The sequence below is a fragment of the Aedes aegypti genome, chromosome 2 (assembly GCF_002204515.2).
Source record: "Aedes aegypti strain LVP_AGWG chromosome 2, AaegL5.0 Primary Assembly, whole genome shotgun sequence".
Classification (NCBI taxonomy): domain Eukaryota; kingdom Metazoa; phylum Arthropoda; class Insecta; order Diptera; family Culicidae; genus Aedes; species Aedes aegypti.
Window position 1 is genome coordinate 296,966,482 of NC_035108.1, and position 576,716 is coordinate 297,543,197.

Below are 576,716 nucleotides of genomic sequence, written 5' to 3' on the forward strand. Positions count from 1 at the left end.
GTTTAAACAGTTCGTTTTTTTACAATTCCTAATTCTAATTCAAACTTCTTACGGGCAGAGCCTCTTTTCTCAGCATGGCATCGTGAGTGTTATCGGCTGCTGGTGATAAAATCTTCCACACGTTTCGTGAGTCCTGCTCGGGACGAACACCCAACACCGACGAAGATGCAAGCTCGGCTCCGGCACAGAATGCCGACCGACAGGATAAAACCACCGAGCGCCCCGTCGTGAGCAACCAGACCGATTTGGTACGCGCTGCCGAACGGAAAACCCTCCCCAAACAGAGGAACGCTTTTTTCGAAAGCCTCTGCGGTCTTCGCTTAGTTGTGTGTGTGTTGCGTGTGGTATCGCGATACGGTCCTTCGGAGTGGTGTCCACGCGGATTTCGTGCGTTTGTATTTGTCGAGTGTAAGTGTGCATCATCATCTAGCTTGCAGTTCTCGTGTCCTATCTATAGTAGTGCTATTTGCGCCTTTTTGACATCGTTTCCAATTTTTGCAATTCTGTGTCGTGGCGCGCGCTGTTTACGAATGCCAGGGAAAACGTGCTGTTTTTCGCAAATGGAAAAGCGGCGGGGTGGAAGTGGAAGGATTTTGGGGACAGACTGGGTGGTGCTGCTGGTCCTAGACCAATGTGTTTGTGAGTGAGTGAGGTTGGTGCGCGTATATTTTCGTCGTGTCAACTCTAACTCCAAGTGCCATTGCTGGCTGACTGACTGACTGACTGACGACGGTAGTTTCGTATTTGCAATAAAATGCTAAAAGCTATTTCGTTCCATGCACGATTTGGAGGTGAAGCTTTCTCACTCACTTTGTCGTTACACCGCACCTTCCGCTATTGCTATTGATGGCGATATATAGCTTCGACTTGAGGCTGACGATGGACACCGTACGTGAAAAGTTTTACTACCTTGCAGCTTGGTGTATTTTCCACGTTATTTTTTTTTACAAGAAAAACGCGGAACACATACAAGTGAAACCTTCTGAGAAACCGCTTTTTTTCTTTCTCAGCCCTCAAGGCTTTTGCACAGATTGTATACCGTGAGATGTCGAAGTGTAAACGTAGGATTTTTTGCAAGTCCCCAGCATATGAATATTATTTTGCAACCAACATTTGACCCCCCACCGGAGAGTCAATGGCAATGGGAGGTGAAACGTCCTACATTTATCAGAATTAATTAAACTCTCGTTTGTAAGTTGGTTCTTGGTACAAGTCGTTGCTGGTTGGTGATTGCGTTTTATTCCTCTCGTTGCCGTAGAAGTGATGTGTTTTTTGTCCATACGTATTTTTTTAGTTTTGTTGCCATTTAGATGTTAGCAAACATACTCAGCTCAGTGGCGCAACCAAGGGGGGGTTTTGGGGGTCAAAACCCCCCCCAGAGCCGAAAAATTATAAGGTTTCCAAGTATATTTTTGAAATTCAACACTACACATCATACAACTACAGAGCAGTAACTTAGTTTGGTTCGTATGAACACTGTTAATGTCAGTAGTTTTTACAGAATTATTCTTCAAAGTTGTTGTTTTTTTCTTAAACTCTTCATGGAGTTTGATAAAAATAAAATTATCTGGTAATTACTGCTATAAAAAGCTAATGAATAACAAAAAATTCAGGCCTTTTTTCATCAAACTGAAAGCGTTGAGTCAGCAGTTTGAACAACCTTCAGATATATTGGAATCTTTTCATTGATACAGTATCTTAAACATCAAAATTCTTACAGTTGCCTCAGCATTTTGCCAAAGTTTGCGATCTCCAGAGCATATGAATTCCTTGATTTTTAAAGATTAGAGAGAAAAACAATTCTGCGAATGCTATTGAACTTAGCTCCCGGTTGAAGCATTCGCCACCAATAGGAATTTCAACAATGTTGTGATTTTGTAGGTATGAATCAATAATTACATTCTATTTTTTAAGTAAATCGTAAAAAATACATAGGGTGTTAATTTGAAATTTTTGGATTTGTCCATTAAAAATATGAATGCATTGGCGTCCCACTAAACTAGTAAAACAATCGTATTATGTACTAAGTCTTTCAAAAACAAAATTTAATTGTAGCATTGAAAATTTTAGGGTGTTATCACACATTTGCAAATAAAATATTCACAATGAAAGCAGAACTCATTTTTGACTTTTTTTACTCGATTTTCTAGATGTGACAATTCGTCTTCTTCTGGCAGTTTAGTTTTGCAATCTTGATTAACTTTTCACCTTCTACAACAATAGGGGCAATGATTTGTATTGCAAATTGCTGCACTTAATAATCAAAGTCATTTATATTGTTGAAAAATTTCAAAATATAGCGGTTGAATAGCATCACGTGCATGTATTGCAATTGCCTAATTTATTTTACTATGCAAAAAAAACTTACTTAAATTCATCTATTCGATTTTTTGTCAGAAAATATCTTCTCAAAGAGTATTTTGAAATTCACAAAACCCCCCCTAGAGCCAAATCCTGGTTGCGCTACTGGCTCAGCTGTTAGATTCTTGTCATTATTTTTAAAATATAAAATAAATTTAGTGTGTAAAGATCTTGAGTATTGTGCACCCTAAATTTTAAAGTATAGAAAGATGTTACAGACATCCCGATTGAAATCAGATCTCGATACTTTTCCTGGTTTTTTTTTTTTCAAAAAATGTTAGCAACTTTGGAATTCTTCTTTAGCTTTGTGGTAACGGCCGCAATTGTAAAACAAAGCTTTTCCGAAGGTTTCTGGGTTCAATGCCAGGATCTTTTAGAATCTTTTTCCTGGACATAAATTATCATCATACACACCTGTCATACGATGAATGAATGCTAAAATGGCAACTTTGGTAATGAAAGCTAATAACTGTGGGAGTACTTATAGAACGCCAAGATGAGAAGCAGGTTCTGTCCCAGTAGCGATGTAAAGTAAGGTGGGGCTAATGTTACCTTTTAAGATGCCTTGCTCAATCTATTGCCACGATTAATGAGTTATATATTTAGGTTAAGTAATTGAAAACGTGTTTTTTTTTTCTCTTATAAGCAGGTGAAACCAACTCACTACGGAAAATGAAAAAATCTAATATGTTGTAACAAAATGTTAATAAAATCTTAAATTTGTTTTACCAAATTAGGATGATAGTGTTGTCTAATAACACAGAACACTTAGATAAGAAATGCATGTGATATTTGGAATGATACTAGTAATAATAAAAAAAAATCTTGCTCAAATCAAAACATATGTTAAACATTTTATGATGGTTGAATACTATTTAAGTAAAAAACTTTCAATCCAAATATCATGAATATCGATAAAAATTTGGAAAAGTTATAACTATTTGTTGTTTTCAGACGTGAAAATTGTAATTTTCAATCGAACTTTCTTTGCTTGAAACAAAGCACACCATAGCGTTCAACATTCACGTTTTTTTGTACCCACAGAATTAATTTTAGCGACGTGATTGGCGTGAATTGGCGTGGCCAAATTTAACTCTTTTTTCCCTCCGAAATATGATATGCGTCGACAAATTATATTACAGTTTCTCAAACAATCTCATGAAGAGTAACTAAAGCTCAAACATTTTTCCCATGCAAAAAGTGAAGCAATGTGGGATGTTTATCATCAAATCAAATAAGGAATTACAATCAAAATGGAGACTTCGTTATTCTCTGAGAATATCCAGTAAAGTACCGTAAAATGGGGTAAGTAGATCACTTTTGAGCGATTATGTTATATATTTCCTCGCAGAAAGCTTGTAATATCGTCCAAATGTATTTAAAACCTGTACTGGTTAGTTTTTGATTCCGAGATGAAGTTGATCAATTACTGCGATAGGTTTCTTAAAATAAATAGATATGCTATTTTTCGAATTTGGAGTCACTGAATCTGAATCAAGTCTCAAAAATCTTAAAACTTGTTGATAAGTCGGTCAATTTTAGAACTGAATGTTGTGAATTACAGAATACACCACATTAAACGTCTAAAGATATGCACTTTTCTTTGAAATTGCAAAAGGGTCTTTTTTTTCTGAAAATGAATTTTTATCCTCATTGCAAATTCAAAACTGGATTCACAGAACATATCTGGAATGTATAAAACAGTTTATGTAAATGGTGCATTTATATAGCCTTGGCCATAGTCGATTGTTTGGAGAAGATCCCTCCAACGGTTCATCAAACATTTTCAAAAAAATATGTTTTCCATGATATAATTATAGTATCGAATGTCAAACCGAGCTTAGTAACATCAAGAGCAATTATCAGTTAATGCGACATCACAGAAATTGTGATAGTGGAAGTCGTATCGTAGCTCTCTTGACAGTTTATACACGTGGGTATGGAAATTATCAATTCCTCCCCACTGATCAACTGCACCCCGAATTACGGTACTTTCTCTCTAGTATGGTTTTTGAGAACATTTTTGTTGTTGTCTTTTTAAGAAATGCTGGTAGAATCTTCATAACATGTATGGAGGAATACACCGTGTTTCAAGGTAAAATCAATATGTCTATATAAATGGAATGGTTTTTGTAGGCAAAATGATTGAGATAGGCAAAATTTTGCTCAAAATCAAACGCTTATAACTTTTTGGAAACTGGTTGAAATTGAATGCATCTGGAAGCATTCGATGGCAAATGTGGTCTAGTTTCAGGAATTCACTTGGCCATGCATATTGGCCACCGGACACCGGCGATGTTCCGGATTTTCCGAGGTCATGTCAAAATCACTTTTTTTCTGTCGCTTGTTATTTTGTGCGGTGTGACGTTCTACAGATGTTAAGATTTTCACAAGAAACTAGATCCAATTGATGATTGAATGCAGGTAAAAGCATTAAGATTCGTTGAAAATCTTCCAAGATATGGCCATTTCCGTAAAACTTGTCCCGGAAAATACTATCAGTCACGTTTGTATTTCCAATCATGCATATATCAACCGAAACTATATCCAAGTGGGCATCAAACTCGAAGATGATGATCCAGGAAAATATTCAAAACCATTCGATGATCGGACCAATCTATAGTAGGTTCCAAGTGCCCTGGGGGATGCGACCAATTAGGAACATATGCAGTACCACATCAATATGGGTATCCAATTTTGAAATTTTTGAAGGTGATGCTTTCCAAAGCATCTCCAGAATCACTGGCTGTCATGACCACTCTATATTAGGTCCCATGTACCCCGGAGGATATGGAAAATTCAATACATGTCCAGAACCATATCAATAAGGGTAACAAAACTCAAGATTTTTGAAGCTGAGGCTTCCGGAAGCATTTTCAGAACCGCCGGCTGCATACTCTATAGTAGGTTCGTAGAGCCCGTTCATGTCCGGTATCACATCAATATGGTCATCAGGCTTCAAGATTTTTGAAGATGGTGCTTCTTTACCATTCAAACCTACAAGATAGTGGCCATATCAGCCGGTGGTTCCGAAAAGACTTCCGGAAACCTCAGCTTTAAAAATCTTGAAGTTTGTTACCCATATTGATATTGTTCTGGACATGTTTTGAATTGGCCACATCCCCCGAGGTACTTGGTATTGATATTGTTCTGGACATGTTTTGAATTGGCCACATCCCCCGAGGTACTTGGTATTAGAATGTTGATTCAATGAGTGGAATGCCGCAAGTATGCTTGAGGAAAAACTTCCTCCACAGCATACGTCAGCCAACCAAAGTGGACGAGGAAAGAGTCAGACTGTGCCTGACTTCCTCCAACCAAGCTAGAAACACAAAAGACTTTTCTCATAAAGTTCGATGGTAATCCTACCACTCGAACATCCATAAATAGTACTCAGAAATTCTTAGAAAAAGTATAAAACTATGTATTCACAAGAATTCTGTACATATACAAAGGATACATTGATTAGTCATGAGGTCCCTACTACCTATTGGACTACAAGGTACATTAGTGATTGGTATCGTTATTTTACTTGTGTACACTACAGACGGGAGAGAGCAAAAACTAAATGAGAGAGATATTGCTCCGCCTTTGGCGGTTAGAGAAAATCTGATTGGAAATGATCCCTACTAAATCTAAATGATAAATTGAAATTTAACACTTCCCCTCAATTTTCATATTCAATTCTTTTGTAAATTTGTCAAACTTTGCTCTAGCTAGGGGTTTAGTAAAATAATCAGCAATTTGGTCAACGGTCGGCACATATTTCACAATAAGCTTCTTCTCCTTTATCTGTTCCCTAACGTACATGAATTTTACGTCCACGTGCTTCGTCCTCTGATGTTCTCGTGGTTCCTCTGCAATTCTAATACAGGGTATATTGTCTTCAAATATAGTGAATGGAATTGAATGAATTCCAATCTCACTCAATAATTTGGACAACCATACACCTTCTTTAGACGCATTGCAAAGAGAAACGAGTTCGGCTTCAGTTGATGAAAGAGTCACAACTTGTTGACGCTTGCTGCTCCAAGATACGACGTTTCCATACACCATAAATAGGCATCCCGAATTCGATTTTCGTCCTTCTTCGTCGTTTGCAAAATCGGCGTCTGCAAAACCGGTCAAGGGGGCCGATTCGTTCGACCTTTCGTATATCATCCGTAGCTGCTTCGTTCCTTTGAGGTAACGGAGAATACGCTTGAGTCCTGTCCAATGTTCTTCTCCCGGTTCACTCTGAAATTGACTAAGAATACTGACTGAAACGGTTATGTCCGGCCTTGAGATGAGGGCCAAATATTGCAGACATCCAAGCAATTCTTTAAACGATTCTTTGGTTCGATTACCTGATTTCTTCCATTTAATATTCGGATCCATAGGAATAGAAACCGGGTTGCAATCAGACATACTAAATCTTCGCAAAACCTTATCGATGTATGATTCTTGGGATAATGTCATTCTTCCAACAGCTGCATCAAAATGAATATCCAAACCAAGGAAATTACTCACCTCATTCAGATCCTTCATTTTGAAATGCTTGGAAAGTTCATTTTTGACCCAACGAACCTCTTCCAACTCTTCCCCAAAAATCAAAATATCATCAACATATAAAACGATAATGATTTTTCCGTTTTTACTTATATAAACGCAAGAATCACTATTTAGTCTCCGAAAATTCATTTCTTTCATTGTTTCGTCGAATCTAATATTCCAACTCCTGCCAGCTTGCTTCAAACCGTAAATACTTCTGTTTAATTTGCAAATTTTACTGCCTTCATCATCCAAGTTAGGCAGTCTCATATAAATTGTTTCATCAAGAAACCCGTTCAAAAAAGCGGTTTTCAAATCCATCTGATGGATGATCCACTTCTTTTGAACAGCGATTGCCAAAAGTGTACGCACACTGGTCATTTTGGCAACAGGCGAAAAGGTTTCACAAAAATCCATACCAGGACGCTGCGAACAACCTTTTGCCACTAGCCGTGCTTTGTACCGGTAGGAGTTATCATTCATTTTTATCATGAACACCCACATCGAATTAATGGCTTTTCTCCCTTCCGGAACACTGCCAACTAATGTCCATGTGTTGTTCTCAGATAAAGATTGCAACTCCTCCATTTTGGCCAATCATCACGTTTCTTGAGCTCCTTGATGTCCTGCGGAACGTTATTGATAGAATCAATTGCCGTAAAAGAAGTTTCGTATTCATCAAGCCAACGGGGCGCTCTTGTATTTCTTTGGCTTCGACGCAACACATTTTCATCTCTATCGTTCTCAGAATCAATATCAGATGTAGCTTGTTCGAAATTTTCCGATGATATTACACTAGCTTCGTTATTATCTTCATTCAAATTGACTTCAGTTTGGTCACGTGTTTCGATGATTTCTACAATCGGCAAATCTGCCACATTGTCTTCGCAATGCTTACCTCGTCGCAGTCCCACCATTCGTTAAAGGCGCGCATTTCTCGGAGCATGTGCTCCGAGGCACCACTGTCCAGGAAGCAGGGGAAACTCGTTGGTACCTTCACTGGCATCTCGTGCATCGCCATATTCCGGACTCGCTGATCTTGCTTGATGTCTTCTTTCGTCTTCCATTCCAAGCGTGTCTCGGATCTCTTTTTGCCTTCAGTGGCCACAGAGTAGGTCACCGGTACACGTACCATGAACGACCCCCCTCCGCGAGCTACTAAAGCCACACGCTGGGCCGAAATGTCCCGCGTCCTTGCTGATTGGTTTGGGTCTGGTCGTTGCTCCCGTGCCTTCTTCCGCCGCAAGACGAAGCATGACTTCTTCTTATGGCCAACTTTTCCGCATTCGAAGCAAGTTACTTGTCTTTTCGGCTTCTCTCGGGGATCCATTCGCTGACGGTTACCTACCAGTGCAACAGGCACTCTTCCGTGGTTCGGGCCAGCTGCATTGTCGCGCTCCACTTCCGCATCCAGGAACATTCTCTTCACTGCCTCCAAAGCCATCGCGTTCAAGTCGTCCTTCCGTAAAACCGAGAGTGCTGTCACTACGTGCCGATATCCACTGGGGATGGCCACCAATAGCGTATTAAGCTTATCCGTATCCGAAACTATTTCACCCATACCCTCGAGCTGCCGGATCAATTCATCATGTGCCTGGAATAGTTCCATTAGTGATGCATATGAACCATCTTTCAAAGTATACAACCGGGAACGAAGCCCGAGCATGGCTACAGTTCCTTTCGGTTGGTAGATGCATTTTAGCCGATCAATTATTTCTTTGGCAAATTTGCATTCAAATACATGGGCCATGGCTTCATCACCAATAGCCATAAAAAGTTCATTAATGGCGGCACCATCATCTTTTAATCGCTTTTGCATTTTTATTTTCCTTTGAGCCTCAGCCGCAGCATCCGCTTCCGGCGTGGCATAGACTTCGTCGCTAGGAAGTTTTTCGAGAGTGTAAAACAATTCCTCTTGTAAAAGGTGGTGTTCCATTCGTTTGAGCCAGAACGGAAATGATTTCTCATCTCCTCTGAATACCGGAACCATCACACGCCTTACTTTGTCCATCTTTATCAGAAGCTCGAATCCAATAGATCACAAGTAATAATCTTATTAGATTTAACTTCGTAGAAATCTTATTGGATTCTTATTCTGGGCCCATAACCTATTAGAATGTTGATTCAATGAGTGGAATGCCGCAAGTATGCTTGAGGAAAAACTTCCTCCACAGCATACGTCAGCCAACCAAAGTGGACGAGGAAAGAGTCAGACTGTGCCTGACTTCCTCCAACCAAGCTAGAAACACAAAAGACTTTTCTCATAAAGTTCGATGGTAATCCTACCACTCGAACATCCATAAATAGTACTCAGAAATTCTTAGAAAAAGTATAAAACTATGTATTCACAAGAATTCTGTACATATACAAAGGATACATTGATTAGTCATGAGGTCCCTACTACCTATTGGACTACAAGGTACATTAGTGATTGGTATCGTTATTTTACTTGTGTACACTACAGACGGGAGAGAGCAAAAACTAAATGAGAGAGATATTGCTCCGCCTTTGGCGGTTAGAGAAAATCTGATTGGAAATGATCCCTACTAAATCTAAATGATAAATTGAAATTTAACACTTGGAACCTAATATAGAGTGGTCATGACAGCCAGTGATTCTAGAGATGCTTTGGAAACCATCACCTTCAAAAATTTTAGAATTTGATACCCATATTGATGTGGTCCGCATATGTTCCTAATTGGCCGCTTCCCCCAGGGCACTTGGAACCTACTATAGATTGGTCAGAGCATCAAATGGTTCTGAGTATTTTCCCGGAACATCATCTTGAAGTTTGATGCTCACTTGGATAGAGTTCCGGTTGATATACACATGATTGGAAATACAAAGGTGACTGATAGTATTTTCCGGGACAAGTTTTACGGAAATGGCCACATCTTGGAAGATTTTCAACGAATCTATCCGCAACATCTCCGGTGTTCGGTGGCCAATATGCATGGCCAAGCGAATTCCTGAAACTAGACCAAATTTGCCATCGAATGCTTCCAGATGCATTCAATTTCAATCAGTATCCAAAAAGTTATAAGCATTTGAATTTGAGCAAAATTTTGCCTATCTCAATCATTTTGCCTATCCTCTGTATGTTAGGAGTTGGTTTGAAAACGGGTTTACGGATTTACATAATTCGTTCACTGCTGTATTCGCCCAGGACTCTGACGTGTTTGCAAAGAAAAATATTTGTGGAAATTTGTTGAGGACGTTAAAATAAACGGGAAATACGAATTTGACCTTTTTTGTATATTTTATAGTTCAACAGATTTAAAGAATTAAAAAAAAATCATAAAGCGGCCAAAATAACGTCGATTTTACGCAAAAATATACTATTAATTGATAAACACGGCAACACGTCAATGAACTACAAAGGATAAAAGGGATTAAATGTAAAGAAATACATTAATAGGAATAGCTACTGTAGAACACAATAAAGGGTGAATACTGATTAAACAACGGGGTAACTTTGATAATGCGGGTAACTTTGATAGTGCGAGACCCACAAAATATATAACGAAATAACGAAGTTTCTGTCAATCAGTTAAGAAAAACGAATGCAAAAGTAATGAGTATTAGTATGACGCTCAGACTGACCATAAGCCAACCAAATAAAAACGGGACAAATAAAAAACAAAAACGGGACAATTTTAAAAAACATAGATTATGCGATTGTGCTACTTTTCCCCGAATTCCAGTTCCCCGAATGGCCCGTTTCTCCTAAGCCATTTCCCCGAATTACCCGTTCCCTTGTAAAGCGATGCAGCTCAACAAAGTGCAATAATAGTCTTTACCCGAGCAGGCGAAAAAAGCTAAGTAATAGTAAATTTACTCCTGGAATACTATAAGCATATAATATTTAGCTATTACAAAATCTCACCAATATCAGCAAGCTATTCCAACATCAAATTTAGCTATGGCTCAGAAGTTCCAGGAATAAAATTTTGATATTATCTTCACATCTTTTATCTCTTATGTCAATCAAATCAATATCTCGATTTAATGGTCAGAACTTTGCTTCTGCTCGGTAGTGAGATAGTGTTGAAATAGAAAGATTGATAGGAAGGAGATATTTGATCATTCTCGACTAAATACATATTGCCAAAAATGCATATTGTTCACCGCCTTGAAATGCAAAAGGTTATGACAATTATGAGTGTTAACTGAGAACTGAGCTATTCGGGGAAACGGGGTTTTCGGGGAACTAGCATTCTGAGAACAGGCGTTGGGAGAACGACATTCGGGAAACCGCCATTCGAGGGTAGCCGAACCAGATTATGCAATCTCAAGCTACATGTCTGTATAGTTCAATATAAATCACTTAAGAACCTTGAAGCTCATTCTTTGATTTCCAAAAAGCAGCGTTTTTTAAAGAATTTCCTAAAAAAATCATAACAATTTTCAATTTTTCAAATTCAAACGTTAAATTTGTCTAACATTTCATTACTTTATTGAAATATCCACTTTTTAAACAGTTAATCCAATCAATTGCGTATCAGAAGTGAACACATAGCTGTTCTTTTTCATTTTAGGTATTATATGAATAATTATCTTATGAAGATCCGTATTTTGGAAATCTACACAAATTTGGCATAAATAAGAAGCAGAAGCATGTACGGATCAAGTTTAACTCTGTTTGAGAAACTAAAAAATGGAAAATAAATGAGTAAGACAATAAACTCTGAAATATTTCTAAAAACTGTTTGTTATGTTGTTATTTTTATTTTCTTACTGGTGTTGAAAATTATGTGCCAATTCTCCATTTCCTAAAATACGGGACAGTTCCAGAATTTTCCATAAAACGACGGGACAGTCCGTCGAGGGGATGAAAACGATACTGTCACGTTAAATACGGTACGTATGGTCAGCCTAATGACGCTTCATGTCAAAGCTATTTTCGTTGGAATACAGTGCATTTGAAGATTTATATGCATATGTTAAAAAATCACAAGATTTTAGCATTTTTGCAGCGCTTACAAACAATCTGTTCTACGATCACTATTTGCTAAAGTCATAATGAATTCGTCACTTATCTATGACAGTCTAGTTATAGTAGAACATGAATTCGATCTCAAATCTCTTAGCGGAAACCATTCTTATAAACTGGGACCATTTTTGTAATCTAAGTCAGAAATTTCCATATAGCGTTAAACGCCTAGAGGTATGCAACGCCCTATAAATGTTCCGTAATTCATTCAATTTTGTTCGATTTATACTCCATTATCAAAGTTACCTCAAAACAGAAAACCGACTTTCGATAATGTGGAAAATAATATATCCATTCAAAATGAATCTTTTGACAATCTATCAAGTGCAATCGATAGCTAGGATGCCAGTACTTGTTTTAAAAATATAAATTGTAATTATTTGAAACAGCATGCATAAAAATTCAAGTTCTCTTCGAAATAACTATCAAAGTTACCCCGTTTTACGGTATATTCTTTTGAATGAGACCGGTTAAGAAAGATTTGGTCGTGATTTAGTACAGAAATTGCCATTTCAATAGAACAACCTGCACGAAATTTAAAGAATTTAGAAGAGCCAATTTCAGCTGACATCTCTATAGATCACATGGTGTGAAAAATCGAAATACACACCGATCGATCTGAAACTTTGACGAATAGTTATTTACTACTGAAGAAATCAAGAAAAAATGTTCGAGAAGGAATTTGCAAACTTCATTTTTTGAGTTTTGGCCAGCCTTGGGCCACTGTGCAGCGTTCGCTAAGCAGTGCCGGAATTGAGCTTCGGGGGGCCCGGGTCAGATCTCATAAAGAGGGGTCCCTAGTGTAAAATTAATCGTGATTTGGGATTCCATAAACAAACGTATTGAATTTGAGTTTTGAAAGAGATGTTCGGTCCAAAGATATGAGGGGCCCAAATACAAATAGGTGTAAAAAAGACAAATATAAATTGAGATTCAATTGATTCGCAAGTCCCGGGAGGGGAGGCAAGAAGCAAAGGGCTGCGGATAAGTAGAGTCCGGAGCGTATTCTCATTACGGATCAACTGGAGAGCTTGATATCTGGGGCTCGGCAGGTCACTGGTGAGTTCCATAAATATGTGCTGGCCGTGGTCCGAGCTGGCACTAACATTGGGGGAATTGAGGGAAAAGTGTGGACGCAGGCTGAGCCTATCACCGCTCAAATACTCTCTCGGTTCTCATTTAATGCCGGAAAGCATTTACTATCCATGTTCCATTGCTCAGTCTTTAAATTCTTTATTCGAGTTCAAGGGATGAGTGAGAGAATGCAATATAGGGCCTCAGAGAGATTAGCAGAATTGGAGCAAAGCATGGGTTTCCTATGCGACCAACTGAACATGCACGTGACTAATACCCATGCGCAAATGGAGGCTCATCATCAACAGGTACAAAAATTCGCTACCCAAGTGAATGTTGCTTCAGCCGCCTTATCCTCAGCGGTAAAGCAGATCGAAACCTTAGCGGTAAGATTGGGAGACTTAGCCCTTCAAACTCCATTAGAAAGAGGCCCAGTCTTCTCTCAAGGATCTGTTGGCTCCTCAGTCTTCAAATCCGCACGTCAGGATCGTCAGGCTCCTCTTCCTGTGGTATCCAAGGCTGCCTCTATTCTCTCTGGATCGAAGTTCTCAAAGGCTCCAGGTGTGTCTCTCCCTAAGGCACCGGATGCCGCTATCGAACTGAAGGAAATTGATCCCCCCAGTTCATACTACTCAGACAATGTGTACCTTGAAGTGGGAGACTCCACCGTCTTGCTAGTTCATGCAGCCTCTCCTCGTCTAGAGAGCCTCTCTACATTGGTGGGGCAAAAGAAGGCTCTCGCCCGTCTCATTTTACAGCGTCCAAGCTCCGAGCTTCTTCAGATACTGGATAAATACCCGGGATGGACTGATGTGGTCCGTCTCGAAGATTTAAAAAAGAAGACCAAGAAGCTATGCTCAATGTTTCCTCCATCCTCTGACCCACTGATCTGGGAATTCTTCCAGAAACTGACTCATGATTACTCATAGTTCAGTAAGACCCACAACACTGACCCTCTTGAAATTCTGGTGTTTTTTATTCTCTTCGCTTAACGATTTAGAAATGACATTTTGGTCCCTTTTTATAGCTACCGCAAAGGGCCCTACAAAAATTTACGAATTTTAAGAAAGTATTGTAACGTTTGCACGTACCGTAAAACGGGGTAACTTTGATAATGCGGGTAACTTTGATAGTGCAAGACCCACAACATATTAAACGAAATAACGAAGTTTCCGTTAATTAGTTAAGAAAAATGAATGCAAAACTAAAGAGTATTCGTATGACACTTCATGTCAAAGCTATATTCGTTGGAATCAAGTGCATTTGAGGATTTATATGCAAATATTAGAAATTTACGAGATTTTAGCATTTTTTGCAACGCTTACAAACAATCTGTTCTACGATCACTATTTGATCAAGTTACAATGTGTTCGTCAGTTATCCATGACAGCCTAGTTATAGTTATAGTACACGAATTTGGTGTCAAATCACTTAGCGAAAACCATTTTTACAAACTGGGACCATTTTTGTAATCTAAGTCAGAAATTTCCATACAGCGTTAATCGCCTAGAGGTATGCAACGCCCTATAAATGTTCCGTAATTCATTCAATTTTGTTCGATTTATACACCATTATCAAAGTTACCCCAAAACAGAAAACCGACTTTCGATTATATGAATAATAATATATCCGTTCAGAATAAATCTTTTGACAATCTATCAAGTGCAATCGATAGCTAGGATGTCAGTACAGTAATCCGGGGGCAAATTGATCACTTTTTCACAACTTTTTGTTGTGTTATCCTTCGGAATTCAAATATTGTTAAATAAATTTCGACAAAACCAGTACCGTAAAACGGGGTAACTTTGATAATGCGGGTAACATTGATAGTGCGGGACCCCCAACAAATTAAATGAAATAACGAAGTTTCTGTCAATCAGTTAAGAAAAACGAATGCAAAACTAAAGAATATTAGTATGACACTTCATGTTAAAGCTATTTTCATTGGAATCAAGTGCATTTGACGATTTTTATGCAAATATTAAAAATTTACAAGATTTTAGCATCTTTGCAACGCTTACAAACAATCTGTTCTACAACCACTATTTGATAAAGTCATAATGAGTTCGTCACTTACCCATGACAGCCTAGTTATAGTAGAACATGAATTCGGTCTCAAATCTCTTAGCGAAAACCATTTTTACAAACTGGGACCGACTTACGATTATATGAAAAATTATAAATCCATTCAGAATAAATATTTTGGCAATCTATCAAGTGCAATCAATAGCTAGGATGTCAGTACTTGTTTTAAAAATATAAATTGTAATTCTTTGAAACAGCATGTAGAAATATTCAAGTTTTCTTCGAAAAAACTATCAAAGTTACCCCGTTTTACGGTACTCCCATTGATCTTTATCGGTTTATGGAATCGCTTTTCATTGGAATAATATTTAACATATCATAAAAATAGTCGAAATACCAATAAATTAAAATGACACATTGGGGCGAAATTGATCACCATATCACAAAGCAGATTTTAGAATTAAAAATTTCCTCTTCTACTAAATTTGGGTCTCCTGAATCTGAAAATGATGTCAAAATTTTTATTACTCGAGTATTTGATCAGTTTATTGCAAAATTGAACTTTGAAAATCTGCCTAATACGCCTAAATGTAGGCAATTTCCCTTTGAAATAAGCACATTATTCGAGATTAAACGGTTTTATGAGCAAAAAACTATATTTGCTATGCTGTATGGTATCAAAAATAAGTTCAGTAGTTCATACTTAAGCGTACACAACATTTTTAACACTCAAAACTAATGTGTAGGCATAGCACCACTGGATTGTTTAGCACAGACATTTCCAACTGTATTGCTTACACCTTCAAAAACTGTGAATTTTTCTATGCAAAACTGACCCTAATAAAAATGAAATAGTTCAAAATCATCATTAGACATCTATAAACTAGAAAACATGGAATGTCTGTGGTGCCAATGAAACCTTCAGCATCCTTGGAAGGAAATGTTTTTTGATACCGACCTGATCAAATTAGCCCCTGTGATCAATTTGCCCCCGGATTACGGTACTTGTTTTAATAATATAAATTGTAATTCTTTGACAGCATGCATTAATATTGAAGTTTTCTTCGAAAAAACTATCAATGTTACACCGTTTTACGGTACTTCAGCCTGTATATGGTAGAAAAACATCACAATTCCACAATAAATTATCAACATAACAATCAATGGCGGTTAATCAAGCCAGAGCTGATAATACGAACCCGACTCGCCGCGGCCGCGAAGACGGCTTTAGGGTGGAGAACTATAACCTCGAAGATGGACAAGAAGTAACATACGCCAGCGCATATTTTGCGCGCAACCCCGGAGTTGGACCAGCTGTTCGCATTCCGCGCAGTGGACCCGGGGAAACGTTAGAAACCCTCATAGGGGCTATCCTTGGAGCGGGACAAAACGTAATCGACATCGGCGTAGCCCTCCGATACATATGGTTATGTTTCGGGAAAATCACGTCCCGTTTGGATGAACGCTGGGAGTCACACGGAGTGGTAATCGGACCGGCCGGGACGGACATCACCCCCAGTAATCTGCTAAGCCTCGTGGAAGAAGGAGAAGGGGAACAATACGCGGGCGGCAACCCGGGCAATGCCAATCAATGGCTGCGGGCGCTGGCTCTCGTTCTCAGTCCGATCCGCCTGAACACGCAGCTGAGACGAGAGTATCTGGATGCATTAACGTTGAAGTACAAGGCCACGTTAGAGGAATTCGCGGGGGTCCGCGTAAATGACTCTCCGGGGACATTCGCGCTCCAGCACTCAGGCTGGAATCAAAATATCAATAACCTGAGGCTGGCAGCGGCGTTGGATATGTTCCTCTTCCGATTTAAGGAACATGAAGTGTCCAAGATGCGGTTTTGTACCGTAACGTGCAGGTTTCGGGATTGTGCTGGAGTGAGCGACCTACGTTTTATACTAAAAATCTGGGGACTGAGCATGGTGGAGTTCGCGCAGTGGGTGTGGACTGCGTCTATAGTAGACGATTTAGAACGTATCCTGCACCCACTCGTCCTATACGCCATACATCGACAGTATGAGGCTCTGCTCCAAAAGCCCATACTCGGCCTCCGCCAACCCGAACCCGCACGTCTTTGTGCACTCCATTGGGTGTGCGAATCTCCGGGTCTGCTCAATTAATTCGAGGATGGTAGGAGATGTTAATTTAGCGGACACGGTCGCAAACGCCGCTATCCTAAATTACGTGCGCGGTTCGCGATACAATCTACAGCCGGAGTTCTACGCTTCTAATTACTATTATCAACATTTTTCAATTTCTTTTCTTAGATATTTACAAAAATACGTGGAATTAGGGTCCCAACTGCGCTGAATAACGACACTTTACGGTATATTCATTGACAAATTCGACCGTTTTCAAGTTTTGATATAATAATATTAGTTGATATTTTAAGCCCAATAGGAAAAATATAATAATTCATGGAGACGAACCAGTCACAGGCTGAAAGTCTCGATAATAGAGATAATAATAATAATAATAATATTCGTAGCAGATAGGCTCGTGTTTTGGCATCTTAGGGCCGATTTCTTCACCTTCGCTTAAGCCGTAAACCACGTTTACCCATACGATTAAACCAGGTTTAAGGCCTAAGCGGTGGTGAAGAAACCGCTTGTTAATCATTTGAATAGAGCCGTTTTTCTTCAAAGCTTTCAACCCCCTCATATTGAAAATTACATCTTTTGACTCCTCTATTAGCCAAATTAAGCCAAAAAAAAAAAAAAAAAGAAAAACGCAGATTGATATAATGACAAACACATTCTCTTCAATTGTACAGTCACCCCACAGTGCTATCCACACAGATATGGATCAGAGTTGATTTAAAACGGGAATAGGGGAACTGGGTGTAAAATGCGCCGTTGGGGTAAAACGCGCCACCCTTGTTTTGAACAAACGACATGCTTTGGGACGCTGTTTTTCACCCGAGATAATAGAAAATTTATTAAAATGCTTCTCTATACCGTTTTGTCTCAAATTCCGAACAGACTCATATTCCGAACACTCGGTTTTTGTATGGCGACTTGGTTGAAATGTTTCGCTGAAATATGTCACCAAATAACAAGGAAATGGCAGTCAATTGCAATTCAATTTGAACGTCTCCAATATAATTTATACCGCAGGAGTAGTGATGATTCTCTAGTTTGAGACCAATAGAACAAGCTCAGATTAATTTATTTGTCAAATTATTAATTTGAATACGATTTATTTGTGCTGTTCGGAATTTGAATCAGGGTGTTCGGAATATGAGACAGAACGAACACAGTGTTCGGCATTTGAGTCAAAATGTTGATCCATACTTTATTATTGGTATTATTGGTACACCCAACAGCTAACAGGTAGACTTTGCGATGAAATTAAAATTTACACAAATATCAGTTAATTTATGCCAATCAGATGCATTTAAAGTCCCTGTTGGCCTTAAGTGTTCGGAATATGAGTCAAAACGGTATATATTTTTAAGTGTTTTCCTGGCAAAAATCGTGAAAAACTCGAAAAAACGTTTTTCGCTGTTTTCGTTGTAATTTTGTGTTATTTTCTAGGTCATTTTCCAGGTCGATAAACAACAAAACTTTAGAAACTATCATCGAGAATCGACTTGTGCACTCCCACAGTTTGTATTCCATGCGAAAAAAGTGTTGAATTTATCCTTAAAAAGCGTATTGAAGGACTCAAACTTTAATCAACTCGTGGGGCAAAACGGCCACACCTAATTCATAACACCAAAACAGCCGTTTGAATTCAAATTCCAGCAAACGTAATGCCAAGCTGTAGTTACGGGCCAATTTGAACCTTACAAATGCACATTTTTCGAATCAGCATGTATACTATAATCGAACAATAACATGTGATCAAACGCCCTTATGTATGCAACCTATTTGCAAGCATGATTGCGCATGCATGCGCGCGAACGACTAACGCCGAGATCGGGTGGCGCGTTTTACCCCGCAAAAAATAAAAATACAGATAAGCAAGCATTTTAGAAAAATTGATTTATTAACTCCAGTAAAAAGAAAATGGATCGCTGTTTCTACTTTTTGATAGAAAACATGTTTGTCTATGAGATAAAAAATAAAAAAAGGCTAATAATAATGTTCTGCATAGCTAAAAACGCTTCCTTCCTTAGAGGGCGCGTTTTACCCCCAGTTACCCTATCTCATCAAATAGAGTCGCAATTACGCAGAACAAATTTTTGTATATTTGAATCATAAATCTGTACAGCATCACAATCAATTATAATATGCTTAAGCATATTTTTGTCGTTCGTAGGAAATAAAATGTCAACCGTAATCCCAGAGGTGTTGATTCATTAATGTGGGGCATTGAAAACCATATTCTTCTCCTTTCTGGCGTTACGTGTTCTTATGAGCACTTCCACCGTTATTAACTGAGAGCTTTCTTTGCCGATTGACCATTATTGCATGTGTATATCGTGTGGCTGGTACGAAGATACTCTATGCCCTGGGCATCGAGAAAATTTCCTTTACGAAAAGATCCTCGACCAGTGGGATTCGAACCCACGACCCTCAGCATGGTCATGCTGAATAGCTGCGCGTTTACCGCTACGGATATCTGGGCTCCTAATCATATCACAGTTATGAATCAGAGATAAGACGATTCTGAAACAAACGCCAACACCATTCGTTTACCTCGCAGATAAATTGCTGTTATAGTGTTTTGATCCATAATATGAGTCGATTTGATCCATAATGGGGATCCTTCTCTCCCACTGATCCCCATCTGTCGGGTGGACATCGTTTGGAATTTCTATCGAAATCGACACTTTTTCATAGTTAATCGGGTATTTAGAGGTGCATTCTCAAAAAGACCTATATTCTGCAGTGCCAGGGATGTAATTTTGTTTTGAGCAGCCTCAACATGATTTTTTTTATCATATTTTGTTATTGTTCGCGCACATAAGAGCGTCTGTGTGGTAGTCGGAATCTTGTCGGACACCTTTCATTCATGGTCGCGGTGATAATGGAAACTGTGGCAATATTGACTACACGAAATTACAGAACTACAACATAACGTTTATTTGACCGAGAACTGGTACACAATGTCTTCTGTATTAATACGGATGTTAATGGAAACTTAGCTTCAACTACTATTCTGACTGTATTTCGAATCGATCGCTGTATTTTACTGTATACTGTTCACATAAACCTTGAACATTCACTGTATTTCTGGACGATTACGAACTGGACGCATACGGACTAACTACAGTGACTCAATCTCATTTTCGTACGGGGCACTGTTTCTACATCAAGTAGGCTTAAAACTATTAAATGATTTACGGACTTCGATATACTTTATCAATTACGAAGGTCGTAGGTGTCATCTACTGCTCGGCAATAACAAACTCTATTCATTCGCTAAAATCTTTGGAATAATTGAAAAGTAATTAATTTGTGTCTAAAATTGAGCCAATCTTATATTCGTACACCTAACAAAAATCAAACAAACACCATTCAAAACTATTTTTTATGTGCAAAATGATTGCTCAATATCTTCATAACGTTGTTCAGATGTAGTAGAGTATATTTGGGAAAATATAAGCGGATATATTTGAAATTTAAGTAAATTTAAGAAAAATATTACTTTTTCAATGTGTTTTGCTAAAAGCAATCTAATAAATCGAACAATAACGTAATTTTTATCAAGTTCACTTCCTTAAAAATGATTAATGCAAATACTGAACGAGTTTCAAAAACGTTTAATCAATTGCAGTTACGAGTGAATATCGGTATCTCATTTTTCACAATCTTGGTTAATATAACATTTATAAAAAATCTAAAATTAAAAATTTTAGTCAATTTCTTTCAGTTCGGCTCTTAAATGGGTGTACATAATTCAAAGTTAATGTTCTTATCCAAAAGTTGCGCAATTATTATTTTCATTTCATATTTAATCACCAAACATTATCATAGAGATTAATAGAATAAATATAATTACCATAACCGCAACACATGCGTTGTTTGAAATGATGAAAACAACAGGTTAAATTCTAGTTAAAATTATATTAATGCTCTCCGCTCACTAGGAATATTTTGTATTTTTATTATAAAATAAATAAACCGCAGAATAGGGTCCTATTTTGAGCATAATTTGAATATGAATTCGAAAACAATTGAATATTGAGATAACATCAATTATGTGAAGGTATGTACAGCATAGTATAGGGTACTTTGTTGTAAAACTAAGTACCGTAAAACGGGGTAACTTTGATAATGCGGGTAACTTTGATAGTGCGAGACACACAACATATTAAACGAAATAACGAAGTTTCTGTTCATCAGTTAAGCAAAACAAATGCAAAAGTAAAGAGTATTAGTATGACACTTCATGTCAAAGCTATTTTCATTGGAATCAAGTGCATTTGAGGCTTTTTATACGAATATTGAAAATTGACACAATTTTAGAATTTTCGAAACGCTTACAAACAAACTGTTCTACGATCACTATTTGATGTAGTTTTGAATAGTTGGCCACTTATCTTTGACACCCTAGTTATCATAGAACTTGAATACGGTCTCAAATCTCTTAGCGAATAGCATTTTCACAAACTGGGATGATTTTTGTAATCTAAGTCAGAAATTTCCATATAACGTTAAACGCCTAGAGGTATGCAATACCCTACAAATGTTCGTTATTCATTAAATTTTGTTCGATTTATACTCCATTATCAAAGTTACCCCAAAACAGAAAACCAACTTTCGATGATATGAAAAATTATATATCCATTCATAATAAATCTTTTGGAAATCTATCGACTGCAATCGATAGCTAGGATGCCAGTACTTGTTTTAAAAATATAAATTATTATTCTTTGAAACAGCATGCATAAATATTCAAGTTTTCTTCGAAAAAACTATCAAAGTTACCCCGTTTTACGGTACTTATTTAAGATTATTTCTACAGTCAAGTTTGAAATTAACCTTTTACTGTTGTTTAGAACGAAAATTTGGTTTACATTGTTTGAAAATAAAATTTCAGAAGAGTTTTGAAGTTATGACATAACAATTTTCTAAACTCAAGTGGGATATAAACTTTTTATGTTTTCTGTAATCTGAATATATTTTAACCAAAACTCTTTCAGTGCTCACGAATATATATTTTAGATTGAATCCTACAACAAAAATGAACGCTATTGCAAGAACTATTGAATTTTATAACAAAATTTTTTGAAAAACTGGCATTTCCAATAATTTTACCTAAGTTCCATATACGTCCGCTTATAAATTGTCCAAATGTACTCTACAACGTCTGAACAACGTAATATAGCACTTGAGCAATTAACTAGAGCATTAAAATTCAGTTTTGAATGTTGTATGTTTAAATTTTGATAAGTGTACGAATACGGGATTGGGTAAATTTTAGACATAAAATCAATACTTTACCATTAATCCAAAGATCAATGTAAATGGAAACATTTTATGACTGTTAAATAATAGATGGAAACTTTGGCCATCAATATAGATCAAGCATTTCAAACTCAATATATCATTTAATAGTTTTTTACTTACTTGATGTGACGCCAGAGTCCTGTACGAATATGAAATTGGACCACTGTACATTAACTGTTGATCGGTTATTGACTGTAATGTTCTCAGACTTGACCTTTTATATGATCTGGATGTATAGACTTATTGTTCTGAAGTATTCTAAAGGCAATTATAGAGCGGTCAATCACTTTCTACTGGAAGTTTGATGCACATAATGCTAAGTTTTGGCGGTAACAGTAATGAGTGACTGAGTGCATAACAATTGCATGAGATTTAGTTACGGTTACACTACAGTCTGACTATTCTAATCTGAATTCCTTGTTTATAACTGAGCTTGCGTAAACAGTTATGAAAAATGACTCTTAGTTGATTCATAACTGTGGGGTGACTGTATAGGGAATAATCCTATTTTCATTGAAATTTTGAATTTCTAGATCAAGAATTCAGCAATTTTACCTCAGACAGGGTAATGCTGCTTTTCCCTGAGTACCAATTAAAAATGCTCTTTTCTTCTTGGAAACCCCATAAAGGAAAGTTCCTGGCATTCATCATTGTTGCAACATCAAACGTTTCAAGATGCTAAACGAACCGATCTGTTATGAATACGTTTGATTCCGATAGAGAGTTCTTTCAAGTTATTCTGTCCTCGAAATTTTTCGTATCATTTTTTAGTTACAATAAGGATACGTTGAGGACTGCATCGATTATGATTTTTTCGATGTTATTTTGATACAGATGTATCATGAAATAGATAAGTTCTTAAGAATACATCAAATAATGAAAATATTTTGATATTTCGAATCGTGGGGTACATTTTCCGGAAATCATCAAAAACACTTGGTCCAGTCTGTCTGAACACCAACCAATTGATAAAATTTTTATCTTCTTCCTTTTTTTTCCTTTAATTGGAACGGTTTCGACTAGTGACACTTTATATGAATGAATAAAAAGTAAATTAAATTTTCATCCATAATCAATTGGTTCTATTAAGCACAAGTTATATTATATGGAGTATGTTTAAAGTTAATTCTTAGTCTTCATTTAATTTTGAAGGAAACTTCATCAACTACGGTATACAAAATAGAAAAGTTCTTACAAATACTAACTACCGCATCACAAATGAATTTGATAGGAAACCGTATTACTCAAGGATTTTAAGACCAACTAATCGCATTTACTATAAAATTTATTTCAATATTAGGATAAGATGAGAATCTGGGAATCACTTTTAGTTGACAATTCATGTTATAGATAGGTATTCTCGCCTAACAGAGCACTCTGAGAAAAATATGATCAACCATGCGTCTCCATGGATTTTAATAACTGTAATAACTGTGTCACTTTAGGCATAATCATTTTGCTTAAACCTGCTACTTATATTAGGTCAAGACAGTACTGAACAGAATAAAGAAGGCATTGGCCGTGTTTCCTACAAGATATATATTTTTTTATAATAAATCTTCGAGCTGTTTTGTGAATTTTGTACGAATTATGTACGGAGATAAGCCAAGGCGAAAAAGCCCTACAGTAAATTACTGTGAATATGCTCATAACAACATTTAATTAAAAAACGACAGACCAAGTTCCAGAAGTAACGTAAAACCACTAAACAAAGAACTAGTATCGTGGAAATTGAATTTTTCCCACATTGCCATGTCGACGCATGGTTCACAGTTCTTTATGGTGAATAAAATTTCGTTTCGCCACGTACATCCAGCGCCGCCAGCGACTTTTTTTCGACTCATTTCCCTAAAGTGTCGCATAAAGGAGTGCTGGTCTGCTGGGAAACGCCAAGCAGTAGTGCGAAAACCATCGTCAAGCTTCCGACACCACCCCCTGCATCATTCCAGTTTTGGCCTGTTCATGAATCACGTGGTCATTTTTTAACTTTTAAATCCTCCCTCATGGTCTTTTGTCTAGGAAACATTTCAAAATTTGTATGCTGTTTGAACAGACCTCCCCACCCCGTTCTCCCCAAACGACCACGTGGTTTATGGACGACCCCCTTACGACGTTGAACCAGAGCATTCGTAGACGGTGTCACCTCCTCGGTCAAACTGGATGAAAATTTAATCACCCTCCACATATATTTTTGTTTTCGTTTGTCGACCACCGTACAGAGCGAAAAGGCTATAAGTGAGCCACCTAGTTACCGAGCTCAGTGCCAGAGTTTGGCCATTATTGTTACGTCCTTCATGCAGTGATTTTTGTCCCACTTTACACCTTACACATATAGGAGGTCGTCGATTTTGTCATTCGCACCATACCCATCATAAAAAGCAGTGCACAAAAAAGCCAGTGAAAAAAAGTGAGCAAGGGAAGAAAATTTCCACCGGTGAAAAGTGTCGTGAGAAAAAAGCTTGCACAAAAGCTAATAAATATTCAGTGAGATAAAGCGTAACAAAGGCGAACGACAAAAGCAGACGAGCGAAAGGAAGCAAAAAGGAGTGAATTAACTTTGTACAGAAGCGCACCCGGGCGGATATTGGTTTGTCCAAGTTGGGGCAGAAGAAAAAAACGTCACACCACGACGACAAGACAGCCGACGACGACCACTTCAGCTAAAGCTTTTTTAGAGGATCATAGACGTGGGGAAGCCTGCAAGAGTGCAGATAGAACAGGTGGGTACGCAAATTGTTTTTCACTGAGATTCTTTAAAGCGTTTACATGCTGTCAACTGATGGCGATGACACTCTGGCAGAGATGAGGTTAAGCTAGGGCCGGATTTTATGGGGGATGTATTTATTTTTGAATAATTAATGTTGTATTCACTTGACTTGTGGATGTGTTGCACGATGATTCAGCGAGCTATAATTAGGTTATTTAATGATGAAAAAGTTTAGCTTTATATAGAAAGCTTATTATTCTAAACTTAGTATGACACAATTATAAATAAACGCTTCTATGCTGCAATTTTCATATCAGAAAAAATCAGTTCGTATCTTACCTTGCCTATACAAATTCTTTCCGCTTTCGAAAATTTTTGAAACTAGGGAGTCGATGCCGGTTATGGACCCATTGCGTATTATGGACTCCCTCCAGAAAAACATGAATGAACACTCAAAGCAACCTTATTCCTATGAAAATCCTCCAGGGGAACTTCAATTGAAATGTTCGTCAGCAGTTGCAGGCAAAATATTTGGTCTGAGGTACCTAAAAACAGATATTTGAACAATTTTGTAAATGAAACAACACAAGAGTATTCATTTCCAGGTGGGGCCATAATAGGCACGTCGGCAGCGAGACGGATTACATGGGAATCAAATGGAGGGCCTATAATAGGATTTGACGTTCCAGACAACAGCTTTCCAAATCAGTATTTCACCGGAAAAATTTAATGGTTTTGTGTGTGTTTAAAGGCGCACTATGATGTAACAGTATTCCAATTCGCTGAGCACATTTAGCGGTCTTGATAAATTTCACAACGTTACTTTTTAATTAGTTTAATGTTCTTGGTTTCTTCAAATAACTTTCTTCGGAGAATTCTTCCAACAGTTCCTTTATCTCTGATTATCTGTCTTTTTAAAATTCCGCTAGGTACTCCTTCAATGTATCTTTCCCATTTTTTTTGTTTGATCCATAACGTCTTCCAAGATATTCTTTAGGGATTCTCTCATGTATTTCTGGGATACCGATAAGCATTTAGCAAACTAGAAATGTTCAGAAATTTAATCAGTAGTTCTTCAAAAATTATCTTCTGGAAAACCTCTTTAGGTCTGATGTAAGTTTTTCTTTAAAGTTTACGAGTTGCACGGTTTTCCAGAACCAGCTCGTAGAAATTTTTCCTAGAGTTCATGCAGGAATACTCCAATAATTGTTGCTGATATTTATTAAGAAATTTATATAGGGAATCTTGCAGAATTTTTTTCCAAGAATCCTCCAAGAGAATTCATTTATTATGTTTCTACAGATTCTCTTGAAAATTTTGTCATATATTACTCCATTATTTCCTTAAGTTAATTAGGAAATTTGCACAAATGGATCATTAGATTCCAAGAAAGTAACAATTTATTCTTGAGATCCTCCTCAATCTCTTCTGGGAATTCATCAGGAATACTACCCTTTTCAAATTCATAAATTAATTCGGCTGTTCCTTCAATTACTACTCTAGTACTACAGAAATTCTATGATTTTTTTTCTGGAATTTATCTAGGAGTCATTCTATAAATATTCCCCGATATTTTTACAGAGCTCTTTTCTGGATTTTTTATGGGTTGATTTCAGGTATTATAATCAGAAATAATACAAGATTGTTGTGATTTCTACATGAATTATGATTAAAAGTGATGCCAGATGTGAAAACATGTTGTGAAAAGATTAGTAATTTGCCATAATGTCTGAAGAAATGTTTTACATGATTCCCAGATTATTATCAATGTAAGTTTTACATAAAACTCATAAAAAAAATGCTTGGATTAATATTATTTTCATCTTTGAGCAATAGCTGGTGGATTAATAATTTAGAGATTTTTTTTCACATTTTAGCGATACATCTGGGAGAATTTTCGATGAAAGGCCAGCTGATATGTCTTGCTGACATTATGGCATAATAACTGGCGGTATGCTGGAAGGCATTGAAATGGGAATTTAAGAAGTTTGTTATAGTCAAAACTTGTTTTTTTTATCATAACTGTATTTTGATTCTTATTACATTTTTTTTTGTTTAGAGAGACTTTACCCAGAAGGGGCATACGTCTTATACTTATTATATTTGTATTCTGAATCTTGGAAGAATTTGTAATTAAGCCTAAGGGAAAAAATCACGATTTTTTGAGAAGTCATTTCAAATATTTTGATATTATATAGGTATTTTTTGGCAAGAGCATATAAATAAATCTAGTGAAATTGAACAAATTTATTGGGGAAAGGTCTCAGAAGCTTCTCAATTATTTATCAGGCGATCTTTTTTTGAGTAATTTGACGGAATTTCCAAAGGATATTTGTATTTATTTATTGTGGGAAAATCTATAGAAGAACATTTTACAAAATTCTGCTAATTTTTATACCGAGATCTTGTAAAAATTTCTTGTTGAAATTTTTATAAGCAAGACTCATTTTTCAAAATTATAGATGGAATAACTTAATAGTAATTCTTAAAAGTCTCATATGAAATGAAATTATATGAGCAATCTAATTAATTTTTCTTGTTTTGGCTTAAAGCATTTCATTATGGATTATTCTAGAGTTTTCATTTTCTTTAATTCTTTTGCCAAACGTTCCTATAAGAAAATTATATTATCATTTTCGTAATTAAAGATAATTAAAAGCTACAAGGACTTTCAGGTAATTTTTATCAAGCTTTCAATAAGGTTTCTTAGATACATTGTTTTTTAAATGTTACCTCTAGATAAATTCTTTCGATATAAAAGAAAATATTGTTTTAGAGCAATTTTAACATATTTGATAAATTTTGTTTTTCATGAACATATTATAAATTGTTTTTCATGATTTTTGTCATAATTCATTAAGAAATTTTTCACAGTCCGGCAAAAGAACCTGGAATAATAATGTTTCGATTAAAAATTTTAACTTCTAGCATGTATTATTCTTACTCGGAAGAAGTTATATATAGTTTTTTAGATTTTTAGCAAATAGATTTGAGATAAAAAGTGAAAAAAAACTCTTGAGTTTAATCTTTAGAGCTTTTGATGAAAATCTTCAAAAACAAATATTGGTGGGATTTAGGAACTTCCAGTGGATTTCCTTGAATCAAATAGTAGAAACTTAGGAATACACTACACTGGTACCATAATTTCGGGTAAAATTGATCATTTTTCCCAGTTTTCCATGTCTGTCTTCCAAAATGTTGATAATGCCATACTTACTTACTTGATACTTGATGGGCTACAATTCGCTAAGATGAATCTGCGCCGAATGGATGAGTCTTCTCCACTGGGCTCGGTCCTGGGCCAATCGCTTCCAGTCGCCCTGAACGTTAAGTGCCCTTAAGTTCTCCTCAACCGCAAAAAGCCATCGTGTGCGCGGCCTGCCACGAAGTCGGCGGCCTCGTCCGGGTTCTCTGTTGAATATTATCTTTGCTTGTCGTTCTTCCGGCATACGGGCAACGTGACCAGCCCAACGCAGCCTGCCGTGTTTTATGCGCTTGACAATATCCACCTCTTTATACACTTGGTACAACTCGTGATTCATGCGACGCCGCCAGATGCCGTTTTCTAGTTTACCGCCGAGTATTGTTCGCAGCACTTTACGTTCAAACACCCCGAAAGCTCTCCGGTCGACTTCCTTCAATGTCCATGATTCATGGCCATATAGGACAACCGGAAGGATCAGTGTCTTGTATAACGCGAGTTTTGTTTTCGTTTGCAGGCTACGGGACTTCAGCTGGTTACGGAGCCCGTAGAAAGCCCGACTCGCAGCTGCAATACGTCTTTTCACCTCGCGGGTAACATCATTATTGCATGTCACTAGTGTTCCAAGATACACAAATTCTTCCACCACTTCAAACTTTTCACCACCTAGCACCATTTCGTTACCACTAACACGTCCGGACCCACGTTGACCACCAGCTATCATGTACTTCGTTTTTCGCTAATCCGCTCGTCGAGCTTTTGATGGTAGTCCGCTGCTACGCCATCTGCTGACAGGCGTTGGATATTGAAACGCAACGATTGTCGATTTCTAGAACTCGAAACTGTTGATAATCGCGCTCGAATTTTGCTTACAACGAGATAGTGGTCTGAGTCGATATTAGGACCCCTGAAAGTTCTAACATCGATGACATCGGAAAAATGTCGGCCGTCTACCAGAACATGGTCGATTTGGTTGCAAAGTTCGCCATTTGGGTGTTGCCAGGTGTGCTTGCGGATATCCTTGCGTGCAAAGTAAGTGCTACTGATGGCCATCCCCCTGGTGGCAGCAAAGTTCACTAAACGTAGGCCGTTGTCGTTGGTAACAGAGTGAAGGCTCTCTTTACCAATGATAGGGCGGAAGAAGTCCTCTTTTCCGACCTGCGCATTAGCGTCGCCGATGACAATTTTCACGTCGTGTTTTGGGCATTCTCCATAGGTCTTGTCGAGACATTCGTAAAACGCGTCCTTCACGTCATCGGGTTTGTCGTTAGTCGGTGCATATACGTTGATCAAGCTGTAGTTGAAGAACTTGCCCCGAATCCACAATACGCAGATCCGCTCGTTGATCGGCTTCCACCTAATAACGCGCTTCATCTGCTTCCCGATCACTATGAAACCGACTCCGTGTTCAGCTTTATCGCCACCGCTGTGGTAGATGTTGTATTTGAAAGCGGTGTTAGCGATGGGGTCTACCGCTCTGAATTCACGTTCTCCAGATCTTAGCCAACGCACTTCCTGAATTGCAGCCACGCACACGCTAACTTTTCGCAATTCACGAGCCAAAAGGCTCACTCGTCCAGGTTCATATAAGGTCCTGACGTTCCAGGTACCGAGTTTCCAATCATAGTCCTTATTTCGTTGCCAGGTCGGTTGCCGAAAATAACGTTCGTTTCTTCTTCTTTCTCCATTTTTCGTGTTAGATAATGAATTCGGTATGCTACCTTACCGGGGTCGCGCTACCTACATCACGTTGATGGGACTGCCATCTTAGGTGTAGCTGACGTGATACAGCGTTTCATACTCAGCCCCTGGATGCCAGAACAGACGCTGTTTGAGCCGCACCTCCTGGTGTACAGACGCTCAAAACGCACCTCCTTACTCTAGCTGATGTCAGAAGGACAACAGTGCCCAGGCTGCACTACCAGCTAAGTACGCAACCCTTAGCTGGTGGTCTTTGTCATCATTTGACCCGTGGAAGCGCGAGGTAGGAACTTGTGAGGACCAGAGCTGTGTTGGTCGCTCCTTCCTGATTGTCGACTCACCATTTTGCAGCCCGAAATGCAATGATAATGCCATACAACTAAGTATATAGAAACAAGTACGACGGTGCGGTTCATTAGCTCGTGTTCCAAAATTTTCTAACAAATGTGATTTTAGTGCTAAAGAACATCTCCACAATAAAAAATCGGCAGATTCCGTTACAGGGTGAAATTGATCACTTGTTAATAGGATTATTGTTAGTTTTTAAAACAACTCTACATGCTGAACTTGAGTTCTCTGAATCCGAATATGCTTGCCAAATTCTAAACAAAACAATATTCATAGAAATAATGAATGATTAAATTTGAAGAATTACGCGGAAAACGCCTAAATGTCGGCAATTTCCTATTTTAAGCATCCTTACAAACTTTCAGGTTTATACCATGTTCATAACCTTGTTTAGAACAAGACGTTTATGGATGTTTGTCAATACTGCACCGTACATGATTTTGAAATTTTACAGTATTTGTCAGTCTGAACTCCTCCTCCTGGCCAACCTGCGCGTTCAAATCTCCTATGATGATCTTGACGTCGTGGCTTGGGCAGCGGTCGTACTCGAGTTCGAGCTGCGCGTAAAATGCATCCTAGTCATCATCAGTGCTTCCGGAGTGAGAGCTATGCACGTTGATTATACTGAAGTTAAAGAATCGGCCTTTTATTCTTAACTTTTACATTCGTTCATTGATCGGCCACCACCCGATCACGCGCCTTTGCATATCACTTATCACTATGAAAGCTGTTCTCAGCTCACGTGTGTTGCCGCAGCTCTGATAGATGGTATGATTACCTCTAAACGTTCACACCATTGCTCCTGTCCAGCACACCTCCTGCAGTGCTACGATACCGAAACCGCGGGTCTTCAGTACATCGAAGAGTATGCGAATACTTCTGATGAAGTTGAGAGATTTGCAGTTCCGCGTACCGTTTCCAATCGCTAGTCCATTTCCGTCGCTGTGGTCTTTGCCGATTGTTTCGGTCCGTATTCTCTCGTTGACGTTCATGTGCTGATGTGTTTTTACGGTTGACTTGCAGGGCCTGACACCAACTCCATAAATTTCCCCCTAAATTCCCCCTAAATGTTCGGAGGACCATAGTGCGCAGTTTAGCTTAGTGTCCTTCTCTGGCACTCGGACGACGATCAGCCGCCCCTGACATGGGAAACAGATGCTGTTGTGAGCCGCTCCTAACATGGAGTACAAACGCTCCAGGTTTGTAGAAGCAAAAGCAAAAGCAAACCCCCTCTTCCCTGTCAGCATACGACCAAAGCTCCCACCGGGCTTGGTTATCTGATCTTTCCCAAGGTTCCTCGTACCCCGGCCAGTACCACGAGGAGGTAGGAATAGGTGTTACTGGCAAGAGGCTAAGGACCGCACAAAGGGGTCTATTTTGTTCCTGCAGGTAGGCGAGGTACCAATGGTACGCCATGCCCAGCCATTTACCGTGCCATAAGATCGTAGAATAATTGAATTGTGTACAGAAACCCGTTTACGATTTCATTAATAAAATAAACAGTCCTTTAACTGAAATCCAAATTCTAGTTAAATCGTGTGAGTCACTGGATGAACTCCAGGATTTTCTTGATTTGTGGAAGAAGCTTTGGGTTAATTCCTGAGGAAATTTATGGTGAAGTCTTTAGAGTAATTTTTTAAGTTATTTAAAAAAATCCTAGGTGAACTCTTGAAGGTATCCTGAACTAAATTCATGAAGGAATTTCTTAAGGAGGCCGGTAACGAATCAATGATAACCTGAATTAGTTTATGATGAAATTCCTGGAAAACCTCTTGTCAAAATGCATACAGTAATACGAGCAGTAATGCTCATTTAAAAAAATATATACCGTACACCCCCGCTAAATTGAACGGTACCTCATGCAAACCATCGGGGTTCATTTTTAATTTCAACTTCTACTCACTCTACGATCAACAGAAAATTGTAGTTCTGGTTACCCTTTTGACTGTTTTGTTGGAGCTAAATGACGTTTGAACCATTTTTAATCTGAACGATGTGAAAAATAGCGGGGTACAAATTAAAAAGTGTTCAGATTAAATGTGGCCAAACCAACGGGGGTACCCGGTATAAAAACATACGTTAAAAATGTCTGGCTGAACGAACTATTTTTTTTTATAAAAACTTTAATCTTCTGATTATTGTTTCTTGGTTCCTATAGTTGCTACTAAGCCTGCATTTTACGTTACATACGAAAATAAGGATCATCATACAAGAAAGTGTGTAAAAAGTAAACGTTTGTGTGTAAAATTTGTGAAAAAAAGCTACATGCACCCTTTATACAGCATTTGACACTCAGTTGCTGGTTGACAGTATAAATACTATTTGAGTTATAATTCCCCGTCCAAATTCAAAAATTGAAGTTATATCGACTGCCTGGATACCTACATATTTTTTGAAGATTTTGCGTTAGCTAAAATACGCGCATTGCTTAAATTCATACTCGTTGTTAGCTACGTTTCATTGTAAATACGGCCACCATCCATAGCGTTGTGATAAATTCACCTACTTTAAATTGTTTCTCCATTCTCGTGATAATGGTGCCACAGGTTTGGGATTAGCAAAAAAGCGTGTTTGCAGCAAGTGCTGAAAACTTGTCAGTTCAGTTTTCCACAAGCACCACAAGCCCTCTGGAGACCGGAGCGTAAATGAGTCGGAAAATGACGCTTTTCAACGGGGACGACAACAACGCAGAACACCGACTCTACCAGATTGGCTAAATGGTTCAACGGGGTGAGGTAAATACGTACAAAGGATGAGCAAAATAACAGACACTGTTGCCGAGCTGTAGGTATCCTTTTTTCTCTATTTAGGTTTTCAAATCCTTAGATCCGAAAAGCGTTTGGAGTAGAATGGCGCAACGGGAGGTTGAGTTCTTCCAAGAACGGTATGCGGAGATAGCGTTTGCTCTTAGTGCACCGTAAAGTAAACAGAGCTTTTGTGAATAACGCTGAGTCAGCTGAATGCTTTGCCATTCGGTGAGGTTCACATTGCTTGGGGGATATTTGCTTGTGTCGAAGTGTAGAGTTGTTCAAGATTCCTATACCAGTAATTGTGTATGTATGTATCTGATGTGTACTACTGTACTGGTAGCTGAGACTGTGGATAAAAACTTAAGCACTACTCGCACATAGTATAAAACCGTTGCAACACTCAATATTGCATCGCCTCGAAAATTTAGAATCATTTTAGAAAAAGCAATTTTAAAATATTTTGTGCACATCAAATCGTTTTATAGAGTCTAGAAATTGAAAACAACCTCGGTAGAGCTAATGCATATGACCATGTTTGGTTTCCACTTCATAATACTAAGATTAATCGTTTTTAGGCGATTTCATCTTCTTTCTGGCACTTCGTCTTCGCTAGGACAGAGCCTGCTTCTCAGCTTAGAGTTCTTATGAGAACTTCTACACACGGAGAGAAAAAAAAAATAGTAATTCCAACCAATTTTCGGTTGATTGCAAACTAAATTTTAGGTTGAATTTCGCCCAAACAAATTATTAGTTTGAATTTACCACTTCGGTTATTTGAAACAAACTAAGGTTCAATGTTGTTCTCAAAATAACAAGAAAGTAGAAACCACAAAAAAAAGTTAGTTTCAAACAACCATACTATTGGTTGTTTCATTTGACAGCTGCAAAATCAACCAATTATCTAGGTTGTTTCAAACCAGATGGTCTGGTTTGAAATAAACAAAATACATTTTGAAATAAACCGATGCGTTGTTTGAAACAAACGAATAATTGGTAGTTTGCCTATATTTTCTTATTTTTTTCTTATTTTTATTTGAAAATCTATATGATGTGTTCATACGTACTTTATTATTGAAAGATTAACTTACAAATAACAACACGAATGACAAAAATATAAATAAATGCTTAGGTTTGGTGATGAAAATTCCGATTGCGATTGTTTATCTTCCATTGCAGCCATTTGCGGTAAAACAATCCTGTTGCATCGATGAAAAAGCATGTTGAAAGTTGTTCGATTGTTCAAACTTTATCTGCAACAAGTTCAACAGAAATTAGCAAACATAACGTATATTATTACCGCTATAAATACCTCTAAATTTGACTCTTATGGAGGGAATCCAGTCATGCCGATATCCACGGTAGCACTGTAATGGAATCCTCCAGAACTATAAAGAATCTTCAAAAACACCGTACGGCTAGCTAGTTGGAAGAAAGGGGAAAATATTTATCAAATTTCTCACTGATTACCTGTAAAAAATAGTTTTACCTGATTAAAATTTACTGTCGAATTTCAACCAAAATTTTGATTATTTCAAACTACATGGATTCTTCTCCGTGCAGTTATTAACTGAGAGCTTTCTTTGCCAAAGTTTCCATTTTCGCATTTGTATATCGTGTGGCAGGTACGATGATACTTCATGCCCAGCGAAGTCAAGGAAATTTTCATTACAAAAAGATCCTGGACCGACCGGGAATCGAACTCAGACACCTTCAGCATGGCTTTAATTTGTAGCCGCGGGCTCTAACCACTCAGCTAAGAAAGGCCCCTTAGAACTAGAACTTGAAGCTAGTTGATAAGTCATTGAGTAATCCAAAGCAACTCGATATTGATTTGCTAATAAATTCCAAAATAGAATTGAAACGTACCGTGATGCATCAATACCCGGACGCTTAAGGTGCCACAAATGTTCTTACTTCACTATGAGCGTGTTGTTTTAGAAAATCTTCGATGTAATATTGCTTGATAGATTGTTTCAAGCCAGATCTTCATGAAAGTGATGAAATTTTTGATAAAACATCATGATTTTAACACAAAAATCAATCAAATATTGGAGCATGTCTTGTCTTTAAATCCGGACAGCTTAGACAAATGATGTCTTTAATTCCGGACACTTTTGGATCGAAATCCGGACAAAGGTGTTATAGCATGCAATATTCGTTAAATTTCAATGAAAATAATATTAACACGAAATTAAATAACAATCTTTAATAAACTTGATGTCTACGATTGCCCCACAATGGCAAATCAAATAACACGTTTGTAAAAAAAAAACTGGCTTGATTACCTGAGGTGAAGCACACGTAGCTTGAACTGCATTCGATGCGGCTCGAACAGCTATTATTGAAAATAAATACAATTTATCCAATAATCAATTGCATTCTGAATACTCATTACACTATCCACAGTTGTTTTTCAAATTGTCACTTATTTTTTCTTTCGGGAATCTCACTTATACTAGTAAAACGGGGGTCTATTACGCGATGTCCGGATCTGAAAACACTGGCTCATAATCCCGATAAATGTATATTTCAAATTTATTTAATGATAGTGGAGTCACCGAACTTCCAAAATATCTTCTTTTGGACAGTTTTGGATAAAAATTCTATAAAGATATATTTTACTAACTTTTACTTCAAACAAACGTTGTTCGCGCGTTCATCGATCGTTCAACTCGAGTTGAAGTTAAATCGCGACGAAATGACGTCCAACATGAACCAATAATTTGTTTTCATTTTTATTAACTATTTAGCAGTGGTTACTAGATTAGAAATAAATGTAAACTGATCGGCATTGTTCATTTAAAGGGGGTGAATAAAAACCAGACATATAATCACTTAATTTTAACTGTAATTAATTAATGTAATTAATGTGTCCGGATATTGGTACCATCCGGATTTTGATTCACCACGGTACTTCTTTTCAGCGCAGTTGTGAAACAGTGCTGAAAAGTGGCACTTTTCAGTACTGTTGCTATTGGTATGAAAAGTAGGACATCGAAATATAAACGACGAATGACATAAGCCAGAATTCCATTTACCCTATGTTGATTCTATGTTAAGTGGAAAACCCATTTACCACCACTGAATAACGGAAACAATCGTATGGTGCCGACAGAAGTAAAAATATCACAATTATCACCTTTTCGCCGAGTTCCTAAAGGATTAATCATACCGTACTGTGAAAGCTACGGCGACATCGTACTCGTTTTCAATTCCCGGCATGCATCGATGGCAATAGTTTTAGCGCCAGCAAGCTTTCACGTTCGTTCCGTTTTCAACCCCTTTCGTTCATCTCTAATCTATCCAGATTCCAGGCGGCAGATACCTAAGTCTCAAGTAAGGTATATTTGCACTACGACGACGTATACTGGAGAAGTGTGGGAATAGGCATCACCATCGTCATTCCACGTCTTGCATCGGCGGAGCCAGGGTTTCCGAAAGTAGATGAAGGTGAAGATGAATCGAAGCCAAAGTTCAAATTTTCAAGAGCACGGATCTGGAGAACCAAACATCCGTTTGAGCTGAAAACTCAATAGATTGGTCACTAGCTGGTTGTGACCTGGGAGGGAGAAACCAATACAAAATTTCTGTACGTCATAGTGAGCCGGGATTCCGCTGTCACGAGCTGTCACTGTGAGCCCAGATCTCAAACATTGGACTTGTTGGAACGTTTTCGGATGTATTTTCGGAGTTCTATGAAGCACGCTGTCTTTGGGGTTAGGCGAGCTCAAAGCTATTTATTAAGGGATAATTATAAGTTTTAGGCGAAAGTATTCAATAAAGTAAGTAGACTTACATTTGGTCTCCTTGTCTTAATCTCGGTGTTAATAAACAGGATGACGGTCTTTAATAATTCTAATATTTAGCTTTAATTACTTTTAATTCACTGGTAATTCTGACTCTGCCTTTTTTATACTGAATAAAGAATGGTTTGAGGATAGATAAACGGACATTACGTCAACACTTCAGGGATTGACAGCTGTCTTAATGAAAGGTGTTCGTTTCGATATTTAGGCTAGTGTCAGTGTCGCTATAAAGTCAGTGGCGTAGGGTCGACCCCAACATCCCCCGACCCGTAATGCACGTCCAGCGCTTCCGATGGTACTGCGTTACCCTGACCTTCATCGTTGTTTGCTGCCTTGATATCCAGGATGGCAACCTTCGTCACCGGACGCCGCAGTACTCCTCCTGATGTCTTCACTAGGACTTGCCTGCATCGCCCGTCTCGTCCTTTTACAACTGAGAGAATACGCCCACGCAGCCATCCGTTTCGGACCGACGGGTCCACGATGACCGCCAAGTCTCCAACATTCGGCTCCTTCGCATCTTCATGCCACTTCGTACGTCCAGCAATAGTTGGCAGATATTCCCGCACCCATCGATTCCAAAATTGATTTACCAGGTTTGTCGTCAGCCGCCAGTTAGTCCTGAGGGACTCTGGGCGTTCTGGGATGGTCATTGGAGGTTGTGTGACTCCCTGCGAGCTCAGGAGTAAAAAATGATTTGGAGTCAAGGCTGCCTGGGTATCTGTCTCCAGTGGTACATTCGTTAGTGGTCTAGAGTTCACTATCCCTTCCGCCTCAATCATCAGCGTAAGCAGTGTCTCGTCGTCCGGATTTCTGCTAGTCGTCAGAGAACGCGACCTTTATAGACCTGACTAGTCGCTCCCATGAGCCACCCATGTGAGGGGCTGACGGTGGGTTAAAAACCCACTTTGTGGCTGCGTTGGTGAAGACGGCGGAAAGTTGTTGATTCATGTCTCTAATCTGCTGCTGTAACTCGTGACTGGCTCCTTAGAAATTGGTTCCATTGTCGCTCCTGACCTCCAATGGTGATCCTCGACGTACGATGAATCGCCGTATGGCCATTTTACACGCCTCAGTGGATAGGGAATGCACTACCTCGAGGTGAACGGCCCGAATGGTGAGGCATGTAAATAGTGCGACCCAACGTTTCACCAGCGAACGTCCGACCTTGACCTGAATAGGACCGAAGTAGTCCAGCCCGACAAAGCTGAAAGGTCGAATATACGGGCTCAAGCGCGCCTCAGGTAGAGGTGCTTCGCGAGGACACAATGGTTTAGCCTTGGAAATCCTACATTGAACGCAGGAGGCAGGGAACGTGGAACCGCTGACGAACCTCGTTGATAACGGTTTCGTTATTAGCGTGTAGGTAGTATCAATGATACCACTCGACAACCATCCTAGTCAGACGATGTCCTTTAGGGAGGATTATAGGAAACTTCGTGTCGAACGGCAGGAAGATTGCTCCGGAAATTCTTGTGTCCATCCGCACCACGCCGCACTCGTCAATGAACGGCGACAACTTGTAGATTGGGCTAGCTCGATTAACTTTTAACTTCAGCCCTTTCTTCGCCTTCTGGAGTTGAGACACCTCTTCCGGAAACGTATCTGCTTGTACCAGCCGCCAGAGCGCATTCTCGGCTTTGGTTAGCTCTTCGTGGGTGACATGCGAATTCTGTAGCGGTTGTTTCATCACTTTTCGTCTACAGTTATCTACGAACCGGTAGATGTAGGCGACGGTACTTCCAAGCCTTTCAAACTTCGAGAAACGATTCCATTCGAGAAACAGTTCCCTGTTCTCTGTCGTAAGGTGAACATGGCAGGGCCTAGCCTCGACGTTTGTGGCTTCTGGTTGAGCCTGAAGTGGCCAGGATTCTTCATGCTTCCATAGGAACTCCGGCCCTTTGAACCAACGGCTGTCGGCTTTCAGGTTCGGGCCACTAGCCCCTTGGCTAGTCCACTTTGTTCCATCATCGGCCACATTAACTTTCGACGGAACATAGCGCCATTCTATTGAATCGGATTTAGAGAGAATTTCGCCTATCCTACAGGCAACGAATTGCCGATAGCGCCGATGATCGGAGTGAATCCAAGAGAGGACTGTTTTCGAATCGGTCCAAAATACTCGTTTCGATATCGGTAGACTGTGGCTATGGCAGAGTGTTTTCATTAGCCTACAGCCTATTAACGCCGCCTGAAGCTCCAACCGTGGAATGGAGAGCGTTTTCAGCGGTGCTACTTTTGCTTTCCCTCCGACGAGTGCGCAGCGAAACTCTGGAACATGGAAAAAGCGCGTAACTGATTGAAACACAATTTCGCATTTCATCAAAAGTGACAAAAATTTAATGAAAATCAATTCATGCACTTATTGCAAGTAATGTCACGTGAGCACCTTTCAACTGATTGAATATGAAGCATTGAAAAACGCATCGTTTTACTTTTTCCAATGAAAATTAATATTTAGTGCATAGAAAACTGTGGCCCTTTTTCCATGTTTGTCAGGAAAGATCGAAAGTACACAACAAAAGAAAACTAGCAGTTTTCTCCAAGCCTGCCTTGATTGTTGTTGGCAAGCTGGAGTTATCTTGCAGTTCAAACAAACGTTGTTCTATATTTTGTGTGTAGTATCGGTGCCTCCCTCCCAGGTTGTGACCAATCGATTAGGTTTTCAGCTCAAACGGGTGTTTGGTTCTCCAGATCCATGCTCTTGAAAATTTGAATTTTCCTTAAGGATATTTCACATAAAAATGGGGAATAACTCCAATGATTACTTTACACATTCCTCTTGAAGATTTTCAGAGGAGTTTCGAAAAAAACTTATGTAAATTTCACCATGATTCTACTATGGACACTAGACTGATGCAAATTTTGAAGTTTTTGGTCCCCTTTGCTCAAACGGTATCAATTATGATGAAAATTATTCTCCCGAAATTTGAAGTGATTTGGAAGAAACTTGGTTGTGCACACGTCAGTTTTTGAAGTTTATGTGGAAATTACTATGGAAAAGTCAAACCTTTTGTGTTTAGTCCTCTAACTGCTCGTCACAATAATCTATGGAAAAGTGAACACACTCTTCTGATGGGAAATCACCCCAGTTACAACTTTGTAACTGTAAAACCACATTTTGATGGGACGTAAGGATAATTTGTTATTATTGAGCATGAGCATGAACATAGATGACCGTACAATTCGTAGTTGCTACTCCGTGATTGATCAGAACAATCGATGTTGCACAGAGTTTCAATGAATGGGGCTTGGGATTAGCCTTCCATTCAACAATGTGCACAAATCGAGAGCTAAGAATTTAAAAGTCACTAACGGCGCTGAACACGTCCTTAGGGTCATCGGAGAAGGGAAGGAATGTTAGTTAGACAACCGTTGTTACTAGAGTATACCTCTGCATCTCCACAGTTGTCATGGAAAGGATGTTGGGTTAAGGTAAAGATCTGGGAGTCACCAATGGTTGATGATGCGATCCATGATATAATCACACCTAATCGGATACGCGATATTATTCTATAATCGCATTGTACGTCGAACAAGTGTTCATAATTCACCCATGAAAGAGCAAGCGACGCGATCAATAGATCAAACACTACTAACGATCCGCGGTCCTTTTTTATTTCGCGACATGTTTAATCCTGCCCTCATCGCCCGTCCCCGCAGGAGCAAGCGTCAAGATAGAAGGATCAAACACAACTAACGGATCGCGGCACTTTTACTCGACCGACGCGTGACATGTTTTATCCTGCCCTCATTGTTATAAGATTGTGTAACTGGCAACACTGTAGTATTCGGTATGAACTCGCTTCTAGAGCATTAGTTAGTAGTCATTGAGCAGTGGACGGGTCCGTGTTTTATTCTTGTTGAAGTCACTTCTTACACTTATCACCCGCCCCCCAGGAGCAAGCATCAAGATCGAAGGATCAAACACTACTAACTCAATAAGTATAATTTGTTATTATTGATAACAAAGTCTAAATCAGACTTGCCCAACCTTTTTGCAACACGGGTCAAATCGCAAAAACAATTTTGTGTGGCGGGCCTTTTTTCCAGTACACAAATATTTGCAATCACAAACTTCGAAATCATGCAGTCCTGTTTGGATCTACCTAAGAAATTGTGGATCCTATGTAAATAATGTGTATGATTTTATAGGAATCATTTTGTCAGCATCTGACTTAGAGCAATCCTCGCTGAGACCGGCCCACTATTTACACTTCGTCTTTTAACAAGTTTTAAATGATGCTTATTCGAATGCTCTTGTCGAGTAACTAAAGGTTCGGTTCGGTTGTTCAAATTGATGGACCCCTCGGTAGTTATAATCAAAACAGTTATTGAGGACCCCTCGATTTTTGACAATACTTGCCTCACTCAAACAGCCATAACTCGAAAATTTCTTCCACAACCCCTCCACAATACTCCACTGCACTGTGACGTCACGCATCAATTTTGACAGGTACTGGTCCTGTTTTTTACAGTTTGGACTTAGTACTTTTTTCGAATCATTCTTAATTTCGTGAAAGTTTGCTGCGAGGAGAGGTCAAATCCACTGCAGATACCCACGGATCGTATTATTCTGTCTTCCTACCGTGGAAAATCGTCACCATCAGCATGCTGGTGATAGAAATGCGAAGATGAAAAGATGATGGAAAAAACGACTAAGTCCGAAACGTAAACAACAGGACCAGTAGCTGTCAAATAAGTGAGGTTAGGCTCGTCATATGCAGCGCTCTATAACATAGTTTTAGAAAGAAAAGACATAGAAGCTTCCTTTGCAAAAATAAAAATAGTTGGCGGCCATATTGAATTTGGTCGCCATTTGGGATTTTATCGGAAAAACTGAATTTTATGGTATTCGCATCCATCGATTTTAAAAGTGCGACTTTGCAGACCATTTCTTATCGCGTGTATTTAATTTGCGATCGACAAGGATGGAAATCTAGTGATCATGACAAAATAAATGATGCATCGCGGTTGTTCTTTATCATGCAAGCATAGCAACAACGATAAACCATTAGTCGTCAAGTCAAACAACAAACTCCCCTCCGCGAAAAATGAATCGCTCGGCATGTTTGCTAACAATCAATTGTTCGCAAACCAAAGTTATAACTTTTGCGCTTTTATTCCGCTATCTGTCTTCTGGTGTGCCATTTATGATCCGAAAGTTAGTCGGGCATGGTTTGGGCGAAAAATTATGCCGTGTACACGTTTCGATTCATGTTAATCGCAACTTGTTACAACATCCGACAAACGGTTTGTCTCGCGACAAACAGTGCATCGGATGCACCATATATCCTTACTATGCGCGTATAGTGAGGTGTTCAAATCATGCTTCTTCAAGAGCGACGGCCCTTTTAGACCATTCAAATACTATGTTGTTAGTCGCTATAGGCGATTTTTTTCCATCCTTAGCGATCGTATAACGGTGCGGTAGCGGTTTACGCTTGCTGTGATGTACCTATTTGAAATGTGAAAAATTAACTCTTAACATGTGATATTATATGCATTGGTGCTAGATACGAGAGGTATAAAGAAAGGGAGAGTGTCAATATATGCCCCCCCTGTTATGGAAAAATAGTTTTCTCTTGTAATGATCATTCAATTCGGTATCAGGCACACATATATTGTAGTTCTCAGTCTAGATACTTCATAGGGGTCACACGCAAATTATGCCAAAGAATGGTGAAGGTCAGACAAAGTGTAACAAGCACAGCAAAAAACAAAAAAAAAATGATGAAAATTTAAATTTATTTTCATGCACATATTTGGAGTATCAAAATAAACCTAAATTTCAACGACCAATCGTTTATTTTTCAATGGAATTCGCTTTAAATTTACACGATCATGTAATGTTCAACAATTTTTAGTTTGATATTCATTTAAGTTTACATTGTTTTTACAGTAGACTTCAGTTTACACCACATTTAAAATTGATTTTTTTTTCTATGAGCGTTAAAAATCTTCAAAAATTAAAAGTGGTAAAAAAACAGAATGGCCGCCAAATATTTTCATTTTTGAAAATGAAGCTCCTATGTCTTCTCTTTCTAAAACCATGTTATTCTGGAGAGGTGGTGGAAGAAATTTACGAGTTATGGAAGTTTGAGTGAGGCAAGAATTGTCAAAAAATCGAGGGGTCCTCAACTAGGGGTGGGACAGCTATGCTCAGAGTAACTCTTCGAACACAGAGCAAGCTTGAGTTACTCATATTTTGCTCAAAACTGTTTTCGGTTGCTTGGATCTTTATAGCTAGCTTGGATCGGAAATCAATTGTACGCAGTATGCAATATGTTAGATCGATTTTTTGGCACAATTTGAATTGAACAAGTTGAAAATTTTGCTACCACAAGATTAAAGTTCCGTGATGGTTTGAATTTGGATGTGTTAGTGGCCAAGGCAAAAAATACAACACATCAATTACATCTCCCGTGGGAAACTGTTTTCATTACAATCATCATGAGTAGTGTCGGACAACAATATCCGATGCCTCATGAACTCTAGAGGAAATACCCTACAGAATCATCAATGTTCAAACTGAACGAAGTTATTTCATGTCCGAAGTTGTAGTAATTAAGTTTGGGAAATGGAATTAATATTTGTTAACAATTTTTCATGTGAACTCGAACCAACTAGTTCTATGATCTATGAGTGTTTTCATTTTTACTAAGCTTAGAAAAACGTTAATGCTTTTAATGGAGTTTGGTCTTCTGAAGAACTAGCTTGCCCTCCTAGCAATGCCTGTACAGTTTGATTGAGTTGAGAAATTTTTATCAAGAGATATTCTGTGTCTTGCTGTGATATTTTAATTCACTTTCCTAGATATGTTCAATAGAGTCAGTAATCACACGTCAAGCCCACAAATTTATTGTTTAATTTTAATGTTATCTTCTGAACACACGTTTTTTTTCGAATTGAATAACGATTGCAGCACTTTTTCACAGAACTTCAGGCTTTGATAGTGCTTGTTACCGAAAAATAGAACACTTTCAGAACAACTGTTTTTCAATTATTTCTGCTTTTCCAATAGAATTATTAGTAGTAGAACGCTAATGGCGTAGTGGTCACAAAACTGATTTCAATTTTTATTAACTTAAATTATGGTTTTTCATTGTTTATTCTATACCATGATGTTGTTTTGGTTCTTAAAATTAATCTGACACTTTGAGGCCCGGTACTCACGGTGTCAGTGCGTGACAAACTAGATGTTGGTAACACGAACAGCAGCGACATTAGCATTCTTAGGTTAATGCTTCTACTGTTTTTCCTGAAGACCTAGAGCTCAAAAACACACAGACCCATCGTCTAAGTATCAATGAAATGCAAAAATAAAACAGCACGAGGATTTTGCAGACCACAAAATTCTGATCGTATCGAGAAACTATCAGACGAAATTTCTTATCTACGTAAACGCACGTCATTGATACCACATATTTCAACATAATAATAGGTTGCTACATGGGTTGCTATGTGCATTTGAAATCAAGCAACGAGAGTTACTCAGAGTTGCTCGCTATCTAACTCGAGAGCTAGCTCAAAAGCAAAAGCTGTCCAGCCCCTTGGTCCTCAATAACTGTTTTGATTATAACTACCGAGGGGTCCATCAATTTGACCAACTGGATGCGGTTTCTTTAGTTACTCGACAGGAGCTTTCAATTGAGCATAATTTCCCGACCAGAACCACATAACAAGATTATAACAAATTCCTATCAACAGCAGCTAAAAATAACAGAAGTTGATAACATTTTGCTATCAAGATGGCTTTGTCCTCAACTTGTTATAACAACATTTGTTATATTTTTGAAATCGCATTTATAAGTTTGTTGCAAATAACATCCGATGTCATAAACAGTAACATAGTTTGCAATAATTTTGTTATTTTGTAACATCTTTGCAACACATTCTGTAATAATTTTGATATAATTGTAACAGGATTTGTTATATTTTAGTTTAATTTGGTGGAAATTTTGTTAGAATTTTTGTTATTTTAACTATTAACGGTACATGTTTGTAATAATTGGTGATATTAAAAAAATCATATCAGGGGAACAAATTCTGTTACAATCTTGTTTCTTTCGTCTGGTCGGGTTGAAACATTTTGAAAGACCATGTGTAAATAATGGGCCGGTCTCAGTGAAAATTACTAGGATTATTTTAAATTTAAAATTCGATGAAAATCCTATAGAATACTGTTGAAGATTCTGTGAGGACCCTGTCCATGTTATCTGCGAGTCCATGATTTATAGCAAATCTGGTCGTACGTTGGGCAGACCTGGTCTAAATCATGCTGAGAACTAGGGGGTGCGAACTGGATATCAACAAGCAGCCAGTCTGCTGTCAAGCAAATTTTTTCATCAAAATGTTCCGAGTACCGTAATCCGGGGTAACATTGATCAGTTTTTTAGGATTTTTCTTAAATATTTCATCCAAAACTGTAAATGTTGTGAGTTTTAAATTTTTTAAACAAGTGCTGCCACCCATAGCTCGTGACTATATACTGTATTTTGTTTTTTGAAAGATTTAAGCATGTTTACAAAAATGTTTTATGTGATTTTTTCATTTAGTTGATATGGGGTAACATTGATCATCCATGTAAACAACGTTCGGTAATATTGAAAATGTCGTTACTTACATAAATCATGGCCCCTGAAGCCGAATATGATGTCCAAATGCTTACATCTCATTTACTTTTTGAGTTATTTTAAAATTAAAAGCACCTCGAACAGCGGAATACGCCTAAAGGTAGGCAATTTCCCAAGGGAATTCTACATTCTTAACAGTAATTTGTTAATGTTGCCTAATTGAACATACTTATAAAAGTTTTGACAGCGGAATCGTTTTTGGCGATGCCATTTTTAGCGAGAATCGCATTTTCGTTGCTCATATCGCTTGCAGAACTTATGTGAGACATGAATCTTCGGTAGTGCCATCCTTAACCATTGAAATCATTGTTTCACAAACTTGACAATTTTACGCATAAAGTTAACACAATTTTTGCAAAAATCTTAATTTTTAGTAGCTCATAAATATATGAAACAGAAGCAACATTCATGCTTAGGAAATATTTCATCAATAAATGATGATACCAACTTATTACGAGATGGGTTATTCCGATCAATGTTACCCCGCTGATCAATGATACCCCGGATTACGGTACCGTAATTTTGGGTGAAATTGATCGTTTTTCACGTTTTTTCTAGTCTGTTTTCTATAATGTTAACAAAGCAAAACAACTAAATGCAGGAAAACAAGTACGAAGGTGAGCCTCAGCGACTCATGTACCGAAATTTTCTAACAAATGTTATTTTAGTGTTAACAAATATAACTAAAATAAAAAATCAGCGGATCTCATTTCGGGGTGAAATTGATCACTTGTCAATGCAATTATTGTTAGTTTTCAAAACAACTCTACATGATAAATTTGCGCTCCCTGAATCCGAATATGCTTGTCAAATTCTTAACAATGCAATATTTATATAAATAACGAATAATTAAATTTCAAGAATTACGCGGAACACGCTTAAATGTATGCAATTTCCTAAGGAATTCAATGATATCTAACAAAAATTCAATTATTTCAACCATATGAGCTAATTGGTACGAGTTTTGGTGATGAAATCTGGTTTGGGGATATATCTCAAGCATCCTCACAAACCTTCAGGTTTATACCATGTTCAAATCCTTGCGTAGAAATAGAAGTTCATAGGTGTTTGTCAATACTTCACCGTGCATGATTTTGAAATTTTACATTATTTCCATAGTAATAAACATTTTTAACGCAAACAAACTTTACAGCACACAAATCGACAAAAGTTACGACAAACAACGTTCACTTACTGCAGCTTACATTGATATATGTGCTCCATTACGAATAAATAAAATCGTGTGCTAAGATTTTTCACCCTTCTGATCAATTACACCCGATTTTAAGGTACCGTAATCCGGGGTAACATTGATCATTTTTTTGAATATTTCTTAAATATTTCGTTTGAAAATGCAAATGTTACAAATTTCATATTTTTAAAACAAGTACTGCCACCCATAGCTGGTGACTATATACTGCATTTTGTTTTTTGAAAGATTTAAGCATGTTTAAAAAATGTTTTAAGTGATTTTTTGATATTGTTGATATGGGGTAACATTGATCACCTTTATAAACAACGTTCGGTAATATTGAAAATATCGTTACTTACTTAAATCGTGGCCCCCGAAGCCGAATATGAAGGCCAAACTCTTACAAGTCATTTACTTTTTGAGTTATTTTAAAATTAAAAACATTTCGAACCACAGAATACGCCTAAAGGTAGGCAATTTCCTAAAGGAATTCTATATTCTTTACAGTAATTCGTTAATGTTGCCTAATTGAGCATACTTATGAAAGTTTTGACAACGGAATCGTTTTTGGCGATGCCATTTTTAGTAACTTACATTAGCTTATGAATATAAGAAAGAGAAGCACCATTCGTGATTTGGAAATATTCCATCAATATTTGATGATACGAACTTTTTACGACATGAGTCATTCCTATCAATTTTACCCCGCTGATCAATGATACCCCGGATTACGGTATGCCTAGGAGTGTGCGGTCATATACATTGCTGCATGAAAACCCACTTTGTGATGATGAATAACAATTTATCTTGAGGTCCAATCGAAATGTGATCTCCGGCAAAGTTGTAGCTGAAAGGATTTCACATGAAAATTATAAACTTTTTCATAAAATATTATAACGAAGAGATAATGGACTGAATACAAAAGATTGGCGTTTTCCATAGTAATCTCCATATAAACTTCAAATGGCGTGTGCACAGTCAAATTTCTTTCGAATTATTTGAAACTTTGGAAGCATGCTATTTACCATATTATAAATTGTTTAAGCATATGGAAGCCAAAATTTTAATATTTGCGTCACTCTAGTGGAGACTCGTTCATATTTTTTTTCAGGTATTTTCAGTTACTAATCCACTGGATCCAAATATATCGTCTGGAAAATCTTATACAATGTTCTTAAAATTATTTTGCTGCAGTGAGTTCACGAGTAATTACAGCATTTTTCAGAGATTATTATTTATACTTTCATGATTTTTCATAGATATTCTTATTGAAATTTCACCAAATATTCCGAATACCATCCACGAATATTTTTGAGGTCCTTGTATAACATTTCTTTGTATTTCGATAGGGAGACCAATTGAGAGTTGGAGTATTCTTGCAACTTGAGCAAACTTGTTTCAATTTCATTTATTTACAACTTTCTCCAAGACACCATATTTGAAAATCGTCAAATAAGAAAGTTAAATTTTACACAATATGGCGGGATTCCGAACTAAATGTTATGATCACTCGATGCGCTATATTATTAGAAAAATATCATCAGAAGACACTACACCGATAGAAGCACGTTTCAATACGTTGCAGAAAAAAGTTCACGATTGTGGGCATTCGTGTCACTATGCAACGGTAGGGTAAAATTTCATTTGAGACAATCATTTTTTAGACTGTTTCAACTAAAAATGGGTAAATATTTTGACACAAGGAAAATGCTTAAAATAACAAAAAAAAAATCCTAAACAGATTTCTCAGTGTACCACTGAGAATTCCATAAAAATCCTCCAGGAATTACTTGGGGTATATTGCCCAGGTAATTCTGTAGAGATTCTTTATGAAAATGCTGAAAAAAAATACCTGGAGTAGTTAAAGTAAAGGTTTTGAAAGAATGCATATAAGAATATCTGGAACAATCCCTGAAAAAAAAAATGCATGAGGGTGTTTTCTCAAATAAACTAAATAATAATCTGTTATAACTTGATGAGTTCACCCGATAATTAATTTGGATAAATTTTGGTAGGCATTTTTGGTGAAAGTTATCGCTGAACAATTTATTCCGGAAGCATTCCGAGTGTAATTATTGATGGAATTGAAATAAATTCATGAAAGAACTTAAAGATTATTCTCTGGGGTAATTTTTGTAAAAAATTTTAAAAAAATTCTTGGACGAATCGGAGAAACCATTGAAAAATCATCCGAACACTTAAATAAGAAAAATTAACTGAAATTTCGGGTAAAATTATTATTTTTTCACGGTTTTCTAGGTTTGTTTTCGATGATATTGTCAATGCCCAACAACTGAAAGCATGAGAACAAGTACGACGGTGAATCCGTTGTCTAGTGTGGTGCTTCTCTCAAAGGGAACGTCAACTGGGAGCATTAACGTTTTGGTGGCTTTTATTTACCTCAATTTTGTAACATATGTGATGTTAGTGCTACAAATCGTGCTAAAAAAACGAGTGATCTTATTTCGGGGTGAAAATTATCAGTTAATAATGCGATTATTGTTGGTTTGAAACACACATTTTCATATAAATGGTTAAACAAACTTTCTTATTTGTAGAAACTTTAATATACATGCTTCAGCATTGTCGATCATTCAATTTTAAGCAACTTTGGGGTCGTCCATTAATTACGAAAGGGGCCGTCCATAAATGACGTAGTATTTTTCACTGATTTTTTTTTACACCCCCCTCCCCCCTCGTAGCATTTAGTCACAAATTCTGACATCCCCCCTTGGAAAATACGTAGCATGTCAAGCACCCCCCCCCCCCCTATTTTTTATTGGTTTTCCTCAGTGATTGAGCTAAAACGAAACATTAAAATCTAGAAATTCAAAACAAACTTTGATATTATTTGATATTAATTACTGATTGAAACGTCAGTCTAACGAATCTAACGAATGATAATTATATGTAGCGTAGCGCTCAATAATAATTTGGAAAACAGTTTTATTAATATTTTTTTCTGTTTGAGTTACATAATTTTGGGATCCAGTTTATACAGGTTCAATTTAATTTGTTATTAAAACCTAAAACAAGTTTACAGCTGAAAATGGTGAACAAATCTTGTTCGGAATGATGAAGCTAACAGCAATGAGTAAGGGTTCAAAAAGAATTAATAATGTTAAACAGAAATTTTGTCATATTGAAGGATTTTTTTCAATTATTAGTGGTTAACCCGTATAGGCCTGAGTGAAAGCAAAAATTCCGAAACCCTCACCGCTCAGCGAATTCTTAATGGATTCAAATGATTTTTTGTCAGTATACTGGCACACATATCTAGTATCTAGAAGTGGACAGAGGAACTCGGAAATATTCTTGTGGCCGGAGTTATTCCGGTGGATCACTGGGTCAGGTCGGGTAAGAAGGATACTGTGCGTTTGTGCCCCTGAAGGTAGGCAAATTTCAAGTCACAGTTAATTTCCGGAATCGGCTATAATGTGGCCACTACATGACGGAATTTTAAGAAAATTGCATCAGTGTAAACTTTTTGAGAAACGATTGAATTGGAAAACTATGAGTTTTACATTAGATTAGTCATACAAATGACCATTTTCGGGTCCCGGGACGCCTCAAACTTATGATAAAATGGTCAAATTGTATCTGAACATTTGTGCCAAGCTTATGGGAACGCATTTCAGTGCACAGTTATGTTTGATTTCTACTTTTCGAGAGTTGAAACGGTTTAGTATCCAATGAATCTACAGCTGGTTCTTCCGGGCATTACGTCCGAATGGCCACATCAGGTATATTTTAAATTGCACTCTTAATTTATAATGTTGAATATCAGATCTTAACGATTTATGCAAATTAAAATGATTGTCATTGCAAATAAATGAAGGTTATTTGGCATGTCCCAAAAAATAGCCCTTTTTTACCCGACTTGATCCAGTGACCCACCGGAATAACTCCGGCCACAGGAATATTTCTGAGCTCCTCTGGCCACTTCCAGAAACTAGATATGTGGGCCAGTGAACTGACAAAAAATCATTTGAATCCGTTAAGAATTCGCTGAGCGGTGAGGTTTTCAGTATTTTTGCTTTCACTCAGGCCTATACGGGTTAAAAAAACAGGTTTCAGTGACTATGATCAACGAAATACCATACACCCCCGTTAATTTGAACGGCATCTCATGCAAACCATCGGGGTTCATTTTTAATTTGAACATCTTGTCACCCAAGAAACGTGTTTCTGGTTACCTCTTTCATTGTTTTGTTTTGATTCTACGTTCCGTTCCACAGCGTTCTATTTCACTTCACTTAGTTTCATGAGATAAATGACATTTAAACTATTTTTAATCTGAACGATATGCAAATTAGCAGGGTACAAAATAAAAAGTGTTTAAATGTGGTCAAACCAACGGAGGTACCCGGTACCTTAATTTCGAATAGATCTTCGTCATTAATCTCTAAATACAAATCTAATTAGCAAACATTGGCCAGATAGTTGGTAAATGGCTGGGCATGGCGTAACATTGGTACATCGCGTATCTGAAGGAATAAAATAGACCCCTCTGTGCGGTCCTTAGCCTCTTGCCCAGCAACTCCTATCCCTACCTCCTCGCGGTACTGACCGGGGTACGAGTAACCTTAGCGAAGATCGGGTAGCCTCGGTGGGAACTCTGGTCGTATGCTGACAGGGAAGGGAGGGTTTGCTTTTGCTTTTGTTTCTGCAAACCTTGAGCGTCTGTATTCCATGTTAGGAGCGGCTAACAACAGCGTCTGTTTCCCATGTCAGGGGCGGCTGATGATCATCCGAGTGCCAGAGAAGGACTCTAAGCTAAACTGTGCACTATGGTCCTCCGAACATTTAGGGGGAATGGTCCTCCGGAAATCTAGGGGGTTGGTGTCAGGCCCTGCAAGCCAGCCGTCAAACAACGAATAATCAACGAGAGAATACGAACCGGGACAATTGGCGAAGACCATAGCGATGAAAAGGGACTAGCGAGTGGAAGCTCGGTACGTGGAACTGTAAATCTCTCAACTTCATCGGAAGCACACGCACACTCGCTGACGTCACCCATCTCTATAAAAGCTGTTCCCAGCTTGTGTATGTTGCCGCAGCTCTGGTAGAGGCGCGTGATTGGGTGGTGGCCGATCAATGAGAGAATGTGCAAGCTGAGGCTCAAAGGCCGGTTCTTCAACTTCAGCATAATAAACGTGCACAGCCCTCACTCCGGTAGCACTGTGACGATAAAGACGCTTTCTACGCGCAGCTCGAACGCGACTACGACAGTTGCCCAAGCAACGACGTCAAAATCATCTTAGGAGATCTAAACTCAGGTTGGTCAGGTGCAGGAGTTCAAACCTACTATTGGAAAGTCCAGCGCCCACCGGCTGACGAACGAAAACGGCTTACGACTAATTGATTTCGCCGCCTCCAAGAATATGGCTATTCGTAGCACCTACTTCCAGCACAGTCTTCCATACCGATCTGGAGATCACTACAGCAGATAGAATCACAAATAGACCACGTTCTGATTGATGGACGGCATTACTTCAACATAATCGACGTCAGGACCTATCGTGGCGGTAAAATCGAATCTGACCAGTATCTGGTGCTGGTTAAACTGCGCCCAAAACTCTTCATCGTTAACAACGTATGGCACTGACGGCCGCCCCGGTATGACATAGAGCGGCTAAAGCAACCGGATGTCGCAACTGCGTATGCGCTGCACCCCGAAGCTGCATTACCAGAAGAGGGTGAGCTAAGAAAATAATTCTGACAGAAATTTCATTGCTACTACATTACGACATTTATGTTTATTCTCAATGTGACTGTTATGCGGTTACAATTACCAATGTGACAAAACGGCTTGATATTTTTTTTCGATTTTTTAAGAACAAACTCATACATTTCGGTAAGTTGATCGAAAGTATTTATCATTTAATGACTCTCCACGGTATTAACTTGAAATCGGTAAAAATGTCGAATGTGACAAATATGCAGTTATGGGAAGTGCTGGTAATGATGGTGTCGGAGCTGAACTCATTAAGATGGGTCCGGAGAGGCTGGCCATTTGTCTGCACCGGCTAATAGGAAAAATCTAGGAAACAGAACAGCTACCGGAGGAGTGGAAGGAAGGGGTAATATGCCCCATTAGAGTGATGCAAATTTTGAAATGATTGCTCCCCTATGCTTAAACGATTTTAATTGTGGTAAATAGCATTCTCCCAAAGTTTGAAGTGATTCGGATGAAATTTGACTGTGCACACGCCATTTGAAGTTTATATGGGGTTTACTATGGAAAACGCCAATCTTTTGTATTCAGCTCTCTATCTCTTCGTCATCATATTTTATGGAAAAGTGAACAAATTCTTCTAATGTGAAATCCTCCCAGCTACAACTTTGCCGAAGACCACTTTTTGATTGGACGTCAGGATAAATTGTTATTCATCATCATAAAGTTGGTTTGCATGTACATTGCTTCACAAACTGTTCGGCAGGCAACAGTGGTGCTCCTGGCGGGAAGAATAGATCAAAGTAATCCAGGCTACTTTGTTCTACAGCAAAAAAGCAGCGTTGCTCTGAAAGTAATTGAATGATCATCTCAGCATGATTTAGACTTTGTTATCAATAATAACAAATTATCCTTACGCCCCACCGAAATGTGGTCTTCGGCAAAGCTGTAGCTGGGAAGTTTTCACATGAGATGAGTGTGTTCACTGTTCCATAGATTATTATGACAAGCAGTTAGAGGACTGAACACAAAAGGTTTGCCTTTCCCATTGTAATTTCCATTTAAACTTTAAGTAGCGTGTGCACAACCAAATTTTTTCCGAATCTCTTCAAATTTTGGGAGGATCATTTTCATCGTAATTGGCACCGATTAAGCATAGGGGAGCAAAAATTTTAAAATTTGCATCAGTCTAATGCCCCATCTACAAGGAGGACGACATGTTAGATTGTGAGAGCTTTCGAGCGATCACCATTCTAAATGCGTCGTCTGGCACCTTTAGTAGACGAGTTCGTGGCAAGTTATCAAGCCGGCTTCGTGGCAAGTTATCAAGCCGGCTTCGTTGATGGCCGATCGACAACGAACCAGATCTTTACTGTACGCCAAATACTCCAAAAATCTCGTGAATACCAGGTCCCAAAGCTTCACCTTTTCATCGATTTCAAGGCGGTATACGATAGTATCCACCGTGTTAAGCTATGAATAATCAAGAACGAGAACAGCCTTCCCGGAAAGTTCACAAGACTGATAAGACCAACGATGGGCGTAGGTGCGTAAAATTGTGTGTAGGTTTCTGGCAAACATTCCAGTTCATTTTAATCCCACCGGGAATTACAGTCACCCCACAGTTATGGATCAACTAAGGGTCATTTTTAGAATAAATTATGATTTAAAATTATGGTGATGTTGTACAAAACAAAATAACCTTCCTGGCAATGCAAAATATAGTTGTTTTCGAGAATACACATCAAAATTTGCGGTTATTTACGAAAAAGTGTCGATTTCGATAGATATTTCAAACGTTCTCCTTCCCACAGATGTGGATCAGTCGAAGAGGCGGGTCCTTATTATGGATCAAATCGACTCATATTATGGATCAGAACACTATAAAAGCAATTTATCTGTGAGTTAAACGAATGGTGTGTTAAAGAAAGCATACGTTTTGGCGTTTCTTTCGGAATCGTCTTATCGTTGATTCATAACTGTGGTATGGCTTTCAATACCCCACAGTTATGAATCGACGCTTCTGGGAATACGGATGACATTTTATTTCATACGGATGGAAAAAATATGCTAGGGCATGTTATGATTGATTGCGATGCTGTACAGATTTATGGTTCACGTAGGTAAAATGTGTTCTGCGTAATTGCAACTCTATTTGATGAGATATTCTCCGTTTAAGCCAACTCTGATCCATATCTGTGTGCTATCCATAACTGTGGGGTAACTGTACGACAAGATGATTGACTTTCGTGCCTGTTGTTCCATATTGCGGTAGAAGACGCGCGAGCCGAGGTACGATTTTCACGAAATCCAGTCAATGTATTTGCTTCGTTGATGATATGGACATTGTCCGCCGAACATTTGAAAAGGTGACAGACCTGTACACCCGTCTGAACGGGAGGCAGCAAAAGTTGGACTGTTGGTGAATGCGTCCAAGACAAAGTACATGTTAGTAGGTGGAGCCGAGCGCGACAGGGCTCACCTAGGTTGCAGTGTTACGATAGATGGGGATACGTTTGAGGTGGTCGACGAGTTCGTCCACCTTGGATCCTTGCAGGCGGCTGATAATAACGTTAGCCGTGAAATACGAAGGCGCATCATCAGTGGAAGTCGGGGCTACTATGGCCTCCACAAGAAGCTGTGGTCAAAAAAGGTTTACAGCCGCACCAAATGTACCATGTTCGAAAAGCTCATATGACCGGTAATCCTCTAGAATTTCGAACGCCGGGTGCTTTTTTGTGGTGTGCAGGAAACGATATGTGGCGGCGAAGGATGAACCACGAGCTCTCACAACTCTACAGCGAACCCTGTATTCAGAAGGTGGCCAAAGTTGGAAAGATACGATTGACAGGACATGTTGCAAGAATGCCGGACATCAACTTTGCAAAGATGGTGTTCGCTTCGGATCCAGTTGGTGTAAGAAATTGATTTACAATGCAATCTAGGAAGACTTTGGGCTATAGACACCAAGAATTATCGAAAAACTGCTCGCTCCCCTGCCGCTTTCTGACTACTTCCATGACGGCTTACCTTACTCTACATGCCTGAAGCCGTACGCTACGGTCGTCGGAATGATTTACTATGTTTCTATTCAACGTTGCACGGTTGCCCGAGAGCTGTGCGGCAGCTTCCTTCCGGTTCGTTTCCCGCTGGGGGTGGTCCGTAATTGCGTTTAATGTACCGGCCTGGCGTCTACTACTAGGTAACCTACAATACGGTTACTAGACATCCTCATCTGTATGACGACCAGTCCACTGTAGGGGAGGAAAGGCTGCGGGTGATTGTGTTCTCTCTGTGTGATAGCCACTGTGTTCCTTTCGTAACGCAAAATTACCCCGGGTAGCAGTTGGGTCCATTGGCCCTGTTCGGACATTTAAATGGAACTTTTGTTCCGTTGTTGGTGAACTTTTTATTTTTTTTATGGAACGACTGTGGAACTTCGTAGAAAATGAAGAAGTGGACAAAAGGGGAACGCTTAATCAGATTGAAATTGCTTCAGTGGACAAACACTGAAAATGCAAATTGACTATTACTTGAGCTTGATGGCACAGTTAGGACGACGTAGAGTGGAAAGGGAATCAGCTGATAAATTCCAAACACCTTCTGATCTAATCCAATTGTTCTCCTAAGTGGGGACCGATATCTATTCTATGCAGTTCAATAGCTTCAAAAGCTTATGCGAATCGTTCTACAGTTTTTTTTAAATATAAATATTTATAAGCAGTGGCCTTCTTTAGCCAAGTGGTTAGAGCCCGCGGCTAAAAAGCAAAGTAATGCTGAAGGGGTCTGGAGTCGAATCCTGGTTGGTCGAGGGTCTTTTCGTTATAGAAATTTCCTTGACTTCCCTGGGCATAGAGCATCATTGTCCCAGCCACACGAAATATGAATGCAAAAACGGCAATTTAAGCAAAGAAATCTCACAGTTAATAACTGTAGAAGTGCTCATTTGAAAACTTCATACTAGTAGGAAAGTAATACCAAGGAGAAGAAGAAAGTATAAAAGATTCAAATGTATGTACGCAATATTTAGGTTCCACAGGGACTGAATGAAAAGGTTCGGGGACGTGTTTTCAAATACAGATATATACTTCCCATTACCCAACATAATGTATCGTTCACTTGATGGTGCTACATTTCACGATTAAAGACATTAAATTTAATGTGAATTTATATGATTCGCAGGTATCACAACCCAAAATGATAAAAAAAAATAACTCGTCGAATTAAACACATTTTGAAGCGGTACAGGGTCGTCAACGGAGCGGGAAGCTCGTCCGAGCCGTCGGCACGTTATGTAAGTCACCTTCCTTGGAGGTCGAACCGTCGTCGTCGTTGCCAGCAACCAACCAAAGCCCTCCCAAGTGTGAGACGGCACAAACGACCGAACCAGGCGGCGTTCTTGATTTCTATCTCGCACGGCAGGGAGGAGAAGCTTTTGAACTTTATCAATCATTATTGAGTCTACGTGATTTTCGTTTTCGTTTATTTATTTTGCTTACCTCGATGCACGCTGGAGCGACTCGAATCCAATTTCAAGTGGTCTTTTTCGTTACAAAGGAACATTTCAATTATCATAAAAGGAATATTCAGACGGAAAATGAGAATAAATTAGTTTCAATTTAGCTTTCGAGAGTTAGGGCAAAAATTTTCATTTATAATTGAAATAAAATAATCGGATTTTTTTCAACTCTCTCTCTTTCTTCTCGTACCTTCGATATATTCATTCTCATTTATTTTGTTAACATCGAAACATAGTAACAATCAACTATTAATTTCACTTAAAATGCTCGGTTCGTGGCCGCATCTCTCGACACTGTCCATATCATCAGCAAAGCAAACAAATTGTTTGTATCTGTTGAAAATCGTACCCCGGTCCTTGACACAAGCACAGATTTATTTTTAAAGACACGGACAACGTATTCAGCCATTTAGCTGCACAGACTCTAACTTAACACTTGACCACAGCCAAGAAACATTCCTAACGAAAAGTTTCAATGGCTGAAGCGAGAATCGAACCCACACCCCATGACACGATGCGCTTAAAATGTCTAACGACACTAAACGCACGGCCACGAGACCCACAATTTATCTGGAAAGGTACAGATTGTTTGATAGTTTTTGGTACAGATTCTATACGGTACAGATTACAGATTTTTCACGAAAAAGTACAGATTTTTGGGTTTGGCAATTTTGTGACACAAAATCCAAAAGATTCATGAAATTTGGAAATCATTTTCACAAAACTATGATTGAAAGATACATTCTCCATAGAATTGAGTAATAATTATATTATACAAGTAAAATTATTTCAATAAAAACTATGTTAAATTTTCAAGTTTATTAGGATTTTAAGAGTTTTTTCGACAATTTACGTTGGATGTGGTACAGGCTTTGGGTACAGGTTTTTAGAATCTCTGATAAAGATAAAAACGATTTTTGAGCCTTCGGTACAGATAGAAATGTGGCAACACTGCCTACCGGTTTCGTTCTCGGTGGTTTCACACCGGACGATTTTTTCGGTGGCTGATGGTTGCCACTGTGCTTGGCTACGTTGGCGTAGCTCTTCTGCACCAGCAGTTTTTTTTTATTCTGAACACATGATATGCCAGAGTGTGCCTGCTCTTTGCATGAGAGCACCTGCCCCTTGTACACCACGAACGCCTGTTGCCCATCGATAATGACCTAGGAGCCGATGTTTCGGTTTTGTAGCATACGAGCCAAGCGGTACGCCGCACAGTGGGACGGAATCAAAAAAAGTGGGACATGTGGGTTTGCGCCAAAACTATCGGTTTTAGCGTTTTGGTGTCTTCTGCAATATTTCTTCTTTTTAAAAGTACTTTATTATAGAAATAAAAAAAAATCGTTTTCAATTGTATACACTGAGAAAAAAAAATTAACTTTTTTATTTTTTCTCAAAATTGAAAACTACCTAAGGAAGTATTGTAGGTAACATCATTTGAAGAAACTTTGTCGAAGACGAAAAAATTCTAGCTCTCATACTTACTAAGTTATATGGTAAAAATGATGTTAACCCCCTTAAAAATGATTTTTTTACAATATCTTTTTTATATGATTTTTTTAATTTTTACAATGTTCTACAATGTTGTAGAAACTTCAAAAATACACATTTTTGCTGAAGAGACTAAAGCGCTATCTCTTATTTTGAAAGAGCTATGAACTATTTCTTCTTTTTTGTACGTCACCTTTAAGGGTTAACAGCTTGCAAAGTTGCAGGTAGTAGCAGTTAATTTTGACGTTATACTGTTCAGTAACTTACACACTTTCAAAACATATATGAACCAGAGCGGGATCCAATGGGATCAATAATGTTTTTTAAGTTTAACGATCTTGATGTTATAACATAATATTGCAGTTTTAAACAATTATGATGGACATATTATGCTTCTGAATAATTTTATATTGCTTTTGAGGTTCATATGTATTGCAAAACAATAGTAAGCAATTGGTTTCAATATTGGAGTACCTTTTTTAACTCATGTTAGAATATTGATTTATTTTCGGAGATGTTTCCCTCATCCAAATTTAGTTCATATTTGTTCAACAAATTCATCGAATTCTAATATTTTCTTCTGCTGGAGTTATAATTGAGCTCATTTAAATCATTTTCTTCCCAATCTTCATCGTCGGAGGTATTTGACCAATCGTTGTGAGAAACATCTGCTCAGCTATATGTAAAGCATTACGACTGGTACAAAATGCCATCCAGTGTTCACCGTGTTCTGATTCATGGCGCTGAAATAGTCAGACATTGCATCGTTCCAGTCGGAACTTTATCTGAAGAACCTCAAGAATGTCGAAATAAAGACATCAAAAGTTTTCGCGAAAATCGATCAAGGAAATGCTCACGGTAAACTTTTCAAATATTTATGTCTTCTCAAATAATAAAGCATACTTTTCTTTTTAACAGTGTAGCAACCAATCAGGACATTTTCAACCGCCTCATGGTATCTTCGGATCCGCTGATTTCATCCATGCGAAAAATTCCAAAGAGGAAAAGTATTCCGTTTCGAAAAGAAGTATTGGAATGTTTGAAAGAACCAGATGTTTCTCACAACGATTGGTCAAATTCCTCCGACGATGAAGATTAGGAAGAAAATGATTTAAATGAGCTTTAATTATAACTCCATCAGAAGAAAATATTAGAATTCGATGAATTTGTTGAACAAATATGAACTAAATTTGGATGAAGGAAACATCTCCGAAAATAAATTAATATTCTAACATGAGTTAAAAAAGGTACTCCAATATTGAACCAATTGCTTACTATTGTTTTGCAATACATATGAACCTCAAAAGCAATATAAAATTATTCAGAAGCATAATATGTCCATCATAATTGTTGAAAACTGCAATATTATGTTATAACATCAAGATCGTTAAACTTAAAAAACATTATTGATCCCATTGGATCCCGCTCTGGTTCATATATGTTTTGAAAGTGTGTAAGTTACTGAACAGTATAACGTCAAAATTAACTGCTACTACCTGCAACTTTGCAAGCTGTTAACCCTTAAAGGTGACGTATAAAAAAGAAGAAATAGTTCATAGCTCTTTCAAAATAAGAGATAGCGCTTTAGTCTCTTCAGCAAAAATGTGTATTTTTGAAGTTTCTACAACATTGTAGAACATTGTAAAAATTAAGAAAATCATATAAAAAAGATATTGTAAAAAAATAATTTTTAAGGGGGTTAACATCATTTTTACCATATAACTTAGTAAGTATGAGAGCTAGAATTTTTTCGTCTTCGACAAAGTTTCTTCAAATGACGTTACCTACAATACTTCCTTAGGTAGTTTTCAATTTTGAGAAAAAATAAAAAAGTTAATTTATTTTTCTCAGTGTATACAATTGAAAACGATTTTTTTTTATTTCTATAATAAAGTACTCTTAAAAAGAAGAAACATTGCAGAATACACCAAAACGCTAAAACCGATAGTTTTGGCGCAAACCCACATGTCCCACTTTTTTTGATTCCGTCCCACTGTGCGCCGGCGAACTCGTAGTTCTCTCCCCACGTTAGCTCGTGAATCGAGATCACTTCACCGAACGCACGCAAAAACTCCACGATCTTCTCCTTCATCACGTTTTCGGGGAGGTCGTGGACCTTCACTTCGACACTTCCAACCTCGATGGTTATTCGAAGCTTGGCACAACGGAATATCGATAAACGATCCGAAAAATTTCCGACTAATGAGGAGCGCAATCGTAAAACCGTCTGTGCGTCTCAGAAGCTGAGCGATTTTTTTTATAATTTAAACCCAAATATAACTCAGTATGTTTCAAATCAAACGCAAATGTATATCATTTTGTTCCAACAACATTTGCGACGCTCTGTTACACTTTATTTTTTGCTGTGTATAGTATAATTACTGTACCATTATTATTTTTGTAAGTTAACCCTTTGGGGCCTGATTTTTTCCAAGAACTATTATACAGTTTTTTGAACGCCTTTCAATAGTTTTGGTGCTCAAAATGCTAAACATAACAAGAAATGATGACAAATATTTTTTTGGGAGGTGCTAGGTCTTCCAAACTGCTCTTGAGTTCATAACTTGAAGTCTATGCTTGTAATAACAACCTTGTTCATCACACAAGGTGATGAACTGTAATCTACCGTATATTTTGAACCTTCCGAGTGTTCAGCAAATATTATCAGATCATTTCGAATGTTCTAGATTATCTTTCTTGTCGGGATGTTCAGTACATAAGATCTACAACGCGATGAGAGTCAGGATTTAGTGGTAATAAATTAATAACCACGAAACGAAGCCTTTCCGAAACATGGTGTATTCGACAAAGTTTCCAGTCATAATTAGCGACATCTATTGGGAAGCATCCATAAATTATGTCACGTAAAAATATACTATTTTCAACCCCCCTGCTTTTCACCTGTTGTTTGAGAACAATTTGTGAAAACGTTAGTAGAGTCTAAATGCGTAAACGAGTAGAAACACGTTTTGAAAATATGTGTTTGTCGACGAATCTTCTTCTTTTTTCTTGGCATATCGTTCCCACTGGGAGGAAGCTGGCTTCTCAGCTTAGTGTTAGTTTAGCACTTCCACATTTATTACCTGAGATCTTTCTCAGCTAATGTCCTTTTTGCATGGATATATCGTGTGGCAGGCATGCGCCCATACTCTGTGCCCAAGGAAGTCAAGACTCTTTCCTTTACGAAAAGATCCGGTAATCGTCATACAAATCTCGAGCTCTACTTCTTTTTTGCAATCGTGCAACACAACTATCCGTGTAGAGGCGTCACTACTGTACTGTCACAGACAAACAGGCGTAACACTCTTGAGAAGCTCATGGTACATGCGTTTAACGATGAATTTGAATCCTTATAAACGAATCATTCTATTGATATTTACTCCTCTTTATTGATGTTAATCAAACCCTAGCAGCAAACCATGCGACCAGAGCCGACCCCCAGGTTCACAGATTTCGATTGGTTATGTAAGCGAAAACAACTGCTGTTACGGACTAGGCTACGACTGTAGATTTCAGGGGCTGCTGCAGGGCATTGCGGATGACCCTGAGTACCGTTTTGTCTCAAATTCCGAACAGACTCATATTCCGAACACCCGCTTTTTGTATGGCGATTTGGTTGAAATGTTTCACTGAAATATGTCATCAAATTACTAGGAAATGGCAGTCAATTGAAATTCAATTTAAACATATTCCAATATATTTTAGACCTCGGGAGTAGTGATGATTCTCTAGTTCGAGGCTAGTAAAATCAGCTCAGATAAATTTATTTGCGAAATTATTGATTTGAATACGTTTTATTCGTGCTGTTCGGAATTTGAATCAAGGTGTTCGGAATATGAGACAGAAAGAACACAGTGTTCGGCATTTGAATCAAAATGTTGTTCCATACTTTTGCACAAAAACAATACTAAACTCGTTAAAATAAACATTTTTACCAACACACCATACAGCTAACAGTCAGACTTGACGAATGACTTGAAATTTTTACAGATATCATGTAATTTATGTCCATGAGATGCATTTGAAGACACGCTTGGCCTTAAGTGTTCGGAATATGAGTCAAAACGGTATCTCAAAAGTACTTAGCAATACCATTTGATCACACGGAAAGTTCAGTGAACCTGGTAGATTCTTCTTCTTCTTCTTCTTCTTCTTCTTGGCGTAACGTCCCCACTGGGACAAAGCCTGCTCCTTAGCTTAGTGTTCTTTGAGTACTTCCACAGTGTGGCATGCACGAAAATAAAGGGTGTCCACGATGAAATTGCCACACACAAAATTGATTCGCAAAATTCGAGTTTTCATCCGATTGCCATCAACTGAAAATTGAGGAATTGAGGAAGGATTGAGAAATAACTATTAAATTTCTTTTTACCATTTTACTCGTATTTTATTACCAGTCCATACGGAAATGCCCGCACCTTGGCCTTAACCCCGGCCATGAATTTCTGTACAACCTGTGAACCAACCGTTTTTTGCATGTGAACCCATACTTTCTTCAGTTCCTCGACTGTCTTCACTACCTTAGGTCGGGATGAGTGACTAGTACGTATTTTCTGTAAGTATGACCTGAGAGTTTCTACCGTGAAGCTTATTTTTAAGATGGTATAAAATGTTTTCTTTGTAGTATACAACTGAAAATGTACGTTCCGGATTGCAGCATCGCATTAACGAGCATGACCACCCATGACGGAAACGGTGGCGGTTTTCTTCATAAGGGGTGAACAGCCAGGATTGGCGTTCAATGTCCCACCTGAGCCTGCTGATGATGTTTAATTTCCTGCCTCCATTTACACAAATCAGCAGAATTAATAAAATAAATCGATTTTTTGCATTTGATTTCAATATGGACTTCATTGTTTTTATTTTTTCGGTGATCCGATTCTGCCTGCTGTTACGAACATTGCGTTCGGTAATTTATTTAACATTTTGTTCGGTAGTAGTTAACGAACATATTGTAATTTTTTGACAGCTGTGTGTCGATTGAAATTACAGATTGTTCAGTAATTCTTAACTTTACCGAAAGCATTACCGAGTGCTCAGCGGTTTATATTTCGGTAAAAAAAATACCGGAGTCGATGATATTTTCTAAGTGTGTACATGCAAAAAACGGTTGATTCACAGGTTGTGCAGAATCTCATGGCCGGGGTTGAGGCCAAGGTGCGGGCATTTACGTATGGACTGTTAATAAAATACGAGAAAAATGGTAAAATGAAGTTTAATAGTTATTTCTCAATCCCTGAAGTTTTGATGGCAATCGGATGAAAACTCGAATTTTGCGAATCAATTTTGTGTGTGGCAATTTCATCGTGGACACCCTTTACTCTATGCCCAAGGCAGTCAAGAATATTTTCATTACGAAAAGATCCTGGACTGACCGGGAATCGAACCCGGAACCCTCAGCATGGTCATGATGAATACCCGCGTCTTTACAGCTTCGGCTATGGGGGCCCTATATAACCTGGTAGATTATATAACTGAATTCTATTTAGCGAAAAAAACACTGCCACAAAGGCAGATTTGAAGTTCTGAGCTCCAGGATAGTTTGGAAAAGCTTTTGAGATTCTCAGAGGTCAATAGATTCCGTTTGAGTTGAAAATATTATTATTTGCAGCGTTGCCAGATCTACGGAAATTTCCGTAGATCTACGGAATTGAGCACTTTCTACGGATCCGTAAGATAATTCTACGGAAAATGTATATTTTCTACAGAAAGCTACGGAAATTCTCATTATTCTACGGTAATTTACGGATTTTTCCAACGGAATTGCAATGCCGGGGATCTCTCCCCCCGCTTATCACTTTTCGTCTACGGAATGATTTCCAAAGAAATCTGGCATCGCTGATTATTTCTAGCGCAAGCAACTACTGCTGTAAATTTCGAGAATTGAGCTTCGGGATAGTATGAACGTCGTAGAATATCCCAGGACATGAAAAGGCATGTGAAGCAGCGTTTTTCGTGACATAATAGGTATGTATTAGCAAGTACGAACATCAATTGTATTTACAAAAGGCATTTTAAGCTACTTTTATACTTATTATTCTATTTGTCAGACTTCTAAAATTTTTCCCTGACAGGGAAGTATATTTGCAAGGACTTTTCCGAAGACAGTAAATTTTATTCATTGGTTCTTTTTATACAGCCATTTTCCGACTGCGAAATGACCGGGCCGGCCCCAAAGGGAAAACTTTGATCATATTAGCGAGAGAAGTTACTGGAACAAGGGTAGACCTGAAGTTCTGAACTCCAGGGTAAATTGGAGGGCCTGGAATATTACCAACGTTCCTTGAAATAGCCAATTGGTCTGTGAGAAGGTTCAGTGAACATGGTAGATTATATAACTTCACTCAGTTTAGAAAGAAAAATTACTGGAACAAGGGAAGACCTGTAGTTCTGAACTCCAGGGTAATTTGGAGGGCCTGGAATACTCCAAACGTTCCTTGAAATATCTTTTTGATTCGTGAGAAAGCTCAGTGAACATTAAATAACTTCATCGTTTAGTAAGAAAAATTACTAGAACAATTGTAGATCTGAATTTCTGAACTCCGGGGTAATCTGGGTGGCTCGGAATACTCCAAACGTTCCTTGAAACAGCTTCACTCAGTTTAGCGAGATAAATTACTTGAACAAGTGCAGACCTGAAGTTCTGAACTCCAGGGTAGTTTGGAGGGCCTGGAATATCCCAAAAGTTCCTTGAAAGAGCTTATTGATCCATGAGATGGTTTAGTGAGCATGTTAGATTATATAACTTCACTCAGTTTAGTGAGATAAATTACTGAAACAAATGTAAACCTGAAGTTACGAACACTAGGGTAATTTGGAGGGCCTAGAATACCCCAAACGTTCCTTGAATTAGCCTATTGATCCGTGACAAGGTTCAGTAAACTTGGTAAGTTATATATCTTTACTCAGTTTAGCAAGAAAAAATACTGGAGTAAGTGTAGACCTGAAGTTCTGAACTCCAGGGTAATTTGGAGGGCCCGGAATACTCCAAACGTTCTTTAAAACATCCTATTGATACGTGCGAAAGTTCAGTGAACATGGTAGATTATATAACTTCACCCAGTTTAGCAAGAAATACTACTGGAATAAATGTAGACATGAAATTCAGATTTCCAGGGTAATTTGGAGGGCCTGGAATACCTCAAACGTTTCTTGAAGTAGCCTTTTGATCCGTGACAAGGTTCAGTAAACATTGTAGATTATATAACTTCACTCAGTTTAGCGAGAATAACTACTGTAACAAGTGTAGACCTGAAGTTCTGAACTCCAGGGTAATTTGGAGGGCCTGGTATATCCCAAACGTTCCTTGAAATAGCTCTTGAGATTCTCAGAGGTTGGTAGATTTTATTTGAGTTTGTAATGTTATTGTTTTTAACCCAAACAATTACTGTTACGGTTGTAGATTTCAAAGAGTGTGCTTCAGGACAGTTTGGACGTCCTAGAACATCCCAGGACATAGAAAAGCAAGTGAAATAGTGTTTTTGTTAAAAGAGTAATTCTGTATTATCTAGCCTGAACATCATGTATGTTCACAAACAGCATTTCACGCTTCGTATGTACTTATAGTTCATTTTTCCAAACTTCAGGATGTTCAGGATGTTCTAGGTTGTCAATTAGGTCATAAAGGCATATACTTCATATTTTTCTCTGATAAAAGAGTATATTTGGGACAACTTTGTCGAAGACAGTATATACATTTGTTCATTGGTTCTTTTCTTACAGCCTTTTTTGTACTGCGGTCATATATGACCGCGCCGGCCCCAAAGGGTTAAGCCATACTGCATCCTACATAAAAGTTTAATTCAAATTTCGCATGCTTGGTCGATTAGATCACTGAAAGGGTTGATAAATCATAGTTTTAATTTCATGTAGTCATTGATAAAAAACAGTGTTTTATACAAGTTTAGCGATCAGTAGCATAAAATTGTGACGTTCTGAAACAATTTACATTTACTAGAAAAATCCCACATTTACTAGAGACACATAATTGGATCCTTGAGACACGTTAATGTTAATTTTTGTTACACTGTGTTATTTTAGAAGCTTTGAATTTGAAACAGTTTACTCGAACAACAAACTGAAGAAAAGAAAAATAAATTCAACAGCAAAGGAAATAGTTATCGGAACAGAACACTTCTGCCGAAACAACACAATGATACAGCAAAACTTTTGAAAGCAGTAACATTTCGCCATGGCATACCTACACAATGATCAGGAACTCCGAAAGCGAAGGAAAACAGAGCAGGGAAAATAAAAGTCAGCCGGAATCGAATTTCCACAACCGACTAAGCGATAGGAGGCGTCCGGAAGAACATCAGTCGTTGGAAGGGCGAAATCGAGTGAGTTGAAATTATCATAACAATGGACGTGCACTCGCTCGCCAGAAGTCGACGGAAGTCTGTTCTGGTGGGGTTCGATCTCTGCAAAATGAATTGTGACGTTCGAAAAGCAAAGTATACGTGTACGCAAACGAGGTAAAGCTTTTGCGGGCTGTCACCGTTGGAATTTGTTTTTTCCCTGTCGTCTTTCAGAGGACTGACGAAAACGAACAATGTAAATAGGTATGATGCAGGGATTGATTTATTCAAGCCTCAGGAATGTCTTTTCAGACATTTTTATCATCAATGTCATTGAGATAATATAATCGACATAAATGAGAATGATTGTTTTTTTTTTGGTTGGAATGTTGCTTGATTTCCCTGAGCGATTGATACCTTACATATTAAAAAACCGCTTAGCACTTGACACTATATTGTTTGAAAGTAGAAATATTGAACCAGAACAATCACGAGTTAAATAATGGCAAATAATAATGCTAGACTTTAAGCCTATTTTTCTCTAAATATGAGAAATGTCTTGGACTACTATCAGGAACTTCGACCATGTAAATGAGATGAAACTCATCCTTTGAAACTAATAAAGGCTTAAAAAAATGTTGTTGATATACTGAATTCATTAGTTTGGATAAAGCTTATCAGAATTAAAGTAATGTGCTAATTTAAAAATCATTCAATTTTAAAAACCATCATCAAAACTTTGAATTTGCTAAACGATAAACAATGATTGTCTTTTGAAAAGTTCACCTCATCCCACCGAATACAAACCTCATTCGAAGAAAGTTAGTCCATTGCGTTCATGATGAAAAGCTTTTCATTTCCAACGAAGCTGATTTGACGAGTCGAACTCACTCCATCTCTGAAGTATATCGAAAGAAAATAAATAAACCACCCTCCAATGGCAGGAGAGGAAAGCCACTTGAAACGTAAAGGTGGCAATCCATCGAACCGAAAGGAAATCTTTTTTCAAATAATAAAGTGCACGTAAAACGACCTCGAGAACGCTTCGGGAAGAAAAATGGACGGTAAAACGCGATAAAAAAGCTTCTCAAAAGAAAAAGTAACGAAACGGCCATTCCCTCAGCATCGGGTGTCGGTGATAATTTGATTCATTTCGGTAAACGAAGATGGATCCTCAATAGGGACGAACTCCGCATTAAAATCGTCGAGTGGAACAAGCTTAACCGCAAAACGACGACAGTAAACTTATGCACGCGGCAAAAACACGTCAGCAGCAAAACAGAAACTCTTCGAATGAAGTGCCGAGGGATGAACAGCCTGGGCCGGAAGTGGAAGATACTGCAAATTTAAAAGTCATTAGGAGTGACTGCTCGGCATGATCATAAAATTGCACAGCTTATGGGAAAACCGTATAGCTGGCAAATGGAAGAATATGGGTGGGTTCGTTTCCACCCACCGCAATGTGGTAATCTTGTTGAGAGCACTATGGCTTGGGGCTTGGGCAAGATGCTGGAAAACGCACATCACCATCAGTGCAGGGCAAGGTTCGAGGGTGAAGGATCATTCGTATTCATTTTCTCGTCTTATGTGTGGAAAGAGTGAAGAGACTCAAGATTATCCTGGGAAGCGTTAATTGCGTTCAACAGTTTGCAGGAACAGGTACGGAGCTTTTGGAGCGAAACTTTCGGAGGTGGCAGTGTCATTCTGGAACGAAAAGACTGTCTGAAGTTGTCAAAGGATAATAGAAAAAGTTTTTGTTCTTCTTTCTTTGTTCTGCAGCTGCAGGATTGTTTCCAGGGATGGATAGGATGAATAATGTGGGAAACTTATAACTTTGCGCTGCTGCCATGAATGCATTTGTCATTGTTGACCGATAATACTGTGTTACAGAGAAGACAAAAACTTTCGAATTGACCTACCACAGCTTGAGGATCTAGTCGAGTACCATTTGAAACACAACTGAAAATTTATGCATGTTACGCTACCATAATTACCATCCAAACACCACATTACAAACGCAACATCTTTTTTCGAAGGATTTTCTTAGAGTTTCCTTTAGAAATTACTATCTTTTACATAAATTCCTTGGTCAATTTTTGATGCATTCACTGGAGGATTTTTCAATAAGACTGATACAAATAATATTTTTTTATGTTCTAAACTTCTTGGTAGAGGAGCAGGACAATACAGTGCCATTTTCAACTTGCATGATAAATTGTGACACGTTTCACGTCTTGCACTGGCTCGAAAAAAATAATTGTGTTATACAGTCAGTGACATAAGTTAGTAATCAAATGTTGTTTTTCCATACAAAATGTCCATGTTTGGGGTGCTGTATCTCAGCTTCTGGTAGACCGAATTGGCTAAAATTGGATGACGAACTACAAATAACTTGAAATTTTGCCTGTAAGGGAATCATTACATTGCAGTCATTTTACATAGAGTTTCAGAGGGTTGTTCATAGACAAAAGTAAGTAACCGAGGGACTTTTTAATTTGATTTGAAAACGGTAAGTCTTGGAAAGTTGATGTGTTCTGCTAATTTGTGTGACTTCTGAAATTGAACCACTTTGCAGAACAGGTCAACAACCCACAACTTACCATTTTAGAATCAAATTACAAAGTCTCTCGGTTACTTACTTTTGTCTTTGAACAACCCTTTGAAACTCTATGTAAAATGACTGCAATGCAATAATTCTCTTACAGGCAAAACTGCAAGTTATTTGTAGTTTTTCAGCCAAGTCGGACTACCAGAAGCTGGAGTACAGCACCCCAAACTTGGGAATTTTGTATGGAAAAACAGCATTTGGTTACTAACTTATGTCACTGACTGTAAATCTGTAAGCTACAATTGTAAGTATTATTACAAATTGCTTAAGATAAACAGGTATTATATTTTAATTTCATTTGAAAAGTGCTATGGTCTAACTTACCCCAAAATATATTTATTCGCGGGATAAATGGGACCTTTCAACATGTTAGGACATCAAAACATGTCCTACACGTGTCAAACATTTTCCTTGAGAGTAGCACTAAAACATTCAAACAAATGATTTTTATAAAAAAAGACCAATTACAAATTAGGTAATTAATTAGGAGGCAGAAAAAATGTCTTATTTTTCAACATATTTATTTTGTTTTTTATTTTTGGAATACGAATTAAAATTTGAACAAAGATAAAGCCGAAATTTCTAATGCATAATGAGAACGATTACTTTTCTATTTTTATTGAACTTTATTTGGTAATAAATCTTCGAGCTGTTTAGTAGAATACCTATAAGTAGATGAAAAAAATCGGTTTTTTCATCTACTTTATTTGGTATTGTTGCCAAATTTAGTACTTGCGAAAAATAATTTCATTCCAAGAATTAGTTTTCTGCCATGCGTAAAAAATATAACAGTACCTATTTACAATTTCGTTGATCATTGAAAGTTTACGTGCTTCTTTAATTAATAACTTAAAAACGATATATTTCAAACATATTTTATTCTTCATTACGCTTTTAGTGAGGATTTATCAATTAATATTTAGTGCTATGTGACATACTTTAATTCAATTTGAAATACTTCAATAAAATGTACGTTTTTTTTTTCTAAAGTGTTACTTATTATTTGGATAATCTCTTATTAACATCAAATATGTACTCAAAATTAAAATTTATAATTTAAAAAAAATATTATTTTTTTTCTTTTGTTTTGTTTGTACTGCATTATTGCAGAGCCAGAAATTATTTCTAGGAACATTAGGGGAACAAACATTTTTTTTGACCAGCATACACAAAAAAACCTTTTTTCAAACCCCCTCATTTCCTACCTACATCCAATCCAATCCACTTGTATCGTTGGTAGTTCGACTGTAGTTCCTTGTTGATGATAGATTGGCTTTTCAAACCGACCGAAACGTTGGACAAAATAAAATACCGTAAAACGGGGTAACTTTGATAGTTTTTTCGAAGAAGACTTCAATATTTATGCATGCTGTTTCGAAGAATTACAAATTATTTTTTTTAAAACAAGTACTGACATCCTAGCTATCGATTGCACTTGATAGATTGCCAAAAGATTCATTCTGAATGGATATATTATTTTTCATATAATCGAAAGTCGGTTTTCTGTTTTGGGGTAACTTTGATAATGGAGTATACAGTACTGGGCAGAATAAAGTACGCATTGGCCGTTTTTCCATACAAAATGGTTAAGTTCGGAGATCTGAATCTCAGCTTCTAGTGGTCCGATTGATCTGAAATTTTTACCCTAGATATAACATAGATTTTACTCAATTGGAATATCACTGTATTTGGAACACAATCTTTTGAATTATTAAGAATCTCTCAATTTGTGAAAAATTGCATAATTTTATTTTGAAAATATTTTTATAAACAATCAGTTTTATCGAAAAATGATGTTCTGCAAACTTGTGTGTCTCATCAAATTGCATTTTTTTTGCAGAAGGACATATTGCTCTAAATATTTCCATTTAAAAATTATTTCTATTTAAAAATTTTGTCATTTTTATAAAAAATTTAGATTCGCGATAACATTAAAGTTTGTTAACGAAAATCTATTTTTGGCCTAGCAAATTTGAGGTTACTTTCAAGCTGCGGTGAAAATTTCAGGTCAATCGGACATCTACAAACCGAGATATAAGCCTCCAAACTTGACTATTTAGTATTGAAAAACGGCCAATGCGTATTTTATTCTGTCCAGTACTGTAAATCGAACAAAATCGAATGAATTACGGAACATTTATAAGGCGTTGCATACCTCTAGGCGTTTAACGCTATATGGAAATTTCTGACTTAGATTACAAAAATGGTTTGTAAGCGTTTCAAAAACGCTTAAATTTCATAATTTTTTAATAGTTACATATAAATCCTCAATTATACTTGATTCCAACGAAAATAGCTTTGACATGAAGTGTCATACTAATACTCTTTACTTTTGCATTCGTTTTGCTTAACTGATTAACAGAAACTTTGTTATTTCGTTTAGTATGTTGTGGGTATCGCACTATCAAAGTTACCCGCATTATCAAAGCTACCCCGTTTTACGGTAACAGTTTTTAATTTTGTCAAGACTGAATAGCCAATCTATCATCTACATCCAAAACTGCTAAAACATTCATTTTGCATAGTGCAATACTAAACTATCTCAAATTTATGCATAAAAACCGAAAAACAAGAATGTCAAAAAACATACCGTGATTTCGGGTGAAATTGATCATTTTACGCGGTTTTTCTTGTCTGTCTTCTATAATGTTGACAATGCCAATCAACTGAATGCAGGAAAAAACATAACATAACATAAAAAATCGGGGAATTTCATTTCGGGGTGAAATTGATCACTTGTCAATGCGATTATTGTTAGTTTTCATAACAACTCTACATAATTAACTTGAGCTCACTGAATCCGAATATGCTTGCTATATTCTTTACAATACTATATTTATAGAAATAATGAATAGTTAAACTTCAAGAATTGCGCGGAAAACGCCTAAATTTATGCAATTTCCTGAGGAATTTCTTGATATCTATCAAAAAATCAATTATTTCAACTAAATGAGGAAATTGGTAGGAGTTTTGGTAATGAAATCTGGTTTGGGAATGTATATTGAGCAACCTCATAACATTTCAGGTTTATATCATGTTCAAATCCTTGTTTGGAACAAGAAGTTTATGGAGGTTTGTCAATTCTGCACGGTACGTGATTTTAAAATTTTACGTTATTTCCATAAAAAACATTCTTTAACGCAAAAAACTTCACAGTACACAATTCGACAATAGTTACGACAAACATCGTTCATTCACATCTTTGCACCGTTCCCTAGTTTGATTTAGAATAGGGTAGGTGTACCAGTTATGGACATAATAGTTGCCTATTTTGCCATTCGTGGTAATTGGATTATTTTCAAATTTTTAATTATTATGTGTGTTTTAGTAGTTTGATATCAAATGAATCCTGATGTTAAAACATTCAAAAATATTCAAAATGTGAAAATTTTCGGAAAAATACATTTGGCCAAATAGGGAACCACTATAGCCATAACTAGAACACTTTCCCTACATCATAGTTGTCATCGTTCCCTAATTTGATTTAGAGTACATCATAGTTGTCAGTTTCATGACCACATTTCAGGAAAATCCACGTCGTCCGTTCTCCAAAGAAGTTTGTTTTCAAATCCAGAAGACGTTCTGCGCGTCGTTTCTTCCATAATTGTTTGCGATTTTTTGTTTTCTTATGATTCTAACGCATCACGTTCTTCAAGGTGACGTAGCATTTCGTCTATTTCGCGCTGTTGAATTTCAGCTCGCTCTTTCTACTTCTGCACCTCGAGTTGTTGTTTTTCCTCGACCACTTTCAAATGGGCTTCGAGGACAGATATATCACTCGAAACATGACTTGATACGTTCATACCTTTCCTAACAGAGGAGCGTGTGGATCTGTCTGTAGGCGAAATATTTCGAAGGGATCCGCCTTTTGCTGATGAAATCTTTAGCTTGCATCGATTGCAAGTGAATTTTAGATTTCTATAGTCCTCGACCGTAGGATCAACCCGGCGCAGCATAGATGCTGCCATTTGCTGGAGTTGTCGCAGGCGATCATGCGAGGTTCTGCCTGATCAGGCTGACCACATGATTGGCAGGCGTAGGTGAGCCTATCGTTGGTCTGAGATCTTTCCATTTTGCTTCCCACAAACAAAATTTCTTGAAGAAATGTGGGGTAGACTGGCCCACCTTAGTATGGAAGAAAAATAAAGTTGTATAATTCCACGGGGCACCCGCCAGGATTATTCTTTAGGGCTAGAGGAAGACTTCCTGAAAATTTCAGCTCATTTGGTCGTTCTATGAGCTGGTGCAATTGAATTGAACTTAATATGGGATTTTCAGCTCCAACATATAGGAAACAGCACATCATCTCCTGTTTGAGTCAGGAAAATTGTTGATCGCGTTCAATTGAACCCAGAATGTCAAAAACACTACTTGATACTATAGCAAACAATATTGTAGAAGGTTGTATGATGATTTAAATTGATAAAGTTGGTGATTTAACTATCTGAAGTAGATTTGCAATATTACTTAGTATTCCTTCAACTTAGCTGGGTGATAGCCACTAAGCGCATCATAGCCACCTATGACGCTGGGCGAGCTGCGGCACAAGGTGCATGCACATGTGTGATTGTACAGGAGTGCTGATCTAAGCCCAACTTTCAACAACTGAAAGCTTAATGAAAATGAGCTTAAATCCAGATACAACCTTCGGCAACTATGTTCATTAGCGTATCAACTAGTGAATTTGTCATTCTGGGCTCAATTGAACGCGATTAACTAGTGTACGAGACGAAACAGTGACATAGCGTCAATTTTCAATATATTTGAAACGAATATTCCATACAAACTTTGAATTGAATGCGCCAGCTGGGGGAGCAACCAAATGAGTTGAAATTTTTAGAGAGCTTTTTTCCTACCCTAAGGCACATATCTAGGGGGTGCCCCGTTGAATTTTACAACTTTTTTGTTTAAGGGCCAGTCTAATGTGGGGGATATTCGACCAAGTTCTGAGAGCAAAATCCGTATTGCAGTAGATAGTAAACATCAAGCTGAAATTTTATTGTGTCATTAGTAAGAGATAGTATAATACTACCCATGAGGGGTTACTTTCAAATTTTGGGGAACCAATTCGCGGTTTACAGAAAGTCTCGTGATCGTGATAGGTCTATTTTTTGGTGATGCTACATATATCTATAACAGGTTGGAGCTTAGTTTGGATTTTTTGAATCTTAAGACAAATACCTACTCTCAAGGCTAGCCTCAATTTTTACTAGAGTTGAGCTATTCACTTTAAGGTTACCACAATTCAAACTATATAATTATTAGGGATTATTGGGGCCTTTTTTAGCCGAGTGGTTAGAGTTCGCGGCTACAAAGCAAAGCCATGCTGAAGGTGTCTGGGTTCGAATCCCGGTCGGTCCAGGATCTTTTCGTAATGGAAATTTCCTTGACTTCCCTGGGCATAGAGTATAATCGTACCTGCTTTTTTTTCTTTATCGTACCTGCCACACGATATACGAATGCAAAATGGCAACTTTAGCAAAGAAAGCTCTCAGTTAATAACTGTGGAAGTGCTCATAAGAACACTAAGTAGAGAAGCAGGCTCTGTCCCAGTGAGGAAATTAATGCCAAGAAGAGGAAGAAGAATTATTAGGGAATGATTAACGAAAAATTCATGAGATAATAGAAACTATACCTACAATCTATTTTGCTAAATTCAAGGCGAACTAAATCAGAAATGTTTAGATTATTTATGGGAGATAATTGATAAATTCAACGTTACATGTGCAGAGCGATAGTACTTTATGAGCAAAGCAACTGTTTATATCAAAATTTGTCATTGTTCATCCATCTCTCCGGCTGTCGTGGGATTTTCTAATGTCTAAAAAAATCAAATTTAACATTTTATATACTATTTAAAATGACTTTATTAGCATCATTTTAATTATAGCATACATTTCTTATAATATGTTATCTAAGTATTAGGCATCAATATCATTCTTATTTTTTTTCAAACTAAATATGGCGATTACCGTTTTTCTCAAATTCCGAACATAACTCATATTCCAAAGAGTGGTGGTTTCAAAGGAAATAAATTAATATTTTATAATTTGAATGAAAGAAGAATTGATCATTACACAAAAAAATTGAATGGATATCTTGAAAGATCGCTAGAAAAAGTCGAATGTTCGGAAAATGAGTTATGCTTGGAATTTGAGACAAAACGGTATTAATTTCTGCAATTTGTTTGCCGAAGCAGTTCAGATTTTTTTTTGCAGAAAAAAAAACATTCGTTTGTAAGACACTAATCTTTATCAGAACAATGTATTGAACCTACTTTCAAAGTGGATAAATGCTTACTGGAAGGCTTCAAATGAAAAGCGTTGGGTGTTTGTAGGAATAATATATATTGAATTTTGAAAGCAAACACTCCATTGTCGTAATGATCTCTGGTAAAGTTTAATTGAATTGAAAATTTAATTGAACAATAGTGGCTTTTTAAATAAAAAAATAAAATCACGTTACTCAGGATTTTGAAAGCCTTCTCAATCAAGAGCATGTTTGGAAGAACTAGGAACTATTATTGCAAAATGGTGAGTCGACAACCAGGAAGAAGCGTTCAACATAGCTCTGGTCCTCACAAGCCCCCACCCAAACTTCCACGGGCCAAACGATGATAAAGATCGATAGCTAAGGGTTGCGTACTTAGCCGGTAGTGACACCTGGGTACTGTTATCTTTCTTACATCAGCTAGAGTGACAGGATACGTCCCGAGCGTCTGTTCACCAGAAAGTGCGGCTCAAACAACGTCTGTTCTGGTATCCAGCGGCTGAATATAAAATGTTGTATCACGTCAACTAAACCTATCCAATCAACGTGTTGTAGGTAGCGCAACCCCGGTAGGGTAGCATACCGAATTTCTCACCTACCACGAAAAATGGAGAAAGAAGAAATAGAGAACGATTTTTTCGGCAACCGTCCTGGCAACGAAATAAGGAATATGAATGAAAACTTGGTACCAATGCCAGAAAGTCAAATGAACCCGGACGAGCGAGCCTTTTGGCTCGTGAACTGCAGAAGGTTGGAGTGGGCGTGGCCGCCATTCAAGAAGTGCGGTGGCCTAGATCTGGAGAACGTGAATTCCGGGCGGTTGATCCCATCGTCAAAATTACATACAAATATAACATCTACCACAGCGGCGGCGATAAGGTAGAACATGGAGTCGGTTTCATAGTGATCAGGAAGCAGATGAAACGCCTTATGTAGTGGAGTGCACCAACGAACGACGCGTTCTATGAAGAGCTTGATAAGGTCTATCGAGAGTGCCCAAAATGCTACGTGAAAATCGTCATCGGAAATGCAAACGCGCAGGTCGGAAGAGAGGACTTTTTCCGTCCAATCACTCCGTTACCAATGACAACGAGATACGAGTTAAACCTTATAACATCCTTTTATCATCCGAAACCTTAAAATTTTAATCAAAATACGTTAAAATAAAAATAATAACTCATAAAAGACATAGAGGTGTTAAATTAAAAAAAAAAACAATAAATTTCCAACATACATTGTTAGAATATTCCAAAGTTATCTGTGAAATAGTACTTTTCAGGTTAATTATCAGAACTCCAAGTCTGAAAGTCTTTCTGTAAGAGCTGATGTTCTTCAAGACAGCATTTTGGGACCAATATTTTACAATATTTTCACAACTGACTTACTTGAGTTACCTTAAGGATGTCTGATTTAGATAGAGATGTTAAGATGCAAATAATACCAGGACATTTATCAAAATTTTCAAGCGATCCGTGACTTCCTACATATTCAGTTTATGAAAAAAAAAACATAAATTCAAATCCTTATGGAAACCGAAATAACTGACAAACCGAAACCCACTTGTTGTTCTGTGAATCAATCCCCTAGAGAGTGGATCTGCATGCATGACCGACCGTGGCAGCAAGCTCTGTGAGTAACGGCACGATGGCATGAATTTAATAAATGTGGCTTTTTGCGCAACCGACACGGCACCACCGATATGAATGCCTTTCCCCATTTATTATAGACTAGGCAGATACTTACACGATCGTGCAAAAGTTTAAAGTCGCCCTCTAAAACATATAAAAGTGTTTTGTCTATACATCTTTGAGGTGAAAACTCTCTATGGCTCATGTATAGTGAGTTAATCTTACATTGTAGCTTTTTGACAAAAAACAAGAATTTTTATAATAAATCTTCGAGATGTTTAGTAGAATACCTATAAGTAGATGAAAAACCCGAATTTAGTACTATACCATTTAATTCCACTAGAGTTTGTATCCTTTGACAGATACGCGTATTTCGACCTCAACTGTAAGGCCGTCTTCAGTGTCGTGTACTAGAAGCTGTCTAGAATTCGAATCAGAACGGTACCAACAAAGTAAGATTGACAGTGCGCTTGGTAAGCCCAAGCAAGCAGGTTTGCTGTACATTTTTAATAATTCCGGTCTATCACGAAGTAGCAACTACAAATTGCATGGTCATCAATGTTTATGCTTATGCTTAAAATACCTACCGAATAATCTTAACTCACTGTCTTTCGAATGAACTATAGAGTGTTTGAATTAGATGTGTTATCACAAAGATTTTGAAAAAAAAAACGCTAGCATTTTTCGAGAGGGGGACCCCAAACTTTCGCACGGGAGTGTATGAGCGATAGGAACGTGCTAGCCGCCGGACAGAATGCAATCTGCTTTAATATAGTCACATAATGGTTGGTAAACCGCATCAACCGACAGACAATCCAGCCGTATGTAGGTATGCAGCAAGTGGCCACACGAAACATCATGTGTTTCCTTTCATGTCATGACTTATGACAAGGATTGCACAATAGTTTTAAAGATTTAATCTCATAATTACAAACCTGATTATGGCTCGTTCGCAAGTCCACAGGTACCCACTGAAGTCAATTGAGATAGCGTGCTGCACGATTTCGGTGCCGGTCGATTCCTGAGTTTCGCAAAGCTACAGGGAAGCTTTCAATCTTGTGAGATGCGTCGTTCCGGAGGATTATGTACGGAAAGTATTATCGAGAACACGATGGTACAATAAATGGATGTCCTTTAGACGAGTGATAAAGTGGTACTTTATAAGGCAAAACCGGAATAATTTGCTATCGAGAATTGCTGTCATTTGTTGAAGTTCTTGGGAGACACTCTTGGCAATCGGCCAATTGGCTGGGGTGGGTTGGATGTATATAGGAATAGCGATTGGGATGATGATGCGACATGGCTGCAGTATTTCATATTTGCGATTTAGATATGTTCGAGTGCACTGTAGAGCAATTGAAGCTCAAGTGGTTTGACTTGTGCATGGGTAGGGGAAATCAGGGTAAAACCGACACTGTGGGTAAGATCGACACCCTTTGCTTTTTCATGTTTTGAGCAGATTTTCATGCAGTTTCCACCACGCTCTATCTAAACTTGTGAAATGTTGTGTTTCGAATGACAATTCAACTGACGCTACCAATAAACTGCCAAAATAAACAACAAAATCATATTGGATAACAAAGAAGCATTAGCCGTTGCAATATTTCGCTGTTATTCTTTAACTATTTGGCATGTGAAAATTTTAAAATTTCATTATTTGTTCTGCGTCTCCATCATCATTTACTATTATTCCGTGGATACAACATGAAGGAGAAACTATTTTTCGGTTTTTTGACAGCTGAAAACGCTATTGAAAAATAAATGTCCACTCGGGGTAAGATCGACACTTTTATTTGGGGTAAAATCGACACCTTTCTTTGCTTCATAATCTAACTTCAGGGAATCTTCCCAATCGGAAGACTATCTCTGTAGTTCATGTGGGTCTTTATTTTCGAATTCCAGTGAAGCTCACGGATGGCAAACTTGTTAACATTTAAAATATGACACTATATGACTTGCCACAAGCTATCATTAAGTATTAAAAAAATATTTCTATGCTATTACGTTTCAACTTATTTGATGAAGTTTGAAGGATTTTTTTTTTCATTTAAAATTGAAGATAATGGAATTTGAAATATTTTAACATAAATTAATCTTATTGTTTATTTACAAACCATATGGTTCGACAGTTTTTATTATCTAAAAATAGTTACACTTTTCTGTTTTGTCAAAATAAAACAATATTGATTTTCACAACCTATCATTCGCTACAACTTTATCTTCGTAAGTATTCCATGAATAAATAATGAATAACAAATAATATCCATGTGTATTCACCCCAACTTTATAATCTTAGCATGGCACATTTGATATTTTCACATATATTTAGTGGATCTTTGGCCTCTCCTCAATAAGTTACGTAATATGTGAATAATCCTTTAGAGGAAGGGGTCATAAATGTCGAAAGTCATGTTTAAGGCATTTTTTGAAATATGCAATGTGATGGTGATGATGACAATGTATAAATTCTACTCAAAGTGGTTTTACCCCAACAGGGTGTCGATCTTACCCGCACTTTCAATTGTCTCACCTAAAAATGATGAAATATCAATTTGATTTAAATCACTATATAACCTTAATATATCATCCAGCGATCGCACGGATTGATAGATTTATAACCAAAATGTGATTCTACAACAATTTTAGGTTCGTTTAACAAGCGAAAGTACACACAATTTATCAATAAGCTTAGGGTGTCGGTTTTACCCCGAATTCCCCTATGTGGCTGAATGGGGAGGATATTCTATCGAATGCATTTTCCAATGGTATGACAAAACATTCATGGTGCATTTACAGTTGATCATTCTGGAGCTGTATGGGTGTTTGTGTTTAAAATGTTATGGATTTTATATGGTTGAAGAAATTACCATGAATAGATCAATATCTGGTGTAACCACCATTGTAGGTAAACATCCTCAAAAGTTCACATATTGGATAGAATGTGATTACGTAGTCTATGGTCAAGACGATTGTTACTAATGAACGGTGTCTAAACTTTAGACGGAATGATTGTTATGCCGGATGGTCACAGGTTTGAATGATCACTAGGCCGAATAAATATTTTATTGAGGTTACTTACAGTTTTGCTCATTGATGACGAAATATTTTTTATAAAAGACAGCTTTAACTAATAAAATTTTCTGACTATAATAACTATCCAAAAACATTATTTTTAAATGAAATTTTTTTTTTTACTATTAGTGTCGATGTACCAATAGCCGCATAGCTAAGAACAAATATTCGTATAAAATCGAAAAATAACGTCATTATTTTTACACCATCTGAAAGCTTTTTATCTTGGTTTTGTGTAAAAAATATGAAAACTACGAAAACTCATTTGTTTGTATTTATTATCGCTTGTGCCACTATAGGAATACATGTTCCTATAATAGCACTATTTCTAATTTCTGTTCCTATAGTAGCACTAGCATCACGGCATTGGCAAAATACTAATCAAAACCCTATTTTTACAAAGCTTTTATATTTTTCCTTCGAAGTGTGGATCAAAAGCTTTCGTTCGATGTAAAAAAAGTTCTTAATTCATTATTTATTTCGTATAATAAAACATAGTTTCTCTCAGTAGTGCTACTATAGAAACAATAGGTTTACTATAGGCGCAAGGGAGCTCAAATTTTAAGCAAAACTAATTATTTCGATCATTTTTTGAACAAAATCAAGCTGTGTATCAATGGTACTTGGATAAATAGCTCCTGATCTTCATGTCAAAAAATATTTTGAAAAGATTTATAGCCAAACGGCCGTAAAAAGCCACTAGTGCGACTATAGGGGACTGTCCACTAAGGGAACACTGACCCTATTTAAGTTTTTCGCCGGAAATCACATTTTCATTATTTACTTCAGTAGCGCGGGAAATGGGTAGGACATACACAACAAAAAAAACGTGGGTAGGACAGTCAAAGGTTTGTGCTACCCACGATTCAGCAAAACCAATATCAAAACGAGATCAGCAGAAATCTTGAAAATGAATTAAACTGTTTATCAATCTACATCCAAACTCGATCAACGTCGTACTTATTCTTAAGGAGAATGAACGATACTATAAGGTTTATCAAGGTTTCTCATTTCTAGTGAAGCGTAACATGGTTTGTGCATGACCCCCAAAAAAATCTGGCTTGGAAACTTCTTTAATCGTTAAAAAAACTAATGGAGCAGGTCATGGCATTTCTCAATGAATCAATGTATGGTTTCTTACAAATATCGATGATCAACCCTGTTCTGGGACAAATTTCCGTGAGCATTCATGAAAAGTTTTTCCAGCATCCATAGAGAATTATCAGAAGATTCTTGAAGAATATTTGCAAGAAGCTATGGATTAATCTAAGACCAGTCGCATCGTGTTATACAAAGCACGAGTGTGTTGTGGTGCTTGCGATGTATGAATGTTCGATCACTCTTGATATAACCTATCAATGCACTGCTGATGCTGAGAAGTTTGGTTGGGATTGGCCATAATCTTCTTCAGTGTACATAATTCAGTGCCTCCATTTATACAGTGTCAATAGCGGCGCCGGCCACGTCCTTGCAGTCAGGTGAGAATAGGGGAAAGAATGTTAGTGTGTAACCTTTGCTATTTGGAGACCGTGTTTGCCTCTGCATCTCCACAAAGATTACTGGGAGGAATGTTTGTTAATGGGGAGAACGTTGGGTCACAGGATTCACTTTGATAAGTGATTAGACCATGATGAACAATTATTAGTGAAATATAAACATGCTTGTAAATATAATGTTTTCAATTTATATGAAAAACTTCCAAGTAGAAAAAAATAATGTCGACACTAGTTCTGGAAGTAGTTCTTAGTTAATTCTTGAAAAATGATGTCATCAAATCCCCACTGATATTTTCTGGTCTCTATTAATGGAAGGTCACTAAAGTTTCTGTTTTAACCAAAATGTTCTCTAGTTTCCTTATTCTGCTTGCATTGAATCTTGAGGCAAAATTGAACAGGCTCTAGAGACTATATCGGTTTCAACAGGCTCTTCAAGAATTTCATCTCAGATTCCCCGAAAAAAAATCAGATGTTATCATAGTGATTTTATTTAGAATACTTACAGAGTCTCCTAGAGGAATCTCTTCTGAAATTCTTCTAGAGATTCTTCTGCTAATTATCACTGAAATTCATCTAGCGATTTTCAAAGCATGCAATTTCTCCAGAGTTTGCTCCAGAAAATCCATGAGAAATCCAAAGCTACTATCTTCAGTAATTTCCTCAAGTGAAAATAATGATGATTTGCAAAACTATCCTAGAATTACCTCTCTAACCCTTTAAACAAATTCTTCCGCTGTTAGGGGGGTTTTTCAAGAAATCTTTTTTCTTCTAGGATTCCTTCAGCATTTCAACCAAATATTCTACAGCATTCAATTCACATATTATCCCTGCAGTTTTTCCAGGTTTCTCTTAAAATGTTTCTCAAAACATTCCCATGCAATCTTCAAAGGTCTATTTAAGTTTTTACACCAGTTAATACTACAGCAATTTTTCCAATAATTCATTACTGCTCAATTCATCCGAGATTCTGTCCAATGTTTTTCGAGAAATTTCTTTAGAAATTTTTGCGAAATACTATCCCAAGATCCGATTGATTTTTTTTGTCGAGATAATCTGTAAAATTCTTAAACTTCCTCGAAAGTCCAGGAGTTCTTTCAGTGGTCTTTGTTCATTAAGATGACTTTGAAACATACACAGCTTTTATCAGAGGTTACTTAAGGATTTTCTTTAGAAGTACCTCACGGATTTATTTTTTAGAAAAAATATCCTGGCATTTCCCTGGAGACATTCCTAGAAGAATTCATGGAAAAAGAAATTTCTGTAGAAAACTTTGAATAAATCTCAGAAGCAATTTATGAAGGTATCTTCAGGGTAATTTCTAGTTTCTTATATAAATCCTGACAGACAATTTCAGTTATTGAATTTTAGAACATGTTCTGGAGGATGTCCGAGAGAAATCTATGGATGAATCACGGGATAAAAGCTTAGAGAATTTGGGAGTTTCTTGAAAAATTTCTCAAAACCTTTTTGGAAGAATATTTATGGTTTCCGAAATAATCTGTGGAAAAATTCCATTTCTGTGGTACTCCTTGAAAAAATTCAGGCTGAATTCTTGAGATATCGTAGGCAAAACTCTTGGAGAAATACCCTAGGAATATTCGTGGAGAAATTTCTTTGGAAATAAAAGCTAAATGTAACCTTTAGAACTTTCCGAATCAATATCTGAACATACCTGAAATAATTTCTGATGAAATTCCTACACAAGATCATAGGGCCTTCCTTAGCTGAGTGGTTAGAGTCCGCGGCTACAAAGCAAAGCCATGCTGAAGGTGTCTGGGTTCGATTCCCGGTCGGTCCAGGATCTTTTCGTAATGGAAATTTCCTTGACTTCCCTGGGCATACAGTATCATCGTACCTGCCACACGATATACGAATGCGAAAATGGCAACTTTGGCAAAGAAAGCTCTCAGTTAATAACTTTGGAAGTGCTCTTAGAACACTACGCTGAGTAGCCGGCTCTGTCCCAGTGGGGACGTCAATGCCAAGAAGAAGAATTATCTGATCTGGTGGTATGAAGTATAAAACTCTTATTTCTTGACTCTTATTTGGTTTTGTTTTCTTGCTTCCTGTTTGGTCTCTTTTCTGTCTCTTTTTGAAGCCTTTTAGGTCTATAATATCCTATTTTTAAAGTACTCAGTCACTACCAGCCCTGTAAAGACGGAATGCTTTCTTAGTCTTATGGTAACGACTAGCACCCTGTGCATTTGAGCCTCTTTAGTATAGTAACTTTGAATTTCAAGTTTAATAATCCACAGTGTTAATTTTTTTCTTAGCTTGACTGTGCACAAAATATTTGCCATCGTTTGTCCTACCCATGGTTTCGAACATGAACGCACCTAGACTGTTTGCTAATCGTACTGCTATCATGTATAAGGCTATCCATGAGGACTTTCTGCGATAGGACTGACAGCTAAAAGTGTGCATGCAACCGAAGCGAAGGGGTAATTTAACCTGCGAGTGTTATCAGAGCTTTACTTTTTTTTTGTAATTTGTTGCCTACACCTAATTTTCAATGTTGGATTCAAGTAAGCATTGTAATTAAGCAAAATATATGTTGGCATGGAAAGTCAAAACTTTTCATTATTTATCTGAGGAAATAAATATTTAAACTGCTTCTTATTTCCGCATCTGTGTGTGTGTTTTATTTTTATTTACGACCGATGAAAATGGACAACTTCAGCAATCTAGTTAAACTTAAATCATTTTAGAGCAGTTTTTAGTGACTACTTTTGCTTTAACGTTGTTCTTACAAAGCCGTGCCTTTGAGGGGGAGATTTATGTACTTCTTCCTTTTGCAAAGCATTCGGATGTTAAGCAACGTATTTAATAAAACATACAAATTCTCTTTGGTTTCAAAGTTCCGAATATTTATGACAAACATAACAAGCCCTTGCTCGAAATAAGCCCCAATCAGATCCAAACATTTAAAAAATAATGGTTGACGTTTTACATAAAAATAGTCGAAACCTTATTTTAAACCTTTTAGGTCATCCTTTTTTACAGTTTTTGTTTAACAAAATTCTTGTCAACTTGTGTAAAATAAGACATATTTTGCAACTCTTGATTCCCTTAAAGTTTACGCGATTTTAACTATCTTCATATATGATTTGGTCAGAACGCGTATGAGTGGGAATAGTCAAGCCGATTTTATAATTATTGAAGGTCGTCTCAATTAATTTGACGATTTAAATCTTTCTATTAGCGCCAGATATTTCCGTGAGTCTTGAGTTTATAAAATAATGTTAAGCAATTAGATTATTCAGACATGAAAATGGTCGCTCTATAACAAATAAAGTGAAAACTGTTGACAGTTAAATAAACAATCCTAAGTAACAGCCTACTAAGAACAAACCATAAAATCTGTAAACAAGAAACGTCGAAATCGAATCAGCGCTCTAAGTTTTATGCCAAGCGAAAAAAGCTGGATAAGGCTAATTCCACAACAAAACTGTTTACAGACATGACTAATGAATTGCGTCTGATAACGGCATATTTGGAGAAAAATCTAATATCATCAAACCTGCATAACACAAAATTAATGGTGTTTGGTGATAGAGAGAATCATGCTGCACCCCCTCCAACATTGACAGTAAATGGCGTAACGATTGAAAAGTTTCACATTACAAATACTTGAGCATTCACATGGGCGTAGTCAAAGACAGGCAGGGGAGTGCCATTGCCGCTCCCTCTCTGAACGAAGAAAAACAAATTTGAATAAGCTAGTTTGCTACGAAAGTTATTATACTGTGTGAATTTTGAATAGTTTTCAGTATTCATATAAAAAAAAATTGCGTCACTTTTTAGATAATTACCAGAGTCCTACTTGGAAACAGACTTCTTTCAAAGATCTTTCCACAAATCATTTAATAAAGTTGGCATTGTCTCGCTCCTTCTTAGCCAGTGGAAAAATGTTTACGTCTCAAAACGAACTCATAAAATAAGTGCGTTCTGATTTATCTTTTCATGAATTTTTGGTGCAAACAAATGGACGGTCCGTATATCTTTAGAGTAATCCGTCAAAAAATGTATTATGAAAATAAACAAGCATCTGCCAACTTATTTTTAAATGAATACAGGAATTCTTCGAAGAATACGTCAAAGAATTTGTCGAGAGACTGTTCCACATATTCCACAAAAATTTTGCTTTCGATTATTCTAGGATTCCATTGATAGTTTTTTTTTTTTACATGACAGGATGCACGCCAATACCACAGCTATTGGCGTGCAACCCAATCAGGTACAACATTTCGGATAAAATTAAGTACCTTTTATTGATGATACATCGATAGCTACTCCGGGGTTGATTCCAGAAATCGATCTTAGTAGAATCTTAAGTTTCTCCAATAAGTCGTCAGCAATACCTCGATTCGTTCAATTATTCGTTTAAGAAGGCAGGTTTTTTATTATTTCTTTGCTGAATGACGTCAGGATCTTTTTTTGCAAATTTTCGAGATGTCCCTCACAGATTATTCTAGGAATAACTCTAAACATTACATAAGAAGATATTATAACGATTCCTGCAGAAATTTCTTTAGGAAATCCTTTGATACACAATGAAAATTATTGTAGGTTTTTTTTTCAGAATGCTCCGTTCAGGTTTCACTATCATTTACTTATGAATATTTCTTAGAACACCAAACATTTTTTTTATTAGAATATTGCTTTTTGTATCCCATTAGAAACTCCTGCGTTTATTTCCGAAGCATTCTTGGGAAAATCTATGTAGAGATCACTGGATGAAAAGCTGGAGGATTTGTCAAATTATACTTAAAGAAGTTGTTAAAATATTTTCTGAGATGGAAGTATTCTTGATGGAATTCATGGAAATTTTATGACAGAGCCCAAGAAAAATTACCAGGAGTAATGTCCAAAGAAATATTTCGAGGATGTTTACGGAGAAATCTCTGCAATAAATGTTTGTATAAGGCTCATAAAGTCATGACTTGTGTCTTAAAGTTATCAATTCAATAGAATATCCTGAGAAATTTGTGGGAGAATTTCATGAAGAATAAAAATTCCCCCCCCGAATCCTCATATTCCTTTAAAATAACTAGCTAGGCTGCCTGTCAAGGGGACTTTACAAATCGAATCTTCAGACCTTTTCCAATCCGGAGTTTTATAAGGCATTAATGGACACGTTCGTTACTCAGTCAACATATTTAACAAAAATACGTTTCAGACTCCACTTGTGAAAGAAAGATGATGAGCACGAGCGTCATAGTTAAACGTTCCATGTAGAAAGGGCGCAGAGGCTGTGTATAATGAATATTTTGTGTGAAATTGGTAAACTAAACTTTGAGGTCGCTTGCCCCTCCCTAATGAAAATCCTGTCTACACCCATGGGCATTTGGGCGGTTCAAAATAAAAAAATAAATAAAATCCAATCTCCCATATCTTCCTTACCATCCTTACCATAAAAATAGAGTTCTATGAAATTTTCAGCTTTATCGGTGGAGATTTAAAGGGGTCACCACACGAAGTAGGTTTATATGGGAATTACTATGAAGAAATGTTAAAAAGGTTCCAAACACGTTTGTACTGTAATATAAGTACAAACTTATTATTCCATAGTGAAAACTCATTCTTCAAATTATATTAAAGGAAGTTGCTGAAGAGAGCAAATCAATTCGACCGATGGGAGAAGAGATATTCATGCCTTTTTTTTTTATCTATTTCGTTTATTTGAGGCTCAAATGCGTTTAACGCTTTACGGAGCCGAAATTCATTTTTTGTATTTTTATTACATACAATTAATTGGCTTTTTCAGTTCAACATTAATATGGGATGGGGCCAGGGTACTCGTGGCAGCTCGAGGTTAGTGGTCACATTTTTTTTTAAGGAAGGACATGGTAGGGAATATTCATGCCTTTGTGTGCCATTATTTAGCTATAAGTGTGATTATAAACCGTCTTAAGCGTCTACAAAAATCTCATTCAAATCTAACTAAAATAAAGCTTGTTTCTTCAACAACTTTCTTAATTGTGATTTGTAGAATGAGCTTTCATTAAGAATTGAAAAGTCTGTACTTACATAATAAAACTAATGTGTTTAGAACATATTTCAAAATTTCTCCATAGTAATTTTCATATAAACCAACATTGTCTTTGAGCCTCCTTTAAATCTAGATAAGGATAGTATAGAAGATATGGGAGATTGGATTTTCAAACATTTTTGAATTTTGAAGAACCCTTATGGGCATTCACGTTGACAAAAAGCTACATTGCGATAACCATATACGAAAGATTGTTGGTAACTGCGCATCGTTCTGCGGAATTCTACGAAAACTGTCAAAATATTTTCCGTAACATGTGCTATTAAAAATATATTTCGATTTTATCCATAGTCAGTATCAATATGGTATAACGACTTGGGGTGCAACCGTCAAGACATACTTTAAGAGCCAGTTCGCGAGAGCCGCAACCCCTTCTTGTATTGATGTTCTTCGATCAGGCTGAAATTTTCAGGGATTGTTCTTCTATATAAAACATGATGTTTTGCAAAATATTAGATTTTTATATTGGGGGGAAGTGGGACAAAATGACCCCCAATGATTTCATGTCACTAAACATGCAAAATCACAAAAACTGATATAACTATAGTAAAACTGCACGGATTACGTTGAAACTTGGCTTGATTACTCTACGTTATATAAACTTTGAGATTGGCATGGTATATGAATTTTAAAAGTACTTCAAATCGATAAAAATGAGTTTTTCATAAAAAATTTAGTGATTTTCAAATCGATTTTTTTCTTACCAACCGAACTAGGTCAAAAAACTAAATATGACGTTTTGTAGGGTAACTCATGGGCTTTCATTTGAGGTGTAATCCAGATATGCCGTTCCAAAAATTTTCGAAAAAAATTTTTTTCGGGGTAGTGTTTGAACTTGAGCCATTTTGCGAGTACCGCAACTGCCTTGTCTAGAGAGGTTGTATTGATGTTCTCCGATCGAGCTAAAATTTACAGGAGTTGTTTTCCTATATAAAAGAATATATTCCGCAAAATTTCAGATTTTTATATTAGGGAGAAGTGGTACAAAATAACCACTAATGATTCAATATATAAAAACATACAAAATCAATGAAAGTGATATATTAGCGATAGTAAAAATGCACAAATTTGCATGAAATTTGGTATGTTTAATTAACGTTTTATGAACTTCGAAATGAACATGGTATTTGGATTAGAAAAAAATTTCAAATTGATAAAAAAATCTGTTATATTTTTTTTAAAATAAAATTAGTTTTTTTTTTCAAATCGACTTATATTTTTGTCAACCGAACTAGGTCAAACAACTATATATGAAGTTTTGTAGGGAAACTCAGGAGCTTTCATTCGCGGTGTACCGTAGTGAATCAAAATTCGGACGGTACCAATATCCGGACACTCTGATAATATCTGTATAAATAAAAATGGAGTGGTGTTTGTATGTCACGAAATAACTTGAGAACGGATCAACCGATTGAGGTAAGTTTTTCACTGTTGCACTCGACAAGGGATGCGACGTGTTCGTGCAAGGAAAAAGTTTGGGAAAGTCTCCGGAATAATCTGGAAAACGGGAGAAGACTCAGGTGTCATTTTGTATGGGGGATTACATGACATTTTGCAACAGCCTACTTGATGGCAAGACGAAGTTTGCTGAAACCACTAGTTTACCAATAAAATGCTAAATTGATGCATTTATACAACTATATTGAATGAAAAAATAGCTGTTTTTGTAGTTATTACGACGTATTGGCCTTTCAGAGCTCTGTTCAACAAACTCATCAATGTCCCCGATGAGATCAGCTCAAAGGTATAAATTTATTGGTTAGAGATAATCGTATAGTATTTTATTACTTACATTTGGTCTCGTACTAGGCAAACAAATTCAAATTTTTAAATTTAATATAGGGTAATTCAGGTCGCTATCTGTAATTATTCTGTTTCAATAAGCATATAGTAATAATATATAAATTATAAGTCACTTAATAAACGATTTTGCATTCACATCGATCAATCAACAATGAGAAGGTATTTTTTTCAATTCTCATTCCCCCACTTGACATTTCCCCCACTCATTTGCATGGATGGTATACAGGCATTGCAGAGTTCGCTCTCATTCGAGTATGAAGCACGATCAAAGCAAGCGAAGAAAAACATCCCATATGTTGCGGTCCACGATCGTCATTGTATCGCAAGGTGTAACGAGTCTGATAAATGGGAGCAGCGAGCGAGAGCCCCAAAGAGAGAGCGATGATAAAATCCATTTTTCACGCTTGTTTACCGTTGGGGATAGGTGTTTTTCTTTTCTGGCACGATAAACAATCCACGAACTTCCAATAGCAATAGTGTCCCCCAGGCTTGGAGCATGTTTAGAGGGGTTTTATCATGCACTACTATCCCCCAATCTGATCAAAGTTGTAGCAGTATACGATAAACAGTCTCTCATAATGTGCAGCATGTTATGATAGTTACAGAGAGCGATACGCGAGAGATTCTCTCAATTCTCTCAGGATTCAATCCCTGATGGTATATATGCGTTCGAGGGGCGCTTACAGTGTTGATAGACTCACACTCAAAATCTCAATCAATACGCTCTCCCGTGAGAGCAATCTCATTAGAGATCTGTTTCGCAAATCTCACGCTTGAGATTTTGACGCAAAATCAACTCAAACAACTCAAACCGTAAAAAATGATTCAGTCGCAAAACCCGGCAAAAACTCGTGAAACCCGAATGTTGTTGTTAACGTTAGAAAGGATTAACATAATTTTACCAGACTAACAAGAAATTATTGCCGTGTGTGTGTAAACTGTGGAAATACGAGACAATGAATTAAAAAGGTGAGCCAACTCATCCATGATTTTTTGACTGCTGAGATGCATGATTGACAACTCACGCATGAAAAATATCAAGCGTGAGTTGTGAGAAATTGAGTTTTTCACAACACTGGGCGCTTAGATGGAGGCAATCGTCGCAGCAGTAGTGATTGTAGCATAATAATACACAAAGTTATAGTTTAAAAGTTTAGTGACACCACATTGAAAAAATATGCTGAAAATATAGTTTAAAATAGTAAAAAAGACTGTCCGGAATTGGAGCCCAATGTTTTTGAATCCAGACATTGTATTGGAATTGTATGTTTCGATGCCGTAAGTACACAAGTTTCAAATAAAACTGGAATAATAATTTGAACATCATCAGTTAGAGCTCAACTTCCGAGCCGATCAGTCGATTGTATAGAGAGCGATCATCGGAAGTCGATCACAGACTATTACGTACGTTTTTGTCAGTTATTGACACCGTTGCTATTAGTGCCGTGTTTCGCAGTAACCGCGTCGTCGTTTTTCGCGATGCCGCGCCGCGAAAACACATTCCGTGTTGACTACTCGCAGTTTCCGAAGCAGCTTTCCCACGATGAAATACATAAATTCGTTGGGAAAGAACTCGGCCTCACGCGAGAAAATGTGCTTCTTCTCCAGCCGAGTAAGCGACTCGGGTGCACCTTCGAGGAGGTCAACAGCCTAGAGCTTGCTGAGACGATCGTCCAACAGCACGACAACAAGCACGATTTCGTGTTTGACGGAAAGAGTTACAAACTGCGGATCATGATGGAGGACGGGGCAGTGGAAGTGCGTCTGTTCGACCTCTCCAACGACATATCCAACGACCAAATCGCCGAGTTTCTCGCCGAATACGGCGATGTGCTTAACGTCCGCGATCTCCTGTGGGATGAACGCTCCGTTTTCGGTGGCGTTAAAACTGGTGTGCGTATCGCTCGAATGGTGGTGAAGAGAAACATTCCCTCCCTCGTGACAATTCGTGGAGAAGACACGGCGGTAGGTTACAGGGGGCAGCGGCAGACATGCTTGCACTGCCTAGAGTTTGTACATGTCGGTATTCCGTGTGTACAAAACAAAAAACTGTTGGTACAAAAGCTATCAGCAGACCAGTCGTATGCCAACGTTGCGAAGCAGCAAGTGCTCAGAAAACCGGCAAAGCCGAACAACCTCCAACCAAAACCACAACCGAACAATCCAATTCAACCAACACCTATGAACAAGACCCGATCTCCATCAAACATACAGCAAACGTATGACATGGCTCCTCCCGCAGCCAAACCTGCCGGAGTACATCCCGTTATCCAAATCCCACCGACACCAACCCCGATTGGCAGCTTCACTACATTGCGAAGAGCTGATGGCAACGAAACGGATAGCTCGCAAGCATCGTATCAATCCAGCAGCAACCGACGACTACGAACGAGACGATCATCACCACCAGGAAAGAAGCTGCGATCCAACAACGAAAGCACCAACGAACATGACCGAGCCTCCGGGGATGATATCCGTCAATAATGGAGTACACTAGTGTGAATATCGGTACAATTAATATAAACACGATCACCAATCCAACAAAAATAAACGCACTCCGCACGTTCATCCGCTCTGTCGAACTCGATATTGTTTTCCTGCAAGAAGTGGAGAACGAACAACTCAACCTGCCTGGGTACAATGTAGTTTGTAACGTGGATCAAGCAAGGAGAGGAACAGCAATCGCTCTAAAAGAGCACATTAAATTCTCGCACATCGAGAAGAGCCTGGATGGACGTCTGCTTGCTCTACGTGTCCATAACACTACTTTCTGTAACGTGTATGCTCCGTCAGGCTCGGCTCTTCGTGCCGAACGCGAACGTTTTTTTACCAACACTGTCGCATACTATCTCCGCCACCGCACCGATCATGTCGTATTCGGTGGAGATTTTAACTGCGTGATTCGGCAATCCGACGCGACAGGGCCAAACTCAAGCCCCGCACTTCAAAATACCATACAGCAACTTCGGCTGCATGACGTCTGGCAACGGCTTCGATCACGCGAGCCGGGCCACACATACATTTCATACAATTCGTCGTCCAGGCTCGACCGAATCTATGTCAGCGACAGCTTGCGAGAACATCTGAGAACAACATGTGTACATGTATGTTGCTTCTCGGATCACAAAGCAGTTACAGTGAGAATGCTGCTTCCTCTTCCTGACAGAATACCTGGCAGAGGTTACTGGTCCCTCCGCCCACATGTCCTCACAACAGAAAACATTAACGAGCTGCAAACACGATGGCAGTATTGGACTCGCCAGCGTCGTAATTACGCATCGTGGATGGAATGGTGGCTGTCATGTGCTAAACCCAAAATCCAATCCTTTTTTCGATGGAAATCGAAACTTGCTTTCGATGACTTTCATCGTGAACAGCAGCGGCTATATGAGCGACTACGGCAAGCATATGATAGCTACCACAACAACCGCGCAATGCTCACCACGATCAACCAAGTGAAAGCCGAAATGCTTTCGCATCAGCGACGGTTTTCGGAAATGTTCTTCCGAATAAATGAAACTTTTGTCGCCGGAGAACCAATATCCACTTTCCAACTCGGAGAAAGAGCGAGGCGCAAAACAACTATCGAACAGCTGCGCAACGAAAGAGACGAAGTGATCGACGATCCCGATGAGATTCGGGACCAAATGGTACGATATTTCACCAATTTGTATGCACGCGAACCGGTGGAAGAGGAGCAAGCAGGAGGTACGTTTGACTGCGAGCGAATCATCCCTGAGCAAGACAACACAAACACAGCCTGCATGGATGACATCACAACATGCGATATTCTAACAGCAATCCGAACAAGCGCATCTAGAAAATCTCCTGGCCCCGACGGCCTACCCAAAGAGTTCTACCTGCGGGCGTTTGATGTGATTCATCGTGAGCTGAATCTAATCATGAACGAAGCCCTTAGATCAAACTTCCCCGCTCAGTTTATGGATGGGGTGATTGTGTTGGTAAAGAAACGAAGGGCGGGAGACACCGCTCGTTCTTACCGACCAATCAGTTTAATCAATTTTGATTATAAAATCCTGTCACGTATCCTGAAACATCGGCTCGGCTTTAAGAGCCAGTTCGCGAGAGCCGCAACCCCTTCTTGTATTGATGTTCTTCGATCAGGCTGAAATTTTCAGGGATTGTTCTTCTATATAAAACATGATGTTTTGCAAAATATTAGATTTTTATATTGGGGGGAAGTGGGACAAAATGACCCCCAATGATTTCATGTCACTAAACATGCAAAATCACAAAAACTGATATAACTATAGTAAAACTGCACGGATTACGTTGAAACTTGGCTTGATTACTCTACGTTATATAAACTTTGAGATTGGCATGGTATATGAATTTTAAAAGTACTTCAAATCGATAAAAATGAGTTTTTCATAAAAAATTTAGTGATTTTCAAATCGATTTTTTTCTTACCAACCGAACTAGGTCAAAAAACTAAATATGACGTTTTGTAGGGTAACTCATGGGCTTTCATTTGAGGTGTAATCCAGATATGCCGTTCCAAAAATTTTCGAAAAAATTTTTTTCGGGGTAGTGTTTGAACTTGAGCCATTTTGCGAGTACCGCAACTGCCTTGTCTAGAGAGGTTGTATTGATGTTCTCCGATCGAGCTAAAATTTACAGGAGTTGTTTTCCTATATAAAAGAATATATTCCGCAAAATTTCAGATTTTTATATTAGGGAGAAGTGGTACAAAATAACCACTAATGATTCAATATATAAAAACATACAAAATCAATGAAAGTGATATATTAGCGATAGTAAAAATGCACAAATTTGCATGAAATTTGGTATGTTTAATTAACGTTTTATGAACTTCGAAATGAACATGGTATTTGGATTAGAAAAAAAATTTCAAATTGATAAAAAAATCTGTTATATTTTTTTTAAAATAAAATTAGTTTTTTTTTTCAAATCGACTTATATTTTTGTCAACCGAACTAGGTCAAACAACTATATATGAAGTTTTGTAGGGAAACTCAGGAGCTTTCATTCGCGGTGTACCGTAGTGAATCAAAATTCGGACGGTACCAATATCCGGACACTCTGATAATATCTGTATAAATAAAAATGGAGTGGTGTTTGTATGTCACGAAATAACTTGAGAACGGATCAACCGATTGAGGTAAGTTTTTCACTGTTGCACTCGACAAGGGATGCGACGTGTTCGTGCAAGGAAAAAGTTTGGGAAAGTCTCCGGAATAATCTGGAAAACGGGAGAAGACTCAGGTGTCATTTTGTATGGGGGATTACATGACATTTTGCAACAGCCTACTTGATGGCAAGACGAAGTTTGCTGAAACCACTAGTTTACCAATAAAATGCTAAATTGATGCATTTATACAACTATATTGAATGAAAAAATAGCTGTTTTTGTAGTTATTACGACGTATTGGCCTTTCAGAGCTCTGTTCAACAAACTCATCAATGTCCCCGATGAGATCAGCTCAAAGGTATAAATTTATTGGTTAGAGATAATCGTATAGTATTTTATTACTTACATTTGGTCTCGTACTAGGCAAACAAATTCAAATTTTTAAATTTAATATAGGGTAATTCAGGTCGCTATCTGTAATTATTCAGTTTCAATAAGCATATAGTAATAATATATAAATTATAAGTCACTTAATAAACGATTTTGCATTCACATCGATCAATCAACAATGAGAAGGTATTTTTTTCAATTCTCATTCCCCCACTTGACATTTCCCCCACTCATTTGCATGGATGGTATACAGGCATTGCAGAGTTCGCTCTCATTCGAGTATGAAGCACGATCAAAGCAAGCGAAGAAAAACATCCCATATGTTGCGGTCCACGATCGTCATTGTATCGCAAGGTGTAACGAGTCTGATAAATGGGAGCAGCGAGCGAGAGCCCCAAAGAGAGAGCGATGATAAAATCCATTTTTCACGCTTGTTTACCGTTGGGGATAGGTGTTTTTCTTTTCTGGCACGATAAACAATCCACGAACTTCCAATAGCAATAGTGTCCCCCAGGCTTGGAGCATGTTTAGAGGGGTTTTATCATGCACTACTATCCCCCCAATCTGATCAAAGTTGTAGCAGTATACGATAAACAGTCTCTCATAATGTGCAGCATGTTATGATAGTTACAGAGAGCGATACGCGAGAGATTCTCTCAATTCTCTCAGGATTCAATCCCTGATGGTATATATGCGTTCGAGGGGCGCTTACAGTGTTGATAGACTCACACTCAAAATCTCAATCAATACGCTCTCCCGTGAGAGCAATCTCATTAGAGATCTGTTTCGCAAATCTCACGCTTGAGATTTTGACGCAAAATCAACTCAAACAACTCAAACCGTAAAAAATGATTCAGTCGCAAAACCCGGCAAAAACTCGTGAAACCCGAATGTTGTTGTTAACGTTAGAAAGGATTAACATAATTTTACCAGACTAACAAGAAATTATTGCCGTGTGTGTGTAAACTGTGGAAATACGAGACAATGAATTAAAAAGGTGAGCCAACTCATCCATGATTTTTTGACTGCTGAGATGCATGATTGACAACTCACGCATGAAAAATATCAAGCGTGAGTTGTGAGAAATTGAGTTTTTCACAACACTGGGCGCTTAGATGGAGGCAATCGTCGCAGCAGTAGTGATTGTAGCATAATAATACACAAAGTTATAGTTTAAAAGTTTAGTGACACCACATTGAAAAAATATGCTGAAAATATAGTTTAAAATAGTAAAAAAGACTGTCCGGAATTGGAGCCCAATGTTTTTGAATCCAGACATTGTATTGGAATTGTATGTTTCGATGCCGTAAGTACACAAGTTTCAAATAAAACTGGAATAATAATTTGAACATCATCAGTTAGAGCTCAACTTCCGAGCCGATCAGTCGATTGTATAGAGAGCGATCATCGGAAGTCGATCACAGACTATTACGTACGTTTTTGTCAGTTATTGACACCGTTGCTATTAGTGCCGTGTTTCGCAGTAACCGCGTCGTCGTTTTTCGCGATGCCGCGCCGCGAAAACACATTCCGTGTTGACTACTCGCAGTTTCCGAAGCAGCTTTCCCACGATGAAATACATAAATTCGTTGGGAAAGAACTCGGCCTCACGCGAGAAAATGTGCTTCTTCTCCAGCCGAGTAAGCGACTCGGGTGCACCTTCGAGGAGGTCAACAGCCTAGAGCTTGCTGAGACGATCGTCCAACAGCACGACAACAAGCACGATTTCGTGTTTGACGGAAAGAGTTACAAACTGCGGATCATGATGGAGGACGGGGCAGTGGAAGTGCGTCTGTTCGACCTCTCCAACGACATATCCAACGACCAAATCGCCGAGTTTCTCGCCGAATACGGCGATGTGCTTAACGTCCGCGATCTCCTGTGGGATGAACGCTCCGTTTTCGGTGGCGTTAAAACTGGTGTGCGTATCGCTCGAATGGTGGTGAAGAGAAACATTCCCTCCCTCGTGACAATTCGTGGAGAAGACACGGCGGTAGGTTACAGGGGGCAGCGGCAGACATGCTTGCACTGCCTAGAGTTTGTACATGTCGGTATTCCGTGTGTACAAAACAAAAAACTGTTGGTACAAAAGCTATCAGCAGACCAGTCGTATGCCAACGTTGCGAAGCAGCAAGTGCTCAGAAAACCGGCAAAGCCGAACAACCTCCAACCAAAACCACAACCGAACAATCCAATTCAACCAACACCTATGAACAAGACCCGATCTCCATCAAACATACAGCAAACGTATGACATGGCTCCTCCCGCAGCCAAACCTGCCGGAGTACATCCCGTTATCCAAATCCCACCGACACCAACCCCGATTGGCAGCTTCACTACATTGCGAAGAGCTGATGGCAACGAAACGGATAGCTCGCAAGCATCGTATCAATCCAGCAGCAACCGACGACTACGAACGAGACGATCATCACCACCAGGAAAGAAGCTGCGATCCAACAACGAAAGCACCAACGAACATGACCGAGCCTCCGGGGATGATATCCGTCAATAATGGAGTACACTAGTGTGAATATCGGTACAATTAATATAAACACGATCACCAATCCAACAAAAATAAACGCACTCCGCACGTTCATCCGCTCTGTCGAACTCGATATTGTTTTCCTGCAAGAAGTGGAGAACGAACAACTCAACCTGCCTGGGTACAATGTAGTTTGTAACGTGGATCAAGCAAGGAGAGGAACAGCAATCGCTCTAAAAGAGCACATTAAATTCTCGCACATCGAGAAGAGCCTGGATGGACGTCTGCTTGCTCTACGTGTCCATAACACTACTTTCTGTAACGTGTATGCTCCGTCAGGCTCGGCTCTTCGTGCCGAACGCGAACGTTTTTTTACCAACACTGTCGCATACTATCTCCGCCACCGCACCGATCATGTCATATTCGGTGGAGATTTTAACTGCGTGATTCGGCAATCCGACGCGACAGGGCCAAACTCAAGCCCCGCACTTCAAAATACCATACAGCAACTTCGGCTGCATGACGTCTGGCAACGGCTTCGATCACGCGAGCCGGGCCACACATACATTTCATACAATTCGTCGTCCAGGCTCGACCGAATCTATGTCAGCGACAGCTTGCGAGAACATCTGAGAACAACATGTGTACATGTATGTTGCTTCTCGGATCACAAAGCAGTTACAGTGAGAATGCTGCTTCCTCTTCCTGACAGAATACCTGGCAGAGGTTACTGGTCCCTCCGCCCACATGTCCTCACAACAGAAAACATTAACGAGCTGCAAACACGATGGCAGTATTGGACTCGCCAGCGTCGTAATTACGCATCGTGGATGGAATGGTGGCTGTCATGTGCTAAACCCAAAATCCAATCCTTTTTTCGATGGAAATCGAAACTTGCTTTCGATGACTTTCATCGTGAACAGCAGCGGCTATATGAGCGACTACGGCAAGCATATGATAGCTACCACAACAACCGCGCAATGCTCACCACGATCAACCAAGTGAAAGCCGAAATGCTTTCGCATCAGCGACGGTTTTCGGAAATGTTCTTCCGAATAAATGAAACTTTTGTCGCCGGAGAACCAATATCCACTTTCCAACTCGGAGAAAGAGCGAGGCGCAAAACAACTATCGAACAGCTGCGCAACGAAAGAGACGAAGTGATCGACGATCCCGATGAGATTCGGGACCAAATGGTACGATATTTCACCAATTTGTATGCACGCGAACCGGTGGAAGAGGAGCAAGCAGGAGGTACGTTTGACTGCGAGCGAATCATCCCTGAGCAAGACAACACAAACACAGCCTGCATGGATGACATCACAACATGCGATATTCTAAGGGCGATGACATATTGCAGGAGTAGAGAAGGGATAAAAGGAGAGAAGAGAAGAGAGTCAAAGCTCTCTCAGTGCAAACTATATGGAAAACGCGCTTACCTGGTATACTGAAGGCGAAGTGAAGAGGTTCAAAGAGATCTGTGGAAATCATTTGCTGCTTCGACGCGCAAGAACGCTAGTGAACGCTAGAGGAATATGATATGACTGCGCTCGTGTTTGGCGTAAATGGAGCACGGATCAGAACGTTTGCTAGTAAATTAAATCCACAAATAAGGAATTTTATAATTAAATGAATTAACTTTTGTAACTTATCATAATTACAACTGATTTATTGATAAACTGTTACCGTGATGAATCAAAATCCGGACAGGACCAATATCCGGACACTCTAGTGAAATTCAATCATTTCAATGTTAAATATCCTTCCTAGTGTGATAATATTTTTCCTACAATTAATGTTAACTATTGTTGACCATTGTAACATGAATCGACAACAAGTTAGCCTTGTAAAACATTAATAAAGACAAAAACAAAAGTCGGTTCCGCTAGGACGCGTTTGTTTTCAAAATTAACGATAACCAAAAAAAATCTACTCAATACGCCATCGCGTTTCGGCGATTCATCACGCGTTTGTTACGTGCTTATCATATGTGATTCATGTTCTGTAGTGATTTGTTTGTATTTTGTTCTCGGTAAAGTCAATAGTTTCGAAGAAATTAATGAAATGCATGAAATTCTGTGCTAGAAGAAGACTGTCAGGATACTTATATGTGTGGTTTCGAATCCTGACACAGTGTGTTAGCATACAAAAGTTCAAAAAGAAATACAACATCATAATTGTTCGAAAACCTGGAAAACTCGTTGAATGTTGTACCGTTGTGATTTTAAATAATATTAACCGAAAATGTTTGTAAATTATGTGTAATTATTGGGGGAACGATGCACATATAACAAGTATCTTTTGTAGACTTCAAAACCTACGTTTTATGATGTTTCTGTATAATCCAACAGAGGAACAACATTATTTTTACAAATCCATGAATCTTTGTATCGTGATATCAAGGTATGTTTAATGGTTTTTATTTTTTTTTAAGAACAACTGCGATTTTTTAATGTTCGGAATTTGATGCACCGATGTCCGGATTTTGATTCATGTGTCTGGATTTATGGACACGACATGATGCAGAATTAACTCAATTTTCATTAATTTCATTGTAAATTTGGTGAAAATTATCAAGTTCTAACCAAAAACTATCATCTCAAAGTAATACATAATAAAATAACGATTAACCAATCCTATGCAAGCATTTGAATATGTGTATCATCTTAGGTGTCCGGGTTTTAATGCATCACAGTAATCAGTGTTTGTGTTGTCTATATTATTTTATTGCTTTCTCCAGTTGATAACTACTTCTAAACATCTTTTATCATTAAATGTGGTGGAAGAATCCCTAACAATACCAAGTGTTGGCGAAAATGAAAAACTGTGTTCGATCGAAATGGCATTTGAATATAAACAAGAACAGGGGTGAATAATATTTTGCTTGTTCAGCACTAGTCTCTCTTTTAAATATCTAGATTTTTCAACAATTTTATTACAATCATGAATAATTATAATTCGTCAATCATATATTCCTTATTTCTATTTGTCTTGTTTCCTGTATACATTTTCCTCATAAATCGAGATAAAAAAATGTCGAAGAATATGATCAGTTGATCATGTAAGCTCAGGCTTTGATTTAAACTTTCATCAGTTTGATCATTCACTCTTGTATAATTTTCAGAGTACTCTTGGCTTTATGTGACTCCATTTTGCTGATTTGAAGAGCAGATTGTTCACTGTTAGATGATTTGACAGCAAATAAACAGAAATACAGAATGATAATACTGACATCTAAATTCTAAAAAAAATTCAAGGTAAAAGCAATATTCTCCGTCCCAACCTCACCTATCTAAAATAATCTATCCAGCCCAATGTGAAACAAAACCAAAACAACGCCATTATGGGTTCCGGGCAATTCGATCGGATAAACCTTAAGAAACTGTTTGTAAAACGCCTCTAAAAACAGGAAATCTTCCTAGAGTTCTTGATTACAATTCAATATCAAGGACCAGTTCAATAAAATTTTGTGAAATACAGTGATACCTCCATGAGTTGATGTTCCATGACTCGATATCGACTCATGGAACCATACTAAAAACATAATTTCATGGTTACTATGATGGTCCCTAGAAGCAGCTTTCCAAAGAATTGCTGTTCCATGACTCGATATTTCCATGAGTCGATAGTCCCTTCAATATCGACTCATGGAGGTTTCACTGTATCTAGATATTTTGTGCAACACTATGGCTTACGTAAAACAAACTTGCTCCTTGTGGATCACTTGTCAATGCGGTATATAAAAAACCGACAAGGCATGTTTGATAAAATCTCAAACTCTATTACTTAGTACAGACAGAAAGCGAGGATGTGAAAGAGGAGCGTACGCGTTGAAGGTCTCTCCATGCATGTTGTATGAAAATCGCGCTTACCTGGCATACTGAAGCGATGCGAAGAGGGATGGAAAGTGTGGTCAAGCGTGAAAGCAGTTCGTGTGGTGCTTCGACGCGCGAAAACGCTTGAAGATAATTTGAACTATTATTGGCAGCTCTAATATTGCGCGTGAATTTCGAACTGATGAAAACAGTTGGGAGTAAACTTAATTAACTAACACAAAAGAAAAGTTCTTTTTTATATTTGAAAAAAAAAATGTGTGCTTTGTACCAATGAACTGATCTTATACAATAAAATTCCCCAACTCAAAACTATCCTTCGGCCATTCCGTAGAAAAAAAAGAAAACCACAATGTTCCATGACTTATAAATAAGAGAGTCGATTTGTTATCAATCATTAAAACCATAGCTTTTACTTTAATAAAGCGGGAAATCAAATATGATCGATTATTGCCCGTTCGAAAAATCAATATTTACTTGAAAATTAACTGCAATTGGAACCATTCGTGATCTTGTTTATAATATCGATGATTCAAGTTTAGAAAAGATTCCCATAAAACATTTACAGTACTCGTAGAAAAGGTATGCAATTAACATACTATTTCATTCCATAGATACAAACATGATATTATATCTATAACTAGTGTCGTCGCGCGGTTCACCACCGTCAAAACCACCACACTGCTGTTGAGGACGAAAAGCAAGTTTTTTCAAAAGTGTTGTACAAAATACAACAGCGTGACGACTGAAGTGTTAAGTGAATTTAAAGAAATTTTTCGTTCATAACAGCAGAAGTTTAATAATTTAATTTTATGTAGAAAAAGGCATTCAATTTCAAAATTCTCGAAAATTATAACTTTTTTTGAAAAAAAAAATTCGGTAGGCTTGATAGATATCATTTTTTTAATTTCTTTATAAGTATCATTTCAAACATTACATTCATTCTTTATATCTAGATGTTCTGTATTATTAGACAACACTATCATCCTAATTTGGTAAAACAAATTTAAGATTTTAATAACATTTTATTAACAACAACTTATTACATTTCATTTGCCGTAGCAGTTCAGATTTTTTACAGGTGAGTTGATTTCACCTGCTTATAGAAGAAAAAAAAACACGTTTTCAATTTACTGAACTTAACTTAACCTAAATATATAACGCATTAATCGTGGCAATAGAAGAATGTAACGTTTTTGCCTGAAATTATTGACTATTTTATTTGACATTTGTTTCAATATTTCAACATTGGATATTTTATGTAACTCATTACTACTATATGTACAAGGGAGGAAGCTTCAGAATCATTTTCAAAATTTCATTCATTCATTCTCTGAAGAGCTTTTTTCCTGGTTACAATTACAACAGCTAGTCCATATTGGTACAGCATACAACATGGTTGGCCTGAAAATTTGTTTGCATATCAAAAGCTTGTTCTTAAGACAAAGTTTTGATTTTCTATTAATAATGGGATAGAGACATTTACATATTTGTTACATTTGACTTGAATGACCTCAATGTGATTTTTGAAAGTTAAATTCTTATCTAGCATGAGCCCTAGGTACTTACCTTCATCTGATCAATTTATTGGAACCCCTCTCATCGTGACAACATGTCTACTTGAAGGTTTCAAATAAAGAGCTTTTGGCTTATCTGGGAATATTATTAGTTGAGTTTTGGAAGCATTAGGAGAAATCTTCCATCTTTGCAAGTATGAAGAAAAAATATCCAAACTTTTTTGCAATCAACTACAGATGACACGCAGGCTTCGTCTTTTGGCGGAGAGGCCTGTTACATCCGCAAACAAAGATTTTTGACATCCCTGAGTTAACTCAGGTAAGTCAGATGTGAAAATTTTGTATAATATTGGTCCCAAAATGCTGCCTTGGGGAACACCAGCTCTTACAGGAAGTCTTTCAGACCTGGAGTTCTGATAATTAACTTAAAGTGTACGGTTTGACAGATAACTTTGAATTATTCTAACAATGTATGTTGAAAAATTAAAGTTTTTTAATTTTACGATCAAGCCTTCAGTGCCAAACACTGTCGAATGCTTTTTCTAAATCTAGATAAGCAAGACCAGTAGAATAGCCATCAGATTTGTTGGAACGAATCAAATTTGTTACACGTAAAAGTTGATGAGTGGTCGAATGTCCATGGCGGAATCCGAACTGTTCATTGGCAAAAATTGAATTTTCGTTGATGTGGGCCATCATTTTGTTCAAAATGATTTTTTTCAAAATGTTTACTGATGGAGGAAAGCGAACTGATTGGACGATAGCTAGAAGCTTCTGCAGGATTTGTGTCTGGTTTTAAAATTGGTACAACCCTAGCATTTTTTCATTTGTCAGGAAAATATGCTAATTGAAAACATTTGTTAAAAATATCAACTAAGAATGATAAGCTACTTCCGGGAATTTTCTTGATGAGGATGTAAAAAATTCCATCATCGCCAGGAGCTTTCATATTTTTGAATTTTTAAATAATAGTTCTCATTTCTTCCAAATCAGTATCCCAGGAATTTTCGAAAACGTTCTCTTGATTAAGAATATTTTCGAAGTCAATTTTGAAGAACTTGATTTTCTATTGGACTAATAAGTCCTTAATTAAAATTGTGCGCGCTTTCAAACTGCATAGCAAGTTTTTGAGCTTTTTCGCAATTAGTTAGTAGTAATTTGTTTTCTTCTTCCAATGCCGGTATTGGCTTCTGAGGTTTTTTTTTCAAAATTTTAGATAATTTCCAAAAGGGCTTAGAGACAAGGTACAATTGAGAAATCCTATTTTCAAAATTTTTGTTTGAGGTTTGGTATTGAGAAAAACGTTTCTTTATTTCTTCCTGCAAATCCGGCCATATAATTTTCATAGCAGTATCGCGAGTGCGTTGAAATTGCCTTCTCCTCATGATTTTTAAGACGGTTTATCATCATAGTCTATAATCACGTAAGGTACCGCGGGGCAAGTGGGAACGAAAAAAATGATAGTTCAAACAAATTGTTCAATAAAATTTTCAAATGTCAATATTTTTCAAATCCAACAACACAATCACGTTTTGGCAACATATTTGCTGGTGCGTGTATGGAACTAATCGAATAATTTCAAAATTGTGAAAACCTTGGAAGAAAGTTTTAGAATGAGCCATTGGACGCAGTTACCTCGCTAAACGGGGCAAGTGGGACACATCCAGTTTCATGCGTCAATCCACATCAGTAAGTCAACCATTACAATAATAGGATTGATAAATCATAGATTTTTAATTTTAAGTACATATTTGATGTACATAAGGGATCAACCATAAAATACGTTACGTTTTAGGAAGAAACCCTTTATTTAATAGTATGTCACCTCACATTTAATATTAACTGAAAATTCCTCAATAAAAGCGTAAAGAGGAATTAAACATGTTCAAAATATATCATTTATAAGTTGTTAATTAAAATGTAGAACATAAACAATCTATAATTGACGAAATTATAAAGATGTTTTGTTATTATTGGTATGCATGGCAGAAAACCACATAGGGTGGAATTGTTTTCCATCTCCACTTAATTTGGTAGAAATAACAAATAAAGTTCAAATAAAATAGAAAAGTAATCGTTCTCATGATGCATTTCAAATTTCAGCTGTGTGTTTGTTCAATTTTGAAGTCGTATTTCAAAAATAAAAAAATAAATTTAAAAATAAAGTATAATAACACTTTTCTTCTCCCTTTTATGCAATTACGTAATTTGAGGTTGATCTTTTTTGATAAAAATCATTTATTTGAATGTTTTAGTGCTACTCTCTAGGAGAATGTATGAAACGTGTACGAAAAGTTTGTTTTTGTTTTGATAGGTCCCACTTACCCCAGGTACAAATATATTTTGGGGTAAGATAGACCATCGAAAATTTCATATGAAATGAAAACAAAATACTGGTTTATCGTTAGCAGCTTGTAATAATACTTAAAATTTAAACACATTTTAAAACACATTTATTTTTTGCGAGTCAATGCAAGACGTGAAACGTGTCACAATTTATCATGCAAGTTGAAAATGGCACTGAACTGACAACTGTTACATGAACCACATGGTAATAAAAATAACAATATGTTTAGTACTAAATACATTCCTTGTCATTTTATCTTTAACTTTCTAGAAGAATACCCCCATGAAAAACTTTTCCTAGTTGAGCTATGACGAAACGCCCCACTTACCCCGGATTCTCACTTGCCCCGGGGTACCTTATTCAAATTTTACTTCACATTTTGGAACTGCAACGCTCCTGGCTTCAACAATGGAATTCGTTAAAGTTTCAAGAACATTGTTAATATCAAGTTTTGTTCGAAAGAAATGTTAACATCAAGATTAGAGTCAATTTATGTTCCATATATATACCAGTCAGCTTGATAGCTATCATCATTATGCACAACCAGTACCATATATGTTTTGATATATTTTTGTTCTCTTGAATTAATTAATTTAACTTTTTAGTAGTTGTTTTGATTATATGTGATAGTGATTCATATTTAAAAACTATGTCACGAAAATCTATTCATTGGTTATTTAATTAATGTAGTCAATCGTGTATTCAATCAGATTAAAAACAACTTATTTATTCTGTTATATTTTTTCCAATTTTTATGTTGTACCATGCCCAGGCCCACACAGTTACGGATCACTTTGGCGTTCATCATCGAATAACTTGCCCAAAACATAAACGTTTACGTAAAACATATTTTTCCCATGTTATACTATTTGTCTTCTACCATTTTTAATGTTAAGCACAACATTCAACCGCTAAATAACGGTGTATTTGACAAAAGTTTAGTTGGTACCACACAGCTATCATTATATGGTCGTTTTCTGTAAGAAGTGCCGTCAGCATTCATAAGCTCCCACAGGTAGTAAAATTCAAATGTTATAGCATAAAACATGCTTGTTCGCTTCGATTCAGTATGAATTCATCATTGGAAAACATTTTTCTTGATTGTTGATTCTAAATACCAAATATTAGCACTTCTAACTAGTGATCCATAATATGGACCAGGAAATGATTGTTTACCACGATTATGGATCACATCCAAAGAATGTAGATTTCTGCCATTTTAAGCATTGGATTCGACATTTTTAGACAAAATCACTAAGGATAAAACTAATAAAACATCAAGGTTTGTCAATTTCGTTTTTGACGTAGGACTACGTCTTTGTTTTCTATATTGGGGTGCACTTTAAAAGTACGGAAAATGAGACATGTAACGAAATTAGGGGAGATTTTTAACGTTAATAACTCAGTTGTTTATGAACCAATTATTACGATTTTAGTATCATTCGATCAGAAATGTATCTACGCATCGTTAGTAATATATCCGATAAGTGAATTTTGTTGTTAAACTATTGAAAATTTGATAAATGTTGACCCCTTTCTTATCCAACCAATCACGTTCGAGCACTTTTCGACGGTGTCGCTTCCCACTATAAAAGCAAACGGGTCCCTGCTTCTTCCCTCAGTCTTCTTTTTGCGGTCGGACTGTGAACACGGTCGGGCGAGTCATTCTCGCTTTGCTTTTGCACCCGCGTCACAGTTCAATTTGTGTCGTCGGAAGAGGAAGACGCAAGATTGATTTGCGGCGGCGATGACGATGGCATGGGCAGTAGTTTGCCGCTCGGAGAAGCGTCCAAGCCATCGTCATCGCCGCCGCAAATTTATCCGCGCTCCCAGATTTCGACCCGTGATAAATTCAGCATTGGCGATCAAGAAGCAAGCCCGTTAGGAGCCAATTACCAGAAGCCCCCAGAATTGCTGATCCGAGGAGTTGCTGCTAATCGAGCGTCGGAAACGCTCGAGATTCCAAGAGTGAGCATCGTTTCCAGATTTCGACTTGTGCCCGGGGATCCACTACCCGTTGCTGTTTGCGTTGAGGATTTCCCGTTTGATCATGGCAATCAAGTGATAACTTCCCGCAGTGCTATTTATCTGCCATCGGACCTTGTCAGGACCATCAAATTTGTGGTAAAGAGTTGAAGGAATAATATTTCCGAGCTTATTAGATCTTAATCTCAATCAATCTCGCAGCTTCATACAAAATTTAATTTGTTATGAATAATTGACTATTCGTGGACGCTGCTGCTGTGCCGTCGGGGTGAGTGTTTAACATTTCACAACGAATGTAAACTAGAGTGGAATTTTCGACAGTGTCTTTGATTTGCCATATTTTATGGGAACACTTCGATTACGAAAATGATCACATGTAACAAAATTGCGACATGTTTAGAATGCTTTTGAAAAGAAATTCCCATTGAACAATTTTCATCATTTTGGCACCATGGATCAGAAATTTACCTTCATATTAAAGAAAACTATTGATTATCAATAGCGAACTATTGAATATTTAGTAATTGTCAACCCTTTCATTCATGTTCGACCAATTTCTCACGCATTATCATTTTTCGCAATTATCAAGTAATTCTAAGTCCAACTCATTATTGGCACATATGCATTTCCCAGATTGGTCGATTAGAAAGAGAAGAGCACGAATGGGAGGAGCATAATCTGCTAATCTAAGGGTATATAGCATGCTTCCTTCTTTGGATTCGGTTTCATTCCGTTTCGACTTCCGAGCTGGCAAGAGCTCCTCCGATCCTGTGCAGCGTCGTCCTTCAAGCTAGCGATCCAGCGTCTGGTGATCGGTGGTCAAGAAGCAAGCCCGTGAAGAGCTAAATTCCAGAAGCTGATCCGAAGAGAAAAGAGCAGCGAATCAAGCGTCGGACTTATGAAATCGCTCAAGATTTCAAGAATTAGAATCGTTTTCAGATTTCACCTTGTGCCCGGTGATCCACTACCCGTTGCTGTTGTGCGCCATCCACGGACCATGGCAATCAACTGATCAATCCCGCAGTGCTATTTATCTGTGACTGCATCGAGGCCAAGAAAGCCATCGGCCCTTGTCAGGGCCATCAAATTTGTGGAAAAGAGTTGAAAGAATAATATTTCCGACCTTATTACATCTTATATTCCTCAATCAATCTCACAGTTTCGTACAAAATTTAATATGTCATGAATAATTGATGGCACGACAATTTGAGACTCTTCTTGGACGCCTTGCTGTGCCGTCGAGGTGAGTGCTCAACATTTCACAACGAATGTAAACTAGAGTGGCATTTCCAACAGTGTCTTTGATTTGCCATATTTTATGGGAGCATTTCGATTATGAAAATTATCACATGTAACAAAATTGCGTCATATTTAGAATGGTTTTGAAGAGAAATTCTGATAGTAAAATTTTCATCATTTTGGCACGCATTAATCAAAAATTCACTTTCATACTAAGGAAACTGATTATTGATTATCAATAGCTATCTATAGAATATTTAGTAAATGTCAACCATTCCAACTATTCATGTTTGATCAATTTCTCACGCATTATCATTTTTCGCAATTTTCAAGTAATTCTAAGCCCAACACATTATTGGCACATACCCATTTTCCAGATTGGTTGACAAGAAGAGAAGAGCATGAATGGGAGGAGCATAATCTGCTAATCTAAGGGTTTAAAGCATGCCTCCTTCTTTGGATTCGGATTCATTCCATTTTCGCTTTCGAGCTGGTAAGAGCTCCTCCGAACATGCTTAGCGAGGAGCACCTCGTTGCCAGAAGCCTGCTGAGCTGTTGATCAGCATCTGGTTTATGAGATTTCGGCTCGTGATAAACTCATCTGTGCTGCAGTCAAGAATCAAGCCCGTTAGGCATCATTACTACTATTATTAGACAAATCGAGCGTCCGGCTTGTGGTATCGCTCAAGATTTCAAACTTAAGCTACGTTTTCAGATTTCGACTTCAGCCGTGTGATCTAATACCTGTTGCTGATGTGTGCCATCCACACCACGAAGCATTCAACTGGTTCGTCTTATAAGCAGAGAACTTATACAAATTTCTACACTTGCGTTGGGGATTCTTCGTTTAACCATGACAATAAACTGATAACATACTGTAGTGCGATTCATCTATGACAGCATCCGAGCTAACAAAGCCTTTGGCTTTTTTAAGTGCCACCAAATGTGTGTAAGAGAGTTAACAGAGTAATATTTCCGACTTTATTTATCACATTGCCAAGCAATGAATAATATTTCTCTCAAACCATAAGATCAACAAACCGATGACTGAAGCTTTCATTATAATCCTCGAATAACTTCCTATAGACACATTGCTGTTAAATATTCTTTAATTAGAATTATTTAGAATTTGCTTCAGCATACTGAACAAGCCTCAATCAATACTGTTCTTTCCAATGCTACCATATATTTCATAGGAGGTTACTAATCTAATTTCAAAATGATCATACAACCTGAAGTGAAATTTCACATTTTCATAGATAAATATGACGAATTCATCGGATAAAGATAATGTATATTTGGGACATGATTAAACGTACACTTGACTGCAAATCGTTATATGCATAAATATTCACGAAAGTTTCGAGCACTGAAAACAGTATGAAGTCAAATCGAGCAACAAGAACGACATCAAATTCAGTTAAATTAACAATCGTGGTCCTACGTCACCAGTTCGTACAACCCCATAGGGATGTACCCTCATAGTTTTTAGCAGACAAAAATGGGTGGAAAACTTGGTATGGAGCGAAAACAGTTCATGTCTCAGTTACTACAATGCAGTATCACAAAAAAAGGCATTTTACCCTTGTTTCCAGCTTTAATACTGCTATTTTTTGCAGTAATATGTTACACATTGTTAACTTTCGCCAAATCAAGTAATACAGATGCATTGAGTTGAAAATCTCTTGATTTTGTGCACTGATCCGTAATATGTCACAATTTGATCCATAATATGGTTTTCAGAAACCGATACAATTTTTAATTTTTATGCAATCCCATGTAAATATTACACTCAAAACAGTTTACTATACGAAGATCCAATTTGAAACGATTCAATTCGTGCTTTTAAATTACGTTTACCATGTAGTTTTATTGAATTTTATAGGTTGGATTCCACACTATTTGATCCATAACTGTGGGGTCATGGTATATACTCTGAATGATAGCCTATGATTGCTATTTCTGCTTGTTTCATCCAGGTTGTAACGGCCCTACATTGTAATTTCTAGCGGACTGGAGTGCGGATGGTGACGAAAAATAAACATACTTAGTGATTTAAATGGTTTTCTTCGCACGCCATCGAGAAGCAGTCTTCCTGCTTGATGAGAAATGATTTTAACAAACTTGCTACATTCTACAGAGTCGCCTTTACAGGCCTCTGTTGATACGAATGGGACATGGGAAAGGAGAAGAAACCGAATAAAGCAGCCGTGCGCGCTCTCTCTATGGTCGCAGGCAGCATGCTGTTGCCGAAGCACAAAATCAATGAAAACACGGAGCGCATTGAAACTCTTTCGAAACCTCTCCCAATATGCCATACCATTTTCACCTCTTCTCTTCTCTTTTCGCCAACACTTCACTTCACTTCTCTTCTCTTTCGGTATGCCATCAGCCTAACAGCAATCCGAACAAGCGCATCTAGAAAATCTCCTGGCCCCGACGGCCTACCCAAAGAGTTCTACCTGCGGGCGTTTGATGTGATTCATCGTGAGCTGAATCTAATCATGAACGAAGCCCTTAGATCAAACTTCCCCGCTCAGTTTATGGATGGGGTGATTGTGTTGGTAAAGAAACGAAGGGCGGGAGACACCGCTCGTTCTTACCGACCAATCAGTTTAATCAATTTTGATTATAAAATCCTGTCACGTATCCTGAAACATCGGCTCGAAAATGTGCTTCGGACACACAACGTGTTAACCGATTCGCAAAAATGCTCAAACGATGGGAAAAATATCATTCAAGCTACACTCGCCATAAAGGATAAAATAGCGCAGCTGAAGGCAAACCGACGTACTGCTAAACTGATCGGCTTCGATTTAGATCATGCGTTTGATCGGGTGGACCACACGTTTCTGTTCAGAACGATGCGTAATATGGGCATCAACACAGCATTGGTTGATCTCCTATCTAACATTGCAGCAGCATCCTCCTCTCGAATGTTAATCAACGGGCATCTTTCGGCATCATTTCCGATACAACGATCGGTTCGGCAAGGGGATCCTCTATCCATGCACTTATTCGTTCTCTACCTTCACCCTCTTCTACGAAGATTGGAACAAGTGTGTGGAGGAGATCTAGTTGTTGCATACGCTGATGATATCAGTGCCATTGTCACCAGTATAGACCAGATCAATGAAATGAGGAATCTATTCAGGAGATTTGGTCGAGTATCTGGAGCACGAATGAATGAAGCCAAAACCATCGCGATTGACGTTGGTGTACTAAACAACCTGCTGATTGTACCATGGCTTCGCACTGATAATACTATGAAAATACTCGGTGTAGTTTTTTCCAACTCAGTGCGGGAAATGGTTTCGCTGAACTGGGACACTCTGGTAGCTAACTTTACCCGACAAATATGGCTTCACTCAATGCGAGGCTTAACACTGCAACAGAAAGTGACATTGCTGAACACCTTCCTGTCGTCGAAGATGTGGTATATTGGCGCCCAGTTGGCGCCAACGGCGGCACATCTTGCTAAACTTACTGCAACTATGCGGAGATATCTTTTTCGAGGAATGACAGCAAACGTCCCCATGCAACAGTTGGCACGAAAAAAAGAGGATGGAGGATTGAAATTACACTTACCAACATTCAAATGTAAGTCATTATTAATCAACCGTCACTTACATGAGATCGAATCCCTTCCCTACTTTTCTTCCCTCCTTCACCAAGTAAATCCCCCCCAAGCAAATATCATTTCTGATCTTCCTTGCATTAAGCTTATCCTGAACAGTTATCCCACTCTCCCCTTCCAAATCCGCCAACACCCCTCCGCCGATCTAATCAACCAATTCCTCATCGAGAGAACGGATAGGCCGAAAGTGGAATTGGAGAATGCGAACAGCAACTGGACTCGAGTTTGGAAAAACATTTCGATGCGTGGCCTTTCATCTGTTGAAAAGAGCAATCTTTACTTGTGAGTAAACCAGAAGGTAACACACCGGCGACTTCTGTATAGAATGCGACGATCGGACGGGGATCAGTGTCTGCACTGTGGTACGGCAGTTGAAACTTTACAGCACAAATTTTTTGATTGTGCTAGAGTGCATGAAGCAAGCAGACTGTTGCGGCAAAAACTGATGGCAGTAACAACAGGAGATCGACGTTTTTTTGACTGCGGTGAACTAATACGACCATCATTGGAGCGGTTATCGACGAGAAATAGAATTTTAATTTTGAAGCACTTAGTCGTTTACGTCACCTTCATTGATAATAGCAATGGTCAGGTAGATTCTGATGAACTAAATTTTGCTTTTCAAGTCGGAGTTTAATAAATTATTATCTGTATAATTTTTATCTAAACAAAATCGACAATAAACGTACTTTTATAAAAAAAAATAAAAAAAATCAAAACATGAGTAATATGTAATAAGAACAATACTATGCGTCGTTCATTGAACCAATCAGTTATGATTGCAGTTTAAACCACGAACATGTCTGTCCAAACAACTAAATCACACAAATGTACTAAAAAATATGTTTTTTTTTGTAAAAAACACACAATTTTCCTTGGAAATATGCAATTTTTAACAATCTTCGTCTCTCTTTTACTCTTTCGAGAAATTTGCAAACATCAAGGCTAATAAAAGTCAAAATTCCATTCAAGATATAAACAGTACAATGTCTCATAGCAGCCATATATGCAGTCAGTCTGAACTAAGCTAAACTCAATTATTTACAAATTGATCTCAAGCAAACATACCATCATACACACATACATGTGACCCCCCTAATCAAACCCATCAAACATTATCCTAATTAAAAAAAAATCGGTAGTTGATTCCCATCCAAACAGCGTGAGAAGAAACAACGCTTACTACTGAACCGCCGAAAACATTGGTGCAATGACTTATTGTTATCCACATCATCACTTTTGCAAGAAAGTGACATTTCTTTCAGATATGGCAGCGGCAACACGGTATGATATAATCGGTATTACAACTACCGACAAGAGGCCTCCATACGCTGCTCATACCGCCCGGATATTGATTTACTACGGTACACCACGAATGAAAGCCCTTGAGTTGTCCTACAAAACTTCAACCTAGTTCGGTTGACCAAAAATAAGTCGATTTGAAAAAAAAACTAATTTTACAAAATAACAGGTTTTTCTCGATTTGAAACATTTTTTTATCCAAAATGATCATTCATATAACGTAAAGTAAACATGCCAAATTTCATACAAATTCGTGCATTTTTACTATCGCTATTCTTCTTCTTCTTTCTGGCGTTACGTCCCAACTGGGACAAAACCTGCTTCTCAGCTCAGTGTTCTTATGAGCACTTCCACAGCTATTAACTGAGAGCTTTCTATGCCGATTGATTATTTATGCATATGTATATCGTGTTGCAAGTACGAAGATACTCTATGCCCTGGGATGTCGAGAGAAATTCCAACCCGAAAAGATCCTCGGCCGGTGGGATTCGAAGCCACGGCCCTCAGCTTGGTCTTGCTGAATAGCTGCGCGTTTACCGCTACGGCTATCTGGGCCCCTACTATCGCTATTATAGCAGTTTTATTAATTTTGTATTTTTTAATATATTAAATCATTAGTGGTTATTTTGTACCACTTCTCCCTAATATAAAAATCTGAAATTTTGCGAAATATCTTCTTTTATATAGGAAAACAACTCCTGTAAATTTCAGCTCGATCGGAGAACATCAATACAACCTCTCTAGACAAGGCAGTTGCGGTACTCGCAAGATGGCTCAAGTTCAAACACTACCCCGAAAAAAAAAAATTTTTTCGAAAATTTTTGGAACGGCATATCTGGATTACACCTCAAATGAAAGCCCATGAGTTACCCTACAAAACGTCATATTTAGTTTTTTGACCTAGTTCGGTTGGTAAGAAAAAAATCGATTTGAAAATCACTAAATTTTTTATGAAAAACTCATTTTTATCGATTTGAAGTACTTTTAAAATTCATATACCATGCCAATCTCAAAGTTTATATAACGTAGAGTAATCATGCCAAATTTCAACATAATCCGTGCACTTTTACTATAGTTATATCAGTTTTTGTGATTTTGCATGTTTAGTGACATGAAATCATTGGGGGTCATTTTGTCCCACTTCCCCCCAATATAAAAATCTAATATTTTGCAAAACATCATGTTTTATATAGAAGAACAATCCCTGAAAATTTCAGCCTGATCGGAGAACATCAATACAACTTCCCTTGGAAAGGGGGTTGCGGTTCTCGCGAACTGGCTCTTAAAGACATTCAAGGTCAGCAAACAGATGTGTGAAAGCAATGCAGAAGCAGGAGCAGCACTGAGCATAATATTGTGCCAATACAAGGACTGTACAGCTACGAACAGCTACGATAATATTTATTATTATACCATCTTCGACCTATTGGGCCGCACAGACTACTGACTATACTATTACAAAAATTACAATTGAACATATTCATAAAACCAAATTATTTGTAAATCAGAATAAAGAGTGCTGAACATAAAAACATCAAAGTGATGGCTGACTTGTACTTGTTGAAGGTCGCCACACCGAATCAAAGAAATCCTTGAACATACGGCATCGTACTTCACTGGGCCAATTTGAGGATCTTAATGCAGCATCTCGGAAATGGGCATGGACGGTCACTTTGAACAATACAAAGTTGAGCGTGTGGACGTTTTTCCACGAGGGCACCAAGCATTTGACATTTATCAAATCATTAGCTCCTATGGAATCACAAACCATTCGCTTCACGTCCGTTTCTTTCACATCTGGTGCAATGTTCGATACATATAATTGCAGATTTGTGTCATCAGGATTTACCGCTGGATCACTTGCGTTGAGTTTCGTAGAAGATAACGGAGAACATTTCTGATCGGCAAAACGGTCAAGTTGCTGATTAACAGATGACGTAGGTTGATTTTTTACTGCTGCGGGGTCAGGTACTGTCCTAGAGATTATTTCGCTTATCCGGTTTATCTCTGACTTCAAGCAATCCAATTCACTTCTCGTAGCATATGCGTTCTCTTGTTTTTCGTAAAAAACTTTTCGGAAACGTGCGTGCTCAATAGAATCTCTACACGAGTCGCACATCCAAAATACGTTTCGGTGCAAACACGCGCATCCCTCGTCGTACGACAAACCAACGCACCTCGCATGGAAAATACGCTGATCTTCGCAGAGTCCGTCGCAGGAAACAAAAATATCTTCGGCAACAATTTCAAGCTTGCAAGTATCGCAATAATGGATCATTTTCTTTTTGGAGTACCCTAACGGAACGTTGAACTACTTTAATCCAGATGGCGGGGCGATACTACGAAACAGTAGATACGTCTCGATGTCGAACAATGGATGACGACGGCGTTGCTTGTTGATCGATGATAGTTGAATGTTTTGCGCAACGGAGAAATAATGCACGACTTCTGCTGGAACATTCGCTTCGTTGAAGTTATGTGATAGTTCGTGTGATAGAGAAACACTCAACACAATCAATTACACAATCGAATCGGAAATAAAAACAACGTATTTTCACGAAAAAAATGCGACAAAATGAGACGATGCACTACAAGCGACACAAGCGAGAGATCTCTAATGATAATGTATAAAATGCTAAACAATCATAGTCTGCATCATAACTGGAACTTCAATGCTGCTGTACGTCACCATCAGACACGATACGCTCATATGCTGTAGCAAACTGGCTTCAAAGTCTGTTCCACTTAGAGAGAAATATTTATTCCTTTATTTTTCCCTTGATGCTCAATAAAAGTGCTACAAATTAATGTGTCAAGATTTTGTGTGTGTTTTTTTCCACTTGGATATACAGCCATCTCTCCCTTACTCGATATTCTGTATCTCAATATTTCCCCTAACCCTAACTCGATGGAATGCGCGCTCCCTTCAATCTAGCATGCTTTGATACCTTTGTAAGTCTATACCTCTCTAACTCGATGTTCCCTAACTCAATTCTTTCTGTTTCAGTTTCCCAAGTAAGTTTACCTATCTAACTCGATATTTTCATGAAAAGTTCCAAATGTCCTCCAAACGTTAATTTAATTTAATTTAATTTAATTAATTTCATGAATTTGATTATTATGATTAAATTGATAGTAAAATTAAAGTTTACTGCCAATTTCTGGGCGCTAAAATTTTTAATTTTTGCTGATCGGTAAAATAGTGTCACAAAGGTAAATGTGGTAAAATTGTATTGTTTTTTACGTGACAATAACTATTCTGAATGTATTTTGACAAAATAATAAAAAGTTTAAAATTTGAAAAATATGTGTTTTGTATCTCGATACCTCCCTAAATCGATGGTCCCTTCAATATCGAGTAAGAGAGAGTTAACTGTATCATTCATTTTGTGCGGCCAATTTCAAAGTGGAACAGGCTAATATTGATCATTTCGTTGTTCGATAGTATCTATGTAAAATTTTCTCTTAACTGAATTCAAAAAAGTAACTTAATTTAACTAGCTATTTAAATAAGCTCAAACGTCCCTCTAAAAGAACACTAGTTCAATAGGGATTGAAAGTATTATTCCTATTGCTTTGGAACAGGAATGAATGAAAAAATAATCATCATAAAAAATCAGATAAAAATGTTTTACTATTTAAGAGATAAATCAATGACAGATAATTTTGTATCAAAATTCCGGGAAGTTTTGATTTATCGTTCACAGTTAGCTTAGGGGACAAAGAAACAGCATGCCAAGTCTCTTGCGATATTCATTGATTGCTTACCTACCATTGCATTGGAGTGGATTGATGGTATTTCATTAACATACTTCGATATCTACTTGAATCGAGATGATGATTGACTGCTATCACTTTCAAACACCATTTTTATTTTCTCCGTGGTGGATCAGAATCGAATGAAAAACAGTACCCTAAACAAACTCATCCCCTAGAGGATTTTATCCTACGCCGGAGAAGTTATTTCGTCAAACAAAAACAAATGCGTGAAATGCGATGCCTATGTTTTCTGTTTTATATGGTGGGATAAGAAATTCCTATTGGGGCGCGAGACAATCAAACATAAATGTAATCAAAATATAAATTTAATTTATATCACATTCCCAAAATAAATTATTGTTTCGGAAATAGGCGGGTAGCGTATACTTCTAATTCCATAGGCAGTCATTTGACTATCTATTCTAATGCATCAACAACTGAATTATGCCTTATATTTTTTAAATAGCTCTATTTTGCATACACAACTAAGAACATGTTCTACAATTTTCACATCTTAGAATGACCGGATATCCTCATATTCTCGGCAGAGCAAATAAAACCAAAAGTTTCACTGCTGTTCCGATGGGCAATAGGGCAATATTGAATCGATTTTCTCGTATTTATTCTACCCCTTTGATTCCCAATGCTATGTGCATGTCTGGGAAACATTGAACTGTACATTCCAATGTTAGTCTGGGTGTTGGCATCCAAACAACCAGCCAAACAACCTTTTTCTCATCTCCCTAAAGATTTCCTCTCGTCCAAGAACAGGATACAAATGTGAATAATTCAACCAACATTTTCCCTCCTCATTAGCCATTCAAATCAAGGCAATAAAATACTCTGGCATTTGTGCCCTAATGTATTCGATCCAGATCGGTGGCAATCATTCTTGTTCTCAATGTCCGACCCAATGGAAGGGGCACTTCAGAAGGGGTCACATGGACAGGATATCATCACATATTACTGCCCATGCCAAAAACAAGATTAATGAACCGAGAGGAATCCCACGCAACGCAGTCAACGATTGCTTCAGACGTTCAAATTCCCACACAACCCCAACCCGAAACCCATGTTGGCAAATAGCGTAGCAATTTGCTCTACTTTAAATATCTCTGGGGCAGAATCGGGTGCGAGCATCCATAACGGAATTGGTTTGCCAAGGATTGAGATTATATGGATAATGTGACTGGGTCCTTTGATTGGGAATGAGGGAACTTCTTAGTCTTTTGTCAAGAACGATTATTTATCTTCCCAAATTTGCAGATATTTCATTCGACGGGTTGGAGTTCAAAACTATTAACACTCCAAATATCGTGTTAAAATAAACTTTACGTGGATTACCGTGATAGGATAGAACGGGAACTAAATGTTCAAGCAGCAGGCTCTGAACGACCTATGTAATGACATTTGATTTTCTTTGAACGCTTCAGTCGTCGCGCTGTTGTATTTTGTAAAACAGTGGTGAAAAAACCACGCTTATCGTACACAGCATCAGCGTGGTGGTTCTCTCGGTGGCAAACCGCGCGACGACTGAAGGGTTAATGATCTTTAACTCATCATGTTTACATGATTCTGTGTGAATTTTATGTTTCTTGTGGTGTTCAGTTTTCCTTTAGAGTAGTGTCACACTACTAGTGTGAGTCAGGAACGTTTTTATAGTATGGACGACAAAATCTCATAGCCAAACCTTAACTTTAAACTTCTGTATCTCGGTCCAAAAAAGCACGAATGACGAAATTTTTGAACCCACGGATTTCATAAGTTTCAGTAAAGAATGTTCCTAGACTAGTTGAAATCTTTGATCGACATAAAATCATATTTCAATACTAAAATGCCGGGAAAAGTCCTTGTTCTAGTGTTAAAGCATTTGAAATTTTCAAAAATTAGGTTTCGTTGGTTCAAAAATTTTGTCGATCTGGACCGAGACAGCATGGTAAATTTGGTTGGGAGATTGTCGACTCAAGGCTGACATGTAGTTTCTTCAGTGTGAATTTACTTGCAGATGTCAAATTATCATGTTTGAGTAGAAATTGAAACACTCAAAACTACTCTTACTTCAATATACTACGAAAAGCTTGTACTTTGAAATAGTTTGCCTGTAACTCAAAATTAAATGGGTTGACATATAGTTTTTGCGACGTAAAATTGATAGTAGAAGTAAAATGAACATGGTTGAGTAAAAAAAATAAATTTCTAGTTACACACAAAATTTATTTTATCCAGAAAACACATGGAAAACGTAATATTTCCTGAATTTTCTGTCTGTTAATCAAATTGAAGGCTATGACATGTAGTTATTTTTCGGCATGAATTTGCTTGTTGAAGTGAAATGAATATGTTTGAGCAAAAATAGATTTTTTGAATTTTATTCAAAATTTATCGTACTTAAAATACTACGAAAAACCCTATTTTTTCGGATCCGTTGGATGGATTCTAGGACATGTAGTTTTTATATTGATTTACTTGTAGAAGTGAAGTGAGCATGCTTGAGAATGAAAGTAAATTTTTGACAACACTAATATTTATTTTGAGTGAAAACTACAAAAACGTGTTTCCTAAACTTGTCTGTCTGTGAATAAAAATCGTAGGTTCTTAATGGCTGGTACTGAATGAACATTGTCATCAATCTTGTCTTCCAACCCTGTTATGATGGCTGACAATGAAAAGTCTGTTGAAAGAACTTCGAGAATGTACCATCGGATCGGACATCAAACGATTTAGTATGCATGGCACAACTTCGACGCCTCACTCAATTACCAAAACAAGTGACCAAACAGTGACTTTAAAGTGACTTCATAACAACAATCATTAATCCAAAATAAAAGTTCAGAAATAAGAGCATGGGCTTTATAATCAGGAATTTAACAAGCCATTAAATGAAATTACAGAACTAGGTTTATGCACCCACTTTAAATCTCGAATTCGAGTTAGTAAAGGAAATCTCCTGGAAATTCAAAATCCCACATGAAGAAAGAAATTATGGCAAAATTTTTTAACATTAATGACGAACTTTTTTCAATTTTAGAAATGACTATTTCTTTTAACTTAGCGTATATTTGGAGCCGTTCGAGTCCGCGAGAGATGTCTGGCCGATTTGTTAAAATTTAGTGATTTATTACTGATTATTTTTCTGAAAAAAGTGAACAAAAAAAAAAGGCATTTCCGCGAGACCTACGAAACATTAAGATTGAACAGTTTGCAGTATCTACTTATTCTTATAGCGTGCTAGTCGCACCCAAGAAACAGTAAAGAACAGTACTTTTTCTTTATCACTTTGAATTTTAAATGATAGCTTATGCTTTCTTGCCGATTTGTACGTTTCATTATTTTAATAGAAATCAAATCTGTGCCTTCTACACCAACTTCCCGTCATGCACCCACCTTCTATTTAACTTTTCCACCCACAACATATATACACTTTAACATTCCGACAGTTGGAAGATGTGTCGAACATCCTACCCGGGAGAAGTTCAAATAGAATGTGCCAAGCACACAGCTTTTCAAAAATCTAACAGACTAACTATCGCTCTTTTGAATATACAGTTTTTCCACTTTATTTCACGATTTTGATGTGATTTTGAAATGCTGTCCTAACATTAACTTAATCAGCCTTGTCATAGTTTTGCTCCGTATGTTGTGCTTATTGTTGAATATGTTAGCTGACATAAGCAGTAAGTCAATGACATCGAACAAAATGGATGACTAATTAGCTTCTTAGCTTGAATATTGTATTGTAAATGGTTCTACAATCGCCAATAGTTCCATGTTTAGTGTATAGTATACACTAGTGTAGTGTAAAAGAAATGGGATTACTGCGAAAAAGCGATAAATATTAAAGAATATATTTTCTAATTCATCGATGCCTAACTGAAAAACAAGTAATGAAAAAATCTGACAGTTCAATTAACAATTTCAAATTACAGTTGACTTGGATCTTACTATAAAATCTGTTGGCATGGAACTGTTGGCGAATCACCCCCGTCGGTTTTATAGCTAGCGTAAAAAGCTGGATATTTTTTAGTCCCGTTTGCCTGGAAATCAAAATTCAAAGCGTAAAATGCTTGCAACTCAAAAATTATTCACCTAAAATAAATTTAGAACAATTTTTTTTCTCTAACTGTGTCTGTGACATGAATTTGCTAGGTGAAGTCAAGTGAGCATGTTCAGGCAGAAATATGTGTATAATTTCTTTTACTAAAAATCTAAGAACAAACCCTCTTTTTCATAAAAATAAAAACTCAAAGCGATGTATATATTAAAAAAAGTTTGAATAACCGTTGGTTCTCGCATATTTACATTTCTCCTGAATGTTCATGGCAGTATATTCCACAAACTTTATCTTGAGCTTGAGCTTGAGCTTGATTGGCCGCCCGTGGATGCACTCCAGTATCGCCAGATCAGCTGCACTTACACAAGGAACCAACCGACAGCTGACCAACTGACAGCTTGGGACTAACAGGCATCCTCAGTGTATAAGTGCTGGTGATCTTCTATTTTTAGGCAACAATGGCACCTGTCACGTCAGAATGCAGACCAATGAGGGAAGGGGGAGGAATTGATGATGCATTGAACTGGCTCCCACTTAGACCGTATATTCCACTGCATCCACGCCAGTTCATGTGGGAGTGTATGGATTGGGGGAAGGCATGGCAGAGAGGTTTGCTTTTGTGGTTAGCAGACTGCCTATGTATCAGGCGTAAGAAAGGCGTGCGCGTGGAAGTAGGAAGCGTTAGGGAAACGATTTCTTGTCCGTCTCTGGTTCTAGCGTTTGCTATGAACGAATAGTTTGAGTGCGATATATTTAGAATGGAAGATAGAAGCAAGTGAGAGATATACAACTACAAAGTACGAGGAAAGGGACGGGCCTGGGATTGAACCCATGACCTTCTGCATATGAAGCAGAAGCGGTAGCCATCAGACCACCTACCCTGTCTCCAGTATATTCCACAAACTTTATCTCGTAAAAAATAGAGAACATTATTAGGTTTATTTTTTTCTATTGCCTCGAGAGTACAAAATTAATACAAGAAGTTCCGAAAACCGGAAACAGACCATGCGTATGAAATGAAATGAAAACCGGAATTGTGAGCAGTTTGACATAGTGTTTTTTGAATTCAGTGATTCCCAACAAGATGGTCACGGCCCAAATTTCATGAATTAGTAAAAACCAACGAGAAAAGTAAGACAATGACAAATTATACGACCCACGTTGCACCCTGCCCAGTTAGCCTAATTTAAATAAAAAAAAACTTGCATGTCTAAAACCACTTTTATTAAGATGAATAAGGAACAAAAGAGTTAAATTAAAAATAACGTTTTTTATTTTCAATGATGAAGAAGTACAGGGTGGGCGCACCAGTTATGGCCATAGTGGTTCCCTATTTCGCCAAACGTGATAACTTGAGTCCATTCATATTTTGAAAAGTTTTGTGTGGTTTAGGAGTAAGATAAAGCATGTATCTTCATGTTAAAACATTCAAAAATATAATAAATGTGAAACTTATCGAAAGTTAACATATGGCCATAACTGGTACACTTTCTCTAGTTATTTTCTACAAGTCTGCACCATTTTCAATCGTCTTCTGGATTGTCGTTCTACTGGATTTTTTGAAGTTTAAATTTCAAATACCTAATAAAGCCTAAACAATAATAGATCTTTGCTGTCCCCCTCTACATTTTCGATTTTTTGAAGGGGGTAAATATATAATTATTTGTAACAGCCTTACAGGAATAGAGTATAGATTCCCTTAGTACAGACAGTCCCTTATAGTCGCACTAGTGGCTTTTTACGGCCGTTTTGCTTTAAATTGTTCCAAAATATTTTTTGACATGAAGGTCAGGAGCTATTTATCTGAGTAACATTGATACACAGCTTGGTTTCGTTTAAAAAAATATCGAAATAATTAATTTTGCTTAAAATTTGAGCTGCTTTGCGCCTATAGTAAACCTATTGTTTCTATAGTAACACTACTATTTTTTATTATACGAAATAATTGATGAATTTAGTATTTTTTTTACATCAAACGAAAGATTTTAATCCAAACTTTGTTGAAAAAATATAAAAGTTTTGTTAAAATAAGGTTTTGGTTTTTATTTAGCCAACACCGTGATGCTAGAGCTACTATAGGAACAGAAATTAGAAATAGTGCTACTATAGTGGCACAAGCGATAATTGATGAAAATATATGAGTTTTCATAGTTTTCATATTTTTTCCACAAAACCAAGATAAAAAGTTTTCAGATGATGTAATAATAATGACACTAGTGTCATTTTTCGATTTTTTACGAATAAGGACTGTTCATTTTTTAGGGGCCCAGATAGCCGTAGCGGTAAACGCGCAGCTATTGAGCAAGACCAAGCTGAGGGTCGTGGGTTCGAATCCCACCGGTCGAGGATCTTTTCGAGTTGTAAATTTTCTCGACTTCCCAGGGCATAGAGTATCTTCGTACCTGCCACACGATATACGCACGCAAAAATTGGCATAGTAAGCTCTCAGTTAATAACTGTGGAAGTGCTCATAAGAACACTAAGCTGAGAAGCAGGCTCTGTCCCAATAGGGACGTAACGCCAGAAAGAAGAAGAAGAAGACTGTTCATTTTATAAAGGGGACACTTTGTTTATGCTATCATTTTTTTATTTATTTATAAAATCGTAATCGATTTTCTGTGCATCGTTCAACTAATATTCTACAATGCCTTTAAAATATAAGATCTTAGAAAATGCTTTTGGTTGAAGAGCTATATAGTTTTTTCAAAAACTCCTAAGATGAGCTATTCGTCAAAGTTTAACATTATTATTCGCAAAAGAAAAATCTTAATTTTTTTGAACAAATTGTATGTTTGTATCATTTACTATGCTACTAAAGGTATAGTTTTAAAAAAATCAATTATATTTCACAATTATCTGATATTAGGTAACTTTAGTGATTTACCCATTTATGGCCAAACTTGCTGATACACCATCCTTTCACTCCCAGCAAAAGAGAAAAGTAAAAAGCGTGTTCAAAACTAGTTTGGATTACTAAATAAACTATATTTGTATAAACGAGAGCTAAATCGTGAGTTTAAACCACAGTCTTAAGTATAAATTTTACTGTTTATGGTAAGTGTACTAAAATGTTTCATACTTTTAAAATCATGTACGCATATTTATCGATCTACAGTTAATTGTAAACGGTTTTCTCTGAATATTTCAATTGGTAATCTCAGAATTACATATTATGAAAATAATATGTGGAACATAAAATCGATTTTATTACAACAGTGTTGCCAATATTGATGGTCTTCCTAAATAAAGCAATTGTGTTTTTATTGTGCTTTAAATGTGACGAGGGGACTAAATTAGAAACTCTATGAAGGCGTAAGTTATTTTTCATATTAATACTATATTAGCACTTCCCCCAGGACTTACTTTTAACCAAAAAAATCTACTCATATCAATTCCCTTAAAATTTAAAATATTTTTCTCTAAAAAATATAGGGGAATTATTATATCTGTAAAATTTTTGCTCCAAAAATAACTTGATTTTTTCCATCAGCCTTCTGCTTGATGGTGCTTTTTTAAGAACAAGCCTTTTTTGAAAATAAAAAATATAAATTGTCGAATTTTCCAGCTAATTTCTAACAATAATTGATTTTGATGACCTTCAAAAATCGACCGTTTCAATCGATGTTCCATATTCGTGTGAAATTTAATTATTTTAGAGAATTTTTATTATCACAACATTGTACAATACTAGTCGAACGATGTGCAGAAAACCGATTGGAATTTCATTGATAAATTAAAAAGATACAGCATGCACAAGGTGTCCACTTTATAAAATGAACAGTCCTTATTTGTTCTTACCTACATCGACCTGTACATCGACCCTATTATAATTATTATTCACTTAATTTTTACTATCAATTCCACGTCGAAAAAGCTATATGACTTAGCATCTAAATTTGATTTACTTTACAGGCAAACGGGCCCAGTAGTTTTTTTTTGAAGTTATTTGTTTTAAATAAATGTTGAGTGTTCCTGTTTCTTCGCAAACAAGTTGACATACCTGTTACAAAAAAAAAAAAATATTGTCGTAAAAAACTGCATGTCCTAGTTAACAGAGAAATGGATTCAAAATAGGTTTTTCTCGGGTATGCGAATTGAACATCAGCAAGCAGCCAGACTGCTGTCAAACAAAGTTTTTCATGAGAATGGTCCGAGTATGCCTAGGTCATGATTTCGTCACGCTAAAAAATGTTGTTCAATTCATTTAACATAGAGGCTGCTAACTATTAAAAAGTTGTGCTGGATCCAAACTATGCAGAAATCTTTTACAACTCTCCTCAAAAATGTTTTTAATTAACATACGACAAGTAACTTTGTTTAAGTCTGTTTATTGGGTTTATCGCTTGCATTGACTTAATTTTGCTTTGTGTGAAGCATTTTAAGAGTATACTTCGAATATGGTTTCCTGCGAGACAAGTAAACAAACAACTGTTGGCACGCGTGGAAAAGTTTGTTCAATTTGAACGACCTAAATATTTGAGTCCACACCCCCCAGGTTATTTTGAAATATTAATTAATATAATGAATTGGATGATGTTAACTGAATGATGGATTTTACGGGGGCATCCGACATCAATTTGAGAATTTTCAAAAGCAGCTTTTCATTCAAAATCATGAAAATTTTCATGCAAATGTGTTCACTGCAATACCGAAACACAGTGAACAAATTTTCGTCGAAGAAATTTCAGTTTTGAATAGAAAAACTGCATTGGAATTTTCGATGATAACGATGACGGATCACTGAACGTTAAATAAATTTGTTCCAAATATTAAGTCTGTTTGTCTGTGGCTTTTGGTTAAAAAAAATATTTCAGATTAAATAATTGAAAAAGTGAATATGGTGTTTCAATAGTGTAGGTACTACTCACGATTCAACTTTATTTAACCGCTCAATACACAATACACCTCGAAATTCGCTTTTATTTACCAAGGGGCGGTCCATTAATTACGTAAGACAATTTTGGCGGTTAATATTGATTGCGATGCTGTATAGTAGTCCACGTAGATAAAATAGGTTCTGCGTAATTGCAACTCCATTTGATGAGATATTCTCCGTTTAATCCAACTTTGTTCTATACCTGTGTGCTATCCATAACTGTGGAGTAGAGTAAGGTGGGGCAAAAGTTCGACCTTAGTGGTATAATCAAAGTTTCCAGGAAAATATTAGCAGATGAAACAAAACAAATACCATACAGCGAACCTTCAACATATTGGCTGTAACTTTGCTGAACAAACTTGTGTCAAAATATTTACCCATTTTTAGTTATAACAGTTTCAAATTTGATTGTCTTAAACGAACTTTTGCCCCACCGGTGGGGCAAAAGTTCGAATCTAGTGTGAGGCAAAAGTTCGTTGGCTAAAACACAAAATATCAATACTTTTATGCCAGGTATACTTTATACCAGCCGTAAACTTATGTTTGCCGAAAAATACACGCTAAATTTTCATCAAAAAATGCCCAAAACAGGGTTAATTGTAATACACCCAAAAAATAGCAGTTTTTCGCAAAACTAAGTGAAAATGTAAAAATTTTGTGACATTTTTCGCACGATCAGGCAAATTTCGCTAAATTTGAAGATAATATGTAGATTTCAGGAAATTTGAAAAATTTTCCGTGGGTTTATACATGGGTCGAACTTTTGCCCCGCAGATTCGAACTTTTGCCCCGCTATGGGCCAAAAATTGATTCCAACTATTTATGGAAAAACTAATACACGTCCAGGCATCTTAATGATAGGCCTAGAAACGCCCTTACATAAAATATTGAAAAATATTTTATCTTCATTTGGTTCCATGCATCGAAAGTTTGACCAAATATTACAATATTTAAAACGTAAAACAACAAATAGCCATAACTTTTCCAAATCTCAATCGATTTTTATGATATTTAAAGTGAAAGTCTCTTACCTAAATAGCATTCGAACCACCATGACATTTATAAGTTTTGATTTTATTTGAGCTAGAAATCTTAAAAAGAAACTCTTGCCCCACTCGAACTTTTGCCCCACTTTACTCTAACTGTAAATAAATTTCGTTTGAGCTTAAGTTGGCATTTTTGACTATCTTCCCATCTCGCAACATAATATAACTGATAAAGATTGAGAAATTATATAAACTCTTTTGAGAGTTCAATTTCAATGAGAAGATAAGCTTAAAATGATATAATTGGGTTGAATTGAAATGCTATTGTGTGTCACTTTTCTAATTCTCACTGAGGTGCAGTCTCGCCAAACGCAAGCTTGACGCTTTGCTGTGACTGAAAATAATCGCATAATGATATATTTCCTCGGCAAGTTATTGCTTTCAAAGATTATAATTTATGTGCACTGTGTGGTGACACTATACGTGGTAGAGGCCACCAGAAGCAGTTTGTTGAAATGCCTCTGTACGTATACATATAACTTTTTATTGCACTAGCATTAGTTGGATGAATGGGATTCCACTTTACGCTCGTGAAACGGAGTATTCAGTAAATTTAAATGTATGTTTCCTATATCGTCTGATAATCTTATGCACTTTTTATGGTTTATGATCCTGTCCGCATGCTTGTCGTAAAGTACCGTAAAACGGGGTAACTTTGATAATGCGGGTAACTTTGATAGTGCGAGACCCCCAACATACTAAACGAAATATCGAAGTTTCTGTCAATCAGTTAAGTAAAATGAATGCAAAAGTAAAAAGTATTAGTATGACACTTCATTTCAAAGCTATTTTCGTTGAAATCAAGTGCATTTGAGGATTTTTATGCAAATATTAAAAATTTACAAGATTTTAGCATTTTTGAAACGCTTACAAACAATCTGTTTTACGACCACTATTTGATAAAGTCATAATGAGTTCGTCACTTACCCATGACAGCCTAGTTATAGTAGAACATTAATTCAGTCTCAAATCTCTTAGCGAAAACCATTTTTACAAACTGGGACCATTTTTGTAATCTAAATCAGAAATTTCCATATAGCGTTAAACGCCTAGAGGTATGCAACGCCCTATATATGTTCCGTGATTCATTCAATCTTGTTCGATTTATACTCTATTATCAAAGTTACCCCAAAACAGAAAACCGACTTTCGATTATATGAAAAATTATCTATCCATTCAGAATAAAGCTTTTGGCAATCTATCAAGTACAATCGATAGCTAGGATGTCAGTATTTGTTTTAAAAATATAAATTGTAAATGTTTGAAACAGCATGCAAAAATATTGAAGTTTTCTTAGAAAAAACTATCAAAGTTACCCCGTTTTACGGTATCATAACGGTATGGAGGCGATTCGTTTCAAAGTCACATTCAGATATGCACTGCACTGTGTTTTCTTTACTGTTATCGGTTCTGAAAAAATCCCCCAAGGATTATACATTCTTCATTCTTGTTACATCACAAAATTTGCATATATGAAAAAGAAGTAAATTGATTTGGAAATTTTTTTGCCTCGCCGTAATCCAACTTTAGCATGGGATCGTGCGATACATCTCAACTATGTCTTGCCTTGTAGTAGTGCACCAGATGTAAAACGGCATCACGTCCCACCTATGTCATTCCGGCTTGCGGTAGGGCGATTGTGCTCAGATGACTCGAGAATGAAAAACTTCCTTGAAATTTTCATTCGCAAAGAATTGTTGATAGAACGTGATAAAAATAGTACATAGGTACTGTTAGTTTTCTGGCAGCGGTTTTTCTCCGTTGACATATCTCGAAATATCTAAGAGAGGAATGTACATTGTGTAACAATTGTAGCCAAATACACAAAGTTCAGCTGAAGTAATGAATGTTTCCGTTCATTTTCTATATCCACAGGTAAATACTACGGAGTTGCAGAGCGCAGTGCCTCGCCGAAATCAATCTCCGCTTCGTACGAGCACCCATTCATTATTCGCAGGACTTCACCCGGAAAAAGCTCCCTTGAATAATGGATATAGGCTGCTGGTAAGTTCCCGGTTCTGAATCAAAACTGACACCAGAGCAGAAATAGTATGCCACCTTCAGTGACAGTACGGGCGTAGCCAGAGCTGGGGGCGTACCTCCCCTGGCTGACCAACTTACAAAAAATAAATCACTTTTAGAGCTATACTACTTAAGCCAAAGTTGTATAAAACACTCGTTTAATTGATGTTTACAAAATATTTAGAGTATGATTGATAAAAATTTTTGGTGATCTAATCCACCAAGCATGCAAAACAGGACTTTAATTTTTTTTTCCAGATATTATGTTTGCACAAAATTCACGAAAATTATATTGAATTCATCATTCCACATCATATATCATACAATATAACGCATTTTTCCGGCCCACAGTGCTTCAAATAGACGACAAATGAGTATTGTTGGTATTTGAATTACCTGCGATGCACTTCCTTTTGGATCCATGGTAATAATGATAGATTCACACAGGTTTTCCGTATAAATCACTTTGTTTTCACTCATAATGCCTTCTGTAGCTGTTTAACAAATTATCCGTTATTACCACTAATTTTACATCCATTTATTAAGATTCAACTAGAATTTCTAATGCAATGTCCGGATTCAAAACCTTTGGCCATAATTCCGGACACCCTCTTATCACACCTCTTAGTACACATTATCACCATATTTCACAACTTTTAAGTCCCCGAATCGTAAAACCATCTTTTTGAGTCTATTTCTGTTTAAATCACTTTACTAACAATACGAATGGAACACATTATCACAAGAAAATCATTCCACCTGCGTTTGTCAACACTTCTACCGAATAAACTATCGATGCGAAAAAATGACGTCCGGACGGAGCGGCATATTTGTTTTGCATTTTTATTAATTATTTGGCAATGATAACTAGATTACAACTATCAGTAAAATGATCAGAAGTATCATTAATAGTTAATATGGCTAAGAACTGGCAGAATTAAATTTAATTTTTCGTTTAATTATTGAATATTATCAGAGTGTCTGGATATTGGTACCGTCCGGATTTTGATTCATCACGGTATAATCTGCTGCGATGCTGCTCTATCTTACTGCGCCTTGCAGTGAATGGGAGAGTCGTTACGGTGAGATCGAACAGTATGCTATGAAAAACTATTGAGAAAATAACTGTTAGGAATTTCTAAACAAATCCAACGAGAAGGCCTTATATAAATCTCTGTTGGAGTTTTGGTTAGCTAAGATTGATTCTTGATTCTAGGAATAGTGGTTGGTGTTTCCGAGATACAACCGCCAAGTTGACGTTGGATAACGTAAGCTTCTTCTTTTTTCTGGCTTGAGACCGTCACGAACTTATGAAAGATTTCTACTGATAAAATCCAATCAATTTTAATACTATTTGTTGCAAGTCAATTCTGACCTATTATGGACATTGTGTGTTATTATTTGATTGGTTCGGTTAACACTTCAACACCGATAGAATCGGTCGATGGAAGAAGAAGCATGAGCGGTAACTCTTGCTTCCCAAACAAATATTCCGGTCGAACGTTAGGTCCGCGCATGATCCACAAAGATTGGTTGCTTTAGTGGGTTCCGAAGCCAGTTTGAGGTTGAGGTACTTCTCCATGAAGTCCGCGAGCTCCATTTTCTCCTCGTTGCTCAAATCAATGTTAAAGTTGCCAGTCACGATGATTGGCATGATCTCCTTTTGATACTCGAAAAACTTCCGCACCATGAAGAACTTCTTCTGCTTCGTCGTAGTATCCGGGAAAATGTAGAGGCAAATCTGCGATTCCAGAGCTCGGAAGCGAGTGACCTAACTGATCGGTTTGTTTGGGGATACCAACCAGTGCGCGATCCACGCCAAGAGTGTCAGCATCATGCCGAAGGACATCCTGCTGACTCGTCGTATCCGTGGAGAACGCGCTTAAATTGAATTGCAGCACAATTTCAAACATAGCTTTCAAGAATCTTGAAAATCTATGCGGGCGTTAGTAAGTTATTAACAGTCAAAATCTAACCACTTTTCGTGACGCGAGTGATTTTTCGTTTTACGAAATTGTACCCCAGTATGTTGCCGTAAGACGTTATCCAACGTCAAAACCATGAAAAAATGATCAATTTCACCCGAAATTTCGGTACATCTTCTTCTTATTTCTGGCATTACGTCCCAACTGGAACAAAGCCTGCTTCCCAGCTTAGTGTTCTTATGAGCACTTCAACAGTTATTAACTGAGAGCTTTCTCTGCCAATTGATCATTTTTGCATGTGTATATCGTGTGGCAGATACGAAGATACTCTATGCCCTGGGATGTCGAGAAAATTTCCAACCTGAAAAGATCCTCGACCGGTGGGATTCGAACCCACGACCCTCAGCTTGGTCTTGCTGAATAGCTGCGCGTTTACCGCTACGGCTATCTGGGCCCCTACCAGGCGTTGCAGAATTCGCTCTCATTTGAGAATGAAGCACGATCAAAGCAAGCAAAGAAAAACATCCCATCTGTTGCGGTCCACGATCGTCATTGTATCGCAAGGTGTAACAAGTCTGATAAATGGAAGCAGCGAGCGAGAGCCCCAACGAGAGAGCGATGATAAAATCCATTTTTCTCGCTTGTTTACCGTTGGGGATAGGTGTTTTTCTTTACTGGCACGATAAACAATCCACGAACTTCCAATAACAACAGTGTCCCCCAGGCTTGGAGCATGTTTAGAGGGGTTTTATCATGCACTACTATCCCCCCAATCTGATCAAACTTGTAGCAGTTTACGATAAACAGTCTCTCATAATGTGCAGCATGTTATGATAGTTACAGAGAGCGATACGTGAGAGATTCTCTCAATTTTCTCAGGATTCAATCCCTGGCCCCTACATGTAAACTTCAAAACGTCAAAACCTTATAACAGCAATAAAAATGTGCTGTTCTATACCTAGACATGCCTCGATATTTACCCATTTATCAATAGATTAGTCATGAAAATCAATAGCTTTTATCATTGGAGTCGTTTCGTAGAAAGATTTCCAATCAATTGGTGCAAGAATCTCAAAAATATATCCAGGCGTTCGTATGTTATTAACAGTCAAAATCTAACCACTTTTCGTGACACGAGCAATTTTCCGTTTTTCCAAATTGTACCCCAGAATGTTGCCGTAAGACGTTATCCAACGTCAAAATGAAATTTAGAAGAAACTATTGTAATAATATTTATTTATTATTTACTCTTGACTGCTAAATGGACGGGTTTGGTGGTCTAATGGCTATCGCTTCTGCTTCATAAGCAGAAGGTCATAGGTTCAATCCCAGGCCCGTCCCTTTCCTCGAACTTTGTAGTTGCATCTTTCACTTGCTTCTATCTACCATTCTTAATATAGCACAGTTGATGTTATATCTAGCACAGTTCATAGCATTTGCTAGAACCCGAGACGGACAGAAATAAACCGTTTCCCTACGCTTCCATTCGTTCATCGTAATAGGCCTTCCTTTACGCCTGATACTTAGGCAGTCTACTAACCAAACCAGCAAGCCTCTCTGCCATAAAAATTACCCCACCCTTTCACCCTTCCCGCATGAACTGGCGTTGACGCAGTGGTATATACGGTCAACCGTGGGAGCCAGTTGAATGCATTATCAATTCCTTCCCCTTCCACTCATTGGTCTGCATTCTGACGTGGCAGGCACCATTGTTGCCTAAAAATAGAAGATCACCAGCACTCATACACTGAGGGTGACTGTTAATCCCAAGCAGTCATCTGGTTGGTTCCTTGTATAAGTGCAGCTGATCTGGCGATACTGGAGTAGCAACCACGGGCGGCCAAATAAAAAAATATATTTACACTTGACTACTAAAAGAGTAAGAGGTTGTTTCCGTGATACAACCGCCAAGTTGACGGTGGATAACGTTAGCTTCTTTTAGTTCCTGGCTTGAGACCGTCACGAACTTATGAAAGATTTCTACTGATAAAAATCCAATCAATTTTCATACTATTTGTTGCATGTCAATTCTGACCTATTATAGACATTGTTTGTTATTGTTTGGTTGGTTCGGTCAACACTTCAACACCGTTAGAATCGGTCGATGGAAGAAGAAACATGAGCGGTAACTCTTGCTCCCCAAACAAATATTTTGGTTGAACGTTAGGTCCACGCATGACCCACTAAGATTGGTTGCTTTAGTGGGTTCTGAAACCAGTTTGAGGTTGAGGTACTTCTCCGTGAAGTCCACAAGCTCTATGTTCTCCTCTTTGCTCAAATCGATGTTAAATTTGCCAGGTACGATGATTGAACTGTAGAGGCAAATCTGCGATTCCAAAGCTCATCCGTCATGGTCCTGCAGGACGCGAATGGCCTAACTGATCGGTTTGTTTGAGGATACCAGCTCAATTCCAAACAAAACGGCCCTTTTCTGGGTCACAACAATGCATTCGACGTAAATGAGTTAAAACCAGAGACATTTCATCTATTACTATTAATTGATTAATTAATTTATTTATTTATCATTTATAATTTTGGTAGATTAGTTTTCAACGAAGATAAATGGCAAACAAAGTTTTACCTAGGTTCCCGTCGCTCGGGTTGGGCGGCGGTAGCGTTTTTGCAGACTTCTCTGTGTGCGTATTTCGATTCGATCGACAATTTCTTAACAAATCAAAACATCAACAAAGCTGTTGCTGATTAGTTTTAGCTTTTTGTTTGACAAGTTTATACAACCGATTCTGTTTTTGCACGGGGGATGCGTACCGTGCAAAAAAAGTTTTCAGTTCAAAATTTCAAAAACCGTGCAAAATAGGTAACACCATATCTCGACGTTACATGCAAAAATAAGGTTTTGGCAAAAAAAAAAATTATGGAAATTTTTTTTTGCACGGCCATGTAAAAAATCCGTGCAAAAACAGAATCGGGTGTACTCTGATCGCTCTAGCATGCATTTACATGTAGGTAGCGACAACGACAACGGTATTATTCAAAGTAAGTAAAGTTTGTAAGGATGCTTAAAATATATCCCCGAGCCCGATCTCATCTTCTAAACTCGTACCAATTAGCTCATACGGTTCAAATAATTAAATTTCTGTTTGATATCAGGGATTTCCTTAGGAAATTTGCCTATATTTAGGCTTTTTCATCGCAATTCTTGAAATTAACTATTCATTATTTCTTTAAATATTGCATTATTAAGAATTTAGCAAGCATATTCGGATTCAGGAAGCTCATATGCATTATGTGAAGTCGTTTCAAAAAATAACAATAATCGCATAATCGCATTGCCAAGTGATCAATTTCACCTCGAAATAGGATTCCCCGATTTTTTATTTAAGGGATGATTTTTAGCACTAAAAACACGTTTGTTAGAAAATTTTGGCACATGAGCCAAAGAGGCTGACCGTCGTACTTGTTTTCCTGCATTCAGTTGTTTGGCATTTTCAACATTATTGAAAACAGACAAAAAAACCATGAAAGGATCATTTTCACCCGAAATTACGGTACCGTAAAACGGGGTACCGTAATCCGGGGTAACATTGATCATTTTTTTGAATATTTCTCAAATATTTCGTTTGAAAATGCAAATGTTGCAAATTTTATATTTTTAAAACAAGTACTGTCACCCATAGCTCGAGACTACATACTGTATTTTGTTTTTTGAAAGATTTAAGCATGTTTAAAAAAATGTTTTAAGCGTTTTTTTATTTAGCTCATATGGGGTAACATTGATCAACTATGTAAACAATGTTCGGTAATATTGAAAATGTCGTTACTTACTTACATCATGGCTTCTGAAACCGAATATGAAGGCCAATCGCCTACAAGTCATTTACTTTTTGAGTTATTTTAAAATTAAAAACACCTCGAACCACGGAATACGCCTAAAGGTATGCAATTTCCTAAGGAAATTCTATATTCTTAATAGTAATTCGTTAATGTTGCCTAATTGAGTATAGTTATGAAAATTTTGACAACGGAATCGTCCTCGGCGATGCCATTTTTAGTAAGAATCGCATTTTCCTTGCTCATATCGTTTGCAGAACTTATGTGAGACATGAATGTTCGGTAGTGTCATGCTTACCCATTGAAATAATTGTTTCGAAAAATTGACAAATGTTCGCATAAGGTAAAAGCAATTTACGCAAAAATCTTCACTTTGATTAGCTTATGAATATAAGAAAGAGAAGCACCATTCATGATTTGGAAATGTTCCATCAATAAATGGCGATACGAACTTTTTATGAGATGGGTCATTCCGATCAATGTTACCCCGCTGATCAATGATACCCCGGATTACGGTAACTTTGATAGTTTTTTCGAAGAAAACTTGAACATCTAGGCATGCTTTTTTAAAGAATTATTATTTATATTTTTAAAACAAGTACTGGTATCCTAGCTATTGATTGCAGTTGATAGATTTCTAAAAGATTTATTCTGAATGGATATATAATGTTTCATATAATCGAAAGTCGGTTTTCTGTGTTGGGGTAACTTTGATAATAGAGTATAAATCGAACAAAATTGAATCAATTACGGAACGGCATACCTCTAGGCGTTTAACTCTATATGGAAATTTCTGACTTAGATTACAAAAATGGTCCCAGTTTGTAAACATGGTTTTCGCTAAGAAATTTGACACCGAATCCATGTTCGACTACAACTAGGATGTCAAGGATAAGCGACGAACTCATTATAACTCCATCAATTGGTCGGCGTTAAGTCAGAGGGGACCAAGTACAAAACATGGGAAAAGTAGATTTTTCTTTCATTAGATGCGAAATTACCTTACCTCCATTTCACTTTGATCAGATATGATAAATCTCGTAAACTGCGAGTGATATGTAATAAATTTACTTTGGATGATCAATAAAAATCAATAAAAGTATGCAGTCAGAGTGGACCAAGTTCTTATTACCATAATAGCGAAAATGAGCAGCGCGCTGAGAAATGCGAGGAAATTAAAAATATATCTTGAGATTTGTCAGATTATTCGACATCGAATGATTCTTCTACTCATACATCAATAGAAATTCATAAATTTTACTTGATTCAATGCATTTGATTTTGGTTTTTGGCCATTTATCATATTTTGATGGGTGGTCAGAAATTGCAACAATTTCTGTGCAGACAAATTTCAGAGTCCGATAGAAGTTTATGGTAGTTCTATGGTGTATGTATGGAATGTCCTAGAACCCGCTGATTGGACCAGCATATTTTGGCCGGTACTCAAGATTTTCACTTGGTCTTCTCTGACTGAATGCATATTTGAATATTTCTGGTCTTCAATGCCCTGACCCTGCAAAATCAAGCTATCGTAATGTCATTGATTTTTGGATTGACGATATGGATTAACTAAGAACTTACAATACTGGGGTCGATGGGTCTTGATAATCTGTTTATCTTAGAGGTATGCACCCAGTTTGATCATGGAAGTATTACATGATTGTTATTTTCCAAGAAATTGTTCAGTCAGAGTGAACCAACTCACCGAACGGTGTTCTTTAGTTCAATCAGAGTGGACCAAGTACACAAAGTCCATCAAAAAATCGTTACCGTAAAACGGGGTAACTTTGATAGTTTTTTTCGAAGAAAACTTGAATATTTATGCATGCTGTTTCAAAGAACTGTAATTTATATTTTTAAAACAAGTACTGATATCCTAACTATCGACTGCAGTTGATAGATTGCCAAAAGATTTATTCTTAATGGATATATAATTTTTCAAATAATCGAAAGTCGGTTTTCTGTTTTGGGGTAACTTTGATAATAGAGTATAAATCTAGCAAAATTGAATGCATTACGGAACATTTATAGGGCGTTACATACCTCTAGGCGTTTAACGCTATATGGAAATTTCTGACTTAGATTACAAAAATGGTCCCAGTTTGTGAAAATGCTTTTCGCTAAGAGATTTGAGACCATATTCAAGTTCTATGATAACTAGGTTGTCAAAGATAAGTGACCAACTATTCAAAACTACATCAATAGTGCTTGTAGAACAGATTGTTTGTAAGCGTTTCAAAAATGCTTAAATCTAATAAATTTTTAATATTTGCCTATAAATCCTCAAATGTACTTGATTACAACGAAAATAGCTTTGACACGAAGTGTCATACTAATACTCTTTACTTTTGCATTCGTTTTGCTTAACTGATTAACAGAAACTTTGTTATTTCGTTTAGTGTGTTGTGGGTCTCGCACTATCAAAGTTACCCGCACAGCAGCACAAAGAGGTGTATGAATATTCAACCAAAATTTTAACGAGTTTAAAAAATTACAAAGCTTTAGACTTTAAGCCCATTTTTTTCCAAACATGAAAAATATCACTTGGTCCACTCTGACTTAACGCCGACCAATTAGTGATCGTAGAACAGATTGTTTGTAAGCGTTTCAAAAACGCTAAAATCCTATAAATTTTTAATATTTGCATATAAATCCTCAAATGTACTTAATTCCAACGAAAATAGCTTTGACATGAGGTGTCATACTAATACTTTTTACTTTTGCATTCGTTTTGCTTAACTGATTAACAGAAACTTTGTTATTTCGTTAAGTATGTCGTGGGTCTCGCACTATCAAAGTTACCCGCATTATCAAAGTTACGGTACATGTAAACTTCAAAACCTTATGACAGCAAGAAAAATGTGCTTTTCTATGGAATATAATTTTTCAATAGTTTATTCATGAAAATCAATAGTTTCCATTATTGGAGTAGATTCGTAGAAAGATTCCCAATCGATTGGTGCAAGAATCTTGAAAATCTATGCGGGCGTTAGTAATTTATTAACAGTTAAAATCTAACCACTTTTCGTGACGCGAGCGAATTTTCTTTTTTCGATATTGTACCCCAGTAATACTGGGCCAGTATGTTGCCGTAAGACGTTATCCAACGTCAAAACATAGAGTAATTCCGAGTGTTACGCTACTCGGGATCAGTAGCATCTTCAATGTCTAAGTACTGATGCTTTCATTATTATAAACAACAATCAGCGTTCCCAACCTTCCATATTTGTCTGGAATATTTCAGATTTTCTAGGTTCCATTTTCTAAAATCTGGAGGATCAATATAAAATTTTGTAATTAATTTGTTAAGTTTGATGATAAATTTGCTTGGAATCCCTGCCAAAAAAAAAAACGGCGCCGGCTACGTCCGAATGCAGGTCAATTTGAGGTGGTGGAGGAATATTGAAGTGTTGCTTGCTGATTTCGTACAGGAGTGCTGTATGGAATGATTACGTGAGCATATACACGGATGACCGATACCGATAGTGCGATTACTGCGCGAACCGGACATGATAATTGCTCTCCTTCGTAAGAGCAAGCGAAATAATTGACGGACCAAACACTACTATTTTTAAGCTGAAATACATAAAGGGGCGAAGTACCATTTTTACAAACATCAATATTACCATAGATCTCCTCAAGACATTCTTTTTATTGGAAGAATTCTCGCTGCATGTTAATTTTTTTGAATTCCAGAGCAGGGGGTGTGATGATCATTTGTTCATACAAAATTTTCAAAATTTGTATGGCTCGTGACCAATGCCAGAACTTACAGCTCCCCGAATGACCACATGATTTATAGACGACCCCTATGTATGAATCGGATTTGGATTTTTTTTTCTCTTTTATTAATCCGATCCACGTCATACAAAAGGACTTGAAGCCAAAGTAATGACTGACTATTATGTCTTTTGTAACGTCAAAATGCTTAGTTTTTGTTAAGAAATTTATTAAAATATTAAGGTAAAACTTGCGGCTGCGAGAATCAAGCTTTTTGCGATGTTATATTTTGGACGCTATTTACACTGCTTGGGCAAATAATTGAAACTAGTTTGAATGTACTCAAATCTTAATTTATGACGGGTGAATCTGTCAACCGAGGCTGCTAGAAGCGCTGAAGAAAAATCAATAATAATTGTTTCTGCAGAAGTGTGAAAAACTTAAAACCAAATTCCAAGACTGTAAGAAATCTGAAAAATATTGTGTTATATTATAAATGTAGGAAAAATGAAGCCCTCCAACGAAAGGCAGCTGAAGTTTGTTGAATCTTTTCTTTTCCTTTACTTTACCAACGCTCCGCAAACGTCGTATTTAGCCATCGTGGAAAGCTCACCGTCAACAAAGCCTTGGTTTTTAAATGTGGATACACATTCCGTAGCACTCGCGACTTTGATGATAATTCTTTTCTAAATTTTGGCGCTCCATCCAGGTGTCAAATTTTGCTTAACCTTTGCCTACGACATCACCTGATATGGCTCTAGCAGATCACTTTCAACATCAAGCATGAACATGACTCATCAGAATCAGCACTGAAGTCAGGGTCATCCAAGGAGTGGTTATCGTCTTCAACTAAAACGGTTCCATGAAAAAAAAAAAATGGGAAATTTTAGGTGCATGCCGTTAGAATACCAAGTACACTGCTTAACGATTATCATCTTCAAGCAAGTAAATAAACTGATTGACTCAACCAGAAGTAGATACGTTTCAACACTATTATCGCTGGACAGTCCCGAAATTGTGCCATTTTTAGAAAGCCGCGCAAATCAATTATAAATAAGGAAACCAAAATAATTTCACAATATAACCGTTTGTATGATGTATCTTCAAGCACGCATTCTCAAAATTACGACCAACAATTTTAACAAAGTGGAACAATAGTAAAGTTGAAGCAACAGCAACTTGGAAACGAGATTTTCATTTGCTTTAAGGGGGTAATTGATTTCGGAATTTTCAATAGAAGTTTTTTCGTTTAAAATGAAGAACGTTTTCAGGAAAATGTGTTCACTGTATTCTATTCTCCAATCGCAACACAGTGAACAAATTTTCATGGAATAATTTTCAGTTTCGAGCAGAAAAAGTGTTTTTGAAGTTTGATGATGGATGACGATGACGGAGCGTTGAATATTAAGCAAATAATTCGGAGCACCGAATTTTCGTACATCTTGGAGGGTCGGATTTTTTCGGTATCCTAAAAACTGTTTAAGGAATGCTTGCAGAAACTCTGGAGTTTCTTTAGGAAGACTTGTTGGTAAAGTCTGGATGAACTTGCCAATAGGATCTCTGGACACTCTTTTCCAATCTGGAATTTTCCTAACAGTTAATACAATAAATAAATTAATATACTAAAGAAAATCACATGAATTCACAATAAACTGAACATAAAACTACATTTGTAGCATTCCCATGCTGTCTTGTGTAAAGAACATCACACTTTGAGCCATACGGGGATGACGAGGTTTCATATTAAATGTTTGGGCCAAGAGTCAATCCCGGAAATACAGTCACCCCACAGTTATGGATCAAAGTTGCATTAAAACTGGAATATCTTCTCAAATATAGTTGGAATTACCCAAAACACATTTTACCTACGTGAACCATAAATCTATAAAGCATCGCAATCAATTATAATATGCTTAAGCATATTTTTTTCCGTCCGTAGGAAATAAAATGTTAACCGTATTCCCAAAAGCATCATATATATAAAATCCCAGAGTTGTCTGTCTGTCAGTAACGCTTCGAAATATTTCACCGAAAAGTTTCACTGAGCGCTACAACAGCAATTTTAGAGCACTACAACAGTAAATTTGATAATTAAAATATTACAATTTCAAATTGTAGAGCACTACAAAAAGTTATTTGACAGAATATTCTAGAGTTTTATGGAACACATGTCTTCCTCATTCGTAGAATGTTCTAGAATATTTCATCGTTGTTATTTTCATATTTGGGAGTTTCTCTTTAAAAAAAAGTTAAACAAAACCAAATTTTGGCTTTAAATATCTGTGTAATTTTCACTGATGCTGCAAAATCAATTTTGTGCAGATATATGAGTATTTTTCAAAAAAATCATGTTGCATTGAAAGCTTCATATTGCAAAGCGAAATATATCAACAAAAGAGCAGTTTTTCAGAATGCGTTGATTACACACATAACGTGTTAGTTGAAACGCTCGATTTTGCTTGAATCGTTCTCAATTTTGTGTGACTTCGATTAAACGTGTTGTTCGGTGATCAAATCGTAATAAACCAACTTAAATCAAATTGTAGTTCGGTCGAACTTGGATTGGGTTGGGGTTAAGTATGTGATTCAGAAAGGGTTTCAACAGTTCCAACCTATACACACAAGTTTGACACGTGGAAAAGCAATATACACATGAATCAGATTATTGTTCACCAAATCGAGTTTTTACAGTGAAACTAATATCCAAATCGAGTTTTTATTTTATTTATAGTGAAACTAGAAACAGACTAGAAACAAAATTTCATTATTGGATGGATGGTCATGGATGGTCCTCCATAACAGCTTTCCAAAGCATTCCTGTTGTCGATATTTTCATGCGTCATTACAATTGTGATTTTGAAAGACAATAATAAATTATGGACCACTGCAACAGCTATTCAGTAGAATATTCGAAAATGTTATTCTCTCTAATTCATAGAATGTTCTGGAATTTTCGAAATGGTTCACAGCTGACGAAAAACTACAACAGCATAAGAGCTGTTATTATTCCACAGTAGAACATTACAACAGCATTAAGCCCACGTGCTCAATAGAGTATGGTCAGAGCATAAATTTAGGCGATTTGGCGGTTATTAGTATCATGCGTGTTAATGTCGGGTCATGTTAATAAAATTATAACCATTATCCTCTACTTCTACTAACGTTACAGCTCCACTGGAACTGGTAGTGTGTTTCTCAGCTTATTATTTATAGAGCACTTTCACAGTTAAACATAAACATTATCAATCTTTGAAAGATTTTGCACAGCTTTTCGCTTTCAAATTTTGATAGAGCGTGGCTAGCCACGCTGGGTAAGCTAGTTGATTCATAACTGTGGGGCAATAAAAACCATACCACAATTATGAATCAACGATAAGACGATTCCGAAACAAACGCCAAAACGTATGGTTTCACTAACACATCATTCGGTTTCCTCGCAGATAAATTGCTGTTATAGTGTTTTGATCCATAATATGAGTCGATTTGATCCATAATAAGGATCTTCCTCTACCACTGATCCACATCTGTGGGGTGGACATCGTTTGAAGCAAAATTGATACTTTTTCGTAAATAATCGGGAATTTCAAGGTGTATTCCCAAAAACATATATATTCTGCAGTGCCAGGAAGGTAATTTTGTTTTGTACAGCGTCACCATGATTATTAATCACATATTGTTCTGAAAAATGACCCTTAGTTGATCCATAAATGTGGGGTGACTGTAGCGTTAATCGCCTAGAGGTATGCAACGTCAGTACTTGTTTTAAAAATATAAATTGTAATTCTTTGACAGCATGCATTAATAATCATGTTTTCTTCGAAAAAACTATCAAAGTTACCCCGTTTTACGGTACTTCAGCCTGTATATGGTAGAAAAACATCACAATTCCACAATAAATTATCAACATAACAAACAAGTGCGAAATGGCGGTTAATAAAGCCAGAGCTGATAATACGAACCCGACTCGCCGCGGCCGCGAAGACGGCTTTAGGGTGGAGAACTATAACCTCGAAGATGGACAAGAAGTAACATACGCCAGCGCATATTTTGCGCGCAACCCCGGAGGTGGACCAGCTGTTCGCATTCCGCGCAGTGGACCCGGGGAAACGTTAGAAACCCTCATAGGGGCTATCCTTGGAGCGGGACAAAACGTAATCGACATCGGCGTAGCCCTCCGATACATACGGTTATGTTTCGGGAAAATCACGGCCCGTTTGGATGAACGCTGGGAGTCACACGGAGTGGTAATCGGAGCGGCCGGGACGGACATCACCCCCCGTAATCTGCTAAGCCTCGTGGAAGAAGGAGAAGGGGAACAATACGCGGGCGGCAACTCGGGCAATGCCAATCAATGGCTGCGGGCGCTGGCTCTCGTTCTCAGTCCGATCCGCCTGAACACGCAGCTGAGACGAGAGTATCTGGATGCATTAACGTTGAAGTACAAGGCCACGTTAGAGGAATTCGCGGGGGTCCGCGTAAATGACTCTCCGGGGACATTCGCGCTCCAGCACTCAGCCTGAAATCAAACTATCAATTACCTGAAGCTGGCAGCGGCGTTGGATATGTTCCTCTTCCGATATAAGGAACATGAAGTGTTCAAGTTGCGGTTTTGTACCGTAACGTGCAGGTTTCGGGATTGTGCTGGAGTGAGCGACCTACATGTGTTTAATTAGAATGGATGGCTTTAAGTCGACAACTTATTCGTTTCTGTCTTAATAGCTAAGATTCGTTCCAAGATTCTGGTTCTTAAAGGGCACTTTATACTGAATCGACCGTTTTGTATTCAACAATTTGATGTCTGGGATCGAAAAGCATTGAAATGTACAATAATACTAAGTACCGTCGATGGGGGTGACAATGGGTCTAGGGGGTGAGATTGGGTCAAAACGGAAAAAATATGTTTTGTGAAATATTTCAGCTAATAACGCTGATATTACTAAAATTTATAATTCATATGTTGGGGAACATATTATTACACATCATTCATAACAATATACATTTTTAGAAATAGTAGTTTTTGTTTACTACATCAATAAACTTGCGTGTGAAACTAGATAAAATTTACAACATAAAATTTCTCCTGTACAAAGTATCACGCATGTACTCTAGCCTCTATCGTTGTATTAGTAGAATGTTGAAAGTCTTCTCATTACACATCACAGGTATTTTCCGGAATCTGTTTGATTTTCCCACAAAAAAAAATCATTTTTTTTTTCGGTACGATGTCTAAAACATTGAAAATGGGGGTGAGATTGGGTCAAGCAAGAACGATAGTAAATGAAATTCCAAGTCCACTGTTTTACATTTTACGGTGCCGGGTGTTCTCTGTTTTCATTAAGATGTGTTTATTCTTTCTAAATACAGCATCTTTGAAACATCAAACAAGTCTACTTGAGTATTCCGTGCATTGAATAACAATACAACGCATTTTGACAACTTCTCAAACCAGCAACTGTGTTTCGTGCGCAGCAACATCGTAAATTTTTATCAAAAGGGTGTTTTTTTTCTAAATTTGATTATTTATCAGTGTTTTCATATTATAGAAACATCTCACGGAAGTACAAATGAGTTGGATCGCTGAAATACTGGGATTATGACGTCAACTTCTGCCTGAAATTTATAAATCGTGGAATGTCGCACCGAAATTTAACTATTTGCGAAGGTTTAAAATAATTACTGTTTCAGTACACCTTTGGGGAAACTGAATGGGCTTTATAGCAATGGGGATGAGACTTTGAAGACAATTTGAGGGAAACACCAAGAAAATTTATGTAAACTTGACGATAAATGTTGGGTTTACATATTTTTTCTCATAGCTCTTCATTTTTCAGTATAATCTTTCTTTTAAGTGGGTTTATCATACTTGTGGAACATCTTAGATATCTTTTTGTCTTGTTTGCATCGTTTTTTATCAATATTTTTCAGTTGTGAATGGTTTTGAAATCATATTCTCAAAAACAAGTTATTTCACTTACAGTGACCCAATGTCACCCCCTCTATGGGGTGAGATTGGGTCATTTTTCATTCACTTGTAGTGCCGGTGTGAATAAATATTTGTCTTTAATTTTTTGAACAGTTGTTAATGTACCATCAAAGTACATACACACCAAATTTGAAGTTTATTGGAGTTAAATTGCGATAGTTATTCAAAACATAAATCGCACATATCCCCTTTTGACCCATTGTCACCCCCAACGACGGTATTACTTTGATTGCCTAATTTCAGGTAATTAGGTCGCTCAACTTTTTGACTTTCAGTGCATTTGTAAGGTTTTATGTGATTACCTTAGAGCATAGGTTCCCAAACTTTTCGAGTGCGCGACCCACTTAGCAGTCCGGAATATTCCTTGCGATCCACCAGGTGAAAATTATAAGAAATTAGTTTTCTATTAGTAAAAATGTTAAGCTAATAGTTTAACCAAGAGAAAAAGTTTTATGATTTTTCAACAGAAAGTTAGCAATTTTGTAATATTTTCGGTAGTTCACAGGAATATTCAGCAAGTTTTAGCATTGAGAGTGCTGTTCAACACTGCACTTCATGTGTTTGTGATAATATTTTTGAACAAATATTTCACATTCCATTTTTGCCCAAATTTAGTGTATGTTTCATAAGTTTGACACAGTAATGTTTTGACATCTATCAAAACTTCTTGTACAGTAGCGTTGATGTGAAATAGTTCACCGTATTAACGCAAACTTTTCCTTTATGAGAAAAAAGGATTGTTTTTAACAAAATATGTTGACAATTGTGTGTTCTATCGTTGACAGTTTCAACTTTCTTACATCTTTCAAAAAAAGTGGCTCCAATACCTAATGATTGTCAGGCACTCGAAAATAAATGCTAAAAGCTGGCATAACTCATAATCTCGCCTTAACAATCATTGGTAAACGAGTGTATAACTCGTTACTTCTAAGAAAATAAAATGACCAATATAAAACTATCACTACTGCAATATAGAGAATGATCTTAGCTCAATTATAACATTGTTAAATAACGTGTTGAACCATTCGTTTGCTCAGTAACTACAAGCAACACACTTGGAAGTGACTTGGTTACCAAAGGCTTATAAGGCGAGATTATAAATTAAGCGAGAAATTAATAAAGCCTGTCCACGATAAATTTCGGACACGGATGGCGGGTGTACCACAGAAAGTTCGAGAATTTTACAGAAAGAAGGATTTACATCCTTGTCAACTGTTTATTTTGTAGATATAACTCTTTTATTCTGAAATAAACAATTGTTTTTGTTGAATTATGAGTAACTTTTTTTTGCTGCCATTATTTGGGTGTCCGAAATTTAACGTGGACAGGCTTTAAAAGGCAATTTCAAACCATTTGCTTCAAATCGAGGAGACATTTGAAAAAAAAAATCTAAAAAAATAATACACATTGAGATTTTTTTCGCGACCCACCAGAGAGCAGCTCACAACCCCCCTGGGGGTCGCGACCCACAGTTTCGGAAACTATGCCTTAGAGGACTTTCATAGATTACCTGTTTGTTTCACATGCAGTAACGGGCTCCATTTTGCTCACTGTGAATTAACAACGAGTACGGATATCCTTCATAGCTCAACGTTTCATGCAAAAAAAAAATGTTCAGAGGCTGTGTGCAAAGATCGTTTTCAATGAACTTTTGAGGTCACTCGCCTCCCTTAGCAGAAATCCTGGCTACGTCCATGACATCAGTACATTTTCATACAGTAAGGTGGGTGTACCTACGGATTTTCCATTTTCCCTCGAAACGTTACTTGTTCACCCCTTGCTACCCGTGGAAATAAATGGGTTTTGGCTTTTGAAGTTCTTACTCGCAAATTTCATGGTCTCAAATACGTACCTACCGTCCGTTACAATGCAATTTAATGTGTTGGTAGGTGCGACGTCCAAGTGGAACCGGATGCCACCGATGGTGGTGGTTTGATTTTCTGAACTCACCGAACTGTCACAAAAAGCAGGAGGTAGTTTAGTGGCACAACCTCACTGGAAATGCAGTTTATAGTGTCAGTTGGATTTTCCACTCGGAGAAGAAGTTGCGCGGAAGGTCTGGCACAGACATGTACTTGGAAAATTGTGGCGCTATGCAATCCTTTATCTATTTTTCTACAACAAGAATTTGTGAAATTACTGGCAGTATCCGATTGAGAAGTGCCTGAAAGTACTTACTTGAAGTTAGGGTGTTCGATAGCTCAATATACGCCAAAAAAAAAAAATGAAGTTTGGCAGAAATTCTGAGAAATTATGTTTAGAAGTTTACCAGATGCAATTTTGGCAAAAAAGTTTGAAAGTCCGAAAGAAAGGATTCACCAGAACTGAAACAAGGTAGCTTGTTGTATTATCAGCAGCTTTCGTCTTTTCATCAAGAGGGTTTTCAGAAACATGTTGACTTTAACATAATATCACGCAATTTTCGGGCGTATTATTCAGATCCATTTTCGTGTATTTTGAGGAATACTTTTCTAGGTGATTCGAGGCATTTGAAATAATAGGCTCACGTTTTCTTCACAAGCCGATAGATGAATTTAAATTTAGGTTACATGAATCGCATCACTTGTTAAGGTCAATCCAGATTTTGTAGCTTCTTAATATATTCTTTTGATTTATTTCACCAAAATAGATTTAACGCTTGATGTAATGGTTTTCATGAGCATTCTAAATAAAAATGTTTAATCATGTTTGTTGAAAGTTATTATCTAAAGAGCAAAACACTCCTGCTTTAGCTTGCACACGGTCCATAGTCGCTTTGGGGTTTCTCTCTATTACATAATATTTCGTTCTCAGAACACAGTACGACCTCTCTTGGGATAATTCAATATTTCATTCGTTCATGAATCGTGTCAATTATCGGTGTCCTATGTTCTACAACTAGACAATCGAGTACAAAAGTCACGACATAAAATTGTCAGGATTACGTTCTACAGCTGCACACCAAACCATTCTATTGCCTCCCCTCAACCACAAGTCAAACGTTTCAAAAGAATTGCAAACAGAAAAATTTCACTGCACCTGCAGGCCAATCAGAGCAGTGGTCACTTTTGTTCTCACGAAGTTCTTTTTTTTGTCAGATAAAAAGTTATGACACTTGGCAAAGAACGGTACCTACCATCATTTCATGTTTTCTGCAGTTTCTACGTTTAGTCGTGGGAATTGTTGCGTCCTAGCTTCCAGCTGAAAAAAATCTTTGCGTTGCTATGATAACGTGTCATGTGGATGCCATTTCTCTTATACAGCGAAATGTGTCATATTGTCTTGTGTTCGAGACAAATACCTAGCTTCCCACTTTTTATTATTGAAGGTACGACCGGTGGTTGAGTTTAGAGAAATTTCCTCCGTTTATCTTCATTTTATTGATTATGCTCCAATATACACAATCAAGCACAAACACATAGTTTGCGTCCTCCATCAGTAAACTTTTTGGAAAAGTCATGTTGATGGTCCACATCAACGACCATTCGACTACTCATCAAATTTTACGTGTAATTAATTTGGTTCGTTCCAACAAATCTGATGGCTATTTAACTGGTCATACTTTTCTAGACATAAGAAAAGCATTTGATAGCACTGCGGAACACGATTTTATCTCAAGCATCAAAATGCCGCTATTAACTTAACTAAGGATTGCTGAGTCCATTGCCGGTTTCTAAAATATCATGGCACGTCTAGTTTTTTAGATATTGGCTGTTGAAATAGCAAAATTTGCCTATATCAGCCAACTTGCATGCAAGTTTGACACCTTGTATGGCAATTTATTTGCTTAATTTGTCACAGAATTCAAACTTTATATGTTAAACAACACTTATCATAAGAGATCATAATTTTGTCGGTGCTCAAAAGTTATTTTTTGATGGTTTAGAAAAGTATTGTATTGTGCCATATAAGAGAAACGAAGAATTTTGTATGGAGACTGCAAGCATGTTGAAAAAATCGATTTAATCTAAAATTAACCGTGCAATTTGAACCAAATTATATCTAAAATGAAAGTTTAAGTCCTATTTTGTATATTTGGTGGATAAGATCACAATCATTTTTGATAAATCATACCGTAATCCGGGGTAACATTGATCATTTTTTCGAATATTTCTTAAACATTTCGTTTGAAAATGCAAATGTTGCAAATTTTATATTTTTAAAACAAGTACTGCCAGCCATAGCTCGTGACTACATACTGCATTTTGTTTTTTGGAAGATTTAAGCATGTTTTAAAAAATGTTTTAAGTGTTTTTTTGATTATGCTGATATGGGGTAACATTGATCACCTATGTAAACAACATTCGGTAATATTGAAAATGTCGTTACTTACTTAAATCATGGCGTCTGAAGCCGAATATGAAGACCAAACGCTTACAAGTCATTTACTTTTTGGGTTATTTTAAAAATAAAAACAATCCGAACCACGGAATACGCCTAAAGGTAGGCAATTTCCTAAGGGAATTCTATATTCTTTACAGTAATTTGTAATGTTGCCTAATTGAGCATACTTATAAAAGTTTTGACAACGGAATCGTTTTCGACGATGCCATTTTTAGTAAGAACCGCATTTTCCTTGCTCATATCGTTTGCAGAACTTATGTCAGACATTAATCTTCGGTAGTGTCATCCTTACCCATTGGAATCATTGTTTCAAAAAGTTGACAAATTTACGCATAAAGTAAACGCAATTTTCGCAAAAATCTTCACATTCGATAGCTTATGAATATAAGAAAGAGAAGCACCATTCATGGTTTAGAAATGTTCCATCAATAAATGATGATACGAACTTTTTACGAGATGAGTCATTCCGATCAATGTTACCCCGCTGATCAATGATACCCCGGATTACGGTACTTTAAATTTTATGTAAACATCAATAAAACCAGTGTTTTATTCAACTTTGGCGACCTGTAGCTAAAAATTGTGACGTGCTGGAATATTTCTCAGAACGGCATTAGATTCACCAACCCCAAATCTACTAGAGACACATAATTTGGTTCTTGAGACAAGCAAAAATGTCATTTTTGTTACGCTGTGTAGTGTTTGGCATGAAGGTTTGATTATAAAATGAAAAACTTCATTTTTACCGACATACATTGTTAGAATAATTCAAAGTTATCTGTCAAATCGTACACTTCAGGTTTATTATCATAACTCCAGATCTGATAGGCTTCTTGTAAGAGCTAGTTTTCCTCAAGGTAGCATGATTACCTGAGTTACCTTATGGACAAATGGACTTACCTGAGTTACCTTATGGTAAAGACTAATTTGTCTAAAGATATCATTGAAAAGATTCAATTACCATTAGAAATATATTGCTGTGTGCGTTTGAAATGCAAATATAAAATGCAGGAACACCAAACGCGGTAAGATTTTCCACAAGAAATGCTATGTCAAGGATACATTTTTCTTGCTAGGTCGGCGGTGATTTAGAATATCGTTGCTAGGTGTCCATTGATTGTTTTGTGTTACCGCATTTGGAGGACGTTTAGTCAAGTTTTGCAGCTCAAATGCAAACAGCAATAGGTGTACCCAGAGCCGTAGCGTGGCCTCACGGCGCCCTTGGCAAACCTTCCTTTGGGCGCCCCTTAGTTAGTTCTGTTTTCATGATGCAAATTTGTATGCGATTAAAGTTTTCGTAAAACATCATAAGTAACCATGCTGCTCAAGCTGTAAAGCATAACTGAATAACTACAGTTAGAGTGGATTTACAATGGGAAAAGGGCCCACTATTGTAATCTTTTGTAACGATTTTGCAGAACAACAAAAAAACTTTACAGTCCTCATCAAGCTTATTTGAATATTTCTAGTATATTAAACTTGATAGCCATAAAAACTGGTTTGAGCACAACCAGTTTTAAGGACTATAAAATACAAGGAATATCACTTAGAGATTTATCTAGTAACTATACACACTGAAATGTTAAATTCTTGAAATTAATGGGATCATCTAAAACATCAAATAAGTGATTGAAGAAATGTTTAAATTTTCCATTGTTACGATTCGAAATTTCTTTTGAAATTGTGACTTAAGAGGCGCTTCTTCCTAAATTTACCAAATGCCTGGCCAACCGCACGCTACGGCACTGGGTGTACCAAGTCATAATTCAACCTAAAATGAAAGACCTTACTTGAAAATTCTTCAAGTTTTATATAGATAACTTGAGTAACAGTCTTTTTTTACGCGTTGCACTTTGCCACGCAAAGCTCAATGCGGGAAACGACGAAAAATTAATGAAATTACACATATTTTTATCATTTCGATAGTATCATCTCAATGGGTGCTTGTTTTTTAAAGCTGTTTAACAGCTCATCCAAAAGCATCCATTGTAGCTGAAGCTAACATTCGGTATCAATCACCAGGGAGTTTCGCTCGAGCAAACAATTGTCTGGATGAAACCTTACCACGCAATTCAACTTCTAGTCGTCTGGCAATGACGATAAAGCACCAGCAACTTTGGCAAACAAAAAGCGTCATGTATAGCTCTTGGGGGGCTGACCGGCAGCTACCGTTGCCATCCATCGTCCGAGAGAAATGATCTCATCATCATGTCCGCACGAGACATATAACAGTAACGTGATACCAAATAGCCAGACGTGCCCAAAAGCAAGCTTCTCTATATCTCTCTTCAAAGGAAATGGCTATAACCTATACCTAATGTCAATTCGTCACCGTGTCGAGTACGGAATGCATCTTCGTAAATCTCCCATCCCTCCCATGACTTGAGTTCTATTCTGGGTGTGACCATTGGCCTGATAGATCCGTTCCATTTTGTATGTGCATGAGTGGCTCACACAGCATGAAATTGTGCTCGATGCTGATACGAACTACGGAAAAAAATCATATTCTGGACACTTGTCTGTTTGCAACTATTCTTGTCCTAAAAATATATGTTATTTCTGCAGCATTGTGGGTCAAACTGTAAATCAGGTGTTCTGTCTAATAAACACTCATTTTTACTTGAACATGTTTCAGATTCAAATAGGTTCAAAATTTTAACTTATACGGTTGATAGGGAGTCTGATCATATTTTTGGCACTTTAGATTCCCTTGTGCAAGTAGATTTTTCAAAAGCAGTGGCCACATTATACGTCGTATTGAAGTGCTTCTTATTGCTAAGTTTAAGACAATTCACCCAAGAAAAGCCCTCATGCCAAAGCAAATCGCGGAAGGGTCCATTCACAAATTTCATAACGCTGAAGGGGGTGGGTGGATGTTCTTAAGTTGTTACAGTTCATACAAAATTTGAAAAATATCCATACAAAATGCGTTACGAGGGGGTGGGTGGGTATCAAAAATGATCAATTTTAGCGTTATGAAATTTGTGAATGAACCCGAAGTGCCCATCTTGTTCATTATCCTAGCACTCCAAACGATGGATTCTCTCACACCGAAAACGATGATAGACCCAATCCTGGAACCGATCCATCATTCATCGGTACCCAACCTACCACCTCGAAGAGTCTGTATCGCACATATCTGTAGCTATGTTGGTATTTGCATACGAAAGATATTGCGTCAAATTTTTCATATCGATGCGTTTGTTTGACCTGAGAAGGGTAACATTATCTGTTCGATTGCTTAATACTTTCATGCTCACATGGTACGGATAGACTCATAGTACCGTAAAACGGGGTAACGTTGATAATGATTTGGAAGTATAACTGATTAATTCTGCATTATTTCTTAAAAACAAAAAACAATTTACACCGTCTTCTTCTTGCACAGACTGGACATAACTTACATTAGACAAACGATACATGGAACAACCAGTGGACCAGTGAAGAGTTTTCCGTTTGACGAAAAGTTTCCTCCGACTGATGAGGGAATCGAACCCACACTCCGTAGCTCAACACGCCTGAACGACTGACGTCACTAGCCGTGCGATACGTAGCCCACAGATTTCCTTTTGTATTCTTTTTAACAAATATGCAACACCAATTGATCGTCGTTTCTCCAAACAACCGAATCCAATAGTGAAGTTTTCGACAAGAACGTCAGCCACTCTCGTCTTACGATGAAGCTACTGAAGTATACTATTTTGTTTTGTACATCTCTGAGTGTGTATAGAACAATAGTTATCAAATGTAGTGCACGAAACCTTGTGCAAATAATCATTTGTGGTGTGAAGAAATGCTGCCTTGCACGCTGTCCGGATTTATAGCCAGTGATCATTAACCCGGACATACCGTGAAAACCTAGTATTTATTAAGTGCTTAGAAAACATTTTAAAGTGAATTGATGCAAAACTGTATGACTACATAACAAAAAGTGTAAGTAGTTACCAGACAATGGATTTACGCAAGAAAAGTGTTGACATTGAGGATCATTCCAGTAAACCTAAAATGCAGGCTGTTGGCATGGGGTGCATGTAAAACAATTGTAATTTTACTCAAAATTTTTGCCTTTCATATAGTTTCAAACACACGCATGTAACTAATTCTTTTATATTGGAAGATTTGGGTTCGAGTGAAGTGAATTTAATTCGTTTTTCATGTGTATTTCCAACCCAAACGCTGCTGTCTGGATTTCAATTCAAAGCCGTCCGGCTTTTTGGTGCATGTGTCCGAATTTAAGAACACGACATGCTTCATTAATTTAACGTTTTACATGTTATACTTGTATTTTTAACTATATTTTTTGTCCCTAACTCAATGTTTTGACGTGTAACTATGTGAATAAAAATAAAAATATTAAAAAAATATTAATACAGCGTTTTCAATTTCGGCATTGCTTAAGTGTCCGGGTAATGATGCATCACGGTATCTAATGCTCATAGGTGGCCAAGAAAATTCAAAACGGTAAAAGTTCTTTATCTGAACCAAAAAAAAAACCTGTCGCCTACTATATAGTTTTGATCTTTTTTGATGTACCTTCACGTTTGCTAAGTTAACCAAAGAAGATTCAAGTTTGAGCTAGGGGTGTTTTTAAAAGAAATCGGAGATATGTGTAGTTTACCACTTTTTTCATCCAGTCACTTCATTTTTCAACAATAGGATTTATCGAAAATTCGTTTAATATACTGAGGTGACCTGTTAAGTCCCCTGACAGTAAGACTGTTGATCGTTTTAGCCTAAGAGCACTTTTCTCAGCATCCAGCTTTATGAATTGATCCAGCCGGGGCAGATTGAGCATAGCATCTAGGGCAAACGAGGGGGTACTACGAACTGCACCGGTTATGGCAATACCGTTTTGATTCATATTACGGACAGCTTCATATTCCGGACACTCTCGTTTGCATGGGAAACATTTCACACGAAATGTTTCAATTTTCGCCGTCCAAAAGTTCTCATTTTCGAGGCTCGTTTAATTAGGTTTTTTCCATGAATATCATTGCAAATTTATAATGCCCAACTACCTTAGACGTCTCTTAAGTAGTTGAACGATTTCAATTGATGATTTGACTGTTCCATTAATGATTATCATGAGCTGTCCGTAATTCGAATCAAAGCGTCCGGAATATGAGGCAAAAGTGAGGGAGCGTCCGGAATAAGAATCATGAAACGGCCACACGTTTCGATTTATTTAAAATTATTCAAGTTGCGGACGCGTATTCTTTACCCACCATCCGAAAGTTAAGGGCTTCCGACGCTCGATAACGCTAAAAAATCATAAAAATCATTTATTTTGTATGGTCCAAGCTGGGTTATACTTCACTGAGGCCTTAAGTGTCCGTAATATGAATCAAAACGGTACAGGCAGTACGTTGAATTTTGTTCAGCTTAGCTCTAGTCGTAGCTTCCTTTGTTTTAGGCCACCAAACAAGGGAAGCATAGGTTATTCTAGGCCGAACGATTGTTTTATAGATCCACATGATCATACTGGGTTTTAGACCCCATGTTTTACCACAGGTCTTTGAGCAAACCCAGAGTGAATTGAGACCTTTATTTATGATTGTTTGAAGATGGGTGTTCCAATTCAGTTTTGCGTCAAGTTTGATGCCAAGATACTTGACCTCATTTGAGTAAACTAATTGTATTTGGTTCAAGAAAAGAGGGTGGAGTTGTACCTTTCGTCTTTTTGTGAACGGTACAATTGTTGTTTTTGAAGGGTTTATTCCTAGTTTCTCTTTTTGACACCAGGAGAGTGTGTGATTGAGAGCAATTTGCATCCTTGATGAAATAACGCTGTCAAATTTGCCTCGTACAATAATGACTACGTCATCTGCGTATCCAACAACTTCAAAACCCCTTCTTTCTAAGCTATCTAGCAGTTCGTCCACCACTAATGACCACAATAAGGGAGATAGTACTCCCCCTTGAGGGCATCCCCTTGTAGCCATTACAGTAATGCGCGAATCACTCAGCTCAGATGAGATCTGTCGATTTGCTAGCATAGCATGTACCCAGGTTGCAATGCATGGGTCGAAGTTTCTCCTCAACATTGCCGAACCTATAGACGAATAAGAAGCGTTATCGAACGCGCCCTCAATATCAAGAAATGCTATAAAAGCGATTTCTTTTGCATTAAAGGTTTTCTCGATCTTGTTCACTAGCGTGTGCAGTGCTGAGACCGTTGATTTTCCGCTTTGATAAGCAAATTGGGATTAAGAAAGAGGCATAGTTTTCATAAATTTAGAATCTATATACTCGCATAATACCTTCTCCATTATTTTAAGCATTACCGAGGATAGGCTTATCGGTCGGAATGCTTTAGGGTTGGTTTTGTCCTTTTTTCCTGCTTTTGGAATAAAGACAACTCGAACTTGACGCCAATCATTTGGAATGAGTCCCAGAACTAAACTTGCCTTAAAAATCTCTACCATGTGTGGAATCAGTGTCTCTTCCTCTTTTTGGATAAGCGCTGGGAAGGTTCCATCCATGCCAGCAGATTTGAATGGCTCGAAAGATCTCACTGCCCTAACAACCCTATCGCGAGTAAAAGCTTCTTTGGCAACCTTTATTGCGTCCCTTTTTGCTCCTGAGTCCCCTGATAGGAACCCGTGTGGAACTGAGACGTCAAGTCTGGCACCTTCAGCATTTAGACTCGATTGTGGGATTGAATCAGGAAAGTGAACTCTTAGCATTTCACTCAGTGTTTCACGAGGTTCCACAGTGAGTGAACCGTCAGTCCTTTGAAGACTTCCCAAACCATTGGAGTGATCCTTCGAAAGAGTTTTATGAAGTCGAGCAGCTACGGGAGTTTTCTCAATGCTTTCACACATGAGAACCCATGATTTCCGTTTTGCTCGTCTCATTTCTTTGTTATACTCTGTCAGAGCCTTTCGGTATAGACTCCAATCAGAAGTGCGTTTGACTCGGTTGAATTCCTTCCGAGCAGTTTTTTCTGAGTTTATCAAGGTTGAAGTTCCACCATGGAACATCTCTGTTCGAACTAACTGTTTTGATCGGACAGTTCTCTTGATAAGCATTTAGAATTTTGTTTTTAATAGAATCCGAAGCTGCTTCTAACTGTATAATAGTCTGAATATTCGGCTCTATTATATAGTCTTCAGAACGGAGAATAGCTGAGTAGGTTTCCCAATCAGTTTTCTTGGGATCCTTAAACGACTTTTGAATCATTAGACCCCCTTCCCACTCGAAGACTATTTGTTTATGGTCTGACATAGATATTTCATTAGAAACATGCCAGTTTCTTATTTTATCCGAGATGGATTGACTGTATAAAGTCAGATCAAGGAGTTCTTGTCGTAAGATGTTTTCAAATGTAGGCTTGTCACCGACATTGCATATGTCAATATTTTTGGAGGAAAGAAACTGCAAAAGATGCTCACCTCTGATATTTGTGTTTGTACTTCCCCATACAAGGTGATGAGCATTGGCGTCACAACCGATGACGAAGGGGATGTTATGTTTTTGACTGTAAGAGACAAGAGCAGCCATCTCTGAAGGAGGAATGTCTTCTGCGTCGCCAGGGAAATACGCCGAAGCCATAATGATCTCAGTACTGCCCCTAGCAGTAAAAACCTCCATCCTGACCGCCACAATGTCCCTTTTGATGAATTCTGCAATTGGAAAACATTTAGTATCATTGCGTATTAGAATAGCTGCTCTGGGAGAGAGCTGGCTGTCATCATATACCAACCTACACGAGTTTAGTTGAATACCTTGTATTCGAGTTTTGTTGACCCATGGCTCTTGAATCAGTGCCACGGAAAGGTGTTCTTTTGAGAACCTCCTGCAAAGCACATCTGTTGTGCACTGAGCATGATGGAGATTCACTCGGAGGATTTTAATCATTGCTGAGGCGTTCCGCATTTTCCGGACGTTTGCCGTCTTTCTTTGAATGTTACGGATCATCAACTTCGCAATATGATAGTCTTTACGGTTTGGGTTTATAAGGGAATATTTCACTTAATAATTACCTGCTTAGTTCTCCATAAAATTCTGTAAGATTGGATGGTTAAAATAACTTTGCTTTGTCAAAAATATAAAAAAGATCGCATTTTTATTTACGTTTGTTTCACGTGCTTCCAATCGATAACAACTTTTCAGAAGGGTGTAGCTGCTATGGAAACAACACCTTTTATCAAAACTAGCGATCGCATTTGATGGGAGCAGTCGAGTATTGTATCACTGCGGAACACGTTTTTGTCTCAAGCACGAATATAGCGCTATCTACTTAATTAAGGGTTGCTAAATCAATCGCTGTTTTCAAAAATATCACAGCACGTCTAGTTTTTGAGATATTGACTGTTGAAAATGCAAAATTTGATTATATCAACCAACTTGCGTGCAAGTTTGACACCTTGTATGGCAATTTATTTGCTTAATTTGTCATAGAAATCAAACCTCATGTGTATAACAATAATTATCATAACAGTTCATAATATTGTCGGTGCCTAAAAGTTGTTTTTTGATGGTTTAGAAAAGTATAGTATTTTGCCATATAAGAGAAACGAATCATTTTGTATGGAGACTGGAAGCACGTTGAAAAAATCGATAAAGGGAAAGTGTACCAGTTATGGCTATAGAGGTTCCCTATTTGGTCATAGATGTTTTCTCGAAAACTTTCACATATTGAATATTTTTGAATGTATTAACATTAAGATTCATTGGAGATCTAACGACTAAAACACACAGAATATTTAAAAATTTGAAAATAATCAAATTATCACGTATGGTGAAATAGGGAACCATTTCAATCTAAATTCAATCGTTCAATTTCAACCAAATTGTATCAAAAATGAAAGTTATTTTGATTACTCCACACTGCTCAGTTCTATGAAATGTTTGGTTTGATCACTTTTTCGGGATTCCCGGAACCTGTTACGGAACCACCACCACGGACCAATGTGACTTAAGACAACTTAAAATATGCCTGATGACTTCTCTATGGAACTCAGCAAATTTCTACAGTTCTATCAAATTAATGAATTGGCCACTTATTCGGAAATCATGGAACCTATTCAAGAACCGAAAGGTGGCCAATGTTACTTTAGATTCTGATATGCCACGTGGCTTGGTTCTATCATATGCTTAATTTTTGGTACTTATACGAGAATCCTGTGGCCTGTTACGAAACCACTATGTCAATGTTTCTTCAGATAAATGATGAATTGAATTCTGTATAGAATCCTGAAAAATTGGATGTATCGCATGATATGATTCCTTCAATCGTTTGAATCGGCCACTTATTCGGGAATTCCGGAATATGATCAATGATGAATCTATGATCTGAATGATATGGTTGCATCAAATAAATGAATTGACCGCTTCTCCGGGAATCTCGGAACCTGTTACGGAACCAATAGGTGACCAACGTTGCCTTAGATAACTGCAGGCATCTCTAATGATTTTTGTATGAAATCTTGAAAATTTTGATGGGTCGCATGATATGGTTCTATCAAATGAATGAATTGGCCACTTCCCCAGGACACCCTGGGAACCCAAGAATCTGCCATGGGAACCCATATGGGCAATGTTGCTATACTCAGATAGCAATGTCTTGAATAAATTTGTTATAAAATTCTGAAAATTTGGCTTGGTTCCACCGAAAACATAAATTGGCCACTACTCCGGATGCCCTGGGAACCGTTCAATGACCTCCGGAATTGGCTCCTTGCCCTGAATAACTAACCAGTTGATTAGATACCATTTTCAATGCATTTTAGACCAAATACCATATTCCACAATTCACAACAAATGCATTTTGCTCTTACAAATGCTCTTGCAAAAATGGCCAAACCTTGGTCTCTTTGGCACCGGTTCTGAGCGGCCAATTCCAACTAAACCTAGATTTTAAGCTAGATTCACAAAATATAAGCCTTTACGATAATTTTGAGTACACAAAAATTAATATTCGGTTGCGAAATTCGTATGTCAAATCCGGCCCAATATGACCCAAACACCTTAAACGTAACTTTTGAAGAACCTCTTAGGAATGAATACAGTTTTTATAGACATGACCATACGAGAAATGCGTTGTTAAGAATGTTTACCGTTTCAAATTCACCGTTCTCCCATAGTTATTTTGTTCACTTACTGTATTGAGAACAAAAGTTTTATGGTTGACATGCTGGCTAATGAAATGTTTGAAATATGCTTACCTAATATTTTAATCGTAACGAGTTCAAATAGCGTCCGGGGTATTTGATCAATTTTAATCAATTTTGATGAAACCACAATGACAACATAATTGATTAAAATAATAAAACACTTACCCTGATGATTATTACATGTTTAGCAAACACTCTGAATATAAATCTCCCATTTTATGCCTAGCTTCAAACTACAAAAAGATAAAAATCGGTATTTGGAAAAGAAATTTGGTAAACAAAAATGACTGAGTTCCTAAATTTGATTCCTTATTGAAGCCTGGAAAGAACATCAATGGCTATGGTTCTGATGAAGTTAGTAATGTTCAGATCATAGTTGGATAATTTCAAATTATAAATGGACATTTTTTTTTATATGTGGCAACAATTTTAACTACTTGTTTTATTATTCTACCTACACCATCAAATGAGTAATACATAAAATGTATGATGAACAGGTAACAGAAAAAGCATTGGTTGCAATAAGGGTTTGAATCGTTTCAATAAGTTCGAATACAACTTTTCAGCGGCCGCGTCCAGCAAGGACGCCAGCAGTCATTAGGGTGGTGAGTTCAGAGTATGCCAAGAGATCCTAAAGTCAGTCAAAGAAAACAATAGTGGTGTGTCGAGAATGAGTCATAAAGAGATAAATTGAAAAGTAAATCCAAAATAAATCGAGAATAGATCAAGAGGCAGTTGAGAGTATGTTATGCAATAAAAAGAGAATACGTTTATGGTACATAAAAAGTTAGTCAAATTGGCATCAAGTGTAATTAGAGAGTTACTTATAAAGAAAATAAATCAAGAATTAGTAAAGAGTACGCCGATAGTAATATGCAAGATAGATATTTATAAAATCTTATTGATTGATAAAATACTATTTCGTAAGTTACCAACAAATCCCCTCTCCACGAATTTATCAAATGGCTGTGTTATTGTGAATACATAGATCATTCATACATAAATTTCTCTCTGCAATTCTCTTTTAAGCTAAGTATGCTGTTTCGCCCAAGAAAAGTAAAGAAATTCCTTGACTGAATGGGTCAAGAAATTTTCTACAGAGAGCCCCCTTTGAAGTGACATTTCTTCTCAACTGCGTACTGCGATCCGAAAAATGAGATTTTATTGAGCATTTCTTGGAAGAAATTTTCCACGCATCGAGATAGGCGATTCCTTTTCTTGTCAGTAGCAAACCAGCCTTTAGACGTAAAGCACACACTAAATATCAAATACCCAAAACAATGGACACTTAGGCACACTTGAGTTTCCTGTCACCGGAAAAGTGGCTTCCTATCATAAGTGGTGTTTGATATTGATTATTATTCGTTTAGCAATAGCGGTTAAAATATTGAAGAGAAAATCAAATCCACATAGGGGCCATTCACAAATTTCATAATGCTAGAGGTTTTTATTAATGCGGGTCCAAGCATTATCAAAGCTGCCCCGTTTCACGGTACCAATGTTTACCCTTGCGACTAGCTGTATTCCGTTGGCTGAGCTAACATCGTCTTCATCGAATGTGTCATCACACATTTCGATGCAATGGATGCTGTGAAGTTGAATTTCTCTTTTTTCCACTTCACCAAGTACAGAAGGCATGGAATATGGTGTCGTCGCCTATTGTCTATCGAAAAGCACCGAACCACCATTATAGTATCGCAAACGAGCAGCTCCAGTATCGGAACGATATCAGACATCGACTGACGCCGGTTAGACGGATCCTCGGGTGTGTATTCTCAAACACAAATGCCGGCAGACGAGGATGAATAAGGATTGGATTTGTGCGGGAGGTGATTGAAATGGGTGGATGATTTAACAAACAGTAAAAGCAATATTTTTTTCTAGTTTGATATCATCATTGACGCGTATGCTGTTTGAAAAATAACCATACAAAACATGTAGGAAAGATGATGCCTAAAGTATCGAACTGATTGCTTATTTCCATGCAATTTTCACCATTATCTATTTCAACCTTTGAAGAAAGCGTATACTCGGTGAAATGCCATATTTTCATTTTTAAACGTTTAGTGACAATTTTAAATCTGATTTCTTTAGAAGGAAGCTGTGCTCAGAGATTCACCCATTTGTTTGTGACAGTAATCATAATCAGTAAACATTCGAAATTGAGCTTTTTTCCAAAGAGCGGTGTCTAAAGCTATCAGCACCTACACGCTTTGACGAATGTGCAAATATTTGGCTAGGAATAGATCATCAGACAAACATAGGTTTCAATACTGACCAAATTATTGCAATGGCATTAATTTGTATGGCTCTGTACCAATCCAAGCCAAATATTTGCCATAGTGTACTGATAGCTCAATAGACGGATTTCACGCCAACTCGACACGCGATTGGCAGCACCCCTTCAGAATTCAATGAAACTTTCTGGATGTCAAAAGTATGTGAAACTAAGATACTTTGCATATTTTGTTTTTTCAAAATCAATCTAGACTAACATTTGGAAAGGGTCAAAGTTTTTTTTTTACTTATTTTTATAAACCCGTATAACTCAAAAACGGTAAGACCTACAAAAAAGTTTTGTATGGGGAAGTGTCGTGAAATTTCCTGAAGTATTAAAAAAAAAAATTAAAAAATAAAAAACTTTTTCTACACTGAAAAAAATAAGAATCAAAACTTTAGAGTCGATTTGAAAAAAAAAACGGCCACTATAGATTTTGATCATCCTTGAGCAGAAAGTTTCGTAATTAAACTTACTAAAAGTCGTCCATACATTGCAAATTGGGCATATTTTAGAGAAAAAAGTTTTTCTAACATCGAATTTTTAAGGTCCAAAATTATTTTTTTATTTTATTTTTATTTCGCTTTTAACAGTCTAGTATGATCATATTTTCAATTGATAAATGAGTTTTAATCTCAAAATAGATTATATTTGTTTTATTGGGAGCAGTTAAAAGAAATAAAACTGAATTACAGAGTTTTTTTTTTAATTAAATTCAATTGATCTCGCACCATACCGCTTATGAGAAAATCAACTCCGTCTATCAATCTGATGGGTTTTTTAATGGTTGGAAAGATATCACAATAATATTTTATTTCTTTTTTGGTCAAAGCCAATCTTAACAGGTGTCTGGAAAAGGTCAATATTATGCTTATGAAAAGAAGTCGTGGTTTGTTTTTATTTTTATTATTGCTATATATCCTAAAACGTAGTATCTGCACATGAATATTTACATTATTTTTGGGCTTTACTGAACAAATTGAATATTTTTGGTTCATCCTCTGAATTGGTATATCGTTTGGCTGCAATTTGTGTATCACTAATAGGCATAAAACAATTATATATTTGGGTACCAGGGACAGTTTTAACCTTATCAAACAATTCCACTAATTCCTCTGAAATTTTAACATATTGTTCATTAGATATATAACAGAAATTTAATTTGGTGATACATGTATCAGTTTGTTTCACTGCCCAGTCGAATAGTTCTCGCGTAGTTGCGATTGTGTTTCCATAGTCTTTTGCAAGACTTGCTCTTTTTGCCATTCGCTTGAGAGTGCCACCAATAACGTCACAGGGGCCTTTGCTGTGGGATGTGGCAAACAAGTGCCACTCTGCTTCCAATCCATGTATTTTCTTGAAATTACATTAGCTGGCAAAACTTTTTTATTTTTATAATGATTTGCAGCTCCATCTGACATAAAATAACTTTTGAGAAATTTATTTTTTGTTTAACAAAATTCATCAATTTTGAAATAGCTAGCTGAAGTGCTACTGTGTCATGGGTCAACACTTCGGATATTATAATAAAACTAAAGTTTTCCAATTTATTTTCTTTTTTTGTAATTGTCGAATGAGTGTATCGTTGCTTGGGAATTATTCCAGTGATATCCTTGAGCAGCGTTTTGTATGATACAACTATAATTTTCAGAAAAATCGCTAATTACCAGTATTTCATCTTGTTTTAAGGAGTCTGTTTTGTTTCGTAGAAAAGAAGACTATTCTTTGCAAATAAAATCATGAGTTATGAGCTTATCAACTTTCTCCACGAAATACGTAACAAATTTTTCAACAGGCTTTATTATCGTTTCTAAATTAATCTATTGATTAATCTTGTTGATCCATCTTCAACTTCTTTTCACAAATGACTTAGATAAAATGAAATAGTATTAACATCAAGCTTAAATAGTTATCTGCATAGGTAGAACGACAATTGTAAGCAAAATGTCTATCTTTCTATACTCACGCGGTGGTTGTTGAGTAACTCAGGTCGTTAACGGATATTTTAGGTAGATAACAATACAAACATATTCATTATTTCTTATTCATCTGGCGTGTAAGGAGTTTATCGAAAAATAGTCGCAAACATTCAGAACGGTTTATCTCAGAGCATAGTTCATCTTTTTAAAAACTTTTTTCACGCAAATCTTCATCATGTCATCAAATTTTGAAGCAATTAAAAAATTATTGAATAATATGCAGTCTTAATATAAATACAACAAGATTTAAAAAGCATAGGAAATAAAATCTTGGACAAAATTACATTTTTGAAGTGTTTTCTGGAGATTTGATGATTTGTATTGAATGAAATGTAGATCAAACAAAATAGGATGAAAAGCTTATTCTATCGGAAATTATGTATACTTCACACAGCACGTAAAACGGATTTCAAAAAAATAAGTTATTGCTCTAAAAATGCTCAATTTTTGCAATAAGGTCGGTTTTTGAAAGTCACTTTTGAATAATCAACTTTTGAAGCTCTGTCATATACAGCGGTAATTATATAGAGTACAATGTATGATGTAAGCAAAACATAAATATATAAAGAAACTTTTCCAATCAAAAAACAATTTTTTATTCGTTACAATCGTTCGATATTACTATAAACGTGAATAAAGAAAAAATAAAAAAACGAGGTCCTTAAAAATCGACTTTTTTCATTTTTTGTATTTGCTCTCAAATGCTTGTTAAAGTATTTTTCAAAATATTTTTTACACTATGTCATGAGAATTGTAGCACAGAAAATATTAGCATAAACAAAAACCATTTTTTCTTAAAATTTGACACATTTATTAACATATGATTTTTTTCAGAGGTGTGCAAGATTTTCATCGACATCTGTTAGTAATTTGCAAAATTATCGTACAATATGCCACTTTATTGAAACAATATCACTGCATCATTAAATTTTTAATACATTGTAAAGCATTTCTGATCAAAAAGTTGTTTGTAGGTTCTACCCAATATTTTTGAGACTGTTTTGAATGTTTGCGACTACTTTTCGATACACTCCTTAACGCAGGTACGTTTAGTAAGTTTTTTTCACAAAACTTTTTCTAGAAGAGAATTTAATGGGTGATGGATAAGGTTGTTACTTTTCAATGTTTGCAATATTGTTGTGATATCATTCAAACCATACAATTCTGTCGGATTGTTAGACGGAGTTGATTTGCTCATAAGCGGTATGGTGCGAGATCAATTGAATTTAATTAAAAAAAACTCAGTATAATTCCGTTTTATTTCTTTTGACTACTCCCAATAAAACAAATCTAATCTATTTTGTAATTAAAACTCAAATATAATCTATTTTGTGATTAAAACTCAAAAATATTCCCAATTTGCAATGTATGGACGACTTTTAGTAAATTTAATCACGAAACTTTTTGCTTAAGGATGATCAAAATTTGAAGTAACCGTTTTTTTAAATCGACTTTGAAGTTTTAAATCATTTTTTTTCAGTGTAGAAAATGTTTTTTTATTTTTCAAATATTTTTTTTTCCAAAACTTCAGGAAATTTTCAAGACAGTCCTCCATACAACACTTTTTTGTAGGTCTTACCGTTTTTGAGTTATACGGGTTTATAAAAAAAAAAAGTATAAAAAACTTTGACCCTTTCCAAATGTTAGTCTAGATCGATTCTGAAAAAATAAAGTATGTAAAGTATCTTATTTTCACATAGTCTTCACACCCAGAAAGTTTAATTGAATTCTGAAGGGGTGCTGCCAATCGCGTGTCGAGTTGGCGTGAAATCCGTCAATAAAAGGTTATCTCTATTAAGGAAAATTTACTTCCGCCAACGGGTCTAGCGAAAAATCACGGAACCTAACATGGTTCAGAAAGGTTTCAACATGTATAATATGTAGTACATGAAAGTACTGTTGTATTGCTTAAACTTCCATCAGCAGCCGAAAAAAAAAATATATATATCTATATATATATATATAGATATATATATATATATATATATATATATATATATATATATATATATATATATATATATATATATATATATATATATATATATATATATATATATATATATATATATATATATATATACATATATATATATATATATATATATATATATATATATATATATATATATATATATATATATATATATATATATATATATATATATATATATATATATATATATATATATTACTCGATATTGACTCATGAACCGTTTTAAACACACGAAATCATGCTTACTACGATGGTCCCTTGAAATAGCTTTCCGAAGAATATCTGTTCTATGACTCGACCTTCAATATCGACATAAGGAGGTTTGACTATGTTAAACTCCATTTCTCTTGCATAAAGGAATGTTTAGCAGTTCTCAGTCTATTGACACGCTACCATCTCTCAAAAAAGCCTTCAAGGATGACCTTGATACTTGTGTTGTGAAAACAATAGACTTTGCATTGTAAATGTATTGTCCTTTTTGAAACATGCAGGGTCAGACTTCTATCATTGCCCTTCATACCACTAGTACAGTTCGCTGTGATCGTTTGTCTTTGAGTGCGTGTTGTGCATATTGCTGTTCATTTATCGTGAAAAGCTCTTAGAACTATCCTGTAATTCGTCTGAAATTGTGCACAGTTGTAAAAGATTTTGAGCTGCACCTCTAGATACCAAATTCGAGTGTTTTACATGATTGCACGGCTTTAAAAAACAGAAAACAGTGTTGAGTTTTTGATAACTTACTGATCGACCATTGTCGTGTTCTTCGCCGATCTGCGTTCATCACTCCATCGGCCCTACTGTACAATGGCATACCGACAAGCTTGTGGTAAATGCGCTTTACCAGTAAGTGGAATGGATGAGCACATCGTGTGTGATGGATGTAGCAAGCAATACCATTTGATTTGTATGAACATGAACCCATATCAGCTGCGAGTATGCGTCGAATTCAACAATGTACTATGGTTGTGCGACAATTGTCTTGCTTCTTTTCGTAAACAGCGCTCAATGTCGAAAAACGATGTAACAGTACGAGATCATGATCAAAACGCAAGCAATATTGAACGCACCGTGAGCCAGCTACAGTCTGAATTTGCTACAATGAAACAGTGCTTCGCCGAATTGAAGCAATCGTTCAACGGTGGCCAGAATACAAATGATAACACCGTTGATGTCCCTTCTACATCTACACCGCAAGGAAACTCGTGTCGTGGAAGAAGTTTTTCGCTGCATTCGAACGATACTGCTCACTTGCAAAGGGGTTCAAATGCCGAGATTTCAACTGGGTCCCGAAAATTTTGGCTATTCTTCACGAAAGTTGCGAAACATGTTTCTACAGATGCCATAGGCGAAATGGTAAAGCATTCATTAGAAACTAACGATAAACCCGAAGTAATGCGATTGGTACCACGTTGGAGCAACCTCGAAAATCTACGTTACGTTTCTTTCAAAGTTGGAATTGATTGGAAGCATAGAGGGAAAGCCATTATGGAATCGACGTGGCCGACTGGATTGCTGTTCAGGGAATTCGAACACCGTGAATCTTGCTGGGAACCGTGAATTATTTGCAATTGTGCATTGAAATGTGTTGTTTCACTATGTTGAAGTTCATTTGTTGTGTAGCTCTTGTTTAAATGTTTAGGATTATGCTTGATGTTTACACGATTATGTTGTTATATAGTAATAAGTTACTAGGGTCATTGGGGCTAAATCAGCCTGTTGATCAGTACCAAATAAATAAATAAATAAATAAATAAACAGTGCGAGCGAACCGGGCGTTTCTGTTGCGTTGAAACGGAACCAAATTGTGTAAACTGTAGTTCATCAAAAATGGAATCCATCGACAAAGAATTTACAGCATTCGTACTCGGTCGCTGTATGTTGAACATCGAATGCTGTGCCTGGACTGAATTTCATGAGATTTTGCGTTTAAAGGTGGATCCGAATAGATCATATTCCGAACAGTTCGAGTGCTATTTGGAGAAAATTACAACACTGAGGCGAAAGTACTTGAAGTATCTGACGGAAATTTATAAGTTAGTTGATGTGTACATGGCCGAAGAGTATTACAACTGTGCAAAGCGTATTGAGCACATTTTAAGTGATTGTAAAGCGATTCTGCTGAATCTAGTGACAAAGAATGTCGAAATGCAGAAGAAAATCGAAGAAAGTGAGCCCTTAAAGGTAAATGTAAAATTTGACGGCAAAGTACAAAATTGGGTAGAGTTTCGAGCGTATATTGAAGACAACCTAGTGAACAATTCAAGCTTGGACAACTCACAAAAGTTGACATCATTCAATGCTAGCATTCCGGAACACGTGCAACCCCTACAACGTGGCGCATCATTCGATTCTCTGTGGTGTAAATTCCGCACCGAGTTCGATCGTTTGGCGATCGTCTACCACGTTGATGCTTTGTTTCATCTGAGAAATCTATCGCCTTATCTGAATCCCGGAGATGTGAACAGAATGTTGGAAGATTGTGATCAACACGTGAGATCATTAACAAAACTTGGTTATCGTCTAGATTACCTAGTTGATGTTATTGTCGGTCGCATCGTGAAAACTCGAATCCCTCACTGCATTCGTCGATCACTCGATTCAGCAGACAATCCCGAAACGTGGTCCGGAATCAAGGCGGCGCTACCAGATCTGGTGCGTTCGAAATCTGCATCGGAAGCGCCATCCAAGAATTTGAAGTGTTTTTACTGTGGAGGGAAACACTATCTGCGAACTTGCTACGACTTTCGCCGGTTGCCATTTTCGGATCGGTTTGAAATGACTGCTGTGAGGAGGAAGATTTGCACCATCTGCTTCAGTGTGTATCATCTGGCACAGAGGTGTCCCACGATGGTCGTGTGTAAGATATGCGGGCACAAACACAGCACTGCGCTACATCCTGAGGACAACGATAAGGGCAAACTGAAGCTTCTGGATGAATTGGCGGAATGAGACAAGATTATTATAGATATATGTAGTTTATAATTTGGTTATTTTGTTACAATAAATCTGACGAATACTTGAAACAGCGAATCCCCCCTTGATCTATTTTCTATGAAAATCAAAAAATAATTGTATGATGCGTCAGAAATCTCAGTCTCCCTCAAAACTGTGCGAAATTAATAGACGGTCCCTTGTATGAGCCTACATGAGATAATCCAATTTCCTGTACTCAACGGAGTTTTTTTTTATTAACCTTCAAAAGCCTTTAGACTCTAAACTTGATAGAATTTTTTGTTTAACCTTTCTTGTGCATTGGAGTCATTTTTGGCCAATCGGCACGGTAAATGAGCTGTAACTTTGTTGATAAAAGAGATAGAAAAATTAAGTTTTCTTTCTTTTCCTTCTGAAAACGAAAATTTTCGTGCTAAACAACCTCTAGGGGTGCCCGGCCATTTGGCCGAATGCAGTTTGGCCGAACGCCGTTTGGCCGGATGCCATTGGGCCGAATGGATCGTTTGGCCGAATTACGAACCAAAAAAAATCATTTTTTTTCAACGCTGATGTGTAGGATTCATAAGTGTGGCTCAATAACTGAGCTACTAATTAATTTATTGATCTTAATGATATAGCAGGACGTCATGTTTGTGGTCGCTATATAAATAAGTGCTCTATGAGAATAATTAAAACTATCCGTTTATTCAGGACGAAGTCAGACACGTGTCAAGACTCTGAGCTCATGATTGGTTCCTCTCTGGGATACCAACGGTGTGCTAGGGTTTGAATTGCTTTTGTTAATTTCATAAGAAATCTTTCCTTCTTTGAAACATAGGCTATTCTTTCAACATGTACTGGTTTCATTACTACAGACAATAGTTTAGCTTATATTTCAATTGGAAATTGTACCTTCTTTAAATCATCGGCAGTTCTTAGTGATACCTATAACAATTATTTGCGTTACACTAGCTTAATTTTTTGTAAGAGGTTTTTCCTTCTTATGATCTTGGGCTGTTCTTTCATATTTGAATACATCTCATAGTAATTGGAATTAAGGCTTATAATACGTTCATATGGGGGCTTCCTTAGCCGAGTGGTTAGAGTCCGCGGCTACAAAGTAAAGCCATGCTGAAGGTGTCTGGATTCGATTCCCGGTCGATCCAGGATCTTTTCGTAATGGAAATTTGCTTGACTTCCCTGGGCATACAGTACCGTCGTACCTGCCACACGATATATGAATGCAAAAATGGTAACTTTGGCAAAGAAAGCTCTCAGTTAATATCTGTGGAAGTGCTCATAAGAACACTAAGCTAAGAAGCAGGCTCTGTCCCAGTGAGGACGTAATGCCATGAAGAAGAATGATTCCTCCAAGATTTTTTTCAGGGTTCCTCCAGGATTTCCTTTGGAAATTCCTTCGGGGTTTTCCCAGGACTATTTTAGGTGTTTCTTCAGAAACTCCTCAAGCAATTTTTTCAAAAAAATTTCCAGGCGTTACTTCAAAGCTCCACCGGAACTTTCTTCACACTTCCACCATGAATCTTCCAAAAATGCTTTCGGAGTTCCTCCAGAAGTTTCTCCAAAAATTTCTCGAAGCTCCTCCAGAAATTCTTTTGGATATCCTCCAAAAATTTCTAGAGAGTTCATTTGGGGTTTCCTCCATAGTTACTTCAGTAATTTCTCCGGAGTTTCTCATAAAAATCTTTCGCAGTTCCACCAGCAAATCCTTCTGAGTTCTTCCAGGAATTATTTTAGATTTCCTCCAAGAATTTCTTCAGAGTTTCTCATGGAATTTCAACGGAGTTCCTCCTGTAATTTCATTAGAGCTCCTTCGGAAATTCTTCTGGAGTTCCTCCAGCAATTTTTTGGTAGTTCCATTGGAACTCCACTGGGAATTCCTTCCGATTTTCTCCATAACTTCTCCAGTAATTTCTCCGGAGTTCTTCAAAAAATTACCTTACAGTTCCTATAAAAACGCCTCTGGATTTCTGGGAATTGTTCGGAGTTTCCCCTAGCGAATTCTCCTGAGTTCATCATATTCTCCCGTATTTTTTTCAGAGCTCTTCCGGAAAGTCCTTCGGGGCTCCACCGGTAATTCCTTCATATTTCCTTCATGGATATCTCACTTTTTTTTCTTGAAGATACAAGAGAAAATTACAGTTGAAATCTCTCACTGAAACTTTAACAGAAATTCCAAGATAAAATTCCGGAAGAATTTCCCAAACAATCAAAGGAATACAAAGAAGTTGTTGAGGAAATTTCTGTACAAATTCTTGTTGAAATACCAGTACGAATTATCGGAGGAATTAAAAAAAAAACAATCCTTGTAGAAGTCATTAGATCAATCTAATCTAGAATAAATGAAGGAATTTCTGACTGATACTCTGGAGTAATTCCTGCAAGATTTCTAAAGGAATCATGGGAAGCAACAACCAGAACAAACTCTTGAGGCATTTCTGGCATTCTGCAGTACTTTAAAGGCATTTTTTGAAGACACTCTGGAAGTATTGCTGGAAACATTTCTGAGAGACTCTGGAATAATGCCTGGATGAATGTTTTGAAGAAATTTTATAGTTATTCACGGAAGAATTTATGGTTTACATCAACATCATCTGGAGAATCATAGGAAGAATGAATGTAAATATCCCTTTTAAAATACACGAGATTTTGTCCAGGAATTTCTCTGACTTCCACCAGGAATTCCTCAGGGGATTTCCAAGAATTCATCCGGAGATTTTGTTCAGGATTTCCTCTGAGGACATCGTCTGGAAATCCATTAAGAAATTCTTCCGCAGATTTTCTCCAGAAATTTCTTTGAGAATTTGTTTTGGAGAATTTCTTTGGGGATTTTCTTCTGGAATTTCTCTGGGGTTTTGCCCCAGGAATTTTTTTCTTTAGGAATTACTCTTAAGATTTTCTCCAGGAATCCCACATGGTATTCTTAATTGCTATTCCTGTGAGGATTTCGTCCAGAAATTAATCCGGGCTTTCCTCCAGGAATTACTCCGGGGACTTCCTCTAGAAGCGCCTGCTTTGAGGATTTCGTCTAAGCATTCCTCAAGAAATTGGTCCGGAAATTTCCTCCAGGAATTCCTCTGGGGATTTCTCCCAGAAACTTCGCTAGTCCTCTTAATTTATCCAGGGATTTCCTTCAAAAATTCCTACGGGATTTTTTTACAAGAATTGCTCCGGGGATTTCATCCATAGTTCCTCCGAAAAATCCTTCAGATTTGCTCCAGGCATTCCTCCATGAATTTCTCCAGAGCTTCTGAGTTTCTCCAGGAATTCCTTCAGAGTTTCTGTATAAATTCCTCCGTAGTTCCTTCAGGAACTCTTTCCGAATTTTTGCATAGAATTCCTACTGAGCACCACTGAGATTTCCTTCGGATTTCCTCCATGGATTTTCTAGGAGTTCTTTCCCGTTCTCTTGGTAAAGGAAAAAGCGTGGACAGGAGTTAAAAATTGCTTTTAAACAAATAGCTCAACATTCAAATGAGCTTGAAGGTTGGTGTCTTCAGAAAGTGATTCAGCAGATCAACAGAACATTGAGAATTCATCCACTAGGTGGCACTAGTGACATGTTTTATTCGATCATCTGTATCTTAATATCCTTATTAGATAGAAGGTTGGTGTCTTCGGCAGAGTTATTCAGGGCTATCTGGCGTTGAAGAGTCTGATTGAGGATTTTACCGCTAGGTTGCGCTAGTGATAAATTTTCTTCAATTGTATGTATCTCAAGATTCTTGACAGCTAGAAGGTTGGTGTCTTCGGCAAAACTATTCAGCAGCTCAAGGGCTATCTGGCAGTGAAGAGTCTGATTGGAAATTAATCGCCTTGGTTGCGCTAGATAAAATATATCTTCAATCTTCTTTACCACAAGAGCCTTATCAGCTAGAAGGTTGGTGCCTTCGGCAATGTTATTCAACAGATTGAAGCCTCTGGTGGTGGTAGAGGGCCTGAATGAGAATTTATCCACTAGGTCTGTACCTTAACATGCTTATCAGCTATGTGGATTTAATATGTGGAGAATCAATTTCAGTAATATTTAAGTTCTTTCATCGCAGATTTTAATTTTTCTTTTAGTGATTCGATTATGCGAAGTATTTGATTATCCAGAGTGATGAAAAACGATACTCCGGATAATCGAGTCCGACCTGTACTATGGAAACTTATAAAGCTCTTTATATCTGTAAATATAATCAGACCGTTTATTATTTTCAAATCTGGTTAAAATTATCAGAACGAATTATCTTATAGATATCGTCTTGTTCAAACCATTGTAGGGGCATGTGACGGGAACATTATCATCATCATCATCATCACCTAGCGAATAAATTCTCAATGAGATTTTTCACCTCCACAAACCATTTTTTCCCTGAATTCAGCAAAATATCATTAAAAATTTCAGCAAGGCAAAATTGTACTTCAACTATCTACTTGTAATTGAGCTAGCAACACATTTTATTCAATTGCCTGTACCTCAAGAATTTCTGATCACTGCCAGATAGCTCTTCATATACTGAACAGCCTTGCCGAAGACTCAAACCTTTTAGCTGATAAAGATGTTCAGATTGGTGGGCTTCATAGCCGTGCGGTATTGTGCTACGGAGTGTAGGTTCGATTCCCGCCCCAGTCGGAGAAAACTTTTCGTCAAACGAAAAATTCTTTACTGGTCCACTGGTCGTTCCATGTGTCCGTTGTCTAATGTTAGTTATGTTTAGTCTGTGCAGCCCATGTGAAGACGGTGTAAATTGTTTTTTAATTAAATTAAAAACGAAGAAATTTTTGGTAGCAACTATAATGTATTTAGGAATGATCGGGATTTAGTTTTAACCCAAAGGAAGTCAGGTGGTGGTGTTCTAGTTGCAATTTCTTCAAAATTCAATTCTGAGCTTATTGCTTCACCAAAATTTAAGGATTTTGAGCACGTTTGGGTAAAAACAGAGATTATTGGAGAGACTCATATATTCGCGTCAGTTTACTTTCCTCCTGATCGTGCTACTAAGTCGACGTATGAAGTGTTCTTTAAAGCAGCCGAAGAAATCGTTTCATACTTTCCTCCTGAATATAAAATTTATATTTATGGTGACTTAAATCAAAGAAATGTAGATTTTATTCCAGATTATGATAATGAGAGCATTCTTCTTCCAGTTGTTGGTGAAAATGAAACATTACAATTTATATTTGAGAAAATTGCATTCCTAGGACTCAACCAAATTAACCATGTCAAAAACCAACAGAATTGTTTCTTAGATTTACTTCTAACGAATATATGTGAGGATTTTTGTGTTGTGGAATCTGTTTCTCCGTTATGGAAAAATGAAGCGTTCCACACAGCGATTGAATATTCCATATTTGTACACAGTTACCTTAATCCCAACGACTGTAGTTATGAGTATGTTTTTGATTACAATATGGCTAATTATGACAATATCAGTAAGTTGATCGAAAGTATTTATCATTTGATGACTCTCCACGGTATGAATCCAAAATTGTCAAAAATTTTGAATGTGACAACTATGCAGTTATGGGCAGCATAAGAATCTTATAAAATCATATAAGGCCAAGTTCTCAACTTAAAGGATGATTTTCACTCTTAAAATTAAAACGTACTGATTATTGAAACTTCTCAGAGATAGTACTGTGCTATCTTTTATCACATACGAGTTATTCGATAATCAAACCTCTGAAAACCTCCGAAACGATGAAATCCCAAATTCACTGGTTTTAAAGTTCGCGTTGTGAGAATGCGTTCAATGCGCACGACTGATTTGAAAAGCGGAGCGGAGTTATTTTTAGATATGGATTCGTGTGTTCCACGCTGTAAGGGAATGTTTGCATGTTAGCGATGGACGATTTTGAATCGATGTTCCGAACATCGATTTTCTCGTTTCAATTAATCGATTTTTTGAAACTACAAATTGAACTTTAACACTTCACTTTTGTAAATTTTTAATCGAAGTAAGGATCACTCAAAATCGAATGAATCGATTTTCTTCATACGATTTTTTGTTTCGGTTCAACAAATATGAAATTGATTAGAATTTTACAATGAGTTGATAAATCTTAAACCTAGTTTTGAAGCATTGAATGTATAATCTTTAAATTCAAACGTTATTTAATTGTAGGAATTAGATACTCAAACACGATAGCATTTGGTCTTATTTTCGGAGCTTTTTTGTAGATTTTCATACGAGCTTTAAAATCGAATCAATTTGAAAACATCGATTAAAATGATTCGATTAAATAGGAGAATCGATTCGTCATATCGAATTTGAAACGATTCAGTAACATCGATGTTCTGGTTAAATTTGCTCAACGCTATTGCATGTATTGGATAAAATAGAATAAAACTTCAAATATGAAGAGCTACCGGAGGACACAATACAATTCTTGTATAATTCTAGACCTTTGACACCATTTATATAATTACGATAGGTAAGTGATTCTTGAGATTTTTCAACCATTATTGCATAATAAGAAAGAATTGTCTACCGGTCAACTATTACTCCGTAACAAGTTGGCATCGTGCAATCTTATTTTAATATTTTCAGTGGAAAAAAGATGCGGAAAATAATTCTCTGTACCATTTTTAAGTTGCCTCTCTGACAGTTTTAAACAGAAATAAAAAAGTTTTAGAATTAATTTGACGTTGAACTAAACAAATTGACGTTGAACTAAAGCTTTTAGAAATCATAGAACTTCTCTAAAAGAGGTTGCCAAACATTACGATATTAATGTGTCTACTTCGGACAGCCAATTGAAAAGAAGACGTTGATTGAAAAAATCCAATATAAGAGAACACATGGAAATAACGTAAAGCTATTTCAAAACATTAAAATGGAGTATAGATCTATCATCATAAGAAATGTTCTAAGTACTTTATTTAATGATTCCGTTCCAAGAAACGGAGAAACGATTTCTTTCAAAGAGTTATCCGACGTCAAATCCAACTTTCGTAAAAACAATTAACAGATATATAAAAATCTACAGAAGAAAACTTAACTGACAAGAATAACAATACATAACATCTTGGTTACAAGTTATTAATGTGATTGTTCATTTGGGATTCCTTAACAAATGTTGAAATTGATGGAAATCGTAAATATAACTGTTAGTATTTAAATTTATTGTTCAAAATGATAAACTTTTGAATTGCTCCATTAATGAGGCAAATGAAAAGAAGGGATACATTTTTTAATAGCTTTGTATGTATTTTTTTTTTCAATTTTACATAAAAATCAATTTCAGCATACCGCTTATTGGTGGTAGTCAAGTTAAAAAATAAACACGACCTTATTTATTTGAACTTAAAGTCTTTAGAATTGGAAGAATCTCAACTATACACTTTCCATTACACCACTTGCCCCATGGTATTGCTGTGTGCATTTGAAATGCAAATATCAAATGCGGGAACACCAAATGCGGTAAGATTTTCAACAAGGAAGGCGAAGTCAAAATTTGATTTTCTTTGCTAGGTTGGCGGTGATATGCATCATGGTTGCTAAGTATCCTTTGATTACTTGGTGTTACCGCATTTGAAGTTCAGTTAGACTGGATTTGCACGTCAAACGCAAACAGAAATACCTTATAAGATTTTTATTTTGCGTCTACATGTTCTTTCATTATTTCCTTGCTGACATTACGTCACTGCTGGGACAAAGCCGGCTTCTCAGCTTAGCGTTCATATGAGCCTTTTCACTGTTATTAACTGTGGGGGCCCCATACATATATATTATAGTTATATAAATTATGTTGGAAACAGTACCCCTACAGGCCAAGTTCTCAACTAAAAGGATGATCATTAGCTCTGTAAGGTAGATCTAAAGAGTACTGAAACTCCATCGAAAACAGCATTGAGCTATCTCTTAGCACATACGAGATATTCAATAATATCTCAAAAAATGAATTTTCACAAAGTTATAATGTTCGCGTAGTAGTCGTGCGCCTAATTGGAGACCCGACTGTATTCGAATGTCAACTAGACTCGAAAGAAGGAAAGCAAACTGTGGAGCTGATGTATCACGTAATGCTATCCCACTTCGTCTTAAAGAGAATCGAAGTTATTTTTAGACATGGCTGTGTGCTTTTAAATTTCAAGGGGGATGTTTGCATGTGTTGGATAAAATGAAGTAAAACATTTTAATACAATGAGCTGCCGGTAGGCTCATTACAATTATTGTATTGTTCTTATGCAGAGATTGTATTAGGGGGGACCTTGCAATTTTTGTAAGAGATTTTTATTTTGCGTGTACATTTCTTTTTACTGGCACCTCTTAGCGGGTGTATTCTCATTTAGACTATTCTACGTCAGATAGTCCTCCATAGGCTGAACATCTATTTCGAAGACACCAACCTTCTTGTTTCAAGGTTCTTAAGATACAGACAATTTAAGAAAATTTTCTGCTAACGCCATCTAGTGGATAAATTCTCATTCAGGCCCTCTACCACCAGATATCCTTCAATAGATGATGAATAACTTTGCCGAAGACACCAACCTTCTAGCTGATAAGGATTTTGAGGTAGAGAAGATTTGTTTTTACTAGCACTACCATGCGGATGAATTTCCAATCAGACTCTTCACTGCCAGATAGCCCTTGAACTGCTGTATAGCTTTGCAGAAGACACCAACCTTCTAGCTGTTAAGGATCTTGAGATAGAAAATTTGTCACTAGCGGTACCTAGCCGAAAAATTCTCAATCAGACTTTTCACCGCCAGATTGCCCTTGATCTGCTGAACAGCTTTGCCGAAGACACCAACCTTCTAGGCATTTCGATGTTGAGATATTCGTTTGAAACCAATTTTCCACCCCTCCTGTCCACGCTTTTTCCGTTACCAAGAGAAGGGGGAGGGGTCAGGGGGGATGTCTCGCCCAAGAATTGTAAGACCAACTAATCGCATTTACCTCAAAATTTATTTAAAATTATTTGATCTACTAGTCTCCGAATTGTGGTCATTAAAAAATTCAAGGTCCGTCTCGGGATTTTAAGAGTTAATAAGAGTTCACACAACTAAATTCGGAAGGAAATCAACACACATCAGATGCGTCAGCTTTGGCTATGTTCAAAGTTTAGAACAGCGTAAGCGTTTTTAGTACATGCGTGCATTTGACGCAACGCTCCATTGTGAGTTGCTTGATTGAAAATTATTACCGTCAAACGGGGCTTCTTTTGACATTATTTCCACATTCTTCAACTTTGAGGATTTGTAACTCTTAGAATTATGGATAGATATTGATAATTTTTGCCTATATTTAAGTTGTATATGTACGTACCAAATGTGCAAAATATGAGGCAAATCCATCAAAAAATAACAAAAATACTTGAATAGCGAAAAAAGTGTGTCCTTCAAGATAAAAAGGGGCTACTTTGGACATTTTCACAATTTACTAATGAAATGATTTTCCTTATAACTTTCAAACTGATTCAAAAGATTGTCGTCCGCTGTGATGTTATTGAACGTTTTTCATTGATAAACTTAATGTAGAAAATCGCAAAGCTAGAATCAATTACACATATATAACAAATTTCAACGAAACATGCAATTCACTATTCTTAGTTTGAAGTATGAAACTTAAATTTTCAACTTCCTCTTAAATGGAACTATCAAATACGAATGCTCGATTTTCAAATTGACATAAACGAACGACGTAACTACTAGGTACTACGATGATAAATGAGTTATGTACAAAAACTCTTTTTTTCTATTCTTACTGTTATATGAACGATATGTAGAAGGATCACATTAATACCGGTAACTAATTTACTATCAGTATGTAATTTTCATTAAAAACGCAATCTATGAAGTAAATTTTTGCAAGATCGTAAAGAAGTAAGTTTGCTTTTTTAGTATGCTTTTAGCTTCTTAGCAGTTTAGAGCTGGCTTAAGAATAGTTTAATTTAAGCATTTGAAGGATGCAACTGTTCTGTACTACAAATTCATGTAAAATATGACGAAAAATAGTTTTTTAGAGATTATATTGTGAATTTGGCATTGGTACGTATTGAAATATCTGTGTTTTATGTCTATTCACTTTAACAAACATTTATTTTATTTTTTTTTCATGTTGTAAAATACACAAACCAAAACACTATAATAAAATAAAAGTCGCAAATATAAGACCTTTGATCAATTATTTTAATAAAACAACAATTTTAAGCAAAATAAATCACAAGATTTTCATGAATCATGACGATTCGATAGTTTTGTGATGCTCAAAATAAGTTTCCACGACATGGGTAAAATTCAAACAATGTTTGTATAGCCAATGTTTTATACCTTGTGAATATTTATTCGAGCTTTTTTGAAATGTTTTCTTGTTTATCCTGTTATTGTTGATGTTGTTCCAAGAAAAAATCATGCCTAGTGGTAGAGCATATATTGGTTAATAAAAGTGCTGAAGACACAAAATTGTTCAGATTAATATATCGCTGCTAATAACTACAATAACTACATTTTATAAATATTGAGCAATTCTCGCTGAGACCGGCCCACTATTTACACTTGGTCTTTCGAAATGTTTAAATTTAAGCTCATTCGAAAGCTCTTGTCGAGTAACTAAGGGAACTGCATTCGGTTGGTCAAATTGATGGACCCCTGGATAGTTGTAATCAAAACAGTTATTGAGGACCCCTAGATTTTTGCCAATTCTTGCCTCACTCAAACTGCCATAACTCGAAAATTTCTACAACAACCCCTTCACTAAACATGGGAGAAAACATTGGAGCTTCATTTGCAAAAATAAAAAAAAATGTCGGCCATATTGAATGTGGCCGCCATATTGGATTTTATCAGAAATATTGAATTTTCATGGTGTTCGCAATTACCGATTCTAAAAGTTTTTGCATCAATGGAAAGCTGAGCTAGTTTTACACCAAATATGCAAAAATCAGAGGTGTATGTTTTTTTTGATCAAAAGTTATGTGCGATTTTGTAGACCATTTCTTATCGCGCTGGTGTAATTTTCATGCATATAACAGAGCGGAAGCGATTTACGCTTGCTGTGATGTATTTAAAATATGAAAAATTATCTCTTATCTGCTTAACATAAGATAGGGAAAGTGTACCAGTTATGGCCATAGTGGTTCCCTATTTGGCCATATGCAAAATTTGGAAAACTTTTACATTTTTAATCTTTTTGAATGCTTCAACATCAAGATTTATCCTTCATTTTACTGCTAAAACACAAAAGATTTTTCAAAATGTGAAGGCATTCAAGATATCACGTATGGCGAAATAGGGAAGCACTATGGCCATAACTGGTACACCTACCCTATTATATGTATTGGTGCTCCTCCTTTCGGGTACAAATAGAGGGAGGGTGTTAATATAGAAGCCCCCCCTACTAGTATTGAAATATAATTATCTCTTGTAATAATCATTCGATTCGGTATCGGGCACATATCTTGTTGTTCTCAATCTAGATACTTCATAGAGGTCACACGCAAATCATGCTACGCTCCAAGGGGTGGTGGAGGTCAGACAGAGCGTGACCAGCTTAAAACATCTTCGGAAGTCTTTTTCAAAAGACGTTTCACGGAAGGGTGGGGATAGGCGGTCAAAAATATCCCAATTTAGGGTGACATAATGGGGCCTTATTATGCCTAGTGATTAAGCCCGCGGGCACAGAGGTGTCTTGGTTCGATTCTCGGTCGGTTCAAAAACCTTTTCGTAATGAAAATTTCTGTTACTCCTCTGACCATAGATAGAGTATCATTGTGCTTGCTAGTCGATATACGGATGCGTAAAATGGCAACAATGCCAAAGAAAGCTCTCATTTAATAATTGTTGAAGTGCTCAGCGACCGTCCATAAATGACAAAAAATTTTAGGGGGGAGGGGGGAGTCTACTCTTTTGTGACGAACCATGTATTAGATATGCGAAAAAAGGCTACGATGTAAAAAGCGGGTGTCAACAATTTTCCAAAAATGCTACGTCATTTATGGACGTTCCTTCATGAAAAAATCAAGCTGAGAGGGCTCTGTCCCTCATGGGACATAACTCAAGCAGAAGAAGAAGAATTATTTGTGTATTGTTGATCTAGGATACTCGACTGGAAGGATTTTGACTGTGATTTATGGCTTTCTCAGTCTAGGGAAATCAAAACGGAAAGTTTTGTTTTGCCCTTTGTGTATTGTATTTGTGTGTCATCCCATAATTACAGGTCGGACTCAATTATCCAGAGGCTTGATTATCCGGTGACTCGATTATCCGGGATTCGATTATCCGGAAATTTAGACTCGACTATCCGGAATATTTTTTTTTTTCTATTATTGTTTTCAATTATAATTTTGAGATAATTTAGTATTGCAATATACAATATGAATGTTTCAGCAGGGGTTTTTGTGTATGCCGGTTAAAATTTATTTTTCTTCTCAAAACCCCTAATATGCCTAGAAAGAATTTTTGGCTACGCCACTGCATCTTTCAAATAAAACAACGAAAAAAAATAATATTTAAGTTCATTTATAGCTGATTTTAATTTTTTTTTAGTGATTCGATTATCCGGAGGATTCTATTATCGATACTCCGGATAATCGAGTTCGACCTGTATATTCCGTATTAATTCTAATTGCACTGACGCTTTGAGCTCACCAAAAATGATTATTTCGCCAACGTTTAGAATGCAGCACGTAGAACAAGTTATAATTATGGATCTCAAACGAAAAATAAATCGGAATTTATTGCTACAAAGGCGAGCGCCCGGTTTTCCGAAGCGTCTGACAATTCGGTGTCTCCACAGAAGATTTGCAGATTTAGAAAATTCGAAGGTTTTTTAACGCCTCCACCACCCCTTGGAGCGTGGCAGGATTTACGTGTGACCCATATGAAGTATCTAGATTGACAACAGCAAGGTATGTGTGCCCGATACCGAATCGAATGATTATTACAAGAGATAATTATATTTCAATACTAGGGGAGGTGGCTTCTATATTAACACCCTCCCTCTTTTCGTACTCCTCCTTTCTAGCACCAATACATATACCTAATATCTTATGTTAAGCAGATAAGAGATAATTTTTCACATTTCAAATACATCACAGGAAGCGTAAATCGCTTCTGCTCTGTTATATCCCTTTCGGGACGAACCAGCACAATTGTGCTGTTCGGCACCCTTGACATCGAATGACTATTTCAGCCAATAAATCATTGTTTTACTAAACTTTTTCGATTTCGATTATTGAATTATCATTGATACTTGTAATCAAGCACAACAGCTTTTGTTTACATCGTGTTTAGAAAACACCAGCTCAGGGTAAACAAAAAGTAAACAAACACCGTAAGAATTGAAAAAGTTTTATCTGTCGCAACTTTTCAACTATTCGTTTTTTCTAGGTATGCACGGATACGAATCGAGAGTGAAAGAGTCATTCTTTGAAATGCTGAAGACCAAATGAGAATTGATTCACACAGCAAATATTTCTGGAGGGACAAAGTGGGACCAGCACAATTGTGCTGGTGCCGGCACTTACCCGGTCGATGTTCGTTGTAGACTACCAATTTTCATTTTCAGTATTTTGATCGAATTAAGTGGCTGAATCTGGTTCTAATGTCCACAATAGTGCATAATATTGCATTAAAACATGAATGAGTGATTTCATACGAATCATAAGGATGATGTACCGTTCGAAAACTATGTAACAGAAACTCATAGCTTTGGTTTAAAAACTTTTATTTTTTATACGTCCATATTTGAAATAGATTGGGAATCACATTTAATATTTTAAATCTCCTTTAGCAAAGTTTAAGACAAAGTAAAAGTTTAGGGGAACGTTGAAAAATTACGTCATTCATTTAGGGGAGTAGAGGTGTATGGAAGTGCGACAGTGCATGTGGGCAAAAGCGTGATAGTGGATATGGGGAGGATTTAGATTGACTTAAAAACAATGGACGTAATTTTTGAATTTCCCCTTGCTTTGATAATCGATCAATACCATGTTGACGCGATAATCCATTTTGGTGTTCTACAATGAATGCCGGTTCAATATCTACCATAATATTTATGAAATTTGACAACTGAAGCTGAAAACCTTTACTTACTATTTGCTTCCGAACCACAGAGTCTATTAAATGGCATACTATTGATGTATGCAGCCCATGCTAGTCTTCTTCTTCTTCTTGGCATTACATCCTCACTGGGACAGAGCCTGCTTCTCAGCTTAGTGTTCAATGAGCACTTCCATAGTTATTACCTGAGAGCTTGCCAAAGTTGCCATTTTCACATTCGCAAGTACGATGAAACTCTATGCCCAGGGAAGTCAAAAAAATTTCCATTACGAAAAGATCCTGGACTGACCGGGAATCGAACCCAGACACCTTCCGCATGGCTTTGCTTTTTTGTCGTGGACTCTAACCACTCGGCTAAGGAAGGCCCCTGCTGGTATTACTCGCAAATAATATGTTTTTGATGTATGAAATGCGTTTGAAATAGTCTACCTAACTATTAAACAATGTATTAAGTTATGGAGTCTAGATTATCCGCTCATATAAAAAATATCGTTTCATTCCTTTTACGCTTAAAAATATATTGTCTAAATCTGGAATTTTGAGACTTAGATAAGCTGATATATTAAAAATAAAAATCTGTACTTGCAAAGCAACTAGCAGTATCGATCAAAGAAGTTTAGGTTCAATTCCCGCTGCAGTATTTTTTTCGTCAGATACGTATTACGATTGTGCCATTTGGCGTTGCATGCTAGTCTGTTGATTCGTGTGATGCTTCCTTTAAAGGCCATAATCGTACATAATGCTTTCCAGGAAACTTTCTACGGTAGGATTGACAGCTAAAAATGTGCATGCAACCGAAACGAAAGGGAAAACAAAACTTACGAGTATGGTCGAGCTTTACATTTTCCTTAGTAATCTAACGGTCACACCGATTGCGAAACTTTAAAAGCTCATGGAAAATCAAAAAGTCTACTGTTTGCAGCTGTCTTCTGTATTGTATTATTAGAATCATTGTCAGTGTCTTTATTTTCAAATCTGGAAGCTTCCAAATATTTAAATACATTAAAAAAAATTGATTGTTCTATATAATTTATAAATTAGCTGGAATAACAATTTCAAAAATCAAATTCATTCTTTAATATGGTTATTGACCTGATTTTGTCAATCCTTTTTAAATGGGTTTTTGAATTCCCTGTTATATGTAAGCTATCCGACATAGTTCTTTCAATCCTACACACTACTAAAAACTAATACAGTACTGACCCGATTTTGTCTGCCCTCGATTTTGTCAGCTTTTTGACCCGATTTTGTCAGCCTATCTTGAATATATCCAAAAATTGTCTTCGTCATGTAGTACCCGTTTACATTAATACTGATGACGATGTTCGATGTCATGCACACATGGGCGTAGCCAGAGGGGGCAATGGCAATCCTTCTTCCCTCTGTACAAAAGAACAATTTTATTATGAGAATTAATCTTGTGTTTGAATTCTTCAAAGATTGTCTCCAGCACTCGTATTTATGCAGTAGTTACGTCATGGTACATTATATAACTTAAAAAGTCTACCAAACATCAGACTTTTTGAAAACATCTTGCCAGACATTGTTCGAAGGTTTTATCAACAGTCCGCAATGGAGATATGCACAACTGAGTAGTCGACAAACGAATTACATACATTCTCGAGTATCAGTAAATCGTGCTTCGTTACTTGGCAACCTGGCAATTATTTGTTAAAAATGAAAAACCGAAAAACACAGCCGAGTTCACGAAAAAGAAATTTGGTATGTAGGGTCATTCATGAATTCCTCTAAAAATTTCTCTAAAGGTTAAGATGCATCGAAGCCAAACCTCGGATTTTCAAGAACACATATCTAGAGAACCAGGTAACCGTTTGTACTGGAAATTTAACTCATTAGTCACATTTTGTTACATTCTTTCAGGTTTTTGTAAGTAATATCTCGAAGATTTCCTTTAAAATTTCCTTCTAATGTTTTATTGGTTTTCTGCCTTGAATAACTCTATAAGCTCTTGAAAGTATCCCTTCAAAATTACATTTTGATGAAATTTGCTCACAGTATTCTTAATGTAGTTTGGCCTAGGACTCATCAATAGTTTCAAAAACTCCTCTCAAAACTGTCTTAGAGATTTCTTCAGAAATTCCTCTAATTTCACTTCTATTTTTTTGCAAATCTGCTAAGATTATGAAGGATTCTTACTGGAATCATCTCACGAGATTTTTCATTAATTCGACCAGGAATTTCACGAAGATCTTTTTCAAGCATTTAATCATCCCATTGGTATGGCAATAATTTCAGATATTTATTCACGACTTTATCGAATGTCATTTATGAATACCCCTAAGAACACAAACTAAAGAAAGTTTCTTAAAATATTATTTTTTAATTTTCATACTGGAAACAATTTTTTAACAACAATTCCAGGTCAAATTCTTGATGAAACTTTTAAAACAATTCTATAAAAATCTTAAAAACAGTTCTGGATGAACTTAAAAATGTTTTAAAATTTACATAGAAATCTCCAGTTGAAATATTCTATTAATTATACTTAAGAAATTGCAAGAAGAGCTTCGAGGCAATTACTGATGCCATTTTAAAAGAAAATCTGAAAAAAAAACCTAAAGAAATTTTCGATTGATTTTTCTTAGGAATTGCGGTGTCCTAAGAAAAATGATTAGATAATTCAACGCTTAGGTAGAACTAAGATTCAGATTGATGCCGGTTGTCTTACAGGCCAGAGCAAAATTGCTGATCAAAGGGATCCTTTGGCGTGAAATTTGAGAATGAAATTGTGAGGGTTGCTTTTCTCCCCCTGATAAACAAAATAAAACCTAACTACGCCCATGTCCCTCGCCCCCCTTTAAAAACTATGTAGGTCTTAAACGTAGTTCATAAGCAAATATTAACACGTTAAAATTTGAAAAACAGAAAAAATTGTCAGGTTCCCGATTTTGTCAGCCTAAGATTCATCGGGGGCTGACAAAATCGGGTCTCTACTGTATTACAATGACTTAAATTCCATTTTAAGCAAATAGACTCGATGTAAAAAATAAAATAAAGCAAATTTGATATTGGGAGCCAGATAGCCATAACGGTATACACGCAGATACTAAGCAAGATCATGCTGAGGGTCGTAGGTTAGAGTCCAGCCGGTCGAGCATCTTTTCGTAAAGGGAATTTTCTCGACTTCCCTGAGCGTAGAGTATGATCGTACCTGTCACAAGATATACACATGCAACATTGGTCGATTGCCAAAGAGAGCTGTTAGTTAATATCTGTGGAAGTGCTCATGAGAAGTTGAGAAGCAGGCTTCTTTAGCGTCAGAAAGAAGAAGAAGAAATTTTATGGTAATTATTAGCACTTAAAAACGTCCAAGCTGTCGGGCACATATGACGTAAATTTACATGAATTTTTAGGAAAGCTGCTTATGCAGACTGAATATTTTGACGTTTCCATTTTAGCTCTAGGAATAAAATGAATGATTCCACTTATCTATATAAATAAAAATGGAATGGTGTTTGTATGTCACGAAATGGCTCACGAACGGGGCAACGGATTTGGATAATTCTTCCCCCATTTTGTTCGTCAAGGGTTCCGATGTGTTTGTGTGTATAAAAGTTTCAGGATGTTCACCGGGAATGTAGGAGAAACGGGACTGAACGGAACTGTCATTTTGTATGGGACGATTCATAGCGGTTTTCAACAGCCTACTTGATGGCAAGACGAAGTTTGCCGGGACCATTAGTTTAAAATAAATTAGTTCCATGTTACCAACCTTAACAAAAATATCGTTCAAGCATCATTTGAAGGAGGGCTATGTGATTTCAAAAGTGATAGTGTATATGTTAGGTAAAGTGAGTGAAAGAGGTTGGAGGGAGTCTCTAAAAAAATAATTTAATTTTCGAGTCTAGTACACGACTCTGACAACGGCCATATAGTGGAGGTCGAATTATGCGTAACTGTCAAAGCATACAAACTGTAGTGGAATAAAATGATATAGTTCTCAATTCGGTTTTCATTTATTTATAGGTATTCCACTAAACAATTCGAAGGTTTATTATTATTTTCAATTTTAATTTTTATTGCATAATTATTTTTGGAGAAAAATCCCACATAATTTAGGAGGATATAAACAAACATAGCAAAACAAAGACGATTTGATTGAGCCAATTAGTTTTCAAGTTATTCATACATGTATTTTTACCCATTTTTATATGACGTAGACTAGTTCTTGAATAATCTCGATAAAAGTCATTGTCACGTGATGCTTTGAATCTTAGAAAGAATATGAAGTATTTTTATCTCTCGTACATTGTTCTCGTTCCATTTATAAAAAAAATCATATTAATTAAAGTACATTATTTTTTTAAATTTCAATGTGCATTAAAAAAAACATAATTATTTCTGAATTTCTGGGTCACCCTATCTCACGAAAGAGCACCCTAATGACGAAATAAAAAAATACGGGTCCAAAATTTTTTAAAAAGGCATGATTTGAACAACTTTCTAAAAAAATAAAAAAATATATTTTTTTTTCGAACATCGACCGCCTTGGGGACGGACCAGCACAATTGTGCTGGTCTGAATTTGACCCTAAAAAGTTCATGGAGTGATAGAATAGCCAAAATAAAGAATGTTTTGTTCTACGAGATGATGAGTTTATAAGGTAAATTTTGAAATAATCACTCAAATATGGTCCGTCCCGAAAGGGATATGCATGAAAATTACACCAGCGCGATAAGAAATGGTCTACAAAATCGCACATAACTTTTGATCAAAAAACATACAACTCTGATTTTTGCATATTTTGTGTAAAACTAGCTCAGTGAAGGGGTTGTTGATGAAATTTTCGAGTTATGGCAGTCTGAGTGAGGCAAGAATTGGTAAAAATCGAGGGGTCGTCAACAACTGTTTTGATTACAACTAGCGAGGGGTCCATCAATTTGACCAACCGAATACAGTTTCGTTACTTACTCGACAAGGGCTTTCGAATGAGCATAAATTGAAACATTTTAAAAGACCAAGTGTAAATACTGGGCCGATCTCAGCGAGAATCACTTATTGATACCTTTCTGAGCCTTGTTGGGTTTCGCTATTTTTCACTGGACCCGTTTGCGAAAGTTAATTTTCCTAAATAGAAATAATCTCTCTTAGACCTTTGAACAAAAATCTTCCGAATGTTTACTGAATATTATTGCTACCACAAACAAAAGAACGAATCACTGAATTCACAACTTCCTTCCAAAGAAGTGGAATTCAAAACTGTCGCTAAACGTTTAAAAATTAAAAAGTGGCATTTCTCCGGAGTACGCGCTTTCTGCATGTAAATGAGCAATCAGTTCGATACTTACTCTAGCGCAGGCTTTTTAATTCCAGTTGTGGAAGCACAGGATGTCGTCTTGCGTAGTAAGAATTCTTGGATTTGGTGGATTTAGGAAGAATATGAAGATAGATTTTTAAATTATTCTACAGTTTTGCACATGCAGATGCTACTTCTTCTTTTTTGGCATTACGTCCCAACTGGGATAGAACTGGGTTCTCAGCTTATTGTTCCTATGGACACTTCCACAGTTATTAACTGGAAACTTTCTTTTCCATTTGTTCATTTTTGCATAAGGATGTCAAGAAAAGATCCTTGAACGGCGGGATTCGAACTCATGATCCTCAGCTTGGTCTTGCTGAAAAGCTGCGCGTTAAACGCTACGGCTGTCTGGGCCCCTAGAGGCAAAAACAGACCCGTTACAAACATACATGCTCATAATATATGCCCAAAATAGACATATACACATGCATGCTGACTGCCCCAACAGGATTGCTAACTTCGCACATCACTTCATTAAGCTTTGTGCTTGCTGGCGTGTAACTTTCCACTAACTTTTTCCTGTTTCCTTTTTCCGATTCAACCTCTCGACCCCACAATGCAATACTGGTGTCGGAAAAACGGCTCGCTTTCCGCCGCGTGTACATAACTCACAAGATACCTACTGGCTTCTTCGCTGCATTTCTTTTCACTCCCGAGTTTGCTGCTGATACCATCTCCGCCACATTTTCAAGAAAATGAAAGGGAACACTCTCAGTGTAAAGAAGCGAGCGCAAAATGCCTCCGACCGGGATTACGATAATTGGCGTGATGTATCTTTTTGATAAATTACATACACGATAAACTCATCGCCATATTAGGACGTAATTATTTTAACGAGCTCAACCCGTTTAATCCTTCGGCATGGGATTCGGAGGCATGAAACAATGGCGTTGCTAGGGTTTTTGGGGCTCGTCAAATTTAAAGACTCCCATTTTTTTTTAAATAATATTTGTGGTGGGCCTTCCTAAACCGAGTGGTTAGAGTCCGCGGCTACAAAGCAAAGCCATGCTGAAGGTGTCTGGATTCGATTCCCGGTTAGTCCAGGATCTTTTCGTAATGGAAATTTCCTTGATTTCCCTGGACATAAAGTACCTTCCACACGATATACAAATGCGAAAATGGCAACTTTGGCAAAGAATGCTCTCAATTAATAACTGTGGAAGTGCTCATATGAACACTATGCTGAAAAGCTAGTTCTGTATCAGTGAGGACGTAATGCCAAAAAAGGAGAAGAAGAAGTAAGAAATGGTCTTTTTTTCTTTTTTTTGACTTTATTTGTGTGAATTTTAACTCATCAGGCTAGTTCTTCACTCAAGAAATGGTATATTACAAGCAATCAAACCCTAGTTTGCTAAAAATCAAATTTCCCAGGGAAATGTGTACCCACTGCACCCCCTAGCTGCGCCACTAGCACAGAGAGCCTTTTTTCTTCAGTCTGAATCGGTTTGTTATAACCAGCTGGGTCACACTTATCATCTTCGATATCGCAGTCAGTATAGTTGCTGGAAAAATCGAGCAATAAAAGTCATCTGTTGTCATGTTCGTCCTTTTTTTCTCGCCCAACCTCGATAACGGTCGTTGTTGATATATTTATTCCACATTGTCTTTTTTGTTCTTCGCTGTTAGTGACTGCGGTATTCCCATATTGCTTGCCCATCCTCCAGAGCAGGTCGCACGCCAACAACATCAATTATCATATATTTACCCCTTCCGTGGAAACCAACGGGAAAAGAACGGGGGCAAGAAGGTGGGAGAGTCGCATAAAATATGGGATTTATATGCATTTATGCGGCGAGAAAATCTAATTTATTTTCAATTTAGAATTTCCTGGTAAATAAATGCATAAATTTGGCCACACGACGTTATCTGGTCGCATCGTGTGAGGAATTTAAGTGTTCATGTAGTTCAGGTATGTTCAGTGAATTATGCTGCGCCTGGAGAGAAATTCCCCATGTGAACGTAATACATTTAATGGATTGCATACGAAACACATGTTGTTGCTCGCCACAGACGGGAAGCTGTTCACATGGTGAAAGTAAGTGCATTTTTGTGGCTGCATTTTCCATGTTACGATGCTTGTGTGAGTGTTGAATTTCCGGGACTGACATGTTATGAAAGCCAAGCGAATGCTTGCTTACTTACAATGTATATGTATCCAATAACTGGAAATTTGCGAAGATGAATGAAATTGATATCGAAAGACGAGCTTGGACGAGCTTTACCGACATCATCATTATGCCACATGTGCCAACTTCGTCAAGCGATTGAATGTCCTTTGATGGTGGCTGGACTATGAATCTAGTGGATGGGTTGAATTAAGTATGAAATATGTGGTGAAAAACTGGAAACCCGACCAGAAAGATATGTTAATTCTTTTCGTTGTCAATTCAAACCGTTTTCGATCATGCAGTTCAAAACTCTAATAAAATAAATGTAATACATCAGTATTACATTTTCCGAATGGTGAAGAAAACCGAGAATCGAGCAACTTTTTTGCTAGGCCAAGTGCTACGCTTTTGTACTATGAATCGTTCAATAACTAACTCAAGTCATGTCAACAGATTCCTCAGCTTAGAATATCAAGAAAGCTGAGTTTTCTGCGTTTGCCAGATGCTGATGATTTGAAAGGTTGGGTCACCTTCTGCAAGGTGGTTTGGATTGTCAACCTTCCGGATGTCATGCGATTTGTCACCGTCAGTACTACCACGCTGATGCGATATACATACAGCAGTGAGGCTCATCCTTCGGTCTGTGGGCCGTATTGGGCCCTCGAATGTGGCTTTCATTTTTTTAATATATGCGTTACTGAGAGAACAAACAAAATTCTACATTATAACAATAAATTTGAAATACATATTCTTCTTATAAATTTAACCAGATTTGATGTACAATGTTTTGTGACTTTATAAGTATTCTACAAGAAGTACATAACCTTCATCGATTACAGTTCCTCTGTGGAATATGATCTGTCCATGAAACAAGTTATTCATGGAATTCCAGATCAACTTTGATGTATAAATATTCCACGCATTTTCTACGCAAAGTTCCAGAATGTCGATTCCTACAGGAGATATTTCACTGAAGGGTCCCGTATCAATTGATCCACTGGCTTCGATGTCTTCAATGAAAACTCTTCCGCTTTCCGAAACCTTTAGGAAACTTGTACGGTTTAAGTTGCTGAACTGGCAGTTATCAACTTCGCTTTGGGGAACAAACAAGCCCGCAGACCACTTCTTCATCTTCTTGGATGGTCTCAGTTTTATTGAGGCACTCTGGTCGATGAAACCTGTAAAGCATGCATCTTACTTTCTTACAAAAATAAGAGAGCAGATGTGTGCACTGGTCGAAAGATCAAATAAGATTACCTTTGATTGGGTCCCTTGACATTGCTTAATTTATGGCACTGAAAAGGCGAACTCTCTCGCAAAGGTGGGCGTTGAGGAAGGTGAGATTTATGATAGGCGAATTTCACATGATATTTTTTTCCTTTAATACGTTTCACGGTTGACAAATCGATTGGCTAAATGGCTAACTACATTCCATAGTTCATAGAGTTTGCTTGCGACCCTGGTGGAATGGTTTGGACGTAAGTCAAGATTTCATTTACGTGATGTCAAGGCTTATGTCCAACCTTTACTTGCTAGATGAAAATGTGTACAGGATTAACCTCACGCTGAGCAATATTTGTAATAGGTGTGGTTCCGGTTATGATGACATCGTTCACGTAGTTTGGAAGTGCCCGGATTCGGACGCCTCCAGAGCACATATTTGTAGTTCACTGCCAAAATTTCATGCCGATTGCTCATATGGAAACAAAGTTACAGCATGCCAAAGTTGAGCATTTTGTATGGAAATCGGCTTTCACTACTATTATTCTGAACACAACTGTACGTGAAACTTTGCAAATTGATGCATCGCATAACGTAAAAGGTGATTTCGTTATGCCACATTCCAGCGTAACGCGGCACCACGAGGAACCGTCTTTCTTTAACAATTTAATGTTCTCGGAAATATGCCTTGTGACCATGTGATGAAACAGATATTCTATTTTGCATATTAAATGTTCTTGATGTTGTGACATTCATTTTGAAACATAGCATTGTATATATGGTTAATAAAAGCAGTTGCATTTCGTGACGCAAAATCATTATATAGCAATATCGCCTATATCTGCTCCGCTATAATTTTTAACAATCCGGGTTTGTTCTAGGCAAACCCTCTATGTATTGGTAGGAATTATAGTGTGACATCAAACTTGAAAAAAATATTGAATAATTGCAGGATCTCATTGATTTCATTTTATGAGCACCGCGTTACGTTTATTGTTCTGCAAATGGTGTAGTGAAAATTTATATTAACTTACGCATACCTACCTTGATACCTTGATGGCTACAGCGTAGCCATCTTCGTCGGTGTTGGGCGAAACTTCTCCAGTTGCCCCGAACGTTTAGGGTCGCCAGGTCCTCTTCCAGTGCGTACAGCCAGCGTATTCGTGGTCTTCCCCGAAGCCGCCAACCTCTACCTGGTTCCCTGCTGAATATTATTTTCGCAATTCTTTCTTCCGACATTCGCACTAAGTGACCAGCCCACTGAAGTCTGCCGTATTTTACACGATTGATAATATTCGCATCTTTGTACACTTGATACAACTCGTGATTCATGCGTCTGCGCTACACACCATTTTGAGTTTCCCACCGAGTATTGTCCGCAGCACTTTACGCTCGAAAACACCGAGAGCTTTCCGGTCTGACTCTTTCAACGTTCACGCTTCGTGCCCGTAGAGAGCCACCGGAAGAATCAATGCTTTATACAGGGCGAATTTTGTTTCGGTTTGCAAGCTGCGGGACCTAAGCTGGTTACGTAGTCCGTAAAAGGCTCTATTCGCAGTTGCAACACGTCTTTTCACTTCGCGGGAAACGTCGTTGTCACATGTCACAAGTGTTCCAAGGTTAACAAATTCTTCAACAACTTCAAACACATCCCCATCAAACACTACCTCAGCACCTACACCACCATGCCTGACTCTATCTCTACCTGCAACCATGTACTTCGTCTTGGTAGAATTGATGGTCAGGCCTATTCTCGCTGTCTCCCTCTTAAGAGGCTCGAAGGCCTCTTCCACTGACCTGCGATCGATTCCAATTAGGTCTATATCGTCCGCAAGGCCAAGGAGCATGTGCGACCTTGTGATAATAGTGCCATTTCTTTGCACGCCAGATCTCCTAATAGCACCCTCAAGTGCAATGTTGAACAGTAAATTCGAAAGTGCGTCTCCCTGCTTCAATCCGTCTAACGTCACAAACGAGGTTGACACCTCGTCTGCGATCCGAACACTTGATTTCGAACCATCCAGCGTAGCACGTATCAGCCTAATTAGTTTCGCCGGAAAACCATTTTCGGACATTATCTGCCAAAGCTCATTTCTTTTCACTGAGTCGTACGCTGCCTTGAAATCAATAAACAGATGGTGAGTCTGCAAGTTATACTCCCGGAATTTGTCTAGGATCATTCGCAATCTAAACATCTGGTCCGTTGTCGAACGGCCCTCACGAAAACCAGCTTGGTATTCGCCGACGAAGGACTCCTCGAGCGGTCTCAGTCTGTTAAACAGGATGCGCGACAGAATTTTGTACGCCGAATTCAGCAGGGTAATTCCTCTGTAATTGGCACACTCCAGGTGTGTTTGCGGATATTCTTTTGCGCGAAGTATGTACTGCTGATTGCCATCCCTTTAGCAGCAGCGAAGGTTACTAGCCGCAGGCCATTATCATTGGTAACGAAATGAAGGCTTTCCGTTCCAATGACGGGTCGGAAGAAATCTTCTTTCCCGATCTGCGCATTTGCGTCGCCGATGACTATCTTGACGTCTTGTTTTGGGCACTCTCCGTAGGCCTAATCCAGGCTCTCATAGAACTCATCCTTCATGTCATCGGGCTTATCGTTCGTTGGCGCATATATGCTGATCAGGCTGTAGTTGAAGAACTTGCCCGTCATTCTCAACACACAGATTCGGTCGCTTACCACCGAATAATTCGCTTCATCTGCTTCCCAGTCACTATGAAGCCAACTCCACGTTCTGCTCTGTCGCCACCGCTGTAGTAGATGTGGTACTTGAATGAAGTGTTGGCGATGGGGTCCACCGCTCGGAATTCGCGTTCTCCGGTTCTCGGCCAGCGTATTTCCTGGATAGCTGCCACGTTCACGCCGACATTCCGCAGTTCACGAGCCAGGAGCCCAACACGCGCGGGTTCATTCAAAGTTCTCACGTTCCAAGATCCAACTTTCCAATCGTTGTCCTTTATTCGTTGCCGGGTCTGTTGCCATAAAATCAATCCGTTTGCTCTACTTTTGCCTTTCTTGGTTGGTGAAGAGTCTTCGATAGGCCACCTAACCAGGGTTGCGCTACCTACATCGTGCTAGAGGGGCTGCCTCCTCGATGCTGACACGATACAGCATCGTCTGCTTGTTCTTTACATGATGACCACGGTCATAGCCATCACAACCATCCACCTTTATCAGAGCTTTGGACCTGTAGCTCTGGTTCTCAATAGTTTCAAGTTCTTTCGGACATGCTACTATGGTGAGCCGTCATGCGCTAGCGGTGTTACGCATAAGAATTGTAAATAAAATTAGTAAACCTTTTAATGATGTACTTTGAAAAATATACTTTCGGCTATGTCGATAGGCAGACGTTTATGGTTGTCAGAACTAGCCGAAATTCAATAATATATTGAAGTTAATGGATCTGATAAATGGACAGAATTATTCAAAATTTCAATAAAGCAATTTAAGAATATTTATTCAGAAATTTGTAGAAGACCATAAGCTAGCTTCCAAATGGTGGATCGACAAATCTGTAGATCTGATGTACAGTGGGGTAATTGCACTTTTTGGGTAAATTTGTTAATCGTCCCTATGATATTTTTTGAAGATGATGCTTCCGACTGCGTTATAGAGAGTATTTAGCATGCAGGTGCGTAGAATTTACTAATGGTGGTCTGAAGGGTACGGATTTTTGCCGCACAGGGGTGTAATTGAACCTGATATTAGGCTTATAACACTGCGGGACACGTTTTTGTCTCAAGCACTAGAATACCGCTACTTATACAATTAATGGTTCCTGAATCCATCGCCGTTTTCAAAAAATATTATACCACGTCTAGTTTTTGAAATATTGGCTATTGCATATGGAAAAATTGACTATTTCAGCCAACTTGCATGCAAGTTTGTCAGCTTGTAGGGTAATTTATTTGCCTAATTTTCCACAGAATTTCAACTTTATGCGTACAGCAATACAAATCAATAAATGTGATGCGATGCGGAAAACTTATTTTTTGATGTCATGAAAAAGTATTATATTTTCCCATATAAGAGAAACGAAGAATTTTGTATGGAAACAGCAAGCATGCTGAAAAAACGGTTCAATCTAAATTTAAAATTTGCAATTTCAGCCAAATTATGTCCAAATTGAAAGTTCAGGTCCTATTTTGCAGGCTTGGTGGATAAGATCATAACAAAGTTTGATGAATTATATTCTAAGTTCTATGTAAACATCAATAAAACCTGTGTTTTATACAACTTTGTAACCTGTAGCTAACAATTGTGACGTGCTGGAACATTTCTGAGAATGGCAACAGCTTCAACATCTTCAAAACTACTAGAGACACATAATTTGATCCTTGAGGCACGCAAAAATGTCATTTTTGTTAAGCTGTGTTATATATCCATATAGTATTTTTAAGATCATGTTTTCAGCAAAATTGTGGAGGACGTTTCTGGTCTCAAAATAGTAATCTGAATAACATGAAATTCTGTCGCACAGAGGAGTTAGTAGATCAGATTATTAGGCGAAGTTATGAATACATTTTAACTTATAGCATGTCAGAACAATTTTCAAAGTGCTCGTTTCTATCAATTTGAAGGGAAATAGTTGTACCAATTTTAAGCAATTCGTCTGAAACCGTCCACGTTTTTGTGAGATGCAAATATATATTTTCTTTGTTTTTTATGCACAAAGCTGAGCAGATCTGGTTTTTGGTCTGATTATCAGAAGTGACCCAAATCTTATCAGAAAGGTGTCGGTCGGTGAATGGATAGCCTCACACATATTGGGGACTACTTGGCTTCAACCTCATTCACTGGAAAATCCACAATATTCATAAACATTATCAATTCTTAGACAACTAGGGTTATCATGTCTATTACGGCTTAAACCACGGCTTTCAAAACACCGTCGGCTGGTTTAAGCCGTAATAGACATGACAAAGTTGCGTAAAATCGAGCGGCGATCTCTCTATCGCTAAAGGGGTCGATTTGACGAGATACGACCACGTCGAGAGCCGGACCCTAACTAACCATCTCATTGAGCCAACGTTGGTTTATGAGTAGTGTGGTACAAACAAGGCAACAGTGCGATGTAAAAAATGAAATCTCTCACTGTTGTTCGTAGACACGCTTAGGAGAGTCGAATTAGGCATCTAAGAGAGCGGAGGAGGTGTAGGGTTGTGAAGGAGAATATGGGGTCGTAACAAACTTTAGTTTCGATTGCGCTGCAGAATCGTTACCCGTTCTGGGGCGTAGTTGGCTACCCGAGCAAAGGCGGATAACTGGATGATATCAAATTGATAACAACTTTTATTATCGCTGTTATCATTTTGATATTATGTTATCAATGGTAACCGAATGATAACAAAATTTGTTATCATTGTGTCGTGACAGACATTTTTGATAACAGGTTGATAACAAAATATGTTATCATACATGTTTTCTATTACATTTTTATAAAGCGTGTGTTATTACACAAAGTTGACTTTTCGCCATATAAAATTCTGTAAAATTATTTGGAGCGTAAGTTTAATCTAAAACACTCATCTCTCAAAAATTTTCCCTGAATTATCACCATAAAATTCAAAATTATATGATGATGTAAATTTAGTTATCAACTTGAACTCAATGATAACATAATTTATTATTACTTTGTTGTTCGACAAACAAATTTGAGTTCTCATTTTTGTTATGTTGGCTGTTAATTCAGCCAAGGTGATAACAAAATCAGTTATCAAATGATGATAACCAGGTAACAAGATTTGTTATCATTTTGCTATTCAACTTTGCTCGGGATAACGCGCCCAGTCTAGCGTATTGGGAGCCGTGGGAACGAAGCCCACCAGAACGATTCCATTATTTTTTACAATTTTACCTCTCAATTTGTCCAAATTGACTTTTGTGTCATGCAACCTTTGTGGCGTAAATTTTCAAGTTTTATTCAAAGGGCCAACTTAGTTTGCATGTCATTTGGATATGTAAAACTGTTTTACATCTGCATCAAGTGTTTATGCATGGGAAACGTATTTATTTTAACAGAAATAAATTAAATCCAATCGGTTTATTCATACAACCGTTACAATATGTCATGCAGAGAAAATGAATCCATCAGACTTTTTTTCAATTTTTTTTTTCAATTTCTGAGCTAAAAGCGAAACGTCGAAAGACAAAATGTTGAAAGCGGTGAATTTTCAACAATGTTTACCAGACTTCTTTCTTGACATCGGTATCGAATACGTATAGGTATGAATAAGGTCTGGCACTAATGAATAAATTATTCTTTCGGAACAATTTCAATTTCTTTCTATTCGACGTTTTGTCGATTTGACGTTTTGGCATTCGTCTTCAATCGTATGTTAATGGCGGGGGCACAAAAAAATAAAAACCAGTGTGAGCATTTCTTTTGTCCTTAAGAAAGATTTTCTCTACATTTTGACATGTTCATTGACTTGGTTATGCTGTGCAAACCATAAATTAGGACATAAAACCAAAATCACTCCCTTTAAGGGTCTAAAACAGTGGTCCTCAGCCTAACTGGTTGTGCGGGCCACCATTTTGCTCTTATAACACGTCGCGGGCCACAAGATGTAAATATATAAGTCCGATCGAAACGACTCATTAAAATTACTGTCGACAAAAAAAAAATCGCTTAGCACGACTCATTCAGTCGAGTTTTTCGACATATGTTACTCAACTTGAATAGGTATCTATTGGGATCGACCTGAAACCAGGGACGAAAAAATCATGCTCACTATACTCAATTCACTGAATTTATGCCACCATCAAAGTAACCGCACCACCACCAATATGATTGTACCAATGAAGATGGCACAAAAGTAGATGGGCAAAACAAACAATGATGCCCGTATGTCGTTGGTGTTTTTGATTATCAGAAGCAAAAGAGTGTCAGTTTTAGAAAATTGGTTACCAATGAGGTTCAAATTAATTAAAAACTATGCTGTTATACGGGTAATGAACGATCCGTTGCACGGAATCGATTATATTGACGCGTCTTTAGTGTGTCTCGTGCAAAAGTTACAACTTCCCGAAGCGGAATGTAAAAAAGTCAAGCTGGTCAGAATGAATATCATTTTTTGTTTCCGATTATCAAAAAGCGGTTGAGTAGCAGCAGGTTAAAAGGAAACTGACTATCTTGCGCAAACGCTTTGCCAATCTTTGTTGTGTTGTCAAGGTGAGGATAAAAACAAATAAAACTCAACGAAGATTCTACCCAGCAAGTATCAATGTAGGCGAGGGTAGATTGAGTATTTTCGTCCCTGCCTGAAACGAGACTCGACAACACGTATTTAAATTTCGTGCCAAAATGAACCAGCCTCTGATTCGTCCGCCAGACAGCGTTACCAGCAATGATTATTGTTTAGTTTAGCTTCAGCACCTTCTGTGCTCAGCTTTTTTTTCTCTTCTTTTCAATTTTCAATGATGTGTACCAGTTTTCTTACAACACAAGGATCATACAAAAGAGGAAAACTAATAAGAAGCCAGGTGTAACATCTTGTTTTATAGGGCGACAGGTGATTTCTGGAACATGCATGCGTATTGTGTCTGACAGTTACTAGCGGTTTCAATAATCTTTCCAAATAACACTGATGTCCCTGGATTCTCGTGCAAACATAAATGTCAAAAATTATAGGATTTCCGAAAGTGAAACATCATGATCATAATCACTTCAATACCGATTCAAGAGACAAGGCGGGTGGATTATTTCTTTAAAGATGAGAATGGATTTGATAAACTTTTAATATTATCAGCATCTTTTTATACAAAAATTGTACAGTTAACTCTTCTTTACTCGATATTCCGTATCTCGATATCGAGTTAGAGAACCATAATAAAAGTTAGTATTCATGGCTACCTCGATGGTCCCTTGGATCGCAGTTACACTGGTTTTGTGTTCTGTAAATCGATACCTCCCTTATTCGATGGTCCCTTCAATATCGAGTAAAGGAGAGATGACTGTAACATTATAATAATGACAACAATTAACCTCCATATAATAGAATAAACCTTTCTTACTTGAACTTTGAAAACTGCGCTACTAGAACGTTGGAAACTTTGGTGTTTTGAAGAAACGATGATATCAAACTTGGAGAAACTTTGGGTCATCGAACAAACTCCAGAAATAATAATACGTATCATTTTCCCTTCGTTTCTTGATAACCATTTCACTGCTTAATGCATGAGAAAGAGAAAATCTGGAAAATAACTTTTTAACTTCTGAAATCACAAGATGCGGGCCGCACTACCTCAATATTCGAAATCACTCCGCGGGCCGCACAAAACTTTGCTGAGGGCCGCATGCGGCCCGCGGGCCGCAGTTTGGTGACCACTGGTCTAAAATACGACAGTTAACTTCTTGTTCTTGGCATTAACGTTTCCACAGGTACTGAGTCGGCTACTCAGCGTAGTATTCTAAGAGCACACTATGGGGGATCAGGCGAGTATAAATCGAAAAAAAATGTTTCCTAAATATTTTTTTGTTATTTTCTACTTATTACAAACAACATTATTAAGAAGAATCCAAAATTTTAAGATGCTACTTGCTTTAGTTTCTGAGATACACAGAATCAAAGTAAAAAATGAACGCAAAATTTGCACTTTTCGGCGAAAAAAAAACTTTTTCTTCAAGTTTTTTAAACAATTACATGTTTCATTATTGCACTTCATCTAAATACGTTCCCATCAAGGTTTTAACATAAGCTTTCTGTTGGACTATTAAAATATTGGCATATTACTAATAAAAAAAATAAAAACGAAATAAATTTATTTTTTTTGAAAATAATGCCAAATTTCAACTTTGATAGTCAAGAACTTTTTTTCCTCGCATTTCTGTTAAGATAGAAACCAATCTTGAAACTTCCACAAACATGCCCCTCAAATAAACCTTGCAAAAAATTGCAACTTTGAATGTTATATCATTTTTAATGTTTTTTGTCAGTACATATATAAGATTCCTTCCACATTAAGGCGAAGTAGGCCGTCATTAAAAATTGTACGCACCGTTGATGATTGTTGCTGATTCATCTCACGATTTTGAATAAAAAAAATAGTTGGTTTTGCACTGACACACCTGAAAAAGTATCAGCATATCTTATGTATGTTGGCGCGTACAGTTATACATTTTCAAGTCAATATAAACTATCAAGAATTAGTTTTATCACTTTGAAAGTGCACGCAGCAAAGCCATCATTGCTGCCAAAACGAATGACGGGCTACTTCGCCTTAAAAAAGTTTACAGATGGTCAGAATCTCGTTGTTCTTAGTTGGCCTACAAGTTTTTGATTTATTTCATATCAATATTTTATTTTGTCCTAAGGGTAGCCATCTTAAGGATAGGGTGGCCAGTAAACATGGTTTTAGGAAATATGTATTGAAGCTATTTTTAAACTAAAGACAGTAAATGCATGGTTTCGTTACTTGTTTATTCATAGCCACGACCACCTCCGCCGCCATGAGATTCGGAATAATATTTCTCCATTAGGTATCTAGGAAACATCAATCGCTCTTTGTTGAGCACAAACGAAAATATGCTTGTTTGATTTCTTCGACAACAGCTTCGACAACAGCTACCTAAAACTGGCAATTGAATTTTATTATGAGTAGAGCATTTCAATGTCAGTGCTTTTGAAAATGATGCTATTGTTGAACAACTTTTCCTAGTTGTTGTTGTGTGAGCACCATCCAAAACAATGATAAGTGAAGCTATGGATAATCGCGCTGTTATTTCTCTTTTTGATGTAAAATTAAATCATATGGAGAATGTTGAAAATGCTTCCAAACATATTTGTGTCAATTATGGAAAAGCAGAAGATGATTACGAAGACTTAAAAGCTATATAAACTGGAATGTTGGAAGCTTAACATATTAAAGATTTATTGCAAGGTTACATAATATTCTGAAAGCAATCAACTGTTAAGAGCCAATAAACCCACAAAAATTTGATGAGTATTGTAAAGCTACTTACCAACAATATTTCAATTTGTATAGTTGGTATAAAATTCCTACAACTGTTCATAAAGTTCTGGCTCATGCTGGTGGAATAATAATTCACTCACCTGCACTTTTAGTTTCACTGACTGAAGAAACTTCTGGATGCCAGCAGAAACTTTTGGAAAAAAAAAATGAGAACCACCATTTAAGAAAACGATCTAGAGAGGCCAACTTGCACGACGTTTTTCTTTGGACGTTTTGGAGTTGTGCGAAACTTTATGATATTCGAGGATTCTAAATGCGATTTATCTGGTGACACCTTAGATGAATGAATCATGGCTTATTTTCATCGTTTTTTTAAATTCAAAAAATGCTTATTGTTACCACTATCTCCCCCCTCCAAAACAAAAACTCTACATGGAATGAATAGAAACACAACCATTCTGTATAATACTTCTAAATTTTGCAAGGAGGGGGGGGGGGGGGTAGTAGTGGGGTGTCCCGTAATACTCATATTTTACAAAGTTAGATTATACCTTGCTTTGCTGATTATACCTATATTTGTTGTTAAATGAAAAAAACGCTTTAAAACTAAAAAATTATTTTTGACCGCCCTGTTCTATGGGTTTAATGGGGTGGGGTGTATTAACCAGAGTCACCCTAAGTGACATTTTGATCGAGTTTGAGTAACTGTTATACTGTTTTCGAGTTTTCACGGTATTTTAAGGTTATTTTTTTGTCCAACAGAAAAAAATAACCACCTCTTTTATTTTTCATAAGCAGATTTTTGTTACCTACACCCCTTTGGCCCTCCGTCTTGTATTTTTTTATTTTTTTAAGTATTTTAAGTACATTATAACCTTATTCTTTAAATGTAAGATAATTCAACATCATGAGTTAACATTCTGCATACTTACAAACCAATTCACAATAGGATCCTTAAGCCCTGTCCCAATATCAATACCGAACGCTTAAGCTTAGACCAGAAACAAACCTTTGAAATGTTTTTGTTGGGATAAGTCCAAAAATCAATGTTTACTTTTTTTTAATATTTTGTTTCATCCCCAAGTTTAAACTCAAATTTTGTGTGTATTTTGTTTTCCGTGTCCCTCTCAAAATGTCAGACAGGTACAACCCCAGTGTTTAAACTATAATCCCTGTTGAGTTTTTGTCGACTAAGTGAACGTTAAACATGATCAACTGTGTCATGGTTCATATTTGGACTCATTTTTTGAATTAAAGTTTAAATATTATATAGCCGATATTTGAGCGGGTAAAATTGCTAAAGTAGTTGCAAGAACATGCTCTTTCGTGCTATCAAATAAAAACAAGATTTCATTGAAAATTTTAGGACCCTATTCTGGGCACATTTAAACAAAACAAATAGATTTCAACATTTTTATTCACATTGACATTAATTATGCAACTGATTTTTATAATATATTACAATACTTTGGTGGTCTTCCGGAAAAACTTCTATACAGCAGTATCAAAACAATAAAAATCAAAATCATTATTGGAGCAGCCACCAACCAAACTGTGCTATCACTTCTGATTTCTTGCCAAGTGACGTCCGGATCATTTCCATAGGGATGCATGCTTCCTCTTCGAAAACCACTTCCACCCTGTGGATCCGTCAACATCTGCGCTTCCACATTACTGAATTTAACGCGAGGCACATCATGGCTTGGCACCGATTCAACATGTTTAGTAACAACAGTGCCACCCACTGGAATTACTCTCGCTTGGGTTCTATCAATGATCCAATCCTGTTGCTGCATTATATCGAGAAAAAGCGCTGTCCCGTTAAACCACTCTCGTTCTCCTGTCATCAAACTTAATCCGCGTAGCCTTGCATCACAAACCAGCAATGAGCCTTTCCGTCTGAAGTGTTGTGATTCTTCATGTCCAGTATCAGTTCCGGTGCATATCAGAGCTTCCAGTAGCGGTACATTATTAGCATCGGTTCGCGAACAATAAGTCATGTTAATATGCGATGGGTTTTGATCCTTGAGTATCGGTTTCGATATGTGTCTTCCAGTAGAAACGGTTGCCTGCCAACCGCATATTGTGCACACTGAACTCTCAATCGGATTATAATCATTCGCCAACTGAAGCGGTGCAAACCCATCTGAGAAATTTAAACTCTCATTCAATCGTAGCACAGCCAAATTATTGATTCCCCCGCCTGGAGTATATTGCGGATGGAGCCACAAGGCTGCAACGCTGCGAGCTATCGGATGTGGTTGGTTCGCACCGGATATGCTGCTTAGAAGAACTCGAAACTCGGCAGCATCACGAATGACATCTCCACGATAAACACACTCAGCCATCGTCAGCACGTCTTGACCGGTTATCAAAGCACCATCACACAAGTATTCATCGTGATCTGCGCCTATTAATTGGATTGAAATTGCGTATGAACATTGTTGGCCTTCAACTAGAGCGAGCGTTGCAAGTATCAGACACGTCAAAATTGCTCCGATGTGTGACATTGCAGCTGACAACGTCTAAATCGTTGATGCAGAACCCTACAAAACCGAAAGGCTGACGATAGCTGACGCAGTTGACGAAGACCGAGAATGTCCACGGTACGATGATGACTGGGCCGTTACCATCGTTGAAAAGTGACCTTTCCAGCCTCTCTAGTGGACGTCGAATTCATTCAATTAGAATTAGAAGTCAATTCGATTAAATTTTGCGTACGCATGTTCGTGCCTACCTCCTATACGCGTAGGCATGGCCAACGGTAGACCAAATCACTTTCGATATACGACGGAGGTCTATTGCATCAAAGTCAATTTCTCTTCTACCGAGTTTTACTTGTCAATTGAAATAAAGCTTGTACGTGGCTGCATAGCATTGAACGCTCAATTTCAATGTGATTAAATTCAAACACGCATTCTTCGAAAAAATCGTGTAATTTTGTGTCATATAAGACCGACATATTAAAGCAAGTAAAATGACATAAAATTTCGTTAGAATTCATTTTACACTCGTGGTTTTATGAGCAAAACTAGTGATTTTACTAGTGTCAATGTTGTGTGCTATAAATTTTGAATATGACGTAATTGATAATTGCATATCAACATAACCTCAAACATTCCAAGGGATTTCCCACAATCATTTATTTCGGAAACTGATTTTGAGTAATAATGAACACTTAAGTCAAATTTTCACATCGTATTTTATTCTTCGAAACTATAATTTACAAATAATTTCATTCAAACGATTGATTGCTGTATCGCCGGGTGCAAGAGAAACATCTTCCTTGAAATCGATCAAGCAGCAGCTGCATGCCACCACGGGCACAATGATATATAAAAATTACTAAACACTCTTTTATATTTCTTATGCACTGCATTCACTTAACACTTGCCAAGTTAAAGAACATTTTAATTGCACTGAATTGATAGTCATACCAAAGTTTTGACTCGAAATCTAAACATTACTTGGCTCATACAGGTTTTGTTTTACTCCGATTGCGTTTGACGTTCAACAAATGTGCTGCGGTGCATTATGTCATCGTTCGAGTAATTTTAAATCATTATGCTGAAAAATCAAGTCCAGTAACAAAATACTGCAATGCATGTCTCAAAATGGAACTGAATTTATGTGGTTTCATGTTTACGTCATCGTTGATTTTATAATGTTTCAGATTTCAATTTGTGTCATGATCAATAACGTCAATATAGACGTCACCTTCAAAAATGAGATTTTTTTAGTGTGCGTGTCAAACATAAGAAATGCATGACTTGAATAATGGAGACGCATGGTATCTTAATGATTTATAAACGCACACTCGTAAAACACACACACGTTGAAACAAAAATTAGGATAAATTGCCAATTATTGCACAGTTAAGAAAGCAGCGTCAATAATTTGGTTATCAAATATATCAGAATCCCTTAAAGTTAAACTGAATTTCGCCCAAAACCAGAAAAAATATATTCTGAAATCAAATTTCCCATCGATTCTTTAATTGATTTGATTAAATTTTTTCGTCATTCACAAACCTTTGTCAAAACCCAATTGCTGCACACTTCGAAAACATCCGCATCCTAATATTGCACACATACAGCCATCTCTCCCTTATCGATATTGAAGGGACCATCGAGTTAGGGAGGTATCGAGTTACAGAACACAACACCAGTGCAACTGCGATCCAAGGGACCATCGAGTTCCCAGACAACCAGAAATCGCATGAAAGTTCACGTTACAACTCGTTTATTCATACTAATTACATCAAACCCGCAAAATACCGTGGATAAACTCGTCAGATTGATGACCTTCCTCGCATAAAACACTTCTTTTCTGAGTTCACTTGTACATTTTGTTTCGTCTCGTACACCCGTACAAACAAAATCGGATCACTCCGTAGCAGCTGTCAAATCAACATTTGTTATCATAAGTTAAGTCGGATAAGATCACAGGTTAGTTCGGTAGAAAATTTATAGACTCGCAATGTATGTTATTATTCATCACATAATGTATGCACGCATATCGCCTCCACTTTTGTACGTAGAAGGCCTTTTTGCGACATCTTATAAGTGAAATGTTGCACATACAAAGCCTCCAGGTGATTGCGTTATACATACATTTTGGTTGTCTGGGTTAGCCATGAAAACCAACTTTTACTATGGTTCTCTAACTCGATATTGAGATACGGAATTTCGAGTAAGGGAGAGTTAACTCATTTTGTGAGTTAACTGTATTTAACATTCCAACGAGTAACTGTATAACATTCCAAACAATAAATTTCACGAATCACGATGACTTTGCATGATAAGGCCGGAACAAATTAGAAATTTTAATTCTGTCAACCCCCCCTTCAAATTTTTCAAAAAGGCTGAGGGGAGAAATAAATAAAATGATTTATTTTCTGCATTGGTTTTCACTATTTTGCGTGTATTTTGCTAGTTTTGTATTTCGTCCTTAAGATATTACATTAGCTAACTTACTTTACTTTTATCGGCTCTACGTCCTTCAAGACATGACCTGCGCCACAATGTTACGCCAACTAACTCGGTCCATGGCTGCTAAACTCCAATTCCTCGATCGCCCACACTTCCAAGATCCTGCTCCACTTGGTCAAACCACCTAGCTCGTTGCGCTCCCCTTCGTCTTGTACCGGCCGGATTTGAGTTGAACACCATTTTTGCGGGATTGTTGTCCGGAATTCTCACAACATGTCCCGCCCATCGTACCCTTCCAGCTTTGGTGACTTTCGTGATACTGGGTTCACCGTAGAGTTGCGCAAGCTCGTGGTTCATTCTTCTCCTCCATACGCCGTTCTCACATACTCCGCCGAAGATTGTCCTAAGCACACGTCGTTCAAAAACTCTTAGCGCTTGCAGGTCCTCTTCGAGCATTGTCCACGTCTCATGCCCGTAGAGGACTACCGGTCTTATTAGCGTCTTATACATGGTACACTTAGTACGGAAGTGAAGTTTACCAGACCGCAAGGTCTTATGGAGTCCATAGTAAGCACGACTTCCGGCAATGATACGTCTTCGAACTTCTTTGCTGCAGTTGTTATCCGACGTTATCAGACAAAATAGTCCACCACCTCGAACTCATCCCCGTCGATCGTCACGCGTCTGCCTATGCGAGCTCTATCGCGCTCGGTTCCTCCAGCCAGCAGATATTCTTCGACGTATTTACCTTCAATCCAACCCCATCTGCTTCACGTTTCAGCTTGGTATACTGTTCAGCAACCACCTGGAACGTTCTTCCGACAATGTCTATTAGCCTGGGACACGGTTATATGAAAAATTTAGATTCTTGCTCCAGTCCACTTTTTGGATTGCATTTAGGTCCCATTTCCCAAATTTCTGCTTGATCGGTGAAACTATATTTTATCGCCAGCCGTTCAAAGTTTGTATGCGTTTTACTATGGGAAAACTTACTTTTGCAAAGAAAAATCGTCAGAGGTCGCCCATTGACCTCTATAAAAATTCTGAACACACTTCTCGATAGGTATTTCTACGATGAACAACATTGCCGAAGACCGCAAAGCAATCCGATGCTTGTGAAAAAAAAGTTATTCAGCATAGACTATTCGGAAATTTTGCCCGATTTTGTTATTATTGTTATTCCTTTACGTGTTAATCAACGTTGTCTTGCCAATAGGTTTTCATTGAATAACTTTTTTTACAAGTGTTGGATTGTTTCGCGGTCTTCGGAAATATTCTACAACGTAAAAGTATCTATCTAGGTCTGTGTTCAGAATTTTTATAGAGGTCAAGGGACGACCTCTGGCGGTTTTTCTTTGCAAAAGTAAGTTTTCCCATAGTAAACCCCATACAAACTTTGAATGGCTGGCGCTAAAATATAGTTTCTCCGATCGAGCTGAAATTTTGCACAGTTGTTGTGGGACCTAAATGCAATCCAAAAAGTGGCCTGGAGCGTGAATCTAAATATTGTCCCAAACTAATGTCCATGTCGTCAGCGAAACAAATGAACTGGCTGGATTTATTGAAGATCGTGCCCCGCATGTTGAAGCCCACCCGTTTCATAACACCTTCTAGCGCAATATTGAACAGGAGGCAGGAAAGACCATCACCTTGCCGAAGTCCTTTGCATGTTTCAAACGGGTCCGATAATGCACCCGATATCTTCAAACAGCACTGTACACTATCCATCGTTGCTTTGATCAGCCTAGTCAGTTTCCCGGGAAAATCATTCTCGTCCCTAATTTTCCATAGCTCTTCGATTACATCAGCTAATAGGTGTTATTAGTTTATAAGTCCTAAATCTGTTTGTTAATGCCAATTGGTTTGGGACTTTTCTTGAACGTTTTTCTTTTAGAATAATGTTTACGCCATTTTTACTGTAGCAGTGCAGCTTTAGAGAATAGAATATTTTAGTGATTTCCATGAATTATCATATCTATAAACCTTCAAAGTACATCTTGTCAAATCAATACATTAATTGGTTCTTAGTATTTATTTGAATGCATGTTTTCCTATGGGATTCTCATTCTTCTGGATGTATAAATATTGAATGCGTAATCATCTACAAGCTGCGTATCAAATGTGTTACTATACCTTGCCTTCATTGCGTTATAAATCTATTTTTCGTTAAAGAATAGAATCATATTTATGGAGAAAATTGCTCTATAAATATAAAAACTGAATGTAGAATAAGTGCATGATGCTTTTCGGGACACATTATCTCACATTCGCTAAGGTTTGCAAAGAACATGGCACAAGTGGGTGTAGAATGGCAATATTTCTCACAGTGCCAATTTCATTCAAAACTAGTGATTTTTTTTACATTCAGGAGAATATAACATACATGTTATAACAAATTAAAACAATGTAAGTTTAATTTCAAGTTCTTAGTACAACAGTTTAGTAATGTTGTTAATATTATAACTAATTTAAACACATTTTGAAAATTATTCTGATTGATTTTATCAATCTAGTATTTTTTGTCACCAAAACCCATGATTATGGGTAAAAACCTGGAGATTTTTGCTATGAAAAATGTTATATGTACGATCAATGTTATGAGAAGTAAAAAATGACGTGATAATACTTCAAAAAATTTTGATTGGCGGGTACCTATATGTTGCAAAAACATAGTTTTGCAGAATATTAGAAAGAAAGAAATTTACCTAAATTTCCATTTTATTATTTTTTGTTCCCCCCTCGACATATTTTGATGGAAAGTGACAAAAGTAAATTTTAAGATTTGTTCCGGCCTAATTTGATGAAATAATGATATTATCAAAGGAAAAGCCAAAACTGCATTTTGCTCTGTCAGTTTTGTTTATATTCTGTTACAATGGGCATTGCATACCTCGCGGCGTTTACTCCATAGCCAATAGATTAGGCTACAGCTGCTGGCGGTGCGCCAGTTATTGAACGCTTTAAAATTCACAAAGAAAAACCACTTTTCCGCGCATTATGAAACCATAACATTAATCTCCGTTTTCGTTGAAAAAATATTAAAACCTTTTTGATTTGACTTCGCTAGAAACTTCTTTGCGGGAAATATTTGAGTCATGGTGTAACAATTTGAGTGCTAATTAAATAGCGCTGCACACGATTGTTTAATTTCGCTTTAAGTACATGATTTTGAACTTTTTAATGACAAACAAACTGCTGGTAGCTGAAATGAAGTATTCATCAGTGTTAGTGTCAGATTTTTCACTTTTAGAACGCACATCGGTATTAGGTATGGCTACAACAGGGAAGAGGGGTTTCGAAAACCTTCCAAAAAATGCTACGTCCTTTATGGACCCTGCTTTATATGAAACATTTCTAAGTGGAAGGAAATTGATGCTGATACTTGAAGTGACGAACCATGTAGTTATACATTATTAACATAGTAACGAACTGTGTAGTTATACATAATTAACATATTTGAAATAAAAGAATGAAACGAGCACACCAATTGATCCTCCATGTCTGACTCAGCAGGCATAAACACTTTTAGCTTGAGCTTCACGAAGCACTACCGATCATAACGCGCGAGCATTAGCATGAGCATAAGCATAGATGACCGTACAATTCATAGTTGCTATTCCGTGATTGACCAGAACAATCGAAGTTGCACAGAAATTGAATCAATGGGTCTTGGGATAACCTAACCATTCTCAATGTGCACAAATCGAGAGCTCAATATTTGAAAGTCAATAACAGCGTCCTTATGGTTATCAGGGAAGGAATCTTGGTTAGACAATCATTGTTACTAGAGACTTCTGCATCTCCACAGGTGTCATGGAAAGGATATTGGGTTAGTGGGATCTGGGATTCACCAATGGTTGGTGATGCGATCCATGACATATACACGCCTAACCAGATTCGCGAAATTAATCGTTAATCGCATTGTACACCTAACAAGTGTTCATCGCTCGCCCTCGTAAGAGCAAGCGACACGATCAGTAGATTAAACAATACTATGCCCCAAAACTTTGATATATATACCAACTGCAACCGATAGCTAGTACTTGTTTTGAAAATAAAAATTATTATTTTTTGGTACAGCAAGCATTAATATTCAAGTTTTCTTCGAAAAAAAAAAAAACTATCAAAGTTACCCCGTTTTAGGTAACTACTAGTTCAATACAGTTGAGTAGGCTGGGTCCGACTAAGGGGATTTTTACTTGGTAGCGGAACGTTCAGCGTTTGTAGAGGCGACTGTAGTAAAGTCAGCTTTCTTACTTATAAGTAAACCCGATGTTTCCCGCTACAATTTTTGCATGCAGTTTGCCACATGAATGGCAACTGTACAAAAGAATTGAAAATTACTCACTGCATCTTACCAGGCCTTTCCTTCACTGTAGAATATAGGTCAGTACCTGGGAGGGAGAAACCGATACGAAATTTCTGTACGTCATAGTGAGCCGAGATTCTGATGTCACGAACTGTCACTGTGAGCCCGGATCTCAAACAATGGACAATCTTGGAAAAAGTGCGTAATTGATCAAAACATTTTTTGGCATTTCATCAAATGTGACAAAAAATCGATTGATAAGCTATTCATGCCTATTCAAAAGTAATGTCACGATATCACCTTTTATTCTGATTGAATTTAAAGTACTTAAATACGCATCATTTTACTTTTTCTAATAAAAACAAAAATGAAATGCATAGAAAACTTTGGCCCTTTTTTAATGTTTGTCCGAAAAGGTGGAAGGTACACAACAAAAGAAGCGATTTTCATCAAGTCTGCCTTGATTGTCGTTGGCAAGCTAGAGTTTTCTTGCAGTTTGAAAAAAATCATGTCATATTTCGTGTGTAGTATCGGTGCCTCCCTCCCAGATCAGTACCTGGGAGGGAGAAACCAATACAAAATTTCTGTACGTCATAGTGAGCCGGGATTCCGCTGTCACGAACTGTCACTGTGAGCCCAGATCTCAAACATTGGACTAACATGGAAAAAGCGCGTAACTGATTAAAACACATTTTCGCATTTCATCAAAAGTGACAAAAATAGAATGAAAATCAATTCATGCACACAATCCAAGTAATGTTACGTGAGCACCTAGAATCGGATTGAATATAAAGCATTGAAAAACGCATCGTTTTACTTTTTCCAATAAAAATGAATATTTAGTGCATAGAAAACTGTGGCCCTTTTTCCATGTTTGTCAGGAAAAATCGAAAGTACACAACAAAAGAAAACTAGTGATTTTCCCAAGCCTGCCTTGATTGTTGTTGGCAAGCTGGAGTTATCTTGCAGTTCAAACAAACATTGTTCTATATTTCGTGTGTATCGGTGCCTCCCTCCCAGGTCAGTACTAATGGGAATGTAAAAATTTGTGACAGCCTTCTACTGTGGGAGTATCACAGCCTACTTGATTGAAAAGTACTGAGCCTATACTACGCATGGATGGCTACGTGGGTTTTCTTGTACCTATGTAACTTGTTGTGATCCTAAAATCAGATTAAAATGGATTTTTTCGTAATTACAAATAATGTTTCAATGTAATTACAAATAATGTTTCACTGTAATTCAACTCGTAGCAAAATTCGATTTTTCCAGCATTCGTCGTATGGTCAACAAGAAAAAGTTATTTATGTACAAGTTTAATAAAAACATGTGCATAACTAACTTTTTCTTGTTGACCACTTTACAACGTGATTCTACAGAAAAAAAAATCCGTTCTCGTATCCGTGAACAGCAGACGTGAACTCGTCAACAAGCAAAATACACCGTGAACTAGATCATGTTTATGCGTAAACATGATGGTAGTTCATGGTGTATTTTTGACAGTTCACGTTTTCCAGAATTCTTTTTTGAGCGTGTCGTTTATGAGTTTGCTCATCAACCAGTTTATGCCTTTAACGGAAACTTACCAAATCAATTAGACAACCTGACTCAACAAAATACCTATATCAACCAGGAAAATCAGTTTCTTTTGAAACTCAATTGCTAGACAACCCGCATTTACAGCGCTCACTTCACAGCAGCCTTTGCTGAAACTGTTCCAACAAAATTAGTTTCTTTTTCTCATACGCTTTTTCCACAACGTCCTTTTCAACTTGCTATCAAAAACCTCCTTCAATCGTTAATGAAGTGTATCTTTGCTCTTATCCCATCTTTTCTTGACAGAACGTCTTCGCAGAGTGTGCTGTTTGAAGCGACCCATCTATCTTAACGTATATTACGTCGTACATTTCCCGGTTGAAAAATCTGTCTGGCAGAGTGACACCTGCCACCAGTGAAGGCAAAGGACCCTCATTTCCCGGTGCTAAATCCGTACCGTTAAAAAGGTTGGCGGTAAATTTTTAATAATCACACCGGGAACGTCTCAATCCTTCGCAGTCAAAAGCCCGGAACCGAAAAGATGGCAAGTTTGGTACAACCGTCGACGGCAAGGTCGCAACAGGTGCTCCAACAGCAGCAGCAGCAAATCGCTATCGAGATAGCAGCCGATCCGGTTCCACATCCTCCGCAGCAAATCCACCATCAGGAGCTTCAGGCCCATGCCTTGCTAGCCCAATGCCAACAGCAGCAGCCACAGTCTTTGCCGACGCCGAACGTTGACATCGTATTGCGGGAGTCCACCCGCGCCAACCTGATCAGTCGCAAGAAATCATCCACCACCGGGGAGCACCGAAGAAGTGGCAAGTCCAAGGACGACAAGAACGAGGGAAAATCCGTCTACCGAAAGTTCTTCAAGCGCATCAAGACGATACTGGATGGAGCGGACCCCACGACGAGCAGCAGTGAGTATTTTGCTATGTGATTGCAACAACTTTTTAAACACAGACATAGAACATTGTAGACATTGACGTTGTCAGAGGGCGTGGCCCCCTAACCCCTTAGTTGGCGAAAAAATCCAAATAACAGATTTGGCATGAACAGTGATGTATACATTCGAAATTTTACGCGACGTTCGTTTCGCTCCCATGGTGAGCAGTAAAATTATTTCTTTACACTCATCCGCTACCCTCACAAACAGCAAGAGCGGTAGAATGACCATCGAGAAAAAAATCAACTGTGGAATGAATGTTGTCTCACACGATGACATTTTCGTAAATCATGAGTTTTGTTTAGTTAGATACGATATTATACTTGAATCTGACACACATACTATACTATGAAAGCAGCAGTCATAAGAATTACGATAGAAATGAAGAAAATAGTCTCGTTTTCTAATAACGCCATCGTCCCATTGTATGCAGCTGAAACAATTCATTTTTTCGTACGTTCGTTTGATCGTTCGTGTTGTGAATGTTGAAGGCGTTGAATGTCAACGAAAACGTGTCGAGTACCGTGATTACTAACAACATTGGGTACGAAGAAAATATTTTTTTTATATTTTTTAAGATTGCAGCTTTATGTATATGCTATGCTTAATATCCAATCGCAAATTCTTCTACAGTGCTCATATATCTTCTGAACAGGCAATATTGCTGCGTCTGGCGCGAAAGATAGCATACATAAATCATGGCTACTATGTTTTACTGCATATATATAGTGATGCCTGCAGATCAGCCCAATTAGTATTGCCAAAGTTTTACAACTCACATAAAAATCAATAACTAATTACTGAGGCGTCCGATTTGAAAACGGTCTTCGGCAAAGTTGTAGCTGATGAATGTTTCTCACAGTGCCAACGTAGTTATAATCCCAAAGAGCACACGGGCAAACACTATGACCAATTGAATGATTTGCTTGCTTTTCCCATAGTAAATGCCATATAAACTTTGAAGGGCTTGTGCAGTTTCAATTTTCATCCGAATGAGCTCAAATTTTGGGAGGACACTCAGAATTTGATCTTGAATCGAATGAGCGGTGTGGAGCAAAAAGGATTTTTTGGACCACTCTAATGCTTATACTTTGTTTTCAAAAATTGCAGCATTATAGGGCTGTTTAAACTTCCAAAAAGTTTTATAATTATATTTCCCAAAGACATTGAATGATTATGTTAAGAACTGCCAATCGGACACCACTGTACTAGGTGTTGATTTAAAGGTGGCCCAAAGACGATGTAGGATTGTATGGAAATAACTATGGGGAAATTTTGAAAAATTTTATAAACATGTTTTTTTTTCTTCTTAGCAATGGGGGGATAATCTGCTCAACAGACTCCCGGACCCCGAAGGTCCAGGAGTGTGGGATTGGGGACCGTTTACAACATGCAAAGCAGCAGACAGGACTACATCCCCGACCCACTAAACCAATAAAGTTTGCAAACAATAATTCGAAACATATTCTGAATTTTTGTGACTCTTCCAAGTATTCGTCTAACAGTTCCACTGGAACTTTGATGAATTTAATCATGAGCACCTCAGGGTTTTCCTCATGAGCTACTATCGCGATCCGCGACACTATTATATCGTGCTACGCGAACGATGTGCAACACGATTGATCCGGCTCACGCCACCCGTCTCGGCAGGAGCAAATATCGCGGCCAAACGATCAAGCACTACCCATGAGCACCTCAGGGATTTTCTTTAGGCAATTTTTTTTTCAGTAGTATCAAAAGAATCATCTGAGAAATATTCATGGAGTTCCCCAGAGGAATTTTTAAGAACTTCCACAAGCAATCATAACATGATTTTTCCGAATTTATTTTGTTTTACTTATATTACGTTTTTGTTTAAGAATTCTTCTAGAAACTGATCCAGTAATTTGTTCAAAAGCTCCTTTTCTGGTATTGTTCCAATAGTTTTGTGTTGATTTCCTCCAGAATTTTTACGGACATTTTTTCATAATTTGACTGAAGAATTCATTCAGTCATTTCCCCAGGAATTCATGTAATAATTTGTGAAATCCTTGGAAAATTTCAAAGTAAATCATCTTGGCAATTCATGGAGGAATCTTTGTTAAAACTTCTGGAAAAGTATAACTTCATGACTTATTTAGGGCATTAATACTTTTGATAATATACTTAGAAATTTTGAATCCAGAATATATGGAAGGAATGCTAGAAAATTTGATGTTTGAATTTCCGCGAAAGTAGCCAAACTTTGTAACCACAGGGTAGCTCAACGCTCTGAGCCAAAAAGAATACTTCTTAGGTTTTTTTGGAACCTCTGAAGCGCGAGAACCCAATAATTATCACAAAAATAAAATTTCACTTGTATCCGTCTTTTGTATAACATATTAACAGCTATGGTAAAAATTAGCTTTGAGTGTTTTCGCTGTATCGTGCAAAGTTTCACTACACGGAGGAATCAGACTACCAAACAAAAAGTTCTTTTTACTCAAATTTGAGGAAACTGCATTTAGTTCTTACCTGTTATGTTGTCAAAAACAGAGAAAGACACACCGACCCAGCAACGAATGTCCGTGGAATAAGCCAAATTGGGGTTCTTTCAAGTTTTCCTGCTTTTTCCGCTGTCGTGAAACGAAAACTAAATACTGACAGCTATATAGCCAGTTAGCCCAAATTTAGGTTATGGGGATTTTTTTTTTATTTCCATACGGGTTTGGGCCGATAGGTCTCAGATTTTCATGAAACTTTTTCCACAGACAGGGCTCATCAATGTATGAATAAAAAAAATTGAGAAAAAATCAGGGTCGCCTATTTTCCCGGAAAACTCAGTTGATTTTTTTTGTTTTCCCCTGACACTACTTACTTTGGAAAATCATAACTCAAGAACGAAGCATCACAGAAACAAAGTTTTTTTTTATGAAAATGAAAGCAAATTTTCTCAGGAATAAAAAAAATATTATCTGGAAAAAGTTTTCCACAAAATTTTCTACCGTTGAGAAAATTCGTAAAGAAAAGCCGGAAAAACTATGATCCAACTCCTAGAAAATTTTCAAAAAATATGTTTGAGAAGATAATTTCATAAGCTTTAATCGCTGAAATTTTTGAAATATACTTTTTTTCGTTTTTGAGTTATGGCCAATTTTGTAAAAAATGTGCAAATGTGCCATTTTGAGCCTTTTCTTTGAAAAATCATAACTCAAGAAAGAAGCATCGTAGAAACAAAGTTTTTATTATAAAAATGAAAGCAAATTTTCTCAGAAATAAAAAAAAATACTGGAAACAGTTTTCCACAAAATTTTCCACCGTTGAGAAAATTCGTAAAGAAAAGCCGGAAAAACTATGTTCCAATTAGTGGAAAACTTTAAAAAATATATTTTTGAGAAAATAATTTCATAAGCTTTAATCGCTGAAATTTTTGATACGTACTTTTTTTTTCGTTTTTGAGTTATGGCCAATTTTGTGGAAAATGACCATATAAGCCTTTTCTTTGAAAACCCATATTTCAATCGAAGCATCGGAAAAACAAAGATTTTTTATCAAAGCAATTGCAAATTTTCTAAAACATCTGAAAAAAAGATATGGGATTGGTTTTGATGCAGTATAAGTCGAAATGGGTGATATTTTTCATGAAAAATTACAACGCTAAGAAAAACTGAAAAAAAAAACTGTTTCTGCCTCAATTTTTCATTACACTGAAAAGGGATTCTTTCTTTTCTATGGAACAAATAAGATTATTATAATTATTTTTTTTAATTTTATTTATTCAATTATTCAGTATATAACTTTCATTTTCGGTTGGTAAATGGCTGGGCATGGCGTACCATTGGTACCTCGCGTACCTGAAGGAATAAAATAGACCCCTTTGTGCGGTCCTTAGCCTCTTGCCCAGCAACTCCTATCCCTACCTCCTCGCGGTACTGGCCGGGGTACGAGTAACCTTAGGGAAGATCGGGTAACCAACCCCCGGTGGGAACTTCGGTCGTATGCTGACAGGGAAGGGGGGGTTTGCATTTGCTTTTGCTTATGCAAACCTTGAGCGTCTGTACTCCATGTTAGGAGCGGCTCACAACAGCGTCTGTTCCCCATGTCAGGGGCGGCTGATCATCGTCCGAGTGCCAGAGAAGGACTCTAAGCTAAACTGCGCACTATGGTCCTCCGAACATTTAGGGGGAATGGTCCTCCGGAAATCTAGGGGGTTGGTGTCAGGCCCTGCAAGCCAGCCGTAAAAACATCAAGCAACGAATAATCAACGAGAGAATACGAACCGGGACAATCGGCGAAGACCACAGCGACGTAAAGGGACTAGCGATTGGAAGCTCGGTACGTGGAACTGTAAGTCTCTCAACTTCATCGGGAGCACACGCATACTCGCCGACGTGCTGAAGGACCGTGGATTCGGCATCGTAGCGTTGCAGGAAGTGTGTTGGAAGGGATCAATGGTGCGAACGTTTAGAGGTAACCATACCATCTACCAGAGTTGCGGCAATACACATGAGCTGGGAACAGCTTTTATAGTGATGGGTGATATGCAGAGGCGCGTGATCGGGTGGTGGCCGATCAATGAGAGAATGTGCAAGTTGAGGATCAAAGGCCGGTTCTTCAACTTCAGCATAATAAACGTGCACAGCCCACACTCCGGAAGCACTGATGATGATAAAGACGCTTTTTACGCGCAGCTCGAACGCGAGTACGACAGCTGCCCAAGCCACGACGTCAAAATCATCATAGGAGATCTAAACGCTCAGGTTGGCCAGGAGGAGGAGTTCAGACCGACGATTGGAAAGTTCAGCGCCCACCGGCTGACGAACGAAAACGGCCTACGACTAATTGATTTTGCCGCCTCCAAAAATATGGCCATTCGTAGCACCTACTTCCAGCACAGCCTTCCGTACCGATACACCTGGAGATCACCACAGCAGACAGAATCGCAAATCGACCACGTTCTGATTGATGGTCGGCACTTCTCCGACATTATCGACGTCAGGACCTATCGTGGCGCTAACATCGACTCTGACCACTATCTGGTGATGGTCAAACTGCGCCCAAAACTCTCCGTCGTTAACAACGTACGGTACCGACGGCCGCCCCGGTATGACCTAGAGCGGCTCAAGCAACCGGATGTCGCAGCGGCATACGCGCAGCAACTCGAGGCTGCATTACCGGAAGAGGGTGAGCTGGACGAAGCCCCTCTTGAAGACTGCTGGAGAACAGTAAAAGCAGCCATCAACGATGCAGCTGAGAGCAACGTCGGGTACGTAGGACGGAGTCGACGGAACGATTGGTTCGACGAGGAGTGCCAGGAGGTTTTGGAGGAGAAGAATGCAGCGCGGGCGGTCATGCTGCAGCAAGGGACCCGGCAGAACGTGGAACGCTATAAACGGAAACGGCAACAGCAGACCCGCCTCTTTCGGGAGAAAAAACGCCGCCTGGAGGAGACGGAGTGCGAGGAGATGGAACAGCTGTGCCGGTCTCAGGAAACGCGTAGGTTCTATCAGAAGCTCAACGCATCCCGCAACGGCTTCGTGCCGCGAGCCGAGATGTGCAGGGATAAGGATGGGAGCATTCTGACGGACGAGCGTGAGGTGATCGAAAGGTGGAAGCAGCACTTCGACGAGCACCTGAATGGTGCTGAGAGCACAGGCAATGAAGGACGGGACAACGGAGGAAATGCCTTCGTCAGTACTGCGGAAGATGGAAACCAACCAGCCCCCACTTTGAGGGAGGTTAAGGATGCCATTCACCAGCTCAAGAACAATAAAGCTGCTGGTAAGGATGGTATCGGAGCTGAACTCATAAAGATGGGTCCGGAAAGGCTGGCCATTTGTCTGCACCGGCTGATAGGCACAATCTGGGAAACAGAACAGCTACCGGAGGAGTGGAAGGAAGGGGTAATCTGCCCTATCTACAAGAAAGGCGACAAGTTAGATTGTGAGAACTTTCGAGCGATCACCATTCTAAATGCGGCCTACAAAGTACTATCCCAGATCATCTTCCGTCGTCTGTCACCTGTAGTAAACGAGTTCGTGGGAAGTTATCAAGCCGGCTTCGTTGACGGCCGATCGACAACGGACCAGATCTTTACTGTACGGCAAATCCTCCAAAAATGTCGTGAATACCAGGTCCCAACGCATCACCTTTTCATTGATTTCAAGGCGGCATACGACAGTATCGACCGCGTAGAGCTATGGAAAATCATGGACGAGAACAGCTTTCCCGGGAAGCTCACGAGACTGATAAGAGCAACGATGGAAGGTGTGCAAAATTGTGTGAAGGTTTCAGGCGAACACTCCAGTTCGTTTGGATCCCACCGGGGACTACGACAAGGTGATGGACTTTCGTGCCTGTTGTTCAATATTGCGCTAGAAGGTGTTATGCGGAGAGCCGGGCTTAACAGCCGGGGTACGATTTTTACGAGATCCAGTCAATTTGTTTGCTTCGCGGATGATATGGACATCGTCGGCCGAACATTTGAAAAGGTGGCAGACCTGTACACCCGCCTGAAACGCGAGGCAGCAAAAGTTGGACTGGTGGTGAATGCGGCCAAGACAAAGTACATGCTAGCTGGTGGGGCCGAGCGCGACAGGGCTCGCCTAGGTAGCAGTGTTACGATAGACGGGGATACGTTCGAGGTGGTCGACGAGTTCGTCTACCTTGGATCCTTGCTGACGGCTGACAATAACGTTAGCCGTGAAATACGGAGGCGCATCATCAGTGGAAGTCGGGCCTACTATGGCCTCCAGAAGAAGCTGCGGTCAAAAAAGATTCACGCCCGCACCAAATGTACCATGTACAAAACGCTCATAAGGCCGGTAGTCCTCTACGGGCATGAAACGTGGACGATGCTCGAGGAGGACTTGCAAGCACTTGGAGTTTTCGAACGTCGGGTGCTTAGGACGATCTTCGGCGGTGTGCAGGAGAACGGTGTGTGGCGGCGAAGGATGAACCACGAGCTCGCCCAACTCTACGGCGAACCCAGTATCCAGAAGGTGGCCAAAGCTGGAAGGATACGATGGGCAGGGCATGTTGCAAGAATGCCGGACAGCAACCCTGCAAAGATAGTATTCGCTTCGGATCCGGTTGGTACAAGAAGGCGTGGAGCGCAGCGAGCTAGGTGGGCGGATCAAGTGCGTATCGATTTGGCGAGCGTGGGGCAGAACCGAGGATGGAGAGATGCGGCCACGAACCGAGTATTGTGGCGTGAAATTGTTGATTCAGTGTTATCTGTGTAGATGTTAACTAAATAAATGAAATGAACTTTCATTTTCATCTTAATACTATCTATTTTTTCAACCGGGAAGATTGTCTTTGGTTGCTAACACTAGAAGATTTTCGTTTCTTTGTATTTTTAAGAACAAAGCATGCTGTATTTTCTTGGTTTTCATGTGCATCTGAGAATTCACTAGCAAAAATGCTTCATTCGTCTTTTGGTATGAATGAATGATATTTTTTTGTTCCAGGAATTGGAACAAGGTTAGAAAATCTTTCCTGAAGCAAATTTTCAGGCTCTGATTAGTCATTTTCAGTTGCATAGATAAATTCCCCATCTTTTTTTTTAAATAATAATAATAATCTTATTTGTATTATTTTTTTTAAATCCCTGAAAAAATTTGCTTTCATTTTAATTAAAAAACTTTGTTTCTACGATGCTGCTTTCTTGAGTTATGATTTTTCAAAGAAAAGGCTCAAAATGGCACATTTGCACATTTTTTACAAAATTGGCCATAACTCAAAAACGAAAAAAAGTACATATCAAAAATTTCAGCGATTGAAGCTTATGAAATTATTTTCTCAAAAATATATTTTTGAAAGTTTTCCACTAATTGGAACATAATTTTTCCGGCTTTTCGTTACAAATTTTATCAACGGATGATTTTTCAAAGTAAGTAGTGTCAGAGGAAAACAAAAAAATCCAACTAAGTTTTCCGGGAAAATAAGCGGCCCTGAATTTTTCTCAATTTTTTTTATTCATATATTGATGAGCCCTGCCTGTGAAAAAAGTTTCATGAAAATCTGAGACCCTTCCGCCCACTTTGTACGGAAATAAAAAAAATCCCCTTATCTCGCGGAAAAGCGGAATTGAACAAAAGTCAAAATTAGGTTAATTTGTAACTTCGTGTATACTTTTTTCATACACGGAGACGGGACTTTTGTTTTTTTTTTTCAACGTAATTCTGTAGCTGAGCCCAATTACTTAATGCTGGCTAAGTTTCCAATGTCCCCAGTAGGTCGTTTTCCTTTAATTCCATTTGAAAAATTTATTTATTTATTTAAAATAATATTTATTTGAAATATACTCACCTTTGGGTTTATTTAAGGCACAATGATTTTTTTCAATTCAAAGATTAGAAAATTTGCTGTTACTGGAAAAAGTTGGAGTGTGATAAGAATAAAACGTCGATCGCGTTCAATGGTTGAAGTAAGACTGATTATTACTAATTTTAAATGTGGTGCCGTGCGCACCAAAGAATCTGGGAATCGCTGACTAAGGTGTCGGATGACAGCCACTTACTTGTTCTTCGTTGGTGCCAGTGCAACACAGGAATCGTTGAATCTAAGGTGTCGGGTGACACCCACTCAGACGTCTAAGTTGCGTCGCCTCGCAACTGCTTCCAGGGATTTCAGGCGGTTTAGGTTCTGCCGCCACTTTCATATGATAATCACCAGGATTAGAACGATGATGAAAACGCCGTCCATAGAATAGGACACGACATCATGTGCCGTGATGGTATTCTGGGTTGTTTCGCTGTCTCCGAACGGCCACATGTTGTGTTGATAATTTCTTCGGTTGAGTTACACTGCTGTGGTGGGTCTCTGCGTGGTGTGACTTTATTGGCGTTCGGGTCCGTGAAGTGCCTCTGGATGACACTTTTTCTGCCGATGTTGGTGATTTTCGAATGCAATCCTTTGTGCGTTGCCGATTTCCAACGTGGAGCACATTTTGTGATGAGTTTGGAGTTCTTGATGTGAACCCCATCGCCTTGATTTGCTTTTTCCTCGGATCGATTGTGCAAGAAAGTTGCTATCAATTGCATTTCTTGCCAATTGCTGGGTGGGCTGCCTTTTGCCCATAGGGTAGCCACCCCTTCTGGCTTGAACTACCTCCAGTTGCATTTACCCTAATTTGGCTTATTGGGTCAAAGTGGGTAGATGCAACTTTATCTATTTTTGACAACATTCGTGAGGAAGAAAGAGAATACCAAGAGATCTTGGGATGAAAGTATAATGGATATATGTATAGTTTTGTGTAAAGTGAACTCAAAATTTAGGTAAAAAATGTCTGCGTGTACAAATTGCAAAGGAGGTCATAGTGCGTGGATGTACATTAGGTTGTCTGGACGAACATGTTGCAGTTTGTCAACGCCATGTTACCTGTATTGATATATTCTTCAAAATTTTTAATCTTTGCTTTAAATAGTTGCGGAGCTCAAAAGTTATCAAAAATTTAATTTTGGTGTCAATGTTGACCGTCAAATCTGAAAATGAAATAATCTTCACACCCCTGGGAATCTCAAGATAAATGCTGAGTCGTTTTAAACGGATTCCAAGCAGGAATGTTAAAAAAAATGTTCAGGATGCCAACACAAATTTTAAGGTCGTTCGCCCTACCCCCTGATGCAGACCGTGGCTACGCCCATGGTTATAGAGACGTACTTTGCCTCTTCCTTTTCGGTAGGTTGTGTCGGTTCTGGGGATCATTGAAACTGGTTGCGATTGAGACATTCCGGCGAGTCGGGTTCGGGTGCAATGCTTCTCCATATTCATCACAGCTTTATGGTGTACCCTCATAAAAATGCACAGTTCACTTGTACGATAAAATGAATTGTTATTACCATTAATTAAATTGAAGATGAATTGAAATGGACTTTCACTAAGGCTTCTGTAGATAGCATTTTTCAAATTACAAATGAGTTGTTGGGAAAAATCCTAATTGTTTCGAAAAGTACGTATCTATAATTTCTACTTGATGTATTTCCTTTTCTTAGAATTTTACACAACAAACCTCTAAATCAATCTGCCAATAACATTTTTGTGTAATTCTTCTTCTTCTTCTTGGCATTAACGCTCTCACTGGGACAGAGCCTGCTTTTCAGCTTAGTGATTTTATGAGCAGGTACGACTATACTCTATGCTCATGGAATTTAAGGAAATTTCCATTACGAAAAGATCCTGGATCAACCGGGAATCGAACCCAGACACCTTCAGCATGGCTTTGCTCTGTAGCCGCGGACTCTAACCACTCGGCTAAGGAAGGCCCTTTTTGTGTACGCATATTAATACTGTCTACAAGAATATTGATCATAATTATACGGGATTGTGTTCTAACACTTGTGCAAATATTCTTCGGGTAGCCACTTTCATTTCGGAATAAATTGCATTCGTCTTGACTCCGAATAGCAATTCCGGGCAGGCACGTGCTTCGCCTTCGAGAAGCGTCGTTAAATTTAAATAGACGTTTTAATTACACCGGATTGAATTGCAAGCACTTGCACAGTTAAAGCGGATTTTATTGTGGCAGAAATCCTGCTGTAAATAATGTTTCAATTCAATTTGGAAGAGTGGATGTGGTTTTTTTTTTTGTTTCGAGTTAACAGCGCAAACAGATATAAGAAAGTTGATAGTGTTCTTCTGTTTCCAAAATTCTGCCTTGAGGAAGACAAACTTTTACAGGAATTCTATAAGACTTGGGTTCTGATAATTAACTTGAAGTGTATGATTTTACAGAAAACTTTGGATTATTCTAACAATGTATATTGAAAAATCAAAGTTTTTAAATTTTACAATCAAGCCTTCATGCCAAACACTATCGATTTCTTTTCTATGTCTAGAAGAGCAATTTCAGTAGAATAGCCTTCAGATATGTTGGAACGAAACAAATTTGTTACAAGTAAAAGTTGATGAGGGTCGAATGTCCATGTTAGAATCCGAACTGTTCATTGGCAAAAAATGAATTTTCGTTGATTTGGATTATCATTCTGTTCAAAATGACCATTTTCAAAAAGTTTATTAATGGAGGAGAGCAAATTGATTGGACGATAGCTAGAAGCTTCTGCAGGATTTTTGTCTGGTTTTCAAATTGGTACTACCTTGGCATTTGTCTATTTGTTAGAAAAAATGCCAACTGAAAACTATTAAACAAACGTCAACCGAGAATGATAAGCTACTCCACGGAAGTTTCTCGATGAGGATGTAGATAATTCCATTACGCCAGGGGCTTTCATATTTTTTTAAATAGTGCTCACTTCTTCCAAATCAGTTTCTCAAGAATTTTCGAAAACGTCCTCTTGATTGAGAATGCTTTTGAAGCCCTGAGTAGCTTGATTTTCACTCAGACATTACCCTGTTCGAGAAACAAGTATCTTATTTTAGATCTTTGGATGTCTGCTACTCCACTGATTTTGAATTTTTACCTCCTACATATCGAAAGATTAGCACTTGAATTCAAAAAGAACTTGTCTAATGAATTGAAACCAGCCTCAGATGCTGATTGAGTCATTTTTCCACTTCTACGATCATCTAGGATGAATATATGAGTCTTTGTGACTTGTTACTCTCTTACATTTTTCCGACCGTAACTTATTAGCATTAGGGTGAAAATGAATCGAAGTCAAACGTCAAATTTTCAAGAGCACGGATCTGGAGAACCAAACTTCCGTTTAAGCTGAAAACTGAATCGATTGGTCACTAGCTGGTGGTGACCAATCGATTCAGTTTTCAGCTCACACAGATGTATGGTTCCCCAGATCCGTGCTCTTGAAAATTTGAAGTTTGGCTTCAATTCATCTTCACCTTAACGAGAACAGCTAGAACAAGAGTACAATATGGTAGATCTTATCCCGTAACGCACCTCGAATAAGTAATCTACCCGTATCACGGGTCTTAACCAGTTCCCTCTAACTTCATCTTGTAGTCTCAAAGAGAATAACCTATTTCGCATAAAGACGTTTCGCATACGGATGTTTGGCATAATGGACGTTAAACATGAAATAGTTTCATAATGAGCAATTCTCGTTGAAACCAGGCCACCATCGGTACCCATCCTTAGAATTCCAATTCTATGTCACTGATCGCTAGAGCTTTCGATAAAACTTAAGGGTGGTCCTTTCGGTTTTTCAAATTGGTGGACCCCTCGTACGCCAGCTACCTAAACAGTTTGCGAAAAAGTCCATTTTTTGATAAATCTTGGGTATTTCTTCACGTGATATGTCTCATATTTTGCTTGAAACACATAGCAAACTTAGTGGCATCGAAAAGAGAAAGGAAGTTAAAAAAAAAATTGGCGGCCATTTTGAATTTGGCCACCATCTTGAATTTTGTTAGAAAAATAGTTTTTTCACCGCTCGTTTTGAATTCTGAGATCACCATCTGAAAGCTGAGTATAAATTGCGTAAGATAGGCTACAGAAACTAGGTGAGCAATTTACCCTATGAAATGAACTACAGTCAACTCTCCCTAACTCGATATTGAAGGGACCATCGAGTTAGGGAGGTATCGAGTTACAGAACACAAAACCAGTGCAACTGCGATCCAAGGGACCATCGAGTTAGCCATGAAAACCAACTTTTGCTATGGTTCTCTAACTCGATATCGAGATTGTGTTCTGTAACTCGATACCTCCCTAACTCGATGGTCCCTTTAATATCGAGTTAGGGAGAGTTGACTGTAGTTTCCGTTTTTTTTGTGTTTTGAAGGCCTCGGGACCAAAGGGGCTATTGCTGTTCTCATTTCAAAAAAATTTACGTCTACTGTCAAATTTTCAGCGATGTATGTTTTTTAGTTTTTGAGATATATTTTTTTGAAAATAAAAAATCAGTCATTTTTCATCGGCACACACTGTAGGTCTCAGCGCATAAGATTGTTTATTTTAGAAAAAAAAAACATTATTTTTGAACAGCTTAACCGATTTCCAATCTTTTTTATGGAATGAAAGCTTAAAATTCCAACTTTTCAGACAAAACAGCAATAGCCCCTTTGGTCCCGAGGCCTTCAAAACACGAAAAAACGGGAACTATTGAGTTTTTCCATGTAAAAAACACAATTTTTGTGAAATTTTATATTTTTCCTGAAAAGTCGAAATCTCTAGCTTTCATTTCGTCCAAAAAGATTGGAAATCGGTCGAACGGTTCAAAAGCTATAATTATTTTAAAAATAAAAATTTTGCAAAATTTTTCTGGTCACTCTATTTTGGAAATGGTCACCCTAATCAAAAAATCCATCTAGTGTCCCACCAGATCGGTTGTTCATGGAATGGCTGTATATATACATCGTGTCCAATATATTCTCATACACTTTTTCTTTTCTTTGGTATAACTTTACTGAATGTAGGATAATCCAATGTTGTAGTATTTCATTGTAGTCTGGTAGTATTATACTAACGTAGAATAGCTTGTTTTACGAATAAGAAACAATAATTGCTAGGATAAGTGATGAAATGTCCATTGAAGTCGTGTTTTGCACTTAAAATGAATTTTTGTTCATATTGGTCTGGTTAACAAAGTAAAAATCAGAGCATTCACAAAAAAGTTTCAGAAACTTTAAGTTAATTATATTGCGTTTTGAATAGATAAATATTGATAAAATTTGATAAATATATGTGCGATAACTGCAGATTGAAATTGGGGTCTGCCTATGAGCGTGCCGCTGGAAATATTTTTCTTAAATTCTTAAGTTGATAAAATAAGTTTATAATTGAAATATTTCCAAAATATTTCCTGTAGTGAATCAGTATTATAACCACTTTCAAAAAATATTATTACCAATGATGTCAGTTAAACAAGCGCAAAGTAATGTTATCTCGAATTTGTATGAGAATATACTGGACACGGTGTATATATATATATATATATATATATATATATATATATATATATATATATATATATATATATATATATATATATATATATATATATATATATATATATATATATATATATATATATATATATATATATATATATATATATATATATATATATATATATATATATATATATATATATATATTTATATATACGGCCGCCAAAATTTGTTTAACTTTAAAGCTATATCCTTTCTTTATACGATAACACTAAGTTTGCTATCTGTTCCAAGGGAAATATGAGACATATCACGTGAAGAAATACCCAAGATTTATCAAAAAATGGGCTTTTTCGCAAACTGTTTAGCTAGCTGGCGTACGAGGGGTCCACCAATTTGAGAAAACCGAAAGGACCATCCTTAAGTTTTATCGAAAGCTAGCGATCAGTGACATAGAATGGAATTCTAAGGATGGGTGCCGATGGCGGACTGCTTTCAGCGAGAATTGCTCAATAGAAAAGGTGGCATTTAAAAGAAGGCATATAATTCTAATAATGCCAAATGTCCATTATGTCAATCATTATGCTAAACGTCTTTATGCAAAATGTCCCACCCCCAGACTCAGATATCACCTCATTATTATGGGATTGTTGAACACACCACAAACCAAACTGTTGCATTGCCGGACTGCTTCAATTGTTGGATGTTGTTCACTTCGATCGGTTCAATTACTGTGCAATTAAATATTAAACTGTGTCCAGGTAAGCTCCCAACTCAACATGTTGAACACAATCCGGTTATCATTGTTATGCATTGCAAATTCGATTCCGCTGTGTCCCTAGGAGCATTACGCTAATCGATCCAACTGTAATCATGTAACGCTGAGTTTATATCCATGCCTGAACTTTGACAACAGATATTCCTACCTCTTTGTGATGTCAAACGTTACCTGTTTCCAGCTTGCTAGCCGGATGTTGTGTACTACGCTGTGAAACTATTAAATTTTAATGATGTGTTACCGGTTACACGCTAACTATACTCCGTTCGGATGGTATCACAACAGAGAAGAGCCGGCTGCTCCCTCTGATAGTGTAGCTTAGTTACCTGTAGAGCATTTCCAGCTCTAAACGTTAATCGCGTAGACGCTACCTTTCTCGAATTCTTACTTGAATGGCAATTTGTGAACTCATTCAATGGTTTATTATAACTTCCAAACGGTTTCTTATGATCCACCCTATTTCAACCTAGAATTTGTTGAACTGAAGACGGTGTAAATAAATAAAATAAAAAAAAAACAATCTAAATCGGTCAATTTAAGGCAACAGAAAACTTCTTTTGACAAAGTTGCAAGAAATTAAAAGGTTTCCAATTTTTCGGAAGCACGTATACCATAATTTTTACAAATAAGATAGATCGTTGTACCGTTTCTGTTAAATTGGGATCACTCTAGTTTTGAATAACATCAAACAAAGGGCCTATCTAAAACGAACAAATTTGTAGAAGACAAGCACTAAGCACAGTCCGAAAAGGCAAATTTTATTTGCGCATTGAGCTGGAAATGCTCTATATCGTTCACTAACGCTGAAATGCTGACTGTGCCGTGTGAAGTAGAGTTGCCAATGTGCTAAGCTACGCTAAGCAGCTCCATTGCCTAGAAATGACAATACCGTGACGATATACATACGTGCAATGGAAGAAAGGAGAGGTTTGGTCCAGGTTTTAAAGTCCTCGGTGGACCCTCGACTGGTAATAATGGTAAGCGCTTTTACCTGTTGAATATTTAAGCCCGGATGAATGGCAATCATATCCCCATAATGGCATGTGATGATGGCATTAGGACGTGTGCACGTACACACATGCTTAACTGGAGAAACAGGTAGGTGAAGGTGTAAATATGTGAAGTCATTCAGTGAGAGAGAAACGGTATTAAGATTTGATTTTGATTTTTCGGCATAAATATACGGGCTTTAATCATCCAATTATATGCACTTGAACCACAAGAGCACAGCTATTTATAACAATTGCGCTATTAAAACATAACTTCATGGCTAATGAAATATAAACAGACTTCGATTCATTATACCCAATGATGACAGAAATAATGAGGGCTTCAAAATTCGACAATACGGACAATATGAACGTATTGCGTGCGATATCAACTTCATGATGAAAATGACAGGCACCGTTTACCCATCTCGTGTTTCGAACGAAGACAAATAAACGAATGGCGAAAGCATGAGTTGCAGCAGAACAGACTAATTGAAAATGTATTTCCTTCCGTCACCGTCATTGTCCACCAGGTTAAATTTAATTCACCAGCCGAAAACGAATTGGTTCGTACGCTAGCTGATATGTGCGTGTTTGTGATCAATTATTACTGTTTTTACAGTTCACCGTTCATTGTGACGCTGTTTTTACAGAACTTCTTTTGCAGACGTTCTCGTCCATTCGTCACATTCTATAGAACAACTGGTGGAGACGCATGGTGGATAGTAGAAAGGGCGTATGGATGGAAGGTAAAACAGGTAAATTTTAAAAATGTATAAGGGTTTATTCACAAATTTCATAACGCCAAAAATGGCTATTTTAGACACCCACCCACCCCCTTGTAACACTGTTTGTATGAATATTTTACAAATTTGTATGAGCCATAACATCACGAGGACACCCACCCACCCCCTTCAGCGTTATGAAATTTGTGAATGAGCCCTAAGTCTGTAACGCGGGGCCTTCCTTAGAGTGTTTAGAGTCTGTGGCTACAAAGCAAAGACATGATGAAGGTGACTGGGTTCGATTCCCGGTCGGTCCAGGATCTTTTCGTAATCGAAATTTTCTTTACTTCCCTGGGCATATAGTATAATCGTACCTGCCACACGATATACGAATGCAAAAATGGCAACTTTGGCAAAGAAACCTCTCAGTTATTAACTGTGGAAATGCTCATTGAACACTAAGCTGAGAAGCAGACTCTGTCCCAGTGAGGACGTCATGCCAAGAAGAAAAGAAGAAGAAGTCTGTAACGCACGCAATTATTGAAAAAAAAAACTGCTCCTGAATTTAATTTATGATTATGAAAAATTTGCAATTTCAAAAAATAATGAATGGAATGTTCAAAATTCAAACTATTTTTGGCAGTCTAAGTTAAAGTTTCCAATTTTCCCGGGTAGACAAAATTGTCATTTTCGGGAAATTCTCATAAAACTTGAAATATAGCAAATTTGATGGAATATTCTTCTTTAAATCATTCGTATTCCATGTATATTAATTTTATACCGGTAAGTGTGTATGTTTTTTCCTCTATTTTGGTAATAATTTATTCGTTGCTAATAAAAAGTCAGTTGACATCGTTTTAAATGATAGGCATCGAAAAAACAAAGCATATAACATTAAGCATAAGTCCATGTGGAGCTTATTTTTGACAAATCGTATGGAGTTCAAATAATATTTACCAACATTGAATCAATTCTTTCAAGTACTAGAATAACAACCAACTAGAGAAGGCCTGCCCAATCCTTTTTGGCTTTTGAAATGGCTGCCGTGTACGAAACAATAGTCCTATCTGAGAAATTTGTACCTCAAACGAATGCTTGGTATATCTGACTAATCAATGTATAAAAAATCGACTTTATATCAAACACATTGTTACAGATGCAGTTAAGTCAAAAAATTGGTGTGGCTCGCGGGCCGTTGTCTGCATCGCTAACAAAGAGTTTAATATACAGGGTGTCCGCAAATTATCCGTCGTACAAACTTTAAAGACATGGCTCTATACAAACAAGTATAATAAATTCAGTATTCTTGCATGGTTGTAAACATTGGCTTATTATATTCTTAAGAAGCAAGTTTAAAACATTTCCGATTCCAAATATTTGCAAAACCAAGCCAAATGTATTGAGGTGTCTTAAAGGGAGCTGTTTTTCGAGCTTTGTGACGGAATAGAAATTTCCATAGAACCCACTGGATTTCAACCGTATAATTTTCTATATCCAGTCTAACTTGAAGATTACTTCAAATAATAATAGGACATTCATCTCTTTTAGATTTAAGGAATAACACATCTCCAGTATGACTTGCGACCCTCAGAAAAAACATCTCCGAAAAATTTAAATGCTCCCATCTCAGTAACAAGCAACCATTTTGAATTTTTTTAAAGTTATATTTTGTGTTAACATATAGATGTATTATAAAAGGTACATGGACATTGATTTTTCATTGTTTTCAATGCGAGATCATCTTTCCAATATTTTGCTGTTCGGATAATTTGCGGACACCCTGTAATTTTGATTTTTTATACATAGATCAATCAGATGTTATACCAAGCTTTCTTTTAAGGTACATATTTCTCAGATCGGATCATTATTGCGAACGTGGCAACCATTTATGTAAAAAAAGGGTCAAAAAGGTTGAGCAGGCCTGAACTAGAGTCTTATGTTGAGAATTGTGACTGTTACATCCATAAAAACTTTAAAACCGAAAAAGGTCCCTCGAAAAATTCGTTATTTTTTATAACATACAATCTTTTTTGAAAAAAAAAAAACAAAAAAGATGTACATTTTATCAACAACTACTTAATTACGAAAAACAACAAATCAACATCGAAATATAACTACAGATCTAATGAGAGCATTGGTTAGAATGATATGAAAAATAAATGGTGCGATTGTTTTTGTTTGAAAATAGGTGGTCAATTCTATTTTTTTATAAGAACTACTCGAGGTATACGGGAATTGCGGGAAACAGAAAATCATTTCCCTAGAAACGGGATTCCCGGGAAATTTCATTTCCTGGGAAATGACCCCGGGATTGGAAACTAACTTAATGCGAAATGAACAATTGAAATTGTTATTGAATTAATTTGTGACTATTTTTTGATGTGTTAGATTCAAATGCTCGACCATCGTGTCGTGCTATAGTAACGTATCGTTGTTTGTTGTGAAAGTATAAGTTTCTTCTCCATTTTCTATTCTGCAACTAATTACAAACTTCTTCCATTTTAGATTGCTAAGGAATGGAAAATATAATACATTTGAAATATATGCATGATGAATGCCGTCCATAGGTTTATGAGACATCAGGTATCAGATTACAGTGCTGTTTAGAAGCAGGAGTAACCGGAACAGCTTTCCAGAAAAAATAACAGTATGTGCCTCACTGGTGACGGATGGAAGTCCGCATCAAGCTCTTTGATCAAAATCTAAGTGGAAATATAGCATGATAATTATTTGTCCTCATAGTTTGTTTTATTTCCTTCAGCGCCTATAGAAGACAAGCAGAGTACGATAAGCTAGATTAAGGTTCCGCAGACTCCCGGTCATGTAGAAAACTCGCTGAAAAGAGCACCTTTCAGTAAGTCAACCTTCCGTGGTTGCCCAAGTTAAAAAAAAAAACGTTGATATACCAAATCTTTCTCCTTGTGATAAATCTGATGAATCAGGAAACATTGCCTTGAACATTCCATTAATATTTCTTTGACCTACTCATACAGACATTTTTCGTAGTTATTGAGTTGCTTCTTGAGGAACAAATATTTTTTTATATGGTTCAAACGAAATGGAACACTACGAAATGGAACGCAGAATCAAAATCCATCTACGATTGATTTGGTCTTAACCGACTCTAGTCATCTTTGTAGCCAACTGATTACTCATGCTGATTTTGATTCTGATCATGTCCCTGTTACATTTCAAATATCCCAAGAAGCGATTCTCAATCCTATCAGCTCCACTTTCAATTATTTACGAGCCGACTGGAATATATATAAAACGTATGTTGACTCCAATCTTGATGTTAACATTTCTTTAGAAACTAAACTTGATATTGACAATGCTCTTGAAACTTTAACAAATTCCATTGTTGAAGCCCGGAGCATTGCAATTCCAAAATGTGAAGTAAAATTTGAATCCGTGATTATAGACGATTATAAACTCTTGATCCGTCTTAAAAACGTGAGGAGAAGACAATTTCAACGCACTCGCGATCCTGCTATGAAAATTATATGGCAGGATTTGCAGAAAGAAATCAAGAAACGTTTTGCTCAATTAAGAAACAAAAATTTTGAAAATAAAATTTCTCAATTGGACCCTGGCTCTAAGCCCTTTTGGAAATTATCGAAAATCTTGAAAAAACCTCAGAAGCCAATACCGGCATTGAAAGAGGAAAACAAATTACTACTAACTAATTGCGAAAAAGCTCAAAAACTTGCTATGCAGTTTGAAAGTGCGCACAATTTTAATTTAGAACTTACTAGTCCAATTGAAAATGAAGTTTCTCAGGAGTTCGAAAATATTCTCAATCAAGAGAACGTTTTCGAAAATGCCTGGGAGACTGATTTGGAAGAAGTGAGAACTATTATTAAAAAATTCAAAAACATGAAAGCTCCTGGCGATGATGGAATTTTCTACATCCTCATCAAGAAACTTCCAGAAAGTAGCTTATCATTTTTAGTTGATATATTTAACAAATGTTTTCAATTAGCATATTTTCCTGACAAATGGAAAAATGCTAAGGTTGTTCCAATTTTAAAACCAGACAAAAATCCTGCAGAAGCTTCTAGCTATCGTCCAATCAGTTTGCTTTCTTCCATCAGTAAACTTTTTGAAAAGGTTATTTTGAACAGAATGGTGGCCCACATCAACGAAAATTCAATTTTTGCTAATGAACAGTTCGGATTCCGCCATGGACATTCGACCACTCATCAACTTTTACGTGTAACAAATTTGATTCGTTCCAACAAATCTGAAGGCTATTCTACTGGTCTTGCTCTTCTAGACATAGAAAAAGCATTCGACAGTGTTTGGCATGAAGGTTTGATCGTAAAATTAAAAAACTTTAATTTTCCAACATACATTGTTAGAATAATTCAAAGTTATCTGTCAAATCGTACACTTCAGGTTAATTATCAGAACTCCAGATCTGAAAGACTTCCTGTAAGAGCTGGTGTTCCTCAAGGCAGCATTTTGGGACCAATATTATACAATATTTTCACATCTGACTTACCTGAGCTACCTCAGGGATGTCAAAAATCTTTGTTTGCGGATGACACAGGCCTCTCCGCCAAAGGACGAAGCCTGCGTGTCATCTGTAGTCGATTGCAAAAAAGTTTGGATATTTTTTCTTCATACTTGCAAAAATGGAAGATTTCTCCTAATGCTTCCAAAACTCAACTAATAATATTCCCACATAAACCAAAAGCTCTTTATTTGAAACCTTCAAGTAGACATGTTGTCACGATGAGAGGGGTTCCAATAAATTGGTCAGATGAAGTTAAGTATCTAGGGCTCATGCTAGATAGGAATTTAACTTTCAAAAATCACATTGAGGGCATTCAAGCCAAATGTAATAAATATGTAAAATGTCTCTATCCCCTTATTAATAGAAAATCAAAACTTTGTCTTAAGAACAAGCTGTTGATATTCAAACAAATTTTCAGGCCAGCCATGTTGTATGCTGTACCAATATGGACTAGCTGTTGTAATACCAGGAAGAAAGCTCTGCAGAGAATTCAAAATAAAATTTTGAAAATGATTCTGAGGCTTCCTCCCTGGTATAGTACCAATGAGTTACATAGAATATCCAATGTTGAAACATTGGAACAAATGTCAAATACAATCATTAATAATTTCAGGCAAAAATCGTTACAATCTTCTATTGCCACGATTAATGCGTTATATGTTTAGGTTAAGTTAGGTTAAGTATATTAAAAACGTTTTTTTTTCTCTTATAAGCAGGTGAAATCAACTCACCTGTAAAAAAACTGAACTGCTACGGCAAATGAAATGTAATATGTTGTTAACAAAATGTTAATTAAATCTTAAATTTGTTTTACCAAATTAGGATGATAGTGTTGTCAAATAACACAGAACACCTAGATATAAGAAATGAATGTAATGTTTGGAATGATACTAATAAATAAATTAAAAAAAAAAAAAAAAAAAAAAAAAAAAAAGGAACGCAGAATCAAAACAAAACACCCAAAGGGGTGACACGACAATTCAAATTAAAAATGAACCCCGGTGGTTTCATGAGGTATTGTTCAAATAAGCGGAGGTACACTATAAAGGGGCGAACACGAAATTATGAAAATGTCATGCCAATTTTCTTATAATGTTTAGAATCAAACCAAAATTTTAGGGTAATTTTATACATATATTTATTTCAAAAATCAAAAGAAAGTTAATTGATGAAACCTTGACTGTAAAATTGAAGGCATTTTCGCTTGATGCCCTCCATCAAAGTCTTTACAGTGTCATCCAGTACCAGTTTCTCAGTTTTTTGTTTCCATTTTCATAACATGTCCTTCTCGTCTTTGACTGTCTTCTTGCTCTTCCGAAGTGCCCGCTTCATTATTGCCCAGTACTGCTCCACCGGGCGTTGTATTCATCCAACTCGGCGAGCCTCGTTGGATAAATGTACAACTCGTGCTGAAAAAATCATCATTTTGCAACTAGTTGCATAAATAACTATTTTCATTAAACGATATTTGGAGCGTAATCGAAAGTTCTATTTCTGTGGCCACCGGGAACTTGCTAGGCGAGATGCACCAACTTTCGACCTGACAATAATTTTCGACCTATTCATAGGATATTGGCCTACTTTATATGGAGATCTGAAAGTTGGCACAGATTTCTTGTTGGTCGAAAATTAGTGCTTTTCCCCTACATCTGAAGAAAGTCTCTTTACACCCTAAATTTTTATTGCTGTAAACCAGCAAATTTTGCTGATTTTTTTGTGCTGTAATTTCAGCAATCGATCCAGCAAAATAAAATTTGCTGAATCTTTCAGCAAAGCAATTCTCATCAAAGTGACAGCCAGTTTGCTGACCATCCAGCAAAGCACATTTGAATTTGCTGATCAACCAGTAGTTGATCATTGGTTTTTCTTGTGGGATATTTTGCTGGTTTCCAGCAATTTCAGGTCGCCAGCAACCGCTTTATGATAAATTAATAGCTAATATTCATTACTGTTCTTATGAAAATGAAATAAAATGCTGTTGCGTTACACTTAATAAACATTTGTTTTCACATTAACATAGGGAAATTAACATAGGTGGAGGCAAAGCACCGTCTGCCACTCCGGTATCATAACCATCCTAATGACTCACCAAAAATGATGTTCCAAAGAATGCACGAAAAATATGACTAGTTGGTTAAATTTGTATTAAAACCCCATGCTGATAACGAAACGAGCGCGAGAGATTTTTTTTAATTTTAAGTTTATCGGTTGGCAAGAACAACCACTGTTTGCTGGTTTTTCAGCAAACAGAAATTTGCTGATTCGAGTTCAGTAATTATGTTTACTGGTTTACGGCAAATCTTCAATTTGATTGCTGGTTAACAATCATCGTACATACAATTTACTGAAAATCGATGATGTTGACAAGTAACCAGCAAGTTAGATAGCTGAATTCCAGTAAACAATTTTAGAAATGCTGTATATTAGTGAAATGTAATAGGGGACAAGTTACTGGGGTATGTACATCCCCTGAAAATTTCAGTCCAATATGATACATGCGGAACCAATTCCTGGAGTCCCGAATGGTGGCCAATCCGGACAATTCGATGAAATTACTTGGACTTATACCGCAAAACCAAAATAATGACGTTCACATCTTTATGATTTATTATGTTCGATTGTCTTTTGCGTAAAGGATGAATAGGTGGTTGTTCTGGTCTCTTTGGAGCACCGGCATGGCCACCGGGAGACCCGTAATATAAAATCACTTAGTTTCAGCTCCAAAACTAAGCATACGACGGCTCATTCTTTCTGATTTTGAATACCTGTGTCTCTTCTAGTTCAATTACACAGCGTAACAAAAATGACATATTTACGTGTCCAAAGGATCAAATTTTGTGTCCCTAAAGCCAGTTCATTTATGAAAGTGGACACGTGTTTTTTACAGGAAACTGTTTATTTTCGAACAAATTCATGAGTTCACCTAAAATACAGTTGACTCTCCCTTACTCGATATTCTCGATATCGAGTTAGAGAACCATAGTAAAAGTTGGTTTTCATGGCTAACTCGATGGTCCCTTGGAACGCAGTTGCACTTCTTTTGTGTTCTGTAACTCGATGGTCCCTTCAATATCGAGTAAGGGAGAGATGACTGTACATATAAATCAACGTAATTTCGACCAAATTCACATAAATTTGAACATTTATTGAGCATTCCTGGAGAGTGCTCTTACTTTTCTCTTGATACCTCACATAAGCTGCCCATAAATGCATAATTGTCCCATGTGAATAGGAAATCCAGCAAACATGGGACTGACATGCGTTTATGGGCAGTAAGGTTCTGCACAACTTTTTCCTTAACTTTTCGTTGTGCTGCTGTTCACATTTTCTTGAAAAATCGATGGAGCTTGCTTCTCTTCCATCCTTCTTAAGAAGCCGTTTGATTATTGCCCAATATATTTCAATAGGGCGTAGTTCAGGCAATTTGATGGATTCGGCCATTTTTCTACAAATTCGACTTTTTCAACATCTCCAAAGTCGCTGAAGCATAGTGAGCCGATGCTAGGTCTGGCAAAAACAATGGAGTCATAGCATGCTTTCGGTAGATAATTTTGAGTTACTCACATTTGCTTAGAAATCAACAAATTAACTCTTACTGCTGTTAATCTTGCTTCTGTTTTCAGTTAATTTCACGTGGAGAAGTTTTTTTCTGGGATTTGATAGGCGCAAAACATCGGTTGTCGTAACAAAAAAGGGGGTTCATCTAATTAATAGTTTCAATAGCTTAAGGGTGACTTAAAATATGAGGCTGGTCCTAGTGTTTTTTTTATGTAACCCACTCTTATATCAAATAATTGATCAAAGATTCCCCAAGGACATATTCAGCACGTTACAGTATACAGGATACGATTTATAGGTTGCAGAATACTAGAGATGTACCGAATATTCAGCCGGCAGAATATTCGGGCCGAATATCTCGATTATTTTGATTTTGCCTAATATTTGGTCTGCCGAATAATGAAATCCGTTATTCGGCCGAATAGGCCGAATAGTGACCGAATAATAACATAATAAAATAAAATGTTATAAAACATTATGTTTCACACAATGGAAAATGTAAAAAAATCAAATTTGTTGGATTCCATAGAGAATTTTTCTATTCTACGGCATTAAGGCGACTACGGTCAGAGCTATCAACAGCTTCGATATTTTTGCGACACTTCAAAGACACCAAACCGTAATGCTTTCAGTGAACGGTTATGTCCTTTGAAGGAAGCACTACACTAGACAATGGACTAGCATGCAACGACCAGCGTAACAGTCGGAAAACGTTGCTGACGAAAAGTTTTCCGGACTAAAGCGGGAATCGAACCCACATTCCTTGGATCGTCTGGTATGATACCATAAAGGACTTATCGGAATTAGTCAACTTGACTCTATGGTTGTTGATTATGTTCTGTCTTTTATTTTGAAGTCAATCTTACAGCTAACCTCGAGCTTAATCTAGTACTCCACTATATTACGAGAAGGCTGAAACAACCAATATCAATTAACCAATCATAGAATACAAATTTAAAAGAAGGCGTTTACCAAACGGATGGGTAAACGTTTACATGTGTGTTCGCTGGGCCGTTGCACTGTCGGGTCAAATCAGTGCAAAGGCAAAAGTAGAAATTGTCTTTATGGGAATTGAAATATGAAGCTTCTCAGCATGAATGCGCTTCGTCATGAGAACAAAATAAGTTGCTCAAGTTGTGTGGTATGTGGATAATCGATGGGTTGTGAAAAATGAAACCTAGTCGATTAGTTGAAAAATGACATGTACCAAATGCTTTGAAGATGCAAGTACAGCTAACTTGCGTGTGGGAATGTTTTCCTAGAAGTTGAGCAATGTAAGCTGTCATGATCCTTAAATTATGATCTTTTTGAAATGCGTTAAAATAAACATGCTACACCATCCCCCTTTGGGTGAATGACGTAACGTAGTGAAGACATTCAATTCTTGTCAACATATGTGATATAAATGAAAAAAAAAAAATGTTGTTTCAATCTCCTTTACAATGTTAGATTATATTATTTTGATAGAATATTGGTAAATGTATTCAAAAACAAGAAGAAAAAATGCTTAATTAAATATCCGAATTTCTCACTTCTCAGCTTGCGCTAAGAATTTTGACCTATCTCATTTTTTTACTGTTTTTTGATTTTCATTATTTTTTTTATGAGATTAGGCTCGGTTTTAAAACTAACACTTCCTAGGATTTAGTTAACCTATTTTTATGAACTAAAGATAATTGATTTGTTTGTAAATTGATGATCTCACAATTTGGTTCTGTTATTGATTTTACTTTATATGGACCTGAATAAAATGAATCTAATTTACGTCTGTTTTCTTTTTGCAAATAAACTATATCTCCTATCTTGATTTGTAATGGGTTTATCGAACGATCATTTATTTCCTTTCGTATTTGTTTTTGTTCAAGTAATTTTTGTTTAACTATTTCATGTGACTTTTGAAGTTTGTATCTTAATTCTTTACTATAGAGATCAAAATTATAAACAGGATCAATTCTATCTGTGTATGTTTCGTGTGGTACTCTTGCTTTAACTCCAAAAACCAATTCATATGGTGTTAAACCATGATCAGTGTGTGGGCTAGTATTATATGTAAATGCATAAAATTGTAACCAATCATCCCAATCTGACTGATGTTCGTTGACAAAATTTCGCAGGTATTCATTTAAACACCTGTGATTTCTTTCCAACGAACCAATCGTTTGAGGATGATAGGCTGTAGAAAAAGTTTGCTTAACCTGTAATAGTTTACAAATTTGATCAAGGACTTCATTTTTGTATTCAGTTCCTTGATCCGATTTTAACTCTAAAAATTTTCCATATATTAAAATAAAATTTTCAACTAAAGATTTAGCAATTACGTTTGCTTCTTTTGTTGGAATAGGGACTAAAACTACATATTTAGTTAATTCACACTGTATCGTTACAGCATATCTATTATTATTGTTTGATTTGGGAAGTGGTCCTATAGTATCAATAGATACCACTTCAAACGGTTTAGACGGTGTATTTGTAATTGTTAATTTTTCCTTTGTATGTTTGGTAATCTTGTTCAGTTTACACAATTCACAGGCCTTTATAAATTGTGCTATTGAACTTTTCATATTTGTCCAATTATAAATTTCTCTCAACTTGAGGTATAGTCTGTGCTGACCTATATGTCCTCCAGTCGGTGTTTGATGGTAATTTTCAAGTATTCTTTTAATCTCATCAAGATCACTAATGAACTTGGGTGGATTATATATTATTATCTGCAAATTTTTTATAGATTTCAAAACTAGTTCTTTAAATGTTTCTTTGGGTACCCATTCAAAAATACAGTCATGACTCGATAGCGCGATTTTTGTAATTCTCTTCATTTGCATTTCTTTTTCTAACACTGAAAGTGCAAACACTAATGTTTGTCTTATACTTCGCAGTTGTGTTGTAATTCGTATTATTATTTTATTCTTTTGTGATGCTTCATGTAATGTAAAAATTAAATTCTCATTTTCCATTGCACTTCGAAGTTTTGGTAGTTTTCTAGTTTCAGTCGGATTCTCTGTCGTATAAATAACAAGTTGATCAGGCTTATTATTAACGGCATTGTTTTGACTTTTGTTTTCATCAGGTAGTTCCTGACTATGTTTAGACTCTTTCAGTTTTCTTTTTGTCATGGCTCGTGTATTAACAGTAAATATACTTTTAGATTTTAATTCATCTGACGTCGTTACTATACGTGATAACGCGTCGGCAGTAACATTTGTTTTACCTTGAATATATTCAATAGTAAAATCGAAATCTTCCAAATCTAATCTCATCCGGGTCAGTTTGGATGTTGGGTTTTTCATATTAAATAAAAATACCAATGGACGATGATCTGTACGAATTACAAATTTACGTCCATACAAATAAGCTTTGAAGTAATCGATAGCCCAATGTATTGCTGTCAATTCCTTCAAAATTACTGATTTATTCTTTTCTCCAGGCGTAAAACTTTTACTGGCAAACGCTATGGGTAAATCGTTGCCATCAATATTCTGTGATAATACCGCACCACATCCTACATCTGATGCGTCGGTAGTCAATATAAATGTTTGCTTAAAATCTGGATATTGTAATAGTTTTGGTGACATCAAAAATGATTTTAGAGCATTAAAAGCATCTTCACATTTTGATGACCATTCAAATTTTATGTTTTTTCTCAACAATTGATTCAACGGGTATGCAATTGTTGCAAAATTTGGGACGAATTTCCGGTAGTAGTTACAAAAAGCTACAAACCTTCTGACTTCGTCACTGTTCTTGGGAACTGGATAGTTCTTTACGGTATCATATTTACTACTGTCAGGCAAAATACCTCTATCGGTTATTCTGTGCCCTAAGTACGTTACTTCTGTATTAAAAAATTTGCATTTTGACAAATTTAATTTTAAATTATATTTTCGAATTCTTTCAAAAACAACTGATAAGTTGTGTAAATGGTGTTGCATTGAACAACCTACAACAATTATATCATCGATGTAAACAAATGCTAGTTCTGGCGTCAACCCAGACATTGCAATTGTCATCATCCTTTGAAAGCTGTTTGGGCTAATGTTTAGTCCAAACGGCAATCTTGTAAACTGCTAATGACCTGATTGGGTCGAAAAAGCTGTATATTTTTTCGAATTTTCATCCAATGGGATTTGGTGAAATCCCGACATTAAATCTAAAGTTGAAAAATACTTCGCTCTACCAAGCTGATCTAATATGGAATCAATTCTTGGTAAAGGAAATTTGTCACTTAAAATCTTTTTGTTGAGTTGTCTAAAATCTATGACAAGACGCCATTTTTTCTTATCATCTGTTGATTTCTTCGGAACCAAGAGTATTGGACTATTATATGAGGATACTGAGGGTTCAATAATATTATCCTTCAACATTTTATTAACTTGGGATTGTATTTCATTACTTTGAGAATGAATAGTTTTATAATTTGGTATATAAGTTGGAACTGGATCATTCAAATTAATGGTCTGTTCGTAAAAATTGTTTGTAGTTACTGGTTCATCGGGTAGTGAAAAAATATCTGTATATTTTGTAATTAATTGTTTTAAATCATTTTTTGCATAATCTGGAACATTTGTTAAGTCAACTTCCTTCAAAATTTCATTATTTCTTTTCTGTGTGTCATCGGGTTTATTAATTTTTTCTAGTATTTAATATTTGATAACGGGTTAATGGTTCTAACATAAATTCTAGGTCAACATTTGAAACATTGATGGGTCGTGATGTAGTATTCATAAATTTTACATACTGACAGGTTGGTGAAATTATTGCATTACCACAGAAAAGACCAGGCTTAATTTCCTTAGAAAATAAAACCATGTCTTCCGTGATTTTTAAATCTTTGATCTTCCGAATCACTTCACATCTCTGCGGAATTATGTAATTCTCATTTACTGTATCTTGGATTGGAACAGATACAGCTATATTATCAATATTAAAATTCAAAAGCCAAGATTCGTAATCAATATTGCATCTAAAAAGAGACAAAAAATCTCTTCCTAAAATACCATCTGTTAAAATCGGAAAATTCGCATCAACTAAATGAAATGAATGATTAACTCTTATCCCATTTCCAAAATTCAACACTGTCTCTGTTATTGCCATTGTTTCAATTTCTCCTTCTGTAATGCCTGTAATTCTTGTTTTAACTTTGTAGTTTATATTGTGATTTGTTAAAATTTTTTCAGTTTTAAATATAGAAATGTCCGCACCAGAATCTACAAGTAAAGTACAAACTGAATTTGCCATTTCTACTCCAATCTCGATAAAATTAGAAGCAGAAAGGTTTATGGTTAACACTGACCTAAAAAATTTCTTTGACTTTGTTGTTGTTGTTGTTGTTGGGGAGCAGCTCTGTTTGGAGCATCGCGGTTCTGGTTTTGTGGTGGGCCGTACGGTTGATCCACATTTGCCACATATACTCGATTAGGGTTGTCATATCGTGGACGATTATCATTAAATCTTCCACGATTATTGTATCCGTTATGGTAACCACCACGTTGGTATCTTCCACGCGAAGAGTTATGATAATAATTGTTTTGGGGTCTTTGAGAAAAACCTCCTCTATAGCAATTTCCAAAATTTCGGTTTCTGTTGAAACCATTACCTCGGAAATTCATTTTCCTTTCATTTGGGTTAAATTGTTTATTCCGCAAATTGAAAACTTGCGATGATGTATTATCAGTAGCACTCTCTTGTGCTTTTTGCAAGGCTTCTCTAATCGAAGAGAAATTGCCAGCTTTTAGGATTAGTTTAGTTTCGCTAGCGTTAATGCCATTAATGAGAGCATTTACGCCTGCTTTTGTGGTCATTGCCTTTGCTACATTTTCCGGGACCTTTTGGGAAATGTAACTATTTTCGAGTTTGCTACAGAGATTTTCAATCTCTTCACAGAAATTTAATACTTGCCCTCTCTGTTTTGTTGCATTTAATTTTGCAACAATCAGATCTGGTGTTAAAGTATCTTGACACTTTATTTTAATGTGCTCAATTAATGCATCAATTGTTACTATCGTATCTGGAAAGCCACAGCGAGCTTTTCCTGTTAAACGTGTTTTAAGGAATTTTACGGCCATTGCCGTATGGTTAGGTTGAATCAATTCTTTTAAAAAATTTACAGAATCGATAAACGATTCCAAACCAGCCGCACTACCATCATAGGGCTGCACTAGCGCTGTTGCTTGTTTAACGTCAAACTGACGTTCCACTTCTGGTTGCACCATACTGATCGAAGTTTCGTCCAACTGGTTTTTGGTGTTTAAATTATCTAACTTGGCTTTTAAAACTTGATTTATTTCTAAATACCACTTTTTTGCATTACTTATTAAAATTTCATCCACAGAGTTTTCACTAAAATAAATTTGCAAATTTTCATAAATTTCCTTACAAGAATCTGATTTCTCTCTCAGGGTGTTCTCTGTGAGAGGAGTGTTAATTGATTTTTTTTATATAATTATATAAATGTTTTAATTTTTCATATTCACTCATTTGAAATTCAAGATTATTAAATCTTTGGAAATTATTAACTATAAATGAAATTACTAAAATAACAATAAATTTGTGATGCTTGCTATGTGTTACGTAATAATTTTTCTTAAATCAGTATATGATGGTGATGTAATAGTGATGTAATTGCACGTAGAGAAATAGATACACTGACCTCATCTAGTCGACTGGTCCGCGACTACAAACCTCAGCGACGGTAAGCCGGAATCATCTTACGTACGAACTGGTCCGCATTCCGCAACCACGAATCTCCGCGGCAGCAAGCAGGCATCATCTTCTTATTAAGCTGCCTAGAATCACTGGACACTGGCACCATCCCTGTACGTTGAATTGTTGCACCACTGCTCCACCGCAAAAAATCTCAAATTTACACGACTCGCAATTTCACCTTGAACCATGTAAAGTCATTCTTTTCCACTTTTCTGAAATAACTTTTTCCGTGAACTCTCAAAATGCTCACATAATTGTGCACTGTACGGCGGTATTAGATTTTCATTTGCACACATACTGTACTGGAACCAAGAATGTTTTGTTCGTAATCACCTTTTAACCTTTTCAAACTGTGCGGAGGTTACTTAATTGTACTTCTCTCCTCGCTTCTTCTTTCACTTTTCCTTGCATGTACTTTGTGTACATCCTCATTATGACGAAAAGAATTAAAACTGCCACAATCACTACGAGTGTAGATGCAATTACTGTGTTCTCGGGCGTGGATGCATTGGCAACAATCTCATCGTTACTGAAAAAGCCCATTATCACTTATAATATCACTGTTTTTCCACTAAAACTTTGTCTGATTTTCCACTAAGACTTTGTCAGTTTTTCCACTAAAACTTTGTTGACTGTGAATATTTCACAAAGTGTCAACCAGTCCGGTCGCCATCTGGTATGATACCATAAAGGACTTATCGGAATTAGTCAACTTGACTCTATGGTTGTTGATTATGTTCTGTCTTTTATTTTGAAGTCAATCTTACAGCTAACCTCGAGCTTAATCTAGTACTCCACTATATTACGAGAAGGCTGAAACAACCAATATCAATTAACCAATCATAGAATACAAATTTAAAAGAAGGCGTTTACCAAACGGATGGGTAAACGTTTACATGTGTGTTCGCTGGGCCGTTGCACTGTCGGGTCAAATCAGTGCAAAGGCAAAAGTAGAAATTGTCTTTATGGGAATTGAAATATGAAGCTTCTCAGCATGAATGCGCTTCGTCATGAGAACAAAATAAGTTGCTCAAGTTGTGTGGTATGTGGATAATCGATGGGTTGTGAAAAATGAAACCTAGTCGATTAGTTGAAAAATGACATGTACCAAATGCTTTGAAGATGCAAGTACAGCTAACTTGCGTGTGGGAATGTTTTCCTAGAAGTTGAGCAATGTAAGCTGTCATGATCCTTAAATTATGATCTTTTTGAAATGCGTTAAAATAAACATGCTACAATCGATACGGCTATATGCTTAGTAACACTAACCGCACGGCCACGAAGCCCACACGATCGCGTTCTTCCTATATTATGCGAGTCAGTGGTCTGCGTTGGTATATTTACTCCAATTTCTATAAAGCACTTCCAGAAGTCGGATGAGGAATCAAGTGAAGTATTACCCGAGTTTCTTAAAGAAATGAAATGGATAAATAATACCATCAATTGTTAATTATTAATAAGATACAACTCCTTAACTTCAGAAAATCAAATCCTCTGAACTTTATTCCGCCACTAGACTATCGCAAAAGTTTTAACAAGTGCGGGAACGCTAATAAAAGTGCGCAATGGCATCAAATCGGGGTGTCGTAAAATCAGAGAATAAGTGCTCTGAAGATACCAACATGATTTGATGCAATCCCGCACTTTTATTCACACTTTCGTACTTATAAGGCCGCACTACGCAGTCCAGTGGTTAAAGAAATACACAATACGATTATTGTAATTTCTTCGATCGATTTGAAAAGCTCAATAAAACGATCATTCCGTTCAATTCTTCACCTCGGAAGTGTTTCCTATTTAAAAAAACTAGCTTTTTTTGCTGTTGATCAAAACTAAAAATGTAGTTTTCAGAAAATTGGACGAATATATGAGTGTTATTCGGCCGATTTTTGATGTTTTATTTGGCCGAAAATACAGTTATTATTCGGCCGAATGTTCGGTTGAATATTCGTTTGGCCGAATAATTATATTTCAACTATTCGGTATTCGGCCGAAAGCCGAATAGTGCTATTCGGTACATCTCTACAGAATACAATTAGGACTCAGCTGACGATGGACTTACTTCTGGTTTCCAGTGTGGAAAGTATTTCACCGCATTCACTTTTCAATAAGTAATAGAATAATTGCTAATTTCATTCGATGATCGCTCATAAAATATATGGATAAAGTTAAGAGCAAGCATTTTCTTGCAACAAACGATCTCTGACCCGGCGGGATTGTCAGCTACATACGACACGATACGAAAAAAAATTTCACTGGGAAACAAACAACTCAACATTTATGGTTGCTATGGGCACATGCCGACGACTAAATTGAGTTATGCAGAGTTGCTCAGAGTTGCACAAAAACAACACCTGATCTAACTCAAGATTAGTAGGCTGTCCCACCCCTTGTCTCGGAATGACAGTTATTCTGAACATCATTTGTGCAGAAAAAAATGGCGTGTCGCCATGTCAATCCGACCCATCGCTTGGAATTTATAATTGTTTCAATGTCAACTTTTGTTTGCTGTCAAAATAAACACTTGAGTACCCACTGAAACAAAATTTTATTTGTTTTTATGGAATTTTTACACCAAAATGTTAATATTTAGGTGTTCACTTTCTAAATGAACAGTCATTAATAGATTTGGGATTGCTGAATCTGATGCTGTTCTCAGAAATGATCCAGCACGTCACAATTTTTAGCTACAGGTCGACAAAGTTGTATAAAATATTGGTTTTACTGATGTTTACATAAAATTTCAAGTATTTCAAGTATAATTTATTAATCGTTTTTAGTTCACAGAGCATACAAAATAGGTCTTTCATTTTAGATATAACTTGGTTGAAATTGCACGATTAAATTGATATTACACATATTTTTCAATATTCTTGCAGTCTCCATACAAAACTCTTCGTTTCTCCTATATAGCAAATTACAACACTTTTCAAAAAAAAAAAAAAGATAATTTACATCGTCTTCAGCCAAAGGCTGACTGAACGATTACAAACATTAGGCAACGGACAACACACGGAACACCCAGTAGCCCAGTGATGAATTTTTCGTTTGATGAAAAGTTTCCACCGAAACCGACCCCGTGGCATAATACGCCTAAACGACTGACGCCCCTAACCGCACGACACCGAAGCCCACAACCATCAAAAAATAACTTTTTCGTATCAAAAATATTATAAACTTCGATGATCAGTACCGTTTTGTCTCAAATTCCAAACATATTTCGAACACTCGGTTTTTGTATGGCGATTTGGTTGAAATGTTTCGCTGAAATATGTCACCAAATAACAAGGAAATGGTAGTCAATTGCATTTCAACTTTAACGTCTCCAATATAATTTATTCCGCGGGAGTAGTGATGATTCTCTAGATAGAGACCAGTAGACCAAGCTCAGATTAATGTACCGTGTTGTCTCAAATTCCGAACAGACTCATATTCCGAACACTCGGTTTTTGTATGGCGATTTGGTTGAAATGTTTCGCTGAAATATGTCATCAAATTACCAGGAAATGACATCAATTGCAATTCAATTTCAACGACTCCCATTCTATTTTATACCTCGGGAGTAGTGATGATTGTCTAGTTCGAGACCAGTTAAACTAGCTCAGATAAATTTATTTGCGATATTATTCATTTGAATACGATTTATTCGTGCTGTTCGGAATTTGAATCAAGGTGTTCGGAATATGAGACAGAATGAACACAGTGTTCGGCATTAGAATCATGTTGTTCCTTCCTTTTGCGTTAAAACAATACTAAACAAGTTAAAATAAACATTTTTAGTAGCACACTCAACAGCTAACAGTTAAGCTTTGCGAAGAAATCAAAATTTTCGCAAATATCTACCAATTTATGCCCATCAGATGCATTCGAAGTCACCGCTGGCCTTAAGTGTTCGGAATATGAATCAAAATGGTATTTGCGAAATTATTAATTTGAATACGATTTATTCGTGCTGTTCGAAATTTGAATCAAGGTGTTCGGAATATGAGACAGAATGAACACAGTGTTCGGCATTTGAATCAAAATGTTGTTGCATACCGTTTTGTCTCAAATTCCGAACAGACTCATATTCCGAACACTTCGTTTTTGTATGGTGATTTGGTTGAAATGATTCTCTAGTTTGAGACCAGTAGTACATGCTCAGATCAATTTATTTGCGAAATAATTCATTTGAATGTGATTTATTCATGCTGTTCGGAATTTGAATCAAGGTGTTCGGAATATGAGACAGAATAAACACAGTGTTCGGGATTTGAATCAAAATTGTGTTCCATTCTTTCATATAAAAACAATACTCAAACTAATTAAATCAACATTATTATTGGTACACCCAACAGCTAACCGTTAGGCTTTGCGAAGAAAAATTAAATTTCACAAATATCAGCCAATTTATGCCAATCATATGCATTTGAAGTCGTTCTTGGCCTTAAGGTGAAGATGCATCGAAGCCAAACCTCAAATTTTCAAGAGCACAAATCTAGAGAACCTGACAACCGTTCGTGCTGAAAATCTAATCGATTGGTCACCACCAGTGAGTGACCAGTGAGTAGCATTTTCAGCACAAACGGTTGTCTGGTTCTCTAGATTGGTGCTCTTGAAAATTCGAAGTTTGGCTTCGATGCATCTTCACGTTAAGTGTTCGGAATATGAGTCAGAACGGTACTTTTTTGTTAAAACAATACTTAAATTAACTGAATCAACATTATTATCGGTACACTCAACAGCTAACAGTTAGACTTTGCGAAGAAATTAAAATTTACACAAATATCAGCCAATCTAGGTCAATCAGATGCATTTGAAGTCACTGTTGGCCTTAAGCGTACGGAATATGAGTCAAAACGGTATTGCTAAACGCATAAAATTTGAATTCTGTGGCAAATTAAGGTGATTATAAAACGAAGCCAAACTTTGAATTTTCAAGTGCACAAGACGAGAGTATCTGACAATAGTTCGCGTTGAAAATTAATCCAATTGCTTGCTTGCTGGTGTTGACCAATGGAATAGATTTTCTAGGCGGAGCGCCGTTTGGTTCTCAAGTCTTGTGCTCTTTTAAATTTGAGGTGTGGCTTCGTTCTATTATCACCTTAAGCAAATAAATTGTCTTACAAGCTGGAAAACTTACATGCAAATTGTCAGAAATGGTCATTTTTTGCATTTTCAATGCTATAATATTTTTGAAAATGGCAATGGATTCAGTAACCCTTTAGCTGTTTTTTGGGGCTTTAGACAAAAACGTGTTCCACAGTGTAATGAGTGAATGACCACTCTGGTTCTTTGTGAGCTTTAATATCACCCAGAAATGGCCAACAAAGAAGTTCATATAGTGGGTCATTTAGATTTTAGTTTTTATCGGTATGCACCACTACTGTATTACGGTCCCTATCGAAATCCCATGTCAAATGCGAAACAAGAAAGTTTTAATTGTTTTTCGACTGCACATGTTACACTGTCTTTCCCATCAACTAAGCATTTTTTCCATTCTTCACATAGAACTTTGTTTGGAATTTACCCCAAAAACCAACGTTGACTGACGTTGAAATTCGATTCGATTTACTGACTACCCATCACAAAACATGTAGCTGTGTATCCAGTAACTGCCCACCCGGATAAAAATACTAAACAAATATAATATATTGTAAATTTCGCACCTTATCGAACGCGATGATTTGTAATCGTCGCTGGTGAAACCGTCGCCAAAATCGTCGCCAGCCAAACAGCCGCTGCAAACTTGACATTACACCAGTCTTACCAACACAACGGCGAATCACCTCCTTTGATTCGTTTGCTGGCGACGATTTTGTCGATCTGTTTGAAAGTTGGCGGCGCGTTTTGTTGGCCATGAAACAGACAATAACGTATAACACAGTTTGAAACAATAAAAACATAATACAGTACATTGTAAAACAAACGATATAATTAATTTAGACATTGTTATGAACAATTCACTGTATTTTTATGAAGCTCTCATAATATAACACAATATAATAGCATCTAAAATACAAATATTGATATTTTCTCATTTATACAATAAGATATACTGACCATTTTGACTATCGGAATATATAGAAACCCATTATGATAATTTGTGGGTTGAAATATATAAATTTTCAGTATGATCCAAAAATCTGAAAACAAAAACTGTTTCTCGCAGCAGCGTGGATTTAAACTAAAAACCTTGTGATCGATCAGCTCGTTCGTATACCGCACAACTATCGACGATTTGATGTAGGGGATGCCAAAACGATACATAAAGCGTTCGTAAATATAATATTGCAATATTGCAATAATCGTTCCAAAAGGCATAATGTTTGAAATTCTTTATTCCAGTTCGCTACGTGTAGGTAAAATACACCTACACGTTAATGCTTCCAGTGGATGATTTGCCCTTTGAAGGAAGCACCACACTAGACAACGGACTAGCATGCAACGCCCAGTGGCACAATCGGAAAACATTCCTGACGAAAAGTTTTCCGGACTGAAGTGGGAATCGAACCCACACTCCTCGACACGATGCGGCTAAATGCTTGGTAACACTAACCGCACGGCCACGAAGCCCACAACAAAAATCTAACAGATTACCGTTGAAACAATTATAACCCTTTAAATGTAGAGATTTTTATCATTGCTGCATTTGTCTTTTGAATCACATCTAAAATCACTTTTTTTGGTAAAACATTTTTTTCACTTTTTATTTATTATTCATCCAATATTTCTTGCTTTCTGGACTCGTTCTGAGTACTTATGTCAATCAGAAATCTGTTACATAACATTCAATTGTTGTTTGATTGTATCCACAAATAAGAAAAATGTTGCTTTGATATTCAATTACAATACTTTTTAGTGTTGCCAATTGTACATTAATGGTTCATTCCATTCACTGAATGGTACGTTTTTATCCGGGCATACAACGGCTTCTGTGAGATACTGTCTGCTGAACGGTTGCAACTGGTCGATCTGGCAGTTGTGTTTGCCACGCCGCCGGTTGGCATTTTACACTCGAACAACATCCAATTTCAAAATAATAAAATTTGTAAAATTAGCCTCTGTTGTTGTCTTTCGTCGGTTTTGGCGATTTTACGACTTTTTTGGTGTGTTGTTTATATTTAGCGTGGCGGTGTGTTAGGGAATCGGGAAAGTGAGCAGCCAGTCCAATACCGTACCAGAGTCGTTCAGATTGCCTGCCAGTCAGATGAGTTTAGTAGGGTGATATTCGTTTCTGGGTTTTGGGTTATTCTAGATATGAATATGTAGTAGGGGTGCACTCTATTTTGAACAGGGAGCAATAGCTGACGTTCACAAAATGAATATTCAAACTAAACTTAATTGGACGATTTTTGGACTTAATTACATACAGTTCAAAAGGTTGACTCTAAAAAATTGTACTACTGCTTATTCCCTAAGAAGTGCTACATCGATTATCCCTAAACCTCAACCACCCATTGTGACTGTTTTATCTTGATTTCCAATTGTACAGCCTTCTCATAGTGCTCACTACACAGAGTGGCATCCAAACGAAATCGTATTTTGTTCGGCCAAAAGTGTCGCGTGGGAGTTACCCTTAACGTGTTGGCGTAATTGTCAACATACCACAACTGTGTTGAACGAGGGACAGCACGCGAACATCATCAGATGTTTCGTAGCTATTGACATTGGGTTGCACAGATTGGTTATTTGCTTTGGGGGGAGCTATGAAATTATACATTTATGGTTGGTGAAAATTGAATAGACTAACGTGCGCAGTTAAAATTTAGTGGGCATAAATGATTTTAGAGCGCTTTCACTTAGTCGGTATAACAGCCTATCTGTAGGATAAAACATTTTCGGTGAAGGTTTTTGATTCAGAAGCTTGGGAGGACTACAATGTTGTTGTGTCTGAATCTCAAATATTATTTTTGATGGGTTTGAAATTAGTATATTTTTACTGACTTCAAACTATAGGCTGAAAATATTACTATTTATTATTGCTTAAGCCATTGTCTGTGTTTGGGGTCAATATGACCCCAGAGCACTTTGAAGAGCTGTAACTTTTTTTATTAGTGATCCGATATGTGAAATTTTTTCACACTTTGGTGTGTTTCCGCAAAATCTTTTTTTTTTTGGAGATTGTTTTTTTATTATCTTGAAAAACAGTTTTCAAGATTAATTTTCATGAAAGTAGTACGTTATCTGTGCCTTGGGGTCATATTGATCCCAATTTCATATCTCTATAACTTAGCGTTATTTAAACGGTTTTTTTGCAGCTTTGAAAAGCATTTGTTTTCGTTTCGCTGAAAAATATAAGAAAATTCAAAAGGGGAATGGTTTATCGCGGGGAGGGATTATTGTAAAAAAAAAGAATAAAAACAGCAAATTTTCGATACTTTAGACCAGTGCTTTCCAAACTTTTTGACTTTCACCCCCTTGAGGTTAAAATACTTTTAGAATCGCCCCCTGATATGTTTTACAAATATTTGTATTAGACGCTCTACTTTGCTAAAATTCAGACCAATATTGCTGTGTGCGTTTGAAACGCAAATATTAAATGCGAGAACACCAAACGCGGTAAGATTTTCTACAGGCAATCCGATGTCAACGTAAGCTTTTCTATGCTAGGTTGGCGGTGATGTGTGTAATCGTTGCTAGGTGTCCTTTGATTGTTTTGTCTTACCGCATTTGAAGGACATTCAGTGAAGATTTGCACCTCAAATGCACACAGCAATATATTACCAAAAATAATCAAAGATTGGTTAAGTTATCAAGTTTAATTATGTAAAAATGTTATATATATGTGGTTTTGAAGTTTCAATTAACCATATCATATTCGTTGATATTCTTGTATCATAAAATCTATCAGCAGATCTGCATAATATCATCATGATATATTTTCTTAAATTTCAATAAATGACCGTTTTAAAATGATGTACTGGTAAGTAATTCATAACAGCAAACAACCTAGGTGCTGCTGCCCCAGTTTTCACTGCACTTAATAAATTTGGCTGACTTCCTGAATTTCGAAACTTATTAGTTTGATTGATTATATATGTCATTTTTATAATTGTCAAACAAATGTTAGAGATTTTATGAAATACATGTTCAACAATTTTAAAAACTCCAAAACTTAAAAAAGAACTTCCATTGTCTTGGTAACTGCAGTTTAAGAACGTTCTTTGGTAAAGAATCAGAGGGGGTTGTGTACAAGACACGACCGCATGACGTTAACTACGCCAAGTGATAATTTGCATTTGAATTTTAGTCGATTTTCATAGTTGCATCCTTCCTTTAGTTCAAACTTTAACATAATTTCGTGACGGTCGCAACATTTTAGATTTTCAATTGACACCCAGTATATTGCCGCAAGACGTAGTTAACGTCCAAAGAGAATCACTGAAAAGAAATCGCTCATGTCAGTTAAGCCTTGATTACACTACGCGCGTAATGCACGAACGTTCGCTCAAAATGTTCGTTTAATATTTGCGCGAACTGTTCGTGGTTTTGTAAGTACGAACTGTTCGCTTATATTGCTGTTCGCATTTGAGATGCAAATCTTGACTAAACGTCCTTCAAATGCGGAAACACAAAACAATCAAAGGACACCTAGCAACGATTGTATAAATCAAGGCCGACCTAGCAAGAAAAATCTATCTTTGACATCGCATTTCCTGAGAAAAATCTTACCGCATTTGGTGTTCCCGCATTTGATATTTGCATTTCAAACGCACACAGCAATATATTACACAGTTCGAACAAACACGTAAGTTCAAGTTCCATGACTGATGGTCGTAGCAACCTGTAGCAACCAATGTATTAATTGTTAGTCAAAATGTCGCTACTGCTGTTGCTGTTATTAGAGTATATTGTTAACAAATGTTTTCCCTCAACTAATCCTTCTTTATTTTTAGGTATGAACTAATCCTTCTTTATTTTTAGGTATGAATTCAAATTCTCCGATGAATGCCTTCATAGGCCCTTCCAAAAAGGAATGCAAGAATTTTCACTATTGCATTAATGAATGACGCAATAATAATGTCAAGGAAGTCTTTTGGAAATTTCGTTCGGAACTCGGAAATTGCATGGTTTTTAGAAATTCCTCCAGGATATCGTCTATTGAACTTGCAGCGATTCCTTCCAAAACCCAGTTACAGACTTCGTGCTAAATTTCTCCTGCGTTTTCGTCAAGATTGTTTCCAAAAAGTTTTGCTGTGATTTTACATATTTTATTTGAATCAATCCAACAAATCCTCCAGAAATTCGCTCTGTAAATCTTCAAGACATAAATCAAAACTATTTTCCGGTTTTTCAACATTCTTTGTCAGTTACTTCTAGAAGATACCTCACGAATCCGTCCTTATATTTCAAAGCCATCGTCTAAAAAACTGTGAAGAACTTCATTGAACGTTTGTAGAGATGTATACGGGAATATTTATGTAAATTTCGGAAGTATCCTGTGAATTTCTCAGATACATAAAAGTTTGTAATCTGAAGAAAAGTTACACAAATATATATATATATACTAGGTACTGCTACATCACATTCCTTCAGAATTATTAGAATTGGTAGAACTACAAATATTTTAAGAGTTTCCTCCAGTGCTCTCATATTTCTCATAATTATCCTAGAGTAGACTAGCTGGCTTTTAACCAAAAATATCCACTTTTTTAGAATGTCACTTTTTTGAGGACTCGGTTTGGAATGGAATAGAATTTTCAAAATTGAATTCAATATGATTCAATTTCTTTTTTAATGTATTTGAAAAACTAATGGAGCATTGCAGATCCAGATTATTTAAGGAATCCTTAAAAAAAAAATCATTAATCGGACAGGATCCGGCATTAATTTTAGGATTTATAAAAGCAGATTTTTTTTCTCATTTGAAATCGACAACATTTTCAGTAAAAAGTGTTCACTATATATTATTCTTTTCAATAGGGAGCAGAACAACTTCTTCTGAACAATCTGAAGTTTCGATCATTACGATGACGGATTTTTCAACGTTAAAATATTACGAAATTAATTAAGAAAACTTTCTTAGAGAACTTTTTCGCGAAAATTTGGCAACAAATATTACAAAGGAAAAATCTACTAGTGTTTCCTGAAAGCCAATATAAATTCTTCATTTCATAAATATTTACTGCAATTCCTTAATCATTGTTTCTTTTCATTCGCTAAAGATTTTTAATATCTTCTCGAAATTCCTCAAAGATTTCCTTGGAAACATAAGCGATGAATTTTCTTGAGATTCCATCAAGAATTTCTTCATGAATTATTTTGATTTAAAGTTTCAGTGAATTTGTAATTAATTGCTCTAGAAAATTTCCACCGTGTTTTTTTTTTCAAAAATGTTAACACATGTATTTCAGAGAATTTTACAGGCCAGATGTTCTTACACCAAGATCAGCTCTAGAATAAAGGTTTACTGATAAATTTTACTAATTTAAGTTCACCTCGTATGTAGCTTCCAAACGAAATCGAGGTTGGAGGGGTTATTCTCTGTAAGAATTGTATAAAGGACCCATAATGAATTTCTAGAGTTATACTAGTAGCTATTTGTTGAAAAAACACAGGGAAAAATTCTGGTAGAACTCCTGAAACCACTCTTGGATGAATAACTAAAATAATTGAATTGAATTCCTGAAGCATTGAGCACCTTCGAGTTATTTGCCATATTTTGTTTTTTTTTGTGAGTTAATTACTGGTAGAATCCAAGAGAGAATTTCTGAATGGTTTCCTGAAGGAATGCCTGAAATAATCCTAGAGGAATTCTTGTAAGGAAATTGGAAAAAAAAACCTTTAAAATCTTTGGACTGATTTAAGAAGGAAAGTATTTTTAAAAACATCCTGCGATAAGTTCTTGGAAAAATTCATGTTTTTATTTTCACGTGGAAATAATAATAAAGTCATTATGCAGCTTTTTATAATCTACTAATCTACTGAATAATTTTAAATTGGAAAATTGTAGGAAGATTTTCTATTTAAAATGTTTGATAAAGATTTCTCACATTCTATAGCTTTTTTTTGGATTTTATTATTTATTCATGGATTTTACTTGGAAACGTTCTTTACCTAACTTAATATATTCCTTTGAAAACTTCTTCAAAATCAATGCACTTTTACGATATATTTACAAAGATACTTTCAAAAACTTTACTGTTTTATGGATTTTTCAGATGCTCATCAAATTTTACAACGTTTTTTCAAAAACTCTCTAAGATCCCTTTTTAATGTTATTCAAAAAATTTATTAGGGACTTTCGCAAAAAAAAAACTCCCGAGATTTCATTTCCGAGTAGTTACCCGGCTAACGTTATACTGCCACCCAGTAGGTCGTTTCATTATTCAAAATTTTCTTCAAATCACTACAATATCTATTTCTCCTGGGATTCCTCTAAATATTTTTTCAATGAATTTCTCCAAACAATAATCTAGGAATTCCTTTAGGAAGAACTTTCAATCACAACCGTATATTCTAAACCAGTTCCAATAGCGCTCCATTCCAATACTCCTAAGAATTTCTCTAAATAATTCTTCCAGAGACTCCTCCGGTGATTCCTCCAGTTGTTGTTTGATCAGGGGGACTTTAACCCGAGGGTCATTCGTCCCTTGATTCCTCCAGTAATATTTCCAGAGATGTTTCCTGGTATTTCTCCATAAAATCCATAACTCGTCCAAGGATTATTCCAGGCAAATTCTACCCCATTACCCTGAATGCCATCACTCCTAATTCCATTACCCCGAATTCCATGGAATGTGATTTCCCCGAATTAACATTTAGCTTAACATGATTAGGGATCATTCAAATATAACGTAACACAAAATTTGCCAATTTGAGACCACCCCGCACGTAACTGCTTTTGTATGGAGAATTTAAAAATTTTGTATGGACCGTAACATCATGGACGACCCCCTCCCTCCCTTTATTGCGTTACGTAATATTTGAATGAGCCCTTATATTGATGGCATTTCCCCATATATTGGAATTCGGAGTAAAGTCATTCTCGGGGTTTTCGAGTTCGGGGTAATGGCGTTCGGGTCAATGACATTCGGAGTAATGGGATTCGGGGTAATGCGGTAGAGTCGTCTGAGCATATTCCAGGGATTTACTAATTTACAATTTACTCGGGTAATCATCCTTAGATTTCTCCAGCAATTTCTTAAGGAATTTCCCCAGAGATTATATCAGAAAACTCTTTTTATTATTCCTTCGAAAATTGTTCTAGGAATTTTGTCAGCAATTCCTCCAGAGATTTTCCCAGGTATTCCAGAATTTCTCCAGGATTTTTTTTCCAAAGATTTAACCAGAGATTCTTCCATGAATTCTCGCAAGGGATTCCTCCATAAAATCTTACAGGGATTTATTTTTTTTTAAAGTGGCGAACTCGCCAAGAGCGAAAAGCCACTCAAATAAAGATAAATAATAATAATATATTTTTTTTCAGAGGTTTTTCTAGGGCATAGTTTCCCAGACCTGGGAATCCCAACGCCTCGTCACCTCGCTTTTTATTGTACATACAAAGCGAAGCGCTGACGGGTCGAGAATGCTCTAGGGATTGCTCTAGGGATTGCTCCTGGAATATATCTAACAAGGGAAGGTCACGATGGTGTTACACGGGGTTTTCAACCGGACTATTTTTGTTAGATTCTACATGTCGAAATATGAAAAACCCCAAAGCCTTTCGGGTGATGGACCAGTGGTGTAGCCAGGAGGGGCTCTGAAAGGGGCAATTTTGTACGTATATTATATTATTAAGCTAATTGCAAATTTGACAAAAATATTTTTTTAGTATCTATTGTGATGGTAGAAAACAGAATTGACATTAATGTATGTTTAAAATGTATTTTCCATGCCATTGGCTGAACTAACATGGAATATGGACACCCACACAAATTTGGTTTTATTAGAATAGTATACCAATACTAAACCCATCCTGATTGCGCCTATGGCATGGAAAATACATTTTAAACATACATTAATGTCAAATCTGTTCTCTACCATCACAATAGATACTGAAAAAAATATTTTTGTCAAATTTGCAATTAGCTTAATAATATAATATACGTACAAAATTGCCCCTTTCATAGCCCCTCCTGGCTACACCACTGGTCCATCACCCGAAAAGCTTTGGGGTTTTTCATATTTCGACATGTAGAATCTAACAAAAATAGTCCGGTTGAAAACCCCGTGTAACACCATCGTGACCTTCCCTTGTAAGAATTTCTCCAAAAACGTCCTTTGATAATCCTCTGATTAAATTCGGGTGGAATTCATGGTTGAATCTCTGGAGGAATTTCTGTTTGTTTGAGGCTCGGCTCAGAACAATTATTTGGAGAGATTTCTGGAGTAATGTCTATAGTAATACTAGAAGAAGTTGCTCTGGTGTAATCCTTGTAGGATTTCCTGAAGAAAACCAGAAAGATTTTTCTGGAGGAATCTTTGGAGCAATCTCCGCAAGATGCCTGGAGAAATCTCTAAGGGAACATCATGAGAAAGCGCTTGAAAAATCCCCGAAAGAATCCATGAAGGAATCCTTGTACAAGCTACTGGAGAAATTCTTTAAAAAACTTATAGAGGAATCTCATTAAAAATATTGAATCTATGGAGGCATTTCTGCAGGAACTCCTTAAGAAACTCCTTGTGTAATCTCTAGCGGAATCCCTGTAAATATATTTCTGGAGGGATCTTTGGAATAATCCTTGGTGAAATCCGTGAAGAAGCTTCTGGTATAATTCCTAGAGGAATTGCTAAATTTACTCCTGGAGTTCTATCTGAGCCGGTCTGAAAAAAATGAAGGTTATTACAAATTCTTCCTAGAGAAATCTCTAAAAGTATCTTTGGAGTAGTCTACGGAAGAATTCCTGGAGAAATTTATGAGGAGACATCATAAGAAATTGCTTGGAAAATCCCTGGAAGAATGAAGGAATCACTGGAGGCATTCCTGCAGGAACTTCTAAAATTACTACTTGTGTAATACTTTAAAAATATTTCTGGAGGAATCTTTGGAATAATCCTTGGTGAAATCCGTGAAGAAACTTCTGATAGGAATGGATCGATGCACGAGTTCACTATCTGACGTTTGAGCGGTGCCGTGTTATTTACGTGACCATGGCAACCAGTGAATTCGGCACCGCTCAAACGTCAAATTCGTGAACTCGTGCATCGGTCCATTGCAAGGTACTCCTGGATCCCTATCTGAGCCGGTCTGGAAAAAATCTGGGTATGATTAAAAGTTCTTCCTAGAGGAATCTCTGGCAAAATTCTTTGTGGAATCCCTGGAAAATCGCTGTTAGGATCACTGTAGAAATTTCTGTAACATCCCTGGGGAGAACTTCAGAACCATTCTGAAGACTCTGGAGATTTTTTTCCGTCACCAATGTTTTCATTATCAATCTGACCAAATGAGTAATTTGTTTTCCTGTTTTTCTACACAACATTCTACGGTTGCTATGCAACGCAAGTTCGACGAACCAACATATTTGAATGCACGAATATGTTCCAATAAAATGTTTGCTTGTAGTTCGTGCACATATTACACAGTTCGCGCAAACATTCTTGCAACTTGCACAAATGTTCGTGCATAGCGCGCACTGTGTAATCAAGGCTTTAGGCCCTATTGAAGAAACAGCACAGAAATTGTTAAAACTTCTATAATTATAATAAAAATGCACGGAGTTATTTGCAATTTGGCATATTTATCCTACGTTAAATGAAAAAGGCGAAGTAGGCCATCATTGAAATTCGTACTGGGCATCGATGAGTGTGGCTGATTTGTCTAACGATTGCGAATTGAAGAAAATCTCCTGGTTGTGCGCTGATATAGCTGAAAAAGTATCAGCATACTTTTTGCATGTAAACGCAAGTAGTGATACTTTTCTGAATCAATTTTACATATGATGACTGAGTATTATCAAATTGAACCATGGATACATATTTATATTTTTACTCTTCGGTGAAAACAGCAGCCGGCATTCGCCACGCTGCCTTGTAGGCTCCGCCCATTCGTAGCACAACCAGGTAAAAACACGTCAAATGCAATCGCTCGCAGGGTTGTGACGGAGAGATGAATGAACGATCGCAAAAAAATCAGTGCGCATCGTACCTTCGTGCTGTGCGTACACGAATTCTCTCTGCTCTTGGAAGTTTTCTTAAAAACTACCTAAAGCAATAAAACAGTACTTTTCAGTGCTACACAAACAGTACTTTTCAGTGCTAAAATTAAAAACGGTACTTTTCAGTGCTACTTAAACAGTACTTTTCAGTACTATTTTTTCTACTATTGATCCCTTTACGATCCTTGTTTGGACCCGTGCCTTCGATTTTTCGTTGGACCCGTTGGCGAAAGCTAGCGGTGGTAATCCTTCTTGGACACCGTCTAGGGAAAAAACCTCTCGAAGGTCACGTCTTTCTCGTTTATTAACTAAACATGGTATCAACAACAAACAAAAGGAAGGGTGAATCTCTGAATTCACTACTTCCTTCCAAAAAAGTGGGTTTTAAAACTGTCACTACACGTGGCAAGAATGGAAGAAAGGACGTTTTCCCGGAATGCGAAGTTTCTTCCAAGGATGAAATGAATAATTGTATCGAAATGAGCAATCAGTTCGATGCTCTAGAAAAATTTTCCGAACACCAAATCGAAGCAGCCTCTAGCCCAGGCTCTTTGATTCAAGTGAGGAAGCAAAGAGTGCCGCCTATCGTGGTCAGTTAATCCGAATTTGGGGGATTTAGGCAGGAGATCTTGAACTCCATTAGGGGAATCAAGGTTTCCTTCCAAATCGCAAAGACAGGAGACTGTCGCGTTTTGCCGGAAACTATTAAAGATCGTGAACTTCTTCTCAGACATCTTGAAGAGAAGAAGCACAAATTTTTTACTTATGACGACAAAACTGAACGTTTGTTCAAAGTTGTCTTGAAAGGTCTCTCAAGTGACTATAAGTCACCTGAAGAGATCAAACATGGAATAAATGATTTACTTGGATTTTCCCCAGTCCAAGTAATCATTATGAAAAAGAGAACCCAATCTGGCATTGTTCGGAAAGGGCTTTCTCAAGAATATTATTTAGTTCACTTCAACAAAAAAGAACTAAATAATATTAAAGCTTTAGAAAAAGCTAAACTTATGTTTGATGTTCGTGTGACGTGGGAACATTTCCAGAAACCTGGAGGAGATTACCAGAACCCCACTCAGTGCCGTCGGTGCCAAAAGTGGGGTCATGGTACAAAATTTGTCGCATGGATGCTAAATGCATGATTTGCGGAGGTTCTTCTCACGTTTTCAGAAAAATCACAAATGACTAAAAATTCATCATCTTGTAATGTATTTTTCGTATTTTTTAAAAAGCGGGATTGCTCTGTTTTAATAAAGTCGTGAGGAATTAAACTTTCTAATTTCAAGCAAAAAAATGACACAAACTCATCTACAGGTTTTACTATAGTTTCTAGGTCACACCTATCCGTGGTCACCCATTGCTCAAATGATAACTGATCAATATAATTTTCTTCAAACTCAGCGAATAAAGTATTTTCCAATGATGAAGAATCTGGACAATCCGAACAAGATCGTAGATAGCAATTTGATGTTGTATTTTCACACAAAAGACTACCAGTTAACATTTTAATATCCTTTGATAAATTGATTCTTTTCAAACTATGTAAGATTAGGTTAATATTTTCGTGTGTTGTGCACACACAAACATTATGTGTTCCTGAATTGGATAGAAGCTTGCATTGCCTTGGACGAAGGCTTGCAAATGAGGAAAAACCTACCTTAATATTTTCGTTAATTTCCTTTTAGCGTGTATACGCTTCTTTCAAAGTAGTCATCATTAATCGTTTTTGGATTGCTTGACGCTTTCCATCTTTTTTTACAGATACATAATCTTTTTGGCCAGGCATAGCTATACTTCCTTCATCGTCTTCAAAATATTGAATTATTTTTTCTTTTGTCTCATCTGTTAATGAAGTACTCGACCTAGCATTTTTGGTTGCAAGACAGTTATTTTTGAATTGTTTTGCCTCTTTTGCTGTATTTCTATTGGTTTTGAACTCATCAATGGCGTCTTGAATAGACCACGAGCTTGGCAGCATCGACAAAATCAATAATTTTTCTTTCCTTGTCGTGGCTAGATTCGAGAACCTTTCCTTCATATTCATAATTACCTCATCGTAGTCTGTATTTCCACATCCTCAGGTCCTAATTTGAAGAGGTTTCTTCGTACAGCTTCGTTGATTTCACGGTATTTTTTCTCGGGATAATTGACGTAACCCATCTTCGTCCATTTAATCGGAGTCACTTTTATTCCAGCTATCCCTTCGTTGAAGCGTTCGATGTTGACCTTCTGGATGCACTCATCTTCTGATTGATTTGTTGAAACAGATGTCGCTGATGGTACCGTGGCAAGACTATCTGCACTTGGTACTTCTGGTAACTCCTCAGTTGTTGTCGGTGCATCTAGTAATTCCTCAGTTGTTGTTGTTTTCGAACTTCCTGCAACCTGATCCACCGATGATGTACAGATTGCCCGTTTGTCAACGTTTAAACGGCAGGACGTACAAATGCGTAAATTTGTATTCAATGTAGACATTGGCGCATAACCAGCCGCTTTCAGTTTATCTATGGTGCTTTCGGTGAGATTTCGTAGCTCTTTCGAACACTTTTTTTCTGCAAACGGCCTGCAACAGTTGAGAAAGCGACTACTCATGTTGCTCGTTAGATTTTAATAAACAAAATCACTTTTAAGTTTTTACTGACTAGTTTGGTGTCGTTTGCTTGACTGAAGAAAAATTTTACAATTAAATCTTTTATAACCATAGTGGTAGTATATTTTTAGCTTTTTCGTGAGTATGTTCATGGTATGTATCTATCATGTTTTTGATGTTGTTGAAGTTACTCGCTTTCTCCCAAATATGATTAACAAAGTCTATTCTCTACCAAGGCGGGTCTATACCCAGGTGTAATCAGATTTTAACTTTGTGGAGAAAACCAGCGCCGAGAAAACCGACCTGCTTTACGTATACTAGATCACCTGGGTATAGACCCGCCTTGTTCTCTACGAGGTAAACTTTTTGCAGGTAAACTAGTCGTATACCTGTATAGAAAACATTTTTTGTAGCTTTTGTCTTCAATATTAGATTTCTTATAGGTTTCTTTTATCAAAAGATTTCAACACTATTGAGAGAATTTTTCTTCAGTTACGTACAATAAAAAATATGACACTATCAAGACTTTAGATCACAACACTGGATCGCGTCTAACTTTCTAATAGATGCTATAATAGTTATGAATAATTAAATAAAATATCATGAAAACAACTTGTTAACCTCATGTGGTACCCTTAACAAAAATTCAGCAACAAACTGCTTTCCTAAAAAAATTAACAATGAAAAAAAAAAATTTTTTTTTTACTAAGTGTCAAATTTGTGAAATATTTGAAATGTCATAACTTTTTTGTTTATTGGCTTACCATCACCAAATTTTTATGGTAGATAGCTAATATAATGAATGACCGTTTTCCCTCAAAAAAATACGTTGGTATTCCGATAGGGTTTTGAGATATTTGAGTTTTTGTGACAAAAATGATGTTTTTTAATGCAAAAAAAAAAAAAATTTTTACTGTGTGTATTTATTTTTGGAATCTTTATTTAGTTGTCTAACTTTGTTTCTTTAGTTGTCTAACAATCGAACGAACCGTTTTTGCTGTGCAGCTTTTTGAATATTTTTGAACCATTTTCACATACACCCTTTTGAAAAGTTAGTCGTGACTCAACTTGAAGATTTGATATCGGAAAATGACGATTTAGATGGAACTGAAAAACTGTGCAAAGTTTCAGATATTTTTGAAATGGTCGATCAGAATCGACTTGCATGCCTCCGTGGAATCCCTCAAAATGTTAATAAAATCTTAGATTTGTTTAACCAAATTAGGATGATAGTGTTGTCTAATAACACAGAGCACCTAGATATAAGAAATAATGAATGTAATGTTTGGAATGATACTAATAAAAAAAAAAAAAAATCGCAAATAAATGATTCTGCACGCGTTCACATTAATATGATATTATCTAGATTTCCACTAGTTTATGTAGCATTCGAAATTAGTAATTTTGAGATATATTCTGTAACTCGCGAAATAGACCTATTAACTTTTTTTTTATGAGAGTTTTATTTTATGGGACAATCCAAAAGTATATTGAAATAATATACGAACAAGACCAAATGAGTTCGGGAGCTTAGACAAAAGTAGTAATCCCTTCACACCGTACTCATTAAAAGCTTTTTTGTATATTTCATCAAAAACCAAGTTAAAATTTTAATTTTGTTTTGTGCATTATGAACTTTATTCAAATTACTTTTCTGTTACGTGAATCACGTATTTCTTCCAATATTGTTTCTTAATGTTATGAATAAATGAGAGCTGCATCAAGTTCGTCAGTTTGGAACGGACAACGAAGCGATCGAGGCACATCGAGACTCGTCAGTGCTTCGTGAAGGAGCTGTGTGAAGCAAGAGTTTTGGAGCTGCTTTACTGTTCCACAGAGGAGATGGTTGCGGATATATTCACCAAGGCACTTGGGCAGGTGATGCTTCGGAAGTTCGCTGGTATGGGGTCATCCATTAATAACGTAAGGGTTTATGGGGGGAGGGGGGGTTGGAGATTTATTACGCGCCATACAAATTATTTTTAAGTTTCATACAAAAAATCTTACCATGGGGTCCAAAAACCTCCAAAATTGTCTTACGTAATTAATAAACCGCCCATATGCTCGGTTTGGCTGGTGGTGATCGTTGAGGAGGAGTATTGGAAGGAGCAACGTTCAAGATGCTCTTACCGACCTAAGTATATTGACAGCTATAGAAGGTATGCTATTCACGACTGTGCATTAGTATTAGTAGATAGTTATAAACTTTTTCCGGATTTGTATGGCATTTGTTGTATTTTAATACAAGTTAAGTAAATTTAGGTGTTTAGGATAACAAAATATCGATATTTTAGCAGAAAAATTTGTTACGTATCCGATTGGGAGGTCATTTAATGTATTTTTTCTATTTATGAGGAGTATTTTTCATGTTTCACATCACAGCGCATTACCTCCCTCAGAAATGACTAGCCGTGCAAGTTGATTTTTATTTTATATACATGAATATATTTACTATATGTACGGAATGCTGAAATTGAATCTGGTATAATTTGAGAAATTTGACCGAATGTCTAGATCACATAAGGGGCCCAAATACCAAGGAGTGAGAGTGACATTTAAGTCGTTTTTGAGTTCAACATACTGAAAAGCTTCAAGCTTTACAACAGTGTTTTCGGAAGATTTTCGATCGACCCTTTCGATATTTTAGCTAGGTATCAGTGTAATTTAACTTTCGTTAAAAACTTACATCAGGATTTTCTTTATTTTCTTCCACTATGGTCCTGCTACCTGATTCTCGGAAGTGCTTGGAACAGACGAAAAGATTCGTGGTATTTGTTTTCAAGTTTAAGCCCAAAAATGTTAGCCGTCGGTTTCTCTGAACATTGATCGTAGGGAAAGTATGGAACGTAACCGGTTCACATGGTTCTGGTTTGGGGTTTCTTCGAATATAATTTGCATGACACGACATTTTGATGGTGAAATTTAAGCACTTTTCTAATTCCGAACCGCTGAAAACTGGCACTGAAAAAGTTTTCGTTGCTTGATCGAAAGAGTACATTTTTCTATTTGATAGCGCTTCAATATCTTAATCTTATTATTATCTTAATCTTGTTATAAATAATTAATGAAGATTCAAATCTGTAGACTCAATGATATTTCAATTTACATAATGACAGCTCGTCCCGTAGTAACGTTTGCCGAGCAATGATTCAAAAGCGGTTTCCATACTAACGTCAAATGTGTTTTAAAAATAGTTCCAGGGCACGAAAAATTATGAAACTTTGGATTCTGGCTCAATTTTTAACGTAGAATCATGATATATAAAAAACTTGATACCCCTAAACAAGCAAATTGAATAAATTGGATTTATATTGCGATTTCAGTACAAATCTGACGGATTTATCTGTGTGAGTAATTTCGTGTAAGATAAACAAAAATGCAGCGTACGTTTAGTAGCTGTCAAAACACGTTGCTTACCGACAATACTGTCTTGTTTTAATTATGAATCGTGGTTTACGGCCAACCAGCCGAGTGGAAGTTTAACAACTACCGAAAAGCTAAACATTACATATAATTTGCAATTGGATTTAGATGGACAAATTGATGTGAAGATTTGCGAAAAAGTTACACGTCTTCTCAGTGAGAATCGAACTCACGACTCCCCGATCTCTAGTTGGGGCGCGTTAACCACTACGCCATGAGAGGACTCATGAACGCAGAAGTTAACCTGAATTCGATTTCAGCTCAATAATCACGTGGTCCTCTTTCGCAAAGTGCACCTCTTTCGGAAGAATTAGATGCCCATCCAAACACAACGCTTTCTATATATATCCAATGCCTAGCCCGAGAGCGCATTGTTTTTTAGATATAGGAATAGCACACTACACTAGCCAGCAACTGCGCTGGCTGAGGTTTCTATTGTGTGGGCTTCCAATGGGTCGCGACGTTCTCAAACGACCGGTTACGGAACATGAGTCCGTTGCTCGATAAATACTTGTTTTAATTATGAATCGTGGTTTACGGCCAACCAGCCGAGTGGAAGTTTAACAACTACCGAAAAGCTAAACATTACATATAATTTGCAATTGGATTAGATGGACAAATTGATGTGAAGATTTGCGAAAAAGTTACACGTCTTCTCAGTGAGAATCGAACTCACGACTCCCCGATCTCTAGTTGGGGCGCGTTAACCACTACGCCATGAGAGGACTCATGAACGCAGAAGTTAACCTGAATTCGATTTCAGCTCAATAATCACGTGGTCCTCTTTCGCAAAGTGCACCTCTTTCGGAAGAATTAGATGCCCATCCAAACACAACGCTTTCTATATATATCCAATGCCTAGCCCGAGAGCGCATTGTTTTTTAGATATAGGAATAGCACACTACACTAGCCAGCAACTGCGCTGGCTGAGGTTTCTATTGTGTGGGCTTCCAATGGGTCGCGACGTTCTCAAACGACCGGTTACGGAACATGAGTCCGTTGCTCGATAAATACTTGTTTTAATTATGAATCGTGGTTTACGGCCAACCAGCCGAGTGGAAGTTTAACAACTACCGAAAAGCTAAACATTACATATAATTTGCAATTGGATTAGATGGACAAATTGATGTGAAGATTTGCGAAAAAGTTACACGTCTTCTCAGTGAGAATCGAACTCACGACTCCCCGATCTCTAGTTGGGGCGCGTTAACCACTACGCCATGAGAGGACTCATGAACGCAGAAGTTAACCTGAATTCGATTTCAGCTCAATAATCACGTGGTCCTCTTTCGCAAAGTGCACCTCTTTCGGAAGAATTAGATGCCCATCCAAACACAACGCTTTCTATATATATCCAATGCCTAGCCCGAGAGCGCATTGTTTTTTAGATATAGGAATAGCACACTACACTAGCCAGCAACTGCGCTGGCTGAGGTTTCTATTGTGTGGGCTTCCAATGGGTGCTGTCATACTGTGCTGTCAACTGTGACGCACATTAGGCAACACGCGAAAGCATCACCTACTATGATGGCGAAAAGCTTGTTAAGCGGATCCAGCGCGCCATTCATCCCCACTCTCATTCAAAAGTGAAAGCGCCATTCAAGTGTGAACATCAAATTCACTCTCGTTTTATTTCCGTTTAATAAAGTTAGTTTGTTTCTACAGTATTCTCGTTACTTGTTTCCACTTATTGAAAGACATTTCCAATAAATAAAACCTAATTACTATATAATACCATAATATTGTATGCATAGATAGGTGCGAGTTATTCGTTTCTGTTAGGAAGGAGAAGGCCCGGGACCTCATTGTATTCCAATAAGACGATAGCCATCCTTCTCGTTAATTTAACTAAAGATGCTTAAACTTCAGCTGTGATGCGCAATTTTCTGAAAAACAAATGACACCCGTCACAGTTCGTCAGAACAAACTATTCCAAAAGTAACAGTACACCCACTATCGCAATTTACTACCCCTTCGACGAACACGCTACCAAAGCGGAATCGATGATAATTGAACAAATTTTCCGGCAATTTCCTCACGATCGGCACCGTCTGCCTGCCGCCACACACAGTCAAAATAATTTACTTTCGGTAGGGGGATTTTGTGTAAAATGCGCCGTTGAGATAAAATGTGATAAAAAGTATTTCAGTCAGATTTGAAAATTTCATACGATGTTTTCAATGTTGACGCCTCTCACGATACAAAATACAAGAACGATTTTGAAAACCTTGGGATTTAATGACGTAGGGAAAAGGGAATGATTGCTAAGAAAACGGTTTAAGGACAAAACGTCAAATCCCAAAACGTAGATAGGGACCAAACGTTGAAGGGACAAAACGTATAATGATTTATTTTTTTGAAAGAGAATCATTCCTCCAATATTGTCTTTTCCTTACATTCCTCTCTTTTCTACGTTTTGTCCTTTCGACATTTTGGCATTCGACGTTTTAAAATTCAACGTTTCGGCTTTTGACGTTTTGACATCCAACCAACCAATGAATATTTTTAGTAATTTCGAGGTTTTTTTATGTATGTAAACCCAATTAGAATAACGTTTGCAACGAAATTTTCAGTTTAAAAAAAATCCTTTTTCTTCTTCTTGGAATTAACGTCCCCACTGGGACAGAGCCGGCTACTCAGTATAGTGTTCTTATGAGCACTTCCACAGTTTTTAACTGAGAGCTTCCTTTGCCAAAGTTGAAATTTTCGCATTCGTATATCGTGTGGCAGGTACGATTATACTCTATGCCCAGGGAAGTCAAGGAAATTTCCATTACGAAAAGATCCTGGACCGACCGGGAATCGAACCCAGACACCTTCAGCATGGCTTTGCTTTGTAGCCGCGGACTCTAACCACTCGGCTAAGGAAGGCCCCAAAAAATCCTTAAGAGGCGTAAATTACCCCGTCTTCCCTCACAGCAGCGTGGTAGTTCACTCGTCCGTTCATCCATCACAAGACGGTTACGTTCACACTCATCGCTCTCCCGCCAGTTAAATGTGCCTCCCACGCAACTAACCCCTCGCCCCTTGGCCAGAAAAAATCACAAAATAATCGCACGATTGCTCGCCTAGCCATGTCCGTGAAGTACGCGCCTAGTCAGTTTTACGGTGAAACCGATCGTCTGATGATCATCGCGCCAATTCGGAGTGAAGAAATTTTCCTTTCTATAATATAAAATTACCCCGCACTTCTGCTGGGAAGTTTTTCACTCACCACTGGAACGGGGGGTCAGTCAAGTAGAAGTTCGAAAGTGTTACGCGCGCGTTTGTGTGTTCGTAGGTGTGTTTGTGCTCTCTTAAGTGCGCGCCCTGGATATTTACCCTCGTCGGTGCGGATTTTTTTTCTCAATATTTAAGCGTTCCATGGTGAATCGGCAGAAATTTTACTGGTGAAGATTTTGTGAACATCACGGCGATTACTTCACTTACAAATGCCGGAGTTGAGCAAAAAGTCAACGTTTGACATTCGTCATTTCTTTTTTCTTTTATGTGGCTCTAAGTAGTAACTGGGCCTGCCGTTTCAGTTTTGTGCTCGCATGATCATTTCCCAGTTATTATTTGAAGTCATTTAACAGATAAACGTGTAGTGAGTCAACGAAAAAATCTGGAAACTAGTAATTCTTATGTACAATTTCCTGGGGAATAGAGCAATACTTTCGGGAATTTTCATTTCTGGACCAGAAACTCGACAATTTCCAGAAATAAGTGCCAAAAGCGGACAAAAAACTCTGAAACTGATATGTGGAAAAACACCATAACGAATGTCGATTTACTATGGAATAACCTAGGATAGGAATTAGTTGTTTATATTGTTTGTTTTATCCATCGTTCGGTGTGCGGAAAATTGGTTTTTGATATACAGCAGCAGCATCAGCATTGGCCCAAGCCTGTAAGCAAGCAAGTAAGGGATTGCCATTTGGGACGAAAGATCGCTCGCCAAGTCAACAAGTGCCCGCACACGTGCTCACGAGAGCTGCTCCCGATCATCCCGGATCAGATTGTTTGTTGAATCGCCGAGGGACGGCCAAGGCAAAACCAGTCATCGCTCAGTCACTGACCGGCGCTTCCACGGGCTAAATGAGAGGTGAGAGATTCTTTTGGCGCTTGTCATTACGCTTGCTAACATTTTGATGGTTTTTAAGCGCGTCTAATCGCTAGTTTGCTCTAACGAATCGATCGACAAGTGTAAAATCGCGCGCGAGTTGTTTGAAGGATCAAGTTTCCCTGTGATTTGGTTTATTTAACTTTTTCAGTGGGTTCACGTCGCACTGGGTGCGAGTTTGAAACAAACAGCCGATGGCTGCTAGAGAGAAGATTTTGAGTGATTAGTTTGTGTAATTCAATTCGGATAAACGTTGTGGCAAAAGTGGTCAGAGCAAAAAGCCAGAAAACGAAAGAGTGCAAGTGATACAGTGAGGGTTGTGTTTCTGAAGGATAAAAAATTGGCCTGATTGATTGATGCTTGGCCGTTGATTGAGAAGTTGCGAATAAATGCGAAAATGGGGATATTGAATATCAGACAGTTCTATGGTAAGTTGTGGAGGATCGTTACCGGTCACATGTAATAACGTGAAAAAGTAACTTTAATTTAATTCAAGCTGGAAAAGTCATCTACAGTGTTAACAAACTTTTTAAAATGTGTCGGTTGATAAAGTGAAAGAAGAAATGTAGGGGGACGGAAATGGCAATTTTGAAATAGTTCTCGAGATTGTTTATGTTTCGAATAGGATGCAGAGCTAATTGGGCTCTTCCATGATTCACTTTGACATGGGTGGTTTTTCTCGACCGAATCGAAATTTAACTTTCCATTTCAGCATAGAAAATTGATTATGATAGTCTAGGGTAAAAATTTGTTATGAATGCTTAGGGTGGAGCCAAAAAATCATTTATTTTGATATTTTTTTATGTTTTCAATTTAACGTTGATGTGGTCTTTAAATGAGTTGCAGAGAAAGTAATAATACACATTTTTGCTGAAAATTGTAAGGTTGTAATTCTTATCATATTGAAATTATAATCAAATTTGAGTGAAAATCTTCGAAATCTTCAGATGTCTATAAATCATAGAGTTGTTTCGGTTAATTTTCTCTTGTAGTGACATTTTAAAAGTTATGCAATAGGTTCTTTACCTCACCTTGTGGTTTTATTATTATTATTTTAACGTTAGTAAAATAAGCCACGTATAATGTAAAATAAAAAATGATTCCAATGCCAATTCAGAAACCTTAGGTTTTTTTTGACGTTAACTACGTCTTACGGCAATATACTGGGTGTCAATTGGAAATCTAAAATTTTGCGACCGTCACGAAATTATGTTAGATTTTGAACGCTTATAACTCAGCCGTTTATCGATTGTTTTTCAATATTTTCCCATCAATCGGTTGGAATTTTGTAAACAATTTTCTCAAATGAAGAAAACTATTGATTATCGACAATAGACTATTGAAAATTGGGAAAATGTCGACCCCTTTCTTACGCAACCAATCACATTCAAGCAGTTTTCCAGGCTACTTTTGCGTTCCGCTACGCACTTTAACCCCTCTACCGGCAGCTTCATTTTTTACCGCAATATGAATATTCATATTCATTTTGGGGGCCCATATAGCCGTAGCGGTAAACAAAGCTATTCAGCATGACCATGCTGAGGGTCGTGGGTTCGAATCCCGCTGGTCGAGGATCTTTTCATAAAGGAAATTTTCTCGATTCCCTGGGCATAGAGTATCTTCGTACCTGCCACACGATATACATATGCGAAAATGGTCAATTGGCAAAGAAAGCTCTCAGTTAATAACTGTGGAAGGGCTCATAAGAACACTCATCTGAGAAAGCAGGCTTTGTCCCAGTTAGGACGTAACGCCAGAAAGAAGAAGAATGAATATTCAAATCGTTATAACTTGTGTTTTTTAATATTTTTGTAACTTTTTTTTCACAAGCTCTCAAAAAACTCTTGTTGTTTTAGGATTTGTGTCGAAATTAATCATTGGTCATCTGGTTTTAAAGATATTCCAAAATTCCTTGGGGGACCGACACGTAACCAGAACCCTCCGTTAATTTCTCAGGCTACACAATTTTAATCGTATTCGGATATTCACTCTTCGAAACAATAAAAAATGTGAAAAAATGAAGCAATTTGGTGCAGCCGTCTTCAAAAAATGAGCATTTAGGTTTCTGGAACCACGCTGGCCAAATAAAGATCTTAAAAACCTCAAAAACCATCATATCGTAATTTTCAGATATCTCCAAGAATTCTTAATTGATTTGTATGATTTTTTTTCAGAATTGCTCCTTACTACCTGGCATTATATAGTCCACATTTTATTTTTTTGATAAATTGACCAAAAACAAAATCGCCGCCAAAAACATTTTTCATGGGAAATGTCGGTCCCCCAAGAAACATCGGAATATATTCAAAACCAGATCACCAAAGATTAATATCGACATGGATTCCTAAACTAGAAGAATTGTTTGATAACTTGTGAAAAAATGGTGCAAAAATAGCATAGCATAGCATAGCATAGACTGACTGTACATGTCAATGGTTGCTACTCCGTGATTGATCGGAACTGGTAAGAATTGCACTACGATCCAAATGAATAAGGGATGGGAGTTTCCGCTTACTCTCGAAGTGCAATTTTAGCAGATCTAATATTATTGATCAATAACGGCGCCGGCCAAGTCCTTACAGTCAGTTGGGATGGGGAAGGAATGTTAGGGTGTAATGATTGTTGCTTCTAGAGACCGAGAATACCTCTGCATCTCCACAATCACCACGGGAAGGGTGTTTATTAGTGAGGGAGGAAAAGATCTGGGAGTCACCTCTGGTCGGTGATGCGATCCATGGACAAGGGGGAAATATACGACTTATATTTAAAGCTAGTTTTGTATTTTTGTCTCGAGAAGTTTTTGGTAGAAGCTTTAAAAAATAGGTCAACATCTATAATGTCGAACAATTCAAAAGTTGTTTTTATTAATGACGAAAACTGAAAATTACATGTATATATTTTAAATTATATGAAACAGGAATAATGCCGACACTTGTAGTGACGAACCATACATAGTTTGTTTGAAAATGACATATGAGTATTACTGTGCATTTTGTCTCGATATGGTAGAAGTTTTTAAAAAATACGTCAACATTCACAATGTCGAACAATTCAAAAGATAATTTTTAATAATGTCAAAAAGAGAAAAATATATGTATATTGAAATTGTATAAGAAAATAGCATTGTGCCGACACTTATAGTGACGAACCATACAAAGTTTGTTTTAATATTACATAAAAGTTACGCTTTCAAGAAAAAATGTGTTATCATAAGCATGAAACGAACTCACCAGTTAGTAATCCATTCTCGCCTGAACACAAAACTGACACTGACAGCAAAACTTCTTGGCGTTCCGAAAACAAACCGTCTTGCTTGGGCCTTCCCAAATACCTACCCAGCAAGACGCTCCAGAACAGGGGAAAAAAAAAAATTCTCCGGCGACGAAAACACGCGCGAAACCGTGAGCAAAATCTATCGGACGACGCATAACCGAACTGTCCAGCTTGGGCCTCACGAAGCACTACCCATCAAGACGCTCCAAAACAGGAAAAAAAATTCTCCGGCGACGAAAACGCGCGAAATCGTGAGCAAAATCGATCGGGCGACGTAAAACCGAACCGTCCAGCTTGGGCCTCACGAAGCACTACCCAGCAAGACGCTCCAAACAGGAAAAAAAATTCTCCGGCGACGAAAACGCGTGAAATTCTGAGCAAAATCTAACGGACGACGCAAAACCGAACTGTCCTGCTTGGGCCTCACGAAGCACTACCCAGCAAGACGCTCCAAAACAGGAAAAAAATTCTCCGGCGACGAAAACGCGCGAAATCGTGAGCAAAATCGATCGGGCGACGTAAAACCGAACCGTCCTGCTTGGGCCTCACGAAGCACTACCCAGCAAGACGCTCCAAACAGGAAAAAAAATTCTCCGGCGACGAAAACGCGTGAAATTCTGAGCAAAATCTAACGGACGACGCAAAACCGAACTGTCCTGCTTGGGCCTCACGAAGCACTACCCAGCAAGACGCTCCAAACAGGAAAAAAAATTCTCCGGCGACGAAAACGCGTGAAATTCTGATCAAAATCTAACGGACGACGCAAAACCGAACTGTCCTGCTTGGGCCTCACGAAGCACTCCTTGTGAAAAAATGGTGCAAAAATATTGAAAAACAAAAAAGTTATAACGATTTCAATATTTATTTTGCGGTAAAAAACGAAGCTGCCGGTAGAGGTGTTAAAAGCAGACGGATTCCTGCTTCTTTGCTCATTCTTCTTTTTGCCGTCAGACTGTGAACACGGTCGGCGAGCAAGTCTCGAGTGCGTTTCGCATTCTCAGCTCATTTTGCAATGGGATGTGACCAGCATCATCGTTTTCAGCCGAAAATCCGTCGCTAACTAAGATAATGATCGGACAACTGGGTATAGAATTTGATCCAGTCGCTGAATGGTTATCGCCACCGTAAATTCACAGTTCAATTGGCCAACAAATGTGTACTAAAGAGCTAATTGAGTATTATTTCCTAATGTGTATACCGCATATTTGCTATAATCACTTCATTCTTCTCGTAGCATCATACAATATCAGATTTGTTATGAATAATTGCCAAATGCTAAAAGGGGCCTACCTTAGCCGAGTGGTTGAAGTCCGCGGCTTCAAAGCAAAGCCAAACTGAAGGTGTCTGGGTTCGATTCCTGGTCGGACCAGGATCTTTTCGAAATGGGAATTTCCTTGACTTCCCTGGGCATTGAGGTTCACATCACCACATACGCGTAAAACTGAAAACATAAAATTTTGCTGAAGAACGCAACCACAAATTTTCTCAAACAAAAAAGTTTGGTTCAAAATCAAACCTTAATGAGAACCAACCAAATTCATTTATTTATTTTTTTCTAAGAAGATGCAAAACTTGCATCTTACGTCTAAAATCAACGAGAACAGAGGAAACACATGTTTTTTTGTTAAATTGTCGATTCGGACCATTGTGGATTGATACGAATGTGCAACATTACGCAAGGCAGAAAACAATGCGTATATGGTACATTAAAAATAAAAAAAATAAGCGAAGCTCACGTGCAAATTTTTACTCAGCAAATATACCCTACGTATCATGTTGAGCTTTCAAAAACTTTCGGAAATCTTTTAGACATCTTGAAAAAAAAGCAACAATATGTTGCCCTTACTTTAAAAGTAAATTTAGCGAAGAAACTTTATGTTAGACGTTAACGTGATATCACCGATGAAGTTAACTTAGCTTAGCTTAGCTTAGACTGACTACACATATCAATGGTTGCTATTCCGTGATTGACCGAAGTCAGAGAAAATGCACAAAGAATCAACTAGAAGTTCAGCTGGGATTGGCCATAATCTTCTTCAGTGTGCATAATTCAGTGCCTCTATTTATACAAGGTCAATAACGGCGCCGGCCATGTCCTTGCAGTCAGGTGGGATTGAGGGAAGGAATGTTAGTGTGTAACCTTTGCTATTTGGAGACCGTGTTTGCCTCTGCATCTCCACAAAGGTTACTGGGAGGGATGTTTGTTAATGGGGAGGATCGTTGGGTCAAAGGATTCACTTTGATAAGCGATTAGACCATGATAAACAATGATTTGTGAGATATATACATGCTTATACGTAAATATAATTGTTCATATAATTTCTATGTAGAGGAAAATTATGCCGACACTTGAGGTGACGAACCATTCAAAGTTTGTTGAACAAATACCTAAATGTAACATTCCTACAGCTGTCAGTACGAAAGCATGTGTTATTATATTTTACTCATTTGAAAAGAAACAAAAGACTCAATTGGTTGGGACATCATAGAACACTCTTATTCTTATGCCGACACTTACAGTGGCGAACCATCCAAAGTTTGTTGAATAAAGTGAACCTTTCGCAAGTCTACACTTGTAGTGTCGAACCATTCAAAGTTTTTTTAATTACAAAAATAAAGGTATATAAGGGGTGTTCTGAAAAAAAATGTTAAACATAAATAAATCATGAATCATAGTTTGTGTCGACACTCACAGTGACGAACCATCCATAGTTTGTTGAAACATCATATTTACATCCCACCATTGTAACGATTAAATGTGCAGTCATACATATTTTATAGATTAGAAATAGTAGCATGAAACGAGCTCACCAATTGATCCGTTATCCTTGACTTAGCAGCCACAATCCACTTTCAGCTTCACTCGTTTGCTCGGCTAGCACTCAGAAAAAAAAAAATAGGCGCGCGACCCGAAAAAAACACGGACGACAGCTCGGGCTTTCTTGACGCACTGCCCAGGAGCAAGCGTCAAGGTCGTCGAAAGATCAAAAAGAACGAACCGATCGCGGCACTTTTTAACTTACTCCAACCGAACTCCCCGATCACGCCACTTTTTCACTTACTAGACCGACGCGCGACATGTTTGATCCTGCCCTCGTCGCTCGCTCCGGTAAAAGCAAGCGTCATGATATCACCGATGAAGTTAACGTCTGAAAACTAAAGACTGTATATAGATGTTAACTTTATTGGTTGACAACTCTGATAATGTTTTTAAATTTACTTCTGAAAAACCGTTGAAATTATTGTACAAAAACCAAACTTTGTTCGTCGCATTCATTTAAAACACAAACTGAACAAATGTAATAAAACATTAGAGCTAAAACTAAATTGTAGCACAATTTGTTTAAGCTAAGAAAATATTAAACTTGTTGTAATTCAGTTATTGAACATAACAAAATGAGTTATATTTTTGTTTAAATTATAACATATTTTGTTTAGTGTAGAGAAAATTGTGTTATAAATTTTATTATTTGAACTACTAATCGACCAAAATTAGAATATTATTTGTTATAAAAAATGCGCTAACTGAGTAACAAAACCTGTTACAACTTTGTTTTAATCCATGTAGTTGGGTAACTAGAAACAGTAGGGCTGAAGTAGGGGCTAGTCCACACACCGCACTTCAATTGTCGATTGTAATAATCAAAATTATAAATTGAAATGAAAATGTGTTTCTATATTAGTATTTGTTACAAATAACAAGTTTTCCTTGATTTTTGTTAGAAGTACTGTGAATTGATGGAGGAAATTATAACACAATCAAGTAACCACAGTATCAGTATCAGTCTGTTTAGCAAACAATCTATATGCGATTAGCAATATTTGGGTAGTCGACTTGATGAACCCCACTTGCGTTTTTTACATTTTGTGCTGCTTTTTCGTTCAGGCTTGTTCAGCGTGTCGATATAACTTGATCTTACATGGAAGCAACCCAACCCTATTATTTTTGATCAAACTATTTATCGCTCCTAATTTAAATAAGAACCATTCAAATTTTTTACCACAAACTCTGTTATTCACCCAAAATTATCAACACCGTCAGCAAAGCCATATATTTGCTTCAAGAATGTTATCAAGCTGGTCACTAGCTGGTGGTGACCAATCAATTGAGTTTTTAGCTTAAACGGGTGTTCGGTTCTTCAGATTCGTGCTCTTGAAAATCTGTAGTTTGGCTTCAATTCATCTTCACCTTAAGATGTACTTCGCCATAAAGGTTTTCCTTCAAGCCTGCTTTTAAGATGTTTTAAGTTTGACTTCTGCATTCCAAAACCTTACCCACGTCCGTGAGTTTTGACTTGAAATTAAAAAAAAAAGATCCCGAGCACTCGCTCCGAATGCGTTTATCAGATGAATGCAGTTTATTACGAAGAACAGTGACATTTCAAAAGAATAATCAATTCCAAAAATTCTTATGTACACATCGTTGAGTAATATAAAAACTTGTGAAGCTGTTTTTCACAGAATAAAGATATTTTTCAGTCAATGTGCAAAAAAACTACTTTTAAAATGTTAATTTGAATAATCATCGAAATCCTAGATATTGGCATAACCTCAAACCACAAACAAATAGATATATGAAGTTGAAAAATATGACTACATAAGATTTCCCGTTGTTCATCCAACCAAAGCGACCCAGAAAACCAGAAGTTGCATAACAGTTTACGAACAAAGTCGTTTATTTACACAATTTTCATCACACCCTCACTACATGGTACATGATATTGTTTGACCGATGAGTTTCCTCGCATAAAACGCTGTTTTATGAGTTTATATGTACATTTCGTTTCGTCTCGTATACACGTACAAAGGCAGTCGGATCAATCCGTAGCAGCTGTCAAATCAACTTTGTTATCAAAATTTAAGTCGCATAAGAGTACAGACTGGTTCGCAATAAAATTTACACACTCGCATTGCATGTTGTTTTTCATCATATATATTATGCACGTATATCGCCTCCACTTCTGTACGTATAAGGCCTTTTCGCAACATCTTATACGTGAAACTTTGCGCATATATGCATCGCATAACGCAAAAGATGATTTCATTATATGTACGTACATTCTGGTTGTCTGGGGAATAATTAAGATTATCCAAAAGAATAAATCATCCCACCAACTTTGCTATATTTCAAGACAATAATCAATTTTATCAAATGATCTTTCGATAAACCATTTGAAAATAAGTTTTTGGCCAATTTCGTTCAACTATACGTCATTTGTCCACATAGGGTGCCGGTGCCATTAGTGGACTACCTAAGCTTTAAAAATCATAACAAAATAACGAAAAGCCTTAACAGATATCTTTCGGCGTCAACAGAAAGATCTCAACCTCTACTATATGGGAAAAATATAAAAAGAGTGATAAAACTATTTTTTTAACATAAAATCGCTTGAGCCACTATTGGTACACGTGTTCCAGTAGTTGCGCTAGTACATTTTTCCCTCGAAACAGCAATTAATATCTTTCGAATAAAGCATAAAGTACATCTCTGGGACTTTTCTTCATTTTTATACATCCATTTTAAAAACTGCTTCCATCCGTTGATCCACTACTGGAACACGACGGCGACTATTGGTGCAAGGGAGCAATTTTTTGCGTAAACTTAATTATTTATATGACTTTTTGATAGAATAAAAAGCTGAAATTTGGCAAATCGACTAAACTAGAGGCAATCTATCCACCAAAAATAACACATGTCATTTTTATCGAAAAATGTATGTTTTACTCCATTGTCCAATCTACTGGTACATTACAACCATTGGTATTCAGTTGCCTTTCTTCTCTAGTCTGTACTGGACGCAACAGCAGTGAGCGCTCGGTCGGAGAAATAAACAAGCAAGTGCCCTTTGTTGAGTGCTGCTTTTGTTCGCGCGGTTTGTGCAGTTTGGATATCAACGTTTGATACCATTATGGAAGCGTATGCTAACACGGTTCAATTTCGTTTCCCCGTGGGGGCTTTGCCTCCTTCATGGTCGGAAATTGCGGAATTTGTGAAACGGATGCATTCGGATGTAATGCAAATGGAAGTTGTTTATAAACTTCCTCAGCAAAGATCCGTGTGTGTGAAATTTAATTCACGGGAAGCCATGGAGAATGCACTAAGGCTGAACGAGGAGCTAATAAAGTTCTATTACGCTGACGGGAAAGCTGTGGATGTGCATATGTCCACTGCGGGAAACAAAGTGGCTTACGTCCGAGTGTTTGATCTCCCCCGGAGCTTCCCGACAGCACTCTGGTTTCGATTCTCGCGGAATATGGAAAAGTCGAAAATATCGCGCGTGAAAAGTTCCCTGAGGGACTGGGACTTGATCACCTGTATACTGGTGTTCGAGGTGTCTATATAGACATTACTAAAGAGATTCCGCCATGTTTGGAACTCAGCACCTGGAAGATGAGGATTTTTTACGATGGACTCAAGGAAAAATGTTTCTCGTGCAATCAGGAAGGGCACTACAAAAACTCTTGTCCGAAGCGGAAGCCGAAGAAGACAAAGCAGAAGGAAAAGCAGCCTGTTTCATACGCTGCAGTCGTTGAATGCGGAGCCACAACTTCGGAGGCATGCTCGGAGGTGATTATCGAGGAAGAAATCATAGAGGAAGAGGAGATTGGTATCGGGTACACAACTGAACAGCAAAGGAAAGAGCAAGTGGAAGCAGAACAAAAACGAGAGAGGCAGGAAAGAGCGATAGCCGAGTTGGCGAAAGTGGCCAACATGTTCAAGGATCATGTGAATAGGCATGAAGCGAGTGAACGTCGAGCTCAATTCGCAGCAGCAGGATCGGCATCGACGGAAATGTTGCGTCCGAAGAAAACTGCTAGAAAAAGTTGATTACGTTATTTTTGTTTAAATTATAACATATTTTGTTTAATGCAGAGGAAATTGTGTTTTAAATTCTATTATTTATTTTTTATTTTATTATATCTACCAAAATTATAATATAATTTGCTATAAAAAATGCGCAAACTGAGTAAAAAAAACCTGTTAAAACTTTGTTTTAATCCATGTGGTTGGGTAACTAGAAACAGTAGGGCTGAAGTAGGGGCTAGTCCACACACCGCTCTTTAATTGTCGATTGTAATAATCAAAATTATAAATTGAAATGAAAATGTGTTTCTATATTAGTATATCCCAACTAGCGGAGTACAACAAAATTATACCAGAATTATACCAAGATTTGTTACAAATAACAAATTTTGCTTGATTTTTGTTAGAAGCACTGTGAATTGATGTAGGAAATTATAGCACAATTAAGTAACCACATTGAAAAAAGTATCAGTCCGTTTAGCAACAATCTATATGCGATTAGCAATATTTGGGTAGTCAGTTTGATGAACCCGTCTTGCGTTTTTGACATTTTGTGCTGCTTTTTCGTTCAGGCTTGTTCAGCGTGTCGAGATAACTTGATCTTACATGAAAGCAACCCAACCCTATTAGTTTTTATCAAAATATTTATCGCTGCTAATTTAAATAAGAACCATTCAAATTTTTTACCGCAAACTTTGTTATTCACCCAAAATTATCAACACCGTCAGCAAAGCCATATATTTGCTTCAAGAATGTTATCAAGCTGAAAAACGCAATGAGTCAACTGGCCATATTCAGTTACGACACTTAAGATTCATAATTATTCGCCATAAAGGTTTTCCTTTAAGCCTGTTTTAAGTTGTTTTAAGTTTGACTTTCGCAATCCAAAACCTTACCCACGTCCGTGAGATCCCGAGCAATCTCTTGCAGTTTATTACGAAGACCAATGACATTTCAAAAGAATATTCAATTCAAAAAATTCTTATGTACACATCGTTGAGTAATATAATAACTTGTGAAGCTGTTTTTCAAAGAATGAAGATATTTTTCAGTCAGAATTAGAAAAGATATTTTTCAGTCAATGTGCAAAAAACTACTTTTAAAATGTTAATTCGCATAATCATCGAAATCCTAGATATTGGCATAACCTCAAACCACAAACAAATAGATGTATGAAGTTGAAAAATATGACTACAAAGGGATTTCCCGTTGTTCATCCAACCAAAGCGAATAATTAAGATAATCCAAAAGAATAAATCATCCCACCAACTTTGCTATATTTCAAGACAATAATCAATTTTATCAAATGATCTTTCGATAAACCATTTGAAAATGAGTTTTTGACCAATTTCGTTCAACTATACGTCATTCGTCCAAATATCATTCAACAAAATGTTTTAAATATTTACAACCAGTGACCAGTCAGTGTTTTGACTGAATGTATTCTCGATCAAATGTCATTCAACCAAACGGCATTCGACGAAATGTCATTTGACCAAATGCCCTTTCAGCGGCATATGACATTTGGTCGAAAGGACATTTAGTTTAAAAAATATTCGAATAGGTATGTTTCTGACGATTTTTCAAAATGTCATTTTTCCGTTAATACACAGAGATTGGGTCGTCATTGATATAGGGGAAAGCATATGAGGTACGTGCTTTTACTGGAGCAAGCATATGCTAGAAAGAAACATGCATTGATGCACTGGTATTTCTTGAACAAACTTCAAGCTTTCAATATGCGACGAGCGATATTCTGGAACTCCAGTTGATCACCCAGACTTCCTCACCTAATCTATGGACCCCTAGCGTTGTTGACGTTAGCTGATGTGATTTTTTTTATTCAGGCTTATTCTGCGAGTCAGATGAAGCAAGTCGACTATTGTCACCTAAGTCGACTCGTCTCACTTCATGCAATTTTTTTTTATTCTATTTTTAATATTTTTTATATATTCTCGATTGAATTAAGTATCAACTTACTTTTAATGTCCTCATCATGTATTGTGTCATCGACAATGTTATCAAAGCCACATGTTTGTTCTAAGAATGTTAAATAGCTTTAGGACATTTTGTCGAAAGTGCATTTGGTCAAATTGACATTTGATGGAATGGTTTGAGAACATTTCGTCGAAAGATTATTTGATAATTATATAGAATCAAACTAATTTTTTGCACAATTGATGATTTTAGGTTTATTGTGGTCAAGCAAACTTCTCATCAGAAGTCAATAATTAATCTATCAACATGATAATTATTTCCTCCGCGCGTTTCCTAAAAGCCATGGCACTCAAAATTCAATTATAATAGTGCATTATATTAAAGTACAATCCGAGCTTCTCTAGTTGCTTTATGCCAAACTGTATCAGACCTAGTCCTTATATTCCAAATTTTTACCCTTGCTCGTACGTTATGAAACGTGATACTTAATAAAGATTCCGAGCACTCACACTGAAAGTTTTCATTGGATAAATATTAGCAGTCATATATGAAGAACGACGACATTGTGGAAGAATAATAAATTGAACAATGCTTGTTATTTAAATATTTGAGCAACAACAATATTTGGGAGACATTTTTCCAAAGACTATTGATTTTTGAAACATTGATAGTTTCCAACGTAGAGCATTTAATGAAGTGCTATTTCACAGAACACTCAATATTACGATATATATATATATATATATATATATATATATATATATATATATATATATATATATATATATATATATATATATATATATATATATATATATATATATATATATATATATATATATATATATATATATATATATATATATATATATATATATATATATATATATATATATATATATATATATATATATATATATATATATATATATATATATATATATATATATATATATATATATATATATATATATATATATATATATATATATATATATATATATATATATATATACATATATATATATATATATATATATATATATATATATATATATTTTAAAAATAGATTCGTTATTGACTTCTAATAAAAAGTCTGTTTGCCCAAATAAACTAGAGATCCAATGTTCGTTGTGCAAAAATTCTAGCTCGGTTTTATATCTGTTGAACCAAATGAATTCGTCCAAACGTCATTCGATCAAATATTTTTCGACCAAATGTCGTATAGCCGTAGAAAGTGCTTTAAAGTGATTTTTCGTTGGTATATACATAGTAGAGGAGTGCTCCGAAAAATGTTTTACGGTAGCGTAAAACATTGCAAAAGTTCTTCTTTGTCTTCTTGTTGTCATTTTCGCATTCGTATATCGTGTGTCAGGTACGATTATACTCTATGCTCAGGGAAGTCAAGGAAATTTCCATTACGAAAAGATCCATCTTCGTCATTGTTGATTGTTGAGAAATTCAAAACAATGGTCTTATAATGTTTGGAAATAAAATCTAATAACTTCCCACGAATATGTCATAGATTTTAAAGAAATCGTCAAAAAATCGTGAAAGAAATTGTCAAAGAATATCCCATTAGGATACTATGCCAGATATCTGTTGAGAAATCTTCATAGTTTTAGATTGGGGACTTTTCACGCCAAAACACATTCCGGACGGATAGATACCTTGTGTCTGTATGGCTAAGGAGGCCAAACGAAATATGAAACACACATCGATAGCAATCTTGATGTGAATATTTCTTTACGAACAAAACTTGTTATTGACAATGCTCTTATACTTTAACAAATTCTATAAAATTGTAATCCGTGATTATAGACGATGATCTTTAACTCTTGATCCGTCTTAAAAACGTGAAGAGAAGGCAATTTCAGCACACTCGCGATCCTGCTATGAAAATTATATGGCAGGATCTGCAGGAAGAAATTTAAAAACGATTTCCACAATTTAGCAACAAAAATTTTTAAAATGAAAATTCTCAAATGGACTCTGGCTCTAATTATTTAAAATTTTGAAAAAACCTCAGAAACCAATACCGGCATTGAAAAAGGAAAACAAATTATTACTAACTAATTACGAAAAAGCTCATCAACTTCCTATGCAATTTGAAAGCGCACAATTTTAATTTAGGATTTACTAGTCCAATAGAAAATCAAGTTACTCAGGACTTCGAAAACATTCTCAATCAGAAGAACGTTTTCGAAAAATCCTGGGAGACTGATTTAGAAGAAGTGAGAACTGTTATTAAAAAATAAATCAAAAATATGAAAGCCCTGGCGAAGATGTAATTTTCTACATCCTCATCAAGAGACTTACAGAAAGTAGCTTATCATTCTTAGTTATATATCTAAGAAATGTTTTCAATTTGCATATTTTCCTGACAAATAAAAAAAATGCCAAGGTTTTTCCAATTTTAAAACCATCAAAAATCCTGCAAGAGCTTTTAGCTATCGTCCAATCAGTTTGCTTTCCTCCATCAGAAAACTTTTTTTTTTTTGAAAAGGTCATTTTGAACAGAATGATGGTCCACATCAACGAAAATTAAATTTTTGCCAATAAACTGTTCGGATTCAGACAACTTTTACTTGTAACAAATTTGATTCGTTTCAACAAGTCTGATGGCTATTCTTGTGATCTTGCTCTTCAAGACATAGAAAAAGCATTCGAAAGTGTTTGGTATGAAGGTTAGATTTCAAATTAATTATCAGAACTCCAAGTCTGAAGACTTCCGTTTTTTTTTCTCTTATAAGCAGATGAAATCAACTCATCTGTAAAAATTCTGATCTGCTACGGCATATGAAATGTAATATGTTGTTAACAATATATTAATAAAAGCTTAATTTACCACCAGAGCATCTACTTCGTAGTTATAACAACCTCCTAGAGCAGAGAATTTATCAAAAATGTGTCGAAAATGCTGCATTTCATCTTGTTCCACGCGTTTAAATTTGCCTCTTTGTACCTTATTGTTGTTCTATGGAATAAACGACCGTAGATGAACATTGTCTGGCATCTCTTATTGCATACATAATAGATATTATTCTCCAAACACAATGCAGAAGGTCAGCGTCCAATAGCTGCTATCAGTTAGTAGTGAGATTCCATCGAGCTCAGTAACACGTGCTAGATTGGTCCATCGAGATTGAACTTTTGTTGGTTGTGTAAAGCCGTTGCTTCACCACTTTTATCGATCATGCCTCCAACGGACACTCAGAGTGCAGTGCCTACAGATTTGCTGTTCACCGGATTTGTTCACGGAAGATGCATACTCGCGGTAGAAACTATCGCTTGGGAGCTTCTCGAAGACATCTCCGATTTGGACGTGGACAAATATGACCCTTTTCTGGACGCGGAACGCTTTTTGGATAGTATCGACGACTTACGCAGACGCTACAAGACGCATCTGAAACACGTTTGCGAGTTGCTGCCAGAAGAGGATATCGTGGAGTATCGTGTAGCAGCAAAACGGATTGAGACTATTTTCGACGATTGCAGAGAGAAGTTGCTGATGTTGAAGTGTGACCCAGTGATCGTATTAGATGAAAAGACTATCGAAATTATTGAAGAAGTGCCAGAGTTTAATGGAAAAATAAGTGACTGGGCAAAGTTTCAGGTGAAGTTCAGAAAACGTGTTTTGGAAAATGTGGAACTATGTGAGGCTGAAAAACTCGAAGTGTTCAATCTGAAGGTGTCCGGCGAACTTCGACGCAGGCTAACGAACAGTGCTTCAATCGATGTTTTGTGGAAAGCGTTGTGTACTAAATTTGATCAAAACGCCATTAGATATCACGTAAAAGAACTGTTCGCAAATAAAAAGGTGTCTAAAAGGATGACTTCCGAAGAACTCACCACAATAGTTGAAAGCAGTGAAGAGCACGTGCAGGCACTCGAGTATTTAGGATATGTTACCAATCCGTTTTCAAACTTGCTCTTGGGCCATTTGCTCAAGAGTCAGACATCGAGCGACTTCCAGAACGATCTGGACAAATTGGATCGACTTCCAACGTGGGCCAGCATCAAGTCCATACTGTTGAAATCGGCCGCCTCGCGAAAGTTACAGAAACATCAGCAAAATGTTTCCGCGGACACACGCTGCTTTTACTGCCACCGTTCCCACATTTTGCGTTTGTGTCATAAATTTCGGAATCTTCCCTTCGAGCAACGGTTCAAGATAGTGGTACGAGACGCCAAAATTTGCCACATTTGCTTCAGCAGTAGCCATCGTGGCAGAATGTGCAATACAATGGTAAACTGCAAGCATTGCGGAGGAGCTCACAATACGACGTTGCACCCGGAAGATGACGACGAGGAGAAAATTGCCGTACTGAACAAACTTATGGTTTAACTGGAGTATTTTAAAAGGTGTCGAATAAATACAATTAATAAAAATGTCCACGTTCCAATGTTCTTCATTGTTATATCCTTGTTTCTTAAAGAATTATGGACATTGGCTTGTAACACGGTTATATGAAAAATATAAGTTCTCGGTATGTCCCCTTTTCTAGGTTCCATTTTGGTCTGTAAGCGACTGTACCAAATTTATGGTTAATATGGGATTCACTATGGAACAACTTCCATCTACAAATAAAAATCTCCATAGCTCACTCATTCACCTCTATGAAAAATGATCATGAACCTCAATAGGTAATTTCATGACAAAGAACTTTGCTGAAGACCACGAAGCAATCTGCAAAAAAAAGGTGCCAGGCCTTCCCCCCAGAATCATCCTTACCCCTTCCCACCAATTCCAAAGTCCCGGATTTTGATAAAAAGAAGATGTTCCTTCCGACTATCCACTATTTTCACTTCATTATTTCGTACTTCGAAATAAGTGCCGGGTGGCATAGCACCACTAGCCGAATAAAACATATCGTAGTACCGTGAAAAATCCATGACAGGAAAATTAAAGAACTGCCATCCGCACGCGTGGCTTGCTACGATCTCTCGTAATTTTACATGAATAAACTAATTGCTTAAACTCTAAACTACATTTTTTTTTTCAATAGAACTTATCATGTTTAAATTCTTAATAAATTTCAAATAAATTTGTTGCAAAATGTTTGAAGCAGCTCTTCGATAATCCATGAATAATTTTTGTTTAAGGTGACACGGGAGACCGTGTTATTTTCCCTTTCTTTTGTCTCACTCTAACAATTATCATCAAAACTTTGCAGAAGCAAATCTCTAGTTTTAGTGAACTGAAAATTTATTGGGTTGTGCACTACATATATATAATAATAGTGATACATTTTTGGCATCGATATATTGAGTGGAACTTGAGATTTGCTTCTTCAAATACCGTCCCGTGCGGCCCTTATCAAGTTCATCAAAGTACATCGAAGGGTGGCTTCAGAACTTTTGCTACAAATTTCTTGAAAATTAAACAAATAGTATTGTGAGTTTTGTTCATACTTTCAACACGACTTCCTCCTGTAGGTCAGTCATTTTTTTAACTCCTCTATTAACAGCTTAAATTTTTACCACAAACAAAAACAACAAATCGATAGATTTTTTGTTTTTTTTGCACCATATTTTTGAAATTTCACAAAAAAAACTCTTGTAGCTTAGGAATCTGTGTCGATATTAATCATTTGGGATCTCCATATAAAATGTCTTGAGCGGCCATTTTGTTTTTGATTAAAATGTGGACTGTTTAATTCCAGGCAATAAGGAGCTACTCTGAAAAAAATATACAAATCGGTTAAGTATTCTTGAAGATATCTGAAAATTACAACATGATGTTTTTGAAGTTTTCAAGATCTTGATTTGGTCAGCTTGCAACCAGAAACCTAAATGCTTATTACTCAAAGACGGCTGCACCAAATTGCTTCATTTTTTCGCAATATACTCTCATTAATTTATTGTTCCGAAGAATGAATATACGAAAACGATAAAAGTTATATAGCCTGAGAAACTTCAGCATAATAAACGTGCACAGCCCTCACTCCGGAAGCACTGATGAAGATAAAGCTGCATTTTACGTGCAGCTCGAACGCGAGTACGACAGCTGCCCAAGCCATGACGTCAAAATCATCACAGGAGATCTAAACACTCAGGTTGGCCAGGAGGAGGAGTTCAGACCGACTATTGGAAAGTTCAGCGCCCACCGGCTGACGAACGAAAACGGCTTACGACTAATTGATTTCGCCGCTTCCCAGAATATGACCATTCGTAGCACCTACTTCCAGCACAGCCTTCCATAGCGATACAGCTGGAGATCACCACAGCAGAGAGAATCACAAATCGATCACGTTCTGATTGATGGTTGGGTGGTAAACGACTGGACAATGCGTACCATTATTGGTACTTAGCGCACGCTATGTCTGAACCAGACGATTATAAAAATTGAATGTACATCGGATTTTTTATCACTAGAGTTTAGTATTTGGTCTATATTTTCATAATCGGAAGGTTTTAAAATATTCTATCGGTGAATTTTTTTCCATACATTTTGTAAAGGCGAAAATGCGTCGAAAACTTGATTTTCATGGGATTCAGTATGAAAAATTGCTAAAAAGTGGAAAAAATCAAAATTTCACCGATGGAATATTTTAAAATTGTCCGATTATAAAAATATAACCCAAATACTAAACTCTAGCGATAAAAAATCCGATGTACATTCGATTTTTTTAATCGTCTGGTTCAGACATAGCGTGTAGCGTACCTGCTGGTATAAAATAGACCCCATTTGTGGTCCTTAGACACTTGTCCAGTAACTCCTATCCCTACCTCCCCGTGGTGTCACCTGGGATACGAGTAACCTTAGGGACGATCGAGTAACCTACCCTGGTGGGACCTTGGTCGTATGCTGACAGGGAAGGGGGGGGTTCCTCTCTTCTGAGGGTGTAGCTTATCAGAGCGTATGTTTTCCATATTAGGAGCGGCTGATCATCGTCCTAATGCCAGCGTGGGACTCTAAACAGTGCTGTGCACGATGATCCTCCGGTGAGACTGGGGGTTGGTGCAGGCCTTACAAGCCAGCCGTAAAATCATCAGTACAGGAAGCATACAATGTGAATTCGCACCAAAACAATCGGCATAGACCCATGCATCGAAAACGGACTAACGATTGGAAACTAGGATCATGGAACTGTAAGTCTCTCAATTTCCTGGGAAGTACCCGCATTCTTTCCGAATTATTGAGGGTCCGCAAGTTAGACATCGTGGCGCTGCAGGAGATTTGCTGAAAAGGGTTGACGGTGCATACGTATAGAGATGGTTATACCATTTACCAGAGCTGCGGCAACAGACATGAGCTGGGCACAGTTTTTATCGTAATGCGCAAAATGCAGAGGTGCGTGATTGGGTGGTGGCCAATCGACAACAGAATGTGCAAGTTGAGGATCACAGGTCGTTTCTTCAATATCAGCATAATCAACGTGCACAGCCTTCACCTAGCAAGTGACGATGACGATAAGGACGCTTTCTACGCGCAGCAGAAACATAAATACGACGGCTGCCCAAGCCATGATGTCAAAATCGTTATCGGAGGTCTCAACGCTCAGGTTGGCCAGGAGGACGAATTTTGACCGATTATAGGGAAGTTCAGCGCTCACCAGCTTACGAAGGAAAACGGCCTTAGACTGATTGATTTCGCCGCCTCCAAGAACATGGCCATACGTAGTACCTACTTCCAGCACAGCCTCCTGAATCGGTACACCTGGAGATCACTCCAACAGACAGAATCGCAAATCGACCACGTTTTGATTGATGGAAGACACTTCTCGGACATTATCGACGTCAGAACCAATCGCGGCGCAAATATCGATTCGGATCTTGTGGCGGTTAAAGAGCGCCAAAGACTTTCCGTTGTGAACAACATTCGGTACCGACGCCCTCCACGGTACAATCTGGAACGACTCAAGCTACCCGAAGTTGCAACTGACTATGCGCAAAGCCTTGAAGCAGCGTTGCCAGAAGAGGGAAAGCTCTCCGAAGCCCCTCTTGAGGACTGCTCGAGTTATGTCGAAGCAGCCATTGACAACGCAGCGGAAGGTGCCATTGGGTTCGTGGAAGGAAATCGATGGAACGGTTGCTCCGACGAGGAGTGTCAGACGATTTTGGACGAGAAGAATGCAGCGCGGGCGATTATGCTGCAGCAAGGCATCCGTCAAAACGTGGAACGATACAAACAGAAGTGAAGACAGCAAACCAATCTATTCCGGGATAAAAAGCGCCGCCTGGAAGAGTTGAAGTGCGAAGTGATGGAGCAGCTGTATCGTTCTCAAGAAACGCGTAAGTTCTAGAAAAAACTTAATGCATCCCGCAAAGGCTTTGTGCCGCGAGCCAAAATGTGCCGGGATAAGAATGGAGGTATCTCGACGGACGAAGTGAGGTGATTGAAAGGTGGAAGCAGCACTACGATGAACACCTTAATGGCGTAGAGGAGAAAGACCAAGGCAGCAGAAGGAATGGTTTCATCAGTACGGCGGATGAGGGAGACGTGAAGTTAGGGATGCTATCAAACAGCTCAAGAACAACAAAGCAGCTTGAAAGGATGGCATTGGAGTGGAATTTATCAAAATGGGCCCAGACAGGTTGTTCACTTATCTGCACCGATTGATAGCCAGGATCTGGGATACAGAACAGCTACCGGAGGAGTGGAAGGAGGGAATAATATACCCAATACACAAACAGAGTCACAAGTTAGAATGTGAGAACTATCGAGCGATCACCATTCTAAACGCAGCCTATAAACCACTTTCCCAGATCATCTTTCGCCATCAATCGCCACTAGCAAGCAGATTTGTGGGAAGTTATCAAGCCGGTTTTGTGGACGGGCGATCGACGACAGACCAATTCTTTATGTTGCGGCAGATCCTCCAGAAGTGTTAAGAATATCAAGTCCCTATGCACCACCTATTCATCGATTTCGAGCTATGCAAGATTATGGACGAGAATGGTTTTCCTGGGAATCTGAATAGACTGATCAAAGCAACGATGGATAGTGTACAGTGCTGTGTGAAGATATCGCATAGGGGAATGTGGGGCAAGATGAGCACCCGGGGCAAGATGGGCACCCCTAGTTTGTGTCGTTCCTACCGATTTGTTTTCAATACATTCTTTGGGGTTCTGATGAATATCATTAAATTGATATGATGGCCATAAATTTCAGCTAAAAAATCAACAGCACAACGTAAATATTGTCCAAAATACATAGAAGTCCAAAAATTTACCTTTTCATATAAGATTTGTTCATTTAAAAGTGATATTTTTGTTGCGTAAACAAATTAATTAATACGTTTTTGGCCGTATAGTTATAGAATAATCTTCTGTAGATAATCAGGAGCCAAACTTTTTATCAAATTTAAAAAATATTTCAATTGTTTTGATTATATTAATAAATTTACACCCTTGGGGCAAGATGAGCACCATGTTCAAAATTAAGTAAAAGTGTGAAATTATAGAACCACATTTAGCTGTGAGCTTGACTTACGGTATTTTCTGCGCACAAAACAATTTTTCTAAAAATTATACAAACAAACAACAAATTTAATCGTTTTTTAAGTAAAATCTTAGCAATTTATGAAAAGTTATTTATTTTCTGATAAAAGTTTTGAAAACTAAGCTAGTTGAAGATATATATTATCAGATATTAAAGATAATATCTTGGGATATTGCAAGCATTGAAAGATAATAGTTTTCTTTAGTAAATTGCATCTTTTTATGGGGGTGCCCAACTTGCCCCACAGTTTTTTTGACCGATGATAAAAAAGTTATTTTTTAAAGTGTTATTTGGAAAACTATTTATCACTTTTTAAAACTTTTAATGGTTGGAGGTCAAAGTAATAATGTAAAAGAAAAGGATGGTTACCAATTTTACCAAAATAATAACGTTTAAGTAGGCTTAAATCGCGCTTATCCTTAGGGTGCTCATCTTGCCCCACCTGACCCTACATTCTCGGACCCGTTTGAAACACGCAAAGGACTTCGACAAGGCGATGGTCTTTCCTGCCTCCTATTCAATATTGCTCTAGAAGGTGTTATGAAACGGGCGGGCTTCAGCATGCGGGGCACGATCCTCAATAAATTCAGCCAGTTCATCTGGCCGACGTGGACAATGTCGGCTGAATAGTATACCAGGCTGATATGTGAAGCACACCGGGTTGAATTTATGGAAAATACGTCGAAGACGAAATATCTGCTGGCTGGGCGAACCGAGCGCGATAGAGCTCGCATCGGCAGACGCGTGATGATCGACGGGGATGAGTTCGAGGTAATGGACGAATTTTTCTACCTCGGATCATTTGTACGTCGGATAACAACTGCAGCAAAGAGATTTGAATATCATTGCTGGAAGCCGTGCTTACTACGGACTCCACAAGACCTTGCGGTCTGGTAAACTTCATCTCTGTACTAAGTGTACCATGTACAAGACGCTGATAAGACCGGTAGTCCTCTACAGACATGAGACGTGGTCAATGATCGAAGAGGACCTGCCAGCGCTAGGAGTTTCTGAACGATGTGTGCTCAGGCCGATCTGTGGCAGAGTATGTGAGAACGGCGTATGGGTAAGGAGAATGCACCACGAGAGTGCCCAACTCTCCGGTGAACCTAGTATCCAGAAAGTCGTTAAAACTGCAAGGGTACGATGGGCAGGGCACGTTGTGAGAATGCCGGACTACAATCCCGCAAAATTTTGTTCACCTCGAATCCGGCCGGTACAAGACGAAGAGGAGTGCAAAAAGCAAGGTGGTTTGATTGGTAGAGTTATTTGTAAAAAAATCACTTAAAATATTTTGATGAATCTGTCCAAACATTTTTTTTTGCAAATCCTTAGAAGAATTCATTATGCTGTTTGAAAAAAAATCTCTGGATAATACTTGGATGAATCTCTTATGAATTTTTCGGAAGAATCTTGGGACGGCATCTCAGGAGAAAAAAAAATATAATTCTCTGAAGAAATTCCTGCAAAAATTGCTTGAGATTTTTTTGTGTATTTTCGTGGAAGTGTTTTTTAGAGAACAGTTGAATATAATAATAATAAATTTTAGAATATAATTTTTGAGAGAGCATTATATCAAATGCGCAGGGGATTGGGACAACTTCATTATCACAGATTTCTGGAGAAGCACTTAGAGAATTTTCTGAGAAAAACGCAAAGATCCAAGGAGAGCTTACCTGAGAAATCGCTAAGAACATTTTCCCAATTGAATCCTGTTTAACTACTTATGAAAATTTTGTTAAATATCAAGAGGAAACCTTGTAGTAACACTTGAATGAATAATTTAATGGTTTTTGTAGGATGGCCTGCACAAATATTGCGAGCAGTCCTTGAAGTAGTTCCGAAAGATTTTCTGAAAAATTTGTTAGTGTAGTCTCAACAGAAACTTTGGAAAAAAAAAACTCAACAGCAAAGTTGTAATAACTGTTGGTGAACTCTCGGAAGAATTTGTTAAAATAATTATTGCTTTAAGAGCATTTTTCTAGTGCCATTTCTTGGAGAGATCCTCCGAAATTCCTGAAAATTCTAAACAAATGATTAAGAAACAAAATAATATTTCAAACTAACAATTGGTATTTATATGTAATAATTACGTATAGGCAAATCCTGGAGAAATGTTTAAACATTTTCTAAGCCATTTTCTAGCGGAATTCTTGAAGAGAGCAATTTGATAGAGATTCTTTGGAAAAACTTCCATTGAAAACTTCCGTGAATGATTTTTCGTGGGAATACCTGGAGGGACTTAGTAAAAACTTGTAAAGGAGTTTTTGAAAAAAAGCACTGAAAAGTACGGAAATAATTCAATAAGAAATCTCCGTAGGAATTCTCAGAGGAATCTCTTTAAAACAACATGGTTGAATACTTGAAAAAATTGTGGAAGATTCTTCGTTAGCTCTATGAACGAATTCTTGAAAGATTTATTTGAGTGGATTAAACAAAGGATGAATTTGTTCAAAATTGTAATTTGCAAATATCAAATAAGTGCAGCGATATGAAAAAAAAAATCACAAATATAATCCATATAATACTGAAAATCGTGATTATTGGGACTGACATTACGTTAATAAAACAAGAATTTATTAGACCCCACACTAGGCACTCTCCAGAAAAAAAATCTTATCTATGTCAATGTTTGTCGCAAGTCAGTCGATTGTATTCATGATGCAGAGGGCTATGGGGTCTTCCTTATCCGAGTAGTTAGAGTCCGCGGCTACAAAACAAAGCCATGCTGAAGGTGTCTGGGTTCGATGCCCTGTCGGTCCCTGTCGGAAATTTCCTTGGCTTCCCTGGGCAAAGAGTATCATAGTAACTGCCACACGATGTACGAATGCGAAAATGGCAATTTTGGCAAAGAAAGCTCTCAGTTAATAACTGTGGATGTGCTCATTGTACTAAGCTTTGTCCCAGTGAGGACGTATTGCCAAGAAGAAGAAGTCCTATCTTCGCTTATTTTCTGCAAAAATAATCACTGATTCGTGTTCTAGAATCTAATCAGTCCGCGATAGTTCAAAGCAGTCGAATCAACAACTTTTTCCCACCCAACTCTTATCTCCCCGTTTTAAACTTTTCCGACGCGGTAGCTGGATTCAATTTTCATCACCCCACAAGATTTGAAGGTGATGGTGATTTTACGGCGGGCTATGGCCACTAAAAAGCAATTCACTGCTTTCTCGCTGCCATTTCTCTGATGCGAGAGGAAATTGCAAAAGACACCCACTTTGCCAGATTTAACTTTTTTCCCTAAACTCTTCCAACCACCGGCTAAGCTTTGGGTGGCGCACAGTGGCTCGTGACTGGGCAAAACCTCAAAAATTGAAGTTTTTAAATTGTCTGTTTTATATGAAGATGGTTTCATGGGGCAAAAGTTTCCAAGATCTTATATCATTCCCTTGTTCTTTCCTTTAATTGGCTGTTTAATTTTTTTGTATTTAATTAGGATTTTATGTTGAAACATCTTTTTCAACTTAGTTAATAAAAAACGACACCTGGGAAATGTATAGGGTAAGTGATCCATTAGTTGTGAATGTTCCTATAGTTGCGGTAGTGCCATTTATACTGATTTATTTGAATTTACTGCAGATCCGACACCGCCAATCGACGTATTGACTTATTGATACACGAAATAGCTGGAAACATAGTTCAAATTGTTTTAAAAATGGTGAAATACCACCAAAATTGATTAAACTTTTCTCACTTGCACCAATAGTTGCGGTAAAATGTTTCTATAATGGAGGATCCCATAAGAAAACAATGGATACCGCAACTATAGGAACACAAATTAAAAAAAAAATACCTCAACTAAAGGAACAGTGTACCAATAGTGGAGGTATTATTTATGCTACTTGTAATTTGAGGGGTTAAATGAAGTTGAACCGTGCTTAATACTTCCACTATTGGAACAATTACCCTATGGAAAATAATTTTAGTTTTTAAATGTCCATGGAGATTACTTCAAGCATCAAGAATAGACGATAAATTACCATGATCCAAATATTTGGGACACTTTTCAGGTTATATCCAGCCTCTATATGAAAGTGCGCCACTGAGCGGCAAGGTGGTGCCGGAGATGATGGCCATTTTCCGAGAACTGATGAAATATTTACACTCACCGCTTTTCCCATCCAAATGTGGCTCAACGTTTCTCTTTCATTTTTTCCCTTTTCTACTCTGCTTTCAGAACCTGAAGCCGAAGATTTGCCTGTGCCCCAGCGCTACTATCCGGACTCGCTGGTAGAGCTAACGAAAACCGCCCGCTTCACCGAGGATGAAATCAAGCGAATATATCGTGGCTTTAAGGCGGAATGCCCCACCGGAATCGTCAAGGAGGACACCTTCAAGGGCATCTACTCGCAGTTTTTCCCGCTCGGTGGTAAGGACAGTTAGTATATCGGGGCTAGCCCTGCTGCTGATCGGTAGGACGATTGCGGCGCGCTGGTATTACGCGGTTTGTCTAGAACTGTTATTGACGAAAAAATACTATCAATTCTGCATCCACCACTCGAAGATATGGAATCCTAGCATGTTTTCAGTGAATTTCAAAATGTTTCATCGAGGGAAATGAAAATAAGGGGCCCAAATGCAAAGAGGTGTAAATGACATTTTTGCCGGTTTTAATAAGGTGTGCTATAAAATTCTACTGTTTTCAAGCATTCCTACGATATTTTTGGGTGATTTTTCTGTCTAACAGAAGGTACACTACCGTGCATAAGTTTGGGTTCACCCCCTCAAAAACATACAAAAGTGTTCTGTCCATATCTCTGTGATTACACGTCCAATTAAAACTCTTTGAGCTGCATTCGAAAGGCAAAGAGTTATTCTTACTTCGTATGTATTTTCCCAAAAATATTTTTTGAATTTTGTATACTAAATTTCTACCTAACGTTGTTACATTTAAAAAAAACACACTGAAAAATCATATCTAATTTCCTCAGCATTGGGTCGACCAAAATTTTGAATCAAAGTGTCATTAGAATCGTAATCTTATATTCTTTGAAGAAACCCCACGAAATTTTGGCGGAAAAATCTGGAAGGTATTCAAAATCAATGAAACAGTCAGTCAAGTCATCGTGCAAAAGTTTGGGTTCACCCCTCAGTATGATGCAAATCGTGCAAAAGTTTGGGTTCATCTGGGCCGTTTTTGTCAATGTCTCTGCTATTTTTCAACCGATTTTAATAGTTTAAAGCTTTTATGAGCGCAAATAATGGCGCGTACATGATTGGTTTGAGATTTCACAGATTTAAGTAAGTTCAGGTGAACCCAAACTTTTGCACGATGACTTCACTGACAGTTTCATTGATTTTGAATACTTTTCAGATTTTTCCGCAAAAATTTCGTGGGGTTTCTTCAATTAATTAATAATTAATAATGTTATTTTCAGTGTGTTTTTTGAAAAATGTCACAACTTCAAGTACAAATTTAGTATACAAAGATCAAAGAATGTTTTAGGAAAAATACATACGAAGTTAGAATAACTCTTTGCCTTTCAAATTCGGCTTAAAGAATTTGAATTGGACGTGTAATCACAGAGATATGGACTGAACACTTTTGCATGTTTTTTAGGGGCTGAACCCAAACTTATGCACGGGAGTGTATAATATAATTAGTAGAAGATTGACTTGTTTGTTTTGGCTCCTAATGACAAAATTGCTTTAAAACTTCAAAGTCGATTGCCAGATTTTTGTTACTTACATTCCTTTGTTTCTAGTCAATTCTAATTAGAAGATTTTGTGCCATTTACAACGGATTTTTTCATGTTGTTAAAAATCAAGAGATATGATATTTGAGTATCTCCATGTGATTTTGAAGCCTATTCGTTAAAAAAAAACCATACAGTGGTTTGCATATGATAGATGTTTTTCATGTGTTTTATTTTAGAACTCTTTTAGGTTAGATGTACCAATTATGGCAATATGTGGAACAAAAAGATATTTATTTCATTGTTCCAATAAAATTTATCTGCTAATATTCAATGATGAAACACTTTGTTTTTGCTAGTAAATAAGCTTTGATGAGAATAATCGTGCAATGCACTTCGAAAACCTACATTTTTGAAACAACCTTTTTAACAGTTTTTTTTAAAAAACATAAGCACTGAAATTTATTTTTTCTTCCGGTAAAATTACTTTTACCGATAAATGTGTATTGCTAGTGAGAGTATTTTTTTTCTTTATTAGCGAAATTTTTAGCTCAGGGCTATTTCATCTCGGAACCAACAGCTTTACTTCTCTTCTGAAGGAAACCGTCACTTTAACTTTAGCGTAATAAGTGGCTATACCGAGAAATTCGATCCCAGGTCCTCAGCGTGAGAGGCGTGTGTTCTGGCCACTAAACCAGGTCTGTCCCCCCAGAGAAAGCATATTAACAAATTTAGCTGATGTGTAATCAAATTTACCGTTTTAAGTTGAAAACCACGTTCTAACCATTATAGCGATAACTGGTACAAGGAATATATGAGAACCAAATTAAAGCCAATTAAAGCGGTACTCTAGAGGCTGTGGTTTTCATTTTTTGTACAGCGAAATAAACAAATATTATGATATATTACGGGTGACTTCCATGGCGAGACGAATCGGTAAGGCATTATTTTCAAGTCTTGTGCTAAATTACCAGGATTATTCCAAAATTAATATGTTAAAAAAGTTTGCAAGCAGCAGCAGTGGAGAAAATTATTTCAGTGAACCACAATTTTTGAATTTTTGCTCTTTTTTCTCAATATCTACCTTTTTTTGAAGTTCTCAACATGCCGACACCTTTTTAAAAATAAAAATATATGTATATATTAGAACCCTTCAACCCTTTGCTTTAAATTGACCTAACATCAATTTAACATAACACTTCTGGAAAATGTCAAAAACAATCACTTCATTGCTTTATGAGCTTTGCAATACCCATCGCTCTCAATGGTTTTTGATTTCATTTTGTACAAATAATTGATAATCTATAATTGGTCTATAATTGGTGCGTTTTTATGGAGAATGCCAGGAAACAATTGGTACAAAGACAACAATTTTGAAAAACATTTTTTTTAAACTTTTAGTCAATTTAAAACAAAAACTTTTTATTTCGTTTGATTCTCTTGGTTAGTAATAAACATCCACAAGTCATGCTTACGTATTAGAAGCGCAGCTAAAATTTTATTTTCATTGTTTAATGTGTTAATGTGTTTTTTTACTGTTTAAATTCGCACTGTTACTTCAATAGGGCCTAACTGACATGAGTGATTTTTCTTCATCGATCCTTTCTTTCGCTAATAACTTCGCTAAATAAAATAAATCCGTAATATTTCTTGTTTATTAATCCTACAGCACGAAAATATATTACGAAAAGGGAATCAGTTTTCGGCAATAACGTAAAGAGAACAACGATGGAGAGAAATCGATGAACCCGAATAGGCCCTTATAAAAAACCAATGCTGAAATAAATCCTTGAACTAACGTTTTAGATTTTTAGGTTCAACAACGGATTGTCTATGTATTGCACAATACTGCAATGTCTTTTTTGCAATTTCTCATCGTAATAGGCTGTTTTTCATCATGCCAATCTGTCACGAAACGGCTTACTTTCCTGCACTGAAGTATGCAGTGCGGGAATAGTCTTAAGCTACTGAAACCAGTGCTGTAATGATTTATTACACAACGTTTTCTCATTACGCAACTGTTTTGAGTTGCGTAATGAGTCATTATACAACATTTTTCCAGAAATTGCAAAATAATGGTGAATGCATTCCGATATAGTTTTTAATACCCTCAAGTGGTCTTCTACGAAATTACAAAAAAATGTTGTACATAACTCGTAGCAGAACTCGATTTTTACAGCATTCGTCGTTATTATCCTACTCTGCAAGCCTCGTAAAATAAATTTACGACTCGTGCTGTAAAAATCATCATTCCCGCAACTTGTTCCGTAAACTACTATTGATCAATTACGCTTCAATCATTTTTGTCCATTTCTTAAGATCCGGGCTCACAGTCACAGTTCGTGACAGCAGAATCTCGGCTCACCTTGACGTACAAAAATTTGGTATCGGTTTCTCGCTCCCAGAGATTAGTTATTTTTGCGATTTTTTACCGTAATAGGCTGTTTTTCATCACGCCAATTTGTCATTAAACGGCCTACTTTCCTGCACTGAGTTATGCAGTGTGGTAATAGTCGTAGTGCAATTGAAATCAGTTGCGTAATGATTATTACACAACGCTTTTTCATTACGCAACTGTTTTGAGTTGGGTTATGGATAACAACCAGTGAATCAATTGTCACCAAACACGCAGCAATAATGACATTGTCAACTCCTAATCTTGTTGCAACAATTTTATTCCGCAACAACAGGTTATCACCACTTGAACAGAATATAATAATGATCGCTCACCATGTACGCAGCAATTTTCTGATCTTCGTTTTGTAATTTTCGAGAACTTTCTCCGTGTTGGTAAATATTGACATTTTATCGAACAGCATCCATAAAACAAATTTGGCTTTCGAGGTGAACCAGCCTTAGGCTCTGAAAACCTCTATAATAAAGCAATAAAAAAAATTTGGATTTGTGTTCAAAATAACTGGTTAATCGCAAGTTTGAATTGTTGCAACAATGTTGTGCCCTGTGATTGTCATGACAATTTTGCTTGTGATTGTATCCAAATCCGTTAAAGTTGGGATAAACGATTGTGAGCGAGCTTGCTTTGTTGTTTGTTTTTCGTCTGCTTTGATGACAATTTGATTCACTGATCATTACACAATAATTTTCCAAAAATTTGAAATGATGGTGAATAAAGTGCTGTTTCTTTCGGTAGGAAAAGCAGGCAATTATGCTGTTCATCTTGTTGATAAAACTTATTTGATTCACATCAAAATTGCAATACACAATTTTGATGCATTTTATATGTCCGAACTGTAGTTCCCCATGCTCTATCAGAATCACTTCAACATGTTATTGCTTTTAGAAAATATGATCGAATTCTGTAAACGCAACAAGCTCACACGTTTCATGCATAATATTCAATGCATCAATTGGATAACGAAAAATTATTGTATATAAAAAAAATGTTATAAACACACCAGACTGCCATTTTTGCCACATTCGCATTTTCGAAGATTTCGGGTTAATACCGTGGAATGCCATCAAATCATACAGTCAACTCTCCCTTACTCGATATTTCAAAACATTCATAAGTATGTTCAATAAGGCAACATTAACGAATTACTGCTAAGAACTTAGAATTTCCTTAGGAAATTGCCTACCTTTAGGCGTATTCCGCGGTTCGAGGTGTTTTTAATTTTGAAATAACTCAAAAAGTAAATGGCTTGTAAGCGTTTGACTTTCACATTCGGCTTCAGAAGCTATGATTTAAGTAAGTAACGGCATTTTTATTATTACCGAACGTTGTTGACAAAGGTGATCAATGATACCCCATATCAGCTGGATCGAAAAATTGCCTAGACTTCTTTTTTAAACATGCTTAAAACTTTAAAAATCCAAAAAAAAATTGGTCATGCACTATGCGTGACAGTACTTGTTTTAAAAATATAAAAATTGCAACATTTGCATTTTAAAATGAAATATTTAAGAAATATCCAAAAAACTGGATACCTACAGTTTAAAAATTTAAATTTAAAAAAACGCAATAAGTTTTTTAATCTAAAATTATTACATTTTGGCATTTTACAGATAAATATTCTCATAAAATGCCTTCAAACTTAGAAGCTTAGATATCACATTTTTAGAATGCTGAATGGAAAACTAAATACAGAAAAAAATCCGTTCTCGTATCCGTGAACAGCAGTCGTGAACTCGTCAACAAGCAAAAATACAACATGAACTAGATCATGTTTATGTAATCACGTTGCCTAGTTCCGAGAACAGTCAATTAAACATGATGGTTTAGTTCATGGTGTATTTTTGACAGTTCACGTTTTCCACGTTTTCCAAAACTCTTTTTTGAGCGTGAAGGTTATATTTCAGCTAATAACGCTTATATTACTAAAATTAATAATTCATATGTTAGGGAACATATTGTTATACGTAATTCATCACAATATACATTTTTAGAAATAGTAGTTTTTGTTTACTATATCAATAAACTTGAATGTTGAAACTACATAATATTGACAACATTAAATTTCTCCTGTGCAAAGTATCACGCATGTACTTTAACCTCTATCAACATATTAGTAGAAGGTTGAACGTCTTTTCATTACACTTCACACGTATTTTCCAGAATCTATTTGGTTTTACCAAAAAAATTTCATTTTTTTTTCGGTACGGTGTCTAAAACATCAAAAATGGGGGTGAGATTGAGTCAAGCATAAACGATAGTAAATGAAATTGCAAGTCCCCTTTTCGACATTTTACGATGCCGGGTGTTCTCTTTTTTCATAAAGATGTGTTTATTCATTCTAAATACAGCATCTGAAATATCTAACAACATCAAACAATTCTACTTGTGGGGGCGGACCTGGTGTAGTGGTTAGAACACACGCCCCTCACTAGACCTGGGATCGAATCCCATCCCCGAGATAGTCACAAAAATTTCAGTGATGACTTCATTCGGAAGGGAAGTAAAGCCGTTGGTCCCGAGATGAACTAGCCAAGAGCTAAAAATCTCGTTAATAAAGATAAAAAAAATCTACTTGAGCAGTCCGTGCATTGAATAACAATGCAATGCATTTTGAAAACTTCTCAAGCCAGCAACTGTGTTTCGTGCGCAACAACATCGTATAATTTTATCAAATGGATTTATTTTTAGGAATTTAATTATATATCAGTATTTTCAGGTTATAGCGACACCTCACGGAAGTGCAAATGAGTTGGATCGCTGAAATATTAGGATTATGACGTCAACATCTGCCTGATATGTATTGATCGTGGAATGTCGAACCGAAATTTTGCGAAGGTTTAAAATAATCACTGTTTCAGTACACCTTTGGGGAAACTTAAAAGGCTTTATGGCAATAGGGATGAGACTTTGAAGACAATTTGAGGGAAAAAACAAGTAAATTTATGTTAACTTGACGATAAATAATGGGTTTACATATTTTTTCTTCAATTTTTTGATATAATCGTTTTTTTGTGTGGGTTTATCATACCTGTGAAACATCTTAGATATCTTTTCGTCTTGTTTGTATCGTATTCCACCAATATTTTTCAGCTGTGAATGGTTTTGCAATCATATTCTCAAAACCAAGTTATTTCAATTACAGTGACCCAATGTCACCCCCTCTATGGGGTGAGATTGGGTCATTCTTCATTCACTTGTGGTGCCGATGTGAATAAATATTTTTCTTTAATTTTTTGTACAGTTGTTAATGTACCATCAAAGTACATACACTCCACATTGGAGTTCTCACCCCCAACGACGGTAGTGGATGATTCAGCCTATGAGCTTTTTTTTTCTAACATGAGAATATCTTAATTTCATTTCCTCCGATAAAACATTTTCAAACCACATAGGGAAAGTGTACCAGTTATGGCCATAGTGGTTCCCTATTTGGCCATATGCAAAATTTGGAGAACTTTTACATTTTTAATCTTTTTGAATGTTTTAACATCATGGTATATCCTATATTTTACTGCTTAAACACAAAAAACTTTAGCGAAATAGGGAACCACTATGACCATAACTGATACACCTACCCTGTTTCGAATGGTGAGTGCAGAATAGATGACAGTTTTTTTTTTGTGGATGACAGTTTTAAACACACCGTGATAAGAATCAGAATGTATGATAATGATAATGATGATAGCGATGCGTGATCTCGAGTGTGAATTACATACTTCTGAAGCGCCATTGACGGGTAGCCCGCTTCTAATGCTTGTGAAGAGATTCGATTTTTTGTTCATCTCATCTGACCTAGATTTCCAGTAGCTAGGGGTACTTGTGTTACTATCGATCCAAACCGTACGCAGATCCAGCTAGGCGAACGATTGTTGTTTCCATTATTTGTATATTTCGACTAATTAAACGCAAATTTTCATTACATATACATTTTGGAAACCACACACAAAGTCGGTTGGATAATCGGAGTCGATGTGTGAAACTGAACGTCGAAAAGCAAATTATTCAATTCATTCCACGGTTTTCCTCGGGGTTTTGGTCTGTGAATAGGTATATATATATTTTCAAATTGTTTACTCTGGCACAGAGAAAGTTTTTTGGTCCAGTTTGTTCTCGCAGCTTTCAATGTACTCCCACTCAAGCTACCGTCCTACCGGCAATACTAACGAATGTTTGCTTCGGAATAGGATATCTGTTTATTTACCAAACACCATTCGTAGTGTAGTGTTTCAATGTTTTGGGAGAAGTACTAAGAAAGAATGAAATTGTATGTCCGATTTCAGTGTTTTTATAATTTCGAAGCTAGATACGAAGTAGATAATCACTTCTAAAGCAAATAGACATTATGGAAAGAATGCATGCTATTGAGATGTATTTGTTCAATACACTGCCAATCATCTATTTACTTCAGAATATCAGTGTTTAACAGCAGTTACAGAAAATGCCTTGTATTCCGGTCTATTTGTTGAGTACAATAAGACGTTTTTTTGCAATACATTTTTAGATTTTGATATAACCCGCTCAGTAAATGGAAAAAAGTTCAACTTGCTGTCATTTCGCCAATATTTGATGGAAACGTTTGGATGTCTAGTTTGTCGAGGATCACTGGATTATTTGGAAATGTCGATTCGGAGTTATTCCTGTATCAGGTATCGGAAGACCGGCACACAGTGCGTTGTTTCAGACTCAGTACCAATTGTTTGTTATACGTCATATAGAAACCAATCAAGTGACAAAAATCAATCTTTTTGATTTCATGGTGAAATGCCTGTATGGTCATTAAATTCGAAATCCCTCCTGAAAAAAAATTGAACATCATCATTCATCCCGCACAAGCCTACCCTACATATGAGTGAACAGAATGCTAACGACCTATTGAATTATGGCAATCATATTAATCTTCAATCCGGTATCGGGTTACCGCAGAATCAACGGAAACAAAATAAATGAGCAATATATGAAATGCCTGTAGCACATCAATTTCTTTCCCCCGCTCGATTGGAGGGGATTTAAAAATAAATTCGTTCCGATCTCGCACAGGTCAAATTTCAACGCACAATTTCAGATGAGAATTGAAATAATTTGTAACACTGTCAGCTGTGTCGCACCATAACAAATAGAAAAAAATACTTCCCGGTTAAATCAAAGACAGCAGAATAGCAAACCGATTGCTATTTTCGTCCCGCCATGTGTAACGGTTTACCGGGAATTCTTTTATATTGGCCGCAAATGTTGCCGATATAGTGGATCAAATCTAGATTATGTCGTTATCTGAACATCAAAGGCTATTGGGCGCCAAAATCGGGTACCCAAGTTAGGATGTGATTTTTTTTTCGAAATAAAGTTTCATAACCAAATCCATTCTAAACGTGCAGCCAGAAAAAAAGAAATATATATGTACAGAGTATTGCGCTGTTCACACCAAATCGAACCGCACAATTTGAAAGTGTGACACTTAGAAGTGTGACGGCAAAGTGCAACCTTGCGATCTGACAGCATTTTGACAAAGGAAAATGTCATGAAAAGCCACGTGCTACCAATTTTGCCTTTGTCTTTCAATGTTTTGTTTTGGTTTTTGATCCTCCACCACCACCAACGGGCGAGCAAGGTTGCCAGTTATGCTATCTTTTTCATTAATTCCATTGAAAAAGTTTGTATTTGAATGAATTTGTTAAAAGATTATCGGCAACCAACTCCAAGCAAGAAAATAAGGGTGAACAACAAAGTGCACCGAAAATCTATATTTTAAAGCAACCTGCAATAAAGTGGGGCAAAAGTTTCAAAAGTGACTATAAGTCACCTGAAGAGATCAAAAATGGAATAAATGATTTACTTGGATTTTCCCCAGTCCAAGTAACATTATGGAACTGGCAATGTTCGGGAAAAGCTTTCTCAAGAATATTATTTAGTTCACTTCAACAAAAAAGATCTAAATAATATTAAAGCTTTAGAAAAAACTAAACTTATGTTCGATGTCCGTATGACGTGGGAACATTTCCAAAAACCTGGAGGAAGTTACCACAACCCTACTCAGTGCCGTCGGTGCCAAAAGTGAGGTCATGGTACAAAACATTGCCGCATGGATGCTAAATGCATGATTTGCGGAGGTTCTTCTCACGCTAAGGACGTCTGTCCAATGAAAGAAGATACCGATGAGTTCATATGCGCTAATTGCGGGGGCAATCATAAGTCATTTTTTGGGCTGGCCCTTCGCGTAGGAGAGTAGTCGAGGCTCGTGTCAGGCAGATAAACGGTAATATCCGTTACGATAACGGTCGTTTTCAGAATTTCCATGGTAGGGTATCGAACAATGCTCATTTTTCAGTTAACGATCGCTTGATCATGAATCATACCCATCAGGAAGATCATAATCATGCTTATTCACAAACTAAATTTACCGAAAATTTTAACGGAAAATCATCAAATGTAGCCACTTTAAGTGATATGTCTGCCTCTGATTATAATTTTCTAACTGAACAATTGAGTCTAATGATTGATGCAATATTCAAAGCCACCACTATGACTGAAGCAGTCCAAGTTGGTGTTAAATTTACAAATCAAATTCTTATTGGATTACGTTTTTCTAATGGATCCAAATAATAATTTAAATATTTTAAATTGGAATGCTCGTTCTCTGAATGATAAAGAGGACGAGCTGTTTAATTTTCTTACAGCTAATAACGTGCATATAGCAGTTATAACTGAAACGTATTTGAAACCTGGATCCAAACTAAAAAAAGATCCTTACTTTTCTGTTTATCGTAATGATCGACTGGATGGGACATGTTTGGGAGTTGCAATCATCATTCATAGGCGTATAAAACATCAACTGCTTTCGTCATTTGAAACTAAAGTTTTTGAAACTTTAGGTGTTTCTGTTGAAATACAGCTTGGTAAATATACTTTCATAGCTGCCTATTTGCCTTTTTAATACTCTGGACAGCAAGTTAATTTGCTCCAAACTGAGTTGCAAAAATTGACTCGCAATAAGTCATTTTTTTGTCATTGGTGACTTAAATGCCAAACATCGGTCATGGAATAATTCTCAAAGTTGAATTTTATTTGACGAGTGCTCTTCAGGATATTTCTCAATTCAATACCCTGATATCCCTACGTGTTTTTCCTCTTCCAGAAATCCATCTACGATTGACTTGGTCTTAACCGACTCTAGTCATCTTTGTAGCCAATTAGTTACTCATGCTGATTTTGATTCTAATCATGTCCCTGTAACATTTCAAATATCCCATGAAGCGATTCCCAATCCTATCAGCTCCACTTTCAATTATTATCGAGCCGACTGGAATATATATGAAACGTATATTGACTCTAATCTTGAAGTTAACATATCTTTACAAAAAAACGTGATATTGACAATGCTCTTGAAACTTTAACAAATTCCATTGTTGAAGCCAGGAGCATTGCAACCCCAAAATGTGAAGTAAAATTTGCATACGTAATTATAGATGATGATCTTAAACTCTTGATCTATCTTAAAACATGAGGTGAAGGCAATTTCAACGCACTCGCAAGCCTGCTATGAAAATCATATGGCTGGATTGCAGAAAGAAATCAAGAAACGTTTTGCACAATTAAGAAACAAAAATTTTGAATAAAAGATTTTTCAATTGGACCCTGGGTCTAAGCCCTTTCGGAAATTATCTAAAATTTTGTAAAAACCTCAGAAGCCAATACCGGCATTGAAAGAGGAAAACAAATTATTACTAATTGCGAAAAAGCTCAAAAATTTGCTATGCAGTTTGAAAGCGCGCACAATATTAATTAAGGACTTACTAGTCTAATTGAAAATCAAGTTACTCAGGACTTCGAAAATATTCTCAATCAAGAGATCGTTTTCGAAAATTCCTGGGAGACTGACTTGGAGGAAGTGAGAACTACTATTTAAAGAAAAAACAAAAATATGAAAGCCCCTGGCGATGATGGAGTTTTCTACATCCTCATCAAAAAACTTCCAGAATGTAGATTATCATTCTTAGTTGATATATTTAACAAATGTTTTCAATTTGCATATTTTCCTGACGAATGGAAAAATGCTAAGGTTGTTCCAATTTTAAAACCAGACAAAAATCCTGCAGAAGCTTCTAGCTATCATCCAATCAGTTTGCTTTCCTCCATCAGTAAACTTTTTGAACAGAATGATGGTCCACATCAACGAAAATTCAATTTTTGCAAATGAACAGTTCGGATTCAGCCATGGACATTCGACCACTCATCAACTTTTACGTGTAACAAATTTGATCCGTTCCAACAATCCTGTAAGAGCTAGTGTTTCTCAACGTAGCATTTTGGAACCAATATTATACAATATTTTCACATCTGACTTATCTGAGTTAGCTCAGGGATGTCAAAAATCTTTGTTTGCGGATGTCACAGGCCTTTTCGTCCAAAGTACGAAACCTGCGTGTCATCTGTTGTAGACTGCAAAAAGTATGGATATTTTTTTCTTTATACTAGCAAAAATGGGTGATTTTTCCTAATGCTTCCAAAACTCAACTAATAATATTCTCACATAAACCAAAAGCACTTCATTTGAAACCATCAAGTAGGCATGTGGTCACGATGAAAGGGGTTCGAATGAATGTAATGGTTATATTATACTAATAATGGAATAAAAGGGGCCCAGATAGCCGTAGCGGTAAATGCGCAGCTATTCAGCATGACCATGCTGAGGGCAAGCATGGGAAAATTCACTCACTCACCCGAACGCTACCGATAAAATATCTGCAAAGTATCTGCTGCCACCGAATGTTCAATGACTGCCGAACGCTACTTGGGTGAGCGCAATCCCGATGAATCGTAAACGATTGAGATAAACCGAAAATGAAAAGATATACTGAGCGGAGAGAGCACCTCTTCTCTCTTAAATTGGAGACACGAAAGAACGTGTTCGCCATTCGATCACTGAAAGCTTCCTGCGAAATGTACAGATTTTGCGTTCACTGAAACATTTCGCCTTGTGTATTACCATTCAGTGAACGCTCTTCAGCTCTCAAATACGAATGCCACTCGTGCGGAATCGGTATGTAAAGAATCATTCGCTACAACAATCGGATGCCTTCGTTACAAGGAGTCGGTAGTGAATCATTCTGTTGCCGTTTTTGTCTAACTTGCCGCTCGGCGAACAAGAAGAAAGCGCATTGGAAATTGAAACACTCAGCTTGGTCGGAGTAACAGCAATCTCGCTCTTGGCCGCTTGTGGATGTGAGCGATAGAAATGCAATATTCGAGTGAATGTTTCCCATGCTTGGCTGAGGGTCGTGGGTTCGAATCCCGCTGGTCGAGGATCTTTTCGTAAAGGAAATTTTCTCGATTCCCAGGGCAGAGAGTATCTTCGTACCTGCCACACGATATACACATGCAAAAATGGTCAATCGGCAAAGAAAGCTCTCAGTTAATAATGTTGGAATAGAGGTAGTGTCGCACCTCAGGTAGAAGAATCGTCGGTTGAGAAGCATGCGTCGTCGTAGGTAAAAGTGTGGAAGATTTGTTGAGAGAGGTATGATATTTGTGTAGGATATTGAATTGTAAAAATATACCTGGAATGAATAAAGAGAGTTGCAGCTGCTGATTGAGGTATCAGTCAGTTAGCTGCCCAGTTGAAGGAGACATCTACTGTATTGTATTTCTTTATGATTTGCAATCGGATGTGGATGGGCTAGCCTCGCTAGGATCTGCGTGGTCTTAGCGGACTAGCCTTTCAACAAATAACTGTGGAAGTGCTCACAAGAACACTAATCTAAGGAGTAGGCTTTGTCCCAGTCGGGACGTAACGCCAGAAAGAAGAAGAAGAATGGAATAAAAAGTGTAATGTTCTGAATAGATAAAAAAAAACCGCTTGCAATGAAAAAGAAATAATTTGTTAACGTTTCAATAACATTTAACATTATATTCAGTTTTTGAATTTATTCGTTACTCCAAAAATCAAATTGATGTAATGTATCCTTTATGTAGCCTCACTTCAAATAGTTCAGTCCAAATGAATCCAATTTCGTTCTCTTTGCTTTATACCGCATGTGCTCAGCATCATCAACATATATCACGTTTCCGACATTTGCCAATTAGGATGGTCACATATTTTCTCACGTTTGGCCCCAATCGCCGTAAATTGTCAAAGGCAAACCGAGCACAAGCATTATCACCGCTGACCGGCTGATCAACTGACCCCGCCGCCACTCTGCCACTGTACTGAGGAGCGAGCCTCGACAAACTCTGCGGTAGAGATTTACGACTCTCCTGCCGTCCATTTTATCGGCTTTAAAGTATTTGTTTTATGTCCTGCTGCATTCAAAGGCCATTCGCTTTGCTCTGGGGTTGGGTCGGTTCTCGTGACACAATACAATAACAGTCCATCCGATGACACAGTTCTGGTCAAAGCCGTGAGGACACGTTTGGTTGGGAGTGCAAACATGGGGCGGTGTTTGTCATATGTGGATCAGATGATATGAGTAAAGGAAATGTGTAAACCATATCCATTGAGTGAGTGCGCAAGTAAAAAGCCGAAGTAAATAACGGCTGGTTATTTGTACATTTGTCATTTTATGAGGTTTGCTCGTTGGCTCATTCATTACGCATCGAATTAAGCAAGCAAATAAACATCTACCATGCGTCTCCATCGGCAGAATCTGAAAAAGTTAAGCATCGCATCGTACCGCAACAAATCACGTAGAATTTCCGCCACATCAGCCCTTGACTCTTGCTTGGGGAAATTTCATTCCCGGGTGCGAACGAGTTGTGGCCAGTGATCCATTAAATGGGGTTTCCCTCCTCATCTCCTGTACGCGTGGTTTAATCATGCAGGTTGCGTCAAACTGCACACCTTGGAGTCACGGGAAGCATCACGCAATGCAGTTCAGGCGGCGATAGTCACGCCTGAATGGTTAATTAAATCGTGGTACGTCCGATAGATTATGCACTTGCAACAGCTGCAACTGGTCACGGACTCATCGCTAGATACTGGTCATGAGCAATCTGTCACGTGTCACGTGGCATTTGCTTAGAGCACAGAGCATTTAATCTGAATCGCTAACTGGTTTAACGTGTGCTACGTAACCAAGGTCTGTATCAAAAAGTATTTAGAAACATTTTGAACTTAAGGTCGGTATAACAAACTATTTTATTGTTCTAAGTCTTGTGTATATCCTCTATAGGTACACAAATCCATAGTATTATTTTTCCATTATTTTTCATAAAAAAAGAGAAAAATGTTTTTGGTTTACTTAACCCAACTATACCTACATACATATGTAACGCATTAATCGTGGCTATAGAAGATTTTGTCTAAAATTAGTAATTATTTTATTTCACATTTGTTTCAATGTTTCAACATTGGAAATTCTATGAAACTTATTAGTAACAGAGACGAGACTCGCGAAGACGGTCTTCTTTTTCTGTGATTGCTGAGTTTTTTTTCTTATTCCACTTTGTGTTTATACCAATTATGCGCATGCTGTTCAAATCCTCACATGAACATCTCAGCAAAAAAAAAAAAAATTGAGTTTGCATCACATTGAATCATAAATAGCCGTTTGAGTAAAATTTCATGCCAGCAAACGTAGCAGACATTAGAAATAATTAATCTTCTGCTTAGATTTATCAGCAACTTTGGAAAAAACTGCTCTGTCGACTGAGGTTTTTAATAACAGTTTACTTTGAACACAATACTTTTCACTTTTTCAGCCATAAAAACGGTGGGCTGCATTTGACGTTTCGTGAGAGGGGAATCTGGGCTGCACATGACGTTGATATTTTTCCTCTTCGCGAGTCTCTCTCAGATTAGTAATATACTAGGGAGGTAGCTTTCTTCCTTGTATTACAACAGCTAGTCCATATTTGAAGATCAAAAGCATGTTTTAAGACATAGTTTCGATTTTCTGCTAATAAGTGGATACAGACATTTTATATATTTGTAACATTTGGCTTGAATGCCTTCAATGTGCACGAGCTATAGATACTAAATTTCATCTAACAAATTTATTAGAATCCCTCTCATCGTGAGAACATGTCTACACGAAAGTTTCAAATAAAGCGCTAATGGTTTATGTGGGAATATTATTAGTTGAGTTTTGGAAACATGAGAAATCTTCCATTTTTGCAAGTATGAAGAAAAACTATCCGTACTTTTTTACAAGTTATTACAGATGACACGCAGGCTTCGTCCTTTGGTGGAGAGGCCTGTGCATCCGCAAAGATTTTTAACATCCCTGAGGTAACTCAGGTAGGTCAGATGTGAAAATATTGTATAATATTAGTCCCAAAAATGCTGCCTTGAGGAACACCAGCTCTTACAGGAAGTTTTTCAGATCTGGAGTTCTGATAATTAACCTGAAGTGTACGCCTTAACACATAACTTTGAATTATTCTAACAATGTATGTTGGAAAATTAAAGTTTTTTAATTTTACAATCAAGCCTTCATGCCAAACACTGTCGGATGCTTTTTCTATGTCTAGAAGAGCAAGACCAGTAGAATAGCCTTCAGATTTGTTGGAACGGATCAAATTTATTACACGTAAAAGTTGATGAGTGGTCGAATGTCCTATTAGGGGTATTCACTAAAAGCTGCGTAAATAGTTAATTTGCGTATCTTTAGCAATGAAACATTTCAAACGAAATATTCCTCAGAAGTTCCACGAAATGACAGATTGGCAATTTGTGAGTAATCTGATTCAAAAACCGTGGTATGTTTGAAGTTTATTGTTTGTTTCTTGATCGATCAGCAGCAGAATCGAAATAAAAATTACTGAAGTAAGTTTCAATGAGCTTATGTTTAATAAATTACGCTAATCCTACGACAACTAGCAGCCTATCAAGAAAAAACAGAAAAGACGACGGGTTTAATCCAACACACCGTTGGACTAATGATGAAACTCGAGATATGATCGAATCTGTGTTGGACATGGTTAAACACAATCCATAATTTTTTGAGGTACATACTATTGAAGAAGAAACTGATGAAACTGATATATATTCCGCATATAATTTTCGCATATATAGAAACCTACAGCACAAAAGTTTTATTCAAAAGTTATGGAGAAAACACCAGGGACCAGTGCACTAAATTGGAGTGTTCTGAAAAATAAGATAAGGAATCTAAAATCTAGCTATATGTCAGCGGTTTCGTGGAAAAATCAAGCCGGTGCTGGACTTTTGTCAGAAGGATTCGAGGAGAGTGTTACAGGTTATTTAGATAACTGACTATCGAATTAAAACTAACGCAAGAAGAAATTTCTACAGATTACATACATAAGGTGTGTCCTTTTTGGGATATTCTCAATCAAATCTTTGGACAAAGAAAAAACGTCAATCCGGCAATTATCATCGAGACAACACAAAACAACTTTGGAGAATCCTTACGTTATTGTGGCGTTGATGTAGAATCAATTGATGTGGACTCTGATGTGGAGAATATTGAGGCAGCTATGGAATCAAACCTTCCATGTGAACAACAAAATTTAAACGATGATGACATAGAAGCAGTACCAGTTGCGGAGGTTGAATCAATTATAGAACAAGAGCCAGAAACAGGACATGTAGACGAAGATCCCAGGGAATCCCACGCAATACCAGATACACCAACAGGAAGTACCAGTTGTATAAACAGTTTCGCATCATTAAAAAATCAATTGAAAAAAGGACAAGGAAAGAACAAGCCATCGTCAAACTCCGGGTCAATTTCAGTTTTAGTTGACATGCATGAGAAAAGACTAATATTCGAAGAAAGAAAGTGGGAGAAACAGCAGGAACTAGATGATCGTAAAATGGACTTAGAAAGAGAAAAGCTTCAACTAGCGAGGATTGATTTAGAGCACCGAATGACTATTAAAAGACTCGAGTTGGAAAGAGATGAGCGCCTTTCTCTCGCAAAAATGAAGCTTGAAGCGGATGTTCAAGAGAGAGTTATGAAATATGAATTTGACTTAAGACCTAGGATGAACAATCATTGAAACCGTGAGCATATCATATTTTTAATCACGTTAGACTACAACAAAAATTAGTTATTTATTTCGTTTATTACTTCATATAAAGCTCGACGTTTCATTACTCCTTCAGGACTAAAATAATCATCATTTGCGTTTACAAACTCTTCTTCATCACTCTCATTACAAACAATATTTGGTTCAAAAATGTCCCTTTCATCTCTCTGATCAATTATGATGTTATGCAAAATTGAACAAACATAAATCCAGCGGCATGCAAACCTAACGGAATCATCATCTTTTACCTCAATCTTGAGATCCTTCAAACTATTGAACCTTTCTTTTTGAAGTCCAAAGCTATGCTCTATTCTAACACGGTATTTTCCCAAAGTTTTGTTGAATTTGTTCCTCTCTTTTAAAGTTCCATCTGTAGAATTGTCTCGAAATGGGGTAATTACTGTTGCTGACAATTTGTATGTGCTGTCGCTAACTATCCATTGATGGTCACTGAAATATTGCGAAGTACTTCTTGCTCAATCACAATTATTGTAAATTCGGCTGTCATGTACGCTGCCGGGATATCCTACAACCATGTGACGATTTTTTTTTTCTCATGGTCGCACACGGCTTGCACCTTCAACGAATAATCGTGCTTACGAGAGAAATAAGCATCAGCATCCTGCTGGGGCTTTTCGGACAGTTTTATCTCGGTACCGTCTACATACCCTATGCAGTGGGATAACTCATAGAATGTCTTTGAAACTATTCGTTCAGGTTCTTCAGGATCTGGCCTATACATAAACCTCTTCATTAAATTCAAAATTGCTTCAAAAACTCTTTCCGTCAGTACCTGAATGGTTCCTCCATCTCCAACACCAAAAAAACAGACAATTTTTGTAATCGATGCCCCTTCACCTGATGAACCAAATCTGTACAAAACAATCATAACTTGCATTGCAACAGGAAACTGTTTAGACGATCGTGGACCGTTGAAAACCGCATCATTTCTTATCAAATTCAAGATAACATTAAAATTATTCCAGCTGACGCACACAAGATTTCTGAACCTATGTTCATCTAGTTTTGGTAGAACATGCAGCAAGAAATGTTGTGATTTTGGGACTGAGTTAAGAACAAACGGAACGGCGTATCGGAAATGTTCAACAATTGCAGTGAAATAAACCTGAGAGAGAGGAGACAGCTCACTGACAACTGGCTTGTTTTCTTGGCTTCTTTGATTTATTCTTCTCATGTTTGGGTTGTGCACAATGATTCGGAGAGCACAAACTGGGCCAAACCATTTTTACATCCCATTTGTTATCAAAAAAATCATAAAATTAAAAAAAAATCAAATGCAATTTGAGTTTAACCGACAAAATTCAAATATTTAACGATTTCATATGCGAGAGCACAGGTAAACAACCCGAATTTTCAATCACATCCAACTTAAGTATGGCCAAATTTTGACGGTTTTTGACGCTCTGCCCTTTGAATGTGCGGTTTTCCAGTGACAGTTGATGACAGGTTCCCTTGACTTTTGGGAGTTCGCAATCGAAGCCAGCTGTCTCCTCTCTCTCAGAAATAAACTAGCTCATCGACAATAACATCTCGTGCATTGTGGTTGTCTGAAAAGTTGGATAATTGTTAATTAACTTAAGGCAGTTATATACATCCATGTGTAGTGTGGTACTACCAGTACTACCAGAATCCAGGCTTTCCAACTCTAACTTAATTAAATTTTCAATTGCGGTCTCCTTGAGCTTCTTTAATACTTTCTTTTTTTCGCTTATTTTGAGCATTTTCAATAACACAACTGTGAACAGAGTTTTTATTATGACGACCAACAAAGCATTCTTTGATCTATAAACTGTTGAGCTCAATAAACTGAAATGTTTCTTGAGTGGTTTACACGAATATATGAAATAATTCAAATAATCAATTTACGATGATATACGCACGGATTTAAACCGTTGAGTGAATACCCCTAATGTATAATCACAGAACAGATAGCTATCCTAGAACAACAAGCAGATTTCGGCTAGAGTACGAGAAAATATGTAGCACAGTAGGCGAATAAAACATTGTTTACCCAATTGGAATTTACTGTACAGAATATTGACGTTAGTCTCGTCTAAAAAGATCTCCTTCGCTCGTATAAGGTGTTTGACGTTATGTAAACTTTGTTGATTCGCCGGCACAGTAAGCCTTGCAGTCAAGTAGGTAGGGTATGTGTACCAGTATTCGCTACCCTAAGGAAAAATATGTTCTAAAAATAAATCAAAAGACCCTTGATCACTGTTGATACAGTGAACGAAAGCTTCCAATTCATGTTTAGAAGGAAAACTGAAAAATATAAGCACTGGTCAGATTTTTTTTTGGTTTTAAAAATTAATAAATATAAGCACTGGTCAGATTGTTTGTTGAGTTCGCCATTTACATAGATTTCTTATTGATGGTGGTGAATTCAGGAACACTATGGTGCAAAGAAGCAAATATTTTGCGGATTTTTTTTATTTTATTTACTGAGAAAAGGTTGAGATTTCTAAGAATCTTTCCGTATTAGTGGAGTATGAATTGTAAAACGATTTGACTAACACGCTACGGTTTTTGCCTATATGTTTCGTACAACGGTATATAATTCGGGGTGGCTAATACTGGTTCATCTTCCCTACATAAATCAAAATATATGCCTACAAAAACCTGATAGGCTCCGATAGGCAAACATGAATGATTTTCCGCTGATTATTGACTTTAGCATCCTATTGGGTTTAAATGTTCTTTGAAAATGTGTAAAAAATGGTGTGGTAAGTGTTTTTTTTTTGGTTGCTATTCCGTGATTGACCGAAGTCAGTGAAAAAGCACAAAGAATCAACTAGAAGTTTGGCTGGGATTGGCCATAATCTTCTTCAATGTGAATAATTCAGTGCCTCTATTTATACAGGGTCAATAACGGCGCCGGCCACGTCCTTGCAGTCAGGTGGGATTGGGGGAAGGAATGTTAGTGTGTAACCTTTGCTATTTGGAGACCGTGTTTGCCTCTGCATCTCCACAAAGGTTACTGGGAGGGATATTTGTTAATGGAAAGGATCGTTGGGTCACAGGATTCACTTTGATAAGCGATTAGACCATGATAAATAATGATTTGTGAGATATATACATACTTATTTGTAAATATAATATTTTCATTTGATATGAACAATTTCTATGTAGTGGAAAATTATGCCGACACTTGAGGTGACGAACCATTCAAAGTTTGTTGAACAAATACCTAAATGTAACATTCCTACAGCTGTCAGGACGAAAGCATGTGTTATTATATTTTACTTATTTGAAAAGAAACAAAAAACTTGATTGGTTGGAACATCATAGAACACTCTTATTCTTATGCCGACACTTACAGTGTCGAACCATTCAAAGTTTTTTTTTTGAATTACAAAAATAAAGATAAAAAGGGGGGTTCTGAAAATAAAAAAAAATGTGAAACATAAATAATCCATGAATCAGAGCTTGTGTCGACACTCACAGTGACGAACAATTCATAGTTTGTTGAAAATTCATATTTACGTCCCAAAATTGTAACGATTAAATGTGCAATCATACATATTTTATAGATTAGAAATAGTAGCATGAAACGAGCTCACCACATGATCCTTTATCCTTCACTGTGCAGCCACAATCCACTCTCAGCCTCACTCGTTTGCTCGGCTATTTGAAAGCACTCAGAAAAAAAAGCGCGCGACCCGAAAAGGAAAAAAAACTTGGCTTTCTTGACGCACTGCCCAGCAGCAAGCGTCAGGGTCAAAGGATCAAAAAGAACTAACCGATCACGCCACTTTTTCACTTACTAGACCGACATTTGATCCTGTCCTCGTCGCTGGCCCCCGTAGGAGCAAGCGTCAAGGTCGAAAGATCAGACAGAACTCCAAACCCGTCAAAAGGTAATTATCGATCTGATACCTATCAAAACGCGATTCATAAAATAGTGGAACAAACTCACCGGATTGTTTCATTAAAACATGTGCCATCTAAAACCTCCGAATGGAAAAATGTGGCCTGAGCACCACGGCATCCAAAATCAAGCTGGACTGGATCACGGCACCCGAAACACAATTCAAATCACTATTTATTGTTTTATATGACACTTCTTTTCACTAAAGCTTTTGATAATAAAACTACAACAATTAAATACAATGAATAGGCAGAAAAAGACATTTTTGACGGCAGCGAAAACTTTTCACGTCCGATTTTTAGCACGGCTCACTTCGATCCTTCTTCGACTCGCCTACGCAAAGAGCAAGCCCAGAAATTTGACTTATGATTTCCCCCGCAATGCGATTATTGTTTGTACAATGACCCCACTATTGGCACTGACGGCACTGAGTGGGGTTCTGGTAATTTCCTCCAGGTTTCTGGAAATGTTCCCATGTCACACGGACATCGAACATAAGTCTAGCTTTTTCTAAAGCTTTAATATTATTTTAGTTCTTTTTTGTTAAAGTGAACTAAATAATATTCTTGAGAAAGCCCTTTCCGAATAATGCCAGATTGGGTTCTCTTTTTCATAATGATTACTTGGACTGGGGAAAATCCAAGTAAATCATTTATTCCATTTTTGATCTCTTCAGACGACTTTGAACAAACGTTCAGTTTTGTCGTCATAAGTAAAAAAAATGTGCTTCTTCTCTTCAAGATGTTTGAGAAGAAGTGTGCGATCTTTGAGAGTTTCCGGCAAAACGCGACAGTTTCCTTTCTTTGCGATTTGAGGAAACCTTGATCACCCTAATGGAGTTCAAGATCTCCTGCCCAAATCCCCCAAATTCGGAACAACTGACCGCGATATGTGGCACTCTTGGCTTCCTCACTTGAATAAAATAGCCTGGGCTAGAGACTGCTTCGATTTGGTGTTCGGAAAATGTGTCTAGAGCATCGAACTGATTGCTTATTTTGATGCAATTATCAACATTATTCATTCCACCCTTGGAAGAAAGTTCGCATTCCGGAGAAAAGTCTTTTCTTCCACTCTCGCCACGTTAAGTGACATTTTTAAACCCCACTTTTTTTTGGAAGGAAGTAGTGAATTCAGAGATTCACCCTTCCTTTTGTTTGTTGTTGATACCATGTTTAGTGAATAAACAAAAGAAGACGAGAGCTCCTAAAAGGTTTTTTCCCAAGACGGTGTCCAAGAAGGATTACCACCGCTAGCTTTCGCTAACGGGTCAAAAAAAAAAAAATCTAAGGCACGGGTCCTAACAAGGTTCGTAAAGGTATCAAAAGTAAAAAATAGTCCTGAGAAGTACTGTTTTATTACTCTAGGTAATTTTTAAAAACTTCCAAGAGCATAAATTTCAACTGATAACTGAAGAAATTATTGATGGATTCTTCCCAATTCATTAAATTGAATTCTTGTATAATATTTGGGACATCCCTTAAAAGAATTTTAATAGAATCAATTTAATGCACTGGTGGGTTTATGACCGGCAGAGTGACTTCAATTTAGATATCTACTTATATATCTACTTATATCTAACGACGCAAACAATTCTAAGCTTTACAGTTTATAGTTCTGTCGCTCTCGCACCTTTCACGAATTTGCATATTAACGCCTCACGCACTTAATTTGCCGAATCAAGCTTACGCTAAGAATTCTTCGGAAGAGCTTCTGCCTAACATAATCATGCTATAGTACAGGCAGGTAATCGCTTCCCAAATTAGCATAGAAATTCCTCAGAGCCATTGTCACTTCTTCCCTCTTGGTACCACCCGAAAACAAGCTAGGAATGGTGAAAGTTTTATCCTTCGACCGCCTTAGAAGCCTAGATCCCCTAAGGCCAAATTAGCGCATTAATCGGCTTGACGATACGCGCGGGACTCTTCCATATTTTCCGCACTATATTAGGGGAGGTATCTTCTATACATACCCTCAAATACGAAACGTAAACTCAACACGTCATAAAATATAAATCACGGGAAACTTGGTGCGCCAGGTAGAATATGGCAAAGGCACCGCCTCTCAGTGTCTTCGGGGTAACGAAACAAGTCCCATCCATATTCCACGACTTTCCCCCAACAACTCTTTGGAGTTGGAGTTGGTTAGTTGCATAAAGAAAAAATACCTTCTTTGTGTTGTGGTTCTGGCGAGGAAATTGGCGTTCATAAATTTTTATTATCGAATCACACCGTAGTTATGACCTCTTGGGGTTCATGGATGGAACTATACTGTTATTACAACCAACATCATAATTCTACAATGGGACTGCGGAAAGTAGCTACCATAAATACAAGTATTGATTCAAAAAATAAACTAGTATAAGTTGTCCCGTTCCAGGCGACTAGGCAGCCATCGTGTAACAAGTCTTTTATTAATGGAGTTTTCACTACACTCGAGCTATGTATATGATGTATAGTTTCCTCACATAAAATGCTACTTTTTGAGTTATTACATACATTTCGTTACATGTGTATGCGGCCACAGACAAAATATGCCACATTTTTAGTGAATGATACTGATACAAACCGAGGAAAAACTATTCTCTCCTTCAACAGCTTTCGCATTGTGCAATAAAATTTTGATAGTTTATTGGAAATATTGCAATGACAATATTGTAAGACGGGGTTGGTGGTCTGACGGCTACCGCTTCTGCTTCATAAGCAGAAGGTCATGGGTTCAATCCCAGGCCCGTCCCTTTACTTGTACTTTGTAGTTGTATATCTCTAACTTGCAGCTATCTTCCATTCTAAATCTATCACACTCTAACTATTCGTTCATAGCAAACGCTAGAACCAGAGACGGACAAGAAACCGTTTCCCTAACGCTTCTATTATTCCACGCGCATGCCTTTCCTTACGCCTGATACATAGGCATTCTGCTAACCACAAATGGCCGTCGTTTTTCTGAAAACATTAAAAAAAACACTTGGTCCAGTCTGTCTGAACACCGACCAAATGCAAACCTCTCTGCCATGCCTTTCTCCCAATCCCATACACTCCCGCATGAACTGGCTTAGATGCAGTGGTATAATATGGTCTACGTGGGAGCCAGTATAATGCCTCATCAATTCCTCCCCCTTCCCCACATTGGTCTGCGTTCTAACGTGGCAGGCACCATTGTCGCTAAAAATAGAAGATCACCAGCACTTATACACTGAGAATGCCTGTTAGTCCCAAGCAGTCATTCAGTTGGTTCCTTGTGTAAGTGCAGCTGATCTGGCGATACTGGAGTAGCATCCACGGGCGGCCAATCAAGCTCAAGCTCGGGCGGCCAATCAAGCTCAAACTCAATAATGCAATGACAATATTACTTACTGTTGCTTACATTCGTCATATCTGTGAGATGTAGAATCCATTGCGTTGAAGTATGGCAATAGAATTGATCACAGCAGTCGGTTTCCTGTGTGAAGAGCAACTGTCACTTGCACACTTGCATTCTTTTTTTTCTTTTTTTTTTTTTTTCAATATCCATTTACATTTCGGTCGTTATTGGTTTTGATTCATCTCACTATTACCGTGTGTAACCGAAATCTTTACACCTAAGCACTAAGCCAAATAAAATCCTCTATTAAAAACATATGGATATAAAATAGGCAAGCAATCACCTATTTTTCTATAACTTCCACATCTTTTCAGTTATAATTAATCACGAAATAAGCCTAAAATTGAGTAGAAACCTTAAATAATTGGTTTGGAAATTACTTGCCTTCAATTGAAATCCGTACACTTGTGATTCGAAATCCGTACAGCTGCTCAAAATTAAAAGCTTGAATGCCAAAGAATTTGACGAGAAAAAAGGTTGTTGTGTTCGCAATATAGGTAAGAGATAAATGTTTGAAATATCAGATGTCATATCACGTAGGGTGCACCTGAATGTCCGTTCCAATCGGGTTCAGAGTGGGTACTACTAGTAGGTTCTACTGCATTTTGTCCCTTGGTACCCAAGTTTGACAGATCGTAGTACACTTTTCACGGCATTCTAGATTTTGCTTTATTACTTTATGGGCCATACAATTTTGGTCAACTGCAAGGGACATGGAGGCTTTATTTTGTCTTTGATTGAAGTGGAAGACCTTCTTTTAAAGGTATTATGATTTTAATTTTAATTCATTATGGGGATTTCAACCAGTTCACGTTTATCATCAGATTTACAATCTGTTACTGCTGCTAAGTACGTCTTTATAATACCGTCATGCGGGATGAAATTGGGCCATAAGGATGACCTTGGGCCACTATTTTTACAGCAAACTGTAACCAAATTATTAAAATCTGCGACAAGCTTTAAGAATACGTAAAAAAATCACTTGGTGGTCATAGATTAGCTTTTTGACGTCCATACTAGCCTGAAATACATCGCAAAGAGTGGTCAAGTCACTTCTAGTCTAATACAGGGAAGATAGTATTTTTATGGAAAGTAATAAATATATTGATAAACTGTTCAAATTAGTTTAGTTATGATAAGATCTTTGTTAAATATATTACATTGCTCTTTATTGGCGCAACCAGGATTTGTCTCTAGGGGGGTTTAAAAAAGAATTGTCAAAATTGCTAATCCCTAGGCAGCATATTTAAGTGGTGCTCCTGTGTCTGTTAAGATAGGAGTAGATTCGATAGGAAAACTGAATTACGGGGTTTAACAGATTTGTGGTTCATAAAAGGTAGATGGTAATGACATAAAATAAATTATACTCAATATTGTAGAAGACTCTACTGATGAACTTTATTAAACCATACTTGAGATCATCACTATTCATTGAAAGAGGTAGAACAGTTGGTCGGGGCTTTCCAAAATGTCACGTGCTTTTCTTCTGAAGGAACCACGCGTTGCACTTGAGGAAATACCGTAATGTTTTTCTCGCATAAGAATCGAATAGAGCGTGGAAAAAATACGGCGCTTCGTTCTCTCAGAGAAAGGTTGTGTAAAGCTCAGGACAAATACTTCAAATGTTTATCGATTCTGTTCTAAACCGAAATTAAAGTTCAAATATTTCCACCTTCATTTGGATGTGAAATTTCGATGCGGATTTTTATCCTTCAAGTTGAGGTAATGTTTTTTTGCTATCCAGCTTTTTTACGCTAGCTATAAAACAGCAAGGGGTGATTGGATTTTGACATTCCTTGCCTATCGATTTTATAGTAACATCTTAGTAGGCAAGGATTTGCGTTCGTTGATTTAACTGTCAAGAATTTTCACTTGTTGTGCATTTCTTAGTATCAAGCTAATTAGAAATTTATTATTTTTCATTTTAATACATTTCTTTTTCGATTTTAGGTCCTCAATTAAAGGGAAATTTGGATCATATGCTGCATCATTGGAATAGATATCATTGTAGTCCTCCGCAGTTCTTCCAATAAATATCATCTTTCATAATATAGCCTCCCACTGCGTGAAAATAGTCGCAAAGTGTCGGGAAAGTATGTGGTCGGCATTTTAATATGAGCTTCACCGGCATATGAGGATTGTCTTTGTCCGTAATGCAATCATTACGATGCCGAGCTACGATATTTAGAGCAAATATAGTTAAATTATATCTACAGTTTGACCTGATTTGAATACTCCAGAAATAACCGAAAGTGAAGGAATTTAGGTTGAACCTAGGGTTTGTGTCAGAGTAACACAGGTTCAAAAAAAAATCCAACATCTAGGGTAATTCTGGGAGTGGCTAACACCTCAAATGACGTAAGGCGCCTAATATAATTCAAATAGAAGCCTATTCGAGTCGTCCCACAACCCAGACACGACTCGCGGGTTAGTTAGCTTTTGACCAATGTTTTCCCAGAATGAAATCTCTAGACGTATACATTTAATCGTCCATTGCAATATCATATAATCATATAATGGACCTATGCACGGGTTCATTATTTGACGTTTGAGCGGTGCCGTGTTATTTATGTAACCATGGAAATCAGTGAATTCGGCACCGCTCAAACGTCAAATTAGTGAACTCGTACATCGGTCCATTGAAGATGTCTCAATTTATTTTGCTATATCAATAAGTACAACGAATGCTTCAAAAAATGTTTTCTCTATCTCCGTATTGTTTTGTTGAGCAGTGATTATTGGCCTGGCTCCCACTAATACAGTTACAACATAATAATTAAAAAAGATGCACAATAAAGTCAGTCCGTTGATTTTATTCGCCTTGTTTAGCTATATTCAACTCCTAGTTTATAAACCTGAAAAGAAAGACAAAACATTATAAAAAATAGTTTCTAATTACAATCACCTGGAAGACAAACGTAGAAAAATCTGACATTGAACAAGTTGTCAACAATAAACTGAATCACAAAGCTTGCTTCGATTAAACTATACAAAAAATTATAGTGTAGACAAGATATGTCAGAAGAGGGTGATTCAAAATTTATAGCAAGCTAGCGTAAAAAGCTGGATAGTAAAATAGGGGTAAAACATTTGAACAGAAAAATTTCAAAATATTTCTACGTGAACATTGAAAAACCAACATTAGCAAACTTCAACTTTTCTCGTCTACCCTAGGCACACATTTCTCATATAAATTTATAAACTGTTTGTCAAACTCTTGTAGCCAGTGAAATTTTCCAAAACTCATCTGAAATCGCTTACGGGGATAAAAAAGCCTTCGGGTTTCAAAGACTATTTCATTCCTTACAAATATTGCATTTAAGGTTTTACCTTATTATTACTGTTCAAATCCGAGTGGCCAAACGCGATTAAAATTTTCTAACATTGATTTAATCTATACCCTTCGTAGTTTGTTCGCAAGTTTAGATGCACATACATTAGCATTCAATCACTCTTCACCTGTGCTATTCCTTGAACACATTTATAGTTTTTCAACGAAAAGGATGATCTTTCAGCGTATTAAGTTACACTAAGAAGCATTTCAATTATAATAAGCAGTTGACCGTAAGCAAAAACTGACGAATTGCTTCTCGGGGATTTCACGTGCTCTCTGAGGGTAAATATGGTTAAATACTGAGCCGACCCAAAATTTTGAAGCATCGGATGTTCCATCAATCAGCTGTTTCAGCGGTTTCAATATTCATACATATCTGCTTGTATGTTTGAAAAACTTCTTATCCGAAACATACTACTGTATATTCTATCCATCAGCTGCACTGTTCATAAAAACATAACAGTCCCTGGTGATTTTTTTTAGGGCACTCCGTGCTCGTGGCCACTGCTGTGCCGGACTCAGTGGATCTTGTAGCTTCTTTACCGATACAGATCTATTTTCAACTTATCTATATTTACATCTAGTTTTACTCTCTCCTACTCTTTTACACTCATACCGAGCAGGTAGGAGAGAGCTCTGCTGTTAGTGAGGCTAGCTGGCTGCGAAGAGGGTCAGTTTGTCTCAGTCACCATCTGATACTGACGGAGGATGGACGTGCTCCCCAAAGCACGGTCCTCCGTGAGGCGTCTTCTAGTGGCTGGACGGGTTTTTTGTGGAGGGGCTGGGAATCGAACCCATGACCTTCCGCTTATGAAGCGAAAGCGTAACCTCAAGGCTACAGACCCCCCTAGGTGAACTTTTTAAACAACACCATTTCTCTTCGTAACATTCATGTTTTGAAATATAAAAATTCACACACTTCGTATGAAAATGTTATAGAAAAATATGACCAACACCATTTCTATTCGTAACATTCATGTTTTGAAATATAAAAATTCACACACTTCGTATGAAAATGTTATAGAAAAATATGAAGTTAGTGTAGTCCCATATTTAAAAATAAAGGCATAACATGTTTTATATGAATAGAAAAAAATGAATAATCTGTTCAGTAATGCTATATGAACATAGAAAACAGAAAGGCACTGAAAACCAATTTAAATATTTGTATGAGATGACAAACTTTGAGCGCTGTCCTGTAGCCTAGAGCCATCGTAGGCCATCGCGAAATAAATGAGGTAACAAGTCGCTTATGAATTCTACCAAACCAGCACTTGTTACTTACATTTCGTTTTGGCTCGCATGCACGGAAAAATAAGTTGAATCAATCTGTAGCAGCCGTCAGACCAATATTGTAATTACAAATGTAGTCACATAAGATTCACAATTCAAAATCGACACATGTGCATTACATGCTATTTTCATGCTAACATCATGTCCTGTTCCGATTTCTTTTTAAATTTCACCGAATGTCCATCAACATATTTTACCGACTTTTCTATGCCTATGCCAATAATGTTGTGCTAAAATCCATCAAGTCAAACCCAAACACAGAATTTATTTTGCAGAAGCATGGAAAGATTTTCTATTGATATCTCCAAGAAATCAATGCACAAATATTCCAAGGATGCAGCATCTGTTAAATAAACTATTTGAAAACAATCATCGTTCTGAAATTCTTATAATTCACTTTGTAACTTTTATGTAACTCTTTGTAACAGAACTGTTCTGTTTCCCAGATGCTGCCTATTCGGCAGCTCTATTTAGGTGTTCATCGAAGTACTACTTTCACCTTTCAACCATATCACATTTGTCCGTTAATCCTTATTCTTGCAAAATTATTTTGTCCACTCCCATCCTTCTTCTTGTAAGTTTATTTTGATAGCTTTAAGTTTATTTGATTAAGGACTGTAGATTTTCATTCCGAGGTTTCTGTATAAGTATTCTGTATTATCGAGCGATATTACAGCGGAGTCAGTCATCGCTATGCAATTCAACCATCCGGTTGTCGCGCGATTGACCACCGTCACAAGCTTCGCGTTGATACTGTGTACGTGTGTTTTTATCTGTATTGTACAAAGAACAACAGTGCGTTGATGACAATCAAACTTTTATCTGGGAACGACAACCGACCTCCTTGAATCTGTCTGAAAAAATAAATTACGCGTAGTGAAATCTTATTCTTCTTCTTGGCATTACGTCCTCACTGGGACAGAACCTGTTCCTTAGCTTATTGTTATTTTACGAAAAGATCTTTCAGCATGGCTTTGCTGTTTAGCCGCGAACTCTAACTACTCCGAACATTTAAGGCCTACAGCGACTTCTAATGCATCTGATTGGCATAAATTAGCAGATATTTGTAAAAATTTCATTTTTTTGCAATACTTAACTGTTAGTTTTTGGGTGTATGGATAATAATGTAGATTTAATAAGTTTTAGTTTTGTTTTTATCAAAATGATGCTTTTGGTTCAAATGCCGAACACTGTGTTCATTCTGTCTCATATTCCGAACACCTTGATACAAATTCCGAAATCAAATTGAAATTAATAATTATGCACATATATGTATCTGAGCTATTTAAATGGAATTTATGACAAAAGATCGAAGGGACAAAAATTTTGGAAGAACAAAAGCTCATGCAGACAAAAATTTCAAGAAACAAAGCTAAACAAGTGGCGATTAAAACAAAGTGTTATATTTATTTCCACACTTGGTGGACTATGATTTACCTGTTTCCAGATATTACTGATCATTCATCCTGTTCAACACCTAGTTGTTTATGATGTCTTAACTATTAGTTTATCAAAAAAAAAACCAGTTCGCGAGAAGCGCAACCCCCTTTCCAAGATGTTCTCCGATCGAGCTGAAATGTACTGGAGTTGTTTTCCTATATAAAAGAAGAAATTTCGCAGAAGTTCAAATTTTTTTTTAGAGAGAAGTGGTACAAAATAATCACTAATGTTTCCATTAACCTTTCGGTCGTCGCGCGAATTTTTGTAACGCGAGTAGTTGAGCGTTGTACTTTGTACAACACCCTTGGTTTTACGACTATCCCAGGAGTCTGACCACTTAGAAAGATGACGTTTTCGGCAAAATTGTTCAGTAGCTCAAAGCCTATAATTATTTTAGCCAAGAAATTCGGGATTTTGCCACTAGGCGGCGCTAGTGAGCATGAAACTTTTGTTTTGCAGATCTCAGGATCCTGACCACTTAGAAAGATGGTGTCTTCGTCAAAGTTGTTAAGTAATTCAAGGACTATCATTGTTCGAGCTAGTTGATTCAAAATTGTGCCACCATGCGGCGCTAGTGAGCGTAAAACATTTGTTTCGCAAATATCTCAGGAGCCTGATCACCTAGAAAGATGGTGTCTTCGGCACAGTTGTTCAGTAGCTCAAATGCTTTCTTTGAGGATTAAACATAGATCGAGATTTGGTAAAATAATGATAGTTCCTGAACTTCTGAACAACTTTGCCGAAGGTGCCTATCTAAAAAGTCAAGATCCTGCAGTATCCACAATCCACATGCTTACTAGCACCACCTGGTGGCAAAATATCATATTTCTTGGCTCAAATATTGATAGCACTTGAGCTACTGAACTTCTTTGCCGAAGACGCTATCTTTCTAAGCGGTTAGGCTCCTGAGATATCTGCAAACAAAAGTTTCATGTTCGCTAACGGCAGTGGCAAAATTTTGAATCAACTAGCTCTAACAATGATAGTCCTTAAATTACTAAACAACTTTGCCGAAGACGCCATCCTTCTAAATGGTCAGGATCCTGAAAAATCTGCAAAACAAAAGTAAAACTTTCATGCTCACTAGGGCCACCTAGTGGTCAAATTCCGAATTAAATGAGGTACCATCAGATAGCGCCTCCAGAACAACTTCACTATAGATCCCAAGTTTCTAAATTATCTGGGTTTTGAGATATACCGCTTTCAAACTGTGGTTTACACGAACCGTATATAGTGCGTACAGTATTGACGGATTTCACGCCAACTCGACACGCGATTGGCAGCACCCCTTCAGAATTCAATGAAACTTTCTGGATGTCAAAAGTATGTGAAACTAAGATACTTTGCGTACTTTGTTTTTTTTTTCAAAATACTAGATCTAACATTTGGAAAGGGTCAAAGTTTTTTTTACTTTTTTTATAAACCCGTATAACTCGAAAACGGCAAGACCTACAAAAAAGTGTTGTATGGGGGAATGTCGTGAAATTTCCTGAAGTTGGAGAAAAAAATATTGAAAAAAATAAAAACACATTTTAAAAAAATGCTTGCCTAACTACATATGTATTGTTTAGCGGGGTAAAACGCCTCGCTTGAGTTCGGTGTTACTCGTGCTGTCAACGTACCCACACAATCATGCTTGCTTATATGCTGCATACATCCGGGCGTTTGTTCAGATGTTATTGTTCAATAATAGTGTACATGCTGATGCGAAAGATGTACATTTGTAAGGTTTCAACATGCTCGTAACTTCAATATGGCATTACGTTTGGTAGAATTTGAATTTAAACGGCTGTTTCGGTGTTATTGAATGGGGGTGGGCGTTTTGCCCCATGAGTTGATTAAAGTTTTGGTCATTCAATAAGCTTTTTAAGGACAAATTCAACATTTTTTTTGCATGTGATACAAATTATGACAGTGCACAAGTTGACTTTCGGCGATAGTTTCAGAAATTTGGTTATTTATCGACCTAAAATATGGCCTTGAAAATCGCACAAAATTCCAACGAAAACAGCGAAAAAAGTTTTTATACATTTTTTACGATTTTCTTGAGAAAAATACATGCAAATATATTAAGAGAAAAAAATGCTTCTATCCATTTTCTATAACCTAGGGTGAAACAAAGTATTTAAAACACATCGTTCGTCCAAATCGAGGGTGGCGCGTTTTGCCCCCTATGGGCATATTACCCCCAGTTCTTCTATATTTCTTTGATATGTTTGCTCCAATCCAATGACTGGTTTTAGCAATTGCAAGCTTATTTATGCGACTTACCTGTAAATTTTGTAATTCACAGCTAGAGATAAGGTTTGCCTTGTTGCAAACTGTCTTCTCTTACTTCATGAACGCAGTTTTTGTCCTGGAAACCATCGAGACCGGTATATAAGGGAATCGCTTAGCTTAGCTTAGCTTAGCTTAGCTTAGCTTAGACTGACTACACATATCAATGGTTGCTATTCCGTGATTGACCGAGGTCAGTGAAAATGCACAAAGAATCAACTAGAAGATCGGCTGGGATTGGCCATAATCTTCTTCAGTGTGCATAATTCAGTGCCTCTTTTTATACATGGTCAATAACGGCGCCGGCCACGTCCTTGCAGTCAGGTGGGATTGGGGGAAGGAATGTTAGTGTGTAACCTTTGCTATTTGGAGACCGTGTTTGCCTCTGCATCTCCACAAAGGTTACTAGGAGGGATGTTTGTTAATGGGAAGGATCGTTGGGTCACACGATTCACTTTGATAAGTGATTAGACCATGATAAATAATTATTTGTGAGCTATAAATATGCTTATATGTAAATATAATATTTTCATTTGGTGTGAACAATATCTATGTAGGGAAAAATTATGCCGACACTTGAGGTGACGAACTTATCAAAGTTTGTTGAATAAAGTGAACCTTTCGCAAGTCTACACTCGTAGTGTCGAACCATTCAAAGTTTTTTTCTAATTACAAAAATAAAAGTAAAAGGAAAAAGATGTTTTGAGAAAAAAAAAAATTGGCCGTAAATAATTTTTGAATCAGAGTTTATGTCGACACTCACAGTGACGAACCTTTCATAGTTTGTTGAAAATTAAAGGTGCAATCATACATATTTTATAGATTAGATATAGTAGCATGAAACGAGCTCACCAATTGATCCGTCATCCTTGAGCAGCAACAATCCACTTTCAGCTTCACTCGTTTGCTCGGCTATATAAAAACACACAGAGAAAATAGGCGCGCGAGAGGGAAAACAACTGACGACTGCTCGGGCTTTCTTGACGCACTGCCAAGGAGCAAGCGTCAACGTCGAAAGATCAAAAAGAACTTATCGAACGCGGCACTTTTTCACTTTACTCGACCGATGCGCGACATGTTTGATCCTGCCCTCATCGCCGGCCCCCGCAGGAGCAAGCGTCAAGGTCGAAGGATCAAACACAACTAAATGATCACGCCACTTTTTCACTTTCACTCGACCGACGCGCGACATGTTTGATCCTGCCCTCATCGCCGGCCCCCGCAGGAGCAAGCGTCAAGGTCGAAGGATCAAACACAACTCCGAGACCGGTATATAAGGGAATCGCGTAGATAAAGTACGTCTTGGATCAGGGGGTAGCTGTATAAGGAAATTCTAAACATATCTGATCCCTCACATATCTTGTGCAATTTCGAAAGATTACAAAATAATCCCAAAAAATGTTGATTTCAATTATACAGCTTCAGTTTCAATTCATTTCATCTAGTGTGATTTATTCATCTCAGCATTTAAATACACATTCCATCACACTGGAAAAAATTTTCTAAGACATGATAAATCTGCTGATTTATCATCCATTTCGTGCGTAAGCAAACTCACATCGACGATGTAATGTAAATCCATAATAATATGTACGCTATTGCATCTTAAATGGTATAATCTGTCAATCACCCTCAAAGCCATAGCATATCTACCCACTGAATTTGGACCGATTCCGTTCGACACGAGTACCCCTAGAGCACAGCGTATCGATTGTAATCACTCATCCGTAAGAATCCCTAATTTCTTCGACCATCATCAGCTAACTTGTGTTTCTTTTTTCCTTCTATTACCCGTCGCCCGGAACTACAGCCAGTAGTGGTCAGTACGCACACTACGTGTTCAACTCCATCGATCTGGACCGCAATGGGTCATTAAGTTTCGAGGTAAGCACATACAGATTAAGGGTGTCCCAAAAATCATAATAAAATAATATAAAATATGCTTATTTCCATGCAATTTTGGAGCTCATATGAACTATATAAAAATCAATTTAAAAATTCCCTCAGATCGTTTTATGAAAAATAGATATTAAATAAAAAAAATCATATTTTGACGTTTTTTGCAGATATTTTTAAATCCTACTATTTTTCTAATATTCTATTCTAAGTGCTTGCACAGCCAATATTGAAAAGCATCCTGGAAATACCGAAATTTCATCCAGTATTTTCTTGTCAGCATTAATATTTGTAGCATATCAATGATTTGATACAAATATTAAAATGGCCAGGCCCACTGTGCAGACTTGGGGTTTGAAGGTAATTTAAAAAAAAAACGGCGATCAGATTATTCACGAATGAATAACATGATAGACGGAATATTTTTTAAATATTGTGATGGAAGAAACGGGGACAACCGTACCAACCGTTCCAATCAGGGAGATCGTGTAAAATCGTTGGGAGTGGCGTTGCTAAGAAAGTTAATGCGCACTCCATTGTTGTTTGTGGTTCTTTTCCAAGGATGGGACACAGGTATTTCTTCCATATGTCCTGGCTATGAAGCCTAGGCTTAAGCGCCCTTACTCGCTATCTGAAACGAAAAGAAAAGTAACTCTGACCTCCCTCCCGACCGAAATCTATAAAGTATGTATCCTGAATAAATAAAACCCTTTCATGAATTGTGTTGAAAAAAAAAAAAAAAAAAAAATGTATGTACAAATCATCAGAGTGGCATTTTGGACCACTCTTCCCTATTCGTTTTGAAGTGCAAACAACTTAAAAAAATAGAACAATCTCACCAAGTTCATCGATGGCCGGTGTAGCTGTCATGAGCATGTAAGCTACCATCTACTTCCATCCCCAATCACGCGAGAAAATGGTCACGTTCGAGTATACGTCAGGTGCACATTTTTTACACTTTTACCAAAACACATTGTTTTTGCATTGTGTGGCTTTTGAACTACTATTTTTATTTTATCTTATTTTACAAGACAATGCCTTGTTTCGGCAGGAATTATTTAAAGCACAAGCTAAATTGCGGAAAACTCCCAATGCGGAACGCGAAATCACACTTATCACAAACAAATGATAAACTTTAAACGGGTGGCGTAGGGCCGGCCGAACCACCAGCAAAATCACGTAACAATCTAGAACGCGGAACAACACAAACTTTCTTTACAATGAATCTCCGCGAAGAAAAACACTTTTATTCCTTCAAATTACATTTTTCCATAGAACATCGACAAGTGGCATAGCACCATCAGCCGATCCGAAAAAAAAAACGCGGAACGAAGTAAACGTGACAGAAAACTCAAAACACAGCCGCCCGCGCGCACGGCTTGCTGCGATCTCAAATCCTACTATTTTTCTAATATGCATATTTTTTAACTTAATTGTGAATTGTGCAGTATAAGTTTTTGTAAGTGGACTTTTCCTTACTCGATTTCTCGTTAGAGAACCACAGTGAAAGTTGGTTTTCATGGATACCTCGATGTTCACTTGGATCGTATTTGTACTGGTTTTATGTTCTAGAACTCGATACCTCCCTTACTCGATGGTTCCTTTATATCGAGAATTAGTGTAACTCAAATTGAATATTATGCAATAAATGCTCCAAAAATCAATTTTTGTAAGTTGTATAAGGTTCTGTTGACAAAAAAAAATAAAATCTTCAATAGTCAATACCGCATAATTTTCCAATAATGATCATAAAAGAATAAAAAATTCGGAAAATAGTACGTTTTGAAAACATATGTACAAAACGTCATAATAAAAATGATAATTCACTAAAAAAAGCAATATTTTTAAATCGATCTAGTGAAACCTTGAAAAGATCTTTTAAACAGTTCAGATGTTCTACAAGAACGCTATAAATATGCATATACATTTAACTCTCCATAACTCGATATTGAAGGAGTTATAGAACATGAAATCAGTGTAAACTCGACCCAAGGGAAAATCGAGGTAGCCATGAAAACCCACTTTTACTATGGTTCTCTAACTCGATATCGAGATACGGAATATCGAGTAAGGGAGAGTTGACTGTATTTTATTCTACGACCATAACTATTCAATCATTGATTTTTTGTGGGACACCCTAATACACATGCCACCAGTTTCCGCCCAAACGAGCTGTTAATTTATTCTGATCCGAGCCGTATTTTTTCTCTAACTCGTTTCTAACTTCCTTCCTCCCCAAACACTGTCCAACCCGTAGGAATTTGTGGCCAACTTATCGATTCTGCTGCGGGGCACCGTTGACGAGAAGCTCCAGTGGACGTTCTCGCTGTACGACATCAACGGGGACGGCTGCATCACCAAGGAGGAGATGAAGGAAATTGTAACGGCCATCTACGAACTGATGGGGAAGGTCCCGGAGGGATGCGACGAGGAGCAAGCCATCAAGGAGAAAGTCGAACGGCTATTTGAGGTGGGTAATTGTTGGATAATGTGTGCTTTTCTTTTTGCGAGGGCGATAGTTTGGAATTATTTTCTCATGCCATGTGAAGATTGGGCTCATTACTGGGATCATTTCATTTGTGTAACTGCTCGCTCAATTCATTGCCATCATAGAGAATGGGATTAAGTATGGATGATTTTCAGGACTTCATCATGCTCGTTTGCAGTTACTGAGCTAGCAGCGATTGATACACTTGATTGATAATCTCCAATCTTGTTTCATGAGAATTATATAAGGGTTATAAAGAGAATCAGCCCTAAAAAGAAATTAAGGCTGGATTATGTCTGATGTGAAAATAAAGATCTAATTAATTGGACAAACTACAAGCATATTAAGAGAGCTTTCCAGAATGGCATCCGTAATATCAAAATCTGACTTTTGATGGCAACACTGCTCGATTATTATCAAAAGATTACATTACCTAAGCGTACAATTATAAATGGTGTAGCATTTTTTCTCTGATTTTAATACCTCCTTCCCCTTTGTAGGATTTTGTCAAAACTAGATTCGCCTCCGTAAAAAAAATAGTATCTCCCCCTTATTTTTTTGTTCTTTGCAGCTATTCAGTCACAGATAAAATATTTTGGATAGAGTTTGGTCCATCAATTGTGTCGCTTGCTCCTGTCGGAGCGAGCGATGGGACCTAAAGCACTTTTTTGAAATTTGAAAAGTTAGTATTTCCGGGTATTTGAAAATTATATGATGAGATCCCACCCAGGTAACCAATAAGCCGTATATTGGGCCAAAATGTTGTTTTACGGCTGATATAATGCTAATAAGCCTTTAAATAGCACTATATAGACCGTATATGGAGGATTGGGCCCAATATACGGCTTATGGTTACCTGGGCACATTACTCCACAATATCTTATGTATTCGACCCCGTTGTCCCCTCAATTTATGTGATCTGTACAATGAAGACTTTTTAAAAACAATATTGTTTATTATGTGACGGATGAGAAGAATGTTGCCAGAAGCTGGATGTTAGTGTCTGGTACCCGGCAGAATAGAGAACGATACAAGGAAGCTAGAGCAGCCGAGAAACGGATTCATCGGAGAAAGAAAAAGCAGTACACTGTGTCCATTTAGCTTAAGACCACCTACATTTTAGAACAAATGAAACAAATTTTGTTGAACTTCAAAGTAGTTGTGATTGTTTTATTGAGTACTTCATTTGTACAGTATTTTGTAATGATTAACTTACGACTAATGAATAAATCTAATTTTTTAGAGCAACTTTATTGATTTCTGCTGTCCATTTTATTTAGGACCATTTCATATATTGTTCGCTTTTACACAGTAAAAGCTATGTAAATAGTGAAATTAATGTGTCAATAATCGGTCACCTTACCATTCCTGTTAATAACCTGGAACATTCGGTTCGGCATACTGTTAACCAAGTTTTCCAGTACAGTCTTCTCAATATTTCCCCATGCCTCCGAAATAGCTGATTTGAGCTCATCAACAGTGGCGTACTGCTTACCTTCAGCATAAATCCTGCGTACAAGGATTCCCCAGAGGTTTTCCACAGGATTTAGGTCTGGGGAGCGCGCTGGCCAGTCCAGCAGATCGATTTTGTGGTCCTTTATCCACTGTTTGGTTTCCTTGCTTGTGTGGATAGCAGCATTGTCCTGCTGAAAAGTGAACTTTTTGCGTCGAAATCTGCGCAGGAATGGTAGAAGACGCGTTTCTAGCACCTGGATGTAGTCCTTGCTGTTCATTTTGAACGACGTGAACGCAGTTATAGAACATGAAAGGTCCAGCTTTCCAGATGCACAGAATCCTGCCCAAACCATGCATGAACCGCCACCAAAATTTCTTGTGGTGAAATATTGTTCTTCTTTCCGCAAATCTCTCCAGTATCCATTAAATCCGTCGGGACCATCCAGATTGAACTTCTTTTCATCACTGAAGATCATCTGGAAGTAAACAAAAAAGAAAACATACTTTTTAATAAACATTCCTTAATCACGCTGAAAATTGCTTTAAAATAATACGCCCTTTTCACAACTTACCATGGTCCACTGTTGATTCATGTTGGCTTTTGCAAAGTTCAAGCGTCTCTCGATGTGGGATGGAGTAAGGTTTGGAGCTTTTGTCTTTTTGGCCCTTTTTATGTACGGACTTTGGACCAAAACTTGACGAATAGTCTCCCGGCAAACGTTCAAATTCAGCTCCTGCTTAATCTGCTTCAGCGATTTTTGTGAGTTCGAAGCGGTTCTAACGATTTCACGTTTTTCTCGTCCGGAAAGCTTCGATTTGCGAGGTTTCTTCCGATTTTTGCCATATCCGGAAGGATTTTTCAGATAAGTTAGGACCACTTGATGTGACCGGCCAATCCGACGAGCAATTTCTCTGATTCCAACTTTATCCCGGTGAAATACTTCTATTTTGCCTTTCTCCTTATCCGTCAGTGCTTTTCCCTTCGACATAATGAACTTTTTCTTCTTAAAAATTTCAAAACACACGTAAAACACTTGTGGTCTTAACTTAAATGGACACCGCAAAAGTATGCGAAGGACGAATAAACACTGATCCTTCATCATCATCCACCACTACTCGTACATTCGACTGCTTACACAAATACAAGCAAAGTGTCATAGGGTGGGTCATAAATATAAACTGTTTTCCTATTGGATCTGAAAAAAATCAGGTGGTCTTAAGCTAGCTGGACAAAGTGTAGCTGTGGAGGCTCTCTTGCAGGCATAATCAACGTGGCTACCGAAGGTAAGCTTATCGTCGATCATCACCCCCAAGTGTTTGACGGAGCGCTTCGAAGTGATCGTGCAGTCGCCTACACTGATCACCGCTTGCTGCACCGACTTTCGGTTGTTGACAACAACCGCCTCAGTTTTGTGGTGAGCCAATTCCAGTTTCCTGGGGCTCATCCACTGCTCCACAATTGCGATCGAGTGGGCTGCAGTCAATTCCACTTCTTCGATCGATTCACCGTAGACCTCGAGCGTAATATCGTCGGCAAAGCCAACGATGACCACACCCGCCGGGAATTTTAATCTTAACACCTCGTCGTACATGACATTCCATAACACCGGACCCAGGACGAAACCTTGCGAGACTCCTGAGGTTATGTGAAAGCACTTTCGACCCACCTCTGTGTCATAGACTAATACCCGATTCTGGAAGTAACTTCCGAGAATCTTGTACAGGTACTCGGGTATCCCCAGACGCAGGAGCGCATCAGCAATAGCCGCTCAACTGGCACTATGCAATGCGTTCCTTACATCTAGAGTCACTACTGCGCAGTAGCGAATACCCCTCCTCTTACGCTGGAGTGCTATCTAAGTGGTTTTCTTAGCCGTCAGAATAGCGTCTACGGTGGACCTCCCTTTCCGGAAGCCGAACTGGTTGCTTGAGAGACCATTTACACCCTCAGTGTACCTCAACAGTCTGTTGAGGATGATCTTCTTGAGCACCTTCCCCGCCGTGTCAATCAAGCATATTGGTCTATACGCCGACGGGTCACCAGATGGTTTTCCCGCCTTTGGCAACAGTACCAGGCTCTGCCTCTTCCACACATCTGGAAATACTCCCTCGTCCAGGCATATCTGCATAGCAGATCTGAACATCCCGCGAGCCTCCAAGATTGCTACTTTGAGAGCCAGGTTTGGAACACCGTCCGGACCTGGTGCCTTCCCCATGCTGAGGGATTTTGCAATCCCTACAAGTTCCTCATCGGTTTCCCTATCCTCATCGCCAGCCCCAATCCCCGGCTGTCTTACGAAAGGAGGCCATGGGCTTGGGTTGTGGCGTGGAAAGAGCCCCTCGATGATCCCCTCCAGCATCTCTGGAGATTGCTCTGTAGGAGCCATTGCTCCTCTTGTCTTCGCCATAACGATCCTGTAGGCATCACCCCACGGATTCGTGTTGGCACTCTGACAGAGTCCCTCAAAGCAGGCCTTTTTGCTTGCCCTTATCTCGGACTTCAGCGCGACTTTGGCAGCGGTGAACACCGTCCGTCGTTCTTCACGCTCCTGCTCGGTACGAGCTCGCTGCATCCGCCTCCTGTCCCGTAGGCAGGCACGGCGCAGGTTCGCAATTGCTTGAGTCAACCAGTACGTCGGTGGTCTCTCATTCCTAGGGTGGATTTTTCTAGGCATGGTCGCATCGCATGCACGCGAAAGCACCGCTACCAGTTCGTCCCCACTTAGGCCGAGTAGGTTACGCTCACGGCGGAGCGCCTCTCTAAGTACTTCGTCATTGAAATAGGATGTCTTTCACCTACGAGGGCTTGGCCTTGACCTAGCCGCTTCCTCAACCCACTGCCTGCTATTGTTGTAGTCGATACTGTAGCGAACCGCCAGGTGGTCGCTGTGAGTGTAGGCATTGTCTACCCTCCAGTTCAAACTACTCGTTAGGCCAGGACTACAAAAAGTAACGTCGATAATCGACTCCGCTCCGTTTCGACTAAAGGTACTTTTGGTACCAACATTAGCTAGATCGACATCTAGCACGGCCAGTGCCTCTAGCAGGATTTGATCTTGCTGGTTCGTGATACGGCTTCCCCATTCCACGGCCCAGGCATTGAAATCACCCGCTATTACTACTGGCCTTCGCCCTGTCAGCACGGTCGTCATAAAGTCCAGCATCTGCGTGAACCGCTCGACCAACTCGGAGGCGCATAGCAGCTACAGAAGAGGACCCCGTTTACCTTGGCGATCACGAAGCCCTCGTAGGTAGTAGGGTAGGTGTACCAGTTATGGACATAATGGTTCCCTATTTCGCCATACATGATAATTTGATTATCTTCAAATTTTTAATCATTCTGTGTGTTTAAATAGTTGATTATCAAATATATATTGATGTTATCAACTTCAAAAATTTTGCAAATATGAAAGTTTTTGAGAAAAAAAACGTATGGCCAAATAGGGAACCACTATAGCCATAACTGGTACACTTTCCCTAGACATCAACTCCTGGACGGAGTATTTACCCGTCGTCCATATCGCCGCCATTTTTCAGGATCCATCCACGATCCAGTTGCCGTTGCCGGCGGGTACTCGGTATGGGTCTTGTTTTACTATAATAACGTTAATATTTGCTTAAATACGCATATTATAGGGCGCTTCATGTATTTTGGACGCAGCGTAACGCGTATATTAATTGGCCATTTCCATTTGATTTTGCCGTAAATGGCCAAATTATATACGCGTAATGGTCTGTCAAAAATACTTTGTTCACCCTATTCTTTTGAGGAAATAAAGCTCCAACAGAAAATATGAATAAAACTAAAAAGGTTTATTCCATGCCATGTTAATAAATGGAACACAATATTTTCCAAGTCGATAGAGCATTTATTTTAACATAACTTACTAAACTTTCAATTTCTTTGTTTATAAATAAAATAAATTGGACACGAATACAATATAATATTCACATAACTATTCAAGGTTTCATAAAATCTGTTGAATGAAAAATTTCTTAGACAATTATTAATCTTATTACATCAATGTTTTGAAGCTGAATCATTATTTTATAACTTAAGTTTAATTTTATATTATTATAATTCAGACAAAGAAATGTGATAAAAGAACTGTTTGTCTTTTTGTTTCTACCTTTTTACCGAAATTATTCAAAATGCTACGTCCACAAGTTCAGACCCCGAGGGGGAGGGCCTCGTCACACATCGTCACAAATTCGTGAAGACCCCCTCCCCCTAAAATGCTACGTCATTTATGGACTACCCCATACTGTAACGTCGTAAAAGAAGCGTACGATGAAAAATAATAATAATAATATTGCAGGAGGATACTAACACAATCTAAATGTTTCTTGAGTACTGCTGGTTTATCGGAATGATCTAATATGCTAAGTCCACTGCTTATTTATTTATTTTTTTACAAACACCTACGAGTATTACATAAAGATGCCATCAAATATTTAAAACTAGTGGTCCCGGCAAACTTCGTATTGCCATCAAGTAGGCTGTTGGAAAACGTTAAAAAATCCCCCATACAAAATGACACCTTAGTCCTCTCCCGTTTTCCCGATTATTCCGGAGGCTTTCCCGAACTTATTCCTTGTACGAACACGTCGCATCCTTTGTAGAGAGCAGCAGTGAAAAACTTGCGTCAATCCGTTGACCCGTGCTCAAGCCATTTCGTGACATACGAACACCACTCCATTTTTATTTATATAGAAGATAATGCATCGAATGTGTAACAAAGTTTAAATGAGTATTGCATTGAACGCAGTATAATAATTCAGAAATGATCATTTAGCTGGTAGTATGGCTTGAACAAAATAAAGGTAAGCTAATCCAAATTTACAGCAAGATGGTGAAATCGAACGTCTAAGTCTCTTGAATACGTCCCATGATTTTTCAAAGAATTCGTCCGAAATTTCCTCCATCAAGTTCTCCTGAAGATTCGTCCAAGAAGCAGTCTCCAGCAAATCCAAAAGTTATTTAATACTTTTCTACAGTCTCCCCCAAAATTTATTCAATCCTACATAGTTCTTTAAAAAAAGATTTCAAATTTTTTTGCTGGTCAGTCATTTTGGAATGGAATCTCTTTAAGAACTCCTCAAAGAATTACTAGTGGAATTCTTTAATCTCTTGTAGAGCTCTTGAATGAATTTCTAAAGAATTCCTGGAGAAAATTCTGATAAAATTTCTGGACAATTTTTTTTGAGGAATTTCTAGAGAATGCCTTGGAGAAATTTCTAGCGGAATTCCTGGTGAACCTCCTTAAGAAATTCATGGAGAAACTCTTGGAGGAATTATCCAGAGTATTCCATGAAGGAATTTCTTGAGAAATCCTTGAAAAATCTTTGAAAAAAATTGCTGGAGAAATTGCGGGGGAAATTCCTTGAGAAATAAACTGGACGAATCTCCTGGAAATCCTGTAGGAATTTATCAAGAAATCTTTGGATAAATTCCGAAAAAAATCTTGGAATAATTTCATAAGGAATTCCTGGGAGAATCCTTGGATTAATCACTGGAGGAATTGCTTAAAGATTCCATGGGAAAATTCCTAGAGGAATCCATGGGAAAATTCCGGGAGGAATTCGTGGAGGTATCCCTTGTTCGATTCTTGGAAGAAGAGGAGTACTTTGAGTAATTTATGAGGGAACCCATGCAAGAATTTCTTGAGGAATTCCTAAATGAAACATTTATGAAAGCTCTAGAATTCCTATAAGTTTTTCCACAACTTTTTTTCTATCTCTATTAACGAGATTTTCAGTCCTGGACTAGTTCATCTCGGGTCCACAACTTTGTAGAAAATAATAACGATCTCATTTGATACCCAGTGAAGTTATTGATCGATTTTAATTATATTACAATCAAGAAAACGGTCGTTCATAAAGATTTTAGTAGTATAAAAGTGATTGTAAACACAATCTGAATAAAAGCATTTATATGTAAGTAATTCATTATATTTTCCCTTCCCAGAAAATGGACCGCAACTGCGACGGAAAAATAACGCTGGACGAGTTCATCGAGTGTTGCACCACGGACGAAAGCATCCGCCGTTCGATAGCCGTTTTCGATACCATCTTCTAAGCAGGAACCTACCACCGCCATCCATCCATCGATGACAGAAGTTACCTGGAAGGATCGAGTAGCACTGCAAAATGAACAAAACAAAAAGTAACCAAAAGTGATAGAACGTGAATCCCACAAACAAAAAAAATGTTTTCCTTGCTGACCAATTACCAGAACCCAGAGCAACCGAGCAGAACTGTGTAACTCATACGCATCCCCAGCAAACTTTTGCTTTGTACAAAAACTTTCCCTTTGGTTCGACCACGACGACGTCATGAGGAAACTGGCAGGTGGTATATAGGGTGGTCAAACCTCACCAAAAGCTTCCTTCCTGTGTGTAGCTGTTAATGTTCGGTTTCTTATCTGGCTTGTGCGGGTAAAATTATTATATGAAGTTCGACTAACAGCCAGGCAAGTTGCTAGATTCTAACTAAGCATAAGGGTGCGGCTTGATTTTAGGATGTTTTCAAGGACCAAAGCTCGTGCATGCTTCTAAAAGCAAATCACATAAGAAACAGAAACCTTAAAGTTTTATATGATTTGAATTCAGATAAGCACACGATCCTTCGGCTTTTCTAACTCTCAAATAAGAAGCCGCACCCTAGTAGACATGTATGTGCATCCACAACGAATTATGTAGGTCTTTCAATAAATAGCTAACAATAGGAAGTATTAAACCCAGAAGGTGGCTGATTGCCATCGAATACTGGACCGGGCTTTCCTAAACTAATGCTACTCTGGTGGAAGTTCAACGGAGCAAGTCCCTATAAGCAAGTGCACTCGGATCCATTGCCGTCCTACTGAGAAGATGAGCTTTTGTATCACACTGAGTTTCGTGTTGGTTGGGCTGAGCACAGAGCTTCTCTACCATAGAAGTTGCAGCCTTCTGGCCGGTTGTAGATTAAACTCTAATCTCGTTTTTGATAAATTTTCTGTTCCTGCTGAGATGACATAGCGAGTGAGGCAAAATGAAAAGCATGTTTAGCAGCACTAAGCTAACAATTAGTTTTACGGCTTCTTCGTACTTGGTGCTGCATTGGGTCATCGGATGGAGAACCATCGCTGTCGTGTTCAATCCGGAAATTCATTATTGCAGTTTGAGAATCACAGTAGGTGGATCGTCGAACACAGTTTTTTTTTTCAAGTTATTTTTCATTTCATCTTCAATTATTTCCAGATTTCCAAAAGTAAATATTCCTGCAATATGGATAGAGAACTTTACTCCAATCTGAAGAGAAGAAAGGAAAAATCCCGAAATCGAGAATTCTTCCTGGGAAACCTTAAAGAAATCCATCAGAAATTTCACAACGGATTCTACTAGTATTTTCTACCGGGCAACCTGGAGTTTCTCCAGAAATTTTCACTACGAATCCCCACAAGGATATTCTATAGGATATACATCGAGATTTCACAGGGATTCCACTAGAGATTCCACCAAACGTATTTCCATTGATTCTCTCTGGGATTCGACAAGGAATTCCCAGGAATGTGTCCAGAAGTTCCTCAAAGGATTCCACCAGGAATGCCTTCAGGGAAGCAACTTGGAATGGCATATTTGCGTGTCTCAAGGATCAAATTATGTGTTTCGAGTAGATTTGGGGTTGCTGAATCTGATACCGTTATCAGAAATGTTCCAACACGTCACAAATTTTAACAACAGGTTGCCAAAGTTGTACAAAACGCTGGGGACCCTAACGAAAAGCGGAAACACGAAAGGCGGAATCACAAAAGGCTGAAACTCAAAAGACAGACGTTCTTAGAAGTGTAACGAAAGGCGGAAAATAACATAAGGCATAATTTTAAAAGGCGGAATCAGTGAAAAACTCTATTTAAGACTCAGTTGTATATTTATATCAAAATTTATTTATTAATTCAGTTTTACATGTTTTTGTACAATGAATCATTTTAGTTTCGCTTTGTTTTTGCAGCTAGACAAAGTGCCATTCCTTCTACAAAATCCCTGTTGTTGACAACAGCAGCGCTGGAACATTGCTTGAATATGTTCCGATCCATTTCGGCGTTATCAGCATCTCCAAGCGGGCCCAGATCTCCTTTCAAAATGCACAGAATTTTGCCTTCTGTTTCATGCTGTTCCTTTCTCAACTCGTCTACTAGCCTATGCATACCTAGGTGATTGTTTCCTACCAACGTAGACCACCTTCTATGCCACGCTTCAAGAAAATTGGTGGACCGTGGAATACCTTCCATGACTGGTTTGAAGTTGGACCATAGGCTTGGGTGAAATAGTGGCCGTCCGTTCCTATTTCTACCGAAGACGTAAGTTTGCTCAAAATAGTCGATAAATTTTGCCAATTTTATTGGCAATACTGACTTAAGTTCTTCGTAGGCGTCTGTTATCCGTTCAACCGGCAGGAAAGTGAGAGCTTGCAGTTTTTTTATTGCCATAAAAATGGTTACATCATTTGAGTAATCATTTTTCAGGCCAAAACTATTTAGCTGGCGTATTAGGCTTTGGACGAAATGAAAATAACACCCAAAGCATTCAGCTTCGGGAAACACATCTCTCACCGAATTTATGATAGCTTTTTCGTAATCCATTAACACGTACCTCGGTTTTAACAGCATGCTACTCTTAGCGCAAATATCCAAAAGTGCCTCGAAAGCTTCCGTATAGATCTCTTGTGTCTTAGAACGCAGCAAAACAAACACAAGCGGTAGGATTCTTCGATTTGTTCCTTGGCCTACAGGATCATGGATAGAGAAGAGTTGAGCAAACTGCTGCGGTGCAGTAGCAAAAGTCCCATCGACCAGCAGAACTCGGCTGCTTGAAGTCGCTGAAGATCTTGAAACGTCGCAAAAATCAAAATTTTCGACTGGGCATCCGCAGCTTCCGTTAAAAGAAAAGGTTGTCCATCGCTCTCCTCCATCGCTCTCCTCCATCGTTATCAGCCTCATAATTCCTTCGTAGTTCTTTTTGACGGACTCTATAAACTACCATTTTTTGAGCGAATTTTGTGGCACGTGTTTGAAGAACTTGTGGGTTATTCGATGCCACTTCACGCACAATCCTTGAAGGGATATCAGTAGAGTCAACAGATTTCTTTTTAAGTTGACTTCTGTAGTCTCTTTCAAGAGAATCCAGAGGGTTAGGCTCATGCACGTGTTCCTTTTTTGACAGGATTTTGTGGATTTCGTCATTCAGTACAGAAACCACGCGTCCCTTGCACTGCCCTTCAGTCTGCTTACCATGCTTACATTGAGCACATTCCCAATAGCTTTTACCATTTTTCTGAAAAATATAAGATAAAAATCGGTAAGTAACGTTGCAGAGAAAGTATCAACTAAAAATACATACCTTCTTCTGTGAATTGTACAGATATCCATCAACGTATAGCATCTCTTTATTCTTTTGAGAATAAACTATTTTCACTACACTTTGCGCTTCTTCTTCGGAAAACCCGAAAACATCTGATTCGCTGGAACTCATCGTACTAGTGATCTATTAAGCTTGACGATAAAATGGTAAAAGGACCGACCACAAGGATCGGGTGCCTTTTATAGCAATCACCACATGAAAAAACAGTTGCTAAGCAACTTGAAGTTGTTTACTGTCAATCAACAAATAATCGAAGTTTATTTATTAGCAACGTAAGTTTTTCCGTAGCAACCAATTTTCTCGTAAAGTGCAAAATCATCATAGGAGACTATTTTTTCACTTCATACCAAATCGATGTAAGGGAAGACGCAATAATATGCGCCCCGTAAGGAAAAACTAAATTTTATATATTATATTATCTTTATTATCGAGACTTTCAGCCTGTGGTTGGTTCGTCTCCAAGCTAAATTTTAATAGTGAATTTGAAATTGTATGAAATAACCGAATTTGACAAAATATACCTCTTATTTCCGGGATAATGCGGTGATGCGTTTTACTCCATTGACGCATTTTGTACCTAGTTTCCATACCATGTGGATTGGAGCTGTTAGAATATTACAAATCCTTCTAGTCGACTTTGGAATATAGCTTAAGACAAGCTAGCTAGATAATTAATTTGAACAAGGTGAATATGAGCAAAGAATAATCGAATTTTATCCATAATACTTCTTTAACGACTTTCAATGAATGATGAACATAGTCAATTTTTAGGGGACATTAATTTTATTATGACTTTTTCCTAATTTTAATCATCGGTCATTCTTTCATGAATTATTAGGCGCCAAGTGCAACTAAAGAGCCAGCAAGAATCGTCCCTTCTTTAAAAGATGTGCTGTTCTTTCGTGTAATATTGCTGCAACAATATTGGAATTCGAGCTGATAGGGCTAATGGTTTTCGGGCTTGTGTTATTCGGCACAATGCACCTAAATGCCTGGCGACATAAACCGCATGTATACGAAGCCAACGCCAACCTGTACAAATTTATTAAGATTCATTGGAGACACAAAGTTACCATTCCCAAAAAAAAAACTATCAGCAGAATCACATAAGGCTAATTAAAATTAGGCGGACTTTTTGAACCAGCAGAGCAAACGGCCGACCGGTTCATAAAGTCCGCCTAATTTCAATTAGCTTTAAGTGATTCTGCCTTTCGTGTTTCAGCCTTTTGAGATTCTGCCTTTCGAGATTCTGCCTTTCGAGATTCCGCCTTTCGAATTTTCGCCTTTTGAGATTCCGCCTTTTGTGACTAGTCGCCTTTTGTTAATTCTGGCTTTCGAAATTCCGTCTTATGTGATTCCGCCTTTCGTGTTTCCGCCTAACGTAGGACACGCCTAACGTAGGGGTTGCTGAATCTGATACCGTTCTCAGAAATGCTCCAACACGTCACAAATTTTAACAACAGGCAGTGCCGTAGCGTGCCGTTGGTCAGGTTGGCACCCGCCAAGGGCGCCTGCCTTCATGGGGCGCCAAAACGTGTTAACGTACTTGATAAAATTTTTGGATATACCTATTTTGTATAAGTGCCTCTTAAGTCACAGTTTTAAACAAATCTTTGACTTAAATATGATATGTTGAAAGAATTTCTTCAACGATTTTGACAAAATATGTTGGAAGCATCCCAGAAGTTATGAAAAAGAATACATTATTTTAATTTTTTGATAGAATTCTTAGACTTAACAATAAAAATACACTGGAGATCTGTTTAAAAATAGTTCTCAATAAGATTATTTGTGAATCATACACGCAGGACTCGTGGTAAAAATTATTTTAAAACAATCAATATCTAGAAATATTCTTACAAACGGTTATGTTCTAACGACTCAAAGTTAAGACTGCTGGATTTTATAAAATTATTGTCTGGCTTCGGGACATAACTATCTCAGGAAATCATAGACAGATTTTTCCAATAGAGGCGAGTTTCAAACAGAATTTTGAGTGAAATACTTAGGTATTTCTAGACGGTATTCTCACGGGATCTCGGGTTGAATTTTTAAAGAATCATAATCAAAATTTTGATGGAATCCTGAGCCGATTCCCAGAGCATATTAGTACATTGGAATGAGAACTTGAAAGCAACAGAATTGGTTACTATCCATAACAACATGAATACTTTTTTGTTTCTCTAAACGAATATTCCAATCTGGCTAATAACCGTTTAAATTTTTAAAAGTGTTCTAAGTAGAAGGATTGTTCGTTTAAAACAATTTCTCAAAAACCCACGCAGAACTCTTCATAACATTTTAAGGAGAAGTTGATTGACTAGTGAAAGGATTTTCTATTTAATTTCACGCTGCCGTTTAAATTAGGCTTCTGAAGGATATCTAGGCAAAATTTTCTTACAAATCTTCTTTTGATCTTTTTGGGTATATCCTGGAAGAAAAAACTTCCAATTTTTCTATAAGAGATCTGAGCTACCGTGACAACAATTTTAAAATAAATAAATTATTACATGATTCAAGACAAACATGTTAAAAAAAATCTTGCTTATAGAAGGAATTGCTTAAGAACTTCTTAAAAAAAAAGTGAACAAAATGTGGCTAGTAAATTGAATTACATTGACAAATGTATTAGAAACCTAGAAATGAATAAACATAAATAGTTCAGCGATTACCATTTTTTTTATTTAAAATATACATTTTACTACAGTTAAACCTCCATGAGTCGAAGTTTTATTACTCGATATCGACTCATGCAACCATATTAAAAATCAAATTTCCTGGTTACTATGATGGTCCCCTCAAACGGCTTTCCATAGCATTGCTGTTCCATGACTCGATATTTCTATGAGTCGATGGTCCCTTCAATATCGACTCATGGAGGGTTGACTGTAACATTATTTAGTTAATGGTTTTGCATATCAAATCCAGTAGTTTCTGTGAATGCATCTTTGGTCATATAAACATAAATTTTATTAACAACTTATTTGAAACTTATTTTCAAGATTACCTCAAGGTTATAAGACAATTCGCCCTTAAAATATATTATAAATATTTAGAATGTCTTCTCAAACTTCTCAAAGAAGTCTTAGTAGTTATTTATAATTGTAAATTAATACTTGAGTATTCATGACAATTTTTTAGAATTTCGATGGATAATTATTGCAGATGTCACCAAAGACTTCCAAAATGAATCGTTGCATGTTTCATTTAACCTTGTATAACGCAAAAAAAAAACTTAGACTAGGGGCGCTGCAATGACGGTTCGCCAAGGGCGCCATGAAGTCACGCTACGGCTCTGACAACAGGTTGCCAAAGTTGTACGAAACGCTGGTTTCATTGATGTTTACATGAAATACTAAGTATGATTAATCAAACTTTCTTGAGATCTAATCCACTAAGCGTGCAAAATAGGACATTAACTTTCATTTCTGATTTAATTTGGGTGAAATTGCATGATTTAATCGATTTTTTTAACATGCTTTCACTGCCCATAACTGCATATTTGTAACATTCGACAAAAGTAGGCATTGCATGGGTAAATGGGATACAAAGTGTGCATTTTATTGCAGTATGGGAGGAAACTAAAATTTCTAAAATCACTAAGAACTCAAAAGTACTTACTTGAGGCTGAAATTTTGTACAACTCATCTCAAATATTGGGTAAATTGTAAGAAAATAACTTTGATAGAAATTTCATTGCTACTACATTACGAGGCTCATGTATAATCTCAATGTGATTGTTATGCGGTTACAATTGCCAATGAAACAAAACAACTAGATTTTTGGATGAGCTTCGACTGAGGTTATGTTATTGAACCAATGTTGGCTGAGCAGTCTTCAGGGTAGAGTTACATAAATATCAGGAGCACATAAATGTACTGACGAGCCTCCTATCAAACCGTCTCTCGGCTCATCGGAATCCTAGTGTGCTGCGCTAGCCGGAGGCTCACGAAAATTCTAAAAGCGCGCGCTAGGTGATGTGCTCTCGGGGAGACTCGTCTCATGCGCTGCTCGGCGCTACGGCTCGCCATCGGTATCCAAGTTGTGAAACAACTGCTTAGTAACGAAGAGCCTCTACAACTATTTTCGCCACATTATGCAGGCGTCTAGATGGCCTACATGATATGGTCGAAGACTCGCGATCCAAGAGTTACAATTTCGATCCTCGTTGAAAACTTTTGTAATCAGTTTAGTTATTGCGCTGAATTTTAAACAGCGCATGTGACGGAGCGCATGAGACCGCAGTGAGACACATCTCAATAAAAATGAGGCGCACCAAAAAAGGTCTCACAATGTACAGCGCGCCCGTGCGCTTGCAAGCAATGAGGCTCCTGCACCTAAGGCTACAGCACGTGCACAGTAACTCTACTTCAGGGAATTAAAAACGCTAATTTTTGATCAAAATCAAAAATTAGCGTTTTTAATTCCATGAAGACTGCTCAGCCAACATTGGTTCAATAACAAAACAACTAGATATTTTTTCGAATTTTCTAGAACAATCTCACAGATTTCAGTAAGTTTATCGAAAGTATTTGTCATTTGATGACACCCCCGGTATTAACACGAAATTGTTAAAAATGTCGAATGTGACAAATATGCAGTTATGGGCAGTTCAGTCTCCACACAAAATTCTTCGTTTCTCTTATATGGCAAAGCACAACACTTTTCTAATTCTTCAAAAATTTTATTTTGAGCATCGAAAGTATTATAAACTTCGTTGATAGGTATTGTTATACGCAAGAAGTTTGAATTCTGTGGCAAATTAAGCAAATAAATTGCCATACAAGATAGCGAACTTGGCTGAAATAGTCAAATTTTTGCAATCTCAAAAACTAGGCGTGCTATGATATTTCTGAAAACGGCAATGGATTCAGCAACCCTTAATTATGTAAATAGTGATATTTTGGAGCTTGAGACAAACACGTGTTCCGCAGTGTAATTTCACCCAGGAATTCCGAAAAGTATTTCACTAGGATTTTTTCAAAGATTTCTTCAGAAATTACTCGTGAAATTCCACCAACGGTTGCACCACGAATTTTTCCAGAGGTTCCTTTCATATTTTTTCTACGAACTTTTATTGAAATTTCACAAGATTTTCCATTGAGAATAATCTCAGGGATTTCATTTGTAAATCCTTCAACGATTTTACTAGGAATTTCACCAAGAAATCTTCCCAACATTCTTTCAGGAATTTCTACTGAAATTCCAGCATGAATTTCATCAGGGATTAAGAATTTCCTCCGGCAACTTTACCAGTAAGTTTTCCAAAGATTCCAGCAAAATTTCTACAAAAAAGTCTTCAAAAAAAAAATTTTGGTGGAATCTCTGTAAGAATTCCTTGTAGAATTCATGGAAAAAATCATGGTCGAATACCGATCGGAAATCTTGATTAAATCTACCTTCGAATTCCGGAAGAAATCCCTTGAGAAAGTACTTTGGAGGAGGATTACACTGAGACCATTCCTATTGTAACCTATTAACTAATTCCTGGAGGAATTCCAAAGAAAATTCTTAGGGTATCCCTAAAATAAGTATTTGTGAAATTGGTAATAGGAAATATATAAAAAAAAATCTTGAGAAATACTTGTTGGAATGGCTGGAGCATTTCATGGTGTAATCCCTAGAAATATTTCTGATGAAATGATTGTTGGATTTCCACTTGTGCTCTCTGGAGGAAAAAAAAGTAGAATCATGGGAAAAAATGCTGGTCGAACCCCTGGGTTATTTCTTGTTCGAAATTCTGGAGGAATTTTCGATTGAATCCCTGTAGGGGAGTCTGCTTAAGTCCTTGAAGATTTTCTTGTTGGAATCCCTAAAAGTGTTTCATGTTAAAACTATGATGTAATTCTTGATTGAGTCCATAGAGAAAATACTGGTGGAATCTCTGAGGGCTTTTTCAAGAATATTGTTGTGCATGAAAAAATTGAATTCCTTAAGTAATTCGTGGTTCAAGCTCTTAAATAAATCCTGGCAGAAATTTCAGGAGCATTCCCGAGGCAGAATCCATGGAACAATGGATTCTCTGGAGAAGTTCCTGGTGGTTGCGAAAAATCCTGGTGTAATTTCATTCGGAATTCCTGGTATAATCTCTGTAAGAATACCATTGGGTTCTCTGGAGCAAATAGTAGTGTGACGCCTTGAAACATTCCCGGTAGAATCTCTCCGGATTCAATCGCTGAGAGTATTCCCAGTGAAATCTCAGATAGATTTGCTAATGGAATCCTACATTCAAAAACTTGTGAAATTCCTGGCGAAATTCCTAATGAAGTTCCTACCAGACTTCATGGTGAGATCATTGGTGGATTCTCTGGTTGAATCCTTAAAGGAAATACTAGTGGAACCCTTGGTGAAACTGGTAATATCCCTGGAGGAATTTTTGATAAAATTTGCTGGAGAACTTCCTGGTGGAAATGCATGAGAAATCTCCTAAATAATTTCTAGAGGATTTTTTGAACAATTATCTTATAAATTATAAATTATAAATTATAAATTATAAATTCTTGAGGGTTCCTTGGGCAATCCCTGTAGGATTTTTTTGAGTAGTTTAACTGGTAATTCATTGTAAACACTTCAGTCGTCGCGCTGTTGTATTTTGTACAACAGTGGTGAAAAAACCTCGCTTATCGTACACAGCATCAGCGTGGTGGTTCTGACGGTGACAAACCGCGCGACGACTGAAGGGTTAAAACCTCTGAGAGACCATTGAAAAAAATCCTACAAGAATCTCTGCAGGAATTCTGAATGGATCCCTGAAAGAATTTGCTTGGGGTATCCCTGGAATATTGTTTTAATGAATTCATTGTCGAATTTCTGTAGGTTTTCTTTTCTTCTTGGCATTAACGTCCTCACTGGGACAGAGCGTGCTTCTCAGCTTAGTGTTCATATGAGCACTTCTTCAGATATTAATCGTGTGGCAGGTACGATGATACTTTATGCCCAGTTAAGTCAAGAAATTTTCCATTAAGAAAATATCTAGGGCCGATCGGGAATCGAAGCCAGAAAACACCTTCAGCATGGCTTTGATTTGTAGCCGCGGTCTCCAGAAATTTTTTAGGAGATTTCTCAAATATTTCCACCAGAAATTTCACAAGCAAACTTTAACAAAAATTCATTCAGGGATATCATTAGATTTTCTTTCTGGGAGAGTTTCTGGAAAATTTCGTGGAAAAAATTTTGAAGGAATTTCAAAAAAAAAAATATGTGTGGGTGAGTCACCAAAGAAGTTCCTGATGAAAACTCTCAAGCATGGAATGCTTGGAGAAATCCCCGAATAAAATCTAACACAAACTTCTGGTTAAATCGCTGGAGAAATGCCTGGAGTAATCTTTAGAAGAAGTCTTGAACGTATCGCTGGAGAAACTTCTGGTGGAATTGCTCTGGAATCATTGGATGAATCCCATATAAAATCCTTGGAAGATTTCTTATAGAGCAGAACTTCCGAAATGTTAGTACCGGAAGAGATGAATATGTATAATTCGCACGAACTATTTCGGCAAAACTTTAAAATTATGAGTGGTCTTTGTCGGCTATTATTCTGAACAGTCATCGATATGGAAGTTTCTCCGAACATTCTATCAGAATCTTTTAATGGTTTCCTCTAATTATTCTGCTTTGGTGTTTTTCCAGGAATCCATTATACTAGGGATTCCACCAGAATTTCTTCCAGGGATTTCGCCTGAAATTTTATCAATAGTTCTTCTACAAATTTATCCACTGATTTAACCAGAAATTCCTCCGAGGAAAATCCTTCAGGAATTCATCCTGGAATTCTTCCATAATTTTATTCAGGATCTTCTGCACTGAATCCTTCTACGATAAATCCAAAAAAAAAAACCAAGTGATTTCAGATTCAGTAATTTTTCGGTATATACTCCAGAGCTGCCTCCAATAATCCCTTCAGAGATAGCTATTACAATTTCTTTAAAAGTTTCTTCAGAAATTCCCCTAAAATTCAGTTCCAAGGATTCGAATCACAGGAATCACCAGAAATTCGTCTAGAAATACTTGTAGAGACTGCTCAAGGATTCCCTCTCTAGAATTTTTTACAGGAATTACATTAAAAGTTCTACCAGGTATTTCCACCAGAAATTTCTCCTATCAACAATCTTCCAATGATTCTTCTAGCGATTTTCTAAGGAATTCCTCCACAGATTCCTCAGCAATTAATCCAAACATTCTTCCAGGGATTGCTTCAGGAATTCTCACACAATTTTCTCTAGAAATTCATCAAAAATCCTACAGAAATACATGCAGATATTTATTCCAAAAATTTTTACAGTGATTCTACTTGAGATTTCTCCAAGAACTCATCAAGGAGTTACCGTTACCGATGATTCTTCTAGGAAATCTTCAATATATTTTTTTATGAATTCCTCCAGTGTTTCCTTCAAAGACTCTTCCTGGTATCCCTGAAGAGACCCTTCGAGGAATTCATCCTGGGATTTTTTTTTAGGAATTACTTCAAGAATCTACCAGAAATTTCTCAGTGGATTACTAAAGGAATTCATGTATCAATTTCTCTCAGTATTTTTTGAATTATTTTTCCATGGAATCCACCACGAATTCCACAATATAAACCTTAGAGAATCCTTCAGAAATTTCCTTAGAGATTGTTTTGAAAGTTCTTCCGGAGATATATTTAGGAATTTCTGTATGGGATTTCCTAGAAATTTGTCCATTGATGTTTTCGGTAATTCCGCCAAGGATTTCTCAAGAAATTGCTCCAAGGATTTTTTCAGAAATTAAAAAAAAAATCCAGGTGTAACTTCAGGGATTCAACCTGGAGGCACTTAAGGTGAAGATGAATCGAAGCCAAATTTCAAATTTTCAAGAGCACAAATCTGGAGAACCAAGCACCTGTTTGAGCTGAAAACTTAATCGATTGGTCACCACCAGCTAGTGACCAATCGATTAAGTTTACAGCTTAAACGGATGTTTGGTTCTCCAGATTTGTGCTCTTGAAAATTTGAGGTTTGGCTTCGATTCATCTTCACCTTTATTTCCCTGGTTAATTCCCTGGAGGAATTTCTGATAACACTGAATAAATTTTCAGAAGGGAAATCCTAATTAAAATTTTGAAGTATTTTCTGGTACAACTTCTGGTGGAACTCTGGTGGAAATTCTGGCGGAACTCTGGCGATATCCCCAAAATTAAGCTTGGAAGAACTGCTGGTGAAAATGGTGAACTCTCTGGAGGAAATACTGGTGGAATCTTTATAGGAAATTGTGGTTGAATCCCTTGAAAAATCCGTTGTGGGTCATTAAAGAACATATTGGCGAACTCTGGAGGGTTTTGTCCAGTATGTTTTGGAGGAACCCTTGACGGATTTTTTTGAATTCCCGATAAAATCACCGGAAAAATATTGGTGGAGTTTCTGAAAGAATTTCTAGTGGAATCTCTATGAGAATTCCACCTGATATCCTTGGAAGTACCTCTGGTGAAATCCTCAGAGAAATCCCTGGAGGATTTATGTGTGGGATTTTTAGTTGATATCTTTAGAAGAAAACCTTACGGGATTTTTGAAGAAATTCCTGGTGGAATTACTATAGGAACTCCCAGAGGAATCTCTGAAGGATTTTTTTAATCCCAGGAGGAACTCCTGATAGAGTCACTGGAGGATTTACTGGTGGATTATCAATTTACTTGTGAAATCCTTGTAAGAAATTCATGGTTAAATTGCTGGTGGAATTCGTGAAGTTCCCCAAGAATCGCTGGAGATGTTTGGCAAGAAATTTCTTGAGAAATTCCGGAACGAATCTCTTGAGTAATTCCGGTGATTAAATACTTATAAAATGTTTTTGGAAAAATCCCTTAATAAATTCCAAGACGAATCCGTAGTAAACAGCCTGATGGAACCCAGAATAACCCGAAAGAAATTTCTGAAGTATCCTTTAGACGAATTTTTGATAGGAAACTTAACAGAATTTCTGATGAAATCTCAGAAGGTGTGCATGATGGGATCCAAGGAGGATTTGGAAAAACTTCTGATGGAAACCTGCAGAAACTCTTAAATAAATCTATTGAAAAACTCCTGATGAAATATCTAGCGAAACTTTTAGTGGAACTTTGGGAAGAACTTCTGATGTAATCCCTTAACGAACTTTTGATGGAATCCCTAGAGAAACTCTTGAATGCATTCCTGATGGAATTCCAGGTAGAATCTCGGAAAGCGCTCTTAATGGACACTCTGGAGGAACTCCTGATATAATCCCTAGAAGAACTCCTAAAAGAATCCATAGAGGAACTCCTGCAGTAATCCATAGAAGAAATTCTGATGTACTCCCTGGCGGCATTCCTAATGGAATCTCCGAAGAAACTCCTGACGGTATCCTTATAGGAACTCCTGATAAAACCCCTGAAGAGATTCCTGATAATATGCCTGGCGAAATTCCTTATAAAATCCCAACAAGAACTTCTGATAAAATCTCTAGAGAAATTCCAGGCACAATATCTGAAGGAACTTCTAATGGAATCCTTAGAGAAACAGAAAGAAACTAAATAGGAATTCCAGATGGAATCTCTAAAGGAACTCCTGATGAAATTATTGCAGAAACTTTTGGTAGAATCCCTAGAGGAATTATAAGTGGAATATCTAAAGGAAGTTCAAATGAAATTCCTAGAGGAACTCCCGATGAAATACCTAAAGGAACTTCTGATGTTATCCCCAGAAGAACTCATGATGTAATCCTTAGAAGAACTTGTGATTAATCCCTGTAGGAGTTTTCTCTGAAAAAATTCTGATGTAATATCTATTATATAATCTATATAATCTCTGGAGGCACTCCTCAGAGGATCTCTGGAAGAATTCCAGGTGGAATCTCTGAAAGAACTATTGATAGAATCCCTCGAATAACTCCCGATGACATCCCCAGAAGAACTCTGATGGAAGCCCTAAAGGTACTCCTGATAGAATTCCTACAAATACTCTCGATTGAATCCTTGGAAGAATTCCTAAAGATGTTCTTGAAGGAACTCCAGATGGACTCATTGGAAGAACTCCTGATGAAATCTTGATGGAGAAATTACTTATTAGATTCCTGATAGAATCCCTATAACTCTTTATGATATTCTTAGAAATAATTCCTCTAGGAACTCCTGTTGTTATCTTCGGAGGAACTCCTGATAGAATCTCCGTGGGAATTCCAGGCGAACACTTGATGGAATCCATAGAGGAACGCCTGATGAAATCCCCTGGAGAACTCTGATGGAAGCACTGAAGTTACTCTGGATAGCATCCCTATAAGAAATTCTGATCGAATCCCTTATGATATGCCTAGAAGTAATCATGATGAAATTCCAGGTGGAATCTCTGAAGGAGCTATTGATGGAATCCCTGGAGGACCTCTGATGGAAGCTAGGTACTCCTGGTAGAATCTTCATGGGAGCTCTTGTTTGAATCCTTGGAGGAATTCTTAAAGATATTCTTGAAGGCACTTTTTATAAAATCCCTTGAAGAACTTCTGATGAAATCCCTAGAAAAACTCCTGATGAAATCCTTGGAGAAAATGCTGATTAGATTTCTGATGGAACTCCTGATAGAATCCCAAGAGCAACTCCTAACGATATCCCTAGGTATAATCCCTAGATGAAATTCCCACGAGAACTCTGAAAGAAGTCCTAAAGGTACTGTTGATTGAATCCCTATAGACAATCCTGATTGAATCCCTTATGATATGCCTAGAAGAAATCGTGATGAAATTCCTCGAGGAACTCCTGATATAATATCTGGAGGAACTCCTGATGGAATCTCTGGAGGTAGACCAAGTGGAATCTCTGAAGGAACTCTCAATGGAATCCTTGGAGCAACTATTGATGAAATTCTCAGCAGAGCTCTGATGGAAGCCCTAAATGTGCTCTTGATAGAATCCCTGTAGAAACTTCTGATGGAATCCTTAGAGGAATTCCTAAAGATATTCTTGTAGGAAGTCCTGATGGAATTATTGAAGGAACTCTAGAAGAACTCCTGATGGAATCCCTAGAGAAACTCCTGATAGAATCTCTGGAGGAATTCCAAGTGAAATATCTGAAGGAACTTCTGATGGAATCCCTGAAGAAACTCCTTATGGAATTGATAGAAGAACTTCTTATGGAAATCCTAGAGGAGTTCCAGGTGGAATCCCTGAAGGAACTCCTGGTGGAATCCCTAGATGAACATCTGATGAAATCCCCAGAAGAAATCTTGATGAAACCTATAGAGAAACTTCCGATGGAATCCCTAGAGGAACTTCCTATGAAATCCATAGAGGAACTCCTGATGGAACCCTATAGGAACTTCTGATGGAAATCCTATAGGAATTTCTGATGAAATCCTTCGTGAAACTCATGAATGAATCTTTAGGAGTACTCTTGATGGAACTTCTCGAGGAAATTTTGATGGAGTTTCTGGTGGAATCTCTGAAGGAATACCTGGTGTGATCCTTACAATCCTTCTGATGGAAAATCTCCTTATGGAATCCATGGAAGAACTTTAAAAATAAATACCTAGAGAAACTCCTGATGGAATCCCGAGAGGAATTCCAGGTGGTATTTCGGAAGCAATTTCTAAAGGAGGATTCCTAGATTCTAAAGAAATTCTTAGCTAAATCACTGGACCTTGATCTTGATCACTGCCCCAGCGACACACATGATATAATTGTGTATTATCTACTTATATATGACCAAAACTAGTCATATATAAGTTGATTATACACAATTATAACATGTGTGTTACTCGGGTGACTTGGATCTTTCTGAAGAGTTGTTCATCCAATCATGAAGGATTTACTGATGAAATCCTTGACGGAATTTTGGTAGAATTCCTAAAGAAATTCCTGCCGCATTAGCTGGATGATTTCCTTGTAAAATTCCTGGTACAATGGCTGGAGGAATTCTGTATTGAGCTTTTACTGGAACTACTGGTAGATTTGCTAAAGAAATAGGTTAAATATTATCAGAATACGCTAGTGATATATATATAGATGGCGTCTACGCTGTGTACATTCACGCATTTCAACTTGCCGCCTATCTGCATTGGCAGTTCATAGGTCGTCGAAGCTTCAATTTGACATGCTGACGTCGTTGTTCGTGCAACATCCCTACAGTTCGTCAAACTTGTTTGATTTTGGCCGACCGATTCGTCAACCGTCAAATCTATTTCACAAACTTTCAAATTGATTCTCGTCATGCAGCATCACACACGGTCAAAGATAGCACCAAATCGGTCAAATCGTCTGAGCGTCTGTGGGCTGCATTAGTCCCAAACAGTCATCTGGTTGGTTTCTTGTGTAAGTGCAGCTGAACTAAACGATTCTGGAGTAGCAACCACGGGTAGCCAATCAACCCATGCATAAAATTCTCCAAATATTTTCCACGAAATCTCCCAAGTGATTTATTATTGGATTAAAAAATATACCTATACAAAAAAACCTATAAAAAAACTAAGAAATTTTCATAGAAAATAATACAAACATATGTTGTAAAAAAAAAATTATGATTTTTTGAGAAAATCCGTTAAAAAATGTTGAATACAGCTTTAATTATTTCATTGAAACTTTCGCTAAATATTCTCTAAAAAGAGAGAAAATATTCTCTAGAAGATTCCTAACAACATATTTTAATTTCAGAATACTTTTTTATTTCTTAAAACACAAAAAGTTTTGTTATACTACGTTCAAACTAGAGCTAGCATTTGTAATATAAACTCTCTGGATATCAGAAACCATGCATTTAGTTTTCACTGAAAATATGAGGCATGACGTTTGAGATCAAGATAGTTGATATTACGTCATATCAGTTCTAGTCTGAACGTAGTATTAAATTCGATGGTATTTTTTTTTCATAGATTCTTCCAAAATTATGTAAAATCTTTTTTTATATTTTGTGTGAATTTTAACGTTATATTTTAAGAAAATATACTAAAGATACAAAAAAATATTCAGAAGGACAACCCTTTTACCCAATTAAATCAAATTAATCTTAAAACAGATTTTCTGGCAACAATTCTCCAAAAAAGTCCTGCTAGGTGTAATTCTTAATAAAATGAATTAATAATTTCAATAGTAATTCTTCCAAACAAGTTTTTTTTATGAAAATCTCTAATTTTGGAATATTTTTTAACCAACCAGCCTGTTTCTGTTTTCATAAACATTTAATGGTATTCATAAAACCTAAAGTTTTTCCTAAAATCTTCCAAACAGTTCATTTTTTATTTTTTATTATATTTTTCGAGAAAAAATTAAGAAAAATCTTCCGAATTTTTTGTGAAAAGTCCCAGTAGGCTTTTATATAAAATATTCCAAATATTGGTAGGGCTAAATGAGTATATTCGATGACTTTTTGGTATAATTATCTGAAAATTTTAAAGGGAAAAATTTTGTAAAGGTTTGGTAAAGTAATCACCCGAAGAGTTGTTAAGAAAATCGTTCCATTATTCTGTGGAAACGTTTGCTAAATTAACTAAAACCTATAGGTTAAATGTCTTTGAAAATTTTAGAAAAATCCAAAAATTTCCCTGGAAGGATTACCTTTAGGAAGTTAAGGAAATATCCTCAGATAATTTCTGGGTAGGTAAAACCTTCCCAATTCTAATAAAAAAAGATTACACTGCATAAAAACCCTGGTAAATCCTCCAGTGCTTTATAAAAATAAGGGAAGGAATGTAAGTTAGTTAACCATTTTCATAATAAACCAAAGAATCTTCTGCATTTCCAAAAATGTCATGAAAATGAACACAATCAAAAGACCAAACACTATCTAATGCTATGAAGAAAACAAATTTATAAACTGCTCAAGTTTGGAATTAAATACGCAATCAGCAATGCGAATGGCTTTAAGAAGTGTTCTAACGGACTTCCACCATAGTTAAGCAATGTGCAAAGCAAAATGAGTTACTTTTCCTGAAAGGCCAGCATAAACTTACAGCAATAATCCATACGCTTCTACACTAATAAACCACAGTCTCCATTAGCTTTAGCTTAAATTTTGTTAATAAGGATATACCAATGATGTCAGCTATAAACGTTATAAACAGAATGTTTTAAACAAGGAACAATAACAAGAAAAACTTGAATGTACTGGTAGTAGTAATCACAAAGTGGTATATGTAGGGTACGATGCTCGATTGTTCGAGAAGCATGCGCTTTCCTGACAAAAACGAGCATTTTAGAACGTAAAAATGGGAAAATCCAGTGATATAAGTTAGTTGTTGTAAATGTTCGCAAAAAAATAAAACAGGAAAACAATATCAATCGTACCGATTGTTGTGTCGTATTTCGATGGCTGCTTAGGACTTTGACAAAAGAGATAATTAAACAACACAATCGTACCAAGTTTGCCGATGGAAGAGAAAGGTGTATCACCGCAAAGTAGAATAGGTCACAAAATGTTTGTTACAAATGTCCACTTAAATCCCATGATACAAAGAAATTAATGTTCCAAAACCAATCTTCCTTCACATAGGGTTAGCAATCAAATGAAAAATGTTACCAACACTTAATACTATACCGTACAGCATTGAACCTATACGTACCTTTGCTCTTATATAAACTGTTGATTGTTCAAAATGTTTTCCAAAGTTCGCAAAGAATGCTTATCAAGATGAATTGCACTAATCTAAATCTATTTAACTACATAATTGACTCTACTACATGACCCCAACACGGAAACACCTATCACTATGAAACCGTTGTCTGTAATCACTTTGGTCCAATGAGCTACTGCAAACTCACATTGAATTTAATCCTAAACTGAGTAGAGAAAACAAGAGATATACTAGCAACCTTAATGAGAAAACATCAAACGAAGAATCAAAAAAGCAAATACCGAATTAGAACAAACTTTTACCCCCTTTTTCTCGTCGTTCAACAATTTACCAACCAGATAGAACCTGATGATGCAAACTCCAGTGATAGAATAGAGCAAAAGTGGTCTCCCTTCCGCCCTGTGAACGGTATATTTTCTGAATGATTATCGTCGCCAAACATAATGGTCTCCATCTCTTTGCTAACGAAAGTTGACGATACTTGAATGGAACGGAGGCACAATTTTTTTATACATCCAAACTTACCTACTTATATCGAAACGAAAATGTCATGAATGTTCAATTGTTACTCCATGTGTTACCGAGTTTGGATCCTGAATCGTAAGTTTTTGTAATCTGATAGAAATTGTTGTTATCCTGATAAAAAAATTATAAGGACCAGCCCTCCTTTTTGGATGAGATCCATATTTCATGTTATGCCCTTACACGAAGAAAAACAAGTGAATATAGATTTATGTAATTGTTGTCCCTTTAAGCTATACTAGAAGATAATCGATCGGAAAGGTTGAAAAGAGTTGAAAATTTTGAAAAATGATAGCTATGTTTATTACATACTGGAAATTTGAATGGTCAAGAGTCAAAAATGGAAAAGTTCCAAACTTTTTTTTATTTGTTTCGGTGTTTACCTGAACTTCGTATGTGCATTAAATACCAGATATAATCAATAAAGTGACGTACTGTCAAACGTATGCAATTTATGTGTTTTGAAGTTATTGAGAGAAACAAAAGAATCCGGATCATCGAGTTAGAGAGGCATTGAGTTACAGGACACAAAACCAGTAGCCATCAAAACCAACTTTTATTATGGTTCTCTAACTCGATGTCGAGATACGGAATATCAAGTAAGGGAGAGTTGATGTATCACTGAATAGAGTTTTTATAGAGCTGACCATACACGTCTACGGTGGATGGCAGGGAGCTCCCTGTGTGTCATCTCAAGTATTTGCAGCGATTTACATACATAATAGTTTGAAAAAATATCCAGAGATCCATAACGGTTTCCACAAATATTTCCTTAACGACGATTACATGTACAGTCCATGGAAATCTTCACAAAAGTATCCACAATAATCTCGATAAAAGCTTCCACAAGTGGTATCCCTAGAATACGCCACAGTGATTTTCACAAAAAAAAGAAACATAAAGAGAAGGTGGAGAAGAAAAAGGACATGACGAAGAAAGCGAAGAGACGCGCCCAGCGATCAAGAGCTCAGCCTATCAGAAGCTAGTCGCGAAATCTTTGGCGAGCAACGCGGACGTAAGAGCACTTGATCACTCAGGAAGCAGTTGTTGAGTGGATATCTGGATTAGATGACAACCGTGGACGAGGTGAGTGAGGAGCTGCGTAAGCAATGCAGCCTTGGGGAGGAGGCCATGGCAATCCGTCTGAGGAAGTCGTACGACGGCACACTGTCAGCGGCGATTCGGCTACTAGTTGACACGGCGAACAAAAAGGTGGAGAAGTTCAAGATGAGCATTGGCTGGTCGATATGTTCACTGAGACTCGTCACACGAGCAGATAGGCCAACGATGCGATATTTCAAGTGTATGGTCTTCGGACACCCTGCAGCAATCTGTAAAGGTCCAGACAGAACCGAAATGTGCAGGAAATGTGGATACTACTTTGGAAAATACGACAAGAATCGACCAAGGTGCTTGTCTGCTCACCAGATGAAGGACACACACACACACATTCGACTGATACGTGTGACGGGTAGGTTTCCTATCCAGGAAGTAATTGCCAGCTCAAACGAGGGATTCGTAATCGCCAAATTCAGTGGAATCTACTTTTTCAATTTAGTCGGATGTTGGAGAAGTTGACCGACGAGCTAGTAGGTCGAAAACCAATGCTGACTAGAGGTGATTCAATGCATGGGCCGTCGGCATGTCGGCCATAGCGATACGCTACAGGATTGGCCAGCGGAACACTGCGGCAGTGCAGAGAGACACAATTGGCGAGCGGCAGTGGAATACGAAGGCTTTCGACAAAAATCTCTTCGTTGAGACAGTTTGCACCAACAGCGATACCCTTAACATGGATGCGGTAGGGCTGACAACAGCGATGGCAAGGGCATGTGATACAACAATGCCACGTACTGGTGGAAAGAGGCACTCAACGACTCAAGCAGCAGCCAGGAGGCGTTACCAAAGAGCAAAGAAATTAGAAGTCAAAGAGGAGCAAAACGTCGTATTGCAAGCTGCCAGAGCTGCTTTCAAACGCGAGATAACGCTGAGCAAGTCTGAGTGCTATAAGGAGTTGTGCTGAGCAGCTGACGCCCAGGAGGACGCTTATCGAGTGGTCATGGCGAAAGTCAGGGGTCCATCAATACTGGTTGAAACGTGTGCTGGAAAGCTGAGGGTTATTGTCGAGGGTCTATTCCCAACGCATCATCTGACACCGAGGCCGCCCACACCGTATGTCAACGAGGAAGAAGCAAACCCCGAAGATTGTCAAGTCTTCAATGACGAGTTTGTAACAGCGGCGAAAGCATGTAAGATGGAAAAGACCCCCGGACCGGATGTAATACCGAATGTAACACTTCAAGCGGCAATCCTAGCGTACCCGGATATGTTCCGGAAGGTGATGCAGGAAGGTCACTTCCCAGATAAATGGAAGATCCAGAAACTGGTCAGGCGTCTTCTATATGCTTGCTGGATACACTGGGAAAACTCTTGGTTGAATGTACGAAGAGCGAGAACGGACTATCAGAAAGCCAGTTCGGATTCCGGAAGGGAAAGTCAACGCTAGACGCAATTCGAACGGTCCTGGAAAGGTCCGAGATGGCATCGAAGCAAAAACGGAAAGGAAATCGTTACTGCGCCGTAGTTACGATAGACGTTAAGAACGCGTTCAATAGCGCCAGTTGGGAGGCCATTCCAATAGACATAATAATTAGACCGCTGTTGTCGCTGCTAATCTTGTGACCAACATCAAGTATGCGAATTTCCGAGGTGGTACTCAAAGTGTCAAATTTCCTTCAACTTATCCATAGCAACCTGCTTTCGTGTTAGGTGAAACAATGGGTTTTTCGTGTGATTTGTGTGCCCTAGAGAGTTTTGATTCTTCATGTATTGTCGTCTAGGTGTGTGATTTATTTTAAACTAGCAGTCCCGGCAAACTTCGTCTTGCCATCGAGTAGGCTGTTGAAAAACGCCATGAAACGCCCCGTGCAAAATGGAAGTTCTGTTCACTCCTGTTTTTTCAACTTTCCCGTTAAATATCCTTTGCTTTTTATACACACGAACACGTCGGAACCCTTAACGAATTCAACTGTGAAGGATTCATGAAAATCCGTTGGCCCGTTCTTGAGCCATTTCGTGACATACAAACATCGTTCCATTTTTATTTATGTATATAGAAGATGAACGGCTATAAAAATATATTGATGAGTTGGTGCCTGTTATCACTGGGTAGGCATTGATTGAGTCCTCCCCCGGACGCTTTAATTTGTAGCATCCATGAGTGTTGGAGCAAAAGTACCAGTAATATGACGGATGGGAAAATGAAAGGCGCAGCATCGGTACCGAATTGAAGTTATACAATTGGTTTGTCCTGGAGCTGACTGCGGAAGCTTGCGTCTACGAATCAGCTAAGCTCTAGGCAAGATACGATTTTTTTTCAACACATTCAGAACAGTTTTCTTACTATGAAGGATACCATCGTGTTGTTCTATCGAGATGTGTGCAATTTCCGTTCTTCCATACGTAAAGATGCACCATAGAGACCTGTTAAGTTAAAAACGCATTGCTTGCACTTGTGGGTCACATCAAAACTTCTGTATAAGTTAGATCCCGGCCAATATGGAATAGCAACTCTCATTATGAAGGTTTTTCTTCCACACTTGTTTCAGGCTTTTTACTCATTTCATCTTTCCTTCAACATCAAAATGTGCGAAAAAACAAAACAAATGATTTGACAGTTTGAGTACCGGTTGCTCGCGCCAATGGAATTCAAGGCTACTGTGGTTGATTCATCTGCATCATAACCATTGTATGGAGGAAACAGCGCCTCTAGCGTTCTAATTCTAATATTTCTATTGCCATTCCCGACTAAAGGTACATAACAAAATTATATCGGCACATGTTATTATGTTATATTGCGGTTATTTTGAAAAATTTCCGTTCTGCGGTAGCCGCCAAGTTCTACCGCAGCTGTCAGAGTTGTACCGTTTTGATTCATATTACGGACACTTAAGGCTTCAGTGAAGTACAACTAATCAAAACACATATAAATTGAATTGTTCTGTATGAAACTTTAGCGTAATTATTCCTTGCAAACACTTAAATTCCGAATAGTGGGTGAAGATTTGGATTCCACATCTTGAATTCACTTTAATAAATAGAAATGTTCAGCCTCTTCATGATTTTTATTCCGGACACAGCCGCACTTTTGCTTCATATTCCAGACACTTCGATTCGAGTTCCGGACAGCTCTTGAAAAACACAATTAGAATAACTAAATCATTGATTAAATGCACTAAGCCTTTAGAATAACGTTAAAATTAGTTGAACGTGGTAAATTTCTATGGATTGCTATATAAAATGTTTATTAAAATCATCTTTCAAATTAGGAACTTTTTAATGGCAAATTTCAAAACAACGAGTGAAATCTTTCCCATATAAAGTAGAGTGTCCGGAATTTGAAGCTGTCCAGGATTCGAATCAAAACGGTACCGCAAGCTTGAAAATCATTGTATCATTGAACAATAGAAATATTAGTAGTAGAACGCTAGTGGCGCTGTTGTCACAAAACTGATTGACCTAATTATTACCTTTAATTGTTATTTTTCATTAATTGATCGATTCCACGCAATAGAGGATGATTTGTTTTGGCCTTTGACACTTTGAGGCCCGGTGCTCATGTTGTCACATCGCAGCAAACTAGATGTTGGTCACACGAACAGCAGCGACATTAGCATTCTTAGGTTAATACTTCTACTCATTGAACACAACCATCTAATCAAAGTATGCTAGTAAAATCCGAAGCTTTCAAAAACAGCAGAAAACAACAGTCATTAGTGTGGTTTCCAAGGTATCATCACAGCCGGTCGATGATGCTTAGTGAACATCAGTAATGTGACAGCTGCGGTAGCTTTCTGTTCAACCGTATTGAAATTGCAATGTTTTTTTTTTTCGAACATAGGTTGTTATAAACTTGATGCAGGATGTTGTTAAAATAACTAAAATTATAACAAAAAGTATATAAATAGTTACATAAACATTACAAAATGTGCTTTAATTATATCAAACCATATCAAATGTTATAATGTTTGATACAAAGTATCAAAATTATAATTCTGTTCGATATACGATAATCTAATAATTATTTAGTACATTTTGTTAATTATCTAGTTAATTTTGTTATAAAGTTATTATAAATGAGCAAAACATATCTTAAAGCGAAATAATTTTTAAATATGTTCTGTGGATAACGGAGCCTAACAAAATTTTATCATAATATGATATGCATATCATATTCTGATAAAATTTTATTATATTTTTGTTACAAGCCTCTAGTCGGGTCGCCACAGCGCTACATAGAATACGGGTCCATGACTATCTGTACCGGATTCTGCAGAGGTACTTCGAGAATCGTGGGTTGGTGTATGCAACCGACGCCGGCTGAAAGGAGTCAGGAGTAACAGCGGGAGTTTTGCAAGGGTCCATACTGGGTCCGACGCTGTGGAATGGGATATACGACGGGGTCCTATCTTTGTAGTTACCCATGGGCGTCGAGATCGTCGGCTTTGCTGATGACGTCGTCCTACCAGTAATAGGTGAAACGCTGGAGAAAGTGGAAGTGCTTACCATGGAGACAATAGGCACGGTCGAGAATTGGATGAATGGAGTCATGGTGAAGCCCACCACAAAACGGAGGTGCTACCAATCACTAATCGTAAAGCGCCGAATGCGCATGGTCCGAGATGCAGTACGAGGCGTCTTCTGGCTAGCGTATCATCGTCGATAGTGAGACACGGAGTTCCAGCCTGGGGTGCAGCACTGCAAACCAAGCGCAATCGGGACAAGCTCAAGAGCAGCAAGCGCCTACATAAAAATATCGTCGAAGGCAGTATGTGTGATCACCGGGATGGTTCCGATTTGCATCACCCTGGAAGACGACTTCGAGTACTATCAGCGGAAAGGCACTAGGCTATTAAGGTAATTGGCGAGGATCGGCACGCTAGTCTAGTGACAGCAAGAATGGGATGACTCTGAGAAAGGTAAGTGGACCCACATAGGCAGAGAGCAGTGCCTGGCATCGGGTTGTTGGGGCGCTAATAAACCGGTATCGTTCGACCGTCCTTGGCACTCGAGTCAGCCTGACGAAGAAAGAAAACGAAGATCTCCCATGCGATAGCCGCCGGTAGTCGGGGCACCATCAGTGCGGACGTCTCCCCAACCGTTAATAGTGACAACCTCCGACGCCGAGGGAAGTCAGTAGGAGAAGGAAGCAAGAAGGGAAAAAAAGGATGAACGACGGAAAGAGACTAAAACATGCAAGAGCAAACCACTGGCAGACTGCGCAGAGTGCAAGAGCACAGAGCGGGAAAAACGTCTAGAACGTAACAGAAGTGCAGATGCTCGTCTTTTAATGGCTGGATTAGAGGTAAACACCCTTTTTGCGGGATTTTTGCCTAGCATTGTCAAAAAAACCCAGTCCATCGTACCCTTGCAGCTTTGGCGACTTTCTGGATACATATTTTACCGTAGAGTTGCGCAAGTTCATGGTTCATTCTTCTTCTCCATACGCCACATTCCCGGCTAAAGATTGTCCTAACCATTCGTCGTTCAAAAGCTCTTTGCGCTTAAGCAGCATCTATTTATTATGTAACGCGAAAATTGACAATTTTTTCCTCAGCCCTTCGCAGTTGATGGTATCATAAGCCACTTTGAAATCGATGGTACCAGTGTTGATAGACTCATACTCAAAATCTCAATCAATACGCTCTCCCGTGAGTGCAAACTCATTAGAGATCTGCTTCGCAAATCTCACGCTTGAGATTTTGATGCAAAATCAACTCAATCAACTCAAACCGTAAAAAATGATTCAGTCGCAAAACCCGGCAAAAACTCTGGAAATCCGAATGTTGTTGTTTACGTTAGAAAGGATTAACATATTTTTACCAGACTAACAAGAAATTATTGCCGTGTGTGAGTAAACTGTGGAAATACGAGACAATGAGTTAAAAAGGTGAGCCAACTCATCCATGATTTTTTGACTGCTGAGTTGCATGATTGACAACTCACGCATGAAAAATCTCAAGCGTGAGTTGTGAGAAATTGAGTTTTTCACAACACTGGATGGTACGTTCATTCATTCATTTAGTTAACATCTACACAGATAACACTGAATCAACCATTTTTCTCGATTCATGGCCGCATCTCTTCATTCTCGGTAATGCCCCACGCTCGCCAAATTGATACGCACTTGATCCACCAGCTCGCTGCGCTTCACGCCTTCTTGTACCAACCGGATCCGAAACTAACACCATCTGTTGCTGTCTGGCATTCTTGCAACATGTCCTGCCCATCGTATCCTTCCAGCTTTGGCCACCTTCTGGATACTAGGTTCGCCGTAGAGTTGAGCGAGCTCGTGGTTCATCCTTTGCCGCTACACGTCGTTTTCCTGCACAACGCCAAATATTGTCCTAAGCACCCGACGTTCGATGACTTCAAGTGCTTGCAGGTCCTCCTCAAGCATCGTCCACGTTTCATGTCCGTAGAGGACTATCGGCCTTATGAGCGTTTTGTACATGGTACCAGTGCTGGGAATGGTAATAGTAGTAGGCTTGACTTTTCGCGAAAATCACGTGGCACTCCCAGTACAGTAGTTCAAAAACGTGAATCTCATCAAGTAGCCTCTGTTGGGTGCACGAATTTTCTAAATCATGAGTGTCATTGAAGGCTCTAAATGCGGGAAATGCAGCGGGAAATAGAACATTTTTCTACAGTAATTTCGGGTTGCCCTTAGCAACGGGTGTTTTGCAATTTTCAAGGCATTTGCCTACAGCAGCGATGGGCGTGAGTTTCACTGGCTTCGCTGACTGTGATTGGCTTTGTCTGGCTACTGTAGAGTGAGTTTCAGATTTTTTCCCAACCCTGCATGGTACATTTGGTGCGGGCGTAAATCTTTTTTGACCACAGCTTCTTCTGGAGGCCATAGTAGGCCCGACTTCCACTGATGATGCGCCTCCGTATTTCACGGCTAACGTTATGGCTGACAATAAGGATCCAAGGTAGACGAACTCGTCGACCACCTCGAACGTATCCCCGTCTATCGTAACACTGATACCTAAGTGAGCCCTGTCGCGCTCGGCCCCACCAGCTAGCATGTACTTTGCTTTGGACGCATTCACCACCAGTCCGACTTTGGCTGCCTCGTGATCCAGGTGGGTGTACAGGTCTGCCACCTTTTCAAATGTTCGGCCGACAATGTCCATATCATGCGCGAAGCATACAAATTGACTGGTTCTCGTGAAAATCGTGCCTCGACTGTTAAGTCCGGCTCTCCGCATGACACCTTCAAGCGCAATATTGAACAACAGGCACGAAAGTCCATCACCTTGTCCCCGGCGGGATCCAAACGAACTGGAGTGTTCACCTTCACACAATTTTGCACACCTTCCATCGTCGCTCTTATCAGTCTCGAGAGCTTCCCGGGAAATTTGTTCTCGTCCATGACTTTCCATAGCTCTACGTGGTCGATACTGTCGTATGCCGCTTCGAAATCGATGAAAATTTGATGCTGTCTGGGAGTGACACCAAACCCAACCGATATCACCCATATCGCAAACCCAACCGACCCATATAGCAATGCACAAATGTGACCTACATTGCGAGCAAGAATGCAACGAGATCCATTGTGCTGTGTTGGTCAGGCATTCAGTGGTCGCCGTGACCATTGCTGAGAGGAGCCAAGAGCGGAGCGATCGCAACATGATGGCTCCATGTATATTGCTGCGGCTACCCGTAAGGCTACTGCAGTGGTGAATATCGCAACTGGTGATAAGAGAGCGATAAGGAACGATCCGACTCTCAGTGGGCCCGAAGAAATATCATCGCATCGATCGAGGTTGGATGATGGCCATTTAGGATAGGTAGTGTTAGAAGTAATCCAACAACCCACCTATCGTGTGTGGAGGCTGCGCGCGGGAATTTTAATTTGTTGTTATGTGTTAGGATTAAGATTGAATGTTAGAATATAAGCCGAAAGTTAATGTACCGTGTAATGTGTAATGAATGTAGTGTCTAGTAAATGTGTTTTTATAAATGTCGCGTGTGTTAATTGTGCCTGTGATATTCTGCGTCATTCACTCATAAGAACATAGAATATTTATTTTACAGTTCACTCAAACACGTCCTTTATTTCCACGCTCTCAAACAACAATAATTGACATTTTCTCTACCAGGGCCGTACTCCCCGCTCCCGAATCTCATTTAACGCAGGGCCGTAACTAAGTACCACATCTCCCCTTTTTTCAAAATTCAAAGTTACAACTGTTAATCTACGTATTTAGCTGGCTTCTTCCTTACACGCTGTTGTCGTTCTGGTGGAGCTACCTTCGATGGCAATTCATCCTCGAACCCGTAGAACTCATCTTCAGACGACGCAACATTCAGCTCGCAGTCAGCTTCATTTGTTGAATCACCACTGTTCAAAGATGTAGGAGGTTCAACGGGATCTTTAAGCTTTTTAAGATGTGCGACATTCCGATCGTATGATTTGCCGCTTTCAGGATCCTCAACAGTAGCGCGTGGACCAGATCGGGAAACCACAACGTATTTCTTGGGCATATCCAGCTTTTTACGCTAGCTTGCTATAATTTCTGAATCACCCCCTTCTGACATGTCTTGGCAACACTATAATTTTTTTAAAGTTCAATCAAAGCAAGCTTTGTGTTAACAGTTATTAAATGTCCGAAATTTTCACTCGTGTCTTCAGTCTCAGGTCTTCAGGCAATCCATATTAGAAAATAAGTTTGAATTTTTGTAATGCTGTGCCTATTTTTTCAGGTTGACAAGTTGGAAGTTCAAAGTGGCTAACCATGGACAATAATACAAATAGACTTGATACCAAGTTATGTTCGGTAAAATGGTTTATTGAAGAGATTTTAGTGGGAGACATGCAACTGATCACCATACAACAACACGAAGCAAGTAAATAGAATTGTGCCAAAATTATTTGAAGAACCTTTGTTAAATTCAATAAAGAACTCACACTCAAATGTTTATTCATTATAGTCTCCCAGTTCACACCTATTGATGTAGCACAATAAAAAAATGATTTTCTATGGACGGTTTAATGAAGTACGTCTTGAAATTCGACAATGAATGACAAATAAGCTAGCAAATGTTGAACTTGATTTTGAACCTGTGTTTGAACTGACATGTATTACTGTCACAACACATCAGTACAACCTTTCAACACGTTCCAGATTACATTAACTTCGGATTATTTCTGTTCTAAACGGCTCACCTTCAAATCAGAATTCAAATCTATATACGTATCCACCGATTTGATTGAGCGTATAATAATACTTTTGAACAATTATCATAAGTTCAGCGTCGGAGATCTTGTGATTGTTTTATGGATAAACGCAATTCTCATGTGTCGACGAGGCCCGTAGAATTCTAACGACAAACTTTTACAATATTTTGCGACAATGAGGGGAGGGGGGTCTATGTTATGTTGAAATAAATGCAAATGATTACATTCATTGACATTCTATTAATGCAGCCCCTGTGATTCGCCAAACTCTTTTTACGCCAATAAATAAGATCGCAAAAGTACCTTCAAGTCGATGCCTAAAATTAGAAAAATAAATGCATTAGAATGAAATATAATCAAATTATAAGAAATTGGAAACGAAAAGATGCATAACAAGTGAAGTGAAAATTCTTGACAGTTGTTTCAACAAACGCAAATCCTTGCCTACTAAGATCTTACTATAAAATCTGTAGGCTAGGAAAGTCAAAATCGAATCACCCCCTGTTGTTTTATAACTAGCGTAAAAAGCTGGATAGGTCGTCTGCAGCTTATTACCTGGTAGCAGATTTTGCATTAGAACTGAGTCTCCAATTTCGACGGATGACCTCTTTGATTTTCGTCGCTTATCCTCCTGATCCTTCCCTTTTTCCTTCGATTCCAAATCCTTGTCAGCAAAATCGGTCAATGGAGGGGCTGTCTCGATGTCATCAACCGCCGGAATTTTGGATCGTATCGTGCGGCCATACAGGAGTTACGTTGGCGTCCGGCCCGTTATAGAATGCGGGGTAGTGTAATACATTACCAAATAATCTTGTAGGTCTTGTTGCCAATCCCTGCCTAAAGCGTTGCTTATTTGCAGTCTCTTTAGCAGTGATCGATTCTGCCTCTCCACGAGGCCGTTTTCCTGGGGCCAGTATGGTGTGGAGTGATTGAGGAGAATGCCGTGTTTCTTGCTGTATTCCTCGAATTCGATGCCCACGAATTGCTTCGCGTTATCCAAAGTAATTGTCCGTGGGTATCCCAATCGCGTAAATATTTTGTCCAACCTGCAAACCGTATCCTTTGCTGTGATTCTGCTCATCAGTTCCACTTCCTTGTACCGACTGTAATAATCAATTATGACAAGCAAATACATTCCGTTCGGTAGTGGACCAAGGAAGTCGATAGCCACGTCCACCCACGGCTTGCTAGGAAGCGGACGACGTGACATCGCCTCTGGTTTACTTGGAAGCCCAACCAATCTGCAACCCTCGCAAACAGCTACTCGGTTACTGACCTCACGGTCCATCCCTGGCCACCATACTCGGTCTCGGAGACGGCGCTTCATAACTGACTCTCCTGGATGCCCTTCGTGCGCCAAATCCAACATTCGTTGACGCAGATTCGTTAGAACAACCAGTTTACTTCCTCGGACAATTGTGTCTCCTACCATACCCAACTCATTTTTAAACGGCTTCACGGCTGATTCATCCCAATTTCCTGTCTGTAAAGAAGTCTTCACTAGATCCAGAACTCGATCCATCCTTGCAGACTCTTCCAATTCCTGTACATCAATCGCCGCCGACTCCAACACCGCTAGAACCATGAATTTATTCTCCGCATAAAAATCCTCAGTAATACCTGGCTCAACCATCCGAGAAAGCGGGTCAGCAATGTTGCTATTTCCTTTACGATATTTAACCACAAACGTGAAAGACTGGAGTCGAAGGACCCATCTTTCGATGCGAGGGCACGGTCGTGATGTCGGCTTAAAAATAGCCTCAAGAGGTTTGTGGTCAGTCTCCAGTTCGAATTTACGGCCCAGTAGATATGGCGAAAACCGCTCCACTGCCCAAACCAGAGCTAAAGCCTCTTTTTCGGTTTGGCAGTATCTACGCTCGGTTTGGGTCAGGCTTTTGCTCGCGTACGCAATTGGACGAGGATCATCATCTGTTGTGCCTTCAAACTGCATCAAAACAGCGCCTAATGCAACCGGCGAAGCGTCGGCAATAACACGTGTACGTAATGAGTTATTGAAGAACCGCAGTAGGTTTACGTTTGAAATCATTTCCTTCAGTATCGAAAATGCTCGCTGTTGATCTTTTCCCCATTCAAATTTGATCCCAGAACAAGTTAACTCCCGAAGCGGAGCAGTGACGGTGGCCAAATTCGATAAGAAACGTCCGATATACGTAACAAGGCCTAAGAAACTACGGACTTCTTCCTGACTAGAAGGTGGGCGGAATTGTTGGATAGCAGCAATCTTATCCAGCGCAGGTTGTATACCTTCTGAGGAAAGGATGTGTCCCAAGAAATCGAACCGTTGGACCTTGAATACGCATTTGGCCTGGTTCAACAACACTCCATACTCCTTAAGGGTAGACAGAACCAAATCAAGCGCTGCGTCGTGTTCGCTTTCGGTCTCAGCAAATACTAAGATGTCGTCGATAAAATTCACGGTGTGCTCGCTACATCGACTCAGTATTTGCTCGAGTATCCTTTGAAATATCTCCGGGGCAATCACGATTCCATACATAAGCCTTTTGTAACGAAACAGACCCACGTGTGTAATGAACGTCGTTATATAACGACTGTCTTTATCAAGCTCTACTTGATGAAAAGCTTCTTTGATGTCGAGACGGCTAAAATACTTGGCACCCGCGAAGCGTGGCAGAAAGTCATCAATTGTGGGCATCATGTGCCGTTCTCTCACAATCGCGACGTTTGCCCGGCGCATGTCTACGCATAAGCGTAAATCACCGTTGTCTTTGATCACCGTTACCAGGGGCGACACCCATTGACAACCGCCTTCCACCGGTTCAATGATATCATTTGTCAAAAGGGAGTTGTCTTCGATTTTCGCTAGTAGAGCGATCGGTGGCCGCCTTGGGTGTTGACAGACAGGTGGGACGGTCTTGTCGATCGGAATGGTGACCTTTACCCCTTTGATTTTAGGAAACGGACGCTTTTCGTCTATTCTCACTGAGTTGACACCTTGCTTACTTGGTAACCCAACAAACAGAACGCCCAATTCGGTAGCAGTTGTTCTACCCAGTAGGCACTGTTGACCACCTTGTATCACGTAAAAAGTGGCAACCCTCTCCATAACCTTGCCGGCATCTTCAATCACAACAGAAGTGTCGAACGCACCAAGTACCGTCAGGGGCTTTGCATTTGCACCATAAGGGAGGAATACTTCATCGCAGTCCTTTTTCTGGTTCCATGTTTTAACACCATTTGCCTTTAAGTAATTCCACGATCGTTCGTCTACAATATTTCTCTTGCAGCCTGAGTCGACCATCACCTGTAGCAGTACGCCGCCTACTTTCATCCAAAGCAATTCGTCACCATCATTTATGTTGAAGATGAAGCTCCGATCCTTTGTATCGCCTTGGTTGCTTCTTATCTCGCGAATACGCTCTGCCTTTAGGCGTTTGTTGCTGATAGCCGACTCATCAAACTTACGCTTAAGGGAAACATTTGTTCGACATTGATTGGCGAAGTGTCTACTACGCCTGCATTTGTTGCACTGCTTATTTCTCGCCGGACAACCGATGTCGTTCGCATAGTGGGCCTTTCTTCCACAGCTTGTGCATTCCTTCGATGTTGAGGGGCGAATCCTGTTAACACCACTGGCCGACTCATGACCAAACATGGCATTTTCAGAAACTCCACCAGATGAGGAGCTGATCGCTCGAGCCTGATGTTTAACTGATTCGTAGGAGCTCACTATTTTCGTAACATCGTCGATGGTCAGATTATCCTTTTGCAGCAATTGCTCTTTCAAATCGCTAGGAGCAAAAAGGATAACCTTGTCGATAACACTGATCGATCGGCTTTCTCCAGCGGACTTCCCGAAATCACACTTGTTGGATTGCTCTTGGCAACGGAGCATAAATTTCACCAGAGTCTCGTCCAGACTCGGTTTTAATGTCCAAAACAAGCTGCGCTCAAATGTATCGTGTTGTTTGGGCGCAAAGTAAGCGTCTAGTTTGGCAATAGCAACTGCATAGGAATCAACTCCGTTTTCAGCATCATCCTGCACGTCAGCTCCGGGAATAGACGTGAATACTTCCTGGAGGTCCGGTCCGCTCTTCGCAAGGAAAATATTTCGGATGCGAGTTTTATCAGTCTCTCCAGTGGCAGCAACTATGAAATCGAAATGTCGCTTATATTTCATCCACTCGTTGCGCACCGCATTTCTCTCAAGAGCTTTGAAATGGAATTGAGGAATGTCCCACTTTTCCATTGCAACGTTTCAACGGTTTCAGAATAACTAAAATTAAGCTTGGGATTATTTCCTCGTTCATTTCTTATCTTAAACTCAACCTTACCGTCAATTTCTAGATTTTCCGCCTTAGAGCTGCAGCCACTGTGTTACACACCGCTCTGAGAGCCGCTACTTTCACGTAGCCTTCCTTGTGCTCTAAGGCCACCTTTGTGGTCTGTCAAACGCTGTTCCACAGCCGCTACAGCCGGTAGCCTTTCCGTACTAGTGGTTGGGTTAATGTCGCTGATTGTTTACAGCCGCTACCGCTTGGTAGCCTACCACTATCGCTGTTCAAGACAGCCACTACTTTTAAGTAGTCTTATCCTTCTCGTAGTAAATCGCTGATAAACAGCCGCCACTCTGTGGTAGCATACAAAATCCGCTGCGCGGAGCAGCCACTACGAGCGTAGTATAGCAGTCTGAAGAAAGAAAAATAAATGTAAACCTAACCTCGTTTTCCTCCATTTCGCAAAACAAACTTTTCCCGTTCGAATAATCGTTCTGATAAATTACTGAATTCATACCTAATTTCTCCAATTTCTCCTGCTTTCCAGTTTTCCTCAGTCGCCAATGTGATATTCTGCGTCATTCACTCATAAGAACATAGAATATTTATTTTACAGTTCACTCAAACACGTCCTTTATTTCCACGCTCTCAAACAACAATAATTGACATTTTCTCTACCAGGGCCGTACTCCCCGCTCCCGAATCTCATTTAACGCAGGGCCGTAACTAAGTACCACAGTGCCTAATTGGATCCCGAAACACCCGGAATACTACAGCAAGGGAGTTTGTAGTGGAAGCCCTCACCCCTAAAACCTCACCATCCATCGAGTGTTGAAGAGCCACCAACGGAACAAGGCTATCGAAGGCGAGGAAGTAAATCGGTTCCCCAACAGATGCGTTGGGACCTGGTATTCACGACATTTTTGGAGGGTTTGCCGTACAATAAAGATCTGGTTCGTTGTCGATCGGCCGTCAACAAAGCCGGCTTTATAACTTCTCACGAAATCGTTTACTACAGGTGATAGACGACGGAAGATGATAATGCTTTGTAGGCCGCATTTAGAATGGTGTTCGCTCGAAAGTTCTCACAATCTAACTTGTCGCCTTTCTTGTAGATGGGGCATATCACCCCTTCCTTCCACTCCTCCGGTAGCTGTTATGTTTCCCAGATTGTGCCTATCAGCCGATGCAGACAAATGGCCAGCCTCTCCGGGCCCATCTTTATGAGTTCAGCTCCGATACCATCCTTACCAGCAGCTTTATTGTTCTTGAGCTGGTGAATGGCATCCTTAACCTCCCTCAAAGTGGGGCTGGTTGCTTTTCATCGCCCGCAGTAGGTACTGACGAAGGCATTTCGTCCGTAGTCCTGTCCTTCATTGCCTGTGCTCTCAGCGCCATTCAGGTGTTCGTCGAAGTGCTGCTTCCACCTTTCGATCACCTCACGCCCGTCCGTCAAAATGCTCCCATCCTTATCCCTGCACATCTCGGCTCGCAACACGAAGCCGTTGCGGAATGCGTTGAGCTTTTGATAGAACTTGCGTGTTTCTTGAGACTGGCACAGCTGTTCCATCTCGTCGCACTTCGTCTCCTCCAGGCGGCGTTTTTTCTCCCAAAAGAGACAGGTCTGTTGTTGCCGTTTTCGTCTATAACGTTCCACGTTCTGCCGAATCCCTTGCTGCAGTATGACCGCCCGCGCTGCATTCTTCACCTCCAGAATCTGCCTATATTCCTCGTCGAACCAATCGTTCCGTCGACTCCGTTCCGCGTACTATACGTTGCTCTCAGCTGCATCGTTGATGGACTATATCTTCATGGGAATGCTGGAAAAATATATAACAATACTTTTCAAAATGGAGGACAAGACAATTCGGTTCAACGAACTGTCAAAATTTACGCATTGTAGTATTTAATAATAGACCAAAGAATTTATTCAGAATAAATTAAAACCAACTTATTAGGACGAAGTTTATACAAAAGGCTTTAACCAGTGAGTAAATTGTCACCCAACACCCAACAACAAAGACATTATCATCTTCTATTCTTGTTGCAACAATTTTAATCCGCAACATGAGTACATCATCACTTGAACAGAATATGACAAAGATCGATCACCACGTGCGCAGCGATTTTCTTGGCTTCGCATTGCATTTTTTAGAACTTTTTCTGTGTTGGTAAACATTGGCACATTTTTGAACAGCATGCATAAAACAAATTTGGTTTTGTGTTTAAAATAACTGATTAATCTCGAGTCGAAAAGGTTGCAACAATGTTGTGCCCTGTGATTGTCATGACAATTTTGCTTCTGATTGTATCCCTATCCGTAACAGTATGGATAAACGGGTTGTGAGCGACTTGCTTTGTTGTTTGTTTTTCGTCTCCTTTGATGACAATTTGATTCACTGGCTTTAACACTTAGCTTTCGTTGTTGGCATGATGAACGGTGGTCGATATAAAGCAAAATGGTTGTATACGGAGCTTCTCAGGGGTGGACAATCGCGGTGATGGAATCCTAGCAGGGTAGGTAATATTTATAGGTCTCATGATAAAACCCATAGAGCAGGGCTATTCACGACACTAGACCTATTGTAACGGAGGCCAATGTACGTTCCGTGGAACCGGGGAGTGGTACCGAGCGCGCACTGTAATTCGGTCAGGAACCCAAGCGAGTCACGACACTTTCTCTGGTAGATTACAGTTTTAACATGTCGTCTCGAGGCCATCCGAACACCAGTAAGGACCTCACTGACCGTTTCAAACACACACTGCAGTCTATTGCACCACACTCGATTGGTCCTTAATTTGGCACGTATTGAACCCGAACGACCTAACTCAGCTAGCAATTACTTCTACTGGGGTTTCTTTAGGCTAACCGTTGTGACGCGGTCTTACCGCACCGTTAAACTCTGGTGTTATTGGAGACGATATAACTGTTACGCCTAAAGGATTTTGGCAGTTTCACACTAGAACCGATACGCATAGAGACAAGCGTAATCGGCATTTTCGCTGTTCTTCACTCCTCCGCATCGAAATTTGCACGCACTTCTGTTTTTTTATCGATAATCCATAAAAAAAAGACTTCTCAGTGTATTGTTTCTTTAGTTTTACATTAGGGGCTGTCCATTAATTATGTAAGGGTTTATGGGGGGAGGGGGGGTTTGGTATTTCTTACGCGCCATACAATTTATTTTCAATTTTCATACAAAAAATCTTACCATGGGGGAGGGGGGGTTGAAAAACCCTGAAAATTGTCTTACGTAATTAATGGATCGCCCCTTAGATCCCATCTGGTATCTGATATAGTTGTAATCAATACCTTCATATGACATCATATGTGCAGAGCGCCAACTATCATTTCAAATTAACATGCTACTGCAAATGATATCATCTTCTATCATCCACTTCAACTTGGATGTAGAAAGCCATCTTCCGGCAACGTTTGAAAACATCGTCACAATACAGAATACGGTTCCGACCATTGCATGTGAATGTCACTTCGGAAGCAAAACAAATGAATCCAGAGGGTGTGGCCTCTGTACAGGCAAAGCCATCGATCCCCTCACCAATCGCTCCGGTACAATACTCACTCACAGAAGTATTGCACAAATCGTTGCGGATGAACATAGAACCGTGCAAACACACACTCACGACCAAGCAGCCAGCATGCGGGAGAACGGTGAAAGGTGAGTACGGCTCACTGGTGAGTAGTGATATTGATTTCATTGAGTCCATTCATTGCGCTGAACGTGAACAACGATGTGACAGTGAGAACGCCGCCATTAATCTCAGCACTCACCGAAGAATTGATTGGTGACCTACTGCGGTAGGCATGATATGTGAGGGAGGTGCGCCGTGGTGAGTTCCATTCCGGTCCAATCGCAGCCGAGTCGGTGAGTGAACGGTGAAGCTGAGTTGAGTTGAGTTGTGATTGCGAGTGAGTCGAGTTCGTTTCGTAGGTATAGGAAGTTCGTCGGGAGTGCAAGTGCCAATAAATTATCTCGTGGACGCTGTGATGGTAGTGTTTTACGATTCATGTGTGCCGCAAAATCGGTGAACAGTGACATATTGGATAATCGGACTCGGAGTTGGGCGAGATTTTGCGGGCGAATTGTCTATCGGCAGCGAAAACGGAAGTTTTTTCGCCAAGTGCGTATGGCATATGCGTGAGATTGCGTTTTCTTCGTGGTTGCTTCTTGCTCTCCTTCCATCGTGTGGTCGAATCGAATCGAACGGAGGAGGCCGTCTTCTTTGCTGCTCCGCACTTGGATGAGGAGAACGAACGCGAGAGGTGGTCTTCATCATTTTCCTGCGTAGTGAGTGAGTGGTGAATGGTAGTGGTGGTGAATTCACATCGCATGGTTTTGTTCTTTGGTGAGTTCGAAATGAGCACCAATACAGTGAGGGGTGGATTTCACGACCATCGTTGAATGGGCCACAAGTGAATGGGATGGTTGTGTTTGTGAGTGAAACAAGAATGAAAACAGGTTTGGGACTGTCAACAAATCTCATCTCTGTAGTGCAGTGTTGTCAGTTTGGACGGAGAGTATGAAGATTGACATTTCAATCGAAATATGTGATAAATTACGGTAAGTGATGTCATTTAAAATTTTGATACATTCTACATTATAATTTTGACCATATGTTTTGTGTTTTAACTTAGAAAAATGTTAGATAATTTCTATTTAAGATAACACACAGTTGACTTTTTACATCCCGATGTCAAAGGAACCATCGAGATAGGCAGAGATCGAGACAAAGAATATTTTTTCAATGAATACTAGATTGAAATCCACTACGTTATCAGGAAAACAGGGATAATAATAAACGAGCAGACTTCATTTCGTGTTCCCAAATTATAGTGAATCACGAAAATTTGATCTATTATCGCTTGATAATGGGCATATCGACATACTGATCAGTAGAAAAAATCAGGACTTTTCGTGCAAAAGTTAACCCGATATGTCAATTAAGCTGAAAATCCAAATATGTTCTGCTTAATCCACACGGATGGTAACACTATACCGAGAAAAAATCGGGTATCTAAATCAACAAGAACACTTAAAGATACAGAGATATCGAGATAAGGAGGATATCGCGATATGGAGAGATGAATTATATGCACAATGAAGGGCCTAAAGAAATCAACGATATCTTCCTATGTGGAGAGATGTAGAGATCGTCTGTAACTGCAGGGAATGTCCGAAAACTTAGTTCTGTGCTAAAACATGCGTGCCACTCAGAAATTAATTGTGCGTCTCCTATTAGTTGCTAGTAAACTCAAAGCAACCTCCTGCACCTTGTTTGTTTTTGTGCGAGACAAAGCAAAGCACAATCTCTACTCTTTCAATCTCTTTCGTGAAAGCTCAAAAATTCATTCTATAATATTTTCAACAAAGTATGCTTTGAAAGCGGACAAGCTTAATAAGGGCTTTTAAAAACTTTTTTTTCTATCTGAATTAACGAGATTTTTAGCCCTGGGCTAGTTCATCTCGGGACCAACAGCTTTACTTCCCTTCCGAAGGAAGTCGTAACTGAAAATTTTGTGACTATTTCGGGGATGGGATTCGATCCCAGGTCCTCGGCGTGAGAGGCGTGTGTTCTAACCACTACACCAGGTCCGTCCCTTTGCAAAAACTTATAGTTTTGGATCTTAATATATATGGTAGTCAGAAACATAAGGTGGTGATGTTCATCGTGTTTATGAGTTTTGACCGTCACATATTAATGGAATGAATTCAAGTGAATTTGTTTACGCGTGTATGAAACGCAAAGAATGAAAATGAGACAACTCGATACCACGCATCCCAAAGCACACTGCAAGTTAGCACTGCCAGGGTGCAGTCCAGAAAAAAAAATACTCGTGCACATCACCATCGAATTTAGGGTGCTATCTAATGTTCGCTTTAGTGTCCCGAAGGTAACTTATTATGAATTACTTTGAGGCAAATGTCATACATTTTTTCGGCATATTTCTTCTTATATCTTTAGCTAATTACATGCAAAATTTATTGTACTTTTCAAATATAGTGCAAACTTACCATTAGTGGTACACCCAAGGGAAAACTGCTGAAACATGGTGATAAAATCATGAAATTTCAATGCATAAGTCTATAGATTTCAAATAATAGCACCAATAATAGGAACACTGTTCCTTTAGATGTATGTTGTTGTAATGGTTCCGTTAATGACACAAACCGCTAACGGAACGTTCTTGAGCAATGGCAGGCTCTTGCTCGTAAGTGCATTGACTACTACGTTCTCGTGCACTTTTGGTTCGAGATCCGTTCACTAGCTCGCGTTCAGTTAAAAATGTTCACTGATACTAATTGCTAAAATGAGAAATAAATACAGTAGGTTTGAAATAGGTACCACTTCTAGTACTGCATTTTGTCCCTGAGTACTGCAAAAGGTATCCAAGTTTGACAGATCGCAGTACACTTCTCATGGCATTCTAGATTTTGCTCTATTACTTTATGATAAAGATGCTTCGAAACCAAACCTCAAATTTTCAGGGGCACGATTCTAGAGAACATGACATCTGTTTGTGCTGAAAATTTAACTCACTGGTCACCACCAGCGAGTGACCAGTAGAGTTTCATCATGACTTAGAGATACTCTATCAAGCTAATCATGAAACACTGAACAATTCTGCAAATCGTTCTGGAAACACCGAAAAGAAAATCATTAAAAATTTGGCATCACTGTTGCAAGGTGTATCGCGTGAGAAAGGGAAACGTCAGTTTTACCACTTTAATTCGAATGTACGCCCTTCTCATTCACTTGCGGGCCAATGAATCTGTTCATTGCGTACGGATTGCGAATTGCGCTGCTACGCCGATTTTTCCGAGTGATAGCTGCTATATAGAGTTTATGTTATGAACTGAACCTTTACAATCATGCTGCAAGGCAGCAATGCTTGTAGGAGTGTATGTTATCGAATCGAAACAGAGGCTCGTTCCGTTCTGTGCCAAGTGTGTGTGTGTGTGTGTGTGGCCTGTGGCTATTCTGTCCCGAACAGGAATGAATATCAAAAAATATTCCTAAATATTCATATTCTTAAAATGTCTCTAAATTCACCTCAGTAAACACGAACCTTCCTTAGCCCAGTGGTAAAGATCGCAGCTACCAAGCAAAGCCATGCTAAAGGCGTCTGGGTTTGATTCCCGGTCGGTCCAGGATCTTGTCGTAAAGGAAATTTCCTTGGCTTTACTGGACATAGAGTGTCGTACCTGCCGCACGATATGTGATTGGAAACTCAGGACGTGGAATTGCAGATCTCTCAACGTCATAAGGAGCACACGAATTTTCTCCGATGTACTGAAGATCCGTGGTATCCTCAAGCATCCATGGAAGCCAAGCTCTGATGTCCCTCTGAAGCGCCGTCCTTCCCACGGCTTAGGCCCAGAGTTGGTGGTATAGTCCAAGAAGATGTTGCTTCGCACTACAACAAGACTCGACAAGCCACGACGTCAAAATCATTATAACAGATCTAAACACCCAGGTTGGTCAGAAGAAAAAATCCAGACCGACTTTTGGAAAGTTCAGTGCCCACCGGCTGACGAACAAGAACGGCCTACGACTGATCGATTTCGTCGTTTTCAAGAAAGTGGTAATTTGTAGCATCTATTTTCATCCAAGTTTCCCGTATCAGTACAGCTGAAGATAACCACAACAGTTGGAATCACAAATTGATTGCGTTTTGATCCGTCCATCAATCGACATCAGAGCCTATCGTGACGATAACATTGACTCTGCCCGCTATCTTTGGCTAGTGGAACTGCGCTCAAAACTATCTGCCATCAACAATGTACGGTACCGACGCCTGCCCCGGTATAATCTTGTGCGACTGACGCACCCTCGGGTTACCAACGCACAGCATTTCAAGGCAGCGTGCCCGGAAGAGAACGAGCTGATGAGGCCCTTGAGCACCGTTGGAGTACTTTAAAAGCGATCATAATCGGGTAGTTCTTAAGATACGCAAAAGTTCTACAAGAAGCCAAACGCATTCCTAAGAGCCTCCGTGCCGCGGTTGCGAATTGTATATCAACAAGCAGCCAGGCTGCTGTCAAGCTTAAATTTTCATAAAAATGATCAGAGTATGCCTAGGAGTGTGCGTTCATTACTTAGTCACGCTCAAAAACATTATGCATTTGATGTGACACAAAAACTTCCGACATTATACTTAGTCTTTTTTATGTATAAGTTTTCAAATCTTATATAAAATATATTTATGAATAATGTACGATCAGAAACTTTCTGTGTCAGACGATTTATTGCACTTATTGTCAGCGTCAAACCGCCATAACTTTTTGTGAAGCGTTTTAAGTGTGCATCCTGAAAATGGTTTCCTGCGAGACAAGCAAACAAACAACGGCTAGCACTGGTAGAAAATATTGTGTTCAAATTGAATGCCCAAAATACTGGAGTTCGCACCCCTTAGCTGAAAACCATTAGGTTGAAATGTGTTCATCATTGGAATTTGTAAATATATTCTTATTATTCATCACTCGCATTATTTTCATAACAGCTTTTCGCAATTCTTCCAACAGATGATTCTAATAATCAGTTATGGAATTGAAAAATTGAATATCATTCAAAAATCATTGGAAGCATTTTTGAGCGCAATGAGAAATGAACGAAATAAACTTAGTTTCATGCAATTAAAAGGGACAATTTTCTGATCTTCCATACAATTCGATTTTCCATTACATGATTGTTTTTTCTTTTGTAAAATCTCAATATTTGATCAGTAATAGATTCGCATAGCTATGATTGCTTTTTAGAGACTTGGTATCTATTTTTATGCAAGTCCCTAAAATGTCTAATTTTGATGGAATGTCTCTGAAGTCTCTATTCCTTTTAAAATATTCGCTTAAGTCTCTTTTTCCCATATCTTACTTGTAGTGAATTCTGATGCAAAATTTCGTCTCATATTTCTCAACAAAAGCTTCAGGAATAATCCTTGTGATTTCTCTAGAATAGTTTCCCAAACTGTGGGTCGCTACCCCCAGAGGGGTCGTGAGCTGAACTCTTGTGGGTCGCGAGAAAATTTTGGTTTTCATTGGTTTTCCTCGTTTTTGAATGCCTTCTAGATTTGTGCCAATTGGATTGAAACTGTTTTCATAAATTTGTTTCTAAAATATCAGACATTAGGCCATTTGATCCTGTTTTTTGATCAAAGCTTTTGAATTTAAAATTGCATTAGCTGGAAAAACTGAATTTTGTGTAGCAAACTCGTCAAGGATAAAAAGCCAAATACCGGGTACCCCCGTTGGTTTGACCACATTAAATCTGTACCCCGTTAATTTGCACATCGTTCAGATTAAAAATGGTTCAAACGTCATTTAGCTCATGGAACGGAGTGAAGTGAGATTGAACTCTGTGGACCGGAACGCAAAATCAAAAAAGTTAAAAAAAAAACAAAAAAACGTTCGAATAAAATACTTTATCTATTCAATAAAATTTAAATGTTCCCCTAGAACATCCAGTGGATTTTCAATAGCATTTTCTCCAAGGATTGCGTCCAAGATTTCTAAGGAGCTCATCCGGGGATTTCCTTCAGCGATTCTTCCGGAGATTGTTCCAAGAATTCCTCCAGGGATTTCCTCCCAGAAAACCTTCGGGGATTCTCTTCAAGAACTCCTCTGGGGATTTCGTCCAGAAATTAATTCGGGGATTTCGTCTAGTAATTCTTTCGGGGATTTCTTCCAGGAATTTTGCGGGGCATTTCCTCCAGGAATTCCTCTGGAGATTTCAACGATTCTTCCTGGAAAATCCTCAACCACTTCTCCGGGGATTTTCACCACAAATTCCTCAGGGGAGTTCTAATAGCAAATCCTCCGGGAATTCCCCCAAAAATTCCTTAGAGAATTTTTTCCGAGAGTTCCTCCAGAGACTTCCTCCAGGAGTTCTTCTGAAGATCTCTTCCTGGAATTAATCCAGGGATTTTCTCCACGAATTCATTCGAGAATTTCCCCCAGGAACTCCTTCGCGGATTTACTCCTGGTATTCTTCCGGAGATTTTCTACAGAAATTCCTTCGAGAATTTTTTCTGAGAATGTATCGGAAGATTTTTTTCAAGGATTCCATCGGATATATCCCCAAATAACTCCTCACGATAGCATCCCCCACGGATTTCATCCAAGTATTTCTCTGGGGATTTCGTCCAGAATTTCCCCTGGAGATTTAAGGAGATTATGAAATTTAGGGATTATGGATTTAAGGATTTTTTAAGACATTTTTCCTAAGGATTCTCTAAGGATTCGCACCAGGAATTTCTTCGAAAATATCGTCCGAGAATATTCTCCAGGAATTCTTTGGGGTAGTTCCTTCAAAAATTGCTCTCGGGATTTCCTCCAGAAATTCCTCCGGGAATTTCTTCCGGGGATAACATGGATTCCTCGAAAGATATCCTCCAAAAACTCCTCCGGGCATTTGCCCCAGAAGATCCTCAGGGGAATTCCAGTAGCAAATCTCCTGGGATTTTGTTCAGGACTCCGCCAGCAAGTCCTTCGGAGCTACGTCGCAAATGCCTCGAAATTTCTCCGGGAATTTCTTTGGAGCTCGACCAGGCACTCCATCGAGGCTCATACGGGAATTTCTTAGGAGCTCCACCGAAAATTCCGCAGAAGTTCCTTCCAAAATTCATCCGGAATTTTTTCGGAGTTCCTCAGGAATTTTCCTTCGAGTTGCTCCAAGAATCCCGCTGGCAGTTCCACTAGGAATTCTATCGGAGTTCATCAATGAATCCCGCCTGGTGTTTATCCAGGAATGCTCCTGGGAATTTTACAGGAATCCACCGGGGGGTCAATAAATTCATTTAGGGGATCCTCCAAGAATTTCTTGGATGAATGAACTTTTGCGGGAATTACTTTGTAAATATCGCGATATGTTTAATGCGCATTCCTCTTGTGGTTATTACGTGAATTTCTACAGACATTCTTCCAGGATCTTACGCTTTGCCCAAGCATCACCAACATGTTTGGTTTTGTTGATCACTTTCGAATTTGATCGCAAAAAATACAACAACCGGTGCATGCGCGTTAGTTTTGGTCTATTTCGACTGATCTATTTAATTATGACAGGTCAATTTTTTAATCAATTTGGACTCAAAAATGAGCCACCGGTGAAGTTGCCCTTAGGTATCCAAATGACACATGGAAATGAATGGTCTCTTTTTGTATGAGAACGCAGTTAAAAAAAAAACAATTTGTTTTAAGAAGTAGCATACTGATGGATTGTGCGATATTTGCCAGAAAACCGTTCGCCAGAAAACTATTCGCCAGAATGACATCCGCCAGAAAGTACCATATCCCAGAAAACCATTTGCCAGAAAGTACCATTCGCCAGAATGTACCATTCCCCAGAATGGACCATCCTCTAGATTTTTTTTTCTTCAGATGAATAAAGTTAGCAATTGTAGGAGAAATAATCGAGCCAGAGCGTTAAAACATTTTGTGGGATTATTTTTGTTAGTAAACTCAAAAAAGTACAGGGTCTCTTGGACACCAGTTGACTTAATGAGCCAGCTTCGAATATCCGTTTTGGGGATTGTGGTTCTTGTATTCTAATTGTTGGACCAAGTACACACGGACTTCCTCACGTTTCAAAAAAAAATCGATTTTTCGAGCATTCAACGATCAACATCAATATTTGAAGCTTTATAAACATGAACTGCACATAATCCTGCTGGACCGTGGAACTAGAAAGCAGAAAACATACAATGGAATAACAGTTGCAAAAAGCTGCTCCACTATGTATGCTTACTGATGTAAAGATTTTATATTCAGCAGAACGGATAATAAAGTAAGTACCGTCAAACGGGGTAACTTGCAACAGGGGTGAAACTTGCAACACAACGACATGTATCTGAATTGACGTTTTCTTAAGCATTAAGTTAAATTATTGAAATTTGTTACACCGGTCAATGACCTTAGGTATAAAAAGAGAGGTTTTGGTGAGAATGTTGGTATTATTTTTACTTTGGTTGGTTTGCTGGAGGAGAAAATCATATCACACATTTGATCGTAACAAGGCGAAAAATCGTTCCTAGTACCACACAAACGGGATATAAATATTATTCTAGGTATTTGCTATTCGCTACAGTATTTAATAGTGTACAAAAGGACTATAAAAAAGTTTTGTTAATTTCATGTTAAAACACTGAAAATAATTCAAAACGTTTTTTACTACCATTGTGGGGTAACTTGCAACAGCAATTTTAATCTCAATGGTAAGATGTTTTCTGCCGCTTGTCATCAAAAACACATGAAAAAGCAAGATTGACCATTTATTTGTAGAAGTACATTAAAATTGTGAACATCAACCAACTTATTACACGTTTGGTAGGAAAATCTAAAAAAGTTACATTAATTGCATTATTATTGGAATTTATTATTTTTTATTCGTGAAAACTATGATTCATTTTAAAAATCTGTTTCAAATGTAACTTGCGGATCTGTCATTGCGAACTTTTTGCATGGAATATAAAGATAGCTATTTTCAATTACCAACAGAAGCCATTTCGAGACATGCTATCAATGTATGATACGTTGCTTTGGTTAAAATATCAATAAAAAAAATATTATATGAGAAGCAAAACCTCAAAACCATTGCAGTTGAATAAAAAAGTATCACTAAAGCTTTTAAATGACTTGTGATTTGCTAGAATTACTTGTGGAACAAATAAAATACAAATTCAATTGATTTTTTAATCGGATGGGATCAATACTCATAATTCAATCAATAATAATGATTTTTCAAATATTATGGTACCTAGCTTCTGTTTATTGTCATGCATTTACTTCAGTTAATTATTTAATGATTTAAAACGAGGTATTGATAAAATTTTAGACAGTAAACTCCAGTCTGCATTGTGTGTTGCATGAAAAATGCATATTTTCAGCCTCTCCTGATCCCAGGAAACCAAATTATAATAAAATAAATACCACATGGCATTCTTTACGTAGCGATTAGGATACCAGATTGTATTTGGTTCATCTAAGTCCTTAAAATTGTCGTCCAAATAGATTTGAAGCTGAAAATTGTTGCAAGTTACCCCGTTTGACGGTAAATATGTCCTTATAAATTGGTATTATGGTTTAAAAGACTTCACAAGATATTCGCCCTTCTTTTCAGCTTTAAAATAAATGTTTTTTTAATGTTATTTAGTTTTATACGAAATTATTGTTTGGAATATTTGACAAGAAGTTCTCCCTTCTTTTTATGATAAACTGTTCTTCAAAGCTTTGTTTCCTCTTAAGGGCTAGTTCATTGGATATTTATAAGATTTTGATATACGTTGAAACTATTTGTACCGTCTGTTCGATGAAGTAATTAATGCCGCCACTCGCAAACCAAAGCTACATTTACCATAACAACTTTCAGGAGCTTTCAGACAAATTAAATCAGTTTTAAGTTTAATAAGAACATCCTTTATATGGAGAATGGAGAATTTTTTAATTTGCCCCAAACCATATCAAGTAGCGATGAGCAATGACCATTATCACTAAAAACCTTTTGGTCTATTTTTACCCGAATGTTGTTCCCTCGAATATCTTTGCCCCGAACGTCAGTTACCCGAATGTTACTTTTCACCACAATCCGTTCTCCCGAATTACCCAAAATTTGTATGAATCATAGTACAGGTGGACTCGATTATCCGGAGACTCGAATATCCGGTGACTCGATTATCCGGGATTCGATAATCCGGAATTTGATTCTTGATGTTCTTGTTTTTCAATTTTTATGCATAAATCTGAGATAATTCAGTATTGCAATATACAATATGAATGGTTTTGCAGTTTTGAACGTTTTTAAGAAAAGGGGGATTTGAAACAGTGTTTTTTGTGTATGCTGGCTGTTTTTTTTTATAAAGACCCCTACTGTTCCTAGAAATATATATATAAATAAAACAACGAAAAAACATAATATTTAAGTTCTTTTATCGAAGATTTCATGTTTTTTCTTCATTATTCGATTATCCAGAGTTAAAAAAATCGATGCTCCGCATAATCGAGTCCGACTTGTATTAAGATAGAACCACCCCCTTCTACCCTCCTTGAACGACCACGTGGTTTATGGACGGCCCCAAAATAGATCCAGTTCAAAATAAAGAAACAATCTACAGAGACAGAATGGTGAACTAGAAAGAACGATAAAGAAAACAAGAAAAAAATGCTGAGTTCGGAGAAGCTTTGAAAAACCGCTGATCAAAAAAGAAGGGTGCATATCATATGAACCATTCATAACCCTGAAATGTACAATAAGTATTGATAATTATGAGTGCCAAAACATTTTCGAGCAAATAGGCCATTTGAGCAAACGGGGTATCCAGGGAATTGGCATTTGTTAAACTGGTGTTCGGGGAATCAATATTTAGTAGAAAGTAGCACAACCCCAATAAAATGGCAATGGAAAAGCAAAAATTATCTGGTAGTTGTACGAGAAATTCTGTACAATACAATATTCTGATGAAGAACAGCTCGCGGTGAAAGGAAATGCCAATTTCTCAAAGTTAAAACTAGGTAAAACAGCTTAGAATATTGTATCAAAACCTCATAGGCAAAAATCTCACAAGAGATGTAGAATAATAGTGTTATATTGTCTCTGCTCTGTGCACTAGCAGAAAGCCTTAAATAAAAAGAACGAGACCCAGTAAACACGTGATCGTAAATAATAGGATATAAGTGTACAAACGTGGAGGCGATATACGTACATTTTGCATGCAGTCTAATGGCTCATGCACGTATATCGCCTCCACATTCGTACTCATATGCGCTGTCGTATACGAGTTTGTGTTTACTGGGGATTGTTCAAATGCTATTAGTTCAATCTGATGCTCTCAAAGATGTGAAAAGTGACACAATCCGAATAGTGTGACGGCCATATTCGGATTCTGAGATATTTCAATTAATTGATCAAAATCGACAAGAAAAATAATTCTGGGGAATGGTACTTTCTGGCAAATGGTACATTCTGGCAAATGGTTTTCTGGTAAATGATAATATTCTGGTGAATGATTTTCTGGCAGATGTCATTCTGGCGAATAGTTTTCTGGCGAATGGTTTTCTGGCAAATATCGCACAATCATACTGATGCACTTCAAAAGCTTCGTTTAGTTGCAAACGAAATCTAAGACATCATTATTATCAAATACAATGCTTTTAAAAATGTCTGAAGCGTAATTACCAGTTAAATCAAATACATTTTAAAACGTGTCATTAGTATGTTTAGCCATATGGAATCAGAATATTTCTTGAACCTGGAATTATTTTGTAAAACCTGGAAATATCGTAGAATTTCATTTCGGTAAACGAGTAGACAGCCTGACGGGGATACTTTCGATGTGGTTGATGAGTTCGACTATCTTGGATCCTTATTGATAGCTGAACTACGGAGACGCATCACTTCCACTGTCAAGTCTAAAAATTTCTAGAAAAATTTTCAAAACGCTAGTTAGACCAGTGGTCCATTATGAATATAAAGCATATACCATGCTGATAGAGGACCTATACGCACTTGGAGTGTTTAAACGGCGGGTGCTTAGAATCATCGGTTTTCAGGAGGATGGTGTGTAGCGGCGAAGAATGAGCCACGCGCTCGCCAGGCTCTACGTCAGACCCAGTATCCAAAAGGGTACGTTGGGCAGGGCATGTTGTAAGACTACCAAACAACAACCCTGCAAAATTTGGGTTGGGACAAGAAGGCGTGGCGTGAAGTGGTGCATCAGAATCTGAACAGCGTAGCCCGAAATTAAAGTTGGAGACACAATCATGGACCGAGAAAATTTGCGTAACATTGTTTGTTAAACTTATACCATCTTCCTTGGCTCGGGACATCGCCGAACACAGCGATACGCACTCAAACCAGCTCGGGGCAGAACGAATCTCATCTCACTCGCTGATGAACTCGCGTCGTGAGCTGAGAGAAGGAATATTACAGTCCCCCGAACGCGAGGAGGAATAGACTAACCGCTCAGCCAGCAGCATAGCTTTTCCAACACGGACCAACTCAAAAGGTACTGTCGAATGGGAGTCTCGCGCGCGATGGTATCACAGAAGGCAAGGATTTGGAATTGTTAGAGTTTTTCATTCGGGACATTTTCCAGCTCGTTATTCCGGTACGGACGGAATTGTGTCCAAGATGTAGAAATTAGTGACGTTCTGTGAGTTGTGACGGAATGTGTGGCTAATCGGTGGCCAGAGCTGTGAAGAGTTCTAGGTTTTCAAGGTCTTCTATTTGTCGATTGGTTGCGGAAGCTGAACGTGTTTTGGTTAGCCGAGAATCTTCTATCGCCGTACTGAATGCTGGAAGCACCTGCAAGGTAATGTGTGGGACTCTCGTTCTATGGGATTTGGGAAAAATCCTTTGGTTATCCGTATTTTTCCACACCGGAAGGCAAAATATCGAACGGGGTCAATCGCTTCCTGCAGGAAGAAAAGTGAAAGCCTTTTCCGAGAGTGCAGGAGTGATTGGCCGCTCTCTTTCTTTGTGTAGATGACCTGCAACTTTCCATTTTACCGGTGTTCTTGGGTCAATTCTCGGTCGAATCTACAGCTGGACGGAGTCTGTCCCTGGTCATGAAACGCAACAAGTCCTGGCTCGTAGACCGAGATGTTCTAGTTCTAGGAAAAGTGTTCAACGGGGTAACATTTTCCACCCGGAAAAACATTCCTCCACACAGGGGAAGGTTTTTCGTCAAATCGTTTGCTAAGATTTGATTTTCCTGTTCCTTGCAAAACAAAGACACTTGCCGAGGCATGCGTATTCCGGTGATGGAGAGAGAGAAAGAGAGTGGACGTGTGGTGAAGGTATACATATACGCACACCACCGATAGCGGCGATGATGGTCTCCTCCGGTTATGGTGAGAGTGCGATCAGCACCAGTAGCGATTCGATGTGTGCTAACATAGTGGAGAAGAAATTCTCTATCAAGTTGTTCTGGATGAGCATACTGTGGGGTATATCTACGTAGGAACAGCGGATGCAGGAGTTTCTCCACCGTGTTACACGTACATTACATTTCAATTGGTGAGCAAAACATTGTTCCAAATTTTTGGTATTGGCCTCGAGCTGGTGGAAAATTACTGGTGTATGATACTGATTTTAGAGACAAAGGGGCATTCGTTTAAAAGTATTCATTGGAATTTGTAATTGAAGAATTATGTGAATGAATTATGATTTTAGCAAACTATTTTCTTGAAATAACTCAAGAAGATTCGAATTTTGAAAAACGAGCTATCTTCGAAAACTGGACACGCGTTGCTGGCTATAAATGCTGTAAAATTATGAATTTCGCAAAGTTTTTTTTAAACATTTTCACCCGTACTACATTTAGGACCGAATAAATGAATATGAATTCATTGCTGAAAATGAGTAACCATGCGTCTCCATGAGGGCGATTCAAAATTCAAATCTCCCATATATTATTCACAATCCCTACCATTTAAATCGTGTTCTGTGATTTTTTTTTTCGGTGGTGATTCAAAGGTGGTCAAAAGACAAGTTGAGTTCAGGTTTTTAAGTAGGGTATGCGAGTGGCTAAAATTACAGATCTGGTAGGAGTTTTATCGTTTCAGATCCACATATAGGAACTATCCCTAAGAATAGTAGTTAAGTGTGGAGTGAGCAACACACAGTGAATAGACCTTTGCGCCGAAATATTTTTGGTCGGCGGCGGCGTCAGAGCATTTTTATACCGGCGGCGGCGGCGTCATCGGCGTCACGCCGTTGACTATTTTCGGCGGCGGCGGCGGCGGCGTACATCGGCGTGGACAAAAATTGAACATTTAAAAAAATCGAACATATAACTTATGAAACCGTATGCGTACAAATGCAATCGAAACCGAACTTGAAATTCCATTTCCCATATCTGTCTTACATTCTTATGATTGAAAAAGAGTGCAGGAATACTTTCAGTCATTTTGGTAAGAATTCAAAGTTCGGAAGTTTATATAAAAAATCCTAGTTTCAACAATAGTAAAACTACCATATAATATATTATATCCCCGTTGTTGCTACTAAGATATATTATCTGACCTGATTATTCGAACTTTTTATTTAGAAAATTGAAGAATAGTAATTTAATTTTGTGCAACATTTTGTTTGTATTTTTGTAGCAGTTTACTGGACTTTTCGCGTTACTTTTTGAATTAACTTATCTGATATCCATATCTATAGAATCGTTCATAATATTCCACAATAAATAATCACAGCTTTGGATATTGTCGGTATTTTATTTTCTCGGAACAGAAAAAATGTACAAATTTCTATCATAGTTTCTTCTAGTTTTCTCATAGTTTAGATTACTCGAGCAAAGTTCAACATCATGAAGAAAGCATGTTGAAAACATATCTTGTTTTCAGCAGTAAGATGATATCTTTGTTTGGTATCAATTTATTATTATCTTAAGTTCGATATCATATTTTGTTCTTCTACCATTTTTTTTTATTATTGTAACAATTTTACATAACTATAACTCAAAAGTGCTACATACTAATAAAAAATAAAGTCTTTATTTTGATGACTTCATTTCAATGCCAGTCAAAAATATGTGTAACCTCAATGAGTTCTCAATGTCCTTAATGCGGAAAAAGTTTTCAAATTTTTAAACTGCTTTCACTGAGAGCTGTTAAATGTCGAAATTTCCGAAACATTGAAGTGCTTATAGCGTTTTTCTAAGCCAATATGTGGCCATCTGCAAGTAGCTCAGATATGATCACCAGAGAAAAACATTTTCCAATGACTTTTTCCGCGGGGATGGAAGATATTCGCATTATTCAATTGTCAGAGTCACGTGATGTTCATGACATTTAACATCACTGTCACTTATGGCAAAAATCGTTTTGAATTTGATTTCTTATGAACAGGTTTCTGCTTTCAGTTTTGATATTTCAACTATTAAAATGATCAAAATGATAAGAAGCTGAGTAATCAAAATCTGCGGCATCACAGTATCAACATTAGTTTCCAATATAACTAATATTTATTCTGGTATCATTTCACGTGGTTAAAATGTTGCTTACATTAGATGCCCAGATTTTGTCAGCCTCTTTTTCAAAACTTTGTGAAGCTCTCCTTCAAAATGTAAACAATTGATCACTATTCTATATTTGCCTTGTTATGAATATTAATAGTAGCTTAAACTTGACTAAAAAATACTTGGTTGAAATTCATTAATCAAACAGTGAGAACAACAAGATTTCTGAAAAAGGGACTAACAAAATCGGGTTAGTACTGTATTCCAAAATTATATGATGAATAATTCTGTATTTCATCAAACATTGATCCAAAGCGGCGGGACGACCGTACTCAAGCGTCTGAAATTTGTATGCCGTATTTGTTCCTGTCATACTAACGGAAGATACCAAAGACACTTATTCGCAGCGTTGCCAACCTTCCAGATTTGTCTGGAATATTCCATATTTTTGAGGCCCCATTTCACAAAAATTTGGAAGATCCAGATAAAATTCGAAATGAATTTGTAAGGTTTTGTAAATAATTTGTAAGGTTCTCCATATACGTTATAAGCAATCCAGACTTTTCCAGACAAACATTCAAAATCTTCCAGATTTTTGAAAAATTGACTTGGCATCCCTGCTTATTCGAAGAAAAATCCATGTCCATTAGGCCGTCCCTTATTTTTCGAAAATGCGAAATGTTATAAGTTCGTCATTGTAAAGTGCTCGTTTTGGTAAGAAAAAATCAGGTAAAAATTTGAAGCCCGTACGTGGACGCCAAGTGGTCCCCAACGGCCCTGAATTCATTAGGTGTAGAAGACCCCTTGAGCGTAATCGTGCTCGCTGCTATAGTGCACGCAGCATGAGTACGAAATACCACCAGTAACAAATTGTTCTGCGCGCGTTGATAATCAGCATACAAGTTTGTTCTCTTTGGGATGATTTAAATATTTCGTAACGCAAAATTTGTCAACTTTAGACCCCCTCCCTTTACCATATAACAACTTTTATATGAAAAAAAAATAAATTGTAAGGACCGTAACACTACGGAAGACCCCCCTCCCCCTGTTGCGTTACGTGTATTTGAACGATCGTTTTGTAGTTTTGAATTTTATGTCAGCGTGCAGTGTTATGAAGATATCCACAATATAAAATATTATTTTACTTAAAAGTCCATGCTGATTATCAATTTGTTACTAGTGGCTTTTCGTACTCATGTTGCGTACACTAGAGCAGCGAGCTCAATTTGTCGCACAGGGTTCATCTCTACCTAATACCTTTAGGGTCGTTGGGGGACGGGAATTTTTACCTGATTTTTTTCTTACCAAAACGAGCACTTTACAATGACGAACTTTTAACATTTTGCATTTTCGAAAAATAAGGGACGGCCTAATGTCCATCCATTTTTTCAAGGTTTCCAATGAGAATGACAGAATAAATTACCGTCAAGCTACAATTCACCGTGCATTAAAAAAATATGTGAATTTCAAAAAATTATTTTTTTTTTCAAATCATTATAAGCGAGCAAGAATACCACTACGAAGCGTGCAATTATACCAGAATTCAGGAAAATATAAAAAATCAGCAAACCCTGAAATTTTTTTGAGAATTAATAGTAAAATATTTTTTTAGAGGAGTTTTCATGAATATTGATGGCATGATACCTTTTTAAAAAGAGGAAGCAACTCACACACTTATGGAAATATTATTCAAAGATCAAAGAAACACTGAATTTCTTACAAGAACCCCTGGTGGAATATCTACAAATTTTATTAGAGTAATTCTTGCAAACTTTCTTTATAAACCTCTGAACATGCTCAAGAAATAGTCCCTTAAAAGACTCTGGAGAAATAATTCAAGGATTATATATGTTGGAATTAAATATTGAACATTCCTAATTTTCAAGAATGAATTGAATAGATAATAAGATTGCTTGAATTTCAATAAAGAGCCAGTTGTTATTCCGCTTTAGTGCCGATCGGTGTCGGATCAAAGCGATCAAATAGTTGAGTATTGATAACGTATTCCGAGTATTTAGAGGGGTTAGCGGTTATCGATCCCGGTATCTTACATATATAAAAAAATTTTCAAGCATTCGTGGAGCATTTAGTGAAAAAAATTGTAAGGATCTATTAAAAGGATTTTCAGAATGAAATTTTGGAAAATAAGTGCATGAAGCTCTGCAGGAATTCGTGTAAAAATATTCAACAAAATTCTGACTAAACCACTGAAGTAATTCAAGCATGATCTAGAAAAATTCTTGCACGAAACTTATGAAGAAAACATCTCAAGATTACCGTGTTAGAACTTCTGTAGAATAGGATCCTAAAGCCCTGTCCCAATTCTAGTGCCAAACGCTTAAGTTTAGGCTAAAAACAAATGTTTGCTCAATTTTTAAATGTTTTTCGTTTGTTTAAGTCCAAAAAACATTTGTTATGTTTTTTTAGATTTTGTCACACCTCTTGGCTTAAACTCAAATTTTGGGTATATTTTGTTTTCCGTGTCCATTCCGAAATATCAGAAAGGAACAACCGGAAATTACTGTTGGAATTCTTGATATGACTATTGTACGATTTATTAGAAAAACTCCATAAATAATCAATGGTAGGATTCCGTAAAAAACAACTTGGAGGAATAGTTGAACAAATTTTGAAGAAATTTCCAGAGGAAATCTCACAGGACTTTTTGACAGAATAAATGTGCCGTAAGTTATTTATTCTCCTACTTCATTGTAGTTTTTTTAAGGCGATATTTTTCTCACACACTGGTAAGGTGATTGAGATTTTTGATTAAATTTGCCGCATCGTTAGAACAGTTTTGAAGAAGTGCTAGAAACAACTCCTACAATAATTAATTTTCGTTTCCACTTTATTGGTATTTTTTGGTGACGGGTAATGATTTCCGATATAGAAATTTTACGTTTCAACCTACTTTATTTCGGTCATCTTCAGAAAAAATTCCGCGGACCGTTCGTCCGTCTCGGCGGTATACTTAATTGTATACTGAATCAAGTATACCGCCGAGACGGACGAACGGTCGGCGGAATTTTTTCTGAAGATGACCGAAATAAAGTAGGTTGAAACGTAAAATTTCTATATCGGAAATCATTACCCGTCACCGAAAAATACCAATAAAGTGGAAACGATTAAGAGAACGGTGATCAAAACCACAGCAAGAATAATTAATTTTGCAATTCTTAGAAAAACTCCAGAAAAAATTTCTTAAAAAAAATCCTAAAGAAATTACTATGAGAATTTCAAGAACTAGGTGTCTCAGCGACTCTTTTCGAAAAAAATAATAGAGAAATCCATTCAAAAATTCTGGACAATCCTTGAACGATTTTATATGAATAAGGGTGAATTCATGATAAAAATTGAGGTGGAAACCTATCGATGTATATATGAGCTCTTGGAAAGTAAGGCATTTTTGGAGAACATTTTTTTTGAAGAAAACGCCGAAGAAAATCTTGGTAAAATCACTAGAATAATTTAAATAATATTTCACGAAAGACTTAATCTTAAAAAATAAAATCCTGGTGGAATCTCAAGAATTATTCACTTCCAGAAGGTATTCTTAAAAGAAACTTTGAAAAGCTTCTCCATGGGATCCGTAGAAAAAATTCTGAAGGATCCACTGGGCGTTTTTCGGGACAAATTTTTGAAAAAAAATCCCTTGTAACATTGATGTACGTTTTTTTTTATCCTTAGACGAACCTGGGTTATTTTTTTATTATTATAAATTATTTGAGTTAATGTATTTATCGGCGTGAAAATGCAAAATCGGCGGCGAGACGTTGATCGGCGTATGGCGCGCCGCCGATGTATCAATCGGCGTCGGCGTGACGTGAAATGGGTCGGCGGCGGCGGCGTGGCGCGGCGGCGCACAGGTCTAGTCGCTGGCTATCTTTTCATGTTAGTGCTCGAGCGAAACAGGCTATATCAATGCACTATGGTCCTGGAATCAGTTTTACGCGGAAAGATGCATTTTGAGCTTCAGAATAAAACATTAGACAAAACCGGTCTTCTTCAAAGTTGTTTGTATTAGTAAGGTCCTTTGTTTGGTGTTATTGAAAATTAGGGTGGACCACATTTTCGTAGAAATTGTGTAACTAACTTTCTTATTTGTAGAAATTATATTATACATGCTTCAGCAAAGTTGTAGACCATTCAATTTCAAGCAACTTTGCCAAAACAAGTTTTTTTGTATCTCTTGAATTGACCGATTTAGAGCTTTTTTCCTACGGTGACATAGGGTGGTCCGAACAAAACTGGTTTTCTGGCTCTAGAGTTTTCAATTCAAATTTCTCATCAAAGTAGTCTATGAAACACTTATAGAGCTTTGAAAAAATGCGTAATTTGGTAAATGAAGAAACTCGCTATCTCCTTCCGTTTGGGAGTTATTGTTGTTTTCCTCTCAAAAACATGCCTACTTTGATTGAGAATATCTCTGATCGAGGCAAACATAAAAAATATCTTTTGACGAAATGAAACAAAAAGAGGCCGAAAAGATACCAAACAGGAACCAAGAGAACGAAACGAAACCTAATAGGAGCCAGAAGATAAGAGTTCGATTCTTCATAGCATCAGATTAGACATTTCGCTAAGACCTAAGTTTTTTTTTGTAATTACGTATTACTGTATGTTTTTTAGGAATTTCTCTAGGGATTTCATCAAATAAAATGTTATAAAATTTCACTCCGGAAATTTCTAAAAGTATTCGACAAATTTTCCTAGGAAATTTCTCCAAGATTATTTAGGACACCACAAGAATTCAACCTATATGCGCAAGGAGAACCACCGAAATGGAATTTCTCCAAAGATTATTTCAGATATCATCATAATTCCTCTAAAAATTGTTTGTGAAATTTTTCAAGATATTCCTAACTACTACAAGACTTTATCCACTGATTCATCCATAGATTTCCCTGGAATATTCTCCAAGATTTCCGGTCAAAACAGCTAAAATTGAATCAATAACTTCTTCCTCCAAGAATTTCTAAGGATTTCCTATAAAATTTCCTTTTATAATTCATACAAGATTTCTTCTAGGGATTTCTCTAAAGATACCTTCAGCAATTGCTCAAAAGATTTCTCCTAACGTTTCTACAGAATATTTCTTCAGCAGTTCTTTAAGATTTTATCAAGTAAGCCTCTTAATTTTCAAGATTTTTTCAGGAATATCTTCAGGGAAATACCAAGAATTTGTTCCTTAAAATAAATCTGTGAGGTATTTCCAAACAAAATCCTAAAGTTACCTCTGATAAAACTAGTGTAAGTTTTTATGTAATCCTCAATGAACAAGGATCTCTGGAATAACTCCTACTCCTCTCTAAAGGAATTTATCGGAAAACATAGGACAGAATCTTAATAGAAGTTTGTGTAGGAATGATCGGAGAAATTATTGGAAACATTTTTGTAGTATGAACTAATTTGAATACTTAAATAAACTTTTGAATATTGCATGGGAATTTTTCGTGAAACTTCAAAAAAAATTGTGTTATCAATCATATAAAAAATAATATCACTCATATTTACATCCCTTTTCAATAAATTTTTATTTAACAAATTTTTTATTTATTTCTTTATTTATTTCTTTATTTCAATTTATGTAACGTAAGGAAACTCCTTCTTGAAATGTTACACTGTGGTGATTCCATTAAAACTTTTTAACTAACTCGAATTATGTTCCTGAATTCGATTTTCCTGAATGTTCTACTGCAAGCGCCCGGGTGATTCTATAAACAAAAAGAATTGACTATCTATTTTTGAACAATAATCGTGGCACTTTTTGATTTGTTGTTTTTTGATAAAATGGATACTTTTTTGACGAGATTCGGCTAGTGAAACGGCGGGTGCAGTTTTTGGAAAAAAGTGTCTGTAGCGGAAATAAAGCGATTTATTCTGCGTGCGCTCTGCTGGGCAGTGCTTCGTTGAAGCCCAGGCAGAAGGTGAAGATGCATCGAGGTCGGACCTCAGATTTTCGGGGGCGCAGGTCTGGAGAGCCGGACGGCGGATCGAGCTGAGGGCTTGAGGGAATGGTCATTCACTGGTGCCCAGTCGGTCAGGCTATCAGCTTGAGCCGCTATCTGGTTCTCTAGGTGTGTGCTCTTGAGGGTTTGAGTTTTGGCTTCGTTTCATCTTCACCAGGAAAATCGGTTTCTTCATCGTCGCGTCGCCGTATTTTTTATTTGGTTTTCACGCGTTATGAGTGCAATCGAGTTCTGGTTTTTGTGTCGCCGGAGTGTTACTTTGCTTTTGTGAAATGAGAATGCTGATTAAAGTAACTACAGCTGCTCAGTCAAGGATGATCAATGATCAATTTGGTGAGTCGTTCCATGTATTTATTCAACATGCACAATATATTGAGAAAAGTATTTTTATCATGACAACGGTGGAAGTGATACTTAAATGAATTGAATCAACGAAATTTGAACGGTTCTTCACTGTGGGTGTCGACACAGACTCTTGTACATTAACATATAAAACCCCATACTTTCCTTTTACCTGTTTTTTAGCATTATAAAAAAATACCTTTGAATGGTTCGACGCTAAAAGTGTCGACTTACCGTACGTTCACGTTGTCTCTAGAGTACTGATAGGTGATGTTTTGAACTGAGGTCGCATGAATCGCATCACTTACCAAGGTGAATCCTGATCATGCACCTATGATCCCTCCCCACTAACAACACTTCTTCCCATGACAACCATGGAGATGCAGAGGTGATCTCGGTCTCTAGTAACAATGGATGTCACACTAACATTCCTTCCCTTCCCCGATGACCGTAAGGACGTGGCCGGCGCCGTTATTGAATTTTTAATGTCTAGAGTTCTCGAAAGTGTACATTGAAGATGGAATGCTACTCCCAAGCTACATCTATTGGTTCCTTGTGCAACTTCGATTATTCTGTTCAATCACGGAGTAGCAACTACGAATTGTACGGTCATCAATGCTTATGCTTATGCTATGCTTAAAATGGATACTTTTTTGACGATTGTTTTTTTTTCGAAAAGATATACAATGCTATACAAAATAATGGATTTTTAGAGCGATCTTTCCATGAATTGAGTAGGCTTATGAAGTTTTCATAAATATAACAGTCACAATGTTAAACAAAAGACTCTAGTTGGTTTTTCATTCTAGTGCTTCTAAGGATTAATTTAATGTTGGGAAACATTATTTGAACTTCATACGATTTGTTAAGAATAAACTCCACATTGACTTCTGCTTAATGCTATAAACTTTCATGTTTTAAACGCTAGACTTCAATAGCGTTTAAAGCAAAGCCCATCGAGCTTTTTAGGAAACATAAATAAATTACTCACAAAAAAGAGAAATAACCACACAAATTTACTGGTATAAAATAAATATATATGAAATACGACTAATTTGAAATGAAAATTCCATCGGATATGGTTTATTTTCAGGTTTCTGAAGATTTCCCGGGATCCCGGGATTTCCTGGGAAATAGCTAATTTATTTCCCGTTTCCCAGGAAGTCAAATCCCGGGAAAATTGGAAACTCTAACTGGAATTTCTTCAACAATTATTAAAAACAGAAATCTTTTAGAAAACTGTAATGATTTGCTTCAAATATTACTTACTAAAACCTACTTCCAGAACTTTCTACGGCAATTCTGAATCAGCCATGAACTTTTAGAGAATCTGCCAAGGGAGTCCTCTAAGGATTCCCTTGAAAATTATCGTGTCTTTCATCCTTCATAAGAATAAGTACGACTTTGATCGAGTTTGTATGTATATTGCACAGATCATAAATAGTTTTATATATTTTTTAATGGAATCGTGAGAAAGACAATCCTTTGACTGTCCTACCCAGGTGTTTTTATGCGTAGTACATGTCCTATCTGTCCTACTCACTTTCCGCGCCACTGAGTGAAATGAAGGAGCGCCGCGGATCGTTCGTAGTGTTTGATCTATTGATCGCGTCGCTTGCTCTTGTGTGGGCGAGTGACGAACACTTGCTCGACGTATAATGCAATTATCGAATTATATCGCGAATCCGATTAGGCGTGATTATATCATGGATCGCATCACCAAACATTGATAACTCCCAGATCTCTACCTTATCCCACTGTGGAGATGCAGAGGTGATCTCGGTCTCTCGTAACAACGGTTGACGAACTAATATTCTGGACGAAATATTTTAATAAATTTTTACAAGAACGAAGACCAACATCTGACAAACCTGTTCAACCAATTTTCTGCAGTAATCTGCGGCTATGGCAGGAGTCCTAAACCTGCCTTCTGAAAGAACTTCATCAAAACTCCTCCGGAAGATATGCCAGATACGGCTAGGAATAACACCCAAAAAAATCAAATAGTTTTTCAGAAACTCGCCCTGCACTTCAAAAGGGAATACTTATTTTGCTGAAATCATTCCAAAAATTAAAAAAAAATCCAACAAATAAGCTATTTGTCAACTATTTCTTCACAAAACCCACGTTTCTATAATGATTACTTGAACATTTTTGAACAATGATAATTAATAACTAATGATATCAGTGGCGATTTCCAGTAGAAATGAAGATGTTTTGAGAACGCGTCGAAACGTTTTCTTATTACTTATACACAATATTCATCTGTTTCGGTGTGTCTCGAGTTCAGCTCTCTACATTCTAATTTTTTTTTCTCTTTTTGGTCACTTTTTTGATATTTTTTTCACTAAAGTCGCTTTTATTTCGCTGTCGGAACGCTACCAACCTTTATCCATTCGTTCATCAGATATACACATGTTTCTTCAAAAAACAAATAGTACCGTACCGTAAATTCGGGTATAATTGATCAATAGGGTGAATTTGATAACCGTGTCACACGATTTCATTTCTTCCTAATAGAGCACCAATGTCACCTGCGTTAAATGAACGTTGTTTGCCGTAACTATTATCGAGTGATATGTTGTGGAGTTTTTCGAGTTAAAGAATGTTCATATGAACGAAAATAATGGAAAATTATAAAATCATGTTTGGTGTGGTGTTAGCAGACATCCATAAACTTTAAATTCGAACCAAGGATTCGGACATGGTGTCTGGCTGAAAGTTTGTGAGGATGCCTCAAATATTCCCTTAAACAGAACGTACCATCAAAATTCTTACCAATTTGGTTATTTTGTTGAAATAATTGAATTTCTGTGAATTGATAGGAAATTCCATTGGAAATCGCATACATTTAGGCGTTTTCCGCGGTATTCTTCAAGTTTAATCATTGAATATGTTCATAAATATGATATTGTTAAGAATTTTGATAGCATAAACGGATTCAGGGACCATAAATTAGTTATGTAGATTTGTTTTCAAAACTAACAATAATTTCATTGACAAGTGATCAATTTCAACCCGAAATAAGATTTCACGAATTTTCATGTTATGCATGATTTTTACCACCAAAATTACATTTATTAGAAATTTTCAGTCCATTGTCGTTCTTGTTTCCCTGTATTCAGTTGTTTGGAATTGATAACATTCTAGGAAACACACCTGAAAAACCAAGAAAAATTATCAATTTCACCCTAAATTACGGTACCTCAGATAAAGGGGATGCAAATTGCGCTGGATCTGAAAGGTACAATTTATCGATCCTTAAAATTACATGAAAGCCTATGGGTTGAACATTCGATTTGATCATCTTCCACAACTATAAAGTAAAACCATGCTCCTCGGTTCGATTTTGTTACGGTTCATTATCAGCAGCTCCTTATTCTGAAAATTTCTTCCGTTTCCATGACCTGAGAGTATTATCGTCCTTGTTATACGATATACGAATATACGAATGCAGAAAAGGTAATTTTTAAAAAGGTTAGAAGACTCATAAAAAAAAATCATTAAAACTGTAAAACGAAGAGCTCGTAAAACACTGAATGAGCTGAGATGCTGGCGGCACTGGAGACGTTATGCCAAGGAAAACGTAAAATAATATAATTGAGCAGAAAAATCTTTTCACTATAAACAGAACCAAGCCCTAAACTTTCAAAAATCCTCTTAAAAGAAATACATAAGATAAATAAGTTAACTTTCAATGCTTATAAGCTTAAAGATACAGGCCATACACATTTGAAAACTTTGATTCAATAACATGGATCCTTCTTTTGAGTAACGTGTAATACTTTACATCAAGAGATGTAAATTTGTACAACGCAGTCAGCAGTTCAGCTGTACAATCGTAATCATTCCCAGGGGTAGAGAGCCGCAGCGGCAAATGCGCAGCTATTCAATAAGACCAAGCTGAGGGTCGTGAGTTGGAATCACACCGGTCGACTATCTTTTGTTAAAAAATAGAGTATCTTCGTATGTGCCACACGATATACACAATGCAAAAATGATCAATGGGTTAAGAAAGCTGCCAGTTAATACCTATGGAAGTGCTCATAACAACATTAAGCTGAGAAGCAGGTTTTGTCTCAGTTGGGACGAAACGCCAGATTAAAGAAGAATTGTCCTTGAGTAGCTTAAGGAAAAGCAGATAAAAAACCGTACACGAAGATAATAATTTCCATCCATCAACCTATCAAATATGTACATATTTGAATATGATATGTTACGATGGGTCATGTTCTGCCACCGCGCCAGTTCAAACCAACCATATCCAGCTTTTTGCCGAATTATAATACTACATATCGAACGAATTTGTTTGCCTTCAATCACCTCAACCGGCTGCTATCTTCGCGCGCTAACCGCCGCCGCTGACCAAATGACACTCCCGTCAAGCACAATGCATCATCATCGGTCATCTAGTAGGTATACGCGATTAGCCAGCCAGACTTAGCCGAAGAAGAATTGCAAAAATAGCAAAACTAGCTGACCGAGCTCCATTACCTACCACCCAAAAGTCAACGCGACGATGATGAAGATGAAGAAGAAGGCGAAGACTATAGGGGTATCCAGACACAGGTCCATCTAAACCAGTGTTTCCCAAAGTGGGTAAAAGCGTTTGGTCACTATTGTTTTTACTAAGTCCTGTTTCTAGGCAATATAAGTCAAATAAAGACTTTTTCCATAATGACATGTTTGAAAATAAGTATGTTTATCATTCTTCCTTAGCGGAGAGGTAAGAGTTCGCTGCTACAAAGCAAAGCCATGCTGCAGGTGTGTGGGTTCGATTATAGGATGCAGGATCTTTTGTAATGAAAATTTCATTGACTTCTCTGGACATAGAGTACAATCGTACCTGCCACACGAATGCGAATGCGAACATGGAAACTTTGGCAAAGAAAGCTCTCAGTTGATAACTGTGGAAGTGCTCATTGAAGCTGAGAAGCAGGCTCTGCCCCAGTGAGGACGTTAATGCCAAAAAGAAGAAGAAGAAGAAGAAGAAGAAGAAGATCATTCTTATCATATATTGAAGTACTGTGTCTCAGAAGTGACGAAGAAGAAGAAGAGGTACTAAGTCAGTAAACCTGATAAGTTTATTGTTTTCCGGTACACCTATGATAAAACAAGTTTGGGAAACCCTGCTCTAAACCGCGTGCGATGATTACATAATGCTTCCATCGTCATCCGGCTGGCGGCGGCGCGCTTTCGATGGCGACCGTCTGTCCGTTCCGGTTCAGTAGATACTACTCAGCTCTGCTAACTGTCCGGTCCACAGTCAGTCAATATATGGAGAGCTCCACTAACCAATTAGTTAAGGCAAATGTGCATAGGAATTGAGATTTTCGACCGTTTGGGATTCAAACGGATTGATGGACTGACGATTGGTGGTTCGACATTTCTTGCAATCGATCCAACCCCATTAGAGTGGTGCAGTGGATAAAACAGGTGTCTGTCACATAACCGGTTGAAGCTGAAAACAAGATTAGATTTCAGGGAAAAAAAATCCAAAAGGAGTAATCTACAATTGTTTACTGTATCTAGTGCACTTTGTTTTCTTGAAGGAAACCACCACACTAACATTCAACGCATGCATAGTGAAATATTCTGAAAACAATCCTCATGAAAACTTTAAAGTTAACATCTCGGAATCCAAAGTTGACCGTCACGATGTCACAAGTCGGTGTGCCGCTACTCACGTTTTCAAAGGCACTAAACTGGAGAAATAGTAGGCAAGCGTTCCTGATCTTATTATTTAAGCTTTTTGCTAGTGCACAGAGCCAAAACAAAAAGTGCACTGTTGTAGGATGCTTCCTTCGCGAGATTAGTGCCTTTGAAGTTTTAGTGCAATCTGAAAATTTTTATATGGAACTGTTTCACCTTAAGGCCATTAGCTGTTCCAAATCGGATATTTTCGAAACTTCCACATTTTTACAAAACACTACACCAGTGCCACAGCAACATAAATTCTTAATTTGTCTAAATATATAATGCAATATTACAACACATGACGTAATGTTGTTTAAAAAATCGTTCATATTGTGAATAAAATTGTGAAAAACAGCTGTTTCGTGAAGTTCAATCACGAACAATGGTTAAAATAAGTTTGTAAGTAACACTGCGGAACATGTTTTTGTCTCCAGCATCAAAATACCTCTATTTACTTAATAAAGGGTTGCTGAATCCATTGCCGTTTACAGAAATATCATAGCACGTCTAGTTTTTGAGATATTGGTTGTTGAAAATGCGAAAATTGACTATTTCAGTCAACTTCCATGCAAGTTTTCCAGCTTGTACGTCAATTTATTTACTTAATTTGCCACAGAATTCAAACTTTATGTGTATAACAATACTTATCATCAAAGTTTGTAATACTTTTGACCCGGAAAAGTTATTTTTTGATGGTTTAGAAAAGTATTGTATTTTGCCATATAAGAGAAACGAAGAATTTAGTATGGAGACTACAAGCATATTGAAAAAATCGGTTTAATCTAAATTTAATCGTGAATTTTCAATCAAAATATATCTAAAATGAAAGTTTAAGTCCTCTTTTGCTTGCTAGATGGATAAGATGACAAAAAAGTTTGATAAAATATACTTCAAATTTTAGGTAAACATCGATAAAATCAATGTTTTATACAACTTTGGCGACCTGTAGCTAAAAATTGTGACGTGCTGGGAAATTTCTGAGAGCGGCATCAGATTCAGCAACCCCAAATGTACTAGAGACACATAATTTGATCCTTGAGACACGCAAAAATGTCATTTTTGTTGTGCTGTGTAATTTATGTGACAACATTATAAGAGACTCGATTCGAACTCCTGTTTTTTACATGGTAAGTGATTCTGTTACTAAGCTTTTCCATCATTGGCATGGATTGATTGTTAGACCCGAATAAAAAATATTTCTCTTTTTTCTGGTGTCTTGTCCCGTTTCCTGAGGCTTCTGCATCACTAAGAAGGATTTGAAATAAGTGATTCAAAAGTGAAAAAGTGACAAAATTGAAAAAAAAAACTTTGAATATGAAAATGATGAAAACCAACCGGCAGCTTTTTCCTGCGTATTTTCCTTCTCTTCAAATTTTTTACATTCAATTTACATTACATGTTATTATTTCAATATGAAATTATTACGTTAATGGGAGATAAGATTGCGTCAACATTGACACGTGGATGATGTGATTGTCCGAGATTTCCCCGAAAACTATTTCTCCGAATGATTTCTCCCCGATGGATTTTCTCCCGAAAACCATTTTCCCAAATGAACTGTTTCCCCGAATGTACCGTTGCCCCGAAAGCTTTTTCTAAAGAAATTTTCTATTTATTTAAAAAAATATCGATGAAGGTAGCATCCACAAATTACATAACGCTCTAGGGGGAGGGCGGAGTAGGCTCAAATGTTACGGCTCACACAAAAATTTAAAATTTTTCATACAAAAAGCGTTACGGTTGAGGGAAGGGGGTCACAAATTTCCAATTTAGGCGTTACTTAATAAATGGACGCTGCCTAAGACTATATTCAGCAAGCTTGATAATCGCTTCAAACGAATGATTCTCTTTGAATGATTTGAATCGAAAAACAAAAGATGAGATACTAGGAGTGAAAATAGATAACAGTTTTTACTGGCAGGTCTGCTTTTAAAAATATGGTAAAAAAGTTAAGTTAGGTGCTCAGATTTTATAATGCTGAGAATCGTAATAAAAATACATAAAATGTTTCGAAAGAACATTCAAGAGATGAAGAGATCTGACGCTTAATGTTGTTTGTTCGGACATAATTCATCTGAACGGGCAAAAGAAGAATAAAAAAATAAAGTTTGACTGGTTGAAAACAGTTTGGAGGATTCATAGACGTGATCCTAATGAGATCTTCACTGCATGAAAACTTAGAAGGAATGAATGAGTCACTAATGTCGTTTTCGTTTTTAGGAACTGGGTCACTGATTAACACATAAACAAACCAACTTCCAGCAAAATGTAGCTCGGTCGAACCTGAATCGGGTTGGAGTTGTAACTGTGAGTCAGAGCGACCAGTTCCAAGTTTCGCCAGCTCCAACCTAGGCTCAAAAACGAATTCGACATTAGTTGATTTGGGACGCATTTGACAGTTCAGCACACCGTGTCCAGGCTATCATTCGATCATTATCTCCGCGTTAGTAGATTGTGTTTCTTAAAACATAAGCAGATTTTTTTTAAACTACAACTGAGAACGTAAAAGGCTTGTTTTCAATTTTATAAAAATCCCTTTTATAGAACATAGGTTGTTCTTCTTTATATTGCTGGTCTAATAATCATCCGCATCAAAATAGTTGATAATTTTAAAACTCTCACCTTTTTATCATCGTAGGCAGTTCTTTAAAGCTTTGCTGGTTTGATATTGTTCTGCTAGCAGCTGCTACTGATTTCATCATAAATTTGTCCTTCTCCGTATGTTCTTCATAGATATATATACCAATATAAATTAACAGAGCTACTGAAACCTTAATCAGATTTTTTCTGGTAATTACATGCTACTAGTTCAAATGTCATTGTGAGAAAGAAAACTACATATTGTAATATTTTTACCAACATTTTCAATGCCTTCGATCTACTTAATTCATTAAGACTAAATTACTCTTAATTACTTAACTTAATTGGGAGGTTTTTTTTTCAAATAGGTGATTTTTTCTGTTTAATTGATGATTATTAGCATTTTTAGTATTCATTACTAACATGTTCTGTGTATTTAACGTTTTCGACTAGATGACCCATATAGGAACGATTTGGAAATATTGACGTTCGGGAAAATTGTTACTATCCAAGACATAAAAAAAGATTTTTTTCTGGAAAACTAATATTGATTGTCAGGGGGAGAAGAAAGACTAGAAGGGAGACTCAAGGTTTAATTATGTAGAGCAAGATATAATAGATTCTAAGGATCAATGGTTTCACTGTAGCTAGTCACTAAGTGTAATGAAATTACGTTTAACCTAGTGGACATATGGCACGAAAACGTTTGGCCAAATAAGGCATCTTTGTGTAATAATGCGAAACAATGTTAAAGAACAGCCTATTATTAAAAGAAGGGAAATTTAAGATTATCAGCTAAGTGTCACTGAATATTGGAACAGTATAAATATAAAGAACAGCCTATTATTCTAAGAAGGCAAAACTAAGCCGAATGTTCATTCGTCCAAATGGTCATAAGCCAAATATCTATACTCCAAAGATACCGCTTCAAATGAAACTTCCTATCATGTGCTCGCTTTTTTCATCAGGGTATCACAAAAATTAATCTAAGTTGTTTTAAGCCAAATGCTTGAGGCATATTATTTAGAACATCTGTAACTTTAAATACATGGATTTTTATAACAAAATAATCAATTTTCGTCTAACCTCACATCAGCTAACACGTTAAATACTTTTTGGCAGCAGGAATATGGATAGCTTCGGGGAAATGGTACATTCGGGAAAACGTCATTCGAGGAAATTGCATGCGGGGAAACGGTTTTCGGGGAAATGTCGGACAATCGGATGATGTGTATGTAAATCTACGTGAATTACATTTATTTTTTGTTCTTCTTACCATACCTTCTTTCCTTATTTTACTGGTGTACAATTATCTGGATAATGTAATGAAGAATACTTCCTTTAGTAGTCATTGACACTAAATTGTTTGCCCTATTTCACCGGAGAAAAAAAAATGATTTTATTTTTTATATGTAAAAGTTGTAACTATTATTATTACTGATTGCTAATCACGGCTACTCAAATTTTACTCTTTGGACGCAGAATCATCTGTTTTTAGTTTTTAGCATACGTTTTTCTGGTCGGTAACTCTTTTTACCTAAATTGACTTTCCCGAATGCAAATTTATTGTCGTCTGTCGTTCACCTCATTAAATTAACAGCTATGATTGTAGGTACGTACAATATTGAACGGACAGGTTCTTCATTCATAAAAATCGCTCCCCGCTTCTTCCCGCAGAGATATATTACCCAGATGATCTTATGAGTCTAAGGAATCGATTAGAGAAGAAAGTTCTTGTCTAAGTTAGCCTAATCATTCGTTTTGTGAAAAATTTGACAGCCTCAAAATGTATTAAAAACGCAATTTGAATAAAAATTTTGTTCTATGGCATATGGTGAATATGCCCAAAACAGGGTCTGCAACATTGAAAAATGTTCCACAACACTTGTCATGATCAAAACTTGTCAAATATTGAGAATGCGTAATTTTTGCCATGCATTTTTGAATCTGGACCACTGTGAGTTGTAACGTATTGCAGCAAACTAAATATATTTCTACTGATGTAGAATAGTCCGGGTAATATGATGAATAGTGTCAATGGCTTAAAAAGCCCAGTTTTTTCAGCGCTTTCGTGTAGGAAACTGTACAGAATATTATGAGCAATGTCGCCAGGATTTTTTCTAGTAATTAATGAAAGAATTATTTGGACGTTCATATCTACCGTTCCTGCATGTACGAGATTGAGAGATTTTGAAATAAATTGCCATAGAGATTACAAAGTATTCTAGCCGGATTTTTCAAATATTCTTTAATAATACGCACAGAAAACGTTTTATGAATTTATCAAGCTTTCAACCAAGAATTCCAGACCTCTGAGCATATTCTTTGAAAACCATTGAAAAGATTTCTTGACGTACCTTTGGCCTAGAAATCCCGTTTTCTTTTATCAATAGCTCCAGAGATTCTTCCACATTTTTTTAACTTATTTCAAATAAATCCGTTGAGATTTATCTCAGATTTTTTTCTAGTTTCCATCTTAGAAGTTTGCGCGACTTCCTCAGATAGTTCAAAATCCTTCTGGATTTGTCCTTTATTTTTCCAGAAAGCCTTTTTTAAACATTTTTTACTAGATCTGTATCAAAAACCACATCAAAGAACTTTTAAGTGGTTTGCGTAATACTAGAATCACATGAATTTATCTAACGATTTCACCAAACATTTCCCTATGAATCTTCCCAAGATTTTTTTAACGTATTTTTAAAGAGATCAACTGGGAATAACCGCAAACATACTTAAAATACCGTACAACATACAGAAAGTTTTTCAATAATACATTTTCATACGGAAACATTTAAAAACTTCTGAAGCAATTGCTTCATATATATTTTTTTATTTCACAAGACGTGGATTCGAAAACTATTTCCTGGCCATTTGTTCAAGAAATTTCCTTCCAAAGGTTGAACATTTTTGGGAAAATGTTAAAGGTACGTAAGGTAAGGTCTGCTCATCAACAAAAATTTATTAAAATCTGAGAGGGTTTTGCCAACATCTGTTCGAGTTGCCGCGAAATAGGTCTAAAAGGTTATGTCAAGTCATTTTTGTTTTGTTCTGCGGATTTACATGATGAAAGTTACAGATGATTTTTTGGCAAATAAATTTGACATGATTTATCTGAAAAATCAAAGACCTTATAGATCAGAACAACTTTAACACACTTTCAGTTCTGACAATTTATAAAAGTTTGCTTAAATTTATAAAGATCTATAATGTTGGTCTTTTAGATTTTTCAATAAATTATTTACATTTCGAAAGTCAAACCGTTTTTAGCCCACAATTGACCGATATGTAAAAAAAAAACAAAATGTTACAAATGTTGTGGTTAATTTTGTATTGTTTGATATCTAAGATCCAAGAGCAAACAAAGCCCCCCTTCTAAGTGATTCGATTCAAATACAATAAGGACCCGATTTTGTCAGCCCCTCGGTGAATTTTAGGCTGACAAAATCGGAAACCTGACAAAATCGGGACATTTTATTTTTGCTCATGTTTATCAACGTTTGACGTATAAATATTGATTTAAGGACCACGTTACAATCAATATGAACTTTTAAAGGGGAAAGTCTTCTAGAATAAGTTTTTAAAAGGGCCTATCAAATAAAACAATTTTTATTTTTTGGAAATTTGGTCGCTGTCCAGACAGACTTGACCAAGTGTTTTTCAATGGTTTCAAGAAAACGTACCCCAGGTATTTGAAATATTTGCATTATTTGCTGTAGCACTGGAGCTTATCTATTTGAAGGTACATCTGGCTTAAAACAGAATCGGAAAAATCAGAATTGATGGTGTCGTGGACGTATTTTTTGAACGCCAAAATATCGTCTAGTCCGATCTGTCTGAACACCGAGCATTTACAACTCAAATAAGATACATTTAAATAAATTTATGGCAAAAATTGACTGAGAGACATAAACAGAATGAATCTAATAATAAGATTATAAGATTATATTTAAAAACGAGTTTCACAAAATCATCGAGTGCTTCATATGCTTTTCCTTATTTTTTTTGACTCATATTTTGAACAGGCTAACTGTGCCATAAATGCATCTAATATTCGCCAAAAAGCAAATTATTGCTTATTTTAATGTAAACTATTGAATTTACAGATAAAAGTAATAATTTAACATTTTTGCAATTTCTCATCGTAATAGGCTGTTTTTCATCACGCCAATCTGTCATGAAACGGCCTACTTTCCTACACTGAAGTATGCAGTGCGGGAATAGTCATTACGCAACTGAAACCAGTGCTGTAATGATTCATTACGCAACGCTTTCTCATTACGCAACTGTTTTGACTTACGTAATGAATCATAACACAACAATTTTTCAGAAATTGTAAAATAATGGTGAATGCATTCCGATATGATTTCTGATACCCTCAAGTGGTCGTCTACGAAATTGCAAAAAATGTTGTACGTAACTATTGGCAGAACTCGATTTTTACAGCACTCGTCATATTTATCCAACTCGGCAAGCCTCGTAGGATAAATTTACGACTCGTGCTGTAAAAATCATCATTCTGCAACTTGTTCCGTAAACTACTATTTCAATACTATTTTTTGCAGCAGGGTTTTGCTTTAAACATCGAACAGCGCTCATTTTGTTTTACATTCCGAACACGTTCGTTAGTTAATGGCTGTGGGAGTGCTCAAAAGAACACGAAACTGAGAAACAGGCTTTAGTAATCAAATGTATGATTTCCCAACGAAGCTTTTAAGACAACAAACTTGAGCCACAACTGATTCCCATTTCCACATAATTCGACATATTTTAGTGAAATATTGCAACAAAATCTCAATATTGACATAGGTATTGAGAATATGAGTGTGTTCAAAATCAGAGACAGAGCAGCAGAGATGTATATCGAATTCCCTTATGTGTGACGATATTCTTTTTTTCAATCTCTAACCGTTCTCAAATCATTGCGGTTTTAAGAGCATTTGTTTTTTTATTAGCCTCATATCGGTGTTCAAATTTATATTAGCCAGCATCCCTTTTATTACGTAACACTACAATTGGAATTTTTCGACCCCTCCTCCCGTACTAGTAAAGCTTTTTGTATGAAAATTTTTAAAATTTTGAATGAGCCGTAACGTTTGAGCTTACGCTCTCCCCCCTCCGAGCGTTACGTATTTGGGGACGGTGCATCAATAGTATTAATCTAAATCAAAGCTTAACCTTTATAATATTTATCCTGAGGGTTTTGAAAAGCCTAACTTTGCGTGACGTATTTTATGGACGCTTCTAGGCGTTAAATATAATCATACGGGATCAGTTTCAATGTAAGCACGGTAAAACATGACGAACAATATAATATTCTAAATAGGCTGACAAAATCGGGTCAAAAAGCTGACAAAATTGGGGGTAGACAAAATCGGCTCAGTACTGTTATCCTCTATTCTATATAATTTGATGCTTATGGAACTCAATCGAATTGCTGATTATTTATTTTTCAATAATTAACGAAAAATATGCATGAAAAGTGAAATTGAGTTTTGATAACATCATACAGTTTTAAATTATGTACAAAATTTTATGTATTTAATGATACTGCTCTAAAGTTCATATTTCTAACGAATATTTTTAAATTGAAATCAATTATAAAAACTTTCTATCAAAAACCTTTGGAGATATGAAGTCGTAGGACCATGATGTCTTTTAAGTCATCCGAGAAAAATCCGGGAAACTGGACACTTGTTTTTGAATGGACACCCTGTAATTGTAAATATCAAAAAATCAAATTGTTAGGCCAAAATGGGGCAAAACGAATTTTACTAGTCATTGGCGCATAATGAGGAGGTGTGTTCCAACATATCACATATTGTACAACACAAAATATAAATTCAGCAAACTTCAATTAGTTACAACTATTCTTTATTCCAGAAAACTAGCATATGATATGGCAAAATGAGGCAAAACGGTAACTTATACACAATTCCGGTGAATGAAACTGTCTCCACTCGATTCCTTGATGTTTATTTTTCTATGCTTACACTATTGATAAAGTATTTCAAATTCAATATTATATTTTTTATCAACTTTATGTGCGTCTTTTTAGTTTTCTGTTACTCTTTTATGATCTCTGTGTTGCCAGAAATCTGGTGCGCATTGATGAAAATTGAAAGGGAAAGCAGAGCTCAAAAGGTACCAATGTCACCGTACTATACTCATTCCTGGCGAAGCTGTGCAGACGAATCAGAGGTCCGTTTTGTCCCCAAAATGTGATACGCATTGTCGAGTCTCTGTCTCAAATACCAGTATAAAATTGTATCACTGTATTTCATCAGAAATCTTATCAGGTTTCCTCCTAGTAATCCTCAAAGCATTTCTCTGATGTAGTGATTTCTCTTCGCATTGCTCCAAATAATGTATACAAATTCCATTGGGAATTGCTTCAAGAATGTCCACTTAAAATTTAACCACAATCCTTTAAAACTTCATTACGGTTTACAACAGCCTTTAAAAAATTTCTGATTTTAACAAAAGTTTCTAAAAAAAAGTCTATCAGGTTTATCTCAATTACCAAACAGACGAAAACGAAGTGGAAATAAGTGGAACTGCTATACGCTAAGTTCTATATAAAATTCAACTTATCTCTTAAAGGTAGTGAATAAAAGGATAGATTTTTTGCAGGCTGTCCATATACCAGGTAGTCATATCGCAGATTTTCAGATCCCCTTTCCGACTTCTTAAGCTTGTGTATATAAAAAAAAAATGTGTTTGGACCAGACACTCCCTCCCTGCCTCCATGGATGAACACGTGGTTTATGGATAATTCCATAGTAGACCTTTTCATATTTGAAAAAATGTCTGGAAATCTTCCGGTCAAGCAGTATTCTGAATTCTCATGCTAAGAACTATGTCTGGTCAAATTTTCAGCTCATTTGACAGACATTCCACTATGCTTCAAGTTAAAAATGTGTTTAAAGCTTATTTTAAGGTTCAAAAAATCATAACTCAATACTCATAGGCCCAAAGCACTAGCTATTACCACCTATTGAAAGCTAATTCTATGCTGTTAAAGTTTGTCGAACACGCCAATAGGATTAAATTAAGTTTGAACATTGTTTGATCGAGATTTGTTCTTCACAGTACCCAGAAATCACGGTTTTCTGAATATGTATGGTATAAAAAAAAAAACATTTGCATTATTTTTTCAGACCCTAGTCAACGGAAAACGAACATAATAAATTTTTGAAATCATTAACCATTAACAGCTTACATGTTGCTTTAGGAAATAGATTACAAAAAATGCCCAAAGATCAAACAACCCACCCTAACCTGATGATAGTTAAATCGTGAATAACACTTGTACCGTCCAATGAATGAATTGAACAAGTTAGCATTGCTTTTTCTTTCGGAGTGATGATTGTTTTGATCGTATTTCACTGACTATTCAGAACGATTTGAAAACAATCATTATCATCGACTTTGAAAAAGCAGTGCTAACGTGTTCATTTTTTTACATTCCTCGAAGCTCATGGTGGTGTTCTTCGCTCACCCACAGCGGACTTACGAATGTGCTTCCAAATTACCTATTTTTTACAATTTATTTTCGTAAGATAAAAGGTATCTTCAAACGGGATTAAGTTTTAGAAATGCATACTCATCATATTCTGGAAATTCAAAATCCGAATTTTTCATACAGGTATGTTTTTCAGTGATTTTTTAAAACCTTGAAGCACAAACCTCAACCAAACTATGTTTAAACTTGCTCCAATCACAAAACTGTGTTCGACAAAAGTTCGTAGAATTTAGTAAATTACGATGTAGAGGTATTTTCGATAAGTTTTGGTGTTCCGTTCAGTAGTTATGAATTTTCAAAGCTTGAAAATAGTCCAAAAACACATAATTGATTTGAAGCACATCAAAATTTTCTCCAAATTGACTAAAATTTTGACCAGAAGTTCATTTCGACATGAAAAATCAAAATATTGGTTGACTGAGGAACTTCCAGACATTTGAATAGGTCTATTCCATAGTGATCAATTTGCTCCCACTTGTAGAGAAGCTAACCTAGCTAACAGATTAAAGCAAAGTAGGCCGTCATTGAAATGTGTACTGGGATCGATGGCTGTGGCTAATTCGTCTTACGAATGCGAATGGGCCTCTGCACATAAGTCTTCCCTTCTCTTTCACTCTTCCACAAAATTTGTAAACAGCAAGGCCAATAAACGTCAAAATCCCATGCAAAATCAAAACAGTGCAGAGCCCCATTAAAGAAAACCACTTTGGTTTTGCACTGACATAACTGAAAAAGTATCAGCATACTTTCTGCATGTACTAAGCGCAAGTAATCAAATTGCAAGCTGCAAAATCAACATGGCTGTCAAAACGAATGACGGGCTACTTAACCTTAACAAAGCAGCTGGATATGATGGCTTCATCGAAGTGGAACTCATCAAGATAAAGGTCAAGATCAAGATAAAGGGCCCGGTAAAGGTCCACATTGACTGATACTCAGAATCTGGGAGACAGAACAACTGCCGAAGGAGTTACAAGTGTTACAAGCTGGATTGTGAGAACTATGGATCGATCACTATTGTAAATGCCACCTACAAAGGGTTATCCCAGATCGTCAACCGTCGGCTATCAACAACAACAAACAGATTCGTGGGAAGTCATCAATGCTCAACAACGGAACAGATCTTATCAGTACGGTAAATTCTTCAAAAATTTCGATCACTTGTTCATTGTACTTAAAACGGCATACAATAATATTAACTTCCTGGACAACAGCTTTCCCATGAAGAGCCTGGTTTATCGAGGAACGATTTTTAACAGAACCAGTCAATTTATTTGCTTCATGTAGGAGTTTTGTCAGTTGTATTTCCTATAACTATCGAGAACAGGTCCCCAAGTAGCCACTAGCCCACTAATTCGTCTTTTTGGCCTTGTAAGGCTATTATAGGCTAATATAGGGCATGTCAGCTGTTTAATAGCACTATATTAGCACGCAGGGCGAATTAAAGTGCTATTTGGCTGTGGATTACACAAACGGAGATTTTTTTCATAGTAGTTATTGAACGAAGTAGCACGGTGTTGTTTTAACTGAAGTAAAATCGTAGTACTCCAACTATACAGGCTAATATTTCTAAATTATTGATTGACATACTCTTCCAGTATCGAAACAGACAACTCCGGGCAGATGCTTTTTTCTACTTTTTTATGCTCACACTCTGTTAACAAAAGAAGAACCGAGGAGAAGCTATTAAAAAAAAACTGGAATCATCCAATACGAACGATACCACGACGACCGCCGCGCCGCCCGACGGAACCCATACACCCTTGAGGAGGAGCGTGTGTGCAAGCATAGAAGTTTGAGCGCGGCGGCGGCGAAGAAGGCAAACGATTAAATCCGGAGAACCCCCTCAATGTTGCCATGTCGAAAGCGCTGCTGCCGCTGACGAAAACCGAAAGGATGGATGCGGTAATTTGGGTTTGAATCTGAGTGCAAAAATAGAATTTGGAAACGAGGAAGGTCTTCCCGGTGGATGCCTGGATGGATGGATGGATGGACGGCTGGACGGCTGGATTGATGAATCATGGGCAGTGATGGAAAGTGGCGAACGCTTCATCTGAACTGGAACAAAAACAAAACCAAACGCTCCCGAGCGTCAGAGCGCTTTCTTACTCGCATCTGTCGACTCCCGAGTAACTGAAGCTAAAAGTGATTCGCGAACGTGTTCGGAGCTGCTCAGAGTCATATTGTGCTTTTGGGAAAAAAGCTGCTTACCCTCCGAGATTTATGGTTTTCAAGGGCTTTTGACTACAAACTAGTAGTTTACTATCGATATGATGGTTATACAATTAATTTATCTGTCAAAACCATAATAAATCACACCTCGCTCGGTTACTCGCGAGTAAACGCTCGCGAGCTTGTTGCTACTTCTTTTGACATGTTCTACCGAGCAGACGGGTGCGGGCTTACTCACACCTAGCCAGATCCCGAGTCTGTGACGTTTGTTATGCGTTGGTATACACTCGTGAGCTGCTTCGTGATGCGAACTTTTCCAGCACTGATCATGGGCAGACAAGCGGAACATTGAAAATCCAGATTTTACGCGCTGAGAATGTGCGACCTTTTCAAGGTCTGCTGATCCGGAATGGGAGTTTTGGTTGGAAATTTGTGATAATATAACACCATTAGCTAATTGAAGTAGCACAAATCTAAGTATGGTTTAAAAAGATATAAAACGATCTTTTAAGGAGAAGATATGGAACAGGCAGGGCTGGTAAAAGGTCTCTGTTTAGAGACTTGGTCCCCATTTCAGTGCAAGTTTCTTTTTTAATGGAAGATATATAAGGTCTATAGTAAAATAATCTCTTAACTCACCTCAACATATTTCTTCAGATATTTGCTCAGGAATATATTCTGAGACTCATTCAGGTTTCCTTCCTGATTCCTCCGGCAATTAAACCAAAAAAAAAATCCTGTAGTGATTTCTCAACGGATGCTTTTAGATGGTTTCTTCCTAAATTTGCACAAGTAAATCCTTCAGCCAGTAATTTCTACTGATATTTTTCCAAAAATTCTTGAAAATTCTTCCAGTATGTCCTTCAGATATTCCTACTATCAGAAAGCCTTCCTTAGTTGAGTGGTTAGAATTCACAGAGCTACCAAAGCCATGCTGAAGGTGTCTGGATTAAATTCCCTGTCGGTGCAGGATCTATTCGTAATGGAAATTTCCTCGACTCACTGGGCGTAGCGTATCATTGCACTTGCCACACGATATATAAATGCAATAATGCCAACTTTGCCAAAGAAAGCTCTCCGTTAATAACTGTGGAAGAGCACATTGAACACTAAGGTGAGAAGAAGGTTTTGTCCCAGTGTTGACGTAATTCCAAAAAGAAGAACATGTTACTATTTTTTTAATGCTTAGTCGCTACCAGACCTGCACATATTCTTTGTGTTGGAGCACAAAGCAGATTTTCGAACCTCTGATCAAAAGATATCTAAAGCCCTGCAAAAGTTTGTCCCTTATACACAAACAGCATTGTCTGCCAGTACGGTACCAGCGTCTTCTACGGCTTTCTACTGCACAAAGCGGAACAACGATGTTCAAGTTTTAAATCTAGTGCCGCCTGGGGTGACCTGGGGAGACATCGAAGCACGAGCACGTGCTTCACTCCAAGAGAGTGGTTTGCCTGTGCACTATCGACCAACTAGTCAGACAGTCGAAACGAAGCCACCGAACGACGACCTGTATAGCAGGCTCAGCCAGAAGCGTAGACCGACCGGCGAAACGTCGTTGAACTCTATAGGTATACACGCCGAGTGTCTATCCGGCAAAAGCTCGGCCCGCTGCTGTCGAGTCATTCAGCCAGCACTTTGGTGCACCCGGCAACAAGATCTACGATACGAATACGGCTACGGATTGGCACATGGCCGGGCCGGGCCGGGGATTGTGGACCCCCCGAGCTTGGAGAGAGGGCACACAAGCAGGGCGGCCACTCCTCACGGCTGCTCTGGCTCCGACTCGGATTGTGTGATGCACAAAACGTGAGTCGATAAAAAGCTAAAAACACGTAAACCCGACAGCACCGAAACAGCTGATTGAGGATTTTCTATATCAGTGGTTCCCAACTTTTCTGAATCTGCGACACTCTTTGTACATTCGAAATTGTATGGATGCGTTTCAAATAAGGTACCCCGGGGCAAGTGAATCCGGTATATGTGGGACCTTCCGTCATAGCTCATTTACTGCCGTGAATCGCAAGGCAGTCCCATCTGCATTTTTGTCAAAATTGCGTTCAGTTCAGTTTTCAACATATCTTTCAATGATCTTTCAACTGCACTGACGAGACAACATGATTTGTTCAGTAAAAATAGAGAAAAACACCATTTCGAATTGTCCCATAATCAAAAGTAATCGCATATCAGTCCCATTACAGAATTCCGCACCGTGTAATGTAACACAAAAATGAACTATGATTTAATCATCTTTATATGTTTCACGGAAAGATATCATAATGGAAAGCAGCTTCTGAAAGTTCAATTGAGATTGGAATATATTTCAACCCTCAGAAATTTTTGGGTTATTTGTATGAAAAACGAGTTTGGAAACTTAACAGCCCATTTTCTCAATGCCTACTTTTTACAGATGGGACTGACTTACGATTCACGGCAGTTTAGGAAAAGTTTTTCAAGGGGATATTCTGCGGTACATGGCAAGTCAGTCCCATCTGCATTTTCGTCCAAATTGAATTGGGTTCAGTTTTCAACACTTTTTTCAATGCTCTTTCAGCTGCATTAATGAAATAATATGATTTGTTCGGACACATTAGGAAAAAACAGCAAGTCAAATTATCCCATAATGAAAAGTAATATCAGTCCCACTACAGACTTTCGCACCGTGGAAAACAAAAATGTAACTTGTTTTGATCATGGTAATATTTTTCTCGGAAAGACATTGTAGTGAAGAACAAGACAGTTTATGTAAACCGTCTTCAGTTTATGTACACCGTCTTCAGCCAAAGGCCGCACAGACTGAACAATCACTAACATTAGGCAACGGACAACATGAAACACCCAGTAGCCCAATGATGAATTTTTCGTTTGACGAAAAGTTTCCATCGACTGGAGCGGGAATCGAACTCACACCTCGTGGCACAATACGCCTAAACGAATGACGCCGCTAACCGCACGCCACGAAGCTCACTATTTAGCATTCGAAATGTCAACATACCCACTAATTACTGAGGCGTCTGATTTGAAAACGGTCTTCGGCAAAGTTGTAGCTGATGAATGTGTCTCACAGTATCAACGTAGCTCTAATCCACAAGAGCACATGGGCAAGCACTATAACCAATTGAACGAATTGGTTGCTTTCCCGATAGTAATTCCCATATAAACTTAAAAGGGCTTATGCAGTCTCAGTTTTCATCCAAATGAGCTCAAATTTTGGGAGGACATTTGATCTAGAATCGAATGAGAGGTGTGGAGCAAAAACGATTTTTTGAACCACTCTAATACCCACATTATTTGTTCTTTTAATGGAAGCTATCTATTTGATGATACATTTGTATAACAAATGGCATAGGAAAAATCATAATTATTGGAGATCTTAACCTATATTGAGAACACCAAAATATCATCAAGTCCGTCTGAACACCGACCAACTTACCCAAAAATATTTTGGGATAAGTGGGAGCTATCAAAACAAGCTTCAGGACCAAAACTTTTCCTCCACGTTTCAAACATTTTCCTAGACAGTAGCAATAAAACAGTCAAACGAATGTTTTTTTTTATCAGAAAAGATCAATCTCAAATTACGACTATTATATTTTTGAAATACGAATTCAAAATTGACATACACATTGATGAAATTTGGAATGCATCATGAGAAAGATAATATTTCTATTTCTATTTTCTATTCTATTTAAGTTTTGGAAAAAAAATCTTCAATTTAAGTGGTTTTCTGTCATGCATAAAAATAAAAACAGAACATAGAATTATTTGCAATTTCGTCAATTATTGAAAGTTTATGTGCTACTTTTAATTAATAATGTATAAATTATATATTTTTCACATGTTTTATTTCTCTTTACACTTTTAATAAGGATTTTTCAATTACAGTCAAACTTCCATGATTCGATGTTCCATGGTTCAATATCGTCTCATGGAACAATTCTAGAAACAAAATTTCATGGTTACTATGATGGTCCCTTCGAACAACTTTCTAAAGCATTTATGTTCCATTACTCGATACTTCCAGGAGTCGAAGGTCCCTCCAGATATCGACTCAAGTAGGTTTGACAACAATATGAAGTAGCAAAATGTTGACATTGGAAAATTATATTGAACCATTTGTAGTTCAATAGTTTTTTTTTAAGTCCCACTTGCCCCTATTATTGCCCTCATTAAGTTATGAATCATTTGAATCCTTGGTAGGCACACTTAAAAGCTGCATCTGTAATATATAAAAAATATTCAATATTTCTTCTAAGATCATCTGTAGTCCAATTATTGCACTGCTTGGAATCTACAAAAAAAATCTTTCCGAGAATTCGTTAAGGAAATTTTGAAGAGAATCTTGCCAAAATCTTGAATTCTGTCCACTTGGTCACATTTTTAATGATAAAACTCTCCGATTTCTCTCTTTTTATAACCAAAATGTTTGAGCCAAAGTAACAATTTTTCGTTTTCTCCTTGTGAATCCTTATGCAAAAATCAAGAATCTGCAAATCTAAAATTTCTTACCTTCAGTAACTTTAATGCGATTATTTTCCAGGAATTTCGTCTCAGATTTCTAGAGGGCATTAAGAATTCTTATAGTCATTTCTCAAGAGATGTCTTCTGTACTACTTCCAGGTATCCTTCCAGCAATTCGTCTGAAGATTTTTCGTGTTTTCTTTCAGGGGTTTGTCCAGAAATTCCTTCAGATTTTTTCAAAAGATATTTAGAGGAATTTCTCCCGAATTTATCTCGGAAAACGTTGTGGACATCTAACGCGACTATCTCCAGTACCGTGATGTATCAATTCCTGCTTCAGAATCAAATGAAAACGAATTCTGCAATGACTGTTTTTACTACATACTGAAAAACCTGCTCCTCAGTTGATTTCTTTTTTTTTGCAAAGTATGTGACACAAAGAAACTCAGCAATACTAAGCAAATCTGTGCTTCGTGAAGTTTGAGAAAATTAAGCAGAATCAGAACTAAGTCGATATTTTGGGATGTATGAAAAACAACTCGTAGCTTCGTGAATCCCTAGAGAATTCGTCACGGCCCCCCTAGTGGTCCGAGGACCACCGCTTGGGAAACCCTATTCTACACCATACAATGCCGCCGGTGGTGGTTCGCGTTTTGTGCCATTTCTCTTCGCCTTTTGCTGCCATTGCCGGGCTGGAAGCCGGCTGCCATCATGTACATACACTGGTATAGGCATCCACCACCAACATCCACGAAACGATCCATTGGTTGGCATCAGTTGCACATGGCATTGCTAGTTTATTTGAAACTGGTACTGTAGACCACGGGGTGGTGGTATAGGCATAGGCAAGGCATAACCGAGAAAGCCAGAGACCCAACGAAAACGGAGGCGATCAATCCGAAAAACTAGCAGCGTTTCCGTTTTTGTTTTTCGATTTTCTTGTCTGACGGAGTGATGATGCTGCAATATGCTTATCATTCGACAACTACCCGAGGCCAGCAGTGTGGATTTTGGCGAATTTTGGAGAAGTTTTATAAAAACAAAGATACTTTAAGTGTCTATGCTGCATAAAGAACTGACTTTCAAAAATCACATTGACATTCAAAATCACATCACAAATGTAACAAATATGTAAAATGTCTGAATCCACTTATTAACATTTATTAAAATCGAAACTTTGTCTTAAGATCAAGCTTTTGATCTTCAAACAAATTTTCAGGCCAGCCATGTTGTATGCCATACCAATATGGACTAGCCGTTGTAATACCAGGAAGAAAGCTCTGCAGAGGATTCAAAATAAAATTTTGAAAATAATTCTGAAGTTTCATCCTATAGAATAGTACAAATTAGTACAAGTTACATGGAACATTCAATGCTGAAACATCGTAACAAATCGTTGTATCTGTAAAAATCGTATCTATGGTAAATCAAATCTATGACATTGTTAGCAATATATCAATAGAAGCTAAATGTAAGTTTTTTTTTTATAAAAATACATTAATTTCTAGTTGATTTTTTATAATGTTTGAATGATACTACTTAAAACAATCCTGAATACTGCTGAATCAATCAATCATACGAATGCTAATGGTTTGGATGATAGAGAGCTACATCTTTCATGCGAACTTCTGAGATTCCTTATTATTTTCTAAAGTTTCTAATTTAATCTAATGGATTACTGTGACTTCTGGTAGTGAAGGTCAAACAGCAAACTTTTGGTCTTGAAGATTTTGAGTGGGATATCAGTGGGATCTGATGATTACTAGCAATGCTCTGAGCATTCCCTATGAGTTTCGATGATTTTCAGCAAAATAATGCTAAGCGATGTTCTGATGATTTTTAGATGATGGTGAGTGCATCTTCAAAGTTTCCTAACGCAGTCTTCAGTGAGATATTTCGGATTCCTAGCGGGTTACTTACAATTCCTTACATAGAAATTTGCTTGAAAACACTCAATGACAATCGGATATCATACAAAAACTATTCAGGATGCTGTAAAAAAAAATAGTAGCTGAATATCCAAATGAGCAAAACCTTATTGTACAACCAATTAATTTACGTCATAAGCTTTAGTCTCAACGACAACATGCCATTTATTCTACAAAGGTCAATACCTTTGTAGCCAAATCTCACGGTACACTAGAATGCACCCGAGCAGAAGAGAAAAGCTACTTAATACCAAACTGCAGTATTCCATGCCAGATGATTTCCAATACTAACAACCTGAATGAGGTATGAATGAGCCCTGCATAAGAGGTAAAATAGCTCAAATAATATCTCAAGCACGTTCTACTGATGCCAAACTTATAATTAGATCAGGTATTGTAATACCTAAAGAAAACGTTATGGATTTTCATATAAAAGTGAAATTTTTCAATAATAGTTCAATACCTAAAGCAGACATCAATAGCTGTCGAATACCTCAACGAAGTATTATTGATTTTTTTTAAACAGTTTTCCCAATGCCATTATAATACCAAATTAAGGTATTGACAACTGAACAATACCTAACTATGGTATGATAACAAAATATGATATTAGTATGTTATTGCAAGTTATTTTTTCCTCCTCGGGTAAATCTTTGAGTTTTTTTAGTGGAATAACCTATAAGTCCAGTCTGGTACACGACACTGAAAACGGCCTAACAGTTGAGTTTGAAATCCGCGTATCTTTCAAAGGATAAAGAGTCTAAGGAATTTTAATGGTATACTACTAAATTCGTGTCATTTTATTAATCAAATGCCTTCAGTACCATAACAGGTTTGGACGTATTCAAACTATTGTCATAATAATGTATATATTCGAAATAATATTTGATTTTTACTAATTCAAATTATATTTGATATCGCACAAGATTATTGTTATATATCATATCATATTGATAGGCGTATCGTTTCCTTACTACATGGTGAATGTTCTAAATATTTTTAAAATAACATTATTTAAAGCAAACTTCAAAACAATATTTCAATCAAGAAGGCACTGAGAAACGCATCATCATTACATTATTTTTTTTCTTCTATCTTTTTCAAGTAGGTGACAACACTCTTGCTGTAATTTACTAATTACACACCAAATAGAAGGTAATCAATATTAAAATAAGTAAATCTCTTCCAATAATACTTTTTCAATATCAGAAAAGCTCATCATGATACCTCGAAACGAATTGCACACCGAGTTTCTATAGCAATTTTATCTCATACATATTTTCACAGCAATCTGCATTTTTGTTCCCAATTTTTTTTTGCATTAAAAAACATAATTTTTGACACAAAAACTCAAATATCTCAAAACCCTATCGGAATACCAACGTAATTTTTTGAGGGAAAACGGTCCATTATATTAGCTATCTACCATAAAAATTGGTGATGGTAAACCAATAAACAAAAAAGTTATGACATTTCAAACATGTCACAATTTTCACATTTAGTTGAAAAAAAATTTTTTTTTCGGTGTAAATTATTACGGGAACCGCAGTTTGTTGCTGATTTTATTGTTAAGGGCCTTGCGTGAATTAAACAAGTCGTTTTCATGTATTCATTAGTATTATGTATATTATATGTATAAATATTATGTATATGTATAAATATTATATGTATATGTATATATGTATAAATTAAAATGAATTAACAGATTACACGAAAATAATTTTTTTTTTACCAGGATATTTTTTTTTAGAGTATGATCGATGAGTTTCTAAATGTTATATATAAACTTTAAAAGTTTTGGATTTGGGTATGCGTTATGAGATCATGAAAACATTTTATTAATACTTATTTATTGTTATTCAATTACAATATTACAATATCGAACACTTTTGCATCATTATCAGTACAGTTCGAGTATAGTTTTGCTTTAATTTTATTTTCTGACAATGGAATGAAACAGTGAAATTTTTGGGTTCCTTGGATCGTTTTCGCGTTATTATATTGCTCGCTGAGCTCTGATGCCGCTAATTCGTACTCTTCAGTAGTAGTAAAACAAAATGATAATTTTGTTAAATCTTCTTCTTTTCTGCGATTCGCCCAATCAAATAGTTCTTTTGCAGTTTTAATTGGATGCTCACGTTCTTTGGCTAAACTTGCTCTTGTGGCCATTCGCTTTATGGTTCCTCCAATAGCATCACAAGGAACTTTGCCATGTGACGTAGCAAAGAAATGCCATTCTGCATCAATTCCGTACTTTGATTTAAATTGGCATAGGCTCGAAAAATTCTTACGGTTTTTGTACTGCGATGCTGCTCCATCAGACATGAAATATATCTTTCTGATTTCTTTATCCTTATCAACGCGTAAAATTAATCATTTTGGCAATGAACAAATTTACAGATACTGAGTCGTGTCTTAAATCTTCGGAAATTACAATAAAACTAAAATGTTCAATTTGCGTACTTCCATTGAAATAAATAACGAATGGATGAATTGTAGCTTGTTGTACATTCCAGTGATGGGACTGCACTTCATCTTGCAATACAAAGCTATAGTTTTCAGAAAAATCACAAATGACTAAAAATTCACCATCTTGTAATGTATTTTTCGTATTTTTTAAAAAGCGGGATTGCTCTGTTTTAATAAAGTCGTGAGGAATTAAACTTTCTAATTTCAAGCAAAAAAATGACACAAACTCATCTACAGGTTTTACAATAGTTTCTAGGTCACACCTATCCGTGGTCACCCATTGCTCAAATGATAACTGATCAATATAATTTTCTTCAAACTCAGCGAATAAAGTATTTTCCAATGATGAAGAATCTGGACAATCCGAACAAGATCGTAGATAGCAATTTGATGTTGTATTTTCACACAAAAGACTACCAGTTAACATTTTAATATCCTTTGATAAATTGATTCTTTTCAAACTATGTAAGATTAGGTTAATATTTTCGTGTGTTGTGCACACACAAACATTATGTGTTCCTGAATTGGATAGAAGCTTGCATTGCCTTGGACGAAGGCTTGCAAATGAGGAAAAACCTACCTTAATATTTTCGTTAATTTCCTTGAAGCGTGTATACGCTTCTTTCAAAGTAGTCATCATTAATCGTTTTTGGATTGCTTGACGCTTTCCATCTTTTTTACAGATACATAATCTTTTTGGCCTCTACTTACTTCATCGTCTTCAAAATATTGAATTATTTTTTCTTTTGTCTCATCTGTTAATGAAGTACTCGACCTAGCATTTTTGGTTGCAAGACAGTTATTTTTTAATTGTTTTGCCTCTTTTGCTGTATTTCTATTGGTTTTGAACTCATCAATGGCGTCTTGAATAGACCACGAGCTTGGCAGCATCGACAAAATCAATAATTTTTCTTTCCTTGTCGTGGCTAGATTCGAGAACCTTTCCTTCATATTCATAATTACCTCATCGTAGTCTGTATTTTCCACATCCTCAGGTCCTAATTTGAAGAGGTTTCTTCGTACAGCTTCGTTGATTTCACGGTATTTTTTCTCGGGATAATTGACGTAATCCATCTTCGTCCATTTAATCGGAGTCACTTTTATTCCAGCTATCCCTTCGTTGAAGCGTTCGATGTTGACCTTCTGGATGCACTCATCTTCTGATTGATTTGTTGAAACAGATGTCGCTGATGGTACCGTGGCACGACTATCTGCACTTGGTACTTCTGGTAACTCCTCAGTTGTTGTCGGTGCATCTAGTAATTCCTCAGTTGTTGTTGTTTTCGAACTTCCTGCAACCTGATCCACCGATGATGTACAGATTGCCCGTTTGTCAACGTTTAAACGGCAGGACGTACAAATGCGTAAATTTGTATTCAATGTAGACATTGGAGCATAACCAGCCGCTTTCAGTTTATCTATGGTGCTTTCGGTGAGATTTCGTAGCTCTTTCGAACACTTTTTTTCTGCAAACGGCCTGCAACAGTTGAGAAAGCGACTACTCATGTTGCTCGTTAGATTTTAATAAACAAAATCACTTTTAAGTTTTTACTGACTAGTTTGGTGTCGTTTGCTTGACTGAAGAAAAATTTTACAATTAAATCTTTTATAACCATAGTGGTAGTATATTTTTAGCTTTTTCGTGAGTATGTTCATGGTATGTACCTATCATGTTTTTGATGTTGTTGAAGTTACTCGCTTTCTCCCAAATATGATTAACAAAGTCTATTCTCTACCAAGGCGGGTCTATACCCAGGTGTAATCAGATTTTAACTTTGTGGAGAAAACCAGCGCCGAGAAAACCGACCTGCTTTACGTATACTAGATCACCTGGGTATAGACCCGCCTTGTTCTCTACGAGGTAAACTTTTTGCAGGTAAACTAGTCGTATACCTGTATAGAAAACTTTTTTTGTAGCTTTTGTCTTCAATATTAGATTTCTTATAGGTTTCTTTTATCAAAAGGTTTCAACACTATTGAGAGAATTTTTCTTCAGTTACGTACAATAAAAAATATGACACTATCAAGACTTTAGATCACAACACTGGATCGCGTCTAACTTTCTAATCGATGCTATAATAGTTATGAATAATTAAATAAAATATCATGAAAACAACTTGTTAACCTCATGTGGTACCCTTAACAAAAATTCAGCAACAAACTGCGGTCCTAAAAAAAATCAACAATGAAAAAAAAAAAGAAATTTCACTAAGTGTCAAATTTGTGAAATATTTGAAATGTCATAACTTTTTTGTTTATTGGCTTACCATCACCAAATTTTTATGGTAGATAGCTAATATAATGGACCGTTTTCCCTCAAAAAATTACGTTGGTATTCCGATAGGGTTTTGAGATATTTGAGTTTTTGTGACGAAAATGATGTTTTTTAATGCAAAAAAAATTTTTTTTTACTGTGTGTATTTTTTTGGAATCTTTATTTAGTTGTCTAACTTTGTTTCTTTAGTTGTCTAACAATCGAACGAACCGTTTTTGCTGTGCAGCTTTTTGAATATTTTTGAACCATTTTCACATACACCCTTTTGAAAAGTTAGTCGTGACTCAACTTGAAGATTTGATATCGGAAAATGACGATTTAGATGGAACTGAAAAACTGTGCAAAGTTTCAGATATTTTTGAAATGGTCGATCAGAATCGACTTGCATGCCTCCGTGGAATCCCTCTCCATAAAAGGGCATCATCAGAAACGCTTTGCATATCATAAGGCGAGTTTTCCAATTTTTGAAACTTGCCATAGAATTTGTAATTGTGTGGAAGATGGCCCAATTGTGAGTTCCGCTGGAACCGCGCATAAAGTTGTCAATTTGGGCATCCGGTGTGTAGCCCGACATCATCAATAACCGAACCAACAGCAGTGTCAGTGTCCAAAAATAGCGCGGCGCTGCTGGCTGTGCACTCCATCAGTCTGAGTTAATCCACGGGGAGAAAAGGCACCAGCAGAGGCACACTCCCTTTTGGGTGACGACGACGACGGCGCGATGACGATGGAATGTACACACAAGACTTCCTCCCATCATTCATTCACTGCCGATATAGAGGGGTAGGGTGATTCAAAATATCAGTATTTGCTCCAAACCAGTGAATCAATTGTCAACCAACAACCAACAACGAAGACTTTGTCCTCTCCTATTTATGTAGCAACAATCTTACTCCGCAACAACAGTTTATCACAACTTCAACAGAATGATCTCTCGCCATGTGCAAAGCGATTGTCTAGGCTTTACATTGCAATTTTCGAGAACTTTCTTAGTGTCGGTAAGCAATACTACATTATCGAGTAATAATCTCGAAACAAATTTGATTTTATGTTTAAAATGACTGATTAATCTCGATTTGAAAAGGTTGCAACAGTATTGAGCCCTGTGCTTTTCTCGTATTAATTCCCATACAAGCTATGAAGGGCTTGTTTAATTTCATTGTTTATCCAAATGTGCTGAAAATGTTATAAAGGGACTCAAAATTCGATCTAGAGCTAAAGAGGCTATGTGGAGCGAAAACGATATTCTGAACCACCCTTATAAAGAGCTATTCCCCGCGTGCACTCATCCACCGTCGAGCCACTTCAAGCAACGCTACGGCCGTCCAGACGTTCTTTCCGATGTAGGTACTCACTCATACCCGAACCCAGCCAGCCCGCTGTACAAAAGGAGGAAAGCGTGCACTCAGGGCCGTATTTACGGGGGGTCCAAGGGGGCCATGGCCCCCGGGCCCCCACATTTTAGGGGCCCCCACAAAATAGATTAAATTGATCATTATTTATCATTTATGAATCACTATAAAAGCGATAAATGGTGCAAACTTTTGAAATCACATCAAAAGATTTGTAAGTTTAGGGTTTCAAATTTAAATTAGAGTGTTATTCTTTGGCTTGCAATCTAAAAAATGTTAAGGCTCATCTGTAGTGTGTAGTATATAAACCCCATTTTATTGGATCTAAGAGTTTCAGTTTTTGCTTGTTTCTAAGAGTAATATTGAAAGCTTACTTTCAATAAACATTTTGATTTTTTTACAAATGCAATTTTAATTGGTCTAAATTAACCCTGTATTTCCGTATATCCGTATAAGTTGACCCTGCTAAAATAAACAAACGAATTATAAAAACTATCCACAAGTTTCGATTATTATCATTCTGAGTAGTATTTAAATGTTCAAACAAACAATATTTTGAAAAAAGTTCTTTTAATTATTGCTTAATAATTTGGAGGAAGGTGAGTGTAAATTAGGTGTCTTTTCATACCATTAACAACATTGTCATGCTTTCAAAATATAATTTTCAAATTGAACAACAACGAAGTTAAAGCTATTAGTGATTAAAATAATGATATGAATTATTCTATTCAGTCATACTTTACTAATAATTTCCTACTTTTTTAGATACTGTTTACAGTTACGACACCCAGTAAATTGTTTTCCGACAAACATAACATTTTATAATTGCTGTCGTAATTTGTACGTTTTTAATTCTATTCTTTATAAACAACTCATATAAGAGAGTTTTTACCATTTATTGCTCCTCCTAACTTTTAAATAGACAATTTTAGCTAATCTTAAGTATGATGTGCATTTCATCTAATGAATATTTTCTTCCAAAAACGTTACATATTTTATGATTGATGTATTCATTACATTAAATATGTATCCAATATGGAATGTTAAAATTGATTATTTAGTTTATTAGTAATAATTAATATTTTGAGGTGAATTAATAAATTGAATCGAATTGGTGCCACTTGTCTCGAGAAGCGGGGTAATTGAGTCTCCAAACTTTCCTCTACAGTTTCAATATTTCATAGACCATAACTTCCCATTTATGCTAGTATCAGCATGCTGCCGTAAGGTGATTGAACTATTGGATTTGAAAAAATATTCGCATTTGGAAATTGAACAATTTGTCTGAACTGCTATTTTTAGGTCCCACTTGCTCCGCGCACATTATTGTTTTCAAGCTTTCCAACACTATTTTCAAGCGGTATTGCCATCTCATAATATAATAAAATTCGTAGAAGATTGGAAGATTGGCTTGTTTTTTTTTTTTAATTCTCATCCAATTGAAGGTTTCCATGCATACGAAGTGAAATATTGCTGAAAAACTTTAAAACTGTTCTTCAGTAAAGCAAGTTTTTGTCACTCACACCCATTGATCCCAACTTGCGCTCCTGAGGGTTGTCAGCAGTCCAAACACATCTTAAATTTGTTAAAACCTTATCCAGAACATAAAGTATGAAAGTTATGAGGAAAATTATCAAAGAGAACATACTATACCATCAAAATTGTTTCCTGAGAAAAAGGCCCCCACAAGACTCTGGCCCCAGGGCCCCTACATTTGTAAATCCGGCCCTGCGTGCACTAATTAAGCGCTTCCATAGAGAATAGGGGGAACACGCGCCCAACAGTCGTAGTAAGTGGCGCAAAGGAAACGCCGAAAAAGAAGAATTGACTTTCGTTCTCCAATGTCAAGGTCAAACCCGACAACAGCCGGAGCAGTGAGGCCGGCCGGCGAGCTGTTCGTTCATCATCGTCATCGCCTTCATCGTCATCGTCATCATTATCACCATCAATCATTATATGGTGCTATGAATGGGTGGGACTTGGAGCCACACCACCAGCGCACATTGGGACAGATCGGAAAATTAGGGGGAATATATTGTGACTTGATTCAGCAAAACTGTTACATATAATAGGGACTACATTCTGATATTATGTGACATTACCCGAGGAGGAAAAAATAACTCGCAATAACTTATGCATACCATATTTTGGTATCATACCATAAATAGGTATTGTTCAGATGTCAATACCTAATTTTAAAACAATTAAAAATTCTTCATTTTGGTATTCGATAGCTATTGAGGAATGCTGGAGGTATTGAACTACTATTGAAAAATTTCACTTTTATATGAAAATCCATAATGACGGATTCCATGTCAAATCGGTCAGTCACAGAACTCGACCATCTTCAATTTGGATTAAATTTTGCACATATTTTTGGAATGGTTACCGTGGTGAATCAAAATCCGAACGGTACCAATAGCCGGACACTCCAATAAAATTCATTGATTAAGGTATGAATTTGAATAATAATGTGTTTTTAATTATTCTCATCTGAGTTTTGTAACCTCAATTATTACTTTACTACGACTTTTCATCTAGTAATCATTGGCAGAAAATTAATAAAAACAAAAACATAACTGTAACCCCAGTCTGACACTGTTTTTTTCCATTGTGCAGTTTTAGTGGTTCAAGCTCACCTGCAAACAAAGTGCAAATTGACTGAACGATGATTCATTGAAAATACATTGTTTGTGAATTGTTGTGAACATTAGTGTGTAAAAACTTCATAATAAACAAGAAACATATCAAAGCGGCGAAAATAGTATAAAAGAATATTTTTTCGAGCGGTTAGTGAGTGTCCGGTTCTGTGAACCAAGGATTTAAAATCCGGACGTCTCGCGTTCCAGTTATATTTTGCTTGAGAAGATAGCTATTCGTGATGAAAAATGCGGTGAAAACTCAAAAGAAAGTTGTAAAAAGTGTATGATCGGTTGAAAAATTAGATAATTGCTCCAACAATATTGATTATAAGGGTAATCCTGAGTTCAACTACAGTCATAGAAAGTAAGTAAACGAAACATGAATATTCTCAACAGATCATGCTTGAAGGCATTATTATGTGTTTCCATGGAATGAACATCAAATATTGTAGTCAAATAGCCGCAGTTGAACGCATTTTTTTTTCAACTCCTAATTAATTTAGCGAGCTTAAGTACGGATGTCCGGAATTTGATTCAAAAGTGTCCGGCTTTTTGATTCACATGTCCGGATTTAAAAACAAGGCGGATGCAACAAATTTCGTTATTTTTGTAATAAATTCTTTATTTTAACATGAATACTTGTCACTTTCATGAAGATTAATGTCCATGTGATTTGTGAAATGGTGGAACATTCGAAAAATCAAAGAATATTAATTGATTTTAGTATCAGAACATTGGGCATTGCTTAAGCGTCCGGGTATTGATTCATCACGGTAAATAAGTGTTTTCCATAGAAAAATTTATCATTTTGACTCAAGTGTAACTTTTGAAAATGGCCTATAAATTATTGCATGCAACTTATTTGAAAAATTCTAACTCCGAGACTGTAGATTTTAGAGAAAAATGTTCTATGAAGAAGTTGTAGTGAACCGTTTGGACTAGGGAAAGTGTACCAGTTATGGCCATAGCGGTTCCCTATTTGGCCATACAGGAAATTTCGATAACTTTCACATTTTAAATCTTTTTGAATGTTTAAACATCAAGATATATCTTAAATCTTACTACTGCAGCACACACAATCTTTCAAAATGTGAAAAACATTCAAGTAATCCCGTATGGCGAAATAGGGAACCACTATGTCCATAACTGGTACATCTACCCTATAAGAAAAAATATGCACTGAAAAAATATTTTATTTATTTTCATTGAAAAATCAAAAATAAAACTTGAATTTTAAATTACACAAAACACCATTTTTATTATTTTTTAAATTTTTACCATAGAATCTTGATAGTTAAAAGATGTTTGGGACAAAGTTTCATGATTAAGAAATTTTAATAAAAAAGTTTTTCTAAGAACAACTTTTTGTCGACTTTCAAAATTTTAATTTTTTTGTTCAAATAAATACGTTCGGAGTTAGAATTTTTCAAATAAGTTGTATGTAAAAATTTATAGGCCATTTTCAAAAGTTACACTTGAGTCAAAAAGATCAATTTTTCTATGGAAAACACTTATTTAACCATACCAAAAACATGTGCAAAATTTATTCCAAATCGAAGACTATCGAGTACGATTTTTATTTTTTTTCGGCTCATTCTGGATGGAATTCGTCTAATGTATTATTTAGGTATTACAATACCTGATCTAATTATCAGCTTGGTATTTGTAGAATATGCAGCAGGTATTATTTGAGGTATTTTACCTCTTATGCAGGGCTCGTTCATACCTCATTTAGGTTGTAAGTACACGTCGGACTCGATTATCCGGAGCATAGATTTTTTTTTTCACTCTAGATAATCGAATTTTCCGGATAATCGAATCACTAAGAAAAAAATTGAAATTTTCAATAAAAGAACTTAAATATTATCTGTTTTATTTATTGTTTTATTTATATGGTGCACAAAAAATTTTGTTTAAGATTTTATTTGGCTTTACTAGAAAACATTTGACAAAATGGTTATACCTAAAATCTAAAAAATTGCTTTTTTTATTCACATGAGATTAATAAACGAAATCATAGCTATTAAGGTAATTTCAATGTAAGTAAAAATAATTCATCTCAAGTTTACTTATGACAAATATGTATACTATTGGACAGGCAACAACCATTTTAATTTTTACATGTTCTAACGGATTTAAATGGTCTTGGCTTTGACCCTTTCAAAAATCGACCACAGCTGAAATCGGATTTTATGTTTCTATTCAAATTTCGTATACTTATTCCCTCTACTGGCAGCTTCATTTTTTACCGTTAAAAATATTCAAATCGCGATAACTTTTTTGTTTATTGATATTGTTGCACCATTTTTTCACAAGATCTCAAAAAACTCTTCTAGTTTAAAAATCCGTGTCAATATTAATCATTGGTAATCTAGTTTTAAAGATATTAAGATAATTCTTGGGGGACCGAAATTCTTCATACAAAATGTATTTGGTTGCCATTTTGTTTTTGGCCAATTTATCATAAATCATGTGTTCTATATAATGCCGGGAAATAAGGAGCTGCTCTGAAAAAATCATACAAATCGGTTCAGTATTCTTGGAGAAATCTGAAAATTACGATATGAGGTTTTTTAGAGTTTACAAGATCTTTATTAGTTCAGCATGGTACCAGAAACATAAATGCTCATTACTCAATGATGGCTGCACTAAATTGCTTCATTTTTTTCACAACATACTCGCATTGATGTATCATTCCGAGGAGTGAATATCCGCATACGATAAAAGTTTTGTACCCTGAGATATTTACGTGGGTTATGGCTACGAGTCGGTCCCCCAAGGAATTTTGGAATATCTCCGGATCCGGATGACCAATCATCAATATCGACACATGCTCTGAAACTAGAAGAGTTTTTTGAGAGCTTGTGAAAAAATGGTGCCAAAACATCAAGAAAAAAAAAAGTTATCGCGATCTGATTATTTTTTAGTGGTAAAAAATGAAGCTGCCCGTAGAGGGGTTAAGTTCAAAATTTCCAATAAAGTAAGTGATGGTTTGATCATTTACCGTATCAGCAATGATAGATATATTTTTTCAGATTGTTTTTGTACGTATTTTAAGACCTATCACAAATTTCGTATAAAAAAGTCGCTCAGATATAACGCGAAAAAGAGCTTCCAGAAATAAAACAACATCAACAATAGGTTGCGAAAAAATATTCACACAAAATTCAAAATCTGCTTTTGATAAATGCAAGAAAAAAGTGTGTGAAAATCATATTTTCATCTCGAAATGGCAGTATGGTTAAGTCGTGTTAATACTTTCTGGGACACCTTTTAGGCCATCTTAAAATCATGATCGGAGCTTCGGAAAAATTAGCGAAACTGTATTTTTAACAAATAGATTTTAAGGACATGGCAGATGTGATTTTCGAACTTTTTTGAAATTCAAATTGCTCTACTGTACATTATGGTAATAAATCACAGTTTAACAAAATTATAATTAACATTGATTTTCTATTTCTCAGGAATCTTCTGAAATGCGCGGGATTGCGACATTTCACGGTACAAAGATTACCTAAAAAGTTCAACACAGATTGAAATTTGACAAGGTTTTGTCCCGCATTTATCCAAAAATTGCTCTAGAAAAAAATTAACGCTCTATTTCATAGACTCCAACTAGCATTTCCTCAAAGCTTTTTGGTTTACTCTTCTAGATATCTTTTCTGGAGATCTTCCAAATATTAATCTCAACATTCCTTTGGATAATGATTCTTGGAATATCGTTACTTGTGCTCTCTCATGAACTTACATGGAATTTTATTGGTAGTACGCCTGCAAAACTTCTGCCTAGGTTCAAAAACAAAACTTACAAAAAGTTTTTCGAAGGTTCTTGCTTCGTTACGAATCGTCAACATTAGTATTTCATGTAATATATCAAATTTTTAATGAAAAATACTCGTTTTTACGGATGAATTATACAACGACGACTCTACTATTATCCAGAAATTTAAAACACTCAACTTTCCATAACTCGATACTAAAAGTATCATCGAGTAACGGAGGTATCTTTTCTCATATACGTCCGATTGAATTACTCTCTTCAGCAAATTTCTTCATTATAGTTTGAACCCTTAAACCATCACCGAGAAAACTGAAAATTTCATAGAACACTATTTTTTATGAGAATGATGGTAATGAAAATATGAGAGATTCGATTTTCAATCTTTTTTGAATTTTTGACCCGCCCAAGCGAACACTCTAATATCACATAATCTAAAAATGACAATTTTCATATTATTATATATCTTTATTTGAGTGGTTTTTTGCCCTTGGCGAGTTCACCGCTAGAAATAATTTTCAAAGTGTAAATTCCCTTTTCTCCTAATTTTGCGATCTGGCCCAATGTGCAGCGCTATCTTCAATGGGTTTAGAGGAATGGTTTCTCTATTCATTCAGAGCGCTTTCATTAGAGAACATTATGTGTTGTTTCGATAAAAAGCAGAGCATGTTTCACTTTTTTTTTCATAGTAAGTCGAATAAGGGCCGACTAGAACAGTATGGCAGGCAGCGCATACTTGTTAGCCATGATGAGTAGAGTCTCGAGTACAGGCGCTATGTACAACCAAACACTACACACTAATACGACATACACCGTGAACGTAAGCGCAAACGGCAACAGCAGACACCACTTGAGGCTTTGTACCTCGCAGTCGTACCACACGTATGATGGATATGGAGTGGATCAGCCGGTGAGATGCTTGTAAGTGACAGTCCATTGTTTGGAATGATCTTCAGAATGACACTCATGCACACGATTGACGAACGAAAATCGATTGACATCAGTCTGGGGATTTTGCGATTCACCTTCTCTGGATTTTGAAGGGCAGTTACTCGCCATACTAAACGAATCGTTCTCAGTAGAATCAGAATCAAAAATACTTAATTCCTGGATGGTGGGGTAAATGGTAGCTATGAAAACAGCTATGGAAGTCAACTTACCAAGCTATGCTTCAACAGAAATATTAAAAATGATCAAAAAAATTGTTTCAGGTTTCGAAAAAAGTTGTTTTATCTTGCTGATGTGGATAATGATAGAAAAACCTCCTCATATAGATAACGTTTCATTACAACTTGCCTGCAAAAGAATTTAGTAAAAGTCAGAAATCGCATTCAAAAGAAAAGGAAGTTTCCAATTTATCAAACTCAAACGTGACGTAACGATTAGATCATCTCCTGCCTTGAACTTGACGACCTAGCCTCGGCAAAGGAAATAAGAAGGCAATCTTCTCACCACATCACTCAGTTTATGCTCGAATCTCTTACTTAAAACCAATGAATTTACGATTCACGAAACTACTAATTAACCATCATCATCATCATCAGCACCACCACCATCTTCGACGGCCATACGCAGCAAGTGGAGTCCGAATCCCACATGTTTCTGCTTTGGTAGCGAATAAGTCAGCCGGTTGTCGGGTGCGTAAGAATGGAAAGTTTGGAGGAAGATGGCATGCGTAACGCAATGGGGTGCTTCTATTTGCCTTCGAACGGTCGTAAAAATCGAATAGCGTTTTTTCACAGACCATCTACTCGTTCCCTGCTACGAATGACGATGGGTACACGTGCACTTATAGAGTTGGGGGTATGAAGTGGAATGAATGCCACTTCGTGAGTTTTTTGGCACTTCTATCAATCGGTGAATATATTTTCAGCAATACTATCGTGACTACTAAGCGAAATTCTGAGCATGATCTTCTGAAAATAATATCCCTTTTGTCAATGTGCGTGATCTGACACACTCATCAGAAAAAAAATTATCTTTGAGATAAACGTATGTTTAGATGATTGTTTTTTCGTACTAAGGCTGATACAAATATTAATTTTCTTTTATGTCACCCGAAAATTTTGAAGGGGAGAAAAAAAAAGATTCATAATTTTTTTTACATCAGATAGGTTTTTTTCAATTTTAAAAGTAAAAAACAAGTAAAATAATGATCCAGAGGACGTTTGAAAAAAGTTTAACAATTATTAAAAAAAAATATTTGAAAAAAATATTTATTTTCATTTTTATTTTTTGTGTTCCTTATTTATTTTTATCCCCCCCCCCCTCGTACCTTCCAAGTGGTATCGGACATAAAAGAAATTTAATATTTGTACAGTCTAATTGACGCTAAAAATCAACGAAAAATGTTTGGAATATTCCAAAGGATAATCCTCGTAGGAGTTCCTAAGATAATCGTTGAATAATAGTCCTTGGAGATTCCCAACAAAAATCCTTGGAAAATTCAAATCAAGAATTCCTAGAGGACTTAGAGGAACATTAATTTTTGAGGTCACTGGCCAGAAATCGTCGGAGGATTCCGAACGAGAATGTTTGGGGATTCCATACAAGAATCCTTGAGAATTTTTTAACAGGAATCCTTAGACACAGAATTTCAAGCCGGAAACCGAGCAGAAGTCATTCGTAGAAGAATCCCTGGAGCATTCCACGACAGGAATCCTTGGGATATTCTTGGCTGTTATTCTTGGAGGATAAGTAGTAGGATCCCTGGATTTTTTTTTAGCTGGAATCCTTGAAGGATTCCCTGCGGAAATCCTTGGATGATTCTCACCCGGAATCATGGGAATGTTCGCAGCAGGAATCCTTATGAGATTCCCAGCAGAAATTCTTGGATGAATCCCAGCAGGAATTCTCGGAGGATGACCACGATGCTACGAATCAGCAGAAATTGTTGAAGGATTGCCAGCTGGTATCTTTGGAGCATTCACAGTAAAAATCCTTGGAGGATTCCTAGTTGGAATCCTTAGAGGATGTCCATTCTGAGTCTTTAAAAAGTTGCTCAACAGGACTCCTTGGAGAATTCCAATCAATAGTCTTTGTAAAACTATAAGCAACAATCTTTGGAAGATTCCCAGCAGAAACAAGAATCCAACGAAGATTCCTAACAAGAATCCGTGGATGAAGAAGCCATTAGGAATCCTTATAATAATGTCAATTCTAATAATTTTCAATAATTAGAAAATTTCAAATAGGAATCCTAAGAGAATTCGTAACGGGAATCATTAGAGATTTCCGTACAGCAATCTTTGGATGGTGCCGCATGATCGGACCATTCCAAACAGGAATCCATGGAGGATTCCGAACTGGAGGCCTTTGAGATCACCGAACAGGAATCCTCTGAGGATTCCGATCAGAAGTCCTTGGAGGATTCCGATTGAGAATCCTTGGAGGATTCCGAACAGGAATCCTTGGATAGTTCCGAATAGGAATCCTTGGAGTATTTCGAACAGGAATCGTTGGAGCTTTTCGAACAGAAATGCTTGGAGGATTCCTAATAGGACATTGAAGGATTCTGAAAAGGAATCCTAAGACGATTCGGAACAAAAACCTTTGGAGGATTCCGAAGAGGAATCCTTGATCGATCCCGAACAGGTATCCTTGGATGATTCCGAACAATAATCTTTCGAAGATTCTGAACAGGAATCCTTTGAGGATTTCGAACAGGGATCCTTGAATGATTTTGAACAGTAATCCTTGAAGAATCCCAAGTAGGAATCCTTGATGGATCCTGAACAGGAATCCTTGAAGGATCCCGGACAGGAATTCTTGAAAGATCACGAACAAAATCCTTGGAGTATTCCGAACAGGAATCTTTGGAGGATTCCGAACAGGAATCCTTAGAGGATTTCGAACAGGGAAGCTTAAATGATTTTGAATAGTAATCCTTAAAGAATCCCCAACAGGAATCCTTGCAGGATCCCGGACAGGAATCTTTGAAAGATCGCGAACAGGAATCCTTGGAGAATTCCGAACAGAAATCCATGGAGAGTGTATAACAGGAATCCTTGGAGGATTCTGAACAGAAATCTTTGGAAGATTCCTAACAGAAATCCTTGGAGGTTCAAAAAAAGAATGCTTAGAGGATTCCGAACAGAAATCCTTGGAGTATTTCGAACAGAAATCCTAGGAGAGTTCAGAGGAATCCTTGAAGAATCGCGAACATGAATCCTAGGAGGATTCGGAACAGGAATTCTTGGAGAATTCCAAACAGAAATCCAAGGAGAGTTCCTAACAGGAATCCTTGGCGGATTCCAAACAGGAATCCTTGAAGGATTCCAAAAGTGAATCCTTGGAGAATTTCAAACAGAAATCCTCGGAGGACTCCTTGTAGGATTTCGAACAGGAATTCTTGGAGGATCCTGAACAAAAATCCTCGGAGAATTCCGGACAGAAATCATTGGAGGATTCCGAACAAGAACCATTGGTGCATTCAGCAAACAGGAATCCTTGGAGCATTTCGAACAGTAATTCATGGGGGATTTCGAACAGGATTCCGAACAGGACCTTGGAGGATTCCGAACAAGAATCCTTGGAGGATTTCTTGGAGGATTCCGATCAGGAATCCTTGGAGAATTCCGAAAAGGAATCCTTGGAGAAATCCGAACAAGAATTTCGAGAGGATTCCGAACAGAAATTTTCGGAAGATTCCGAACAGGAATCCTTGGTGGATTTCGAACAGGTATCAGGATTCTGAACAGGAATCCTGGGAGGATTCCGAACAGTAATCCTTGAAGGATTCCGAACAGGAATCATTGGAGGATTTCGAACAGGATTCCTCAGAGGATTCCTGAATCCTTGTATGATCCTGAACAGGAATTCTTGGAGGATTCCGAAAAGGAATCCTTGAAGGATTCCGAACAGAAATCCTTTGAGGATCCGAAAAGGAATCCTTGGAGGATTTCGAACAAGAATCCTTGGACGATTCTAAACAGAAAACCTTGGAGGATTTTGAACATGAATCCTTGCGGGAATCCGAACAAAAATCTTTGGAGGATTACGAACAGAATTCCTCAGAGAAACAGGATTCCTCAGAGGATTCCGAACAGAAATCATCGGAGGATTTCAAACATGAATCCTAGTAAAATTCCGAACAGGAATCCTTGGAGGAATCATTGATGCATTCCAAACAGGAATCCTTGGAGGATTTCGAACAGGAAACCTTGGAGGACTTCGAACAAGAATCCTTGGAGGATTCTGAACAGAAATTCTTGGAAGATTTCGAACAGGAATCCTTGGAGGATTCTGAACAGAAATCTTTGGAGGATTTTGATCAGGAATCCTTGGAGGTTTCCGAATCAATGGAGGAATCATTGATGCATTCCAAACAGGAATCCTTGGAGGTTTTCGAACAGGAAACCTTGGAGGATTCCTAGCACTATTTATTGGAAGATTCTGAACAGGAATCCTGGGAGGATTCCGAACAGGAATTCTTGGAGGATTCTGAACAGAAATCCTCGGAGGCTTTCGAACAGGAATCCTTGGAGGATTACGATCAGGATTCCTCAGAAGCTTTCGAACAGGATTCCTCAGAGGATTTCGAACAGGATTCCTCAGAGGATCTGAACAGAAATCCTCGTAGGATTGCGAACATGAATCCTTGGAGGATTCTGAACAGGAAAAATTGGGAATAAAATAATTTGACTAATTGAAATTGAAATTCTTGAAATATCTCGATCATGTAATCACTGAAAAATTCTAAGCAAAATCTTTGGTCAAGAATTCCAACAGCAAACCTTGAAATATTCCGATTACGATTTTTTTTATTTTTAGTAGACATCCCAGAACTATTTCATAGATTCCCACTAGAACTCACTGGAGGTTTCTTGCGGAGAAACTTTGAAAGATTCTGATCGAAATGCCTGATGGATTCTGATAAAGAATTCTGGGAGGATTTTGATAGAGAATCCTAGATAAATTATAATGAAAAAGCATGAAGGATTCTGATGAATAATTTTTTGATGTCTCTCAACTACAAACCTTGGATTATTTTGAACAATGCCTTAGTAGATTCTGATCAACAACTTTTGGGGGTACCACATAAAGAATCTATAGAAGGTTTTGAGGATTCTTATCAAGAACCTTTAGCTTAGAGTAATCTGATCTGGAATTCTTATCAGCAATTCTTTGGGGATTTTTAACAAGAGTCCTTTAAGGATTTTGATGGAGAATCCTGTGAGGATTTTGATTGAGAATTCAACGAGGATCACGATGAAGAATCCTCGGAGGATTCTGATGGATCATCTTGGGGAATTATAGCCACTTGACATGCAAGGAGCATGCCCGGAAGGAACCTTTGGAGAATTCCTAACAATGATTTTAGAGAATTCTGATAAAGCATCCTGGGAGGATTTTGATGGAGATCCCTAGAAGAATTATAATAACGAAGCGTGAAGAATGAAGAGTCTTGGAGAATTTTGAACAAAATATTTCACATCATGAATCTTTAAAAGATTTTGATCAAGAATTCTTTGATTAGTCTTATGAAGAAACCTTGGAGGAATCTGATCTAGAATTCTTATAAAAAAATATGATCATGAATCATTTGGAGATTTTTATCAACTCTTTGAGGATTTTGATGGAAAATCCTTTAAGGATTACGATTGAGAATTCAACAAGAAATTGATGACTCTTCTAGAAGGATTCTGGCGAAGAATGTTTAGAAAATTCTGGTGAAGCATATTGGAGGAATATAAACAAGAATCTTTGGAGGATTCTGATTCAGAATCTTTGGATGACTCTGATTCTTGTAAAATCATGGTAAAAAATATCCTTTTTTTATAATAAAGAATCCTTGTAGGATTCTGATCCAGAATAGTTATGCTAACAACTTGTAATTCTAGGAGGATGCCCAACAGAAAACTCTGAAAAATTCAGTGAAGGAGGATTTCCAACTGTAATTTTAGAAAATGTATATAAAGTATCCTGGGAGAATATTGATGGAGAAAAACTATGATGAAGAATTGTGAAGATTCTAATGTAGAATCCTTGGATGATTCTGATCAAGAACCCTTAGGAGATCAAGAAACAATATTTTTTGGCAAGAATTCTTTGAGGGTTCCTATCAAGAATCCATGGAGGAATCCGATCTTGAGAATTTTATCAGGAATCCTTTGGGGATTGTGACGGAGTTTCTTTAATCTTGATTAAGAATCCAACAAGATTTTTGATGGAGAATCCTTCGAGGATTATGATGATGAATCCTAGGAGGATCGTTATGACGAATCCTAAACGGATTCTGATGAAGCATCTTAGAGGATTATATTCAAGAATCCTTGGAGGATTCTGGATAAGAATGTTTTAAGAATTTTGATCAATAATCTTTTACAGACTCCGATTTTTGTAAAATCCGGAATAAAATTCCTAGGGCATTTCTTATAAAGAATCCTTGGAGGAAACTGATTAAGAATAGATATGCTACAAAGATTTTCAGTTGGAATTCTTGGAAGATTCCCATCACAGATCTTTGAAAAATTTCGTGAAAAATGATTCCTAACTGAAATTCTCAAAGAATTCTGAGTGGGAGCTGGTTTTGAACAAAAAAAAAATCAGAAGGCTTGCCAAAACCACTTCGGCCACTGCAATTACCTACGATTCACAAATATGGGATGCAAATGGGTTAACCTGTGCCTGCGCTAACATTGAATATCCGATGGAACGACAACGAATAATAATGAAACAATCATTCAAATCTCGTCCTAATCGTTACACATTTATTCCACATTGAATGCAAGGTGATCCCAAATGCACTGTGGTTGAAATGTGTTTTTACTGGCTGAAAAAGGAAGCAAAACTATACTCTAATTAAAGTAAAACATTTTATTTTAAATATTTTGAAATTGATAGATTCAAATTGAAATTCTTGGTAACGTTTTGACTCGAGCAAAATTTTTCGGTTCACAATGCATCTCTCCTAGTAAATTTACTTCCAACAATGTTGCATTCAAAGCCGATTTTCGATGGGCATACGACGAGATCCATATGCATAAGTCCGTTCGAACCGCAAAGGAAGCATAAATTTCCGACCATCATCCATGGATTCTTCCTCTCCGCGCCATATCCTTTGATCTTCGTCCTCCTCATCCTCCTCCATCGACAATGTATTCTTCGTCGCGTGGAGCCTTGGCAGGTTCTAAGAGTCGGTGCCAGTCCGTCAACTCAACACAGTACAGTATGCTACATTACAATAACGGTGAAGTGTGATTGCTGTTGATGCCCGAGCCTGTGGCCTGCGGAGGAGAGTCTGTGAGTGAGCTCGGTTATTGGGTCCGAAACCTTCGAACGAACCTTTCTACTACACACTTTGTTATAATTCAAAGACGAAACGGTGGTGGAGTACTGGAGGCAGTGGAGATCGGGGTTGCGACAGAACTGGTTTTCTGCTGCACACAACACGTCTTTCTCTTACTGGTTGGGGGGACCTCCTCGCAGAGTGGTTCGATCCGGAGCAAATGACGACCGAAACCTTTAATATATTTTCTGTTTTATTCTGCAATATGGCAATTGAAAACTGGCTACAAATATGACTAGAATTGGTCAATTCATTTTTTTCCACAATTTCTAGAAGAGAAAAAACAATGGGTGCTATCAGAGAATTGAATTGAGAAATATCCTTAAGAGCGAATTATTCCATGAGCGATGTTTGGCATTAAAGTCACCAATGACAAAACAAATTGACTAATTGGGAGTCAATTTTTGCAAGTCAATTTGGAGCTAATAAACTTGCTGTCCAGAGCATTGAAAAGTCAAATAGGCAGCTATGAATGTATGTTTACCAAGCTGTGTTTCAGCAACATCAAAAGTTTCAAAAACTTTGGTTTCAAATGACGAAAAAAGTTGATGTTTTATACGCTTATGAATGATGATTGCAACTCCCCCAAATGCTCCATCAAGTCGATCATTACGATAAACAAAAAAGTTTGGACTTCTTTTGAGTTTGGATCCAGGTTTCAAATAAGTAATAACTGCTATGTAAATGTTATTAGTTATTATAAAATCATTTGAAACAGTTATGTAATTAGGTTCGAAGAAAGCTACTATGATTTTTATGGTGTTGGCCGCCTTCGAACCACTGTGCATCATCGCATCAGGCACCGATCGTTTGTAATTTTATACGACCGACCACTACTGCTGTTGAGTGTAGTATGCGCGATGCGACGCAATTTCGCCACCAATGCTGCAGAAAGTTGCGTTCTGAGACTAGAAAAGGTTATCGCCGAAGACGATCAAGGAAAGCTGCTGTTTGATCGAATTCAGAATTCGGAGGAAACACTTTTCAAACGATGTGATCTTCGTTGAACTTTGCTGGGTCCTATGAGGTCCGGTTGATTCATGGCATCTGTTCGATAGTTTCCCTATGGCAGAAGGCATGTAGAAAATAGAGAAAAGGGAAGAAAGTAAACCAACTGATGATTTTCTTGAGGATATGAGAAAAAAAGAAAAAGAAATATGATATCTCGAAGGAAACATCCTCTCAAGGAGAAGTGGTTAATAAATTTACCTGCGTATTGTGTAACACTTGTTCCATAAAAGACGAACAAAAGAGAGAGAAGAAAGGTTTTCACATATGAATAGGCTCCGGACGTAAGGGTATTCTATCTTGATGCGGTTGATGATGGTGGTAAGAAATATTATATTCTGCGTGTGATGTATGTGACGAGCGTACAAAAGGGTACTCTAGGGCTTCACTGCATACTCACTAGATTGGCCTTGAAATCCCCTAAAATTTTCCAACCATTGTTTTAGGGAATGGAGAATTTCAACACTTTGTTGAATATATTGACTTTTTTTCATTATTGATCACTACAGATCCCAGTTAGAAACCTTCAAAGGACTTCTGGTTGCTTGGTGATCCTACTTAAAGTCGTTTCAAAAATGCTGCTCAGAATCCTTTGTGGCGTGTTGTTTGAAACATTACAATGATTAAGGTAAATCAGGATAATGCACCCCAACCGCCCTTCTTTATTTTCAAGGGATTGAGACTTCCTTTACACGTAGTTACGATTACATATCTTAAATATCTGCAAAAAATGATGTTGCGCATATTAGATCTTTGAGAAATATATTATCAATAGAAATTCCAAAAAATATCAAAAATCGGGTTTTTAACGTGAAATTTTGCATCCGATAAGCAAGCCCATCCCAATAAAGCTCATCCTTTACTATTGTACTCATCACAAAAACTTTTACCGAAAGACGACTGCTAATGAACCTTGTTAAGCTTAGCAAGTGGTGGAAAGGGGGATCCCTTTAAAATTTTTGGGTCAAAATTTGCTTTTTAAGGGGGCATTCCGAGCAATATTTATCAAAATTTGAAGAGTTTCTAAAAAAATCCTAACAAATCCGTTGAGTTTTAAATTTTTCTTCAATCTAAATGCCTATCTTTTCCTATTCATCCCCCCCTCGGCTAACCGAAGGTCGGTGGGGTGGAACACATTTGTATCGGCCTAAGCGTTCCTTGAACGTTTAGAGTACAAAATCTTTAATGCGTAATTACTTTAAAGAATGAAGCAAAATCCACAAAAGAATTCATTGTTGGATTGAAAACTATGGTCGAGTTTGTTGGACTTTTCACACCAGGTTAAATTTTTGTCATTCATCTGAAGAAAATTTAGCCAGGTTGAAATTCATTGGAAAGATTCGTTGTGAAATAGGCCTTAATTTTTAACCAAAAAATCCCGCTAACTACTCTCTAAGAAATTCCTTCAGTAATTTTGTCTATTTTTCAATCAATGCTCAATGCTTGGGTTCCATATAAAAGGCGGCCAAAACTACCAAAAACTTTTTTGAGATTTTTATGATTTTCAAATATAGCTCATGTATTAGATTGTAATGATCCTTGAAGGAAATTGAACAAAAATTTCAATTTCTTTGACTTATTGGGGGGTTCGAGACAAAAAATTAAAGTCAAATTTTGTATTTGTGATTTTGAATTCTTGGGAAATTCCAAAAAGGAATACCGAAAAGTAGCTTCAGAGCTTTTGCTATAATTGTCCTGGAAATTAGTCGAAGGATATTGTGAGATTTGTTCATACTTTCAACGTGAATTCCTCCTGGAGGACAACCATTCTTCCTATGTTCTCTGTGAATTCCTTCAAATATTTTTTTCCGAAAATGTTATTTCAAATTATTTTGCAAAGTTCATTTAAACTCCTTCAGAAATATTTCCAAAATACATCACAAATTGCGTCAGATTCATTCTATTTTTTTTAATTCGGCTTCAAATCCCAGGATTATACAAGAAATATCTACGACAAGTGTTTTCAAAATGTCTCTTGCCTTCGAATTTTCATAGAATGTTTTTTTAAACAACCCCAGTAATACTTTTGCTTCACAAATAAGCATAGCGGAATCTGTGGACAAACATTTAGCAAAATAACTTAAAAGGTCAATGAAATGTATTAAGATACACGTAAAGAAATTTGTAAGGCACCCTTAAAACATTTCTTTTAAAATAGAGAGATTTGATTTATCCTGTAATCATTCGCCTCTAGAAAAAAAGATTTCAAATAATCACTTTCGTGGTTGTAGGACATTTCCCAGAATGACATTCCCCAGAATCCCATTCCCCAGAATAGAACATTCCCCAAAATTGTTTGAATACATTTTTAAAGAGTGGGAAGAAATAAATTTGGTTTTATTTAGTCTTCTGTCGTTAAAAAAAGTGCTTACCGAATTGATTTGAATTCCCAGACGCTTCGGATCCCGGACATGGACATCAATTCACCCAAAATATTATTTCGGTAAAATCATCATTATGGATCTCAAGCGAATACAAGTTGAGTCCAAAAAAACCTTTTTAGTGTTTGTTTGTCTCAGGCAAACCATATAAGGAGCCGCCCATAAACCACTTGGCCATATATGGAGTGGAAAGTTTTTGGCCAAAGATTACGACCCATATAAATTTTAAAAGGTTTGTATGGACAAAAGATCAGCGGGAATGAAGTGGAAAATATAAAATAAATGACTACGTGATTCATGGCCAGACCCGACCTAAATCTTAAGGAGAAAATGCTGTTTGACATGACTTTTCACCTGTTTCACCGAAAGCCATTTCCCCGAATGACCCGTTGCCTCGAAAAGCGATGCAAGTTTAAAAAGGTACAAGAATAAACTTTAGGGACTTCGTTCTGAACTAGCAAGAATGATAAGCAATCAAAAGAAGGAGATTTGATAGATTATAAGATCATTGCCAAAAATGCCAAGGACGATTAAACTCGGAAGAATCCCCAATCAAGTAAAAAAGGGTGCATATCAGATGACCAGTTCATTCATCACCTTGAAACACAAAAAGTTATGACAATTATGAGAGCTAAAAACTTTTCAGGGAACTGCGCTGTTCGGGAAAACGGAGAATTTGGAAAACTTACGTTCGGGGGAAACGACCAGAACCAAAAGTAGCAAAACTGTTTAAGATAAACTGCTCCAACATTTGTCATCTGCTTCTTTCTGGCGTTACGTCCCCACTGGGACAGAGCCTAATTCTCAGCTTAGTGTTCTTGTGAGCACTTCCACAGTTATTAACTGAGAGCTTACTATGCCAATGACCATTTTTGCATGCGTATATTGTGTGGCAGGTACGAAGATACTCTATGCCCTGGGAAGTGGGCGGATTCGAAGCCACGACCCTCAGCTTGGTCTTGCTGAATAGCTGCGCGTTTACCGCTACGGCTATCTGGGCCCCTACTACATTTGTCATACTATTTTTTATTATCAAACTTTACCCAAGCTTTTCAAAAAATTAGTTGTTTTGTATTCATAGTTATTCTTTCTAAATGGTAATTTGTTTTACTGTAATATTCTTCATATTCAGGAAGTAAATTGATGGAATTTGTTTTTTTTTTTTTTATTTTGCTTTTGTAGCATATTCTCCCTTCTTTTGAACATTGGCTGTTCTTCCTAGGTTTAGTGCAGTGGTTCTCAATCTTCTAAAAGCTGCGACCCCCTTCAAAGTTTCACAAACTTTTCATGGACCCCTAAAGTCTCTAAAAGAAGTTTATGAAATCTTTTCAGAAATAATACCGGGCACCCCCGTTGTTTTGACCACATTTAATCTGAACACTTTTTAATTTGAACCCCGCTAATTTGCACATCGCTCAGATGAAAAATGGCTCAAACGTCATTTACCTCGTGAAACGGAGTAAAGTGGAATGTAAAAATGAAAGAGGTAACCAGAAACACGATTCTAGGGTGACTAGAAGTTCAAATTAAAAATGAACCTCGATGGTTTACATGAGGTACCGTTCAAATTAGCGGAGGTGCACGGCACATGAACCATGAATCACATCCTTGACAAACACAAAAGCTTGCAGAGGTCGAATCCTAACATATCTCTAAGAAAATGAGCTTTTTAAAAACAAAACAACAGCTGTTAAAATATTACCAATAATCCTTCAAAAACCTCGTCAGATATCCGTTTGGAATTTTCGTAGTTTTATCAAGTAGGGGAAAAGCCCCAATTTTCGACCTACAAGAATTATGTGCCAATTATCGGATTTTTCTACAAAGTAGGCCAAAATCGTATGAATAAGTCAAAAATTAGTCAATATCTTTCGAAAATCTTATTAAAAATCCTGCTGATAGATTCAACAAGATTTCGCCATGGTAGTGTGAAAACAGTGAAAATTTTCATTTGTTGCAATCCCGTGAATGGTTCAGTTTGCTAAGGAACTTCTCAGGAAAAGAAATTTTCTACATATATCACTAGGAAAAATGTTGATTTTGTTTTCTGGCTTGCACTGAAAGTTAGGCTTGTAGTATCATATAAACAAAATTCAATTTTAATTATTTTATCAGTGAGTATGTAAATAAAAAATCGTTTATCTAATATTTAATCCACCTAATATGAATTCTTGCAAAACAAGTGAGGTAATAAATTCATTTCATTTATTTACCAATACAAAAGTAACACTTATTAAAAAACGGCTTCGCGGACCTCCTGAGAAGCCTTCACGGCCCCCTAGGGGTCCGCGGACCACCGGTTGAGAATCCTTGGTTTAGTGTCTTCGTAATTATGAACAATGATGAAACATAAATACACTAGAAAATTTCCTTTGTCTTTGATAATTTCCTTTTACAGCAAACTACTCCAATTAATTAGAGGACGGATGCGGAACAGCATTCATCAGCTCTGAGGAGGGGTTTTTATGAGCTTGAAGTTTGTAAGGAGAAAGTCATCCAAATATATGAAAATTGTCCAAACGGTTCTAATAATATTTCCGAGCATAGGTGACGCTGTATTCGATGAATTTCTTGATATATTAATTTGAAGATTCTCCATTTAGTTTATAAAAGACTGCAACAAACAGGAAGTTTTGCCATAATAAAAAAAATCAAAAATTTACCTATGAACACTAAAATGTGGTTTTCCCTGAATTTTCCAGTTAACTGTGTTCACTATTTATCATTAACCTGGATTTTAACAGCCCAAAAATCTCCTTTTTTCTGGGGAATGTCCAATTCTAGGGAATGGATTTCTGAGAAATGTCGTACATTCAGTTTTCGTTGTTCCGCTGCCTATTTGTTGTTTGTTCCTGCTTCAATATTTTGTTGTTTCTCCTTCCTTCGCATGACGATTCCTTGAGGAAATTTGTTTTAAAATCTTTTCATATTTCGAAAAGCATCACTTAAAAGAATATAAAGATTAGAAAATAAGTTTTGAAAAATTGCACAATTGTAGAACCATCAGTTTCTGGTGGAAGTCCATCAGGAATTCCAAAACAAATTTTCAAACTAATTCAAATTTCTTTCCAATATTTAAGTTGAGTAAAGTTTTACCATGAGATGTTTTTTGGTAATGTTCTTAAAAAATACCGTCATTATTGTCGCTTTTATAGTTCTACTCAACAATGAACTCCTCATGTTGTAAAAAATGAAGCAGTTCGGTTCAGCCTTCTTCGATTTATGAGCATTTATGTTTCTGGTACCACGCTGAACAAATAAAGATCTTGAAAACTCTAAAAAACATCATATCGTAATTTTCAGATTCCTCTAAGAATACTGAACCGATTTGTATGATTTTTTCAAAGTTACCTGGCATTGTATAGTACATATTTTATTTTTTGATAGATTGACCAAAAACAAATTGATCGCCACAGACATTTTATATGGAGAATGCCGGCCCCTTAGGAACATCGGAATATCTTGAAAACTAGATCACCAATGGCACTTATCGATACGAATTTTAAATTAGAATAGTTTTTTGAGATCATGTGAAAAAATGGTGCACAAATATTGAGAAACAAAAAAGTTATCGCGATTTGAATATTTTTTTAGAGGTAAAAAATGAAGCTGCCGATAGAGGGGTTATCCAAAAAATGTTTGTTTGGAATTTCAGCAAGTATGAAATAAATCGTTTTTTCCTCAATCTGTCCGCCATAGTATCATTAGACTTCGGAGTTCATGCAAAACATGTTTTAAGATGTTCGATACAAATACCTTCAGTGAAAATTAAAGTAAAAAACTATGAAAAGGAAACAAGAATTTCCTTAAAACTTAAGTTTCTCTGTTTGGCATATCGTCAGGAATTTCACCAAAAAGTTTTAGAAGTAGATGAAAATTTGTTATTCTAGAAATCTGATAAAAACTAGATAAGGATATGGAGTGATTCGTAAAATAATTTGTAAAGGCATCTCTAAAAAATATGTCGAGGTATTACACTGCCCATAACTGCAAAACAGTCACATTCGACATTTTTGACAAAATGGAGTTAATACCATGGAGAGTCATCAAATGATGCATACTTTCGATCAACTTACTGAAATCTGTGAGATTGTTCTAGAAAATTCGAAAAAAAATACCAAGTTGTTTTGTCACATTGATCATTATAACCGCATAACAGTCACATTGATATTTTAATTGGGCATCGTAATGTGATAGCAATGAAATTTCTATCAGAATTGTTTTCTGACAACTCACCTAGTATGCGATATGAGTTGTACAAAAAAACAGCCTCAAATAAGCACTTTTGAGTTCCTGGTAATTTTTAGAAATTTTAGTTTCCTCCCATACTGCCATAAAATGCACACTTGGTATTCCATTTACTCAATGCCTACTTTTGTCGAATGTTACAAATATGCAGTTATGGGCAGTACAGGAGTAGTATTTGAACCAGAAATGGAGAGTGGATAAATTTCTAGATGTTATTTTGTAAGAATCCCGGAAAAAACACTCGAAAAAAATAGGAATATTTAAGATCTTAAACGAATACCTGATGATCTTGGAGAAACCCGCAGTAATCGCAGAAAATCTTAAATAAATTATTATTGAACAACGGAATGATATTTTAAACTAACAATAGCAATTTGCATGAAACAAGTACGTAGCATTCTCGGCGGAGATTCCTCAACTTAGGAAGAACTTTTGATGGATGCTTGTAGAGGATTAGACAAAAAAGGAATATTTTCCGTAGTGAAAATATAAATTTACACATGTCACTGATGTGCAACGATGTCAGACAAAATAATAAACTATTCAAACTACGAAATTTGTGAAAATCATGATTATTGCGACCGACATTACTTCTGTAAAATAAGAATTTCCTAGGCCTCCACCAGAAAAAAAAATCCTAGCTACGCCAATGGTTGGAAGCCCACCAGTCAAAGGTTTTAAGACGGGGTAGGCGGTTTAATCGCAACCGCATATGATACATAAACAGAATGTCATGGGTGCAATCCCAGGCCTGTCACTTTTCTCGTACTTTGTAGTTGAATCTTTCATTTGCTTATTCTATCACTTTAAAACTAATCGTCCATAACAATCATTAGAACCAGAGACGGATTATAAGCCGTTTCCCTACGCTTCTCTTCTTCCATCATTATAGCACGCCTTTCCTTACGCCTGATACATAGGCAAGCCTCTCTGCCATAAATTTACCTTATCCCTATACCTGACCGCATCAACTGCCGTATATGCAGGGGTATATTCGGTCTACTGTGGGCCAGTTTTAAATGCAACATCAATTCTCGCGGAACATTACTAAAGGACCTATGTACAAATGAGAGGCTCTTTTTGTTTACATTCTCTTTGATCAATAACTGAGTCACATTAACCTCTTCTGTTGCGTTTTTTGTATGAAACGCTAATCAAGGAAATTGCATTTAGATTTTCAGTGAAAAACTTCCCATAACCTTTAGTATTCCACTGTTATAATCGAAAGAGAGCGAGAGAGGAGAGAATCTCTCATTTGTACATAGGTCCTTTAGTAATGTTTCGCGAGAATTTCTCCCCTTCTCCTCATTGGTCTGCATTCTGACGAAGCAGGGCAGGTGCAATTCTTGCCTAAAATAGAAGATCAATCAACACTTATACACTGAGGGTGTCTGTTAGTCCCAAGCATTCATCTGGTTGATTCCTTGTTTAAGTGTAGCTGATCTGGCGATACTGGAGTAGCAACCACGGGTGGCCAATCAAGCTTAAGCTTAAGCTACACACTAAATATTTTTTCTGAGACATCGAATTATACATTCATGATGACCCGCAGAGGTATAGAGAAACTAGTGGGCCTAAATTCAAATGAATAATTAAAATTTCATTCGTTAGATTGGAACACTAGTCCGATTCAAATAATTCTCAATATATAAAAATATAAAAAAATAAAAAATGAAGTTATATCTAAAACTTTCAAGGAGCACATGTCCACAGAACCAGACAACAGTTCGTGCTTAAAAATTTGATCGATTTTTCACCACCAGCGAGAGACCAATCGATCAAGTTTCAGTTCAAATTGTTGTTAGATTCCTGAACCAGTGTGGTTTTTAAGAAAACCTAGATTTTGGGGTGGAGTCACAAGGGGTAAAAAACTTCTATACTCAAACTCAGTGTTGGTAGACTCACATTCGGATCTCAAATAATGAGCCCTCCCGCGAGAGCAAACTCATTAGAGATGCACTTCGCAAATCTCATGCTTGAGATTTTCATGCAAAATCACTCAAACCGTCAAAAATTATTCAGACGTAAAACACGTCAAAAACTCGTGAAAATCGAATCTTTTGGTTTACGTTAGAAAGGATTACTTTAATTCTAACAGAGTAACAAGAAATCATTACTACTACAATACAATTGAGAATGCTGAGGAAATATCAGGTAATGAGTCAAACAGATGAGCCAACTAATCCATGATTTTTTTTATTGCTGAGTTGTGCGCTTGACAAGTCACGCATGAAAAATTTCAAGCGTGAGTTATGAGAATTTGTGTTTTTCGTAACACTGTTCAAAAGTATCGTCAAGGCTTAAGTTTTATGAATCCAGTCCAGAATCTACTCTCAAACTTTATCAACTTGTTCGTACTTTGTTGAATTTATATTTATAATGTGAGAATTTCATCATAATTATTCATAGGCAAATAAAGTTACAGCTGTCAAAGTTGAGCAATGCTACAAAATATGCATATTAGATTTTTTTTTATATGCAACTCTTTTCAAGTAGAATCGTTTGCAAACTCCTTTTCCTCCTATTGAATAACATCCATCACCCCAAACCGCAAAACCGCACTCAATCAGCTGTTCGCCGCAATTAATTGGTTTTGTTTACCGTTCTGTCCATTTGCAGCATGGCTCGCATGTAATAATTAAAATGTCAATACTCAGTTGACATGTGGTCGAACAACAATCATCAGCAGCATCAGCATCCCCGCGATCATCATCGTCATCATCAGCAGCAGTAGCAACGACATTTGCAACGACTCTTCCATCGAACATTGATTGGCAAAGAGGCGTAGAGTACAGTAGTAGAGCGATTCTACCACCATCAAGTCGCAGTCTAGAGAACCAGTCCGAGACAGTACTTCCATAATACAGTGCTGTGGCTGCCCATCGGAAACAAGTTTTTTTTTCGTCTACTTTGGCTTCTTCTTGGTGGGAGGACTCTTGTTCACTGTCGTGGAAGACGCCGTAGTCGTCGTTCAAAAGTCGCGAGTCGCGCAAACTAGGTCTCCTCACGGCGAGACTAAAACTACACACGCGAGGACTCACAAACGGGTTCCCGACTAGACACTTCGGGCGCGCTGTATTCTGTCGGTCGGTCGGTCGGTAGTTAGCATTAGAGGCAGCAGCAATAAAACTAGTGGTAGTAGCAGTGCAAGTTGTGGTAGCTGTACAACTTGTAGAGTCGGTGATATAGAGCAGTTAGAATCGAGATCCCAAGGATCTCCTATCGTGGTGTAATAGCAATGATAGCAACGACTTCAGCCAAGCTGAGATCTTCTAGGAGACAGACGTCGTAATGTAATATCGAGCAGCAAGTCCCGAGGAAATGAAAGAGTTACAGAACCCCCTCAGGCTCAGTAAAGCGAAATTAATATGAGTGAGTGCATGTGAGCGCACACTGTGCAGCAGCCACCACATGCAGGCTGCCCAGAAGTGTACGATAGCTCGAACGAACAAGTTGGAAGTGTGTTGCCAAGCGACTGCATATGTGTGGTGCGAGAGCCGTAAGTGAGTGGATGTCGTGTGCGGGTCGGAGTAGAGGCGAGCCTATTTCTGCAGAATAGGGTAAGTGGACCATGTTTTAAATTCATAAGTTATTTGAATCGAAATATTCAAGTCTATCTAATGGATGTAGAAAACGTTATAATGTAGGAGCCTTTTTAGGCCTAGTAGTATCGTCCGCGGCTACAAAGCAGTCATGCTGCATGTGTCTGGGTTCGATTTCCGGTCCGCAGAGGATCTATTCGTAGTGTTTTTTTTGGCTTCTTTGGGCATAAATTATCACCGTACACTGAAACAAATGTTGAAGTAAGTGATAAGAACCATGAACATGTTTTATTATTTCTTTATTAGTATCATCACATTCATTTTTTATATCTAGGTGTTTTGTGTTGGAAAACACTATCATCGTAATTTTGTGATTATTTATGCATTTATTAACATTTTGTTAGCAACATACCTATTACATTTCATTTGCCGTAGCAGTTCAGAATTTTTACAGGTGGGTAGATTTCACCTGCTCATAAGATAAAAAAAAAATGCTTTCAATTTCCTTAACCTGACTTAACCTAAACATATAACGCATTAATCGTGGCAATAGAAGATTGCAACGATTTTTGTCTAAAATTATTAATTATTTTATTTGACATTTGCTCCAATTTTCCAGCATTGGATATTCTATGTAACTCATTAGTACTATACCAGGGATGAAGCTACAGAATCATTTTCAAAATTGCAGAGCTTTCATCCTAGTATTACAACAGCTAATCCATATTGGTACATCATACAATATAGCTGGCCTGAAAATTTGTTTGAAGATCAAATGCATGTTCTTGAAACAAAATTTCGATTGTCTGTTAATAAGTGAAAACAGACATTTTATTATTATTATTATTATTATTATTATGCGTTATTGTAGACACTTTACCACATATCTGAGTGGCATTCGTGTCTGAGACATTTGATATGTTTGTAAAATTTGGTTTGAATGCCTTCAATGTGATTTTTGAAAGTTGAATTTTTACTTGAAGGTTTCAAATAAAAAGCGTTTTGGTTTATGTAAGAATATTATTAGTTAAGATTTGGAAGCATTAGGATAAATTTTCCATTTTTGCAAGTATGAAGAAAAAATATCCAAACTTTTTTGCAATCTACTACAGCTGACACGCAGGCTTCCTCTTATAGCGGAGAGGCTTGTGTCATCCGCAAACAAAAATTTTTGACATTCCTGAGGAAACTCAGGTAAGGCAGATGTGAAAATATTGCTTAATATTGGTCCCAAAATACTGCCTGAAGGAGCCAGCTCTTACAGGAAGTCTTTCAGACTTGGAGTTCTGATAATTGACCTGAAGTGACAGATAACTTTGAATTATTCTACCAATGTATGTTGGAAAATTTAAGTTTTTTTGAATTTTACAATCAAGCCTTCATGCCAAATACTGTCGAATGCATTTTCTATGTCTAGAAGTTGAATAGCCCTCAGATTTGTTGGACGTCTCAAATTTGTTACACGTAAATGCTGGTGAGTGGTCGAATGTCCATGTCTGAATCCAAACTATTCATTGGATTGAATTGAATTTTCATCGATGTGAACCATCATTCTGTCAAAAATGACCTAGCTACTTTCTGGAAGTTTTTTAGTTTTTTACCTGACAGAGACTCGCAAAGAGGAAAAATATCAACGTCATATGCAGCCCAGATTCCGCTGTCACGAAACGTCAAATGTAGCCCCCATCGTTTCCGTGGCTGAAAAAGTGAAAAGTATTGTATTCAAAATATACTATTATTAAAAAGCTCAGTCAGTGAAGCAGTTTTTCCAAAGATGCTGATAAATCTAAACATAAGACTAGTTTAGACTAGTTTGTCTGCTACGTTTCCTGGCATGAAATTTCACTCAAAATGCCATTAATACTTCGGCGTGATGCAAACGCAATTGTTTTTTGCTGAGATGGTCACGTGAAAGCTTGAACGGCTTGCGCAAGATTGATGTACACACTGAGTGGAATAAGAAAAAAACTCAGCAATCGCAAAAAAAAAGAAGACCGATTCCGCGAGTCTCGTCTCAGGTTCCTACTTCTTCCAAATTGGTAACCCAGGAATTTTCGAAAACGTTCTCTTGTTTGAAAATGTTTTCGGAATCCTGAGTAATTTGATTATCTATTAGACTAGTAAGTCCTAAATTAAAATTGTGCGCAAACTGCATAGCAAGCTTTTGAGCTTTTTCGCATTTAGTTGGTAATAATTTGTTTTCCTCTTTCAAAGCCAGAATTGGCTTCTGAGGTTTTTTCAAAATTTTAGATAATTGTGCTTAGAGCAAAGGCACAATTGAGATTTTTTTTTTTCAAAATTGTTGTTCCTCAATTGCGAAAATCGTTTTTTAATTTATTTCTGCAAATCCTGCCATATTGTTTTCATAGCAGGATCGCGAGTGCGTTAAAATTGCCTTCTCTTCACGTTTTTAAGACGGATCCAGAGTTTAAGATCATCGTCTATAGTCACGGATTCGTATTTTACATCGCATTTTGGAATTGAAATGCTGCTGGCTTCAACAATGGACTTTGTTAAAGTTTCAAGAGCATTGTCAATTTCAAGTTTTGTTTGTAAATAAATGTTAACATCAAGATTAGAGTCAATTTATGTTTTATATATATTCCAGTCAGCTCGAAAATAATTGAAAGTGGAGCTGATACGATCGCTTCATGGGATATTTGAAATGTAACAGGGACATAATCAGAATCAAAATCAGCATGAGTAACTAATTGGCTACAAAGATGACTGCCGTTGGAGCCTTCCTTAGCTGAGTGGTCAGAGTCCGCTGCTACAAAGCAAAGCCATGCTGAAGGTGTCTGAGTTCGATTCCCGGTCGGTCCAGGATCTTTTCGTAATGGAAATTTCCTTGACTACCCTGGGCATAGAGTATAATCGTACCTGCCACACGATATATGAATGCGAAAATGGCATTTTTGGCAAAGAAAGCTATCAGTTAATAACTGTGGAAATGCTCATAAGAACACTTAGCTGAGAAGCAGGCTCTGTCCCAGTGAGGACTTTAATTCCAAGAAGAAGAAGAATTACTTTGTGAATTATTCCATGACCGGTGTTTGGCATTAATGTCACCAATGACATACAAATTTGACTTATTGCAAGTCAATTTTGGCAAGTCAGTTTGGAGCAAATTAACTTGCTGTCTAGAGCATTGGAAAAGGAAATAGGCAGCTATGAAAGTATATTTACCAAGCTGTGTTTCAACAGAAACACCTAAAGTTTCAAAAACTTTCGTTTCAAATAACAAAAAAAGTGGATATTTTGTACGCCTATGAATGATAATTGCAACTCCCCCACATGCCCCATCAAGTCGATCATTACGATAAACAAAAAAGTAAAGATCTTTTTTTAGTTTGGATCCAGGTTTTAAATAGGTATCAGTAATAACTGCTATATGCACGTTATTAGCTGTAAGAAAATTTAACCGTCCTCCTTACCATTCAAAGAACGAGCATTCCAATTTCTTCTTCTTTCTGGCGTAATGTTCCCGCAGGGACAGAGTCTGCTTCCCAGCTTACAGTTCTTATGAGCACTTCCACAGTTATTAACTGAGAGCTTACTATGCCAATGACCATTTTTGCATGGGTATATCGTGTGGCAGGTACGATTATACTCTATGCCCTGAGAAGTCGAGAAAATTTCCAACCCTAAAAGATCCTCGACCAGTGGGATTCGATTCCACGACCCTCAGCTTGGTCTTGGTCCCCAGCATTCCAATTTAAAATATTTAAATTATTATTTATTAGATCCATTAGAAAAACGTAATCCAATAACAATTTGATTAGTAAATTCTACACCGACTTGGACTGGTTCAGTAATAGTGGTGGCTTTGAACATTGCATCAATCATTTGATTCAATTTTTCAGTAAGAAAAATAAAATCAGAGGGAGACATATCACTTGAAGTGGGTACATTATCTGATGAATTTTCGGTACACGAAGAGGCGGCAGTGTTTTTTTTAATTTAATTTGAAACAATAAGAACGGGTACGGGTACTCGTAGTATGAAAAGAGGAAGAGTTCAAATTACATACCTGCTACGATATCGGCAAAGGATTTTCCTTTGGTAGATACATTCTAAATTAAAAGATTCGAACGGCTACCCGCCGGATTTAAATTAGTTTGTGAGTGAGCATGTTTATAATCTTCCTGATAGGTATGATTCCTAATCAAGCGATCGTTAACTGAAAAATGAGCATTAATCGATACTCTACCTGAGAAATTCCGGAAACGACCGTTATCGTAACGGAATTACTGTTCATCTGCCTGGCACGAGCCTCAACGACTCTGTTACGCGAAGGGCAAGCCCAAATAGTTGACTTATGATTGCCCCCGCAATTTGCGCATCTGAACTTATCGGTATCTTACTTCACAGGACGGACGTGCTTAGCGAGAAAAGAACCTCAGCAAATCATGCATTTAGCATCCATGCGGCAAATTTTAATACCATGACCCTGCTTTTGACATCGACGGCACTGAGTGGGGTTCCAAAAATTCCCTCCAAATTTCTTGAATAGTTCCCATGTCACACGGACATCGAACATAAGTCTTGCTTTTCTAAAGCTTTAATATTATTTAGATCTTTTGGTTAAAGTGAACTAAATAACGTTCTTGAAAAAGCCCTTTCCGAAGAATGTCAGATTGGGTTCTCTTTTTCATAATGATTACTTGGACTGGGGAAAATCCAGGTAAAGCATTTATTCCATTCTTGATCTCTCTATGTGACTTATAGTCATTTGAGAGACCTTTCTAGACGACTTTGATCAAACGTTCTGTTTTTTCGTCACAAGAAAAAAAAATTGTGCTGCTTCTCTTCAAGATGTTTGAGAAGAAGTTCGCGATCTTTAAGTGTTTCCGGCAAAACGCTGTAGCAAAGTGAAAATACATCTTCCGTCTTCAGAGTGATGAATTACAATGTTTTATTCTGAACCTTTCTGTCACAATATTCAAGCATGGCCTACTCTAACCTAATCCAATTGCGCAATATCACAATATCTCTCCTTTTTCCATAAATGTGAATCAATAATTAATTCTAGGTTAAAACTACTGAACAATTAGGACTGATTTTTTTTAATAACGTATGAATGGTCTTCAGGAATGTTTCGTTGTTTGAAATATTGTTGATTTCTGCCGGAAAGCATTCAACACGACATCCTCGAGTTTTTCCTCCTTGTACTGATGAGTATTACACTGTGATCTCTTCACACGACCAATGGAATCTTAACACAGTTGGAATTAATTATTAAACATATATCATCAATATGCCAAAACTGAAAGTATACTTAGCTGCATTGAGTTACTTCTTTCTTTTCTTTTATCGCTAAATAATTTAATTTATTTAGATTCTTGACTGAGATGGATCTCCTACATCTGGTCTTCTCAATTGCAGGCTGAAATGTTTCGTATACTTGGTAACATACTTCATTTCTAATAGAGAAGTAGACCAGAACCTTCCAAAATGTTCTCTTTACTCTCTTCTTAATCTTTAAAAGTGGACCGGACATTTTGTTTTATTCCTTCATTACTTTTCAGAAATGGATCGAATTTCAACAATCTTCCTACGTTCTTGTTAGAAAAACGGACCAAGTTTATCCTCTTCGTTTCTTAAAAAGACGTAGACCGGAGTTACTTGATGTATTCCCTTTACTCTCTGCTTATCAAACCAGATAACTTGCTCGTGTATCATATTCCAGAACTAAGGACAAAATGATTCTTGATATGGACCGAATATTTTCTTCCAATTTTTCTTTTCGTTTGCAAAAATTGTTTGATTATAGGCAGCATAATGATTCCATTGTCGGCTAATTCACATCTGCGAGTCAAATTTATTCTATATTTTTAGAATCCAACTTTCTTTTTATTTTTACTTGGTATCCTTAAGCACCTTCTAAACGCATTCACGAGTTAACGAACTATTTATAATCACATGATTGAGCCATTTACATTTCTGATTATTTCTTTAATTTTATTTCACTTGTGGACCAAATTAATACTGACGGGGTTGGTGGTCTAATGGCTACTGCTTCTGCTTCATACGCAGAAGTTCATGGGTTCAATCCCAGGCCCGTCCCTTTTCTCGTACTTTGTAGTTGTATCTTTCACTTGCTTCTATCTACCACTCTTAATATATCACAGTTCATGTATCTATCACAGTTCATAGTATTTGCTAGAACCCGAGACGGACAGAAATAAACCGTTTCCCTACGCTTCCATTCGTCCATCCTTCCTTTACGCCTGATACATAGGCAGTCTGCTAACCAAACCAGCAAGCCTCTCTGCCATAAACATTACCCCACCATTTCACCCTTCCCGCATGAGCTGGCGTTGACGCAGTGGTATATACGGTCAACCGTGGGAGCCAGTTGAATGCATCATCAATTCCTTCCCCTTCTCTTCATTGGTCTGCATTCTGACGTTGCAGGCACAATTGTTGCCTAAAAATAGAAGATCACCAGCACTTATACACTGAGGGTGCCTGTTAATCCCAATCAGTCATCTGGTTGGTTCCTTGTGTAAGTGCAGCTGATCTGGCGATACTGGAGTCGCAACCACGGGCGGCCAATCAAGCTCAAGCTCACTTGTGGACCAAATCAATACTTTAAGCAGATTTGATAAAAATTGTAAGTCTTTAGTGAAGTTAAAATTTCCTTCCTTGAATAACACAAGAGTAGCATTTTGAAAATAACATTGAAATATTACACCACAACTACTAAATATTAATCTTTTCTTACTATAGTATTAAATAGTTTAATAGTTTGTTAGAAAACACGTAAACCTTTTGCATTTTATGCTTAAGTGAGGTCAAGAAGAAAAGAATTGAACAATTTAAAAAAAAAATAAACGTTAGAAAATCACTGTTTAGTTTTAGAACATTAATTAAATATATTGTACATTATATGAAAAAAATACCGTTGAACTTAACGTTTTAGTGTTTTTCTTATTTTATTACAGGCAATCAGACTATTTGTTTTTTTCTGCTGTTTCTTTTGTTTTTAAATGTTTTATCATCTCGTTTTTTATGTATTTCGGTTTCTATGAACTTAGTCCTTTTTTTTACTTTACAGCCAGCGTATTCGTGGTCTTCCCTGAAGCCGTCGACCTCTACCTGGTCCCTGCTGAATATTATTTTCGCAATTATTTCTTTTGACATTCGCACTAAGTGACCTGCCCACTGAAGTCTGCCGTATTTTACACGCTTGATAATATTCGCATCTTTGTACACTTGCTACAACTCGTGATTCATGCGTCTGCGCCACACACCATTTTCGAGTTTCCCACCGAGTATTGTCCGCAGCTCTTTACGCTCGAAAACACCGAGAGCTTTCCGGTCTGACTCTTTCAACGTCCACGCATCGTGCCCGTAGAGAGCCACCGGAAGAATCAATGTTTTATTCAGGGCAAATTTTGTTTCCATTTAGCGGGGAACTAAGCTGGTTACGTAGTCCGTAAAAGGCCCTATTCGCAGCCGCAATACGTCTTTTCACTTCGCGGGAAACGTCGTTATCACATGTCACAAGTGTTCCAAGGTAACCAAATTCTTCAACAAACACATCCCCATCAATCACTACCTCAGCTCCTACACCACCAAGCCTGACTCTATCTCTACCTGTGACCATGTACTTCGTTTTGGTAGAATTAATGGTCAGGCCTATCCTCACTGTCTCCCTCTTCAGAGGCACGAAGGCCTCTTCCACTGACCTGCGATCGATTCCAATTAGGTCTTTATCGTCCGCAAAGCCAAGGAGCATGTGTGACCTTGTGATAATAGTGTCGTTTCTCTGCATGCCAGATCTCCTAATAGCACCCTCGAGTGCAATGTTGAACAGTAAATTCGAAAGTGCGAGACCTCGTCTGCAATCCGAACACTTGATTTCGAACCATCCAGCGTAGCACGTATCAGCTTAATTTTTTTCGCCGGAAAACCATGTTGAGACATTATCTGCCACAGGTCATTTCTTTTCACTGAGTCGTACGCCGCTTTGAAATCAATAGTCTGCAAGTTATACCTGAATTTATCCAGGTTCATTCGCAAGCTTAACATCTAGACCGTTGTCGAACGGCCCTCACAAAAACCAGCATGGTATTTGCCGACGAAGGACTCCTCGAGCGGTCTCAGTCAGTTAAACAGGATGCACGACAGAATTTTGTACGCGTGATTCCTCTGTAATTGGCACACTCCAGTCTGTGCCCCTTTTTATGTAGATTGGGCGTATGAGGCCAACCAACCAGCCGGTGGGCAATTTTTCGTACTTCCATACCTTCAGAAGTACTCGGTAGATCGACTAGTAAAGCTGCTCACTTCCGTGCTTGAGAAGCTCGACCAGGATCTCGTCCTTCCCAGCAGCCTTACAGTTCTTCAGCTCGCTGATAGCCTTTTTAAACTTTTCCATGGTCGATGGGTGCACAGTTTGGTCGTCATCATCAATGTATATCCTATTTCTCGCTACATTTCTATTTTTACCGTTCAACAATTGCTCCTTCCGTTTGGCAGACACCGCCGTTTTATCGGTCAGCAAATTCTCTTCTCGATAATTGCACATGGCGGGCACTGAAACGGTATTGTGCCGCGCACCATTGGCCGTTGCATAGAATCTCCGCATCTCATTCCGGTTCATGCTTTCTTGAGCTTCAGCTACCACACTTTCTTCGTGCTGCCTTTTCTTTCTGCGGTGGATTCGCTTTTCTTCGGCTCTCGCTACTCTGTACCGCTCTCTGTTCTGTCATGTACCGGCCACAAGCATACGGCTTCTGGCGACATTCTTCATGTCTGTCACTCTCTGGCACTCTTCATCGAACCAGTCGTTTCATGATCGTCGTTGACCAGTGCCAATCACTTCCCACGCCGTTGTTGTCACAGCTTCGTGTATAGGGACCCACAGGCTGTCGACATCTCCAGCAACGTTGATTCTTCCCAACTGCTCGTCTAACTGCTGGCGGTACTGTGCAGCTATTCCATCAGTCGGCAAGCGTTGTATATTGAAGCGCAGCATTCTGTTTGTTCTGAAACTCGTGACGCTGGATAACCGCACCAGATTTTTAGCTACAATGAGATAATGATCCGATCCGATATTAGGGCCTCGGAAGGTCCTGACGTCCATGACATCGCCTATCAACCAGCACGTGGTCTATTTGGGAGCAGGCATCGCAAATCGGGTGTCACCAGGTATGTTTGCGTGTATTCGTTCGTGCGAAGTAGGTACTGCAGATTGCCATCCCAATAGCAGCAGCGAAGGTTACTAGCCACAGGCCATTATCATTGGTAACTGAAAGGAGGCTTTCCGTTCCAATGACGGGTCGGAAGAAATCTTCTTTCCCGAACTGCGCATTTGCGTCGCCGATTGCTATCTTGACATCTTGTTTTGGGCACTCTCCGAAAGCCTTATCCAGGCTCTCATAGAACTCATCCTTCATGTCATCGGGCTTATCGTTCGTTGGCGCATATATGCTGATCAGGCTGCAGTTGAAGTACCTGCCCTTCATTCTCACCACACAGATTCGGTCGCTTACCGGTTTCCACCGAAAAAATCGCTTCGTCTGCTTCCCAATCACTATGAAGCCAACTCCACGTTCTGCTCTGTCGCCACCGCTGTAGTAGATGTGGTAATTGAATGAAGTGTTGGCGATGGGGTCCACCGCTTGGAATTCACGTTCTCCAGTTCTCGGCCTGCGTATATCATGGCTAGCTGCCACGTTCACGCCGACATTCCACAGTTCACGAGCAAGGAGCCCAACACGCGCGGGTTCATTCAAAGTTCTCACGTTCCAAGATCCAACTTGTCAATCGTTTTCCTTTTTTCATTACCGGGTCTGTTGCCGAAAAATCAATCCGTTTACTCTACTTTTGCCTTTTTTGGTTGGTGAAGAGTTTTCAATAGGCCACCTAATCAGGGTTGCGCTACCTATATCGTGCTAGAGGGGCTGCCTGCTCGGTGCTGAGACGATACAGCATTGTTCGTTTGTTCTTTACATGATGATTACGGTCATAGCCGAACGGAAACCTTTATCAGGGCTTCGGACCTGTAGCTCTGGTTCTCAATAGTTTCAAGTTCTTTCGGACATGGTGAGCCGTCTTGCGCTATCGGTGTTCAGTATTGCCGGATTTCAAGATTAAAAACATAAATCAAATAATATATTATTAATCAATATAATAAAACCAACAATGAGGGATAATCACGTCATTTTTCATAAAAAATAGAAGTAGAAGTTGCTTGACAATTTGTATATTTTGTTATTTTTCTTTTCTCTCTCTCTCTCTCTTAACTTTTAAAAATGGTAAATTTTATGTTGGATAACATCGTCATACATTGATTAAATCTTCCTTAAACAAACCGGGACCATTTTTTTCACTGTCGAAACCACTCTATAGTTAACACGGAACAAATAAAATTGTGGCTACCTACATGTATTCCCGGTTCCAGATACGTTCCGATAATAGGCAGCATCCGTCATTTCGTCAGGCGTTCCTCCGAACTGCAGACAGACAATTTTCAAGATTCTGGTGCACAAATCTATAAATCGCGAACTCGAGTCAAAATGGGATCCGTTCCAACAATCGTCGCCAATGTAGCTAAGTGAAAATACATCTTCCGTCTTCAGAGTGATGAATTACAATGTTTTATTCTGAACCATTCTGTCACAGTGTTCAAGCATGGCCTACTCTAATCTAATTCAATAGCACAATACTACAAACGCGATAGTCTTCTTTCTTTGTGATTTTGAAGGAAACCTTGATTCCTTTAATGGAGTTCAAGATCTCCTGCCTAAATCTCCCAAATTCGGAACAACTGACCACGATAGGCTGCTTCGATTGGTGTTCGGGAAATTTGTCTAAAGCATTGAACTGATTGCTCATTCGATGCAATTATCAACATTAACCATACCATATATTCCGGAGTGCCAGTTTTTAATCCCACTTTTTTGGAAGGAAGTTGTGAATTCAGAGATTCAACCTTTCTTTTGTTCGTGGTTGCAACTATGTTTAATGAATAAACGAAAGAAGAAGAGACCTTCCAAGAAGTTTTTTTCCCAAGTCGGTGTCCAAGAAGGATTATCACCGCTCGTTTTCACTAACGGGTCCACGAAAAAAAATCGAATGCACGGGTCCTAACCAGGATCGTTAAGGGATCAATAGTAGAAAAATAGCACTGATAAGTACTGTTTTTGTAGCACTGAGAAGTACTGTTTTATTGCTTTAAGTAGTTTTAAAAATTTCAAAGAGCAGAGAAAATGTATGTACCCACAGCACTAAGGTACAATGCGCACTAGATTTGTTTATCATGATGAACTTAACGCTTGTAACGAACTACTCTTGACAAAATCACGCAAATCGTTGAGTTTTGTCCGAGAAATCTCAAAATTATAAAATAAAGTGTATTTGAAAGTACTTAAGACCTTTATGCAGTCAGAGTGGTACCAAGTTTATTACTTAAAAATGCTGGCACCAATTTGAATTATTTAGTTTTTCAACAAATACTCTCATTAATGTATTATTCTGAAAAGCAAATAATCAAACATGAGAGAAACTGTGTAATGAAAGATATTTACACGTAATATGGACACGTGGCGATCCACCATGGAATGTTGGAATATCTCCGGAAATCACAATCGCGGTTGAGTCTGAAAATAGATGGATTATTTTTTGTTAACTTGTGAAAAAGGTTATGGTAGAAATAAACGTGAATCAAAAAAGCTATCACACCTACGTCAGTTTGTTATTTTTTGTAATAAAATATTTTTAATGGCTGCTAATTTTTTCCCTATATTGTCTTTTTTAATTTTTAACACCCTTCTAATACAAAATTTTTCCTTTTTCTTTTGCAGAATTACCAATAACGGATACCGCGCCCAAAACTGGCACAGCTCACCTACCCTACACAATCATCAGCGGTTGCATACACAAGCGCAGCATCGCCAGTTGCTTCATCGTGCTCGTCGTCGGCGTCGCCATCGAGTGAGTGTGAAGCAGAACCGACCGAATCGAAAAAAAAAAACCGGTGGCTGGCCAGTCCTGTTCGACTGTTCAGTTCAGTTGGGTTCTCTCCGGCGCGGCGTAAAGAGGTGCAATCAAATCGCAACGACGCCTGCCTCAGTTCAAATTCAAGTCAAGTCGAGTCTCAAAAACGCGTCTCGTGTTTCATTGGTTGGTTTCATCGGAACGGTATTGGTGTGAGAAATTAGGAGAAACTCACTCGAAGTGAGGTGTGATATAAGGGAGTGCAAAAAAAATATGAAAGAAACACCGTCGAGGTGAAAAAGTGTGCTGTTGTATTCTTATAGTAGAGGGCTACGGCAAAAAGGGCCCTGAAGGCAATTAATCCAGTGTGTGTAACAAGTGCTACGGGTTCGGGTACCTCTATCGCTCACCTTCGGTGATTCAGGTGGCAAGAAGTTCCTTGGAGAAGAGTGGGGTGGGAAGGAAATTGAAAATTTCAGTCGAATTGTAGTGAGAATGATCCCAACAGCAGAGAAGAATCAAGGGATCGTTCATACAGAAGATCAGGCAGCAGCAGCAGCAGAAAGAAGAAACTGAAAACCCTTTGGAAGCGGGGAAGAAGGCAAGAATCCGAGGTCTTCCGTTTTGGCAGATGAACAACGTCTTGAAGTAACCTTTTCTAATGGAAGCACTTAGTGCAAGCACCAGTCAAGTTCAACGCCGTAGTAAGTTCAGTTGTGATATCTTTGCGAGAAGAAGCCAGGTTCCCAGGGCCATAGTCTACAGTGCCAGTGAAAGTGATTGTCCGGAGAAAAGTGCAGGTTAAACCGGTGTCGTTTCGGTGCAAAGCAAGCAAAGCAATAGCCACTCCAGAGCAGAATCGCGACAACAGCGTCCAGGAAGAAGCTAGCTGCAAGTGTTCGATTCATGTGCAGGGTGGTGGATAGTTTTCTATTGCACGAGGGAAAGAGAAGCGAAGCAAATTTTGTGAGTTATTCTGATCATCCAGAAGTCGAGAAGAAACGTGTGATCTAGAGTGAGTACTACGTGGGGAGAGTTTGTCACGCGAGCATTAGCAGCAGCAGGAGTATAACCAAAATTGGGAACTCCAGCTGGAAGCGGTTCCCTGATTTGCACCGGCTGAAAGCGTGCATGGCCAACACTCTGTCGACCAGTAAGATGACTAACCCGATACGAAATCTCGTGAGCAAACGTCGGATCCGCTACACCCAGGATGGATTCGATCTGGATCTTACATGTGAGTATTAGATTCAGGACTTGGGTGGGGACTAGGGATGATGCAATGCTCGACTGGCTTAGATCAGTATCATCACTCTATCATTAGAGAGAAAGGGGATGTGATGAAGCAGTGGATCGTTACTTTACCTTTGAGTCTGTACGGATTTCGGTCCCCTACTGTACTTTTTTTGTCGTCAATTGTGGGAAATTACAAAGGCATTAGAGCTCGTTCTAAATTTAACCAATATTTTATATCAAATTTTAATTTAATACTGGTTAAGAAAAAATAAGTATATGAATCCGAGGCGCGTCCTCATTCAAAACCATGGGTAGGACAAACGTTAGCAAAATATGTCCAAGAAAGAAAATTTTCAAATTAATGAAATTCTTAACAAAAATTTGGAAGTGACTGTTTTTATGTCAGTCCTTACTACAAGACTTAAAAAGGCTTCATTGGTAAGATCAACTTCGTTAGTGATTAATTATATAACCAAAATTTATATCCCTTTTTCCGACAGTTCTCTTAGACAGACTTGTCAAAAACTAGAGCAAACTGCGAAACTTAACAGCCAGTTATATTGTTCTATAATATCCTTATTGAAACATTGAAATGCTGTGAATCTGTTTTTTTTTTGTTTTATTTGTATTCTTCGCAGAATTTTGAAATAAAGATTCCCGAGGCATCTTAAAACAGGGTTTGCAGCAGGGCTGGTACCACACACTTAAACTATTTTACCGTAATCCGTGAATTTCACCGTAATCTCAACAGCTGAACTGTTCAGCTAAAATAAAACACCGTAATTCCGTTGAAATTTAACGGATTCCGGTGAAATTTTACCGAAAACTGTAAAAATTTACCGTATTCCGTTAATTTATTCCACCGAATTTTTCAGCTGTTGAGATTACGGTGAAATTCACGGATTATGGTAAAATAATTTTAGTATGTAGTTCTTTTTTAGAGACTTGGTCTTTTTTAATGCAAAGGAACTTTATTTTTGACGGAAGGTCTCTAAAGCCTGTATTTTCACAAAAATGGTCTCTAAAGTCACATTAAAAAGTTGTTGAGAAAACTTCAAAGACTATTACGCTTCTATTTCACAGGTTCATCAGAATTTTTCCAGCGGCTCCTTCAGAGATTCCTCTTTAGAATCTTTTACCAATTCTCTAAGGAAATCTTCCAGCAGTGATTCAAGGGATGCTTAGAGGAATAACTTTAGAATTTGCTACGGGAAATCCTTGAACACTCTGATGATTCAGTGATTTCCACAAGGATTATGGTGAAAGTAATTCTCAGTAATACCTCCAGATATTTGTTGACTAACTGTTTCATGGATTGCCCCAGTTGCACCTCCAGGAGATTTTCCAAAGATTCCTACAGGACTTTTTCCATGAAAATTTACAAAGGTCCATCCCAGAGTTTTTTTAAGAATTTTTTTCAGGATCTTTTCCTGGAAGATCTACAAGAAATTTCGTGCCAGTATCTCCAGTTATCCTTCCTGGCATTTTCATGTGAATTCCTACAATAACTCATCCACATTAACTCAGGAATGGATGTTGTTCATTTAATTTAATCTTGCAGTTCTTCCAAACAATTTCTCGATTAATTTCTAAGTAAAATCATATTGGATATTTCGAAAATTGATTTAAAATTTCACACAAGATACAACTTCTGTCATCAGTCCAATAATTCCATCTTTACTATACAAATTTCTTTAGGGAATCCGTTCGAAAACTTTCAAGGGATTCCTGAAGAATAGTTAGCCATTTGTTTAGGAAATCCTCCAAGATTTCCTCGAGACCTTGTGGGAGTTAATCAAGGGTTACTCTAGAACTCAATCAGGATACATCAGATGTTACTTAAGGATTTATTTTTGAAATTCTTCTCGAATAACATACAAAAAATCTATAAATTTCTGAAAAAAAATCATATTTTCCTGGAGATGTCATGACCGGAAAATTAATAAGATTCGAGAAATATTTTCTAAAGTTTCCTGGAAGAATTCTTGAAGGAATTTTAAATAAATTTTGGTTGAATTCTTGCAAATGTTATAAATGTGATTCTTGGAAGCAGTTCTAGAAAAAAGGATGGTAAAATCATTGGATAAACTCTTGGATGACATAAGACTCAATGACAAAATTATGAAAGTATCCTTGGAGGAATCCCTGATCAGATAATTTATGGATAATTAATAGATTTCCTGATTTCCTAAAATGAAACTTTTGGAAGGATTCCTTAGAAAGTCCGTAGAAATCACGAAAAGAAGTACTGAAGGAATCTTTGAAGGAATTTATTTGGGCAAATAACTGAATCAATTTCTGAAGGAAATAATGTAGAAACTCATATAGAAATATGAGCAGTAATACTTGTCGTCATGTGATAAGGAATTCTCATCAAATAACTGTCTTGATTCAAAGTGTCCGGATGCTTCGAATCCTGGACACCAGTCTTAAATCACCCAGAAATTCTTTTGTCGACAAGTTTTATGCATGGAGAATATAAAAGACATCTAAATTATGGATTCTAGGCGAAAAAACGGAATTTGGTCCAAAAACACCGTGAAAAAGGCCAGTGTCCGGCTTTTGAAGCATCCGGTAATTCGATGCAGCCCGGTATTCTTAGAGAAATGTCTGACAAGAATACCACTCTGACTCCTGGTTACCATTAGGGTTCTTTTTGTTATCTTGGTCCCTTTTTCTTCTCTTTTTGATTTTCGTCCGGTTTCGTTTAGATGTCTTTCTTCAGGCAAGATGGAGAACTTTTCTGCCCATAAAAGCATAACTGTCCCATATTGATTTTCGAACTAACACCTTTTTTCACCGAAACATTCATGTTTTAATATACACTTCACTACGCATAGAAAACTTATACACTTTGTTTGAAAAAGTTGTGGAAAAAAATGAAGTTGGTACAGTCCCATATTGAAAAATAAAGGCATAACAGTCTCTATATGAACTTTGGAGCTAAATAGCAAATGGAAAACTGGAATTATGTTCAAGATTATATTTTTTACTGATAAATATTAACAAAATAAGTATTCTGTAGGATGGATCCAAAAGAATATGGCATTCAAAAATTTACTAGAAAATTATAAACATTTGTATTAGATGCAAACTTCAAACTTTGAGCGCTGTTTTCTCAATGCCTACTAATTCTATATGGGACAGTTATGCCGTTATGGGCAGTTTTCAAGTTCATATATTCAAGACACTTAGTCGTTACCAGCCCTGTTCTATGCCCAGGGAAGTCAAGGAAATTTTCCATTACGAAAAGATCCTGAACCGATCGGGAATCAAACCCAGACACCTTCAGCATGACTTTGCTTTGTAGCCGCGGACTCTAGCCACTAGGCTAAGGAAGGCCCCAAAAAATATAATCAATTTTTTTAGGGGCCCAGACAGCCGTAGCAGTAAACATGACGCTATTTAGTAAGACCAAGCGGAGGGTCATGGGTTTGAATCCTGCTAGTTGAGGATCTTTTCGTAAAGGAAATTAGCTGGACTTCCCTGGGCATAGAGTATCTTCGTACCTGTCACACAATAGACACATGCAAAACTGGTCAATTGGCAACGCAAACTCTCAATTCCTGAAATGTCTGGCAGTTTTCTTAGAAGAATTGCTGAAGGAATTACTGGAGAATATCGGCGAATTTCTCGAGGAAAATTGGTGAAATTTCTGAGGAATTTTCAGCGCCATTCCTTGCGGAATTTCTGAAGAAATTACTGGCAGAAATAATGGAGATATTGCTTATGGAATTTCTGAGGTGTCATTTCTGGAAGAATCTATGGTGAAATTACTGGGAAAATTCTATTGTAATTTCTGAGCTCATTGGTGGAATTACTGAAGTTATCACTGTTGGGTTTGGCGAAAGACCACGGTTCATACAATTTTCAGCGGAATCCTATAACAAGATTTTAGTGGAATTCCGGAAAAAATATCTGGAGAAATCCGTGGAGAAATTTGTGAAGGAAGCCCTAAAAGAATTTCTGAAAAAATCCATTGAGGAACTGAGGAATACCGTTCACTGGAAGAATCATTGAGGGAATTTGCTGGAGAAATTACGGAGTGGTTTACTAAGGGAATTCCTGGTGGAATTACTGCTAAAAATCTGGATAAAATACTAGGTGTAATTCTCGGAAGTATTCCTGGAGGGATATCTGGAAAATATTTGAAATTCTTTCTTGGTGAAATTTTTGAAGAAATCCTTGAAATAAATACTGGAATCAATGTAGAAGTTCTTGAAAATATCTCTTATTCCTTGTCGAAATGGTCTAAGAGAAATTCCATGAGAAATACGTTAAGTAGCTTATGGAGAAATTCCTTAGGGAATCTTTAGAAAAATTCCAGAGAGTTCTCGGAGGAATCCCTGGAAGGGTCTCTCGAGGGATCTTTTAAGAAATTTCTGAAGGAGTCTCTGATAGAACCCGTTGAGAAATTTCTGGAAAATATCTAAATTATCTCGAGATAAAATCTTGGAAAGAATTACTGAAATCCTTGAAGGAGTTTTCAAAGCAATCTCTGAATTATTTCGTGGTGAAATTTCCGTAGAGCCATCCCTTGAGAAATCCTTGAAGGAATACTGTAGAGGTATCCCTGAAGACGTTTACATGAGAAATGTCTGGAGGAAGCCTTGGTGAACCTCCGCGGGAGTTTTCGGAAGAATCCCTGGATGAATCTAGAAAGACTGTAGAAGTTCTCGAAAAATGATCTTAGAAAAAGTCCTCGAGATAGTTTTGAAGTAGGTTTTGGAGAAATTTCTGGGAAAATTCTAGGTAAAATACCTGGAAGATTATCTTTAGTAATCCCTGCATAAATTGAAGGAATAAATCTTGGGAGAATCCCTGGTGAAATTATAGAATAATTCCAGGGGGAATTATTGAAAGAATCGTTGGTAGAGTTTTTAAACGAGTTCTTGCAGGGATTCAGTGAAGGGATCCCTCAAGAAATTGCAGGACTCCCTGATTGAACCCTGGGTCCCTTTGGAATTTCTTGGAAGTATCTCTGGAGAAATCTGTGGAAGTCTTCGGGAACGAGTCTCTGGAGGAATCCTTGGAGAAAATTCTGGAGAGTATCTGAACTATGTCAAGGTAAACTTTTTGAAAAAAATACTGAAATCGTTGGTGGAGTTTTTGAAAGAATTTCTAAATTATTTGGCGGCGAAATTTCACTAGAGAAATTCCTTGGGGAGTCCTTGAAGGATTTTCTAGAGGGATTCCTGGAAAAATTGTAGAAGGACTTCCTGGAGGAATCCTTGGTAGAACCTTGGAGGAGTCTCTGTGGGAATCTTCAGAAGAGTTCCTGGTTGAATCCGTGGAGAAATTTTTGGCAAAGTCTCTAAATGTATCCTTGAAGGAATCGGTGGAAAATATCTGAACTATTCCTTGGTGAAATCTTTGAAGGAATCCTTCAAGGAAACACTGGAGTACCTAGAGAAATTTTCAAATATATCTCTGAATTACTTCCTGGCAGTATGTCGCTAAAGAAAATTCTTGAAGAAACTTCTGTAGAAATTCCTGAGTGATTTGGTGAACAAATTACCTAAAAATCTCAGCAGGATTCTTATAAGAAATCGTTAGTAAAGTTCTTTGTAGAAGGATTTCCTGCTGGAATCCCTGGTGGAACTCTGGAGGAATGCCAGGTGAAGTTCTCGGGGTGATCCCTGGAGGAATCTTTAAAGAAATTTTTGGAAAATGTCTGAACTATGTCTAGGTAAAATCTTTGAAGAAACTACTGAAATCGTTGGAAGAGTTTTTGAAAAGAAGATTTCCTTGAGAAATAGCCGTAAATAAATTCTTAAAGGAGTTTCTGGAAAAAAAAATTAATGAAATATTCTTTGGAGAAACAGCAGGTGGCATCTCTGGTGGAATCCTGGAGGAATTTCTTTGAAAATTATTGTAAAACTCTCGAGGAATCTGTGGAAGTATTCTTAGAGATGTCATTGGAAGAATTTCTGAAAAATATCTGACATATTTCTTGGTGAAGTTTTTGAAGAAATCATTGAAGGAGTTACTGCATTCTCAGGACGAGTTTTCGAAAACATTACGCCCCTTGAGAAACAAAAACCTCAGAGAAATGGGGTTTTACTCTGATATGATTTATATTTACTCTTCCCAGTTATTGTTGATATGTTTGAAAAACAAAACATTTCTATTGCTCAATGAAATTTTATCTAGAATATGTGCAACTTTAGAAGTTGAGATCATTAATGCGGAAAAAACGCTTCCGAAGTTGGATACATCGCAGACTTCAAGAATTTTTTGATTGATGACGAGCAGTAATCGACGTTATTATTATCACAGATTACCGCAAAAAGGGTTTTGATTTGCTTTACCATCAGGATGCCATTTTGACGTAGAAGTACGTCTTTCTTCTCTATACAGGAGTGAAATTGGAATTTCAAAACCAAGAGCGTTACGTTGGCATGAAATATTTTAAACGTTTATAACTTTGCGCTGGCTTAACGAAATTTCTTGATTAGCACCTCAATCGAAAGCCAAGACATCAAAGCTTCATGTCGTTTACTTACTGAATCCCACATACTTGTCCAAATAGTTTAATAACTGTTTTAAAAGAGAACGTTGATTTCAAGCAAATCTATAAATAGGGGTGGCTAGAGAAAATTTGACGTCATTTGCTTTTCACTCTCCGATTGGCTCGCATCTCAGCAGGCGGCTTGCTCTGACCGGGCGTGCTTCTCAGGCACAGACATCGATAGCGAAGGACGCCCCCGTTTGTCTTGCTTCGCTCAAATCAAACTGTCGAGCGAGCGAGAGAAGATGCCGTCCGAAGCTAAAGCCATCACCATTGCCGCCGCCTAGAAGAAGAAGAAGAAGCAGTCCACAGGAGAATTTGCGGTCGAACTGTGAACACGGTCGGGCGAGTCATTCTCGCTTTGTAGTTCATCGCTTGTTTGCGTTCACCCAGCCATCGTCATCGCCGCCGCAAATTTCATCGGCCAAGGAGCTGTTGGCCCGCACTTCAAGATTTCGACTCGTGATAAAATCAGCATTGGTGGTCAAGAAGCAATCCCGTTAGGAGCAAACGCCAGAAGCCCCCTGAGTTTTGCTGGTCCGAGCAGTGTTAGTTATCCGTAACAACATCGAAGCTAACAAAGCCATCGGTTCTTTTCAGAGCCATCAAATTTGTGGAAAAGAGTTAAAAGAGAAATATTTCCGATTTTATTTATAACTTCTAATATTCCTAAATCAATTTCACGGCTTCATACAAAATTTCATTTGTCACGAATAATTTATGACTCAACCATTTGAGATTGTATTCGTGGACGCTGCTGCAGTGCCGTCGGGGTGAGTACACAACATTTCACAACGATTGCAAAATAGAGTGGCTTTTCCAACAGCGCCTTTTATGTTCCATATTTTATGGGAACACTTTGATTAGGAAAATTATCCCATGTGACAAAATTGCGACATATTTAGAATGCTTTTGAAAAGACATTCTCATTGAACAATTGTAATAATTTTGGCACCCATGGATCAAAAATTTACCGTCATAATAAAGAAAACTATTAATTATCAATAGCTCTTATTAAATATTTAGGGAATGCCAATCATTCCAACAATTCATGTTCGACCAATTTCTCACGTATTAGTATTCTCCGCAATTTTCAAGTAATTCCAAGCCCAACACATTATTGGCACATACCCATTTGATAGATTGGTCGATCAGAAAGCGAAGCGCACAAAAGGGAGGAGCATCATCTGCTATTCCAAGGTTATAAAACATGCTGCCTTCGTTGGATTCAGTTTCATTCCATTTCCGCTTTCGAGCTGGTAAGAGCTCCTCCGAATTTGCTTAGCGAGAAGTACCTCGCTGCTAGAAGCCTGCTGAGCTGTTAATCCAGAATCGCTCAAGATTTCAAGATTGAGCTACGTTTCCAGATTTCAACTAAATCCCTGTGATCCGCTACCCTGTTGCTGTTGTGCACCCATGAAATATTCAGCTGGTTTGTCGAATAAACAGAGAACTTATTCACATCTTCTTCTTCTTCTTGGCATTAACGTCCTCACTGGGACAGAGCCTGCTTCTCAGCTTAGTGTTCTTATGACACTTCCACAGTTATTAACTGAGAGCTTTCTTTGCAAAAGTTTTCATTTTTGCATTCGTATATCGTGTGACAGGTACGATTATACTCTATGCCAAGGGAAGTCAAGAAAATTTCCATTACGAAAAGATCCTGGACCGACCGGGAATCGAACCAAGACACCTTCAGCATGGCTTTGCTTTGTAACCGCGGACACTAACCACTCGGTTAAGGAAGGCCCCAACTTATTCGCATGCATTTGCAACTTTTTCTATTTTCCATACAAAATGACCAACTTTGGTAAGTTAGATCTCAGTTATTTATGGAAATATTTTCGAATGAAACTTTCACAGAACATTAGATGTAACTTGAATTTTAACATATATTTTGAATAATTTTTCCAATCACAAGTTTATCTATATAAATAAAAATGGAGTGGTGTTTGTATGTCACGAAATGGCTTCCGAACGGGTCAACCGATTTGAATGATTATTTTTCCGTTTTGTTCGTTAAGTGTTCCGACGTGTTTGTGTGTATAAATATCGCAGGATATTCACCGGGAGAGTCGAAAAAATGAGCGCGAACGTAACTGTCATTTTGTATGGGACGATCCATAGCGTTTTCCAAAAGCCTACTTGATGGCAAGACGAAGTTTGCCGGGACCACTAGTAAGTAATAAAGGTTTGACTAAACTGTAATTTTCGACGAAAAATTCAAAACTTTTTATCTTAAAATTTGATAGCCTTACACAAAAACTGTCTTCAGCAACCTTATTCATCTCGTCAAAATCTACATTTTTGCTGAAGATACCATGAAGCTATTCCTTCAATATGTTTAATTATGTCAATTATAAAAAATCGTCCAAAAATTCACTTTAGTCAAACCGCAACTGCTTTTCAACGTGTGATTGGAAAAATCACTCAAAAACATATGTTAAAATTTAAGTTATGTCTGATATTCTGTGAAAATTTCATTCAAATCGGTCCATAAATAACTGAGATATAGTTTATCAAAGTCGGTCATTTTGCATGAAAAATCAAAAGAGTTGCAGTTTTTTTTTTTCTCAGCGAAGAATTACACCATCAACGAAAATAGCGCGAAAGCAATAACCAATCGCGTGCGAGTAGCGAACGGAGTGACGAAACAACCAAGCGAGAACCCCACCACTCGCCATCGGTGAACGGAGCTCGAGCAAATAAAACCACTGGTTGTTCTGCTCCCAGCTCATTCACAAATCGAACGGCATAACGAACGGATCAAGCAGCGGAGCAGCAAAGAAGAGCGCGTGAAAGCCACAGCAGTGTGCGAGTAGCGAACGGAACCAGAGAGCAACGAAGCGAAAGCAACAACTGAAAATCATTCAGTGGACGGATTAGTAGTCAGCGCCAACCGGCGACCTGTTGGAAACTTTACCAAAGAGTTGTTAATGAAATTCCTGCAGCAAAGGGTCGAGTTTCTCCCCACGAATATTTCCAGCCAGGACCAGTCATGGCCCCCGCTTCCAAAATTCTCGAGTACGGGAATTTGAAAATGTATTAAAATTGCGACAGATTTTAAATACGGTTCAATAAACTGTTTCTTGACCAATTGTAATGAGCAACTATTGATCTGAAATGATTTTTCTACATGTTGTCTATTGCATTAATCTGAGAAATAGGCTATATGAAATTGATGTCTTGGCAAGGGATGTACAAGATGAGCATTATGCTGTTATTGCATCCCGACGGCACTGCAGCAGCGTTCTCGGACCATCCTCAAATTGTCGTATTGTCGATTATTCGTGATAAATCAGATATTGTATGATGCTACGAGATGAATTAAGAGATTATAGCAAGTATGTGGTAAGCACATAAAGAAATATTACTAGCTATACTATGTTTATCACGAGAAGTTCTTACTAGCTCGAAAGTGTAAATGAAATGAACCGAATCCTGTTGTTGTTACAGAGGGATTTTAATCCAAAGGTCATTCATCCCTTTAATGAACCGAATCTGTCGAATATAGTATGTTTTACATAGTTTGAATTGCAGACGATGCTTCTCCCTTTCGTATTCTTCGCCTTCTTCTGATTGACCAATCTAGGATAAGGTACATGAGGTTGATGTCTTGGTTAGGGATTTACATACCTTGGAAACTTCACATGCGCGTTCGTATGGACAGTAAAAATATCAACATTATTTTAATAACTTACAATAAATTGAAATCACGCATATTTTGCTTTCGTGCAAATTTTAAACATTTCTGATCAATGTTCAATGTGTTCTGATTTATATACTATGACATTTGCAATAGACTAACATGTAGAAAAATTTCAGATCAATAGTTGCTCATTACAATTGGTCAGGAAACAGTTTATTGAACAGTATTTAAAATCTGTCGCAATTTTAATACATTTTCCAATTTCCATACTCGAGAATTCAGGAAGTGTTCCCCATTATATGACAAATCAACGATGCTGTTAGAAATACCATACAATGCTGAGTAGTATGATGTTATTACGGTCCGACGGCGCTGCAGCGGTAAATTCTCAAATTCATGTAATTATGTGGGGTAAATTATGTGAACCAAATTGTAGTATACCGCGATATTTAGATCATTATAGATAAATCAGTAAATATCATCCAATAAACCCTTTTATGAACGTATGTTGGCCCTGAAAAGGGCCGATTGAGCTTGGATGCTGTGACCACGAGTTTACCACGAATCGAAATCTAGGAGCGCGGATCGGTCAACCTAGAAATCTTGAGCGATTTCGCAAACCAGATGCTGGATTGGCAGCTTGAAGATTAACAGCTCAGCAGATTTCTAGCAGCGAGGTACTTCTCGCTGAGCAAGTTCGGAGGAGCTCTTACCAGCTCGAAAGCGGAATTGGAATGAAACTGAATCCGACGAAGGAAGCATGTTTTATAACCTCAGAATAGCAGATGATGCTCCTCCCTTTTGTGCTCTTCGCTTTCTGATCGACCAATCTGGGAAATGGGTATATGCCAATAATGTGTTGGGCTTGGAATTACTTGAAAATTGCGGAGAATGCTAATACGTGAGAAATCGGTCGAACATGAATTGCTGGAAGGGTTGACATTAACTAAATATTCAATACGAGCTATTGATAATCAATAGTTTTCTTTATTATGAAGGTAAATTTCTGATCCATGGGTGCCAACATTATTACAATTGTTCAATGAGAATGTCTTTTCAAAAGCATTCTAAATATGTCGCAATTTTGTTACATGTGATAATTTTCCTAATCAAAGTGTTCCCTTAAAATATGGAACATCAAGGACACTGTTGGAAATGCCACTCTATTTGTTGTGGAATGTTGAGCACTCACCCCGACGGCACTGCAGCAGCGTCCACGATTACAGTCTCAAAATGTTAAGTCATAAATTATTCATGACAAATGAAATTTTGTATGAAGCTGTGAAATTGATTTAGTGAATATAAGAAGTCAGATATAAAGTCAGAAATATTTCCCTTTTAACTCTTTTCCACTAATTTGATGACCCTCAAAATCAAATCAAATTATTAATCATCGTAGTTCTACGTCAACCCCGCGGTAATGTAATAGACATAACCCACCCCAATTTTTTTTAATGGAATTTAGATCAAACTGCGGTGGAAACGGATGAAATTTGTGCTTATTATGGTGGTCTATTTTTTGGAACTGTTATACAATTTGACAATAAAAATGGTGCACCAGTGAAAACGACCTAAGGGCAACTTCACCGGTGGCCCATTTTTTGTTCCAAATTTTTAAGAAAAATTGCCCTGTCAAAATTAAAAGGACCAAACCACACGCGCATGCATCGGTTGTTGTATTTTTTTCGATCCATTTCAAATGTGATCAACATAACAAACAAATAGTGGATTGAAGCAGCAGAATACTAAATTTTATTGGAATTTTTTAAACGAAGTCCTCAGAATCCAGTTTATACGAAGTTCTGAAGGGTCTGTGAAGGGATTTACTCCCAGGGGAATTTTTCTCAGATTCTTGGTGAAATCCTGAGAGCATTCCTGGAGGAACACCTGGTGGGATTCCTGGTGGAACTGCCAGTGGGATCCTTGTAAGAATTTCTGGAGGAACTCCGGAGGATTTTGTAAGGAATTTCCGAAGGAACTCCAAAGGAGTAGCCGGATGAACCACAAGGAAATTCCCGGAGGAATTCCGAAGGATTACGCGGCGGAGCTCCGAAGGGATTCCCGCCAGAGCTTCGGAGACTTCTTCGGAAGAACTAATGGCAAATTCCCGGTGGACCTCCAGAGGAGCTTCGGAGGAATTGAAGAAATTTCCCGAGGAATACCTGGAGGAACTCTGAACAAAATCCAACAGAAACTTTGAAGCTATTCCTAGAGGTACTTCGGAGGCTTTCCTGGAAGAATTCCGCATGCGTTCCTGAAGAAACTCCGGATGCGTTTGTGGAAGAACTCCAGAGGCGATTCTGGAGGAACTCCGGAAAAATTCCTGCAGAAATTAAATACAAAATATGAAGGAATTCCCGATGGAGCTACCGAGAAACTTTCCCGGAATTACCGGATGATATCCAGAAGAATCGCTGGAAGAATGCCAGAGAAGTTTCTGGAATCTGGTAGAATTTTCAGTCTAGAGAAACCTCCGGAGGAGAGTTCCTCGGTTCGAGTCTAGTACCTACACGGCGCTGAAGACGTCCTTACAGTTGAGGTCGAAATACGCGGAATAGCGGAATTAAATGGTATAGTACTTAATTCGGTTTTTTTCATCTACTTATAGGTATTCCACTAAACAGCTCTAATATTTATTATCCTCCTGGATGAAATCCCTAGAAGAATTCCTGGACAAGGGATTGCTGGAGAAAATCCCCGGTGGAGTTCTTGAAATTTCCGGAGAAATTTCTAGCAAATCTTCTGGAGGAAATCCTGTAGAAATGCCTGGAGTGAACTTCCAGAGAAATTCCTGAATCAACTCTCAAAAGAAATTCCTAGTGGAAATCTCCGGATTAAATTCTTTGAAAAACCCCGAAGGAATTTTTTGTAAAAATTCCTCAGAGGAATTTATTAATGAGTTTCTGGACTGAAGGAAATCTAAAATGGAATTAATGGAAAATCCCCGAAGAAATTTACATAGTATAGTATAATTCAAGTATTTAAATACCAAATAACAAGCACATCTATATCCTTGAAAACTCATGATAATGGTATTTTACTCTTTGAACTATTATTTAATTTGGATGTGCTTAAATTCACCTGGATAAAGATTTATAAATTAAATTTATTATTGATGTTACGAGATGTGTCTACGGTGAAACTTGAAACATTGTACCACATGAAAAAAAATACTGTTACAGAAATTACTCTAGAATTATTTGGCAGTTTTCGCCTGGGAAAAAAACCTCTTTGGGATTGTTCTGGAAATCTTGAGATTATTTCTGATTTTTCTCTTAGTTCTTCTGGAAATCACAGAATCCTTCCAGATATCGCTTTGGGATTAATCCAAAAAAAAATCGTTACAGATTCCGGTATTACTTCTGAGATTCTTTTGGATATTCCTTTGTGAATCTTCTGGACATCTTTTTGGATTTTTATGCAAAAATCTGTAAGTGATTTTGCTTGTTTCTCCTTAAGGATTACTTTTGAAATCCTGGAAATTAAATTCTTCAAAATTCTTTCGGAAACGCTATGGAAGATTCTACCAAACATCCTGATGCAATTTTTCTGGACATTTTTAGAGGATTTTGCCAAAAATCTACTAGAAATTCATTGGGAATTCCTCAGAAAATAACTCTGGATTTCTTCCGGAAATACTTCTGGGATTCTTATGAGAATGCGTCTGGTATTCTTCCGATCACCTGAGATGCTTTCGGAAATCCTTTCAGAATACTTTCGAGGATGCTTCCGAAAATCATTCTGAAATTATTCTAGAAAAGCAACTGAGATTTTCACGTCAATATCCTTGAAATACTTATGGGGCTCTTTCAGAAATCCTGTAAGAATTCTTCCGGATATCTTTCTAGGATTCATTCGGAAAACCTTCTGGGATTCTTTCGGAAATAATTCTGAGGATCCTTCAAATCCTTCCTACTAGATTTTTTGAGGATTCCTGCAGAAATTCTTCTCGAATGACTTGTAGGATCCAGGAGCATCTTGAATTTTTCAAGAAAACTCTGTGATTATTCTTTCGAGTATCTCCCTAGGATTCTTTCGAAAATTCTTTTGAAATACACCTAGAATTCTTTCAGTTATCCTACTGGAGGGCTTCAAAATATCTTTCAAAGATTCTCCCACAAATTTTGCTGGAATTTTTCAAGAATCATTCGGAAATACGACTGGCATTCTTTCGGATATCATTCAAGCATTCAATTCTACCGGAAGTTTTCGTAAGATTCAACCGTAAATCGTTCTGGTTTTTTTCCAGCAATTGCATTGGGATTCTTCGGAAAAAATATCTGGCATTCTAAAAAATATCCTTCAGAAAATTCTTCTGTAAATTGCTTTGGGATTAAAGAAGGATTTCCGGAAGAATCCCAGGTCGATTTACAGAAGAATCACAGAGAAATCACCAAAATATTATCAGGGAGATGTCTACAGGAACTATTAAATGAAAATTGCAAATGAATTTTGAATGCTTTTTAACAGTGATATCCAAAAGAATCCCAGAAGTCAATTCGCAAGAATCCCTGAAAGATTTAAAGAAAATTCACAGGCTTCCAGAAGATTTCATTGATATTTTACAGAATAATACCGATGTCCAGAAGAATTCCAAAAAGATTTACGGAATAATTTTAACAAGAACACTTCCTTTTGAATTTCCAGAAAAATCACAGAGTTTTTTTTTTCTAAGAAACAGAAAAAAAAATCTCAAGAATCACGGAAGAATTTCCGGAAAAATTCGGATATTCAAAATTATCTCAGGCAGATTGGTTGAAACAATAATTCATGATTTCTGTAAGAATATAAGAAGGATTTCTTGACGAATGCTAGGAGGATTTCCAAACAATTTTAGAGGAATTTTCGGATGAATTTCATAGAAATTTCCTGAAAAATTCCGGAGGGATTTTCATAAAAAAAAATCCCCGAGAGACATCTGGAAGTTTCTTAACAGGATTTTCGAAAGTATTCCAAAGGGATTTCTGGAAGATTTCCATTGGGATTTACTAACGAATCCCAGATAAATCTCCGAAAGAATCCCAAGAATTTGCGCGAAAGAAAGTGAAAGGGAAGAATAGTTTTATTTTTATTATAGTCTCAGGCGTCTTTCCGAGAGTATTTCAGATGAATAGGAATAATCTAAGACATCCGTTTCTGAATTCTTAAAGAATCTCAAAGAAGTTTGGAAAAACTACTGAAGGATTTCGGGGAAAATATCAGAAAGATTAAATTAAAAATTTCGGATGGATTTTCAGAAGAAATACCGAGGAATTTTGTAAGAATCCCCGAACCCAGAAGAAACCCAGATTTTTAAAATAGATTTCATTCCACTGGAAAGCAATCATTAAATCATTTTCGGCAGAATTCCAGGGAAATTTTACGCAAGAATCCTGAAAGGTTTTCTCATAAAATCCCAAGATGGGTTTCCAGCATAATCCAATAGGGACTCCAAGGACAAGGAGATTATTGGAAGAATAACAGAGCGATCAGAGAACTAAGTAAAAATAATAATCTTAGAAAGATTTCTGAAAGAATCGCAGTGGATTGTCAACCAGTCCTCTAGGACCACAACAAATATATTAACATATTTGTAACATATAGCATATATACGTCACGTACATGAAAGTTTCATGAATGATGCGGCGAGCTGAGGGATTTGTATGATATCCGGTTTAGGGGCGGATCGACGGTTTCGAAATGGATTAAAAAAATAATAGGAGAGCGTGTGGAAAATAAGTATGAACTGCGCAGAATACATCAAACCGATTTACCAATGCTGCGCACTTCTAAAAGCATTTTATTTTTATGAATAATATTCTTTGCAGGGGGTCCCGTAGCCTCGAGGTTACGCTTTCGCTTCGTAAGCGGAAGGTCATGGGTTCGATTCCCAATCCTCCTTCACAAAAAAAAACTCCGTCCAGTCACCAGAAGACGCCGCACGAAGGACCTGTATTGGGGAAACACATCCATCCTCCGTCAGTATCAGATGGTGACTGAAACAAATTGACCCTCTTTGTAGGCTGTTGCCTCACACGACACGGAAACATGGCAAAATGAACCACCGCACACCAATGGACTACGGCTATATGGATATGGATTGGACCAACGGCAGCTCTCTCCTCTACCTGCTCGGTATGAGAGAAATAGCAATAAGGATATAAATAGATATCATAATCGGCATAGTAGTGGCCAAGTGCACAAAGTGCCTAACAAATAAAAATAAATATTTTTTGCAATATTTTTTCACGCTACGTTTAATAATAGTAGAACGTCAATGATCATCAAATGATTTTCCCCTACAGATTTTTTTTTGAATCACAACCGCGCTACATTCGATGAATCCAATGCAACAAAAATTGTTGGCGCTATCCGTCAAATTCACTCACCAAAGTCATTTTGGTGAATATGACAACACAGCTAATAATTGTACTCGCCATATACGTCAAAATCGTATAACATGATTTAAAAAATCGTTCATTTTATAGGGTAAATAGCATTGCTCACCTAGTTTTTGTGGCCTATCTTACCCAGTTTTTTTCTCAGCTTTCTGATAGTGACCTCAGAATTTTAAACAAGTGGTGCGCTAATGGTGAAAAACGGTTTTTCTAACAAAATTCAAGATGGCGGAAAAATTCAAAATGGCCGCCAAAATTTAGAGTCAGATGCAAGCTAAATCCTTCCTCTATACAATCCCACTAAATTTTCTATGCGTTCCAAGGGAAATATGAGATATATCACGTGAATAAATACCTAAGATTTATAAAAAAATGGGCTTTTTCGCCAACTGTTTAGCTAGCTGGCGTACAAGGGGTTCACCAATTCGAGAAAACCGAAAGGACCGCCCTTTAGTTTTAGCATATACTAGCGATCAGTGACATTAAATTGGAATTCTAACGATGGGTGCCGATGGCGGCTTGGTTTCAGCGAGAATTGCTCTACGAAGGAAAACATTTTCGATTTTTAGTTCTCCGATGTTGAGTCCTTTCTACGTTTTGTGTCTTGGACTATTATCCCTTGGCCAAAAGCAGATACGACATTCAATCGTACATCATAATTCTTCGAGTGATTCACAAAGAATAGAAGAAGTATAGGAGATCGTCATTCATCGGGTCAACTGTTATAATACTGCATCATAAACTGACGGTTTGATCGCTTTTCCTGCCCTTCCCCTTGTCAAACCACCCATCTCAAGAGACGAGTACACTTGTACCTCACTACAGAGGCAGTGACGACAGCCCGAGACAACGGGTTTGAATACAACAAACTGCGAGAGCAATTGGCGTGACATTCCACCCCTATCTGCTGTTCTATTCACGAACGACCACAAACGAAGAAAGATCGAAGGCAAAGGCGACGACGATGACATCGCTGCGCGTCTTCCGTGGCGCCACCTTCTGTCCGTTCCGTTGTGTTTGAAGTAGCGGCGATTCGCAAGAACGACGAATCCCCCATAAATCAAACCATCACTCTGCCGTTTTACCGGGCGGGGCGTCGTCATCTTCGTTGATCGTCACCGTATTCTCGTCTCTCTATCGTCGTCCAGTTTGCCGGGTTCATTAGCGGGATCGGGGCGGTCCGACAGGCCTCGTGTGCTGCAATTAGGGGCAACCTTGAGCAGGATGAAACTCGGCGGGATTCGCGGAACTCGGCCAAACGCTGCCATACATTGTTTCCATAGGGACGAAGCTGGGGGGCCTTGAAACGTGCCAAGAACCCGTAAAACTTGTGTCGGTCGCCCCGAAACAACGGAAGCTCGTGGCGTGCAAATGCTCGTAATGGCGATGACATCGTGACGCGATTGCAACTCTCGCACCACGTCACAAAGCGCAGCGCAGAACAAGGCAGTTACACGCTAACTTTGAAGTACCCTTTAAATGAGTTCCATGTACCCATTATCATAAGCAGTATGGGAATGTCAGAAAAAGGGTATTTTTTTATGACATAAAAAAGGGTACTAAAGCTCCATTTCGAAGTTTCCCGTCTCGTGGAAATAATGGGTATATTGTATACATGCTCGTTTGATATCATCAAATCCACCATTGTTCGAATTTGTTCCGTTGCCACCCGGCATTACTGAAAAACAAATTGTGCACGCGTTATTTCAAACCAATCCAGTAACCATTTTTGTGCTGATAGTTTTGTTTCTAACGATGCTTTTCTGACACGTAAGTAATGCGACGATTTTCTCTTGAAATTACAAATTACAAATTGCTTTTTTGTTGCAGATACTTCGACATCTGTGTCAATTCACCCAAACTGTTCGGGCCGGCTCCAAGGAGGATTTTTTGAAGCAGTTAAAGTGATCTAGATTCTTCATTTCCAAGTGCCGTATGTTTTGGGAACTTCCGACAAAAGGAATGAAATAATGATATAATTTCTTAAATTTGTAGATTAAAATAATAAAAATGAACAATAAATGTAAGCTACATTTATGAAGTTTTTGGATGTTCTTTTGATATATTTCTCTAACTTTTTATTTCTGGATCCCTAACCTCAATCTGCGGCAACATTCATCCAAAAAATGAGGTTTTATTACCCATTTTCATTGTAAAGACCAAGAGTGAAAAATACCCATTATTTGAAGTTCAAAGCCAATACTCTTTAATGAGTAAGTGGACTTTACTCTTTTAATGAGTTAAGCCACTTTAGTTGGAAATGGGTATTATTTTACTCATTAATGGGTACTTTCATGTTAGCGTGTAATGAAAAAAAAATCGTATGATATGGCGTGGGCAGGGTTCTTGCTTTGTTGAATTACGGTCCGTTGAGAAGGTGCCAGAAACGTGCAGTCAATGGGCAGTTCTTTTTGCAACATGATGTAATACTAGAATTTTTCTTATTATTTTTTTATTAAGGTCATTTCAAACATTACATTTATTGCTTATATCTAGGTGTTCTGTGTTAGGCAACACTGTCATCCCGATTTGGTAAAACAATTTAAGCAATTTTTAACATTTTGTTAACAACACATAATAAATGTATACATTGTAATTACAATAGCAATTCAGTGGAGTTTTAGAAATTTCCTATGATTCCTATAATTTCTATGATGGAGTTTGAGACCCCCTGCCAAAATCCATCAAATTCGGAAATACTGACCACGATTGGCGGTACCCTTTGCTTCCTCACTTGAATCAAAGAACCTGGGTTAGGGACTGCTTCGATTTGATGTTCAAATTTGTTTAAAGCATCGAACTGATTGCTCATTTCGATGCAATTATCAACATTAACCATTTCACCCTACGAATAATCAACGTACTTAGCCGTTATCGAAAACTCATGTCTCCAAATTCATAGCCGGACGTCCCGATTCCCCGAACCATGGGCAAAGACATGATTTTCTATTCGCACGTTCGCCCACCGAACGAAACGTGATTGTGCGATAAGAATTGGTCCGCTTAGCAACAGTCGCTCGTCGATGGCAGTTAAACTCGCGCCCGATGTCGATGACTACGACGAAGACGAGTATCCCCGCGAACTGCAAACTGCTAATTACGGCACTATGCAGCCTAGACATTCACAGTGAATCACACCCTCGGATGATGCTTGCCCCCTCGCCCCTTCTTCAACCCCTTTCCTCGCTCGATTGAAAAGTGGCATCCAACGTGGTGGCGATTTCCTATTTAATGGTTGGAGCTTTCGGTGTGATAGAGACGCGAGGTGCTAGCAAGCCTTCCTCAGTAGCAACAGCTGCCGATGCATTGGAAAACGTGACTTCCAATCGTCCGATCCACTTCGATTGTCAAGTAGGGTGTTCCAGGAAATAGCAATGTACAAAAAGTTATGGTGCTCAACTCTTAGATGTAAAATATTAGCGTGCATTAGGAATTGGAACCCCTCTAATCCTGACAACATGTCTTCTTGAAGGTTTCAAATAAAGAGCGTTTGGTTTATGTGGGAATATTATAAGAAAAATTTTGAAAGCATTAAGAGAAATTTCTCATTTTTTCAAGTATGAAAAAAATAATTCCAAACTTTTTTGCAATCTTCTACAGATGACATGCAGGCTTCCTTTGGTGGATAGGCCTGTGTCATCCTCAAACAAAGATTTTTGACATCCCTGAGGTCAGATGTCAGATGTGAAATATTGTATAACATTGGTCCCAAAATGCTGCCTTGAGGAACACCAGCTCTTACAGGAAGTCTTTCAGACCTCAAGTTCTGATAATTAACCTGAAGTGTTCGATTTGACATATAATTTTGGATTATTCTAGCAATGTATGTTGGAAAATTCAAGTTTTTCAATTTTACAATCAAGCCTTCATGCCAAACACTGTCAAATGCTTTTTCTACATCTAGAAGGGCAAGACCAGTAGAATAGCCTTCTGATTCGTTGGAACGAAACTTTTCGGCCATTCAATTTTTCTGGGACACCCTATTGTGAAGCACACACTTCCTTCTATTTGCCCGATCCAGAGCCATTACGCCATTAGCGGACCTAAGGAATTTAATTGTCTCGTCGGCGCGATTTGCGGTGGCATCATGCAAAATCGGCCTTATCGCGTAGTTTTCGGGTCGGATTGCATCATTTTGTGAATGACAAGTGACGGCGGCGGCGGGATAGAATAATAAGATCGGGAATAAGTGCCGTCGCATCGAGCACAAGTAAGCAGTAAGGTACGTGTCGATTTTCACGTACGAGTCTAGACAACGGCGATTTTTGATTCGTAGAATTCTGAACACGGTCGATCGCGGTGACGACGAACGATACTTCACAGGTATGTGCCGGATGAGGTAATGGGATGCTAGGGGTGACCTTTAAATGTCAAACCATTGAACAATTTTATAATAATATAATAATTTTCAAATTGCAATTTGAGCATGCTATTCTTACTTAATAATAATAAGTTTTTAGGGAAATTTATTACAGACTTCTGGACGCGAAAATTTGTCAAAATTTCAGGATTTATCAAGAAATTTTTTACGAAATTACAGTAAACACTTCCAAACAAAAAAAACAATAATAAATATAGAAATATTGCAAACATTTTTTCTACAAAATACAGAAAGAGTAAAAATTATTCATAAAAAGGGTACAGAAATAGTATAAAAATTTGCTTCAAGACTTCCTCGGTCTATAAGTTCTGCCAGAATTCATTCTATACTGTTCCATAAATCCCACAAATCCAGTTTTCACAGTTTCATCCTGCTTTTCGCCTGAAAATCATGAATATATTCTGTGGAAATTACATCTCTAAGTACTGTCGAAGGATAATTCAGTAAATACTCTAGATAGTTCAGAAATCTTTCTCGAAGATGGTCGTTGATACTTTTATAATTTCGATGGGGAGCTAATAAGATTTTAGGCTAACAAAGATAGTTAGGAACTTATGTTGATTTTCAAATGAGCTTGAGCTTGATTAGCCGCCCGTGGTTGATTCTCCAATATCGCCAGATCAGCTGCACTTACAGAAGGAACCAACCAGATGACTGCTTGGGACTAACAGACACCCTCAGTGTATGAGTGTTGGTGATCTTCTATTTTTAGGCGAAAATGGCGCCTGCCAAGTCAGGATGCTGTCCAATGAGGAGAATGGGGAGAAATTGATGATGCATTTAGAATTGGCTCCCACAGTAAACCGGATATACCTCTGCATCTATGCCAGTTTATGCAGGGAGGTCTAGGGGTGGTAATTTTATGGCAAAGAGGTTTGCTTGTTTGGTTAGCGACTGCCTATGTACTAGGCATAAGATAAGGCGTGTTATAATGATGAAAGAATGGAAGCGTCTCTGGTTCTAGCAAATGCTATGAACTGTGATGGATTAGAAGTGGAAGATATAAACTAGTTAAAGATACTAGAAAGTACGAGGAAAAGGACGGGCCTGGGATTGAACCCATGACTTTCTGCTTATGAAGCTGATGCGGTAGCCATTAGACCACCAACCCCGTCAGGTTAAGTTGATTATCAAATGAGCTAAGCAAATTTCCGTAGCTTTTAACGGATAGCTTTTCCTAGCCGAAGTGTTCACTTGCGCATTCGCATACGTTCCCAGAGAATTCGAGAATATTTCAATTACGAAAATATCCTTAACCGCTCGGGAATCGAATCAATATACGGCTTTGCTTTGTAGCCTCGAATTTGACCGTTATGATTTGCCGTTGCCACAAACGTTGAGAGTTCATATATAGACTGATATATAAGCATATATCTCGAAAACGTATTCAAACAGCCTCATGTTATAAAAGTAAACAAACTGAGTTTATCAATCCTAAATGTTTCATCGGCAAAATTCTACTTGTTCCGCTCTAAACCAACTCGGGTTTTCAGTATTAGAACGATTATTTCATGATTTACAGAACAGCTTAAGGTGAAACAGTTTGGAATCAACTTCTAAGATGGCACTAAAACTTTAAAGGCACAAATCTTACGAAGAAAGCATCCCACAACAGTGCACTTTTTATTTTGGCTTTGTGCACTAGCAGAAAGCTTAAAATAAAAAGATTAGGAACGTTTGCCAACTATTTCTCCAGTTTTGTGCCTTTGAAAACGTGAGTAGGGTGAGAAGTCAGCCATTGTGCCGGCCATCTTTGGATTCCGAGATGTTTCATTTGCACTGGTACAAAAACGTCCTAATTGAATAAAACGGTGTATAATTTTGTTTTGTCATCATTTTTTGTGGCAAATAATAGAAAATACCTAGTTTTTGAATACGAGCTGATTGCATGAAAAATTTAAGCAATGTAGACGACGAAAAAATGTTGTGTCAGCATGAATAAACATACTTTAAGAACCGCTGAAGAGCTCTCTGTATGAAACATTTAGAATTCAAGAGGAATCTCTTGAGCGAACACTGAAAAACTTCTTTAAGCTTTTCCTTGAAGAAACTTTGAAGGAATTCCTGCAGAATCTATGAATTCTCGAAAACTTATTCAAAAAGTCTCAAGTCAGAAAAGTAAACAAAATTTACTTTATCAATCCTACGTGCTTCGCAGACGACGCTTTAAACAAACTCAATTTTTCACTTTTAAAGCCATTAAATTCCGGATTTACAAAACGGCGTAAGTAATATTTCCAACTTTCGCAACCTAACCGCTACTCTCACCGCTCCGTTGTATGGAGATACAAAGTGACTTAACCACGAATCAAAACAAAACACTACTTGAGTCGTTTTACACTGGTACAAGAACGTCGTAAGTAGCTGAATGCAACGGCTTATCATTTTGTCATAATTTTTTGTGTGAAATAATAGAAACTACCTACGTAGTTTTTTTTAACGTGAGCTGATTGTATGCAAAATTTAAGCGATGTACACGGCGAAAAAATGTTTAAAAGTTAATTCATTTCAATACAGTTGTGATTCTTGTAATATTTTTTTTCCAACCCGTATGAAAGTTACTTACGTCGTTTTGAAAAAGTAATCGAGAATTTTCGAATCCTCTAGGTTAGGATATACACCAGGTTTCTTAATAAGCACTACGGATTGTTGCAGGAATTCCATTTCGAATACTTGAGATTTTTTCGTTTTTATCTATGATTTTTTTTTCTGAATGCTGCCAAGTTCCCATGTAACAATTCTTTTATGAATTTATACACGTGTCGCTGATGTGTCCTTGTCGCAAAACTTGAAAAAATCGTTGGAAAAGCATTTTTTTTTTTAATTTACCGGATAAACAATATCTGGAGATGTATCAATTCAGCAGGTTTATTCCAATCGAGAGATCCAAACTGATAACCAGCCGAGAAGTTGTACTGCTTTAGATTTAACGCTTCTAGAGATTATGAGAAAATGTCGTTTGGTTGAAATTTGTGAAAAATAAATTTAACTTTTTTATTTGAAAATATCGACAATTACCAATTGACCAAGTCTCTAAAAAGAGACCTGCTATCAGCTCTGCCTTTAGAAATACCTCCTAGATAGTTTCAGGAACTTATCTAAAAATCTTAAAAAAAAACTTGACATTGTCCTGAAGCATTTTTTTAGAAAAATGTCTGAAGAAATTTATGATGTAGAAATTTCTGGAAGAACTCCTGAGGGTTTTTGTTGAAGAGCTTTCTTGTTAAAATCCTTTTGTGGAAATACTAAGAGAAATTTTCAAAGGTATTTTTTGAATTTTAGCAGAATTTTCCATGGCAGAATTATTGGGTACTTTCCCGAGAAATGACAGGAAGAAATTTGAAGGAATTTCACAGTGGTTTCTGCAGACAACTTTAGGGTTTTTTTTTCTATATTCATGAAGATATTCTGAACGAAAATCTTGAAAGGATTCCTGGGGAACCAATACTAGAATCACCGAATTAATTGCTGTACAAGTTTTTGGGAGCAGTACCAGAAATAAATTTTACGCAAAATGCCTGAATTAATTTCTGATGAAAAATCTTAGAGTGATATATAAGAGAATCAACTTGAATATTTTGTCACAATTTTGAAAATATTGTAACTTTAGGGTGAAGTTTTGCAAACAGTATTTTAAGTTTGAAGTGTCTTAAGGATTGAGTTTAGTTCCTCAATTTTGAAAATCAAGCTTAAATTTTGCAGATATAGAATATGGTATGACGAATTTATAATGCTTTTTAAGGGGAAACATCTCGGAATTAAAAGATGGCCTTCACAATGGCGGAATTGTGTACCTATTCGGGTACTAAACTAAAGAACTAGTGAGCAAACATTCCTTCATCTTCTTATTTTAAGCTTTCTGCTGGTCAACAAAGCCAAAATAAAAAGTACACTGATGTTGAATGCTTCCTTCTTCAGATTAGTGATTTTGGAAGTTTTGGTGCAATCTTGTAAGTAAGATTCAAAGCCGTTTCACCTTAAGAACTCCTAACTTTTCACTAGGTATCTTCAAGTATATTAGTATTACGATTATCTACTTGATAAATCATCAAGTGTTCAAGATACATTACTGAAGGAATTTCTGACAAAACAGCTTGAATATTTTTCTTTTGAAAATTAGGATAATATTTTGGCAGACCTCAAAAATTTGGTGAAATAGCTTGCTAAGATTTAATAAAAAAAAATTGACAATATTCGCACTTTAAAAAAGGTTATAAAGATTATATATTCTTGTACCTTCAATGTTGTTCAATCAATTCTGAATAAGGATCTTTTAAATCTTTCTAGAAAGGCTTATAATTGCATCTATTTCATCAAACTGCTCGAACTTTGGAAAATATATCTACAGACTTAGCATTGTCAAACGACGCATTCCATGTCAAATCAGTCAGTCACAGAACTCAAGCATCTTCAATTTGAAGTTAATTTTGCACATGTTTTCGGTATGGTAGAATAAGTGTTTTACATACAGTATGGCCCATAAAAAATGTGAAAATTATTTGAACGTGAATATAGCATCCACAAGCGTTATTTTCATTGTTTTTGCTAGTGAATGTTATTTCTGATTATTGTAGTATATTCTGACATAACTTCGCTATCCAGGACAATTTTTGTTATATTTTTCGTATTGTCCTAAATAATGTAATAAAGCAAAGAAGCTCAAAGGTTTTGTCCACCCAAAGCAAGAAACAGCGTCTGATTGTCGTATACTCTGGCGATAAACTTTCCACCTTCAAAAATCACACTTTATTGTTGAAAATTTTAATTTGTTTGGTATCAGAGGATGGAGTAGTTCTTAGAGAACGTGATTTCCATAATCACAATAAAATATTTTGCCAGGGTCATAGTTTTGAGAGCATTTGCATCTTATAGGTTTAATATGCCTTCATTTTTTTGTTAAAGCTGAATAAAAAATAAATACGAAGACATATAACAGATTTTTGAGGATGACATTTGTTCCTTCGGTTAAAGACAACTTATATCAATACTAGGTTCATAGGTTTTGAGCAAAACGGAGCCGCTTATCACACTTATATGAAGGTTCAATCAAAGCTCTCCAAAATGAGCCGTTTCTCCGAAAATATGTTTAGGTTTCCAATGACCCAGGTATGAATCAATTCTATCATTTGATATGGGCGTATGTTGGAGACAAGGTCTGTGAAGAAGCTGACATCATCGTTGATGTTTTAGAAGCTTTCATCACACAGATATTGAACTCGACGTCCGCATGATAAAATTTGAAAGTATGCTTCCAATTCCTCTCTGGTAGGTAAAATTAACAGATAAAAATCATGTCCAAAGCGAAAAACTGAGTCTAAATAGATTATACAATACAAGTAATGAATAATATTTATGTTTCATTCACATTTTTTATGAAAAAACTATCATAAAATATGATATGACGATTTCCGCATTTTTTTATGGGCCATACTGTATATTAATCGATCATCTTGACCCAAGAATAATTTTTGAAAATGCCCTATGAGTATGAGCATGTAATTTTTTTTGAAAATTCTATTTACGAAACTTTTGATATCAGAGAAAATTTTCCATGGTAAAAATGGTTGTAAACCCTTTGGAGGAAAAAAAATAAGTCACTCAAAAACTTCTTATTTTTTAATTTTCCGCATGGAATCTAGATAGGAAATATATGTTTGGGGCACAGTTTCATGTTGAGGAAATTTTCAATAAAACAGATTTGCTAAGAACAACTACAAGTGTATTTTTTTTGTGGAAATAAATACGTTTACCGAAAGCGATAAGTGCGAAATTCTCTCAATTTTCTCAGGATTCAATCCCTGGTCGTAATTGGAACGTAATGGCAACCAAACACACACGCATGAACGTCGGCTGTATTGGACAGCATTGACAGCATTCATGATCGTGCCGTAGCGAGCCGAACGGGTTGTTTCACATTACAGCCAACAATGCGCTGTAACAGTCTTCGGCTACTTGAGCCAGCTATCGCGAGAACGGTGTCGTAGGCTGTCATGAAACATGAAATTCACGGCAAACATTTTATACATAAGATTACAATATTGTACAATAGTATGGGTATGAACGTAATTTGAGTAGTATGATTTGAAAAGCATTGGTAATATGATATTTTTCTATGCACTACATCGAGTCCAATATATTCTCATGAACTTTCCGTTGGTATATTTTTACTGAGTGTAGTATATTTTTAATTTTGGTATTTCATTTGACTCTGATAGTATATCTGTTTGACTGAATCCATACAAATTCATGAAGTCGAGCATCGGTTTAAGGGCACGTTATGAATTTACTTTAATTTCAAATAGAATTTTATAATATAATAATTGCAATACACTAGTTGAATTACTTAATATTATACCTCTTCTATCGTGAATCAAAATTCATTTTGAAATTACATTAAAATATCAATATTGTATGGAGCGGATTTTGTTGTCATTGCTAGGATCTGAATTTCCTGGCATGGATTTTGCGGTTTCGTAATCGATGATTCTGTAACAGCACTGTACTTAGTAATAGTTGACTACCTTGTTATGTTTTCGGAATGCATTTCATAAGGAAATTTTACAACAGAATACAATTTTCGTACCGTACCGCAGTTGTGAGTCGCCCAGTGACGTAGTTCACCTCCATTCCTATCGCGAACTCGACCACGACGAAACACAAAAAAATCCCATCTTCCAAGAAGACTGATAAGCTTTTGTCTTTCGCAAAAATACCTACTGACCGCTTCGAACCGGTTACTACTGAATTCGGGAACAGAGTCTTCCCCTTCGGTCCCGCTGGTGAAGGCATCACATTAAGGACTGTTCATTTTATAAAGTGGACACCTTGTTTATGCTATATCTTTTTTATTTATTGATGAAATCGTAAACGGTTTTCTGTGTATCGTTCAACTATTATTATACAATGTTATGAAAATACAGAAACTTACAAAATGCTTTCGGTTGAAGAACTAAATAGTTTTTGCAAAAACTCCTAAGAAAAACTGTTCGTCATGTTTAAGCATTATTTTTCGCATGAAAAAATCCTAAATTTAATGAACAAATTGTATGTTGGTATCCTTCACTATTCAACTTAAGGTAAAGCTTTTAAAAACATCAATAATATTCCATCAGTTCCTGACGCTGAGTCACTTTAGTGATCTATTCCTTATGGTCAAATTTGCTGATACACCATCTTTTTACTACCAGCAAAAAAGTAAAGTAATAAGCGTGTTCAAAACTGGTTTAGATTACTAAAGAAACTATATATGTATAAAAAAAAGCAAAATCTTGAGTTTTAACCGCATTCTTGGGTACCAAACTTACTCTTTATGGTCGTTTTATTGAAAAATCCCATACTTTTAAAATTATATACGCATGTTTATCGATCTAGAGCAAACTGTAAGCGGTTTTCTCAAAATATTTTGATAGGTAGTCTTAGAATAACACATTCTGAAAATAATACATGCAAAATAAATTTGATTTGATTCAAGCAGTGTTCCCAATCTTGATGATTGTCATTGTGCTTTGAGTGGTCTTCTGAAAATAAATTATTTGTTTTTCTATTGTGCTTAAAATATGACGTGGGGACTAAATCAGCAACTCTATGAAGGCGTAAGTTATTTTTATTATAAATACTATATTATTACTTCCGTCTGGACGTACTTTAAACCTTAAAATTCTACTCATATCAGTTCCATTTAAATTTAAGATATTTTTCTTTAAAAAAATTGATAAAAAAATGATTTTATGATATCTGCAAAATTGCTTCTCCAAAAATAACTTGATATTTTTTAGCAAGATTCTAATTGATGATGCTTTCTAAGTACAACCATTTTTTGAAAATAAAAAATATAAATTGTCGAATTTTCCTGCCGATTTTTAATAATCCTTGATTTTGATAACCTCCAAAAATCGACCGTTCTAAACGTTGTGCCTTATTAGTGTGAAATCATATTATTTTGGTAACTTTTTTATTACCACAGCATTGTACAATATTAGTCGAACGATGTACAGAAAACCGATTTCGATTTCATTGATAAATTAAAAAGATATTGCATGTCCAAAGTGTCCACTTTATAAAATGAACAGTCCTTAATTGTTATGAAATCTATTGATAGGTTTACTCTCCAGTCCTTAAAAAAAATACTACCAAAAAGTCGGATGTTCTTCACATATGTGGCCACCATATGATAACCATCAGCTTCGCCGCCACGAAAAGGTAAGGCGTTTCCCCATCGTGGCCATATTATCGTCCAGCCCCCCGTGGGATACAATAATGCGTCGAAATGTCTGTTCGAGCTGCAGCACTTGTTGTTGGTGGTGTCGATTCCACACTAGGTCGGCAGGCAGGACGGCAGCACATGTGCTGCTGTCCGTCCGGCAGATGATATGCGAGCCTGTCTTGGTGCGCGGGTTTTGGCGTTTTTTTTCTTGCAATCGGCGCATAGTGGTTCAAGGGTGGTCAAAACCTCAAAAAATAAAGTATGTTTCTCCGAATGGTATTTTTTTTCTCGGCTTCCGTAATACTTAACACCAAAATTTGAAACGGATTCATTGGATTTTATATTGCGATAGCTTGAAAATTAAAGTTTTGTTGGGTCAGGTCATGGAAGAGCAGAAATATTTATAAATGCGTTAATCATAATGGATGAAGTGAAAATCTTGAGTACCGGTCAAAGTAAACTGGTTCAATAAGTGGGTTTTAGGATATTCCATACACACATCAAATAACTACCGATAACTTCTATCGGACTGTAGAATTGACTTTTAAAAATGCTATAACCAATCAGTTCATTGCTTTTTAACATTCGGTCCGCTCTGTCTGCACAGAAATGAATATATTCATCATATATGATAAATGACCATAAATCTTGATCAGATGCATCGAGTTATATAATATTTATACATGTCTATTGATAGATAAGTAAAATTATCATTCCACGTCGAAACATCTGACAAATCACTTGGAATGTCTGGCATTTTCTCGCATTCCTTAGCGCACTAATCGTTTTCATTGTTATGGTAAACAGCACTTGGTCCACTCGGACTGTATACTTTTACCGATATTTGTTGATCATCCATAGTAAATTTGTTACATATCTCTCGCAGTTTATAGCATTTATCAAATCTGATCAAAGTGAAATTGAGCTAAAGTAATTTTGCATCTAATGACATAATAATCCGTTTTTCCTAAGGTTTGCTCTTGGTCCAGTCTGACTAAACGCCGACCAATTTATATTCGAACAAAAAAATGTACGTTTGAAGAATCATATCAACTATACAATAATTATCAACTCAAAACAGAAACAAATAAACTTCATAATGCCCAAATGTGGCATAAAATGATAAAAAATATATGTTGCGCAATAATACACAAATATATATTATTGAAATAGGGGAAAAGTACCAATTTTTGACCCAGCACTAATGTTCAACCCATCCATACGATTTTGGCCTACTTTGTATGAAAATCCCAAATTTGGCACAGAAATCTTGTAGGTCGAAAAGTAGTGCTTCTCCTCTAATAGTTTAAAGTTTTGGCCGACATTTATTCTCGCCCCAACCACTGTGCGGCGGTTGGGGCGAAGGTGGTGGTGGCGTTGGTCGCGCTCGGCTCCATAGTCAAGTTTCGGATAAGAAGACCCACGCCGTTTCTTCGTCGTCGTCGTCGTCGCCGTCGCCAAGAAAGAAGAAGCCGTCGTTGTCGCTTCGCTTCTTATCGCGCAAAGAATGTGCTTGTGTGCAGTTCAGGAGGCAAATCGAGACGTGATAGGATCGGTGGCTTAGTGGGGACGGATGCCGCACTTTGTTGATGATCGGCACATTTTTTTTTTGCATCGCTTTTTGCGCACTGACCTAATTCCTTCGATCGCGTCGTCGTGTGTAGAAAGACGCTCCATTGTTGCCCCGCGATATCTACGTTGTTTAGAGAAGCGTTGCGATGGTTATGCAATGGGTTGTCGTCCAGCGAGGTGGCTTCTGTGTTTTTGATACCAGCAGGGCTGGTAGCGAGTCACTTTGACGCTATTTTCGAAGCCAGTTCAAAAAAGCCTCGTTTTTTAGGGCGTTTCAAGTAAATTCGCCTTTTTACTATTTTTGAACTGTTTTGAGCCACAACTTTGCAAGACAAATAATAATCGTCCGTCTCTTCTTTCAGTTAGGTCAAACTGAGTACCTGAATTTAAAATGGGCGCGATATGGCCCATCTATCCAGGAATTATCCAGGAATTATTTCGAAGATTCCTTCAGGGATGATCTCTACCGTAATCCTTACAGCAATTTCTTCACTAGGACTTTTTCCAGAGATTCCTCCAGGATACATTTTAGGGGATCCAGAAATATCTTAGCAATTCCTTTCGGAGTTTCTACAGAAATTCGTCCAAGGATTCCTGCAAAAAAATTGGGGTGGGTTATGTCTATTACATTACCGCGGGGTTGACGTAGAACTACGATGATTAATAATTTGATTTGATTTTGAGGGTCATCAAATTAGTGGAAAAGAGTTAAAAGGGAAATATTTCTGACTTTATATCTGACTTCTTATATTCACTAAATCAATTTCACAGCTTCATACAAAATTTCATTTGTCATGAATAATTTATGACTTAACATTTTGAGACTGTAATCGTGGACGCTGCTGCAGTGCCGTCGGGGTGAGTGCTCAACATTCCACAACAAATAGAGTGGCATTTCCAACAGCGTCCTTGATGTTCCATATTTTAAGGGAACACTTTGATTAGGAAAATTATCACATGTAACAAAATTGCGACATATTTAGAATGCTTTTGAAAAGACATTCTCATTGAACAATTGTAATAATGTTGGCACCCATGGATCAGAAATTTACCTTCATAATAAAGAAAACTATTGATTATCAATAGCTCGTATTGAATATTTAGTTAATGTCAACCCTTCCAGCAATTCATGTTCGACCGATTTCTCACGTATTAGCATTCTCCGCAATTTTCAAGTAATTCCAAGCCCAACACATTATTGGCATATACCCATTTCCCAGATTGGTCGATCAGAAAGCGAAGAGCACAAAAGGGAGGAGCATCATCTGCTATTCTGAGGTTATAAAACATGCTTCCTTCGTCGGATTCAGTTTCATTCCAATTCCGCTTTCGAGCTGGTAAGAGCTCCTCCGAACTTGCTCAGCGAGAAGTACCTCGCTGCTAGAAATCTGCTGAGCTGTTAATCTTCAAGCTGCCAATCCAGCATCTGGTTTGTGAAATCGCTCAAGATTTCTAGGTTGACCGATCCGCGCTCCTAGATTTCGATTCGTGGTAAACTCGTGGTCACAGCATCCAAGCTCAATCGGCCCTTTTCAGGGCCAACATACGTTCATAAAAGGGTTTATTGGATGATATTTACTGATTTATCTATAATGATCTAAATATCGCGGTATACTACAATTTGGTTCACATAATTTACCCCACATAATTACATGAATTTGAGAATTTACCGCTGCAGCGCCGTCGGACCGTAATAAAATCATACTACTCAGCATTGTATGGTATTTCTAACAGCATCGTTGATTTGTCATATAATGGGGAACACTTCCTGAATTCTCGAGTATGGAAATTGGAAAATGTATTAAAATTGCGACAGATTTTAAATACTGTTCAATAAACTGTTTCCTGACCAATTGTAATGAGCAACTATTGATCTGAAATTTTTATACATGTTAGTCTATTGCAAATGTCATAGTATATAAATCAGAACACATTGAACATTGATCAGAAATGTTTAAAATTTGCACGAAAGCAAAATATGCGTGATTTCAATTTATTGTAAGTTATTAAAATAATGTTGATATTTTTACTGTCCATACGAACGCGCATGTGAAGTTTCCAAGGTATGTAAATCCCTAACCAAGACATCAACCTCATGTACCTTATCCTAGATTGGTCAATCAGAAGAAGGCGAAGAATACGAAAGGGAGAAGCATCGTCTGCAATTCAAACTATGTAAAACATACTATATTCGACAGATTCGGTTCATTAAAGGGATGAATGACCTTTGGATTAAAATCCCTCTGTAACAACAACAGGATTCGGTTCATTTCATTTACACTTTCGAGCTAGTAAGAACTTCTCGTGATAAACATAGTATAGCTAGTAATATTTCTTTATGTGCTTACCACATACTTGCTATAATCTCTTAATTCATCTCGTAGCATCATACAATATCTGATTTATCACGAATAATCGACAATACGACAATTTGAGGATGGTCCGAGAACGCTGCTGCAGTGCCGTCGGGATGCAATAACAGCATAATGCTCATCTTGTACATCCCTTGCCAAGACATCAATTTCATATAGCCTATTTCTCAGATTAATGCAATAGACAACATGTAGAAAAATCATTTCAGATCAATAGTTGCTCATTACAATTGGTCAAGAAACAGTTTATTGAACCGTATTTAAAATCTGTCGCAATTTTAATACATTTTCAAATTCCCGTACTCGAGAATTTTGGAAGCGGGGGCCATGACTGGTCCTGGCTGGAAATATTCGTGGGGAGAAACTCGACCCTTTGCTGCAGGAATTTCATTAACAACTCTTTGGTAAAGTTTCCAACAGGTCGCCGGTTGGCGCTGACTACTAATCCGTCCACTGAATGATTTTCAGTTGTTGCTTTCGCTTCGTTGCTCTCTGGTTCCGTTCGCTACTCGCACACTGCTGTGGCTTTCACGTGCTCTTCTTTGCTGCTCCGCTGCTTGATCCGTTCGTTATGCCGTTCGATTTGTGAATGAGCTGGGAGCAGAACAACCAGTGGTTTTATTTGCTCGAGCTCCGTTCACCGATGGCGAGTGGTGGGGTTCTCGCTTGGTTGTTTCGTCACTCCGTTCGCTACTCGCACGCGATTGGTTATTGCTTTCGCGCTATTTTCGTTGATGGTGTAATTCTTCGCTGAGAAAAAAAAACTGCAACTCTTTTGATTTTTCATGCAAAATGACCGACTTTGATAAACTATATCTCAGTTATTTATGGACCGATTTGAATGAAATTTTCACAGAATATCAGACATAACTTAAATTTTAACATATGTTTTTGAGTGATTTTTCCAATCACACGTTGAAAAGCAGTTGCGGTTTGACTAAAGTGAATTTTTGGACGATTTTTTATAATTGACATAATTAAACATATTGAAGGAATAGCTTCATGGTATCTTCAGCAAAAATGTAGATTTTGACGAGATGAATAAGGTTGCTGAAGACAGTTTTTGTGTAAGGCTATCAAATTTTAAGATAAAAAGTTTTGAATTTTTCGTCGAAAATTACAGTTTAGTCAAACCTTTATTACTTACTAGTGGTCCCGGCAAACTTCGTCTTGCCATCAAGTAGGCTTTTGGAAAACGCTATGGATCGTCCCATACAAAATGACAGTTACGTTCGCGCTCATTTTTTCGACTCTCCCGGTGAATATCCTGCGATATTTATACACACAAACACGTCGGAACACTTAACGAACAAAACGGAAAAATAATCATTCAAATCGGTTGACCCGTTCGGAAGCCATTTCGTGACATACAAACACCACTCCATTTTTATTTATATAGATAAACATGTGATTGGAAAAATTATTCAAAAATATATGTTAAAATTCAAGTTACATCTAATGTTCTGTGAAAGTTTCATTCGAAAATATTTCCATAAATAACTGAGATCTAACTTACCAAAGTTGGTCATTTTGTATGGAAAATAGAAAAAGTTGCAAATGCATGCGAATAAGTTGGGGCCTTCCTTAACCGAGTGGTTAGTGTCCGCGGTTACAAAGCAAAGCCATGCTGAAGGTGTCTTGGTTCGATTCCCGGTCGGTCCAGGATCTTTTCGTAATGGAAATTTTCTTGACTTCCCTTGGCATAGAGTATAATCGTACCTGTCACACGATATACGAATGCAAAAATGAAAACTTTTGCAAAGAAAGCTCTCAGTTAATAACTGTGGAAGTGTCATAAGAACACTAAGCTGAGAAGCAGGCTCTGTCCCAGTGAGGACGTTAATGCCAAGAAGAAGAAGAAGATGTGAATAAGTTCTCTGTTTATTCGACAAACCAGCTGAATATTTCATGGGTGCACAACAGCAACAGGGTAGCGGATCACAGGGATTTAGTTGAAATCTGGAAACGTAGCTCTAGGTACTTCTCGCTAAGCAAATTCGGAGGAGCTCTTACCAGCTCGAAAGCGGAAATGGAATGAAACTGAATCCAACGAAGGCAGCATGTTTTATAACCTTGGAATAGCAGATGATGCTCCTCCCTTTTGTGCGCTTCGCTTTCTGATCGACCAATCTATCAAATGGGTATGTGCCAATAATGTGTTGGGCTTGGAATTACTTGAAAATTGCGGAGAATACTAATACGTGAGAAATTGGTCGAACATGAATTGTTGGAATGATTGGCATTCCCTAAATATTTAATAAGAGCTATTGATAATTAATAGTTTTCTTTATTATGACGGTAAATTTTTGATCCATGGGTGCCAAAATTATTACAATTGTTCAATGAGAATGTCTTTTCAAAAGCATTCTAAATATGTCGCAATTTTGTCACATGGGATAATTTTCCTAATCAAAGTGTTCCCATAAAATATGGAACATAAAAGGCGCTGTTGGAAAAGCCACTCTATTTTGCAATCGTTGTGAAATGTTGTGTACTCACCCCGACGGCACTGCAGCAGCGTCCACGAATACAATCTCAAATGGTTGAGTCATAAATTATTCGTGACAAATGAAATTTTGTATGAAGCCGTGAAATTGATTTAGGAATATTAGAAGTTATAAATAAAATCGGAAATATTTCTCTTTTAACTCTTTTCCACAAATTTGATGGCTCTGAAAAGAACCGATGGCTTTGTTAGCTTCGATGTTGTTACGGATAACTAACACTGCTCGGACCAGCAAAACTCAGGGGGCTTCTGGCGTTTGCTCCTAACGGGATTGCTTCTTGACCACCAATGCTGATTTTATCACGAGTCGAAATCTTGAAGTGCGGGCCAACAGCTCCTTGGCCGATGAAATTTGCGGCGGCGATGACGATGGCTGGGTGAACGCAAACAAGCGATGAACTACAAAGCGAGAATGACTCGCCCGACCGTGTTCACAGTTCGACCGCAAATTCTCCTGTGGACTGCTTCTTCTTCTTCTTCTAGGCGGCGGCAATGGTGATGGCTTTAGCTTCGGACGGCATCTTCTCTCGCTCGCTCGACAGTTTGATTTGAGCGAAGCAAGACAAACGGGGGCGTCCTTCGCTATCGATGTCTGTGCCTGAGAAGCACGCCCGGTCAGAGCAAGCCGCCTGCTGAGATGCGAGCCAATCGGAGAGTGAAAAGCAAATGACGTCAAATTTTCTCTAGCCACCCCTATTTATAGATTTGCTTGAAATCAACGTTCTCTTTTAAAACAGTTATTAAACTATTTGGACAAGTATGTGGGATTCAGTAAGTAAACGACATGAAGCTTTGATGTCTTGGCTTTCGATTGAGGTGCTAATCAAGAAATTTCGTTAAGCCAGCGCAAAGTTATAAACGTTTAAAATATTTCATGCCAACGTAACGCTCTTGGTTTTGAAATTCCAATTTCACTCCTGTATAGAGAAGAAAGACGTACTTCTACGTCAAAATATGTTCAGGGATTTCTTTAGAGATTTCGCAAGGAATGCCTGCAGGAATGTCTCTAGTGATTCCGTCATAGATTCCTCCAGTAAAACTTTTACTGAGATTCTTCCAGGAATTTCTCCCATAAATCCTCCAAGATCTCTTTCAGGAAAGTTCCGGAATTTCTCCAAAGATTTTTCGAGCGATTTCTTCTGATATTCCTCAAGAAAATCATCCATGGATTCTTGAAGAGATATCTTCGAGGCTACACTTTTTAAAATTTATGGATGGATTATTAGGGTATGTTAAAGTTCAATTAGTGGTTTTCATATCTTCAAGGTTTTCTCCATGAATTTCTTCAAGAGTTACACTAGGAAAATTTCTTCAAGGATCACTCAAGATATTCCTTCAGATTTTCCTCAGAGCATTCTTCCACGGAAACATACAAAGGTATCCCCAAATAGTCCTCTCAAAATTTTTCCAAGAATCGTTCTGGAGATTTCTTCCAGGATTCTTCCCTGGATCGCTCCAGGGAGTCGTTCAGGTGTTCCACAGCTCACAAATTCCTCAATAATCGCTTGCAGAAATTCTTCCAGAGTTACCACGAGGAAAATCGCGACATGTATTATAATGATTTCTCCAGATATTTCTCCATAGATTCCCCGGGAATTTCTCCAGGAACTCTTTCTGGGCATCCAAAAAATCCTTCGGGATTCCTCCAAGAGTTCTCCTTGAAATGCCTTCAGAGATTCTCCTATGAATTCCTGCAGGAATTTCACCAGAAATTATCATAAGATTTACTTCAGGAATTGTTTTAGGAAAATCTCCAAAAAAAAATTGCTGAAGTAAATGCTCTACATTAACTTCTTTTGGAAATCTCTGATTCCAGAGATTTCTCCAAGAAGTTTTCCAGGATTTTCTCCAGAAAAATATCTACATGGGCTCTCAGAAAAATCTCTAAATGATTTCCTCTAGAAATTGTTCCAGGGATGAGCTGGTAGACAGTCAACTGGATATTTTTATAAAATAGGCTATTCGTCTACGCAGTCTTTATTATAAAAAAAGCCGAAAACATAAAGACTGCGTAGCCAAAAAAACATGTTTGATGTTCCAGGGTTTTTTTTTCAGAAATTCCTCCAGAGATTTCCTCAGGAATCCCTCGATAGGCTCCTACAAGAATTTCTCCAGGGATTCTTCCAGGAATTCCTTAATTTTCTAGAGTTACAAAGCATTTAGCCGCATTGACCAAGGAGTTCAGGTTCGATTCCCGCTTCAGTCCGGAATATTAAAACAATCCGGAACTCTAAAAAAAATCGCAGATGAAATTCTGGATTAATTCTTTTTTATTTAGTGAAATCTCTGGCCGACTCTCTGTAGGAATTTATAGAGGATTTTTCGAAGAGTTCCCCAAGGGAGTTTTTGGTAGCCCAGAACGAATCTCTGGAGAAATTACAAGGGGAATCCCTGGTAGATTGCCTAAAAAAAACTTTGAATAATTCATGTAGCGATTTTCCTGATGCATGCCTGAGAGAATTCCTAAAGGAAACTCTTGAGGAGTCCCTATAGGAATTTTATGAAGCTACTTTTTGTAGAATCCCTAGATAATTTTCTCTAGGAGAATTTCTGGAGCGATCCTGGAATAATTCCTAGAAAAATCTCGAGAAGACTACCATAAGAAATTCTGGAGAAATATCTGGAGTAATCCTTTAAGAAATCGTCGTACTGTTACTTGGAGGAATCCTTGAAGGCGTCTCTACATAAATCCCTGTAGAGATATTCCTGGTGCAGTCCTTAGAGGAGTCTGGAAAAAAAATTAGGCAATATCTGGAGAAGTCCAAGAAGTAATCTCTAGAAAGGTTCCCTGAGAAATCCTTTGTCGCATGATGGCCTGAAAATATGCACATCACACCCTAGCGCAGTGGTTCTCAACCTTTTTGCAGCTGAAGGTCTACAAACATCCCGTTAAATTAAATGGAACGTTAAACATTAAATGGATGGTCTCGAAATGAAAGTTTATGAAAGCCTTCCAAAGTTTTGTTATGTACCAGTAGATACCCTTGGCAGGCACACCCAAAAGTCACGTTAATAATTCATGAAAAATAGCATTAAAATCAAGCAATTCGCATAAATTCGTAAGTGGTACATTTTTGAACTGATGTATGAAAGTTGCCCCTTTCCATCCGTTACTTTGAGACTAACCCCTGACTCTCATATAACTGGCAACGCCCTTACAAAAGTTGAGGAATATGCAGATGTTTTTAAGTGATCACCTACTTAAGAGAGATTCAAAGAACTCTACAAATTTTCAGTCATGTGTACATACAGATAATGCTAAAATCATCAGGAGTCCACTAGATTTACGAAGAATCTTGCCAAGAGTTTAGTAATCATCTTTTTAAGAGCGAGAAGGATGTTGTCAAAATCAACAGAAAATCAGGTTGTTGAAATACTTCCAATAAAAGTTCTTGCTAGCTTTTTAAAAATATTCACAATAGTACGATGGAGTTCTGTTCGAAATGCAAAAAAAATCACTAGATTTGAATAATGTCTCTGGGTATTCCCAAGCTTTCGTAATAACCTTCGAAATCTTCGCCAGGGAATTTCCCAAAGAAAGGTTAGGTAGCCTCCATGCATACTGCTTGATACAATTTCATAAACTTGCAATAAGCTTTTAAGAAGCCTAACTGAATGCCGTTGCAGGAGTTCACTAAAATTTCGCCAGGAATTCTTCAAATGCCTTGTCAGACCAAGAATCATTACAGAAATCTTTATAAGATCACTACGGCAGATATAAGTCAAAAATCTCACCAAAATTATGCTAATAAACTCGAGAAAATTTGTTTGATTATTTAGAAACATAGAATATTTTCAAATTTCTTCAATTCATTCAAAAGTTCGCTAAGCAACTTTCCGGGGGTCTCACCAGGATGCTGGAAAAACTTGTCAATCACTAAAGCAAAATTATGCCACGAATGTCATATGAATACCTCTAGGAACGAGTTTAGGTTCGTTGTCGCACTTGAAAAAAAATATCATGCATAGTCAGTGAGGTTAAATTGGAATTGTAATCTCTTATTGGCAGAAAAACACTGAAAGTATTGACCCGTCATTGTGTAGATAAAAATTGGACAAGTCCATTTGTCTATATTTGAAAAAGAAAAAAATCTGAACGCCACTACCAATGCTCTATGCAAAACAAACGATGTAGAGATTCCTTGTATTTATTTTTCAATCATGAAAAATGACGCATTAACAATGGCTTCGCGGACCACCGGTTGAGAAACCCTGCCCTAGCGGAACCGGTTCCGGAATACTCCGACCAAATCCGGTCTTCATGGTGCTCTTATAAATCGGAATGAAAAACCACCGTAACTACGCTAACGCTAGCGCTCTTGTAAATCGGAATGAAAAACCACGAAATTTGAACCGTCGTTATATACATGTGTATTAGGGTGCGGCTTATTTTTCATAAGTTCTCAAAACCAAAAATTCGTGTGCTCTACTGAATTCAAATCATAGTAAAAGAAAAACCTCAAAATCTGAGCCAAAAATGTTAACATTTGGAAGTGGCACAAGCGTCTTGAAGGTAAATTTTCAGGTTTTATCATCAAATAGCTTCAAAAGCATGTAAACAGATTTGGAATAGGTTGAGCAATCATGAAGTTCTGGTCAAACAAAGTTGAAATTTTTAGTAAAATGAGGAAAAATTTGGAATAAATTACTTTGAACTGAAACTTGTTTTGATTTTAGTCAAATTTGATGTTCTACAAATTTTTCATAAATTTATTTTTGAAGATAATAATGCTAAAAGTTTTAAAATCGGTTAAATATAACAAAGTTATGTTTACTTTACTGAAGATCATTTTTTATAACTTGAAAATTCGCCTTCAAGACGCTTGCGCCACCTCTAAATGTTCTTTTTTTTTGGCTCAGATTTTGAGGTTTCTCTTTTAATGTGATTTAAATTCAGTAGAGCACAGGAATTTTTGGTTTCGAGAATTTTTGAAAAATAAGCCGCACCCTAATGTGTATGAACTACTGATAAACGTCAGTTCCTTCTGAAACAGGTTGAGGTGCCTTTGCGCCCAGAATGGCAATTCTCACAAAAAAAAATTTCCGTTTTAGAGTTTCATATATTTCATATAAAGCTAAAAAAAATCAAAATCGGTTTAAAAATGGATTTTTAAGAGCGTTTCAAAGTCATGGGTCAATTTTGATCCTTAATGCATAATGTGTCACTTTTTTTTGTAACGCTGCTCCTAGAGGTTGCTGACAGCTCCTTTTAGCGTGAAAATGTTAAATGCTCGTTTTCAAAAGTTAGGAAAATTTAGAAAATTTCAAATTTCTATTTCTTTTCTCCACAAATTTACAGCTCATTTACCGTGCCGATTGGCCAAAAATTACCCCAACGCACAAGGAAGATTAAGGAATTTCAAAATCTTTACTTCTTAAGTATTCCATCAGACTGGAGCCTATAAAATTGATATCTGAGCTACCCCAGATGATGTGATGTGATGACTGCTCACAATCAACGGAAGGCCTTTTGCTACACAGTGTACGGCAACTTGTTTGAAATCATCCGTTGGGGATGGTTCATCAGAATAGACATATTTGTATTTCCCATTGGGGTCACCAACAGAAACATCGATCTCTGGTAGTTGATTCAGAAATGAGTGTAGCAACGATTGCTTTATCAACGAGCACGCATGCACGAGGCATGAGACACGAGTTCGCCATATCATGTTTACTGAAGTAGCAAAAACTGGGTTCATAAGGTTGCCTAGATGGACAGAAGTAAGATTCTTGAACTAGCGCCACTTGGACTGTACAATTTTGCATGAGTCTGCAAAGATTGATCGTTACTGTTCTTTTATGCTGAAGATATGAGCTATCCTAATCGTAGCCACTACACAAACTAGGCAGGGTTAAGCTTATTGCAATATCAGCACGAAAAATACCAGCAACGAAGAAAAAGATCGGTATCTATTGAAAGTCACCAAAGCCGAAAAAGCACATAATACACTGTGTTAAACGCATAATGCGAAGCCATGTAGGTCATAATTTAAACTAAATAACAGCATATTCATAATCCCATCTTTACTTAGAATCAGGCTTGAGATTGAAGAAGGGCTGCTGAATTTTCTCGGAGAAACTCGAGGTCGCCTACACCATTATTCCGGTTAGCATTGGAAGGGCACAAAACTGTGGACGGCGCCCTGGTACTCCACAGGCTCCGTTAGCGGTTAGGTTTTATTTAGATCCCTCCTAGCCATTCATTCCTAGGCACGGTAAGCATGAAGCCGCATCACATCATGAGTTAGGGGACACCTGTGAGGTGGACTTTTTCCACCGGCACAGGCAGTCCATAGTGTTAATTCTTAGCCAATTGAAACAATTGCTACCGACACTACGCGGATATCTAGGCTGATCGGGAAAAGGATGTTGTTATTGATGATACGTAAAAACATCCGTAATTGTAAGTCACTATTTGGACATTATTTTCTCAAAACTGATAAAAAAATCATTTTTGGCGCCATGGTTCGCTACCAGCCGAAGATTACGGTCATCTGCTGCAAACTATCTCAGATGTGATAACCAGTTTTTTTTTTTCAATCCAAATTAAAATGCAAGAGGTGGAATCATCTACAAAGACGTCATTCGGCATGGGCTTTCAAGCGCAGTGATCAATGAATGATAGCCGAATAGTTTGACTAGGTTCACTTTCTCTGCATCGGCAGTTGATTGACCTGACCGGGCCACTTAAACGAACTACCTACATTGAGGGGACAGCTGGATCTTTTACCTGATCGATCGCGTTTCTGCTCGAACCTGCTTGCCAGGCCCACCTGGCGCCACTAGTTGCACTCGAAAACAGGTCCTACCAGCTGGTAAATCAATCCATCTTCCAGTACATGACGTGTTCAATTAGTACTAATTAGAGCTTCAAACGCTTCGAAAACTAGATTTTATAACCGCATATAGTGACGGGGGTGGGGTGGCGCGGTTGCTTAGCGCCATTCGATGTCGACTTGTAGTGCAAGAACTTGATTTTGCTAGCGTTTTAAGTAGAAACCGGACCACAGGTTGTTACTGGCTCTAGACATGGGCTCGAATAACCTTTGACGATCAAACGATACATGGTTTCTAGATGTGTTCCAATGAAACTAGATCGTTTTTAGAAGTCATTAGAGTTTCGTTGTCAATAGGCTCGGCTCGGCTTCAACAGCGATGTCTCGATTTCAGTAACACATAAAATATGATCAGATTCTAGCAATCTTATTGGGAAGATCATTGATGAATTCGTGGCCAAATCTTGTCTTCAAATTCATGGTAAAATTGGAAGAATGTCAAAAACTCTCATCGGGATACATTTAGGAATTTATGTAAAGATTTATGCTTTTGAAAATTTTAAGTGAGACTTTGTTTTATCTTCACGTTAATATGGCGTAGATTGCCCTTCCTCAAAAACGTAAAACCACATTTGAAAATCACCTTCCCACATTTTCTACTGTGCAACCATCATTATGTAATCCTGGAGATACACCGTTACCAACCCACCGCAACGCAATTCACACAGTCTGTCTAATCAGAGTATCCAAACTTCGTTCCATCGAGTCGCGAAACATCCGCTCCAAATTAGTTCACGGAAAAGTATAAATATCAGAAGTGTGCGAGTCGTCGCCTTGCCTCTCCCCTTCTCAATCAGCAAACATCGCATATCACTTGATTGTATGTTTGTCTTATTATAACACCATCGCGACCGAAGACGACAACGACGACGAATACGATGGTGAATTCCTCACAGCGCTTTCGGTGAATTCATTATTCCTGCTCTCAGCACATCAATCATCGACGTCTCTTGCGTGTTCTCCACCCCCTACTCAGTCAAACGGCCCAGCGTTCTTCCGACCAAGTTGGCGAACCTATTCGCGTCCAAGGTCATCTGGAGCCCATCCATCCATCCATCCACATTCACATCGCGATGATGCTAGATCTAATTGTTACGCGGAAAGCAAATTTACATCCCGATTGGTGTACTTTGTGGTGGATGCGCATTAGAGTGGCCCAGAAAAAAAACTAGAATCAACCTTAGGATTAAAGATATGCTTATTTACAGCATTTTCGTAGAACAAATCAACTTTCTCAAAAATCATTTAGATGTTCCGCCAAATCGATTGACAGGGTGTTTATCAAAATCTGGAAAAGTGGGAAAACACCCGGGAAATCAGAGAACAGTGTGTAGATCCTCTAGAAGGATAGGGATTTCTGGAAAATTTTCTTATGAGATGCGATTACACAGCGTAACAAAAATGAAATTGTTGCGTGTCTCAAGAATCAAATTATGTGTTTCTTGTAGATTTGAGGTTGCTGAATCCGATGCCGTTTTCAGAAATGTTCCAGCATGTAACAATTTTAGCTGCAGGTCGCCAAAGTGGTGTAAACACTGGTTTCATTTAGTTAACATAAAATTTGAAGTATGATTTATCAAACTTTTTTGTGATCTAATCCACCAAGTATGCAAAATAGGACTTTAACTTTCATTTTAGATATTGCTTGGACAAACACTATTATGCTACCGGCGGAGTGGTCTACCCTATGGTATACGTCATCATTATCACCATTTTAGTATTAGACACAACGTAGGATAAGTTATATGTACATCTGTTGTGATCGTTATTTTAATCAATAAAAATGTAGTGTCTGTGAATTTGTTGTACGGTTAAATCGAGCCTTCACTCCTACCGTTTGCTCGATCAGATATAATTTAGTTGAAATTACACGATTCAATTTTGAATAAATCATTTTTTTCACCATGATTGCATTCTCCTTACAAAATTCTTCGTTTCTCTTATATGGCCAAATACTATACTTTCTAAACCATCAAAAAATAACTTTCGAGCATCGAAAGTATTATAAACTTTGATGTTGAGTATTGTTTTACACATGAAGTTTAAATTATGTGGTAAAATAAGCAAATAACTTGCCATACAAGCTGGCAAACTTGCATGCAAGTTGGATTAAATAGTCAAATTTTGAATTTTGAGACAAAAACGTATTCCGCAGCGTTACCCTTAAGATTCATAGCAAATTCTTGGTGAGATTTATGTGGGAAACCTAACGAAAATTCAAGGCATAATAATCATTTACTTGAAAAATCATTGAAAAGATTATAAGTAGATGGCTTAAATGGTTTTGAGTGGTTTCTATACAAGATCCTTGGCTGATATTTCTTAAAATTCGTAGTGCATTAATTCATTCTGTATGAAGTACCCGATAAAATATGAATTTCGGCAGATTCACAGAATAATCCTTCCAGTCATTCTCAACGAATATCTTATGGGACCTCATTTAACTAATGACGATCTTAGACCATGTTCAGACTACGCTATATATCACGTAATACAGCGAAATGATATCCCATATTAAGAAAGGCGTTCACCCTACGCTGAGATGATATAACTTGACGTTTATGCTAGCGATCGAGAATAACATTGATGTGAAAAATGAATTATTATGTTTGTTTTTGATAGATTTAATATTTATTTGCATAGCATCTCCAGAAATGTGGAATATGCATCAGCCGCTTCTTGGATCCTACTGGGCTCTTCCGGATTCGCTCTGAAATTGTTCCTGACTCCATCTAGGATAATTCCGGATTTCATCTAGAATTCTTCCAGACTTCACCTGGGACTCCTTCTGACTTCTCCTGGGATTCATTTGAACTCTATCAGGCAGTCTACCGAACTCATTGTGGATTTTTCCGGACTCCATCTGGATTCCCTTTAGAATTTTCTCGGACGATTGTTTTGGACTGCTGTAGACATTTTATCAGTCTCACTAAAATTCTTTTGGGCTCCATGTGGAGTTCTTCCGGACTTCTTACGGGATTATTCTGGACTTCATCTGTGGTTATTCCAGACCTCTTTCGGTTATCTATCCAACTCCCCCTGGAATTCTTTCGAAAATCATCTGGTATTCTTTAGGACTCCATCTGAAATTCTTCCAGACTCTTTCTGGTTTGGCTGGATAGAATATCTGTAGGATTCTTCCAAACTACTACAGAATGCTTCCCAAATCTTTTTAGGATGCTTCCTCGATTCTTCCAAAAATCAGGAATTTTCGGAGGCCAACAACGAATCTCTGGAAAAAAAAATCTCGTGGAATTTGTGTAGGATCACTTAGAAAAATCTTTGGAGTGATTCAGTTAGCGATTTTCTTTGAGATATTCCAGGGAGAATCCCTGGAGGAATCCTTGAAGAAATCTCCGGAATAATTCTTGGAGGAATCTCGAGAGATCTACCTGTGGAATTTTCTCCTAGTATGCTTGGAGGAATTTCTGCAGACATCACTGGAGAAATAACAGGAGCAATCTATATAAATAAAAATGGAATGGTGTTTGTATGTCACGAAATGGCTCATGAACGGGGCAACGGATTTGGATGATTCTTTTTCCATTTTGTTTGTCAAGGTGTATAAAAGTTCCAGGACGTTCACCGGGAAAGTAGGAAAAACGTGACTGAACGGAACTGTCATTTTGTATGGGACGATTCATAGCGGTTTTCAACAGCCTACTTGATGGCAAGACGAAGTTTGCCGGGACCACTAGTTATTGGATAAAACCAAGAAATTTAGTTCAGATTTTCCTAGTGAAATCCTTAGAGGAGTCTCTAAAAAGATTTCTGGAGGATGCCCTATAAGAAATCAGGGCAAAATGTTTGAAAAATCTTTGATGAAATCGGTATCGGATTACGGTAGAGATTCTCTTCGAAGTATCTTTGAATTAATTCCTGGACAAAACTCTGGAATAGTTGATATGAAATGCAGTTAACTTAAACGGGGGCCTTCCTTAGCCGAGTGGTTAGAGTACTCAGCTACAAATCAAAGCCATGCTGAAAGTGTCTGGGTTTGCTTCCCGGTCGGTCCAGGATCTTTTTGTAACGGAAATTTCCTTGGCTTCCCTAGACATAGAGTATCATCGTACTTGTCACACGATATAGGAAAACAAAAATGGCAACTTTGGCAAAGAAAGCTCTCTGTGAAAGTGCTCATCGAATGCTAAGCTGAGAAGCAGGCTCTGTACCAGTAAGGACGTAATGCCATGAAGAGGAAGGAGAAGAAGAAGAACTTAAACGTGTCACTTAGGCGGCATCCACAAATTACGTAACACTCTAGGGGGAGGGGGGGAGTAGGCTTCAGCGTTACGGCTCATACAAAAATTTGAAGTTTTTCATACAAAAAGCGTTACGGAGGGGAGGGAGGGGGTCAAGAATTTCCAATTTTAGCGTTACGTAATAAATGGATGCCGCCTTATCAAAGTTCGGCGATTTTGGTAATGCGTGGACAGCTATTATATAAAATTTACTGAACTTTCATCAAAAACCCATATATAAACTCTCAGTGTTTTCTTGTGGAAATGCAGAGGACTCCTTGGCTCCCTCAGATCCCCAAATTGACCTACATTCGGAAGCAGTCGGCGCCGTTATTGTTTGGTGTAACAATGAGAGCAACAATACTTACACATTGAGGATGCTATTGATCCTAAATATCGTCTGTTGGTTTCTTATGTAAGTACAGTTTTCCTTGCTATAAATAAGTAGCAACTACGAGCGGTCAGCCATGGTCATGTTTTAGATTTGCCGTTCACCTCTACCCGTATAATGGTTAGTTCGAAACTCTTCCTTTTTGAAAGCCACGGACGCTTTGACTATGTCAAAAATAACAGATTCTGTTATTTTTTATAATTTTAAATTTAGATATTCCTTTGTTCTTTTCTCAAACAAATTCATTTTTGTGTAGTCTTACTTTGGCTTCAAACAAATTAATTAAAAAAATGCTCTCTTGTTAATTTGTCCAAATGACAATATTTGTCATAGAATACATTTTTGTTTCTAAACGAGTATAATTGACAGATTTAGACGGATTCCGTTCAAACTTTCACGGTAGCTTCTGGTGCTCCAAATAAATATTTTTTTTTCTCTGTGTAGTTTGATCATTATGGGCCACCCAAATGCCCGCGTACTCACACACTGCATGTATGCAGGCTCTCCAAGCCAAGGTGGTGACGTGGATGCTGGCGACGAGCAAGCTGGCTCTGATCTGGTGTCTCTACTTCTAGTCTGGTCGGCTGCTTCACGCCGGGAATCGTCCGTCCGTCGTCAATTTCATTGGTTATCAGCCAGAAAAGTTGCTCTCCATATCTTCCCAGTCGTCGTCGTCGTCGTACTTTGTGTGTTTATTTTTGACACGAGGCGGTGGCCAAACTAACATTGTCTATGAAGAAGTGTCGCACTGTGGTGGAAAAAACGGCTGACGATGCACAGTGGTCCTGATTTGTGGTTTGCATCCCTAATATTTTACTTTCTTAAGCCATGAAAAGTAATTTTGGAATTTGGTTTAGGGTTGAAGGCTCCATGTTGGGTATAGTCTTGTAAAACAAAATTGCTGTTCTTTCAAATAGTTTGAGGCTTTCAAGTTTTTCGGAAAACTAACGCAAAAAAATATTTAAAAACTGTCCTTCAATTCTATTTTTTAATTGAATAATGCTATCGACACTAGAAAAACATGCATCTGGAATGTGGAATTTAAGTATGAATCAGTTATCGACCAAAAAAAAATATGCTGAAACCCAAATTTACATGGGTTTTGGGGAAAACAAATTTGTTGAGTTTTGAAGTTAATATTAAGGTTTTTGGACATGTTTGACCACTTAAAACTACGTTCGGAAATTGATTTTTGTCAGTTTTTTGAAAAACCTGCCCTCTGTGCGACATCCCTCGACAATGGCGATGGCGTCCGAGAGGCTACATAGCACAGAGGCGAAGAAGTCACAATGCGCGGTGACGCCTGTTCTAATATAGTGCCTCATCCGTGGCTAATCAGACGACGTCAAACGGGGAGAAAGACGGCATGTGTGGGATATTATGGGATCCGCTCAGACAGGATAACGAAGTTCAGAAAGTAACGAGTTCGGGAAAAAAGCTGACAATTGTCGTCCAAGTGAATGGGGAGCAGCGCGTGTGTTTGACTACCAATTTCAGTTCGATTTGAGTAACATTCATCACATTCGTCACATTCGTTAAATACGTATATTTGTATTTTACTTGACTCGGGCATAGATTTTACTTTGATTTCATGAAGAATTTTATCAGAAAAACCTCTGAGAAATACTCTTACAATCCTTTTAGTACTCTACAAAATATTATGTAGGGATCAATTTAAGTATGATTTGAAAAAAAATCTCCAAAATTCTTCTTAACCTTTTTAAAGAATGCTACCTGAATTGGTAATGAAAATTGGCCCCTATATCATCTAGTATATTGATAAAGATACCGTTTATTTCAATGATATAGAACAGTTCTTTTGAACAGAACATCGAGGTTTTGTATTCGAAAATATATCATTCTATTAACCATCGAGTATCAGGGGCCTCTATAACTTGAGCCTGAGGAAGACAAGAATCCTAAGTCGTATCCTGAGCCAAGCCGAAATGAATATTTGTACAAAATAATTTTTGCATTCTAGAAAAGTACCAAAGCATATTTCGATAACGCGAACAAAGGGCTCTGAAGTCTCTTTTTTACGTTAAACATCTTATCTGTCTAAAGTCTCCTATAAAGAGTGTCCCGGGACTTACAGGGACAAAAATACCGGGATTTGCAAAATTTCATATATGAGTTCTGATAACGTCCCGGGATTCCCTGGATTCCCGAAATAATTGTAAAATTTGATGAAAACCTCAAGCGTTACGGCTCATACTAAATAATGGAATTCGTCATAACAAAAGCGTGGGTAGTAAGTTGTCAATTTTAGTGTTGTGCTTCTAAAATGGTAATTATTTTCATGAACAGATCAAATTGTCTAATAAGAGAAAATATTTTTATTTGTCTAGTTGGAAAGAATAGTTCAAGCGTTTCTCTTTAACATTAGCGGTTTTCATAAGTCTAGGTAGAAAATACCAATCTGGAAGTACACATAAACTTCAGACGATGATTTTCAGTACTTTCTTATCTTATAGTATGATCATTTACAATACTTTCAATATTCTTAAATTTTCTTCAAATTGTTGATGGTTTTTCAAATGTACGATGAAGATTGTTTTAACATCAAATTAAACATACTTTCTTTTATTTTATATAAAATTTAAAGCAGCTAGAAAACTAGTGACTTGTCAAGGTAAGCTTATGTCAAATAAGTTTTTTTAATAAAAAAGTTATACTTAAAATATAGTATGTTTTAATTTACCTTGGAAAGTTATGTTCTCTGAGTGTTTTATTGAAAAAACATTGTATTGTTAACATATTACTTCAATTTCAACAAAAATACCAGTTTTGTTGGAAATCTGAGGAATCTTGGGATTCCGGGATTTCCTGGGACAATCTACAATTTTTGTCCCGGAACAAGCAAAATAGCCGGGAAATGGACACAAGTCCTTTTCCTTTTTTCACATTGCAATGATTTTTCATGTGAATTCTTGAATCTTCAGAGATTACTACGCGAATACTACATAGGTTCATAGATTTTCATCTTCATTCATAGCTTTCTTCAGTTGTACGTAAAAGGAACCCCGGACCCACAAAAATTCTTATGGTGATTCCACCAGCAATCCTCCAAGAAATTTGTCTTAAAATTTCTCATGCTATGCTAAGAGGAATTCCTTCTAAATTTGCTCCATAAAATTCTTCAGCAGTCCAACAACGGAATTACAAACAAAATTCTCTCAGAACTTCTTATAACGATTTATCTAGGTAATACCGAGATATCTAAAAATTTTCCTACAGAAATGAACAAGAAACAAGGGATTTATTCTACGATTGATGTAATTCGCGTAAAAGTTATTTCGAGATATCATACAAGAAGCCCTCGACAATCTATCATGACATTTTTTTCTGAAACACTTTCAGCCTTTTTCAAAACCAATACTTTAATAATTACTCCACTGATTATCGTAGAAATTTCTCTATAAATTCTTCCAGGGATTATTCCACAAAATCTTTAAGGATTTTTCCCAAGAATTCAACTGTAAATCCAACCAAGGATTCCTCAAAAATTACATTTTTGCTTGTCTCAAGAATCAAAGAATTTGAGTTTGCTGAATATGATGTCGTTCTCAGAAATGTTCCAGCATGTCACAATTTTAGGCTATAGGTCGCCAAAGTTGTACAAAACACTGTTTTGGTTGATGTTGAAATGAAATTTAATGTATGATTTATCAAAATTTTTACTGATATAATCCACCAAGCATGCAAAAGAGGTCTTTAACTATCATTCCAAATATTATTTGGTAAGAATTGCAGGATAAAATTTAGATAAAATCGATTTTTTCAACATGCTTGTAATCTCCATACAAAATTCTTCATTTCTCTCATATGGAAAAATACAATACTTTTTCAAACCATCAAAAAATAACTTTTGAACATCGGGAAAATTATGAACTTTGTTGAAAAATATTGTTATATGCATAAAGTTTGAATTCTGTGACAAATTAAGCAAATAAATTGCCATACAAGCTGGCAAATTTGCATGCAAGTTTGCTGATAAGGTCAAATATTGCATTTTTCAACAGCCAATATCTCATAAACTAGACGTGCTATGGTACTTTTGAAAACGGCAATAGATTAGCAAACCTTCATTAAGTAAATAGCGGTAAAAGTGCTTGAGACATGACATGATCCGCAGTCTGAGGACTGCTTTCAAAGATTTCTGGAATTATTGTTGAAGTAATTTCTTCTTGAAATTTTTCAATATAATGATTCATTTAATTTGATCACAAAATCCTACAGCAATGTTTCAATTATTTCATTATTAGTTTCTATGAAGTCTCATCCAAGACTTTCTCCAGTCCAGAAGAGATTTAGAAATCTTTGAAAGACTTATCTCTTGAAGAAATTCTCATGTATTTCATCAGTGATATCCTTACGATTTCGCTTAGCTTAGTTTTTTTTCTAAAGGATACCGTCCAATAAAATCTGAAAAGTTAGCTTAACATTGTCTTGGACAAATTCCTAGACAAATCTTGTAACTATTCTTCGAGGATTCCATTAGGGAATTTTCTGAGGGAATCATTGGAGAAATATCTGTGGGTGAAGAAATCGTACAATGTACTCCAGAAGAAATTTTGAATTAACAGTTTAAGAAAATTTTTGAAATCCCTCAGTAACTTTGATAAAGACGCTTCGAGAGTTGTCTGGTCAGATTACTTGCCGAATCCTCATTGAAACGTGATTCCAAACAAACCTGGTGATTCCTAAAAAAATATAATTCCTCAAGAGGAATTCCGGGCTAAACTCCCGACGCTCGAGGGAATGCATGAAAACAAATCTGAGAGAATATACAGAAGAATTCCCGAAGCTGCCATCTAATACGAATGCTTGGAGAAATCTATTTCGAAATAGCTTTGTGCTTGAGATAGAGACAGAACGATTGATTTCTTACTCTCTCTCTCTTTTCACTCCTGCAATTAAATTCTTTGAGCTATTCTACCCCATTACCTCAAATGCCATTTCCCCGAATTTACAATTATCTCAACATGATGATATTGATGACATTTCCAAATGATAATGGAATTCGGGAAAATGTCATTCAGGTTGATGGGTCGTTCGGGGATTTGGAATTCGGAGTAATAGCGTTCGTGTTAATGGCATCCGGGGTAATGGAATTCGAGGTAATGGGGTGGATTGTATGCTTAAGTTTCTAATATGTTCACATGTTAAGAGATTTCATGGGGAAATATGTTGATTATTCAAATCTTGGAATTATCCTGGTGGTATTCGATGAGGAATCCTTGTAGAAGTTTCTTGGATGAATTCCTGGAAAAACTCTCAAAATAATCCCAAGAGAATTTAAAAAAAAAACATGTAAAATCTGGAAAAAATCTTGTATAAATCCCAGCAGAAGTTCTTAAGAGTTTTTGAAGAAATCCTTGGAAGAATCTTGACAAATTCCAAAAAAAACCATGCAAAACTTGGCACAACGAATGAAGGAAGCTGAGGGTAAATCCTTGAAGAATTTCTTAGTTTTTTTTTATGAAGAATTTCTAGAGAAACGTATGGATGAAATATCTTAAGACATTCCTGGACTTTTTTTGGATAACATGAACAGATTTTTTTTAAAGAATCCCAAGACAAACATATGGAGAAATTTGTGGATTTATTACAGGAACAAATTCTTGCTAAAAACACTGCTGGAAAACTTGAACAATTTCTTGGGGGAACTCCTGGAAAAATCTTGAAGGAGCCCATGACATTTTGTTTTATGAAAACCCTCTTGAAATCCCTTTTGGAATCAATTCAGAAATCACTGAAGAAATCCATGTCGAAATTCTTGGTGGAATCTGATAAAATCCTGAAACATCCAAAGGTAGAATATTTGAAAAAAGCTTCTGAAATCTTTGTATTCTGAAGTAATTTTTAGATGTTTTCATAGAGGAATAAGGAATGCGTGTTTTGAAGTAATACCTAGTGGAAGTTTATCCAAGAATCCCTGGTTGTAACTCTTACTTAACTATACTAAGTACTTGAAGAAGAATCTTTGAAGCAGCCCATGGAAGAATTCTTGATGGGATTCATGCAGGCAACCCTGCAGTACTGAACAAAATAAAATACACGTTAATCATTTTCATACAAAATGGTCATGTTTAGAGGCCTGTATATTGACTTCAAGAACTCATATTAACCTGAATTTTTGAACCGCGACTCAAAAATTAAGGATTTTATTCAGTATTCACAATGTTTCAAACACAAACTATTTAGCTATTGAAAATCTCTCATTTTGTTAAAAAAGTAACATTATCTTTATTTTGAATTATGTATGTTGAAAATAAATAATATACGTAAAAAAATTGGTTCTGTATTTCGTTGTTTTTCCAAATTGAACTATTTTGTACAACAGTAGACCAATATAATGTGTTCATTTGGAAATTATTTCTTATACATTTTCTTATCACTAGGGTGCCGGTGCCAATGGTTGTAATGTACCAGTAGATTGGACTATGGAATAAAACGTACATTTTTCGATAAAAATGATATGTGCTATTTTTGGTGGAAAGATCAACTCTAGTTTAGTCGATTCGCCAAATTTCAGCTTTTTATTTAATCAAAAAGTCATATAAATAATTAAGTTTACTCAAATAATTTGCTCCCTTGCACCAATAGTTACCGTTGTGTTCCGATAGTGGATCAACGGATGGAAGCAATTTTTAAAATGGATGTATAAAAATAAAGAGAAGACCCGGAGATGATCTTTATGTTTCATTCGAAAGATATTAGCTGCTGTTCTGAGGGAAAAATGTTAAACCTATGTAAAAATTGACTATTTTGTTTAAAATTCCTTGTATCATTCCCGAACGTCTACTACTGAAGCACTAGCGCAACTACTGGAAAACGTGTACCAATAGTGGCTCAAGCGATTTTATACTTAAAAAATAATTTTATCACTCTTTTTATTTCTTTCCCATATAGTAGAGTTGAAATCTTTCTGTTAACGCCAAAAGTTCTCAGTTAAGGCTTTTCGTTATTATGTTATTATTTTTTGTAGCTTAGGTAGTCCACTAATGGCACCGGCACCTTATTAGTGATTTGAGTAATATTTGTTGAACTTGTCCATAAGGGTATTTCAAAATTTGACTTTGTCAGAAAACATAGTCTCAACCTCCAAATGGTAGCTAAGGATATGACATTTAGAGGTTGCCCCGTTGAGATTTTAAAAATCCGAAAAATTTGGAAAGAAAAATTTGGCTACATATGTTGGAAATTTTATCACTTTTGTATGATATTCTGCAAAAACAAAAAATACCTAGAAAGGTTACATTTATGTACTCAGTAAATCTTGAATAACTCTAAACGCAAAACATACAGGTTAATGATTTTTCCACGATAGTTTGAACCCCAGGGGATCGAAAAAAAAATATGGGTTTTAAGAAATTTGGCTGAACTAAAAATATTTGTATGATATTACTCACAAAAATCGGACTTTTTTTTCAAAAATCTCGACGAGCCAACCTCTAAACGCTATTTCTCAGAGTTCTCCCTATACAAAATTTTGATTTTAATATCCATATGTACCATTTGGAGGTTGAGCCCTCAAGTTTTTTGACTAAGTGAAATTTTGGGACACCCTGTAATGACCATTTTGCATGAAAAAACGATAAATGCGAACTTTATTTTGTTCAATACTGCTGGTAATCCAGGTTGAGTTGCTGTAAAACTATTTGAGGCGTCTCTTTACTCCGAACTGCATAACTCTGAGCGCTATCACTCCTATTTTAGTCTTAATGTAAGAAACGATTTTTGTTTTTTAATTCTGCCCGACGATTCGGTCACAGTCACAGATTTTGGCCTTTTTCAAGGGATATCCGACGAAAATAGTAATGTCAAATCAAGTACCAGTAGAACCTCTCAGTCAAGCTAGTACTCCGAATGTGCAATTACCTTGTTGAATGTTACCTCATGATAATGGAATTCGGGGTATTCCATTAGTGATTATGGTTAATTCTGGAAACTGGAATTTTGACTGATGGCATTCGAAGAAATGGAATTTGGGACAATACAATGGGGTAGAAATCATTGACCCGAACGCCATCGTCCCAAAATCCAGTTCTCCGAACAGTCCATAATCTCGGATGACATCATACCGAATTCCATTATCAGGGGGCATTGTGATTCGAGATAATTATGAATTGAAGGTAACAGCATACGGAATTTGAGGTTTCTAGAGCAATAGTACTCCATCCCGAGTTGGTAGAATAGTCATATGCTTCTTGGAAATTAGATGTTTTTTGACCAATTGTCCATTCGACGAAGCATTCGTTGGACCAAACGTACTTTCGACTAAACGTCATACGACCAAATGACAAATATTCGTCATATCATCCTGTTCATATTATTAAATTATTTTTGCCAATATTTTCAGAATAGGTAATCAAAAACAAATTGAATGTAGGATATGAAAATTAAGCAGACTAAAACCCGAATAGAATATTATATAATACAGTCAACTCTCTCTTACTCAATATTTCGTACCTCGAAATCGGATTAGAGAACCAAAGGAAAAGTTGGTTTTCATGGCTACCACAATGATCCCATGGATCACATTTGCACTGGGTTCGTATTCTATAACTCGATACCTCTCTAACCCGGTGATTCCTTCAATATCGAGTTATGGAGAATTAACTGTACTATCAAGTTGATAATAAATTTCAAAATTCCAAATCGGATCAGATAACATGTTTTCCATTGTATGTTGTTTGTCAAATAATGATTTTGGTTCAATTTTAAGAAAATTTATATACATTTGAAACTCTTCAAATAGTTAGAAACTATATTGAAAGGAAATTTTGGTGAAAAAATCAATGACTGTAATTCTTATTCCAAAGTCCAATTTTCCCGATTGTCTTCAAAAGACGGTTCTTCACCTTTCACTGATAAACTTGTATATTCCACCCAAACCGCAACTAGCAAGGTTGAACAACACTCTACTCTGATACCCAACCGAGATTACCGGTCATCGATTTCACACTACCACTACTTCTTCTTACTAAGTTGCACCGTCTCCCACAGAAGTAGTACCAACCAACAACAGCAATCTCTCGTCAATGCACTGCCCGTTTATCTCCTGTTTACTTCGCGCATTTGTCGCTATTAATTAAGGAGATTAAACGTTGCATGGCTTGGATGGTTTGATTTTTCGGTTGAGCTGAAAGACTTAAAATTTAATTGACATAAAAGTTTTCTGCGACTCACTACTAAAATATCAGTCTCTAGAATGGTTGCCCCCCACCACGCTCGCGCTTTGGAGAACAAGCGTACTTTTGCAATCAACTGTTATCCGGTCTATACCATCAATTGGGTTTTGTGGAGTGTTGAGCTAATTGCAGTTTCATATTCGTCGTTCAAAATTTAATCCGAAACTAATTTCAGGTGACACGGGAGACCGTGTTATTTTCCCTATCTTTTGTCTCACTCTAAAAATTATCATCAAGACTTTGCAGAATCAAATATCGAGCTTTAATGAACCGATAATGCTGAAAATTTAATGGGTTGTGCACATTATAGGATTATAGTGAAAAAAAATTGCATCGTTATATGGAGTAGTACTTGAGATTTGCTTCTTCAAATGGATAGGATGATTATGATGACGTTCCGTGCGGCCCAAAATAGCATTTGAAAATTTTGAAGAAAAATTTTGATCTAGACAACCGGAGAAACAGGACTAAAAAGTTTACCCATGGCAACCTAGTTTTCTTTCTCGTACCGTGCAATTTATAAAAAAAAAACTTTGAACGATAAACCCAAACTACTCCCATTTATGGAAAAAGTGAGCTATCATTATGTTATCCGTCTTTCAATAAGCAAAATTATATACTTGCGCTCAGAAAACGTAAACAACAAAATTCAAAAACTCAAAAACGCACCATCCACGAGGTGAATTAATCACAATCGCAATGACTTTCTCGCACACGTTACATTGTAGTGTACCGAACGAGGATGGATGACGTACCTTCGGCTGCCTACTTTTGTTGATATCATTGAGTGCGGCGCGGCGCGATTAAAATTAGCTCACGCAGTAGAGGGCGATAAGTGCTGTTCGCTCGACGAATCAAGCAGACGACTTGATGAAAACGCGACAGCCAGCGACGCCTCTGTCTACTCTACGGTATACTCTGGCATAAATGAATTAAAATGTAGTGCAAATACTCATAATCATCATCATCATCCATAAAGCATGCGCCCATGGTGTGTAGCATAGGTGTTGTAGGCCGCTGCCGTGCAGGGCATTGACCCGGACTTGACTTGGGATGCCGCCGCCGCCGCGTGCACCACCAAAAGCTCAGCAGATTTTGAACGCAACCGGTGCGATTTGCCGCCACACTACGTGGATTAGTGGACGATGCACTGTGGGACAGAAACCTACATTGGTTGGCCAAAATTATTACCGCAGTTTGGTGATGCGTCCGAGCTACAATTTATTGTTGTATATACCACTGGCTTTTAGGTTGTTTGTTATCATAAATTTTGCGAGATATGCGAGGAATCTCTTGCCTCGTTTGTTTGCATGAGATCACCATTATTGATATCTAAAAAATAGACAAATTTGACTTCTTTTGCTTTTGTCTTGTGAATCATTTGTCAACCAACATGCAGCAATAAAGACATTGTGCTCTCCTATTTTTGCTGCAACAATCTTACTCCGCAACAACAAATCCTGATTGGTAGCTGAACAACTTTCGCCATTTGATTTGAAATGTTCTGCTTAATATGTGAATACGTTCATGGGTATTGCATTTGCAAATGCTGAACACATAATTAAAATTCGGTGTTTTCCTTCAAATAGGCAACGTATGAAAATTGGCTCAATTTCACCTCTTCGAGGAGGCCAAGCAAGATAAAATTGTTACGCAATAAGAACCAATCATAAGAATCATCTTTCGCTAAAGTTTTCTAGAGTTTTGCAATAACAATTGATATGATCGACATGAATTTGAGATTTCAAAATACCATTTTTTGCACCTGAAAGTGAGATTTTCTATGAAATCTTTAAAATGTCAATTTAAAAAGGCCTTATTTTCAATTTTTTTTTTTTTTTTGATGATTTATTAAAAATAAACTATTAGCTCCTGGAATCTAATATTTGTAAGGTAGCAGTAGATAACTTCAAGGAATACTCCATAAAAAATATAGTAATATTCCTAATAATTTCCTAATAATTTCTGAAATATTTTAGGTTATGCTTTGGCTTAATGTCACCCCCTAGGCCCAATGTCAACCCCGATGACGGTACTGCTTTCTGTCGATAAAATATTAGAACATCATATTTATTCCATTCTGGATCTACTTTTTTGATGTATGTATATGAGCTAAAATATTAAATATTCTCTTCTATGTGGCAAATGTGACCCTTGAACAAACATTTTTGTCGAAAATACCTACAACAGAATTGTTGGCTTTTCAATATGTAGAATTTTGAAATATTCAAAGCTCATTAGTTTCGAGTAGAACAGCTGATAGGGTAGGACGGGGCAAGATGAGCACCCTTAAAATAGACCGATTTTTGCTGAATGTGATCATTTTTTATTCAATTTAAAATGACACGAAACCGTTTATTCACATGTTTTCTATCTTCAATTAACATGACAGGTTCAAAATAACAAAAAAAATCAAAATAACAAAAAAAAATACTGTTTTAGATGTTGGCTTGAATACGTTGCGGGGCAAGTTGAGCACCCCTGCGAGTAAAAAGGGCATTCCCCTATTTTTTTACTATCAATAGTTTCTCATTGATACGCGTTGTATCTTCTGCATCAAGCTATACATTTTAAATTTTGTTCGAGCAGGAAATTCTTGAATCATTTCACAATTTGGAGATATAAATGCATTACTTATTTTATTTTATTAGAAATGGAAGGAAATGGTAAGATACGACTGTATAGCGGTTTAGTTTTGTGATTAAAAGCTAACCAACAGATGTAAAAAAGCTAAAACATCTAGTCCAAGTATTGCTGAACATATTTGAATTCTTTTCGAAAATAAATCTTATAATCTTATAGGGTGCTCATATTGCCTCGACTTGAAAAATTACTTAAATCATGTAAAGTACTGTTAATTTTTTTTTTATGAATTGGCGCTTATGTTGAAGTGGACCCTTTCCATAACCCTTATCCATCTCATGTATACTACAAATGCGCAAAGCGAGTACGATTTATTTTGTGTTAAAACTGTTTGCTTATCATACCTACATTGATCAGTAAGGATTTGAATTCGAATCTTGTAACCATCTGGGTTATTTAGAGACCCAATAGTGGCCCGGTAGCGTCGTTGGTAAAGCGCTCGTCTACCATACAAGAGTCCTGAGTTCGAATCCCAGCCGAGCACGTGGATTTTTTTTCATATGTTCACCCATAATTTATTCATCTTTACCACGTGTAATGAGTTAATTTTTTTTTTCTTTGTATACTAAAAGACTTCCCAAAAGGTTTGAAATGTTGGATGAGAATCAGAAATTTGGTCAAAAAAATTGTTAAACGACAAAAGTCTTATATTGTTCTAGTCTTTTGTTATAATGAAAGTCAACGTTTCCATAATATATGATAATTTAATCATATTTTCATATTCATATTCTTATTAATAACTTTTATCTGGGATAGTAGTTTGATGAGCCAGAATTCAACAGTATAAAACGAAACTTTTTATAAAATTTATTCAATCTTTTAAAAATTGAGGGGTGCTTCTCTTGCCCCGGGTGGCCATGTTGCCCCATGCTCCCCTATATAAGTTTAAAATTTTAGCGCCTCTTAGTGGCAAAATATCAAAGTAACCAAACATCGAGCACTTATCTTAAACCCAAACGAACAACTTTGCTAAAAACTCCGGCCATCTGATTTGCCTGCACCGATTTATGAGTTTCCACTAGTACCTCCTAGTGGTTGAATATCGAACTAACCAAGCAAGCAGCACATAGTCGTAAACTTAATGAACAACTTTACGGAAACACTGGCTTTCTAACTGTTGTGCATCTTATATATAGATATATGAGTTTGAAATATGTGTAGCTTACTAGCGCCTCCTAGCTGTAGAATTTTGAATCTTCACTTAATGAGAATAATTTTATATGCAACTGTCATAGAGATATTAGCGTCCAAAGTTTCTAAATTTTGCTATTTTTCACCCATTTTATACTCCTCCTCGCGATGTATCATCTTCTTTATATTTACAGTGCACTTAGGTTTTTTACGTGTTTTTTTAGCGGAATGTCAACCGACGTAATTAAACCTTAGTGTACCAGTGGATTATTTTTTTTTCAAGACAGTTAAAAATATAAAAATCTATACAAATTTCGGTAAGTTGTCAATAGAAGGTTAGGAAAAGAAAAATAGGTGATCAATTGTTTTTCCTGAATAGTTCCACGGAAAAAATGATCATAAAACTAGTTTAGATCATGTTTCTTTAAGGGGGCAGGATCCGTCATTAATTTCAGAATTTTCAAAAACAGTTTTTTCGTTCAAAATAAAAAAAATACAGGAAAGTGTGTTTACTGTATTCGATTCTCCAACCGAAACACAGTGAACAAATTTTCATCGAATAATTTTTAGTTTTGAACATAGAAACTGTTTTTGAAGTTTCGCTGATGACGATGATTACGATGACAGAGCGTTGAACGTTAGCCTGTATCCGCCCCGCAAATGGTGAAAAAATTGAAATGATGCCATTTCTACTATTTTTGACGGATTTTTATTTTGGCACCAATGGAATCGTAGGGATGCTTTGAAAATGGCAACTTGTCCGAAGTTATTTCGGTGGGTTTCTGGATCAGATCGGGTAAAAGTGGCCCCAATTTCCATTTTCTCAATTAGTCGATATAAATCTGACTCAAACTCAACTTGTTCTTATTGTTTCGACTACGAATGTCATGTGAGAACTGAAAATTGGGTCAGCTTTAGTCTTGGGCTATTTTTCTTACCTCCTTGATACCGGTCCCATATAGGTCAATTTTGTTATTCTTTTAAACTGAATCATTTGGCTGTCGAACTTCATAACTTTTATAAACTAACTCATAAATGATCTTGCGGACTCATTCCAAGGATATAGTCGACTTATTTGACAGGTCCAGAGAATTTGATGTGAACAAGGTTTTTATAAAATGTGATGATTTCGAACTCAGGAAATATTGTCGATGATTTCTCGATTCCTGGGTGGAAAATATCCTTAAAATGGTTTGACTCGATCAGGTCTGAGCCTTCTAGGTAAATGACGAAGTTATACAACAAAATTTTCCAATTTAGGTAAAAAAAATTGACCTATCTGGGATTGGTTCAACAGAACTGAAAATTATCCTAGACCTGGTACCAGAGCTGGGAATGGTAATAGTAAGCTTGAGTTTTTACGAAAATCACGTGGCTCTTCCAATACAGTAGTTCATAATTGTGAATCTCATCAAGTAGCCTTTATTAGGTTCATGAATTTTCTAAATCAGTAGTGTCATTGAAGGCTGTAAATGCGGGAAATGGGTTGCCCATAGCAACGGGTGTTTTGCTATTTTCAAGGCATTTTGCCGACAGCTGGCTCCGCTGACTGTGGTTTGCTACGCTTGCCTACTGTAGTGTGAATTTCAGAACTTTTCCCAACTCTGCCTGGTACACCTATCTAAAATAAGTCTCACATGATAATCGTAGTCGAAGCTATAAAAACAAATTGATTTGGAGTCATATTTATACCAAATAATTGGATAAATCTCGATTACTTTTCAAATCACACGGTTTTGAGAAAATAAATTAAGAAGAACTACACGCTGTCTTCTAAAAATATTTTAAAATAAATAATCTTCTTACCATTTTTTGCCGTGTTCATCGCTTAAATTTGGCATACAATCAGATCGCGTTAAAAACTAGGTAGATTCTACTATTTCACACAAAAATTTCACGAGCATATGATAAGCAATTTCATTAAGTCACTTACGACGTTTTTTTACCAGTGTAAAATTGACTCAAGTAGTGTTTTGTTTTGATTCGTGGTAAAGTCACTTTGTCTCTCCATAGAAAGAGTTTTTGGCATCACTGTCAAGTGTCGGACGCGTATGAGAATCGGCTATTATTTATCTGTGATTTTAATGTGTTCTTAGTGCTTTAATTTTGTGAAAATTTGTCCAAGACATGTGTGAACAATGAATTATCATTCCGCCACTATGAAATCTAGCTGAAAAGATGGCTTTACTCTGAAAATAGTTATTTTGCGCAAGTAATTTGTTCCATCGTCATGTTGTGTCTTGGTTGGTTTGATGATGACCGAGAAACCGAAATGATCGAAGCAATGATGATTACGTCATTGCCAATGAAACGAGTGAGAGCAAAAGGCATGAGCATAGTCTGAAAAATGATTTCAGAAATATACAAAACATATTTTTGTTTGTTCCTTCGAGAATTGTCCAGTGTTTTGTTTAACAAAACATTGTCAATTTACTACTCAGAATATTGGGGAGTATGGAGTGGCCGTGCTTGTTGTAAATGGACGGAGTTGGGTCTTATTTGTTCTATACGCGTGCGATGAAGCAGGAAGAATGTTGTTGTTGACTTTTAGTAAACCGTTGCCAGAATAACTTCTACATTCGAGTGCATAAGTGAAGAAAAATCTTATTGAGTACCATCATAGTAGGCTGAGGCTTTTTTTAGATTAAAGGCTCCGTGTTCTTCATCATACGATCAGCAATAATAAGAAACGGTGGAGATGTGTGATCCAGCAATTAATCGGATAAAGTGCGTTTTGCCGTATTATCTGATATGTATAAAAAGAAGTTGAAAGCCATAGTGTTTGTTAGGATTTCCAGTTTGAAAACTATGATCTCTGATAAAAGTATAGAGCTTGTGAAAACGACATTTACATCTTGGTTTCAAGTGAAATATTTCGATGGAACAGTTTTGATGATGAGTATTAAAACAGACAGAAGGACTAAAGGATCCGTAAAAACCGGTGAGATCTTTTCATGGTGGACTGATTATAAATATTATTGCATTTTACTTACTGTATTTTGGGTTGTGAGGGACCATCAGAGCACCTGAATGAAGTGATTTTGATAGGGAGCTTAGGACTGCCTCCCCCTGTTGTTAACATTTCGTGGATTAAGGGCGGGCTCTTCGACTCCATCTATTGGGAGTATTCTGTTAATCGAGGGCTTCATTTTACAGTTGTTCACGAAAACTTTCTCCGGGGATGAGATTCTCTTTCCCTGTTTTGGGTTTCGTGCAAGTGTCTCTGCTTGCGGGTCCGCATATCCAGTTTTGGCCCTTCATACAGGAGACTGACTGCTCACAAACAACAGTACAATCTTGATCAAATCGGTTCTCAGATAAATCCAGTGCTATAGGCAGATGCCTTGCTACAATAGATGATAGTACCTTATCATCATCATCACCTAATCATCAAGTCACTTTGTCTCTCCATACAACGGAGCAGAGGAAGTAGCGATTAGGTTGCAACAGTTGAAAATCTTACTTTCACTTTTTTGTAAATTGATATTAAACGTTCTTAAACAAATAACATATGTTGGATAAGAACGGAACGTGTAGAGTTCCGTCTGTGAAACACGTAGGATCGATAAAGTAAGTTTTTCAAATACGTTTTCGAGAAATGTTGACAAACAAGGAAGTTAGAGTCATTTCTACCCAATCTGAGAAGTGTACATTTCTAAAACATCCAATGGTCCTCAATCAAATAGATATCCCTACGACTTCATTAGAGCTTGAAACGAAGAAATTTCGTCAAAAATTGTCAAAATCTTGCGTTACATTTATAAAGGACCAAATTGATCCGACCAATGATCAAATTGTAAACTATTCGGGTTTTGATATCATTCGATAGTATCTCCCAACACTATGAAAACATCGATTATGTTGAAAAAACAAAACAAACAAAAACAAAAAATAAAACAAACAGTTATACTCCCGATTTTCAAAACGGCCAATAGCCGCTATTTTCCAAATCATTCATAGGCCCACTGCTCAAAATGGCCAATAAAACGAATCTCTCTTCATCAAGAGGACCTACAATCGGAAAATTTCGCAAACTGTCATTGACCTTAGCATGGTGAGAGGCCACATACTCTCACTCGTTCATTCGAAATAAACAAAAAGGGCAAATGCGTTAGCGTTCATTCAAAATCAAGTTGGGCAATGAAAAAGTCCAATGACTGGTTGATATTCAAAAATAGTCCAAGCATTTTTCACATTTTTGGCAGTTTTCGGAATAAAATCGATTTAATAATCGTTAATAAGAAATCATCATGAGTGATTTAAATGCTTAGAAATAGGACATAAAATTAAACTAGGACGTGCTAGAGGTTTTGGCCAACAAAAGTAGGTTTCCGTCCCATAGTGCGACGACGGCGATGGCCGTAGCCGTAGACAGCCAAATGCAGTGTGTTGCAACGGATTTCGACCGGCTTCGGCTGCATAATGATTATGGTGGTGAGCGCGATCGTACACACACCGAGCACACGCACCGAGCGAGCGAAGAAAGCAACAAAACGCGAAGCAGCAAAACCCAAACTTATGGGCACGCCAAATGTGTGCAAAAATAATAACACATGACGCCGATGATGAGCGGATTGGGGTAATTCGACGACGATGATGATGACGACGCGTCAAACGGTACGGATCATCATCATCGGCGAAACCCGGTAATACACGGAAAAAATAAAGTTGACATTATTTTGAAATCAAATTACAGTGTTGTCGCTTTACTCATCTTATTTAAAATGTTCTTCAAACTTTAAGGTGAAACAGCTTGGAATCAACATTCAATCATGTACCGAAACTTTGAAGGCACAAATCTCTCGAAAGAAGCATCAAACTACAGTGCAATTTCTATTTTAGCTTTGTGCACTAGCAGAAAGCTTAAAATAAGAAAATTGACTTAGTACGTTCATTATTTCAGCAGATTAGTGCCTTTGAAATCGTGAGTAGGGGCACAAACCAGCCGTTGTGCCTGCCATGTTTGGATTCCGAGATGTGTCACCTTAAACATCTTCAACGACCACCAATCCAATATATTGGGTCAAACGAATAATGATAAATAAACAGTATTTGGACAATACATTTGCAACTACAGTTAACTCTACCTTACTCGATATTCCGTATCTCGATATCGAGTTAGAGAACCATAGTAAAAGTTGGTTTGCACTGCTTTTGTGTTCTGCAACTCTATACCTCCCCAACTCGATGGGTCCTTTCAATATCGAGTAAGGGAGAGATGACTGTATTTCGATTTTGCATACATAATTGTAACATTAGATCTGAGTTATTTATGGACCAATTATTGTGAAACTTTTATAGTTCAATGGACATGACTTCGAGTAAATTTCACGTTCCGTGCACCAGCACGGAATCACGGAGATGCCGAAGAAGATCGAGGACCGCACGTGTTGAGGCCGCACTATGTCGGTTTTTTGTCGGACTTGACATGATGATGAAATGCACTCGCGGTTTGTGTTGAGTGTGGCTTTCACGATGATGGGTTCAAGGTTGAGAATCTTGAAAGAGTTGATGCGGCGATCAACGCCATTTGGCGGTATTGTCGATGGAGTGTGGCACCAGCTGAGCTATATAAAAAATTAAATCTTCTTGATCTTATCTCTGAAGTATTCTTATATATTGACGGAGCACAAGAATTCTGGCATCATAATATACTAGTAGGTAAGTGTTCCAAAATTATGTTAGCGAATTTTGCCCACTTGGAAATCCTTCGATTTTGCAAGGATTTTGTTTGTTCGTTCAGCAGAACGAAGAGCGCTCTTGTAAGCCTTGCGAGCCGACTTTAACGACTCTGAACGAGCTGAACGGCGTCTGTTCCAACTTCTTCTATATCGTTTCTTGAGTCTAGTCAGATCGGAATTTCACCATGGGGTCCCTCTTGTAGTCTTCACAGACCGCAGAGAACATTCTTCAAAAGCTTCCATAATGTAGGATGTTGTAGTATCAACAATCATCATCGTCCAAATCACTAGGATTTTCAACGAACGATTGTTTTAGAAAAAGCACAATTGATCAAGAAAAAGATTAATACAATTCATACCTTAATACACATAGCAAAAGAGTTCGGCTCAGTAAAATAATTCAAGAAAACCAGTTTGACCCTGAAGGTGTGCAGCAGTCAATTTAACTACACATGTCATGTGCACACCTCAGCCGACCCTAAAGAGCACCCAACCGACATGTGCTCCGATTGATTTGCCGCCGGCTAGTACTATGATTTTCTATGTTACCTGACCGCAAAAGATACCTGGTCGAATGTGTCCATTAGAGTATTCCACCTACAGTGAAAATCCTATAAACTACCATAATTTTCAACGCCATGTGAATCGATATCGGGACACCCTTTCGTACCAAACGCCACCAACTGATCCGGCTACTGGGGAACCGGTATTCGCCCACGCTTCTAACACTCGCTGCTCACTCAATCCAAGAGGCACACAGAGGTCTAGGTTTTTAAAAAGTTGTCAAAAATCAAATTTTCAATCCTAGTTGTAAGTTGAAAAGTCACACGTTCATTTACAATATCCTCGCAGCAAATGAGTGTCAATAGGAACTTTAGAGACCATTTGTCTGAAAAAAAAGAGACCAAACATAAACGAAACGTGTCATAAACGATAAAAATGTGTGATTATAAGCATGAAACGAGCTCACTGGTGGGCTATCTATCATCGACTAAACGCGAATATCTTTTCGTACTCGCACAATGCAAACCGAACGCGATTGGTCTTGATTCCGTCGCTCACCCCACGGGAGCATGCAATGGAATGCTTAGAACTTACTGCAAGTAGTATAAGGAAAAAAGAGAGCAATTCAATTGCAAAAGATTAAAATGAGACTTTTTGGAAACTTGAATTCCAAATAGTGACCAAGTCTCTGAAAAGATACTTGAAACCAGCCCTGATTATACGATTGTTAAGAACACAGACGAAAGAAAAATATGTTTCAACATGTTATTGCAGAACATGTCAAAAAACCTTAATTTTTGTTTCAAAACCCGACTAATTTATCTTTATTAAATCTTTTTTTTTCTTATCAGTAACTCATCATCACCTAGATTCAACATCTCCTGACGCAAATTTATTATGTTAGCTTTATTAAATCAACACTTATTTTTGTAGACACGTCAAATAATTGAAGGACAGTTTCTTTATAGTGTACAAATGTATAAAAAACAACGGTTTTATTAGATTTGTTTTCTATGTGTATCAAAAAATTGTGACTTTTCCCAAAATAGGGTCTTCATCCCCAAATCATGTCTGAAAACACTTTAAGTTTTGCTAAAAATAGTAAAATTTAAAAAATGTGGAATTTCTGCCATGATCTTTCAAATCTGGACCACTGTGATCCGGTTAGATTGCCGAACGATAAAACTCTGGTTGGCTGGCTGCTGGTGTGGCGATGGCTTTCGCAGTCAGGAAATTAACGACGCCGGAATGCTAATTTTCTGTTGATTATTTACAATTTATCTCATTGCTAGACGGCGGCGCGCGACGAAATCTATTGCCGCCGAGTCGGAAAACGCGTCACGACTACAAGGAGGATGGCTTTGGCTCCAGCTTTGGCCAAGGTGGGTCTCAAATAGACCAATCAAACGCTGCTATCAACGGCGGCTTTGCGTCCTCGAACTGAGGAGTGCTGAATCCATAGCGTCGCGGTTTCATGTGGATGAATAATCTGTCCGGTTTCGTTAGATGTGTCGTTTTACTGAAATGAGTGGAAATTTTCCGCCGAAGATGGAGCGATTCGGTCGAAGAGGGCTAGGGCGCTTAGCACGTGTCGTGACGATATGTGTCGAGACTCGAATATGCGTGACGTGGGCTCATGAGCAGTATTGCATTTGTCTATGATGACCCTGCTGGCAAATTAGTTTAAAATGAAACATATTTTTTAAATCCAATAATTAATTAACTTAGATATTTTAAAACCAAATCAATATATACCACAACTTTTGGGTTTTTCATTAGTCATTCACAATGCAGGGCTGGCATCAAGTCTCTTTTTAGAGACCACATCTCCACTTTGATGCTAGTCTCTGAAAAATCTTTATTTTTGACGGACGATCTCATATGTCTTTATTTTACCCTGAAGTGTCTCTAAAGTCACTGCGTGACTATTCCAAAAGTGTCTTCGAAAATTTCTTTTAAGATTTATCGAGAAAAAATTCCAGAATTCATCTAGTGGTTTTTCTAGATTTTTTTCCAGAATGCTTCTACGAACTCCTTCAGGGAACCATTCAGACATCCCTCAATTACTTCTCACAGATTTTTTTAAAAGATCCTTTTAGGAATTTCTCACGAATTCGTTCCAGGAAATGAATGAGCACCCTCATAATATTTTTCCACTAATTCTTCCATCGAATTCTCCACTTGCAATTTGCAATAATCTACACAGTATAACAGTGCTTCAGAAAGCCCGAGCCAAATGTTTCGTTTTCGGGACGCCGAGAAATTTGTTTATTTTTCTCGTTTTCTCGTTGAGTTGGATTATGTTTGATCCGATGGCTCTGTTGCATGCTCCTGTGGAGCGAGCGATGGAATCAGGATCAAACGGCGATTGCGAAAATATATTCGTGTTCAGTGGAGGATGGATTACCAACTGGTGAGCTCGTTTCATGCTTATGATAATTCATTTTTTTAGCAGCGTCACTTTTATGCAATTTTCAAACGAACTATGTATTGTTCGTCACAAGTGTCGCAATTATTTCTGTTTTATATAATTTCAATGTACAAATACCATTCTCTTTTCGTTATTACTAAAAGCAACTTAAGAATAATTCGATATTATTAATGTTGACTCATTTTTTAATCTTCCCTGGGCAAAGGCACAACCTTGTGATCAGCTTGACTGCTGTCAGGTCTCGGGGCTTAAATGTATCTTTACTCTGAAGAGAAAGATGCACACTAGTGGTGCCAATGGTGATAATAATCAAGAGTGTTTTCTAATGAACACTATTGATTAGCATCACCGAGAACCGATACTTTACGTGGTCTATGATGAAGCGGTCCTTGTTTGTTTTTTCTATACGTTTTTTATTTATGCTTCCAGACACTCATCCGGTAACAGTTTAATCAAAACCTCCTAACATTGAAGAAATCGTGCTGAACAGGAACACGCATCGATGTACAAGGATACAACAAAATCTTATTAAACCCGTTTCTTTTACTAATAATACCACTATTTACTAATTTACTAATTATATCATTCTCTTCTCGTCAACAAGCGTCATTTCAGGTTTAGGGTTTTCATTATAGCATTGAATATACTATAAGAATGCCGTCAGATTAAAAAAAAACGTGTGACTAATCGCTATCTCTATTTATAGGTACCCGTAACCGTGAATAGGAATAGTAACTCATGAGAAAAATAATAGGATATAAGTGAGTACGAACTAATCACTAACACCCCCAACACTGAAAAGGTAAGCACATATTATATTCACATATTATTTATAACACCAAATTATCGGAGATTACTACAATTTTAATAATCTGATAGTGTCAGTTAGAGTTTTCAAACAACGTAAAGAACAAATTTCTTCTTATAACAGATCCTAGTAATGACATATTATCTGCGCGGTAAAAAATAAAAACAGTTTATTCGCTGAGGTTGAATTTTTGTAAGTGTAAGTGATTATAGTATAATCTGTGGTAGTGCTTCGTGAAGCCCAAGCAGGACAGTTCGGTTTTGCGTCGTCCGATAGATTTAGCTCACAGTTTCGCGCATGTTTTAGTCGCCGGAGATTTTGTTTTTTCCTGTTTTGGAGCGTCTTGCTGGGTAGTGCTTCGTGAAGCCCAAGCAGGACAGTTCGGTTTTGCGTCGTCCAATAGATTTAGCTCACAGTTTCGCGCATGTTTTCGTCGCCGGAGATTTTTTTTTTTCTTCTGTTTTGGAGCGTCTTGCTGGGTAGTGCTTCGTGAAGCCCAAGCAGGACCGTTTTTACATTCAGAAATGGAATAGTGAAAAGTGAAAAATGAAAAAGTGATTTGTTTGATTTGTGTCCTCAGTACTGTTGGTTTTTGGCCGCCCGAAGTTCACCGAACCATCCGGAAGTGACATGCAGCACATAAATTTAGAGAATCAATCCGGTGAGTTTGTTCCAGTATGATACTTTTTCTTTTGTGAGCCTTCCGGATCGTTTTTGTTCGCGTCGTGGAACTTCTGATCGTTTCTTGAACGGAAAATGTTATTTTCGGAGTTTGATAATTATGTTCAGATTGCGCATTCTGTCCGGGCGGGTGTAACGCAACTAACAATCGGTTGTGGATGCTTTTTAACTGTTCGATGACCCTGGAGGGATCGATCCTGCTTTTCGTATAATTTTGAGCAGAAAAACCGACTGTGTCCTAGGGTGTTTAGTTCGAACGCGCTTCCTTTCGTTTTTCGATTATCTAAAAATACAGTACCACCCAGTACAGTTTTTCAATGAGCACAGTACAGTTTTTCAATAGGCGTGATTTTTTTTTTTTTTACGCGTATCGTTACACAATCCGATGACCCTGGAGGGATCGGTTTTGCTTTTTACTGGTTGTTGAGCAAAAATATTACTGCACAATCGACAAGCATTTCGCGAAATACTATTTATACTATAAATAAGCTATTGTTTTCTCTTTTGATTGCCGGCATTCAAAAGATTAATTTGAAAACGCTTAAACAACAAATATTTATGGTCTATCGCCAGCTTTCTAGGCGAATCCTGACAATATACCTTCCCCAACCTCCAACTCCGTAGCACTTATGAGGGTGTCGCTGAGTCGGTGGCCTCTCATTAAGTAAGTGCTACATCAACATTTCCTTCCCCTATCCCAAGTTACGGTAAAGATGGGCGTGGCCGGGAATAGCGATATTCATGCTTTTAGTATTCTTGTTTATGATTTGAACAAGGTATACTCCCCTGCCTTGTTCTTGAAAGTAGTCAGGATGAGATTATTAAAAAGAAACATGAATGTTGCTAGTATCCAATCTACGAAGTATACCGTAACTACGCTAACGCTAACGCTAACGCTAACGCTAAGTGATTATAGTATAATCTGTACTTGTGCTTGCTGTGCGATGCGCTTCATTGTTGCAGGACATTGTTCTCATTATTATACGGCCTTCAGCCCTCGGCGGGATCACCTTAAGAAGATATATGAATAATTCCGTAGCTGGTTTTGATCATGTTACTAAGAAAATAGTGATAATGTGATGATATAGTGAGATGACGTTATTGTGTCGAATAATTTTGTGTGGTTAATGGTAGTAAGCTACTAAGGTTGTGATTATTAGAGTGATGATAGTTTGTGATATTTTGAATATTAGTGATATAAGAAACGAGAATCCTACTTTTATTTTAATGAAGATAATGATATTGGTGTTGATGTGATTTATTTATTACAGTGATTATTTTTAATGAGAAGTTTTATACTTTAAACTTGATGAAGCAGTAGTATTGTGTTGTGGCTGGGTTATAGATGTGATGTTAATAATAAAATTAATATGGATAATGGTGACGTTGTTAGTAGAAATTCTGTTGATAATGAAGATGGTGATATCAATACCAGTGAATAGTGCTATGAAGTAATCTAATAGTTATCAAGTGAAGTGATAGTGCGAAAAGAACGTTTCCCACCTTCTACCGTAACCTTCTGAGACAGATCGCAACAGTGTCTTCTTGGAAGCCATCTTTCCGTGCACGTCTGGTGAACTGCTTCAGAAGGTTTACGTCCTCTTTACTATCTAAAGTCTAGTTTAGAGCTTTGAACAGTATTCACTGTACGGCTAGCAACATTAAAAAAAAAAAAAAATAAAAAAAAAATAAAAAATTAATGTTGACTCATTTTTTTAATCTTCTACCAATAACTTCTCATGTCGAAACAAAAATGCAAAATTAGTTTTAAGTAAAAGTCTTTTTTCTTTCTTGTCTATGGATAGCATCACTGACCAAAGGTGACTTCCAGATCCTTTTCTTCCTTGCTAATGAACACCCTTCCCGTAAAGATTGTGGAGATGCAGAGATATACTCTCGGTCTTTAGAAGTACCAATCATTACACACTAACATTCCTTTCCCATTTCAACTGACTGTAAGAAATTGTTCGGTGACGTTATTGACCAAAGGTTTAGAGTTTGGCTAGAATGTGCAATTCGAGAATAAGCGGAAACTCCCATCCCTATTTCATTTGTATCGAAGTTCTATTTTTACCCCCATTGCCAGTACAAATTGTGTAGAAAAAAGACAGTGGTTTTCGAAGCTATGTGCCAAAAAACCTACATCAGACAGCTATAGTTAGACAAAGGATAGAACAAAAAAACGAAAACTATATTTACCCCCTGAGGAAGACACAAAGCCCGTGTCGAAACGTCGGGCAAATAAGCATCTATGCTATGCTATGATGTCTATGTTAAGTGGTTTACAGTACTCATAAAGCCATAACAGATGTGTCCATACATTTTGTCAAAAGATCAAATATTGAAAATCATCTAAATCATCGTGAAATTCGGGTCCTAATGAGCTACCGAGTCAACTGCAGTCTATACTCATCCATTTCTTTTCTGGTCTAGTTCACTACTATGAATACTAGTTATCTTAAGATCTTCAGAACACACTGAACACCTTCCGGACTCTTTCAAAAATATCTCCTATATTTTCTAAATAGTTTCTTTGACTTTCCCCTCAAGACATCTCAGAAAAATACTTTGAACAATACCTTGGGAAACTTTTTCAAAGAGTTTCTGGAAGAATTTCTGAAGACTTCCCTCGAGATATTACCGGGTGCCCCCGTTGGTTTGACCACATTTAATCTGAACACTTTTTAATCTGTACCCCGCTAATTTGCACATCGTTCAGATTAAAAATGGTTCAAACGTCATTTAGCTCATGGAACGGAGTAAAGTGAAATGGAACGCTGTGGAACGGAGCGCAGAATCAAAACAAAACAGTGAAAGAGGTAACCAGAAACACGTTTCTAGGGTGACTAGATGTTCAAATTAAAAATGAACCCCGATGGTTTGCATGAGATACCGTTCAAATTAGCGGGGGTACACGGTACCTTCTTTGTACCTTGTGCCTTGATTGCTACAGCGTAGCGTCATGCCATTTTTCCGGGCGCATTGTAGAGCAGAGCTCCATCTTCGACGTTCTTGGACCCTTCTTCAGTTGCCCCGAACGTTTAGGGCCGTCAGGTCCTCATCCATTGCGTACTCGTGACCTTCCACGAAGTGGCCGACCTCTACCTGGTCCCCTGCTGAGTATTATTTTCACAATTCTTCTTTCAATATTCGCATTAAGCAACCAGCCCACCGAAGTCGGCCGTGTTATACACGCTTATTAATATTCGCTCCTTTTACACTTGACACAACCCATGATTCATGCGTTTGTGCCATTTTCTAGTTTCCCATCGAGTGTTGTCCGTAGAACTTTACGCTCAAAAACACCGAAGGTTTTCTGGCCTGCCACTTTCAACGTGCATCGCTTCGTGCCCGTAGAGAACCACCAGAAGAATCAAAGATTTGTACAGGGCGAATTTTGTTTACGTTTGCAAGTTGCTTACGTAATCCGTAAAATGCTCAAGCCAGTTCATAGTCCTGAAAAAGAAGTAGAATTAAATTAAGAATATAAAATGAATTTATACTCAACGATTTCATTCCTCATCAACTCCAAAACAATATTATGAGTGTTGAGCTGATTTGACAGCTACAAATTTATGCTATCGTGATAGTAGTAGTAGGCAATTGAGTAACCATACGCACATTATCACGTTGGCAGAAATGTGCCGCTGTAAAATCATTAAAACTTGCATAAGTTCTCTAGAAAAAGAAAGCAAATGTCAGTTCAAAATGTGTGTTTACGTGTACACAAATTGACCGTTGGACAATCATGATCACACTAGCAAAAGAGATTCATAAAGGCTTTGAAGGACAATTGAAGGATGAAAAAACAACAACTTTAAATGAGAAAAATCTATCACAATAGATCCCACATGAATCCATGGGTTAAAAATGATTTAACAGGGTGTCTAATACCTGAAAAAAAAACCTGGAAAACCTGAAATGAATTTTATTGAACCTGGAAAAACCTAGAATTCTCAGGGAATTTCGATAATAATCAGGGAAATTTCTTTGCATTTATGGTAGATTATGTTAATTACATATGATTTTCGCGTCAAAACACCAAGAAAAATAAGGCTGCGCCGCTATCAAAACGCTCCCTGAGATGTTCAGTGAGGATCTTTTCAGATATGAAATTTCATCAACTTCCCAAGACATGATTGAATTTTATAAATATCTCTAAATTTGATCAGTAATGGATTCACATATCATATATCAATTTGATCAGTAATGGATAATACTGTCGGAAATTAAATCCAATATTCGAAGTGAAAAAAAAACAGTTATCCTAATTTAACCCGTCGGAATCGTTATCACCTTACCGTATAGTCGCGCTAGTTCGCATCAGTTTCGAAATTGTAAATCAGTGTTCGTGAGGAGGTGACCGCTTTAATTAACCCTTTGCTGCCCAGTGTCCTAAAATCCTCGCCCTGTGAAAATTAGATCGCTGTGAAAACACGCCCCATACGCAACCGCAATACGTTACAACTGTTACACATATACAAACTCTTCAACTAGTTCAACACCACTAGGCCTACTTCTATCTTTACCTGCAACCATGTATTTCGTTTTGGTTGAATGGTCAGACCCATCCTCGCTGTCTCCCTATTCTGAGCCACGAAATCCTCCTCCACTGATCTGCTATCAATTCCTATAACGGTGCGGCCATAGTAACGCGTCCGCGTCCGCGAACGCGATGCGATAAAAGGATTGTTGTTGATATTCTGCTTTGCGGGCTCGCACACGCGCACGCATCGCAAGCCGCGTTTACTATAGCAGCACCCTAAGAACGATATCGTTTGCAAAGCCAAAGAGCATATGCCTCTGAAGATATTACCGGTTGAATTTTCGAAAATGTTTTATACTTGTCCTAATGTGGGCTTCGTGGCCGTGCGGTTAGTGTTACCAAGCATTTAGCCGCATCGATCCAAGGAGTGTGGCTTCGATTCCCGCTACAGTCCGGAAAACTTTTCGTCAGGAAATAATGTCGACTGTGCCACTGGGCGTTGCATGCTAGTCCGTTGTCTAGTGGGGTGCTTCCTTCAAAGGACAAATCGTCTACTGGAAGCATTTACGTGCAGGTGTCTTTAAAAAAAATGTCACGAGAAATTCCCTAATTGAAGACGCTTGCTCCCTAATTGTTAACAAAAGTGTCAAATTCAATTTGGTGCGTTTTATTTTCTTTTTATTCCTGACACGTTTTGCCTTTTTTCTCAGGCAAGAGATCTCCAAAGTCTCGACTAAGAAAAACCAATAATTAACATCTTCATTTATGACATTCATTAAGCCATTCATTTGAATTCATATCTTTTCCAACAATCAAACGCTTTCAAGGAACATTAACAGCAAGATTTATCGTTTGGAATTTTTCCATTCATAAAATCATCGAGCACTCTACCAACATACCTAGTTTATATTTGAAAGGTAAATTAAGCATCTTGGTTTTTCTTTTATTTTCGTTTCACACCTACGATGTATCCATTCTACCGAAATCACCCACCTCTTCGGCCGGTAGCTAGTGGTGGTGCCAAGTATTTTCACCGGGTTGGCGTCGCTATGAATTTGGTGCTGCGAAATGAGTGGAAAATTCCCACCAAGGATAACTGTATTTCATCCAATCCACACTCTCTCTCTCTCTCTCTCTCGAGACAACAACAGACGTTTACGATTTGCTGCCGGTGCGTTGATCTAGGGAAATGATAGGCATTACACTTTTACTGGATACCCCCCCAGCGGCGGACTTAAGGTGAAGATGAATCGAAGCCAAATCACAAATTTTCAAAAGCACAAATCTGAAGCATCGAACACCCGTTTGAGCTGAAAACCACTAGCTGGTGGTGACCAATCGATTAAGTTTTCAGCTCAAACGGGTGTTCGGTTCTTCAGATTTGTGCTTTTGAAAATTTGTGGTTTGGCTTCGATTCATCTTCACCTTAACCGCTAATAAAGTTGGACATGGAGGTAACCTCAACTGGTTTGGTTCGGTTGTTGTTTGACATGCGCCAACTGGGAAACGGAAACCGGGTGAACGAAATGAAATTAGATGCACCTGTGGTTTAGAGGCGATTCCCGAAATTGTCGGTTGTAACACATGTGTTTACTGTTGTATGTTAGTTACTATACTGCCCATAACTGCATAATAGTCACATTCGACATTTTTGACAATTTCGAGTTAATACCGGGGAGAGTCATCAAATGACAAATACTTTCGATCAACTTATTAAAATCTGTGAGATTGTTCTAGAAAATTCGAAAAAAAAATACCAAGTTGTTTTGTCACATTGGCAATTGTAACCGCATAACAGTCATATTGAGATTATACATGACCCTCGTAATGCAGTGGCAACGAAATTTCTATCAGAATTATTTTCTGACTATTCACCCAATATGCGATATGAGTTGCACAAAATTTCAGCCTCAAATAAGCATTTTTGAATTCTTATTGATTTTTTGAAATATCAGTTCTCTCCCATACTGCAATAAAATGCAAACTTGGTATCCCATTTACTCAATGCCTACTTTTGTCGAATGTTAGAAATATGCAGTTATGGTTATGATTTCCTAATCGGATTATCAGGTTTTTGTAAAATTATCCCACAATGATCTGTGATAATCTTGGCATGAGCATGAGCATTGATGATCGCTATGGTTGACCAGAATAATCGAAATTGCACAGAGAACCAACAGATGTAGCATGGGAGTAGCATACATTCTTCAAAGTACGTTTTCGAGGACTTTAAACTTAGTAATGTCAATAACGGTGTGGCCACGTCCTTATGGTCATCATGGAAGGGAAGGAATGTTAGTGTGACATCTATTGACCGAGATCACTTCTGCATACCCATGGTTTGTACAGTAAGAAGATTTGTTAGTGGGAGGGAGCTACATGATCAGGATTCACCTTGGTAAGTGATGTAATTCATGTTACCTCAATTTAAAAATTATTTATCAATACTTCGACATTTTGAGTGCTGAAGTATTCAAAGATTATTTCTAGTAATTGTGACAAATGAATAAAACAATAGGAATGTGTAATTATTTTTTTTAAACATGTATAAGGGCTCATTTTGATACAGTTTAACAATTACTTAAATGTAACGTGGCCACGTTTCAAATGTATGTTATCACAAGCATAAAACGAGCTCACTAGACGATAATCCATCCTCCAATGCCCGAAAGCATGGATATAACATTATTCAGAGCGTGCGAAAATGAATACGTTGGCTTGGACCTTCGCAAAGCACTCAATACCAGACATCATGTATACGCGCTTCATATCAAGAGCTTGAGATCAGCTTGCCATGAGCGCACATAAATAATCGCGCGCTTGAGCACGTGCTATCATGAGACACAATTTTTTAGATCTAGCTCAAACGATCACATCTGCACTGCTCATGCGTCGTCTCATGAGAAAATCTTAATGTGACAGTGCATTTGAGACTCGCAGGCAAAGGTTTCAGAAGGACTGACGCTGTTCCGCCGGGTTCAGATTCTAGCATTTGAATTGAAAAACTTGTGCTGGCCACCGAAAAAGCATAGGCATAGACCGAACCTGTATGCTTCCGAGGGGCTATTGTACTAGGCAAACATAACTGCATAAAAGTACTCCTAGTAAGCGCATGTGACGAGCCTCACGAGATGTCTCATGAGACTCGCTCACTAAGATATATTTTGTACGTATCTGCATCTCGTGTCTCACATAATCTGTGAGCTGCGATTTGAAATATCACATGGCACACTAGCTCATTTGGGTATACAAGAGAAATACGACACTCTGCTCAATACTTTGTGATAATTTCGTCTGTGATAAACTTTCTCGAGGATACTACCATGATGCTGATGTTTTAGGTTAAGGGTTTCAGTTAGTCATGGAACAAGTTGCAAAATGATGATTTTTTCAGTACGAGTCTTACATTTATTTATTTACGTATTTATTTTTGATTGATATCGCTTTCTTAGGACGTGTTGGACATAATGATTGTGCCTTTACTGATTGAAGAACGTTTATTTAAGCCTAACAGACTAGAGGCAATAATCTAAAAGTTTTAGATCTAGACTGTAAAGTGGTTTTAGAAAAATCTTGACCTTTTTTCGGAATTCACCCAGGACTAGATCACGTCACACAACGCGTTTTACGGAGCTCTTAAAGTAGTTCATAGGCTGTTTTGATGAGAATTAGAATTGAAAAAGGCTAAGGCCAGAGAACCAATCGATTTAATGAAAATTCTCTAAATCGGTCAATTTATTCTTTACAGTACTGGGTGCCGACATCAAACCTTCAAAATTCTATATTTTCGCCATCGTTCGATTGATTTTGATGAGATTTTCAGTGAAAATCACAAATTAGTTATATTTTTGATTCATGCATATAAAATTTTGAATTCGGTGATGGTTCTTGATTCGGGTTTGAATTTGTTGGTGTATCTAGAGAATTTCAAAATGGATACCATGAAGAAAATACAGGAAACATCATCAACATAATTAAAAAATCAATGGAACATTGATCTATTTGATTGAATATACCACATGTTTCAGTTTGGAAACTATTGTGGTCATTTAGGGAACATGGTCACCGGATATCGGTTCCGGTAGGAACGATAAGGACGCTTTCTACGCGCAGCTGGAACGTGAATACGACGGCTGCCCAAGCCATGATGTCAAAATCGTTATCGGAGATCTCAACGCTCAGGTTGGCCAGGAGGAGGAATTTAGACCGATTATAGGGAAGTTCAGCGCTCACCAGCTTACGAACGAAAACGGCCTTAGACTGACTGATTTCGCCGCCTCCAAAAGCATGGCCATACGTAGTACCTACTTCCAGCACAGCCTCCCGTATCGGTACACCTGGAGATCACCCCAACAAACTGAATCACAAATCGACCACGTTTTGATTGATGGAAGACACTTCTCGGACATTATCGACGTCAGAACGTCGCGGTGCAAACATCGATTCGAACCACTATCTAGTGACGGTTAAAGTGCGCCAACGACTCTCCGTTGTGAACAACATTCGGTACCGACGCCCGCCACGGTACAATCTGGAAGGATGGAGGTATCTTGACGGACGAACGTGAGGTGATTGAAAGGTTGAAGCAGCACTATGATGAACACCTAAACGGCGCAGAGGAGGAAGATCAAGATAGCAGGAGGAATGGCTTCATCAGTACGGTGGATGAGGGAGACGTACCAACTCCCACAATAGGTGAAATTAAAGATGCTATCAAACAGCTCAAGAACAACAAAGCAGCTGGAAAGGATGGTATTGGAGCGGAACTTATTAAAATGGGCCCGGACAGGTTGGCCACTTGTCTGCACCGATTGATAGCCAGGATCTGGGATACAGAACAGCTACCGGAGGAGTGGAAGGAGGGAATAATATACCCAATATACAAAAAGGGTGTTAAGTTAGAATGTGAGAACTATCGAGCGATCACCATTCTTAATGCAGCCTATAAAGTGTTTTTCCAGATCATCTTCCGCCGTCTATTGCCACTGGCAAGCAGATTTGTGGGAAGTTATCAAGCCGGTTTTGTGGACGGGCGATCGACGACAGACCAAATCTTTATGTTGCGGCAGATCCTCCAAAAGTGTCGCGAATATCAAGTCCCTACGCACCAACTATTCATCGATTTCGAAGCAGCCTATGATACTATCGACCGCGAAGAGCTATGGAAGATTATGGACGAGAATGGTTTTACCGAGAAACTGACTAGACTGATCAAAGCAACGATGGATAGTGTACAGTGCTGTGTGAAGATATCGGGTGCATTATCGGACCCGTTTGAAACACGCAAAGGACTTCGACAAGGCGATGGTCTTTCCTGCCTCCTGTTCAATATTGCGCTAGAAGGTGTTATGAAACGGGCGGGCTTCAACATGCGGGGCACGATCTTCAATAAATCCAGCCAGTTCATTTGTTTCGCTGACGACGTGGACATTGTCGGAAGAACGTTCCAGGTGGTTGCTGAACAGTATACCAAGCTGAAACGTGAAGCAGATCGGGTTGGATCGAAGGTAAATACGTCGAAGACGAAATATCTGCTGGCTGGGGGAACCGAGCGCGATAGAGCTCGCATATGCAGACGCGTGACGATCAACGGGGATGAGTTCGAGGTAGTGGACGAATTTGTCTACCTCGGATCATTGATAACGTCGGATAACAACTGCAGCAGAGAAGTTCGAAGACGTATCATTGCCGGAAGTCGTGCTTACTATGGACTCTACAAGACCTTGCGGTCTGGTAAACTTCACTTTCGTACTAAGTGTACCATGTACAAGACGCTGATAAGACCGGTAGTCCTCTACGGGCATGAGACGTGGACAATGCTCGAAGAGGACCTGCAAGCGCTAGGAGTTTTTGAACGACGTGTGCTTATGACGATCTTCGGTGGAGTATGTGAGAACGGCGTATGGAGGAGAAGAATGAACCACGAGCTTGTGCAACTCTACGGTGAACCCAGTATCCAGAAGGTAGCCAAAGCTGGAAGGGTACGATGGGCAGGACACGTTGTGAGAATGCCGGACAACAATCCCGCAAAAATGGTGTTCAACTCAAATCCGGCCGGTACAAGACGAAGGGGAGCGCAACGAGCTAGGTGGTTTGACCAAGTGGAGCAGGATCTTGGAAGTGTGGGGCGATCGAGAAATTGGAGGTTAGCAGCCATAGACCGAGTTAGTTGGCGTAACATTGTGGCGCAGGTCATGTCTTGAAGGACGTAGAGCCAACAAAAGTAAAGTAAGTAGGAACTCTCAGGGGCCACTTCCTTCCGACGGCTCAAAATTCATGATTTCTCACCTAGATGTGATTAAACCTCATGTCATGAGTTATGAAGTGGTTCTGACCATATCCGGACACTCGGTGTCAGGTTCCAATTGAGCTTCAATTGGCTGATTTCTGCTGTTACCTCTTCTGCTATTGTTGTGTGATGGCTTGAATTTTATGATTTTTCACATTAAAGTGAATTGACATCTTCTCATATACTTCTTATTTCTGTGATTACTTCCCACCAACCAGATCAGAGCTTGTTTCTCAGCTTACTATTTTATTTTATTTGAGAACTTTTTTCAAAATTTGATTTTGTTTCATCTAGCTAACGTAGCCGAGGTGATGAACACCTTACAATCACTCTACGGTCGCCTAGATGCTATCATCCATACACTATTAAATGAAGTACGAGCCACTCCGTCACCCCGACATGATATGTTGGAGACGCTGATCAACTTCGGATTGGCAGTGAGAAACCTTTCCGTTCATCTTGTAAGTACGAGGCAGGAGATGCATTTTGCTAATCCGATTCTGCTGCAAGAAGTCTGGGTTTACCCCGACAGTCGTTGGAGTTCAAGAACTTTGAAAAGGATTTTCGACATCTTCGTGGACTTCCCGTAAGAAGTTACGATAATGCGGTTCCTGGAATTCTAGTGGGCCTAGACAACACCAAGGTAAAAACAACGCTGAGATTGAGAGAAGGCAAGCCTGATGCGCCAGTAGCAGCAAAAACTCGCATTCGCTGGGTGGTATTTGGGAGAAATGGCGGATCCAACAACGAGTCTTCTCACCACGTACTTCACCAGTGCCACCAGTCCAGTGATATGGCACTTCACGACTTGGTGAAGGATTTCTTCCGTGTGGAAGGAGCTGTAGTGTCATCGCCAACTGCTTTGGACTCCGTCGAAGATCGTCGTGCTCGTAAAATCCCCGAAGCTACTACAATTCGGACTTCCAGCGGGCGTTTCAAAACCGGACTTTTATGGAAGTACGATCAGGTTGAATTCTCAGATAGCAGGCCAATGGCGGAGCGTCGTCTACAATGTCTGAAAAAAAAAGGCTACAGAAATCACCAGAATTGTATTGTAACGTAAAGCAACAGATTGCAGCGTACCAGTTCAAGTATACATGATGGATGTAGCTACATTTGGTGCATCCTGCTCGCCGTGCTCACTTCTTCTTCTTTCTGGCGTTACGTCCCCACTGGGACAGAGCCTGCTTCTCAGCTTAGTGTTCTTATGAGCACTTCCACAGTTAATAACTGAGAGCTTACTATGCCAATGACCATTTTTGCATGCGTATATCGTGTGGCAGGTACGAAGATACTCTATGCCCTGGGAAGTCGAGAAAATTTCCAACCCGAAAAGACCCTCGACCGGTGGGATTCGAACCCACGACCCTCAGCTTGGTCTTGCTGAATAGCTGCGCGTTTACCGTTACGGCTATCTGGGCCGCCGTGCTCACTACAGTTTGTGAAAAATTTAAACGCTGACGAACAGGCAGGCGACTTTTCAATGGGGGCTAGTGCAGTGAAGGACAACCATTACGTCGACGACTATTTAGACAGCGTAGATACAGTTGACGAAGCGGTGGAGCTGGTGAACGAAGACTGTCCACGCTAATAGAGGCTTCGAGATTCGGCATTGGACGACGAATTCTTCATCGTATCCAAGTGCAGTAACACCGAGCGTGTATTAGGGATGACTTTGGCAGTCCAAGGAGGATGTTTCCACGTTCTCAGTTCAGCTACGAGCAAACCTGCAGAATCTGATGGCTGGAGATGTAGTACCAACCAAACGGGAAGCATTAAGTCTGGTGATGAGCGTTTTAGATCCGTTAGAGTTGGTGGCTGTTGTTCTTGTTCATGGGAAAGTTCTGCTTCAAGACCTATGGAGAGCAGGGGTAGATTGGGATGAGTCAATTCCAGCAGAAACGTTCATTCGTTGGAAGCCATAGATCCAGATGTTGAAGAAGCTCGACGAGGTGAACATACCACGTTGTTGTTTCCCTGGATACGCGCCTCAAGCGTATGATTCGTTGGAACTACATATATTTGTAGACGCTAGCGAGTCAGCATATGCAGCCTGTGCGTACTTCCGTGTGATTGATCGGGGTATCGTTCGCTGTTGCCTCGTTTCCGCAAAAATAAACGTCGCCCCGCTTAGACCTCTGTCGATTCCTCGGCTAGAGTTTCAAGCCGCGCTGGTGGGAGCCCGTTTGAAGAGAACCGTTATCTCCAATCACACACTGAACAGATTCATTATGTCATGGTTTCCCAAACTAGATTCTGAATTGTACCAAGTGCTTCTCAGTTGTTTCCAAAGGATTTCTATGTATTCTCAGAGCATGCTATGTATTCTAAAGACAATCCTGAAGTTTTAAAGAGGTTCAGAAACCCATAGACTTCGGAAATCCTAAAAAGTTCTCAGAGACCTCTGGTATGCTCTTCAAGACATCTAAAAACCTTTTGATTTGATTTAAAAACAAAAATAGTCACCAAATTACTGATGTTTGACTATTTTCTATCAACCACTTTGCATTCTATCAAGGAAATTTATTTTCTTCGAAGAAAATACGCACCGGAATATGCCTACTGGTATCTCAAACAGCTTTCAAGACATTAAACTTAGTTGCCACCATTTTTAGGGAATTTCATGACAAATTTCAACAAAGTGCTCATAGAAAAACAAGCGTGCAGAATATGAATCCGCAAGGAATTTGAGATAAAAAAGCATTTGCTAGATGCCGAAATAAATAATACGATTCTAATTATGTATTACAACCCTTCCTATGGGGGCCTCCTTTAGCCGAGTGGTTTGAGTCCGCGGCTACAAAGCAAAGCCATGATGAAGGTGTCTGGGTTCGATTCCCGGTCGGTCCAGGATCTTCTCTGCGCATAAAGTATCATCGTATATGCCACACGATATACGAATGCGAAAATGGCAACTTTGGCAAAGAAATCTCTCAGTTAATAACTGTGGAAGTGCTCATAAGAACACTGAGTTCAGAAGCAGGTTCTGTCCCAGTGAGGACGGTAATGCCAAGAAGAAGAACCCCTCCAATGCGAAAATTAAAGACTCTTCGATTACTGACCATCGTAGAATTACAATGAATTCTCCATTGTAACCCATTTGAAAGAACGTTTGAACACTAGAGGGTAAAATCAATACTCGTCTTATCGCTGAACGGCTTTCAGCGACAAACCGGCTCTCGACCAAATTTCAACCCTTCCCGTTACGTGTTCGTATTAGCCAGCATTTGAGCAAATACAGCGCCCCAGACTGACACACTTCAGTGGAATAATAGAGTGTTAGCCGCTCTTCTTGTTCTCCCCGCCCCAGTTTACGATAAAGGCTTCCCAAAACTTTCCGTTCCGCTCATACAGAGGAGCATTAGGGTAGATGTGCCGGTTTTGACCATAGCGTTAATTATTGCCATGGCGAATTATAGACTGCTGTGCACAATACTTTTTCCTATTGGCATTACATCCTCACTGGGACAGAGCCAGCTTCTTAGCTTAGTGTTCTTATGAGCACTTTCACAGTTATTAACTGAGAGCTTTCTTTGCCAAAGTTGCCATTATCGCATTCGTATATCGTTTGGCAGATACGATGATACTCTATGCCCAGTAAAATCAAGGAAATTTCCATTACGAAAAGATCCTAGACCGACCGGGAATCGAACCCAGACACATTCAGCATGGCTTTGCTTTGTAGCCGCGGACTCTAACCACTCGGCTATGGAAGGCTCCTACAATACATTTTCCTCAAAAAATGTTACTGCTCTACGTCTAGTTGGAGCAGGGTATTCCTTATTTCGCTACTTTCATAAGAAATTGATGCGATTGGTCAATTTAGGATCAAAAAAATAAAGATGTGGCTGTGGCCCTGATGAGCTATATTGACCATTGCGATTGTCAAAGTAAAGAAAAGGTTTCAATCTAGTTCCGATATTTTACATACGTAATATTGATCGAAAGCTTTCATTTGAGGCTTCCCATATATTGAAAAAATATAGTCTCTGTCCAAAATCGGTGTTTCCACCCCTACTGGATGGAAAAGGAAGGAACGTGCGTTTCGGATCGACAGCCAGCAGTGTGTCATTAATTTACATTAGAAAACTATTAGCAAACACGCGCGTTGACAAGTTCCAGCTGTATATTTGCCATTGGGTTCTGCGCTGCTGAAGCCGCCATGCCATCAGTAATTCGTGACTTTTTCGCTTTCGGATAGTAGTAGGTTGGTAGAGCATTGTTTCATCGCTCACCCCTTGGTTGAAATCGTCGTCGTGAGATGGATGAATGCGTGCTGCATCGAAATTTGACCTACAATTCTGCTGACCTTCAAAATTAACGCAATGCTTTTTCATCCAGAATACAATACTCGGAAGTGTAGGGACTTGAACATAATGTAGCTTGTGGACCGTGTTCGGAATTGAATTTTATTGTTCAGCATCTAATTATGGGATTCAGATGAATGATATTTTTATTCATTCCTGAGTAGGTTTCGTGGCCATGCGAGTGGCGGCGTCAATGTTTAAGGCGTATTGTCCGTGGGTTCGATTCCCGCTTCAGTCTGAGGATGCAAGAAATTTGACATCACTGAGGTAATTCAGGTACGTCAGATATGAAAATATTGTATAATATTGGTCCTAAAATGCTGCTTTGAGGAACATCAGCTCTTACAGGAAGTCTTTCAGACATGGAGTTCTGATAATTAACTGGAAGTGTACGATGTGATAGATAACTTTGGGTAATTCTAACAATGTATGCTAGAAAATTAAAGTTTTTTTTAAATTTAACAATCAAGCCTTCATGCCAAACACTGTCGAATGCTTTTTCTATATCTAGAAGAGCAAGACCAGTAGAATAGACTTCAGATTTGTTGGAACAAATCAAATTAGTTACATGTAAAAGTGTGAGTGGTCGAATATCCATGTCGGAATCCGAACTGTTCATGGGCAAAAATTGAATTTTCGTTGATGTGGACCACCATTTTGTTCCAAATGACCACTTCAAAAAGTTTACTGATGGAGGAAATCAAGCTGATTGGACGATAGCTGGAAGCTTCTGCAGGATTTTTGTTCGGTTGGGAAATTGGTACAAATTTGGCATTTTTCCATTTATCAGGAAAATATACCAACTGTAAACAGTTGTTAAATATATCAACCAAGAATGAATGCGCACTAACTCAACTCGGTACTGTAACATTATGTTCTGCGTAGACATCCTATGCTGGAACAAAGCTACTAAGTTATACTCATAATGTAGGTACCGCATCAAGTCGAGCATTCCGGACCACCATTGAATAATTTTCTCATTCAATAATTTTACTCAACTTTCCCCACACAATGGCGATGTCTACACACAATCCGAACGCACCCATCGTTCCGTAGGTACCTAAGTACTGTCCAGGCTTCTATCATCTAGCCCAGGCAGCAATAAAAATTTTAAATTGTAAATTACCACCCGATTAGATTGGAATCGTCTTCGCTCCGGGGTTCGCGCACGCGTGTCTTCTGTAATATTCATAACGCACAGACATCAGATCTGCATATAAGGCCGGTGGGGCAGCGCAACAAATTGTTACCAGTCAATCGTCGACAGTTGTGTTCCACAATACAGAAAAAAAAACTTTGTAGCGAATCTAATAAACCGTCTTGAGTTGGTGCCCTCGTCGGTCATGCACGCGTTACTAATCACTGATTTCTGGACGGCCATTTTCTAATTATTTAAATTTAATAACAGCGATTGGGATCTGGGTCCTCGTCGCCAATCGATCCGGCCCTGAGCTCAGGGCTCCAACAAACGACTAAAATGAGCTCGGTTAGATTATAACTAATTTTCTACGTTACTTCTCTTTCGCTACACAGACATCAACGACCGGATCATCGCCATGGGCTACCCGGCGGAACATATGGAATCGATCTACCGCAACAAGATCGAGGACGTGCAGAAAATGCTGGAGAAGAACCACGCCGGCTGCTACAAGATCTACAATCTCTGCTCGGAGCGGAGCTACAATCACAAGCGCTTTCCGGTAAGTGCGATGGGTTGAGGATTGACACTGGTGAATTTCAGCAAGAATGTGACTGGAACGATTTTCTGAAGATTAGTAGATGAATCAAATCTCAAGATCAAGATCACTGTTTAAATGCAAATCTTAAAAAAGTACCAATTTAATGGAAAGGTGAAGTACCTTGAAATGCAATTTTAGTATAGCACAGAAACCTTAAACGCACAAATCAGGCAAAGGATGATATAAACAAAAGAGCAATTTTCAATTAACTTTTGGCACTAAAAGGAAGCTAAAAATAAGGAAGAATGTTGATTAAATATTATTTCTGTGCCTTTAAAAATGTGAGTACGGCGCTCGGTCATTGTGGTGGCCATCTTTGAATTCCGAGCTTTTTCACATTAAGTCTGTTATCTAAGCAGGGTTTATAGCGAGCCACTTTTTAGTAATTTGATCACTATTTTCGACGTGATCACTAAAAAGTCACTTTTTGCAACAGAATGTCACTAGAGTCACTTTTTTTTTCAGAAAATTGGTCACAAAACTATTTATGTGATAGGATGATAAAAATATATTCTAGCTTACCTTCTAAAACTCAATAAGCAAGACATGGGTGTTTGTATTTACTCTAGAGACAAACATTGCATCTGATTTGTAAATCAATGTGTCATGAATGATGAGGAAAAACAGGATCTGCTAGACTCATTCACAAATTTCGTTAGAGTGCGAAATTAACATGTTACAGTTCATACAAATTTTCTTAATATCCATTAAAAACTCTTATGAAGAGGTGAGTGTCAAAAAATATCGCTTTCTGGTCGTATATTGTGTATGAACCCCTAAATGTATTGCTGGTGAGTTTCTACAGTTATTTTCGGATGTGAGCAAAAAAATCTCCAAACTACTTTCTCTACAAAACGCTCTGGAAAGTAAACCGAAGACCAAATAATTCGAGGCTGTTACCAGCTCTGTCTAAGCAAAATGATCTATAAAGTCACTTATTTAATTTTTCGATGGAATTATCTTCTGACATTTGGTTGGCAAAATACACTTACAATTATTTTTGCATATTTCACACAATCGACAAAATAGCTTTTGTATGGAAATTAGAAATAATTTGTAGGGCGCGTAAGAAATCTCAAACCCCCCAAATTTATGCATGAACAATATCCAACTTTAAGGAAAAACATTATTTTTATTAGCTTAATAATAAGAGAAAAAGAAGCACCATTCATGCATTGAAAATATTCCATTGATAAATGTTGATTACAACTTCTTACTAGCAGGAACATACATATCAATGTTATCCCACTGATACCCCGTTTTGACGTAAATTATTTTATTTAAATTACTCTCGGAATAGCTTTTGAGATCTAGGAGGAATTTCTGGTAGTTGTTGCGAAGTTACCAAAGATGATATTTTTATTGGACTCCACAATGCAACATTATGACGATATTTTCGAAATCATCATTCATTGAAAGAATTCCTTAAGAAATCTATTTTTAAATTTCTGATGTGTTCAATGGAATTCCAAAAATCGGAAAACTTACCATTATTATTATATAAATTTCTCAAAAAAATCCGTGGCGACATGAAATAAAAAAGTCTAATAATGTATCATTGCTTGAAAGTGAAAGAGTGTCTAAATGATTTTATAATCTGGTGCGAAAAATTTTGGTGACATTCTAAATTCCATATAAGTTTTTGAAAAAAATCAAAAAGATATTTTTGCAAGAATTTTCGGAAGAATCCCTGAAAGAATGATATATTTCTAAGCGACACTGGTTCCTTAGAAATTTCTACACAGATTCCTCGAAAAGCGCCAGGAATTCTTCCAATTATTTCTCCAGAAATTCGCAATTAATCTAGAGATCTTTCCAGAGATTATTCTAATAATTTTCTAAGAAATTTCTTCAGGAATTCTTTGTGCGTTTTCTTTAGATGTGCTTATCACAATTTCTCCAGAATTTATGGAAAACTCTTCAGCAGTGTAACGATATTTTTAGTAACTTCCATAGAGATTGTTTCAAAACATCCCTTCAGGAATTTTCCCAGGATTTTCCAAAGCAATTACTACAGCTTTAACAATTTCTTCAGAGATTCTTCCAGGACAACCTACAAAGCGTTATTTTCAGCTTTGAAGAAATTATATGAGGATTTTTTGTATCCAGGAAATCCTTAAGAAAAATGTTTCAAGAATAGTTCAAACTACTTCTACAAAGAACTATCAAAAGTTCGCAATGGACTCCGGGACGGGGTGGTTTCAGAAGATATCCTTAGACAAATTACAAGTTGAAATATTGAAGAGCACTAAACGTAAATCTTAAATAAATTCCTGAAAGGCTTAGAACTTCATTGAGAAATTTCTTTAAGAGTATTTTGAGGTGTTCATAAACCAATCCCTGAAGGAATCTCTGTAACTATTTCTGGAGGTATACTTGGAAAATTCATGCTTCAATTCTCAAAGGTATTCTGAGGAAAACAAAATGACAAAATTTGTTTGGAAAACCCGCAAAAGTCTGGATCAGCTCCCGAAGGAATCTTCAGAGTAACAATAGAAAAACTGAGCAAATGCCTGAATAACATGCATTCTGATGAAAACTCTGAACAAAAATCCATTCTTCGTTAGTTATTCAAGAGTAGAAATTCTTCGATGCAGTTCTTAAATGGAGGTGCCCAAGTAGTCCTGTACCCAATTCCTGGGTCATTTCTCCGATGAATATCAGCAGGAAAATTTAAAGAGGGGTGGATCAATGCATAAAGGAAATAAACCTCTAAAGAAAATTTCGGCAATATTTTTTTATGATTTTTTTTTATAATTTGCGGACGAATTGTCGAAAAAAATATTAAAAAAAACTATTCCTAAGTTTCTCCGAGAACTCTTTTAGAAATTATTCCGGAAATTGTATCCTTGTAACTTTTCTGCAATAATTCTTCCAGGAATTTTGTTCAAAAATGTCTTAAATCCAAAGATTATTTATGAAGATTTTTTGGAGAATATCTCCAGGTCCAGGGTTGCAAATCCTGGAAAAATTGTAGGAAATCCTGATGAAATGCAGAGAGGAATCCATGGAAAAATGCTTGAGGATTCACTGGTGAAATTTCAAAAGATTTTTTTTTTTTTTGAGAAATTGCTGGAGTAATTCTTTAAAAGCTGTTGTAAAATTCGTGATATAAAATTTGCACAATTGCTGTAGCGATTCTTAGAAAAAATCCTAGTGTTATGGCTGATTTTTTTTGTTTGATACATTCTTTAAAAAAAAACTAGGGCATAATTCATGGATAGTTATTTTGGTAAACTCTCAGTAGACATTTATGGATATTTTTGAAATAAATGTCAGATTTCCTGTCATGGGCGTAGCCAGAGAAAGCTGGCGGGGTGCCCCCTTGGCTAACGGAAAAAAATCAAAATCGACTGGTTTGCTGCAAAGGTTATTGCTGATGCTCTCAACAGTTTTCTAGAAGTTAACCTTTGATTTCATCCGAGAATTTCTTAAGAATCTCCAAAAAAAATACAACGAAAATACAATCTCAAGACATCACCCGACCAAGAGTGCATCTATCGAATACGTAATAATATAAGGTGTCGTTTCAGTTAATTTAGGATATTCGTAGGGATTCCTCCTAGTATTAGTGTTGGAAATTTTCTCGACTTCCCATTTCTAACAAATTTCCTTGGAAATCCTTGATAACATGCAATCTGCAGCCAAGCAATCAGTTTGTTCAAAAAACCTTTGATAATTCTTCCAAAGTATTTTTACCAGAAATTTGTAAAATTCAGTAGATTTAAAATATGATGCTAGCTTTTCTCCAGGAACACTGATTTAGCTTCTTCAAGGAAGTTTGCAGAAAAAATATAATAATTGGAATTGCTTCAGGATATATTATTCGTATATTTTTCCATGTGTGTGGGGGACTGAAATCCGTACAGGCTCATAATCCGTACACTCCATACAAATAGTAGGCGATTTGTATGAATTAGATGGATTTAGATTCAATTCTTAGGTGTACGGATTTCGATCCCACACGGTAACGATGCCTGCAAGAATATCTCCAGCCGTTTCTCTGGAAACCACCAGTGATTATTCAAAGAAGTTCTCGCTGTATATTTTTTAAATAACATAAAATATTCCATAAATATTTCCAAAATTGTGACACTGGCATACGTTATAAGATATTAACCACAAGTGTCTAGAGTGTAATGTTTTAATTTCTTCCAGGTGTTGTAACAAACATCGCGCAGTGATTACTCCAGGATTTAATCATGTAATTTCCGTAGATTTTTTATCACAGAATTTCTCCAAATATTGAAACTGAACTTATTCGAAGAAAACATTAGAAAATAGCTCCCAGCACTTCATCCAATGCTTCCATTTTTATATCCTATCTATGAATATCTCTAAGAGCACCACCAAAAATTTGCCAATCTGCAAGCAATACTTTTAGAAAAAAAAATCCTGGATAAATCCTTGTAGGAGTTTCTGAAAGAATTTCTGATGTATTTTCAGAAGAAATTTCTGAAAAACTGCTGGATAGATCGATCACTCTATAAAATTTTAGAAAAATCTTTTAGAGAAGTTCTAATATGAATCTGTAGCAATTTTGGTGATCTAAGAGTAATTTTTGCGTTTTGAAAAAGTTGTTGTTGTTAAGTCTGAATGAATCCTAGAAAGCACGCCACACAAAATTGGAAAAAATAAATAGTAGTTTTACAGTTTTCTCAGAGGCATCCATGAAAAAACTTCTGGAGTAATTCTAAGATGTATTTGGAAAGAATCTATGAAGCAATTTCTTCTCGATACAATAGTCCTCTCTAGAATTATGGCAGACATGGACTGCCCATAACCGCATATTTGAAACATTCAACAAAAGTAGGATTGAGGAAATGTAGTACCAAATACCAAAAACACCGAACACGTTGATTCAGGCAGTTTCGTACTCTCCTTGTACATTGTTCTCGGCTTCAAGCCGAAACGCTCGAACCTGAACCTAAATCCGAACTAAAGTGAACATCGGTTTGAACGCCGTTTCATTTGTACATCGGTTGCAACGGCGGTTCAATTTATGGTACAAATCTTCAATTGCATCCAGGTTCAGAACGATGGCACAAAACAGACCGACAGAAAACAGTTGAAATCCACGCTTATAAATTTCTACTTATCGTGTCTTGTTGTATGATATAGTAAATTCCTTTGTTTTTTTTTATAAAGTTACCGCTAGATGTTACCTAAAATATTGATCTTAGTTTATCTATATATTTAATAAAACATTTATTCAGAGTTCGGTTTTCGCGTCGCCGGAGTGACGTCTATTTTTCTGCCACGCGTTTTGTTTGCTGGACAGTGCATTTTAAGACCCAAGCAAGCTAGTTCGGTTTTCGCGTCGCCGGAGTGACGTCTATTTTTCTGCCACGCGTTTCGTTTGCTGGGCAGTGCATTTTAAGGCCCAAGCAAGCTAGTTCGGTTTTCGCGTCGCCGTGTGCATATCAAGTATGCTGATAAAGTTGCTTATGGCTGCTTAGTCAGGGATGAAGGATCAATTTGGTGAGCTCGTTTCATGCTTTCATTTTTAATGTATATTTTATTGTGAAACACTTTTTAATCATGACAACGATAGAAAAGTCATTTTTATGTATATTTTTTTTTAACAAAACATGAATGTTTTTTTCACAATAAGTGTCGGCAAAGACTCTTGTAATTGTTTAAAAAGTTTTCAAATACACATACCTTACCTTTTATCCAACATTTTTCATTACAGAAATCGTTTTGAATGGTTCGACACTGAAAGTGTAGACTTACTTTAGGAACACGTTGTCTGTAGTGACTAATAGGTGACTGTTTGAACTAAGGCTGCATGGATCGCATCACTTACCAAGGTGAATCCTGATTATGTAGCTTTTGAACCCTCCCCACTAACAAATTCCTCCCTGTGACAACCATGGAGATGCAGAGGTGCTCTCGGTCTCTAGTAACAATGGATGTCACACTAATAATCCCACCTTTCCCCGATGACAGTAAGGACGTGGCCGGCGCCGTTATTGACTTTATAATGCTTGGAGTTCTCGAAAGTGTACATTGAAGACGGAAAGCTATTCCCAAGCTACATCTGTTGGTTCCTTGTGCAACTTCGATTATTCTGGTCAATCACGGAGTAGCAACTACGAATTGTACGGTCATCAATGCTTATGCTTATGCTTATGCTTATGCTTAATAAAACATTTATTCAAGCCTCATGCGTCTTGTGATTTGTATCAAGAAGTTCCATATATGATCGTAGAAATTTATCCGCGTGGATTTCAATAGTTCTCTGTCTGTTTGCTTTGTGTCATTATTTGCACTTAAGTTTTGACTGAAGTACATACATATGTACCTGGTTTGGCATGGTACACTGGTACAGAGATGAAGCGCGTTCGCGCTGCAACACAAATTGGGTCCTAAAATTTTTAATGAAATCTTGTTTTTATTTAATAACACGAAAAAGCATGTTACTGTAACTACTTCAGCAATTTTTCCCGCTCAAATAGTGGCTATATCATGCTTAAACTTTAATTTAAAAATTTGGTCCATAAATGAACCTTGACACTTTTGATCATGTTTGACGTTCGCTTAGTCGACAAAAACACCACAGGGGTTTTAGTTCGACCACTGGGGTTGTTCCTATCTGACATTTCGTAAGGGACACGGAAAACAAAATACACCCAAAATTTGAGTTTAAGGCAAAAGATGTGAAAAAATCTAAAAAAATGTTTTTTGGGCTTAAGCCAACGGAAAACATTAGAAAATTGAGTAAACATGTGTTTTTGGCCTAAACTTAAGCGTTTGGCACTAAAATTGGGACAGGACTTTAGGACCCTATTGCAAGGTTCAAACCAAAGCTGAACGTCGGTTCTGTTCATGGGAAGACTGTTTTTTTTTGTCAGTATGGGAAGAACCATAAAATTCTAAAAAAAAAACCTAGAACTTAACAATACTTATTCGAGGCTGATATTTTATCTCTAACCACTCGGCTAAGGGGCCTTTCCTACGCCGAGTGCTTAGAGTCCGCGGCTACAAAGCAAAGCCATGCTGAAAATGTCTGTGTTCGATTCCCGGTCGTTGCAGGAATTTTTCGTAATGAAAATTTCCTTGACTCCCCTGGGCATAAATTATCACCGTACCAGCCACACGATATACGAATGCGAAAATGGCAACTTTGGCAAAGAAATCTCTCTACGACTGTGGAAGTGCTCATTAAAAGCTGGTTCTGCCCCAGTGGGAACGTAATGCCAAGAAGAAGAAGAAGAATCAACTCGTAAATTTGCACTCTAATCTGCAGCAAACTGAAGACCGAATGCTTTTCAAAAGTTCATACATCAGTTTGTTCCAGACCCTCCTCCTATATGATGCAATAATGTCCCAACAGAAACCGCCCGCTCCAATCGGAAGCAGCAGCAGCTGAGTGCCGGAGCTTCTAATGTCAAAACCAGCTGACAGGGCAATCGATACTTCACTTTCATTTCAGCGCCGTTTGCAGACTCTGCTGCTGTGCCATAAAAGCAGAAGGGTAAGAGTATAGAGATAGAGAGAGAGAGAGCATTGCCCATGATTGTTTATTGCACGGCACATGCGCACAAGTTGAGTGCTTTTTCCTAAATTGTTGTTTCCAAGCCAAAAAGGTGGAACACCGCACTTTTGCAGCATAATATTAGCCTTGTTTGCCGAACATTTGATTTCCTCACCGGGTAACATCTTCAAACGAATCGACCGACCGACCGACGACTACAAATGTAAGAAGCGCGCAAATAACGAGCCACGTCGCGCTTGGAAACAGGCCCTTCTTGGTTGGAGGAGGGAGTTTCGACTCCTTACCGACTTGCCAATAAAGAGGCAAAGGATTCAGACGAACAAACAGATGTGTCAGCAATATGCCGGTTGATAAAACCTCCCACAGTAGCGGTGTTCGCGATCAAACAGCACGGTGTTGGGTTTCCATAAAAAAGATGGACAAAACTTCAAAATTGTCCAAAATAGCTGAATTTCATCATATGCTCATTTAGTATGGTGTTTTTTTTTTAATTAAATATGCCTTTAGAGTCATGGGATTATAGCCTAAAACATTCTATTTCGGGATGTGCGATGATAGGTCCGTTTCTTTGCACGCCAGATCTAGCACCCTCGATTGCAATGTTGAACAACGAATTCGAAAGTGCGTCTCCCTGCTTGAAAGTCACGAACGAAGTTGATGCTTCTTCTGCAATCCGAACACTTGATTTCGAACCATCTAGCATAGCACGCATCAGCCTAATTAATTTCGCCGGAAAACAATTTTCAGACATTCAGACAGCTCATTTCTTTTCACTGAATCGTACGCCGTCTTGAAATCGATTAACAGATGGTGAGTTTGAAAGTTATACTCCCGGAATTTATTTGGGATCATTCGAAGGTATATACATCTAGTCCGTTGTCGAGCGGCCCTCACGAAAACCAGCTTGGTATTGATCGACGAAGGACTCCTCAAGCGGTCTCAGTCTGGATGCGCGACAATATTTTAAACGGCGATTTAAGCGGGGTAATTCCTCTGTAATTGTCACACTCCAGTCTGTGCCCTTTCTTGTAGATTGCGCGTATGAGGCCATCCAACAGAAGAACTCAGTGGATCAACTGGGAAAGCTGCTCACTTCCGAGCTCGACCGGGATCTCGTTATTCCTAGCAGCCTTATAGTTCTTCAGCTCGCTGGATTCACAGCTTTAGCTACCACACTTTCTTCGTGCTGCCATTTCTTTCTGCGGTGGATTCGCTTTTCTTCGGCTCACGCTGCCCTGTACCGATCTCTATTCTGTCGGTTACCGGCCACAAGCATACGGTTTCTGGCGACATTCTTCATGCCTGTCACTCTCTGGCACTCTTCATCGAACCAGTCGTTTCGTCTTCGCCGTTGACCAGTGCGAATCACTTCCTGCGCCATTGTTGTCACAGCTTCGTGGATAGAGTCCCACAATGAGATAATGATCCGAGTCGATATTAGGGCCTCGGAAGGTCCTGACATCAATGACATCTGAGAAATGTCGCCCATCAACCAGCACGTGGTCTATTTGGGAGCAGGCATCGTCACTCGGGTGTCGTCAGGTGCGTTTGCGGATATTCTTGCGTGCGAAGTAGGTACTGCTGATTGCCATCTTTCAAACAGCAGCGAAGCCGCAGGCCATTATCATTGTTAACGCAATGGAGGCTTTCCATTCCAATGACGGGTTGGAATACGTCTTCTTTCCCAATTTGCGCAATTGGGTTGTTAAGTGATGGACAATTCAGGGTTTTTTTGTAGCTTGTTCGAAAGAGCACATTTTTCTAAGTGTAACACTATTTTATTGCACTTTAATATCTTAATATTGATATAGTAAATGATTAAAAAAGATTTCATACCGTCAACTCAATGACATTTCAATTTACATAATGACAGTTCGTCCCAAAGTAAAATTTGCCGAAGGGTGATTCAAACGCGATTTCCATACTAACTTCAAACGTGTTTTAAAAATAGTTCCAGGACACGGAAAAACATGAAACTTTGGATTCTGGCTCAGTTTTTAACGTAGAATCAGAATATGTAAAAATCAGGATACCCCTAAACAAGCCAATTGCATCGCCAGTGATTATCTTGGCATCTTGTTTTGGGGCTTTGTCTAGGCTCTCATTGAACTCATCATTGATGTTGGCGCATAAACCGTACGATGCCGACGATCCACTAAAACCAGCCCATGCGCTGTACTTGAGGAATTCTTGTTGAATTGCTCTAGTACTGTACCCCTTGCCCCTGGGCTCAGACCCTAATCTCCCCGGAACCACCTTACGGTATTCCTTCGAGGAGAGGCCAGTGCATATAGCACTTAACACATGTAGCCTAGGAAAACTGCTTCTCCTAGCCGACTTAAACAATGTTACAGGGGATCAGCTTCGGCAGGTCTAATCCTCTGCAGCCAAATCTTAGTCGGCCGCCATACTGCCGTGAATCGCAAGTCAGTCCCATCTGTAAAAAGTAGGCATTGAGAAAATGGGGTGTGAAGTTTCCAAAATCGTTTTCCATACAAATATTCAAAAAATTCCAGAGTATTGAAACATGTTCAAATCTAAATTAAACTTTCACAATTTGCTTTTTACTTCGATATCTTTCTGAGAAAAATATAAAGATGATCATAACACGGATAATTTTTGTGTTGCACAGTGCGGAAACCTCTAGTGGGACAGATATGCGGTTACTTTTTATTATGGGACAATTTGACTTGCTGTTTTTTCCTACTGTTTCCGACCAATTCTTATCATCTCATTAGGGCAGCTGAAAGAGCATTGGAAGTTATGTTGAAAACTGAACTCAACTCAATTTTGACGAAAATGCAGATGGGACTGACTTGCGGTTCACGGCAACATAGGCGCTGCAATTCTAGCATAATGTGAGTGACAGCCGTAGTTACTGCATTCCAGCACTCGGCATCCGCATACAGTGGGATTCCGTTTTTGGCAACAAAGTCGAAATTTTCAGTTGCCAAAAACGGAACCGTGCCAAAATCGGAACCCTTATTTTAAATATTATTGTTCAACTATTGGTTCTGAAAACATCATTAGAATGTTATTACATCATCCTTATGAAACTATATGGCATCGAGACTTCAGAACGGTTCACTTCGAAGCAGTTTTCCGTAATATTGAATTATGCTATGAATCTATATTTACATATTTACAAAACAAAAGCGCTGGGTACTGCAAAACGGCATGATTTTATTTATTTAATGAACATTGAAAATCAATTTAATTTTTAGGTTTTAGCGTAAAATTTTACAATATTTGGTATGTTTAGAATACCCACCTTTAATTTATGTTTCTGATAAAGTAAAGTAGTTTATGATGAATGATTGATTTTAATCAAAAAAGCAAACATAAAAAACTACATCTTATGATCCATAAGTGCGACACGTTATTTTTGTGGAATACACATAAACGCTCTTATCATTTTTACTTGAAATGAGTTTTAATTGAGCTTGATATATGTTTTACACCTACCTTATGAAATCAACGGAAATTTACAGAATCCTGTTATGAAACCTCAAGAACCTGATAGGAATCTTCATGTGCTCGTAAGTAATCTACAAGAAAACGCTAGGGCTCTGAAGCATTCTAATAGGAATATTGCTGCGATATTTCCGTAAATTCTGAAGTCTCCAATGAAAATTTCCAAAAGTTTATTATTCTTAGGCTACCACTAAGCACTCCTCAAATTTCTCTGGAATCCTTTGCAAAATCTACAAGATTTCGCCAGAAATACTCAAAATACCACTACAAACCCACATTATCCCGCTAGGAATTATCAGGATGCTCTAGAAAACTAAAGAGCTTATTAGGAATCACCAAATTTCGGACTTAATCCCCGATAACCAATTACACCCGATTCAGTTTTTGCACGGGGGATGCGTACCGTGCAAAAAAAGTTTTCAGTTCAAAATTTCAAAAACCGTGCAAAAAAAGTAACATCATTTCTCGACGTTTCATGCAAAGATAAGGTTTTGGCGGAAAAAATGTACTGAAACAGAATCGGGTGTATACATTCTCAGGATCCCGCAAGAAACCCTCAGTGTCCGCTAGGAATCTGCGGACATTCTCAAGAATCCGTTAAAATTTCTGAAAAGTCCCTTATGAACTAAGAATCTCCTAAGTATTCTCCAGGGTACAGTTAGGAAACTCATAGTCGCAGCTCGCAAGGAACATTTTGATTATGTTGAGACCCGTATCCTTGATTAAAAATCTTGTATAGAACTCATCTCTAAACAAATCTAACGTCTTAAAGCATCTCCAACAAAAAGAAGGAACGGAGTTCTAAATAGTTGTCGCAGAAAGATTAATATACAAACTAATACAACAAACAAAAAGTTACTCGCAATCGGGATTATCGCACGCTTAAGTTATATTTTTGAGAATAAAGTGTAGTTTGGACTGTGTTCGCATTTGTCATGGTGCCGGTATTGAATAGAACATTGGAATTCTTAAACAATAATATACAATATAGTTAAATATACACTTTTTTTTTATTGAATATATGTTGGCTCTTCTGCAATTCACTAGGGCTGTCCATACATTTGTCATTTGTCCATACATTTATCCCTCCCCCCCATAAATGTCCACGTGGTTTATGGACGACCCCTATAATAACGCAATTTATTTAATGAAATTCCTTAAAAGTTATGATGAACGACATTTTGCTGTATTTGCATCTATTACTGAGGGTTGTCTTTTATATGCAATGTTTGTAACTCCATAATAATAAGAACAGTGAGCCAAAAAGGTGAGACAAAATTTATAATTTAACTCCGTATGAGTCATAGACTTTTGTTGCCCTTAGGTGCTTGTGCTTTGTTCAAACAAGCTGTTCCAAATCATAAGAGAAGTGTTTTTTTTAATGTATCACCTATTGGCAGACTCAAGTGGGCTGGTTACTCAGTATGAATGCCTAAGAGATTGATCTCTAGTTGAGATTCTGGTGGAGATTAAAGGCCTCATGAAACGTTGCGAATACATGACCAATGACCATTCTGAAGTATATAAGCACGTACGGGAGTTCTTAGTAGTTAATGAGATTTGGAGAAATATCGACGAAAATGGAGCTCTAAAATATAATCGGTGCGTAGTTTACCTGCCATTCATTTAAATAAAGCAACAGACACGATAATATTTACAAAAAATACAAATTTTAATGGTATTCAAAAATGTTGCCAAAAACGGATCCATTTTGTTGCCAAAATCGGGGGGTGCCAAAAATGGAGCATGCCAAAAACGGAGCATGCCAAAAACGGAATCCCACTGTACTTTCTCTGGATTACATCGTCGGGGGACATGTCCCCTCTGCATGTAGCGAGCATGCGATCTCTCACAACAATGAAACGCGGGCAATCGAACACAACATGCTTCGCTGTTTCCTCCACACCAGCACAATTGGGGCACACAGGAGATTCTGAGTGCCCGAACCTATGCAGGTACTGCCTATAGCTACCATGTCCTGGCAAAAACTGCGTCAGGTCGAAGTTAACTTCCCCATGGTTTCTTCTATACCAATCTGGCACATTTGGTATTAGCCGATGGGTCCATCTACCCTTGGTGGGGTTATCCCATTCCTGCTACCAACCTTTGAGCGTTAGCTCTTTACACGCGTTGCGGACTCCTCTAGTTGAACCATTGCACAATGGACCGAATCGACTATTTAGCCGGAAAAAAGTGTTTTCTCTGTTCTCGTCGATTTTAGACGTTCGATGTCTTCAGAGAAGTTGTGTGTAATTGAGTTTTGCATCTTTTAAGAAAAAAGTTGATTAGGGTGGCCCTTATTTAAGTTAAAATGTTGACCTAAACTTTTTTGTTTGATGAAATTTGTGGCTGCGCTCTTCTGCAAACATTTAGAAAAAGTTATTTTGAACAACTTTGTCGAAGACACTTTAGATCTAACTCTTCATTTGAGCTTAGTAAATTGATTTTGAAAGTTTTAACTTAGGGTGGACCCAAAATATCGATTACTTTGGTCTAATTTTTTTATTTTCAGTTTTACGTGAATGTGGTCTTCAGAAGAGTTGCAGAGAAAGTAAAGATACACATTTTTGCTGAATATCGCAAGTTTGTATTTCTTTTGATTTTGAAGTTATAAGCAAATTTAAGTGAAAAACCATGAAATCTTCAGATGCCCATAACTAATGGAGTTGGTTCGATAAAATTTTCCTTTAGGTGGCATTTGAAAGGCCATACAATAGGCAACTTTTGCTGCAAAAATTGTGAGAACGTAATTTTTGTAAATTGAGAAAATTCAGTTCAAAAATACACATAGAAAATTCAAAATTCGCCTGGAACTCACAAGATTTTAAAGTTAACGGCATGCTCCCTTCAGCAAAGTTGTATATCAATACAATCAATACAATAGTGATAAAAGTTAATGAATATTCACGAAATTTCTTAATTTTGATAAACTCCCAATGATTCCATTAAGTTAAAAATTGTTTTGTTTTTCTTAGTTAAAGTAGTGCAACATAACAAAAATTTTAAAAAAGATAAATTTTGATATCAATTTAGTGAGTTTTGCCCGGTTTTACACCACAATGAACCGTGTCTCGCGTGGGTGGATGATGTCTTTGGAATATATAATCAAGCTGCCACCAGAGAAAGAGAAAGAGCCAAATAGGTTGCACAGATGCACTGAATCTTTGATGAATCGACCGCACGCGAGGATTCTTTCCCCCGGTGCAGCAGCTGTTGGCGCAAAAATGTCAACGGAGTTCGTTGCCATTTCGCCGGTCAGGAAGGATCCGTGCATAGACGACGACTGATTGAAAGTCCGCGCGCTGCTTGCTGGCAAACGTCACCAAGAGCTGTCAGAGAGAGGTATATCGCGTTTCCATCTTTCCGAGTGGTGTGTGCGGTGGCCCATTAGTCGTGAACCCGGTGATAATTGTTACTCGCAGCGTGACTTCGCAATGAGCCGCCACTCCCTGGCATCGTTTAGAGGCTTTTAATGGTCCTAACAGAAAACAAATCCATCACTGCGCTAATTGCATTCACGCGAGCAATTTTTGCCCATTAGAGGGAGACCGGGGAACCTATGCAAGGTGCTCTGCAGATCGTCGTTATCAGTAAAAATCTGCATCAAATCTACGCCACACGATTATTAAAGACACCGACACGTTAAGGTGATTATAGAACGAAGACACACTTTGAGTTTTCAAGAACACATGACTTGAGAAACAGTGCTCCGCGTTGAAAATTTATCCCATTGGTCACCATCAGCAAGCTAGCAATTTGATTGATTTTCTACGCGAACTGTTGTCAGATGCTCCATTCTTGTGCACTTGAAAATTCAAAGTTTGGCTTCGTTTTATAATCACCTTAATTCCAGTGGACAATTTTCCCTTTGAAGGAAGCACCACACTAGACAACGGACTAGCATGCAACGCCAAGTGGCACAGTCAAAATACGTGCCTTTTTCCGAACTGAAGCGGGAATCGAACCCACACTCCTTGGCTCGATGCGGCTATATGCTTGGTAACACTAACCGCACGGCGCTTACACATGCAGCTTAGTCATAACAAACGACTGGTGAGCACAAATTTGTATGAAGATTATTTTTTTCTAATAATAACGGTCTGCGGAGCACCGCGCTATATCTGCGACCGCTGTTCGACATACAGTCTTCTCATTCAGTGCACAAGTGAAGGCGGTGGCGGCGCAACGCTGCTGAGTGCAATTTCGTGATTATTATTTTTTTGAGTGTTTCCTTCCATATCGATGCAATCTACAAGTAGGTACTGCCGGGAGTGCACATTGACAGACTGCCAGCCAGCCTAGGGCCCGGGGAAACAAGTGGTAAAACGTCGAGGACGTGACTGTAGCGACTATAGGTCACACATCCATTCACACAAAGATACAAATGCACTCTGCATCGCATCATCACGCTATGAAGCGCTGCCCGCGAGTCAGCTGTTGTGGGAGCGGACCGGGCGTGTGTGTATATGGTTTAGACTGGTTCACTTGGTGGGATGTGTGATGTTTGAAGTTGAATCTTTAATAATTGAATCCAATGAAATGATTATCACAGTTTTGTGAGAAATTTAGTAGATTGACATCAAATTGACTAAAAATTAGACTTGTGTGACAAAGCAAGTGCAAAACTTAGCTAGCTATAAGCTAAATTCTTTTGGTTTGCTAGTTAAGTCACAAACTCCGTGGGAAACAGACCTTCAAATCTACAACAGAGTGTCCATCCATCCGGGAAATTCAGGAAAACCGGGAAAAAGCCGGAAATTACAAATGACCGAAAAAAATACGCAAATATATATGTACTTCAAACATAAGACAACCGGTTTATTTCAGTTTCAAGAACTTCGCATTATGATTACTTTTCGGTGAATTGATAGAAAGATTGGCTTTGAAACATTTCTAGAAGGGTAGGGGAAGGGGTGGTAAAATGAACACCTTGAGGAAATCATCTTGTTTCTGATGGAAAAACAATAAATTTGAATACAGTAATGTCCCGATTTTGTCAGCCCCATGCTGCATTTTTTTTTTTTTTTTAATTGGCCCACCACTAACCCCAACACCAAAAAGCTCTGCATCGAGCCCCCTGGTAGTGGACTCATCTAAATTTACAATAATTACACTTACTTTTACATTATTACATTGGTGTGTGAACGAAAGTGATGAATACTACAAAAAAATACTAAATATATCTAGGGATGCCCAGTGGAACTTTGTTCCTTCTAAGGGATCCCAGAGTAGAAACTAAATTAGTTTAATCTAAATATATGATTAGACACTATTAAGTAAAACATACATAAAACATTTAACAGAGTGCTATAAATTAAATGAAAATATCAGAAAACTGGCAGTTGATACGAAATTAATTCAGGAATGTGTTGATTTTGGATCTGTAGTACTGTTTTAAATAAAATTCTATTTTTGATCGCTTTCAATCGCGTTGGTATTTTGTTGTATATAGAAGGTCCGTTGAATGATATCCGCGTTTGAGGGGGACATTTAGGGTGGACAAAATCGGGAAAAAAAAATTTCGACTGGTTTCAAGTTTTATTTTAACTTAACATTGTTTTGTTACTTCCATTTTCTATGTACCGTAATCCAAGGTAACTTTAATAAGTTTCTTGGATAATTATTAGGAATTTAAAATTTCAAAATTTCGGTCTTTAGATGATTGTATAGACGTGGCCAAGGTCATAATTGACATTATGCACCCAATATTGCCAGTATAGACGTGTTTAGTCTAATTAAAATAAATATAAATTTTAGGCTGACAAAATTGGGCAAAAAGGATGCTAAAATCAGTGGTAAATAAAATCGTGGGTAGACCAAATCGGTGACTGACAAAATTGGGTCATTACTGTACATCAAAAATAGGGATGTTAATGTCAGCTATTCCCACAGGTATTTTTCTAATTATTCAAATTTAAATTTCTTCAGGGAGTCCCTCCGAATTTCTTCAAAAAGTCTTGTAGGACATTATTGAGAGATTCGAGTTTTTTTTTTCATTTAAATTAGAATTTTATCAAGAAAATCCTAAACATAATTTCATTAAGAATACAGGAGTTCTATCAGAGATCCTCGTAGGAGTTGATCAAGGCATACTTAGAACTCACAGAAAAAAATAGGAGAATAGGAGTAGGAGAAAGTCCTAGGGCAATCAATGGATATATTTCTTGAGAACATGAGACTTCCTTTGAAAGTGTCTCCAACGGTCTTTGAAGGGATACCTAATGGAATCTCCGAAGTAGTTTCTATGGTTATCCTCAGAAAAACTCCAGATTGAATTCTTGAAGGCGTCCTAAACCAAATTCTTGGAATATTTTCTTTCAAAGCTCTTGAAAAATCGCAAATCAAACTCCTGAAGAGATCTTTGGAGTAATATGTGAAAGACTACTTACTGTGGATTGTAAAACGAGCAGTAACACTTGTTGCCATGTCCAGGAACACCAAAAAAGTCTTAAAATCATTCTTAGAGAAATGTCTGTTCAAATGAGGAACCAAAATCTCATGACGTGGTTCATGTTAAGTTTTAAAAAGTTCATGTAAAATGAACTACTCATCAATCATTTATGTATTTTGGGGAATTCCTAGAATCGGAAATTGTTTCTTTTTAACCTGTAAATCTCAGGGAATGTTATTTCTTTAAATGAGTATACACCCTGTCTTGGTAAGATTTTGACAAGATTATTGATATGTTGATCAAATTTTTTGAAGATTACTTGCAAGATGTAATCTACGATTTATGTCAAAAGTTTTAGCCAGCTTCATAGGATAACAATAATGGAAATATTAGAAATATTTGTTTCCGTTAAAAGAGTTTTTCTTGGATCCAACGTGAAATTCATCAGATCAACAATTTCTCCATGAACTAGGATTAAGCCATGTCTAACGAATAATTCTTAGGGCATTCTCAGAAGGTAGTAGGTTGGCTATTGTTTGCCCTTTTGTGGAAGTGTTGATACACAGAGCAGACATATATTATCCCAAAACTTTTCTGAATTTTGTATGAATTCTAGGGGGTAACGGTCTTTTACATATTTTAACAAATATTTTATATATTTTTGCCTATAACTCATTTAAAATGCAAACCTTTTTTAATTGTATTAAAAAAAATTTATAAATAAGTTAGATCAGGTCCTCCAAATTTGTTCATATCGTATAAAAAAATAAAAACAAATGTATCAAAATGCAGGATCCTTTTGTAATCTGTTTTTTAATTTCTTGGACATCCGGGAAAAATCCGGAAATTGGAAAACTGAATTTTGAATAGACACCCTGCTACAAACATAAACAGTACCTGTACAGCCTGTAAACTAGGCAATTCGGCAGGCATACCAGCAACAACACCAGCAGTTACATGCTTTTCGCATTCATTAATTCATTAAACGTGAGGGCAGGGTTAGGCCCGCGAATCACTTTCCCTGACCACTCTGGGCTGAAACGGAAGTGAATCGTCCCCTTCGGCACTCCATAGACTCCTAATGTACATTATTTTCGACATTACAGCATCAATCGCGAGATTGAGGTTATACTCTGGATAAATCAGCAGCCGATGCGTAATTTCAATCATGATGTATGTAAACAAACAAACGGTGATGGCATTGATGCCATAGTGAAGATAGTGAAATTCGAAAAAAGAATCAGACTATAGCCAGGGATGCAATTAATTATACTTTACTGAATCGCGTTTTTCACCATTGCAACAGACACCATTATAGGATTTTTTTATAATAATTATTCAACAGATATTTAAGGCAATAAACAATACTATATTGTGTAATGCAATATTCCATTTCAATATAGGTGTTTGGTACGAAAATAAAAAATCTGGCAATACTGTTGATGAAACCAAGACTTTCATGTTATGCTAGTGTTCAACAAATGGAAAATGTACGTGAAACGAAAGTGCAATTGAAAATGTTATTATGTAATTTATAGGTACGAGTAAATTGAACGGATGTTTAGAAAATAACTAAAGTAGACTTTTACTGATATCGTGAATAGGTGCTTAACCCAATATACGTAGTATGTTTTATCACACAGCTTATTTCATAGCAGCCCCAGCTTAAGTTATTTTTTAAGAGGATTGAAATTTTCGTTCCACCTACCGATAAAAATTTTAATATGCTAATTAAATTAATTGTGTCTAATAGTACAGCTAATAATCTGTATAATTTATTGAAACTGTTTAAAAATGGTTCAATTTCCGGTTTTAACATGGTTTCTACAGATCGTTCAACATTTGGGTAGCGTTCAACAATTAGCGAATTATCCTATACGATGTTTTCCTTCGCTTGCTTGATCGTGCTTCAAAATCAAATAAGAACGAATTCGGCAATGTCTGCTCATCACCATCACCAACTCTAAATTATGGTTACATATGTTAATTTTACCGCATTATAAAGAGCCATACTGTATACAAAAACTGTCGAGTAGTGTTCTTAAGGTGATTCTTGAGGAATATATTTTGGCTCGGAATCGATAGATATCTTTGTTGCAAAAAGATAGCATATAAATCAAACTGTACAAACTACAACAGTGCGACAGCCCGAAGGTTAAACAATAGAAGTCTCGAAACTTTAAAATTTGAAATGCCAATAAATTGAATATTTAAAACGATTTTTCCTGTGAGATTTGACTTAGTATTGTTCTTTTTGCACGATTGACTATTTCACTATTTCATCCCCGATTGCGCCTGTCTAACACGGACACGGACGGAACCGCTCGCTCCCGGGTGGAAACAGCTAAAAGTAAAATGATTTTATTGCTAAATAATCGGTAATTGCGATAATTGATTGCCCGGTAAAATCTTCGTCATAATTGCGCACGACTGCCGACTACCGACTGCTTGTGTGGTCCCGGATTGCACTCGGAACGAAGCGCGTAACTTGGGTTTTCTTGTGTGTGATGTGTCTGTGTGTATGTGGTTTCCAGAGCGAGTTGCATGCATTCGGAAACGCTCCATTTGTGTTTTACTGCTCCTGTCATCGACTGACATATTATTACTGTAATGCTATTAATTTTGAATATTTGTGGCCATAACGCATTCAATAAATATTCTTGAGGTATCATTAGGATTTTCAACTGAACGGGGCCGCTCGGTTCTATTTTTGAAAGAATCTATTTTTTAGTTTATAAAGGTATGTAATTTGATTTACGATTATTGTCCGAACAATGGGGACTAGAATCGTTTTTTAGTTTGGTGAGCTCGATCCATAGTATTTTTATTCGACAGCTCTTAATCGATATGAAGTAGTGCAAGACTTTGAGAATTTGATTCTACCCC

At 37.4% G+C, this 576,716-nt stretch overlaps 2 protein-coding genes and 2 long non-coding RNA genes across 8 annotated transcripts in view; all 4 read left to right on the forward strand.

The window, feature by feature from the left end:
* Nucleotides 1–247: 247 nt before the first annotated feature.
* On the forward strand, nucleotides 248–341,562 carry LOC5571682 (Kv channel-interacting protein 4). 2 transcript variants are annotated; one of them, XM_021845470.1, is made up of 7 exons: nucleotides 248–408; nucleotides 24,612–25,112; nucleotides 211,957–212,573; nucleotides 295,476–295,667; nucleotides 330,743–330,816; nucleotides 333,086–333,298; nucleotides 340,740–341,562. In XM_021845470.1, exons 3-7 carry the CDS (start codon nucleotides 212,192–212,194, stop codon nucleotides 340,848–340,850), a joined length of 972 nt encoding a protein of 323 aa, XP_021701162.1. In that variant the 5' UTR covers nucleotides 248–408; nucleotides 24,612–25,112; nucleotides 211,957–212,191; the 3' UTR covers nucleotides 340,851–341,562. The 2 variants fall into 2 exon arrangements, with proteins under 2 accessions (XP_021701162.1, XP_021701163.1); XM_021845471.1 differs by having other exon boundaries at nucleotides 24,728–25,112.
* On the forward strand, nucleotides 226,956–231,602 carry LOC110676672. Its single transcript, XR_002500618.1, has 2 exons — nucleotides 226,956–228,245; nucleotides 231,367–231,602. It is a non-coding gene; the product is annotated as an uncharacterized LOC110676672 (long non-coding RNA).
* On the forward strand, nucleotides 253,433–253,919 carry LOC110676673. The gene is made up of 2 exons (XR_002500619.1): nucleotides 253,433–253,485; nucleotides 253,547–253,919. It is a non-coding gene; the product is annotated as an uncharacterized LOC110676673 (long non-coding RNA).
* A 37,046-nt stretch (nucleotides 341,563–378,608) lies between the features above and the next one.
* The window catches only part of LOC23687644 (phosphatidylinositol 3,4,5-trisphosphate 3-phosphatase and dual-specificity protein phosphatase PTEN), a 266,964-nt gene continuing 68,856 nt past the window's right edge, over nucleotides 378,609–576,716 (forward strand). Inside the window, exons 1-4 of one of the 4 annotated variants that reach the window (XM_021845474.1) lie at nucleotides 378,609–379,294; nucleotides 455,421–456,361; nucleotides 468,160–469,529; nucleotides 556,259–556,425. In XM_021845474.1, coding sequence (XP_021701166.1) covers nucleotides 469,424–469,529; nucleotides 556,259–556,425 — 273 coding nt within the window. In that variant the 5' untranslated portion in view covers nucleotides 378,609–379,294; nucleotides 455,421–456,361; nucleotides 468,160–469,423. Of the gene's footprint in view, nucleotides 379,295–390,603; nucleotides 391,033–455,420; nucleotides 456,362–468,159; nucleotides 469,530–556,258; nucleotides 556,426–576,716 lie in introns of those variants that run through there. The other 3 variants (XM_021845472.1, XM_021845475.1, XM_021845473.1) reach the window with 3 other exon arrangements.

Coding starts and splice junctions, on each gene's coding strand:
- LOC5571682 (XM_021845470.1), top strand. CDS start 212,192: ATGGCAAGTTTGGTACAACCGTCGACGGCAAGGTCGCAACAGGTGCTC. Junction 212,574..295,475: donor GGACCCCACGACGAGCAGCA/GTGAGTATTTTG, acceptor CTCTGCTTTCAG/AACCTGAAGCCGAAGATTTG. Junction 333,299..340,739: donor AAGTCGAACGGCTATTTGAG/GTGGGTAATTGT, acceptor TTCCCTTCCCAG/AAAATGGACCGCAACTGCGA.